The sequence below is a fragment of the Bos taurus genome, chromosome 19 (genome assembly GCF_002263795.3).
Source record: "Bos taurus isolate L1 Dominette 01449 registration number 42190680 breed Hereford chromosome 19, ARS-UCD2.0, whole genome shotgun sequence".
NCBI classification, from domain to species: Eukaryota; Metazoa; Chordata; class Mammalia; order Artiodactyla; family Bovidae; genus Bos; species Bos taurus.
In genome coordinates this window covers 42,511,492-43,066,700 of record NC_037346.1, presented here as the reverse complement: position 1 = coordinate 43,066,700, position 555,209 = coordinate 42,511,492, and the positions used below count along the sequence as shown (strand labels likewise).

Genomic DNA, 555,209 nt, shown 5'->3' with positions numbered 1-555,209 from the left:
TTTTTTGACCTCTGGCTTTAAGGTATCCTCCCACTTTTCCATCCCACAATCTTCAGCCCTTTCTGGGCATAGCAGCCTTTGGGGAATGATTTCCTGTACTGCCTTTATCTCATTTTGTGAAATGAACTTCTGCAAAGAAGCTGGAAGGGAAGGAGAAGAGGAGGGATTATCATGCAGGCACAGGGAGAGGGGCCTAGAGAAGAGCTCATAGATTATCTCCCTCCTAAAAAATGCAACCAGAATCATCCACAAAGTATCGGCTCAAAAACATTCAGGGGAAGAAAGGAATCGGTATTGGGGAGGTTGGAGCGGAAGGAGCCAAGGTGCCCAGAATGTATCCTGTGAAGGCTGCAAGGAGCAGATAAGGGCAGCCCCAGAGGCAGGGAGCACAGGGAGCAGGGGAGGGTGAGGCGGGAACTGCAGATCCACCTATAGAACCTGAGAGAGTGGGGCTCTCTGGCCAGGAATGGGGGAGCTAGCTGTGAAATGGCTAAGCCCGGGAACCCTGTACCAAACTCCAAGAATGCCTGGCTCCCTTCAACAGCCTGTAAATCTGCCCCTAACAAGGATGAAATTAAAGAAATGAATCTGGGCAAATAGAAAATTAAGGAGAACTGGAGACAGCCAGCTGCTGTGGAGAGCAGGGATCAGGGAGGTGCAGGAGGAGGATTCCGAAATGAGTCTCAGAGATCAGGAAAATCTTAAGTAATGGTTTGAGGGGCTGGAAGAAATGGAGAACAGGAGACTCCCAGCATGTTGTGGGAGCCAGCCAACCAGAGCTCAGGGACCCAGAATGAAAGGGCAGATTAGCACAGTGATTCTCAAACCACAGTCCCCTGATGGGGAGTGAGAGGGGAGGCTGAGACAAAACCTGTTAGCTATGCAGATTCCAGGGCCTCACTCTAGACCTAGTGAATCAGAAACTGGGGGAAGAGCCCAGCAGTCTGAGATTCTGAAGCAAGTTCAGGTTTGAGAACCACTGGCTTAGTGGAAGGGGCTGCTAATTGGTATAAAATGTCACCCATGGTCTATTCTTTTGTCTCCAGGAGAAGTAGGTCTTAGGCCCCTTAAGGAAAACTAAGGTTCCCGGGGTCGTGAGTGGATCTATCTACAGAGCTGGCTCCAGTTGACTCCAGAATGGCTCTTGAAACAAATATGAAGCAAAGGACAAAGATTAAATTATATTAGCAACCTAGGAGCTGAAGAGCCAGGCTGCTTAAAACAACAGCTTGAGGTTTAGGAGGTTTTATTAATATTTAAATTGCAGTGAAACCACAGCTGCAGCCTTTGACTCCAGCATAGAGATATGCAAATGTGGCATTGCAACAAAAGGCAATTTCAGACAACCCTCCAGGTAATGAGAACAAATACAACAAATGATTTTATAATTTACCTTTATTGACTGACGGAAATCAAGCTCTTACACAATGAGAGGTGGCCACCAGCGGGCTCTGAAGGGAGAAGAGAAAGCTAGCCTGGAGGGAGAAAGGCAGGGAAGCCTCTAATGACAGGAAAGGCCCAAGGAGGGCAAAACCAGAGGCCAATGGGAAGAAGACTCAATCAAAAAGAGAGATGGAAACCCAATCCTGGGTTCTGGGGACCATCTGATCTTGCCAGCTCTCAGGAGCAACAGTAATAATCACAAGGGACTTTCCCTGGTGGTTCAGTGGTTACGAACCTGCCTTGCAATGCAGGGGTCAATCCCTGGTCTGGGAACTGAGATTCGCAACATACCATGGAACAACTAAACCTGTGTGCCACAAATGAACCGGAGCCACAACTAGAGAATGAGCAATAAAGGTCCTGCATGCTGCAACTAAGGCCCAATGCAGCCAAATAAATAATCATAATCATAAGTGACTGATCATTTGCAGCACTCCTACAAAATGCCAGGCTCTATTCCCAGCTTAAAAATAACATTTTGAGAGGTCAAGCAGCCTGCCCAAGGTCACACTACAGAAGGAGGTGGCAAAAGTTTGATTCAAACAAAGATTTGTGTAAAGCTAAATTGTGCTGGGAACCAGTCCTAGGAGATGATAACAAGGTTAATGATTGAGGGGTGACTACGTGCCGGTTCTATGGTGGACTCTTATGTGCTAGGCTTGTGGAAGAGTGGAGGAAAGATCCATTCCTGGCCGCCTAATTGCTTACTATTCAATGGGTGGAGCAAGGAAGCCACTGATTACCTTTGCAGAATTGTATCTTCTGGGGGGACTTGCCTGGTGTTTGAGTGGTTAAGAATCTGCCTTCTAACGCAGAGAATGCATATTCGATCTCTAGGCGAGGAACTAAAGTCCCACATGCTGTGGGGCAACTAAGCCCTCGCACCACAACCAAAGAAGCCAATGTGCTCTAGAGCCCATGCTCCACAAGGAAGACCCAGCACAGCCAGGGGAAAAAAAAAAGAATAGCGTTTTCTGGTTCAGAAGTCCTTTGGGGGCTGTGTGGTGGGCTCTGCCTGCTGCGGGGCACCTCACATCTCCACATTATGAAGGCTGGCAAACAGGAACTTTGAGACCTAGTTTCAGAGACCCAGAATGATAAGGCTATTTGGCATGCAATCTTAGTGCAATGATTCTCAAACCAAGCCATAAGCCCCTGATGGGGAATGGGGGTGGGCGGAAACTGCATCCTCTAGGAACTTGTTAGATAGCAAATTCCATGGACTCACTTCAGACCCACTGAATCAGAAACACCATGAGGAAAGCAATAATTCCAAAACAAGCTCGAGGGATTTACCTGATGGTCCAGTGGCTAAGACTATGCACTCCCAATGCAGGGTACCCAGATTCTATCCCTGGTCAGGGAGCTAGATCCTACATGCTGCAATTAAAGATGGAAGATCCTGTGTGCCACAACTAAGACCCAATGAAGCCAAACAAATAACTATTAAAAAAACAAAAAGCTGCTTAAGTTTGAGAACCACTGGCTTAGTATTAGGGGCAAAACATCTCAAACTGACCCTTGGAGCTTGGATAGGATTTGGCCAGGTGGAAAGTCAGAAGATTCCAGAAGTCCCAGTTCACCCCTAACTAGCAGAATTGGCGGAAGGGTCCAGAAGAAAAGTTGGAAAGTCTTCTAAGGATGTATTTCTCTGACCTACCGTGTCTCAGACTGTCCCTTCCAAGCTGAAGCCCATCCTCATCAATGCCTCACCTGCTGTTCTTTCAGGTACCTTAGCCACCATATATGGGGATTCACAGATTTCTGCTCACATTCTGTCTTGTCTTCAGTGTGTCCTGTTCTGTCATCTCTGCAGGCCCCAATATTGCCCATCCCACCTCCTCCACAGAGCCTTTCCCACTTCTTCCAGGCCAGAATCCCCCCCGACCCCGCTGCCGTCCCCAAACATCCCAAAAGTTTTGCTTTATTTATGATACTTTCTAAGTTATTCTGTACATATTCTATGTTCTCTGTTTGACAAGAAGGTCTTTATGGGCAGGATTAGAATTATTTTATCTTTGTTATAACCTAGCTCTGTTCTTGGGGATACCTTGTTGGGTACCCAGTGAGTATTTGCTGAATGAAGGGGTTGAAGGATAAATGAATAGACTCATTGAGTAAAGGCCTTATCCAACTGCTGGCCCCACCTGCAAGAAAACCAGCCACATTCTGCCACCGAGAGTGCTAATTTCTTTCAGTCCCTCCCACCCATTTTTCTAGCACCCAAATTCATTCTAGAAATAGTATGAGAGATCCAAATGTCCAAGAATCACTCTTCCTCTTCTAAGCCCACACCTACAGATTTCCTCCTTGATCTCATGAAGCCCACTGCTTTGTGATGAGTCAAACCACTACCTACCCAGACAAAGAAGGTGTTTCCCCACCCATGTGTCCTCCAGCAGGCCTTCCACAGACTGAATACTCGCAACAGATAAGCTGCTGTGCCACCATCACTGGAGAAATAACTAGGATGCTCACTATAATCTTGCAAGTTCAAAGCACTGCCACAACCATTATTTCTCTCTCCTTGCTGGCTCCCTAGGAGATCACTAGGATAGAGATTGTTATCCTCACTTTATGGGTGATGAAACTGAGGTCCATGGGAATTCCCTGGTGATGCAGTGACTGGGACTTGGCGCTTGCACTGCTTAGTCCTTGGTTGGGGAAACTAAGATCCTGCAAGCTGCACCACGCAGCAAAACAAAAACTGAAGTGTCCAGGGTCTGGTCAAAGGTCACCCAGTGAATTGATGGCACACCTAGGACTGACTAATCCAGGACTCCCTATCATTAGAGCACAGATGAAAATGCTCTCATTATGGTGTCTGAGCTATGTTTTGTCTGAGAGACAGTGTGTGGACTCCGGGTGAGTAGGGATACGGAAAGATAAAGTTTGTGACCCTGTAAAGCTTTTCCTCTGCAATCCTACAGCAGTTGGCACTGGTTAGTTCCAGAAGAGATTTTGTGTTTTTTTTTGTTTAAAACATCACCACATGTCCCAGATTGGGGTGGGGGTGGGAGGCAGGAATGAGGTGAATCCAAAGATAACAGACACAGGTAAGCAGATGTTTGCCATCTTCTCTTGAAAACAATCTCAAACCAAATGGCAGGAGAAACTCAAATGACTACTTATGTGGGTCTTCCCAGCTGTTAGGCTGTGGGACTCTGCAATAAACTAGTCCCAAGTGGAGAGAAAAATCTTCCCTTGGTGAAGCCTGGGGTCTGGTGAGGGGAGGTCTCTCCTGGAGGCAAAGTGCTTTGGGGGCTGTCTCAGAACGCTCTGCAGCTGCCAGGGTGAGAAGCCTTCTGGTGGGATCATCATCTAGCAAGCATACAGAGGCTGTGAAAGCCATGGAAACCGAGATTTGTGCTGGAGCCTCTGGTTTCTAACCCAATGTCGGAAAAATTAAGGGAAAAAAAATCTCTACAGGAATTCAAGAGGCTGTTTCCTGGGACTTCCTTGATGGTCCAGGAGTTAAGAATTGGCCTTCCAATGCCAGGGAAGTAGGTTCAACTCCCAAATGGGGAACTCAGATCCCACATGCCCGAGGGCAAGTAAGCCCGTGGGCCTGACTCAGGGGTCAGGCCCTTTAATTACTTTAAATAATTAAAATTAAATTTTAACTAATTTAAAAAACAAGAGCCCCTTCCCTGAAGATGTGGTCCCAGGGCTGTGCTGGAGAAGACAGTGATAATCTCTTGCTTCCCACCAAAGCCTGATCCCTCTCCCCAGGATCCATCCTAAAGCGCAGGCTTTGTCTTCTCCGCACCCCCAGGCCAGCTCTGGGCTTTTCTCAGCCTTTAGCCCAACACCAACCTCCATTACTCCAACTCTTTGCTGAGGCCTCGGTAGCTTCCCTGTGCCTCTGGAGCCCGTGGGGTGTGGAGAGGGACAGAGGAGCATGACATCCTTGCCCAGAGAGGCGGTAGTTGCACTACACCGTGAATGCACTGCATGCCACGGAATTGTACACCTTAAAATGGATAGTTTCACCTTATGTGGGTTTCACTTTAATTAAAAAACAAGAACAGAGCTGCCCTGGGAGCTCTTTGGCGTAGGAAAGAGAAGCTGGGCCTCTGGGAGGCTATGAGGGTGGAGCCCCCTTGCCGGGAGTGGCAAAGAACGACAATGGGAAGGCCAGTCTGGGCCCGCCCCCTCCTCCAGCAGGACCAGATGGGAACTGGGGCTGGGGAGAAAGGCCCAACTGGGGCAGTGCCGCCGCCGCTGCATACAGCATTCAGTGAAAGCGAGGAGGCCGCAGCCGCCGCTCATTTGCATCATAAGTGATTGGTTTTCCCTGCTCGTCCCTCATTAGGACACAATGGACAGTTGTTTGCTGGCGCAGCAGATCCATTTACCAAGGGAAAGAGGACACAGTGCAAGAGTGACTGATGGGCCATAGTAAGTTGGGGGGGAGGGGGGAGCCCGCCTCCCCTCCCCTGTCCCCTCTCCCCGCCACTGCAACTCCTGTTTTCACACAATGAGAAGGGACCCCAAGAGCAAGGCAACCCCCTCATTTTACAGATGAGGAGACTAAGATGCTAAGAGAGGATGAGACTTGCTAAAGTCAAACAGCGAGTTCATGGCAGAGCTGGGGCTTCTAGAATCTATAGTCTCACTTCTAGACTCTCATTTCAGGCTTCACTCCACTGGCCTGCCACACCTTTTCCATTCCCAGCTTGCCCCTCTACCTCTCTGTGGTCTCCTTCCTTCTGTTCCAGGCCTTGGGTTTCATCAATTCTCTCTCCTGTGTCTCTCTAATCTCTCTATGTTCCCGCTCTCTCTGTATTTTTTTCCTCCTGGTTTCTAGGCAGCTAGGATAATTACTAAACTTCTAATTAACCCCTGCCCTAACGAGGGTGGGTCTGGCAGGAGAGGCAGCAATTTTGAAACTGTCTTCCTGTGTTTAGGGGATTGTTGGGGTGTGGAGGGGGGTGGTTTATAAACCAGGCACTAGAACAGACACATGATACATGTTGCCTCATTCCATCCTTTCAGTTGTTGGAGGCAGTGATCTTAGAGACAGGTTCAGAGAGGCTGGGGAAATTGCACAAGAGCACCCAGCTGCCAAATGGCAGCTATCTGACTCAAAAATCTCCACCTCGCTCCTCATCGCTCTCCGGCACAGAGGCTAAAGCAGGGTATGGGGGCCCCTGATTCCAGGTTCATTTAGGTAAAACGTTGCTGAAGGAGGCCACTGCTTTGTTGCTTCTCTGAGGCAGAACCTACCTCCCCACTCCCTACCTTCAGGTCCCACCTTCCTCTGGGCCCCTTTGGCATGATGGTGAAATCTCACAGATGCAAGCTTTTGCCCCTGGTAGGGGTGGGGGGTTGGTAAGATAGCAGTCAAGAGGGAGAAAACTGACAGACCCAGACTGTGGCAGTCCCCCTCCTGCTGACACCTCCTCCCACTTCCTTGTCTGCCCCTCCCCTTTGTGGGTCAAGCTTGCCAGCATCTGCGTCTGTCTCATTGTGCTCTGGGGGAAGGGGAGATTCGGGGTGAGTGGGTGTCTGTGTGCATGAACATAAGGCCTCCGGGTTCATTCTGACACTGAATGAAAAACTCACCAATTATTCGTCCAATCCTATTAATATGCAGACAGACATCTGTTATTTAGGAGTCAACAGCAGAGGCATTTTCTTAGGGGGGAGGAACACTCATGTATGTGTCCCTCTTGTCTCTTTGGCTGCTGGGGAGCAGGGGGGTGGGTTGGGGGGGCGGGTAGCTGTTTGGGAATCACCCCACATGCCTACACTGGGAGCCTCCCCTCTCTCTGACCCTCACTCCCAGCCTTGAGGAGAAGGAGTAGAGGGTTGGCTAGAAAGGGAGAGAGACCTGGGAACCCAGCTGGAAGGGGGGAGAGGGGGAGGGGGCTGCACTGTGTAGAACTCCTTTGTTGGCAGAGAGGAAAGGGGGGGGTGTTCTGAAGAGCTGAACCCTTTTCCTGGGGAAGAGAGTGGAGCAAAGGAGACAGCTGTACTAGGATCACCTGCCAGTGTTCTGGCATCCACCAGGAACCTCAGGGACGTGACCTGAGCCCCCAGCTCTGACCAGTCTGCGTGTATCTGGAGTGGGGTTACTATGGCAACATGGGGCCCTCACCCAGACTTTAGAAAAGGTAGTAATGAGTGGAGTTCAGAAAAATGGAGACCAAAGGACATCAGCCTTTGGAGGAGTCCCTAGAGCTCTCTCTGGCCCTCAGGATAGGTGTGGAGACATCTGAGCTCCCCTTCCTGTCTTCTGATCTTCCTCCAGCCTGAAGCCCAGCACAAGAGGCCCCCTCAAAGAAGCTTTTCCTGCTTCCATCAGGCCTGCTTTAGAGACAGTCAAGCCTGGTGTCTACCTTGTAAATAATAAAGCTTGACAGCAACTCAGACCCAAAGGGGTCTGATCCAAAGGGTCAAACAACTTTTGTACATTCTTTCTCCTCTCTGAATCCTCAACAGCGCAGTGAGGCAGATGTGGCCATCAACTCCCTTTTCCATGTGTGAAAACCGAGGTTCAGACGTGTGCAGGGCTCCTCCAAGGCTCCCCAGGGAAGCAGCAGCAGAGCGGGGACCCAGACCCTTGGACCTCTGCCTCCAGATCTCAAGCACTTTCCAAGACCGTCCCTTCTGGAAAGGCTGGGGTCCTGAGGGGAATGAACCTCTGTCAGCTGTAGGCTCTTCCCCTCTGCCATCCCTTCCTTCCCCTCCTCCCTCCAAGGCAGGCTGATTGGGGGCGGGGGAGTGTGTTAAGAAACACTGGCGGCATCACAGTGTGATTAGTTGTTTATTTCATTAAATGATTAACGAGGCTACATTGTTTCCCAAAGGAGTGTCTAATTTGTGGGGGAAACAGCTGCAGGGGAGGAAGCTGGGTCTGACTTCTGCATCTGGGGTGGGGGTAGATCCCCCCCATTCCAGCCAGCAGGGGCCTTTGAGGATCTAGGAACAGGAACAGTCCCATTCCCTCCTCCTATCCTTTGGGCTCCTCAGCCCAGAGGCACAGCCTCCTCCGTGCAAATAAAACGTCTGGCAGCCCAGACCTGCAGAGGGGACAAAAATCTGTTCCCGGTGGTACTGGAAATGTATTAAACTTTGGGGGTTCCTCCAGCTGATTTATCTTCCTAATTATGTTTGCTTTAGGCAGATATTGAAATGCATTTGCGCTCCCTGAGCCTGGCAGGAGAGGGAGGTTGGGATGTATTTTGGCAGCTACAGGCTTGAGCCTGCTTTGTACCAAAGTGATGAGAAGCCACAGCCCCCAAATCCCAAGACAATGGTAGTCAGGCCCCCGTTGGGGAAGGGTCAGGCCTCTAGGGCCAGACTGAGATCCACAGAGCTGGGCCCCAGCCCTCTCCAGCGCCCTCGGTCCAGGACTTGCAGAGGATCTTGGAGTTAGCCCCTAAACTGGTCTCAGTTTCAGAGGGTGGGGTACCCAGTGCCCTTGAAGCTGTCCCGGAATCCTTGAGTAGACTGGCTGAGATGGACAGAGTCTCAGAGGAAGAGGGAGAATATGGAGTGTCTGACAAGCCAGGAGGGGGTGGGGATTTCCTTGGTTCTAAGACTGGACCCTGGCAAAGGGAAGGGAGAAGCTATTCGGCCACACAATGCAGCATGCAGGATCTTAGTTCCCTGACCAGGAACGGAACTCATGCACCCTGCAGTGGAAGCAGTCTTAACCACCGGGCCACCAGGGAAGTCCCAAGGGAAAACCTATTTTAACAGCTTTAATAGCATCACAGAGCTGAACCCCCCAGCCCAGCCCCCACCCCCACCCTGGGTCACCTCATCCAAACAACCATCTATCTAAAAAACCAAATCTGGTCACTTCATTTTCTGCTTGAAACCTCTTTGGCCACCTCACATCCCCAGAATGAACTCCTGGTTCCTTTGCGGGGCCTGCATCAATGTACCTTCCCAGCCTTGTCTTATTCTCTCCCCGCCATGGCAGCCACAAACGTGCCATGCTCTTCCTCATCTCCACGTGTTCACACATGCTATATCCTCCACTCAGAGTGCCTTTCCTACCCCTTCCCTGCCTGGCAAACTCCTCTTCAACCCTCAAGGACCTGGCTCAGAGGATGGGCTTCTGAGGCTGTAAGGAGCTCCCACAAATGAGGCGCCATCACACTGGGGGTACCTCTCTTCCCCACTGGGCTGGCCTCCAGAGTATAAGACTAGTCCTTTCAGAATCCCAGGCCAGTGTCGGGCACACAGTTGGTGCTCAGTACACACTTGTTCAATGAATGAGGGAGGGAGGGGCTGTGAATTAGAAGAGGGGGATCCCAGCAGATGGGAGGGTAAGGTCTGTGTTCTCTCCCAGAAGTGTGTCTCAAGAACGGGCTGGGGCTGGGGGAGGGGAGAGCCATGGATGGTTCCTGGGGGAGAATGTCACCGAAAAGAGGCCAGTGGGATCAGAGCCAGGGAAGGAATACAGGACAATGCGAAACCAGACTCCGGAGAAAACAGACCAGCACTGTCTTTCTTGACAACAAGTACTCTGGCCAGTCCCTCCACTGGCTTTCCTTCTCTAGCGGAGGTTGAGGAGGTGTGACCCTCGACTCTTATCTTGTGCTCCCTCCAAAATCATCAAGTTGCTCAGGATGGAAAGATGGATTCAGCACCTGCCCCAGCCACCAAGGAGATCCCAGAATCAAATGACTGTCCCCTTGGGAAACTTCACTCTGCATGGGGTCAGCTGGATGCAGAGGCTTTTAATGTCCTACCCCAGAGCTCCCAGGGCACCAGCTGATTCCAAGTTGGGGCTGGAGATAGTGATCAAGGGTCCTGGACCACTTCAGCAGGCCCCCTCCCACATTAGCGGGGGCCCCAGTTGGGCTGAGTAATGAATTGCACATCAGTCCACTATAAAACCCCCTAATGGCGTTAGGATTGTCTGGCTCATTAACTGAGATGAATAGTCCCAAGACACCTCTCTCTCCCACCTCTGGCTCCTAAAAGAACACTGCTGATCCAACTCACAGTTTTTTCCTCTGCTCTATCTGTGGGCATCGACAGGGAAGTTCTTCCTGAAGCCTAACTTTCCCTCCAGCTACTAGACACTGGTAGATTTTTTTTTTTTAAGAAAGCAACAAAACTAAAGCCACAGTCATTTTCCATGGACATGGGCTTTATTTGGACTCTACTGGGGGAAGGGAGGGAGGGAGCTAGGACTGGTGGGTAGATGGGGGCAGGGGGAAAGGGAGAGGCTCCTCAATTTGCTTTTTAATTTAGTGCATGTTGCCTGGAGGTTAGGATGAGTGAGAACAGCTGTGGAAGTGAGAGGTGAGGAAGAAAGAAGGTCAGAGAGTGGACACTTTCCTTGGGGAAGCGTGCCAGGACCAGGATATGGGGACTGGAGGTGGGGAGGAAGGCACCCCTCATACACTGAGACTCAACCAAGGTCACTGCTTGCTGCTGGCTTCCCCAGACCCCTGGCCCCATCCCAGCCTGCTGCCCAGATGCCTGCTCTGCTAGTTCCCTCCACTTGCCTTGGACAGGAGCGGAATGAGGATGTGGGAAACAGTGGCACCCTTCTGCCTCCAACTCCCTTGTCAGGGAGAACTGTTCACTCGCCCGCCCTAAAGTCCCAAATAGAGTCAGGAGATCAGGAAGCCAGGACCAGCAGTGGGACAACTGTGCCCCAGGCCCCCCGCCTCCTCCCACAGGACCCCTCACATGAGGTTGCAGCTCTTGGCTCTATCCTTGTGTATCTCGCCCTCGTTTCCGTTCCCATTCCCATTCCCCAGGTCTGGCCGTCCTGCCAGCTGAGCAGATCGCTGTAGTCCCCGGCGTGAGTCAGTACGGCGCAGCTGCCTGTGGCCACGGCCGAGGGAGGCCACGGTGGCCACGTGGAAGACATCTCTGACGCTGCGCTCAGAGGACCGGGAAGAGCACTCTACGTAGGACACAGCTCCCACCTGCTTGGCCAGCACGGTGCCCTGGAAGGATGGAGTGAGTGGAGAGGGTCATGGGACTTAGCCTGTGGTTTAGCAAGGGGGAAGGAAGCTGGGGCACGGGGTTAAGGGATCAGGTCAGAGGCCAGGTCAAGGGATTAGCCAAATAGGGTGTTTTCAGAAAAGAGGCTGTGAGGGGCAGAGGTGAGAGGTCACAGATCAAGAGGCCCACCTGCTCATGCGTAACAGGGATAAGCCTCTGCTTTGACAGCTCCCTCAGTGTGGCCAAGTCAGTCCGCATGTCCAGTTTACAGCCAACCAGCACAACCTTGGCATTGGGGCAAAACTCTTGAGTCTCCCCTTGCCACTATTAGGAGCAAGAAAACAAAGTTATGCAGCGGTAGAAGGAGGCACAACATGTAGGAACCATCCCCCTGGCTCACAGCATGTAGGAATCATGCACCCCTCTAGTCTCTCCCATGTAATTAAGCAAGCAGGTGACACTGGTGGGCTTGGGCTGAAAAGCACGCAGAGCTGTGGGAGAAGGGAAAGAAGGAGAAGGCAAGGGTGGGGGCCATGCAGTGTTGGCCAGCTTGGAAACTTCCCATTCCCACCCCCTTTCCCAAATTTGTTCCTGGGAACAGACCAATCCCCCCTCTCTTCCCACAACTGCAACTGAGAACTGGGGCTGCCTTAGCCGACTTCTGTCCATTCACCATGGGCTTTTCTCATGGAAATAGGGGCCTGCAGAGGACACCACAGGGGCTTTCCTGAGCTCCAGCAGCAGCATTCCCATCTCCACCATCCAGGGGCTCCCACATCCAGGGACAAGTAATCCCTTGAGTACTTCTCCCTGTTGTCCCCCATGTCCCCCAGATGCCATATCCAGCTCTAGGACTGACTTCCAGGAAGTCAGGGATGATGGGAAAAGTTGAGGTTGTCACACACTTTCTCCCTAATGGCCATGCTCGGCTTTAACTCCCTCCTCCTGGCCCATGCGTTTCCCTGTCCCCCTCAGTCTAGCTGTCCTGCTTCCCCAGGCTCCCACCTTCTTAAGGACACTGTCCAGTGTTTCCGGTCGGCTAATGTCGAAGCAGATGAGCACAGCATCCGAGTCAGGATAGGCCAGAGGCCGGACGTTATCATAGTAAGAGGAACCTGAGAGAAGACAGGGAGGGAGGGGACAGACGAGGGTCCTGAGAGTGAGGAAAGCCTGGAAGGGAATGGGAGACCTTAGCAATCCTGGCGGTTAAGGCATGCTGAGCAGAATGGGAAACAGTGGGTATTAGTCCCCATCAAGGAATCTGTTTCTCCGAGGAGAGCAGACAGAAGGGAGGTTAGGGGGCAGAAATAAGCTCTTCACTTCCCTAGGGGGGGTCTCTAAAAGTAATCATTCTTAATCTCTTCTGGGTCTTTGAGAAGCTCATGAAATCATTCAACATTCTCACAAAATTTTGCATGTGCTTTCTGGGCTTTGACAGACATCTTCTATAGCTCTCCAGGGGAGCCAAGCAAAAATTTAAAACAAAACAAAACACCCTCCCTTTTTGGAGATGAATGGGCAGGAGCAGAGCTCTTCCACTCTCCTTCTGGGAACTGATCTTGGATTTCTACAGTTCAGTCTAGAGAAGCAGTTTCCTGCTACACCCCCCCACCCCAAGAAATTCTAAATGTCTTTTCTAAACCCAGCCTTAGCTCCTAAGAAATATGTTCCAAAACAAAAGTCATTCCTTCGCAACTTTCCCAGGTATGCAGAATCCAGCTGATGGGACAGGCTTTCTCCTTCAGGTCAAGGTTTCTATGTGTCTCTGAAAGCTCTGCCTCAGTTTCCCTGGCTTTAAACAGAGTATTGATTTTCCTTCCTCCTAGAATTGGATGGACTGGAGAAGGCGATGGCACCTCACTCCAGTACTCTTGCCTGGAAAATCCCATGGACGGAGGAGCCTGGTAGGCTGCAGTCCATGGGGTCGCTAAGAGTTGGACACGACTGAGTGACTTCACTTTCACTTTTCACTTTCATGCGTTGGAGGAAATGGCAACCCACTCCAGTGTTCTTGCCTGGAGAATCCCAGGGATGGGGGAGCCTGGTGGGCTGCCGTCTATGGGGTCGCACAGGGTCGGACACAACTGAAGTGACTTAGCAGCAGCAGCAGCAGAATTGGATGGACGGGCTGGGTTGAACTAGAGCCTAAGGATCTAGTCCAGGGAGGGATTACTGGGAGGCCTGGAAGTCAGGGTGACCCAGAGGGACTTGGCTACCTGAAGTGTCCCACATGTTGAGCTCAATGCGGCGCTTGTCGATCTCAAAGCTCGCGGTGTAGTTCTCAAACACGGTGGGGACATAACTCTGCAGACACGAATGGGTCAAGATGAGATCCTCCAGTCCTCACCCCAGACAAATGCACTCCTAATTCCCACACCCCGTGTAGCCCAGCCCCAGGACCCAAGTTGGTCCGGTGTTGGGCAAAGGGGAGATCCCGGGAGCGGCTGCCTCAGCGGAATTTCTGCCAGGCTCCCGGACCCCCCTCTCGGTCCTTTCAGGCCCTAATTCTTCCTCTTTCCAATGCCTAGGACCACCCCCCTCGACATTTCCCTGGCGCCCCCTCCGGGATCCTCTGGTTCTTCCAAGCCCCATTCATCTCACCCTGCTCCCCAATTCCTCCCACCCCAAACCTCTGCAGTCTTTCCAGAAACCCTAACGCCTTCCCCAGTCCTCCAAACCCCTCTCTTGGATCCCTGGTTACCTCAGCACCCATTTCCGTCCGTCCCCCAGGCCCCAGTCACCCACCCCCGCGGCCCCAGAGCCCCCCTCCCAAGACGCCGGTTCCTCACCCCGGGGTAGGCGTCCTTGGCGAACACCTGCAGCAGCGCCGTCTTGCCGCACTCCGCGTCCCCCACCACCACGATCTTGCAGCGGCCGCTCTGCCCCTCCATAGTCCCGGCTACGCGCCGGCCCCCCGCGCAGCCCCCCTCCCGGGCTCCGCTGCCGCCTCCCCCGCCGCTGCAGCTGCAGCCGCTCGGGCCGCCGACACCGGCATCTCTCGGGCCCGCGCCGAGCCCCCGCCCGGGGCTGCGGCCCCCCCCTCCGCCCCGCCCCCAACCCGGCGGCCGCGCCCCCGGCCCCGCCTCCCACCCGCGCTGCTGGGAGGCGGGGCCCAGAGGAGAGGGGCGGGGCCCGGGGCCCAGGAACAGGGTTCTTGCGCGCGGAGTGATAGGGCCCCTGCGGGTTTGGGGCCCGCTGAACGGGGTTGTTTGACTGACTTCACTTCCTCCGTCCTGGGATTGGGGCGGAGTTCGGGGAAAGTTCTGAGAGGCAGGGTGGGAGCTGCACACGCATGAGGCTTGGGCCTTCTGCGTGCCCACGCGTGAACGTCGGTGTGTTACTGAGGACACGCGCGGGGGCACCCATCCACTTTCTGAACTGAAGGGGGCGCGAGAAGGTAAGGGGGAAAAGGAGTCTTTTTGGTTTAGTGTCTCTCTTTGACTCTCAAGTCCCGGCAGGGAGTCTTGAGGATATGTAGGAAAGGACTCCAACACACCAACCAGGACAATGGTGACGTCATGGCTTTCCGTTTCCATGGCAACGGCCGGTCGGGTCTGGGGCTGCAGTGATTTAACCGCGGGCCCGGACTAGCAGGGAAGCATGGACTGAGCTTCTCCAGCCAAGCGCAGGGTGGAAAGTTTGGGGGAAGCTGCGTCCTCTGGTGGATGCTTCGCGGAGAAGAGAGAAAGAGGAAGACAGAACTGCCCAGGGTGACAGCCCTGCTGGAACCAGAGACAAGGTCTAAAATCATTTCAGGCTTGATTCGCAGCCTAACATTAATCAAACCTGTTTTGCATGTGCATGGCATCTTTTACCTTTCAAAAGCGCTTCTTTAAATAGAGGATACTCGATTTAATTGTATCTTTACCCTGTAAGGATAACTGGAGCAAGCAACATCATTTCCATTTTACGGAAGGAACAATTGAGGCACAGAGCTTTAACAAAGATAGATGGCTCGGTCACCCTGCTCCAGCTTTGCCACTGCAAGAACACAAAGAGTGGATCACATATGGGTAGTGTCAGAGCCTGAGGACCAGCTGGGTCGAGTTCTGCTCCACAGGTGGCTGGCTCCCCACATCTGACGTAAGCTCAGGTTTTGGGATCGTCCTTCAGACTGTCCCTCAATATATTTTAAAACTTATTTGTCATGAATACATAAATTAACTCGCTGTCTTCCTGATCCCAAGAATGACCTCGCGTGAGTCCGTACCCATAAGCTCGAGGTCTCCCCTTCTCGCGCTCCCGCCGCACCTGCCGGGTGGCCCTGGCCCTTTAAGTCGGCGCACGAGGCCCCGCCCCCGCCTCGGCGCCCCGCCCCTCCCGCTCAGAGTCCGCAGCCTGCGCTAGTCCTGACGCGCCCCGCCTTCCCCAGCGGTGCACTCTCAGTCCAGCTGTGCGCCCACGTCGCGAGTCTCAGCCATGTCCGCCGAGAGAGAGGTAGCCGAGGCGGCCACCGTGGTGGCGGCGGCCGAGGCAGGGGCTGGAGAAGATGCCTCTTCGCAGCCCCCGAAGGCGGAGGCAGCCAGCGACGCTCAGCCGTCTGCGGCCTCCGAGGGGCCCGCCGCCCCTTCGCCGCCGCCGCCGCTGCTGCGCTGTTTGGTGCTCACGGGCTTCGGCGGCTACGACAAGGTGAAGCTACAGACCCGGCCGGCCGCGCCCTCAGCCCCGGGGACCGGCCAGCTGACGCTGCGCGTCAAGGCCTGCGGGCTCAACTTCGCTGACCTTATGGCCCGGCAGGGGCTGTACGATCGGCTCCCGCAGCTGCCCGTCACTCCCGGCATGGAGGGCGCGGGCGTGGTGATAGCTGTGGGCGAGGGCGTAAACGACCGCAAGGTGAGCGGGCCAGTGCGGGGCAGGGCGGGGAGAGGCTGAGCAGGCTACCGGGCAGTGGGGCACGAGTGGGCGGGCGCCGGGGGTGTGGCAGAGCTGGGGAAAACTGGCACGAACCCGGGTAGACGGGCTCCGAAGAGCACGGGACAGGAGACTGTGCTCTGAGGCTCCTGGAGAATTGGACTTATATTGGGGAGTGGGGGTTGAAATGGAACCCTTGCCCGCTCCCCAAACGTTTTAATCGTGGCCGCCGCCCAAAAGCGGCAGTGGTGCTGGGTGGGTGGGAAAACAATAAGGAGCCTATGCGCATGCGCTCAGTGAGCTTCCCGGCCGCCCCCCCCCCCCCCCGCCCCCAACTCCCACCACCCATGAAACCTATTCGGTACCCCTGCCCCCTGAACTCTCCGCGGGTAATTGTCGTCTGTGACTCTGAGTGACGGTGGGAGCCTTTCCCCTCACCCCTGCCGAGGAAGCTTGAAGAGCTCTGTAGTCGGAGTTGGGCGGGGGCTCGGGGCCGTGCCAGAGCGCTAGTCACATGCTGCCCCGTGGTCTGTGGGGGTGTGAGGCGGCCCCTCCCAGAGCCCGGCCAGGGAGACAGGCACGCCCATCATGAAGGAGAGGGAGTCCACCACCCGCTTCCCCGCACACCGGCCTTCCGCTGATCGTGGGGGTAGGGGTAGGAGTGGGACTGCTTTGGTGGGGCAGGAGACGAGATTGGGTGTCTGGATCTTTGTCTTGGGCTCTCTGTCTCCCGTGACTGCAATATCTCCTCCGCCCGTGACTCAGCCAAGCGGACCACGATCCCAGGGGCGCCGCCCTTGGGAACTTGGGGCAGAACCCACCTCTGCCTTCCTCGGAGGGGACCTTCGCCTCAGGAACCGAGCTGGTGCCCATTTGGACCGGGGAAGGGGGTGGGGGTGTGGCACCGTGAGCAGGTTGGCCCAGCTCTGCCGGTCTGTGTCTCCTTTTTATTTATCATTAATCTTGGCCAAAACCCCAGACACCGAATAGATCCAAATGATCAACTGTTTGAGAGACCTGGGGTAATAAGGCCTTTGCACATCGTTTGTTGAGGGGTTTTCTTTTCAAATCAGGCCTCTTTCTGGAGAGACTCACCAAAGGCAGGCTTCATCATGCCAGACCTACGGGCCCCAGATCCCAAAGCTGAAAATTTTGGATTTATTGTACAAGCATACATTGCTTTCCTCCTTAAAGGGCTTCTCCCTGGATTCAGCTTCCACCCCACCCTTTCCCCTGACTTCTAACTAATCCTACTCTAGGAAGGTGCTAAGAGGAATTTTTTTTTTTTTTTTTTGATGGGGGGAGTTTTAGTTCATGTTACTGCTCAAGGCCAACTACCTAACCCCTTCTCTCCACACTTTCCGCTTTGAAAATACAGGATGTCCTGTCCAGGGTAAGAATCTGATGTAAGAGGCTGAATTCTGAGGGGAGAGCCCTTTCTCGCTTCTGATATCTGAGCTGGGGAGGGGTCCTGGGCTGAGGGAGGAGCATTAGCCTTGGTGAGTAGATCTTGTTCTGGACCAAATCTGGGACTGGCCACCACCTAGACTGACCAGTACACTTTTCCCAGCTCTCGATGGTTATTTCTGAGTCCGATAGTCCTGAGTCCTGGGGAGGCCATTCCCCAGACCTCCTCAGGCCAGTGCTTGTGAAGAAAGATGCTAGTCTCCCCTCAGTACTCCTCCTCAGTGGAGTGTGGGGGCTTGAGGGCATGAAAAAAGGGTATGTGTGGGTGTCCCATCCCCCTACCCCATGGATCTCAAGTCTGGTTACTATGCCGAATTCCCATCATTCCTGGCAGGATCCAAGACAGACTCAGATTGTCCTGGAACAGATCCCACACCTCCCTCTTTACGCTCTTCAGAGAACCATGAGAGGCTTTCCTCCACAGACTGCCCCCTTTCCCCTGTCCTCCCCTTGACCCTGGTTGTTAAACTAGAGGGAAAGCTCCTGTTTTCTTTGCTCCCTTTCCCTTCTGCTAGGAGGCTCTTGTGCCGTTGGCTGAGGGCCTGGGGAAGGAGAAGAGCGATGTCTTTTCCTGATAGGTGGGATGGTGTGGGTGGCTTTCCTTGTCCACTGCCCCTTTCCCCAGTCACTGGGTGAAGGTTCTTTCTGAGCCCTGGGTGCTACTCAGAGACCTTTACTTGCATTTCCGTATGGCCCTTAGCACATACTGCCCTATTCCTTCAGCTTTAAGATTGGTGACTGCCCCTCCTTGCTTCTGGTATTGTCATCATTGTCATGATTATTAGCTAACACTACGAAGTTCTTACTGTGTGCCAGATATTAGGCTAAAAAATCACTGAATGATATTTTTTTTGCCACTTAATCCTCATTAACTGCCCTGTTTTACAGATAGGAGACCTGGGGCTCAAAAAGGTTAGACTGTTTATTTGTCCAAGATCATACTGTCAGCAAACAATGGAGCCTTTTTTTTTTTTTATTGCCAGAGCAGTTTGATATCTTCACCAGTATTTCATGCTGCCCCAACTATATGCTTCTTACACAATAGTAAAGTGTAAGATTTGTAAGTGGAGATAAGGCCAGTATCTTCCTCAGGGAGCTGACATGAGTTTTGAATGTTTATATACAGTGATTACAATAGGCCCTGACCCTTGGTAATATATACAATGATTACAATAGGCCCTGACCCTTGGTAAGCAGTCAATAAAGATACATGGTTATTGTTTTTGATGATATTACTACTATTATTATTATAACCATTACTCTGAGCCCTGCTGCTGCTTGTACTATTACTTCATTGCCAGGAAGACGGCCTTGTGCACTGTGGAATGTCGTAAATTACTAGCAGGTGAATGAATGAATGAATGAATGAATGATGCTCTTTTTTTTTTTCATAGTTGATGTACAATGTTGTGTTAGTTTCTGGTATACAGCAAAGTGATTCAGTCTCTTTTTCCATTCTTCAAGATAGGGGACCGAGTGATGGTGTTGATCCGGTCAGGCATGTGGCAGGAGGAGGTGACTGTGCCTTCGGCCCAGACATTCCTGATGCCTGAGGCCATGACTTTTGAAGAAGCTGCTGCCTTGCTGGTCAATTATATCACAGCCTACATGGTCCTCTTCGACTTTGGCAACCTACGGCCTGGCCACAGCGTCTTGGTACACATGGCTGCAGGTGACAGGCACCCTCCATTTATCCACTTCCCTTATCCCACCCAGATTTCCTTCCAGGCCCCTTCCCTGCTGCATGTCTGGACTGTTGTCATGGCAACACTGGCTGCCTTGGCCTATGGTGCCCAGAGGCCTCTGCAGTGTTGTTGCCATGGTAACATTCAGGCACCAGGTCCAACCTGGTGTGCTATCCATAGCAACGTGCCCCAGCCCAGCAGCCCCTCCTTGCCAGTCACCCTCCCCCCAGTTGTCAGTCTTGGAAATTAGACATGGGGTGATGGAAGAAAGCCTCAGGATGAACCTAGGCAAAATGATGGGCTGGATCCTTGAGGGGTAGGAGTGGGGAGTGGTGGCTAGGCAACCCATATCCCCTCCTTACGAAAGTGTCTTGCTTTAGGGGGTGTGGGTATGGCTGCCTTGCAGCTGTGCCGAACAGTGGAGAATGTGACCGTGTTCGGAACAGCCTCAGCCAGCAAGCATGAGGTGCTGAAGGAGAACGGAGTCACACACCCCATCGATTACCACACGACTGACTACGTGGATGAGATCAAGAAGATCTCCCCCAAAGGTCTGAGGGAATGGGAAGGGCTTGGGTGGCATGGGACTGGGGAGGGGGCGAGTCTCCGGATCTGTGGCTCCTAATGTTGTTCTTGGCCCCTTACTCTGTGACAGGTGTGGACATTGTCATGGACCCTCTGGGTGGGTCAGATACTGCCAAGGGCTACAACCTCCTCAAACCCATGGGCAAAGTAGTCACTTATGGTGAGTGAGTGGGCCAGAGATGAAGGGGGAGTTTGGGGAAGCATTGTGGGTCTGAGGGGTGGGATATTAGGGGCCCGGGGCTTTTGAAGGCAGAGGGTGTGGAGACTCCAGTGCTCTGAGAAAGCATCGCTGTTAGGATGGTCCTGGTTACTGCATTCAGGTTGCTGCCTCCTCGGTGTACCTACTGTCCTCTTTCATGAGTCATAGCAAATTCGGTGTTCTGTGTTCTCATTTGGGGATTATTCCTGATACAATATCAACCTGTCTGCTTTCCTCTGTCCTACTTCCCAGGCTTCTTGGGCCAGCTGCATTTTCATTTAAAAAACTACTTCACACCCAAAATAAATAAGTAAAGCTCAGAGCAGTCTTTGAGTCAGTTGGGCCAGGTAGCCAGCAGGTGGTAGAAGGTTCTTCTGTCACTCCTGGTGCCGGCATAGATAATTGTAAGGGGCCTGCAGCGGCAGATGAGCATGAATCCAGACACGCAGGGATGTGCCTGGCCCCTGGGTTCACAGCTGTGTCTCTTTATGCCTCAGGAATGGCCAACTTGCTGACGGGCCCCAAGCGGAACCTGATGGCCCTGGCTCGCACATGGTGGAATCAGTTCAGCGTGACTGCTCTGCAGCTGCTGCCGGCCAACCGAGCCGTGTGTGGCTTCCACCTGGGCTACCTGGAGGGCGAGGTGGAGCTGGTCAGCGGTGTGGTGACCCGCCTCCTTGCTCTATACAACCAGGGCCACATCAAGCCCCGTATTGACTCCGTGTGGCCCTTTGAGAAGGTGAGTGTGGTGGCTCTGCAGGGAGGGCCTGGGTAGGACACCCAGGAAGGCTTGGGGGTTGCCAGAGGAGGAGTCCAGGGAGGAGGAGGAGGGCTGACCCCTTTAGGCCGGCTCCCAGAAGAGCCGGATGGTGCTGAAAGCAGAGTCTTGTTTTCCTCTCCAGGTGGCGGATGCCATGAGGCAGATGCAGGAGAAGAAAAACGTGGGCAAAGTCCTCCTGGTGCCTGGGCCGGAGAAGGAGAACTAGGCCGGGGGCTAGGCAACCCTCGGGGCCCGGGAAAGAGAGAAGTTAGGAAGCCATATGCTGTTGGCCACCAGACCCTCACTGTTCGGTCCATCCTCCGTCGCCGCACGTTGCCCTCTCTCCCCGCAAGGCCCCTGTGGCGATGGCCTCTCCCGTGCCCTGTTCTTTCTCTTTAGTCAGGGCTTCCCCCTCCCGCCTTCCTGCCCTCTGAAGAGGTTGGGAAGTGACCACTTGGATGTCTGGGCCCTGCCAAGGGGACAGGGAGGGTCAGAGGGAGGCCAGCTGCTTCCTGCCCCCACCCTTTCCCCAGGCCCACTGTGCTGCTTTTGTGCCAAGATTAAGGTTAGCCAGTCCCTTCCCGTCTTGTTCTGTGTGCTTCCGCCTACCCCTCATCACCGCCATGCCCCTGCCCCACACCTCCCCAAAGAATTGAAATGTCAGCTCAGGATATGGGGCCAATTTATGTGAATCCAGCATGTCCCTGTGTCGCCCTAGTGTCCCTTCAACCCGGGCCAGCCAGAGCCCCCCTTGTCGCAAGGCCTCGTCCTGTCGCCAACTTCTCGAGCACAATCGGGCTTCTCCCATCTCCAGGTGTTCTGCCGCTCTCAACCAGAGGTGCCTCTTCCAACTGGGGCGGGAGTCAGACCTGCCCCCTCTGTGGGAGGGACGTGGAGCCCCCTCAGCCCTTCACTGAGTTCTCTGGATTTGCTCTCAGTGCCTTAGCAAAGGAAACCTTGCTTGTGTATGTGGAGGTCCCTGCCTCACACCTCCTCCCCGCCTTGTCCTCCCCAGTGCCTTCCTTGTCCTGCTGGAGCTGGGGTTTCGCTGCTCCCCAGTCCCACAACACTGCCAAAAATCTGTATGTGTGCCAGTGGGTGGGGGGTCAGCCCTTAGCCTCCTGGGGCCTGGGCCATGTCCTGTCTCTGGGGCCGTCATTTCTCTGTGGTGGTGGAGGAGAAAGAGGCAGGAGAGCTTTCCCAACCTTGCAGCTAAGTGTGGCATTTACCAGCCAGAGCTCTGAGAGACGATGCCATCTGTGTCTTGTTCTGGGACCAACGTAAAAATCAAAGCACATTCTCCCTGTCGTCAAGGGAGGCAGCTTTTCAGTCAGCCCCAGACTTTGTTTACGTAGGTAAGGAGATAGAATAGGGGTTCAAAGTGGGGTGGTTTAGGACCTGGGCCACTGGAACCAAAGTGGGGACTTCCTGGGGCAGGGGTACAGTAGCTCCCTCTGCCCTGGGATCTGGGATGAGGGAGGGTTATTGCCCGAGCCATTGCCAATGGGAGGTGAGGGGGAGGGGCTCAGCCTCTTCATCGTCTGAATGAGGCAGAATAACGTGAAGTGTGATTGTTTTCGCTTTTGTGTACCCACCCCATTACCGAAGCTGCCTTTGTGTTTGTGTCAATAAAACACCAAACCCTGCGTCCTGGATCCTGCCTCTGATAGTGAAGGGGAAGGTGAGCTTGTGGAAGGCCAGCACAGCTAGCGGAAGGCTGAGGTTTCCCCCTCCCCCAGCCTCCTTCCATGCCCCGATCAAGTTTCCTTTCATGAAGTGAAATGAGGAAGAGGATCATGCCATGCGGGCACTTTTACTGTTCTGGGGCAGCATTTCACCACTCCTAATCCCTCCCTCCGTTGACCAGCGTCATCACTTTCTCCTGTACGTGCCTCCAGCCCCAACCTGGTTTAAGAGTCTTGGCAGAGGGGTGGGCTTAATGAGTAGGGCAGGCTCCTAGCCTGACTTTGAAGTGAAGACTGCCAGGCCCCGCTGTCCCGGGGGCACGACTGTCACAGCTTCCACCTCCCCACCTCCACGGGTGGGTTTCTGGAAGTGGATCTCCAGGACGTCTTGTAGCTCCGGGCCATCCAGGACATCAGGAATGTTGAGCACCAGCACTGACTGGGGCACAGGCTGGGGCCTGACCTGGAAATGGAGCCAGGAGATGGGTAAAGGCTCATGTGGGCTGGGCTTGGGGAGGGGCAGAGGTCGGGGCAGGTGGTGACCCTGGGAGTATGGGAGGGGGCAGGAGGCCTGGAGAGGTGGGAAGCGAATGGGTCAGTGGGGTTTTGGGGCTGTGATTCCCTCCTTGGGCAAGTTTCTGGCATGCAGACAGGTGGCCTGGCCCAGTCCCCATCTTCATCTTCCCACTTACCTCGGCCTTCTGGATTTTCCCGCTCATATAGGGAGAGACTCTCAGACAGGACTGCTGTTTACCCAGTGGCACCATGAACTGGCCCATCTGGCACAGGTGCTGGGCCACTGCAGGGACAGGGAGCGGGAGACCTTCAGCATCCAGGGCTCTCCCTTCCCATGGCCTGATGCCCCGGCTCTCATCTCACCAGCAAAGCCCTTACCTCTGTCCTCAGTAAAGCCCAGCATGACACCCCCTTGCAACAGTTCCCTCATCTCCACGTCACCACCTCCATTCTTGGTCTTGCCAAAGAAGATCTCCAGCTTGTCCAGCAGCTCTTCCTCACTTAACTTGAGCCCAGCAGGAAACCCACTGACCAGCACTCTCTGGTCATTCATCTGGCTGGACACCTGGGGAAAGACAGGAGGAAGTGGTCCCAGGCACAGCCCAACACCCTTGTGTCCAGTGCCTGGGGCCCCCCGCAGGTCCTAAGGCCCTGCCACTCTGTCACCTGGATGGTAGTCAGCATGGGTAGCTCCAGGGGCTGGACTTGAACCCTCAGCCGGAACCCTTCCACATTGATCTGATGCTCCTTTTGCTGCAGCACCTGCTTGGCCACTGGGGAAGGGGAGCAGAATTGGTCCTAGGAAGCCTCCCAGCCTCTCTCCCCGGGTTTCCTGGAGCTCACCATTGGGGTCATCAAAGGTCACCAGAGCAGAGCCTCCAGGCAGAGGGTAACAAATCCGCACATGGGAAACCACAGACTTGGCCATTGCCTTGCCCTCCTCAAAGTGTCCTCGGAACACCAGGGGGGACTCGGGCACAGGGAATGGGACCTGCGGGTAGGGGAAAAGAGGGTGATGCAGACTTCAGTGTTGGGGAGAGTCCCCAACTCCCTCCCAGGAGGGAAGCACCCCCGATTATATGTGACTGATGCTGAGTGCCAGGGATTCATCCTGAAACGAGAGCTGGGTGAAGAAGTGGAGTAAGTAAATAAGTGGATAAGGATACACAGAAAGGAAATGGCAGAGCAGGAGTGAAAATACAGAGTCAGACACGACTGAAGTGACTTAGCAGCAGCAGCAGCAGCAACTTTCTCTACAAGGCCACAGCCCCTCGAAGCTTACCTTGTCTTGGGGGCAGTCCCTGAGATTCCTCTGCAGCTCCTGCAGCCTCATCTTTAGTCTGGCCTGTTCCTCCTGAAGGGCCTGGAGAGCCTGCTGGAGCAGAAGGGAACAACCAGAGAATGAATGAGCCAGGGGAAGGGTGCCCTGCTCTTCAGGACTCTCCAAGAGCAGGGCTGATGCTCAGCCTGAGAACAACCCAACCCATTTACCCTGGCCTGGGCTTGTCCTGGCCCAGCTTGAATGCCCTCATCTGCCGCTCTCAAGGGCAGGAGACTTTGCAGCAGCCATGGCTGGGTCATTCCTGGAGCCCTAGAGTTTAACAAATGCTGATCAAGGGACTTCCCTGGTGAGTCCGGTGGTTGAGAATCCACTTTCCAATGCAGGGGACGTGGGCTTGACCCCTGGTCTGGGAACTGAGATCCACATGCAGCCAGGAAACTAAGCCCACGCGCCACAACTATTCAGCTTGCATGCACCACAAGCAAAGACCCAGCACAGTCCAAAACAAAACAGAAAACATCGATTGAGCTCCTGCTATGAGGGACTGGGCATGACACAGGGCAATGGAAGACAAAGGTCCAGCCCTCAGGCCTGTATAAAATGGTACTCAAGACAGATCACAATCACACAACTGATGGTGGAGGACAGCAGGAATTTGGAGGAGGGACAGTCCTATAGGGGTTAACACAGCTAGGGAGACCTAGAAGAGGAATAAGGGCTTAGAGTTTTAAGATAAGACTATCAGCTAACATTTATTAAGCACTTACTGTATATCAGGCACTGTGCTAAGCCCTTTATATGAATTATATCACTCACATCTTGCAACACCTTATTAAATAAATACACTCTTGCCCTTATTTTGCAGAGGAGGAAACTGTAGTTCAGAGAGATCAAATGACTTGCCCACAGTCATCTGGCCCTAGGCAGTCTGACTCCAGACTCTTAATCTGTGCTTTACAGTGAAGAAATCAAAGTTAGAATAGGGGAGTAATTTACCCAAGATCTCCCAGCCTGTCCCATGACTGCCACCCTTTCCACTGTGCCAAGCAGCCTTTCAGACTGGGCGTGATTTGGGGCAGGTCCAGAGAGAGAGCAAGAGCTGACAAATGGCTAGGGGAATGACACCAGGGATGGGAATAAATGCACCTTTGTTTGTGGATCGCTCACCCTGCAGTTGGAAGCCTGATAAATAAGGTCAGCTCAGGGAAGTGTGATCTCACTAGGAAGGACGGGACTCTGTCCTGGCCATCTCTGTGTCCCCAGCACAAAACAGGCATTCAGTAAATTGTGTGTTGAGTGAATGAATGAAGTGAAAGAACGACATAACAGAAGCATATTACAGAGGGTGCTGAATCATTCAGGGTGAGTTCACTCTGTTTTAAGCAGACAAAACCTAGGGTTTGATCAAATAATGCTGGGTAATGAGTAGTGAGAAATAATCAGTGATTCTCAGAGGCAGCAAGATGACATCCATGAGTCAGGGGAGCCCATGTAGTGTCATGTGGAGAGGTGGGAACTCTGACATCTGCAGACAGCATGTCCCCACTAGAGTGGCAACCCCATCTTGGCTCTAGCCAAGTTTTCTTCACATGGAATGTGGTTTCAGTATCCTATATCTTCCCATTTCTAAGGGAAATCAGAAACCTGGATTTTTTTTATTTGAAAAAGATGGCTTGACTTAAAAAAAAAATATGACAAATAAAATGCGTTTTTCAATTGAATTCAGTCCTTAACCTATCCTCTTTGTACTTCTGCTTTAAATCTTGATCTAATTATACATATTGTTTGAAAACCTAATAATTGGCAAGGCTATTCAATACGTAGCTTTAAATAAGTAAATTTATTTATTTTTAAAAGCTTCATAAATACAATTTAAAAAAATATTCAAAAAGGAGAGTTTATCAACAGAGAAATGGAGAACTAGTGAAGATTTCTGAAAGGGGGAGTGAGGTGATGGATACAGTGTTTAAAAGAGCTCAAAAAATGGGCAGAAGACCTATATAGACATTTCTCTGAAGAAGACATACAAATGGCCAGGAGGCACATGAAAAAAATGCTCAGCATCACTAATTATTAGAAAAATGCAAATCATAATTACAATGACCTCAGATCAGGTCGGAATGGCCATAATGAAAAAGTCTATGAATAATAAATGCTGGAGAGGGTATGGAGAAAAGAGAACCCTCCTGCACTGTTGCAGGGAACTTAAATTGGTGCAACCAATATGGAAAACAGTATGGAGGTTCTTTGAAAAACTAGAAATAGGGGCCTCCCTGGTGGTCCAGTGGCAAGGGATGTGGGGTGATCCCTGGTTGAGGAACTAAGCCCATGTGCCGCGATTACTGAGCCCTTTCGCCACAACTGGAGTCCGTGTGCCTCAGTGAATGATCCTCATGATGCAAGGAAGACCCCATATACTGCAACTAAGAACTGACCCTGATGCTGCCAAGAAATAAACAACTAAAAACAGAATTACCCATATCATCAAGCAATGTTGTTTCTGGACATACATCGGGAAAAGATGAAAACTCTAATTTGTAGAGTTTTCACTGACACATGCAGCCTAACGTTCATTGGAGCACTATTTATAATAACCACGACCTGGAAGCAAGTTAAGTGTCCACCAATAGATGAATTCGGATAAAGATGTTTTATACATGCAATGGAGTATTAGTCATAAAAAGAATGAAGTAACGCCATTTTGCAGCAAGATGGATGGACCTAGAGATTATCACACTAAATGACATAAATCAGACGAGAAAGACAAATATCATATAATATCACTTATATGTGGAATCTGAAAAAAAAGATACAAATGAATTTTTGACAAAGTGAAGACAGACATAGAGAACAAACTTACAGTTACCAAAGGAGGAAAGGGGTGAGGGAGAGATAAATTAGGAGCTTGGGATTAGCAGATGCACATTACTATGAAGAAAACAGATAAACAACAAGGACCTCTTATATCACACAGGGAACTCTATTCAATATCTTATAATAACCTGTAATAGAGAAGACTCTGAAAAAGAATATGTATATATGTATAAGTGAATTACTTTGTTATATACCTGAAGCTAATATAACATTGTAAATCAACTATACGGAAAAAAAAAAAAGATTTCTATCTGACAGTGATGGCAGGATGAACTGGAGCAGCAGGAACTGTGGAATGAGGAAACAAACCCAGATTCTGCAGCTCTAATTCTTACAGATGTGACAGGAGCTGACCTGAGCCTCTGGCAGTGGGTACAAGGAACACGTGTGTGTGAGTATGTCCCTTGAGGAAAAGCCCCCAGACTCTGGATGTTGTATTAAGGAGACAGAGGGGACAGACTGGAGAGACAGTGCTGAGGTTGCACCTGGGTGTTCAAGGGTTTGGTATAATTTCATTGACCCAACAGGCAAGGGAAGAGAGCCAGTAGTTATTGGGGACCTGCTAAATGCCAGGCACAGTTGGAATCCATCCCATTTAAGTATCATAAAACTGCTTCCTATCTCCAATTCCCAGTGGAAACTTCAGACTTTTCAAGGACAACAAAGGCTGATTATAGTGATTTACTTGAATTCAGGACTGCCCTGATAGCTCACTTGGTAAAGAATCCACCTGCAATGCTGGAGACCCCGGTTCAATTCCTGGGTTGGGAAGATGTCCTGGAGAAGGGAAAGGCTACCCACTCCAGTATTCTGGCCTGGAGAATTCCATGGACTGTATAGTCCATGGGGTCGCAAAGAGTTGGACACAACTGAGCAACTTGCACTTGAATTCAGCTATACATGCTATTTATTTCTTTAACATTATAACTTGGTCCCTAAGTGGAAGCCAACATCCGTCAGGTGCTCAACTGAAAAAAAAAATTGCTGTCCATTTTACATTGAGCTTATTGAGACTGTAAATTCTGGATACTTAGGAGTGAGTTAATGATTTGAGGTTCATTTGACTACATGCAAACATTCTTCAGAATGCTGAAGCTGAAGCTCCAATATTTTGGCTCCCTGATGTGAACAGCCAACTCATTGGAAAAGACCCTGATGCTGCGAAGGATTGAAGGAGAAAAGGAGAAGAGGGAGGCAGAGGATGAGATGGTTGGATAGTATCACTGATTCAGTGGACATAAACTTGAGCAAAACCGGGAGACGGTGGTGGACCTGGAGGCCTGGCTTGATGCAGTCCATAGGGTCGCAGAATCAGACATGACTTAGGTACTGAACAATAACAGCAACAAATGCATTCTCCTCCTTATTTGTGAAGTTTAGAACCTGACCACCCCTACGATAAAATCTCATGCTGTCTGTGTTCATCATAGCAGTAGTGGCAGGCAGTGTAACGTGACAGTTAAGAACATAAATTCTGGAGCCAAATCTCCAGGACTTACATCCAGCTGTTCTTACTACTGCAAGACAATGGGCAAGTTGTTTAACTCTCTGTGCCTTGGTTTCATCTATAAAATGGGAATACCAATTTCTACCTATGTATAATTTTATTTGTAAAAGTAGTTTCTGGCATCTGATGAGTGCTATGTTAAATGTTTTGTATTTAATAATCCCCATTTGATAGTTGAAGAACCTGAGATCCGTTAAGGTTAAATAATAAGGGGAGTTTCCTGGTGGTCTAGTGGTTAAGATTCTGGGCTTTCACTGCCATGGCCTGGGTTCAATCCCTGGTCAGGGGACTGAGATCCTCTAAGCCAGTGGTCCCCAACCTTTTTGGCACCAGGAACCAGTTTCACGGAAGACAATTTTTCCGTGGACTGGGGAGGGGGATGGTTTGGGGACAATTCAAGTGCATTACATTTATTATGCACTTTATTTCTATTGGGGCTTCCCTGGTGGCTCAGACAGTAAAGAATCTGCCTGCAATGCAGGAGACCCAGATTTGATCCCTGGGTTGGGAAGATCCTCCTGAAGGTGGGCATGACAACCCACTCCAGTATTCTTGCCTGGAGAATCCCATGGTCAGAGGAGCCTGACTGGCTACAGTCCATGTGGTTGAAAAGAGTCAGACATGACTGAGTGACTAACACTATTTCTATTATTATTACATCAGCTCCACCTCATATCATCAAGCATTAGATCCTGGAGGTTGAGGACCCCTGATATAGATTTTCTGCTCTGCACCATGCAGTCCCATATTATAGACTCTGGAGACATAGCAATGAAAAAAAAAAAAAAGGAAAATATGTTCCCCCTTCATCTGGTTATGTCCTAGTGCAAGTCATGCAGTGGGACCAAAAATAACAAAAAAGACCCTTAGTGGGCAAAAGTGAGTCAAACCCAAGGCTGTTGAAGACACATGGTGGCAGGAACAGGACTTGGTGGATAGGACTCTGGGTTAGAACAGTATGTAGATAGAATAATGATAGAAGCCAAGAAGATGGAAGAACTCATCCAGAAACAGAATGAGTGATCTTTGGGACAGTGATCTTTGGATCCCCGGCAGTCCAGTGGTTAAGAATCCACACTTCCACTGGAGAGGGCAGGGGTTCGATCCCCAGTCAGGGAACTAAGATTCTGTATACTGTGCAGCACAGCAGAAAAAAAAAATCTTCGAAGATACCTAGTCAGTTTTCAGGAAAGATAAATGAACGCAGAGGATTCTCAGGTGGCCCTAGGGGTAAAGAAACCACCTGCCAATGCAGGAGATGCAGGTTTGATCCCTGGGTTGGGAAGATCCCTGGAGGAGGAAATGGCAACCCACTCCAGTATTCTTGCCTGGAGAATCCCATGGAGAGAGGATCTTGGTAGGCTACAGTTGCAAACTCTTTGCATAGGGTTGCAAAGAGTCCGAAACAAATGAAGCAACTTAGCATGCACGCACGTAGAGGAATGCTGAGAGGAAGAAGAGGGCGTGGTCAGGACAGGCCAGGGCCAGAATTAGGTAGTGTCAGAGACACAAAGGAAGAAGAAAAATAGAACAGCAAAAGAAAAAGAGGGCTACAGGGAAGTCCCCTCCCTCATATGCTTCCATATTCACTCATACAACTATCAACTACGAGGCACTTCTTTGTGCTGGACCCTACTCTAGGCTCTGGGGATACAGTAGTGACCCAAACAGAGAAAACTTCACTGTGGAGCTTTTACATTCTAGGGGATGAGCCATATGTGTGTGTGTGTATTTGTGCTCAGTCCTGTCTGACTCTTTGCGACCCCAAGCACTGAAGCCCTCCAGGCTCCTCTGTCCATGGGATTTTCCAGGCAAGAATATTGGAAAGTGAAAGTGTTAGTTGCTCAGTTGTATCTGACTCTTGCAACCCTATGGACTGTAGCCTGCCAGGCTCTTCTGTCCATGGGATTGTCCAGGCAAGAATACGGAGTAGGTTGCTATTTCCTTCTCTAGGGGATCTTCCCAACCCAGGTCTCCTGCATTGCAGACAGATTCTTTACCATCTGGCCCACCAGTCATTTCCTTCTCCAGGAGATCTTCCCAACCCAGGGATCAAACCTGCATTTCCTGCATTGGCAGGCAGATTCTTTACCATTGATATAGGCCGTGAGTATAAACGTGAGAATTATCCATGCAGAGATATTTAAAGTCACAAACTAAATGAGATCAATAAGAAAGGGTTCAAGTGCTGATTTCTGGGGTATCCGACACTAAGAGATCGGGGAACAAGGTAGAACCAGCTGAAGAGAATGCAGAAGAGAGGCTAGTGAAACTGGAGGGAGAGCAGGCATGAAGAACAACACGTTTAAGGAGGAAGAGCCTGGGCTGGGCACAGTGCTGGTAACAGGCCTTCTGCCAGGAGGCATGATAATGACCTCTGAGATTGAGCAAAAAAAAACCCCCAAAACAGTCCTGCTTATCGTAAGGAAATGGTCGGCACACACACAAGGATAATTATTGTAGCCTTGTTTACAACAGAAAAACAAAAAAAGAAATCTACATGGCCAGCAGGAGAGAAACAATTCAGTATAAAATATTAGGTGCTATGTGTTTAGTCTGTCTGTTTGTGACCCCATGGCCTGTAGGTCGCCAGGCTTCTCTGTCCATGGGATTTTTCAGGCAAGAACACTGGAGTGGGTTGCCATTTCCTCCTCCAGGGGATCTTCCTGACCCAGGGATTGAACTGGCATCTCCTACATCTTCTGCATTGGCAAGTGGATTCTTTACCACTGAGCCACCTGGTAAAGCCCATATAATATATTACATAGCGATTAAAACACATAGTAATGAGGAACATTTAACATGAAATGCTCACAATAAACCAAAAAAGCAAAATATAAAATTGCCTATAAATATTCACCCCACTCCAGTACTCTTCCTGGAAAATCCCACGGACGGAGGAGCCTGGTAGGCTGCAGTCCATGGGGTTGCAAAGAGTCGGACACGAGTGAGCAACTTCACTTTCACTTTTCACTTTCATGCATTGGAGAAGGAAATGGCAACCCACTCCAGTATTCTTGCCTGGAGAATCCCAGGGATGGGGGAGCCTGGTGGGCTGTCATCTCTGGGGTCACACAGAGTCAGACATGACTGAAGTGACTTAGCAGCAGCAGGAGCATTCTTCCTAGTCTGTTGATTTTAAACATTTTAACTCATGAAGATATTTATTAAAGTATAGAAATGCAAAAAAATTATTGGAAGATGGACATCACAGTGTCATTAATAGAGGTTGTCTCTCAGCAACGAATTTAGGGTGATTTTTTTTTTTTTTGAACTCTAATTCTAGGTTTACTCAACACAATTCTTTTACTCTACTCAACAAACACAACATTATCTAAAATGCTACAAAGTTACAAAACTCAAAACAGAAAATTTATAGTACTGACTGTACAATAAAAGCCAGAAAAGCCATGCACACATTGCCAAGGTAACCTGCAGGACCACCACGAATACCAACACAGTGGGGGTTCTGTGGTGACCTGGCACACCTGGCTCTCAACTTACCAGTTTCAGAAAGAGAGGGAGACGTGGGGGGTGGTGTGCACGCACACGTCTAAAAAGAACCATTTGGGTAGATAACTGGAGATATCTTAGCCTAGAGGTCAGAAGAGGACTCAGGCAGGGGAGCAGGGCCAGGCTAACAGGAATGGCCGTTGTGTAAAAGCATGTCCTTTCCTGTGGGACTCCACAGGCCTCCAAGTCATCTGTCGAATGGGAAGACGTGCTCCCACACTGGCGTTGACCCATCACTAGGAACCCCCTGTTCATCTCTGCTGGCTTTGCCACCGAACCGACTCTCAGGAACTAGAAATGTGGAAGCTTTCTAGCTAGAAAACAGGAGGGGATCTTTATAAGCAAGTTGCTAACCAAACCAAACCCACAACACTCTGCAGCGGGAACTCTGCTGCCCCGGGAACATCTCAACTGCTCCCTTCACCTTCCAAGTCTGCCCCTGAGGAGGGATTTCTTTCCTACCAATCCTTCTTTGGCTAGAAAAGTGACAGAAGTGAGTTGGATGGGGTAGAGCTTCAGTGGCCCTGATTATCGGGAGGAGTTGGAACTAGAGTGTCTCCTGTCGTGGCGGCAGCCCCGGGAGAATGGGATCGTGGGAGCGCCAGGGACTTGCGCCTGTCAAGGGGAACATGACTTTCTCCTCATCCCTGGACCTGCGCCATGTGGGAAGCAGTAGCAGCATTCTTCGGGGGCGGGTTGGAGGGGGATTTCCTGGGGGTTGGCCAAGGTCAAGGGGCCATAGAAGCAGTAGCTGTGATGTTCTGGTCATTGATTTATTCTCTGTCCATGAGCTTCAGCACCTTCTCAGTCTCATGTGGATTTTCAAACTCATGCATAGGCACAGCCTTTTAACAGATGGGGGTGGATGCTTTCTACAGGCATATGTCAATCATTTTAATTTTCCCAGAAGTGGAGAATATCTTCATGATGTGATCCTTGATCACATTCCTGGTGAGCCTCCCCATGTGTTCTTTGGTGGGTTTAGGGGAAGGGTTCTTTTCCTTTCCATCTCTTTCAGCTGGTTTACATTTGGAGCGTGAACGCCACCTGTTGTCATGTCTGTGCCAAGAAGGACTTGGAGAGCCAGAGGAGCTGCTGGAGCTGGAGCTGGGGAACATGCTGGAACTTCCTGAGCCGTTTGATGCTGAAGATGAGCTGGAGCCACTGATGGAGACTGTGCTGGTGCTGGAGCCCAGACTGGAGGCAGAACTGGACCGAGACCTGAAACTACTGCTACCACTGGAAGTGCTGTGCCTCTTTTGACTTTTATCTCTGCAGGGACATCACTTTGCCAACAAAGGTCCATCTAGTCAAAGCTATGGTCTTTCCAGTAGTCATGTACAGATGTGAGAGTTGGACCATAAAGAAAGCTGAGCACCAAAGAATTGAGGCTTTTAAATTGTGGTGTTGAAGAAGACTCTTGTGAGTCCCTTGGACAGCAAGGAGATCAAACCAATGAATCCTAAAGGAAATCAACCCTGAATATTCACTGGAAGGACTGATGCTAAAGCTGAAGCTCCAGTTGGCCACCTGATGTGAAGAGCTGACACATCAGAAAAGACCCTGATTCTGGGAAAGATTGAAGGCAGAAGGAGAAGTGAGTGACAGAGGATGAGATGGTTGGATGGCATCACCGACTCAACAGACATGAGTTTCAGCGAACTCCAGGAGATAGTGAAGGACAGAGAAGATTGGCGAGCTGTGGTCCAGGGTCTATGAGGTCTCAAAGAGTCGGCCACTGCTCAGCGACTAAACTACAAATGATTCTTCTTGCTTGACTCCTTGATGGCCCTTTTATCTTTAGACCCATACTTGGACTTTTCATCTGAGTGAACTTTGCATTTAGTAGAAGGCGCCCTAGTCCTGGATTTCATATTATTTTCTTTGACTCCTAGTAAGCTCTTCTTACTATACAGAGGGATAAGATGGTTGGATGGCATCATCGACTCGATGGACATGAGTTTGAGCAAGCTCCAGGAGTTGGTGATGGAAAGGGAAGCCCGGCATGCTGAAGTCCATGGGGTCGAAAAGAGTTGGATATAACTGAGCGACTGAACTGACTGACTGAAGCTCTTTTTTTCCAGTTCCGATGAAACCATTCCCCCTTCCTGAGGTGTTCAAAGCAGCAGTGGTGGTCTGACTTATCTGAACTCTCACTTCTAACTGGAATCTGAGAAAGGATCCCTAATTGACTGCAATTTGTGCCAAAGTGCATCATCTTCGCACCACTGTGGCTTCCTCCTGCTCTCAGGGTGATTTTTCAAAATTACAGTTTCCTGAAACTACCTTCCTTATTTCCTGTTTAAGAGGAAAGTCCCTCTAAGAGAGTAGTTTTAGGACTTCCTTGGTGGTCCAGTAGTTAAGAATTCGCCTGCCTGGGATGAATTGACAGAGTAGCATTGAAATATATACATTATCACATGTAAAATTTGATAGCCAGGGGAAATTTGCTGTATGACTTGGGGAGCTCAAATCCCGTGCTCTATGACAACCTAGAGGGGTGGCATGGTGTGGCAGATGGGAGCGAAGTTCAAGAGGAAGGGGACATACATATACTTACGGCTGATTCATATTGATATATGGTAGAAACCAATACAACATTGTAAAGCAATTATACTGCAATTAAAAATAAATACATTAAAAAAAATCCACTTGCCAATGTAGGGGACTCAGGTTCGATCCTTGATCTGGAAAGATCCCACATACCTCGGAGCAACTAAGCCACAACTACTTGGCCTGTGCTCTAGAGCCCAGAAGCCACAACTACTGAGCCCATATACCTAGAGCCGGTGTTCTGCAACAGGGAAGCCACTGCAATGAGAAGCCGGCATCCCGCTACTAGAGAGTAGCCCCCCACTCACTGCAACTAGAGAGAGTCTACTTGGAACAACGAAGACCCAGCACAGTCAAAAATAAATAAAATAATTTTTAAAAGAGAGAAAGCAGTTTTAGCAGAGTGGTAGGAGTGAGGTGGGGGTTAATCAAGATCGTCCTGGGGAACTAGGGTTCTGAAAAGGTTGGTAATGTTAACAATAATGAGCAGGTATTGAGCACTTAGTATATGCCAAGCAGAGTGCTCAGTGTTCACTGTGTATTTTAGGGATTATGTAGTTGAATTCTTGCAGATAGGTATTCTTCTATGGAAGTGTTACTGTTATTCCCACCACACAGATAAGGGAATAGGACTTAGATTGTAAGCATTAGAGAGGCTAGTAACTTGCCCAGGGTCACACAATCGGAGGAACCAGGCTCTGAAACCAGTCAGGCTGCCTCTAAAGTCTGTGGTCTTTCTTCCTACATTTGAGAGGCAGATGAAACATTTCCAAGCAAGAGATCTGTGTAACAGATGGGGTAGTATGAGGGTGAGAAAGGCTGAAGAATTTAGATGAGATTCATTCATTCAACAGGTGTTTACTGAGTGCCTACTGCATGCCAGGCACTGGTGATCAAAGTTGGACAGGCTGAAACTAAGCAGAGGGCTTAGTCTACCGTGAGCAGGGGCATTCATGGGTTGGGAAAGCGGAGACCAGAGCAGAAACGGGTTGTGGGGTGGGGGGTAGGTCTCAGAGGAGGAACACTTCTTCCCCTCATCCTGAAGAGAGTCCTAGGTTAAGCTGAAATGGAAATGTTAAGGAGGGGAGGAATTTGTTAAGGAAGATCTCAGGAGATGAAGGTGTGAGCAATTCCTGAATTTTTAGGGGTCACATAACCCTTTTGAGTATATAATGAAAATGATGGATTCTTTCTCCCGAAAAATGCACATCCACACAAGGAATTCATGATCTCCTGTGGTGCAGTTTTTAGAACTGTCTCTGAGGCAGTTAGAGAACCTACACCCTAGAGATGTCCCAGCCGGTCTCTCCCTGGACCTTCTGCAGGTCTAAGAGACTGGGCAGGAAGAGGCTTGCTTGCTAGACTCTGAGAAACCGGTAGATTCCTGGCCAAAAGGGGCGCTCTTCTGATTCTTCCCACCCCCAAGACCCTCCTCCTCACCGACATAGTCTGGGATCCGGTTGGCAAGAGGTGAACCTTCAGAGCTGGGCACACATCAGCAGAGTCCATAGGAACTAAAATCTTGCTTGCACTTTGAGGAGCTTTGGTCTCACCCACCGGAGCCTGGAAGACACTTCTTCCTTATGCAGGCTGTTTGCTTTCACTTTCTTTTCGCCGAAGTCCCTGCCCCTCCCACATTCCACCCCGGGTGGCTTCCTGGTCTTCAAAGTCGACTTCCCCCAGCTATGAGGCCTCGGGGAAGTTACCCTACAAGCAAATACAAACTGAATGCTGGCCCATTCCTTCCAGCGTAGCAATCCCAGTACAGGCCTATTCGTAGAATTTTGTCTGCTTTGTTAATGGCTTAGAATGTTACCCAGAACATGCAGATGTTAATTGCAACCATGATAGATAAAAGCCCCAAGTTTGCCAAACTGTGGTTAATAGCCAGCATTTGAGTGCTGTTACATGTCCAATTCTGCTTTTCATGTATTAACCTTCAAAACAACCTCTCAAAGTTGGTTTTATTTTTTCCATTTTACAGATGAGATTCTAAACTTGTAGACACAATATAGAAACTTGCCCAAACTCCCACTGCTAGAAGTGATACAAATATCCAAGTACTTGAATTTTTGCCACAGAGGGTTTATATTTGTTCCATTTGTGACTCTTCAGTAGGCAAGCTGTTGACACTTACTGGAGACATCCAGGGCTTCCCTGGTGGCTCAGATGGTAAAGAATCTGCCTGCAATGCAGGAGACTTGGGTTTGATCCTTGGGTTGGGAAGATCCCCTGGAGAAGGGAATGCGTCCCCACCTGTATTCTTGCCTGGAGAATTTCATAGAGCCATCCAGCACTTAAGGATGCAAGTATAATTAAATACTGGATTGAGGTTGAGGATGAGTCAAATGCAAGTATAATTAAATACTCCAGGATGTCTTCTATTTTCACCCAATCCAGGGTTTCCCACTATTTTGGGCCCCTTTCTCAATCTCTCTACCCCTCATGTAAGTATGCCAAGTTTGAGGCTTGGTAAGTAGGCCCATTTGAATCCTAGTCCATTTAGTAGCTTAGAACCAGCTTAGCTAGAGAGCCTATTTCATCAGTAAAACCTGGTCACAGTTAAGTACCCAATGAGAGGTGAAATGTCAGCTAAAAGGGCCAAATGCCTTTTCTGCAGTACAGTGGTGCCAAGTCAGAACCTAAACCCCTTTCCTGCCCGACCATTTGGGATCTCTCCCTCGTGCAACCAGGAATGGCGGCACTGTGGCTCAAGGCTTCATTGCTGGTGTCCGTCCCCATCTACAGCAGTTCTCCAGTGTGCTCCTCTTCCAAATAGCACTTGAATAATCTGGCACATGGGGAAGGCAATGGCACCCCACTCCAGTACTCTTGCCTGGAAAATCCCATGGACGGAGGAGCCTGGTAGGCTGCAGTCCATGGGGTCACTAAGAGTTGGGCACGACTGAGCGACCTCACTTTCACTTTTCACTTTCATACATTGGAGAAGGAAATGGCAATCCACTCCAGTGTTCTTGCCTGGAGAATCCCAGGGATGGGGGAGCCTGGTGGGCTGTCATCTCTGGGGTCACACAGAGTCAGACATGACTGAAGCGACTTAGCAGCAGCAATCTGGCACAGGGGTTCAACAAACCACAATTCAGCAATTCTCAATCCAAAGGAGATGGTGTGCTCTTAGAGGGGTCTTCGGATGTTATAATGTGTGTGTGTGTGTGTAGGAGGGTTCTCTAAACATGTAATGGGGTGGAAGCCAGGGAAGCTTAAACAAGTCCACACCTAAAATTGTCCACAGTACCTCTCCTGGGGAAACAGTTCAGTATCACCTTTTACCCATTCATTCAGACCATTAAAGGATTATGAGGCTGAGGACAGAAGTAGCCCATGTCTCATAAAAGCAGACATAGCTTTTATTTTACATTTTCCCACAATCCCTCATCCACCAATGTAATTTCCCAGTTTAATAACACAGGAAATAGAAGACACATGTGAACTTTTTAAAAATATTTTTATTAACTGAGACAGACCTAAAACCGCAGCTTCTGGAAGAACCATTTGTTCTTGCCCGTCTTGTATCTGGAGAGGGGAAGAAAAAAGACACAAATGAGAGGAGGAATCACAGAAGACAAAACTGTCTTCATGGAGGACAGTGAAACCATACTCCCACATTCACTGCCAAAGCCTTCTTACCTCTCCTCAAACTTGACCTTTGCCTCTCGTCGGGCCTTGCGTTTGAGAGCAGGGTCTCTGAAGACATCCTTGTTGACAACAGTTTTGTCCAAGGGGATATCCACAGAGTACCTGGGGACAATGGCAGGAAGGTAGGAGCAGCCCACAGGCCGCCAGGGCCCTCTCCCCTCCATCCCACTCCTGGGACATTGGCATGTTATGGCCTGACTCTACAAGAGTTATCATCAACACAGGCTAAAGTCGCAATGATATTTTCTGGAAACACCCAATTTTAACAAAATCATCTATACAGATTCAAGCCACTGATAAACTTCATGCTTCCTTCTCTCAATTTCCCACAACAACCCTATCCTATACTATTATCCTTGAGAGAGAAAGAGGGCAGGCCAGATCCTGTGTTTTACTGTGGCTGCAAACAAATGGGACAATCTCTACTTAACACCTAAGCTTGGCCAAGTCAGGCAAGACACTTCAGAAGTGTTTGCACAGGAAAAGTGAACAGTAGAAGAGGCAATACTAGAAACCACTGCCAATGACAAATTCAAAATGATGTCTCTCCCCACACTACAGTGGCTACCAGGTTGTCATCTTATTCGGTAGGGCAGAGAAGGGGAAAAGAGAAGTCACTTTCATTTCCATTCTTGAAATGCTCACCTTGTGGGCATGAGGTGATTATAATTATAAACTTTCACAAAAGACTTGATCTTTGACCTCTTGGCAATTTTCTTCTTGCCCATGGCAGCTGTCACTTTGCGGGGATAGCGATCAATTCCAGCAACCAGAGCGTGGCTGTAGGGTCGGTCTGAGGTGCCGTCATCAATGTTCTGAAGGAGCAAGAATTACATGTTACCAGCCATTTAGGCCCTGTGCTAGAATAACCCTGTCCCTAGGCCTCTCAGACCCACTGCTGTAAAAACCACACAGCAAACATTCTAAGTGCTATGCTAGATGCCCAAAGAGTAACACTGAAAGGGGAGGTATCTTTCCCACTAGGAAAAATCTGGAAGGGTGCTTGGGAAGTAAGAGACTTAAATTCTAACAGCGAACGATTATAATTAGTGATTGCTATATGTCAAGCACCAGTTCTCAGGACTTGACCTCTCTTAATCTCCTCCAGGACTGGAACGGGTAGAGGCAGGACACCAAATCTGGCCGTCTAACTCCAAAACCAGCCTCAGGGAGATGGAGGAAGGGGAACCAAGGGCGCCCTGGTCAAAAACAGTGGTGTACGTGACCAGAGCTTGGGGAAATGTCATAAAAGGCTGGAGACGTAGACAGAAAGCAAACACCGAAGAGCTAGGTTATGCTAAGTGACCATTTGGACTAGAAATGATTTCTCCTCTTCGTTTCACGGAGTCCCTGCAGCGGCACTTACTACCTGCTTGACCTCAGGTGAAACTCTATACCTCTAAACCTCTGCAGTAGAAAGCAACCCTACAGTAACTGTAAGGATTGGACGTGACACCTATAAGACAGTGCCACGGACCAAGCAAGAGTTCATAAACGTTGGCCATTACTATTATTAAAAGCCTTTGACAGAGGACAGCGTTAGGTGTTAACTATCCAATTCAACTCCCGTTTGTTTATTTTGGGTCATTCTCAAAAGGTCTCATGCATTCACAAACCCCCCGCCCCGCAATGCTCGGGGAGAAAGGCCCCCAAACTAGGTCTTGAATTTCAAGCTGCCCGCCAGCCCAGCCCATTCACGGGATACAAAGGCGCACAGGCCCGGGGGGTCTGGTACCTTCACGATGACCGCTTTGCGTCCGGAGTAGCGACCGGCCAGGACCAGCACCACCTTCCCGGGTTTCATGAACTTGCCCATTTCTGCAGAGGAAGGAGAAGGGGTCGCTCAGAAATCCGCCAGCTCAGGCTGTGGGCCCCGGAACTTCAGCTGCGCTCACTGTCGTCTCGGTTCAGGTTGCCTGCGGGCCCTGCTCGCAGAACAGGACCTGGCAGGAAGCCGCTAGAGACCGAGGAAGGGAATACACCACGCACCACCCCGCAACTCGACCCCTAGGCCGCAGATGGCGGCGGATTGGAAACCCCAACCACAGCCACTACTCACCGGCAGCTACCACTTGGGACTACAGCAGAAAGGAAGAAAGGGCACTTCCGCTAACCTTTCACCCCGGGGAGCGTGATCTCACTTCCTGTCCCGCCTCCTTGGGCTTCTCCCCGCCTCTTCCGTGGCGCTTAGAGTCTGTGTTGAAGGAGGAAGAAGCTCTTGAGAGGAAAGCAAGATCTGGCGGCTCGTTTATTCAAATCAAACTTTATTAGCAGCTCCAACAGTAGACGGGGCAAAGGAATTTTGTCTCCCGAGGAAGGCTTTTCAGATGGACACAGCCGCTCCGCTGCTCCACTTGTTGTACGTCCTTTCTCTGGCGCTAGAGGGTGGGGAGACACAGTTTGAAATTTTCTTTTTTGCCTTGGAAGAATCAGAAACAAAATAGGACATTTATTAGTGCCAACTGTGTGCACTCTTAGGCATAATGACGAGACGAAGATCAAGCAAACGAGGGTGCTTGCCCTCAACCTTTAGAGTTTAGCTATGTCAGAAACCGACTAAAGTAAGTGAGAGGGTGAAAGATGATCATGGTGATGCTAGCAGCTGCATGCCTTGTGTCAGGACAGATCAGATCAGATCAGTCGCTCAGTCGTGTCCGACTCTGCGACCCCATGAATCGCAGCACGCCAGGCCTCCCTGTCCATCACCAACTCCCAGAGTTCACTGAGACTCACGTCCATCGAGTCAGTGATGCCATCCAGCCATCTCATCCTCTGTCGTCCCCTTCTCCTCCTGCCCCCAATCCCTCCCAGCATCAGAGTCTTTTCCAATGAGTCAACTCTTCGCATGAGGTGGCCAAAGTACTAGAGTTTCAGCTTTAGCATCATTCCTTCCAAAGAAATCCCAGGGCTGATTTCCTTCAGAATGGACTGGTTGGATCTCCTTGCAGTCCAAGGGACTCTCAAGAGTCTTCTCCAACACCACAGTTCAAAAGCATCAATTCTTCCGCGCTCAGCCTTCTTCACAGTCCAACTCTCGCATCCATACATGACCACAGGAAAAACCATAGCCTTGACTAGACGGACCTTTGTTGGCAAAGTAATGTCTCTGCTTTTCAATATGCCATCTAGGTTGGTCATAACTTTCCTTCCAAGGAGTAAGCGTCTTTTAATTTCATGGCTGCAGTCACCATCTGTAGTGATTTTGGAGCCCAGAAAAATAAAGTCTGACACTGTTTCCACTGTTTCCCCATCTATTTCCCATGAAGTGGTGGGACCGGATGCCATAATCTTCGTTTTCTGAATGTTGAGCTTTAAGCCAACTTTTTCACTCTCCACTTTCACTTTCATCAAGAGGCTTTTTAGCTCCTCTTCACTTTCTGCCACAAGGGTGGTGTCATCTGCATATCTGAGGTTATTGATATTTCTCCCGGCAATCTTGATTCCAGTTTGTGTTTCTTCCAGTCCAGCGTTTCTCATGATGTACTCTGCATATAAGTTAAATAAACAGGGTGACAATATACAGCCTTGACATACTCCTTCTCCTATTTGGGACCAGTCTGTTGTTCCATGTCCAGTTCTAACTGTTGCTTCCTGACCTGCATACAAATTTCTCAAGAGGCAGATCAGGTGTTCTGGTATTCCCATCTCTTTCAGAATTGTCCACAGTTTATTGTGATCCACACAGTCAAAGGCTTGGGCATAGTCAATAAAGCAGAAATAGATGTTTTTCTGGAACTCTCTTGCTTTTTCCATGATCCAGCAGATGTTGGAAATTTGATCTCTGGTTCCTCTGCCTTTTCTAAAACCAGCTTGAACATCAGGAAGTTCACGGTTCACGTATTGCTGAAGCCTGGCTTGGAGAATTTTGAGCATTACTTTACTAGTGTGTGAGATGAGTGCAATTGTGCGGTAGTTTGAGTATTCTTTGCCATTGCCTTTCTTTGGGATTGGAATGAAAACTGTCAGGACAAGTTAATGTATTTACGTACATTATCTTTTGATCCTCATAACAACACTAGGAGATAAGTACTGTTATCTCTATTCTACCATTGAAGATACTGTAGTTTGGAGAGGTTGAATAATTTGCCCCAAGTCCACAACTAGTAAGTAATTGAGCAAAAAGCAAAGCAAAAGCAAAGTGTTAGTTGCTCAGTCATATCTGACACTTTGCGACCCCTGGACTGTAGCCCGCCAGGCTCCTCTGTCCATGGGATTTTCCAGACAAGAATACTAGAGTGGGTTGTCATTGCCTCCTCCAGGGGATCTTCCTTCCTCCAGTTTGATCTTCCAGGGATCAAACCCAGGTTTCTCTCATTCATCACAGATGGATTCTTTACCCTCTAAGCCACCAGAGAAGCTCTTAGACCATGAGACTGTTTGCCAAAGAAAACTCTTCAGGGACTCCCTGGTGGTCCAGTGGCTAAGACTCCACACTCCCAATGCAATCTTCCAAGTTCTAGAGAAACCATCTTACAGTTTTTGCTCATCTGAACACTTACAAATCTGTAGGTCTTGGGCAAGCCATGGGAACAATCAGGGTTTCATCATTTCTCCTCTCGAGACTCTTTGGGGACCAATTTCCCCTGCAGCCCTCAGGACTTCATTTCAATGGTTTATCACCCTAATTATATATCAATACTTACATTTTTATATTAAATTAAAATGTTTTAACTCAGAATATGATGTTTTAGAGTTGGAAAGGACCTCGGAGGTTATCCAGTTGGGCCTCACAAAGATTAGAGGACAGTTCTAGAGCAGCAGTCACAGAACTGGTGGCACAGAGCAAGGCCCCCGTTTCCAAGCCTGTGCTTTTGCCACCGCGCCACACAACCTGTCCATTTCCACCTCCGTGGCCTTCTTTCAGCTCCCTTATTTGCTTCTGTCTCTTTTGCTGTTTCTCTCTTGGAAAATAGAAACAAAACCCTGAAATCTTATCATTGTCTTGAACTCTTCTCACATGCTAAACTCTCCAAATCAAATTAGTAACTAAATCCTGTGAATTTCACCTTTTAAGTCAATTTTTTTTCCCCACCAGCCCCCTAACTGATCCAGCTTCAGTTGTCTTCTCCAGTCCCTCCTCAAAACTTTGGGTGGATCAAAATTGCTTGGGATATTTATTAAATATCCCAATTCGGGTCTGGAGTGGAGTCATGAGCTACAGGTCTTATTTTGAGAAACATCTCTAACACAACTCTTTTAAAAAATAATTGTTTATTTTTGGCTGCACTGGGTCTTCATTGCTGTGTAGGCTTTCTCTAGTTGTGGAGAGTGGGGCTGCTCTTTAGTTGTGGTGCATGGGCTTCACGTGATGGTGGCTTCTCTTGTGGAGCACAGGTTCTGGGTGTGTGGGCTTCAGCAGTTGTGGCTTGTGGGCCCTAGAGCTCAGGCTCAGCTGTTGTGGCGCACAGGCTTAGTCAGCTGCTCTGTGGCATGTGGAATCTTCCGGGACCAGGGATTGAATCTGTGTCCCCTGAATTGGCAGGCACTGTGTTATTCACCAGGGAAGTCCTAAACACAGTACTTAAGTACTGCCTCTTAATCTGCCTGAAATCCTTTGTTGGCTCAAACCAAAGTTTGAACTCTCCCTTCCTGTCTTCCTTGCAGTATAAGTTCCTGTCTCCTCCACACCACCCTTCACATCCCCCCAGGTTCCAGCCAGCCCAACTACTCAAAGATCCAACCTCTTCTGAGCCCAGGGTCTTCACTCAGGCTGTTCCATGTTTCTTTATTCTTCGCCTCCACTGTAGCCAGGCAAAATCCTATCCAATCCATCCTTGAAGGCCACTCTAGAATTCTCCCAGGCAGAATTCATCTCTTCCTTCTTTATGCTCCCTCAGCAATCCAGTCCACACTTAATTTATTGTAGAACATATTTTAGTTGGTTTGTGACAGTGGTTGTCAGAGTATGGTCCCTAGACCAGCAGGATCAGTGTAACAAGTGTAGGAACTTGTTAGAAATGCAACTTCTGAGGCCCCACCCCAGAGCTACTAAATAAAAAATGGGATAGATCCCAGCAATTTAACAAGGTACTAAAATCTCCAATTGGTTTGGTATCTCCTTTGCTAAATCTTATTCCTTGAAGGCAGAGAGAGGTAAGTCTTGAGCGCCTGGCCTGGCCCAAGCAGTTGGTGTGGGGTCAGTAGTGAATGAATGAAGGCAGAGCACTTTGGGAATCTTTAACACCTTGCAGATCATACCACGGACCCTGCATTTTCACTGGATACACATCCATGGCTCCTTTTCATTTTGATGTTGCATAGCCTTAGACCTGGGCTGACAGTTGTTCCTCTCCTCCTTCATCCTGTCTGCCTCACTCCAAGCCATGCAGAGACCTCTGTCCTCCGTTATATTACAAATGTTACCAGTGACTAGATGTGTGATGGCTGGCGTGCTTGTCTCTGTCTCTACACGTCTGTAAGTTTCATGAAGCACTTGGCACAACAATGGCTGTCCATCTCCCTACAGTCTAGTCATTTGGCAGCTGAAATTTCTGGCAGATATGTGGAAAATACCTTGTCATCCCCAAAGTGATGGTGAAGTGATGGGTGGATAAAGGAGAGAGAGGAACAAAAGATTTCTAAGCAGCCTGATGCAATGAGGTAACATAACAGTATAAAGATGATAGGATTTGGATTTGGTCAACTTGAGTTCAAATCCCAGCTCTTCCAACATGTAAAGGGGGACAAAATATTTAACCCTATCTGCAGAAAGTTTTCCTCAACTACAAAAATGGGGATAATATTGTCCTGCCTTACAAGTAGTGAGAATTAAATTAGGAAGACACACACACAAAATGCTTCTCATGATGCTAGCATAAAAGCCTTCATACCAGTTAAGTTTTTGTGAGGATTATACTGGGGTGGGTGATCCAGTGCTATGCCACATGGCTATAGCACTTATCACCCACCCTAAACAAAGTTATGGTTTTTCTAGCAGTCACGAATGGATGGACCGTAAAGAAAACTAAGCACCAAAGAATTGATGCTTTTGAACTGTGGTGCTGGAGAAGACTCTTGAAGAGTCCCTGGGACTGCAAGGAGATCAAGCCAGTCAATCCTAAAGAAAATCAGTCCTGAATATTCACTGGAAGGACTGATGCTGAAGCTCCAATACTTTGGCCACCTGATGCAAAGGTGTGCTGGGAAAGATTGAAGGCAGGAGGAGAAAGGGACGACAGAGGATGAGATGATTGGATGGCATCACTGACTTGATGGACCTGAGTTTGAGCAAGCTCTGGGAGTTGGTGATGGACAGGGAGACCTGGCGTGCTGCAGTCCAGACATGACTAAGCGACTGAACTGACTGACTGACTGAATTGGTATCCAGATGAGAGATTTTTTAAATATGATTTTATTTTTAGTTTTGGTTGTAGTGCATCTTCCTTGCTGCATGGGTGTTTGCTCTAGTTGTGGAGCGCAGTTCTCAGTGTAGTGTTCTCTTGTAGAACATGGGCTCTAGGGCACACAGGCTCCAACAGTTGCAGTACGTGGGCTGAGTAGTTCCAGCTCCTGTGCTTTGGAGCACAGCCTCGATAGTCGTGTGCACAGGCTTAGCTGCTCCGAGTATGTGAGGTCTTCCCAGATAGGGATTGAACCCGTGTTTCCTGTGTTAGCAGGTGGATTGTTTACCACTGAGCCACCAGAGAAGCCCCAGACAAATGAATTTAGAATTGCCAAATGTGGGACTTCCTGGTGGTCCAGTGAAGACTCTGAGCTCCTAATGCAGGGGGACCTGGGTTCAATCCCAGGAACTAGATCCCACATGCTCCGACTAAGACCTGGCAAAACCAAAAAAAGAAAAGAAAAAGTGCCAAATCCCAAAGTGGTATGTGTTGTTAGATTTGCTGTGGGGACAGGACTGTAGGCCTGAACAGAATGAGATGAAAATGGCAAGGGCAGTTTTTTGTGAGTTTTTCAAGGGGTAGGGGCAATACCACCAAAGCTGAGTTGATCCAGGGCAGAGGGCAGAGAAGAGGCAGAAAGGCTAGGAGCCAGACGTTACTCAAGGAAATACTGATCTGGATCAGATGGGCTGACAGCACTCAGACTTATAAACCAAAGCCAATGGTCTCTAAGGTCTTTGCAGAGAAGCTACACAAAATACTATGATTTTATTAGCAATCACAGGTATCATTTTCCACAATATTTTACACTTTCCTGTTTCACATGAGGGAAGACTCATTCTAATGAATTACCAAGAATAGATCTTAAATAATATTTTACCCCCCAAATTAAGTTAAAATGCACTACATAACAGTGCAGACACAAAGTGCAGCTGGCGATTTAACACATGAAATGATGCTGAGTCACTACTGTTGGGGAACCTATTTGGCTTTCCAGAAGGTGATACACTTTGCTCATCTTTGGTCAGTCCCAGAGCAGTATGCAAGCTGAATAGCAGATATGAACTAAAAAGGCTAAAACAGACCAAATATGACCAATCTAGAGTCAGTTTTACAAAGAAATGCTCAGCCCGCTCTCCATCGCCAGTGATCAGCCACAGTTCCCACCCCTGCTGTAGTACTATCATGAGGTCAGACCTCCTCCCCCAAGCAGCCTCCAGGACTCATGGAGCACAACCTTGAACACATTTCCTTCTTGGGAGCTGGCAGGTGCACAGAGGAAAGGTTACTTGCCAGGGGACATGGTACCAGATGGTGGTTGTCTTTGTAAACCAGCTCCAAAACTAAAAGACCATCACCTGGGCCATGACTACCTCGTCAGGGACAGAATTCAGTTCTTACCTCTACGTGAAAAAGGGCTCATATTAGAATCAACCATGGGGATTGCCTGGCAGTCCAGTGGTTAAGATGTGGCACTTTCACCACTATAGGCCTGGATTCAATCCCTGGTCAGGGAACTAAGATCTCACAAGCTTTATGGCACCACCAAAAAAAACAAAACAAAACAAAAAAAACCAATTGTGGTTAATACCCTTAGAAATACTGTTCTCGGATACTTCCACTCCCAGTTTTAGAGGAAGCTATGGAACAGACATGGCCTCCCCTGATCCTGGGCTCAGGAAGACAGAGCCATTGGTATTCACAAAAGGAATTTAAATTCTGACCCAGGACTCTCACAAACCTGCTTCAAGTGAAGGAAAATGACTCCTCAAGTTAAATCTCTTCCAGGACCAACAACTCACTCACCACTGTGAAGAGAATGCTTACAGCAACCTGGATTTTCTAAAACTCAGGTGTGGCATGGTGAAGGTATACCCACGACTGACTTCTTTTCCACAGGCTCAAGTACATGTGCTCATATGTACACACACACCAGGGCTGAACCTTTTAACAAGAGGGTCTCCAGCATATCTTTCTGAGATGCTAAGTTGATGGGGAAAAGACTTTGTATTATCTTGCTGATGAAAATGTCTTTAGCCCCTCCTCCTAATTCTTGCTTTTACTCTTAAAGACGAGTATCTATCTGAGCCACCCACTGAGCAAGGTGCTGGTCTGGGGCCAGGGCACTCTCATCAAAAGGCGTCTTTGATGTTCTTGAGCTGGCGCACAGCCAGGTCTACAGGGAGGCTGAACTTGAGGCTGCTGAGGCGGCTGAGCAGGTTGAGGGCGCTCTCAAAGCCTGTGTGTGCCATGTAGCTCCAGGGCTGGTAGTGGGGCTCGATGAGCGACCCCGACTTGCAGATGAGGTTCATCCAGGACACGAGACGCTGCTCGTTCAGCGCCATGCACACCAAGGCTTTCAGCTCCGAGTCTGCACTGCGCTTGAAAGGGTCGTGCTCTGTCAGCACCATGTGGATGGCTGTCAGCAGGCTCTGCTTGGGCGTTACCACAGTGCCTCCTGTGACAGGCAGGGCAAAAGACTGCGAGAGCTTTCGGGCTGGGGATTCCACAAACGCGCGGCCGTTCTTAGCGTGGTAGTACTTTACAAAGAGCTCCCAAGGGTGCATGGCCTCAGGGGCCGAGGAGAAGGCAGGCAGAAGACAGGCGATGGGGGCCATGACGAGGCTCATCCCCGGTGAGGGGGCGTACAGTCCGTGGGCCAGCAGGTCCCTCACAGCCACTGTCAGCTCCTTCCGCACAGCCACAGTCAGCTCATCCTTGCCTCCCAGAGAGAGGTCCTGGAGTCTGGCGGAGCTGATGACGTGGTCGTGCGCCTGGTGCCTCAGGGCAAGCAGCTTCACTCTGTCGACTGACACCTCCAGCCTCTTTAGCAAGGGAGAGTAGTCCCTGTCGCCGTGGCCCCTCGGCCACAGGGGCTGTGGGATCTGGCCTGTGGCACACCCGAACTGGCTGACGGCAAAGATCTGCAGCACTGCCAGCGCTCGCCGCATCAGGTGCAGCCCTGTTTCCCGAACTCTCTTCACATCTTCTGCCTTGGCTGTGTAGGAAACACAGTAACTCAACAGTGAGAGGCTGTAGTGGTCAGAGGCGCCACCTATAGCTTAGAAGCTGAGATTCAGTCTGGCTTCTGACCTACAGTACAGGTCCTGCATGAAGCCAAGAGCCACCCAGGATGGCACCAGACTTACCTATTTTGGTTAATAACAACTATTTTGAGATATAACTCACATAACATTCAATGACCCATTAAAAGTGTAGGATTCAGTTTTTTTTTTTTTTTTTTTAAATATTCAGAGTTGTGCAGCCATCCTCTCCCAAAGAAACCGTGTAGCACTGGCATTTTCCATTCCCCATTTCTCCCCAATCCCCAGACCTAGGCAACTGCTAGTCCACTTTCTGTCTCTCTAGATTTGTCCATTTTGGAACCTGTACTTACTTTTGCTGTTTCCTGGAGGCAGTCTGCTGCTGCCAGTTCTGCTGGAGTCACTTCCTGTCTTCCCACTGGCCTTGCACTCACAGTGTCCACTCCCTGTCTGTAATGGGCTTCCTACTTCATCTGCAATCAGAGTTTATGAAGAGAAGACCCTTGTTTAGCCTCACTTTGGCAGGTTTTTAAAGGAGAAATACTATTTACTAGTGCCTACCATGTGACAAGACTTTTACAAATAGTATTTCATTCTGTGGAACAGTGACTAGCAATATACTAGCTGGCTCAATACCTATTTGCTGAGTGCAGGAAGCATGAATCATAATTTTATGGAGGAGGAGAGCCAGACTAAAGAGGTTAGGAAACTGCCTACCCTCTTTAGTCCATGAAGGTGGTGAACAACAGGGCTGAGATTTTAACTCTATGGTTCTAAAATCCATGTCCTTTCCACACCACTGTGTTGGCTCCCTTACCAAATGATCAAACCTCTTTAACAGTTCATCAAGGACTGACCCTATTATGTTAGTACTCAAAAATACATATAATTATGATGACGTCCATCCATCTGCTCTGACCTTGGATGAAGCTGATGAACATCTCGAGGTCTCGGATCTGAGTTTTCAGCTGCTCAACCAGCTGTTCTTTCACTCGGGCTGGGTTGACGATTTGAGCCACAGCGGCATCCACACGCTGCCGAAGCTCCTCAGTGGACAGTGAGCTGAGGTCTTCATTCAGATTCATGTCCAGTTTCTTTATTAACTCATCAATGATCACCTACCAAGACCAAAGCCATGAGTACACCCTTTGGAATTTTCAGGGAGAGGGTTAGGGAGAAGGAGAATCTTGACTAGTTGCCCCCCTCCTACCCTTAAATGGAAATCAAATTTGTGGAAAAAACGGTGCAACTGCTGATCAAGGTGAGGGCACAGGCCCTTTACTTCTCTTATAGACATAAGGACACTTGGTTCCAACAGAATGGCTCTTCTTGCTGCAAACTGTCTACCTGGCCAGGTAACCTTCACTCAGGAGAACAACAGTGTGAATGATCCAAAGTGGCTGATGATCCCAAAAGCCCCATAAGTAGATTCCCTCATGGCCTCCAAGAGAATAAATACTGACTTCCCCTAGTCTCTAGTCCTCATCCCCCACTGCGCTATTCTAGGCAACTAAAGGAAAAGCTCTGCAAAATACTCAGGCATGTTACAGCCAAAATATCCCAGTGACAATATGAGGAACAATGTGAAAACCATATAACTCTAGCTGTGCCAGAAAAACAGCCACATCACAGCTCCAGGAAGACAAACACAGGGGAGGCTGTTTTCCGACCAGGAGATTTACCTGTCTGCCCAGGTGTTGCTTTAATATATGCAGCATTAAAATCAGGAGTCCTGGAATATTTCTTACCGGGTGCTGGGGGAAAACTAGTTTATAAAACTACGATGAAGTGCCCAAGTAGAATGGTTTTAATGATCAAATGAAAGAAATTATTGTTATTATTATATGACTATTAATAATAACCACCACCACTTAAAAAAAAAGGCTCCATCATCATATTAGAAAGCTTTGGCACTTGTGTTTCCACGAGTGAATAAAGACTGGTCCCAGGTAGCAGCAACACTTCCCTTTGATTTGGGCCAGTGGTGAGGCCGAGGGTGAGCAAGCTGGGAAGGGCTATCCTGTGAATGCTGGAAGGGACAAAGGAACCCGAGGCAGTAAAGGAGGAGCCTCAGGGTCTGCTCACCCGCTGTCTTTCCAAGACCACAGACTGTGGAAGGGAATCATAACTGCCCTCTTGATAGGCAAACGTTTCCAGGTCATCGAGCTGGGTTTTGAGCTGCAGGATCAGTTCCTTTTGCTTCTCCCTTTGGGTTTCCAGACGTTCCCGTTTCTCCTGCTCACTCTAAGAAAGGAAAAGATTTAGGTCGATTTCACAGGAAAAGAAAAAGTCAGGACATATTAAGAATCCTCTTAAGCCAATAATGACTAGTAAAATGTAAAATGCTCCCAAGTAACCCAAATGAAATACAGAATTCATGAGACAGACTCAAAAAGAATTATTTCATCCGGGAGAATATATTAAATGTGTGTTTTCTTTAAGAATTTCTCCTTCACTGGAAATAGGATATGAATACAGTGGGGCCTTTTGTTAACACTGCTTCCCCCTCCCACCCCACAAAATTCTAGTTAAGATTGACACAATTTATTTCATCCAGGAAGCCTTCCAGGAATTAAACATGCCATCCTCCATAGCCAATTCTCCTGAACAGTTGTGGCAGCCAAATTGTACAAGAGAATCTGGAGGTAAGGGTGTAGAGAAAGGCTTGGTAACTCATAACTAGTTTTTTAAGGTCAAAGCTCCTCCAATATATTGCAAAATCAAATGAATAAATGCAAGTGCCTAAGGCAGCGAAAAAAAATCTAAAGCCAAATACTAGGAATGGGAAGGTAATAAGTTTTCTTAAAAAAAAAAAAAAAAAAGGCTGGTAAGGTTCCCTAAACAGTGACTCCTTTTCTCACTGTTGGCCACCAGGTCATTTCTGCATTTAAATGCTTAAAAATCCTTTGGAGAGGTTCTTCCCTGGTGGTCCAGTAGTTAGGAATCTGTGCTTCCACTGCAGGGGATGTGGGTTCAATCTCTGGTGGGAGAACTATGATCCCAGATGCAGTACTGTATGGCAAGAAAATAAAAACTCTTTAGAGGGATAAAGTCTTGCCAATATGTTCTCAAAAACTGGTCTTCCTCGCCTTACTTTTTTTTTTGGCTGCACTGAGCAGCGTGAGGGATCCCTAGTTCCTGGACCAGGGATTGAACCCACACTCCCTGCAATGGAATTGCAGTGTCCCAGTCACTGGACTGCCCAGGAAGCCCCTCCCTTGTCTTTCTTGAGTATAAACAGCAAAAGCAGCAAATTATTTGCAGGTGTAACCCTGCATTTTAAACTACATATTAAATTAATCTTAAAATGGTACTTACCAAGGCCTCCAGAAGTAAGGTATGAGAGAGAACAAATGAAAAATAACATTAACTTTGTTTAGCTACTTTAAAAAGCAAGCCTCTTGCTTTAGTTTTGTCCAATAGAAAAGCCAGCCTTTTCTTGGGGGATACCGCTCTCCAATCCTTTCCCAAAGTCGTAGTTTTTTCCTTAGAATCCTGTTCTCTCCCACTGAGTGAAGGCCTATATCCTCTAAGAGGTTTCCTCGATTTCCCCAGGCAGAACCAACCACATCCTCTGTATTTTATACACACTTTTACACTAGCTCATGTTACATTATAAAGATCCGTGTAGGAGTCTGTCTCCCCAGTTCTATGAACCCCTTAAGGGCAAAGGCCTTGATTGTACCCCCAGGGCCAAGCTCAGTGTCTGGCACAGGGTAAGCTCTCAGTATACATTTGCTGTGTGTTACTGAACTCAATCATGTTCAGAAGGACACATAACTAAATACTGAACTCTTATGGTGAAAGTTGTTTAACTGGCCCAAAGGGAAAGAAGTAGCGAAATTTTGTTTTCATTGTAAGCCTTCCCAAGCTATGAAACCCAGGAAGAAAGAAACCAGTCATAGATACTGATTCCACCTGTATGAGTGTACCAGCTGAACGCTTCACCTGCAACGGTAATTACTGAGTACGCTAGCAATGGGAGTACGGGCAAACAAGTTTACTAGGTGAGGACAATGAGCTCTGGTGCAAGACAGGAAGTTAACAAATAATTTCCAGTATGAAGTGAGATAAAATACTGGTTAAAAAACCCGAAAAACTGAAACCGACACATACTAAATCATTTGGTTCAAACACATCCCCACTTTGGTGCCACTCGTTCACGTGTCAACACATGCACACAAGACTGCAGCTGCACACCAGCTGTTTTGATCTCAAAACTTTTGTTTTCAGTTTTACTGTGTCTCCAAAAGTAAAAATGAACAGCCAAACATCCACAGAAAACCTCTGGTGCTCCTCACTCCTGAACAGAGCCCAACCACAGTAATTCTATCCTATTTGCTCCTTAAAAGCCTGGCAATTTGGGGACTTGTGCAAGGAGCTGCGGGTATGTGGAGAGAAGGGTGGTACAGAAAACACAGGATTGTACTGGAAACATTCAGATTAAAATAAGCAAGTCAATATCTGCTACTGATAAGTCTTCTTGGCTAAAACCAATTTTAGTGGGAAGAAAGCCACATGTGGATTGTAACCTAAACAATAAAAAGGTGGGGAAAAGAGAGCCCAACAAGCTACAAACTATCTACAATTATGCACTTACAGAGGTTCAAAAACTGTAAAGAAATGTTGGCTGTGGATGTCATAACAAATTCTCAGTACTTAGTGTCAGCTAACTGAATGAATCGTCACAGCTGCCAAAGGTGCTTCCTTCAGAATATCTAGTTATTAAGTAGAATGGGAAGGAGTTGTAAAATACCAGCATTAGTAAATTTGTATAATCAGGAGTTGTGTTTCTTTCAATTACTGAGAACTTACTGTTTACCAAAGCTCTCATACAGGAGAATCTAAAGATAAAAGACATTCTCTAGATTCTAGGAAAGAACAGATAAGGAGTAGATCTAAATTTCCATGGATTTTAATTCGCTTGCTCTTCGCTAACCAATTTTCTCAATCCCCGGGGTCGGGGTACTCTTATCAGCAAACGTGCTTAAGACTTAGATACTGCAAACGATGACAAGGTGAGTGGGAGCAGTATTGTTTCAGCTGGTTGTTCTACTGTCTGAATACTCTCCTCATTCATCCCTCTTTTGCTTTTTATGTCACCACATCTGCATCTCTTTCCACACCTTTGGTGAACACCTCTCATCATCAGCTTCCCAGGCCTCTCAGTCTGGTCTCTTCTGGGACACACATACCCACCTAGACGAGCCGGTTCCTCACCAGTGCTACCTGCTTTCGAGTTACCATCCCTACCCACCCAGCCTTCTATGCCCATATCCCCCGGGGCCCGGCCCCAGCTGTTCACCTGGTCCTCGCCCCGTAACTGTGGTCGGTCCCCCGGCAGCCCGTCGCCATCATCGCTGGCGCGGTCCTCCAAACCCCCGTAACCCAGGACGTGAGGGCAGCCGCGGAAGGCGAAGTCCTCGAGCTCGCGCAGGAGGCGCTGCTGCTCCGCCGGCGCCCCGCGCACCACCTGCCGCAAGCGGAACTGCACCTGCGCGAAATGCGAGGACAGCGCAAGCAGCGCTGAATCCAGCCGCCGCCTCTCGGCCCGCAGCCGCCTCAGCGTCCGGCCGGGGGAGTCCGGCGGGGAGCCGGGGACCACTCCGGGCTCCTCGGCCGCCGCCTCTTCGGAGAACGCCGCCGCCCCAGGCCCGGCCTCCGCCACGGCCCCCACTGGCGCCCAGCGCACTGCCTCGCACGGCGGCAGCGACTCCTCTTCCTCCTCCTCTTCGTCCTTCGCCTTTGGTCCAGAGCCCGCCAGCCCCGTTACCGGCTCCGCAGCCGCTTCGACAGCCGCCATGTTTCAGGAAACGCCGCCGCACGTCAGCCGCGCCCCCCTGCTGCCATGGCAACGGCGCGCCAGCTGGGAAACCTGGGGAGCTGGTGGGCGGGGCTCAGAGGTCACCGAGTTCAGACGTCACCCGGGGCCCGACTTCCCTCGGTATTTAATTCTGCCCAATAGTTTTTTTAATTGAGTGCCTGGTTTGTGTCGGGCACTGAGTATACTGAGCATTGGAGAAACAGGTGAATGAAGCCAGGACAAGTCCTTCCGTGTGTATCGACCTCTAGCCCTTCCTCTGGTTCCGGCTGGCGGGTCGTCTGTTCCTAATGTGTATATTTCTGGAGACCCCGGAGATGTGAAGGTCTGTAGGGACTGTGCTGTCCCAGAGACCCTTTAGAATGCGAATCCCTTGGCTTAGGCCACGTTTCCCGTTCTTCTAAATCCTTTCCCCGACCATATAAGGAGAGGCAGCTGCTGGGGGCGTCCCTAGGATCTAAAGATAGCAGCCCCTGTCTCGGACTCCAAACGCCACAGGGCAGCGGGAGCAGCCATGGCACGGTAAGTGCTTCTGGCCGCCTCTTTCACTAGAGAGTCGCTTCTCTGTTTTCTGGGCGCTCCAGGTTCTGTGAGGTCCCAAGGGAGCCCTGGACTTCAGGTCTGTACCCTTGGGGTGGTGAAGAGAAATGTGACCTGAATATTCTCCATGTCTCCCTTACCTCTCTACTCTCACACTTCTCCACTTCTTCTCAGGTTCCCCCTCACCGCACACCCCAATCCTGTCAGCCCCGCTTCCACTCCCTTCAGCCTCATTTGGCCCCGCTTTGACCGTGCTGTAGCATAAAACGTCACTGTGTTTTCCCTCCACCTTTCCCAAATTCCCTGTCTTCCCTCTCACACGGCTATGAAGCCCCACCTCAACTCCTCTTCAGGCAGCATGCCCGGACCCTGTGGTACGACAGGCCCAAGTATGTGTTCATGGAGTTTTGTGTTGAGGACAGCACGGATGTCCACGTGCTCATCGAAGACCACCGCATTGTGTTCAGGTAACCCCCACCCCCCACCCCCTCCCACTTCCTGGGAATCTTTCCTTTCTCTGCTGCCCCCCACTCTCAGCCTTCCTCATCTCTTTAGCAGTATTGTCTCCTCAGCTGCAAGAATCCTGATGGAGTGGAGTTTTACAATGAGATTGAGTTCTATGCCAAGGTGAACTGCAAGGTAAGGGTGGGGTGGAACAGTAAGGACTGGATGGGAAAGCTGTTTGGGAAATTGGAGATTCATTCTAAACCACGGACCCTAAAAGTGAGGCTCTTTACCTGGCAGGACTCCCAAGATAAGCGCTCTGGCCGCTCCATTACTTGCTTTGTGAGGAAATGGAAGGAGAAGGTGGCCTGGCCCAGGCTCACCAAGGAGGATATCAAGGTGGGTGTGTGGGAAGTGGCTGCTTTTTCTCCTGTGTGCTCTGTGTACCCAGGTACCCAAGTTAGGTCTGGGAATCAGCCTTGGCTACTTTCCCACAAACATTCTGTTACTCACCAGGTCTTGCCTATTTGACCTCCTACATAATGCATTAAAAAATTATTTGTCTGCATCAGGTCTTACTTGCTGCAGGCAGGATCTTTCATTGGGGTGCATGAACTCTAGTTATGCAAGGGCTTAGTTGCTCTGAAGCATGTGTGATCTTAGTTCCACAACCAAAGATGGAACCCAGGTCTTCTGTATTGCAAGTCAGATTCTTAACCACTAGATCCCCAGGGAAGTCCTCTCCTAAATAGTCTTGAATCCGTGATTTCACGTCTTCCTAATTCAGGCCCTATCCATTACTGGGTGAAGTTTATTGCATATTTTCAGCCCCTCTGCATTCAACATGGTCTGTCCAAAACACACATTTGACCCTGTCACTCTTCCTCTTAAGACCCTCCAGTGGCTTCTTTTTCCCTAAAAGTTGAAAATTGGCTGCCTGCTGGCTAGATCTGGCTCTCAGATTTGTTTTAGCCGTCTTCTCAGTGTTGAAAATTATTTTGAAGGGTTACTTACATTTAAAAATGTGGAGATTTCACCTCTTGGTCAGAACCACCATCTTTCAGTAATTCACCAAAAAGACCAACAGGGAAAGAGGAGGGGCACCCACTACATGTTTCTAGGCCTTTTAGAAAACATGGAGTTGTTCCTTTGGCCACATTCATGTGAATCTACAAGAAAGGTGATGTTGTAGATCTAAAGGGAAGGGGCACTGTTCAAAAATGAATACCCCACAAATGTTATAATTAGAACATAGCAACACTGGAAGAGTCTACAGTATTACCCAGCATGCTGTTGGCGTCTTTGTAAACAAACAAGTTAAGGGCAGGATTCTTGCCAAAAACATATTAAGCATTCTAAGAGCTGAGGTAGCTTCCTGAAATGTGTGAAGAAATATGGAAGGAAGCCAGAAAAAGAAAGGAAGCCAAAGAGAAACATCCTTGAGTTCAGCTGAAGGACCCACCTGCCCTGCCTAGAGAAGGACACTTCATGAGAACCAATGGAAGGGAGCCTGAACTGTTGCAACCTATCAAGTTAGGTGTAAAGAAAATAAAAGACCTGGATTTTTTTTTTTAAGTAGAGATTATGAAAAAAAGAGAGATTTCACCTAAAAATCCAGATTCTCAACTTCTCTCGGAAACTGAAGACTCTGACCACATTGGTCTAAATTCTCAAATGCCTAGAGTTTGAGCTTTAAATAGGGCATGTGCTCCACTTCACTCCTTTTCATTGTCTCTCTGACATGCTTAGGCATTTGAATGTGTAGCTTCTGCCGTTTGGGTTGAAGTCTCAGCACCACAGCGCAGTGTGATATATAAGCTTGTGATTTTGCTATTCCTGCCTTCTGCAGCCTCACACCACTTTACTCTCTGCCTTGGACTTCACATTTCAGCCACAGCAAACTGTTTGCAACTCTTTTTCATGCACCGGGCTATTGTTTACCTCTTACTGTGCCTTCTTCCTGGAAACTCTCCATTATCACTACCTTTGCCCACCTAACCCCTGCTCATCCTTCAAGGCAGAGCCCTGAAACCCCAAGAAGTCTGGTTTCCCATGCTAACCCCTACCTAAGCCACTGTCACTCTTTCCACACTGTATTATAATTTATTTACATTTCTCTTCCCTACTTCTTTTTATAAGTTTATTTTTCTTATTTGGCTGTGTTGGATCTAGTTGTGGCATGTGGGATCTTCATTGTGGCATCATGCAGGATCTTTGGTTGTGGTGCCTGGACACTCTAGTTGAGGCGGGTGGGCTCCAGAGCATTCAGGATTCAGTAGTTGTAGCTGGTGGGCTTAGTTGCTCCGTGGCATGTGGGATCTCAGTTCCTCAGTCAGAGATCAAATCTGCATCCCTTGCATTGCAAGGTGGATTCTTAACCACTGGACTACCAGGGAAGTCCCCTTACTTGTTTCTTGATGGCTGGGACTCAGTATTAAATGTTTTAATAATCCTAGTGCCAACCTCAGAATCACATAGTATGTGTTCAGTAAACACCTGTTCAATGAATGAGTGAACAACTTCTTTCCCTGTCTAAGCATGGGAACTTAGAATATTGGTGTCCAAGAGTTGTCTCTGATTCCAGGGAATGCAGCTTTGTTGACTCCTAGGATGCTTTATGATACAGCTATTTTTCTAGATGTGTTATCTCTCTAGTCAGTCTGCTCCTGGAGGGCAGAGTTTATGCTTTTCCATCCTCTACAGTGCCTGGCATTGTGCTTGGCACTTAGTAAGTTCTTGGTCAACCTTTGCTGTAGCTGCTGCTGACGTGGCAGCCCAGAGTGGGGGTTAGTCAAAGGGGAAAGATGATACCCCCAATGACTCTTTCCCCCAAACATGCTCCCACACACATCTCCACACTCATCTATGCGCCTCTGCTGCTGCCTTCCTGACCTGGGGCTCTGTGTGCTTTTCTTCTGCAGCCAGTGTGGTTGTCTGTGGACTTTGATAACTGGAGAGACTGGGAAGGGGAAGAAGAAGTGGAGCTGGCTCAGGTGGAGCATTATGCAGAGGTAATTCCATTTTCTGCCCATCTCAGTCATTTCTGGTGGCCCTCTGCACACACTCAAGGATTGTCATCAACTGTGCTGTGCTCTGCTTAGTCACTCAGTCGTGTCTGACTCTTTGCAGCCCTGTAGACGATCCCATAGACTGTAACCTGCCAGGCTCCTCTCTCCATGGGGATTTTCCAAGAATACTGGAGTGGGTGCCCTCCTCCAGGGTCATCAGGCTAGGCAGAAGTATGTGAGCTCCCCGGCAGGCTGCTTATTGGTGTGGTAGTCTTTATATGTTTTGTGCATTGTTTAGTAGGGATGCAAGAAATAAATATTCTGTCCGTGAAACTATAAACAGATTCATTCACTGTTTAGAGTAGAGCCTGTATTCTGAAGAAGTTTGGCAAAACCTTTTCCTACTTTTCTGTAATTCTTGTTCTCTCTCTCTTCTGTTTTCTTTACATACGTGTGTGTGTTTTTCATGACCCAGACAGCTTCAGGGGAAACTCAAACTATGCAATCTAAAAATTCACATCACAGAATGAATCACTGTTTCCCAATAAATTGTACCTTGCATAAGATATTTGGTTTCGGAATTTCAGCTACTGTTTATTCAAGTTGCAAAAACACTAATAGACACTAACCCAGATTTGTTAGGGTGTGTGTGTGTGTTTAAATTTCCTTTTAAAAAGGGGCTCAATGTACTTTTCTCCAGTTATTCCAGTGTTATATTAGGGGCTTTAAAACTGGGGCAACTGTTTGCCTGGGACCATTTTCCGGTGGTTCATCGATATGCAGGTTGCTCTTCCCTCACTCCTCTTATCTTTTGTGACTCCTCTTCTCTTCTACCAGCTTTTGAAAAAGGTCAGCACCAAGGGACCACCTCCTGCAATGGATGATTTGGATGTAAGTAAAGCCTGTTCCTTAACCCTTCACTTTCCTTTCTGTCCTTAAAAATAAAGATACTAGAAAGGTCCCAGTCTCTAGCAGATCATGCTTCTCAGTGCACATTAGCCAAATCTGAATTTGACACAGGAGGTCAAATGTCCTTCTTTAATGCTTTAGAAAACCCCAGAAAGCCCTTCCTCCTTTCCATCTCTTCCCTTCTGCTTCTCCATTTTAGAGCAGGCCTGACCATGTTTATTATCTTTACAGCTGTAAGGACCAGTATAGCATTTGTTGAAATTCTCACATTAAATGATTCATGGCACAGTGTTGTTTATTGAGTACCAGTGGCTTATTTTATCATCCAAAATTTAAATCCTTCTGTGTTAGGCTCCCTAGAAGTTGTGTGATTTAGAAAATCACCAAAGAAGACTTTGGAGGGAGTTAGAGGGAGTGAGCAGCTTTCGTGAACACAGATGTCCACTGCAGACTGTACAGGTGTTTCTGACTTCTTTTTTCTCTAGGATGATTCTGACAGTGCCGATGCAACAAGTAATTAACTTTCTGTGACAGCAGAGCTGAAGAGGAAGCTGCGGCTATTGTCTAGTCACTCTAACAAGCCAGGACCTGCGTCTTTGTCAGCTCCTTGATGGTGCACCAGCGTCCTCTGAGATCTCTGAACTTTCCTAGAAGCTTTTTATTAAGGGTCTTCCTTCATGTTTTTTAAAAAAGTTTCTTCCATTGCTTTCATTTTATTTATTATTATTATTTGCCGTGCTGTGCAGCATGTAGGGTCCTAGTTCCTTGACCAGAAATTGAACCTGCACCCCCTGCATTGGAAGTGCAGAGTCTTAACCACTGGACTGCCAGGGAATTCCCTCCTTCATGTTTTTGTTTTTTTTCCTTAGGCACTTGATATGGCTGCTGTATCAGATGGCAGGATAGGAGAGGAGCAGACAGATGGGGCCTTTGACTTCCTATGGATTGGCCATAATCTTTATATTTGTACTCATCAAGGCTTTCTTGAGTATTTGAGCCTGTGTGTGTGTATGTTTTAAAGCAAAACCCACAGAAGCAACATATAGATTATAATAAATCTCTAGGAAGTGTTCTCTGTCTCTTTCTTTCTGGTACTTCTTCCTCCTGGAGGCAAGCCTCTTCCCCCTCTATAGCTCCTTCCCAGTGGAGAGGTGGGTGTCAGATATCCTGGCCCTTACTGTCGAGATTTCAAGAAGAAAGATGTTGGGAACAGACTTGTAACCAAGCTGAGAAACTTTTCCATGCCCAGACCTATGGTCTGATCTTCAGAGCAGGATCCAGTCTTTCATTGTATGGCTAACACTGCCACCTCTAGCATCAGCCAGAAACCCACTTCAGCTTCCTGCATACTCCAGAAATTTTACACTTTTAAAGGTAATTGTTACATTAGTTAATGCCTATGTCTCTTTACTCCTCCATTCATCAGCTACCTCATTCATCCATAAACATTTTTTGATTGCCTAATGTGTATTTAAACTGTGACTTAAACAAAATTCAATACCCAGACCTTGCCCTTGAACTCAGGGTAAAGTACTGAGATTTGTTTAAAGAAACTCTAAAATTTATATCAGTAATTTATGGACATAGTTTAAAAAATTAAATGTATAGAAAGGTTTACAATGTAAAGTAGGATTTGTATTCTCTTAATAGCTGTAACCACTGTTAATAGTTTCCTCAATAAACATATATCTATATACAATATTATAAATTATATAATACCTATAATTTATATAATTATATATATAAAACAATATACAACATATCTGGAACATAAACATATACAGTATCCTGTATTGTGTATATACAGTACAATATATATTAAAATTTAACACATGCATGGGCAAATGCAGTTGTGTGCATGTGTAGTGGGACTCACACTATTATATACATCTTGCACCCTGCTTTTTTTCACTTAATATATATTGGAGTTCTTTCCAAGTCAGTGTACATAGATCTGACTCTTCTTTATGGCTCCATGTTATTCAGTTGAACATATTTTCCATAATTTAACTGGTTCCTTATCAATTTGGTCTTTTTCAGTTTTCACGAAGGTGAAAATTGAAATTTCCTTGCATTAAAAAGTACATCTTTACATGTTTGGCAAGAACATTTGTAGGGTAAATCCACACCACCCTTCACCTCTACCCCCTGCCAGAACCAGGTGGGATCCTGTTTCTCCCACCAGGAATTGAACCTGGGCCCTGGCAGTGGAACCACTGAGTCCTAACTACTGGACCGCCAAGGAGTACATATAGTGTAAATTCCAGAAGTGAAATTGCTAGGTCAAAGAACAGATACATGTAAATATTTTGAAAGCTGTTGCTAAGTTGTTCTTAGATGAAATACTGATTTTCACTTCCACCACCAAGAGTGCTCCATTCTCCAAACCCTTTTAGGTATTTGCCAAGATAAAATTATACTTGGCTTGATTTGCTTGATTTATTTATTTCCAGCTGTCCTGCAAGGCTTGCAGGATCTTAGTACCTGGACCAGGGATTGAACCCAGGCCTTCAGCAATGAAAGTGCAGTATCCTAACCACTGGACCACCAGGGAATTCCCTGGTTTCATTTGCTTTAAATTATGAGATGGCTTATTGTTCTTCAGTGACTAATATTTCTTTTTAGAACCTCCCTCAGTAAAGAATTTGCCTGCAATTCATGAGACCTGGCTTCGATTCCTGGGTTGGGAACATCCACTGGAGAAGGAGATGGCAACCCACTCCAGTATTCTTGCTTCGGAAATCCCATGGACAGAGGAGCCTAGCAGGCTACAGTCCATGGGGTTGCAAGAGTTAGACACAACTGAGTGACTCAGCACAAGTATTTATATATTATCTAAGTAAACTTTATGTCTTATTTGAACTTCATATCAACCTTATAAAATAATTAAGTCTTTTCTTAATAGTGCTCAAACAGGTTACAGTAAGTGGCAAAGCTGGGACCTGAACTTGTATAGCATATCTCTCTTCGCCTACAATTCTGAAAACTGAAAAATTCTAAAATATGAGTTTAAAAAAATTAACAACAAAACTCATCTGGCATCAAAACATGACCTAAAATGATGTTAGGATATTTATGCTCCTGCTGCTAAGTTGCTTCAGTCGTGTCCAACTTCAGTCGTGTCCGACTCTGTGCGACCCCATAGACGGCAGCCCACCAGGCTCTCCTGTCCCTGGGATTCTCCAGGCAAGAACACTGGAGTGGGTTGCCATTTCCTTCTCCAATGCATGAAAGTAAAAAGTGAAAGTGAAGTTGCTCTTTATAGTCTTTGTTTATTCGGTTTAGTGCATTTATTTCTCAGCATAAATATATTCATACATTTGATCACAGGGGGTTGCTCCAGAGTTCCAAATGAACACATTAAGTAACATATAGGTATGGTCTGCATTACTGCCTAAAATCAGGAAAATCCTAAATTCTGAAGCATCTGGAGACTTCAAGCTTTTATTAGTTAATTTAAAAGAACAGAACCTGGAGGAGGAAATGGCAATCCACTCCAGTATTCCTGCCTGGAAAAATCCCATGGACAGAGGAGCCTGGTGGGCTACAGTCCATGGGGTTCTAGAGTGCGACAGGATTGAGCACTTAGCAGCAAAATAGCAGAAAGAAAGTTAATCTAAACTTTTAACTCGTTTAACGTTTTAAGACACTGATTGCAGTTTAGCTTATTTTAATCTTTTTATTTGCACTGTCCAATCAGGTAGCAATGGTCACACATGGTTACTGAGTACTTGAAATATTGATAGCCCCAACTGAGAAGTGCTGTAAGTGTAAAATACACATCACGTTTCGAAAATTTTGTACGGGGTGGGGGAGAAACTCTTATTTTAAAATAACTCATTACATGATGAAAAAATTTAGATATGGTCATTTAAATAAAAATATTATGAACATATGTGGCTTGCATTATAATTCCATTGGGCGGCGCTGCTGTGTATTCTCAAACCAGTACCATCCACGTTTCTGTCGATCGGGCTTCTGCGGGTCCGAATTATGTCCCTCCCTGAGGTCCAAAGGGGCCAAACGAAGTGCTTCGACAAGTTCATACCGCAGTTTTGTCTTGTTTTTTTTTTTTTTTTTCTGGTCCTTTTCACAAACAGTCGCTAAACAATTCCGAGCGCCTGTAAGTCGCGTTTTGAATAAATTTGACCAAACCGCATCCCGTTCTTTGCCCTGCTGCGCCTGCGCAGAGACGCTGCCGGAGTGAAGATTGTCCCGCTTTGCTCTCCGTCCGCCGCCGGGTGTTTCAGTGAGCGCGCATCCCCGCGGCCTGGGAGACAGCAGCGATGGCGTTTCGGTGTCAGCGGGACAGCTACGCCAGAGAGGTGCGGCCAGCGGGGCGGGGAACTTGCTGCTCCGAGCGGGTGCGGGGCGAGGGGGCGCCGCGTGGAAGGGGCACCGAGCTGGATTCAGTCAGGTGCGCTGAGGGTTGGGATCGGGGCTTACTTTGGCATCCCTCTCCACCCAGTTCACCACCACCGTGGTCTCCTGCCGTCCCGCGGAGCTGCACACCGAAGAAAGCAACGGCAAGAAGGAAGTGCTGAGCGGTTTCCAAGTGGTACTGGAAGACACGCTGCTTTTCCCCGAGGGCGGGGGACAGGTACCAGGCCCATCTCGCTCCCCTCCCCTCCCTTCCCTTCCCAGGAAGCCCTCAATTCCTTTCTCACCCAGTGGGAAGTGTCTTTTTTCTCTCAGTCTCAGCTGTAATGAATACAGTTGGAATTAGCTCAGTGCAGCTCATTTGTTCACTCAACAGATACTTACCAACAGATACTTAGCCAGCCCTAACATATCCTCTTTGGTACTGTTCCAGGCTCTGAGGATAAAGGTTGAACGAGCAAGTGTCTCTGCCTACATAGTGTATTTGTTGGAGGAAACAGACAAAACGGTTACTAGATAAATAGTATACCAGCTCGGATAAGTTCTATGAAGAAAACTAAAGTTTGAGGGAAAGAGAGTGATGGGATGATCTCCTAGGTAGGGGACAAGTTATTTTAGTCAAGAACTAAGGGAAGTGGGGGGTAAGCCGTTCCTGTCATCTGGTGGTGCTGGTGGGGCAGGGGAAGTATTTCCAGGGAGGGAGAGTTAAGTGCAAAGGACCTGAGGTCGGAATTCCATTAGCATGTTTAGCACAGAGGAAAAAGTTTCCTCTGAAGAAGCACAAGAGAGGTCAGGCTTATCAGTACTGTGATGGGGTAGGGACAAGATCCACTGAGAACTTGAGAAAGGAGGATACTCACCTCAAAGGTGGGCATTGTGGGAGAGGCTTTCCCAGCAGAGAGAGTAGCACAGTGGAAGGCAGGGAAGCCTGAAAGAATCTGACAAGTCTGGTTAACTTCAAGTAGTCCCATATAGTTGGAGCTTATGATACGTGTTGATGACAGGCTGGAGATAGCTTTGGAAAGCTAAGTGGGGGCCATTTCAGAGGGCCTTGAAGAATGTGTTAAGGTGTGTGGACTTCATTCAGGAAGCTGTGGTGAGCTATGGAAGTACTTAGGCAAATAAATTATGTGAGAGAATGTACTCAGTAAACTGCCCAGCGTAGAGGTTTTCTGATCTGCTGAAGGAAAACCTGTGACATCCGGTATCCATAGTGGGTCTCATTTTATATACCACCTCTTCCAGGAAGTCTTCCCTGATTTCCCAAGATTGTTAGGTCCTTTTCCTTTGAGCTTCCCTAGAGCAATGTACTTTTTTGAACTATAGCAGGCTGTAGGTCCGGAGAAGGCAATGGCACCCCACTCCAGTACTCTTGCCTGGAAAATCCCATGGACGGAGGAGCCTGGTGGGCTGTAGTCCATGGGGTCGCTAAGAGTCCGACACGACTGAGCGACTTCACTCTCACTTTTCACTTTTATGCATTGGAGAAGGAAACGGCAACCCGCTCCAGTGTTCTTGCCTGGAGAATCCCAGGGACGGGGAGCCTGGTGGGCTGCCGTCTATGGGGTCGCACAGAGTCGGACACGACTGAAGTGACTTAGCAGCAGCAGTAGCAGCAGGCTGTAGGTCATTTTGCAGTTGTCTGTTGGCATGTCTGTCTTTTCCAGACTTCATTTGCATGAGGGACCGTGTCTTATTTACATTGTATTCTTGGGCAGGCACAGTGTCTTGTAAGCAGTTGTATTTTGTAATACTTCATATTTTTATAGTTTAATTCTAGTAGCAGTGAAGAAGATAGAATGGAAGGAGAGAAAAAAATTCTGATCATTTTAGAAACTATTGAAAGAGAAGAATCTAAGCCAAACAGTGAAAGTGAGAATTAAGTTCTTTGGGTTTTACTAAAAGTTTCCTTGCTATAGTTACAGTGTTTAATTCTGTTATTCTGTTCTGAAGACCAAAATATACAGGTGTTCAGAGTGAAGAGGACAGAGACAGTCCCCTCCTGGAACAAAATGGACCACCTCATTTCGCGTTGCCTTTCTCCCTTAGGGAATCTCAAGTTCTGGGTGTGTTTCTCACGTACTTGCCCTGGAGAGTCTTTGATTCCAGGAGTTAGGTGAGCCCTGCCTGCCACCACTGATTATCTTTACTTCTTTACTCAGCCTGATGACCGTGGTACAATCAATGACATCTCTGTGCTGAGAGTGACTCGCCGGGGCACCCAGGCTGATCATTTCACCCAGACGCCCCTGACCCCTGGGACTGAGGTTCAAGTCCGGGTGGACTGGGAACGGAGGTTTGACCACATGCAGCAGCATTCAGGTAGATCGGCGGGATGGGACACCTCTAGCAGGGGCAGTTGCTGTTTGGGAATGTCAAGATGATTGAGATATGGTGTGGGTTCTCCAGGAGTTCACCTTTTAGAAGAGACAGACATATTCAGAACCAGGATTCTGGCAAGATGTGATAAATGTTATAAACGCAAAATGAGCAGGACTTCCCTCGTGGTTCCGTAGTTAAGAGTGCCTGACAGTGTGGGGGAAATAGGTTCAATCCTTGGTCCGGGAAGATTCCACATGCGCCACAGCTACTGAGCCCATGAGCTGCAACTGCTGAAGCTCACATACGTTAGATCCTATGCTCTGCAACAGGAGAAGCTGTCGCAGTGAATAAGCCTGGGCACCACAACGGGGAAGTGGCCCCTGCTCATGACAACTAGAGAAAGCACACACAGAGCAACGAAAACCCAGCACACCAAAGAAAAGAAACCTCCAAAATGAGCAGTTAAAGTATTAGAATAACTGCTGGGTTTAAGTTACTAACTCCCACTGGATATTTTCATCTGGATATGTCTCATAGCCTCCTTATACTCAAAATGTCCAAAATGGAATTAAAAAGCCACCCCCTCCCCCACATCTGGTTTTTCGTTTGCCTTCTCTGTTCAGTGCATAGCATCAGCATCTACCCAGCTGCTTGAATCCTCGGAGTCTGCTCAGACCCCTCTTTAGGGACAGCCAGTCAGTCTGCGTCCTGTCACTTTACTTTCTCAATACTTCTCTGCCCACTTCCACTGGCAACGCCGTTGTCCTTGTCCCACCTCTCGCCATCTCTCCCCCGCCCTCTGTAATAGCCTCTTGGCTGCTCTCCCCACATTCAGTCTTGCTGCTTTGCAGGCCATTCTCCATAGAGCAGCCAGAATAATCTAAAACTGAAAATCCAATCGAGCCGCTTCCAGCTCTCAAGCTTTTCAAAGGCTGCCTGTAGCTCATGCTAAAGCCAGACATCTTGTCATGGGCTGTAAGACCAGCCTGGGCTGGTGCTTATCTACTCCAGCCTCATCCAGTACCCCTGTTTCCCGCTCTCTGCATCCTGGCCTTCTCTTGATTTCTTCAATATACCCGGCTTGTTTCCTCCTTCATAGCCTTTGGCTGTCTTGTTCCCTTTGCTTTCACAGTTGGCCCTCCTCTTCCTCTTGCTTTTTTTCCTCCTCCTCACTGTCATCGATCCAGTATAGCACCATATCTCTAGTACCAAGCCCTGTTCCTTGTATGTGTAGGCACTTGATAAGTTTCTGTCAAATGAGTTCCCTGGTGGCCTACTGGTGAGGGTTCCAGGTTTACGGCTGGGACCCAGGTTCAGTTCCTGGTTGGGGAACTGAGAGGTCTTGTAAGTTGTGCGGTGAGGCCAGGAAAAAACAAAAATTCAAAACAAAAAAAATGCCTAAAAAATTTTCTTTTTGTCAGATGAATGGATGTGGCTCAATGAGAACTTGAGTTCAAATCCTGCCTCTGACGAAGTACATTGCCTTGGCAAGTCATGTATTTGATCTCTCTAGGCCTCGATTTCCTCATTTATGAAATGGCGTCATAAAGCTTGCAGAATTCTCCTGAGGATTTTCAGTAAAGTATCTTTCGAGAGTATTACCTAATGTCCAGCAGGTCTTCAGCAGAATTTCTGGGATGACATTGACATGGGGATTGTGTGACTGCCTGGGCTCCTTACTCTTCTCCTGTCTCCTCTCTCTGTTCAGGGCAGCATCTCATCACCGCAGTTGCTGATGATCTTTTTGGGCTGAAGACAACATCATGGTGAGCAGGGGACTGTCCAGCATGGGTCCCTGACTGCCAGCTCCTCATGGGTTGGGGCAGGAAGATAAAATCTGCTGTGCTCACCTGGTCCCCGTGAAGATGGGGTGGTGGATGACTTTGTATTTTCCCCTGAGAAACATCTGCCTTTGCTTAGGGGTGAACATAGAATTTGGAGCCCAGTGACCTAGAGGGTGAATCCCAGCTGCATGACCTTGATCATGTTCCTTAATATTAACCCCCTCACCTGTAAAATGGAAGTGACAGTCCCTGCCTTGCGACATTTTTGTGAGGATTCAATAACAGCATTTATATGAACATGCTCTGTAAACGATAACCTTCCTTACACTGTTCGTCGTCCCCATCAGCATCCTGTGACTACTCTACTTCTGGCAGGGAGTTGGGGCGACTCCGGAGTGTCATTGAGCTGGACAGCCCCACTGTGACTGCAGAGCAAGTAGCTGCCATCGAGCGGAGTGTCAATGAAAAAATCCGAGACCGGCTGCCAGTGAATGTGCGAGAACTGAGCCTGGATGATCCAGAGGTGGAGCAGGTGAGGGGGGTAGCCAGCGGGATGGCTTCTGGAGAGTGCCCACCCGAGGGCTCCTCATCAAAATTCAGACAGCCTTCCTCCTCTCCTCGCGTTCCAGGTGAGGGGCCGGGGTTTGCCAGATGATCACGCTGGGCCTATTCGAGTTGTTACCATCCAGAGCGTTGATTCCAACATGTGTTGCGGGACCCATGTGAGCAATCTCAGTGACCTTCAGGTAGGTGAGAAAGGGCTCTTGAATGGATGGGAGAGAGGGTGTCAGGGGTGGGGGATCACAGCAGGGCTGGGAGTGATGGAGGGGATACCCGAGGGGTCCTGAGTGAAGTCACTCCATTATTACTCCTGAGCTGTTTGGGGAGATCTTGGTCTCTTTTATCCTTAGGTCCAGCACCTGCTGTGGCTTATCCATGTATATGTGTGTATGTTAACGTTCTTGCCTCATGTAGGTCATTAAAATTCTGGGCACTGAGAAGGGGAAAAAGAACAAAACCAACCTGATCTTCCTGGCTGGGAACCGGGTGCTGAAGTGGATGGAGAGGAGTCATGGCATTGAGAAGGCGCTCACAGCTCTGCTGAAGTACGTACGCCCCCTTCCCAGGCTCGACTCTCAGCTCCTGGGCAGCCAGAGTGTAGCCTGCCCACCCATACGGGAGACAGAATACTCTTATCTCTGGGAGGTGAGATGCAGTCATAAATGCTGCAGCGCTTTGGGTAGTTAGCCGGATGCACACAGAATGGTTTCTTCTTTTATATCCTCTCCCCCCAACCTCCTGAGGCCCCCTCGAAATGTCCCCGGGTCCCATCTGGAGGGAGACATACCATCAAGAGGGGCATTGTTGATTTATGCCCAACACCAGAAGCAGTTGGGAAATTGGGGAGGCCTCCATGAACCTTTCTCTTGCAGGTGTGGAGCAGAGGACCACGTGGAAGCAGTGAAGAAGCTGCAGAACTCCAGCAAGCTCCTGCAGAAGGTGATTTATCCATGGAGGGTGGAAAGGGCGTGGGCTCTGCCTGAACAGGCTCCCAGACTCAGCCCCTCACCTGACCGGATGTGCAGTGTGTCAGCAGTGAGGGGCAGGGGGAGGAGACAGTGCTCCCTCTGGTTACCCCTTCCCCGCCAGATGACTGAGTGACAGCATCCATTTCAGAACAACCTGAATCTGCTCAGAGACCTGGCTGTGCACATTGCCCACAGCCTTAGGAACAGCCCGGACTGGGGAGGTGTGATCACATTACACAGGTGAGACAGGCCGGGGGTGCTGGGCTTTGGGCTCAGCCTCTTCCCTGCATGGAGTGAGGAGTGGGAGGCGGGTCACCCCCATGGTATTCTCAAGACTGAGAAAACCCTAAGTAATGTGTTACCTTCCAGGTTTCCTGGGTTTGATACAAACATCTTCACTGTAACTTTCTTAGCACTTTGCCTCAGGTCCTTCACCATCTAACAATTCTCCGCTTACCCGGGAGAATCCTGTTTAAAGGAAGTAGAAACAACATAAAGCAAAGCTTATTGTAACCTGCTCAGACCAAGAAGGACCTCGGGCTGGCCCTCCGTTTGCCCTCTTTCTTTGGCACTTTGCAGGAAAGGCGGCGGGGAGGCCAGTTGGAGGAGCTGGGCTGCCTGCAATTTCCCAGCCCCATTTGCAGCCTGGTCTCAGGTCTGTGCCCTTTGTTTTAGGAAGGACGGCGATTCTGAGTTCATGAATATCATCGCCAATGAGATTGGGTCAGAGGTAAGAGGAGTGTGAGGTTCTGTGTCCACCCTAGTTGGAGACCTTACAAGGTGTTCTCCTCATGAACATGTGAAGAATAGGAAACAAATTCATTCAGTGACATTTTCTCAACACTGACCGTGAGCCAGGCTCTGTTTTAGGTGTCAGACTTGGTCAGTAGTATTGACCTTTCTGGGACTGTGACATTTACCAGCTTCGGAGCTCCTTTTATCAGAACTGTAATTCCTCCATACCACACAGATTTATGTGTGCCAAGGGCCTGATTTCAGAATGGGGCTTGGCTTGGTCCTTAGAAGGCCATCCCTTTTGTTTACCTTTGCCTCAGGCAGGCGTTCCTCCCGGTCCTGACTGTCTAGAGTTTAGTGGTTTCCAGGTCTCTCTTTTGCCTTTACTCCAAAAATACTCTTTGAAATATTCACTCTTGGCCAAGCAGTGTGTACATCTCTCTTCATAATTCTGTGTAGAGAGTACAGATTCTCAAGGAGCTCACTTTTATTTGGGAAGATAGCTATGTATGCTGATCTTTGTAATTTAGGGTGGTCGATGCTTGAGTGAGAGGAGTGCATTCTCTCTCGGGCTGAGGAGGCTTCAGGGCAGGAGCCTAGAAGACTGCTTAGGAGTCGGCAGACACAGGAGCCAGGGTGGCCAGGCTGAGGGAAACATGGAGGTTTAGGCAGTGGCAGGCACAGTGTAGGAGGGCAGTGGGGTGGCCAGGCTCCAGAGGTTGGCAGGAGTCAGATCATGAAAGGCATTTTATCCTTGATCATAGTCAGCAGCCTTCTGCCCCCTACTTAATGTTCAACCTGAGTTCCTAAAGCCACTGTCAAAGTTTCTTGTCCCTTATGGGCCCCAGAATGAAGGGGCTGTCTTATCATTCATCAGGAACATCACTTGTGGTTTAGGGGGAAAAGCTGTTTTTCTTTAAAGTACAATCAACATATCACATTGTCTAAGATGTCCAGTGTGTTAATATATATATTGCAGTATGATAAAAATGTGTTTATGAGGCTGAAAAGAGGGCAGTTTAGAGGAGGTTGACTGCGTGTTTTTAAGTATCAGGGCTGATCTTCTTGTCTTGCGTCCTAGGAGACCCTCCTCTTCTTAACTGTGGGCGATGAGAAAGGTGCGGGACTCTTCTTACTGGCAGGACCAGCTGAGGCTGTGGAGACCCTGGGGCCCAGGTAGTTTTCTCTGGACAGCTGTGTGCGGGTGGGAGAGCCTGTACGCCTAACCTGCTAACACAGCCCTTGGTGAACGCAAAGGGCCACTGCATCTTACGTTGGTCACATCACAGCCGTGTGAGGCTGGCTGAGCAGAAATAACGATCACCACCATCATTCCCACTTTTCCGTATGAGGGACCACACGTCCTGTGCCTCAGGTCTCACTGTTAAAGTGAGAGAACTGAGGCTCAAGCCCAGGACTTTTTGTCTCCAAATCTAATGTACTTTGTGTTTTTTCTTTTAGAAATTGAGATTCGTAAGTGATGCGTGAATATAGGTTTTGGATTCTCCAAAACCTATATTTGTGGTGTTTAAGGCATCCACAAAATAGAGCCACAGACAAACTTGGGGGAAAAAATTAGGATTTTGACACTGAATCAAAAAAGGCATTGATGTAGTTATTATAGAAAAATTAGAATTGTGTTGGACTTTTACTTTTTGTATTTTCTTATTTTAAATTAGCTATGGAGGTGGAGTACGTCATATTCCTTGTGGCATTTAGGGTTTTTGAAGTCCTTGATTGGCTCTGATGAATACATGTTCATTGTAAAACATTAAAGGAAAACAGAAGTATTTAGAGCAGAGGTTCCTGACAGATGGCCAGATGAGGCCTGTCTGTCTCCTGACAGTTAGCCAGATGAGGCTTATCAGATAGACTGCTTTAGCCTGTGTACTCTTTTAAATTTTCAAAATTAGTTGCTACCTTTTAAAATTAGATTTTTACTTAAAAACGTATAGAGTTCTAGCTTTTTTCAAAAATGGTGGGGTGGGAAAAGGCACGCTCTGGCATTTCTGTGTCCACATGCCTGTCCACATGCCTGCGGGTAGCGTCTGTGAGGAAGTAGGCGCCAGCCGCCTCTTCAGACACCATAGGCTCGGCCAGTGCCATGGGCCCTCCCTTCTCACCCAGCCCCAGTTGCTTCACTCACTGCTGTTCCCACAGGCCTTTGTGTCTACGGCTCTTTACCCCTAATTATACTCACCGTGCTCCCTGGAGGTTGCCATAATTTAGTCCATTTCTAGGCACTTCCATTGTTTCTAGTTATTCACTCTTGAAATCAACACGGTACGTATATCTTTGTGCCCACGTACAACTATTTCCAGGAGCCTACTTTTTCTCTCCCTCCCTCCTCAGCCCATGAGGAAAGCTTCAGGGCTGGCCTTGTTTTTCCTGTGACTTTTCCCTAAGAGACACCCCTCCCTGACCGTCTCTCTGCTCCCCAGAGTGTCTGAGGTGCTGGAAGGCAAGGGAGCTGGGAAGAAAGGCCGCTTTCAGGGCAAGGCCACCAAGATGAGCCGGCGGGCAGAGGTGCAGGCGCTTCTCCAGGACTACATCAGCACGCAGAGCGCAGAGGAGTGAGGACTCGGGTGCCTCGCTGGTCCTCCGTTGACAACGGGCCTCCTGAGACCACGGAAAGAGTCTCTTGGACAATAAAATAGTTTGACTTGAAACGATGGTGGTACCATGTATATTTATATGACAAGTGCCGAGTTTATGCAGTGTGTTCCAGTGTGCTTATGCAGTCAGTATCTTTGTGAATAAACAGCTTTCTTCCTTTTTTTAAAAAATTTTATTCAAGTATAGTTGATTTTCAGTGTTGTGTTCATTTCTGCTACATAGCAGAGTGATCAGTTATACAAACTATACATTCTTTTTCATAGTCTTTTCCATTATGGTTTGTCACAGAACAGAGAATATAGTTCTCTATGCTACACAGTAGGACCTTGCTCTTTATCAGTTCTATATATAATAGTTTGCATCTGCTAATCCCAACCTCCCAATCCTCCGCCTCCCTCCACCCCCGTGGCAACCACAAGTCTGTTAAGTCTGTGAGTCTTAAACAGCTTTTTTATTCGGCTCCTGTTAGGCATACCCTACCCATGAATGTTATGTAGATGAACTGTATGAATTTATCTAAACCCAGCTGCAGTCTTTCCTTGTATAGAAATGCAGCTGCCCAAAGAGATATGAGTCAGGCTGGAGGTTTGGCTTAAGGACTTAGACTCACATCTCCTTGTTTTCTCTTACTTTTTTCCTAGTCTTTTGTTTCAGGATTAAAAACTATCAATGACTGTAAATAGGTTAAGAATCCACAAAAATATTTGTAGATGTTCTAAGTCTGCTACTGAGGCAGGAAAAGGATAGAAAGAGATACCAGGCAAAACTAACCAGGAGAAAGCTGGGGTCATTGTTAATATGAGACAAATGAGACTTTAAGGCTCTAAGACTTTAAGGATCATTATTGAAGCATTATCTTGAGGTTAAGAGCATAGACTTTGGATTTGCACAGACCTGAGTAGAAATGCTGGCTTTGTGCAGCTGCTGCTGCTGCTAAGTCACTTCAGTCGTGTCCGACTCTGTGCGACCCCATAGAGGCAGCCCACCAGGCTCCCCCGTCCCTGGGATTCTCCAGGCAAGAACACTGGAGTGAGTTGCCATTTCCTTCTCCAGTGCATGAAAGTGAAAAGTGAAAGTGAAGTCACTCAGTTGTGTCCAACTCTTATCGACCTCGTGGACTGCAGCCTACCAGGCTCCTACACGTGGTTAAATTATAAAGAAAAGCAAGGAAAATGACAGTCAGGACAGCATTTACCTCTGGGGAGGGAGTGAAGCAGGACGGAGCAGAGACCCAAGGCGGGGGTGGGTGGGAGAGTGGTTTCTTGAATGCTGGCAACATTCTGTTTTTTGACTTGGGTGACATTTACATAGGCTTTTGCTTATTAATGGTGGCTCAGCTGGTAAAGAATCTGCCTGCAATGCAGAAGACCTGGGTTCAGTCCCTGAGTTGGGAAGACCCCTGGAGACAGGAAAGGCTACCCACTCCAGTATTCTGGCCTGGAGAATTCCATGGACAATACACTCACAGAGTCAGACTTGACTGAGCAATTTACACTTCACTTTGCTTAATAATTTTGCATTGTGGGCTGCCTTTATGTTTTATTCCATGGGGTTATTTCACAATTTAAGAATACAACTTAAAAAATCTGATTCTGTCATTTACTCACTTAGGAAAGTTACCTTGCCTTTTCAACCTTCACTTTCCTCATCGGTAACATGGCCGTACGTGCTCAAGAAAGCACTTTGTGGGACTTCCCTGGTGGTCCAGTGGTTAAGAATCCACCTGCCAATGCACGGCACATGGCTTTGATCCCTGGTTCGGGAAGATTCTACATGGCGAGGGGCAACTAAGCCCATGAGCACAACTTCTCAGCCATGCACTTGAGCCCATGCTCTGCAATAAGAGAAGCCAATACAGTGAGAAGCCCACTTACTGCGACTAGAGAAAGCCTGAGTGTAGCAATGAAGATCCAGCATAGCCAAAAATGTTTTTAAAACACTTTATGGATTCCCAGAGATGATCTAGCAACAGGTCATTTTTGATCACCTAATGTTCTGTTCCTCTTTACCTGCAAATCGAGAGTTGATTGTAACAGTAGGAGCAGTTGGCCTTCTGCCACCCCCAGGTGAGCCGCATTCCTGGGTGGGGCTGCTGTGGATGGATTTGGATGCAGGCACCTCATGTGCTTCCCTAGTTATATCAGAGCTATGATTGAGCCCAAGGGAAGCTTCCTCTGAACCCAGCGTGCATGTGTGCATGCTAAGTCGCTTCAGTCATGTCCAACTCTTTGCCACCATGGACTGTAGCCCACCAGGCTCCTCTGTCCTTGGGAATTCTCTAGGCAAGAATACTGGAGTGGATTGCCATGCTCTCCTCCAGGGGATCTTCCCTCGAACCCAGCAACTATCAGCAAATAGCTTTAGATTAGATGTCCATCTTCTTGTTCACACCAGGAGTTTATTCAGGTGAAATTCCCACATGAAGTTCTGCTACTGTTTTGCTAGAGATACGGAGGCAAGGAGCACAGCGTCATCAAATTTGGCTGGAAGGAACTGAGTGGTTGCCTGGTGCAGTGGCTTCTAGACTTTTGTCTTTAGTTTAAATGAAGCTTTTCTTCATGAGCCTTACATATAGAAGCCCAGTTCAGAAATGGACGAAAGCTGTATTGATCTGGTTGGAAGTGGAGGCATGGAGTTTTGAAGGCACTCAGGAGGTCCCTGAGGGGTTCCTATGGAGCCACGGCACCATTTGGAAACTATTAATTGAGTGTGCATGCTACGTCGCTTCAGTCCTGTCTGACTCTTCGGGACCCTATGGACTGTAACCTGCCAGGTTCCTCTGTCCATGGGAATTCTTCAGGCAAGAATACTTCCTCTAGGGGATCTTCCTGACTCAGGGATCAAACGTGCATCTCCTGTGGCTCTTACATTGCAGGTGGATTCTTTACCACTGAGCTTAGTTCCCTAACTAGGGATCAAACCTGTGCTTCCTGCCTTGGAAGTACAAGAGTTTTATCCACGGGACCGCTAAGGAAGTCCAACAATAAAGTTTTTGATGTGCCATTCCGTTTCAAAGCATAAACAAATCCCTCCCCCCACCACCTGTGTTTTTCCATCACAGGCACTCAGTTATGGTATCTGTGCTGGTCCTTCAAATCAACTTATGATTCAATCCTGAGTCTCCTGATGAGGTTCTGTGCTTACATGTGTGTGTGATAACACCTCTAGAAAGTTCAGGGTAGATTCAGCTCTGGTGGGGAATAACATTTTCCCATGTTTTAAGATCCCCTAAGTAGAGGACGATATCCAGTTAGTTTTCTCCCCAAATGAAAGAAGTTAAAACAGTTTGGTAAGACTGAAAGCCTCAAGGCAGCCTACTTGTCAGGGACCAGAGTCTAGAGCCTGAGACTTCAGCCGGAGCCAGGAGGCAGAGGAGTGGGAGAGGTAAGCTGCAGGGAGGTGGCCAGAAGAAAGAGGAGTTTGATTCCTGAGGCAAAATCTGGGCATTGATGTTACATCAGTAGGCTGCTGAGGGGCATGAAAGGCATTAAAAAAACTTCTTTTTCACTTCACTGTGTATCATGTGGGGTCTTAGTTCCCTGACCAGGGGTTGAACCCATGTACCCTGCATGGGAAATGCAGAGCCTTAACCACTGGATCACGAGGAAAGCCCTCAAAATGTATTTTTAAAAAGTCTTTTTCCAACCCTGCCCCTGCCCAATTTTCCATGCTAGAGACAACCATTAATTTCTAATCTATCATCTGGTAGTATTTTTTTAATAGATGGATATAAATCTTCCTTTTTTTGAAACAGACTGTACACCCCTCTGCATCTTGCTTTTCTCAGCTAAATGAGTGTCATGTTAAAAAAAAAAAGTAGTGTTAAAATTATGCAGTACAAAATGGAATCTTTGATGAGAGATGGGGGAATATTATTTGCTTCACAGAAGGCTCCTTACTTTTAGAAGGACTCAGGCAGGATTCCCTTGAGCAGAGACCCAAGTGGAACCATTTTGTCTTGTTTTGCTTGGCTCTGTGGCTTGTTGGAATCCTAGTTCCCTGACCAGGGATCAAACCCAGGGCCCCTGCAATGGAAGTGCAGAGTCCTCACCATTGCACCACAGGGAATTCCCAAGTGAATTCATTTTCTTGTGTGTGTCATCTCCCTCCACCCCTTTAGATTTCTCTTTCCTCGGGGCATACTAAAAAGAGCAGTGGACTGGGACTACCTCTGCTTGCCACCACTCAGGTGAGTTCTGATCATGTAGACTAGACCATATCATTGACTATCCATATTTTAAGGAATTTAAAAAAATTATTTATTTATTTGACTGTGCTGGGCCTTGGTTGTGTCATGGGGCCTCTTTAGTTTTGGCATTCGAACCCTTAGTTGCTACATGTGGGATCTAGTTCCCTGACCAGGGATTGAACCTGGGCCCCCTTCACTGGGAGCACAGAGCCTTAGCCACTGGACCACCAGGGAAGTCCCCAAACTTTCGTATTTCTAAGAGTGAAAGTGTTGCTCTACACATCTCTCCAGAGCCACAGTCACCAAGCAGGATGCGTGTCTGCATGCTAAGTCACTAAGTTATTTGTAACCCCATGAACCGTAATTTGCCAATCTCCTCTGCCCATGGGATTCTGCAGGCATGAATACTGGAGCAGGTTGCCATTTCCTACTCCAGGGGATCTCCCCAACCCAGGGATCAAACCCGCATCTCTGGCGTCTCCTGCATTGGCAGGTGGGTTCTTTACCACTAGTGCCACCTGGGAAGCCCCCACAAACCAGGATGGTCTCCAGCAAAACCCAGCATGTCTGGTTTCCCTGCTGAGACTCTCTTTGACCTTCAATTTCTTGACCTGCAAGTGGGGATATAAACACTATGTCCTCAGAAAGAAATAACTCAATTAGGAAAGTGCATCAACATTTGAGCAAATGAAAACACTAACTAGTTGTATGAAGGAAGGGAAAATAAAGCAGCAGTTTTGGAACCAGTGATGTCATTCATGCCTGTCAGAGGGGCCCTAATCCAACGCCCCAGGGAGAGGAACAGTTTGTATTCAAGGGAAGGGATGGATTATCTTTTGTGAGGTTCACCAGAAAATCAAGCAGAGTGAGTTTAAACATTTATTAGAGTAACATTAAAAGAGGACCAAGAGAATAATAGGTATTAATTAGCATAAAATATGGTAGAGTTTTAGGTACCCATACATACACATAGATCGTATATTCTGGAACGTTGTTAGAATCCACTTTTTTTTTTTTTTCATGTGGACCATTTTTAAAGTCTTATTAAATTCATTACAATATTGTTTCTGTTCTATGTTTTGTTTTTTTTGGCCATGAGGCCCGTGGAATTAGCTCCCTGACCAGGGATCGAACCCAATCTGCACCCCCTGCATTGGAAGGCGAAGTCTTAACCACTGGACCATCAGGGAAGTCCCTAGAATCCACTTTTACAGCATAGAAATAGTGAGAAGGGGCTCTGGGCTCAGAAGGTTTTATGACTCAAGTACCCATAAATTGCTGAAGACACAGATGTTGTAGCTCACACCCAGGTGAGGGTCGCCTTTGTAATTCTGTGTGCCTGTTTAGGTGCTGGATCAGATTTTAGTATGAAAGACAAAAGACATCAGATGAAAGCCAGACATGGAGCAGGAGACAGCCTAAATGTCCTATAGCTGCACCCCACCCTTTAGTCTTGAGTGGAAACCAGAGAGTCGGCCAAGCTATGCTAGAATGCCAGGTCTTTCCCTTCATAAGAACTTAAATAAACTTCAAGGCCCTGCTGGGAAACAGGCAGCTCAACATACCCTAATGAAATACTCATGCAGAAACCTTCTATGTCGCCCATTCTTTTCCTGAATTGGATCCAAGCTATGACTAAAGAGCCCTTGATGGAGGGCAACTAGGGTTATTTGGGAACGAGTGATAGAGACATTTTCTTCTTCTTCTTTTTTTTTTTTTCCCAGAAAGGTCTGTACCTTCTGTGCAGACTACTGCTGGCAGAGCGCCTGGCTCTCAAGGTCAAGGAACAAGAGCGGGTCTTGGTAAACTGACCTGAGCCTGGGTCCAGGGCAGAAGAGGCACTAACAGTGAGAGCCTTCTCTGTCTTCTGCTGAGCCCTTCCATGAACTCCCTGCAGAAGCGACCTGCAGCCAAGACCTCCTGTAAACATTCCTGCTCATCCTCAAACACCAACCTCAAAGCCAAGTGTTTCAGAATCAAACCTTCCCTCTGAGAAAATAAAATTCCCTCTTTCTTCCATGTCGCCTGACTTGTTTTTGTTGTTGTTGTTTGAAAGTGAAAGTCACTCAGTCATGTCCGACTCTTTGCAACCCCATGGATTATACAGTCCGTGAAATTCTCCAGGCCAAAATACTGGAGTGGGTAAGCCATTCCCTTCTTCAGGGGATTTTCCCAACCCAGTAATCAAAACCGGGGTCCCGCATTGCAGGATTCTTTACCAACTGAGTCACCAGGGAAGCCCAAGAATACTGGAGTTGGTAGCCTATCCCCTCTCCAGGGGATCTTCCCAACCCAGGAATCCAACTGGGTTCTCCTTCATTGAAGGCAGATTCTTTACCAGCTGAGCTACCAGGGAAGCCCAAATCATTTTTTTTGTTGTTGCTTAATATTTATATATTTGGTCATGCTGGGTCCTAGTTGTGGCACTCAGGATCTTTGACCTTCATTGCAGCATCTAGGATCTTTCACTTGTGACATGAGAGCTCTTGGTTGCAGCATGCGGATCTAGTTCCCTGACCAGGGGTCGAACCCAGGCCCCCTGTATTGGGAGCATGGAATCCTAGCTACTGGACCCCCAAGAAAGTTCCTTGTTGTTATTGTTAGTTTGGACAGATAATAAACAATCCCAGAATTCATTTGTTCAGGTATTCAATAGATACTTACTGAGAGTGTAGCGAGTGCCAGACACTGCTAAGAACTGGGCCACACTAGTGGATAATACAGCTGTGATCACTGTTCTCAATGGCGTTTTAAAGGAGAGAAGCAAATAAATGTAAAATTATACATTCTATTAAGACAAAGAGGAAAAGAGTAGGGTGAAGAAGAGAGAAAAGTGGTGGGGAGGGAAGCCAGGAGGGCTGTAGCAGTGAAAACAGAGGCTGGGGGGAGAATGGAGTCTCTCCTGGGCACCAGCATCCTGGCCATTTCAACACAGCAGAGCGCTTAATAGGCAAAGAAAACTAGTTTCTTTTGGTTTTGGGGGGGCTGTGCTGTGTGTTTTGTGGGATCTTAGTTCCCTGACCAGGGATTGAACCCAGGCCCTTGGCAGTGAAAGCACCTGAGCCCTAACCACTAGACCACCAGGGAATTCCCCAAGCTGGTTTGTTCTAAGACAACTCAGCTGGTTTCCCTTGCAACCAGATGGTCACTGCTAAGCTCCTTCTTTATATGAAATTCTGGACTTCAAACTGTCCTCAGCCCCAGAAGACCAGGGTCTTAAAGAGGCTGATGGATTCATCAGAGTCACACATACTTTGGTACCTTTTTTGTGGCTGTTACAAGAAGGAGGCAAAGAATAAGACATGAAGCTTGTGTTGCTCTTCATCCAAATGAGTCTCTCTCATCACTTCTAGGCCTCTTCTGGTCCCCAGAGGCTCCCCTCCCTCCCCACTAACAGAAGGTAAATGCTTTGTTACACCCCAGCAAAAAGACAGTGATAAAAACATAGTCTGAAAAAGATCTCATGAATACAAGGAATTTACACTTGATAAAACCCCCTGCTAATTGCAATTCCAAATAGTGAAAGGCCAGGGACTTCCTGGTGGTCCAGTAACTAAGACTCAGTGCTCTCAAGGGAGTGGTCTGGGGTTCAATTCCTGGTCAGGGAACTAGATCCCATACGCTGCAACTAAAGATCCTGCCTACCTCAGTGAAGATCGAAGATCCCACGCAACAAAATTTTAAAAAATACATAAATATTTTAAAAATAGTGAAAGGCAGACTTCAGTGCCGTTGCCTAATTTTTATTTTATTATTGTTTAGTATTGCTTAATTACCAGTTGGTATTAAATGTATATGGTTCTGCCAGACATGGTTCTAAGCACTTTATAAATATTACTTGTTTAATTCTCAAATCAACTCCATGAGATGATCGCATTGTCATCCTCTTTAGAGATGAGGATACGAAGACTATACTTTCAGGGATCATTTCTACAGTTTGTTACTAGAGATGAGGATACAGAGGCACAGAGAGATAAAGAGCTTGCCTGAGGTCACACAGCTAGTAACTGGCATGGCACAAAGCTGAACCAGCAATCTGGCTCTTGAATCCATCTACCGACCCACCATGTGGTATGGCCTCTCAGCAGCATACCTAGTATATTAGCAAGTAGTTATATAAGTACTAGTGGTAAAGAACCCACCTGCCAATGCAGGAGATATAAGAGACTCAGGTTCAATCCCTGGGTTGGGAAGATCCCCTGGAGGAAACATGGCAACCCACTCCAGTATTCTTGCTTGGAGAATCCTATGGACAGAGGAGCCTGTAGCTCCTCTGTCCATGGAGTTACACAGAGTCAGACATGACTAAAGGGACTTAGCACGCATGCCTATAAGTACTAGTAATATATTTTAAAAGAGCACGCAAATTATATATATATATTTATATATAGGGTTTCCTAGGTGGCTCGTGGTAAAGAAACTGCCTGCCAGTGTAGGAGATGTAAGAGACACAGGTTCAATCCCTGGGTAGGGAAGATCCCCTGGAGGAGGGGACAGAAACCCAGTCCAGTATTTCTTACTTGGGAAATCCCAGGGACAGAGGAGCCTGGAGGGCTATGGTCCATAAGGTCACAAAGAGTCAGACACAACTGAAGCGACTTAGCACGTATACATATATATCCAATATCTTTTATAAACTAGCATCTCTCTTATGGTTAAATAAGTGATTTCAGGACAGGGGCATTTAAGGATCTTAAGGCTGTCTGGTGCTTTTGGCAAGGAAAAAGGATCAAATAAACAAGCTATAAATAGAGGTGAAAACCTTCCATTACAATGTTGCCACGTAGCCTTTAATTTTACCTCTGTTAGGGCAGGTACGTACATTATCATGCTGAAAGCCAGGAGTTTATTCTTACAGAGTCCAAGAGAGAAGCCCCTAATTCCCTCCATTTAATACTAAGCTTGTCTGTCTCCTCCTTTCTGTTACTCTGGGCTCGATTTCTCTGAAGACAACATTCTATGTGTTTTACAAATGGTGCTCGAAAAAGTGTACTTGGCCTCTTTTGGCTCCTGGTGTGGGTGAGTCCAGGATTTCCATTCAGCTTTGGAAAAGACTGAAAAGCCGTCTTGCTGGAAAAGTTCCGCTGTCCCATTTTCTTTGGCTGTGTCTTTTCTGCCTGTTACCACCAAGATTAACTCATCCTGAAGTTTTGCATGAAAACTAATTTTGAATTTCTGCTCTTGTCATTTGCTTCTTCGCCCCAGACCAGAATCCTCTAGCAGTCTTGGTCTCAACACCAAGGCACCGTTTCTGGAATTTGACAGCAGAGGGTGCTGTGAGCCTAGGGTTGCCCAGGCCTCTGCCAGGAAAAAGGTAAAGGAGGCCCCGGCTGATTTAGCCAGACTGCTCCACGTCTTGGCCCCTTGTGGCTTCTGACGATCTTGTGTGTGGACATGGGGCAGTCAGTTCTCAAGAGGCCAACAGGGAATCAAGAGACAAGGTGTGGCCTTCTGGAAAGGATTTGTCATTTGTGTTTTGGGGAGTTTTAACCCTTCTCTGGGCTTCCCTGGTGGCTCACCTGGTAAAGAATCTGCCTGCAATGCGGGAGAACTGGGTTCGATCCCTGGGTTGGGAAGATCCCATGGAGGAGGGCATGGCAACCCACTCCAGTATTCTTGCCTGGAGAATCCCCATGGACAGAGGAGCCTGGTGGGCTGCAGTCCATGGGGTTGCAAAAAGTCAGACACAACTGAACGACTAAGCACAGCACTGCCCTGGTCAAGTTGATGCTTGATATTTTAGGCCCTTGATTCCGCCAAGACCAGAGATTCTGAATAGTGCTGAATCCTAACTTAATTCAGCATCTGGCTCTCTGGGCTCAGCCTTAGTTGGCAATGACGAGGCTAAAGACACTAAGAAGTTCAGAGTCATCGGTAAATATGGGACTCGTTTTGATGCCTCTCTGGGAAGAATGGTGAAGAAAATCACCATCAGCCAGCACACCAAGCACACTCACTCTTTCTGGAGAGGAAACTGAAGAGCTGAGCTGTGGCGATGTGGCACTGTGGTTCCTGTATGAAAATGGTAGCTGTTGGTGCCTCTAAGCCCACATATGCAGTCACAGTCACGTCTGCCACGAGACGACTGGAGGCATATACCAATGCCAGTAGAAGTTTCGCCATCTGAAACATGGCTAGCCAATAATAAATGACTTAATTTATGTAACAAACACACAAAAAAAGAAAACAGCATTTGTTATTCCCATTTCCCAGGTCCCCCCTCCCACTTCTGAATTCCTCTATATTGATGCTATTAAGGGCTACCGCAAGACAACAAGGAATATTTTTTCTTTTTTTCATCTTTTTAAAAGCTGAGGCTTGAATGTTACCTCCAGGTTATCTCTCAAATTTTCTCAGTCTTCCTGAAATTCTGTATCTTTAACTCATTTTTTTTCCAGCTTCTTGACTCCCTAAAGCCCTTTTCATGTCTTTTTAAAAAAAATTTATTTATATTTATTTAGTTGCGCTGGGTCTTAGTTGTGGCATGTGGGATCTAGTTCCCCAACCAGGGATCAGACAAGGGTCCACCTCGGGCCCTCTGCATTGGGAGTGCAGAGTCTTAGCCACTGGACTACCAAGGAAGTCCCCTTAACATCCTGATTATTGACAAAAAACAACAGCAACATTTTGCATTTCTGGCTATTTCAGTTACCTTTGCTCTAAGCTAATTTGTTTTGTAAGACCAATTTTTATAAAATCCTTTACAGCAGGCTTTTATGGCAAGATAGGCTAATGAACTCATAATATAATATAACGTAATGGACACACTTGCTCACTACTTCTGACAAGTGTAGAATATATCCATCTTGGAGAGCTGGCTTCAACAATTTCGATGTGATTTCGCAGCCACTGTGAGAAAGGAGCCTCTGAGAATACAGAGGGAGCTTGGGTAACGTGTGCAGAAAGTTGTGGCTGCAGACTGGCCTCTGATGGCGTCAGTAACCACCTGGAATATAAACTTGTCAAGATTCTAGACCTGAACAAAACGGGGATACTGTTCGACAGACAAGAACTCAGAAAAGTTACCGCTTGTGTTCCCTTTCTGGAACAAACAAACAATATTTGCTTTGGTGTATTGGATCAACTCCAGCCAAACAAGAGAAGAATCCAAGAAAGAGAAAAACGTAGGATGTAAGAAATTGAAACTGAGAACTGCAAGGAAAGAAAAGCTGCTTTACGTGACAATGAACCATGAAATCTTCCAAGAGCTGATTCGAAACATTAAAAAAAAAAAAATGTCACAGAGACACACTGTTCAAGAAAGTCATGGACTGAAAATAAAGCAGGATATAGTTTATAAATGATCCCGAGAACCGAAGTAGCAGAAGGAGCAGTATTTTCTAGACCACGAAGGCCATGCCTCCTTCAGCCAGGTAATTTGGGGTGGGAGTGGGGATAGGGGGACTGACGGATGCTCTAATTTTGTGAACCATCATTTTGGATTTATAATAGTTGCTAACCACAAGTGTTTCCCCTGATGCACTTTGCTGTTTCTTTCTCCTTTGACTGCTTTTTATAGGCTAGTTTCACGGGATCTTTTTAGGTGATATATTCAAATTATTTACCAGTTGCTATGGCGTGAGTCCTAAGCATTTTCAACAAGTATTTATTGAGTGCCTTTGTGTGCCAGGCATTATTTTAGGTGCTTGGGATATACCAGTGAACAAAACAGTTCCTGCCCTAGTAGAGATTATCTTTTAGTAATGCAGACACATCAGAAACAATGAATCTAATCAGTAAGAGAAAATGAAAGAAAGGGAGCAGGAAAGAGGAGGATTGGGAATGCAGAGGGTGAGAATGGGGAGAGAAAAACATGGAATGGAAATTTTAAATCGGGTAGTCATGGAAGGCTTTGTTGAGAAAATGAGATTCAAGCAAAGATTCAACAGAGATGAGAGCATCAGGCAGGCAGGTATCTGAGGGTAGGGCATGGGGGCAGGGGAGGAGCTGTTGCCAAGCCCTCAGGCTGAAGTGCGCCTGATCTGCTCCAGGGACCTCAAGGAGCCACGGAGGCAGGAGTGGGGGCTGTAGGGGAAGCAGAGGAACAAGATGAGGGTCCTTTGTCCCCCAACGCCTCCCCAACCCCCCCACTCCCCCGCCCCGACTGCCACCAACCCAGAAGGAGTGCAGTTCTTACTCTGAATGACATCCCACCCACTGAAGCATCTTAAGCACAAAGGCCCAGAGTCTGACTTTCAACTTAAAATAATCACTATCGGGGCTGCCCTGGTGGTCCAGTGGTTAAGAATCCACCTTCCAATGCAGGGGACTCAGGTTCCATCCCTGGTCAGGGAACTGTTAGTAAGATCCTACATGCTGCAAGGCAACTAAGCCTGTGCACCTCAACTAGACAAAAGTCAGAGCACCGAAACTACAGAGACGCCCCTGTAGGCCACAGTGAAGACCCTGTGCAGCTCCCGCTCCCGCCAAAATCGCTATGGCTGTTCTGATGAAAAAAGACTGCAGGAGGAATGGGAAGAAGCAAGAGGGTCTGTCAGGGGCTGATGCTATCTTCTCTGACCTGGATGACAACATCAGCCCCCTGACAGACCCCCTTGCTTCTTCCCATTCCTCCTGCAGATGGAAAGATGTGGGTTCTGGATACACTTCGAAAGTTAGAGAGCCCTTGGGATTTCCCGACCCACTGACTGTGGGAGTGAGGGAGAGACAGGGATAAAGGGCCACTCCTGGCCTTGAAGGATGGTGTCGAGCCAAGAGGGGCAGGAGCAGAATCCTGGGGGGCCCTTGCTGTGAGCTTCAGTGCTGTGGCTGAGTTAGGGGGTTCCCCAAGGAGGCGTCAAGACAGCAGGGCACTTGGGGAGCTCTGGCGCTAGTGTAAAGCACCCACCTGCTATTTAGAGCCTGCTGTTGCAGGACACCTAAGAGATGCAGGTTCGATCCCTGGGTCGGGGAGATCCCCTGGAGAAGGGCATGGCAACCCACTCCACTGCTCTTGCCTGGAGAATCCCATGGACAGAGAAACCTGGTGGGCTACGGTTCATAGGGTCACAAAGAGTTGGACAGGACTGAAGTGACACAGCGCACACGGAAGCAAGCACAGTGTGTCTGTTCCCATGCTTCCCTGCTGACCGCAGTCCTGGATATCGTGCCTAGAGTTCAGCTTCCCCCAATCTTTTCTCTTGGAGAATGAACCTAAGTAAGCTTAGATCTTAAAGTTTTATTCATGTATTTGTTTGGCCACACCTCAAGGCATGTGGAATCTTGTTTCCCTGACCAGGGGTTGAACCTGTGTCCCCTGCGGTGAAAGCTCACAATCTTAATCATTGGAATGCCAGGGAAGTCCCTTAAACTTTTTATTTTTTTAATTAAAAAATAGGTTTGTAATTATCCAGCTAGACATCAGAGAGGTCTTCTGATTTTTATGGGATAGTTGACTAAGTTTAACTACCTGAAAACAAATGTTACTCATTAAGAGATATTAGTTAATTTAAAGATACCTAAAGTATACTAAACAAAAAAGAAAAAAATTAGGGAAATTCTGAGACCTTTGGACCCCCACAGTTTTTGTTCTGCTGTTTTTATTGGAAGGGCATTTTTAACTCAGGAGATGTTTTCTCATGAAAGGACAAACTTTTTCTATTTTGAATTTTCCTTTAAGGTCTATTGATCTGTTTTGTTGTTTAGTCGCTAAGTCGTGTCCCAACTCCTGTGATCCTGTGGACTGTAGCCCACCAGGCTCCTCTGTCCGTGGGATTTCCTAGGCAAGAATACTGGAGTACAAACTTTTAAATCAGAATGATGACTTTTCATTACAACTCTGTAAGTTGAAGATAATAATAATAATAAAAAAAGCATAACAACCCAACTGGCTCTTAATATTTCTCACATTAAAAAAAGAAGTTTTAGAGAAATCTCTAATGAATCTGATGAAATATTTGTCCAAAGTTCAGCAGCTCTTTCAGTTTCATTCCATACTTCTTATTTCAAAATGTTAGCAGGAGTTATTTCTGGGTAATGAGGTTGGAGTGACCCTTATTGTCATCTTTATAATTTCCATAGTTGTCAACACTTCTTAGGGAAGTGTCTTCTTTGTAATCCCTATGTGTGATACTTTTATAATCAGGAAGAGCCAAAACTATGATTTTTTAAGGTTGAATTAAAATACCCTTTGAGAACAAATGGCAGCTTCTCAAATGTCGACTCAGCAAAAAAGAATATTAACTAAACATTCTCTGAAACTCTCTTATGATTTTACTCCAGAAGGAGTCATTGTCTTAAATGGCTGGCTGGCTTCAGGAGGCTGCTTCCAAGAAGAATGCTGGCCCTGGCCAGTGAGTCTGGGTGCATGTGTGTGGGTGTGTATTTCCTGCTGTTTGTGGAAAAAGGACAGGTTGGTCAACAAGAACAAAGAGACCAACCCAATGGACATGATTATCAATAAAGAGATGGCATGATTCATAGTTGCCAAGGAATATGAGGAACAAAAAAAGAGAAGGAAGTACGATCATATTGTGGGTGAAAGAATCAAACTTTAAGCAGAAATATTATAGGTAAAATAAAAGATTTTGCATTAGAAAAAATGTAATTTTAATTGGAAAAATCATTGTGAACTCATGACCTTTAACAAGAAATATGTTTTTCTGACTGCAGTCCATTAAGAGGTGCACTTCTGCCAACCCCTGACTCTCACTGAAATGACCTGAGACTTCTTGAAGGATGCATCTGCATCTTGGAGTAAGGAAAATTTAGGATAGGGATAGAAAACAAAGGTTTCAGACAGGTAATGGTAGAAGGATAAGGAAGCCATTGACTAAAATGCAACAGTTTTGACATCAAAAAAGAAAAACACAATTATGATTGACTGAAATGAGTTGAATGTGTGAAAATCTCAAGACAAAGAAGTTGGCATATAATTTCTTAAAAGGATAAATATACCAGAATATGTTAGCTTTAATTAATAGAGGAGTGTCAACAAATACAGATTTTTAAAATTAAATTAGTAGGCTTATACATTTTTTTACTGTGTAGTTAGCAAAGTGTGACCACAAGAAATTAATGGGAGATGGATAGTTCTGGAAAAAGGTAGAAATTGTACCAAGAACAGGAAAGATGGATCAAGATCAGTGGTCACACACAATAAATAGAAATTATATATGTGGAGATCTCAGAGTAGATCAACCCCAAAGTTTTCTAAGATGAAGAATTACCCAAATATTCTGCAGGGGGAACCTCCAAAGCTCATTGTTAGTCATAATGAGATGTGATAAAGCACACATACATTTTTAATACTTGAAACAGACCCGGTCAATACTACTCATACATTCATATGATGAGACAGTAGGATTTGGCTCAGACGTAGGATGCACTATTATGGTGAGAGACACCAGACTCCAAGGGATGAATTTGTACAATCTATTGATGTAGCAAGTCAAGTTTAAATAGAAAAGAGGAGCTTGGGTTGGATAGAACACCCATGGATATATATATCCTGATAATATCCTGGTCCAGAATCAAGTGATTTACAATGCAGAAACCTAATATTGGCTGGTCAGAGATAGAAGTATTTTTTCTCTTGGTTCTGAAAATTACTGTAACCTTGCGAAGATATACGGGGGGAAAACTGCTGTGAACCTAGGAGAGTGTCAGATAATCCTGGAAAGGGAACACAAGGAAGTAATAAAAATATATACAGCCACGAGGAAGGTGAACATCGACATCCATAGTATTAAGACATGTAACCACTGAAGTGCAACTATCTAATAATGAGTTCTGTTATCACTGGGTGTTTGTGGACGTTTTTTCTGCTTTTATGATGTTCAAAGCATCCTAAAGGGGACAGGGAACTGGAATGTCACAGAGGCTGAGGCAAGAGGTCACCACCAAGAAGTCTGTGACCTTCAACAAAAAGATCAAGTCCTACCTGAAAGCCCCAGGGTTAAATAGGATTCAGTTCACACACTGTCTCGCCCTGGGATCTTTGGGAATCAGTCTATCTTGAAAAATAGCAGCAAGTCTCTTAATCATGCCTTCCTTGTCATCAGCTGCTTCAAGAGTTTGTTCTCCACTTACTGGGAAGAAAACCCCTCCTGGGAACCCAGAGGCCAAAGTTTCTCCATCGTCTAACCCATCCTTTGGGTTTTCAGCCTCTTTCTAATTTTCAGTTGGGAGCCTAAGAATGTCTTCTTTGTTGAGTCATTTGTGGCACTTGAAGCTACATAAATCTATAATTTGTTAGCTGTTTTTTTCCAACTATTTTCTCAGCAAATAGCTGTCTATTTTTCATGTATCAGTCAACAGACTGTCAGAGGCCTTCTCCTGAAGTCACTTACTGTGGTGTTCCGAGCAGGTGCAAACTGCCCTCACGGGGGTTAGAGTCTAGTGGAGAAGACAGATGTGGCTCAATAAGCCACACACTGACACTAGCTAGAGAGGAAGGGTAAAAGGGGGCTAGGCATGGGATTAACAGGGGCTCTTGATCTAGGCTTGGGGTGAGGGGTGCTTTCCCTGAGAAAGTGATATTGAAGGGGAGGAATTTTCTGTGTGAAGTGGAGGAAGAGTGTTTTGAGAAGAATGCTATGCAAAAGCCAGGAAGAACCAGGCTGCAGTGCACAGACCCGGAGGAAGGTGGGTTCTGGACCCAGTTTCAATGTGTGTATGTGGGTGTTTCCCCAAACATCCAACAAGCAATTATTGGGACACAGCCTGGGTGTCCTACAACTCAACTCAATTCTGACACCATCTACCTGGAGTTTGAGGTTTAAGGGCTCAGTTCTACAACATTGTCCTCCCCTTAACCCTCCATTCAGAGGCCAGTTTTCTCTTGGGGAGTGGGGAGGGAGGCTGAGCTTCGTGGCTTCCCCAGAGGCCAGTATGTATATATTTTTTTATAATATTTATTTATTCATTTTGGCTGCTCCAGGTCTTATTTGCAGCTGCTGCTGCTGCTAAGTCACTTCAGTCGTGTCCAACTCTGTGTGACCCCATAGACGGCAGCCCACCAGGCTCCCCCGTCCCTGGGATTCTCCAGGCAAGAACACTGGAGTGGGTTGCCATTTCCTTCTCCAATGCATGAAAGTGAAAAGTGAAAGGGAAGTAGCTCAGTTGTGTCCAACAGTGGTGTCCGACCCTTCGCGACCCCATGGACTGCAGCCTACCAGGCTCCTCCATCAGGGATCAAACCCATGTGCCTTGCATTGGAAGGTGGATTCTTAACCACTGAATGACCAGGGAAGTCCCCAGAGGGCAGTCTTAAGCCCAAGTTTTCACCTGTGCTTCTGACCCACTGGGTACAGATCAGAGGTTCCACCAACCCCTTCCTTAGGTTCTATTAATTTGCTAAAGTGGCTCAGAGAACTCAGAGAAACACTTTACTTACTAAATTACCGATTTATTATAATAGGATATATACTCAGAAACAGGCAGAAGAGATGCCAAGGGCAAGGCATGGGGAAAAGTCATGGAACTTTCATGCTCTTTCCACACACCCGACTCTCCCCAGATCTCTTTGCGTTCACCAACCCAGAAGTTCTCCAAAGACCATCCTTTTGGGTTTTTAGGGAGGCTTCATTACATAGGCATGAATGATTACATCATTGCCTGTTGGCAGTTGATCCAACCTCCAGTCCCTTTTACTTCCTGGGAGGTCAGGAGGGCGGGACTGAAAGTTCCAACCTTCTAATCAAGTGGTTGGTTCCCCTAGCAGGCAGACCCCATCCTTACCAACAGTCACCTCATTAACATAAACTAGGGTGTGGTTGAAAGGGATTTGTTATGAATATCAAGACAATTTTATTGCTCTTATCACTTGGAAATTCCAAGGGTTTTAGGAACTCTGCCAAAACCAGGGACAAAGACCACGTATATTTTTTATCACACGATACCAGGCTTGGGTGTTTTGAGTGTGAGGCACTGTGAGAAATTTAAGTGAGTAGTTGAATAGAAAGCAGTGGAGATTATTCTGGAAGGAGATAATTAATTTGACAGTCACTGGGAGATAAGCAGAGGTCCGGCAGGAAGCAGATGTATGCTCCAATTGTTTACTTTGAGGAGGGTTTAATAAAGGTGCTGTTTATAAAATTGTGAGTCAGGTTGAAGGAAATCTATTACAAAAGAGAGTAGTGTTCTGGGGCTTGCAAATAGGGAGCCATTAACCCTTCCAGCCCTGAAATGTTACTGAAAGTCAGAGAGAACTGTGTGCAGAGGGGAGGAGCCTAACAGTAGCTGTGGACTTTGGCATAGGGACACTGCCTTCAGAAATAGATCTCCTGGCTCATCTCCTGCCCTCTGGTCTCTTGTTTACACCTCCCACCTGAAACATCCGAATGGGGACTCCCTGATGGTCCAGTGGACAGGAATCTGCCAATGCAGGGGACATGGGTTTGATCTCTGGTCCAGGAGGATTCCACATGCTGCAGAGCAGCTGAGCCCAGGCACCACAACTACTGAAGCAAAGGGAGCCACCACAGTGAGAAGCCCCTTCGCCGTGACAAAGGGTAGTCCCTGCTCTCTGCAACTAGAGAAAGCCCGCGAGCAGCAATGAAGACCCAGTGCAGCCGAAAAGAAATTAAAAATCAAAACAAAACAACCCAAACAGAAGCACAGGGAAAGGGAGCCTGAGGTAGTCCACCCAGGGTCCCCTCCAGAGCCCACAGTGGGAGGAGAAAGGGCAGAGATGGCATCTGGAGGGGTAAACAGAAGATGGCACAGGTGGTAATTTAAACCTCGGACCAGACAGGAGGCCAAAAGAGGCCTGAGACAGTTTTGAGTACTTGAAACGTTGGACACTGGGCTGAAGGAGGATGAGCAAACCACCCCAGGAGACAGAGGAGGAGCGGCCAGAAGGAGCAGAATCACCAAGACTATCCTAGAAGCTAATTTAAGGCCAAGACAATTGTCAGTTTTTACAGAAATAATTACCCACTCCCAGAGGCATACTTTTCTTGCTTTTATCTATTTTCTCTGCTAGAGCCCAGAAGCTGGGAAAATGGAATTGGTTTTGGGTCCCTCTCTTGACCCCAACCGACCCTATCTAAGGCAAGGACCCCTTTAAGGCACCCCCAGCAGTATTGCCTGGTGCCTCTTCTAGACAGAAGGTGAATGTTTAGGTCTGAATTCTAGTGAGGTATAGGACCTTGAGCAAATTACTTAATTTCCCAGTTTACCTGTCTGGAAAATGGGAATGGTAATTGTTGTGAGAATTAATTCAGGTATTAATTGAAGTTTCAGGGCCATAATAAATGCTCCAAAGTGCTAGGTATTAATAGTTTAGTTCCATTAATGCCTGGGATATGGTGGATGTTCAATAAATACTTGTTAAATGAATAAATTGTTCTAGTTGAAAAAATATTATCACTCTGCCAATGCAAGTTATCCCTGGCCTGGGAATTAAGATCCCACATGCCATCCAATGTGGCCAATAGATAAATAAATACATAAACATAATATCAATTTAAAAAAAGGATGGACACTTCTTACCTGACTGGCAACCATAAGACATTTTATGGAAAAAATAATTGAAAATCTTCAGAGTTTTAACATTTCTATTATAGTAACAAAATAAAAATATTAACTTTAATAGTAATCTAAGTATTATGTTAATTGAATAATCAAACTTTTGACTTTCAGAGAAGGAAGTGCATAGATTGATACCAAGATTGATACCATTGTTACTCAGAACACTGAAAGGAAACTTGGACTCACAGATGTCCGGAAGTCAAAAGTGTTCTGGAAGTTTCCCAGGCAGGGATGGGGCATGGTTGGGCATGAGGATAAGGATAAGGATAAGGCAGGGCAGGTGAGCTTCCGAGAGTAAGGAAAGGTCTTATAACAGGGAGTGCAAGGTACTGAAACAGAAAATGTTTAGTTTGCCTTAGTTTATTTATAAATATTTGTTTTTGTTAAACTGAAGTTCTTCAGATGAAAAAGGAATGCATATGACTATGGTTGTGTAAGAGAATGTCCTTGTTCTTGCTGCTGCTATTGCTAAGTCACTTCAGTCGTGTCCGACTCTGTGCGACCCCATAGACGGTAGCCCACCAGGCTCCCCCGTCCCTGGGATTCTCCAGGCAAGAATACTGGAGTGGGTTGCCATTTCCTACTCCAGTGCAGGAAAGTGAAAAGTGAAAGTGAAGTCGCTTAGTCCTGTCCGACTCTTAGCGACCCCATGGACTGCAGCCTACCAGGCTCCTCTGTCCATGGGATTTTCCAGGCAAGAGTACTGGAGTGGGGTGCCATTGCCTTCTCTATCCTCATTCTTATGCGCTATGTAAAGTACTTAAAAGCAAAGGAATTCTGAGGTCTGCAAATTACCCTTAAATAAATGATTAAAAAAATAAGAAATGTGTCTATCTATACCTATAACTATCTAGTGAGAGAGAGTGATAGGCAAATAAGACAAAATGTGAAAAGTTGATGATTTAGATGAAGTGTATATTGAAATTCATTGCACTTTACTTTTTATTTAAAATTTTTTTCAAAATAAAGAGTGGGGGAAAATGGTAACACATGCTTAGTATAGAACAATTGAGAAAAAATAGAAACATTGAAAAAAGAAAAAATACCCATAATTCCACCATCTAAAGACAGTCAATGTTGATGTTTTGGTGTATTTTCTTTCATTTTTCTTAGGCACTTAAATGATATTGCTATATATACACACAGACCCACTGATAGTTTAAATTTAAACAAGACATGTTTGAATAGCACATTGTTTCAATTTAGATGAGTAGACAGGAACCAGAAATAATTTTAACATTCAGAAGTTTTCTGAAGACTCTAAAGGTGGATATTCTATTGCATATATCCTACTGCATAGCCATACACGAGCTATTTTTCTATTGTAGTACCTAGGGCAGTATGGTACAGTGGTCAGAGCCCAGGTATGGTGGTCAATTGCTTGGGTTTGAATCTGGCTTACTTACTTGGTGACCTTGAGGAAGTTTCCTAGCTTTCTGATTCTGCCTCCTCCTCTGTAAAGTGGGGATCACAAAGGGTATTGGGAGGATGAAACAAGTTAAATGTGTAAAGTCTTCAGAAAAGTGATAGGCGCCTCACCGTCACCACCATTATCATCACCACCCCCATCACCACCATGACCATGACCATCACCACCATCACCATCACCACCACCACCACCACATTTATCATATCATTATTACCATCACTACCACCACTATCAACACTATTATTTGCTTGAGGAACCAGATGATAAGGATGACTCAGTAGGTTATTTTTGTTTTGTTTTATTTTGGTTTTGATTCTTAAACCAAGGCGACCAAGGTCCTCAAGCATTCACAATCCTTAGAAGTCACCTGCAGATGGTGATTAATCTGAATCTCAAAGGCACAAAATCAGCTTATTTCTCTCTCTGCTGGTGCCATCACCACAAAAGCAGCAATGACAGGAGAGCACCATTCTTTCTTTTTACTTTCTACCTTTCTCCCCACCCTCCTTACCAAGTCTTCCTGATCTTGCCACTTGCCAGCCTTAATTTCCCGCTGAAACTATCTCAGCCTCAGATATCCTCAGCTGACATGCCTTCCCAGAACCTTAATGTCATTTTCTATTCTGCCTGGAATACAGCTGTTTCACTCCAGCACTTGTGGGGTAGCATTGTATCAAGTTAGCTTAAAAGAGCTCATCTCTGGCTATACAGAGTTCTTCCATCCTTACTTTTGTTTTGTTTTGAAATTTTGTAACTCCCTCTCCTACTGAAGATTATGGAAGAACAAGAGAAGATAAAAGGTAACCTTATTGTATTTCATGGGAAACATTAAACATCTGAAAAACCTAAATATACCACAGTCTGCCTAGAGAATATTCTGGCAGTGAGTAACAACAGCCATGAAACTTTTCAAACCCTTTAACCCGGTATTACCAGTTTGGGGAATATACCCCAAGGAAATAACCCAAAAGGGAAAAAAAATGTGATTCATGCAAAGATGTTCATGTGCTGCTATTTATAAGAGTGAAGAATTGGAAATAAGCCAAACGCCAAATAAGGGAATGGATCGGCAAATTATGGTATAGCAACATGAGGAAATACCAGGCAACGATTTTCAAGGATGGGAATGTAGCCTCTGCTGGCTCTAGGGAATGCGTAGATTATTTTAAGTGACAAAGAACACCAAATGGAAAATTTGCAACTGTGTAAAATGTGTGTTGGGCAAAAAAGTTGGGAGGCGGATCTTGAGGAAAGGAAAATGTTGTTCAGAGTTGAGGGTGGTACGACTGCTGTCAAGATGCTTGTGAATTACTGGCAAGTTGTATCTGCTGTAAAGTTGTAATGGTAATATCTTCTGGGGCCTGACCCTTTCAAGAGCTATTTGAGCACAGAAAGTGGATAATTATAAATCAACCAGTGGGCTTGGTTTTGCAGCCAAACATCTTCACAGTTAGGTGCCAAAGCCTGGGAAAATATGAACTCTGGCATCAGAAGTCTTTGCTCTAGAATCTAGAGACACTAACAGTTGCAGAAAAGACATTTGCTGTGTAGTCGCTAAGTCATTGTCTGACTCTTTGTGACCCTGTGGAGTGCAGCATGCCAGGCTTCCCTGTCCTTCACTATCTCCCGGAGTTTGCTCAAAAGACATGCTGGGTTTTAAAACCTGTTTGGAGGAACTTCCCTGATGGTCCTGTAGTTAGCACTCTGTGCTTCCACTGCAGGGGGCTTGGGTTTCGGCCTAAGATGCCTCATGCTGCATGGCATGGCAAAAAAAAAAAAACTTGTTTGGAATCAGACCCCTGGCACATGAATCCTCAGATCGTGCTAAGAGCTCACCAATAACCAGCCAAGTGGTGGGGATATATTTTTTTTAATGGGGAGGGAGAAGGAAATTAGATTTCAGAGGCCAGAATATTTCAGAGATGCCAAATAAATATTTACCAAAATAACATTACTTCTTCAATTACTTTCACAAAGTCAGGCCTACAGTAGACGCACACTTTAAAAAAAAAAAAAAAAACTAGGAATGCAAGAGTTCAGAATGGGAAACTGGAGAGTCATAGCAAGAAACTAACAGCATGGAGCTGTGAGAAAACAGGAAAGGGAAAAAAATACGAAGGAGATGGATAGATATTTGTGGCAAGTTCAGGGTTATATCAAGTATTTTTAAAAATAATATTATCTTGAGTATGAATTAATTTTTAACAACTAGTAAACAAGGAAACACATCCGCTGGAATGAACTATTATTAAAGTTTACACATCATTTTAAAAGTCATTTTTTTTCTAGTGAATTCTTACCTTATCATCTGAAGGCTATTTGGCCTGGAATGAGAATTTTTTCCTTTCTCAGTCTTAACTTGGGCAGTAAGACACAATCAAATTTGGATTCTTTTTTTTCACCAACAGTTCACAGGAATTACAACAGGAGCCTGCACCAATAGTATGGGACACTGAATTTTGTAGTGATGAGACATCAAAGACGAATCTCATTTCTTCCGTTTTCTCCAAAGAAGTCAAGTCCTAGTTCAAGGGAGTTAAGCACCAGTGTTATGCCGTGTGTCTTAACTACATTCTTTGTTTGTTCATCGAAGAATGTGTTTTGTTTTACTCATTCCTCTCCCTGGTGATTTAACAACATGTTAAGTACATCTAGAACCTTTGGGTGGAGGGGGGCAGTTTTTCTCCCATACTCTTACAATTGGTGGCTCCTTGTCAGACCCCGCCTCTGCCAGACCCCGACCCTGTTACCCTCAACCCGTCTACACATTTTATCCTGTGTTTAATCATGTCCACATCTGTGGATCCCTAGAAAAACATTCAGCTTCAGGGTCTCTAGAAAAGTCCTGGAGTCGAGAGTGGTTTTACTTGCAGGAACCCGGATGCCACAACTCCTGTTACTTTCACAAGTTGACCTTATTGGAGGGAAGGTCTTAGAATTTAGAATGATAAATCTCTCACCTCAGAGAGAACTGAAAGAGGGGCTGCCTGGTACACCACAATGATGCCTTGGCACAGCGGTGCCCTGACATTGAGTTGAAAAACATCTGCTGGAGGAAAGTTCTCTCGAATAAACTGATTGAGCCACCCCTTTTCTGGTTTGTCAAAGGTTTCTCAATCCTGGTGTGCTATTAACATTTGAGGCAAGTTAATTATTTGTTGGGGGGAGAGGGGGTTGTGTTTACAGTTTATGTGACTTCTACCCACTAGAAACTAGTAGCGACCCCTCCAGTTTCTCCCCACCTCCTCCAGTTTTGATTACCAGAAATGTCCCCAGGCACCATCAAATGTTACCTGGGAGGCAAAATGGCGCCCAGTGAAGAAGAAGTGTTGGTTGATTAGATATTTTGTGTGGACATGATCGTATTTGAGCAACAGTATGAAACTCTCCCCATCTCTGTAAAGAATGGAACATTCCAACTTCATCTGCTCTGCCCTTGGCTTCCCAGCTGGCTCAGCCCAAAATAAAACTTGTTTTCATTCCTGACTCTTCCTTTCATTAAGCTCTTCTCCAACACTTTCTTATTCATCCTCAAATCTCTTCCCCCAGTTAATCTTCCTCAAGGATTGATTATTATTGGAATTCCCCAAAGAAAACCTGTAACAACTTGGAGCTTGGAAACCTTGAGCCCTTTCAGGTGAGAGCCCTAAGTGGCAGAATCCTCCTCAGGTTTTTTCTTTTTTGTGGCTGTGGACCACCAGGGAGTCTGTGCTTCCTGTAGAGGAAGCTCATAACTTCAACCACTGGACCACCAGGGAAGTCCCCTTTTATTTTTCTTAGAAATGAGTTGAGTTCAGCCAACCCTCAACTTGAGAAATTAACTCACTGGTCTGACAGTTATTATGTTTGGGGTCACCTGCCCTTTGGAATTTCTTAGAAGCATATCATGCAGCTGTGTGGAGCTTTGTAGGTAGGAAATGAGAAAGGGCAGAGTTCTGGAGATAACAGTTTGGCGGCCGCTGTGAGTAGCGAGCCTACTGACAAAACTTGGAGAGCAAATCAAAGCCTGGAGCTGCTGCATCAGCTTTTCCTGAATCAGCTCTGATGCCTGTCAACAGTGAGGGCCCCCCCTGAGGCTCTTCCAGAGCAAAGGAGCCCTTTGGAGTCTCTGACATGGTGTCCATGGTGGTTTCTCTGTGGTCTGGAGGGAGACATGATGCCTCTGTCATTTCACTGCAGTCATTGTATGGAGGGCAAGATGGACTGGTAAGGAGGGCATTGGTAGTCTAATGACATTGAGACAGGGTTTCCCTGGTGGCTCAGTGGTGAAGAATCTGCCTGCCAATGCCAGAGAAACAGGTTCGATCCCTGGTCTGGGAAGATCCCACATGTGGAGGAGCAAGCGGGCCCATGTGCCACAACTACTGTGACTGTGCTCTGGAGCCTGTGAAGCACCGCTGCTGAGCCCACGCATTGCAGCTACTGAAGCCTGTGAACCCCAGAACCCGTGCTCTGCAACAAGAGAAGCCACCACAGTGAGAAGCCCGTGCACCGCAAGTAGAGAGTGGCCCCTGCTCACTCATAGCCAAAGCAGCAACGAAGACCCAGCACAGCCATAAATAAACAAAATTATATAAACAAATAAAGACATGGAGACAGGCTGAGACCTGGGGCCCTTTGTTGCAGTGCTACAGTGCTTGCACCTGGACAAACGTCTCTCTGAGTGATAAAATACAAGGAAACTTTAAGGGAATAAAAATAGCTGCATGACTGTGTGGTTGGGGCAAATTCTGAACAACAAGATAAAAAGACACAGAAAGGGACTTCCCTGGTTATCCAGTGGTTAAGAATACACCTTCCAATACAGGGGACGCAGGTTCAATCCCTAGTCGGGGAACTGAGATTCCACATGCCACAGGGCAACTAAGTCCATGCGCTGCCACTGCAGACCACATCTAGAGAGAAGCCCACTCATGGCACGAAGACCCAAAGCAGCCAAAAACAAATAAATAAAAGCTACAAAAAGACCAAAAATCCCAACTGCCAATTCTGAGAAGCTGGAAGCAAAAACAGGTTGTCAGGATCAAAAGCAGAGTACTGCACATGTCCCCTGCACTCAATATCACCAAAGGGGTGGGCAAACCACCTAAGCCACCCTGCCAGCCCAACCCCTGGATGCACCCCTACCCTCACTTTATGTAAGGAACAAGCTCGCCCCTCCTTGGGAAACAAGGAAGGGAAACTGTTGCTTGTTTTTGCCATCCCAGTGCTGCAGCAGGGGCCCCACTGTAGCCTTCCCTACATTTCTTGTCCAGCCTCTAGTCAATCTGTATTGATTGGGGAAGGTCAAGAACCCTGGTTGGTAACATAATTCATGCCACTTGGGCTATTAGTTAAGCCTATTTGTACTTGCCCAAAGGCTTCCTTGAATTCATTACTAGGGAGATCAAGTAGGAATCAGTGGCAGGGTTGCCAATGGGCTGGGGTTGAAGAAGGAGACTGGAGGGAAAGACAGAGGTGAAAAGATGGCATTCTTTTCAAGGTGGTATGCCACAGCCAGAGTCCAAAAAGTTTCATCATGGAAAAGAAGGAATCAGATTTTCATTCTTTTTGGTCTGGAGAGAAGAATTGCAGCTCTTAAAGACTGGAATTCCCTGGATGTCTCTGGTGGTCCAGTGGCTAAGACTCCATGCTCCTAATACAAGAGCTTGGGTTCAATCCCTCGTCAGGAAACTAAATTCCACAGGCTGCAACTATGATGAAGAGCCCTCATGCCGCAACTAAGACCCGGAGCAGCCAAATAAACAAAATAAAAATTTAAAAAACCCCAAACAATTGGAATCCCCAATTCTGTAATGGCACAGAATGAGAGAAATCCGGTTAGCCATCAAACGTTGAAGTGCAGTTGAGCTGAGCGGAAGTCAATAACCATGGAATGTGAATCAGAAGAAGAAGCCAGAAGACGGCAGAAAAGAAAGCACTGAAAAGCTGCTGACTGGAAAACTACCCTCATGCTAAAAAATCCCCATAAAAACATCAAGTCGTTTCTTGTTGTAGTTACACTCCTGCCCTGGAAAGATTTATGAAAGCAAAGGAAGACAGGAGCACATAACTTAATTAGGAACAGGCTACCTTGAACACAGTTATTCAATAGCTGTGGCTTAATTTGCTTAACAGACGCTGGTCCTGGTTCAAATATACTGGCTCTACTAGTCACTTATGTCTTTCACTTCTGTGGTAACTGCTGCTTGTTGACCTCACTGCTCAGGTAAATGCTGGAGTCATGCAAAGAGATTGTTCTCTGCTAAGAGGCATGAGACCTGAGGAGAGGTTACTCATGCTTAGGTTAGGTTACTCACTTAAAAGAGCTGTTTTACCTCTCTAGACCTTCATTTCTGTATCTATGAAATGAAAAAAATATTTTTTGAATAGAATTAATAGTGAACACCTTAAAAAAAATAAGGGCCAATTCAGGAAAAAGAAAAATATTCTGAACTTTTTCTCTTTTTATTAAGAAGCCAGCAACCCAAAGGCAGCTTTTTTACCTTTTGCTCTACAATTAGGTCTTGGACTCTGGGTTGCCCATCATTGGACTATATGACTGCTGATTTCTCTTCCAGATGAATTAGGTTCTTGGTTCCCTAATGGAAGTGACTTATTGACTGCTTTGTCATATCATTTCTAGTCAGTTCTTTCCTTAATAACATCATCAGAAGGCTCTTTGGACAGTGTTTTTCATTCTCAAGAGGCTTTTGAAAATCTCCTGGATACAAATGATATTGTGGTATTTTATTTACACATATGTGCCTTAAAGGCATCTGTCTTAGTTTGGCAATTACTGCAGAGTCAAATCAATAAACCTTAATAATTCAACAGCTAAAGTAACGATTTTCAGAAAACAATTCAGCGAAGTTTGACAGTTTACAAACAACTAGTCAGTTGATTAGGACTGGAACTTCAAATATCCATGTGTGTCTTTGAATGAAATACTCTTGGAACAATAAATCATTACCAACAAAAGTGGGAAGTGCCCACTGATATTTCATCATGTAAATCTGATCACCTGATCAGTCTTGCTTTGAAACCCTCCCAAAGCAAAAAATTAGACAATGCAGCCATGAAATTAAAAGACTCTTACTCCTTGGAAGGAAAGTTATGACCAACCTAGATAGCATGTTCAAAAGCAGAGACATTACTTTGCCAACAAAGGTCCATCTAGTCAAGGCTATGGTTTTTCCTGTGGTCATGTATGGATGTGAGAGTTGGACTGTGAAGAAGGCTGAGCGCCAAAGAATTGATGCTTTTGAACTGTGGTGTTGGAGAAGACTCTTGAGAGTCTCTTGGACTGCAAGGAGATCCAACCAGTCCATTCTGAAGATCAGCCCTGGGATTTCTTTGGAAGGAATGATGCTAAAGCTGAAACTCCAGTACTTTGGCCACCTCATGCAAAGAGTTGACTCATTGGAAAAGACTCTGATGCTGGGAGGGATTGGAGGCAGGAGGAGAAGGGGACGACAGAGGATGAGATGGCTGGATGGCATCACTGACTTGATGGATGTGAGTCTGGGTGAACTCCGGGAGTTGGTGATGGACAGGGAGGCCTGGTGTGCTGAGATTCATGGGGTTGCAAAGAGTTAGACACAACTGAGTGACTGATCTGATCTGATCTGATGTAGGGTATGATCCTAAGAAATCAAAAGAGATGGCAAAACCAAGAGCACTGTAAAACTTTTCCTTTCTAGACCTTTGGGAAAACAATCAGACACGACTGAGCGACTTCACTTTCACTTTTCACTTTCATGCACTGGAGAAGGAAATGGCAACCCACTCCAGTGTTCTTGCCTGGAGAATCCCAGGGACGGGGGAGCCTGGTGGGCTGCCGTCTATGGGATCGCACAGAGTCAGACACGAATGAAGCAACTTAGCAGCAGCAGCAGCAGTTCCTTAAAAGGTTAGATGTAGAGTTACCATTTGACCTGGAAGTTCCATTCCTAGGGATATACCCAAGAGAAATGAGATCATACATCTATACAAAAACCTGTACACAGATGTTCATAGGTTCATAGCAGTATTGCTCATAATATCCAAAAAAGTAGAATCAATCCAAATATCCATCAACTAAGGAATGGATAAACAAAATTTATCCACACAATGAAATATTCTTTGCCTATAAGAAGAAATGAAGTACTGATACATGTTATAACATAGATGAACCTTGAAAACATCATGCTAAATGAAAGAAGCCAGACCCCAAAGGTCACATGTTGTGTGATTCCATTCATATGAAATGTCTAGAATAGGCAGATTTGTGAGACAGACAGTAGATCAGTGGTGGCCGAGGGTGGAGCAGGTTGAGGTGAGATGGAGGTGACTTCTAATGGGTGTGGGGTTTCTTTTTTTTTTAATTTTTTAAAATTACTTATTTTATTTTATTTTCGGCTGTGCTGAGTCTTCATCGCTACACGTGGGCTTTCTCTAGTTGCAGTGAGCATAGGCTGCTCTCTAATTGAGGGTGTGGACTTCTCATTGTGGTGGTTTCTCTGGTGGAGCCTGGGTTCCAGAAGTTTGGACTCAGTAGTTGTGGCACATAGGCTGACTTGCTCCGTGGAATGTGGAATCTTCCCAGACCAGGGATCAAACCTGTGTCCTCTGCATTGGCAGGTAGATTCTTATCCAGTGGACCATGAGGGAAGTCCCACTGTGGGGTTTCTTTATGGAGTGACAGAAAATGTTTTAAAATCGATTTGTGGTGATAGTTGTACAATTCTCTGAATATGCTAAAAACCCTAGAATAGTTCACTTTGTAATTGTACAGTATGTGAACTACATCTCAATAAAGTTGCTATAAATTTTTCAAATCTATTATAAATTTTGTTAAAAAACAGAAACAAAAACTTCAAGCCCTTGGTCTCTCCATGGTGAAGCAGGATTGGCTCAGGCAGCAGAATTTGCATTTTCTTAATGGGTCTGCTTTCCTAGGCCAAGAAGACAATTGTATGGTGTGTGTGTGTGTTTGTATCATCCTTAAACCCATCTCCTCAAAATGAAAAGACTGCTAGACCAATCTATCAAATTGTGTTATAACATAACGTGGACCCTGGTCAAACTTGTGGATTATTTTCAAATATGTTTTGATATTGATTTAACATAATTCTAACATAATTAATAATAATTCTAACATAAATCTAGCATACTATAGATCTACAGTAATAAGAGAATAGACTCTGTATGATTTCAGTACCTTTAAACCATGAAATCTTTGCATCTTATTTTATGTCCCTGGATATGGTCCAATGTCTCTTAATTTACAGTCTATGGGAACTTGAATAGAATTTGTATCCTACTGTTGTGTGAAAATTATATAAATTTTAATTACGTTGAATTGGCTCATGGTGCTTTTCAAGCCTACTATATCCTTCTACTTTTCTGTATATTCATTCTATTAATTTTTGAGAGTTTTCTATTGAAACTCCAACTAAAAATCTTGATTTATTTACTTAAAAAATAATTGTAATATATAGCAGAATTATATGTAACTTTGTTCTGTTTTCCAAGTCTCCTGTAAATGTGTTATCATACTTTCATAATTTAAACAAACAAAGAAATTTAAAAATTCTTTTTAAAAGAATAAAATGGTTATTGGTCATTTAAACTTACTGTCATCCTGAGGATTCACAAGTCATGTCTAAAGTAAACATATATCTGTAACTTGAGGAGCAGATCTGTGATCAAAATGTGCTAATACATTGGTTATTTTACAAATTGATCATGGGCTGACACTCTTCTCAACTTTACCCATCACGAGTTCTTAGCCTTTGTGTTAGCTGCTCAGTCAGGTCCAACTCTTTGAGACCACATAGATTGTAGCCCACCAGGCTCCTCTGTCCATGGGACTCTCCAGGCAAGAATACTGGAGCGGGTTGCCATGCCCTCCTCCAGGGGATCTTCTCCACCCAGGAATTGAACCTGAATATCCTGCACTACATGCAGATTCTTTACCATCTGAGCCACCAGGGAGGCCCTCTTAGCCTTTAGGGCTGTCCATTTCTAGCCTTTGCCTGTCCCAGTGAAAGATAGCAGTCCTGCACTGGTGGAATCTCTGATCTAAAAATCTTCCACAGGATTTCTTTACGTTCTACCCTTTTATATAGATCTATACCAAAACTTCTTTGTGGTAATTCTCTCTTCTTGTGCTATCTTGATTGTAGATAGTAAGTTAGTTTCTGACCCAGAGGCTCAACATGATTTTTAGGCCCTTGCTTTTTTTTTTTTTGCCACGCTGCATGACTTGTGGGATTTCAGTTGCCTGACCAGGGATCGAACCCAAACCCTCAGCAGTGAGAGGGAGGAGTCCTAACCACTGGATTACCAGGGAATTGCCTTAAGCTCTTTCTTAGAAGAAAGAAAAGAAAGAGCTAAAGTTGTTTTAGACACTGCTGTTAACTAATATTGTTATGCCTGTTTCAATAGTGAGTTTATGAAATGAACTTTGAAAAATGGTATCTTCATACTTAGAAACCAGTACTAGCCCACTGGGAGGGTCAGTCTAAGTTTTATAATGTCCTTTGGCCACAAGAAATCAAAATCTCTGTGGTCTGTGTTATGAGCTGTGTCTGGTATCCGAAGGATGATTTGGTGCAGCCACTCGTCTTACTGGCATCCGTGGAGTAGAGGAGAGAGGATGAACTCTGGAGTCAGACTGCCTGGTTCTTAAACTGGCTCCTCCATTCTGGACCAGCTCCCTAACGCCTCTGTGCCTTTTCATGAGTAATGTGAGGATAAATTCTAACACCCACCTTACAGAGATATTGGGAGAATTAAGAGAGTTTACCGTATAAATAAAATGTGTAAGTAAAAACAGAGCCTGGCGTATATTAAGCACAAATTTCATCTTTTATTATGCGTCTTTATCAACCTGACCAACTACTGGGGGCGGGGGCATTGTTTACTTTCTGCCAGAACTCTATTGCAAAGAATCTGGCTTTGGTCCTCGAGGGCAAATAAACCATCCAGGATGGGGACCATGCCCAAGCAGTGGGGTTCAATTCAAACTGAACAAGACCATTTCTCTTCTCCCCTGATGAGACCATTAGCATCTCAGAGGTGCCTGGTGCTAGCCCCCCCAACAATCCCAAAGAAATCAAATTCCGTAGGACTCAACTTTCCCTAAAGATTCACATCCCAAAGTTCTTTTTCTTTTTTTAAATTTCTGCTGCTGTACTCAGGCTTTCTCTAGTTGAGGTGAGTGGGGACTACTCTCTAATTGCAGTGCTCAGGCTCAACAGTTGCAGCTCACAGGCTCTAGAGCATGGGCTCAGTAATTGTGGTACATCAGCTTGGTTGTCTCAAGGCATGTGGGATCTTCCCAAACCAGGGATTGAACCCATGTCCCCTGCATTGGTGGGCAAACTCTTAACCACTGGACCACCAGGGAAGTCCCCAGCATTCTGACGTGAATGATCAGGTCTCACTCTCAGTAGATCCAGAGTTATGCTGGTGAGTCAAGGCTTTTGGAGGTTGGGACCCTGCACCCAGGATGAAATAAATCCTGGAGCGACACTTTCAGTATCTCTGAGCATCCTTTGCTGCTATAACTTGCTCTGTTCAGACTTCCTTTAACTGTAACCAAAAACCTTGCTGACACCAGGATATTGGATTCCATAGTCTGTTCAGACTTTTTTTTTTTTTTTTTTAATCCTTTGGGCAACACTGCACAGGGTGTGGGATCTCAGTTTCCAGACCAGGGATGGAACCTGTGCCAGGGTCCTAACCACTGAGCAACCGGAGAACTCCCAAGTTGGCTCAGCCTTATTCTGCTAGTACAACTTACATTTCCTGATTGCTTAGTTCAGTAGTGATCCTGCCTGTCTGCTCTCAAGTTGCAGTTTGACCCCATAAAGCAACTCGTGCTGCGCTGTGGTCTGGTAACTAACGTTCCATCTTGGCCAACGATATTGTGCCTATGTTGATATGCTCAACTCTGCCTGTGTCCTTGTTGACACTTTACAACTCTCTGAAGCCCTGTTGGGACTTCTGGCCCAACCCAAGACAAAACAGCTTCCTTTTTCAAAAAGAAAATGTAAGTACACAGAAACCAAATTATTTGTTTAGGGAAATAGAGAAAGAGCTAGAAATTTAGCTGAGCCAGAATTAGAAGCTTCAGATCACATTACCTCTAAAATATAGTAATCAACAAGACTTCATTCTTAAGTAAAATGTTGTTTTAATAAAATACTGCATGTATATATTTTTCTTTGCAAAGATGTTATGACCAGGATGGTTGGTGTGAATGATAATATATGGTGAGCTATATAATTAGTAGAAAAAACAAGTATTCTCAAATAAATAGGCTTCAACATTTTTTTTAAAAGAACATAGTCTGCAAATCAGTTGAGACTAGAGAACAGGCAAGGAGGAGGAGTTGGCTTTTCCTCCAAGAATGTGCTCTTGATTGGTTTCGGATATGGAAAGGAGTCATATTTATCCTCCAGGAATCAAATGTAACATTGGAGTGACCTTCTGGAGAGAGGAATCCTGGCCCTCTCCTTGCCATTTTGCCTAAAATTTAAGAGCTTAACTGAAACATACAAAAGCACCACTACAGAGTTGCCTTCAGGCATCTGAGGATTCAGCAGGATGGGTGTAAAATCAGTTGGAAATTCTGGGGAAAGCAGAGCTGGGCTAGTAAGGAGAAAGATTAAATGTTATGGAGGATAAGCTAACTTTGTACAAAGTTTCTGACCTAGTACAATATCCAGGTCACCACAGCCATCCAGAAATCTCAGTAAATACAATGACCATGGATATATAATAGAAAAATACAAGCAGAATTACTCCACTAACCACTGATTAATTATACTTGAAGTTGTCCCCCATTGTTGAGAGTCCTTTACCTAAAGATTCAAATATAATCAAAGTCATTAAGATATTGTTTGACATACAATTTTCAGGGTATGCAAGATATTAAAAAATCCTCCTTAATCAATCCTTTCCCTACCAAATCCACAGCTCCTTTCTCCTTTTCTGGGTAATGATGAGCATGAGTAGAAAATGCAGTTGTTAGCTAGAAGATTTAAGAAAGAACTGACTTTTTAGTGGTGTCTTACTCTTAGCATAAACATATTCCATATCTGCAAGGTAACTTTTATAAATGAAACATGTTGTCATTTAAAAAAAAAAAGGGGAAATTCACTTGTGATTCCCAGCCTAGCATTATGAGCTAGCTGATCCTACTCTCATAGTTCAGTTGGTCAAGAATCTGCCTGCAAGGCCGGAGACCAGGGTTCGATTCCTGGGTGGAGAAGATCCCCTGGAGAAGGAAATGGCAACCCACTCCAGTATTCTTGCCTGGAGAATCCCATGGACAGAGGAGCCTGGTGGGATACAGTCTATGAGGCTGCAAGAGCTGGACATGACTTAGAGACTAAACTACTACTACTACCAAGAAGTCTTGCCTTTGTACTGGACAGAAAAAAAAGCAGACCTTTGCAGGAACAATCCAGAACGATCCACCTTCCAATAAGGCTTTCTCTAGTTTTTCAATAAAACATCACCCAAAACAATTAGAATTGCAAAGGGGGAAAGGGTGCCACCTGAGGTGACTCTAGTACCTCTGGCCCCATGATGGGCTGGCAGAAGGCCCTAACCATCCTCAATCCTTGGCAGAGTCATTGGCTTTTAATTCTGAAGGCTCCACATCCCTTTACACAGTCTTCTTGTTGGGCTGGCCCAGCACCCAGGCGAGGCAGTAGGGGATGAGGCTGACAGATGCCAGGGGCACCGCTGCACTCTTGCAGAAGGACAGGACATAGAAGATCAGCTCGATTTGGGAGGGGGGTTTCAAAGAGTCAAAGAGGTGCAGGAGGACGAGGGAGGCCACGATGCAGCTGAGGCGAAACGGGAACCACTTGCTGAGCTTGCCCTTGCAGCTCTCCCGGTACATGCTAGAGTTGAGAGCCAGACCCAAGCCAAAGAGGGTCCCCAGATTCTTGAGGAGGCTGGCAAAGGGCGTTGTATCAATGTGGACCCACTCCGGCCGCTCACACCTTCGCTTGGCTTTCTCTAGAGTCCACAGCAGGTCGACCCCCAGCCACTTTAACAGCAGGTAAAATCCAATGGCGAAACTGAACAGGAAGCAGGTGATGAGAAAGTACTTCTTGAGACTGGCATTGTAGATGCTCTGGATGTGGCGGAAAGTCTCAGCAACCGCAATGCCTGAGTGGAAGAAGGAATGACCGTGAGAACTGGGGAAGATGCTGGCCCGTCAGCTAGAGGTGAGTTTGGAGCAGTGGGTGACCTGCCATCTGTCCCACCATTGTGGAGTTAAATCCCAGAAGCCAGATCAGAGGGTCTTTTGTTTTTTTCCCATGTGTGATTCCAGCCTGTCCTCGGCCATAGATTCTTTGAAATGGAAGAGATATGCCACTTACTTCCTCCCACCACATGCAAACTTCCTGTGTTGAGAGGTGGGTCAGGGGTGGTCCTCCTGTCTCTGTTTGAATACGCTCAAGGATGGAGAGCTCACTCCCACTCGACAGCTCATTTCATCTTCGCGTGAATTTGATCATTTGTGCTGTGCTAAAACCTCTCTCACGACTGAGCAACCAGACTGAACTGAACTGATAGATCTCAATTCTTTTTGCAGGAGTTTGTAAGTAACTCTAGAGCCTCTGTTAACACATTTAAACACATTTGAAGATCCCCTGGAGAAGAGAATGTCTACCCACTCCAGTATTCTTGTCTGGAGAATTCCATGGACAGAAGAGCCTGGTGGGCTACAGTCCACAGGGTTGCAACGAGTCGACACAGCTGAGTGACTATCACTTTCACTTTTTTTTTTTCATTCTTAGGGGTGAGGGATAAATTAGGAGGTTGGGATTAACATATACATACTACTATATATAAAACAGATATAGGACCTACTATATAGCACAGAAACTAAGATCATGGCATCTGGTCCCATCACTTCATGGGAAATAGATGGGGAAACAGTGGAAACAGTGTCAGACTTTATTTTGGGGGGCTCCAAAATCACTGCAGATGGTGATTGCAGCCATGAAATTAAAAGACTCTTACTCCTTGGAAGGAAAGTTATAACCAACCTAGACAGCATATTCAAAAGCAGAAACATTACTTTGCCAACAAAGGTCTGTCTAATCAAGGCTATGGTTTTTCCAGTGGTCATGTATGGATGTGAGAGTTGAACTGTGAAGAAAGCTGAGTGCTGAAGAATTGATGCTTTTGATCTGTGGTGTTGGAGAAGACTCTTGAGAGTCCCTTGGATTGCAAGGAGATCCAACCAGTCCATCCTAAAGGAGACCAGTCCTGGGTGTTCATTGGAAGGACTGATGCTGAAGCTGAAACTCCAATACTTTGGCCATCTCATGCGAAGAGTTGACTCATTGGAAAAGACCCTGATGCTGGAAGGGACTGGGGGCAGGAGGAGAAGGGGACGACAGAGGATGAGATGGCTGGATGTCATCACCGACTCGACGGACATGAGTTTGGGTAAACTCTGGGAGTTGGTAATGGACAGGGAGGCCTGGTGTGCTGCGATTCATGGGGTGGCAAAGAGTCGGACACGACTGAGCGACTGAACTGAACTGAACTGATACAGTACAGGGAACTCTACTCAGTACTTTATAATAACCTATAAGGGAAAAGAATCTGAAAAGAAATATATATATATACTGAATCACTCTGCTGTACACCTGAAACTAACATGATATTGTACATCAACTATACTTCAATTTAAAAATAATAAACTGGTGGAAAAGACTAGACAAAACAGATTGGGAACTCAAAGAATAAAGATAGTTATTCTTCTTTCTGACTTAAACTTTCTCAGATCTTTCTTGTAACATGAACTTCCAGGCTCTTCCTCAAACATGGAACCCAGTGCTATAATGCTGTGTTAATTTCATAGTTGCCAGGAAGTCATCATTTTTCTTGTTCTCAACATGCTATGTGAATGCTGCTCTCCTCTGCTTTTTCAGGTCTCCAGGGGAAAAATTCCACATTTCCCCTAAGGTCTTGTATTCCAGTGTTTCCCACAAAGTCAAGAAATTGTTTCTTACACTTAGCTTACCTAAGTCTTTTCTGCCCCTTATTAGCTGGATCTAAGAAAACAACATATTTGAAACACAGACCCTATAATAAAGTCCAGCTGTGGGTATCTATTAGGTTTGCAAATGAGTTTATTTAAATAAAGAGCTTTCCAAGAACATTGTATTAATTTGTTAAATTTGATAGGTTTTCTTAACCCTAACCTAGGGCCCACTTCCAATTGAAGAGCTGTAAGAAATAAAGAATGTAAAAATATCTCAGCGATTTTAGGCAAAGTCAACTGGGTGAGTTAATTTGCTGTCTTGTCATTTTTCTGAAGCACACTTAATTGTGTATATCTGGGCACTCCCATAGAAATAAGTCACTTAAATTGCCCACCCTTGACTTCCAACCCACTAAAATACTAACGGTATTGATTATACACAGAACATGGCTAGAATACTGGCATTTTGTCCTGATTAGGAAGGAATGGTATAGGTGGGGGTTGGAGGGAGGGAACCAGAGCAGTTGGTACCTGACAAGACTCCAGCAACAACTTGATGGGGAAAATGAGCAGCAAGGTAGATTCGTGACAGGCAGACATTCAGTTGCACGACCCAGAATCCCAACCACAACATGACATTCAAGCACCTGCGACAGAAAAGGCAGTCATAAGAAAATCCAGATATAGATCCTTCACCAAAAAGAATAGCCTCAGCAGCAACACTGGAGCCTGGCAAACTCAGGTTGTATTAGCGGAATTTTTTGTAAGTTGAAGACTGTACTCAAAATTTCAAAGATAGCCATGGCAAGTGGTGAACCCCTGTGTATGTGAATTTCAACCTCTCTATTTTATGTTTCATAATGAAGAATTTGCTCAGTGGCTGCATACTCAGAATTCCCCATAAAAATAGTGTCTTCTGCTTCTTTGTTTATTTCAACCTGGATGGGGCATCGCAATGTTTGGTACGGAAATGGGCTTTTATTTACCGCCTGCTTCTTCCTCACTAGCTGATCTTGAGAAAGCCCTCTTCTGTTAGGCCTTGTTCCTGATCTCTAAAATTAGATGTTGCCCATATGGGTCCCTTCTACCCCTAACATTCTGTGACTCTAATGTTTACTCCTGGCAGAAATGCCACAACTCTTTTTAGTACCACCCCAAGGCATGAGGTGGGCAGAGGGCATGGAGGAAGAGCAAGCGGTATGTCCGCTACAGAGACACCTCCTGCCATCCACCACCCATAACCCAGAGCTGAGTTCTTACCGAAATCTGTAGGTTGGCTTTTTCTTTCCACGAAAGATAGAGAGGGTGGATGTGACCATCACATAGTATACACCTGCTGTACCCATGGCGTGGCCAGAGGGACTCCCTAAAGAATAGGAAAGAGATGAATGAATGAACCAAAGCTGAAAAATCTTCATCTGGGAGATTGCTAGGGGGCATCATCTATCCATCCATCTATCCATTCATCCTTCCTTCCATCTTTTCATCCATCTATCCAGCCAGACATCTATCCATCTTTACATCCATCCAGCCAGCCATCTATCTTTTCATCCATTGATTCAATTATCCATCCACCCATCCATCCTTCCACCCATCTACCCATCCTGCCATCCATTCATTTACCTATTTAGTTATCTATGTACCACATATCTATTAAGCTCCTACTACATGACCAGCAATGTGCTAGGCTCTGGGAGAACAGTGTGTGGCACAGTCAGAGAAAGCCTCAGCTCTTGAGATTATACAGTCTATATACAGTCTAGAGATTACACACAGAACCAGCCTGCTGGGTATATAATTGCAAATCGATGTGCCCTCCATTACCTCTCTTCTACTCTCTTTGCTCACTCAGCTCTGGCTGTGCTGGCCTCATTGCTCTCCTTGAAACACACTTCCTCCTCAGTGTCTGTGACATTGGTCTTTCTATCCAGACACCTCTTCCTCCAGGATTTATTGGCTAATTCTCTTGCCTCCTTCAAGTTTTTGCACAGATTTCTCCTTCTCAGTGAGTCCTTCCCTGACCACTCTATTTAACACTGCATCCAATTGCTATTCCTGGTCTCCTTTTCCTGAAAGGTGGAGGGCCCTGTGCCACAGGATCCTTTTCTGGACTAAAGAATTTATTTTTCCTTTCTGTTGTTGAGAGTGTGGTTGCAGGTGGCTCTCAGTGCTCAGACTTCACTGGACATTGCCCTGGGCTGATGAGAGCCATCTTGATCAAAACTACCCTTTCCCTGGGGGGACCCTGCACCCAATCACTCATCTCTATTACTACCCTTTCCTGGGGGGGATCCTGCACCCAATCACTCATCTCTATTGGGGTATAAGACTTGGTCCCCTTGAATCAATTCAGAGCTCCTATGGGGTTAGCTGAGACTGAATGGCAATTAGACTTCTGCCCAGGTGGCTTCCATCCCTTCCTTCCACAAGTACTGCTCTCGAGTGTAGCACCTCCTGTGTGCTGATCTCCATCTGAGTCTGCTTTCCAGGGAACCCCACATAAACCCTTGCCTTTCTTCCTCATCCTCCTCCTTCTTCTAATATCCTAAATATTTTACTTGTGTATTATGATTTTTTATCTCTCTCTCTCTCACACACACACACACACACACATCTCATTCAAATATAAGCTCCACAAGAGTAGGAGCCTTTTTTTTTTAAGCTGCACCACACAGCTTGTGGGATCTTAGTTCCAGAGACTGAACCTGAGCCACCACAGGGAGGGCTTCCCAGATGGCTCAGTGGTAAAGAATCTGGCTGCCAATGCAGGAGCCTAAGGAGACTCGGGTTTGATTCCTGGGTTGGGAAGATCCCCTGGAGGAGGAAATGGCAACTCATTCCAGTATTCCTGCCTGGAAAATTTCATGGACAGAGGAGCCTGGCGGGCTACAGTCCAAAGAGCTGGTCGCAAAGAGCTGGACATGACTGAGCGACTGAGCAACTGAGCACCCACCCACAGTGAAAGCGCCGAGTGAAATGCTGAACCATTGAACCACCAGGGAATTCCCAAGGGTAGGGATCTTTGTTTTATTCATTGAGGCATTTCAAGTGCCTAGAACAATGTTTGGTACAGATACTAAATAAATAACATTTGAATGAGTGAATATACTCTAAAGTGAATCGAGGTTTCGTGTAAACAAATAACCAAGGGCAATGCCCTAGTCTGGGAGTCAGGGATAGGGCCCCTGAGTTTAGGACACTAACACTGAGACCTGTAGGGGAGCGGAGGGGTTGAATATTCCTTTTTTTTACTGAAAAATGAAATCTATCATTTGGCTGAACAATGCCTGTCTGGGTGTAACTAGTAAAGTACAGATAGGGTATGGGACTGAACGGTCAGCTGGGGAAGACACATCTCCCTGGCCAGGCTTCTGGAAAGGATGACCAGGGGCTCAGGCCTCTACCATGTTCCCTTCCTGGACAAAGGGCCACAGCACAGTTACTGTCATGAGCCCTTTGTCTGTGAGGGAGCCCTTGCCTCTCTGAACTAGCAATTTCTGTTCTGAAAACATTAGGCAGATTCCAAACTGGCTATTCTGGAAGGCCTGGCTGCAAGTGAATTCAGATGGAGTTGTACCAAATCCAAGACCATGACCAGAGCTTGAAGGAGTGGCTCTGTGCACGTCCCCTTCAAAGACAGCTTCATCCAGCACGAATGTTGCCAGGTGTTCACAATGGGCACGGCCCACCCAGCTTCTGTCTGGATGAGGGCTGGGCCTCTCACCTGGGCCGGTCTCACAGGTGACCGGGAACTGCTTTATCAGCGGTGCCGAGGTGTTGCTGTAGTAGTCGGTATCCAAAACCCACCAGTATGGGCGCTGTCCAAAGAGAATCCTGTGAAAAAGCAGAACGAGGGTCTGGAGTTACTGAAGGAATGCTTTGGCCCGACGCCACAGCTTCAAGAAGAGAGCGTAGCTCAAGGAGAAGATCCATAAGATCCAACCCAGAACACGAGCCCCTCCAAGAAGGGGAACTGAGCTGTTAGGGAAATGCAGGAGGGAGGGAGGGAGGGAGACATTTATGGAGCATCCTTTACAGAACTTGTGAATTTTGCCTTTGGAGGTATTATTTATTCAAACATAAATAAATAAATCCCATATCCTCAAAACCATATTAACAGCAGCTAGGAATTCCCTGGTGGCTCAGATGGTAAAGCGTCTGTCTACAATGCGGGAGACCCAGGTTCAAGCCTTGGGTTGGGAAGATCCCCTGGAGAAGGAAATGGCAATCCACTCCAGTACTATTGCCTGGAAAATCCCATGGATAGAGGAGCCTGCTAGGCTACAGTCTATGGGGTCGCAAAGAGTCGGACACGACTGAGCGACTTCCCTTTCACTGGTGGTTTAGTTGGTAAGTCGTGTCCCACTCTTGTGACTCCATAGACTGTAGCCCTCCAGGTTCCTCTGTCCATGGGATTTCTCAGTCAAAAATAATGGAGTGGGTTTCTATTTCCTTCTCGAGGAGATCTTCCTGACCTAAGGATAGAACCTAGATCTCCTGAGGCTCCTGTATTGGCAGGCAGATTAACACAGCTGTGTAACTTTTTTTTTTTAACCCTGAGAAGAATTTGCCCTAGAAGGATGCCTAGGGACTACAGTTTGCGACTTGGATTTGCGTATCCTACAGCTCATTTCTTCAGGCCTCCAAAGTCTTGGGTTTCTTCCGGACTTCAGAGACTGAGCCCGAGCCCCAAGGACAAGCCTCCCTTGTGGTCTCTATTTCCATCAGAATCACTTTCTGTAAGGACATACATAGCTACTATTTGCTTGTTTTGTATCCTCCGGCTTTGAAACAGAATATCTCAGATCAACCACTTCCCCTTTGAAAGCATGTTTTTCCTTGTGGAAACAGGTGTGAAGGGTCAGTCAGGATGCTTCTTCTGCTCTGCAGTGGAGGAATAGTGACTTCTCACTAAAACTGGCGACAGCCACTAACTCTGACCTCTACCAAGTTAGAGAAAATGGAAGTTATAGGCAAAACTTGGTAGGTTTTTCAACAGAAATTTCAGAATCCCGTCAGTATGCCTTGGGCTTCTGAGCCCAATAACAATGTTCGAGACTTTTCTTGTTTATGGCCAAAGAAAATTAAAGCTAGAAGAGATCTTAAGAAGCACCTGACAGTGAACAAAGATAATTTTAGGGATGGTTAAAGTCTCTGAGGGCAGCTGGTCCAAACTGTTCATTTTCTACATGAAGAAATAGAGACCAAAACAGTGATGTGTTGGAGTCAACTGGTACTGGCTAACAGTTGTAAAATATTCAGGGTTTTTTTCAAGCCAGACCCATTGATAGCTTGAAAGTGGTCATAATGGGATAACAGACACAGTAGAAATTGGCAAATACTAAAATTGGGGCTTCTTTACCTTTTGAAAGTCAGTTTATTAGCACTGGATATAACATAATTCTTTAGAGCCTTGCCTATGAAGTCAGCCTGCCTGGGCTTGAATCCTTACTCTGACATTTACTACCTGTGTTTTTGTAGTCACTTAACTCAGTGCCTTAGTCTTACTGCTGCTGCTAAGTCACTTCAGTCATGTCCGACTCTGTGCAACCCCATAGACGGCAGCCCACCAGGCTCCCCCGTCCCTGGGATTCTTCAGGCAAGAACACTGGAGTGGGTTGCCATTTCCTTCTCCAGTGCATGAAAGTGAAAAGTGAAAGTGAAGTCGCTCAGTCGTGCCCGACCCTCAGTGACCCCATGGACTGCAGCCTACCAGGCTACTCCGTCCATAGGATTTTCCAGGCAAGAGTACTGGAATGGGGTGCCATTGCCTTCTCCGCTCTTACTAGTAATACCCTATAAAAAAGTGCTTAGCATGTGGCCTGGCACATACTACAGGATCAACAATTGTTGATAACTATAGTAATTATTAAGATCCCAGAGATAATCTAGGTTTACAGATTATAAAACAGAAACTCAGAGAGTTGCTCTGAGTTGCCCAAGACATAAAGATGGCTGAACAAGAGAGGTCTCTGAATTGCTTTTCATGACCTCACACAACGGGTTTTGAAATTGCCTGTTTCCTTTTTTCATACCTCATCTTTCTTCCTTCTATCTTTGTGTCACCTATGCTGCTTCAAAGTAATAAAACAGAGTTTCAGACTTCCCTGGTAGTCCATTGGTTAAGAATTCACCTGCCAATGCAGGGGACACGGGTTTGATCCCTGCTCCGGGAAGATCCCACATGCTGGAAAGCAACTAAACCCATGCGCCAGAATTACTGAAGCCTGAGCTCTAGAGCCCGTGCACCACAATAAGGGAAGCCGCTACAACAAGAAGCCCATGCATCCCAACTAGAGAGTAGCCCCTGCTCTCTCCAACTTTAGAAACCCTGCACACAGCCACCAAGACCCAGAGCAGCCAGAAAAACAAACAAAAAACACAAAAACAAGCAAACAGAAAAATGGCATTTCTTTGCTTATAGCCTATAATTCACTAGGTCTAGCTGGCCTTCCATCCATATTAGTCTTTCCTGTATCTTCACTCACTGACAGGGTTTTCTGTCTTCTCTCTTTCTATAGAGGATCCAGAGACAGGAGGGGAGTAAACTACAATTGCATGAATAGCATGAAAAAGCAACTTCTGATGGACAGACATTTCCAAAGCCAATGCCAGCCTCTTTCCTTGCTGATTTCCTCTTTGTCCGGCTCTTACTCACCACTTAAAGACGAGGTTGAGCCAATCTCCAATCACAGCTACCCAGAGGAGTTTGATGCCCACAGCTTCTCGAAGATGGAACCAAATGGGGAAGAGGACATAAAAGGCATTCCTGAGATCTGCAATCACAGACACCAAGATGAACCAATCCTGGGAGTTCTGGTAATTCACCTGGAGGTAGTGTGTTGACTGGATCCCAAAGTCATGTAGAACGTTCATTCCCTTCTCCATCCTCACTCAGGAAGCCTTCGGCTGTGCCCTTGCAGTTATTTCAGACTGGGTGGTGATTGCTCTGCTATCAGCCTGTGCCTTGCCTCTGTTTTATACACCCTGTATCCAGTCTGCAGGCCAACCCAGCCCTGATCTTTGGACTCAAAAACCACTTTTGTCTAAAATCTATTGATCAAAGGTGCATCACCAGTAGGTTGATGCAAACATGTAAAGTGTGATTTACGTAAAATAGAAAAACAGGCACACAAAAACAGCCTGATCAGCCATGGGCTGGCACAGCCAATTATTAACTTTGGCATGGCTGCTTGACGGTACAAGGGGTTGCCCTCCTGGTTCTGAAACCTGGCCAGAGACACAGGACAGAGTCTAAATCTGCCATGGTTCTTGCAAAGATGTCTGACTTCCCGTCTACAATTGCACTTATTTGGGAACAAAGAAAAGTCTTGGTGCTCTAGCAATTCAACTTTTAAATAGTTAAATTTTAAAATATAATAAGTTCTATTGTAGTGGGGACTGTCACATTGCTGGACATTTCTGAATTTCACTAGAATCTGGAAAATGTCTCTGATTTGGGAGATCAAACCCTCTTTTCAGTATTGGCTCTGTATCTCTTAGGTCTAGAAAATAATCATCTTTGAATGCACTGATTAATTCATTTAACGTCCTTAAAGTGAGGACCTTTGGGGTTTTAACACATAAGTATAAGCAATAGAGTGCATGTGTGTGTGTGCGGTGGCTCAGTGAAAAACAGTATGATGAATTGCTGCTGCTGCTGCTTAGTCACTAAGTCGTGTCTGACTCTTTGTGACTCCATGGACTGTAGCCCATAAGGCTCCTTCTTCCATGGGATTTCCTAGACAAGAATACTGGAGTAGGTTGCCATTTCCTTCTCCAGGGGATCTTCCCAACCCAGGGATTGAACCCGAGTCTCCTCAGCTACCTGGGAAGCCCATACAATGAATAAATAGTTCTAAATAAAATCACAAGCAAACTGGGGACTGGGACTCTGGAAAGGGCTTTGTACTTTGAGTTTTCTTTCATTTGTACTTGGATATATACAGATAGATAGATAGATAAGCATAATCACCAAGAAGTCAATACAGTACTATTATAGCCATGGATGTAGACAAGAAATAAAGTAAAATACATCAAGTTATGCGAAGCAATGCTGCCTGCTCACCCCTACAGGCAGAAACCACCCTGCATCAGCACAGAGACCAAAACCTCACACTCACATGACCTAGGACTGAAGAGAGCAGGGTCTGAGTCAGGTGACAGACTGATGCATTTTCAAGGATAAGAGCCGGTGAGAATAAAACTTGTTAAAATCCACCTGAATTCTCCCTTAGTAAGTCCACAATTGCTTTGTAAGGGGTAGTTCGGGGACAGGGAAAAGAAACTCAGAGCAAATGAGTTTGTAGCAAAGGTTGACCACATTCCATGCTGGAAATGATTAAAACCTCATCCAGGAGTTATGATCTGGAGTCTCATTCCCACCCCTCTGGGCTCCTCCTCAGCTCCAGCAGAATTTAACTGCCTTTGACTCTACTGTCTCTGCTGGTCCAAGCATCCCTATCCTGCCACCCCTTGCAGGGAGAGCTGGAGTAATGGTGGTGTTGGTGGCAGTGAGTGGGCTCCAAATGATGGGTGTCCTTGTGGTGTTGAGGGGGAGGGTGTTCTGCACTATTGGGACTGCCAGGTCACAGGGAGCAGGCCCCACAGAAGAGGTGACCCCCTCCCTCTAACCAGATAAGCCTTCCTAGAAAGTACTGAGTATCTACTGCAATGATCCCTCAGGACTGAAGTTTCTACGGTCAGAGGTGAGACAAGGGCAAGTTGGGCAGATGCTCTGACAACATATTCAGAGGCACTATCTGGGTCTCCAACCTCCGCTGGCTGCGAGGAGCCAGAGTACCTGAGTTGGGCACGGTGCCATCACGTGCTCAGCATATGGGGAGCCAGGGGAGAGCCCTATCTTCTGGGGGAAACTCAGGGAGTGTGAGCCTGTTGATAAGGAGGGCAGATGGAGCTGATATCCCATTCTGGGCACACAGGGCAGTTGGGGAGTCTTTCTGACAGGCTGCCTGCCTGGCAGGGTGACTCTTGTCTGGAGCAATTGCCTACATCATGAGACTATTTGCTGGTCTCTACTTTTCTAACTTCCAACCCCTTCCTGCTGCCTCCAGAAATTTTTATCAGGTGCAGAAAGAGGTGAGGCCCCCAGCCCAAGAACTTGAGGCTGCTAGAAAGCTGACTGAAGAGAAAAATTGGGAGCTTTCAAATCCTCCAGGGACTTGTGACTATTTGTGGTGAATACAGCAGAAAAAGCATTTGAGTGGCTGGAGGTTTCGGTGAGAATTCTCTCATTTAAAGAACTATCTCCAGAGAGAGGATTCCATCATCTCCCTCCAGCTTCTGGCATCTTTCAAGAAGTTCTCCAGTTTAATGCAACAAGCATTTATTGAGCAAAGCACCATGCCTGGCTCTCTGAGGAATTCAGAGTTAAATCCCGGCTGTCCTCAGGGATTTCCACACCATCTCTAGCGGGGCAGGGAAGCCATTTACTTAACTATGTCCAGTGCAGCATACTTTGATGAAAACAGAATCCATTTATACAAATGTCAGTGAGTTCCCTATTATTTTGTCCTTGGCAGAGATGGCTCAAGACTTTTGGGTTTTTTGGAACACAAATGTTAATTTATTAAGGAGCTTCAAAGTCATACAAATAATATGACAAGATTTAGTTTAGCTAAATAATATGACAAGATTTAGTTTAGTAACTCAAGGCTTCGTAATGCTCTCTGGGGAAACAACTGCTGAGTCTAGGAAACAGTGAAGATGGAAAATTATACAGGTCCCTCCCTCTTCACCAGGCACATTAGCTGGGCACTCCCCAGGCACTCTCTGCACAAACAGAAATTCAGAGGCTTGGAGATCTTGGTTTGGGAAGAACATGAAGGCAAGTTTCCAGAAAGTACAGTCTGGTCTGCCGTTAACTAAGAGCAGCTGGTTCCAGTGTATCTGGCACCTTCTTCCCAGAGCAAGGTTGACTCATTCACTCAGACAAGTTTCTTTGCTGACAGGAAAGCAAAAGGGAAGGAGCCATAAGTGACCATGCACCTCATCCAGAAATTATATTTATTAACAAAAAGAGATGGTGACTTTATCTACAGCCAAATCCTCTCTAGTGGCTGGGGCTCTAGGTCCTATTGAGAAAGGAGCTGCCTTTCTGCTCAGCTATGATCACTAGAATGGATCTTGTCTGCACATTGTAGCAGGGAGGCCAAACCCAGCTTCACTCCAAGGCTTTGAGTAACAATGTAGATGTCTCTGAAGGGTGACAGCTGTAACCACAAGACGTACAATTTTTTTTTTTTAATTTCTTGGGACTTCCCTGGTGGTTCAGTGGTTAGGACTTCGCCTTCCAATGCAGGGGATGCAGGTTTGATCCCTGATTGGGGAACTAAAATCCTACATGCCTCAGGGCAATTAAGCCTGTGCTAAAGAAAGCCCGTGTGCAGCAATGAAGACCCAGTGTAGCCAAAATAAAATAAAATAAGAACTCTCCTCCCACTCCACCAAATTTCTTTTCAGGTGCTTTTTTTCTTACCAAAGTGATCAGTGGTGGGGGCATGGGGTGGGGGTGGGGTTGAGGGGCAGACAGAAATTGGCTGGATCAGCTGCCGTTACCTTTGATGTGAGTGACCCAGATTTTTTTTTTTTTACAAAAACATGTTGGTAAAAACAGGTGGAGGGAGAGGTGGGTTAATCATTGTTAGCCAGTGAAAATGGCTGACTTATCTCCAGCACGGTGGGAAAGTTCAGCTGCAGGACCTTGAACTGTGCATCTATTGACCAGGTTGGGGAAGCGTGGTTCATGTCTCAGGATGAGCTGGACATTTTGTCCACAGAAAAATGCTGCAGGGCGCTAGCTTCACAGTAAACAGTTAAGAATCTTTGGCTCATTACCTACCTCTTGTCACCTCAGGGTCTGCCTTCTACCAAAATTAAATGAATCATCCTGTTGCAGGAAGGGAGACCCTTTCCAGGAAACAGGAGCAGGCTCTTGTCTAACACTCAGAAATGAGTTGTCCAAGGAGACGAATGTGCTGACAAAGCAAGAGACTTTACTGGGAAGAGGCACCCAGGTTGAGAGCAGCAGGGCAAGGGGACCCAAGAGAACAGCTCTGTCACATGGCTCACAGTCTAGGGGGTTTTATGGTAATGGGATTAGTTTCTGGGTTGTCTCTGGTCAATCATTCTGACTCAGGGTCCTTCCTGATGGTGTACATGTTGCACATCCAAGATGGATTCCAGCAAGGAGGATTCTGGGAGGTTGGTAGACACGTGGTGTCCCCCTTTGACCTTTCCCGAATTCTTCTGGTTGGTGGTGGCTTGTTAGTTCTGTGTTCCTGACCAAGACTTCCTGTTATAAAATTATTCATGCAAATGGTTACTATTGTGCCTGGCCATGGTGGGCGGTTTCAGTCAGTGTTTCCCCTAACAATCCAAGCCATTATGGGAAGTACAGACTGATCATTTTTTCCCTCTCCTCCCTCTTCCTTAAACCCCCTTCCCCTCCCAAAGAAGCTATTGTTCCCTCCAGAGATTATCCTGTTTTCACAAACGGTCAACTAGTTCACTTACCACCAGAGGGTAGACACTTCTCCCATTCTCCATCAGCCCCTTGGTGGTGCCAAACCACCCCAGCATCCGGGACACATTCTATCTGTCAAATTCCATCCTTCTTGCCAGGAGTTAAATTTTGTTGACGTTGCATGGCAGAGGCAGAAGCAAAGGAAGGAAAGCTCTAAAAAAGTGGTTGGGACTATTAGGAAAAAGTTCATTTTCTTCTTTGTCTTAGTCTATACTCCAGAGACAAAGAGGAGCTGGCTGAGGGGAGACGGGAAGGGTGACTCCAGCTAAGGATCCAATCCTGACCTGCATTCCTCTTTGCTTCAACTCATGAATTCTTTGGAAGAACTAAAGGAAGGGAGGAAATTGACTTCACATCAGTTGTGAAGTCCTAGCTCAGCCTGATGGGGAGTGAAGTGAGGTAGGGGATGGGGGAGGAGGTGGGTATGGGGCAGAAAGAGCATCTTGGTTTTCCTAAGAAGACTCAGAAACATTCTCAAGCTTATAGCAGGCAATCCAGGAGACTGTCCTTCCCCCATTGCCATCACTAATATTAAAAGGAAAAAAAAAAGAGAGAATGATTAAAGAGCTGTGTGACCTCAACCAAGTCACTAGAGTTCTCTGAGTTTCACTCTTGTGACTTGATACTCACCCACCTTTGTTTTAACATTCTCTGAGTTTTGGGTGCTCATTTGAAAGTAGCTCCAATGATGTAGTGCCTGACTTTTATTTGATAGAAGCAAATAATTCATGATTACAGAAGGAAAAAAATAAACGTGTTCATATCTTTTTTGGGGAATTTTTCTGCACTGAAGTATGGTTGATTTACAGCATTTCGGGTATACAGCAAAGTGATTCTGTTATAAATATATTTATGTGTGTCCTTTTTTTCAGATTATCTTCCAGTATTCTTGCCTGGAGAATCTCATAAACAGAGGAGCCAGACTACAGTCCATAGGGTACAGACTACAGGCTACAGTCCATAGGGTCGCAAGAGTTGGACAAGACTTAGCGACTAAACCTCCACCTCCATAGGTTATTAAAAGGTATTGAATATGGTTCCCAGTACTATAGAGTAGGTCCATGTTGTTTATTTTATATACAATAGTATCTGCATATCTTTTTAATTAAAATATTTTCAAAAGTAATGTATCCACATAGTTAACAAAAACTTCAGAGTTTGAAAGATTGTTCAATGAAGTCAGTTCTTCCTTTCATCTCTGGGCATCTGCCAAACTTGGGTGCTGCCAGTACTTATCCAAGAACTGAGGTGCACGGGGAGTCAGAGAAGCACTCCACAATTCTCAAGTGGAGGTCAGCTCCCTACAGACAGCCTGGCATCCAGCTGTGATCCAGATTGGGGGAGGGGGTTTCCACCCTCTTCTCTTCCCCCTACTGTTTTTCTCTTCCAGCTCTGCCCTGTAGTCCTTTAATCAACTCTTTCTTTAATTTTCAGAATTTTCATCCCAACCAAAACACCCACGTTGTACAGTCAGTTATTAGTCCTTCCCTCTTCCGGAGCCCAGCTAGAGGACATAATTAGGAAATTAGTAGTCTTGGACCCTGTTAACCCACACCTTACCCCCTCTGAGAGTTCCCAAATGAGAACCATGATGCAGAGAAAAAGGAAGAGGTGAGGCCCAGAATTGTCATGAAAACAAACAATGAGGTTTCTCCCCCTCCCCTCAGGCCTGGAGAGGGCCAAGGAACTATTCTGAGCTATGAAAACACAGCAGGGCTCTGCTAGGAAATAAACAGCTGTCTGTCCCGCCAACGCCTGTCTCCCTAAACATGAGTCCTGACAGCGCCTGATCTCCAGCCAGAGAGTGGGAGAGAGAAGGGCAAGGAGAGCCTATTGTGTCTCCCTCCTTTAGGATGGAAGGAAAGATTTGTTTTATTTGGAATATTTTAAAGTTTTTCTGCACCACAGTACGTTTGAAGTGGAAGGAGGGAGGTGCTAGTGTCGTGCAAGTTCAGGGGATCTCTCCAACCTTGAATTCCAGAGATCAGGATGTGAGTTGCTCCCAAGGCAATATCAGCCCACTCCAGTACTCTTGCCTGAAAAATCCCATGGACTGATAAGCCTGGTGGGCTGCAGTCCATGGGGTCGCTAAGAGTCGGACACGACTGAGCGACTTCAGTTTCACTTTTTACTTTCATGCATTGGAGGAGGAAATGGCAACCCACTCCAGTGTTCTTGCCTGGAGAATCCCAGGGACGGCGGGGCCTGGTGGGCTGCTGTCTATGGGGTCACACAGAGTCGGACACGACTGAAGTGACTTAGCAGTAGCAGCAGTAGCTTTGTGCAACTTCAGCCTCCTCTGCTCTACTGGGAAATCACCATGACCTTCCCACTGTCAGATCTGCTGGTTGACCTTTTCTCATCCTTCCTCTTTGTTAGTCTTTTGGCCACAACTGACGCTTTTGACAGATAACCTCCTTGAAACAAGCACACTCACCGTTTTCAGTGTTGCTCCAGCAAGCTCTGTTTTCCTTTCTCCTCTTCCTCCTCCCATCATCAGTCTAATGTTAGGCCACCCTCTTGGACCCCATCTGGCTGCCTCATGCTATGCATGCTAAGTCACTTGTGTCCGACTCTTTGTGACCCCATGGACTGTAGCCCACCAGGCTCCCCTGTCCATGGGATTCTTCAGGCAAGAATACTGGAGTGGGTTACCATTTCCTCCTCCAGGGGATCTTCCCAACCCAGGGATGGAACCTGAGTCTCCTGTGGCTTCTGCATTGCAGGTGGATTCTTTACCACTGAGCCACTGAGGAAGCCTCACACACCCCCCAGATCTGAGTTCCTTCCAGACCTGTTCTTCCTCCAGACTTCTCTGCTTTGTAGATGCATCTCTTCCTCCTCTGTCATCCTATAGGCACTGAGCCTGACCACCTTTGAAGCATCCTTGACACCTCATCAGGTCTTGTCTGATTTTCTTTTCAGGTGGCCACTCATCAATCCCCCTGCCTAGTTGGTTCCTTCATTACCTAATGCCTATGCCCTAATGCCTATGGCCTATGCCCCTTCTCACTCCCCAACCTGAGCCATCCTACAGACCACTGGCAAAGGCAAAGGAGCCTTCTTACAGTACAGTTCTTTCCACTTATCACCTGGAAAATATCCCGTCGCTCCCCATTACCTTCAGAATGAAGTTCAAACTCAAGTTCACCCAGAGTCTGAACTCAAGTTATCTTCCCAGCCTTTTGTCTTGCAGCTCTCTTTCTGGGACCCCCTCATTCCCACTATACTAATTTCCCAAACATGCCTTGGTTCACCTAAATTTCCTTCATCTGGAATAGAAATCCTCCCATCTCCACATATCCAGATTCTGAACATACTTCAAGGCCGAGTAATAAAGCCTTCCCAGCCCACTGATATCCACCCCTCATCAGCCATAAACGATCAGTCAGACCTGAACTCCCCTAGTCCTTAATGGTCACTTAGCATATTCAAACCTTGCATTACACCTGTTTTGCATATACCTTAACACTTTTCCTGTTATCCTGAGCCCTGAGGCCAAGAAAGCATCCCTTCTAGTCACCAGAACTGATGCTTGCATATCTAGGGTCAGTATGGTTACTTCATTAGACAGTTGCAGTGGTTCCTCCCATTACTGACGTACATCCCTTTGCATTGTGACTTTGCCTCTTTTCCTGTCAAGATGTGAAGTTTATGTCTCCATCCTTTGAATTTAGGGTTGATCTTGTGCAAGGGCATAGGTTTGATCCCTGGTCATGGAACTAAGATCCCACAAGTCAGACAGTGCAGTCAAAAAAAATTAAATTTAAAAAATATATATCAAACACTAACTAGCATTTATTGAGCATTTATTAAATGCCAAGAACTAGTATGGGCTTCCCAAGTGGCTCAGTGGGTAAAGAATCCACCTGCAATGCAGGAGACCTGGGTTTGATACCTGGGTCGGGAAGATCCCCTGAAGAAAGGAATGCCAGCCAACCCATTCCATTATTCTTGCCTGGAGAATCCATGGACAGAGGAGCCTGGTGGGCTACACTCAATAAGATCACAAAGAGTTGGACATGACTGAAGTGACTGAGCATGCACGCACACACAAGAACTAGTATTGGAAAAGTACATGAGCGAATTCATTTAGTCCTCATAAAAATCCTGAGTGGGATATTTATTACTGTTCCCATTTTACAGGTGAGGAAAATGAGGCACAGGGAAGTTAATTTGCTCAGGGCTATACTTGCCAGTTCCAAATCCTAACAATCTGTTTCCAGAAACCACACTATAAAACACTATACCATGTTACAGAACGAAGAAAACTTTTAACTCATTGCTCTGCCGCCTACGTACATGTCAAATTCTATAGCATGGTAAAGAATCTGCCTGCAATGCAGAAGACCTGGGTTTGATCCCTGGATCAGGAATATCCTCTGGAGAAGGGAATGGGGATCCACTCCAATATTCTTGCCTGGACAACCCAGTGGACAGAGGAGCCTGGCAGGCCTCAGTCCACCGGGTCACAAAGAGTTGGACATGACTGAGTGATGCTACTACCACTACTACTTGGAGTCCAACATCCAGTCTATGCTTCAAACCTTCCCACTCCATGCCATCCCAGGCTCTGGGCCCCTCCTGCCTGTTTCAGGGAAAACCCAGCATGGGGAACAGGTTTATAGACCCGCCAACATCCACCTACTCTGAAGCGTTTCTGTCCCATCCCCTCCATCCTGAAACCTTGGCTGGATTGTTGATTCCAGCAGTGCAGGTCTCATCTGGAAAGGAAATCCTCAGGCTAATGTGTCAGCATTGCCCTTTGGTCCTGTGTCCCAGCTTAGCCTGTGCAGCGAGGGTGATCATTCACTCAGGATCTTTGGGCTTCTTTTTTTTTTTTTTTTAACCACACCATGGGGCATGCAGGATCTTATCCCAACCAGTGATAGAACCCATGCCCCCTGCACTGGGAGCGCAGTCTTAACCACTGGATGGCCAGGGAAGTCCCATTAGCCTTCTTTGGTTGTTGCTCAGTTGCTAAGTCATGTCCGATTCCTTGGGACCCCATGGACTGCAGCACACCAGGCTTCCCTGTCCTTCACTATCTCCCTGAGTTTGCTCAAATTCATGTCTATTGAGTCGGTGATGCTCTCTAACCGTCTCATCCTCTGCCGCCCCCTTCTCCTTTTGTCTTCAATCTTTCCCAGCATCAGGGGTTTTCCCAGTGAGTCAGCTCTTCACATCAAGTGGCCAAAGTACTGGAGCTTCAGCTTCAGCATCAGTCCTTCCAATGAATCTTCAGGGTTGATTTCCTTTAGGATTGACTGGTTTGATCTCCCTGCTGTCCAAGAGACTCAAGAGTCTTCTCTAGCACCACAATTCAAAAGCATCAATTCCTGGTGCTCAGTCTTTTTTATGGTCCAACTCTTAAATCCATACGTGACTACTGGAAAAACCATAGCTTTGACTACACAGACATTAGGCTTTAGATTTTCTTTTTGAGGTAGTCAAAGGAGAAATGGGAAATGAAATGGTTTTTTACTTGAATCACTGAATGTAACAATTGTCACTGTTTGTTCAGATTTCAACAAAGATACATTTAAGCACCCGTAATCAGACAGAGTCAGACATGACTGAAGCAACTAAGCATGCACGCACGCAAGCACTGGGCATGCCACCATGCTGGGCACCAGGCCACCAAGGCCAACAGGACATGGTTCTAACCCTAGGGAAGCAAGGGGAGGAAATGTGTCGATAATTAACTAGAGTTCAGTGTGTGAACCTCCACCGTACAGTTCTTTCTGAAGAACTAAGGGTGCGGAAGAACAAAGCCACCAGCAGGGAAAGAGGGACAGAATAATACTCAAGTTGGGTTTTAGAGGATGAATGAAACGTCACCCAATAAAGAAGAGAGGAAGGGGAAAGAGGAAGGAACCAGAGGAAAGGAGGAGGGGAGCTCACGGGCAGAGGCATGAGTGGATGGGAACAGCCTGATTGGGGAAGGTCCCACGGTTGGGAGCACCTAGCATGCAGGGCATCAGGATGGTGGGGGCTGCTGTACCTGACCTGTAATGCCCTAAAAACAGTGGGATGCTCTGAAGATTTATAAAGCACAATTTGGCCAAGGAAAACTGTGGAGGGGGTTGGAAGGAAGGTGGGAATTCGTTCACAGTGAGTCTGCAGAGGACGTTAGATGCAAAGTCTGTGGTGAGGCTGGTGTGCGCTTTGTCAGGGGAGTCTGGCTGATGTCCTCTGGGATACCCCACGATGGTTTCCTAGTGAATTCACCAGAATCCAAGGGAGGGGCCTAAATCAGAAACCACACTCGTCAGCTCCCCCAGAGGGGTGGTCTTTTAGGGAAAATCCAAGTTTACCAGAGTAACACTTGAAGGCTAGTCTCCATTTCCAATAACTGTCAAAGCAATAGCAATGATCAATTTACATCAATTTTAATTTACAGAATACCAATGTACACTAGATACATGCATACCATCTACAAAAGAGCTACAACTGACTTGCCCGTTTTCTCTCCATTACTGAGATGTGGTGGGAAGCTGGCCCACTGAACTTCGAATCAGAAGCAGCAGTTGGTCATGAGAGAGATTTGAGAGGGCTGGAGTCTCCATCCATGTGGCTGTCACGCCTCCAGGGCTGGACGCATCCCGGCTGTGGGCTGGACTGTCTGCTCCAGACACGGGTGGACCGGCCCTTCCAGGGCGGCTCTGCAATGCTCCTTTTCAGTGCCTTCAGACAGCCACATTCTTTTTTAGATTCTCTGGTCAGCCTCCTCTGGCAGGTTTGCAACTGAACTGCTGTCCTGGGGTTTTCTCAACATTGGTTTCATGTTAGAATCAGCAGGGGGAAAGGAAAAAACTGCTAATATCTGAGCTTCACCTCCAGAAATTCTAATTTTATTGGGCTGAGATGCAGCCTGGGTGTGTGGAGTTTTACAAGCTCCCCAGTGATTTCAATGTCCCGTCAAGGGTGAGAGGCTTTGCCTTAAGGCAACTGCAGATTTCTGCTCTGGTCCACTGAGTGCTGATTTTTCTCCTAGAGGGTCACTTCCCATGGATCAGGTGCCAAGTGCTTCTCAAGCATTACATTGTTTAATTCTTTAACCAGGCTGCCAGGCAGTGGAGAAGAGCAATGGTGCAGAGGAAGGAGTCAGGTATTATTCCATGAAGACCTGGGTTTGATCCCAGCCCCACTGCCTACCAGTCAGGTGACTTGGGGCAAGTTACCTAATCCCTCCGAATCTTTGAGCCCTCATCTGTGAAATGGAAATAACAATATCTGCTTCTTAAGGCAGTTGTGAGGAATAAACGAGGCAGCAGATGGAAATCCGCTAGCCCAGAGTCATTGCCACCATCCTGGCTCCATTCAGTGGGAGAAGTGGGAGAGGCTGAGGTATCATATTCTTTGAGGGTCCTTGAGAAAGGGGGGTGCTCCTCCATCATGTCCTGGCCCACAGACTATGGCCAAGGTGTATGTTTGTTGTTGTTTTATTACAAGCATCAAGAATAACTTTCGGTAGTTTTTTTGTTTGTTTTGTTTTTTGTTTTGTTTGTTTTTGTTTTTAATATTTATTTGGCTACAAGGGATCTTAGTTGTGGCACATGGAATTGTCTATCTTCCTTAGAGCATTTGGGATCTTTAGTTGTGGCATGTGGGATCTAGTTCCCTGACCAGGGATCAAACCCAGGCCGCCTGCATTGGGAGTGTGGAGCCTTAGCCACTGGACCCCCAGGGAAGTCTCTGCAGTGTTCATTTTCTTCTATTAATCAACAATTTTATTTACAAAGTAGTTCATATGTTAAACAATGCTGCTGCTGCTGCTGCTGCTTAGTCGCTCAGTCATGCCCAACTCTTTGCAACCTCATGGACTGTAGCCCACCAGGCTCCTCTGTTCATGGAATTCTCCAGGCAAGAATACTGGAGTGGGTTGCCATTTCCTTCTCCAGGAGATCTTCCTGACCCAGAGATCGAATCCGGGTCTCCTGCATTGCAAGCAGATTCTTTACCCTCTGAGCCACTGGGAAAGCCCCATGTTAAATAATATGTGCACCCAAATTAAGAATATAAACCCTTCTTAATGAGATGCACGGGCAGTTGGCTAAAGAAAAATAATTTAAAGGTGGAAAGGTAACTGAGAGTCAAGCTCCACTGAGAACGCTACAGGCTCTTTGCCTTCACAGGGTCCAGGTAAGGAGGAGGGACGGGGCAGAAGCTGCAGACACCCACCTGCAGGGCCTGAGTGGAGAAAACCTGGTCACCCCTTGGCACAGGCCAAATGGAAAGGCGAGGACATGAGGCAGACACCCCTGAGAGGCCAGGCCAGGGAGCTCACACTGACTCTTGTGTGTGAGTATGTGTGTGTGAGTGTGCGTAGTACCCAAGGTGTAAGTCCAACAGTCCCAGAGGGGCCACATTCCCAAGCATTCCTCCCACTCGCCAGGCTCCCTGCTAACTTTGCTGCTCTGACCCTTTGGATCTCTCTGGGCTGCTTGCTTCTCTCTTTTGGATGAAAGGTGTGTTCCCAGGAGAGCCTTCCAACAGGGTCACCTCCTCCATGACTGTTCTTGAGTGTTCCCTGTGTGCAGCCTCCCTTGTGCCCTCTGACCCCAGTGGGGAGCCCTTATTGCACACTCCTTGGTCAGCAAGTGAGCAGCAGCAGCAGAGCTCCCCCACACGGACGTCAGCCTAGAGCCACAGGTCCCCTATCCCCACCCCTGTATATGGAGAAGCAGAGGTGGACCAGCCAGGAGAAGCAACCCTAACCCTCCCCCACCCCGCCCCGCCCATCTTTAGGGGCAAGATGACATTTATACTTGTCATAGTTCAAATTTCTTTAAACAAGAAAACACAAGAAAATCAAAATATGGGGGCAGGGGAAAAAAAAGAAAAAAAAAAGAAAATCAAAATATGACATTCATCTGGGGTGACAGAGTAAAGAAATGCTGAATCCCGAGCTGAGAAGCAAAATAAAAATAATCATCAATAGCAAACCAGCTCTGCCTTTAACCCCTTCCCGTCAGCACTTTTCACCATGCGTGCCTGAGTGCTAAGTCAACTCTGTGCAACCCTATGGACAGGAACCTGCCAGGTTCCTCTGTCCATGGGATTCTCCAGGCAAGAATACTGGAGTGGGTTGTCCTTTCCTCCTCCAGGGGATCTTCCCGACCCAGGGATTGAACCCGTGTCTCTTACATCTACCTACATTGGCAGGCAGGTTCTTTACTCCTAGCACCACCCGGGAAGCTCCACTTTTCACCATACGCTGCTGATATTCTTGAATCAAGTATGTGGCTCCCGTGACTTTTAAGTCCTTCTATGAAAGTCCCTTTGCCAAAACTTAATTCCTGGTTGAGTCTGGGTCCAGGCAGCTCCTGTGAGAAACGATGCGATTTCCACATAGTCTGAACTTCCGGTTTCCCTCTGGTCACAAGCTGAGCTGGACCCAAATCTCTGTATCCTGAACTCCCCTCTTGCCAGGACCTGCCCTTGCCAGTGTCCTTCCCGAGGGCTGGGTCTGCAGTCATGGCTTCCAGCTGGGGAAAGAACCCCGTCTCCTCCTCAAGAAAAAAACACTAGACAGGACAAGGCAAACTATAGATACAGACACCACAAGGGTTCCTTTAGCCTGGAGGCATCTGAGAAACCTCAGTCTTTGAGGCCTACCTGCCCCTGGCCTTACTCCTGCCCTACACTCCTTTCTGGAAAATGTCCCAGTTCTTATTTATGTGCATCTGAAGTCGGCCAGGGAGGGGCAGCCAGGATGTGAGGCCCTGGAGGTTGTTGCTTGATTAGGTGGGACTGTCCCCACTGGGACACCTCTGTATGCCCGAGGCATCCTCAGCCCAGGGACAGAGGAGGACTCTAAAGCTGAGGAAATGGGGAGGTGAGGATTTTGGGACCTGCGGCAGCAGGGACTTCCCCTAGAACCGCAGAGGGAAATACCACAGAGTGGAAACAAGTAACAAGGGGAGGGGGAGGAGAAAGAGAAGAAAGGAGAGAGAAGGAGGGAGCTAGGCAGGGTGACAGGGAGTTGAAGGAAGCACCTTATAAGGCCTGGGACACAGGCCTGTGGGGACCCTGTCCTGGGGCTCCAGAGAACAAGTGGTTTGTAGACGCCTCACCATCATATTAAAGACCCAGTCAGTACAGAAGAGGAGCTTTACCCAGTCAGCAAAGACCCAAGAAAGCTTCTGTAGGTACTTAACGTACCTGAACTGTACATTTAAAAATGGCCCAATGAGGGCTTCCCTGGTGGCTCAGTGGTAAAGAATCTGCCTGCCAATGTAGGAGACATGGGTTTGATCCCTGGTGCGTGGACGATCCCACATGCTGCGGGCAACTAAGACTATACGCCACAACTCTTAAGCCTGTGCTCTAGAGCCTGGGAGCCACAACTACCGAGCCCATGTGCTGCAGCTACTGAAGCCTGCGCGCCCTAGAGCCCACACTCTGCAGCAAGAGAAGCTGTCTCTGCAATGAAAAGCCCATGCGCTGCAACTAGAGAGCAGCCCCCGCTCACAACAACTAGAGAAAAACCAGTGCAGCAACAAAGATCCAGCACAGCCAAAAATAAATAATAAAAAAATTTCAGTGGCCAAATGGTACATTTTATGATGTGTGTAAGTATGTTGCACAAAAGTTGAAGTAAAAGTTTTATGCTATGTTATACCAAAAAAATGAAAGGAAAGGGCACAGTTTCTTTGGAAAAGTGCCTGGTGATTCCTCAAAAGGGTAAACACAGAATTACCATTTGTTGTTCAGTCACCCAATCGTGTCTGACTCTTTGCAACCCCATGGATTGCAGCACACCAGGCTTCCCTGCCCTTCACTAGCTCCTGGAGTCTGCTTAGACTCATGTCCATTGAGCCATCCAACCATCTCATCCTCTGTCACCCCTTTATCCTCTTGCCCACAATCTTTCCCAGCATCAGGGCCTTTTCTAATGAGTTGACTCTTTGCATCAGGTAGCCAAAGTATTGGAGCTTCAACTTCAGTCCTTCCAATGAATATTCAGGGTTGATGTCCTTTACCATATGACCTAGCAATTCCGTTCCCTGGTATATGCCCAAGAGAAATGAAGGCATTCACTCACATGAAAACTTGTATACAAATAGCAGCATTATCCATGTTCATAGCAGCATTATCCATCATAACCAAAAAGTGGAAACATAATACGGTCTATTCATACAATGGAATATTATTTGGCCATAAAGTAATGAAGTACTGACTCATGCTACAGCATGGATGTCCCTCAGAAATGCTACTCTGAGGGAAAGAAGCCAACCACAAAAGACCACTCATTGCATGAATCTATTTATATGAAATTCCCAGGATCTAGGTACATTTGTCGCGACAGAAAGGTTTAGTGGTTATGTAGAATTGGGAAGGGGTTGGAGGGAAATAGAAAGGATAGTTAACACAATTTGGAGTTTCTTTGTGGGGTGATGAAAATGTTCTAGAATTAGATAGTAGTCATGGTTATGCAACTTTATGAATATATTAAAACCCATTAAATTGTACATGTTAAAAGCATGAACTTCATGGTATATGAATTATATCTTATTTAAAGAATAAGATTTTAAAAAACTTTAAAAAAGTAGTCTCCTGGGGAAAGTATAGCCATGACTCCAGAATCCTCGCTGGCAATTCCTTTCCTTTCTGTGACAGGAACCCAGCAGGTTGGGGTCTGCAGAACTGAGAAGCTCCTGTCTCAGGCATCACAGATTCAGGGTGCTCCCAGCAGGGAGGGGAGGCATGGAAGGACGATGGGAGAGAGGACCTCGGGGTGTGAGGAGGGAGAAGAGGGCACAGACTCCCCAGCTCAGTGCCCGTCCTCTCCCATCCCCACACTCCCTGGCTCTGGGGCCCCAGTCACATTGCGCATTCCAAGAACCACCTGGTTGTGGGAGAAGCCTCCATGGGAGAAGGCAGGGAGGTCAGGGACACAGGCAGGAGCCTGGGACAGGCAAGCCAGGGGGTTGACCTCACAGGACCCAGCATCCTGGCCTTCCCGGAAGTAGATGGAGTCAGCAGAATCCATGGAGGGCTCCTGGTCAAAGAAGTTGTAGGGTCGCAAGAAGAAGCCCACACCGTTCCCCACCGTCACCGTGTTGGGAATGTCCTCTGCATGTGGGATGTGCAGGAAACCGGCTGTCACCCAGGCCACCAAGTCCTAGTGGGGGAAGAAGGAGGATCATGAGGCCTGGTGCTGCTAAGGACACTTTTGCCTCCCACAGTGGCCTCATACAGAAGGACTGAGCTCATCAGCCAGGAAAAATGTGAAATCATAACACTTTCTTCCTTAGTGAGTCCTACAGACGCCTGGAGGATTCTGACTTGGAAGAGAGTGAGGAGGCTCATGCTTGCTCCCTCTGCCTCCTCCCTCACCCCCACAGGCCCCCTCTCGACTCACTTGCCCAGCAATGGTCTCATTGTTGATGAAGTCACTGAAGTCCAGGGTGGGGCTCCAGGGGTCATTCAAATTATAGATGCTGGTGCTGCTGGGCTCCCCCTCCTTCCGCTGGGTCACGGCCAGCTGGTACCTGCAGGGGGTTTGGATTAGACCCACAAGATCATCGACCCATCCTGCTGCCTGAAGCTGCACTGAGGAGAGGACACAAAGGGGAAAGGAGCACAGAGGTCTTAGGGTGTCCAGCCTCTTTATCATCCTCTGTCCACTTCCCACTCTCTCTCTCACAAAGTTCCTGCATGTGTTCAATATCATGTATTTCAAACATCTACTAGCCCATCGTTCAGACTTCAGGTGGGACTGTGGCTCACGCCTCCATGCACATGGGACTCTGGGCCTGCATGCATAGGCACAGACATGGCCTGATTCCCATCTTAGGTCAATTTCAGTATCTCATGTACCTGGATTTTAGGGAGGACTCCCTCAGAGATATGCTCCTTTCTTCCTCTTTTCTTCCCTCCTTCAACCTTTTTTTTTGGTATTGGAGTATAGTCAATTAACAATGTTGTGATAGTCTCAGGTGGACAGCAAAAGGACTCGGTCACACATATTCATGTATCCATTCTCCCCCAAACTCCCGTCCCATTCAGGTTGCCACATAACACTGAGCAAACTTCTTTGTGCTACACAGTGGGATCTCGTTGGTTATCCATTTTATTTTTTTTATTTTTGGCTGCATGGGGTCTTTGCTGCTGTGAGCCCAGGCTTTTTCTAGTTGCAGGGAGCGGGGACTAGTCTTCGTTGTGCAGCACGGGCTCTAGGCATGAGGGCTTCAGTAGTGGCGGCTCAGAGGTCTAGAGTGCTGGCTCAGTAGTTGTGATGAATGGGCTCAGTTGCCCTGCAGCATGTGGGAATCTTAGCTCCCTGACCAGGGATTGAGCCTATGTCCCCTGCATTGGCAGGTGGATTCTTAGCCACTGGACCGCCAAGGAAGCCCAATTTTAAGTATAGCTGCATGTATATGTCGATCCCAAACTCCCCAACTATCCCTTCCCCTCACCCTTCCTTCCTGGCAACTATAAGTTTGTTCTCTGTGAGTCTGTTTCTATTTTGTAAAGAAGTTCATTTGTATAATTTTTTTTTTTTTAAGATTCGAATATAAGGGATGTCATACGATATTTCTCCTTCTCTGTCCGACTTACTTCACTCAGTATGACAATCTGTAGGTTCATTCATGTTGCTGCAAGTGTCCTCCACCCTACCAATGCCCCTACCCCTGTTTCATTGAGAGATAAATGACCACTGGTGGTTAAATTTCATACATTTTATGTTAGGGTGTTCTTCCAAGGTACTTAAAGAAATCTGATTCAACTAGGTTGAGCATACTCCTTAAATTATTATTTTATGTGGCTGGGTTTCAACTGACCTTCTCCTTCTGAGGAGCTGAAGCCATTACTTCTTGTAATGGCTGAGTAATAGTTCATTGTGTATGTGTACCATATGTTCTTTATCCATTCCTCTGTTGATGGACATTTAGGCTGTTTCCATGTCTTAACTGTAAACAGTACTGTAAAGAGTGCTGCAATGAACACTGGATACTTTTAGGACACATGTATACATGAACACATGTATACTTTTCGATCATGTTTTCTCTGGGTATATGTCCAGGAGTGGGATTGCAGGACCATATGGTAGTTCTATTTTTTAGTGTTTAAGGAATGTCCGTACTACGTTCTCCATAGTGGCTGTGCCAATTTACACTCCCACAAGTAGTATAGGGGGTGTTCTCTTCTCACCACACCCTCTCCAGCATTTGTTTACAGACTTTTTAATAACTATTTTGACTCAATCTTTTTTTATATGTTTTTTTTTTAATGTGGACCATTTTTTAAAAGTCTACTGAGTTTGTTATAATCTTGCTTCTGTTTCATGTTTTGGCTTTTTGGCCACGAGAAATATGGGATCTTAGCTCCCTGACCAGGGATCAAACCCACAACCCCTGCACTGGAAGGTGAAGTCTTAACCCCTGGACTGCCAGGGAAGTCTCTCCTCTCCAACCTTGATTATGAGCATTTTAAACATACAGAAAACTTGAAAGAGTATAGTGAACACCCACATACCCACCTCATAGATTCTACTGATGCCTTAAACGTTTTTTTCCATTTAATTCAGTATCTATCTTTCCATTCATCCATTCACCCAGTAGGCTTCAATTTGAGCAGCCTAAGATTGTGGCTGTACGAATGCATGTGTGTGAGAATGTGCGGTTGTGAGTGTGTACACACTCCCATAGGAGGTGGGGAACCTGGGTTCCCAGCAACACGTAGCCTTTTGTACCATCCACCTCCCCCAATGCCTCCCTTACATCCCATCGCTCACCTTGCCCAGCTGAAGGCTCTCTCCATGGAGCTGTTCTGGGGCAGCGGCCCCCCAGCAAAGCTGACGGTCTGGATGCGGTAGCCCCGAGGGTGCCCCCACTTGTTGCTCTGGTTGCTGGCCAGGTACAGGTAGCGAGGGGAGGGCCCTCCCAGGGGGAAGGCAGCCTGCTCCTCGGTCTCCAGCTGCTTCCGGGTCACCTGCAGCCTCTGTATCTGGTGCTCGGGGCTCCAGGGTACCACCATGGGGACAAAAGCCATGTCTTCAGCCCAGACCCAATTCTCCAGTCCTGCGGAAGTGGAGTGGGGAGAAGGGAGGAGCAAGAGCTAGTCAGGCAGCCACACTGCCCCCTCTGGAGTCTGCCTGCTCCTGGCTTCAGAGTAGGAGCCAAAGACAAGGCCAGACTGAGCGTGTCCCTTGCTTCCTTCCCCTCTCCCCAGAATGTCCTTGATCCAGAGATTTGGAGAAGGTTTTCCTTCTGGACGTCATCTCTGGTAATAACCCCAGATGCCCTACGACTGAGTTTCCATTGACCTTCTCCTTCTGAGGAGCTGAAGGTAGGGTAGTTTACCTGAGGTTGGAGCAGTCTAGCAGGCGATGTGCAGAGTCAGGTTCTTTCTGACCTGAGGAAAAGGTCTGCATATCATATCTGAAGCTCCATCATTAGAACTGCTCTCTCATGAACATAATCACAGCAGTAGCTCAATTTACTGAACTTGCAGGAGTTCTACACAGGCAGTGTGCTGAGGGCTTTACATGGATTGATGCTTTACTTACACAACAACCCATTTTATGGATGGGACAACTGAGGCTTAGATGTGCCCCGGTTTGTCACCAAGGGCACGTGGTTAGTTTCATGGGAATGCCGGAGACCTAGGTCTCAGTCTGGTCCTACACTGACTATACATGAGTACCCAGAGGAAACCAACATCAAGTGGCTCCACCACCCATGGCCAGCAGACATGCAGGCCAGCGGGAGGAAAGTCAGCCCCCAGGCCCAACACCGCTGGAGCTCAGTGGTGTTTTCTATTGTTTTGGGTTTGGCACAGAATTAGGCACAGTATGTTGCCTACATATTTGTTTTAAACGAATTTACTGGAGTCCAGCTAGGTTCCACATTAGGAGTCAACTTAAGTGATCTGAGACCAAAGAACAGTAAACCAAAACATGCCGGAAGCTCCCTCCATACCTTCAAAAGATTAGAGAGAGCAGAGACTGATTAAGCAAAGCCTCAGTTTCCTCTTGTGAATTACTGCTCTTAGTCCACACTCCACATTGTTTGCTTATGTGTGTGTTAGTTGCTCAGTCATTTCTGACTGTTTGTGAGTCCATGGACTGTAGGTCTCCAAGCTCCTCTGTCTATGAAATTTTCCAGGCAAGAATACTGGAATGGGTAAGCATTCCCTTCTCTAGGGGATCTTCCCAACCCAGGGATCGAACCAGAGTCTCCTGCCTTGCAGTCAGATTCTGTACCATCTGAGCCACCGGTGAAGCCTTTCTACTTATAGATGATAACTACAGGCCAAGAGTTCTCTTTTCTGGTACAGCCGTACAAGCAAACTCATATGGATAATACTAACAATAATAGCTAATACTTTTCCATGCGTATCAGGCACCATTACATGTGCTTTAAGGTTTGCCATAGAGACTTCTCAAGTGGTCCAGTGGCTAAGACTCAAGCTCCCAATGCAGGGGGCCCAGGTTTGATCCCTGGTCAGGGAACTAGATACACATGAATCAACTAAGAACTCACATGCAACCTGGTGCTGCCAAATAGATAAGTAAATACATAAATATTTTTCAGCCTGGATGGCAGGAAGCTTGAGGGAGAATGGATACAAGTATATGTATGGCTGAGTCCCTTTGCTATCTACCTGAAACTATCACAACACTATTAATCAGTTATTCTCCAATAAAAAGTTTGTTTGTTTGTTTGTCTTTAAAAAGGATTTCCCTGTCCAATCGGGGGACATGGGTTCAATTCCTAGTCTGGGAAAATTCCACATGCCTTGGGGAAACTAAGCCCGTGCACCTCAACTACTGTGTCTGCACTCTAGAGTCTGTGCTCTGCAACAAGAGAAACCACCACAGTGAGAAGCCTAGGCACTGCAGCTAGAGAAACCCCACACACAGCAACAGACACAGCATAGCCACAAATAGACAAGTACATACATTTTTTAAAAAAGAGTTGTCCTAGTTTGGATGTAGAGATAAAGAGAGACATGTGTGTCAGAATACATACATATATTTTCTAGTTAAGTCCAATAAGTGACCCTGAAAGCAATGACATCCCAGGAATAATGAGCATATCTGCTCCCCAGATCTTGATTTCTAAATACTATTCTCCAATAAAAGAAACCAGAGATTCTTGGAGAAGTGGTTGAATCAAGGGTTAGAAGAGGGAAAATACGAGATGGAATAGAAACATATTGTGGTGCCAGAGAGTAAAGAAGTGCTCAAAAAAGGAGGGAGTCATGTCAGCAGGACACAGAAACCAACCTGAAGGCCCTCCCAATGACCAAAGCTGGAACAATTTAGGGAAAAAAATAAACGGTAGTAGGGGGTTCTAACCCTTAGAATAAAATATCCATGAGTTCATACAGTTATGAATAAATAATTATATATAGAAATAAAATGGAGGGACAACACTTTCTTATGGAAAATTCCAATGAATAAATGTATAAAGAAAAAGAGAAAAATGTAAATGACACAGTAATAATCACTGTTGCAGGAAAAATCCACCAATAGTTGCTAATATTCGTAGGCAAGAGTTTGAGAAGAAAGAGCTTGAGAAGAAAAGAAATAGTACATTTGCACAGCATCAAAAATTTACCCCAAATATTTGTTAACTGCAAGTGGAAAAACAGTAACTTTTGCAATGAGGTAGCTGGAAAATACCACCTTAACCAACTGCTTGAGTCCCCCATCACTGGTGATAAGACATAAGGACATGATGTATCCCATGATACGATGCTCTGAGAAGGGTGTAATGTCATTCCTGTGGTTTTCTTACCCAAGAAACTCCATGAAAACAAAAACACAAGCTCAATCTAATACTGAGACAGTATCAGAGAAAACCCAATGAAAGACATTCTACAAAATGATTGACTAGTATCTTCTAAAGTGTCAGTTCCTGGGACTTCACTGTGGTCCAGTGGTTAAGCCTTACAATGCAGGGGATGTGGGTTTGATTTCTGGTTGGGGGAATCAAAAATCCCATCTAATATCTCATGTGCTGTGGGGCAAGGAAGCCTACGCACCACAACTACGGAGCCCTCATGTCCTAGAGTGCCTGGCACAACAAGAGAGCCTGTGGGCTGCAAAAAAGATCCTGCTTGATGCAGTGATGATCCCACGTACTGCAACTAAGACTGGACGCAGCCAAACAGATAAATAATAGGAACTGCTGCAGATTGAAGAAGACGACAAAGAGATAGGACATCTAAGCGCAATGTGGGATGCTGGTTTAGATCCTGAAACAGAGAAAGGAAATCAGTGGAAGAACTGATAACATTTTCATCAGGTCTGCCATTTATAATATCGTAATCATGTTAATTTCCTGGGTTTGACTGTCCTGTGTTTATGTAAGATGTTAACATTAAGGGGAGTCAATGAAGGATGTATGGCAACTCTTTATAATGTCTGCAATTTTTCTGTAAGTCTAAAGACATGGAACAGACTGGTTCCAAATAGGAAAAGGAGTATGTCAAGGTTGTATATTGTCACCCTACTTATTTAACTTATATGCAGAGTACATCATGAGAAATGCTGGGCTGGAAGAAGCACAAGCTGGAATCAAGATTGCCAGGAGAAATATCAATAACCTCAGATATACAGATGACACCACCCTTATGGCAGAACGTGAAGAGGAACTAAAAAGCCTCTTGATGAAAGTAAAAGAGGAGAGTGAAAAAGTTGGCTTTAAGCTCACATTCAGAAAACGAGGATCATGGTCCCATCACCTCATGGGAAATAGATGGGGAAACAGTGGAAACAGTGTCAGACTTCATTTTTTTAGACTCCAAAATCCTGCAGATGGTGATTGCAGCCATGAAATTAAAAGACGCTTACTCCTTGGAAGGAAAGTTATGACCAACCTAGATGGCATATTCAAAAGCAGAGACATTACTTTGCCAACAAAGGTCTGTCTAGTCAAGGCTATGGTTTTTCCAGTAGTCATGTATGGATGTGAGAGTTGGACTGTGAAGAAAGCTGAGTGCCAAAGAATTGATGGTTTTTAACTGTGGTGTTGGAGAAGACTCTTGAGAGTCCCTTGGACTGCAAGGAGATCCAACCAGTCCATTCTAAAGGAGATCAGTCCTGGGTGTTCTTTGGAAGGAATGATGCTAAAGCTGGAACTCCAAAAAAAAAATAAAGCTGGAACTCCAATACTTTGGCCACCTCATGCGAAGAGTTGACTCATTGGAAAAGACTCTGATGCTGGGAGGGATTGGGGGCAGGAGGAGAAGGGGACGACAGAGGATGAGATGGCTGGATGGCATCACCGACTTGATGGACCTGAGTTTGAGTGAACTCCGGGAGTTGGTGATGGACAGGGAGGCCCGGTGTGCTGAGATTCATGGGGTCGCAAAGAGTCGGACATGACTGAACAACTGAACTGAACTGAAAGTTATTTCAGGGACTTCCCTGGTGGTCCAGTGGTTAAGAATTCATCTTCCACTGCATAGGATGCAGGTTTGAGCCCTGGTCAAGGAGCTAAAACTTGACATGCCCTGGGGCATCTAAGCCCAAGGGCCACAACTAGCTGAGCCCTCACGTTCTAGAGCCTGCTCTCCACAACAAGAGAAGCTCGTGAGCCGCAACTAGAGAAAGCCCAGCCCTGTTGATGAAGAGACCATGCTCTGCAGTGAAGGCCCAGCTCAGCCAAAACCAAAAAAGTTATTTCAAAAGAAAAAATGTTTTCAAATAGTCACTAATCCTCACAACAATCTTATGAGAAATGCACCGTTAAACCATTTTACACTTGAGTAAACTGAGATACAAAGAGGATAAGTATAAAGATCTTTCTCTCAGGGTGTGGAGAAAAGGGAACCTTCTTAAGTTGTTAGTAGGAATGTAAATTGGTGCAGCCACCAAGGAGAACAGTATGGAGGTTCCTCAGAAAAGTAAAGATAGAGTTGCCATGTGATCCAGAAATTCCACTTCTGGGCCTGGGAGAAAACTGTAATTCAAAAAAATACATGCACCCCAAAGTTCATAGCCACAGTATTTATGATAGCCAAGACCTAGAAGCAACCTAAGTGCAACAACTGATGATTAGATTAAGAAGATGTGAGACATACATATACACAGTAGAAGTGGCTAGTGACTACCATATTGAACAGAATAAAAGAATAGAAAAAAGCATTTCCCAACAAATGCTGGAGAGGGAACCCTCCTACACTAAAACCTAAAAATAGAGTTACTATATGATCCAGCAATCCCACTCCTGGGCATATATTCAGACAAAACTATAATTTGAAAAGATACATGTACCCCTATGTTCATAAACAGCAGTATTTACAATAGTCAACACATGGAAACAACCTAACTGTCCAGTGACAGGTGAATGGATAAAGCTAATGTAATACATATACACCATGGAATATTACTGAGCCATAAAAAAGAACAAATGAGGGTCAGTTGAACTGAGGTGAATGAACCTATAGCCTGTTATACAGAGTGAAGTAAACCAGAATGAGAAAACCAAATATTGTATATTAACACATATATATCAAATCTAGAAAAATGGTAGCGGTGAACATATTTGCAGGGCAGGAATGGAGACATAAACGTAGAGAACTGACTTGTGGACACAGCGAGGGAAGGAGAGGGTGGGACGAATTCAGAGTGTAGCACTGAAATACTTTGTGTAAAATAACTAATGGGAAGCTCCTGTATAATGCAGGGAGCTCAGCCAGGTGCTCTGTGATGACCTAGAGGGGTGGGATGGGAAAGAGTGGGAGGGAGACTCATGAGGGAGGGGATACATACATGTATACACACACACGCGCTTATGGCTGATTCACATTGTCGAACGGCAGAAACTAACACAACGTTGTTAAGAAATTATCTTCCAATTAAAAAATTTCATAAATAATAAAATGCAGCACAAATTGACATATCTATGAAACAGAAACAGATTTACAGCTATAGAAACAGATTTGTGGTTGCTGTGGGGGAGGGATGATTGGGAGTTTGAGGTTAGCAGACATAAACTACTATATATAGAATGGATAAACAACAAAGACCTACTGCATAGCACAGAGAACTGTATTCAATATCCTGAGATAAACCATAATGGAAAATAATATGAAATATATATATATATGTGTATGTATAACTGAATCACTTTGCTGCATAGCAGAAATTAACACAACATAGTAAATCAACTAAACTTCAATTAAAAAAAAAAAAAAAACAGTTGCTCTCACATTTTCCAGGAGCTCTTCATGTGGTCCCTACTCCTCCATTATAACCTAAGCCTCCTGAAAGCAGAGATGTGGTTTCTTTTGTTAAACTGTTTTAGTGCAGTGCTTGGCACAAATATGCATTCAGTAAATATTTGTTGTTTGCATGAGTGTAATATGTTGTTATGTGAGAAATTACAACTGAGAAAATATATGTACATTATGATTGAAAAATTTCAGTAAAAATCTATACCAGTATATCTTACCATGGGGCTTCCCAGGTGGCTCAGTAGTAAAGAACCCACCTGCCAATGCAGTAGACGTGGGTTCCATCCCTGGGTTGGGAAGACCCCCTGGAGAAGGAAATGCAACCCACTCCAGTACTCTTGCCTCCTCCCATGGACAGAGGAGCCTGGTGGGCTACTGTCCATGGGGTCGCAGAGTTGGTCACGACTGAGCAACTAAACCACCACTGTGTAGTATCCTATGTAGCACACACCATGATATAGTCTAGAACTGCAGGTGCACAGTTTGAAAAAGGAAAGAATTATTTTTTTAAGCATGAGGGAATAACTATCTAAGGTTGAAAATCTCTGAGGAGTTCGATGACTTTCATATTTATTCATATTTACATCTTTAATGTTTCAAAGAGATTTTTATTCTCTTTGGCCTCCCAACAAGCAGGATATTAGCACCCTGACCAGGGATGGAACCCTGCCTCCTGCAGTGGAAATGTGGAGTCTTAACCACTGGACAACCAAGGAACTGGCACAATGAAAACTTTTAAATCTAGGCTTAAGACTTCTGACTCTTGTATTGGAATCGTTGCCTCTGCCAGCATGTCTTACCTCCCACATCCAGATCCACCTTGTAGTGGGCACTGTGGGTGTGGACAGTGCCCAGTGTGTTCTCCCGGACCTGGTTTCCATATCTTCGGGCAGCACCAAAGAGAAACACTGAGCTGATGTAGCCTGTGGCATGGAATTTGACTTCTATGGCCCCATTGGGGTGGAAGACCATATCCCACACATAGTCATAATTAAGCATCGTGGACACAGACCTGAAGACCAGCACTGTCTCCACAACACCCCCAAAATAGTGGGAATGAAAATCTGAGTGGTGTCGCCTTAGGGGCAGGCCATTGTTCTCCTCAAACACACAAAAGGCGTCTTGTAGTGTCTTGGGGGCTTGGGACTCCAGAAGGAAGTGCCAGTCCACGTAGGTAGCCAGATAGGGACAGTCCACCCCACGGCTCAGGGGCGTGGAAAAGTACCCCAAACCAAAGTTGGCATCTGCATACCGGCCTCTCAAGGCAAAAGGAGAATTTCCACCATAGATGGCCAAGGCCTCCTGGACACTGACTTCATACGCAATTCTCTCCCCCTGGAAGCGGATGTCAAAGATCCTAGGACCACTGAAACCTCCGAGGCCAAAGGAGAAAGTCCACAATGAGGAGGACACTCGATTGCCCTGGACCCTGAAGCGGGGCCCCTGAGGATGGAACTGCAGAGGGGGAGCCAGACCTGGGGGCACCTGGGACTTCAGGGACCAGGACCCACCTGTGCCATTGTCTGGGATCACCACCACATTCACCTGGCCAGCCTCAAACTGCTCCTCCAGCTGGGCCAGACTCTCATAGTAGCGGCCTTGAAAGAACACCTTCTGGATGGTCCACTGGGCAGGGTCCAGAGCCTTGTGATCTACCAGCAGCTCCAACCCCACAGGGTGCAGGAAGAACCCAGCCCCAGAAATGTTGTAGTAGAGGCCAAACCACGTGGCCCTGTCCCCTGACTGCACTCCACGAGGAGCTGAGTTCATGGTCACCAGTTTCTGTCCTCCTTGTTTGTAGGAGCAGCAGTGGTGCAGGACACCAGCAGCCTGGGGCAGCTCTCTGTTGAAGATCATCTGGTCTATGTCCAGGTACTCTCGGAGAAGCACGGGGCGTCGGTAATAGGGCAGGGGGCCCCCATGACGCTCCACGGTCACATCCCGCATGTAGGAGGGCTGGGGCAGCGGCCCCACCACCAGCTCAGTCACATTGGGCTGGGGTTGTTTGCCAAAGAAGACAATGGCCAGTGCCTCCCGGGCAGGTGGGGGGCTCCCCCTGTCCAGGTGGGCCAGGGCTGCAGCCTTGGGGGGCAGCTGAAGTTCTACCGAGAAGACACAGTTGTCTGAGGGTCGGGCCTGGGCTGCATCCACCAGGTCTGGCCCCAGCTGCTGAGTCAGGAAGCTCATCACAGCTGTCAGCTCTTCTCGGCTCAGGTCTGCAAACAGCTGGCTCTGGTCAGGGTGTGTCCAGGGCTGGTCACTGGGGGATCCGGAGGGGCAGCGGGGAGGCAGGCTGGGATGACATTGCTTCCCAACTCCCTCCTCACTCCCAGCACCACCTTCCTCCCTACCCATCGCCAGAAGAGTCCACAAGGACAGAAAAATGAAGATGAACATCTCTAAAACTCCTGGTTGTCCTCAGCCTCTTCAATCGGAATGCAGAATGCAAGATAGACAGACAGTACCTGGGTGCTCAATGCCTCTTTCAGTCTCTGGAGGTTCCTGGCTCTCGGTGGTCCTTCTGGGTGATGGCATGATGGGTAAATTCAAGACAAGCAGCCAAGGAGAGAAGGTTGGCAGGGAGTGGAAGTTGGGGGCAGGCAATGGTCAAACCAGGCTCAGGAGGTGGGACTGAGGTAGAAACCTGGACTTTAAGTGGTCCACGTCAGCCTCTGTCTTCCTGTTCCAAATCAAACACTCAGGTTCAAGGTTGGGGCACAAAGTGGAGGAGGGCTGGGTTTGGGAGACACAGCCGGAGGGAGGAGAGGAAGATGTGACGGGAGCAGAAAGGGACCGTCCTTGGGCTTCTCTCCTCATGCAGATGCAGCTTTTCTCCTGGCTACCTGGCTGCAAGCCAAACACACCTGAGCACAACCCTCCAGCAGGATTCGCTCCTTCCTTCCTCTAGTCTGGGAAGCCCTCATCACTGTATTCTGCTTCCCCATCACCAGAATCCTACAGGCACCCACAGGAGCCTGGAGAATCATCCTGAGAACACAAAGCACCAGGGAGGAGCCGGGGAACTGAGGGGCTGAGCCAGTTCAACATATTGGAGGCCCTGAGCTCCCCGAGTCACTGGAGGGAAACATTTGAGGGGTGGAACCAGTAGCAAACTAGAGGGAGTTGGGAGCTGCAGTAATGTAAGAAAGACTCTCTCCCTGTCCCACGAGCAGGACTGGTGGATCATCACAGGTCAGGGTCCCTGGAACCCTGGCTGTGAACTTGCACCCTGGGCCAAGTTATAAATGCATCCAGCTGTCACGGGCCCTCTCTCCCGACTAAGGTCTTTCTCTCTGTTCTTTAGAACCTAGCTTCTCTCCAGCTCATGGACTCATCTCCATCCACTGTTGACCCAGCAGTGAACCTGGGCTTGAAGCAGGACAGAAAGGAGCAGAAGCTTCTGTGCTGTGTGTGCCCCCTGGATGTGACTCCCTCAGGTCAGAAGCTGAGCAGCATCTGAAATCTATTTCCTGTCCTTCACCTCCCAGCCCTGCCTGGGCTTCCAGCAGGTAGAAGTCACCCCTCCCCATTGCTTCTCATTCCCCGTCTTTGAAGAGAGACAGACAGAGAGAGTGAGTGAGAGATGCAAAAGAGAAATTGACTGAGGTTTAACATTTTTCTTGTATATGTACAGACAAGAGGAGGCAAAGGGATCACCAAAGGCCACACCCATTTTTCTGGATTCAAACACTTGAGAAAATTGAGCCCCCAAGCCCATGTCTCAACTCACTTTAGCTTTCCCTACCCTACCCCTTCCTAAAACACAAGTTAGTTTAAAGAACAGAGTCAAATTTTGTTGGGCCCATTTATTATTTGAATAATAATAAATGAATATTAATACAGTCATATGGTTCAAAATTCAAAATTTTCAAAAGGGTTTATACTACTAAACCTCCCATTGCCTCCCACCTGAGTCCCCACCTCCTGGTTCCTCTCCACAGCAGCAACCAGTGTTACCCATGTCTTCTGAATACACATTTCTAAGATATGAAAAATATGTATTTGTGTGATCCTTCCCTGTAGAACACAAGTAGAGGTGTCCTATACACACTTCTGTGCTTTTTCTTGTTCACTGCATTATGATTCCCTATAAAGAGATATAATTACTTTTACAGCTGCATAGTATTGCTTTTTAAGAGTGTATCAGAATTTATTTAATCAGTCTTCTAGGGACACAAGTTCTACTGCTTCCCATCTCTGGTTATTTGCAGAGACAACCCAAATCCAGTCTGCCACCACCCAGCTGTCCATAGGAACAGCCTGTGTGGAGGCTCCACCCCCAGAAACCCTGGCTTATTTGCATGCTTACATATGATTGAACAGCACCTGGCCCCATGGTGCGAGTGCATGGTCTTCCTGTTTTGCCTGCCCCACCTCCCCTGTTGGCTAACCCTGGTACTGAGGGCACTGGTCACACATACACCTGACACAAAATGACCACTCTTCATTAGCACTGCACCCACAAAGCTATCTAAAGTGCTACCTAGAGCTTTTGCTGTCTCCATGACCAGCTTCTGCCAGAGGATGCAAGATCCAAGGCAGATCTATACAAATGGGCAGAAAGAACTGTGAAGAGACCCTCTGCCCCAGGACTGGGGGAAGGGGAAGCTCCCAGACACAGGGAGCCAGAAGGGGACTGTCCTCTCAAGCTAGCTGTCCCTTGCATTTTGAGACTTCCACAGGCCTGGAGCCAGGAGAGGAGACCAGAGTTGACAAATGAGAACTGGGGGAAATCTGCTCAGAGCAGAAAGGGAAATCCCAGAAAATAAGAACAGGTAAGAAAGGACAGGAGGTCTGGCTCAGTCTCTTGTGGGGTCCCTGGGTCCTGGTATGCACAAGGTTTTGTTTGAGCCCTCCAAATGTCTCTGGCGGGTATGGGGTTTGATTCTAAATGTGATTTCACCCCTCCTACCATCTCATTGGAAGGACTGATGCTGAAGCTGAAACTCCACTATTTAGTCAACTGATGTGAAGAACTGACTCATTGGAAAAGACCCTGATGCTGGGAAAGATTGAAGGCAGGAGGAGAAGGGGACGACAGAGGATGAGATGGTTGGATGGCATCACTGACTCAATGGACATGAGTTTGAGCAGGCTCTGGGAGTTGGTGATGGACAGGGAGGCCTGGTGTGCTGCTGTCCATGGTGTCTCAAGGAGTCGGACATGACTGAGGGACTGAACTGAACTGAACTGAAGAACACGAGGGGTTAAACAAGAAGGAAGAGAGAGAGAGAGAAAGGACTAGAATGAGAGGAAAGATGGGCCAAAGAGCTCCTTCCAGCTGGACTCCTGGATTCACCTGGCAGGAGCCCTGCCCGGGGCACCTAGGCGGCCATCCCCATAGAGAGCCCCCATCCTCCCCTCCCAAGTGAGGACTGGGGAGTCTCAAGAAAGATCTGGCATGGCCTAAAATGATTTGAGAAACCCAGAGGCAAAATAAGTAGAAAACAAACAAAAAAAATTGCCGAAGTTAAGTCTTCCGGAAAGGTTTAATCATCATTCTAGACTCCCAGTTGGCCATTCCTTTTCTCTCTGCGATAGGAATGCAGCAGGTCAGGAGTCAACAGAGTTGAGAAGCCCATGGGTCAGGCAGCACAGGCTATGGATACTTCCAGCAGGGTTGAGGAGGCAAGGGCAGAAGATGGGAGAGGGAGGAACCTGGGGTGGGAGCTGGGAGAAACTCAGTGCCCAGCCCCTCCCCTCTCCACACTCCCTTGTCTTTGGGTCCTAGACACATTCCTCGCCCCAAGGACCACCTAGTACTCAGGGTAGCCCCCGTGGGAGAAGACAGGGAGGTCAGGGGCACAGGTAGCAGCCTGGGGCAGGCAAGCCAGGGGGTTGATCTCACAGGACCCAGCATCCTGGCCTTCCCGGAAGTAGATGGAGTCAGCAGAATCCATGGAGGGCTCCTGGTCAAAGAAGTTGTAGGGTCTCAAGAAGAAGCCCACACCGTTCCCCACCGTCACCGTGTTGGGAATATCCTCTGCATGTGGGATGTGCAGGAAACCGGCTGTCACCCAGGCCACCAAGTCCTAGTGGGGTAGAAACAGAGTCATGACTCCTGGCACTGCTAAGGACACTTGCCTCCCCCAGGATTCACTTTGGGAGCCCAGCTTCAAACAAGAGAGTTTGAAGTCTTTAACGTTTTTCCTACTAGCCCAGAAATCAAAGCATAAAGAATCAATTTCACATTGGGAGCAATACCAGAACCCCTTGCCAGCCTACAGTCTCCATCTCTGACTTTCCCTGTCACATCGCCATCAGTCTATACATGGGAGGGGAATAATGCAACCTACAGGTTACTTCAGCACCTCCCCCGACTCTGGGGCTATTCCCAAACTAACTGAGAGAAGGAAAATGGAAGAGGGAAGATGAGGCATTGAGAGGCAAAAAAGGCTGACATTTAGAAATCAGTCTTTAGTGTGAAGCCAAAAACAGAGATGTTGATATAAGCGATGTTATCTTCTGTGGTCACTCGAGCCCTCCTGAATCCTGCAGCCCTTAAAGGACTCAGTCCACAGAGCTGAGGCTGAGACTGAGACTGAGAGGGCTGCTACCTCTTGAGGGTCTGCAGATGAACTCCCAGCTTAGGAAGTTTCCTTCCACAGGTAAGGAGCAGATCCATAAGACCACAAAAGCAGGAGTCAGCTCAGCCCTTCAGGTGATCACCGGTTTTCAGGCCCCACTGCCAAGGGAAGGTGGGGCTGATCTCTGTGCCCCCCACCCCTCCCTCTTCTCCCACAGTTAGCTGACCTTTCCAGCAATGGTCTCATTGTTGATGAAGTCAGAAAAGTCCACGGTGGGAGTCCAGGGGTCATTCTGATTGAAGACGCTGGAGCTGCTGGGCTCTGTCTCCTTCCTCTGGGTTATGGCCAGCTGGTACCTAGAGATGCTCTGGTCAGGGGTCCATGGTCACTGTCCCTGTCCCTGTCCTGCTTCCTGATCATCATGGAAGGGAGCTGAGTCCATGGACCTCAGGTTTCCCCTCTCATCTATAGTCACTCAATGTCACCCTGGAAGTTGTCAGTAGCTCAACATCTTTCCATGTCTACCTGTTGATCCCTTGCAATTTAACAGCATGACCCAACCAAAACAGAAAAGACTTTTCCCACCTGGGCTCTAGCATTCCCAGGGGGCTGTGTATCCACTGTTGGCCTTTTGATACCCAAGAAATAAGTTTTGTACTCTTAGCTCACCTGGTGTAGAATTTGAACTGGATTTCCAATTGCCCCTCCCAACATGCTCTTCTCATCTCATCCACCCCCCTCCAACAACACACCCCACCCACCTCCCCCAGCTGAAGGCTCTCTCCATGGGGCTGTTCTGGGGCATCGGCCCCCCAGCAAAGCTGACGGTCTGGATGCGATAGCCGCGAGGGTGCCCCCACTTGTTGCTCTGCTTGCTGGCCAGGTACAGGTAGCGAGGGGAAGCCCCTCCCAGGGGGAAGGCAGCCTGCTCCTCGGTCTCCAGCTGCTTCCGGGTCACCTGCAGCCTCTGTATCTGGTGCTCAGGGCTCCAGGGTATCGCCGTGGGGACAAAAGCCATATCCTCAGCCCAGACCCAGTTTTCCAGTCCTGGGGGTGGGGGGCAGTGCAAAGGGGGAGAGGAGGAGGGAGGGCTGGTCAGGCAGCTGCCCTGCCCCTCTGGACTCTGCCTGCACCTGGCTTCAGAGTTGGGGTCAAAGAGAAGACCAGACTGAGTGTGTCCCCTGCTTCCCTCCCCTCTCACCCAAAGATGCCTCCAATCTTTCAGCCCCCTCTACTGAAATCGTTGCCTCCCTTAGGGTGTCTTACCTCCCACGTCCAGATCCACCTTGTAGTGGGCACTGTGGGTGTGGACGGGGCCCAGCGTGTGTTCCCCAACCTGGTTTCCGTATCTTCGGGCAGCACCAAAGAGGAACGCTGAGCTGATGTAGCCCGTGGCATGCAATTTGACTTCTATGGCCCCATTGGGGTAGAAGACCATATCCCACACATAGTCATAGTTGAGCATCGTGGACACAGACCTGAAGACCAGCACTGTCTGTGCAACGCCCCCAAAATAGTGGGAAAGAAAATCTGAGTGGTGTCGCCTCAGGGGCAGGCCCTTGTTCTGCTCAAACACACAAAAGGCATCATGTAGTGTCTTGGGGGTTTGGGACTCCACAACGAAGTGCCAGTCCATGTAGGTGGCCAGGTAAGGGCAGTCTACGCCACGAATCAGGGGTGTGGCGAAGTAACCCATGCCAAAGCCACTATCCATATAGCGAGTGAGCATTGCTGCTGGAGTATTCCCACCGTAGACAGCACCAGCCTCTTGCAGGCTGATCTCATAAGCCAGCCGTTCTCCCTGGAATCGAACGTCAAAGACCCTAGGACCACTGAAAGCTCCGAGGCCAAAGGAGAAAGTCCACAATGAGGAGGCCACTCGATTGCCCTGGACACTGAAGCGGGGGCCCTGAGGATGGAACTGCAGAGGGGGAGTTGGACCCGGAGGCACCTGGGACTTCAGGGACCAGAACCCACCTGTGCCATCGTCTGGGATCACCACCACATTCACCTGGCCAGCCTCAAACTGCTCCTCCAGTTGGGCCAGATTTTCATAGTAGCGGCCTTGAAAGAACACCTTCTGGACGGTCCAATCGGCAGGGTCCAGAGCCTTATGGTCTACCAGAAGCTCCAACCCCACGGGGTGCAGGTAAGGCCCACCCTTTGTGATGTTATAGTAGATGCCAAACCAAGTGGACCTATCACCTGACTGCACTCCACGGGGAGCTGAGTTCATGGTCAACAGTTTCTGTCCTCCTTGTTTGTAGGAGCAGCAGTGGTGCAGGACACCAGCAGCCTGGGGCAGCTCTCTGTTGAAGATCATCTGGTCTATGTCCAGGTACTCTCGGAGAAGCACGGGGCGTCGGTAATAGGGCAGGGGGCCGCCATGACGCTCCACGGTCACATCCCGCATGTAGGAGGGCTGGGGCAGCGGCCCCACTACCAGCTCAGTCACATTGGGCTGGGGTTGTCCGCCAAAGAAGACGATGGCCAGTGCCTCCCGGGCAGGTGGGGGGCTCCCCCTGTCCAGGTGGGCCAGGGCTGCAGCCTTGGGGGGCAGCTGAAGTTCTACCGAGAAGACACAGTTGTCTGAGGGTCGGGCCTGGGCTGCATCCACCAGGTCTGGCCCCAGCTGCTGAGTCAGGAAGCTCATCACAGTTGTCAGCTCTTCTCGGCTCAGGTCTGCAAACAGCTGGCTCTGGTCAGGGTGTGTCCAGGGCTGGTCACTAGGGGATCTGGAGGGGCAGCGGGGAGGCAGGCTGGGATGACATTGCTTCCCAACTCCCTCCTCACTCCCAACACCACCTTCCTCCCTGCCCATCACCAGAAGAGTCCACAAGGACAGAAAAATGAAGATGAACATCGCTAAAACTCTTGACTCTTCAGGCTCTTGAATCAGAATGCAACATGCAAGATAGACACACGGACAGACAGAACGGGTTGCACGATGCCTCCTTAGTGTCTGGAAGTTTCTGGCTCTGGGTGGTGCTTCTGGACAGTGGCATGATGGGTACATTCAAGACAAGCAGCCAAAGGCAGAGGGTTGGCAGGGAGTGGAGGCTGGGGTGGGGGCAGTGGTTAACTCAGTTCGGGAAATAGGGCTGAGTTTCAAATCTGCATTTTAACTGGCCCACGTCATTTTAACTGGCCCTCTGTCTTCTTGTTCCAAATCAAACACTCAGGTTCAAGGTTGGGGCACAAAGTGGGTGAGGGCTGGGTTTGTGAGACACAGCTGGAGGGAGGAGAGGAAGATGTGACGGGGGCAGAAAGGAACTGTCCTTGGGCTCTTCCTTCCTGCTCCAGGCCCAAACTTTCTCCTGGCTACCTGGCTGTAAGCAAATCACACCTGAGCACAACCCTCCAGCAGGATTTGCTCCTTCCTTCCTCTAGACTGGGAAGCCCTCGTCACTGTCCTCTGATCCCCCATCACCAGAATCCTACAGGCACCCACAGGAGCCTGCAGAGTCATGCTGAGACACATGCTGAGAAACTGGGGGACTAATGTCTGAGCCAGTTCAACATCCTGGAGGCCCTGAGCTCCCTGAGTCACTGGAGGGGATCAGGCAGTGGGGGGAGCAGTCATAGTGTAAGAGAGACCCCCTCCTTACCCCATGAGCGGGCCTGATGGACCATCACAGGTCACGGTGCCCGGAACCCTGGCTGTGAACTTAACCTAGCTGTCCACAACCCTCATCCCCAGGAAACCCTTTTCCAGAATATTGTAGAAGCAAAGAGCAAAGCCATCTCTGTTGTCAGGCAGGTGATGTGGCGGAGACACCATCTTCTGTGCAGCCAGGTCCTGACAGGACCAGAAGAAACTGAGGGTTCCAAAGATGGGACATGCTTCCCTGGTGACCTGGGGGAGAATCCTTTCCAACATACACACCTCCAAGACCACTTCCCCCGAAAGGCACCTTAGATGACCTTGCAGACAGAGTATGTTTGCCTGGAGGAGAATAGACAGTACATTCCAGCCAAAAGGATCAGAACATGCAAAGGTACAGACTTGAAACAGCCTGGGCATGGGTCAGAAATGGCCAAGGTCAGCGTACTGGGTGTGAGGTGGAGACAGGAGTTGGTGGGACAGCAAAAGAGATCAGGTCAGGAAGCCTTGTGCAGTGTGTGAGTCTTAAGCAAAGTAGGCATTGCAGAAAGACAGAAATCTGGGAACATGTGAAACCAGGGAAATCAACCCCACAAAAGTCAGGTTCTCCAGATACCAGCTGCTTCTGCAACCAGCTCTATTTTGATATGCAAATCCACATATGGGTCATTTTGTGACCAACCTGGGTCCTAGACTCTTACATCAATAGAACTGATAAGAGGCTGGTGAAGTAAATCAAGTGAGAGTTAACTGGTACTCAAGGTGCAGCAGGAAGGAGCAAGAACAAAACACAGGTTCCCTGCTTGCCCTCTGTGGACTGGTTCCTTCAGTGGAGTAAGAGTGGGGGCAGATCTGTAGAGCGGGCCCCAGGACTGGCTTAGGTGGTCCGCCCAACTGCTTGTCGTGCTGTGTGCAGGGATCGTGCCCAATACACTGCTTTTGCTTTTGGCAGCTCAGAAGTGGCAGTACACTTGTGTTCTTTCTGTATCTTATGGTTCATGATTGCCCCAGCTGCTGGTCCATGCCGGTATGTTTAATGCCTTACAGTTTCCCTGTATTCTGTTGCTTGAGGAGACATTTGTCCATGTGCCAGTGCAAGCACCCCAGTCAAGGGTCTTCAGCCCCAGTCTCTGAAATTGAAACGGTTCATGCGGACTTTGTAATAAGAGGAGCAAAATCTAAGGGCATATCCAGCCCTGGCCACAAGGCCAGCCTCTCCAGGCCAAGAACTTCATTCTGGATCTTTTGTAAGCGATGGCCTCTTCTCCTTGGTAAGAACACATCATCAAGAGCATGGATAATGCTTTCCCTGTGCTTGGGAAAACTAATCCCAACCAGTGTGACCAAGCACAGGTCAAGAAGAGCCACTCTGCTGGGGTATCCTAGGTCTCCTGGGGAAGGTGGGTAATGCTCAGGGAGCGGGAGGGAGAGATTCTGCCTGACCTGCTGGAGGAACTGATATAGAAGAAGGTGCCCCCTGCCCACCTCCTCTAAGTGTCCTGCTGACACATCGCTTCCTCTGATGTCCTTTCATCGTAGGCTTCACAATCATCGTGTCAGCCAGCCTAAAAGAAAAAAGGAGTCTCATTTGGAGAATTACTAGAAGACACGACCTATTGCCCCCACTGGGTCTTATTTCCCTTTAGACAAACTTGACCCCAGCCTCTGTGAATATGCTCAAGGTGAGTTGTCCTGGGACCCAGAGCCCATCTCCAGCCCCCAGATCTGGGCTCCAGGTAGCGGTGCCTGAGCTGAGCTTCTGCTCAGAGGCCTGGTCCAGCAGCGGAAAGACATGCAGGTCACTACACTCTGATCTGCAATCTGGGGACACAGCTCTGACTGTGGTTCTGAGCAGGGCTTGGCTGTGTTACAGACAGAGACTGTGACACCGGACGGGAGGCAAAGGGCCAGACTGGGGCCGGTGACCTGGAGAACAAGAGGAAGGGAAGGTCTGAGCAATGTGGTGGGTGGAGTTGACAGGACTCGGTGTCTGATTGGCTGGGTGCGTGGGTGAAAAGGGCACAGTGACTTAGGCGACACAAAGACACAGTGTCCATTCGGTGACTTGGTAATATATGGACTTTTCTTTTTTTGGTCCCACACTGCAAGTTGTAGGACCCTAGTTCCCCAACCATGCTTGGACCCCGTGATGGCTGCAGCAGAAGGGAGGGGCCCTAACCCCTGGACCACCAAGGAATTTCCTCTAACCAGTGACCTGAGTGGGTGAGGGCTTTCCTCATCAGAAGGACCTACAAGAAGAACAGCAAGGTTAAGGGGGAAACCAATAAGTTGAGGTTGAGGTGCTCCTGGGAAGCCCCAGCACAGATGTCCAGGAAAAGAACCATTGTCTCTATGGGATTCCGGGGATGGGAGAACAGCTTCTAGGCTAGAAATTGAGATTTAGGTTGAACAACAAGAAGTAATCATTAAAGATAGGAGAGCCTGCATTCACCCAGGGAGGACTGTACAGAGGGGAGAGAGGAGGGCCAGGGCCAAAGGCCAGAAAATGCCCAGGTGTGGGGCTGAGCAGGCTGGTTGGTGGAGCAGAAGCAAAGGAGTCAGCACAGGAGCCAGAGAAGAAGCCAGCATGCCCTCGGAGGGGTCAGAATGTGAGGAGGTCACAACAGGCAAGAGTTTTCATTACAGACTAGTCAGAGCGGACCAATGCCACCCAGAGGTCCAGAAAGTAGTGGCCAGAAGGGCTGTGGCTTCTGCATCAGCAGAGGGAGGGGAATGGGATGAGGAGGGACTCAAAGGGAGGGGAAGCTGACCCTGGAAAGGGAGAGCTCTCCTTGGAGGAGGGCGCCTGGAAGGAACAGACCCAGGGAAGACACCCCCCAGGAGAGGCAGGGCCCTGGATTCGACTTAAGTGAGATGAGTTAAGAGCCAATTAAAAGGGAAATATTTACAGTTCAGAGAGAGGAGTGGATAACTGAGAGAGAACCTTCTGGAGGGGGCCAGGAGCAGTGGGTTTCCCTTAAAACAGGTGAAGAGTCTGTAGAGATAATGAACTCATTTTCACTGCCAAATCCAGTCAAAGATGCTGTCTGGGAGAGCCAAGAAACCTTTTTTTTTGTTTGTTAGGGATTTAATTTTCTCCCATCCCACCATGCTCTGTATAAAGTTTACAAGGATCATCTAAGCAATTATCTAAGGAATTTGACTTGAATGGTCCCATTGGAGTGAACGATCACATCCCACACATAGTCATAGTTGAATAAGGTCAACACAGATCTGAAGACCAGCACTGTCTCCACAAAGATCCCCAAAATAGTGAGAAAACACATCTGAGTGGTGTCACCTTAGGGGCAGGCCCTTGTTCTGCTCAAACATGCAAAGGGCATCATGTAGGGTCCTGGTGGCTTGGGACTCCAGAAGGAAGTGCCAGTCCACAGAGGTGGCCAGATAGGGGCAGTTGATGCCACGGGTCAGGGGGGTGGCAAACTTGCCCATGCCAAAGTCTCCATCCATGTAGCGGCTCACCATTGCAACTGGGGTATTCCCACCATAGACACCAGGATCTCTTGCAGGCTGGTCTCATAAGCTAGCTGTTCTCCTTGGAATCGAACATCAAAGATCCTAGAACCGCTGAAAGCTCCGAGGCCAAAGGAGAAAGTCCACAAAGAGGAGGACACTCGAAGCGGGCACCCTGAGGATGGAACTGCAGAGGGGGAGCCAGACCTGGGGGCACCTGGGACTTCAGGGACCAGGACCCACCTGTGCCATTGTCTGGGATCACCACCACATTCACCTGGCCAGCCTCAACTGCTCCTCCAGCTGGGCCAGACTCTTATAGTAGCGACCTTGAAAGAACACCTTCTGGATGGTCCACTGGGCAGGGTCCAGAGCCTTGTGATGTATCAGCAGCTCCAACCCCATAGGGTGGAGGTAGATCCCAGCCCCAGAAATGTTGTAGTAGAGGCCAAACCACGTGGCCCTGTCCCCTGACTGGATGCCGTGGGGAGCTGCGGTCAAGATGACCAGGTTCCTTCCTCCTTGGTTGTAGGAGCAGCAGTGGTGCAGGACACCAGCAGCCTGGGGCAGCTCTCTGTCGAAGATCAACCGGTCTATGTCCTGGTACTCTCGGATAAGAAAGGGACGTCGGTAATACGGCAGGGGGCCCCCATGACGCTCCACGGTCACAACCCACATGTAGGAGAGCTGGGGCAGAGGCCCCACCACCAGCTCAGTCACACTAGGCTGGGGTTGTCCGCCAAAGAAGACAATGGCCAGTGCCTCCCAGGCAGGTGGGGGGCTCCCCCTGTCCAGGTGGGCCAGGGCTGCAGCCTTGGGGGGCAGCTGAAGTTCTACCGAGAAGACACAGTTGTCTGAGGGTCGGGCCTGGCGTGCATCCACCAGGCCTGGCCCCAGCTTCTGAGTCAGGAAGCTCATCACAGCTGTCAGCTCTTCTTGGCTCAGGTCTGCAAACAGCTGGCTCTGGTCAGGGTGTGTCCAGGGCTGGTCACTAGGGGATCTGGAGGGGCAGCGGGGAGGCAGGCTGGGATGACATTGCTTCCCAACTCCCTCCTCACTCCCAACACCACCTTCCTCCCTGCCCATCACCAGAAGAGTCCACAAGGGCAGAAAAATGAAGATGAACATCGCTAAAGCTCTGGCTGTCTTCAGGCTCATGATTTGGAGTGCAGCATGCATGATGGACAGACCGACAGGACTGGGTGCACAGTGCCTCCTTCAGCGTCTGTAGGTTCCTGTCTTTGACTTGTGCTCGGGTCTACGCGTTATATGTACACTAAGGACAAACAGCCGAGGAAAGAGGAGTGGCAGTGGTTGGAGGTTGGGGCGGGGCAGTGATCAGGCCAGGCTCAGAAGATGCAGCTGAGGTTATAACCTGAATTTTAAGTGGCCCATGTCAGCCTCTGTCCTCCTGTTTCAAATCAAACACTCAGCTTCACTGTTGGGGAACAAAATGGGGGAGGGATGCGTGTGGGAGACACAGCTGGAGGGAGGAAGCGGTAGAAGTGATGGGTCCCGGGGCTCTTTTTCCACTCTCTCGATGGAACCTTGCTCCTTGCTACATGGCTGCAAGCAAAACTCCCCTGTGTTCAGCCATCCAGCCAGATTCCATCTTCCTTCCTCTAGTCCATGAAGCCCTCTGATGAGGGCTCCCATGCAGCAACCAGAACCCTAATGGCATGCATAGGAGCCTGGAGAGTCATGCTGAGAACGCCAATCACCTGTGGGGAGCTGAGGGGCTGAAGAGCTGAGCCAAGTCAACATCTTGGAAGTCCTGAACTCCTGGAGTCACTACAGGAAAGCCTGAGAGAGTGAATCCATTCAGGAGCTGGAGGGGGTGGGAAGTTGCAGCTTACAGAGACCCCCACCCCTTGAGCAGAACTGAAGGACCACATCAGATGTCAGGGTGCATAATACCCTGGCTGTGAATTTAACCTAGCTGTCCGCAACCTTCATCCCCAGGAAACCCTTTTCCAGAATGCTGCAGAAGCAGAGAGCAAAGCTATCTCCATTGTCAGGCAGGTGATGTGAGCTAGACACCATCTTCTGTTCAGCCAGATCCTGAGGGAACCAGGAGAGACTGAGGTTCCAGAGATGGGACATGCTTCCCTGGTGAACTGGGGGAAAGTCCTTTCCAACCTGGACTTGTCCAAGACCACTTTCCCCAGAAGTCAGCTTAGATGACCTTGCAGACAGAGTATGTTTGCTGGAGGAGAATGGACAGTACATCGCAGCCAAAAGGATCAGAAGGTGCAAAGGTACAGAACCTGAAGCACCTGGCATGGGCAGGAAATGGCCAAGCTCAGTGCATTGGGTGTGAGGTGGAGACAGGAGTTGGTGGGACAGCAGAAGAGATCAGGTCAGGAGGGCTTGTGCAGTGTGTGGGTCTTAAGGAAAGTAGGCATTGCAGAAAGATAGAAATCTAGGCACTGTGAAATCAGAGAAATCAACCTCAGAAAGGTCAGGTTCTCCAGATACCCGCTGCTCCTGCAACCAGCTCTATTTTGATATGCAAATTCCACACACGGGTCATTTTGTGACCAACCTGGGGCCTCAGACTCTTACATCAATTGTATTAATAAGAGGCCGGTGAAGTAAATCAAGTGAGAGTTAACTGGTACTCGAGCTGCAGCAGGAAGGAGCAAGAACAAAACACAGGTTCCCTTGCTTGCCCTCTGTGGCCTGGTTCCTTCAGTGGAGTAAGAGTGGGGGCAGATCCGTGGAGCGGACTGAGGGCTGGCTTCGGTGGTCTGCCCACCCCTTTGGTGGTGCTGTGTGCAGGGGTCACGCCCAACCCTGCTCTTCTCCTTTCACCTCAGAAGCAGCAATACATTTCTGTGTTTTTGTGTCTCATTGTTCATAACTGCCCGGACTGCCCAGTGCTTGCAGATATTTTTAGTCTCTTACAGGTTGTTTGTATTGTGTTGCTCAAGGAGATGTCTGTTCAGATGCCAAGTGCAAGCACTCCAGTATAGGAACTCAGGCCCTAGCCTGTCTCAGTTTGAAAGGTTCATGTGGAGTTTGTAATAAAGACGGGAGAGAAACTAAAGTCAAACCCATCCCTGGCCCCACAGCAAGCCTTTCCAGCCCAGGAACTTCATTCTGGATCCTTTGATAAGTCGTGGTATTTCCTCCCAGCTCAGAACACATTGTCAAGAGAACACCTAATGCATTTTTTCATCCCAACCAGTGTTAGCAATCACAGATCAAGAATGTCCACTCTGGTGGGGAATCCCCAGGTCTCCTAGAGGCGAGGAAGTGATGATCAGGGAGTGGGAGGGAGAGCTTTGGCCTGACCTTGAGGAGGAACTGATATAGCAGAAGGTGCCCCTCTGCCCACCTTCTCTAGAAGCATCTTGCTGTCACATTGCTTCCTCTGAATTCGTGTCAACCTAGGCTTCACAATCATCATATCACACACCATAAACAACTGTTTGAAGGTGTTTCTGTTGGACAGTTACTCAGAGGAAAGGAGCTACACATCCTGCTTCTTCCAGTAAGTTTTATTTCCCTTTGGACAAACTTGCTCGCAGCCTGTGTGAATGTGCTGAAGGTGACTCGATCCCTGGGAGCCAGGTGCCATCCCCGGTCCCCAGGCTGGGCCCCAAAACGTGCTGCCTGAGCCTGCCTGCTGTCCCTGAGTCCCCATGAGGCCAGTGGAACCGCTCTGGATGCCCTCGTCACTGTACTCTGATCTGCACCCCAGGGGTACAGCTCCGGCTTCAATGCTGAGAGAGCACCGAGTGTGTCAAAGACAGAAGTGAGGACAGCGACAGGAGGCAAAGGGTCAGATGAGGCCATTGACCTCCAGGACAGAGAAGAAGTGAGGAATCTGAGCAATGTGGCCGGGGGTGTTGGTGGGACATGGTGTCTGATTGGGTGGGTGCGTGAGAAAGGATACAGACTCTTTGGTGACCCAAGGACACCAGGTCTCCATTGGGTGACTTGGGAGGGTGAGGGGCCTTCTCCAGAAGAAGGACCTACAAGAAGAGCAGCAAGTTGAAGGAGGATTCCAACAAGCTTGAGGTGAGGTTCCTGTGGGAAGCCTGATCATAGATGCCCAGAAAAAAGGCCGTTGGGTCTAAAGGTTTCAAGGGCCAGAGAACAGCCTCTAAGCTAGAAATAGAGATTTGTGTAAAACAACAAAATGTAGTCATTGCTTAGATGATAAAGAACCTGCCTGCGATATGGGAGACCTAGGTTTGATCCCTGGGTTGGGAAGATTCCCCAGAGAAAGAAATGACCACCCACTCCAGTATTCTTTCCTGGAGAATTCCGTGGACAGAAGAGCCTGGCAGGGTACACTCTATGGGGTGGCAAAGAGTTGGACACAACTGAGCGACTAATGCACAAAAATAGGAAGCCTGAGATCACCCAGAGAGGACTCTGCAGAGGGGAGTGAGGAGGAGCAGGGCCAGAGTGCAGAAGATGCCCATGTGTGGGGCTGAGCAGGTTGGTAAGCAGAGCAGAGGCAAAGGAGCCGGCATAAGAGGCTGAGAAGCATGCGGCATGCCCTCAGGGGGGTCAGAATATGAGGAGGTCCCGACAGGTGAGACTTTTCAGTAGGGATTAGTCAGAAGGACCAATGCCACCCAGAGTCCAGAAAGTATCAGCTGGGAGGGCCTGTCATTCTGCATCAGCAGTAAGAGGGGAGTGGGATAAGGAGAAACTGGGGATCTGGGGCCTGCTGGGGACGGGAAGCTGATCCAGGAAAAGTAGAGCTCTCTTTAGAGGAAGGCATCTGGGAGGCACAAGCTGAGGGAAGACCCTGTCCTGGAGACTCAGGGTCCTGGCAGAGACTTAACGAGATGTGAGTCAAGAGCCAGTCAAGAGGGAGAGATAAAAAGTTCAGGGAGAGGGTTGGATAACTGAGAGAGAACCATTTGGGAGCAGCTGGAGGGGTGGGTTTCCCCTTAAAACAAGTAAACAGGCTGTAGAATAAACGAGCCCATTCTCACTGATATGTGCTGTGCTAAGATTCAGTCGTATCCGACTCTTCTCGACCTGATGGACTGTAGTCCACCAAGCTCCTCTGTCCATGGGATTCTCCAGGCAAGAATACTGGAGATGGTAGCCGATTTTCACTGATAAGTCTCTCAGAAAAGCTGTCAGCAGGACCTCATATACCTTTTTTATTTGGTTAGGGGTATTCCCTGTTTCCAAACCCACCAAGCACTGTGTAAAGTATACAAGAATCTTCTACACAATTATTAATATCTCATCACCACACAAACTACTACCGATTTTTGGCTGGGATTTGACCTTATTCAGTAACTGAACCTGCCAGGTGGTAAGTGCTCCTAAATATAGCAGTGCTCTGGGACTTCTCGGACGGTCCAGTGGGTAACATTCCCCTGCTCCCAGGGCAAGGGGCCTTGGTTGGATCCCTGGTTGGGGAACTAGATCCCACATGCTACAGCTAAGACTGAAGGTCCTTCATGCCACAACTAAGACCTAGGACAGCCAAAGAAAGGAAGAAAAATATTTACGAAAACAAAACAAAAAACCCTGACAAGAAACTTTTAAAAAAAGCTCTAAGCAAGCATCTACACACACTCACAGGCACACTCACCACTTGCAAACACTCACAGCCTTGGTCTGGACATGGGACTCAAGGCAATGACTTGCAAGATATTCAACCAGGCTGGGGAAGGGGTGGACACCGCATTTCTTTCTTCCTCTTGCCTCCAGCACTGACTATTGTGCAACTGACCATAAAAAGGAGCAAAGAGGAGGTGGAGACAACAGCAAAAGCACGTCGTGGAGAAGTTCAATGACTCAAGTCAGAGAAAGAAGAGGCATCAAGTCAGTATCAGAGCCACAGCGGCAACAGCACCCATTTTTCTCCTCTGTCTCAGTCTTTAGCCTCTCCTTTCTCTCCATCTCTGTCCTCTGTCACTCTGACTTTCACTTCAGGTCATGTTATAAATTCACCCACCCAGCACTGGCCCTGTCTCCTGACTGAGGGCTTTCTCCCTGTTCTTTGGAACCTAGCTTCTGTCCAGCTCAACTTCATCCACCTTTGTCCCAGAAGTGAACCTGGGCCTGGAGCAGGACAGAAGGGAGCAGAAGCTTCTGTACTCCCTGGATATGATCTCCCTCAGGTCAGAAGCTGAGCAGTATCTGAAATCTGTTTCCTGTCCCTCAATGCCCAGCCCTACCTTGGCTTCCAGCAGGCTCTCATTCCCCCTCTTTGAAGTGAGACAGACAGGGAGAGTAAGCAAGAGACAGCAAAAGAAATTTCTTAAGATTTAACATTTTTTCTTGGAGATATACAGGCAAGAAGAGGCAAAGGGGTCACCAGAGGCCACACCTCTGTGCAATGCAGGAGACACAGGTTCTCTCCGTGGGTCAGGAAGATTTCCTGGAGAAGGAAAAGGCAATACACTCCAGTATTCTTACCTGGAGAATTCCATCCATGGTGGAGCCTGGTAGGCTACAGTCCATGGGGTCACAAAGAGCTGGCCATGATTGACTGACTAAGCACAGAGGCCACAGCCATTTCTCTGGGTCTCAAACACTTGAAAAAATTGAGTCCCTGGGCACAGTACCCTCCCCTACCCTGAAAGTTAAGTTGCTCAGTCGTGTGCGACTCTTTGCCACCCTGTGGACTGTAGCCTATCGGGCTCCTCCGTCCATGGGATTTTCCAGGCAAGAAAAAGACAAGTTACTTTAAAGAATGAAGTCAGAATCTATTTAGCCCCATTTATTTTTTGAATAATAATAAATGAATAGGCAATACAGTCACATGGTTCAAAATTCAAAATGTACAAAAGGATATGTAGTATCGAGTCTCCTCCCTCCCAAGTCCCTACCTCCTGGTTCCTCTTCACAGAGGCAACCAGTGTTACCCATGTCTTCTGAATATGCACCTATAAGATATGAAAATATGGATTTATATGATCCTCCCCCATAAAACACAAATGGAGGGGACTGGTCCACAATTCTGTGCATTGCCTTACTCTTTAGAAGAGTAATTTCTATGAAAAGATATAGTTTTACAGCTGCGGAGTATTGCTTTGTCAAGCTGTATTAGAACTTACTTAACAAATGTTCTAGGGAAGGACAGTTGTATTATGTCCAATCTCTGGACATTTGTGGAGAGACACCGGATCCTGAAGGGACAGCCTGTGGGGGAGGCTCCACCCACAGAGGCCCTGGCTCATTTGCATGCTCACACATGATTGGTCTGCCCCTGGGCCCATGGCATGGTGTGACTGGTCTTTCTGCTTCTCACCCTTGGCTCTCACCCAGTCTCCCATCTTGGCTATTGCCAAGTTCAGAGGACCCTGGTCACACCACACACCTGGCACAAAATGATCACTCCTCATTACCACTGCACCCACAAACCACCTCAAGTGCTAACTAGAGCTGCTGCTGTCTCCATGAGCATCCTCTGCAAGAGGATGCAAGACAGGCCTATACAAATGGGCAGAAAGAACTGTGGGGAAACACCCTGCCCCAGGACTGGGGGAAGGGGCGGCTCCCAGACACAGGGAGACAGACAGGGACTGTCCTCTCAAGCTAGATGTCCCTTGCATTTTCAGACTTCCACAGGCCTAGAGTCAGGAGAGGAGACCAGAGTTGGAAAGTGAGAGCTGAGGAACATCTCCTCAGGGCTGGGATGTAAATCCCAGGTGATAAGAATAGGTAAGAACAGGAGAAGGTGAGGCGAGAAGGAAGAGGGAGAAGGAGGACCAGGATGAGAGGAAACGTGGGCCGAAGAGCCCCTTCCAGCTGGACTCCTGGATTCACAAGCCTGCCAGGAACCCTGCCCACGGCCTCTAGGCAACCAGTCCCAGAGAGACCTCGCTTCCTCTCCTCTCAAGTGAGGACTGGGGAGTCTCAGGAGAGACCTGGCATGGCCTAAAACCATTTGGGGAAAGCAGAAAGCAAAGACAAAAGAAAAGAAAATGAAAAACACCAAACCGAGGAGTCTTGTAGAAACGTGTAACCATGACTCCAGCCTCTCGGCTGACCGTTCCTCTCCTCTGCGACAGGAACCCAGCAGGTTGGGGTGCACAGAGCTGAGAAGCCCCTGATTCAGGCAGCATAGCTTTAGGATGACCCCAGCGAGGCGGTAAGCAAGGGAGGACGATGGAGGAGAGAGAGGACCCAGGGGTGTGAGGAGGGAGAAGAGGGCACAGGCTCCCCAGTTCCTGGCCCTTCTCCCCACGCTCCCAGACCCTGGAGCCCCAGTCTCATTCCCCATCCCCGGGAACACCGAGTTCTGGAAAAGCCGCCGTGGGAGAAGGCAGAAAGATCAGGGGCACAGGCAGGAGCCTTGGGCAGACAAGCCAGGGAGTTGACCTCACAGGACCCAGCATCCTGGTCTTTGTGGAAGTAGATGGAGTCAGCAGAAGTGATGGAGGGGTAGAAGTCAAAGAAGTTTTAAGGTTGCAGTAAGAAGCCCACACCATTTCCAACTGTCACCATGTTGGGAATGTCCTCTGCAAGTGGGATATGCAGGAAACCAGCTGTCACCCAGGCCACCAAGTCCTAGTAGGGGAAGAAAGAGGGTCATGAGCCCTGGTGCTGCTAAAGACAGGATTCACTTTGGGAGCCCACCATCACTCAAGAGGGTTTTAAATCTTTAAACATTTTTTCATAGTAGCCCAGAAGTCAAAGCATAAAAATCAACTTCATATTAGGAGCAACACCAGCCTCAATGACCCAGCCTACAGGTGCCATCTCTGACATTTCCCATCACATCGCCATCAGCTTACCCATCCCAAGAGAAATGATGACACCCACAGGCTACTTTAGCACCTCCCCTGACTCTGGGAGAGTTCCCAAACTGTAACTGAAGAAAGGAGAATGGAGGAGGTTAGATCAGGTTTGGGTGGCAGAAAAGTCCAACATTTGGAAATTAGTCCTTTAGTGGTGAAGACAGAAATGAAGTTTTAGGTATAAGAGATGTGGTCTTCCCTGGTCATTCCAGCCCTTCTGAATCCTGGGGCCCTTAAAGGACTCAGTCCACAAGCAGAGACTGAGAGAGCTGCTGCCTCTCGAGGAAAGGCTGGAGCCTCAGCCAGGGTCTGTAGATGAACTCCCAGTTTAGGAAGTTCCCCCCACAAATAGTGAGCAGATCCACAAAAGCACAGAAGCAGGAATCAGCTCAGCCCTTCAGGTGATCACGGGTTTTCAGGCCCCCCGCCAAGGGATCTCTGTGCCCCCCATCCCTCCCTCTTCTCCCACAGTCAGCTGACCTTTCCAGCAATGGTCTCATTGTTGATGAAGTCAGCAAAGTCCACAGTGGGAGTCCAGGGGTCATTCTAATTGAAGATGCTGGAGTTGCTGGGTTCTGTCTCTTTCCTCTGGGTCACGGACAGCTGGTACCTAGAGATGTTCTGGTCAGGGGTCCATGGTCACTCTCTCATGTCCTGCTGCCTGATCATCATGGAAGGGAGCCGATCCCATGGACTTCAGCTTCCCAGCTCATCCACACCATCACGGTGATGTCACCCTAGTGTGCAGCCGGCTTCCTGCACATCCCACATCCCACCTATTGAGTAGCCAAACACCTTTTTTTTTTTTTTTTTTAAGATACAGTACTTGGGTGATCTTTTCCTTTATCTTTCTTTTCTCTTGACCTGAGCCCAACATCTTTTCATGGCCTTCTCCTGTTGATCCCTTTGGATTTCACAGCATCAGGAAAACAGGAAAGACTTATCTGCCTGGGCTTTAGCCTTCCAAGAGGACCATTTATCTACTGTAGGCCTTTTGATAACCTAAAGGAAATGCTTTGTGCTCTTACGTCACCTCGTATAGAATTTGAACTGGGTTCCCAATTGCCCCTTCCGAGTGCCGAAGAATTGATGCTTTTGAACTGTGGTGTTGGAGAAGACTCTTGAGATCCCTGGACTGCAAGGAGATCCAACCAGTCCATTCTAAAGGAGATCAGTCCTGGGTGTCTTTGGAAGGACTGATGCTAAAGCTGAAACTCCTGTACTTTGGCCACCTCATGCGAAGAGTTGACTCATTGGAAAAGACTCTGATGCTGGGAGGGATTAGGGGCAGGAGGAGAAGGGGATGACAGAGGATGAGATGGCTGGATGGCATCACTGACTCGATGGACCCAAGTTTGAGTGAACTCCGGGAGTTGGTAATGGACAGGGAGGCCTGGCGTGCTGCAATTCATGGGGTGGCAAAGAGTCGGACATGAGTGAGAGACTGAACTGAACTGAACATGCTGTTCTCATCTAATCCACTCACCTCCAACAATACACATCACCCACCACCCCCAGCTGAAAGCTCTCTCCATGGAGCTGTTCTGGGGCAGTGGCCCCCCAAAAGCTGACTGTCTGGATGCAATAGCATCGAGGGTGCCCCCACTTGTTGCTCTGGTTGCTGGCCAGGTACAGGTAGTGAGGGGAGGCCCCTTCAGGGGGAAGGCAGCCTGCTCCTCGGTCTCCAGCTGTTTCGGGGTCACATGCACCCTCTGTATCTAGTGCTCAGGGCTTCAGGGTATTGCCGCAGGGACAAAAGCCATATTCTCAGCCCAGACCCAGTTTTCCAGTCCTGGGGGTGGGTGGTGGTGCTAAGGGGGAGAGGAGGAGGGAGGGCTGGTCAGGCAGCTGCCCTGCCCCTCTGGACTCTGCCTGCACCTGGCTTCAGAGTTGGGGTCAAAGAGAAGACCAGACTGAGTGTGTCCCCTGCTTCCCTCCCCTCTCACCCAAAGATGTCGCCAGTCTTTCAGCCCCTCCACTGGAATCCTTGCCTCCCCTAGGGTGTTGTACCTCCCACGTCCAGATCCACCTTGTAGTGGGCACTGTGGGTGTGGATGGGGCCCAGCGTGTGTTTCCCAACCTGGTTTCCATATCTTCGGGCAGCACCAAAGAGGAACACTGAGCTGATGTAGCCTGTGGCATGGAATTTGACTTCTATGCCAAATTTCCTTAACCTAGCTGTCCACAACCCTCATCCCCAGGAAACCCTTTTCCAGAATACTGCAGAGGAAGAGAGCAAATCTACCTCCATTCTCAGGCAGGTGATGTGGGGGAGACACCATCATCTGTGCAGCCAGGTCCTGACAGGACCAGAGAAACTTCTGCCCCCACTGGGCAGAAGACCATATCCCACACAAAGTCGGAGTTGAGCATCGTGGACACAGACCTAAGGCCAGCACTGTCTCCAGCACTCAGTCACATTGGGCTGGGGTTCTCTGCCAAAGAAGACGATGGCCAGTGCCTCCTGGAAGGTGGGGGGCTCGCTTTCAGGTGGGCGGAGGCTGCAGCCTTGGCGGGAGGGCGCAGCTGCAGCTCTACTGAGAAGACACAGTTGTCTGAAGGTCAGGCCTGGGCTGCATCCACCAGGTCTGGGCCCAGTTTCTAGGTAAAGAAGAACATCACAGCCATCAGCTCTTCTCGGCTCAGGTCTGCAAACAGCTGGCTCCGGTCAGGCTGTGTCCAGGTCTGGACACTGGGGGATGCGGAGGGGCAGGGGGGAGGCAGGCTGGGATGACATTGCTTCCCAACTCCCTCCTCACTCCCAGCACCACCTTCCTCCCTGCCCATCACCAGAAGAGTCCACAAGGACAGAAAAATGAAGATGAACATCGCTAAAACTCCTGACTCTTCAGGCTCTTGAATCAGAATACAGCATGCAAGATAGACACATAGACAGACAGAACTGGGTGAATGATGCCTCCTTAGTGTCTCGAAGTTCCTGGCTCTGGGTGGGTCTTGTGGGTGATGGCATGAAGGGTACATTCAAGACAAGCAGCCAAGGGCAGAGGGTTGGCAGGGAGTGGAGGGTGGGTGGGGGTAGTGGTTAATTCAGTTTGGGTATGGGGCTGAGGTAGGAATCTGCATTTTAAGTGACCAATGTCAGCCTCTGTCTTCCTGTTCCAAATCAAGCACTCAGGTTCAAGGTTGGAGCACAAGTGGGGGTGAGCTGGGTTTGAATACACAGCTGGAGACAGAAGAGGAAGATCTGACGGGGACAGAAAGGGACTGTCCTTGCGCTCTTCCTTCCTGCTCCAGGCCCAAACTTTCTCCTGGCTACCTGGCTGTAAGCAAATCACACCTGAGCACAACCCTCCAGCAGGATTCACTCCTTCCTTCCTCTAGACTGGGAAGCCCTCATCACTGTCCTCTGCTCCCCCATCACCAGAATCCTACAGGCACCCACAGGAGCCTGCAGAGTCATGCTGAGAACACAAAGCACCTATAGGGAGCTGGGGAACTGAGGGCTGAGCCAGTTCAACATCGTGGAGGCCCTGAGCTCCCTGAGTCACTGGAGGGGAGCAGGCAGTAGGGGGAGCAGTCAGTGTAAGAAAGACCCCCTCCTTACCCCAGGAGCAGGACTGATGGATAATCACAGGTCAGGGTGCCTGGAACCCTGGCTGTGGACTTAACCTAGCTGTCCACAACCCTCATCCCCAGGAAACCCTTTTCCAGAATACTGGAGAGGAAGAGAGCAAAGCTACCTCCATTCTCAGGCAGGTGATGTGCCGGAGACACCATCTTCTGTGCAGCCAGTCCTGACAGGACCAGAGAAACTGAGGGTTCCAGAGATGGCACATGCTTCTCTGGTGACCTGGGGGAGAATCCTTTCCAACCTGCACACCTCCAAGACCACTTCCCCCAAAAGGCACCTTAGATAACCTTGCAGACAGAGTGTGTTTGTCTGGAGGAGAATAGACAGTACATTCCAGCCAAAAGGATCAGAACGTGCAAAGGTACAGATTTGAAACAGCCTGGGCATGGGTCAGAAATGGCCAAGGTCAGCGTATTGGGTGTGAGGTGGAGACAGGAGTCGGTGGGACAGCAAAAGAGATCAGGTCAGGCAGGCTTGTGCAGTATGTGGGTCTTAAGGAAAGTGGGCATTGCAGAAAGACAGAAATCTGGGCACATGTGAAACCAGGGAAATCAACCCCAGGAAGGTCAGGTTCTCCAGATACCAGCTGCTTCTACAACCAGCTCTATTTTGATATGCAAATTCCACACACGGGTCATTTTGTTACCAACCTGTGTCCTAGGACACTTCCATCAGTAGAATTGATAAGAGGCCAGAGGAGGAATTGAGGCAGGGCCTTACTGGTACTCAAGCTGCTACAGGAAGGCGCAAGAACAAAACACAGGTTCCCTGCTTGCCCTCTGTGGACTGGTTCCTTCAGTGGAGTAAGAGTGGGGGCAGATCCGCAGAGTGGGCCCCAGGGCTGGCTTAGGTGGTCCACCCAACTGCTTGTGGTCCTGTGTGCAGAGATAGTGCCCAATACACTGCTTCTGCTTTTGGCAGCTCAGAAGTGGCAGTACACTTGTGCTCTTTCTGTATCTTATGGTTCACGATCGCCCCAGCTGCTGCTGCTCCGTGCCGGTATGTTTAATGCCTTACAGTTTCCCTGTATTCTGTTGCTTGAGGAGACATTTGTCCATGTGCCAGTGCATGCACCCCAGTCAAGGATCTTCAGCCCCAGTCTCTGAAATTGAAACGGTTCATGCAGACTTTGTACTAAGAGGAGCAGAGTCTAAGGGCACACCCAGCCCTGGCCACAAGGCCAGCCTCTCCAGGCCAAGAACTTCATTCTGGATCCTGTTGTAAGTGATGGCCTCTTCTCCTCGGTAAGAACACATCATCAAGAGGATGGATAATGCTTTCCCTGTGCTTGGGAAAACTAATCCCAACCAGTGTGACCAAGCACAGGTCAAGAAGAGCCACTCTGCTGGGGTATCCTAGGTCTCCTAGGGAAGGTGGGTAATGCTCAGGGAGTGGGAGGGAGAGATTCTGCCTGACCTGCTGGAGGAACTGATATAGAAGAAGGTGCCCCCTGCCCACCTCCTCTAAGTGTCCTGCTGACACATCGCTTCCTCTGATGTCCTTTCATCGTAGGCTTCACAATCATCATGTCAGCCAGCCTAAAACAATAATGGAGTCTCTTGGAGAATTACTTACGCGACAGGACGACATGTTCTGTTCCCCTCACTAGGTCTTACTTCCCTTTGGACAAACTTTGCCCCAGCCTCTGTGACTATGCTCAAGGTGAGTTGATTCCTGGGACCCAGAGCCCATCTCCAACCCCCAGATCTGGGCCCCAGGAGGCTGTGCCTGAGCTGAGCTTCTGCTCGGAGGCCCGGTCTAGCAGCGGAAGGACACGCAGGTCACTGCACTCCAATCTGCAATCTGGGGACACAGCTCTGACTGTGGTTCCGAGCAGGGCTTGGATGTGGGACAGACAGAGATCATGACACCGGACAGGAGGCAAAGGGCCAGACTGAAGCCAGTGACCTGGAGGACAAGAGGAAGGGAGGGTCTGAGCAATGTGGTGGGTGGAGCTGACAGGACTCGGTGTCTGATTGGCTGGGTGGGTGGGCGAGAAGGAGCGCAGTGTCTTCCATGATACAAAGACACAGTTCCATTCGGTGACTTGGTTATATATGGATTTTTCTTTTTTTGGTCCCACACTGCAAGTTGTAGGCCCCTAGTTCCCCAACCATGCATGGACCCTGTGACGGCTGCAGGGGATGGGAGGAGTCCTAACCTCTGGACTGCCAAGGAATTTCCTCTATCAGGTGACTTGAGTGGGTGAGGGGCTTTCCTCATCAGAAGAACCTACAAGAAGAACAGCAAGGTTAAGGGGGAAACCAATAAATTTGAGGTTGAGATGCTCCTGGGAAGCCCCAGCACAGATGCCTAGAAAAAGGACCATTGTCTCTATGGGTTTCCAGGGATGGGAGAACAGATTCTAGGCTGGAAATTGAGATTTAGGTCGAACAACAAGTAGTAATCATTAAATATGGGAGAGCCTGCAATCATCCATGGAGGACTGTGCAGAAGGGAGAGAGGAGGGCCAGGGCCAAAGGCCAGAAAATGCCCAGGTGTGGGGCTGAGCAGGCTGGTTGGTGGAGCAGAAGCAAAGGAGCCGGCACAGGATCCAGAAAAGAAGCTGGCATGCCCTCGGAGGGGTCAGAATGTGAGGAGGTCACAACAGGCAAAAGTTTTCATTATGGACTAGTCAGAGCGGACCAATGCCACCCAGAGGTCCAGAAAGTAGTGGCTGGAAGGGCCTGTGGCTTCTGCATCAGCAGAGGGAGGGGAATGGGATGAGGAGGGACTCAGGGGGAGGGGAAGCTGACTCTGGAAAGGGAGAGCTCTCCTTGGAGGAGGGCGCCTGGAAGGAACAGACCCAGGGAAGACACCCCCAAGGAGAGGCAGGGTCCTGGATTCGACTTAAGTGAGATGAGTTAAGAGCCAATTAAAAGGGAAATATTTACAGTTCAGAGAGAGGAGTGGATAACTGAGAGAGAACCTTCTGGAGGGGGCCAGGAGCAGTGGGTTTCCCTTAAAACAGGTAAAGAGTCTGTAGAGGTAATGAACCCATTTTTCACTGTCAAATCCAGTCAAAGAAACTGTCAGGGAGAGCCAAGAAACCTTTTATTTTTTTTGTTAGGGGTTTAATTTTCTCCCATCCCACCATGCTCTGTATAAAGTTTACAAGGATCATCTAAGCAATTATCCCATCAGTGCACAAAGCACCAAGGGAACTATTTTTGGGTAGAATTTTACTTTAATCAGCAACTGACTTTCCCAAGTGTTAAGTGTTCATTAAATACAGTGATGCTCTGGGACTTCCCTGGTGGTCCAGTGGTTCACATGCTGGGCCCCCACTGCAGGAGGGGCAAAGGAAACTCTCACCCTGGCACGCCCTTGCTTAGAATCCTTCCATGGCTCCCCATTTCTCTTAGGGGAACCATGGATTGCAAGCACCTGCCTTCTCTGCCCCTGCTTGTCCCTCCAGGCTCTGCTCTCAGCCCACACACCCGTCAGTGAACCTGGGGACTTGGATGGTGTTACCTTGTCACTTCCTGGCCTTTGAACATGTTGTTCTCGCTTCCTGGAAACTTGTCACTACTCACTTCCTTCTCCTATGGCCAGCTCTATCCATCAGCTTAGACATCTCGTGCCTCAGGAAGCCTTCTCCAGTCCCTAAGTCCAGGTTAGGAGCCCCTGCTTTTTCCTCCTCCCACCTCCCTGAAAAAGTCCCTGATGTAATTGATTCTTGACTTGCGACTGTCACCCCTGGGGGCGACCTTGTGTCTTACTCCATAATGTACCCTGGTGCCTCCCAAGGTGCCTGGCACACAGGAGGCACTGGGGAAGTCTTTGTCGAACGCGTGTGGGAATCCTATCCTGCACTCGCAGAGGGAGCCCTGCCTTGGGGCTGCAGGAGGAGAGCCAAGGCAGGAGGGCGAGGCTTCTGCTGCTCAGTTTGCCTGTGTCTCCATTCCTGGAGTCCCAGTTATCGCCCTCCTGTAAGGACATCTTGGGTGTCCCCTAGTTCAGTTCCTCAAGGGCAATGGGCCCAAGTCCAAAATTTGTGCCCTTGTGGACAGGAATTCTTTCAGAACCTGACATCCTGCGTTACTCTTCCCTTCTTTGTCTTGACACTGAGTCTGAGGCCAACAATCCAGCCAGCTTCAGGTCTTGATGAGAGCGTGGGTGGGGTGGCCAGCTGGAGGTCCACCTTGCAGGCCTCCGACCTGAGTGGGCTGAAAAGCTCACGGTCTACATGTCCACTGAGGCCTGGGACAGGGGTGTCATCCCTAGACCAGCTGTAGAGAGACACAACCACAGTCCCTGTTCCACATCAAAGCTGTGAGCGACCATCCGGACACACTCACACGCACACTCACCACTTGTAAACACTCACTGCCTTGGTCTGGACATGGTTTCAAGGCAATGACTTGCAAGTTATTCTGCCCGGGTAGGGGAGGGGTTGACACCACATTCCTTTATTCCAAAAGAAAAAATTCCTTTATTCCTTTGCCTCCAGCACTGGCTGTCATGCAACTGACCATAAAAAGAAGGCAGGAGGAGGTAGAAACAACAGCATAAAAATCTTATGGAGAAGTTCAATGACTCAGGTCAGAGAGAGAAAAGGCATTAAGTCAGTATCAGAACCACGGCGACCCCAACACTCATTTTTCTCCTCTGTCTCAGTCTTTAACCTCTCCTTCTCCTCAGTCGCTGTCCTCTGCCACTCTGGCCTCCACCTTGGGTCGTGTTATAAATTCATCCACCCGCCACACTCTCTCCTGACTGAGGTCTTTCTCCCTGTTCTTTGAAACCTAGCTTCTCTCCAGCTCACTGATTCATCTCTATCTACTGTTGACCCAGCAGGGAACCCGGGTTTGGAGCAATGCAGAAAGGAGCAGAAGCTTCTGTGTGTGTGAGCTCCCTGGATGTGACTCCCTCAGGTCAGAAACTGAGCAGCATCTAAAATCTGTTTCCTGTCCTTCACCTCCCAGCCCTGCATGGGCTTCCAGCAGGTGGAAGCCACCCCTCCCCATTGCTTCTCATTCCCCCTCCTTGAAGAGAAACAGACAGGAAGAGTGAGCCATAGACAGTCAAAGAGAGACTGACTGAGGTTTAACATTTCCCTTGGAGACGTACAGACGAGAAGAGGCAGTGCTCGCTTCGGCAGCACATATACTAAAATTGGAACGATACAGAGAAGATTAGCATGGCCCCTGCGCAAGGATGACACGCAAATTCGTGAAGCGTTCCATATTTAAAAAAAAAAAAAAAGAAGAGGCAAAGAGGTCATCAGTCAGTCAGTCAGTTCAGTTCAGTCACTCAGTCGTGTCCAACTCTGCGAACCCATAAACCGCAGCACGCCAGGCCCCTCTGTCCATCACCAGCTCCCGGAGTTCACCCAAACCCATGTCCATTGAGTCGATGATGCCATCCAACCATCTCATCCTCTGTCGTCCCCTTCTCCTCCTGCCCTCAATCTTTCCCAGCATCAGGGTCTTTTCAAATGAGTCAGCTCTTCACATCAGGTGGCCAAAGTATTGAAGTTCCAGCTTCAACATTAGTCCTTCCAATGAACACCCAGGACTGATCTCCTTTAGGATGGACTGGTTGGCTCTCCTTGCAGTCCAAGGGACTCTCAAGAGTCTTCTCCAACACCACAGTTCAAAAGCATTAATTCTTCGGCGCTCAGCTTTCTTTATAGTCCATCTCTCACATCCATACATGACTACTGGAAAAGCCAGAGCATGGGGTCACCTGAGACCACACCTATTTCTCTGAGTCTCAAATATTTGAGAAAATTGAGTCCCTGGGCTCATCTCTCAACACAGTTTATCCTCTCCCATTGTACCCTATCCGAAAAGACAACTTATAATAGTTTAAAGGATGATCAGATCAGATCAGTTGCTCAGTCGTGTCTGACTCTTTGCGACCCCACAAATCACAGCACGCCAGGCCCCCCTGTCCATCACTAACTCCCGGAGTTCACTCAGACTCACGTCCATCGAGTCAGTGATGCCATCCAACCATCTCATCCTCTGTCGTCCCCTTCTCCTCCTGCCCCCAATCCCTCCCAGCATCAGAGTCTTTTCCAATGAGTCAACTCTTTGCATGAGGTGGCCAAAGTACTGGAGTTTCAGCTTTAGCATCATTCCTTCCAAAGAAGTCCCAGGGCTGATCTCCTTTAGAATGGACTGGTTGGATCTCCTTGCAGTCCAAGGGACTCTCAAGAGTCTTCTCCACACCACAATTCAAAAGCATCAATTCTTCAGCGCTCAGCCTTCTTCACAGTCCAACTCTCACATCCATACATGACCACAGGAAAAACCATAGCCTTGACTAGACGAACCTTTGTTGGCAAAGTAATGTGTCTGCTTTTGAATATGCTATCTAGGTTGGTCATAACTTTCCTTCCAAGGAGTAAGCATCTTTTAATTTCATGGCTGCAGTCACCCTCTGCAGTGATTTTGGTCAGGTCTTGTATGGGACCTTTTATTATTTGAATAATAATAAATGAATAGATAATACAGTCATATGGTTCAAAGCTTTTAAAAGGGTTTATACTAAGTCCCCCTCCTGAGTCCCTTCCACCTGGATGCCCTCCAGAGGCAACCCTTGTCACCCATGTCTTCTGAATATGCATCTATAAGATATGAAAATATGTATTTATATGATCTTTCCTTTAAAACACAAAAGGTGGTGCCCTATACACACTTCTGTATCTTGCCTTGCTCTTTAGAAGATTGATTTCTAGAAAGAAATATGATTGGTTTTATAGCTATGTAATATTGCTTTGTAAAACTGTATTTGAATTTAGTTAATGAATCTTCTAGGAAAGACGGTTCTACTATTTCCAATCTCTGGATATTTGTAGAGACACCCTGGATCCAGACCTATTCCATCCACATCTCCAGAGGGACAGCCTGTGGGGGAGGCTCCACCCCCAGACACCCTGGCTCCTTTGCATGATCACACGTGATTGGACAACCCCTGGCCCCATGGCAGGTCTTCTTGCCTCTCTCCCTAGGTGCCCACCCAACCTCCCCCACTGGCTCCTGCAGTGTGCAGAGGCCACAGGTCACACAGAGACCTGGCACAAATGACCACTCTTCATTACCGCTGGGCCCACAAAGCCACCTCAAGTGCTCCCTAGAGCTGCTGCTGTCTCCATGACCACTCCTGCAAGAGGATGCAAGACAGGGCATACAAACACATTGCCCCAGGACTGGGGAAGGGGCAGCCTCCAGACACTGGACACAGATGGGGAGTGTCCTCTCAGCTAGATGTCCCTTGCATTTTCAGACTTCCACAGGCCTAGAGTCAGGAGAGGAGACCAGAGTTGAAAAATGAGAGCTGAGGAACATCCGCTGAGGGCCAGGAGGTAAATACCAAGATAGAAGAACAGGTAAGAACAGGAGAAGGCAAGGCAAGAAGGAAGAGAAGAAGGAGGACCAGGATGAGAGGAAACAAGGGCCGAAGAGCCCCTTCCAACTGGACTCCTGGATTCACAGTCCTGGCAGGAATCCTCTCGGTGGCCATCCCTTTAGAAAGCCCGCATCCTCCTCTCCATTGTGAGGACTGGGGAGTCTCAGGAGAGACCTGGAATGGCCTAAAAAGCTATGAGAGCACAGAAAACCAAAGACAAAAGGATAAAAAAGCAAAACACATCAAAACCAGGAAGTGATTGGAAGTGTTTGATAATCATTCCAGGCTCCTCACTGGCCATTCCTCTCCTCTCTGTGACAGGAACCCAGCAGGTTGGGGTCCACAGGGCTGAGACAGCCCTGTCTCTTGCAGCACAGGCTCAGGATGCTCCCAGCAGGGAGGGAAGGCAAGGGAGAGAAAGGACCCTGGAGGGTGAAGAGGGAGAAGAGGGCACAGACTCCCTAGCTCCCAGCCCTTCTTCTCCCCCACATTCCCTGGCCCTGGGGCCCCAGCCATATTCCCCATTCCAAGGAACACCTAGGAGGAGAAGCCCCCGTGGGAGAAGGCAGGGAGGTCAGGGGCACAGGCAGCAACCTGGGGCAGGCAAGCCAGGGAGTTGACCTCACAGGACCCAGCATCCTGGTCTTCTCGGAAGTAGATGGAGTCAGCAGAATTGATGGAGGAGTCCTCGTCAAAGAAGTTGTAGGGTCGCAGAAAGAAGCCCACACTGTTCCCCACTGTCACCATGTTGGGAATGTCCTCTGCATGTGGGATGTGCAGGAAACCAGCTGTCACCCAGGCCACCAGGTCCTAGCAGGGGAAGAAAGAGGGTCATAAGGCATGGCGCTGCTAAGGACACCTCTGCCTCCCACAGGATTCACTTTGGGAGTTCACCATCACTCAAGAGGGTTTTAAGTTTTAGACACGTTTTCATAGTAGCCCAGAAGTCACAGCATAAAAAATCAACTTCACATTAGGAGCAACACCAGCCTCCACTATCCCAGCCTGCAACTGCCATCTCTGACATTTCCCATTACATCGCCATCAGCCTACCCATCCCAAGAGAAATGATGACACCCACAGGCTACTTCAACACCTCTCCTGACTCTGCAATAGTTCCCAAACTGTAACTGAGAGGAGGTTAATGGAGGAGGGAAGATCATGTTGTGGGTGACAGAAAAGGCTGACATTTAGAAATTAATCCTTTATACCATCTCACGCCAATCAGAATAGCTGCTATCCAAAAGTCTATGCTATGCTATGCTAAGTCACTTCAGTCATGTCTGACTCTGTGTGACCCTATAGACGGTAGCCTACCAGGCTCCCCCGTCCCTGGGATTCTCCAGGCAAGAACACTGGAGTGGGTTGCCATTTCCTTCTCCAATGAATGAAAGTGAAAAGTGAAAGTGAAGTCGTTCAGTCATGTCCGACTCTTAGCGACCCCATGGACTGCAGCCTACCAGGCTCCTCCATCCATGGGATTTTCCAGGCAAGAGTACTGGAGTGGGGTGCCATTGCCTTCTCCGATCCAAAAGTCTACTAACAATAAATACTGGAGAGGGTGTGGAGAAAAGGGAACCCTCTTACACTGTTGGTGGGAATGCAAACTAGTACAGCCACTATGGAGAACAGTGTGGAGATTCCTTAAAAAACTAGAAATAGAACTGCCATATGACCCAGCAATCCCACTACTGGGCATACACACCTAGGAAATCAGAATTAAAAGAGACACGTGTACCCCAATGTTCATCGCAGCACTGTTTAAATAGCCAGGACACAGAAGCAACCTAGATGTCCATCAGCAGATGAATGGAAAAGAAAGTTGTGGTACATATACACAATGGAATATTACTCAGCTATTAAAAAGAATACATTTGAATCAGTTCTAATGAGGTGGATGAAACTGGAGCCTATTATACAGAGTGAAGTAAGCCAGAAAGAAAAACACCAATACAGTGTACTAACAAATATATATGGAATTTAGAAAGATGGTAATGATAACCCTGTATGCGAGACAGCAAAAGAGACACAGATGTATAGAACAGTCTTTTGGACTCTGTGGGAGAAGGCGAAGGTGGGATGATTTGAGAGAATAGCACTGAAACATGTATATTATCATATGTGAAACAGGTTGCCAGTCCAGGTTCAATGCATGAGAGAGGGTGCTCAGGGCTGGTGCACTGGGATGACCCAGAGGGATGGGCTGGGGAGGGAGCTGGTAGGGGGGTTCAGGATGGGAAACACATGTACACCCATGGCTGATCCATGTCAATGTATGGCAAAACCACTACAATATTGTAATTAGCCTCCAATTAAAATAAATTAAAAAATACTAAAATAAAATCTAAAATAAAATAAATTAAAAAAAATAAAAATAAATTAATCCTGTAGTGGTAAAGACAGAAGCAGAGAAGTTTTAGATATAAGAGATGTGGTCTTCCCTGATCATTCCAGCCCTTCTGAATCCTGGGGCCCTTAAAGGACTCAGTCCACAGAGCAGAGACTGAAACTGCTGCTGCCTCATGAGGAAAGGCTGGAGCCTCAGCCAGGGTCTGCAGATGAACTCCCAGCTTAGGAAGTTTCCCTCCACAGGTAAGGAGCAGATCCACAAAAGCACAGAAGCACGAATCAGCTTAGCCCTTCAGGTGATCACGGGCTTTCAGGCCCCCACCTCAAGGGAAGGTGGGGCTGATCTCTGTGTCCCCCACAACTCCCTCTTCTCCCACAGTCAGCTGACCTTTCCAGCAATGGTCTCATTGTTAATGAAGTCAGTAAAGTCCACGGTGGGAGTCCAGGTGTCATTCTGATTGAAGACGCTGGAGCTGCTGGGCTCTGTCTCCTTCCTCTGGGTCACGGCCAGCTGGTACCTAGAAATGCTCTGGTCAGGGGTCCATGGTCACCGTCCCTGTCCTGCTTCCTGATCATCATGGAAGGGAGCCGAGCCCATGGATCTCAGGTTTCCCCTCTCAGAGGAGAAGGGAGGAGCGAGAGCTGGTCAGGCAGCTGCCCTGCCCCCCTGGAGTCCGCCTGCTCCTGGCTTCAGAGTAGGAGCCAAAGACAAGGCCAGACTGAGTGTGTCCCTTGCTTCTCACCTCTCACCCGAAGACGTCCCCAATCTTTCAGGCCCCTCTACTGCAATCCTTGCCTCCCCCAGGGTGTCTTACCTCCCACATCCAAATCCACCTTGTAGTGGGCACTGTGGGTGTGGACGATGCCCAGTGTGTTCTCCCAAACCTGGTTTCCATATCTTCTGGCAGCACCAAAGTGGAACACTGAGCTAATGAAGCCCGTGGCATGGAATTTTACTTGAATGGCCCCACTGGGGTGAAAGATCACATCTAAAACATAGTCATAGTTGAACAAGGTCAACACAGATCTGAAGACCAGCACTGTCTCCACAAGACCCCCAAAATAGTGAGAAAACACATCTGAGTGGTGTCGCCTCAGAAGCAGGCCCTTGTTCTGCTCAAACACACAAAAGGCATCGTGTAGGGTCCTGGGGGCTTGGGACTCCAGAAGAAAGTGCCAGTCCACATAGGTGGCCAGATAGGGGCAGTCGACGCCACGGGTCAGGGGCGTGGCAAACTTGCCCATACCAAAGCCTCGATCCATGTATCGGTTCATTATTGCGAATGGGGTATTCCCACCATAGACAACCAGGATCTCTTGAAGGCTGATCTCATAAGCCAGCCATTCTCCCTGGAATTGAATGTAAGAGATCCTAGGACCACTGAAAGCTCCATGGCCAAAGGAGAAAGTCCACAATGAGGAGGTCACCTGACTGCCCTGGACTCTGAAGCAGGCACCCTGAGGATGGAACTGTAGAAGGGGAGCTGGACCTGGAGGCACCTGGGACTTCAGGGACCAGGACCCACCTGTGCCATCGTCTGGGATCACCACCACATTCACCTGGCCAGCCTCAAACTGCTCCTCCAGCTGGGCCAGACTCTTATAGTAGCAACCTTGAAAGAACACCTTCTGGATGGTCCACTGGGCAGGGTCCAGAGCCTTGTGATCTACCAGCAGCTCCAACCCCACAGGGTGCAGAAAGATCCCAGATCCTGAAATGTTATAGTACAGGGCAAACCACATGGCCCTGTCCCCTGACTGGATACCGCGGGGAGCTGCGGTGAAGACGACCAGGTTCCTTCCTCCTTGGTTGTAGGAGCAGCAGTGGTGCAGGACACCAGCAGCCTGGGGCAGCTCTCTGTCGAAGATCAACCGGTCTATGTCCTGGTACTCTCGGATAAGAAAGGGACGTCGGTAATACGGCAGGGGGCCCCCATGACGCTCCACGGTCACATCCCGCATGTAGGAGGGCTGGGGCAGAGGCCCCACCACCAGCTCAGTCACACTGGGCTGGGGTTGTCCGCCAAAGAAGACGATGGCCAGTGCCTCCCGGGCAGGTGGGGGGCTCCCCCTGTCCAGGTGGGCCAGGGCTGCAGCCTTGGGGGGCAGCTGCAGTTCTACTGAGAAGACACAGTTGTCTGAGGGTCGGGCCTGGCGTGCATCCACCAGGTCTGGCCCCAGCTTCTGGGTCAGGAAGCTCATCACAGCTGTCAGCTCTTCTTGGCTCAGGTCTGCAAACAGCTGGCTTTGTTCGGGGTGTGTCCAGGGCTGGACACTGGGGGATTTGGAGGGGCAGCGGGGAGGCAGGCTGGGATGACATTGCTTCCCAACTCCCTCCTCACTCCCAACACCACCTTCCTTCCTGCCCATCACCAGAAGAGTCCACAAGGACAGAAAAATGAAGATGAACATCGCTAAAGCTCTGGCTGTCTTCAGGCTCATGATTTGGAGTGCAGCATGCATGATGGACAGACCGACAGGACTGGGTGCACAGTGCCTCCTTCAGCGTCTGTAGGTTCCTGTCTTTGACTTGTGCTCGGGTCTACGCGTTATATGTACACTAAGGACAAACAGCTGAGGAAAGAGGAGTGGCAGTGGTTGGAGGTTGGGGCGGGGCAGTGATCAGGCCAGGCTCAGAAGATGCAGCTGAGGTTATAACCTGAATTTTAAGTGGCCCATGTCAGCCTCTGTCCTCCTGTTTCAAATCAAACACTCAGCTTCACTGTTGGGGAACAAAATGGGGGAGGGATGGGTGTGGGAGACACAGCTGGAGGGAAGAAATGGTAGAAGTGATGTGTCTCAGAGCTCGTTTTCCACTCTCTTGATGGAACCTTGCTCCTTGCTACATGGCTGCAAGCAAAACTCCCCTGTGTTCAGCCATCCAGCCAGATTCCATGTTCCTTCCTCTAGTCCATGAAGCCCTCTGATGAGGGCTCCCATGCAGCAACCAGAACCCTAATGGCACACATAGGAGCCTGGAGAGTCATACTGAGAACACCAATCACCTTTAGGGAGCTAGGGGGCTGAAGAGCAGAGCCAGGTCAACATCTTGGAGGTCCTGAGCTCCCGGAGTCACTAGAGGAGAGCCTGAGGGGAGTGAATCCATTCAGAAGCTGGAGGGGGTGGGAAGTTGCAGCTTACAGAGACCCCCACCCCTTGAGCAGAACTGAAGGACCACATCAGATGTCAGGGTGCATAATACCCTGGCTGTGAATTTAACCTAGCTGTCCGCAACCTTCATCCCCAGGAAACCCTTTTCCAGAATGCTGCAGAGGCGGAGAACAAAGTCATCTCCATTGTCGGACAGGTGATGCAGGGGAGACACCATCTTCTGTACAGCCAAGTCCTGTGGGAACCAGGAGAGACTGAGGTTCCAGACACGTGACATGCTTCCCTAGTGAACTGGGGGAAAGTCCTTTCCAAACTGGACATGTTCAACACCACTTTCCCCAGAAGTCACCTTAGATGACATTGCAAACAGAGTATGTTTTCTGGAGGAGAATAGACAGTACATCCCAGCCAAAAGGATCAGAAGGTGCAAAGAATCTGAAGAATCAGTACTTGAAGCACTTGACATGGGCAGGAAATGGCCAAGGTCAGCGCATTGGGTGTGAGGTGGAGACAGGAGTTGGTGGGACAGCAGAAGAGATCAGGTCAGGAGGGCTTGTGCAGTATGTGGGTCTTAAGCAAAGTAGGCATGGCAGAAAGACAGAAGTCTGGGCACATGTGAAACCAGGGAAATCAACCTTAGAAAGGTCAGGTTCTCCAGATACCAGCTGCTTCTGCAACCAGCTCTATTTTGATATGCAAATTCCACACACGGGTCATTTTGTGACCAACCTGGGGCCTCAGACTCTTACATCAATTGAATTGATAAAGAGGCCGGTGAAGTAAATCAAGTGAGAGTTAACTGGTACTCGAGCTGCAGCAGGAAGGAGCAAGAACAAAACACAGGTTCCCTGCTTGCCCTCTGTGGCCTGGTTCCTTCAGTGGAGTAAGAGTGGGGGCAGATCCGTGGAGCGGACTGAGGGCTGGCTTCGGTGGTCTGCCCACCCCTTTGGTGGTGCTGTGTGCAGGGGTCACGCCCAACCCTGCTCTTCTCCTTTCACCTCAGAAGCAGCAATACATTTCTGTGTTTTTGTGTCTCATTGTTCATAACTGCCCGGACTGCCCAGTGCTTGCAGATATTTTTAGTCTGTTACAGGTTGTATTCTGTTGCTCAAGGAGATATCTGTCCAGGTGCCAAGTGTAAGCACTCCAGTACAGGGTCTCTGGCCCTAGCCTGTCTCAGTTTGAAATGGTTCATGTAGACTTTGTAATAAAGGGGTGGACAGAATCTGAGGTCAAACCCGGCCCTGGCCCCATGGCAAGCCTTTCCAGCCCAGGAACTTCATTCTGGATCCTTTGATAAATGATGGTGTTTCCTCCCAGCTTAGACCACATTGTCAAGAGGAACACTTTTTGTCCTGACCAGTGTTACCAATCACAGATCAAGAATGTCCACCCTGGTGGGGATCCCCAGGTCTCCTCAGTTCAGTTCAGTTCAGTCGCTCAGTCGTGTCCGACTCTTTGCAACCCCATTAATTGCAGCACGCCAGGCCTCCCTGTCCGTCACCAGCTCCCAGAGTTCACCCAAACTCATGTCCATCGAGTCGGTGATAACATCCAGCCATCTCATCCTCTGTTGTCCTCTTCTCCTCCTGCCCCCAATCCCTCCCAGCATCAGAGTCTTTTCCAATGAGTCAACTCTTTGCATGAGGTGGCCAAAGTATTGGAGTTTCAGCTTTAGTATCAGTCCTTCCAAAGAACACCCAGGACTGATCTCCTTTAGAATGGCCTGGTTGGATCTCCTTGCAGTCCAAGGGACTCTCAAGTGTCTTCTCCAGCACCACGGTTCAAAAGCATCAATTCTTCAGCGCTCAGCCTTCTTCACAGTCCAACTCTCATATCCATACATGACTACTGGAAAAACCATAGCCTTGACTAGATGGACCTTTGTTGGCAAAGTAATGTCTCTGCTTTTTAATATGCTATCTAGGTTGGTCATGATTTCCTTCCAAGAGGAGAGGCAGTGATGATCAGGGAGTGGGAGGGAGAGCTTTGGCCTGACCTTGAGGAGGAACTGATATAGCAGAAGGTGCCCCTCTGCCCACCTTCTCTAGAAGCATCTTGCTGTCACATTGCTTCCTCTGAATTCGTGTCAACCTAGGCTTCACAATCATCATATCACACACCATAAACAACTGTTTGAAGGTGTTTCTGTTGGACAGTTACTCAGAGGAAAGGAGCTACACATCCTGCTTCTTCCAGTAAGTTTTATTTCCCTTTGGACAAACTTGCTCGCAGCCTGTGTGAATGTGCTGAAGGTGACTCGATCCCTGGGAGCCAGGTGCCATCCCCGGTCCCCAGGCTGGGCCCCAAAACGTGCTGCCTGAGCCTGCCTGCTGTCCCTGAGTCCCCATGAGGCCAGTGGAACCGCTCTGGATGCCCTCGTCACTGTACTCTGATCTGCACCCCAGGGGTACAGCTCCGGCTTCAATGCTGAGAGAGCACCGAGTGTGTCAAAGACAGAAGTGAGGACAGCGACAGGAGGCAAAGGGTCAGATGAGGCCATTGACCTCCAGGACAGAGAAGAAGTGAGGAATCTGAGCAATGTGGCCGGGGGTGTTGGCAGGACATGGTGTCTGATTGGGTGGGTGTGTGAGAAAGGATACAGACTCTTTGGTGACACAAGGATACCAGGTCTCCATTGGGTGACTTGGGAGGGTGAGGGGCCTTCTCCAGAAGAAGGACCTACAAGAAGAGCAGCAAGTTGAAGGAGGATTCCAACAAGCTTGAGGTGAGGTTCCTGTGGGAAGCCTGATCATAGATGCCCAGAAAAAAGGCCATTGGGTCTATAGGTTTCAAGGGCCAGAGGACAGCCTCTAGGCTAGAAATAGAGATTTGTGTCAAACAACAAAAGGTAGTCACTGGCTCAGATGATAAAGAACCTGCCTGCGATATGGGAGACCTAGGTTTGATTCCTGGGTTGGGAAGATTCTCCAGAGAAAGAAATGACCACCCACTCCAGTATTCTTGCCTGGAGAATTCCATGGATAGAGGAGTCTGGCGGGCTACAGTAGATGGGGTGGCCAAGAGTTGACATGACTGAGCGACTAATGCACAGAGATAGGAAGCCTGAGATCACCCAGAGAGGACTCTGCAGAGGGGAGAGAGGAGAGCAGGGCCAGAGTCCAGAAGATGCCCATGTGTGGGGCTGAGCAGGTTGGTGGGCATGGTAAAGGCAAAGGAGCCGGCATAAGAGGCTGAGAAGCAGCCAGCAAGCCCTCGGAGGGGTCAGAATGGGAGGAGGTCATGACAGGAGAGAGTTTTCAGTGGGGACTAATCAGAGAGGACCAATGCCTCCCAGAAGTCCAGAAAGTGATGGCTGGAAGGGACTGTGATTCGATTCTGCATCAGCACTTGGAAGAGGGGGATAAGGAGGGACTGGGTGGGAAAGGGAAGCTGGAGGTGGGAAAAGGAGAGCTGTCCTTGAAGGAAGGCATCCGAGAAGCACAAGCTGAGGGAAGACCTTGTCCTGGAGAGTCAGGGTCCTGGCAGAGACTTAATGAGGTGTGAGTCAAGAGCCAGTCAAGAGGGAGAGATATAAAGTTCAGGGAGAGGGTTGGATAAATGAGAAAGAACATTTTTGGGAGCAGCTGGAGGGGTGGGTTTCCCCTTAAAACAAATAAACAGGCTGTAGAATTAATAAGCCCATTCTCACTGATATGTGCTGTGCTATGTTGATTCAGTCATGTCTGACTCTTCTCGACCCTATGGACTGTAGTCTGCCAAGCTCCTCTGTCCTTGGGATTCTCCAGGCAAGAATACTGGAAAGGATAGCCGATTCTCACTAATAAGTCTCATCAGAGAAGCTGTCAGCAGGACCTCATACACCTTTTTTATTTGGTTAAGGGTATCCCCTTTTCCTAAACCCACCAAGCATTGTATAAAGTATACAAGGATCTTCTACACAATTATTAGTATCTCATCACCACACAAACTACTACTGATTTTTGGCTGGGATTTTACCTTATTCAGTAACTGAACCTGCCAGGTGGTAAGTGTTCCTAAATATAGCAGTGCTCTGGGACTTCTCAGACAGTCCAGTGGGTAACATTCCCCTGTTCCCAGTGCAGGGGCCTTGGTTGGATCCCTGGTTGGGGAACTAGATCCCACATGCTGCAGCTAAGATTGAAGGTCCTTCATGCCACAACTAAGACCTCGCACAGCCGAAGAAAGGAAGAAAGAAAAATATTAGAAAACAACAATAACAACAACAACACTTTAAAAAAAAAGCTGTAAGCGGGCATCCACACACACTCACAGGCACACTCCACTTGCAAACACTCACAGCCTTGGTCTGGACATGGGAGTCAAGGCAATGACTTGCAACTTATTCAACCAGGCTGGGGAAGGGGTGGACACCGCATTTCTTTCTTCCTCTTGCCTCCAGCACTGACTATTGTGCAACTGATCAGAAAAAGGAGCCAAGAGGAGGTGGAGACTACACATAAGAGTGTCATGGAGAAGTTCAATGACTCAGGTCAGAGAAAGAAGAGGCATCAAGGCAGTATCAGAACCACAGAGGCTACAGCACCCATTTTTCTCCTCCGTCTCAGTCTTTAGACCCTCATTCCCTCAGTCTCTCTCCTCTGTCACTCTGACTTTCACTTCAGGTCATGTTATAAATTCACCCACCCAGCACTGGCCCTCTCTCTTGACTGAGGGCTTTCTCCCTGTTCTTAGGAAGCTTGCTTCTGGTCAGATCACCTCCATCCACTGTTGACTCAGAAGAGAACCTGGGCTTGGAGCAGGATAGAAGGGAGCAGAAGCTTCTGTGCTCCCTGGATATGATCTCCCTCAGATTAGAAGCTGAGCAGCATGTGAAATCTGTTTCCTGTCCCTCACTGCCCAGCCCTGCCTGGGCTTCCAGCAGGTGGAAGTCACCCCTCCCCATTGCCTCTCATTCCCGCTCTTCGAAGTGAGGCAGACAGAGAAAGTGAGCAAGAGACAGCAAAAGAGATTTCTTGACATTTAACATTTTTTCCTGGAAATATACAGGCAAGAAGAGACAGAGGGGTCACCAGAGGCCACACCTATGTGCAATGCAGGAGACCCAGGTTCTATCCCTAGGTCAGGAAGATTCCCTGGAGAAAGAAAAGGCAACACACTCCAGTATTCCTACCTAGATAAGTCCATCCATAGAGGAACCTGGTAGGCTACAGGCCATGGGGTCACAAAGAGCTGGCCATGATTGACTGACTAAGCACAGAGGCCACAGCCATTTCTCTGGGTCTCAAACACTTGAAAAAATTGAGTCCCTGGGCAGAGTACCCTCCCCCACCCTACCCCTTCCCAAAAGACAAGTTACTTTAAAGAATGAAGTCAGAACTTATTTAGCCCCATTTATTATTTGAATAATAATAAATGAATAGGTAATACAGTCACATAGTTCAAAATTCAAAATGTACAAAAGGATATATAGTATCAAGTCTCCCTCCCAAGTCCCTACCTCCTGTTCCTCTTCACAGAGGCAACCAGTGTTACCCGTGTCTTCTGAATATGCATCTATAAGATATGAAAATATGGATTTATATGATCCTCCCCCATGGTAGGAGGTGAAACACAAATGAAGGTGCCCATACACAATTCTGTGCATTGCCTTGCTCTTTAGAAGAATAATTTCTATAAAAAGATATAGTTTTATAGCTGCAGAGTATTTCTTTGTCAAGCTGTGTTAGAACTTACTTAACAAATTTTCTAGGGAAGCAGAGTTCTATTATGTCCGACCTTTGGACATTTGTGAAGAGACCCCGGATCCTGTAGGGACAGCCTGTGGGGGAGGCTCCACCCACAGAGGCCCTGGCTCATTTGCATGCTCACACGTAATTGGTCCGCCCCTGGCCCCATGGCATGGTGTGACTGGTCTTTCTGCTTCTCACCCTTGGCTTTCACCCAGTCACCTATGTTGGCTATTGCCAAGTTCAGAGGACCCTGGTCACACCACACACCTGGCACAAAATGACCACTCCTCATTACCACTGCACCCACAAACCACCTCAAGTGCTAACTAGAGCTGCTGCTGTCTCCATGAGCATCCTCTGCAAGAGGATGCAAGACAGGCCTATACAAATGGGCAGAAAGAACTGTGGGGAAACACCCTGCCCCTGGACTGGGGGAAGGGGCGGCTCCCAGACACAGGGAGACAGACAGGGACTGTCCTCTCAAGCTAGATGTCCCTTGCATTTTCAGACTTCCACAGGCCTAGAGTCAGGAGAGGAGACCAGAGTTGAAAAGTGAGAGCTGAGGAACATCTCCTCAGGGCTGGGATGTAAATCCCAGGTTATAAGAATAGGTAAGAACAGGAGGAGGTGAGGCAAGAAGGAAGAGGGAGAAGGAGGACCAGGATGAGAGGAAACATGGGCCAAAGAGCCCCTTCCAGCTGGACTCCTGGATTCACAAGCCTGCCAGGAACCCTGCCCACGGCCTCTAGGCATCCATCCCCAGAGAGACCTCGCTTCCTCTCCTGTCAAGTGAGGACTGGGGAGTCTCAGGAGAGACCTGGCATGGCCTAAAACCATTTGGGGAAAGCAGAAAGCAAAGACAAAAGAAAAGAAAATGAAAAACACCAAACCGAGGAGTCTTGTAGAAACGTGTAACCATGACTCCAGCCTCTCGGCTGACCGTTCCTCTCCTCTGCGACAGGAACCCAGCAAGTTGGGGTGCACAGAGCTGAGAAGCCCCTGATTCAGGCAGCATAGCTTCAGGATGATCCCAGTGAGGCGGTAAGCAAGGGAGGACGATGGAGGAGAGAGAGGACCCAGGGGTGTGAGGAGGGAGAAGAGGGCACAGGCTCCCCAGTTCCTGGCCCTTCTCCCCACACTCCCAGACCCTAGAGCCACAGTCACATATCCCATCCCAGGAAACACCTAATTGGTGAAGAAGCCCCCGTGGGAGAAGGCAGGGAGATCAGGGGCACAGGCAGGATCCTTGGGCAGACAAGCCAGGGAGTTGACCTCACAGGACCCAGCATCCTGGTGTTTTTGGAAGTAGATTGAGTCAGCAGAATTGATGGAGGGGTCCTCATCAAAGAAGTTGTAGGGTCGCAGAAAGAAGCCCACACCGTTCCCCACTGTCACTGTGTTGGGAATGTCCTCTGCATGAGGGATGTGCAGGAAACCGGCTGTCACCCAGGCCACCAAGTCCTAGTGAGGCAAGAAAGAGGGTCATGAGGCCTGGTGCTGCTAAGGACACCTCTGCCTCCCACAGGATTCACTTTGGGAGTCCACCATCACTCTCAGTTCAGTTCAGTTCAGTCACTCAGTCATATCTGACTCTTTGCAACCCCATAAATCGCAGCACGCCAGGCCACCCTGTCCATCACCAACTCCCGAAGTTTACCCAAACTCATGTCCATCAAGTCAGTGATGCTATCCAGCCATCTCATTCTCTGTCGTCCCCTTCTCCTTTTGCCCCCAATCCCTCCCAGCATCACCATCACTCTAGAGGGCTTTAAACCTTTTTTTCATAGTAACCCAGAAGTCAAAGCATAAAGAATCAACTTCATATTAGGAGCAACACCAGCCTCCAATGTCCCAGCCTGCAAGTGCCATCTCTGACATTTCCCATCACATCGCCATCAGCCAACCCATCCCAAGAGAAATGATGACAACCACAGGCTACTTTAGCACTTCCCCCGACTCTGGGAGAGTTCCCAAACTGTAACTGAAGGAAGGAAAATGGAGGAGAGTATATCAGGTTTGGGTGGCAGAAAAGTTCAGCATTTGGAAATTAATCCTTTAGTGGTGAAGACAGAAATGGAGAAGTTTTAGGTATAAGAGATGTGGTCTTCCCTGGTCATTCCAGCCCTTCTGAATCCTGGGGCCCTTAAAGGACTCAGTCCACAAGCAGAGACTGAGAGAGCTGCTGCCTCTTGAGGAGAGGCTGGAACCTCAGCCAGGGTCTGCAGATGAACTCCCAGCTTAGGAAGTTTCCCCCGACAAATAGTGAGCAGATCCACAAAAGCACGGAAGCAGGAGTCAGCTCAGCCCTTCAGCTGATCACGGGCTTTCAGGCCCCCCGCCAAAGGAAGCTGGGGCTGATCTCTATGCCTCCCACCCCTCCCTCTTCTCCCACAGTCAGCTGACCTTTCCAGCAATGGTCTCATTGTTGATGAAGTCAGCAAAGTCCACAGTGGGAGTCCAGGGGTCATTCTGATTGAAGACGCTGGAGCTGCTGGGCTCTGTCTCCTTCCTCTGGGTCACGGCCAGCTGGTACCTAGAGATGTTCTGGTCAGGGGTCCATGGTCACCGTCCCTGTCCTGCTTCCTGATCATCATGGAAGGGAGCTGAGCCCATGGACCTTCAGCTTCCCAGCTCATCCACACCCTCATCGTGATGTCACCCTAGTGTGCAGCTGGCTTCCTGTACATCCCACATCCCACCTGGTGGTTGGCCAACATTTTTTTTTTAAAGATACAGTGCTTGGCTGATCTTTTTCTTTGTGTTTCTTTTCTTTTTGACCTGAGCCCAACATCTTTTCATGTCCTTTTCCTGTTGATCCCTTTGGATTTCACAGCATCAGAAAAACAGGAAAGACTTATCTGCCTGGGCCTTAGCCTTCCAAGGGAACCATGTGTCTACTGCAGGCCTTTTGATAACCAGGAAATGTTTTGTGCTCTTACCTCACCTCGTGTAGATCTTGAACTGGGTTCCCAGTTGCCCCTCCCAACATGCGCTTCTCATCTCATCCACCCACCTCCAACAATACACACCACCCACCTCCCCCAGCTGATGGCTCTCTCTGTGGAGCTGTTCTGGGGCAGCGGCCTCCCAGCAAAGCTGACCGTCTGGATGCGATAGCCGCGAGGGTGCCCCCACTTGTTGCTCTGCTTGCTGGCCAGGTACAGGTAGCGAGGGGAGGCCCCTCCCAGGGGGAAGGCGGCCTGCTCCTCAGTCTCCAGCTGCTTCCGGGTCACCTGCAGCCTCTGTATCTGGTGCTCAGGGCTCCAGGGTACCGTTGTGGGGACAAAAGCCATGTCCTCAGCCCAGACCCAGTTCTCCAGTCCTGGAGGGGTGAGAGGATGAGGAAGGGCTGGTCAGGCAGCTGCGCCACCCCACGGACTCTGCCTGCACCTGGCTTCAGAGTAGGGGCCAAAGAGACCAGACTCACTGTGTCCCCTGCTTCCCTCCCCTCATCCCAGGATCTCCACATCTTTCAGCCAAAGCTGGTGACCTCTGAAATATTTCTTTGAGCATTTCACTCCTTCCTTGTTTCACACTTATTAGTGAAGACACCTGTGCTCAGTGCTGGGGACACTCTGATGAATGCAACCTTACCCTTCTGCTCTCACAGAAGTCCGAGGAAAGCCAAGCCCTAAAGAGCCTACAGTGTGAGAGGAGCACATTCAACATTCACAGTTAGAGGAACCCAGGTACAGGCAGGAAGAGAGGCAGTTCTGGTCCACGTTTCAGCTTGGCCTTAAGGATGTCACCATCTGAGATGGCATGGCAAAGTATTCAAGGCTGGAGCAAAAGAGGAGCAAAAGCAAAGAAGCCCAATTGTCACCTATTGTGTGTGTTTCCAGGGACACAGAGGGTGAGGGTGTGGCTAAAACAGCAAAGGGAAGCATCTGGAAGGCAGGTGGCAGCTGCCCTCTGAAGGGACAGGCCTGGCTGGTCCTTTTGCAGTTGGGAATCCATTAGTGACGGGGAAACTGGGAAGTGTGTGAGGGAGCAGGCTGTCCTGGGCTGGTAGGTCCCTCTGAGCACAGGGTGAACCCTGGAGTCGAAGTAGCAGAGAGAGGCCTAGCGCCCAGCAGGGACAACAGGAAGGCCAGGCGACGGGTTGGAGATATTCAGCAGCAGAACAGAAAGAAAAATCTGGTGATGAAATCAATGTGGGGAACAACAGTGAAATGTCATGGACTCCTAAATATCCCATTACCTTGGCTCTCTGTGACCACCAACTCCAGAAACTTTTTGGAATATTCCACAGTATCCTCTCTACCCTTCACATTTAAATGTATTGTGCCCAGAAATGAAAACTCAAGGAGGAGGAGGGCCCACCTGCCAAGGAAATGTGCTCCTGGGGATATCCAGAGCTGGCATACATGTGCCAGGGACTCAGCAGAATGCACCCAGATCTTCCCCAACACCAGCACTGCAGGCAGACACAGAGAAGCCAAAAAACAAATGTCTGCCTCACTCAAGTTGGGCCCGTATAGGTGCCAGGGAGGGAGGAGGGCAAAGAGGACCCTTAGCCTGGATACTGTCTCTTCTCTAAGCTGAGCTTTTTCCCAAGATTTTCTGATGAGGTCATGTGGATGGAGTCTGGCATCTCTGTACCCAGCCACAGATCCCTGTACCCTAAGATCACAGGGAAATTCAACAGTCAACTCTCTCCCATCCAGCTAAGAGAAAGCATGAAACTCCAAAACCGCATACCCACATCTTCCTTTCCTGGGAAACCTCCATCAAACCCAAAGCAAATAGTGACAACTCCTCAACCCCCTGTACAAAATCAATGCCTCTGCCAGCATGTCTTACCTCCCACATCCAGATCCACCTTGTAGTGGGCACTGTGGGTGTGGACGGTGCCCAGTGTATTCTCCCGAACCTGGTTTCCGTATTTTTGGGCAGTACCAAAGAAGAACGCTGAGCTGATATAGCCCGTGGCATGGAATTTGACTTCTATGGCCCCATTGGGGTGAAAGACCATATCCCACACATAGTCATAGTTGAGCAAGGTTGACACAGATCTGAAGACCAGCACTGTCTCCACAACGCCCCCAAAATACTGGGAAATAAAATCTGAGTGGTGTCGCCTCAGGGGCAGGCCCTTGTTCTGCTCAAACACACAAAAGGCATCATGTAGGGTCCTGGGGGCTTGAGACTCCAGAAGGAAGTGCCAGTCCACATAGGTGGCCAGATAGGGGCAGTCCACCCCTCGGGTCAGGGGCGTGGCGAACTTGCCCATGCCAAAGCAGCCATCCATATAGCGAGTGAGCATTGCTGCTGGGGTATTCCCACCATAAATAGCCACGGCCTCTTGCAGGCTGATCTCATAAGCCAGTCGTTCTCCTTGGAATCGAATGTCAAAGATCCTAGGACCACTGAAAGCTCCGAGGCCAAAGGAGAAAGTCCACAATGAGGAGGTCACTCGACTGCCCTGGACACTGAAGCGGGTGCCCTGAGGATGGAACTGCAGAGGTGGAGTTGGACCCGGGGGCACCTGGGACTTCAGGGACCAGGACCCACCTGTGCCATTGTTTGGGATCACCACCACATTCACCCGGCCAGCCTCAAACTGCTCCTCCAGCTGGGCCAGACTTTCATAGTAGCGGCCTTGAAAGAACACCTTCTGGATGGTCCACTGGGCAGGGTCCAGAGCCTTGTGATCTACCAGCAGCTCTAACCCCACAGGGTGCAGATAGTACCCAGCCCCTGAGATGTTGTAGTAGAGGCCAAACCAGGTGGCCCGGTCACCTGATTGCAAACCGCGGGGGGCTGTGGTCATGGTCACCAGGTTCCCTCCTCCTTGTTTGTAGGAGCAGCAGTGGTGCAGGACACCAGCAGCCTGGGGCAGCTCTCTGTTGAAGATCATCTGGTCTATGTCCAGGTACTCTCGGAGAAGCACGGGGCGTCGGTAATAGGGCAGGGGGCCCCCATGACGCTCCACGGTCACATCCCGCATGTAGGAGGGCTGGGGCAGCGGCCCCACCACCAGCTCAGTCACATTGGGCTGGGGTTGTCCACCAAAGAAGACGATGGCCAGTGCCTCCCGGGCAGGTGGGGGGCTCCTCCTGTCCAGGTGGGCCAGGGCTGCAGCCTTGGGGGGCAGCTGCAGCTCTACCGAGAAGATGCAGTTGTCAGAGGGTCGGGCCTGGGCTGCATCCACCAGGTCTGGCCCCAGCTTCTGGGTCAGGAAGCTCATCACAGCTGTCAGCTCTTCTCGGCTCAGGTCTGCAAACAGCTGGTTCTGGCCAGGGTGTGTCCAGGGCTGGACACTGGGGGTTCCGGAGGGGCAGTAGTGAGGTTGGCTGGCTTCACCCCCATCTCCTCCCCTGCCAGCTATTAAGACACACACCAAGGCAAAGATGGTGATGACAGCCAGAGCAAGGAGCACCAGGGTGGTCTTCTGGTTCATGGTCCCGTGATTACAGAGACAGAGGATCGAACCAAACTGGAAACGTGTTCTCAGGCCAGCAGAAGAGGGTCTCTTTTGGCCCCTGTATTGAGGGTTCCTGGACTCTGGCTGAGGTTTTCAGTATTCCGATGCAAAGGAAACAGAAGGTGGGGAGAGCATGGGAAGGCTGGGGGCGGGGTGGGGCGGCTGGGGCGGGGCTAAGGCAGGGCCCCAGCGATTTCCACAGCCCTTACATGGCTTTGTCTTCCAGACTCCCAATTCAGATTCTGCTCTCTGGGTCAAGGGAGCTCTGGTGTATGGGGAAGGGGTGGTGGGGATTTCAAAATAATGCAGCTAACCAGAATGAGCACAGAAATGCATAGAAATGTCAGAGGGGGGCAGCCCCTTGTCCCCCTCAACCCCTCTTCTTTCCCTAGCCCTCACTTTCCCAGGGCCAGATGTTTCCTTTCCTGCAACTGGAACTACTGTCCTCCTTCCAAGAATACCCCCCACCCCCCTTCTTCAGTTTCCCAAGCAGCATTTCTTGGCCAGGTCTGTCCCCCTTGCCCCCTCTCCTCCCTGGCTAATTTCCCTGGCCAGAATCCCTAATATTCTCTGGGGGATTCTAGATACTTCAAAAGTCAAACAGAAGAAATTCAAGTAAAAATCTCATAATACTCTTTATTATAAATTACACACACCATGAGGTTTTTCAAAAATTATATTTTTCCATTTCAATGCACATGCATAAAGAAATGTCTGGTATAATGTTCACCAAATGTGAATACCAGCTATTTCTGAGTGGCAGGATTTGTGAGGGGTTTTGCCTGAATATTTTAATAATGGCATTATTTGTATAAATTCATCATTTTTAAGACAATGAATTGGAAACAGGAGTTTACCAACAGGGTATATGGGGGTTTATGTGGTAGGAGGCTATTTCCCAAGGGTCGAGTGTCAGGAGAGCAGGAAGTGGAAATAGGAAGGAAGGTACAGGTCTTAGCACCACCACCACCCTGCCCTGCCCATGTTCCTCCATACACTCAGGGCTACAAGTCTTGGTAAGAGAAAGGCGGCAGGTCCGGGACACAGGCTGCCAGGTGGGGAATGCAGGCCACATGATTCACACTGCAGAGCCCAGCATCCTGGCCTTTCTCAAAGTAGACACTGCCAGGGGAGAAGATGGAGGGGTCCTCATCAAAGAAGTTATAGGGTCGGAGCAAGAAGCCAACTCTGTTCCCCAGAGTCACTGTGTTGGGGACATCCTCAGCGTGGGGGATGTGCAGGAAGCTGGTTGTAACCCAAGCCACCAGGTCCTGCAGGAAGAGGAGGAGCTGGAGATTTTGGAGGCGAGACCCAGAGAACCTCCCCTCAGCCACGATCCCCAGTCTCCAGGCCCAGGCCCAAATAACAGGCTTCTCATCCATGTTAGCAGCTGTAGTTTGGTCTCAGAGCTAATCTCACCCTAGGAGGGAAGAGCCATGTTGGTCATCAGGGGACTCCCTGGCCCCTAATCTAACAGCTGGAAACCTACCATACCCTCCATCCTACAGCCATGACACTAGGCTCAGGGGAGCCCTGGTCCTCTGCCCCTAGGGCTACCAACCTCTCCTAAGAGGGTCTCATTGTTGATGAAGTCAGCAAAGGCCGCAGTGGCTGTCCAGATGTCATTCTGGTAATAGATGCTGCTGCTCTGGGACTCCTCCTCCTTCCTCCGGGTCACCGCAAGCTGGTATCTAACCAGGAATGTTGTAGGAAGGGCAGTGTCAGGAGACATCAAGGGCCTGGACAGCCCAGATAGCCTTTGAATCAGGTTCTGTGTGAGACTGATACCCGTCCCATTATCTGCTTGGATCTGAGAGATCCAGGGGTGAAGGGCCCACTGAGGTTAGTGAGCTGGGGTCTCTTAAGAGCTGGGATGGGAAGGGGACCAGCCCTTCCCTACCACCCAGTTCCCCGGGGCCCTCCTCACCTCCCCCAGCTGAGGGCCCTCTCCATGGTGCTGTCCAGCGGCATGTGTATGCCAAGAGGGCTGTGGATCTGGATTCGGTACCCGCGCTGATGACCCCAGGCATTAGTCTGGTTGCTAGCCAAGTAAAGGTATCGGGGAAGGGGGCTCCCCAAGAAAAAAGCCGTCAGGTCCTCCCTTCCCAGGACCTGCCGAGTCAGCTGTGGGCGCTGCAGTTGGTGCTCCGGACTCCAAGGGGCTGCCACAGGTTTAAACACCACGTCTTCAGCTACCACCCAGTTTTTCAGCCCTGCCAGGGTGAGGGGAGGGAGAGGAGTTCCACACCAGGTGAGACAGGTCCCTTGTCATCTCCGTGACGCCCACTGCACTGGCCTGAAAAAGGGCTGCAGAGCCCAGCAGACAGCACTCTGCACTGGGAACCAGGTTTGGACTTGAGGGCTAGCTGATCTTCTTTGAACCTGTCCTGTCCAATAGCTACCACCGGTTACAAGAGGCTCTTTCAATTTAAAACTTCAGTTCCTCAGTCACACTAGCTACATTCCAAGTGCTCAACAGCTACCTATGGTTGGTGGCTAACAGACTTGACAAGGCAGGCGTGTATTTCTATTGCTGCAGAAAGTTCTGGGCCCTGGTCTATCCAATAGACCTTGGACCAATTATTTGCTTCTCTGTAGTGAAGCAAATTTGATTCAGCTTGTGAATCTCTACACTAGGCATAAAAAAAGTTGTTCTGTGGCTGAGCTCCATAAATGGAAAAGCACACACAGGTGGCTAACAACATTCTTCTAACTATGAAAGGGATTTTTGTCTTGGAGAAGCTGGCTGGAAAAACCTGATCCCCTCTTCTGGTGCCCTGCATCCTCCTCCTGACTCTGAAACTTTGTTTTTCTTCTCTTCTCAATTTGGCAGGGACCACTTTGTCTTTTTCATAAATAAATACATTTGTATCTTTAAAATTGTCTGGGGTGATCTCTGAAAGCTTATACTCTTTCTGCAGGTTCAGACTGTCAGTTCCTTCCAGTCTGACTTCCATGAAGGTGCTAGCACAAGGGAGCTGTCTTGAATGCAGCCAGTGCCCTGTGTGCAGGCGTCTGACACAGCCCCTGGCCCACAGCACGAGCCTGCGCTGCATGCTCTAAGGATCCAGTAAGTGTTACTTGATTTTACATCCTAAGACAAGGCTCTTTAACGTCAAAGTGCTGGAGAGAAAACTTCACATCAGAAAATAGTCATATACCGAATCTGTCAAAGAATAATCTAGTTAATACTAGCATTTCCATCATGCTATTTTCTTAGCTCTCCTCCCCTCCACCTCCACACCACACACACAGAGGCACATGTGCCATGTTTACACTCAAGAGGATATGAAAATGTTTCACAAGAAATATGCCGAGTTACGGTGCATTATACATGGGGAGCCACTTTCTGACCCATCTCCCCCCACCCTCCTCGATTTCTGTAACTAAAATAGACAGGGTCTGGCGGATCCCAAATTTTCTGTCTGGGCGAATAATCTGATTTGGTTCATTATTTTCTGAACTGGACAAAAATCTGTCAAGAGGAGAAAGCCCTTGGTGCTTAGAGCCCTACTTGAGAAATCCCTCTACATTTGCATCAAGCCTGTTACAGACCTGCCATGTCACTGGAGAGCCTACTGTGATGACGAGTGCTGGCAGCAATGGGCTGGGCCTCCCCAGAAGGCGCCTGGGCCCCTATGCTGTCTCCCTAGTCGTCTGAAATTCTGTGGGAGCAGCCCCCAGCCAGCTACTCCCTCTCTCAGGCCCCGGCACTACCTCCACTCTATAAACCTCTTTAGATGCTGCTTCCTACCTCTGCTCATCCCCTTGCTTTCCCCACCTCCACACTCTCTCAGAATAACGAAGAACTCAGAGCCCCAACTCCAGCTGCATCCAGCCTGACAAGGCCAGTTCCCTACCCACAGACAGGCTAAGGCAGCCAGCTAGCCAGCACAGCCATTACGTTTCATTTTAAAGTTTCAGGTCAGAGGGGCCAGGCAGTGGAACCCTATCTTCTGCTAAACACCCAGCGGACCCAGCATCTAGGCTAACTGCAGTCAAAACACTCACATCAGTCCCTGCTGTTGCCACAATAAACTGTGGTATTGGAATGCCACCCTCTTACCTCTTTGGGCCTGATGTGGAGGTCTCCCTCCCCTCTGGCCCACCCCAACTGTCCGTCCTCATCCCCCGGGGCACTCACCTGCCACATCCAGGTCCAGCTTGAAGTGGAAGGCATGTGTGTGCACCGCCCCCAGCACTCGCTCCCCCACGCGGTTCCCAAAAAGGAGGCTCTCCTCTCCCCCGCTCAGGAAAGCTGTGTTGATGTAGCCCGTGGCATGGACCCGCCCTTCGAGTGCCCCATTTGGGTGCAACACAAAGTCCCAAATGTAGTCATAGTTGCCTACAGAGGACACAGACCTGACTACGAGGGCTGAGCCAGCCAAACCACCATAGAAATGACTCTGAAGCTGATTGTGGTGCCTTCGGAGAGGGAGTCCCTGGGCCTCCTCAAATACACACACAGCCCCCGGGAGCAGCTGGACTGCCCCTTGACCCACCAACACGTGGGTGTCCACCATGGTAGACTGGTAGGGGCAGTCTACTCCCCGCACCAAGCCCCGGCTGTGACGGCCAAGTCCATAGCTGCTATCAAGGTATCTGGTCATCATGGTCTTGGGCGAATCGGCACCATAGACAGACAGACACTCCTGGACACTGACTTCATAGGCCACTCGCTCACCCTTGAACCGAACATCAAAAATTCTCATGCCACTGAATGCCCCATGGCCAAAGGTAAATGTCCAGAGGAAAGACTCCACCAGGTGCCCTTGGACGCTGTACCGGGAGCCCTGAGGTGAGAACTCAAGAGGGGGGAGAGGACCTGGGGACACCCGGGAGCGGAGGGATGAGGCCCCATCTGGCAGGGGTAGAGGAACTCTAACCACGTCCAGCCGGCCAGCCTTAAACTCCCATTCCAACTGACCCAAGTCTGAATAGTAGTGGCCGAGGTAGAAAACCTGCTGGACAGCCCAGTGGGCAGGGTCCAGAGCCCTATGGTCCAGCAGTAGCTCGAGCCCCACGGGGTGAAGAAAAATCCCGACACCTGAGATGTTATGGTAGAGGGCTATCCAGGTAGCACGGTCCCCTGAGCGCAAGCCACGAGGGGTGGCATGCAGAGCCGCCAAAGTGGAGCCATTGTAGTTGAAGACAGAAGCCAGGAAGACTGGGGCCTTGGGGAACTCCACCTTTTTCAGATGCATCCACATCTGGGCAGACTCGGTTGCCAGCACGGGGCGTCGGTGATACGGCAGGGGGCCCCCATGACGCTCCACGGTCACATCCCGCATGTAGGAGGGCTGGGGCAGCGGCCCCACCACCAGCTCAGTCACATTGGGTTGGGGTTGTCTGCCAAAGAAGACGATGGCCAGTGCCTCCCGGGCAGGTGGGGGCCTCCCCCTGTCCAGGTGGGCTAGGGCTGCAGCCTTGGGGGGCAGCTGCAGCTCTACCGAGAAGATGCAGTTGTCTGAGGGTCGGGCCTGGGCTGCATCCGCCAGGTCTGGCCCCAGCTTCTGGGTCAGGAAGCTCATCACAGCCATCAGCTCTTCTCGGCTCAGGTCTGCAAACAGCTGGCTCTGGCCAGGGTGTGTCCAGGGCTGGGCACGGGGGGATACAGAGGGGCAGCGGGGAGGCAGGCTGGAGCCACCACGGCTGGTCAGCAAGACATAGGCCAGGGCAAAGATGGTGATGAGAGACAGTGCCAGGAACACAAGGACTACCTTGAGATTCATGGTGAATGCAGACAGCTGAGAGTCCCACCAGCTGCTCCTTCCAGTTACTGACATCAAATCAGGGTTTATATTCAGGAGGATGGATAGGAATAGCGAAAACTCCACCCTGTGGGTTGGACGGGAAATTTCTGACCTTGATTTATATAATTCTGCTCCAATTTTCTGTTCTGTGGTTTGGCTCAAGGTACGGCTTCCACGTGCATCGCCTTGGCCCATCCCTGAATTCCTCCCAGCAGCACGGTCAGTACCGGCTCCCAAGTGCCATCATTTAGAGCAGATTAGAGGGCATTTGTATACACGCTAAACTCTATCTTCTGCCCAGAATGGGTCTGAGGAAGAATGCAAATCTTAGATGCCCGATCAAGTCCTATGAGCTACATGCAACCACTCTGGCCACTTTCCTACCTTCTGGCAGGCACTACCCCCAGTATTTCCAGGATCCACTGCCCAGTTCAGCAGTAAGCACTGTGTTCTGCCAGATGCCTAAGGCCAAGCCCTTGATCTGTAGTCTCAGGCCTCTTCCATCTAGTCGGTTGAGAAACGAGTGGTGAAGACCTGGCCACAGCAGTCAATTTGTATACCATTGCAGGTCCCGAAGCGGCGTGACCTCAGGGGACTTACTTATCATGAGACTCAGTGTCCTGATCTATAAAGAAGGGATAAAACTACCCTAGAGATTCATGGAGAATCAATGTGATCACGCAGATAAAGTGCTTCACAGAGCTTGACACGGGGCAGGCATTCAAAAACGGTCAGCTACAGGTACTGATCTCTGAAACAGAATAGAAGAAATGTTCCTCCACCATTCAAGACCTTAAGTCTTTTTTTTGTAAAGACGATGGATCCCAGATCAATGGATATCAGTACGCTACTCTGCAAGGTGGAAGTTAAGGAAACTTTTATTTCAGAGGGAGCTAAGATCCCAGACAGCCCTCCAAGTCATTTGAAAGCCAAAACCAGGAGTCCCTGGCATATCCTCAAGAAACTTAAGACATTATTCAGAGAGAAGTATTGTATAAAGAAAACGATGGGGTGGGGTATGTCTTGAGCCAGGTGATTCCCCACACATGGAACTACAGCACCCTCTACTGACAGTTCAGGGTATTACTGGAGAAGGAAGGAAGGAGCTGGGATCTTGTCAGTGTAGAAGGCAAGTTAGGTTTGAGAAGAGTTATCTGGTGGCTCAGACGGGACACAATCTGCCTGCAATGCAGGGGACTGGGGTAGATCCTGGGTCAGGAAGATCCCCTGAAGAAGGGAATGGCTACCCACCCAGTATTCTTGCCTGGAGAATTTCATGGACAGAGGAGCCTCACAGGGCATGTCTGACTTTCACTTTCTTTCAACTTGCACTTCAGACTGCACACAAATGAAGGACCCACTCTTGCCCCTTGGTAGGCAGAAGCCTCAGTCTTTTCATTATTTCAGAGAAAAGAGGCAGCTCAATTGGAGTAAAGACACCCAATAGAGTGACTGGAGGTATATATGGAGGTGGGTGTCCCAATGTGCACACACCTAAGTGTGAGTATGCCCCAGGCCACCAGAGCATCGCATCAGCGTCTGCAGCTTTAGAAAGAGGTCAAAGTACCTGTATTTTTAATAATTTCTTGACATGGTAAAAGAATTTTACATTACGATCCAAGGGCAGTAGAGGGAGGAGGAGGGGTACTGGACAATCCAACAGACAAAACGGGAAACTGAGAAACACAGGACGGGAGGGGGGAAGGGTTTTAGCTGGAAGGGGTCTGGAGGTGAGTAGGGGCACTGCCCAACTAAAATGCAATTGGTTTGTTACTGAGTACTATTCATGGGAAGACAGCATCCGAACTCCTCCTCTGTAGCATAACGGGAGACCAAAATGATGCGCTCAGATGGAAATATGATTGGAGGTTGGAAGACAGAGATGGGGCGGGGAAGGGGCAAGGATAAAAATCAGAAACAGACACTGAGAGAAGGAAAGAGAGCCACCAACAGACTCTCCAGGAGTGGCAGAATAAAAAAGTAGGGGTTGATGAGGGTTAACACAAAAGTTGTAACAAGTGGTATCTCTGGAAGATTTGAGAGATAAGAGGCAACTCTTCTATGGTTTTGACTTGCTTGGCAGATTTCCACATACACACACCGTGTACATGCATGTGTGTGCATGCACACACATATACACACAAGTGAACACTTTCCCGGGAAGCACAATACTACAAATAAGAAAACATTTTTCCCAAAGGGAAAGCCTAGTAGCAGCAGCAGCATCTGGCCTCACAGCTGCAGACACCCTTACCCCAACTTACAACTGGCCTGGGAAGAGGCAACCAGGGGTCAGAGGACAAGCCTTTGCAAAAACGCCCAAAGGGACCCAAGTCACAGAGGAAGGGGCCTTCCCCACTCCCTCTGCTTCTCATCTCTCCTCCAACTCACAGCCTCAGGCACCCAAAAGGCTACAATATCAGGAGACAATGGGCCCTGGTGGAAGAGGACTAAGACACCTATCACCTTCTAAACAGTGTGTGTGTGTGAGAGAGAGAGAGAAAAGGTGAGAGAGACAGGGTTTACTGGTGGGCAGGGCAGGGGGGAGGGGAGGGCATCAAGTAACAGCAGCAAGGCATGTGTGTGCTGCATGTATGTGTATATATATCACACACATATGTATATGTGAAAATCCTAGTTATAAAAACATCTGAAGGAGCTAGGGGCTTGGCAGAAGAAGGTCTAAGGTGTTTCTTGTCATGATCATGTTCAAGGTACAATGTATGTAGACGGGAAACCCTCAGTCATCACCAGGGCAACTGTGGCGGGGAGGCTCCAACGTCCCACAGTGGCAAGGGACACTAACCTTCCTTCCGGAAGAGAGGACTCGGTCCCCTCCCTCCCGCCCCAGTTCCTAAAAACACCGAGCACTTTCCTTCCAGTTCCCTCAGCTTCTAACCAACTCATCATCAAAAGGAAGAAAACACAAAGCCCAAGACACAGGAGGGAGCCGGGGAGAGAAAACACAAGTATTCTTGTGCCAGCATCCTGCGCACACAAACCTGGAGTTCTCCAGAAATTAGGACGGGGTGGGGCGGGGGGTATTAGAGAAGGAAATAGAAGAGTTCCTGAGGCCTGAAAAAAGAGGTAAACACGTCACAGAACTACATGAGAGTTTCATTAGACTCTAACTAAAAACAGAGAGAGGTGTGATTACTATTTCCAGCCAGTTTCCCCATCACGATAGTCATGTAACAAACCAAGGCAATGTCGGTCTTGAGCCAGACTCACAGAGTCCCCTGACCCTGGCCCCGGCCTCAGTACAGTGTCTCTGCATTGCTGCTCCGGGGCCTTTTGATCTTCTCAATATTTTTCAGGATCATGTCATGTAGAGTGACCTGGGAGGAGAGGGATCAGGGAATCATGTGTCTATTCAACCCCTACCTCATTAGGAAAATGAGACACCCCCACAAACCCCCCACTCCCAATCACTCACATGATCCAAATCTCACTAGAATCTGAATTCAGGGTGGCTGCCCTTCTACCTCTCTCATACCCCGGACACAGCTGGGGATATCCCAGCGTCCAAGAGTCTAATAAATAACATTTATGAAGCACTTAACGTACAGGAATTACACTAGGTCCTTTAATGTGTTAGATAAAGAAACTGCAGTTTGAGGTTAAACTTGCCCAAGGCCCCATATTACAGGTAGAATTAGTTCTAAATCTATGCCTGACGCTAACACCCACATCTTCACCCCAAGACTATACTGCGCCCTTTCCCATCCAGGTAGAAAGAAGGGAGAGAAGCACCTAGACACCTTCAATGACCTCATGGGGCTTTCAACACTCAGTTGATGGGCAGAATTTGTTCCATTCATTTTACCTCCAACCCCCAACTCAACCCCCAGAGAGTGGGAAGAAAATAGCCACCAGAACTAAAAGCTAGAACAACTGTGGGCAGGGTCCAAGGTAACTTACATATTGATTCCTTAGCTCTGATATGATGAGCCGAAGGCTGATATATTCTTTCTCGTCAATCTCTGTCACGGTGCGACGATAGTCTTCCTGGTGGGGGACAGAGAAAAGTCTTGTTCCCAAGGCCTGACTGTCACCCACACAGCTCCTCCTAGGAATAGTCACTCCTCCCTGTCCTACCACTTCCACCCTCAGCCCAAAAAACCCTCACTTACCACATGGGGATATTTAGCTATTTTAGAAACCAATTTGGCTCTTGTAATATAATATCTGAAAGGAGAGAGAAGAGGAGGAAGCTGCAGGAGACCCCAGACGGTGTTCACCACCTCACCAGCCCCCAATTCCTGGGCCACACGCCAGCAGCCCTACCTAGAAATCTGGTCCAGATAAGATGCAGCTTCACTCTCAACAGTTCTTAGTTCTGCAACTGTTTCCTCCTGAAAAAAGCAAATGAGTCAAAAGTCACTTCCATGTCATCCCACGGCAGAACAAAAAGGAAAGGAAAACAGAAACACAGAGGAAGTGAGAATACTCCCACACCTTCCTCTCCAGTTTCTATTGCAGGTGCCTTACCTGAATGGACACCCCAAAGTTGTTGCCATCTTCTATCCTAGGAATCAGGAGTTGTACCCACATTTTGACCTGGAGGGTGAGGGGATCAAAATACACGTTAAGAGGACCTCAGCCCTTTCTCCTAAAGCCATGAAGTACACAATTCATGCTGTTGGGGCCACAGGCCAGGAGCACAGGAGCCAAGACACCTAGTCTGCCAGCTGCCACATCACCTCCACGCCCCCAGCCCCATCATCGAGCACATCCATCATCTAGCACAGTTCAAGCCAGGTTATCTGGGGTCAGCCCACAGGTCACTAGCCCCTGCCTCACCGTGTTGCATTTCTCAATCAGCAGCCGGATCTCAGGCTTCACTTTCTCAATAATGTCCACCAGCTGCTGGTTGCTTTTTAGCATCCCATTGGGCATCACAAACACCTTGGTTCCTGGCAGGGATGTGAGGAAGATTAAATTATTGGTGTGGAAGGGCAGGACATAGCATTCCAGGTCTCTCTCTCTCTCTTTCCCAGCCCCGTGAAATGCTATGACCTTGGCCTTTTATCTGGCATAACCCTATCCACAACCTGACGCCCCCAACAGAATAAAAAAGAGAACACACGGATTAACAGACTAAACAACAAGTCTAGAGTATTCCAAAAGTCTGAATAAGGAAATTTAAATATGCTCCATTTTTCCCATGGATTTGTGAGAGCTCAGGAAGCAGAGTTTCCGGATGATTCTCATAAGGAGTAGGCAACCCAGATCCCTCTTTCACAGTAGGGTTTGCACTCTTCAGAGATTTTAATGCCTCCACTGATCTGAGAGGAGGCAGAGCTCAGGTGGTAATGCGAGCAATGGAAAGCAGCTGTAAATACAGATGAAGGTTTGCTAGCTTGCCTATTGCTCACCCCCTGCTGTGTGGCCATAGACCAGTACCATGATTGAGGACCCCTGCTCTATAGACTTAACATATCAACTATTATTGAAGAGGAAAAACTAACACGGAACTGGCATTTCTGTGAAAAATCTGTGATGTGTCGTCCTCTTCAACCTGTCTCCCTTGACAGTCCACACTAAGACAAACCCTCCCTGTTAATTGGAAAATTAGGTTTAGAGTGCTAAATAACGACAATGCTTAGAGGACATGGGAACGTGAACTCTGGGAAATAAAATCAGATCCTGCTTCCTGGCCAGGAGAACACATTCTGCATCTGCCGGGAAGGACTGGGGTGGGAGACGGTAAAGGCAGCTCTTACCCTGGAAGGCCTCTTCACATTCATCCAATCTTCGCTTCTTGTAAGTAGGCTAAGGATACAAAGAGATGGGAAATAGCCTGCTGGACATCCCCATCCCCATCATAAGTTACCCTTCAAGCAAGTTTAATCCCTTCCTTAGGACAGGTTGTCTTAAGTTATGCACAATTTATTAAGCACATACAAGCCTTTAAGATAAGATTCTTGCCAAAATGCAACTTAAACTCTGCTGGGAAAACCAACCTTTCAAGAAGTATAAACAAAGGAAGCAATTAGGGGGAATTCCCTGGTGGTCTAGGGGTTAGGACTCGGCACTTTCACTGCCAGAGGCCCAGGTTCGATCCCTGGTTGGGGAAATAAGATCCCACAAAAGGAGCATGCTGTGGCCAAATATAAATAAATAAATAAGCAATTAGAGGAGGGAGAATACTACAAACAACAGGAAAAACGAACCACTGAATGCAGAGTTAGGATAATTAAGGGAATATGTGCAAATCTGCCAATTCCATAAAAACACACAATATTCACTCAACAAACGTATTTAGCAACTGCTATGTGCTGGGAACAATGCTAGATGCTGGGGATACAAAGATAATTAAGATAGTTTCAGAACTGCAAGTTCTATCAGTGAGACAGTGATACAGACAAAGAGCAAGACAGTGTCATCAGGGTTGTAACAGAATGTGGACATATAACTGGTAACGACTAGGTGCCAAAGACACACAAAGGCTAGGACTGTAGTTACATGAGAAGAAAAGTCCGGCCTAGAGTCATGGGGACAGACCAGATCACTTGCGGGAACCTATAGCTATCTGTCCTATTTCAAACTCACTCTAACAGAGTAGCATTAACACATTCACCTCATGCTACAGATGAAAATCAGGATCTAAAGGAGGTGCTCTGGAGTCATAATGTCTTAAGAATCCTCATTTTCAGATAAAAAGCCCACTGTCTCCTCTCAATATGTTTCAACTGACCAGGAAATAGAGAACAGAGAACCCCTACTGCTTCGAAACACAAAGAAAAATATAGGACACTTACACCATCCAGTCCATCATGGCTGTTGGTGAGAAGAATGGGGTCAGGGACTGGGAGATTCATGTCTGAGTGGATCTGAGTTAGGTCATGGATGTTTAGGATTGGTTCCTGAAAGAGAGACGCCCACCCCCAAAAACATTAGTCTTTTCAAGATGAACAAAGAAGTATTTCATTCAAAAGGCAAGAAATCAGAGTGCGTTAGGGTACACAACAAAACAGAATCAACACCTCATCTGTCCCACTGGACAGAAGGACCTTGGCCAAGAAAGTTGGGGAATCTGAGGAAAAGAAAAGCGTCTCTCACCTTCAAAAAACTATCAAGTTCTAACAACTTCTTTGGGAAAAAATTTGCCACCAAGTCTTCTGCCTGAAGATGAGGGAAAATACAACCGAATTAGTACCTGTGGGAAGGCCTGTCTCTATAGATCTCTCTTCTCTGGGGAACTCCCAACTATTAACCAACACTCACTCTCCTACTTATTTCACTCACCTCACTTGTGATCCGCTCCCTGAAAGAATCAACCTAAAATTAACAAAGAAAGCAATTCAGTAAGAGCAAATCAGCAGCTGGCAACATAAGTATAGGCAGGTTGGGTAAGCCCAAATCCAAATGTCTTTCCCTCACCTTATAATTGTAATGAGAAGCTGAGAGGCCCCCAGACTGCAAATACTTTATTTTTTTGAGGATCCATTTCTCCATCTCAGGAGAGGGAAGCGGGGCTTGAGGGCAGCACCCACCTGTCTTCCCTCCCTCCCTCCCAGTCTGAAGCTGTCTGACTTTGAGAGCAGACAAAAGACAAGCAGATGGGGGAGGTGTGAGCTCACAAACGTGTCAACCCCCATCCAAACCTGGCCTACGATACGAGGCAAGCCTGACGCCAAGGGCAGGGGCAGTAGCAGCGTATGGAGCGGGGACGTTGCTGGGCTGGGCGGCTTTACGCTGTCACTAGCCTAAAGCACTAAGTCCACCACGTGTCCGCGAAGGTCTTCCCTATTAGACAGGGTACATTAGGCCACCCCATATTATCCTCTCCCCCGATGCCGTCCCCGGGGGTGGGGGGCTGGGCTGAGCCGAGCGGAAGCTCAGGGCCGGTGTCCCCTGGGAGACAAAGACGCCACGGGGAGTGGGAAGCCGGTCAGACAGCTCGGGGATCGAAGCGAGGGGTAAGGCGGCCGGGGCCGGTGCCGCTACCTTGAGCTTCACTTCCTGATCCACCTTCAGCAACGAGGCCATGGCCGGGCCGGGCCGTGTCCGCTCCGCTGGAAACCGGAGGCGCTGTGGGCTCCGGGGAGGGGGTCAGAAGGAAGGGAGAATCTCGGCTGCTTTCAGGACGTGGCCTCCCTTGCTGGGTCACTCACTGATCACTTGCTCCCTCCCTTCGTGCCGTCGGTCAGCCAGCCCGCCTGCTGCCTGTCCCTGCTGCCTGCTCCCTCTCTCGCTCGCCCTCCCGGCTTTCGCCGCTCACACCGGAAGTTGCGTCACAGCCAATCGCCGGGAGTCCAGCGAGGATGCGCACGTGCTCTGCGCAGCCGCGCTGAGGTTCCGCTTTGGGAGCTTGGCTCTCGGCTCTTACCTCCCAGTTTTTGTACCGCATACGGGTGAAATGAGAGGGAGGATGGTGGAGAGGATTTAGTGAGATCTGAGCCTCAAAGAGACTCAGGGATTGTTTGCCTCTCTGTTTGCCCGGCACTCGCCTTCACGGAAGGGACCTTCTGAGCCGCTGCCCCGTCTCGAGCGGGGACCCGACCGACGATGCCGTCGCGCTCCAGTGACGTCGGCCCGAGGAAGCTGGCAGTCCCAGTGCTGGGTTCTGGGCGTCTAGTGTGTTATGCGCACTGCCTCCTACTCTTGGCCGAAGCTATAGCGTGAGACTGGAACCTAACAGAAATCCTCTTGCACCAGGCTTCCCCACTTTTCTCTGCCACTTAGCCACTTATTCTCATACACTTCCAGATCTCAGAGACCAACTGCCTGATGGATGGGCAAACTGATGCCCAGAGTCGGGTAGTGCTTGTCGAGGCTACACGGTGATTCCAGAAAATCCAAGACCAGAACTCAGATCTCCTAACTTTTAGGGCAGTGCTGTATCCATTTTCCCCATAAAAGGCAGAGACTATAACTCTTAACTCACCCATTCATAAGGTCTCTCTTAACGTTGGTTATTTCACCCTAAAGTGGACTAGGCTCTGGGACAGCAGTGTAGAGGCTAGAAATAATGTGAGTCACTTATATAAGTTAAACGTCTTTTGATAACCACCTTAAAAAGTAAAACCGGTGAAGTTCATTTTAATCATATATTTAACCATTTATCCAAATATTTCATCGTGTAACCAATATAAAAAAACCATTGTGATCTTGTACATTCTTTTCTCATAGCAAGTCTTTGAAATTCAGTATGAATCTTACGCTTACTTGCACACCTCCATTCAGAGGAGCCAGGTTTGCAGTACTCAGTAACCTTATGTGTTTAGTGGCTTCCAGAACAGCACAGTTCTGAGAAATCAGAGGTAAACAAAACTCAAGTTCACTGGTCTAATGGGACTTAATAGACTTAATACTGGGGAAAGAGATCAGAAAGTAAACTGACAACATAATTGCAAAATCTGATAAATGCTAGGGGGGATATGGCTGACATAGAGAATACCAGGGGTCTATTTTGGATAAGTGGCAATAAGGAGTTCATGGTCTGAGCCACAGTCAGCTCCTGGTCTTGTTTTTGCTGACTGTATAGAGTTTCTCCATCTTTGGCTGCAAAGAATATAATCAGTCTGATTTTGGTGTTGACCATCTGGTGACTAGACCATTCAGGTATGACCTAAATCAAATCCCTTATGATTATACAGTGGAAGTGAGAAATAGATTTAAGGACCTAGATCTGCTAGATAAGAGTGCCTGATGAACTATGGAATGAGGTTCGTGACATTGTACAGGAGACAGGGATCAAGACCATCCCCATGGAAAAGAAATGCAAAAAAGCAAAATGGCTGTCTGGGGAGGCCTTACAAATAGCTGTGAAAAGAAGAGAAGCGAAAAGCAAAGGAGAAAAGGAAATATATAAACATCTGAATGCCGAGTTCCAAAGAATAGCAAGAAGATAAAAAAGCCTTCTTCAGTGATCAATGCAAAGAAATAGAGGAAAACAACAGAATGGGAAAGACTAGAGATCTCTTCAAGAAAATCAGAGATACCAAAGGAACATTTCATGCAAAGATAGGTTCGATAAAGGACAGAAATGGTATGGACCTAACAGAAGCAGAAGATATTAAGAAGAGATGGCAAGAATATACAGAAGAACTGTACAAAAAAGATCTTCACGACCCAGATAATCACGATGGTGTGATCACTGACCTAGAGCCAGACATCCTGGAATGTGAAGTCAAGTGGGCCTTGGAAAGCATCACTATGAACAAAGCTAGTGGAAGTGATGGAATTGCAGTTGAGCTATTCCAAATCCTGAAAGATGATGCTGTGAAAGTGCTGCACTCAATATGCCAGCAAATTTGGAAAACTCAGCAGTGGCCACAGGACTGGAAAAGGTCAGTTTTCATTCCAATCCCAAAGAAAGGCAATGCCAAAGAATGCTCCAACTGCTGCACAATTGCACTCATCTCACACACTAGTAAAGTAATGCTCAAAATTCTCCAAGCCAGGCTTCAGCAATATGTGAACCGTGAACTTCCTGATGTTCAAGCTGGTTTTAGAAAAGGCAGAGGAACCAGAGATCAAATTGCCAACATCCGCTGGATCATGGAAAAGCAAGAGAGTTCCAGAAAAACATCTATTTCTGCTTTATTGACTATGCCAAAGCCTTTGACTGTGTGGATAACAATAGACTGTGGGAAATTCTGAAAGAGATGGGAATACCAGACCACCTGATCTGCCTCTTGAGAAATCTGTATGCAGGTCAGGAAGCAACAGTTAGAACTGGACATGGAACAACAGACTGGTTCCAAATAGGAGAAGGAGTACGTCAAGGCTGTATATTGTCACCCGGTTTATTTAACTTATATGCAGAGTACATCATGAGAAACGCTGGACTGGAAGAAACACAAGCTGGAATCAAGATTGCCGGGAGAAATATCAATAACCTCAGATATGCAGATGACACCACCCTTATGGCAGAAAGTGAAGAGGAACTAAAAAGCCTCTTGATGAAAGTGAAAGAGGAGAGTGAAAAAGTTGGCTTAAAGCTCAACACTCAGAAAACGAAGATCATGGCATCCGGTCCCATCACTTCATGGGAAATAGATGGGGAAACAGTGGAAACAGTGTCAGACTTTATTTTTCTGGGCTCCAAAATCACTACAGGTGGTGACTGCAGCCATGAAATAAAAAGATGCTTACTCCTTGGAAGGAAAGTTATGACCAACCTAGATAGCATATTCAAAAGCAGAGACATTACTTTGCCAACGAAGGTCCATCTAGTCAAGGCTATGGTTTTTCCTGTGGTCATGTATGGATGTGAGAGTTGGACTGTGAAGAAGGCTGAGTGCTGAAGAATGCTTTTGAACTGTGGTGTTGGAGAAGACTCTTGAGAGTCCCTTGGACTGCAAGGAGATCCAACCAGTCCATTCTGAAGGAGATCAGCCCTGGGATTTCTTTGGAAGGAATGATGCTAAAGCTGAAACTCCAGTACTTTGGCCAGCTCATGCGAAGAGTTGACTCATTGGAAAAGACTCTGATGCTGGGAGGGATTTGGGGCAAGAAGAGAAGGGGACGACAGAGCATGAGATGGCTGGATGGCATCACTGACTCGATGGATGTGAGTCTGAGTGAACTCTGGGAGTTGGTGATGGACAGGGAGGCCTGGTGTGCTGCGATTCATGGGGTCGCAAAGAGTCGGAAACAACTGAGCGACTGATCTGATCTGATTTTGGATAAAATGGCCAAGAAAGGCCTCTCAGATGAAGTGATAATTAAGCTCAAATCTAAAGGATGTAAAGGGGTTAGCTTGAAAAGAGTGAGAGGAAGAGCCTTCAAAGGTATGGGTGCAGCACAGGCAAATGCTCTGGGGAAGGAAAGATGTGGTCTAGTTGAAAAAAGATTTAAGCCCATTTATTTTTCATTTCATTTTTTTTGGCTGCACTTCGTGGCATGCTGGATCTTTCCTGGGATCAGAGATCAAACCTGGGTCCCCTGCAGTGGAAGCATGGAGTACTATCCACTGGACCACCAGACATGTCCCAGTTGAAGAAACTGAAAGACTAGTTAGTAACCTGGGGGTGGAAGTGGGGTGGGGAGAGTTGTTAGGAAACAATTTGGATTAAGTGCAAAGGCAGGTTATCTGATTTACATTTTATCCTGACCACACCTCTGTGTTAAAAGCAAGGGAGATGGGGGTGGGGGGAAGAGCAAGGGAGATGGTGGGGGGAAGGGCAAGGGAGATGATGGGAATACACAGTTTAATGAAAGGTGACTGACTGTGGTCTTTGGAATCAGAGAAAAAAAGTGAAGTCGCTCAGTCGTGTCCGCCTCTTTACGACCCCATGGATTGCAGCCTACCAGGCTCCTCCGTCCGTGGGATTTTCCAGGCAAGAGTACTGGAGTGGGTTGCCACTGCCTTCTCCCCAGAATGCCGCCGCTGCTGCTGCTAAGTCGCTTCAGTCGTGTCGGAATCAGAGAAATTTGCCTTCAAATCAGGAGCCTCAGCTCCTTTGTTGTTGTTCAGTCGTTCAGTCTTGTTTGACTCTCTGAGACTCCATGGACTGCAGCATGCCAGGCTTCCCTGTCTTTCACTATCTTCTGGAGTTTGCTGAAACTCATGTCCATTGAGTCAGTGATGCCATCCAACCATCTCATCCTCTGTTGCCCACTTCTCCTCCTGTCCTCAATCTTTCCCAGCATCAGGGTCTTTTCCAATGAGTGGGCTCTTCACATCAGGTGGCCAAAGTATTGGAGTTTCAGCTTCAGCATCAGTCCTTCCTAACTGTCATATCTTGGGTAAATTATTGAAATGTTGAGTCTCAATTCCCTCATTTGTAAAATGTAATTTTGTTATTAATAAATAGTATGTAATTTAGTAGGTTTGTTATGGAAGCAGGCAGGCACTTGATAAATAGTAGCCACTATCAGATAAGTTAACTGTTCATGCTTAGCATGAAGAGGTTACTCCTTAAACGATATTATTATTCTCATCCCCACTTTCAGACTCAAAGTCCTTTTCCACTTATTCAAGACCACATACAACATGGCCCATACTACCATTCTTGCTTATTTTTTAATACCTTATTTATTTGGCTGTGTCCGGTCTTAGTTGTGGCATGTGGGATCTTCACTGTAGTATGCAGGATCTTTCATTTCGGTGCAAAGACGCTCTAGTCACTTTAGTTGGGGACGCTTAGTTGCTCTGAGGAATGCGGGATCTTAGTTCCCCGACCAGGAATCAAATCCAAGTCCCCTGCATTGCAAGGCAGATTCCTTGCGCCAATTTCAGGTGAACAGTGAAGGGACTCAGCAATACATATACACATATCCCTTCTCCCACAAACCCCCTCCCACTCAGGCTGCCACATAACATTGAGCAGGAGTTCCATGTGCTACACATCAAGGCAGATTCTTAACCACTGGCCCACCAGGGAAATCCCACCATCTTGCTTATTAACATCTAACAGTTTTCCCCTTTTTACCTCTCCTTTCTGTTAACACTTGTTCCTAGTAACTTTTGAACTCTGATCTGGAATTTAACTTCAGGAATGCTTTCTCAGATTAACTACATCATATTTTAAGTGAGCCATTACCCTGCATTTCTTTCAGAATTAATAACTTCAGCTTAGAAGCTTAATGTGTTTATGCTTATTGAAATATGGCTTTGTTCTCAAATAATTGTGTTTTGTTTTCTTCAAGTAGAATGTTAGTCGCTTAGTGGTGTCTGACTTTGTAACCCCATGGACTATAGCCTGTCAGGCCCCTCTGTCCATGGAATCCTCCAGGCAAGAATAGTGAAGTGGGTAACCATTCCCTTCTCCAGGGGATCTTCCTGACTCAGGGATGGAACCCAGGTCTCCTACACTGCAGGCAGATTCCTTACTGCCTGAGCCACCAGGGAAGCCCCATGAGAGGTACACATTCCTTTTTTATTGCTTTTCCTTCTCCTTTATCCAAATGTTTTAAGTAATAGGCACTCATTTGTTTATTTATTCAGTGAACAATTGCTGAGGGCACCACTGTATTTAACAAACTGTTTATTCCTGGGTGCTTATGAATCAGTGATCACTGATGACTGGTCTTATTTTAAATTCATGTCCACAAAAGTCACATGGGTGCTCTTGCGAGTCTCAACTATTCCTTGGCTTGGAGACAACCATCTTCTCCCTGTGCCTCTTCACTGTCCTCCCTCTGTTTATGTCCATCTCTGTGTCCACTTTGACACCCCCCTTTTTTAAGGACAACCAGTCATACTGGATTAATGACCTAATGATCTCAATAACTTGATCATCTGCGAAGATCCTGTTTCCAAATAAGGTCACATTCACAGGTACTGGGGCTTAGGACTTCAATATCTTCCAATTTCAATATCTTCTGGGTAAACAATTCAACCCGTAACACCTGTCATTATCTGAAGTCACCATACTCATTTGTTTATATGTTTATTGTCCAGATCTCTTTTCAAGAATATAAACTATTAGAATAGTTCACCAGTGTATCCTCCCAGACCTAGACGAGCGACTGGCACATAGTAGGTCTTCAATAAATATTTGTTGAATTGATGACTTATGGTATGTTTTTGAATATTCAGTTCCTCAGGTACTACACCTACTGATTGTCACGTATTGTCCAAACAGCAGCGCAGACAGTTTACTATGTGCTGGATGTTGCTCTTTATGCTTCATATTATTAGCTCATTTAATCATCACATCACTACCCTATGTCCCTATGTGACATACACTATCATTCTCGTTTAAGTTTTTTTTTTTTTTGGCCACACTGCACAGCATGCAGGATCTTAGTTCCCCAACCAGGAATGGAACCTCTGCTCCCTGCAGTGGAAATGCAGAGTTCTAACTAACTATCAGACCACCAGGGAATTCCCAATTATTCTCATTTTACAAATAAGAAAACAAGGTAACTTGCCAAGGTCCGGGTTGGTAAATGACAAAGATAGACCTCCAAACCCACAGCTGTAATCTCTAGAAGCCCTCCCTCTCTAGAAGCCCTTTACGTATCTACATCTTTCTGAGATGGTGTTAGTGGCAGCCACACAGGAAGAAGTATTGAATACAACTATGATTCGGCCTCTGGTGGCTCAGATGGTAGAGTCCACCTGCAACATGGGAGTCCCAGGTTCGATCCCTGGGTTGGGAAGACAGATCCCCAGGAGAAAGGAAATGGCAACCCACTCCAGTATCCTCGCCTGGAGAATTCCATGGACAGAGGAGCCTGGTGGGCTACAGTCCAGGGGTCACAAAGAGTCAGACACAGATTAGCGACTAACACTTTCACGAACTTATGAATCAATCACGCCAGCCTTACTTGGGAATCCTTTGGGGATGATTCCACTCAACTCCTCTAGAGGGAGTTTCATGCTGAAAGATCCAAGGAATAAGGATTGTAAAGACCATCTCTGGTTAGCAATACCAGGAGAAAAGCAACCTAGTCCCACATATTATGTCTGATGCTAATTATAGTAGGGCATACACATTTAAAATACTAAGAGAGTCACTTCTGAAAGTGGAAACAGCTTTCTAAGCAATGTAAATCATCCAGAAAAAAAGCTGATTTGACTTCATAAAAACGTGAAACATCTGCACATCTGGAAAATACCTTAGTTATTAAGAACCTAGTAGACAAATGCACAAAGGACACAAACAAGTTTCACAAAAGAGCCAATATCTACACATTACCAATGATGTTGATGAAAAGAACAAGGAAGTGCCATTTTTTTTTTTTGCCCTTGTTCTTCAACAATTGATATATGATAGCTACCCCTGGCCAGGGCATCTTGAAATAGGCTCTCTCAAACATTACTGGAAGTAGAATATAAGTATATGAAACCACTTTGGAAAACAATTGCTAATGTTAATCAAGAGACATGAAATAGCCAAATTCAGTGATCTCAGTGGTAAGGTTCTAGCATTAGGAAGTAGTCACCTTTTCACTGCAGCATTATTGTAACCAGCAAAACTGGAAGCAACACAACAAATAAACACATTAAGGTAGCACTCAGGTAACACAGTCATGAGAGTGACAATTACAAAATCTGTGTAGCAACAAGGGAAAATACTTATTATGTAACAGTAGATTTTAAAAGCAGGATACAAAAATTGCTCATAGATCACAAATACAAATACAGCTTTGTTAAAATTGGAGAAGGCAATGGCACCCCACTCCAGTACTCTTGCCTGGAGAATCCCATGGACGGAGGAGCCTGGTAGGCTACAGCCCATGGGGTCGCACAGAGTTGGACTTGACTGAGCGACTCCACTTTCACTTCACTTAACTTTGTTAAAATGCACAGTGGCACAGACTTAGAGAAGGAATCTATGGCTGCTGGGGAAAGGACAGGGGTGGGCGGGGAAGCGGCAGTCAACAAGCTGGGACGGACATGCACACACTGCTATGTTTAAAATGGATGACCAACAAGGACCCACGGTATAGCACAGGGAACTCTGCTCAATCCTATGTGGCAGCCTGGATGGGAGACGCATTTGGGGGAGAATGGACACATGTATATGTACTGCCGAGTCCCTTAGCTGTTCACCTGAAACTATCACAAATTTCTTATCAGCTATATCCCAACACAAAATAAAAAGTTTAAAAAAAATAAAATGAGTGACTACAACAAAAATAAAATACACAGGGAAGAAACATCATATTGCAAAACATAAAACTTAGAGTGTGGTGAGATTATGGGTAATTCTATGACACTACTGCCCTAACTTCCTGTATTGTTATATTATCTTTCTGTAAAAGTTTAATTTTGCTGTAAATGAATTATAGGCTTATTGTCAAAAAAATCCAACAGTACAAATTTGTATTAAGTAAAAATCTCTGTCCCGTTGTTCAGTGAAAGACACTGCTTGCTGTATATCATTTCCTATAACATATGTCATATTATATATCACGTTATTTTTCATACAGACGGACTTATGTTTACTGCCTATGACTTTTCTTATTTAACTGAGAAACATCTCTTGCCTCAATTCATGCAAAACCTCCCAGCTGGTCTCCCTGCTTCTACTCTTACCCTTCTTCAGACCATTCTCAAAGTAGCCAAAGGAACCAAGGAAAAAGCAAGTTATTCCATTCTTTTTAATGGTTGCATGGGGCTGCAGAGAGTCAGACACAACTGTGCTACTGAGCATGCACAGTATTCTGCTGAATGAATAATACCCTAATTTATCTAAACAATCCCTATTTACTGAAGGAAATTTAGCCGTAAGTTTATTGTACATCTGTATTTGATCACTTGTATTATCTATTAGGAAAATTCCTAGAAAGAAATTTAATGAATCAAAGAATACGAACATTTAAATTTTTGAAAGGCATTCCCAAATTGTCCTCCAAAAAGATTGTACTAGTTTATACATAGAGTACATAGAGTTCCCCATATGCTCATCAATACATGATGTTATCATTTAGTTCAGCCTTTACCAATCTCTTAAGTGAGGAAAGCTGCCTGACTTCAGTTTTATTTCCACTATTACTAGTAAAATGAAATATCTTTTAATTTTTTTAATCAACCATTTGTTTTTCTGTGAGCTTTTTCATATTATTTGCCCATTTCATTACTGGCCCATGGGTATTTTTTATTGATTGAATAGAGTTCTGTATATCAAAGAAATTTATCTTCTTTCTAATGAGGCACAACTAATTTCCACATTTTCTTTTCACAATTTTTTTACACTGTCTTTGATAGTTCACAAAGTTTGTGTGTGTGTGTGTGTAATAAAGTTGTATTAAAGTATAAAGGAGATAGAGAAAGCTTCTGACATAGACATCAGAAGGGGGAAGAAAGAGTACCCGCTTGCTAGTGTTAGCAATAGAGTTACATACCCTCCAATAAATAAGAGTTAGTAAAGTACAGCAGAAAATGTGTTCGCTAGGAGAACAAAGAACTAGAGCTCCAAGCATCCTTACCTTGTCCTGAAGAATCCCAGACGAGCCCCCACGATCAAAGTTTGTTGCTGAATGACGCAGACGCCAGGATCCTTGGCCTCCGGAGAAGAATTCAATCTGGGGCCAGAGACGAGGCTTGATCGCTCGGAGCTTTTGTGTAATAAAGTTTTATTAAAGTATAAAGGAGACAGAGAAAGCTTCTGACATAGACATCAGAAGGGGGTAAAAGAGTACCCCCACAAAGTTTTAATTTCATTTTCATTCTTGGCCACACCACACCAACATGCAGAATCTTCCCCAACCAGGGAGCAAACCCATGCCCCCTGCATTGAGAGTGCGGAGTCTTGACCAGTGAAAGGACAGGGAAATTCAGAAAGTTTTAATTTCTAAGGAGTAAAAGTCAATATTTTCCTTTTTACTTCTGATTTTCATGTCATGCTTAGACAGCCCTTCTCTACTTCAAAATTATAAAAAATATTCACTCATGCTTTCAAATAGTACCTTTAACCATTGTTTTGTTTTGTTTTCTTGCCACACGGCTTGTGGGATTTTTAGTTCCCCTATCAGGGACTGAACTGGGGCCCTCAGCAATGAAAGCTTGTAGTGCTAACGACTGGACCGCCAGGGAATTCCCAATCGTATTTTTGAAGCTTACATTTGTGACTAACTTGGAACTTCTTTTGGTGTAAACAGTGAAGTAGAAGATTCAGCTCACTACCATTTACATGGCTCTTTGGTCCCACTCATCACTTATTAAGTAGATCACTTCCCCACTAATTTTAAACACTAGCTTTATCACCCACTAAATCCCCTCCCCCCATCCATGGTCTATTTTTTAACTTTATTCTCTTCCATGGATACTCCCTGCACCAACACAAAAATGTTTTAGTTTTATAACTTTATATTTCAATATCTAAAGTGTCGGACTTTCCCTTATCATAACTGAAACCTTAAAACATACAATGAAACACAATAAGGTTTACCTCCTCACTTGCCCTTCCAAGTGTCTACCTCTTTCTCAGCGTTTCAAAAAAACGCCCAGTTCTCCCAATGAGAAATTTTAAAAATTGATACCGCAGAGAATAACGAAAGTGGCTCCGCTAAGAAGTGACAAATCTGAAGAATAGTCACTGAGTTAGAAAATGGTGGCGTGTCCAGGGATTGTTTGTTTATTCGCTAAGTTGTATCGGACTCTTTCGCAACTCGCTCCCAACTCTGTCGGGCCACTTCCGCTCGCAACACCAGCCCCCAGGCCGACGCCTGCCGCCTTTCCCAGCTCAGCCTCTAGAGGTCGCAGCCAGGCGGAAGCGGGTTGGACCATGATTGACCCCTGCGGCACGGCAGTCATCGTGACGTCAAGTCCGGTCCCGGCGGAAGTCCTCCCCCGGCGGACCGGGAAGTAGCTGAAGGCTGGGCGATGGCAGTTTTGGAAGTCCCGCTCGCAGACAGACCCGAAGCCGCGGTACCCCCGCGGTAGACCGGATCAGGGTGGCGGGCTCCGGGTCCCGAGGTGAAAAGCGTTGGGGGCTGAACGGCTACTTTCGAAGGGGACATGGGAACCCCGACGGCCCCTATTGCAGACCCTCCCTGACTTTGGGCTGTAAACTGCCTTTGCCGGGTCAGCCCCGGAAGCAGGTCCGCCTGGTATCCTACGTTCCTACAGGGAAAGGTGCAGGCGGGGATTTTTACCCCTTCACCACAACAGCAAGTCAGGCGGTAGCTCCGAACCCGGGGTTCAAGGGCGCTTATTCTTCCTAACGTCGTCTCCTTTCCACCGCCGCAGGGATGGAGGGGTCTAAGACATCCAGCAGCACCATGCAGGTGAGCTTCGTGTGTCAGCGCTGCAGCCAGCCTCTGAAACTGGACACGAGCTTCAAGATTCTGGACCGTGTCACCATCCAGGAGCTCACAGGTCAGCGAGGCCCTTGGAAAGAGGGTGATCAAGATCGTTCAAAGTGGGCAGCTTTGGAGATAAAGGTCTTAAGGACTATACATAGCCTGCCACAAACAAGCCTTGTGAGCCTCGGAAGTTGCTTCATCTCTCTGGTTCCTTGTTTTCTTATCGAGAACATAAAAGAGTTCTGACACTATGTGCTTCTGAGAGCTTTCTATAACAAGGAAAGGTCCTTAGTTTTCTGCTCCTGCTGTTTCAGAGTAAAGGATTATGTATATACAAAAATAAACGGCAATTGTGGAGGACTTGCCATATACCGAGTGCATTACATGCATTACTTTTAACCTCTATGGAGTAGTTCAGTTTTACTCCCCTATGCGTAGGAGTAGTAAAAATTTATCATTTCATCCATGAGGAATTGAAGCTCAGTCAGGTTAAATGACTTACCCAGAAGCCAATAGCTGATAAGTAGAGGCAAGTAGAGGAAAATAGAGTAATAGAATCCCAAATCCCCAAGAAGTGAGATGAAGCTAGGAAAAAGGAAAAGATTGAATAAACAGTTAAAATAAGCTCATGGACCTAGAGTCACTCTGCTTGAATTTAACTTCTGGCTGTCATTTACTGGCAGAATGACTTTTTGCAAGTTACTTCACCCAGTTTTTAGTTTCTAAGCCCCAATTTTTTTATTTCCTATATCTGTAAAATGTAAAACAACCTCAAGATAGTTGTAAAGATCAAATATGACACAGACCATGAATACTTAAGAATATGCCAGGGAAAAATACTCAGCAAATATTAACAATTATTATCAATACCTGATTTCTCTTTTCTGAGGGGAATTAACTGTTTAATATGGGAAATTTTTAATATGGAAAATTTCAAACATACAATCAAGAGAATAGCACAGTAAACTCCCTTGTGTCCATCATTCAGCTTCAACAATTAGCTACATTCAACCATTCTTGTTTCCTCTATGCCTACATTCACCTCCCATATCCACTCAGGTATTTTCCTCTTTACCTCTTTTTTTTAAAGGTAAATTTTCATACATTGACAATTTTTAATTGTCAAGATTTTTTTTTTTTTTCGCCTGTACCCCATGGCATGTGGGATCTTAGTTCCCCAGCCAGGGATGGAATCTCTGCCCCCTGCAGTGGAAACTCAGAGTCCTAACTACTGGATCCCCAGGGAAGTCCCTAATTGTCAAGATTTATATATTACATATCTTAGCTTTTTGGGGGGCCATGATGCACACTTTGTAGGATGTAGGATCCTGGTTCCCCAACAGGGATTGAACGTAGGCCCTCAGCAGTGAGAGTGTGGAGTCCTAACCACTGGACTGCCAGTGAATTACCCTTCGCTGTATGTTTTGACAAATGTATACACTCATGTAACTTAGATCTCCATTGCTATGTAGAGAGCTTTCATCTTCCTGGATCTTAGTTCCAGAAAAGGAAGTTTCATCTTCCTTTCATGTTCCCTCCCACTTATTCTGGGGGGAAAAGGATGTTAACTTTTGTTATGGAAAACATCCAAGTTTATAATGAACCTCTGTATACTCATCACCAAGCTTCAGCGATTATGCAGGCACATTTAACCATGTTTCACCTACAGCCCCAAATGATTCTGAAGCAAATAATATAAACATATTTACACCAATAATATAAACACATTTACACCATTATATCCCAAACATATAAACACCATTAATATTTTATTTAAGTATTTTTGAGAGGTAAGATGTCTCTTTAAAGACCTAATCATACCATTATACTGAAAAAACTTTAATAATTCCTTAATCTGATTTAGTGAGTGTAAGAAGAAGAAAACAGATCCTTTTTTTGGTAAATTCTACTCTGAGAAAAAGGTGGAGGATGTTTTGATTCTTATCCTTTCACACATGCTCCTGCTCTGAGAAGACTTTCTAAAAGATTCAATGTTTCCCTTGCTCTTAGCTCCATTACTTGCCACAGCCCAGCTGAAACCAGGAGAGACCCAGGAGGAAGAGGCTAACTCAGGAGAGGTATGAAAACACTGGAATGCAAAGTGGGTTTCTGCAGGGTCCTTGGTGCTCCTGGGGCCCCCAGATATGTGGAATCTCTGGTTAACAAGAGACATTCTGCATAATCAGGCCACTTTAGATCACTGAAGATACAGAAGTATACCTGAGGTCACAGGGTTGCTGAATGAGGCATCCATTCAAAAATGTGAAGAGAGACTCTGCTTTATTTGGAGTGGAATTATAAGCTATTTTAGGTGGGAGGTGGGATGATGACCTGTGTGTCCAGGTCTTACCTGGTTCATACCTGTTGTTGTAGTTCATTAGTAATATCCACTCCTCTCTAGTCTTAAAAGTATCTACGTTTAGAGATAGAATTGTGTGATTACACTAGGTAGAAAGGGTTGTCAGTGTTTGAGAACGTGTCATTTTTTTTAAACTGTATTGAGTGATGATTTTCATTGTCAAAGATAAGACTTTGGTCACATACAAATTATATCAAAGTATGGAAAACAAAGAATCTACTTTGTTTTATGCCATGGCAGACTTCATTGCAGTCTGCTCTGGCTTTTCCCTTGTGCCATGATTTAGGGCAGGAGTCTCTAGCCTCCAGGATCTAATGCCTGATCATCTGAGGTGGAACTGATGTAAAAACAGTAAAAATAAAGTGTGCAATAAACATAATGCGCTTGAACTACCCCTCCCCCTGCCCTGGTCTATGGAAAAATTGTCTTCCATGAAACTGGTCCCTGGTGCCAAAAAGGTTGGGGACCCCTGAAGGGCATTCTCTCCCCTAGCCTGACTGGTAAGTGTTGAGAAAATGCAAATATAACAGAGTATAACATAGTTAAGAAATACTGTTTCCCACAAAAAAACCAAATGGGACTTGGGGTTTATTTGTACCAGGGGTCCTTTCTTAGTGCCTGTATCCAAGGATTGGCTAGAAAACACCCATTTCTTAAGTCTCTTGTTTCTCAAGTCTTGTGTTTATCAATCATGGGTAAAGCCAAATAGTTCTGAGGCCATTGGGAAAATAGACTCCACCTCAAAAGCTGCTAGAATTCTGATGACTTCTTATTTCCTTCCCAGGAGCCATTTATTGAAACTCGCCAGGATGGTGTCTCTCGCAGATTCATCCCCCCAGCCAGGTGCCTACTACTCCTCAGCCCCCTGTTCCTTGCCAAAGGCCAGTAGAATTTTAATTGAACCCAGAATTGTGATGGATATGAATCATCACCTAGCCTTTCACTCTTCTAGAAAAGACACTGTCCTTTACACCTGGCCCATCACCTTCCAGTATTGATTTTTTCCTGTAGCCATTCACACAGTGGGAAGGAACAGTAGCTCTCATGATGAAGAATTAAGAAAAGTTGAGAGTGTGATTGACTAATGGAAGAGATGAGCTCTTGAAAAGTTTTAAGATAACAAATGTTATATGTTCAGGTTCTTAGTTATTAATGCATGTAAGAAATGGTCTCTCCTGATTCTCCTTCCTTTTCTACTATAGACACACACATAGCCGTTTTTGATGCCCCCTCTCCCTCCTTAGTCCATCCAGGCCAACCTTCGTGCTGAGTGCCCCTGTGGAAGACCAGCATGGCCTTCCCTTGGGAGAGAGGTATCCTTGGGAGGTCAGTCGGGCTAGGAGTGGGTATGCGCCTTGAGGCCCCTCAGCTGGTGCTTGAGAGTCTCTGCCACCAGCACTGCATATAGGTGGAGGAGGCCTCTCTGCTCCCTCATGTGGCCCATGGGCGGGGGGCTGTCTGCAGGATGATGTCCACAGAAAGTGCCAACAGCTTCACTCTGATTGGGGAGGCATCTGATGGCGGCACCATGGAGAACCTCAGCCGAAGACTAAAGGCAAGTCTGCCTCATGCCAGTGTCTTTCAGTGGGCTGGCTGGTAGGGGGGTCTCCAGGCAGGTGACATGAGACAGGCCCTACCCTGACTCTCTTCTTCCAGGTCACTGGGGACCTTTTTGACATCATGTCAGGCCAGACAGATGTGGATCACCCCCTGTGTGAGGAATGCACAGACACTCTCCTAGACCAGCTGGACACTCAGCTCAACGTCACTGAAAATGAATGTCAGAACTACAAGTGAGTGCCTCCAGAGCCTGGTCCCAGGAACAGGGCTCTGAGTCTTGGGGTGCTCATTGCTCTGGGGCTGTACAGCCCTTACTCAAGAGCTGTGCTTCATGCAGGGAAATGGAATAACAGGTTCCCTCCCGTAAGCATTCCCTGCCTGTGTTCTTGGCAGACGCTGTTTGGAGATCTTAGAGCAAATGAATGAAGATGACAGTGAACAGCTTGGGTTAGAGCTAAAGGAGCTGGCATTAGAGGAGGAGAGGCTGATCCAAGAGCTGGAAGATGTGGAAAAGAACCGGAAGATAGTGGCGGAAAATCTCGAGAAGGTCCAGGCTGAGGCTGAGAGGTTGGATCAGGAGGAAGCTCAGTGAGTGATCACCCTGTTCTTCCATCTTCCTACCTCAAGGCTCCGGGAGGGGAAATGGCTCACAGCCGAATGTGTCTGGTTTGTAAACAGCAGTCGACTTTGAGCAGCATGTCTGCTCTAGACCCTGCATTTCCAGGCCCTGATTCTCGATGTTGGTTGGGAGGCTTATGTAGGAAGAGTCAGCATGATTAAGTGACAGAAGCATTGGTTTTGTCCAGTGCTTTTGGAGAGCCGAGAACCAGGCCTCTAGTGACAGCTCTGTCCTATAGGGAACATTTGGATGAGTCAGGCACTGAATCCCACATCCTCCTCTGGAAGGATAAGTGTGTTGGCCTACATTTATTCTCTTCCAGCTCAAAAATATCACTGGTGCTCTTTTTTAAAAATATTAATTTATTTGGCTGCGCCAGGTCTTAGTTTCAGCTTATGAGATCCTTGATCTTTGTTGCGGTATGTGGGATCTAGTTCCCTGACCAGGGATTGAACCTAGGCCCTCTGCATTGGGAGCTCGGAGTCTTAGCCACTGGACCTCCAGGGAAGTCCTTCATTGGTATTCTTGACCTGAGAGAGCCCTCTGTCTAGTGGAGGAGACTGAAGGTGGGGGAGTGGAGGACTGAGAAAAAGTTAAATTTTTCATGAGGTAGTGTAACAAGTTCCATTAAAAATGATATACACTAACCATTTAAAGGACAATAGGCATGTAGAAGTGAAGTGATAGACAATCAGACCATTTCAGGGAAGAAACCACCATTGACTAATTCACCTTGTTTCTGGAAAAGACCAGGAGTCCAAAAAGTATCTGGTCCTGGTTTGGAAGCATCCTGTCCTCCTCCTCTTTTTTGCATATGAGCAGCTGGAATTTGGGACATTTCTGTCCCTCCCAGGCAAAACATCTAGGGCAACTATGTTCCTTTGTATGAGATCTATGCCAAATGTACAAGGTGCTGCAACTAGAAGTGACCATAATCACTAGAAGAAGTCTTTGAGAGGAGCGATGGGAGAGAAATTTTAGCCCCCAAACTAACAGCCTTTAATGACCACCTTATCTATTCACAGGTATCAAAGGGAATACAGTGAATTTAAAAGACAACAGCTGGAACTGGATGATGAGCTGAAGAGTGTAGAAAACCAGATGCGTTATGCCCAGATGCAGCTGGACAAGCTGAAGAAAACCAACGTCTTTAATGCAACCTTCCACATTTGGTAAGAAGGGCTGGAGGGTGAGGAGCATCTGGGAAGCACTGAATATCTGAATGTTAGCTGTTGACCACTAAGCCAAGGTGCCCACCTCCCATGAAATAGAAGTCCATGTCATTTTCATCCCATCTAGGCTTCTTCCATTTCTTGAGTTGGGATAGCCACAGTCAGGGGATTGAGATTCTAGAGCTTGGTAACTTCCATTCTTCCAAGGAGAGGGAAAGATCGGAGCCCTCCAGCCACAGGAAAATCTGAGCCTCTGCCTGGTGCTGATTTCTCATCCCCCTCTCCCGGAGTTATTTGTTTACTCATTTATTTGACATTTTATCCATTTCAGCTGGTATCTGTTGAGCATCTTCTATGTGGTCGACACTGCTCAGCACTGGGTGGGCAGCAGCAAGCAATATTCATTCTGCCTCCTGGTTGCTACAGTCTTGTGGGGGAGGGGGAGATGGCTGGGTAACAGGCACTTGCACCTCAGCGTGGTCCTGGTGAACCCAGGGTGCTGTGGGAACACATAAGGGCACTTCACCTGATTTGAGGAGGCTGCATGAACGTTTCCCCCAGAGGAAGTGGATGTTTAAGCTGAGACGTGGAGTCTAAGTCTGCAGAGGAGGAGGGTTGTTCTCGGCAGAGAGAACATCCTGTGTAAAGAGGCAGAGGAAAGTGGAAGTGATAATCTCCCACTGAACCTTCTGGACTGAAAGGAGCTTATTGTGACTGGAGATGGAGTATAAAGCAGAGAAGGACAGGGTGTGAAACTGGAGCACTACCAATTCCTTAAGGATCTTAGAAGCCTCGTTAAGGGATTTGGACTTGATCCGAAAGGCAGTGGGAGCCACTGAAGCGCTTTGGGCAGGAAAGTGACACAGTACAGCTGTATTTGTAAATGATGGCTTTACCTGCAATGTGAGAAATGACTTGGGGGAGAGGGCAAGGCTGTTGGTTAGGAAATTTGTCCGGGGGATTCTAAACACAAAGAGAGCCATGGTATTGAGTCTGAAGAGAAGTGGACAGATTCAAGAGGTTTAGGAGGTAGAACCAGCAGAGCTTGGTGGTTTTGGGGAAAAGGGAGCTGAGAGAGAGCATTCAGGGATGACCCCCAGGTTTCTACTTTGATGTCTGAGCAGCAGGGAGAAAGATGATGACTCACGCTTTAGGCATGTATTTAAAGTACCAGGTAGGGCTTGGATATGTGAATATGAAGATAAGGAGAGAGATTTATGCCAGGTTTTAGGTGAGAACAGGAAATATCAGAATTCGCCAAGTTTTAAGTTCTCTCTGTATTTTCCCCTGCCCTTCTTCTGTAGGCATAGTGGACAGTTTGGTACAATCAATAACTTCAGACTGGGTCGGCTGCCCAGTGTTCCTGTGGAATGGAATGAGATTAATGCTGCTTGGGGCCAGACAGTGTTGCTGCTCCACGCCCTGGCCAATAAGATGGGTCTGAAATTTCAGAGGTAAAAAAGGTGGTCCTTTCTTGAGTGTGGTGTGTCTTTGATATAATCTGTGTATCCTACCTGTTACTTCTGTTGACTACGCAAGAGCCCTTGCTCCCAGCAAGCAGGGAGTATTCTGTCTATGGAGACTGTGTGCTTCTGGTTTTCTCCTCACCACAGGCCTTTTCCACTGATTGAGCAGTCCATGAACTGCATGACTATAGCAGTGGTCCTCAACTTCCTGTCTCCAGAACCTAAAAAATCTCCAGATTTCTGTTTCTAAATCTAAACCAGAACATACATTCATCCATAAAAGACCCTCAGATAATTATACAATAAATGTAGGGTTTTTTTTCCTTCTATTTTTTAAAATACTTATTTGTGTTTGTTTATTTATTTAACTGCACCAGGTCTTAATTGCAGCCTGTGGGATTTAGTTCCTTGACCAGGGATCCAGTCTGGTCCCCCTGCATTGGGAGCATGGAGTCTTAGCCACTGGACCACCAGGGAAGTCCCAAACAAAACTTTTTAAACATGGAGGCCCCATGGGGAGGTTAGAGAGAAGTGGAAATAATAAAAGAGGTCCTTGGGTAGCTTGGGCTTCCATGGTGGCTCAGACAGTAAAGAATCTGCCTGCAATGCAGGAGACCCAAGTTCAGTCCCTGGGTCGAGAAGATCTCCTAGAGAAGGAAGTGGCAGCCCACTCCAATATTCTTGCCTGGAGAATTCCATGGACAGAGGAGCCTGGTAGGTCCCAGTCCATGGAGTCGCAAAGAGTTGGACACAACTGACTGACTAATACTTTCACTTTCTTTGGGTAGCTGAAGACCAAAAATCACTGGGTTATAACACCCTAGTAATCTCTTTAGGTAGAGTCCTGTATTCATCTCTGTCTGCATCTCCATTTTAGGTATCGACTTGTTCCCTATGGAAACCATTCATATCTGGAGTCTCTGACAGACAAATCTAAGGTACTCTAGGAAGTTCCATTTTTCACCTATAGTATAGAATTATTGTACCTCGTAACAAAATAGTTTACTTTTGATAATAGCATAATTTCATTCTTAGACTGAGATATCTTATGATGAGCCAGTGTCTTGTTCAGTGGCTTGTCCAGTTCAGGATTAGCTCTTTGGGGTCTGTTGAGAAAATTATACTTCTACAGTTTGTTGAGAAGGGATGTGGGCAGATCCAAGGAGAAGGTGTGTGCCAGGATGAGAAAGGCATCACCATGCACATGTTTAATACATTTCGGTGATGGTGAAACAGTTCTGGGTGCATGGTATTTGCCCAAGGTTACTGTTGCCAGTGGAATCCAGACAGAACCTGTTAGAGAGATGGATTGGATTGGGAGCAGCCTGTTGAAGCCAGCGTTTGGGCCACATGTACAGCTAGTTCTCTCTTCTCGGGCAGGAGCTGCCGTTGTACTGTTCAGGGGGGCTTCGGTTTTTCTGGGACAACAAGTTTGACCATGCAATGGTGGCTTTCCTGGACTGTGTGCAGCAGTTCAAAGAAGAAGTTGAGAAAGGCGAGACACGTTTTTGCCTTCCTTACAGGTCAGTATTCCCCAGTGCTGAATGAATCTAAAGTAGGACCAAAGTGAGCAGAATGGAAGGGACAGTAAGAATGGAAGCAAAACCAGTACACATGGTGGGAAAGCTGAAAACGGAGTAAAATCCCATGACGCTGATGGGCAGGATGGATCCAACACTGTAAGCAAGACAGTGTGACCACCTGATCCCTGGAAAAAATGCTGACTTCAATGGTGTGGGGGATTTTCTTGGTGCAAAGCTCAAGCCTGCTCTCCAATTTCAGGGAGGTTTTCCCTTATGCCCTTGGAAAGATACAGGAATGCTTCCTTTGATCAAATTTTGCAGGAGCCCAGAGATAGATGGGCACCTTACTTAAGAGAGTAAGGCTGAGCTGCTTCCATCACCCCAAAACAAAGCATTTCTTTTCTTCTGCCTCCCTTCCCTCCCCACGAGGGAGGGATGCCTAGGAAAACAGTGCAGAGTGCTGTCACCCTCACTTACCCTCTGCTCCAGGCTTCTCATCCATTTGGGTGTGTGTCCTGTCCCTGTACTCTGCAATGACAATGAGGCTCTTGTGACAGCCTTCTTGATTTTGGGCTTTCAAGCAAATCCAAAATACACTACCGTTGCTTGCCAAGAGTTCTTTAATAGATAAAATGACGTGAATGGTCCCTTGATCAAGTCCCTGCCTATTTGCCTGAACTGACTTAACTTGGATCTCAGTTACTAATGAGTTCTGCTGTGTTCACCTGCAGGATGGATGTGGAGAAAGGCAAAATTGAAGACACAGGAGGCAGTGGTGGTTCCTATTCCATCAAAACTCAGTTTAACTCGGAGGAACAGTGGACAAAAGCTCTCAAGTTCATGCTGACGAATCTTAAGTGGGGTCTTGCTTGGGTATCCTCACAGTTTTATAACAAATGACTTTCTTTTTTCCTTAGTTCGTTTGCCTTAAAGGCTTTCAATTTTGTTTTGTTTGCAGAAAAAGAAAGTGTTAAATTCGGGTACTATTAAACAGCATATGTTTACAATACCAAAAAAGAAAAAAAATCCACAAAAGCCACTTTATTTTAAAATATCATATAACAGATAGTTTCCAGAACTACAACATGCCATGTATAGCATCTGGTCTTTGTCACAGTTTTGACTCTTAACCCCATGCCTTCCTTTCCCTTTGTCCCCTCAAAACAAATAATTTAAGTTTGCTTTTTTTTTTTTTTAACTGAGTTGAATTGAGATTGATGTGTTTTCACTGGAGTTTGTCTCTCTCAACTTCCTGCACTTAGAACATGAACTAGAAACATTTGTCTCTCCACTGAGAGGACAAGAAGTGTGAGATGCACAGTTGGATAACATGAGAAAATGACACAAGCTTTGGTCACCATGTGATGTGATCAGAAGCTTGAAATTTAACACTTCTTACTTGGTTCTAGTACTGAATGCCTGCTCTACTCTGTGTTAAGAGATATGAAATGGTGTTTGATACTGTTTGAGACTTTGGTGGAGAGATTTAATTATTTGTAATAAAAGATCAACTGCAGTCTGATAACTGCCCAGAGGTGCACTGTTGGGTTTTTCTTTAACTAAAATAGAGTACTTTGTATTCTGGGAGAATTGAGTTCAAGTGCAGGTATGTGGAAAGTCTGTTGAAATATGTGTAGAGGTAGGTGTTAGTTTTTAAAAAGACTAATGGAAAAATAGACAGCTGTAGAGAAGGCCCTATTTGTGTAGCTCTCTGTAACAGAACAGAGATGTTAAACTAATTTTAAGGGGAAATAAAGTCAACATCCTTGATGTTCAGTCAGGGTCACCCATATGGTCTCAGTATTTGAGTCCCTGGTTAATACTAATTTCCATGTCTGAGGTTCTGTCTTAATAAAATGAATAAAATAAAAAGAATAAATATCTTGTTAAACAAAAATAAACTAATTTCACTGATCCTCTGTCTTCTCCCAGCTCTTTGACATTTTCAGTGTGATATGACAAAAGGGACATGGTTATTCATCTTAATTCTTTCTCTGATGCAGAAAAATAAGCGTGAAGTTGGATTACAAAAGACAACTCAGAAGATGCTTGGAACTTTTGTACCCTGAGTATGAAAGTAAACAAAGGGAGGGATGGGTGCAGTGACAGAAGGCTGTTTATATTTGGCAGATTCCGCCTGCCTCATGTGTTGAAGGAAGCGCAGACCTTGGAGGTCGGGCCACCAGGTGGGGAGGAACAGGCTGCTGTTGACCTGGAGTGCTGGCTCCCACGCTGTGAGTTAGGATTGCATAAGAGAACTCAGCAATGCTCTCCAAGGCAATGCCAGTGATGCTCTGCAAATGCCCCATGACCTTCAGAAATAGAGACAGATTTCTTATTACTACATAAACACATGTTAGTGCACAAATAGACACATTGCTGGGGCTTTTCTCTCAAGTCAAATGTAAGTTTTTTCATTTCTCTGAACTTACACAGAGAATCCAGATCCCAGTGTTTGCCAGTGGCCATGTTAAGCTAGGATACCTTTGCCCTGATAGTGTTAGCATGGAAAGTTTCTGCTAGACATTTCCCTCTGCTGAGAAAAGTTTTGTGAAATATGAGAGGGATATTTGAGTCTTGACATTTTCTGTTTGGGAGGATACACTTAATGGGCTTTAACATGGTAGTGGATTATCATAATGGGAAGCGAACAAGCTGAAATTGAGCCTTCATTTCCAATTTCACAAGGGGGAAAGTGGAGAACATTTTTCAGTCCTATCCTAGTTTTCTCTCCCAAGTCCTGCTTATTCATCCTAATCCTAGGTCTTGGCAGTTACCTTTTATAGCTTGTCTGTTTTCCCTTAACTAATGGGAGAATGCTTTCTATTAAATGAATTCTGACCATGCTGGTCCTGCTCAGTGATGCATACCTGGCTCCAGCACTCATGGTTTTGGATGAAAGCACTTGCTGCAATGATTCCTACTGCCAACAGCATGAAGTCTTCCTTCACTGAAACAAACTTTTCCCTGAGTGATTAAAACCACATTAATTTTGGAGCTAGAGTGACACTCGATCTTCCAAATCCTAGGGCTACAGGACTTCAACTCTGAGTTGTTTATGTTGATCATGGGAAATTTTATACATGCAAAGAAATGGTCAAGTAATATCTAATTGATTCCCTCTTCCAACTTCCCCCAACTCAACTGAGATGAAAACATGAGCCTTCTGGCTGAATGGTTTATGGACCTTTTGTTGTTCCATCTGTCTCCCTACCAAATGTAACTGTGAGGCTTTTTACCAGCCTGACTTTACAGTAATCAAACACTTTGTCCAAGTTGCAACCCTGTGACTGGCTTTTTTTCCTAGGTGACTATAAAAGCAGTTCAGTAATCTGAAATTATAAGCAGCTATAAAAGAAGAATTAGGAATGAAAGTATGTTAATTACTTGAAGTCATTTAAATTTAAAAGTAAAAGCCTCTAGGGTTTTGCTGATTGGACTCAGTCATCCATCCAAACAACATATTAGATGTAGATTAGAACAAGGTAACCCGTGCAGGTTATCTGTGGCCTAGGTGCCTTGCTAGGTAAATTCCATTTCCCAGGTTCTCGTGATATGTTACTGACTCCCTGTTTCTGGAAGGAGCCTACAGTAAAGGAGTTGCCTTACCCTTGCAGCTGACTGGGTGTGGAGTTCTCAATTGAAGCCCTCAGCAGGCTTTCATATACAGGTTCATGCAGAAGATAGACTAGGTCAAGTAGAATCAGGCAGGTTGCATGCAGCTGTGTGGCTGGGACCAAACAGCCATTGTATCCTAGATGGAGTATGCGCATGGTAAAGAGCATTATGTGTGTCTGATTGTAATCACAGTTGTCACGCGAAACAAAGCTTCGGAGCTGCTAGTGTGCTTCCTGGTTGCTAAGTTCTACTATAAGAAACCTCTAGCTGGAGGTCGATTTTAAAGGACAAAGGGAGAAGTAGAGAAAACTTCATCTACGAGATACATATATAATTGGAACCTATTTGCTTGTTCCCCTCTTATCTCATGCCTCTATAAAATCAACTCTTTGATCTTACAATAAGAGAGTGGCTAATGAATCCAAATAGAATCCAGGTGCGGAGACTGGTGTTTCTTTCCCTGACAAGTACTAGAGGAAACTACTGAAAACTGCTGTTCCTCACTGGCAGGTTCTGTCCACTGCCCCCAAACCCTTTAACACATTCCTTTTTTTATCTTTTTTTTTTTTTTTGGCCACCCGTGAGGCATGCAGGATCTTACTTCCCTGACCAGGGATCTAACCTGTGCCACCTGCAGTGGAGGCGTGAGTCTTAACCACTGGACCACCAGGGATGTCCCCCTAGGAACTTCTATGGAAGTTCTGCCTTCTTATGGAAGACTCCAACTCACATGCCCAACACAGTTAAGTACCTAAAACCTCCAGGAGCATCTCCACATATGCCAGGGGAGTAGGCAGATTGATTTGGAAGTTCAGGGACTTCAAAACATCAAGCTCTGATTCCAGCAGTTCTTCTTTAGTGTGAAGATACCCTAGAGTCCGGAGGAAATTCAGGACTGTAACGTTGCTGATTATCTGAGCAAACAAAACCAAAAGATAGTGAAAGGGAGAGCAGGTCGTCAGAATAGAGGTCATACATCTTGGCATAGTAAACAAAGCCCTTCACAATCCAGTCCTTGCCTTTATCTCAGCTTCTTCTTGGTAATTCCCCCTTAAATTCTACTGCTGCTGCTACTGCTAAGTCACTTCAGTCATGTCCAACTCTGTGCGACCCCATAGACGGCAGCCCACCAGGCTCCCCCGTCCCTGGGTTTCTCCAGGCAAGAATACTGGAGTGGGTTGCCATTTCCTTCTCTAATGCATGAAAGTGAAAAGTGAAAGTGAAGTCGCTCAGTCGTGTCTGACCCTCAGCAACCCCATGGACTGCAGCCTTCCAGGCTCCTCCATCCATGGGATTTTCCAGGCAAGAGTACTGGAGTGGGGTGCCATTGCCTTCTTCATTATACTTTACACTTACACAGAATTACTTGCATTCCCAAACCCACAGGCTCTCCAGGTGTCTACACGTTTCCCATGTCTGCATCTCCCTCTGCCCTGCCCTCCAACCCCCCACCCCGCACACACCTCCCTTAACTGCTCTCCTTACCTATTTCTCCTCTCCCCTTAGGATCCATCCATTCCCCAGCCCTCCCCTTCAAGAAGTCACTTTATTGGTTAAAGTGATATACCAAAAATCTTACAGCTAACATCATTTGTAATGGTGAGAAATTGAATGCTTTCTCCCTAAGATTGTGAAAAAGCAAAGATGTCTGCCCTCACCATTTGTATTCAACTTAAACTAGAGCATACAGGCAGTGAAACATTCCTGGATAACAATTAAAAGAGTAATGCATTACTGTAAGTTAATAGCAGGAAATAATTATTATTAAAATTTTTTAATTAATCTCAAAGAGAGGCAGAACTGAGAAACACCTCTAGATGGGAGTGGAGATAGTGCTTAACAACAGGTGGAATATACTGAATAAATGTTCTGCTGTTTGTTTAAAAAAAGAGTAATTTTCTCTAAATACACTTCCTTGTCTCTACAAGGCTGATTAGGTACATTCACAGCCCTCTGTATTCACACTAATCAGAATACTTTCCCACATTTGTTTGTCTTCTCCCATTAGATAATAAATTCCTTGAGAGCATAGACAATATTTTTACTCTTGTAGCTATGGCACCATAGAAGACAATAAATATTTGTTGAATAAATGATACTTTATTATACAAGCATCACATAGTGATATGGAAACATTTTGTCCTTTATAAATGCAGTAGTTTTTTTGCCTTTAATACTACTAGGTAGGTTAGCAATTCAGGCACCTTATGTAAACTGTCCTTGAGTCCAAGGGGAGGAAAGGTGACCTGTATGAATGATGGCATCTGTCCAGCAATTATACTTTGGGAACAGAACTTCAGGTTAATAATTGCAGTGTGACTGTGTGTGTGTGTGTGTGTGTGTGTGTGTGTAGGAGGTCTGTGTGACTGTGTGTGTGTAGGAGGTCTGTGTGACTGTGTGTATGTGTGTGTGTGTAGGAAGCCTGTGTGACTCTGTGTGTGTGTGTAGGAGGTCTGTGTGACTGTGTGTATGTGTGTGTGTGTAGGAAGCCTGTGTGACTCTGTGTGTGTGTGTAGGAGGTCTGTGTGACTGTGTGTGTGTGTAGGAGGTCTGTGTGACCGTGTGTGTGTGTGTAGGAGGTCTGCTTAGGAAGCATGATTATACTCTGGAATTTCCGCATGAGTAGTATCACCTAGACCTAGGAGTGGGTTTCTCAAAGCCACCTTTGGATGAGCTGGTTTCTCTCTAACACTTAGGTGCCCATGAGCCACCCTAGCTCCTTACTTTGTAGTGGAAGGAAAGTTTGCTCGCCAGCTGAACACATGACACAAGACGCAGGATAAACTTGTTGAAAAGCTGCTCTTTCAGAGCCCTCCAATTCTGAGGCTCTGTCTTCCCTCTCAGCTGAATTGTAGCTTGCCTGCAGATGTTCTCTGCCTGCTTAACCATAAACCTGTAAAGAAGGGAAAAAGGAGAGAAATCAATCCACACACACTGAGACTAAATGGAGTTTGTGCTTCAAACTATGCTACATCTTATCCTAATATCCAATTGCTGGCTAAAAAAATTTACATTTGTGAACTTCCCTGGTGGCACAGTGGATAAGAATCCGCCTGCCAATGCAGGGAATGTAGGTTCGATCCCTGATCCAGGAAGATTCTACATGCCATGAAGCAACTTAGCCCATGAGCTGCAACTACCGAAGCCCATGGGCCTAGATTCTGTGCCCTGCAACAAGAGAAGCCACCTCAATGAGAAGTCCTTGCACCAGAATGAAGAGTAGCCCCAGCTTGCCGCAACTACAAAAAGTCTGCACAAAGCAACAGAGTTCCAGAATAGCCAAAAATAAATGTTTTTAAAAATACAAAACTTTAAAAAAAAATTACATTTGCAAGTAAAAGAGGATACAAACCTGGCCTCACAGTAAGAAGCAACTAGTATTTTTTTTAAGATATGGGTACATTAGCCATCCTGTGAGTTACTCTCACAAAAGCCTTATGCTCAGGGCTTTACCTTTCAAGGATTTCTACAGCCTGGTAGCTCACGGATTTCTCCAGACACCATTGTTCAGACAGGAGAAAAACAAACTCTGCCAAAACAGTAAAGAAGAGCCTGATTCACAAGGTGCAACCAAAACGACTCTGGGAACCCTTGGCCTTGTATGAAGGCCATGATGGGGCTCAAGGAAGAGGGTCAGGAAGTGTGAAAGATGAGACTGAAACAATCCAAGCGGAGCCTGGTTCCCTTTGCTGCCAATAGGCAGATGAGAAGCATGAAAAGGAGGCTGACTGAGTGCAAAAACAAAGGCTTACTAAGCCCCCTCAGGGCCCCTTGAGCCTTCCTGTGGGTCTCAACTGATGAAAGGCTTGGCCAGCTACACACAAACAAACCAGCTGGTCTACTTGGCCTTTACGCCATGCTGGGAACCTCCGGCTTCAAGAGAGATTCTTGGATGGATAAAAACCCTAACTCCTATATTCTGTTTTCAGTGGAATGTTGACAGGAACAAAAAGGTCCCTCCTGGAGCTTCGATATTCTTTATAACACTGTTTGTTTAGTAACCACCCTCTGGAGAACTCCCATTGCTTTACAAACACAATTCACCTTACAGCTGGACACCACCTCTCCACCACCAGTTTGTTGGGTAAATCTTTGGTGGCTGAGCCTCCTCCAGGAGCAAGTTTGTTACTGTGAAGTGGCTTGTTTGGAAGAATCATCCCCTAAATCAGGGAACAAGGTCCAGCTTGGGTGGGGGCAAGTCATTGGGAAGGTGGGAAGGGTAAGATACCTTGGCAAGATTTTAGGCTGCCTGTGTTTCTCTTTGAAAGAACAGCCCCAGATAGAATTCTATTTAGTTAGCAATATCATTAGAGGGTGGAAACAAGGATAAATGTTAGCTCTTAAAGGTCTGCAGAACTAGGAACTGTGAGCATTAATCAACAAAGAATTACAAATAGTCAAATTTCCATATATCTTCAGAGAAAATCTAACTTAAAGGAAAAAAATTATAAAATTTAGCATAAAAGTTTAACAATTGACTTGACACAGGTTACACATAGATATATGTACAAAACTTCATCATGACAGAGGCTAAAGCTCTGCTAACAGTGTCCAACGAAGAGGATAATTAGTTTAAGCAATTAAGCGAAGTATCCTAGAACTCCTAATTGTGTCATTAGCCAGTCATTTTATTTGCTGGAGCCTAGATTTCATTTCTTTATTTTCATGGGGAGGGGTGTGTTTATAGTTGTTTTATTTTTTATTTGAATTATTAACTATTAATATCTGGGCAATTGTTTCTGTTAATATTTTCCATTTTAACTTGCCAAGAAAACAGTGTGGGTTCGGTGGAATGGATGAGGGTTATACCTCTCTCCTGCTGCTGGCTCCATCTCCTGTACTTATTATACAAACATACTCAAATCTATTAACTAAAAGACCCTCCCCTTCCAATCTCTTAAACTAGGGCTCTATCTCTGTAGCCTCTATCACTGTGAAAACTCTCGCAAGCCTAGCTTATACCTGCTGCTACCACTTAATCACTCAGTCCCTCATATTCTGCAATTTGGCTTCTACTTTTTACAATTTGCTGAAATGGTTGTCTCAGGGGTCAGAAAATACATCCAAACTGTTAAATATCATGGTCCTTTTGCAATCCTCATCCCTGTTGTTCACATCTCTGAAGCATCTGAAACTGCTGACCATCATCCTTCATGAAACTTTCCTCTTGCTTCCAAGGGTCTCTTGGTTCTGTTCCTATCTCCCCAACCATTCCATTTATTTTCTTCATGACTCTTCTTCCCTCTCCACTTTCCTGAACACAAAATGTCTCCCAAGAAACTGTACTAGATTCCGCTTCTAAGAGCTCATCCTCTGCCAGTTTCAGCAGTATCACTAATGGAGATAACTCCCAAACCCTTATCTTTACTTGACCTCTCTTCCAATTTAAATTTTTAAACAACCTGCCAGAAACCTTCTTCCAGATGTTCCACAAGCATCTGAAACTCAGTAGATCTCAAACCAAAACTATTTTATTTCCCAGACAAGTCACGTTTCCTTTTTGTTTTTTCTTTTTCTGTATGTGTGTTTCTCTTAATGGCACCACCGTATGTCTAGGCTCAACCCTTTGACATAGTCATCTTCCCCTTTTTCATTTCTTAAATTCATCCATTGCAGAGCCCTAGATTTTACCTCTGAAATGTTTTTAATCTATCCTGTCTTGTCATTTCTTCTGTCTTATTACCTAAAAAATAACAACTGACAAAGACTCCACTGGACAACCTACCCCCTACCTCTCTCTACTCTGATGCATCCTTTACATCACAGCCAAAATAATTCTTTCTAAGGCAAAGGTTACAGTTACAGAACTCCCATATGCGGGGGGTGGGGTGGGGTGAGGGAACCTTTAATGCCTTCTTGTTTTCCTATTATGTCGCATATAAGCTCCTCACTTTGGCATTCAAAATTCCCTGTGGAATGTCTCCAAACCACCTTTCTGGTCTGAATTTCAACTACTCTTCCACATGCTCTGGCCAACCTGGATGACATGGTACCCACATTCACTCAAAGTGTCCCTATTTCATTGTTTGACTCATGTTATTCCGTTTTAGTAGAAACATGGTCCTAGGAGTTGCCATGGTCTAGTGGTTAGGATTTGGCGCTTCCACTATTGAGGCCTGGGGTCAATCCCTGGTTGGGCAACTCCCACAAGCTGCCCAGCACAGCCGGAAAAAAGAAAGAAACATCACCTTCACCAACCAAAATGTCATCCTTCAGGGTCTACCTTAAATACCATGATGCTTGGAGGACTCCTTAATTCATCCTACTCCCACCTCACTCCATCTTTCCTCTCAGTCTCCATAAAAGCTTGTTTTATGTGGTATGACACTTATCTAACCATACTTGTACCTAGTCATTTGCAGATTTGTCCTAATAGTCTCCAAAGATTATATACATGATTTAAAAGTTGGGACTAGACCTCTTTTTCATCTTTCTATCCCAGGAGGCAAGGAGAGTAAGTAGTCTATACATGTTAAATCAAGGGTGGGGGGGCTGGTGAGTCTGGCTCATCACTGTACGCCCACGCCTGGCATATAGTAGGTACTAACGAAACTTTAAGGAATAACGCATAATGAATCTCAAGATGGGTGCCTCAAAGACAAGTGCCCGGGTCTCCCATAAGACCAGCCCCCCGGCCTGCATCCCCACCCACGATCCGGGTCTCCCTGAAGCTGCCCATCCGGCCCGCAGCCTCCTGCACGGCTTGCTCATTCTGCTGGGCCAAGTGGAGCAGAGTGTCTTCAATGGTCTCTGTGGCAACAGCTCCAAACCGAAAGTCACTGAGAGAGGATAATCTTGGCCTTTCAGGTCGGTCCATCTTCAGAACCCTATTTGGGCACCCGGACGGCTCATAAACCGATCCCTTTAACTTCTCTTCAGTCTTCTGCCACCCCTTGGATTCTTCGTCGCCTTCCCTGCCCTCGTCCTCGCCTCAAATCTGAGGAAAACCCAATTCCTAACACAGCCTCGAGCCTTCCACAGCCTTTTCCCGCCCCAACGGCCGCGGGCCCTCAGCCAATCGGAAAGCACGGCCTATTCCCTCCTGCCCCGCCCTTTCCCTTTAGCCGCGAGCCGCACTCTGTGAACAGAAAGGCGGACTACAGCTCCCAGGATTCCCTTCAGAGGCCGAGGACTACTATTCCCAGCAAGCCCCGCGCCCCGGGAACGGCGAAGGGCAGAGCGGCAACATGGCGACACCCGGACCTGGAGACCCTGTGGATGCCAAAAGCGGAAAGGCCCCCCTGGCCCAGCGCATCGACCCGACTCGGGAGAAGCTGACTCCTGCACAACTACAATTCATGCGGCAGGCGCAGCTCGCCCAGTGGCAGAAGACGCTGCCACAACGGCGGACCCGGAACATCGTGACCGGCCTGGGCATTGGGGCCCTGGTATTAGCAATTTGTATCCATCTGGACGACAGACTAGGGAAGACCGCATATGGGGGCAGGGGAAGGGCAGCAAAGGCGTGTAGGAGGGCAGTGCGCGGATGGTAGAAAGAACCGGAACTATGAAAACCTTGGCTACTTCTAACGCCGAGCCAAGAATTTAAGTGTACCTTGTCATTTTAAAGGTGCTCTTTTAATATAATTTATTAATGATAACGAAATCGGGGTCAGGGCTCAGAGGAGCAGAGGGCAGAAGGTGATTTGGGAGGATGAGATAAACAAAAGTGGTGGAGCAAATCTGAGAAAAGGCAATGCACATATTCCACGTGGTTTCCTGAACCCACCTCCCCAGATGGTTACACCTTCTACTCGGTGTCCCAGGAGCGTTTCCTGGATGAGCTGGAAGATGAGGCCAAAGCTGCTCGAGCCCGAGCTCTGGAAAGGGCATCAGGACACTGATCCAGATGGGCATGGTGCATCTCTAACCTGCTGGAGTCCCTTCACATGATGGATGATGCTCCATGATCCTGTAGAAATTGAAGCCTGCGTTGCTGGCCTTCTTACTAACTTTGGACCATGATAGGGGTCCAAGTAGCCGCTTTGTGCATCTGGCCATTGTCAAGGGAACAACGCCCACCTAATGTTGATTCTGTGTGCCCACTGACCCCTTTTCCTAGTTGTTTCCTTGTTTGAAGTATCCACCTTGGCTTTTCCCAAGCTTTGACTTAATGGTTTAATCCTCTTAAACTCCCCTGGGGGCTGGTTTCGAGGGTGGAGGACAAGAGGTGGGCTATTATGGGGGTGGGTGTGGCAGCTCTGTGCAGTGTTGGAGCCTAAAGTGGGAAAGATGGGGTCAGGTTGAAAATAATAAACGAAGTCATTTCTCTCCAAGTCCAATGAGTGTGTTGGGGCTGACACTTCATGCTGAAGCACTTCACAGGCAGCAGCTGCAGCACTGATACTGCCCCAGGGAGCCGGAAATGTTTAACTAGAATTACTTTTTCCATGAGATCTTTCCACCTGATTTAAGGGAGAGATTGTGGTGGGTCACTGGGCTGTTTGGAGACTGAACCAGCTCTTGGGGGCAGGGAGCAGGCGGGGAGGAAGGTCACCCTTCTGTCCTCAACCCCACACTATGCTCAACTTTACTGCCTTTTCCGTTCTCCAGAGGTAAAGGAAGGATGGACAAGCAGCTTTTATTAACTTCCACTGGGGCCTGCTTCTGTAGGCCTAAGGTGGAGTCTGGGTGGAATCTTAGCTTGGTCAGGTGGATTATTGACCTTGAAGTTTCTTCATGAACTGCTGGCAGGAAGCCCAAAAGCTGGGTTCCACCCCTGCCTCCCATTGTGAGAGGGGAATTCCTTCTAAATCCTCCCCTGCCTAACCCTACTACAAAGCTTTTTTGACTGTGCTGGCTCTTCATTGCTACTCTAGTTGGGTTTTCTCTAGTTGCAGCAACCAGGCGCTACTCTTCCCTGTGGGCTTCTTATTGCAGTGGCTTCTCTCTGCACAGCACAAGCTCTAGGGCGTGCAGGCTCAGTGGTTGTGGTACATGGGCTTAGTTGCCCTGTGGCATGTGGAATCTTCTCTGACTAGGAATGGAACCCATGTCCCCTGCACTGAGAGGTGGATCCTTAACCACCAGACCACCAGGGAAGTTCCCCCACAGAGCTTTGCCCAGTTTTTAAGATCCATACAGATTCACCAGGTTCTAGGTTCCAGAATTTTTATTGGCTGCTACTAATTTTCCCTCCTCCTTTCCAACTGGGAGTGTGCCTTCTAGAATCATCTGGACTCAGGTGGGACTGTTTAGTGGTTCTCTCTCGGCTGGGGAGGTGGCAAGGATGAGGATTTACAGAACATACACCTTCTACACACAGCAAACAGTTCCTACATGTTTGGCTCTTCCTTCTAGGGGAGCGGCACTGTCCACGCCCGTCCAGCCTCCTACTCCCTCAGTGCTGAGGTCTTCCTCGCAGAGTTGTGTTGGTCAGCAGATTCTAAGGGCATAAGCTCCATGGTGGGCCCAGGTGTGGGTGAGACACATGGCTTCTGTTCATAATTCACTGGAGGAAAAAGAAGAAGTACTAAGGAACCTCCAGAGCTGGAGGAGGCTGAAGCTAAAGCCAGTTACCATTCCCTGGGCTCTCCCTCCCTTGAGCCCGCCCTCACCATCCTGCCAACATCCCCGGCGAATGTCACCCCCTTGCTTGCCCGCTGCTCCTGGGAGCCGGTGCTGCTGCCACTCAGGGAGTTCCTTCGCATGATGCCTGGGTGCAGGATGGGGAGGGAGAGCACTGAATGAGGGAAGGGGCCACAGGGAAAAGTGGGGGGCTAGTACCCCCACAGCAAGGGGCAGATTCCCAGGGCCTGAAAGACAGATCACTAGGGAGGGGACTCTGGAACAATGGGAGCTGGTGACTTCTGTCTCACCCGGGCCCAGGGGCTCAGAACGCTGCAGGCTGTTGCGCCGTGAGGTGGGGAAGCTGCCCTTGGAGAGGCGGCGCTGGCGGCTGGACAGCATAGCAGCAGGGGCCACGATCCCTGGTGGGGGCTGCTTTCCAAGCCTGCTATACAAGTCCTCGATTTCCTGTTTCTGTAGTGTCTGTAGTGCCTCCACCTCTGACAAGTGCCTGAGGACACACCAGGGCCGTGAGAGGGCTAGCCCAACACTTAGCTCTGGCAAATCCACCTCCTGACCACCATTCTCCCCAGACTCACTTCTGCCGAAGATTCTGCAGCTCAGCCCAGAATTCCTCGTCCTCTCCACTGCTCTCGGACTCCTCACTGCTCAGACACAGGCTGCTATAGGAGTAGCTCATCCACACTGGGCTAGGATGGCTCAGGGGTGGAGGGCTGCCCCCTACTTGGGGTTCCTGCCCATCGTCCCCTTCCTCTTCAGCTCCAGCCCCTAGGCCCTCGGCTGCACGGTCACTTTCAGCCAGAGCCTCCCTGGCCTCTGGCCTGGCTCCAGCACTGTCCTCTGTGTCCGAGCTCTCCGAGGTCAGCTGAGGGGTTGGAGGCTTCAGGGAGCCAGAGGGAGTTGGGGATGCCAGCTGCAGGGGAAGAGGCTCAGCTGGCTCCTTGGATGAAGTCACTTGGAAGCGCCCAACAAGCTGAGGCTTTCCCTCTGCAGCAAGACAAAAGAAGGCATCATGAAAGAAGGAAGAGAAATCGGTGGTAGGAAATAAAGTCACTGAGAATGATGGGCAGGGGAGAGTCAGTGGTCAAAGGTCTCACCTTTCGAGATGGGCGCCAATCTGGCTTCACCCGGGAGTGGCTGACCAAGATTTGGAGAGGCCTATAAAGTGTGGGTCTGTGAGTAGAGAAATGATCCAGAATGAAGCCCACCCGCCCCTCCTCCCGCCGCCCAATCATCCCTCTTGGTTTCCTACTCACCTCACTCTCCACCTCAGCTGTCAGAGATGAAGGCCACTCCTGGCCACAAGGAGTACAGGGAGTGGGAGGGGGCAGGCTAGGGAGAGGGCCAGGAGGAGCTGGAGGAGACTGGGACAGGAGCCCAGGGGACGGGGACAGCAGGGACTGAGCCACGGTCATCACAGCCAGAGAGAAGGCACTAGCCAGAGAGAGGAGAGGGGCTGCGGTGGTGGAGGGGAGGGGACAAGCAGAGGGGCAGAGGGGAAAGGAGGGAGCAGGAGTGCCCTGGAAACAATCGGGGAAGAGAGAACTCTGTGGAAACTGAGCAGATGGGACTGGAAACTGGGGTGCCCTGGGGGAGAGTGGAAGTGGACAGCTTTGGGGGTGTGGAGAGAGATTTGAGGAGGCCTGAGGAGAAATTGGGGAGAATGAGGAGGGGTTGAGATGACATGGGGGAGAAGTGATGGGAAGGATGGGACTTGGGAAAACAGGAGTTCCAGGAGAAAAGGAGCTTCCAGGAGACAAGGGGGTTCCAGGAGAAGATGTGGAGGTGGAAAAAGCTGCCCAGCATCTTTGCTCCAGGGAGGTGCTGCTCTGGAGCTCTGCTGGGAAGGGAGGGAGGGGAGATTGAGATGCCAGTCCTCCATTCCCATGGGGCAACCCCAGGGGTGGGATGAATAGGGACAGAATGCAGTACATACCCCTGGATGGGTCTGGGGGGGACCCCGGGAGAGCAGGCAGTGGTGCTGACTCCTCCTGAGAGAGAGAAATGTCACAGTGGGAAGAGCTGAGTCTTAGATGGAAAATTTGAGGCTGGGCTTCTTAAGCCAGGACTCATGAGCTTCTGTGAGTCCACAGATGAGTTTCAAGGGATTCAAAAGTGTTTTCAAGAAATATTTAGTGGTAAAGGGGCATGACACCTGCAACTTACTTAAATGGTTCCAAAACAAGAATGCATGGACACACACGTGGATGGGAGAGAGGAAGCGAGAAGGCTAAAGCTCATGTGACAAGACACTACTAGCCAATCTAGACAGAGCACCTAGGGGTTCTTTGTACAACTATTGCAACTTCTCTGCAGGTCTGAAATTATGTCAAAATACTGAGTTAAAAGTATGCACTGAACACATTTTTCTGGAACAAGAGTCCATGGCTTTCATCAGACTCTTAAACGGGGGCAGAGCCATTGTTTTGGGATCCTAGAGATGACAACAAGTTAGATCCAAGGGGACTGGTGGAGGCAAAAAGTAATGAAGCCTGTAGCAGAGTCCCATCCCCCTGGAGGTGCCCACAGGGGTCTGACCTGGGGACTCAGAGGGTCTTCAGCAGCCTCCACAGGGCCAGTATCTCTCTTCAACAGGGTCTCCACTCGCTGGATAATCTCCCGAATCCGGTTCAGGAATCCAGCTCGCTCCGAGGGTAGAATGAACTCATTGTACACCTGGTGAGAATCAGTAGGAAGGGGAAGGGGAGCTCGGTTAATTCCACTTGTCCCTTTCTTTAAAAAACCAACCCTTCACCCCACTGCTTCTGCTCATCAATCTAAAACAAGTATTTAGTAAGCATCAGCTGTGTGCCATGCACTGTGTGGTTGTAATGAGAAATACAGCTTAGAGGAAAGGAGCTAAACTTCATAGCATGCGTGTTTATACCAGATCTTTACATATCTTATCACATTTGACACCAATAACAGCTTGCTGTGGTCTCCATGTGGTCTCTTTAGAGTTATGCTAACCAATGCTTAACAAGGTGCAGTTCAGTCTTCCCAAGATCACGAGATTTGCACCCAGATCTTTCTAAAGCCAAAACCTGAGTTATATTTCCACTGATGCCTCACCTGTTTTTGGACACAACTCTGCTCATACAGCTTGTAAAATGTGCCACACAGATCCACATAAACACAGCTCCACAGAGTTAAGTAAAAATAAGGCAATATGTGATAAATGTAACATTCAGGTCCACAAACACTTACTGAGTGTTTTATGTGCCAGCATTCAGGTCTACAAACACTTATTGAGTGTTTTATGCACCAGGCATAGGCTAGATTCTTTGAGGGAACAAGGAAGCAGAAAACACTGTCCTGGTCTCAGAGAAGCCCAAAATCTTAGTGGAAGAGACACACACATACATAACTCAATAGACTTCAAGTCAGCCCAAGGCAGGTAAGGCATTTATGATTGAGGTACAGATAAAAGTGCTATTCCCGGAGGGGGAAGGGAGAGCCGCTGTTTAATGGGTAGAGATTCAGATTGGCAAGATAAAACAGTTCCAGAGACCTATTGCCCAACAATATGAATATACTTTACACTACTGACCTGTGCACTTCAGGACGGTTAAAATGACACACTTTATGTTATATGTTTTTTACCATGATTTTTAAAAATGCCATTCCAGGACTTCCCTGGTAGTCCAGTGGTTAAGACTCTGCGCTCCCAAAGCAGGGGGCCTGGTTCAATCCCTGGTAGGGGAAGATCCCACCTGCCACATGGCTTGGCCAACAATAAATAAATAAGTAGAAATAAATAAAATAAAACACCATTCCAAGAAGAAAGCAGTTCATAACACTTCAGGGGACAGCGGGCAGCTGAGATGGCTCCAGAGCTGAGTCTTGAAGGATGACTAAGAAAAGCAACCCTTTATTGAGTATCTACCACGTGTGGACATTTCCCATACTTTTATCATTTCACTTCTCATACATGCTATATCATTTCTCATATATTACATAAGAAAAGTGAGAAGTGTTAGTCACTCAGTTGCATCCCAACTCTTTGCTATCCAATGGACTGTAGCCCTCCAGGCTCCTCTGTCCATGGAATTCTCCAGGTAAGAATACTGGAGTGTGTTGCCATTTGCTTCTCCAGGGGATCTTCCTGACCCAGGGATCAAAGGCGGGTCTCCCGCACTGTAGGCAGATTCTTTACTATCTGAGCCACCAGGGAAGCCCATCAGAACATCTTTGCAAAATAAGTAATATCCCCTCCATTTTACTGATGAAGTTCAGAGAGATTAAGAAACTTGCCCAAGTTTGCCAAATTAGTAGCTAACAGAGCTGAAGTTGGAACTCAGGTCTTATGTGAACCTCCATCCTTTCCTCTGTTCTGCACTGTTCTGAGGCAGCAAAGGGCACATTCACAAAATAGCGAAGACTGAAGTACAGCTGAGAGTGCTGTGAATTTTAAAGGTCATACTCCAGAATTTGAACCTTACTCTGTAACCACAGGTAGCCACTACCGATTTGGGGGCAAAAGAGCAAATTTAAAGTCTTGAGAGAATTCTGCTGCAGAGAAAGAGAGGGTGGGCTAGTAAGGAAAGAAAAGAAGGCAATGGACCCTGGGTTCAGGGACAGGGTCCCTCTGCTTGTGTGGGATCTGAATTGGGCTTGAAAGCCCATAGAGAAAGCTCCCAGGGAGAAAGACTGCTGAAAAGATGGAAGCAGAAGCTGAAAAGGCAAGTAGGCCTCTTCAGAGGACCATTCAGAAACCAGTGTGGCTGGATGAAAGATTCTTGAAGGGCTGAGTGGCTTGACAGAAGTGGATAAGCCTGCATGCCAGGTGCTGTTTTGTCTTTGTCCCTGACACAAGCTGAATGACATGATGGAGAGGAAGATTTAGAGGGAGTTCCTGAAGTCTGACGTTTCCTCCATTCCCTTCCCTCCCGCATCCCAGAGGCTGGCAGCCAATGCCCCCATTCCACTGAAACTGGTCTCCCACAAAGACCTCCTCCTGACAAAAGCCAGTGTGGTCTTGCCTCAGGCCTCACCCTATGCCTCCTCGAAGCAATCTCCTTCCTCAGTTTTTACTAAAATATTCCAGAGTTCCTTCTGTCTCAGGTTCCAATTCTGTCCTTTGATAACCTATCCCTGCTCCCCGTTCCGGAACTGGGGGCATCTACTAAGATACTCCTCTATACCTCTGGCTTTGCAGGCCCATCTTCTCTCATGCTCAGCTCTGTGCTGAGACTCCCAGATCCACTCCTGCCAGTCCTGCCTGACCCATATTCTGCTTACTTATGGAGGATCTTATCTTGCCTGCCCCTCTGTCATTCAAGCTCATCATGATACCCCCTCCAAAAAACAAAGCCATACTCTCATTTTAAAACTTATCTCCTTTGATGGCCTATTCCTATGAGTTCCTCCAAGCTACAGGTCACCCTTGATAGCCCTTGCCCTAACTCCCTCTCATGTCAACTCATCAAGTATTTACTGACCATGTTCTATGTACACTGTACTATGTCAATCAATTACTGGATGACACAGTAGGTTATTTTTCCCAAAATAACCCCCAGATTCACCCCTCTTCTTCCTCCCCCTCCATAATCTATTCTCTCCTTGGACCATATCTGGCTTCTTGCGTCCATCTCCCAACTGGATACTCTACCCACAGCCCTCTCCCACATCCCACAACAGGGCAGTCTTAAAACCTATTCTCACGGTGTTACACACTTAACTCTTAAGACTCCATTACACATTACACGCTCACATTACATGCTTAAGCCCACATTACATGCCCAACCTCACTTCTACAAAACTTTTTTTAAATTGAAGTATAGTTGACTTACAATGTTGTGTTAAGTTCTGCTGTACAGCAAAGTGATTATATACATATAATATATATGTATATATACACGTTCTTTCTTAATATTCTTTTCCATTATGATTTACTACCTAGGATACTGAATATAGTTCTCTGCTTTACAGCAGGATCTTATTGCTTCCAAGAGGAACCCTTAATTCCAGTGACAAAGGTCTCCTCAAGAAGCCCTCCCAGCCCTATACTTCAAGTCACTCCCTGTTCCCATGCCTCTCCTTTGCCATACCACCACTAGACACGCCCTTTCTACTCTTCACTGCCATTCCGACTCATCTGTCAAGACCTTGCGTGAGTCCTTCCTCTTGCGCTGCTGACCCTTCCCTTACAGCCCATCCTTTCCTTACAGCCACAGCATCACGTGTCTAGTGTGCGTACACTTCACTGCAGCACTTGTGGATATCTTGTGTTAGTCTCAAGTTGCTCCAGCTGAGGATCCAAACCTCCCTGGATAAACAGAAATCTCCTCCCAAACAAAGGCAGATAAGTCTTCAGTGTCACTGCACTGAGGGCCCGCCAGCTTTGAAACCCCTGTCCTTGGATTGTGGGGGGGCGGGGGGCGGGGCAGTTCAGCACCCGGGGACATCAGGAGGGAGACTCTTGTCTCAGATTATTAGAATGTGCTCTCATCTCTCCCTCACCATGGCAGCTGCGATCTCTTCTGGGCTGTCCCCATCCAGATCAAATCGGAAGGTCACCATCTTGCTGTTGTGCGTCTGCAGCTGGCATTCAACCACTCTGTCATTCTGGTCTGAGACCTTCAGAGTCAAAGTCAGCAGAAGGGAGGAGGTCAAGCTCTGTCTTCATCAAGTGTCCCCACCCTTCTCCACCCAAGTCACAGTGGCCAGATTGGAACCGGAGAGAAGCAGATTCTGCCCCCAAAGTCTCGTATTGAAAACATGACTGGTGGCCTCTTGGCTACCAGTAACACAGTGCTTCTCGCCTTTTCTGGCTGACCGCACTCCCATCACTGACAGTTCCATCCAGGCCCTGTAGGTTATTCCCGAACTCCTGTGCCCCTTCCTTACACTTGTGACCCGAAGCCGGGATCGAGGTCTACGCCGGAGGTTTTTCCCTGGGGGTCTCCTCATCCGTTCCATCCCTTCTCCCACATCACTAAGGCCTGATGCTGCCTCTGAGGCATAACTGGAAAAGGGAAAAGACACTGAACCCCAGAGCTCCATATAGCTCACCTTGAAGCCCCCACTCAGACCAGAACTTACCTCTCTCCAGGGGAAAAGTCATTGCCGGGGCCAGAACGTGGAATGGATAGAGCAAAAGCCTGAAACAGGATATAGGTTCATGAGGTCAGGGGAGGATAACTTGTTGGGTTCCAAGAAGACGATATCAAGGGTGCTGGGGTACTAGGCAGAGGGAATAAAGATGAGGACAAGAGTGGTGGATTTCCAAGGACATGGGGCCAGGTCATAGTGTTGGGTTTTACAGGGTGAGAGCTAGGTCATAGGCTTGGAATAGCTGGGAGCCCCCCCATGTGACCCCCTCTCACCGCGGGCAGGCGGAGATGGGACTCAGCGGGGCTGGATGGCACCCCACTAGGGGGCTGAAGGGCAGGGTCTGAGGCATCCAGGAAGCCGGAAGAGCTGAGGTAGCCATCAGTCTCGCAATCCGCTGGTGGGGGAGGGAGGGGATCAAAAAAGGGGAAATAAAGGGGGGTGATGGCTGAGCAGGGGACTGCCTGAGCAAGGAGGGGGCCTGGGGCTGTGGGAGAGTTCTTTCCCAGAAGGAGCCCTGGCTAGATGTAGAAGGCTGGGTAAGTGACAGTGCTGTTGGGTTAAACGTCTGGGTAGGGGGGCAGAGGTCAAGGGTTCTGGGATGTTAAAGGTGACTTACAGGTGGTAGATGAATAGCTGGCATGGCGGAAGAGGAAGGGCTGGTGCTGGTCTGCCTCTGGCTCCTCGGGCTCAGGAGGGAAGGCACTGGAGGGACCAGGAGTCATGGGGACAGCTGCTGGTGGGGGTCTCGGCGCTGGGGGGAGGGCCTCCAACTCCCTAGCTTTACGCAGCTTCTCACGCTTTCGCTGGATGGCAGCAACCCGTTCACGCACTGCACGAGCCACTGGCTGGTAATCAGCTTCACACACTAAGCCCAGGGCCACCTGGAGTTGGAAGGGTGAGGAACACAGTTTGAGGTGAGATTCACCGTCTCCCAACAAAGCCCCATCAGGACACCTTCTTGAGGCCTCTAGGATATACAAGAAAAGGAACATATATTGATTACCCACTGTGTCCACAACTGGCATTTTTTAAAAAGTCATTTATTTACTTGACTGCGCTGGATCTTTGTTGTGGCAAGTAAGATCTTCAGTTGCATGTGGAATCTAGTTCCCTGACCAGGGATCAAACCTGGACTCCCTGCGTTAGTAGCATGGAGTCCTAGCCACTGGATCACCAGAGAAATCCAACTGGCAACTCTTTACCATATCATCATTAAATCCTTCCAGCAACCTTCTGAGATAGGTCTTATCAACTCTATTTTAGAAATAAGTAAAGTAAGTGACCAGTTCAAGGTTATACTCTAAGTCAATTGTTCTGGGGGGATGGTGGAGAAAAATATCTGTAGATATTTTTAGTTGTCACAACTTGGGGGGTGATCCCACCGGGATCTACTAAGTTGATGCCAGGGATTCTTCTCAACAACCTACAACAGTATAGCACAGTCTCCCGAACAATGATGTCACTAGTGTCAAAGTCAAGAACCTCTGTATGTAATGGATCAGGTCCCAATCTCAGGTCAGATTTGAGCTCGGTTACAGAGACTGACTCCTATGTCTTATTTCAAACACATTCTTAGGTTCTTGACCCAGATCCACCAACAGATGATTCCCACCCTTTCAACTGCATTTTTCCATCAAGAATATCATACTCTTTCCCTTCCCACCTCAGACCTTCCTAAACCATCCCCACATTTTCTGCCTCTCATATATGCCTCTCCTGGTCCACCAGCTTCTATTCATTATCCTTATTCATTTCAATAACAAGCTTCGCTGGACAGGTAAAGGAGGTGGGGCAGGATGAGCTGACTCAAAATCTGAACAACCTGAGTCAGTTGTGCCACTTGCTTGCGACCTGGTACAAGATATTCAGCTTCTTTGAGCTTTCATTTCCTCAGCAGTAAATCAGATAAAATCACTCTATGCAGGGTTGGTAACAACCATCAGATGCACGTGAGAGGGCTCTAAGATGTGGGTGGTTAACTGAGTTCCCATCACGTGCTAAGCACTGTCAGGGGCAGAAGGGTCAATACACATAGTCTCTGCCCTCAAGACCTTGTAGTCTTGTGGAGGAGAAAGATGGGAATGTATCCTGGTATAAAACAAGACTGATGGGGACCCGTCCAGTAATGGAGGGCCTGCTGAAATGGAAAGACGCATTTAACTTTAACTCTAGAGCCGACAGGCTTTCTCAAATGCACGGTTCCAAGCATGAAGCAAGATCAAGAAAAAGATGGGGTGGGGGAAACAAGAAAGGGAAAAATAGATAACACGGAGAGAAGGACAATTAGGGAAAACCGGATCAGCAGGAAGTTAAAACAGGGAGGTTGAGGGACCCAGGGCTGGAAAAGGAAATCTTCGACTTGCGGAGAACACTAAGTGTGCCCGCAGGTGCGTTAAGGCGAGGGCAGCAGGGAGACACTCGTAGGAGACTCGGAGAGGGCTTCGTTGAGCCCACCACCCAGACAACCCACCACCCAGACATCGCACCCACAAGGCACTGGCCCCTCCGGTTGAGGTCCACACGCCCCTCATACGTTACGCAGCAGGTATGCTGTCCTCCGCTCACCATCTCCTGAGCCACCTCCTCTGCCGCGTCCCGGCCCAACTGGAACAAGAACTCGATGGCCTGGTTGTCCCGTGGGCGCCCCCCTCGCCGCGCGTCCTCCATGCGCAGCCAGAGCTTGAGGTCCGGCTTCTCTCCGTCGTCCTCCTCCGCCAACTCCACGTGCACGCCGCGCTCCTCGCGGAAGAAGGCGTGAGCCAGAAGGTCGTGGATGGTGAACCTAAGGGCGGTGCCAGCTTGAGCAGAGCCCCACCGCCGCCGCCGCCGCCCGCCCTCCCCATCACCCCACCCCCCTCCGCCCTGCCCCCTCCACCCACCTCTCATTCTTATCCGTGCGGATGCAGCCTTCAATGATCTCCTTTACCTCGGGCATCTTCACCTTGTAGAAGCTGTTGGGTTTCGTGCCCTGGGGAATGTGGTTGCATGAGGCCTCCCGCTCTCTGTGCCCCAGCTCTCTGCTGACTTCCCCCTCCCACCCCGCCCCAGCCCGAGGCGGCAGCTCTTGCAGTTGCCAAAGCACCAGCTACGCGTTTAGAAGTTGTGATTTCAAATCCCAGTCCCCCCGCCCCGACCCCCCCCCCCCCCCGCCCCACCACACACACACACACGTATCGACAGTGCGACCTTGAACCAGGCTCTCGCTGAGCCGGTGTCCTCATTTGTAAAATGCAGGGCAGAACATTTGCCCTGCTCACCCCGCGGGGCAGCGGATACGATCGGATGAGAGATTGGATTTGAATCATCTGTAATCTCTAGGGAGCGCTACACACATCGTTATTCTAAAAAGCCTGTATTGGAGAGGCCGTGAGTGCATCCAGTAACCTTCAGTGTTCACCGGGGCGTCTTTATGTCTACCCCGTTTTCATTAAGGGAAAGGGCATTGACCGCGGGGTGGCCGGGGCAGCCAAATGAAAGGGGGACTTGTGATTCCCTCTCCTCCCTCTCACCGAGGTGACCTTGCGGTAGATTTGAGCGGCATTCTGGCACTCTGAGTAGGGGTACTCCGAGGTCGCCATCTCCAGCATGCACATGCCAAACGCGTACACGTCCACGGCCTCATCGTACTTTTCCTCGTACATCTCTGGGGCCATGAACTCCGGGGTCCCTGCAGGATCCACAGCAGACGTTAGTGCCTCCTTTCTGGCTTCGTCCCTCTCCTTGAAAGTACAAGTGGGGGTGGGGGCAACCCCGCGAATTCTGGAGTGCAAGAGACTCACCCCTTCTCGTCGTGTGTGTGTGTGTGTGTGTTGGGGTGGGGGGGTTGTGGGGAAGAGGACACGCTACAAGTCTCATCTTCCCCGTGGTTTTCTAACTCCGTGGAGGGGTTCTAACTCTAATTACCGTTCTAAATCTACTAGGGGCAGGGGGTCCCCAGGCTCTCTCCCGACAGGGGAAGGGGAGGGAGGGTAGGAGTGGCAAGGATCCTCCTGGAGCGACGCACCGATGACGCTCTTGGCGAAGGAGGCGCGCTTGAGCGTGGCCAGGCCCAGGTCCCCGATCTTAACGGAGCCCGAAGGGCCGGTGATAAAGACGTTGTCACACTTGAGGTCTCGGTGCAGGATAGGGGGTACTCGGGAGTGTAGGAAATGGAGCCCCCGCAGGATCTGGCGGCTCCAGCGCTGAAGGACTCGTGGTTTCATCTCACGGAACCGCCTCAGGTATCTAGGGGAGGACGCACAGCTAGGGTCAGAACAAGGAACACAGAAGATGGGGAGGGAGCCCACCACTGGGAGGTTCTCCTCCCCGTAGCCCCACCCACTCCCGCCCACGCATCTGCCGCTAGCTTCTCCCAGCACAGATCCGCGCCCAGTCTCAGACAGAAAGGCAGTCAGGGGGTGTGGCAGGTAGACAGAAGGTTACAAAACGGGTAAATTCAAGACATGGCCGCCGCCAAGGTGCTGTGGAAGCGCGTAAGGGATGACTAGCTTCCCCGGACGTGGGGGAGGGCTTCCTAGAGGAAATAACTTTTCTGTGGTGTCTTGAAGGATGAGTAGGAGTTCAAGGGTGAAAATGGGAAGAGATGAAGACCTTGCAGGCAGAAGGAAGGCGTGCTTAAAGGCACGGAGACAACAAGTGACGGCACAGGGTGGGAGGAGGTGCTGGGAATTTGCTTTGTCCGGAATGTAGGCTGGATCCTATAAGGACTTTGTGAGCAGTCGCTAGAAAGAATGGACTTTATCCGGAGGGCGGTGGGATAGTTCAAAGGGGTTTTAAGGAGAGAAGTGATAAGACCAGATTCCAGGAAGATAGGATAGCTTGGAGAGGAGAGGGGTAGCATGGTGGAGGACTCTTTAGGGGGCACTGCAGGCCTCCAGACACTCAAGAGGCGAGGATAAGAGAGTGAGCCCGGTTTGGGACCTGCGTGTACAGTCTGAGGAGCCCAGGCTCCTTCAGAAGCAGTGGCGACCTCCCACCACCAGTCCTCCCAACTACCACCAGCAGGCGCGGAGCTCACGTCTTGAGCGTGCCCGAGGTCATGAGTTCGGTGACCAGCACGATGCAAACCTGGCCCCTCAGCACCGACTTCCAGGAGTCGTAGAAGCGGACGATGTTGGGGTGCTGCAGCCCCTTGAGCATCTCCACCTCCTCTGAGAATCGCTGCCGCTCGGCTCGAGACAGTTTCCGAGTCTGTGGGGTAGGGGACGGGGATCACGGTCACCTCAGGCCCAGGACCCCCACGAAGAGGGGGATGGGGACACATGCGGCGGGGCTTGGAGGAGCGGTGAGGGTAGGAGCCAACAGATGGGACTGTGTGGGTGGGATCATTCGCCAACAGGATTGTAGACCCGGAGTTCCCGGTTTGCGCCCCCTGGGCCGCTCCAAGGACACGCCCACTATGGGCCTGGGGCCGCCCCCTGGACCCCCTCCTGGACACAAGAGCTTTTATGCAGCCCGGTCCAGGAGCTCTGAACTCAATAGCGCCTTTGTAGCCGCCCAGGCCGGCCGTGGGGCGGGAAGGGACGCCCGGGGGCTGGCAGCGGGCAGGCAGCAAGCAGGCAGGCGGGCAGAGAATTGGGGCCGGCAAGGGGATTGGCCTCAGAAACTGGTAACTGCTAGATCCAGGGAGAAGGACTGCAGAGGGAGGTACAGACAAAGAGAGAAGGGATCCAGGACCAGGTGCCAGGAGACCGCCCCCTGCTCCATAGCTGTCTCGCTTTCCCCCATCTCCTTCCTCCACCCCCTCTAACCCCTAGTTTGGACGCTTCTCCTGGCCTGGCCTAAAGCCTGGGGTGTGGCACTGGCAGGCACAAGGGGCAAGCTCAGGGCCAGGGCTGGAGGGGAGGACCCTTCCTCCAGGCTCTGTCCCCTCAGTCTGAATCCAAAGCTACTAGCTCAGACTTAACTGGGTTTCCCCTCTATGGGAGGAGGGTCCTTTAAGCCAGCATACCCCTAAAGCCCATGGGGCTCAGTGCTTTTGGTCTGGGGAGAGGATAGCTCAGGTAGGCAGTGGGATGAGGAGCAGGACTGGACTCAGGCCAGGGCTGGAGCTCCTGTCTCCCCCTCCCCCAGCCATGGCGAAGTCCAGAAGTTTGTTCCAGAAGGGATGTGGGAAGGCCCTGTCCTGCTACAATAGCCCTGTATCTTCTGGAAGTGGAGAGGACCCTGTCCCAGCTCCTGGCCTCCATCATTCCAGCCTTCTAATCTGCAAAGATCCAAGGCAAGGAAAAAGGAGGATCAGGGTCACACTGAGGGTCTCAGGACTTAAGGGGAAGGGAGAGGAGGAGACAGTGGGTAACCACTGCAGGAAATTGGTGAGCCACCCCTCAGGTCTGAGCTGGCTCCCTACCCAATTTCCCATCTTATTTTCTTTCCAGCTCTCAGGGTTGAGATGGAGCCGGAAAAGTAAGAATGTCTTAAATCCACAGGGGAGCTACCAAACACCACCTGCCTCAGCTTATCCTTCTGCAGCCTGGAATCAGCCAGGTCCATGGATCATCAGAGCAAGTGGGACAAGTGTCCGGACATTTGACTGGAAAAATACATCCCCCTTGCTGCTGTTCCCTGGGTCTCCCATCCCAAGACCTCCAAAGGTCCCATCCCGTGGCGTCACCGAGGGAGCGCCCAGCCGCACCTGCAGCTCACACCAGGCCACCTCCACCGTGGTGTCGGTGTCCAGCCCTCGATACACCGTCTTGAACGAGCCACGTCCAATCTCGATGTCAAACTTGAGGTATCGGCCGTCCGGGGACGTTGCCACAGCCTGGGTCTCCGTGTCCTCTTTTTCCTCTTGCTCCCGCCGCCGCTCCCGGGCCGCCGCCGCCTCGGTGATCCTCGGCTGTTCCCGGGACCCCGACCCTCCTGTGGAGCCGGCGGGCTCCAAACGCTCGGAGTCTGCAGGCTTCACAGGGGCGCCCGTGGTCCACATGCCCTCAAGGGGCTCTTCAGAGCTGGGCGGTGGGCTCATCGCGGGGCCGGAACCAGCGGAGTCCGGCGGATCAGGGGGCTCCGGAACGGGTGAGGCTGGCTGGGACCAAGAGCTCAGTAGCCCCAAGTCGACTGAGCTGCGGCGGCTGAGACGGGAAGAGCGCGGCCGGGGCTCAGCCTTCCCGGAGAAGCGGCGCACCCGGCGGGAAGGGGGCCCGAGGCGGGGCGGCCCCGCCGCGGCAAGGGTCGGCGGGGGCCGCAGGGGCAGGTCAGCCTCCGCCTGGGACATGGGGACTTCGGTCTCTGGGGCCGGGGGTGCCAGCATGAGGAAGGACCGGGCACTGCAGGCGGTAAGCCGGGAGGCCTGATAGGACGACTGGCTGGGTGCGCAGTGCTCCGGCTGAGCTACTGGGGCCCCAGGCCCGGCTCTCCTGCCCCGCAGCTCCGCCCCCACCCCGCCTCCGCCCCGCCCTTACCCCCCAGAGCCGCCCCCTCGGAGCTGCCCATGCAGTGGAACCCCTGGCGCAGCCCCTCACCTCGGCCACTGCCCCGCCCCCGGCCGCTGGCCCTCCTCCTCCTGGCCTCCCGGAGCACCCGCCCTCAGTCTCTTTCCGTAGCCGGAGCCCGGTGAGAGACTGTGTCCTCGCACACTAAGAGTGCGCAGACCTGTTTGGGGGAGCACCTTACTAGGACAGGGAGATGAAACGTGACCGCGGCTCCCCGACCCTAGTAAAGGGGGGTGGTGAGGAGGAGGCTACCATCAGTCTGCACGCCCCAGATAAGGTAGCGCCACCCCCTCCTAATCGTCCAGAATGGCCTCGGGCCGACAATACAGAGGTCTGTGGAAAGATCTGGTTTTCTCCGAAGTCGCAGTCCCTCGGGGCTGCGCAGGGATGGGTGTGTGCACCACAGAGCCAGCCCCTCCCCCAAACCAAGGACCGGGTCACCCATCCTCTCCACTCCCCACCTTAACCACAGCCTGGCCCTGGCCAAAGTGGCTGTTTTTGCTCTGTGGGCTCTCCTTCCTCCCCCCTCTGTTTGCCAAAGTTTCCAATAAACCAAAGTCCATATCCGGTTTACTCCCCCTCAGCTCCCCTTGGCCTCAACTACCAGAGCCAGACCAGATGGATGGAGGGAGGGGCTTCAGCGTCCTGCAGGACTTCAATGGGGAGGTGGTGAGGGAGGGGAGCCATTAAGTTATTCCACTGCAGACACAGAAAGCTGAGGTCCCCAGTCTGTGTTCCGTTAGCACTCCCTCACACAGCCCACCCAGCAGATGTAAAACTGCAGGCTCAGAGTCCCCCAGTGCGGGATGACCTCTCCCCCAAGGTAGGTGGGGATTCACTCAGCATGGTTACCAGATCACAGTACTCCCCTTGCTCATTCCAATAGTAACTTCAGCAGCAGGCAGTGGGGTTAAGCTTTTTAATAATCATAAATCAGTGCTGGGCCCCAGCTCTCACGGCCAGGCCCCGTCCCGGGCCTTCTATCTTCACATTGCCTGGAGGGCTGCCTGCAGCCAGGGCTTTGCCCATCCCCTAGGAAGGATCCAGCACCAGCCTGAGAGGAGGCAGTAGCAGCTAAAGGAGTGGGGGTGGAGAGTGGGGTTGGGGGAAGAGACAGAAGCTTGTGCAGGCCATGTGTGTGTGTGTACTTACGTGTATGACACAAGTGAAGTGTTGGGTTTCAGACCCTGGCTCAGGAGAGGTGGGACAAGGAGAAGCACATTTGCCCTCCCTGGCACCTCAGCCTCACCGGATCCCAGGGACAGACAAATGGGATAAGCAGGAAACCCACCCGTGGACTAGAGCCCTTTTGAGTCAGGCAGAGTCACAGATCCAGTCTGTGGGGACACTTGGTCTGTCTCCCTTTGAAAGCCCTGGCAGGGTAGGAGGTAAGAAGTAAAGGGAGATAGGTCTCTGCTAGAAGAACTTGACACCTCGGCCATCGCTGACGGTGATGATCTCAGCCTTGTGCTCTTGCTGGAGGGCTTGCAGAGCCCGCAGTAGGGTTGCCTCATCCAGCCCGTGGAACTCTGGACAGGGAAAGAAGGGCAGTCAGGGACACACTGCTCCTAGGGGCTCAAGGCCTCTGAGGAGAGCAGTTGAGCTGGAAGCAGAGAACTTTCCAGGCCATCAGTACTGCTACAGCTACCACCCACCCTTTCTGGGTATTCTTCAGGAGTAAGGGGTGGAAGAAAGCCTGAGTCAACATGAAACGAGAGTTCATGCTATTTCCCCCTTCCTGTTTGCTCTGTCAGACTCAAAGCCTACACACTCTTGCCCCATCCCCCCATTAGTGTCTCGATATTCAAGAGTAACCCTATTTGCTTGTGAGCCACAAAAAAGGGGCCCTGACAAGTCCAGGGAGGTCAAGGCTCTTGTCACTGGATGCTGTCCCTAACTGCGTCTGTACCCATTGGTAGGACCTGTCCTAACACACTGAGGTATAGCCATGCTTCTGGCCAGGAGACTGCAAAGATCCAGCACAGGTATCTGCCCTATCCTAGTAAAAAAAAACAAAAGAACAAAGGTGGGAGCCACGGGCCAGCTGCGTATCTGGAGACACGGCAAAGATACTGCAGGGAGCTATGAGAGGCAGGAGGCAAGTCCTAACAGGCTTGCACAGCACACCCCCTGCAGGGCCCAGCTCTTAAGTCAGGGAGCTTGCTTTCCAAGGAAGCCTTCAGCTTTGCCTGGCCTGAGTGGTGGGCTGGGCAATGCTGCAGCACTTAAGTCATGGCACGATGGTGGGAGTAGCAAGTAGAGGCCTGCAGGAAAGAGGGGAAAGCCAAGCGCTGTAAACTACTGGGGCAGCTAGGCCTGGCAGAAAGGGGAGGAGCCCCCTTTACCCAGCTCAGATTGGTACTTTTGATGATCCTGGGGATCAACATATGGAGTCAGAGATAAAAGAGCTGAGAGAGTATTTACACTATGTAAAAATCAAAACAGTATACAAATCCCAGTCTGGCCAGAAACCAAAGTATTCTAAAGGGCTGGGGATGGGGGTGTTGGCCCAATCCCTTCAGCTGACACCCACAGATCCTGAACTCTCTATAAGAATAAAGGGTGAAAGAAAGCCTGAGTCAACAAGGAATGCAGATTTCAGGCTTAATCTCCTGCCCTGGTTCCTCATTCAGCATCTACACCAATAATTCTTAACTTTTCATCGGTCACAGACACCCTTCAATATCTTATAACATGGAGGACCTCACTGGCAGTCCACTGGTTAAGATTCCATGCTTTCACTGCAGGGGGCACAGGTTCAATACCTGATGAGGAACTTAGATCCCTACATGCCCTGTGGCATGGCCAAAAATGGTTTTTTTTTTTAAGTCTTAAAATATGGACTTTATCCCTAGATAAATGCATATACACCCCCACAGACAAAGACTGTGGGTGTTCTGCATGTGAATTCAGGTGGTTTATAGACATCTTGGACACGGGTTAACAACCTTTGTATTATTTAGTATTTGGAATTTAGACAAAAACATGGGAAGTTTGAATGTCAACTAAACAAGATTACAGAGAATTCACATGACAAAACTGGGGGGAGAGGGAAAAGCATTACCCTCATCCTCTGTGTCTTCCCCATTGGTCAGTTCATACAGGGTGAACACGGAGTTGTTCTGGCCACTCTTGGAAACCTATGGACACAGAATACAGGGACTGAGTAAGACCCAGGAATTTCCTGGGAGAAGGCAAACTCCCAGCTCCACCTCTCTGACCCAGGAATGATACTTATTCCCAAACCAGAGCTGTCACCTCAGCAGAGGAGTGGCCGAAAACCCACAAACCCTACAGGTGCTATATTTATACATGTATACACATGCTCAGAACCACTAAACCACAGGCCTTCACGTGTCTGAGGAATGACCTCTCATCCTGGTTGTTTTCCTGTTCAGAAATGGGTGGTGTATGTTTGTTATATTTGGGTTGTTGCTGCTGCTTCCCCTCCTCTCTCTCTCGGGAATGTTCAGGGCTGGTGGTGACCTGGAATGCAGGGGAGAGAGGCTGTCCCCACACCCACATTGGTTCAGAAAGTCTCATTTATATTGTGGGCAGCCCCATAAGGATGTAATGGGGGAGGGGGTCCAGGTTTTTTTTTTTTCTCTTCCTTTCCCCATTTATCTTCTGTGGCCAGAGGCTCCAGCCAACAGTATTCATGGTTCCCAGTACTGCATTCTCCAAACATGGCCTCACACAGCCCCTGGACTTCTACTGGCAAAGACAGGGAAGTTCTTTGCAACCAGGGAAACTGAGTCACTGAAAGGCTTGCCTGGAAGACCTACATTTCCTCCTTCTGCCCTCTCCCACTTTGCTCAGTGTGGATCTGAAAACACCAGGTATCTGCTGAGCATACAGTCATTCTCCTTTGCCATGGGTCACTGTGTCAGAATAGTCTCACCCACTGATAGATGAGCTTCCCCCATTCTTCTGGCCTCCGCCACATGATCAGGAAGCTAGACTTGTTCTTATCCAACCACTCGAGATTCCCTGCAAAAGATACTTATGAAAGCATCGTGCTCCAAGAAGAGACAAAGAGGCAAACTAAAGGTGGAACAGAGTGGAAAAGACTCAGCTTTCAGAAAGAGCAATTCAAAAATTGTTTTACTATCTGCAAGGCATCCATTCTCTTCTTCAGGTCTTGGGGCACAAATGGAGAAATTTCAATTTTGTAAACCAGTGTGGGGAAAGAGCCCAGGGAATTAGGCTACTGTACAGAACACTCTGGGTTCCAAGCCAGGAGAGGAAAAAAAAGTTCTTAAAAGAAAAGACTTGTGCTAATTTGCCCTCAGGAGAACCCCACTAGGAAAAAAAATAAGGAATCTGATGAACTGGACCCACCTTTCTTCCTCAGTTCCTCTAACACAACCTGGATTGATTCCACGGGCAGCTTCCCTGGTTTAAGGTTAAGGGAACGGCATTAATGGAATGAACTGGTGGGATGAAATTTCTCAGAGCCAGGCTCATGCTACGAACTACCACTCTTCTCCCTCCTACACACTGAGATGTGCAATTCCACAACAGGATGTAAACTGGCATTTCCTGCATACTGGGGAGGAGGAAGGTAAAGAGAAACTAGTCTGATTAAAAGGAAAAGCTTTAGGGACTTCCCTGGTGGTCTAGTAGTTAGGATTCCGCGCTTCCAATGCAGGGGGCCCTAAAATGCCAGCCAAAAAAGAAAATATGTTTTGTTTTTGTTTGTTAAAAAGAGCTTTAGAGAATGAAAGGTACTATCATTTCTCACTCCCTGTCCTCTCTTCCTCCAACCATTGTCCAGATATTTTAAGGATGAACCAGGCAGCAAAAGAAAACCATCCTTACTTCCTGGGTGAGGGGAGTAGGCTAAGAAAATTACTAAAGGTAATGCTAGAGTTTGAACCTCATACAGAGGGACTTAAGTTTCAACAAGTCAAAAGGGCTCAGGTCGAAAAACCCTGGTACTTGGCTTCAGGGCCGAAAGTGTAAGATCTGAACGACACCTAGGTACTCATCACTGTATAGGACAAGAGGGAGTTGGTGCTGCATTGGGGCAGGCGTCGGGGGTGGGGGGCGAGGGAATGGATGTCAGCTACACAAACGGGCTCTTTCCCAAGGCCGGTCTGAATGGGAACCTGTCTTCTGTGGGTGAGAGGGAGTGTGAAGTCTGGGCATGTGGGAAAGGTGGAAGTGCATGTGTGTGGGCTGTGGAAGTGCCTGAGGGAGGATACGCTGGAGCTTCACGTTGTTGAAGAGCGGGCTCTCCTGGGCTTCCATCACCGTCATGCTGGACTGTTTGTGCAGGCGACAGAAGGTCAGGACCAGCGAGCACCAGGCGGCCAGCTGCTTCTGCCGAGTGTCCACGTTCGGCTGCAACCTGCCGGGTGAAGCGGGTGGGGCGCAGAATTAGAGGACTTGAGAGAGGGCGAGCGGCAGCACTTGCCAGAGGAGCATTCGGGGAAGAAAGTGAGGGACTGAGGGTAATGGCGACCGGGTCCATTCTCCCCCTCCCCATTTGAAGCATTAGGGCTGAGCCCGGGGTCCGGGGGAGGGGAGGGAGGTCCATCGGGGCTTCTCGGGGTCTAAGCCTCACGTAAAGAAAGGTGGGAAGCGATACTGCCACGGCCACTCGAAACTCATCGCCATCGTAGTACCCCAGGAAACCCGGGACCCGCCGGCAAAGGACTTCCGGTCTCCGCTCCGGCACGTCCGGACAGAAAGCGCTGCAGAAAGGTTCCGGGAGCCTCTGGGGAGAGAGGAGGCCCAACCCGAGGGATCTTCGTCAGCCCGTTTGTTGCCATTATCCCCATATCCTTACGAGCTAGAGCAGAAGGGGCCCCGAGAAGTCTTCTGATTCCACCTCAGAGAGAACAGTGACTTCCCCAAAGTGGCACAGTTAGAACTGCAAGCAGAACCCAGGTCTCCAGGACCCAGCCTGGGCTTGTTTCCACTATACGGGGCTTCTTTTAATATTAACGTTTGTGTCGCTTTTAACTTAAACCCTTCACAGTTCCCCTCAATTCCTGTGTCCTTCGACTCCATCTTCCCCAGGAGCTCATTTGTAGCTTTTATACCTGGAAATGGCTCTGCTTCCATGATTCAGAGCTGCCATATTTGAACACAGCCACCTCTGTCTCACCTCTCCCACGTCCTCTATTTCTAGTCTCAAGTCCCGGGACTCCATTGGTCTTAGGACTTCTTGCCTAGCCTAGACTACTCAGTTCTGTCCCCTTGCCTGCTTCCCTGCTGCTCATTTTCCAAACCAGAGTTGTCGATCACTGCCCACCTATTCCTCAATCTTCTTCACGCCTTAAACCGTGTAGTATTACTGACAGGGGAAAAAAAAAGTCACCAGAACTTTCTGATTGCGTCTCAGATTCCCTGACTGACGTCACTGCTGTTCTATCAGTGCGGCCCAGTGATGCTTGGACTTTTATTGATTCCCTGTCACATTCCCTGTCACAGTTTTCAAAATTTTCCATACACATCAAGCCATTCCACCAGTTCCCATCTCTTGCTACTCTGCAGAATGCCCGTCTCTTCTATTTTTATGAGATTGAGGCCATGCTTGTGAACCTCTTAGTCCTTCCTCTCTGTCACCACACTCAATTCATCTCTCAATTTCTTTCACTTTTACTCCTTTGCCCACTCCACACAGCTTGTGGGATCTTAGTTCCCAGACCAGGGATAGAACCCGAGCTCAGCAGTTAGAGTGCAGAGTCTTAAGGGCTGGACAGCCAGAGAACCCCCTCGACAAGGCCAACCCTTTGGCATCTGTTTGGCTCTCCTTTCCCATTTCCTCCAGGACTTCTTTGTGCATCATCTTCCCTTCTTTTCCCTTTCTCCTGGCTCCTCTCCTCTAGTCTACATATGCTGAGGTCATCCCTACTTGAAAATCTGTAGTTTCCTTGACTCTACCACCCTCTCAATTTCCTGTCTGATCTCTAACATCTCCCCACTGAAGTCCATCTTTCACTGTGTACAGTCCCTGGTCCACAGAAGTGCCCAACAAATATCTGTTGAATGACTAAATGAGTGAACCCTTCGATGGATAATGTTCTCTCAAAGGGCACCATCTCCTTTCCGTCCATTGGCTTTCTTTATCCTTGTTCTGCTGATTCTGATCTTTCCCTTTTGTTTTCTGTAGTCCTCACTGTATATGTGTGCATGTTTTCTAAGGACATCAGCTTTCTTTAGTACACCTTCTCTCTGGGAACTCTCATCCCTCTCATGGCTTCACATGGCATTTCTCTGCAGAGGACTAAACCTGTATTCCTAACTCCAACTTTTTTATAGTACCAGCAGCAACAAGATCACTCCCATTTCCAACTCTCTATGTCAGAAGCCCTTCACTCCCTGGTGTGTTACATCTTGTTCCATTGTTATATTATACATATATAATATGTATATTTTTCTTCAAGCCAGCTTCTCCTCTTAATGGCCCTTTAAATATTATTACTTCCATCATTGTCCTAGTAACTCAAATTCAAAGCCAGAGTCAGCTCTAACCTCTCCTCTTGTTCACCTTCATATTGAAATCCTGTGGATTCCCTCCCCTATTTTGCCTTTTCCTACTTTTTAATTATTTCCTGTTTCTCCATTATAGCACTCCTTTGGTCCATGCCCTTGTTTTCTCAAACCTGGATTACTGCAGTAATTTTCTAATTCATCTCTTTTTCTACTATCTCCCATAGGAGAATCCTCACCATTTAAGGCCTAGTCAGATGCCAGCTCCACAATCACTCCCCTGTGACCTCAGCTAGACTGCACCTTAGCTAAATGTGACTCCTCCTTCCTTTATACTCAGATGACATTTGGCTTGTATCCCTTGCATAATTCTCATCACACATTCCATTGTTTTTGTTTGTGTCTGCACATGTCAGCTCCCTTGCCAGATGAAAGACATCAAAGCAGAACCAAGCCTTATCTAACTTGTCTTCCCAACACAATAGGCTATTTATAGTGACTTACACCGATATGCTTTTGATGTATATTAGTAAAATGCATGAAGGTAAATATGGGCCAAAAAGAGGACAGATACATCCTTGGAGAAGATAGATGCATTATGGGAATAGAGCAAAGATTCTCATGGTGAAACCTCAAAACATCCTAGGGAATAAAGTGTGTCTCAGAGAATAAATAGATATATTCCAGGAAATATATAGATATATATCTGTAGAATAGACAGGCAGGTCCCAGGAAGTGGCTATGTACTCAGGAAGGCAGATATTTCAACAAGGAAGGAAGGAGAGTTCCTAAAGAGGTGCCAGGTGCCACAGGGAATAAACAGGTATCTTTTTAAAGAACAAAGCTACTGTGTAGATGTTTCTGATGACCTGGCAGGTTTGTCCCAGGGAGAACTGAAGGTGAAGGTTCTGTGGTGAGACCTGGGCCTCACCATCCAAGGAACATACAGGAATGTCTGTATACAGAAACAGTGGGTCACCAGGTATGGCCCTTAACAGTGGGAAAGTGTCTTATGGGAGCATAAGCACGGCTTAGGAAGCTAAAAGAAGCAGCCAATCAAGAACTAGTGGTTGCTGTGGGGATAACAGGTCTTTGATCTCACAATTCAGTTTTGAGCTTCTTCCAGGCCATGTTCATCGTCTGGTTGTTGGCTTTAGTGGACACCAGGGGGCAGTGTGTGGCCAGGCTATAGGCCACACCCACCCAGGGTCCAGGACAATGTAGGATGAGGGCCAAGGACCTGGAGGGGAAGTCCTGTGGTGAGTCTAGCAGAGGAAACTGCCTTTGCCCTCGATCCTGAGGTCCTTAGGGATGGACTCCCGTTGGTTCCATCAGGGCTTCTATTACCAGGCCCTGGGAGTAAACTGAGGCATGAGGAAGGGGAAAATTCAGGGCTTCTGGATGGCACCCCCTCCTTGCAGAAGTCACAGCAGAGAGTCCTCTCTCGTCCCACCCCCCTCACCTCCCCAGCTGCTATCCAGACGGGAAGGGAGTCTCTTCCTGCAAGTTTCCTGAAGCTGGGTTTGGATAGGGGCAGGAAAGGCCTGGCCTTGGGAGGAAGGGATACAGGGGCATGGCCTTCAGGTGGGGGAGGGAGTTCAGGAGGGACCAGTAAGTGAACAAAACAGTGGACCTATCTAGATTCTTCTAGCTCTGCTGCCCAGAGCTGAGGGCCTGTGGGAATGGCAGAAACTCTGGAAGGACACAGCCCCCCACCCCCCACCCCGCCCCCCGGAATGGAGAGGGGAACAACGTACAAAAAAAAAAAGAAAAGGTTTATTTTGAAGATTACAGAACTTGCACGATGACCCCACCCAGCTTCCATTTCCACCAATCTAAGAATCTCCAGTTGGGGTGGAGCCAGAGAAGGAAGTAGGGAGGGGAGGAGAGAGACCAGGTGGTGGCAGAGGAAAGGAGTAAGATGGCTGCCAAACAGCTCATGCCACCCTAGGTCTGCGCTTCACTGTCTTTACTCCTCCACACCACGAGGGTGACGAGGAAGGGGATGAGGCAGATAGGGGCTATGATCATGGCCAGGAGCACATCCTCTGGGGGGTCTGAGAAGGTGGGTTGCACCAAGGAGCAGTTGGCAAAGTGGATGTTGTGAGTCTCAAAGATGATCTCTTCCGCCCAGGGATTGGGGAAGCCCAGGCCAAACTCTTCTGCACCCTTTTCCAAGCAGTCTCGAAGGAAGCTATAAGGCCTAGAGACAGGAGAGGGCTAGAGTGAGGGAAGGGTTGGGGCCAGAAAGAGGACTGCCCCACACTCACCCACAGGGAACAAGCCCCAGGCCCAAGCCGCCCTCCAGCACTGCCCCTACCTGCTAATCAGGGCCCAATCACACCAGTCCTTCTTGATAGAATCCATTTGAACCTTATAATCGTGCCAACATTGTAGGACATTTGTCCCATAGGTCTCCAACACCGTTTTCCCTGTGGGTAGAGATGCTGCACATTGACTATACCCTGTCCCACGGTCCAAGCCCTCTGGTCCAGGTACTTCCATTGTGGAACCGCTGTTCCTATCTTCAAATACGGGAACTACCCAGAGAGCCTCAGAAAATTTCCCAAGCAAGATACTCCCAGCTGAGGAGACAGTCCCAGCTCAGGAAAAGTTTAATGACTTCCATGTACACTGGACTTTCCAGCCTGGCAAGAGTTTCCACACACACTTTTTCAGGAATATTCTAACCCACCTGCCAGCTCACAGCTGGTTGGGGGCTTTGTGGGATGAGAGGTAGAAAGACAATAAGAAACCCTGAGAGAGAGAACAGAAGGGAGTTTAGGGGCACCAGTTGGGTTTGGGGCTTGGCTTGTGAGAAAGGAACCATCCCCACTCACCTCTCTCCTTCCCCGGGGCCACCCTCCCACAGTCGCTGGCTACTCACCTTCTGACTTGGAGCTGTCTGGGGTGGGAAGAAGCTGAGCCAGGGATTCCTGGGGCTTCAGGACAGCTACGGGCAGAAAAGGGACAGGGAGATGGGAGGATGGGGATGTGGAGCCAGGAGGAAGCGGGGTGTGTGTTGGGGTCTGAGACTCTTGAAAGTCAGGGCTACTTTCAGAAGAGACAGAGCAGCACTCCAGGCCCCTACGCGGTGCCTCGGTGCCCGGAAGAGAGGGGGCCGCACCAATTCCTTCACACATTCAAAACCCCTCCTTCTTCGCCAGCTCCAGACCTCCCAAGAGCTTTCTGCAAGGGGCCCCGGGCATCTCAGCTTTTCCCGAAGTAGGAAGCAGCTCGCGCTGCGCCCTCGCTGCGGTGAGGCCGGGTACCGTCCAGAGGGCAGCGCGGTCCGCACCCGCACGCCGGAGCCCGTTCCGAGACGTCCAGTCCCTCTCCCCTCCAGGGCCTCCCGCGCCTCCCGCCCGGACCTCGGGGCGCTGCGCTTACCGCCCAGCAGGAGGAGGAGGCGGAGCGCAGCCGGTCGCCCGGAGCGGGTGGCGGGGAGCCACGAGCCGCCGACAGCGTGCTCCGCCCGGAGCGAGGCCATCGCACGGCGAGCAGGCGAGGAGGAGCGGCGGCGCTGAGCCGGGCCCGGGCGGGGGCTCCTATATCCCGGTCCCAAGCCGCAGGAAGCCGCGCCGCTTCCTCGCGGGGGCTGGGACTGCTGCGGCCACGTGGGGGGCGGGGGCGACGCCCGGGGCCGGCGGGCTGGAGGGGGAGTCGCTGCCCCACCCGGCCCTGGCGCCCGCCGCTCCCTCCGCCCGGCCGGCGTTGGCCCACCCCTTCTGCTAGCTCACCCCGCGGGGCTGGACAGCTCCCCTCGTAACCCCAGAACCAGGATACATTTCCTGGGCTCGGCCGCGTGGCGCCCAGGACTCGTCAGGTCTCCGAGCATCTGCTCCCCGAACTCTAGTGGCCCCTTTTCTTTCTCGGTGAGGTGGGAATGTGTGGGGAGATAGTGAAAAGAGGGAGGGGGCTGGGAGCTCAGAGGGCTTCTCAACACTGCAGTCTCTAAGGCTGGAGGTTGCGGCTGCCCTGAGCCATGGGGGAAGGGGCGCCTGGAGCTGGACTCAGAGTTCCCTTTCCCTGGGAACACCCACTGATGTCAGTCTGCCTGCCAAAACCCGAGGAGGAGGAGGAAAGGGAGCCAGCCCTGGGAATCCCCTGGGGAGAAGGCCTGAGGATGGGGTACAGGGAAACCAAAGTCCAAATACCCTCCCTTCGAGGCACCCCCTGGGGCCTAGACACCCCCCAAACCAGATTGAGCCCCACACTCAGGGCTGGGTAAAAGTATGACTGCTCCATCCCCAAGAAGGTGGCCACAACTCCTCAGGACCAAGGTTGTGAGAAGGGAAGAGTTTAGAACCTACTATGGGCGACTTCATCGTGAGGGGGTACAAACTTTACTGCTCAGAGGAAAGAGCCTGGGACTGGAGCTCAGAGGCTCTGAGTTCTAATCCTGTCTTCCCACTTTCCAGCTACATAGCCTGCAATGTCTTCAGTTACCTTAGTGGATTCTCAGATTATTCCCATGTAAAAGAGGGGTGCTACCCTGATCTGCAGTGAGAGTGATCCTTGTGAAAGGGCATTGCCCTCACTCAGCAGTCTAGTTTCCTTTCCTCCTTTTGTAAGGACTTGCCTGAAGTCACACAGCTGAGAAACAGCAAGGCTGAGTCTGGGGCCCCAGCGGCCCTGACTGCTGCCATACCACAGCTGACTGTGTGTCCTGAGCCAGAGCTTCATCATTCTGAGGATCCCAGAAGCTGATTTGTTCATGACGTTTGACTCCAGACACAGCTGTCAGCACCAAACTTTCCCAAATTACTCCCAGACACTGACCCTTGGACTCAGCTGCTGCTGTGTCCTGGTTTACAGGATTCCTGCCCACCACAAATTATCTTTCATGACCTCACTTCGGATCTTCATCTCAGGGTCTTAGGCTCTTAAATCATGGCCACTGATAACCTGTTGGTCTTCCATCGTTAGGATCAAGAGGTTGCTTTAGCAAGGAATCCAAAGGGAGAAGGGAACTGGCATGAACCCCAAAGCCTTCCTAGTGAGGATTGTCTTCTGCAACGTACAGAAAAGAGCCAGGCAGCCTTGGAGTCATTTCAGGCTAGAACCAAATTCCACTCCTTCCCTCCCACCTGTGATTGCACTTTCTCAGAAGGAAGCATGGTCAAGATGGAGACTTCTAGGTAATAAGATGGGAGGAGGAAGCCAGGAGGGACAGAAAGCAACATCAGCTATTGCCATTGGCCAGAAGCACCTGAGTCCGCTGTGGGTTAGAATTGGGGTTGGGATTAAGATGAAAGTTGACAAAAACACATGTTGGACTCTAAATAAAGCAATATGGAATAATGAATAAAAACAAAGATTGATTAGGTTTCTGAAGGCAGATATTATATCTATCTCACTGTGTAACCTTAGGTAGGTCATTTCACATCTTTGGAGCTCAGTATTTTCATATATAAGGGACTTCGGTTCAGTGGTTAAGACTCCGCACCTTCAATGTAGGAGGTGAGAGTTCAGTCTCTGGTTGGGGAACTAAGATCCCACATGCTGCACAGTGCAGCCCAAAATAATAATAATGACTGGAGTAGCAAAAGGGAAATAAAAGTGACTTGGTAGAAAGTGGTGTTTTAGCCCTAGAGTTGGGTTTAAGCTAGCATCAAGATGTGGAGACCTCCAAAGGAGGGCTTGTTGTAATCTTTCCTGGACTTGGAAGTCCAAACCTCCTGTTGGAGAATCTGGAAATTTCCTCTCCTGATTTCCCTCTTCTCACTCTTCCTAGTTAGTTGGATGTTTGGCTGTTTCACTGACCTCTGGGGGCATCAGGGTAACTGGGAGTCTGCTATGCAGGTCATTTGAGACTGAATGGGGACTAGAAACCTCATCTTTTCCAAGTGGTTATAGGAAATGATCTGTAGCAAGGGCCAGAGAAGAACTTCATTAGGGACAGAGGCTGGTTCTTTCATGCGAGGTCCTATTTTCCACCCCTGGTGAGGGGGGCGCTTACCTTTCCTTTCTATTTCTGCTTTAAAACTACATCTTTTTTTAAATTATAAATTTGTTTATTTTAACTAATGAATACAGTGAAAAAATCAAGTTGCAAAAAAGTTTGTATATTCTAATACCTTTATGTGAAAGTTAGAATTTTGACATATAAGCATCTGTAATTTCTTAGAAAATAAACTATTAATCATTGAAAAAAAAATAAAACTACATCTTTTTGCTATAAAGACATACTTCTTAGTTGCAAGTAATACGTAAGTATACAGTAAGTCCCCTACATACAGACGAGTTCGGTTATGGGAATACATTCATAAGTTCAGTTTGTTTTTAAGTGCAGCAAACAGAACTAGCCTAGGTACCCAACTAACAGAATCAGCTGTATAGTACTGTACTGTAATAGGCTTATAATACTTTCACATAAATAATACATAAAAACAAACAAAAACATTTTTAATCTTTCAGTACAGTACCTTATAAAGTACAGTACAACAGCTGGTGTACAGAGGCTGGTATTGAGTGAACAGGCAAGAAGAGTTACTGCCTAGAGGAAGAAGAGAGGGTGGGTGATGGTATAGCTAAAGGCTCATCAGCAATAGGAGATGGAGGGCAAGCTGCAGTTTCATTTATGCATGACATTGATGGAATGCACATTTGCATCTTTGAAAGCTTACAACTTGAAGGTTCATATGTAGGGGACTTAACTGTATGCTGCTGCTGCTGCTAAGTCGCTTCAGTCGTGTCTGACTCTGTGCGACCCCATCGACTGCAGCCCATCAGGCTCCACCGTCCCTGGGATTCTCCAGGCAAGAGTACTGGAGTGGGGTGCCATTGCCTTCTCCGAACTGTATACTCATTGCAAAATATTTAAAAACAGAAAACATTATACCCCCATTCCTTTCTCACCTCCCCCACATATTTTGGACTTAAAGGAAAATTAGAATTAATATCCTTGTTGTTCAGTGATTTTTTTTTAAGATAGTAATATGTCTTGGGTTATCTTGATACTGTATATAAATATGCCTCTTTCTTTTTAATTGCTATATAATATTGTCTTCAGTCTTTTTCTCTTATGTCCAGTGGAATCTAGGCTTTGAGTTCCCTATACAATCCCTTACTCCTCTGTTCTTACCCCACTCCCACCTCCCAGTGCCTGGGAAGAGAAAGATCTGGTTCTGATCCGACTGGACATTGACCTGAGATTTCTGGCTTCAACCTGTATTGACTTATCCTGGGCAGGGATCTCAGTTCAGTTCAGTTCAGTCGCTCAGTTGTCCGACTCTTTGCGACCCCATGAATCGCAGCATGCCAGGCCTTCCTGTCCATCACCAACTCCCGGAGTTCACCCAGACTCACATCCATCGAGTCAGTGATGCCATCCAGCCATCTCATCCTCTGTCATCCCCTTCTCTTCCTGCCCCCAATCCCTCCCAGCATCAGAGTCTTTTCCAATGAGTCAACTCTTTGCATGAGGTGGCCAAAGTACTGGAGTTTCAGCTTTAGCATCATTCCTTCCAAAGAAATCCCAGGACTGATCTCCTTCAGAATGGACTGGTTGGATCTCCTTGCAGTCCAAGGGACTCTCAAGAGTCTTCTCCAACACCACACTTCAAAGGCATCAATTCTTCGGCTCTCAGCCTTCTTCACAGTCCAACTCTCACATCCATACATGACCACAGGAAAAACCATAGCCTTGACTAGACGGACCTTTGTTGGCAAAGTAATGTCTCTGCTTTTCAATATGCTATCTAGGTTGGTCATAACTTTCCTTCCAAGGAGTAAGTGTCTTTTAATTTCATGGCTGCAGTCACCATCTGCAGTGATTTTGGAGCCCAAAGAAATAAAGTCTGACACTGTTTCCACTGTTTCCCCATCTATTTCCCATGAAGTGATGGGACCAGATGCCATGATCTTCGTTTTCTGAATGTTGAGCTTTAAGCCAACTTTTTCACTCTCCTCTTTCATTTTCATCAAGAGGCTTTTTAGTTCCTCTTCACTTTCTGCCATAAGGGTGGTGTCATCTGCATATCTGAGGTTATTGATATTTCTCCCGGCAATTTTGATTCCAGCTTGTGTTTCTTCCAGCCCAGCGTTTCTCATGATGTACTCTGCATATAAGTTAAATAAGCAGGGTGACAATATACAGCCTTGATGTACTCCTTTTCCTATTTGGAACCAGTCTGTTGTTCCATGTCCAGTTATAACTGTTGCTTCCTGACCTGCATATAGGTTTCTCAAGAGGCAGATCAGGTGGTCTGGTATTCCCATCTCTTTCAGAATTTTCCACAGTTTACTGTGGGCAGGGATCTCACTGCCACATAAATTTCTCTTCTTATTACTAGCCGATGGCCATCCTGCCTGCAGCAGGGGGAGAGGTGATTTGATCCTAAGAAGGAGTGCTTTTTCTAATCCTCAGCCTTCCCCCTACACTCATAGGCAAATCCAGAACAACATGAGGCAGTCAAAAACACAGGCAGCCTCCTACACAGTAAAATTACATCCAGAGCATCCAGGAATTACCATCTCTACCGAGAAGAGACAATCACACATGCTGGCGTCTTCCCCCACTGTCTGCAAAATAAAGAACAGAGCACAGGAAAAGGTGTGGGGGAGAGTCAGGGTCAGGGAAGCCCAAAGTTCCAGCTGGGAAGGACTGATCTTTCCAAGCTGGAGAGAGGAGACTATCTTCTTCAGAGTGCTGGGAGGCAGCAGGGAAATTCAGAAGAGCTACAGTCAGGGAGCCAGCTGGTTAAGGGAGGGAAGACAAGGGAGTAGGGACGCAACTACTCCATCTCTCCCCATCCTCCTCATTTCCAGGATACTGGCATGAGAAGCATGACCGTCTTTCATGGGGAAGAATGGTTATCAGAAAAAAATGTTGACTCTCTTATCATATATATAAGTTATGAGGGAAAAGCAGGGAAAATGGTCAAGCCATATTCCTCATTAACTGCTGGGGACTCAAAAGTAGTTACATTTATTGAACAATTATTATGTGCTGCAGAGTGTGTTCCCTGACACTTATGCTGAGTGATTTGCAAGCATCTCTTTAAAATTTCCCACCACAACATCAGAATTAATCTTGTCCATGGATGAAATGGAGAAAACATGAGTGATTTGCCCAAGGTCTCAGAGGAAGTAATTGGCAAAGCCAGGGTTTGAAATCAGGACTACTTGATGCTACTACTTCATGCTTTAAAAAAAAAAATATTTATTTGGCTGTGCCGGGTCTTGGTTGCAGCATGCAAGATCTTTAGTTGCGGCATGCAAACTCTTAGATGCGGCATGGGCATGTGGGGTCTAGTTCTCCGACCAGGGAATAAGTAGTACCTGGGATCCTGCATTGGGAGTACAAGGTCTTAGCCACTGGAACACCAGGAAAGTTCCCTTTACTGAATCTTAAGTGGAAGAGAGAAGGATAGAGAGTTTCTTCCATGATCAGATGGGTCCCTCTAAAAATAAGAAGATCCTGCTTTACTCAACTCTGTATACACAATGTCCGCCCCCCAACCTCCCTCCCTGACCCAGGCTGGACCATGACATCACATGGTGGAGGCTGTTTTTCTGAAAAGAACCCGGGCCAGATTTACAAGAATGACATTCAGGCAGCATGACTGAAGAGGACCATGGCCAAAAGACCACAGCACACACCCAGCAGTGCTGAGAACACTGCTGGTCCCTCGGCACCTGGGGCTGACTCATGCTTGCTGTGAGGACCCAATGCCAGATGCCAGGATTGCTTTTACCCTTCTTCCATTTTTTATGACTATCCTCTGAAAACACCCCTAGGAACCCTTCTAACCCTTCCCACCCTGAAGTCTAGGTGTTGTATAACATGGGGATACCCTGAGGGAGTCAAGCAGTGTGCTCAGTGCTTCACACAAATTGTTTCACTTAAAAATTCCCAGCTCACAAACTTCCCTGGTGGTCCAGTGGGTAAGGTTCTGCACTTCCACTGCAGAGGGCAAGGCTTCTTCCAGGTCAGCAAACTAAGATCCCACACGCCTCTCAGCACAGCCAAAACAAACAAACAAAACTCCTCAGGACTGTATGTATGCAGATACCACAGCAACCCACTTTACAAAGGAGGAAATTGAGACTAAGAAAGGTTAATCAACACCTTATGGAAGTCAACCTACTATCTGATCTGGTAGTCAGAAGGAAATAGTAAGGAATGAGCAAGATTGGCTGGAAGAGCAAACAGATAGGTGGCACAGGGGGCCTTCCCCACTCAGTATGAGCCCTGCCCTGACTATGTTTACTTCACCTGCAGATATTATCATTTCACATCCTTTCTCCCCAGACTTTAATACTTAGATGGATACTGGGGGGAAAAAGTCCATGACACTAGGAAGAAAGTCATTTTCTAGGTCATAACAAGGATCCAACATAAGTTAAGCAAATATGACACTAGTGCATGTGTATTTAACACATGTGTGTGTAATGTAAGCTTGACGTGCTTAGTCATTTAGTTGTGTCTGACTCTTTGTGAACCCATGGACCATAGCCCGCCAGACTCCTCTGTCCATGGGATTCTCCAGGCAAGAATACTGGAGTGGGTATCCATTCCCTTGTCTAGGGTACCTTCCTGACCCAGGGATCGAACCCAGGTCTGCAGGCAGATTCTTTACTGTCTGAGCCACCAGGGAAGCCTAAGTGATACTATAAAAGACACTATTTTCATCATTTTTAAAGTGGATATAATATCTGTAAGTTATGAGCTAAAGAACTTAGAGGAGTGCTTGGCTCATAGTCAACATTTATTATTATTTCTCTTGCCTAAGTGATTAAGAGTACACACTTTGGAGTCAAGTAGACTTGAATTTGAATCCCAGCACCATCACTCTTAGCTGTTTGTGACCTTGTACAAGTTACTTAATCCCTTTGAACTTGCTTGGTTTCTTATCTATAAAAATGGGGTTACTAATGTGTATCTCACTAAGCAGTAGAAATGATGCATGTTAAAGCATTTAGCCCAATGCTTGGCACTAGTAAGCGTATGATAAATGGTAGTTACTATCGTAATGTGTACCACACACAGTTATGAAATTTTATTTCCAAGATATTCTGAGATCCTTCCCATTTCATAATTTCAGTTTTTTTTTTTTTCATTACACAACACTTTATTGAAAAGAATACTGACTTTGGAGTCAGAGAGTCCCAGCCTGGGTTTGAATGCCAAGCCCTCCTACTTACCAGTCATGTGGTTATGGCCAACGTTGTCAATCTCCCTGAGCCTCAGTTTTCTTTGTAAAATGGGGATGACAAGACCTACCCCCTCCCCAGGCATTTTGCAAAGATTGTACAAGATAAGATAGGTTCACATCCAATACAATAGTGAAGTGAAGTCGCTCAGTCGTGTCCGACTCTTAGCGACCCCATGGACTGTAACCTACCAGGCTCCTCCATCCATGGGATTTTCCAGGCAAGAATACTGGATTGGGTTGTCATTTCCTTCTGCAGGGGATCTTCCCGACCCAGGGATCAAACCCGGGTCTCCCGCTTTGTAGGTAGATGCTTTACCGTCTGAGCCACCAGCTAATGAATTTATGTCAATGCTAAAGGCAATGTATTAAATATATAAATAAATGTGATTCATTGTTTCTTTCCCTCAGGTGTCATGGATGGGATCTGTAGATGGGATCTGTTGTACTTTCTCCAAAAAAGTCTCTATAGCCTTGTACTCCATCATAGCTGCAGTGGGGTTCAAAGGACCATAGTATCAGCAGTGTAGGATCCTGCTGATAAGCCAGGGAAGAAAGAAGGGGAAGTCACAGAACCAAGGGGAACTCTCCTTTCCTGTCTGACTAGGATTTGTTTGTCTTGCACACAGGCTGTGCCCTGCTGATACGGGGGCCTGTCCAGTGTCCAGCTTTGATTGGCATCTCCAGCACAGAGGAAGTAAGGAGCCCCTTGTTGATTAGGAACTGTTTTCCTCTGAACTTGCAGAGGAGAGTCCCAAACACATTTCTCTTTCTGGCGCCACTGGTGAAAGGAGAAAATCATGGAGACAATCCAGACCTGTGATTCAGAGCTAAAAGATCTTACAGACAAGAGGAGGGAGAATGAAGAGGTTTCAAGCATAGGTTTGGCGTCAGAATGATGAGGCCCAAATCCCAGCCTCACCATTTACCAGCTGGCTGATCTTGGGCAAGTTCCACAATCTCTGTAAGCCCTGGTTTCTTCGGTTGTAAAATGAGCATAAGAATTGTGCTGACTTCCTATGGAATGAGATGACCCATTATTAAAAAACTTAGCACAATGCCAGGCATACACTGAATGGTCAGTGTTTGAAGGCTGTGATCGTTTTCTGTTTCTGCAGTTATACAGTCAAGGACCCTGATAGCCAGGAAGGAAGCACAGCCCATTAGCTGTCCACCCGACTGGGGCCACTTCCCAGGCAGGGCCATGCCAAAGGCGTGTCCCGTGGGATCAAGGCCCTGCATTAACTGTGCTGAGAGAGTGAGAGTGGGTAGCACCACCCTAGCCGTGGGCTTGGAGCTTTCAGAGTATGTGCAAAGCAAGGCCTGAATCCCACCCAAGTAATCCCCCAAAGTAATTCCGCTTCCTGCTAGAATTATTTACCTTGTAATTAACAAAAGCTAAGGAGGCCCTTTTCTAATATTTTGGCTTGGAGGTTCAGAATTTAAACTTTTTAAGAGCCACGGACAAGGGTTTATTGTGGGCCTGTTCTTACTTGCTGAATTGAATGCATTATTATGATTCCGAAGCAACTAGGGGTCAGAGGCTAAGTACCTGAGGCGGAAAGCTGGGTTTTTGAGATCAGAGGACAAAATGTCTGGGAGTGGAGAAGCTTCAAAACTTGAGCTATGTTTCCAGGCTCAATGATGTCCAGACCTCAACTTGCTTTGGAGTTGCCTTTGCCTCTGACTCTGAGTGTTCAGGGAGGGGTCTGGCAATTCAGCTGGCCCCACCAAGGCCTGGGCAGCAGCCCCAGTTTCTGGTGACCTGAGTGCAGGCTCTGGGGCTGTGCTGTGCTTTGCTTGCTTGTTTGTTTCTCCACAGCAGGGTGGCCTTCCCCTGCTTCTGGGTGGGAAATGGGGGAGGAGAGAGGATGGTCTGCTCCCATCTCCACAGCTGTGTTTACACTTCCCTTGTCAGGGACTGTCTGGGGCTCAGCCTTTCTTCACTCCTGTGTCCCCTTGGAGAAATGCTATTTGATAGCCCCGTGGGCTTTACAAGGGAGGGGCTGAATGAGCAGAGGGGTCACCGTCCAAAGGGGGCTGGAAGGAAGGAGGAAGGGAGAAAAGTTGGAAGAGAGAAAGGAATAGTGCAGAATTCTGTTTGAATTCTGGGAAGCATCGGCTGCCTCCCTTTCTAACAGTGACCTGAAGACAAGCAGGGGACAAAAGAACACTTAGAACTTGCCTGCCTTGGAAGGAACAGAACAGAAGGAACAGAATGTGTGACAGAAATGTTGTTTCTAACCACTGAGTGGAACAAAATCTTGCTTGGGGATAGGGATACTGAGGGCACAGAGAAGAACAGTCTTCCCTGAGGCTTCTTTGGGGCCACTGGTCAGAGATACAGCATGTTAAAGCCAAACAGATCATGCTAAGATACATGCAAATTAAAAAGGATTTAAGAAAATGGTCAAGTAAATAATGCTCTTCTTCTCCAGGGAGCAAGTTGAGCTGGTATTAATCAGTGTGCTAGTGTTGCTGGACTCTCGGCCAAGCCTGGGAGAAGGGCTGCCAAGGCAAATCAGGCCTCAGGTTTCAGAAATTAAACACATAATTTTATTTTTCCGCAATAGAGAACTTTCGGAAAAAGAACCAACCTCGTTAGGCTACTCAGCACACTTTGTCCAGTTTCTTTCAGCCCCAGAGGCCTGCGATTTAAGAGCAAGATGAGCAACTGGAAGCCAGGAGTGACACAGTTATTCCTATTAACTGCCTGGGGGTGGGGCCGGGAGGAGTGGGGCAGGGGTGATGGTACTGTTTTTCAAAGGTCCAGTAGCTGACCACTTGCCAACAGTTTTTCTACGAATTTATAGGACAAAGACCTGAAGGGTTGGAAAAGAAAAAGAGGAAGAGCTAGCCAAACAAAAAATTGGCTTATGGTATCTCATGGACCATGGTCAGCTAAGAAAGAGCCTGGTCTCAGGAAAAACTCTCCCTTCAGAGAGGGAGAGAGGAAGCAATTGGCAGACAAACTTTCCCCAAGAACCCCACAATTATTGGTGATGTGGAAAGATGTTTTTATAATCCTCTAGTGAACAAGGATTATTAAACCCTGGGTTTAGTCCTATGCCAAATGCTGTGATGGATAGGAAAGAGGTAGACAGCCTGGCAGTGAGTGTAAAGTGGTAACAGTGTTGAAGCTGGGGGAGATCTTGGGGGATGGTGGGTTAATGAGGAGGTGGAGTTGGAGATGGATTATACACTCAGATCTATAACTCTGACACAAATCCCTTCACCTTCCTTCCTTTCCACATCAAAATATTTTTGTAAATATATTGTCTTTGTTATGCAGAATAAAGACATTTGTTCTCCTCTTGTCACTTGGCATACTTCATGCTTCCCTAAAACAATGTGGGTCACTCCCATGGTGTTAGTTACCAACAGAGTTGATGGTTCCCAAATTGCTCTCCAGTCTCAGTCCTGACGTTCAGATCTTCTGAACATCTTCCCTTAGGTAACTCATATTCCTTTTTTTTTTTGATCTGCCACCTGCCCACTCCCCCCACCCTCTGCCTTTTTTTCAACTATATTCTTTATTTCAACAAATATTATGTAGTGTGACATAGGGGTCCCCAACCTCCAGGCCATGCACTGATACCTCCTATCAGATCAGTGGCAGCATTAGATTAGAAATAAAGAGCACAATAAATGTAATGTGCTTGAATCACCCTGAAACCATCCCCTCCCCCATCCGTGAAAAAAACTGTCTTTCACAAAACTGGTCCCTGGTGCCAAAAGGCTTAGGGACCACTGGTACCATGGTTCTTAAACCTGTTACACAGTGGAATCACTTGGGATGCTCTTAGACTTCTTGAAGCCCAAGCCAATGAATCAAGCTTTCTGAAGGTGGGAGGAAGAAATCAGTAGTTATTAAAGCTGTCCCAGTGACTTCAATGTGAATCAAGCTTGAGAACCACTGATCTAAAAAAGGCATTTGGAATGGAAAGGAACATCATGGCAAACTGCCAAGTGTGAAGGAATATTTACTTTGATTTGGTGGTGAATTGGGTGTAGGCAAGAGAAAAAAAAGAAAAATTTCTGATATAAGGAAAAAATACTAAATCTGAAATCCAGAGACCTGATAGGGTAATTTTTCATCAAGACAATCTTTTAACCCGTTTATGCCAGAATAGCTTTGTGTGGGAAACTAAAATCCTCCCTACCTACTTTACAGAGTCGTTATGATTATTTGGAAAAAAAATTATTATCAGCTTTTATATTATGTATGTAGCAGGAATTCCCTGGTGGTCCAGTGGTTAGGAACCCACACTTCCACAGCAGGGGTCATGGGTTAAACAATCCCTGGTGGGGAGAACTAAGATCCCAAATCCCACAGTTGCATTATACAGCCAAAAGAAAAAAAAGTATGTGGAGAAAAATTTAAGGTGATGTTAATTTGTATTTTAAGTTTTAATTTTAACTTTATATTTTGAAATAATTTCAGATTTATAGAAGTGTTACAAGTGGTAGAGAGTTTCCTGTATGCCCTTGAGCCAACTTCCTCAATTGTTGACGAAGTGTGATTGCCCAAACCAGGAATTCAGATCGACAAAATACTATTAAAAGATCTACAGATCTTATTCTAATTTCATCAATTATCCCACTGGTATGCCTTTTTTGGACCAATATCCCATCCAGTATCACACATTACATCTACTTGTCATGTCTCCTCAGTCTCCTCCAATCTGGACAGTTCCTCACCGTTTGTCTTCTTTTTTTCCCCCCCGCCCTGCACCCTCGACCCCCTCCAGCTGAAGCACGGAGTCAACCACTGGACCACCAGGGAAGTCCCAATCTTGATATTTTTGAAGATACTAGCCAGTTATTGTGCAAATTTACCCTTTATTTTGGATTTGTCTCATGCTTCCTCCTGGTTAATTCAGCTTATGCATTTTTTTCAAGGCTACTATGGAACTGATTTTGTGTCCTCATTGAATCATATTGAGAGGTACTTAGGACGGAGGAGCCTAGTGGGCTCCAGTCCATGGGGTCGCTAAGAGTCGGACACGACTGAGTGACTTCACTTTCACTTTTCACTTTCTTGCATTGGAGAAGGAAATGGCAACCCACTCCAGTGTTCTTGCCTGGAGAATCCCAGGGACGGCGGAGCCTGATGGGCTGCCGTCATGGGGTCGCACAGAGTTGGACACGACTGAAGCGACTTTGCAGCAGCAGCAGCAGTAGTAAAAATATTATCTCAGCATTAGTGATATTAACTTTGATCATTTGGTTAAGGTGATGTCTGCTAGATTTCTCTTCTGTAACGTTACTTTTTTTCCTTGTGTAACTTATAAGTATCTTGTGAGAGGATACTTTGACTCAAGGCAACTAATTTGAATCTAAGTGACTGGGAAAACTATTGACAGAAATAGGGAAGCCTGGTGTAAATAAAGCAAGAATGATAACTTAAGAGCCCTAGACGGGTGTTTGGGGATATTTGTAAATCAAATATCTGTCAAAGATCTGTATGAAGGGGTTGCAGGTTGGTGTGAAAAGCTGAAGTGAGAAGTGGCATGTCACCAGTGTGTGAGGATGATGCAACACTGGTTGGGTCTTCAAGAGGACAATACTGGCTCCAGGAAGTTTCTCAAGAGCCCTTCCTGTCCCCTGACAGCGCCGCCTTGGAAATCTTCGGGTTCGGGTTGCACCACCTCAGACTCCTGAATTTGGGGTACTGGCGCCAAACCACAGACCTGCGAAGAAGGAAGCCAGCGGGGCGCGGGCGGCGCAGTGCGCACGCGTCCGGAGGCGCGGGGCGGGGCCGCGGCGCGGGGGCGGGGCCGCGGCGCGCAGGCGTGCTAGCGGTGGGTCCCTGCGGCTCGGGATGGAGGGTGAGTGAGTAAACAAGCCCCGGCCCGCCGGTGGGGCCGGGCCTCCGTGCCTCGCCACCGGGGAGCCTGAGGGAGGGAGAGTCGAAGGGATCAGAGAACTGGGGGGAAGCGGAGGGACACACCAACTGCCTGCCTGGGCTTAGCGGAGCTCCCACTCCCCGTTCCGAGAGCTGGGGGAAAGAGGACAGCTGGCCGAGCGAGCCCCAAGCGAGGACCGCGTCTGCGGCGGGGAGGGCGGTGTGTCCAGGAGGAGGAGCGGCGGGGGCGGGCCCGGGAACGCGAAATCCCGTTGGAGGGCGGGGTGGGCCAGGTGGGCGGGACCCCTGCGCGGGGAGGGCGAGGTGGGCGGTGGCAGCTGCGGGGGCCCTTAGCGAGGTGGACTGCTGGGGACTTGAGGACCAGACGCGGGGGGTCAGCTTTCGATGACTTTGGGGGGTGTTGAGGAAGCGGTGGCAGTAAAAACGGGGTGAGGCGAGTGAGGGTCCTAAGGCGCAGAATGGAAAGGGGCGCTCGTTCTCGGGGTCCAGGCGGTGCCGCATGCCTCCGGGTTCTCACGCTCGGTGCCCCTCTCGCCTCCCCCAAGTCCTGGCCCTGAGTAAGAGGCTTCTCTCCAAATTTGGTCTCGCGCCAATCCCTGCCTACCCCAGAATTCTCTTGGGGATCGAATAATGTAAGGGAAAGAGCCTTGAAGCAAAAGCAAGGTGGTGTATTTGGGACGTGCCTGTTAGGAAATGTGGAGCAAACTTATTTCGGTAAAAAGTTACTACTGAGAAATTGTTTCGGGAGCGGGGAGGGGAAAGGATATGGAAGAGTGTTAGTGCCGCCGGTGGAAATATTGAGAGTGGGCTTTTCATAGGTGAAATACGGGATTATAGCTGGAGTCGCCTAGGTATCGCGATAGTCCAGAGCTAGAGGGATGAGGATGGGGCTAAGAGCCGAGGTAGCCATGGGTGCGTGTGAAGATGGCCACGACTGTGAGAGTCTCTTCCGCCTTTGCTGCCATGATGCCTGTGAAGAGAAAAATCCCCCATCGGGTTCTTTTAAGTTTAAGAAACTTAAAGGAAGTTTCCAGCGTTAGAAGGTGCCAACTTTATCAGAGGTTTCTGTGAGAGCCTGTCTATTTTAAGCCTTGGAATCCCTAGAGCTGGAATGGGTGGCATTGATAAAAGAAGATTACTTAATTGCATAGAAGAAAGTGTGTATGAGGAGATAAAGTACTTTAAACACACACATAAGTGCACACATTTATAATAGAGGCAAAGATCATCTATAAAGATCTAATAATACTACTATTGTCATGCTGAGTGTGTGTATTACAGACAGCGGGAATGAATTCTCCCAGGGGAGAAATGTTGGCTTGTTTTATTCACTGATGCACTTTGAATGCAAAAACAGTGCCAGGCACACAGTAGGTGAGCAATACATCTTTTTAAAAATTAGTTATCAGTTTATTTCTGGCTGCATCGCATCTTAGCTGCAGCACTCTTTCGTTGCCTCCACTTCTGCCAGCATGTGGGATCTTAGTTCCTTTACCAGGGATGAAACCTGCACCCTCTTCCCTGGAAGATGAATTCCTAACCACTGGACCTCCAGGGAAGTCCCCTCAATACATGTTTGTGGAATAAAGAAATAGTGGGAAGATCCCTGGGACTGGAAGTGGGAAGATCCCTGGGACTGGAAGTGGGAAGATCTGCATCCAGGTAGTGGAAGAACTGACAGACTACTCATAGGCCAGTCATGGAACTGGATGCCAAGGTAGTTTTCAAACTTGCTGAAGTGGAAGTGTTGTTACTTTAGTTCTCTTTGAAACAGCACTAGAAGAAGGAGCCTAGGGTTAAAAGTGAAATTTTATGCCCAAGAGGACTTTTGTGAGGAAATGTAGTTAGACTTGTTTCACTTATACTTGCCTTTGAATTAGCATGCCTTTAAAAAGCTATTTAAAATATTATATTTAGCTTTTTAATTCTTGAGATCTGAAATCTGGCCTTCTTAGTTCTCTAGGTAACAGTTCCCACCCTTGGTTTGTGCCTTATGTGAAACAGGTAACAGTTTATTTCACTAAGTTTATCATTTTCATGTGTATACTCAAGTTTAAAAACTTTTTAAACAATGTATACATTGTTGGACTTGCCTGGTGGTCCAGTGGCTAAGACTGCACTCCCAGTGCCAGGGCCTTTTGATCCCTGGTCAGGGAACTAGATTCCACCTGCTGTAACTAAAGATCCTGTATGCTCCAGCTAAGACCTGGCAGAGCCAAGTAAGTAAATATATATATTTTTTTAAGTTTATGCTTTGTTAATTAGCTACTTGCCAAAAAAGATTTGAGGCAAGTGTTTTAGCCACTTTGGCCATCTGATGCGAAGAGCTGACTCATTGGAAAAGACCCTGATAGCTGGGAAAGATTGAAGGCAGGAGGAGAAGGGGACGACAGAGGCCGAGATGGTTGGATGGTGTCGCTGACTCAGTGGACATGAGTTTCAGCAAGCTCCGGGAGTTGTGATGGACAGGGAACCCTGGCATGCTGCAGTCCATGGGGTCGCAAAGAATCAGACATGACTGAGCAACTGAACTGAACTGAAAAACACTTTACATTTCTACATCAGACAGTTAAACTGCAGAGAAAAAAGAAAAAAAACAAGGCAGAGGGTCTGAATAGGTATTCCAAAAAAGACACACTGATCACCAACAGGCACATGAAAAGCTACTCATCATCACTAATCAACAGGGAAATGCAAATGAAAACCACAATAAGATATCACTTCACACCTGTTGAAATGGCTGTTATTAAAAAAGACAAGAGATAACAAATGCTGGTGAGGATGTGAAGAAAAGGGAACCTTGCTGCACTGTTGGTGGGAATGTGAATTGGTACAGCCACTATGGAAAACAGTGGAGATTCCTTAAAAAATTTTTAAAAACTGCCATACAATCCATCAAGTCCACTTCTGGGTATTTAGCTGAAGAAAATGAAAACTGTAATTCAAAAAGATATATGCACCCCAATATTCAAAGCAGCATTATTTACAATACCCAAGATATAGAAACAACCTAAGTGCCCATCAACAGATGAATGAATAAAAATGTGACACGCACAAAATATTTTGCAACTTAACAACAATGTGGATAGACCTGGAGGATATTATGCTTCTTGAAATAAGTCAGACAGTAGAAGATGAATACTGTTTGTTTTCTTTTATATGTGGAATCTAAAAGATAACAAATTTAAAAATGAAAATATGTAGAGAAGGGTGAAGAGAATTAGATTAGGATTGAGGGAGAGGGTTTTAAGGGAAAAATTGCTTTTAGAGAATACCTCCATTTCAGAAAATGCCTAGTTTTGCTTGTTTTTAATTTGACCAAATTGTGTATTGAGCTCTTACCCAACATCTTTAGTCCAACTGTCTTATCATTTGGGATTTCATCACTCCAGACCTTGAAGTCAAGAGTTCCTTAATGAGGTAGAGTTTAGTGCCTCTGATGTGTTATGTTCTCAGACATAGTAGCCCTAATCTTTTGATTCAGAATGGAATAATTGAAAAGTCTTGTTTTATTAATGATAATGAGCAGTCTACATACTTTTTTTTTTTTTTCCTAGCCAAGCTTCAAGGCTTATGGGATTTTAGTTCCCTGACTAGGGATCGAGCCCAGGTTCTCAGCAGTGAGAGCATGGAGTCCTGACCCCTGGCCTGCCAGGAAATTCCCATTAGACAGAAAACATTAAGCCTTGTGCTCCTGTAATTCAGAACCAGTCACGGTAGAGCTGTAGCCTGTTAGGAGTTTCCTTTAACTCGTCTGAATCAGTGTTGTACATGCTAAGAGCCAGCGTTTTCCTTGGGTCTCATAAAAGCTAATTCTGCTTTGATTTTTGTCACTGTTGTCTCAAATACACACAACCTGATTCTCTTAATAAAGGAACACTAGAAAATGTTAATGCTATAATTTTATTTTAAATTAAGAATTCAGGGTCACAACTTCTTGTTAGTGACTTTTTTTCTATATGTACAGCCCAGAGGTTCAGTGAGTTTTCATAAAAGTACATAGTTAGGGCTTACCTGGTGGTTCAAGATTATCTGCCTGCCAGTGCTGGGGACACGGGTTCAATCCCTGCTCTAGGAAGATCCCACATTCTGCATGGCAACTAAGCCTGTGCACTACTACTACTGAGCCAGCACTCTAGAGCTGGTACTCTGCAAGAGAAGCTACCACAATAAGAAGCCCGAGTACCACAACTAGAGTAGACCCTGCTCTCCACAACTAGAGAAAGCCACATGACCCAGAAGATCCAGCACAGCCACAAATACGTCTTTTTTAAAACTGCACTAAAAAAAAGTTCATAGTCATATAACCATCACCACAGCCAAGGTATTTTTATCACCTCAAAAATGTCCCTTATGCTTCTTTTCATGTAATTCCTTTCTATTCTAGTCATATAAGTGGAGTCAAAGTATACAATTTTTGTGTCTGATTTCTTTCACGTAACATAAGGCTTTTGCAATATATAGGAACTGTTTGCAATACATCTGCATATATAGGAACTGTCCGTTCCTTATTATTGGAGAGTAGTATTCCATTGTATGTATACACTGTACTTTGTATACATTCACTAATCCATAGATATTTGTATTGTTTCCACTTTGTGGCTATTATGAATAAAGACGCTTTGCACATTTGTGTACAGGTCTTTATGGGGATGTATATTTTCATTTCTCTCCGATAAATAATCAGAAATTGTAGGCCAGGTTGTGTAGTAAGTACACATTAACATTTTTAAAAAGGGGACTTCCCTGGTAGTCTAGTGGTTAAGACTCCATGCTTCCAATGCAAGTCAACCCCTGGTCAGGGAACTAAGATCCCACATGTGCTGTGAGATGGCCAAAAAACGAAAAAAAAGGAAATGGGCTTCTCTGGTGGCTCAGTGGTAAAGAAAATGCCTGCCAGTGCAGGAGACATGGGTTTGATTCCTGCTCTGAAAAGAAGCTACACGCCAAGGAGCAACTAAGCCTGTGCACCACAACTATTGAACCTGTGCCCTAGAGCTGAGGAGCCACAACCAGTGTAGCCCAAGTGCCCTAGAGCCTGTGCTCTGCAACAAGAGAAGTCACTGCAATGAGAAGCCTGAATACTGCATCTAGAGTAGCCCTCGATCAGTGCAACTGGAGAAAAGTCCACACAGCAATGAAGACCTAGCTCAGCCAAATAAACAAATAATTTTTAAAAAGCAAAAACAACAACTGGCAAACTTTTCCAAAGTGGTTGTACCATATTGCATTGGCACCAGCAGTACATGAGGATTGTATTGCTCCACATCTTCACCACTGGTATTATAAATCTTTTTAATACTAGCCATTTTGTGGTTGTATAATAGTTATGTCACTGTGGTTTTAATTTGCATTTCCCTGATGACTAATGATTATTGTTTAGTTGCGCAGTCATGTCCAACTCTTTGTGGACCCCATGGACTGGGGTATATAGCCTGCCAGGCTCCTCTGTCCACAGGATTTCCCAGGCAAGAATACTGGAGTGAGTTGTCATTTCCTTCTCCAGGGTATCTTCCTGACCCAGGGATGGAACCTGAGTCTCCTGCATTGGCAGGTTGATTCTCTAGTGCCTGAGCCACCAGGGAAGCCCAGTGACTAATGATAGCATCTTTCTGTGGCTTATTTGTCATTTCTATATCTTTTTTGGTGGAGTATCTGTTCAAAGTTTTGGCGTACTTTTTATTTGGTGTCTATCTTATTATCGAATTTTAGGCGTTATTCATATAAAGACTTATTTTTAAACTTCTTAACTGTGATAGCATATGTTTTGGAGTTTATTTTCAATGTATAGGTGAATGTAATGAAAAGCTCTTAGCTTAGTACTTAACTGGAATGTGAATAGTGTTTTGCATATGTAAGTAATTAAATAACAGATACAGTAAAATTTAAAATATTTTTTTGTGTGGCACTTCTTTTGCCTAAGATGAATAAACCCATTTCTCCTAATCTGTTCTAGTGAATGCTGAGTTTTTTGTTTGCTTGCTTTTTTTTTTTTAATCTTTGAAGTGATAGTTGTTAGTGTTGGAGTGCTATGGGAACCCATCTTATGGCTGTGTTTCAGTTGTTTATTTTAATCATACCTATCTGTTCCAAACAGTATGTCTCATCTTCCTCATATACTTTGTGGGGACTAACTGCCAAATAAACTTTAGAGATACTGAAAACCCGTTAAAAAGCCAAGCAAAATAAATATTGGCTCATGATCACATGAGATTCAAATGTCACTTTAATTGTTAAAGAAGGAAGGGTGGCTTATTTTATGTTATGATTGGATAAAACCCAATGATATGTTCATGTATATGTGTACTACTATGGCCAAATAAAGCACCTGAGTAAAATTAGAAATAGTGCCGTTGATCATTAGACTATTCTGGTGTGCTTGCTATCATCTCTTTTGACAGACTATATGAGATCACATTTCAGCTGTAATTCCTTTTTTGTGTATGTAGAATTTAATTAATTAATTAATTTATCTTTGGCTGTGCTGTGTCTTCGTTGTTGCCTGGGCTGCTCTCTAGCTCTGATACACAGGCTTCTCCTTGCTGTGGTTTCTCTTGTGGATCACAGGCTCTACAGTGAGCGTGAACTCAGCAGTTGCAGCTCCCAGGCTCTAGAGCACAGGCTCAATAGTTGTGGCACTTGGGCTTAGCTGCTCTTTGGCATGTGGGATCTTCCCGGATCGGGGATCGAACCTATGTCTCCTGCATTGATAGGCAGATTCTTTACCACTGAACCACCAGGGAAGCCCTGTAACTTCCTTTTTTTATTTTCTCAATAAAAATATTGATGTTTTCCTGTGGGTGTCTCCTCTAAGAAATCTACAACACACGTACATACTAGCAGCTGTGGATTCTTTTCCATTACTTGGTCTCCATTTTTACCTTATTTTTGTCTGCCTTTTTTTTTTTTTTTAAATCCAGCTGTGAGGCTTTGGGGATCTTAGTTCTGAGACCAGAATTGAACCTCAGACCCTTGGCAGTCAAAGGGTTTTAACAACTGAATTGCAAGGGAACTCCTAGTCTCCAGCTTTAAATGGATGGAACAACCTGCCTTAAGCTTACTGTTTCAAAAGGAAATGAGTTCCAAAAGCAATGGGAGAGGGATTGCAGTTCAGAATAAATTTTGGGGTCATTTGGGTCTTGAAAAGGGTAACCTAAGGTTTCTTAGGGAGGCAGTTTTATCCTAGATTTGAACCATTTTTTCATCTCCTGGAGCAAATTATTATTAAGCTTGTTCAGGGCAGAAATTAGATGGGCAGCTACTTAATATTACATGTGAGCGGGGTGTATGTTATTAAATAGTTTTTTAATTCTAAGAAAGAGTCCCTCTTTTGGCCCCCATTTCATAGAGGAATGAAACATACTTAAAAGATATAAGAGAAAGAGAGATGCTGTAATTTATAGGAAATAAATTCAGAATTGCTTAAGTTTTTTTTTTTAATAACCCAACACCTTAGCTTCTGGGATTCCAGTTCTTAGATTATGGTGGTGTTTCATTCCCTTCCCCCAGAGAGATAATATTTAACTTACAGAGAATTGCTTTTAAGAGCTTGAATCAGTTGATTACAAGTGATTAAGAGTGAACACAGTGAGTCTGTCTGTTTCTTTGCTATTCTGTCTTTCCTTTTTTAAAAAAATTTATTTTTTATTCTTGGCTGTACTGGGTGTTCATTGATGTGCAAGGGCTTTCTCTAGCTGTGGTGCATGGGCTTCTTACTGTAGTGACTTCTCTTATTTTGGGGCCCAGGTTCAGAAGTTGTGACACATGGGCTTAGTTGCCACGTGTCATGTGGAATATTCTGGGCCAGGGATTGAACCCATGTTCCCTGCATTGGCAGGCAGGTTCTTAACCACTGGACCACCAGGGAAGCCCTGTCCTTCCTTGATGTATCCTCTGAGTTTAATATAGCATTACACCCATCCATTTGATTCTTCAAATGAAACATTCCCATATAGTCCTCTTAAAGTCCAGTTGAATGAGGTATTATAGTAATGATCTAATCAATGGTATATGTGTGACCTTGGGTTGAATTTTGCTGTTTTCTTGTCTATGCTATTATTTCTTATGGGTGAAAACAGGTAATTTTCACATGCTTCTAAACTTTAGTTTCTGTTTCAAATTTTGACTCTTCATAGCTCCTTCTAGGGGCTTCCCTGGTAGCTCAGCTGGTGAAGAATATGCCTGCAATGCAGAAGACCCCAGTTTGATTCCTGAGTTGGCAAGATCTTCTGAAGAAGGATAGGCTACCCACTCCAGTATTCTTGGGCTTCCCTCGTAGCTCAGCTAGTAACGAATCTACCTGCAATGTGGGAGACCTGGGTTCAATTCCTGGGTTGGGAAGATCCCCTGGAGAAGGGAATGACTACCCACTCCAGTATTCTAGTATTCTGGCCTGGAGGATTCCATGGACTGTGTAGTCATGGGGTCCCAAAGAGTTGGACACGACTGAGCAACTTTCGGAGAAGGTGATGGCACCCCACTCCAGCACTCTTGCCTGGAAAATCCCATGGATGGAGGAGCCTGGTGGGCTGCAGTCCATGGGGTCGCTAAGAGTCGGACATGACAGAGCGACTTCACTTTCACTTTTCACTTTCATGCATTGGAGAAGGAAATGGCAACCCACTCTAGTGTTCTTGCCTGGAGAATCCCAGGGACAGGGGAGCCTAGTGGGCTGCCATCTATGGGGTTGCACAGAGTCGGACACAACTGAAGCGACTTAGCAGCAGCAGTAGAGCAACTTTCATTTATAGCTCCTCATAATGTTTTTAGAAATTTAGTATGTTAGGCGAAATAATAGAATTAGTTCTCCAGGAACCTAAGTAGTCGATATAGAATAAAAATCTTGTAGATTTTATTGAATTTTTACATATACTTAGTATTTGTTCTTTCTCTAAAGTAATTGATGGGCCTGGTGGCTGAGCCTAGAAATTGGTGCAGAAAAGCAGAAAAGTGCACTTGGTAATTGTGAGAATATATTTGTGTGTATGCCTGGAAAGATAGAATTTAATAAAATAAAGCTCCCTTCTCAAATGGCATCAAGTATTATTAGGATCTGATTTCCATGCAAATACTGTAGTAGCAGAGACTTTAAAGTCTTCATAGTTTTGGGGGGAACATCCTTCTGAGGATCTGACTATGCTCCACTGACTTGGAATGACTGTCTGTTCTCTTTTGAAAAGCTCAACATTTATTTTGCCTTTGTGTCTTGGCATTCCTCTGAAGAACAGAAGCCAATTGGAAAACCCTACCCTTCACCTTGTGTTCTATGAGGTAGGTAGAGCGTGGTCCAATAAGTACTTCTTTAAAACTGAACTTTAATTCAAGCGCCTCAAAAAGAACCCCCAGTGATTGGCAGTGTTATGTATTTCCATGTGTCATGCCGGTGACTTGGAGATGAGATTATGTTGTCATATTCGACCTTAATTGCTAGACATCTGGTAGATTTAGGCAATTTGGCAGGTATAGTTTTCTTGTGTGGGTGAATCTTTCCATGAAGCTCTTGATATTAACTTGGTTCCTGCTAAACATTTCTCTTAATCAAAGTAGTAAACAGGCTTCCAAAATTGCAAGTAATCCAAGTTTCTAAATATCTGTGAAAGTGAGAGCTAAATTAAAAGCATGTTACCACAGAGGACAGTGGCTAAGCTTTTAGGTAATCAGACCAGGCATTGCTGATATGAAATCTTTTCTTAATTGGAGTTCCGTTGAACTCATAGATTTGTGTTCTTTACACAAATCTTGTTTTTGTGAATAAATGTAATGGGAATGAAAGCATAACTGACCATGTTTATTTGAATTTGAGGAATGTGTCATTTCCAAGAAGTAAAATGCCATTTGTCATCTCTGTCTCTCTTAGATTACAGCAAAATGGATATACCAAATCCCCCGACGTCCAAATGTATCACTTACTGGAAGAGGAAAGTTAAGTCTGAATACATGCGACTTCGGCAGCTTAAACGGCTTCAGGCGAATATGGGTGCAAAGGTAGAAATACTTCACAAGTGAAAGGCTATAAATTGATTCAACATGGAGGGGTTGGATTTTTTATTTTTATCTTTTAACTCTTCTCTTAAAATCCTAACAAGTTTTTCCTTGGCTCTGCTAGGCTCTCTATGTAGCAAATTTTGCAAAAGTTCAAGAAAAAACCCAGATCCTCAATGAAGAATGGAAGAAGCTTCGTGTCCAACCTGTTCAGTTAATGAAGCCTGTGAGTGGGCATCCTTTTCTCAAAAAGGTACTTCCAGTGTCTAAGCTTGGCCTTTCTCTTTTCCTTGGATTTAAGGATTTTTTTTTTTTTCTTTTCTTTTCTGTATCTCTGGCTTATTGGGCTTCCCTGGTGGCTCAGATGGTAAAGAATCCACCTGCAATGCAGGAGAAGTGGGTTCAATCCCTAGGTTAGGAAGATCCCCTGGAGAAGGAAATGGCAACCCACTCCAGTATTCTTGCTTGGAGAATCTCATGGACGGAGGAGCCTGGTGGGCTACAGTCCACAGGGTTGCAAAGAGTCGGACATGACTGAGCGACTTCACACACACACACACAGTATTCTTTCCTGGAGAAAGTCCATGGACAGGGGAGCCTGGTGGCCTGCAGTCCATGGGGTCACACTTATTATTATTAGAAAATAAAGACAATGGATGCAATTACTGTAGTCATCTTTGAATAACTGGGATGGTGAACCTGAAACTTAAAGAATAACTGTGGAACTTCCTGGTGGTCCAGCCATTAAAACCCCACACTTCCAATGCAAGGGGCACAAGTTCAATCCCTGCTCAGGGAACTAAGATCCTGTATATTCCAGGCTGCAGCCTGAGAATAAATAAATAAAATCAAAAGGACATCAGACTCATTACCAAATTGTATTATTGAAAAAAAAAGAATAACGGTTTTGCCTTTTGTTCTTTTCAGCTAATGAGTTTTACCTAGAAAAATAAGACATTTGCTGTCTACTTTCCTGGGCTCTGTATACAAGCTTCAAAGCAGCCTCTTTTGTGGCTTTTTTGGTACCTCAGCTGTTTTGAAGTTGGAAAAGGAATGCTGTGGGTAATTGACCAATATGGTCAACGGGACATCCTTTTTGTAAACTAAAAAAATCACTCTGTTAGTTTCTTATAGAGATGATGTTTCTAAAATATAAAAAACAGATAGTTTATGAAGGGCACTTTTCTTTCCCAAAGCAAAAGGTGGCCATAATCTCTGTACCACTTGGCTTCCCCCTGTAGTGTCCCCATCAGCTCTGCAGCTAAGCTGAAGTCCACTGCAAAGTTTAGGTCTTCAGGAAAACTTCCTTGTCTTCGTTCTCATCTCCTAGGACACTCAGAGGCTCTTTGCTGTCAGGTACAGCCCAAAGAGATCAACAGTTTTAGATGGAGATAAACAACAGTTGAATATGGGAGGCCAAGGGCAATAGACAGTTCCTGCTTCCCACAGGTTTACAACTGAGGGATTCCTTTTAGGAGCTCGATGTTACAAAATCCTCAACTTAGTCACTTGTAAGAATTAGAAGGCTACTGGGATAATTTTGGAAGGAAACTCCCATTCTCTCTTGGGTTGTGGACCTGCCTTCCCTCTCCATGTCATTGCTTGTATTTCAGTGTACCATAGAGAGCATTTTCCCGGGATTTGCAAGCCAGCACATGTTAATGAGGTCTCTGAACACAGTTGCCTTGGTTCCCATCATGTACTCGTGGTCCCCTCTCCAGCAGAACTTCATGGTATGTATTGAAAGTACTATGGTGATTGTTTAAATGGAATGATTTTTTTTCTTTTTTTAACATTGAAATGCTGGCACTCCTCTCAGGGGAAAGATTGTCAGAATATACGTAACAAAGCTTGGACATGCAGGGCAGAATGTTTTTGTGATTTACTGACTCTGAAAAACACATATAGCAAATTGTTCTAACTTGTTAGCTTTTGCGTTCTCTGGAGTGTACTTCAGAATTGATGCTCTTTCGTTTTTGAATGAAACAGATTGGGCAAGAGTCCAGCTTTCCTTTACTACCTTGGTCCAATTTTATAACATTGCGTGCAGTTAAATGTATTCTAAATCAGACACTTCAGGCTTTAGCAGGTTGACAGCTCCCTGCTGATGGAGCAATCCTTTCTTAATCCCCTAAAGGCAAGATGCTGTGAAAGCAACTGAGATAGCAGAGGCACACGTGGATCTCCAGTCCTTTCATCTGGGGCTTTATGCTGACTCCTGCCAGGATTATTTGTGGTTCTGATAATCAGGCTGCTAAATACTGCCATCGCTTATTGTGTCTGGTGACAGATAGCAGTTCTGCTGACTGGAATAGGATATAGGTTAACAGAAGGAAATCATCTCTTAGAAGAAAACTTCAGAGTAACTCTACTTGATAGCAATAGAACTGAAAATGACTGTTTTCTGCTGAACCACAAAACAAAATCCATTCATATTGTTTATTGCCAGAAAATATACATAGCTCGTTCTGTAATTGACTTTAGGTTCTCACTGAGGGTGAGTGATATCAGTTGTAATAAGAATTTTTATTATGTTTATGGGAGGTTAATCTTAGTCTGTATAATAGAATATACAAATATTTTATGGTTGCCAATTTCTGTTTTAATTACTGCAGTTATGTTGTAGTTTATATTCTTGAAAGTCTTCCTTTTCATCTGTCTATGTGATATTTGTACCAATTTCACAATGTTTAGTGGATTAAATGACATAATAGATGGAATCACTATGAGAAAGAAATGTGTTGTCAGATTTTAGGTGTTGGTGGGAATATTTTTAACATCCAGCTTAACATTTGGTAGTTAATATCCTCAGGTAGTAAAGCTGACTTTTTTTTCTTCCAAGAGTAGCATGACTCCCATTTGAGGCTTTGTTGCCAAAATGACTGGTCTTTAAAATGTAGTGAACTTTGTAACCAAAGGCATTTTTAGGAGCTTTACAGCAGCAAAAATGGTTCAGCACACACAGGTTCCATTAAACAGGAAAGAGAAAAAAAAAAAAACAGGACGGAGGAGATGCACAGCAAACAAACATTTGGTTTGATTTCAGGTGGAAGATGAGACAGTTTTGTGCAATATCCCCTACATGGGAGATGAGGTGAAAGAGGAAGATGAGACTTTCATTGAGGAGCTGATCAATAACTACGATGGCAAAGTCCACGGTGAAGAAGGTAGTGGCGCTGGGCTCCTAAGGAGAGGACTGTATTAGGATGTGCCTCTTGGTTCATGTGTATCATTAGCTTGCTTTTATCTGCTGCCTCGTGATGTATACACTGAAGACTATTTCCATGTCACCACATGGCTGGAAGTAAACATTTTATATTACAAATAACCCCAGTTAAATTTTAAGAGGATTTGGAGGAATTCCCTGGTGGTCCAGTGGTTAGGAGGCCACACTGTCATCTCCAGGGTCCCGGGGTTCAGTCCCTGGTTAGGAGACTAAGATCCCACAAGTCATGCAGCATGGCCAAAAAAAAAGAGTTGAGACATAAAAGGATTGTATAGTAACGTAATGGTTATATAGTAATATGATTTTCTCTCTAGTGGGTGGAGAGAAAATTTAGTGAATAAATAAGTTTGGTCTTAGAAGTCTACCATAAATCCATCCAAGGCTATTTTGTTCTTTGTTTCCCTTTCTGTGATACTGGCAATGAGCATAACCTCTCTTCTTAGATCCAAATACTCCTGAATCTCCCAGAAGTTGGCAAGAATATTCTGACTTTCCTAAAAGTGTTACCAAACCAAACTTGGGTCTGCTCACTTGAGTGCGATAAAGCCAATCTATTGACACCAGGTGGTGGTGAAGGAAAGTACAGTCTTTATTGTAGGGCGCCAAGCACGGAGAAGGGGCAGCTCAAGCTCAAAGGACCAGAACTACCTAATGGCTTTCAGGGGAGGGATTTAAAAGGCAGTGTGAGGGAGAGAACTGCAGGGTGTATGATCAGTTGTGCCCACTTCTTGGATTGGTTGGCATCTGGGTGAAGTTTCAAGCCTCATCAACCTTCTGGTTTCAACCAGTCTAGGGTCTTCATGCTTGCGGTCAGCAGTTTTTGTCTGGTGGGAGGTCTGCTTCTTATAAAACAACTTAGGAATGTGTGTCAGGCCTTTATCTTTCTTTTGGGGAACTGGGAGTACAGTGATTCTGCTGTGTTGCAGATTTATAGTCTAAATTGTTACCAGTTTCCTGGCCCAACAGCTTTTCTTTGTTTCTATGTCTTCACATTTCTTAATCATTACCTCTGGAGCCAACCTTTTTGTGACTTAGGGAAGACCCGGGAGACTAAAGCAAAAACCTTTTACTTCAGAGGACAAGGGCAAAGGAACTTGTGTATGATTTCAAAAGCAAGTCATTTGTATTTAGTTTTAGTTTTAGAAAAAGTTGTTAGTATGTAAGAAGGGGAAAGATAGGGGAAAACTCTTCATAGATTGCAAACCAGTGGCTTCAACCTGCTCTTTTGACTATTGTGTTGTCAAAAGATGCTGTTGTGATGCCATTGAAATGCATTGTTTATACACGGTGCCCTCTAGTGTTCTGAGGCTTTATCCTAAGTTGTATTAATAATATAACCTCATGTAGTATGATTTTTTTTTTTAAGTATATTGTCTTTTGAGTCAACGATGTTACTACTGACCCATCACTTGCAAAACCAAGTACATTTTCATCATTTTTTTCTCTGTCCTATTTGTATTGTTGGCCCACTTTTGTGATATTTTGAACCCTAAATACAGGTTGATCTATTACTGAGGCAGTGAAAACCCCCGTAAAAATGAAGTCCATAACTGGATTTCCCACTCTAGCCAGCTGAACCGTTGCAATTTTAAGAACCAGTCAAATTATTGTAACTCCCTGGTTGTCCTCATAAAAATGTACATATATTATCTTGAGTCTCAGAAGTGAATACAGGAAAACCTTCTGAGGAGGACTAATGGAGTATGAAATGATCACTGCTCATCCATCTAATTCTTATATTTCAGAGATGATTCCTGGCTCTGTCCTGATCAGTGATGCTGTTTTCCTGGAGTTGGTAGATGCTCTGAATCAATACTCAGATGAAGATGAAGAAGGGCACAACGACACCTCAGATGGAAAGCAAGATGACAGCAAAGAGGATCTGCCAGTAACAAGAAAGAGGAAACGACATGCTATTGAAGGTGAAGAGCATGACCTCCTTATTCCACCTGGGGTGACAGGGAAAGGGAAGAAAGCAAAAGATAGGTTTATTTCTTATTAAAGGCTGTTGGCACTTCTCACTGGTCCACTTAAAAGGAGAATGTGTTTACTGATTGATGGTTTAAGATAGCTGTGATTTAGCTGAAGAAAAAACTAGGAGAACTTTAGACAGTAATCATTGTTTATTTCTAATTATAAAAAATAATGTGTTTGAAAAATATGGCAAGTTATAAAGAATAAAGTAAAATTACCCTATTATCTTGCTACCTAGAAGTAGTTTTTTTAGTATTAATATTTCCTTCTAGACTTAAAAAATGTATATATAAAAATATACACATGTACACCTGATATGTATTATGTGTATTTTATCTCAGTTTTTAAAAAGTACCTAAGTAAATCAACATATATATATATGGTAGGTGAAGTTAGTATCATACCACATATGTGTATATACACACAGATAATTTTATACCCCTTATTATTTAATCTTACATCATGAGCATTTTCCCATGTTAGACAATATTTAATTAATTTAATATTTAATTGTACTTTGTTATTTAATTATACCATATGTCTAGACACAAAGTAGTGTCTTCTCTTCTTATAACAAATTTACAGTATCCATCTTGTTCTTTGTTTTTTGTTTTTGTTTTCCATCTTGTTCTTTGGCATCGACATTATGGTAGGTACTTCTATACTCGGGTCTTTCCATAAAAACTTCTATTTTCACTTCCAGATTCTGTCTTACACTGTAGATTTTTTTTTTTTTTTTTGGCCATACCATGAGGCTTGTGGGATCTTAGTTCTCCAATCAGGGATTGAATCCAGGCCCTCGGCAGTGAAAGCTCAGAGTCTTAACCACTGGGCCACCATGGAATTCCCCTGGACTGTGGATTTTGTTGTTAATATGTAGATGGCTCTGATCTCCTTAGCTACCAGTAGCCTGTTAGATAGGTCCAGGTAGCACTGACCTTCTTTCTGTATTCTGACATAGTCAATGGTTGAGTTAAAAAGCAGCTCTAATCAGAATGCCATGACAAAAGTACAAGATGATCAACTAGCTTTGTTTGTGTATCGTTTCCAATCCAGGCAGCAAAAAGAGTTCCAAGAAACAATTCCCAAACGACATGATCTTCAGTGCGATCGCCTCGATGTTCCCTGAGAACGGTGTCCCAGACGACATGAAGGAGAGGTAGGATGGCTGCCCCCCGCAGGCCATGTAGACCACTCAGGCAAAACTTGCATACAGGCTTTTTTTGGGTTATAAAAAGTCTCATTTTTGGTAAGTGCATTTTGATTTGCCTACACTTCTGATTACCTCTAAATGCCCATTCCCACGTTAAAGGTCATCGTTTGCTGGCTTTTGCGTAAATCTGGGCAGAGAAGTTTTAAGGTTTTGCCACTTTACTGGAGAGTTATTCCAGCACCATACTTAGAAAATATTTCCCTTCCCTTACTTTCATATATACACATACCAGGCCCGGCATCATTACAATGGTGAACCTACCTGCTTATACATAAAGACCTATTAAAAAAAAATACCCATCATCCCTTTTCTCCCTTGGCAGACCATTTCTGGATAACTGTCAGTATTCAGTCTGCATTTTCTTTTTTGTTTTTAATTAAAAATTTTTTATTGGAGTATATTCGATTTACAATATGTTCGTTTTAGCAAAGTGGATCAGTTACACATCCACATCTGTTGTTTAGTCGCTATGTTGTGTCAGACTCTGTATGACCCCCATGGACTGTTGCCCACCAGGCTCCTCTGTCCATGGAATTCTCCAGGCAGGAATACTGGAGTGGGGTGTCATTTCATTCTCTAGAGGATCTTCCCAACCCAGGCATCAAACCCATGAAACCCGTGACTCCTGCATTGGCAGTCCGGTTCTTTTGTCACTGAGCCACCAGGGAAGCCCACATATACATGTATTCAGTCTTTTTTGGTTTTGTTTAGATTCTTTTCCCGTGTAGGCTATTATAGAGCACTGAGTAGAGTTGCCCATATCAGTCTGCATTTTCTCAATGGAGACATTCCCTTGGAAGGCACTCTTACCTCTCTTTTCCGAACCAGGTACCGAGAGCTCACAGAGATGTCAGACCCCAATGCGCTCCCCCCGCAGTGCACACCCAACATCGACGGCCCCAACGCCAAGTCTGTGCAGCGGGAACAGTCTCTGCACTCCTTCCACACACTCTTCTGCCGGCGCTGCTTCAAATACGACTGCTTCCTTCACCGTGAGTGGGCTGCTCTGAAATGCTCTCCTGTTTTCCATCCCCAGCCACCATTTCATTCTCTTTATTTTTAGTTTCTCCAATGGAATTCCTGGCTTCTGATCCGATAATGGTTTTACAAAGGGCCAGTTCTCTTTCCTCTTGTGTAGTTACAGTGTGGTGTGCTTCACACGGTGAGGACAGATTAACCAGCAGCACAGTTGTCCCGAGTTTCCTCTAGCTTTGGAAGAATTGTGTTGATGTCAGAAATGATTCCGCTTGATTCACCTTGATGATAGCTGTTTACATCTAAATTCTCCTCCAGTGGCTCCCTAATTCAGATTTGTTCCTCCTCCTCCTGTCTAGCAGATGAGCCATTGCAAACAGGACAGTTTTGTGTTTTCCAGCTTTCCATGCCACCCCTAATGTGTATAAACGCAAGAACAAAGAAATCAAGATTGAGCCAGAACCGTGTGGCACAGACTGCTTCCTTCTGCTGGTACGTTTTAAATTCTTCTGCCATGGTTGAAATTGGTGGAAATCTGAGCAGGAAATGGTCCTTGGGCTTTCTGCCCCAGAGAACACAAACCACTTGGGCTGGTATATAACACCCTGAGGGTCACAAAGTGTAGATGAGACATGACTTCTGCTTGTAAGGAGCGCCCTGATTTTGCAGCAGTAGCACTGTGAAGTTAGTTTCATGGAGCGAGGTGTGAAGAACATTGAAGGCTTTTTTGCTCTAAACATCGTCTACTCAGATTTCAGAGTCTGAAACTGCTTTGTTTGACTTGGAGCTGTATGTGTGTGCACGAGACACTATCTTTGCTGTCTCCCTTTAACTGCATATAAATGTAGGAGGAACAACACATGAAGGTGCTCATATCTTATGTGAGGTAATCAGCCAGGTGGACCCTTGCTGGCGGACAGACCTCATGTAGCAGTGTGAATTCTGCATTTATGTGGGGAGGCAGCTAGAAGGGAATAGGTTGAGTTGGACTTGTCAAAGACATAGTTCTGCTTTCTACACAATAAGGTGGGGCTTCCCTGGTAGCTCAGCTGCTAAAGAATCCACTTGTAATGCAGAAGACCCCGGTTTGATTCCTGGGTCTGGTAGATCCGCTGAAAAAGCAATAATAGGCTACCCACTCCACTATTCTTGGGCTTCCTTGGTGGCTCAGCTCCCTGCCATGTGAGAGACCTGGGTTCGATCCCTGAGTTGGGAAAATCCCCTGGAGAAGGGAACAGCTACCCACTGCAGTATTCTGGCTGGAGAATTCCATGAACTGTATAGTCCTTGGGATCGCAAAGAGTCGGACACAACTGAGCTACTTTCACACGATAGGGTGAACTTAGGTAAAGAATAAAATACCTTGATAAAATTTCTGCTACCAATTAAAATAAGATTATACAGCCAGGTGGTTCTGGAACTATCTTTAGTGGGATAATAGAAGGAAAGATGATAGAGAGTGCCATTGGGTAAAAATCTGGAAAATGTGCCACATGGTAATAGTAAAAAAATAAATAGCGCTTTCCTGGTGGTCCAGTGGTTAAGACTCTGTGTTCCCAATCCAGGGGACCCAGATTTGATCCCTGATCAGGGAACTAGATCACATATACTGCAACTAAGAGTTCATACGCTGCAACTAAGATGTGGCACAGCCAAAACAAATAAACATAAATATTTAAAATGCATAGAACTGAATGCCCAAAAAGTTCCATTTAAACAAACAAAAAATAAATAGACTTTATCTGATTTATTTTTTCCATAATATGTATTAATTCCTTCCTATGTGTCAAAGTACTGTGCTAACCCTTAACATATATGATCTTATTTTCATGTTTATAACAACATCCTGAGGTGGATAAAGTATAGGTTATAAAAGTTACATATTTTGCCTAAAGTTTGTTACTATGTCAGTGGTGTGGCAATGATGAAATTGAAGCTCTGGTCTAACTCCACAGTTCATGCTTTTTATATAACTCAAAAGGGCATTGCCGGGGCTTCCCTGGTGATTCCGTGGTAAAGAATCTGCCTGCCAGTGCAGGAGACACAGATTCAATCTCTGATCCAGGAAGATCCCACGTGCCAAGGAGCAACTCAGCCCATGCTCTGCTACTCTTGAGCCTGGGAGCCAGAACTACAGAGCCCACATGCTGCAGCTGCCTAAGCCCTCATGCCCTGCGTCTTGTCATCTGCAGCATGAGAAGCCCCTGTGATGAGAAGCCTGTGCACCACAACTAGAGAGTAGCCCCTGCTCACCACAGCTAGAGAAAGCCCGCACAGCAGTGAAGACCTCAGCACAGCCAAAAGTAAATCGATACATGAAAATTAAAAACAATAAAAAGGGCATTGCCCTCCCCAGAGTAGTCATCCTGGAATCCTGTATAGGTCACATTGAGCATAGACACGCAGTATCAGATTCAATTAAAATAAAAACTTCTCTCTTGGAATTTCTTTGAGAGCCTACAGTATATTATTCTGAATATCCTTAATAATGGTAAACCTTTATCCTTTACTTACAGATTTAGTTTCCAGAAACAGCTCAAAATCTTTGGAAACTAAGTCTAGCGAGAAGATAGATGATCCAGCTAAGTAATTATCTGGTCTTTAAAAAAAAAGATAGCTATAAAGTAATAAAATATTCATCCTAGTTTAAAATACTGACTTGAGGGAATTTCCTAAATTAAGTGGTTTAGTTCAGTCACTCAGTCATGTCCGACTCTTTGTGACCCCATGAATCACAGCACGCCAGGCCTCCCTGTCCATCACCAACTCCCGGAGTTCACTCAAACTCATGTCCATCGAGTTGGTGATGCCATCCAGCCATCTCATTCTCTGTCGTCCCCTTCTCCTCCTGCCCCCAATCCCTCCAAGCATCAGGGTCTTTTCCAGTGAGTGAACTCTTCACATGAGGTGGCAAAAGTATTGCAGTTTCAGCTTCAGCATCAATCCTTCCAATGAACACCCAGGGCTGATCTTTAGTATGGACTGGTTGGATCTCTTTGCAGTCCAGGGGACTCTCAAGAGTCTTCTCCAACACCACAGTTCAAAAGCATCAATTCTTCAGCACTCAGCTTTCTTCACAGTCCAACTCTCACATCCATACATGACGAATTGAGTGGTAATATTATACAAATTTAAGGATTATATATTTTCTTACTGAAACAGAGACAATTGTGGTAAAACATAAAGAACAGTGAGGCCTGGGGATGAAGGGCCCTGATTCTTGTACCTGCTCTGGAATAATTAGCTGCATGCTGTCAGCACATCCCTCATTTTCTCATCTACAGGAGAATGTATTCTCAAATTCCAGTCAGCTTGTGAGCAAATGAGTATAAGATAACGACTCACTGGATAGTCAAAGATGTATAGAAACATCTGTGCATAATATATAAAGATTATATCTTTATAAAGATTATATTATAGGGCAGCTCTTTGTCAAGAGATACAAGTGTGTAAGCTTTAAGATGTTTGTTAAGAAGCTATCACATGGTCATATATGGTACAGAGGAAAAAAATAAGTGTCAAGGTGCAAGTTAGCACAGATATTTTTTTTTTTTGCACTTTTATTTTCTAATATCTATTTTTAAAGAAATAAGAAATTTGACTGATCCTTGAGTCAAAAGGAAAGATGATTATAGAGGATAACATGATTTCAATGTCCTCAAATATGACTCATTGAAAGCTGACTCATTGGAAAAGACCCTGATACTGGGGAAAATTGAAGATAAAAGGAGAATGGGGTTCATAAGATGGGGTGGTTATATAGCACCACTGACTCAATGGACGTGAATTTGAGCAAGCTCTGAGAAATAGTGAAGGACAGGGGAGCCTGGCGTTTTGCAGACTATGGGGTGCAAAGAGGCAGACATGACTTAGAGACTGAACATCAATAACAAATACTGAACTGTATTCATGACCAGAATCTTTTAATGCTCACACATTAATGATTTCAGATGTAACTTCTCTGAAGTCCAGGTGAATAAGAATGGAGTGAGAGCCCTACTGTGTGTGCACCTCCAGCCCAGACCAATCCTTGAAGGCTGATGATTGTATAAAGGGTCTACAATAGGTTTTTTTTTTTTTTTTTGGGGGGATGAAATGTCCTATAGCTATCAATTAGGTCTAACTGGTCTATTGTATCGTTTAAAGTTTGTGTTTCCTTGTTAATTTTCTGTTTAGTTGATCTATCCATAGGTGTGAGTGGGGTATTAAAGTCTCCCACTATTATTGTGTTATTGTTAATTTCTCCTTTCATACTTGTTAGCATTTGTCTTACATACTGCGGTGCTCCCATGTTGGGTGCATATATATTTATAATTGTTATATCTTCTTCTTAGCACAGATATTGAAGATGGTTTGTGATGATGGTACCAATATGGTGGCCTGTTTCTGTTTCCTAACTGTAACATGGCCTCTGCAGGAAGGAGCAAAGGAGTACGCCATGCTGCACAACCCTCGCTCCAAGTGCTCTGGGCGTCGCCGGCGAAGGCACCACGTGGTCAATGCCTCCTGCTCCAACACTTCAGCCTCTGCTGTGGCTGAGACCAAAGAAGGGGACAGCGACAGGGACACTGGCAATGACTGGGCCTCCAGTTCTTCAGGTACAGTGAGCAGAAAATGATCTCTTCTTGCTACACAAGGTAAACCCAGGATCATGCCATAACGGTTAACATTACTACCTTTTTAAATTGTTCATTCTTTCCACAGGTTCACCTGTAAGCAGTAGAGACAGGGAATATTTTTGTTCCTAACTCTTCTACCTTTTGGTGTAGAATGAAGTGCTGAGCTTGTAGCAAACCACTGAGGCCAGCTGCACAGCTTCTTGTGTTTCTCTCATTCCTTTCTCTCTTAGAGGCAAACTCACGCTGTCAGACGCCCACGAAACAGAAGGCGAGTCCAGCCCCACCTCAGCTCTGTGTCGTGGAAGCACCCTCAGAACCTGTGGAGTGGACTGGGGCTGAAGAATCTCTTTTTCGAGTCTTTCATGGCACCTACTTCAACAACTTCTGTTCAATAGCCAGACTTCTGGGGACTAAGACATGCAAGCAGGTACTGTCTGAAGGGGACGGGAACAAGTCCTTGCCCTGGGAGCCCTTTGGTCACTTTGTAAGGCTGCCTGTCTGGACAGAAGCTGTCTTAGGTTCAGTCCTTCGTGAGCCTGTGCTTCTGGACCAGGAGGTGGATTCCCCAAACTTGGAGGGCTTTCTGCAAATGCCAGGCCTAGCAATACTTAGGATCTGCTGTCCTTGCTGAATTCGTATTTCTGTCTCTAGCCACTATCTAATTCTTCTGGATGTTTCTACCCTCTCTCAGGTTTTTTCTTTTTTTTGGTGGAGGCAGAGGTGTTCTTGCCTTTCTTTCTAATGCATGCATACATGCTGAGTTGCTTCAGTCGTGTCCTACTCTGCAACCCTATGGACAGCAGCCCAACAGGCTCCTCTGTCCACGGGATTCTCCAGGCAAGGATACTGGAGTGGGTGGCTATTTTCTTCTCCGTTTCTTTCTAAATGTGGACCCATTTCCTGGAAGGCACTCCTGGGTCCTTCTGGGGATCTTCTTATCTCACCCCTGCTCCTGCTTCTGTGGCTACAGCTGCCACCGTCCCCCCAATCAGTCTTCTCAGCTGCTTTATTCTTCAAATGTTCTATCATTAGATTTCCTAATTACCACCCCTAATGGCTGTGTCTGGACCATGTGCATCTCAACTCACATCATCACTAGAATCGCCATCTGATAGCAGCTTCTGATGTTCTGAAGGTGGGAGAAGCCTACAGGGAGCAGACAGACTGAAGCACAGGGATAGGGAGTCAGGTATTGGGGCCAACTGGTCCAAACAGGAACACCAGAGCTTGAGCCCTCCTCACTTAGCTCCCCACTTTCCAGAAGAGTCTCTGCAATCTTTTCTTCATGTACTCTCTACTTAGAACAAGTAGTAGAACTATGAGCTGAAGTGCCCTTTGCTTTCTTTTCTTTTTAAGTGAAAGAAGGTTTACTCAAGGGGAAAACACTCCATAGATGGAGTGTGAGCCATCTCAGAAGGCATGAGAGGCCTTTTTGGAGGAAGTAGAAATGAATAGCTTTATTGCTGTGCCAGGCAAAAGGAGACACAGCGGGCTCATGCCTTGAAAAACTGTGTCCCCTATTCCTTTCTTTTTGGATCTCATACCTATCTCCCCAAGGCACAGGTTTTTTACCTAAAAGCCTGCAAACTGTGTACAAAGCAATTTTTGTGTGTTATTTTCCTGAAAATAAGATTCACAGTTTTCATGGAACTGCGAGAAGGCCTGTAACTGAAAAGAAAAAGCTAAAAAACAAATGTTCTAAGGGAAACAGCATGTTAAAAGGGACCAGGCCTTCCTGAAATGCTGTCCTACTAAAATAGTCAAGGCTCTAACATCTTTATGCCAACAGAGGGAGCTAGTGCTTAGCCGGGTGGTACCTCAGGTCACATCAGACTCAGTTACACAAGATATACAACACTGCCCTTCCTAATAAGAAGCAGATGCTCTTGGTAAGAATTGACTCCCTCTGGGCTTGAAAGGCAGAGCAGTAGATGAAAGAGACTGACCAGGAAAACTACCTGTGCTCAGTCAGGATAAACATTTAAGAATCAACTTCAGGGACTTCCCTGGTGATCCAGTGGTTAAGACTCCTTGCTCCCAATGCCAGGGGCATGGGTTCAATCCCTCGTCAGGGAACAGGGAACTAAGGTCCTGCACACCACATGGCATGGCCAAAAACCAAACCAAACCAAAACCATAAACACAACCAAAGACAAAGAACTTCAGAAACAGCAACCCTGTGTCCCCGTGCTGCTCTGTCTATGCCTGCTAAAGATGCTCAGTCATCTGCCCACAAGCTCTCCAGAAACCTGCCTAGGTCACTTATCTGACTCCTCAGCTCAAGAAGTGACAGGTTCTGTTGGATTTCTCTTCCAGGTCTTCCAGTTTGCAGTCAAAGAGTCACTTATCCTGAAGCTGCCCACAGATGAGCTTATGAACCCCTCGCAGAAGAAGAAGAGAAAGCACAGGCAAGGGTTGGACCGAAGGCTTTCTGTGGCCAGACTGTTCCCTGTGCCCTGACCTGCCCTAGGGCTTCGCTGCTGCCTCCCTTTGCAGCCACTGCCCAGCAGTTCAGCATCACTCAGTGGAGGGCCAGTCTCCTCAGTGCTCCCTGCAATCTGTGCCTTGAATCAGCCCTTCCCTTGTCCCGCAGTGCTGTGGACCATGAAATAATTGATTTTTAAGCTCCCGGCCAGCAGGATGTAAACTGGCCTCATGGCTCCACCCTGAGGCCATTTCTTCTCACTGGGTTGTTATTACCACTGCACTCACTTCTCAACTCTGACCAGAGTTTTGTTGTTCTGTTTTTGGCACTTGTATCTCTAAGTTGCATAATAACACTGTCTTCTAGCTAACCTTTGCTTAGGGTTGGAAGTTTTTTTTTTTTTTGCATCCAACACTCCATCTGGCTTTGTTCCCTAAAAAACTGACACTGGTTCCAGATATAGAAGGAAATCCCTGTGGCATCTCCCTTTCAATTCCTTCACTCAGAGCAGATTTCTGAAAAGTCTTCCCACCTCCCCATCCTGAAATGCCCCCACATCTCCACCTCCTCAAAGAGAGGGAGGGCAGGGGAGAGGAGAAATGGAGAAACAGTAGCATTTTAATAGATGTAGAGGGTTTGGTCTGGTCTTGCATCTGTTTTTGGTTTTTTTTATGTATGTTTGTTTATGGGTGGGATGTGTTGTTTTTGTTTAAATCTTGAGCCAGAGGCCAGCTGCAGGTAAAGTGGGCTCCAGCTTCTGTGCACCGGCATCCAGGCCTGTTGTGAAGGGATTTGGGGAGGATCCCAGTGATCAGATCGCAGTCCCCCAAAGGAGGTCATGCTATCATTTACCCAAATCTGCAGAGTTCCCCAGGGCCACAACCCTGAGCTGTACCATCTCTTGCAGGTTGTGGGCTGCACACTGCCGGAAAATTCAGCTGAAGAAAGGTAAGTTCCACTGGGGCGCTGCTCTCAGGTTGCAGCCTGTGGCCGCCCTTCCCCTGCCCCACCTGTGGCTGCACTTATTGACCCTGCATGGCTTCCGCACGTTGCAGGTCCCCCCTGCAACAGCTGGTGACAGCTCAGCTCCTCGCTGCAGCTGAGAAGACCTCTCAGGAGATACAGTCACAGGCCTGTGGTCTCTGACTTTCATCGTGAGCCATATACAGGGTTCCAGGCTTCATTTAGTGTTCTGGGGCGGTATTTGTTTAATTTTTTTGGCCAAGTGGCATGTGGGATCCTAGTTCCTCGACCAGAGATTGAACTCAGACCCCCTGCCATGGAAGCAGTCTTAACCCCTGGACCAGCAGGGAAGTCCCCTCATTTAGTGTTTAAAATAACTGCCCTGTAATCACACCATTTCCACACTCTCCCTACAAAGCAGATCACTCCACTGTAGCTTATGGACCACCACCCCTGTGATTGCTTCTCACGTCAGGTACTAAATGCATGTCCAGGTTGGTCAGAACCAGTGGCCACAGTAGTGTGTTCTTTTCTCTCTTAGATAACTCCTCCACCCAGGTGTACAACTACCAGCCCTGCGACCACCCGGACCGCCCCTGTGACAGCACGTGCCCCTGCATCATGACTCAGAATTTCTGTGAGAAGTTCTGCCAGTGCAACCCCGACTGTAAGAGTTCTCTGTTGGCCATAGTTGTCAACCTAAGCAGCCCAGGTTTCCCTCCCCTCGCACCCTTCTCTGCTTACAGGCCTTCCGATACCCTCTGTGTGGCACTTAAAGCATTCTACAGAGGAAACAAGATCTTTAAGATCAGGGGAAGTCATTTTTTTAAAAATCCTGAGGTTATGATTCTAAAAGCCACAGTTACACTGAAATAAGCTGCTTTTCCAGCTTCACCTTCTAGGGCAGCATTAAGAAATGTGAGAATCTTTTACCTTAAGGTGTAAATACAGCCTCCCTTTCCAGGATGTTGTTTTACAACGTATACGGGTTATAGCTCTGTGTGTGTCTGTTTTAGTCTCCTATCTGGAGTTTTAGCCTCAGGTCGATCTGGATGTCAGCAGAGGGTGGGACAGAGACTCAAGCGTGCTTTTCTCTCGCTTCTTACCCTTGCCTGCCCGCCCCCACTGAGGCTGAGCAGTTGGGTGGCAGCCCCCAGAGCTTGCAGACCTGGGTACCCAGGCAGTTGTGCTGGAAGTACTTTGTAACACAAGATAGCAATCTTAACCACAATAGAGGGGTGGGTGATTGTGCTGGGAGGGCAGTGGGTGGAGGACGATAGCATAGAACGGATGCATTATGTTCTCAAAATGATTCTTGTTTTGATGGTGAGGATTTACCAGTGAAAAGCACTGATTTCTTCTTCTCTGGAGCACTGTTCACCTCCCTTCCAAATTCTCCCAACAAAGTGGAGGTGGTAAGGGGAGAGCATTGTTAGGGATTCTGTAGAAAACACTTCTCCAGAATCAAACCTGCTTTTCTGACTCAGACGTGAATGCTGGGAGGTGCTCCGTTTTCTCTGAAAAACACTTGAGTCTGTGATTATTGGGACTACCCAGATAAAGAATTCGCCTGCCAGTGCAGGACATGCAGGTTCGATCCCTGGGTTGGGAAGATACCCTGGAAATGGAGATGGTAACCCACTCCAGTATTCTTGCTTGGGAAATCCCATGGACAGAGGAGCCTGGCAGGCCACAGTCCATGGGGTCGCAAAGAGTTGGACATGACTGAGCCACTAAATAATAACAACAACATGTGATTATTGGGAAGGCAGTTTCTCTGTTATTTGCCAAATATCCTTGAACCCATAACACTGACTTCCCCACTGTCTCTTGAGTCAAACCGGAGCCCCAGCATCAGCCTGCTTCTCTCCCTGACGTTCCCTGTCATCCCGCGCAGGTCAGAATCGCTTTCCCGGCTGTCGCTGTAAGACCCAGTGCAATACCAAGCAGTGCCCGTGCTACCTGGCGGTGCGCGAGTGTGACCCTGACCTGTGCCTCACCTGTGGGGCCTCGGAGCACTGGGACTGCAAGGTGGTTTCCTGTAAGAACTGCAGCATTCAACGTGGCCTCAAAAAGGTGAGGGCTTTTTCCCAGGACTCCAGGCCAGGTCAGGTGGGAAGGACTGAAGATCTGAGCAGCCTCTGTCTACTGGTTCCTTAGGTGGTTTGTACACCAGTGTTGGTGATTCCTGACAGACACACATTTCCTGAGTTCATCAAACCTTTGGTCCCCTTGAGGGATTAGAGAAGTAATCCCCTGACTTGGCCAGACTGAGAGGAGCAGAGAAGAGGCCATGTCATTGACAGTGTCTGTTTTCTGTGGACACTTGCAGTGAGTTCCGCAGGGTCAGGTGTAGGAGATTTCCTAGGCTGGAGGAAGAGGTGTCATGTCTCTCTTCATCACCTCCCACCAGAACACAATGGCTTAGACCTTTTTCTGTTTTCAGATCCTCTTACAGTTGCTAGTTCTTTCCACCCTGCTCCCCGCAGCCCACGTGCACGCCCAGCACACATTCCCCCCGCCCCCGGCTCGCACACGCCCTGTAATCTGAGGTTTGACTCCCTGTTCCCCAGCACCTGCTGCTGGCCCCCTCAGATGTGGCCGGATGGGGCACCTTCATTAAGGAGTCTGTGCAGAAGAATGAATTCATTTCTGAATACTGTGGTGAGGTGAGTGCTATCGGTTTGGCCCACATTCTTATATGGAGAGATACTGATGAGAAACTCTGATTTTCTGTGGGCCAGACTTCTGTGAACTAATCTCTAAATAACTCAGCCAAGTTCTCATGTGGCCTCTCGGGGGATCCCACAGAACTGTTTGCAATCCTGAAACAAACCACTCTTTCTTCGACTTTCTGGCAACTCAGGCTACACAAGGGGGCCAGGCAGGCGGGGGACTCTGGTCTGTCTCAGTGTTGGTTAGCCTGTGCAGGGATTGGGATGAAACTAGCTGAGCTCCCCCTCTGACTACTGTTCTTGTCGTCCTCCATAAGCCCCTTCCTGGCCCTTTCTAGAGGCAGAGTGCCATGCCCTGAGCAGGCAGCTACATCCCCACTATCTGTTCCTTGTCTGTCTCTACAGCTCATCTCTCAGGATGAGGCCGATCGACGAGGGAAGGTCTATGACAAGTACATGTCCAGCTTCCTCTTCAACCTCAATAACGGTAGGGAATCTCTCTTTCATCCCCATGTGGTCTCAGGCAGGTCTTCCTACCAGACTCCCCTGGTATCGTTCAGGTTCAGACCAGCCCTGAGTCTTCCAGCCGATGCTTAGAGCACAGTGGTAAGACTGAACTCAGAGACTCCAGGAGCCACAGTTTGCTTGCTCTGGGAGAACCTCCATTTCCGGGTTGTGTTTGTTTCAGAGCCCTGAGCACTTATACGTCAGAAATCTCCTTCCCAGTAGGTGGGAGGGGAGGTCTGTGATTCCCGAAAGAGGAAGGGAACCCGCAGGGAGTGCTTCCATGAGGGGCTGTTTCTAGCTCCAGTTAGTGTGCTGGGACTCAGGGTTTCCCCTGCATTGTATTGTTCCAGTTTAGTTGACTTCAGATTCGGGCTCAGGAAGATGTAGAGTTGCCTGGTAAGCTCATAGTCCCCCTGGTTTCCTTTATAGATTTTGTAGTGGATGCTACCCGGAAAGGAAACAAAATTCGATTTGCAAACCATTCGGTGAACCCCAACTGTTATGCCAAAGGTGAGTTCCCAGTAACTTGGGAGGTGGGGTAGATGATGGATGCTTCATTTACTATGATTTCTATCCATTAGTTCAGTTTTTTTTTTAATAACTGAATTATTTCTTTGTCCAAAGATAATCATGATTAATGTCTAATATCATTTTGAGCCTTTCTGTCTTGGTTTTTTAATCTGCTTTTCTGACTGAATACATTATAAACCTTTTTTCCTAACGTGACTCTTTTGAAGATAATTCTTTCCCTGTGTCACTAGCCAAAATAACAGATCTAAAAGCATAGAGACTTCTACCTTCATTGATGACTTTCTGATTCCTCTTCATGTGTGTTTTCACTGGGAATTTGGAGAAAATCGGCCCAGACTCACTGCTGATCATTGACTTGAAGTGACTGGGAATCTAGCCCTGGGTTTATCCTATTTCAGTGGTCATGGTGAATGGGGATCATCGAATTGGGATCTTTGCCAAGAGGGCAATTCAAGCTGGCGAAGAGCTCTTCTTTGATTACAGGTGAGGCAGCCAGGAATAGTCCTAGGGAGGTGGCCCAAAGGGCAGAGGGGGTGGCTGTTGAAATTTATCTGGGGGACTGAGGGTGAGTGACACGGGTGAAGGGGGAGGTTTCATGGTGACCAAGGCTTTTTCTCTGTGGTGCTCTCTGGTGCCTCGCCTCTGAAGCACGAGCCTTGTATGGGACGGGGAGGGGAAGTGAAATGGGAGGGGCTTCATCTCTTCAATCACAAAGGCCTCTGTAGTGACCTGGTTCCTCCTCCTGCCCTGGGACAGGTACAGCCAAGCTGATGCCCTCAAGTACGTGGGGATCGAGCGGGAGACGGATGTCCTTTAGGCCTCGTGGGCCCCTCTCCAGCGCTATGGTCGCGGCCCTGTCCTGCTTTCATGCACACACCACTGCTGCTCGAGTTTCCTGCACTATGTGTCTCCTACACCGAGAAACCCCCACCCGCTCCCTCTGTAGTGAGGCCTCACCTGTGTCCAGCGGGGACAGAACTGTCTCAGCGAGAGGGGAGACAGGGGGCTAGGGCTTGGGCCCCCAGGAGAGAGAGTTGCACCAGTGGGAGACTGCGTCTCAGGCCTTGGAGGAAGAGAGTACAGGCTGGGGGCGGGTGACGTTTGCTTGAGTTCTTAATGACTCCCCAGGCTGTGGGCCTCAGGAGTCACCTTGGACGGTTCCTAACAAGCATTAGCCTAACTTTCCAAGTCAAGGATCCTTCCTGTAGTTGGATCACCAGCAGATCTCTCTGTGGTCCTGAGACCAGGAGAGGACAGGTTCAGTGAAATTTGGTACCCGGAGCCTATGAGTGGTCAGGGTTAAAGATGAGCCTGGCGGGCAGAGCAGACTGAATTCAGAGGGGAGATGGGGCACCTGACTACTACCTCTTTCCCCCTGACATGCTTCAAACTGAAAGAGTGTGGGTTCTAAGAAAAGCTCTTCAAGGCTGGGAGAAAGAAAGCTGAGTGCCATCCATCCTTCTGCAGACAGTGAGAACCAGCCTGATGACAATAATAAACTGCTAAGCTTGGGGCCCAGCAGGCTTTGGGGCACCCTCTGTGTGTACTCTGGAGACGAATGGGTATGTTTTCAGATTCCCGGGAGCAGATACCAGTGCCCTGTCGACCCCTTCCAAAGTTCTGATTTGGCAACAACAGTTGGGCATTTCACTGCTGCTGAAGAACTGGAGGGGTGGCGCAACCTGGGTATGACGCTCTTGTTCCCTGCAGATGTAGCTGTTTTCAGGCCTTTCGTTTCCCTTAGAGGCTGGGAATATGGGGCCGCTTTTGCTCCCATCTTCCGGGTAGTGGGGTGCAGGCCTGGACTAGAGAAGTGGAAGGTTGTTGGTGGATCACTTTCCTGCCTGGAATCCCTGCTGTTGGAAAGGATGAGTTGACACTCTGTGTTTGGAGGTGGGCGAGGAGCTCCCAGGTTCCATGTGTTTAGGATGGCACCACACAGGCAGACTGGCAGAGGGTATTTAAATGTTGAGAAGAAGCAGGCCGGCCACCTGTGCCAGTTCATAGTGACATTCTCTCTGGGATTCATGGAAGCACTTTATTTCCTTTAGAAGGTCTGGAGATTGAGGTGGAGTTTGAGCTAAGGTCTCGGGGGTCCCTGCCCAAATCTCTTTCCTGAGGGAGCGGGGAGGAGGTGGTGGAAGATTCTTCTCCAGTTCTATCTCATGTCCTGGTGGAGGCAGAAGGAACTGCCTTTAAACAGCAGAATTGAATGAGAATGGCACCAGCCCTAAGGACCGCCCCTGTGTCTATGGCTGCTGCTGAGCTGCAGCGAATAAGGAGCTTTGTGCTAGAGAAAGAGAAACGGGCAGGTATAGACTAGCCTAGGGTGTATTAGATAAGGGAGCCGGCTTCTCCCTTCTCTGTGGGGAGTCAGAGCCTCTCTTCCCTGGTCTGTGCTGACCACCCCCTTCCTCTAACCCCATTGGCTGTCCCTGTGAAGCAAGGAGTAGGGTTCCCTCTGACCAAACTGTCACCTAGGGATTTCTGTGGGACATGCGCGTGCACACGCATACACACACACACTCACTCACATACCCTCACTCACCACACTAGTGGGCACACAGGCACTCAGCACTGAGCACACGCCCAGCCGGTTCCTGAGAGAAGCCTCTTCCCACCCGACGGGGCCAGACCCTGCCATGCTTCTGAAATCTACATCTGCTGTGGTTTGTATGCATTGTGTATAGGGGACACCCTCTAGCTGGACTGTGGGCTCCAAATTACTCACAGAGAAAAACCAGAGACAGAGGAAGGAGGGTTAGGACTGTCTGAAATGCAGTCTGGGGCTTGCTATGAGGAGTAGATGGGGAAAAATTGACATCCAGCCTTTGAAAGGCTAGACTGACCCTATCCTTCCCTCAGCGTGCAGAATCACTGTGGTTGACCCCCTCTTTCCCCTGTGTCAGACCACTACCTACTGCTGTTGCTCCAGCATTCCCATCCTCTCCCCTGATCTCCCCCACCTTTAAATGACGGGTCTTAACCCCTCCCCCCCCCCCCAGACAAGTAATGATGGATGGAGTGAGGTGGTGGGGATGATGGGGGAGGCTGGTATATGTGCGGCTCTGTTGCCAGTGAATTTCACGCACTTTAAAGTCCTGTGGCTTGTGACCTCTTATCTGAATAAAGTGGTAGAATCCATTTTGGCAAGTTGTGTGCTGTGTGCTTTGGGGTCCAGGGATGAACCCTGGAAGGATCCGGGGAAGCTTGAGTATTCTGATCTCCACTTGTCCATGGAGACCAGGGTTGGGGGAGATCTGGGGCAGGGGGTTGGCAAGAACCAAGCAGCCTTCCAGCAGGCGATGCCGGGATTCCAAGCGCTCCCCATGAAAGATTCTGGAGCTGTCAGATTAGTTCCCTGAAAGTCATCCCGCTTATCCGCTAGCCACGCCGCCAACTACCACACACAGACTGGAGCTCTGTCACTCTGCTTTATTAGAACAGCTCCGAGACTGAGAGCACAGCTTCAGAGTGGAGGCTGATCAGGCTTGGGTGAGTGACCAGCAGACCTCATGAGACTTCCAACACAGGAGAAGCACACTGGGCTTCTCAACACAGGAGAAGCACACTGGGCACAGAACAGGACAGTCAATTGATTTTGTCTTTTATATATAAACTGATAATTTAAAAAAATTAGAGTGATATATATAGTTTCTCTAGAGAGAGACTTTGCAACAAAAAATATATATAAAGGATATGACCTCCTAGACAAATGAAGCAGCATCTCTGAGCGGAGGAAAGAGGGCTCCTCATGCATTGGAGAGGGGGGCCAAGCCTTTGGACAGGCACCAAGGCTATTGCATATCTTGGAGGAGGGAGGAAGAGTAGAGGGCTGGCTAGTCAGTGTCTGCATTATTCTCTCTACATTGCAAGTTTTTTTATGGCTTTGGCTAAAGCGTGTAAAGCAGCGGAGGTACTAAGGTGCTAAAGCGAGGCCTCTCGGTCTCTGTAAAAAACAGCAAAGGGGGGTAGAGGGGCAGCAATGAAGCCCTCCTAACCCCCAACTGAGGGGAAGCAGGTGGGAGATGTTCTGCAGGGGAGGGGGGAGGCTGGGGGGTATGATTGAGCAGCCTCCCCCCATGCCCTGTGCGCCCCTGCAATCCCACACATCTGTCCCTGCTGAGATTGAATATTTGAAGGGAGGTGGTTAATCTCCCCTGCACTCTGGTGTTAATCCCTGGCCGTAGCTGGGACAGGGCTGGCAGGAAAGGCCTGGGCCAACCCCACGAGGCTTCTTTGGGGCAGGCAAACAACCAGGAGCCTGGGGAAATGGGGATGGGCAGGGCATTGGTTTTAGGCAGTGAGGCTCAGCCACTCCCTTTGGTCCCATCTGTAGCTCTGCCCACCAGACTTGGCAGGAGGGAAATCCTCTAGATGAGCAGAGCCAGCTAAGAGGAGCCACATGTCCCTGCGAGGATGGGGTGGAGGCGGGACTGGGGAATTCGGAGGAGACGGGCTTAGTCCTTGAAGCCCCTCTCCTGATTCATTCAGATCTGGACTCCTCCAGAATCTGGGGTAGGTTTTGGTCCCGGGGGCCAGGGGCTGGGGCTGGGGCTGGGGCTGGGGCTGGAGCTGGAACTTGGGTGGAAGCTGGTGTTGGGGTCGGGGCTGAGGCTGGGGCTGGGGCCGGGACCGGGCCTGAAGTAGGCAGGGGAGGTTTGCTGCCAGCGTGGTAATCATGTGTGGCCTTGGGCTCATTGGTGTGGTAGGAGCCCTTGTAGCGATGATTCTGTAGATAGAAGAGCACCAACATTCCCACCAGTCCCAGCAGCAAGAAGGCCACCAAAACTGAAAGAGAAAAAAGGAACAATTCAGGGCAGATCTCTGGGTTTCACCTATACACAGACACACATGTATCCTTTTGGCCTAAAGCATATGTGTCTGACAGCATCAGCTGTACAACCACATCAAGCTATTCTTGATGTGTCTGGTTGGTCTAAAGCCCTGGCTTCTATTCTGTTTCTAATATTAGAATTTCTGTTTCTCATATGGTATATGTAAAGTTTAATAAATTTCTTTTTCTAATAATAGAATTCTATTTCTAATACTCTCTTTCAACATCCTTGGTACTTACACCAATTTCTCATCTTTCTGGATGTTACTCTACCCCTGTTTCCTCATCCCTTAGCTTTAGCCCCACTTATTTTTTTTATAACGGCTTTATTGAGATATAGTTAACATACCATAAAATGTATTCTTTTATAGTGCAGTAAAGCACTCTTTAAGACACAGTTCCTGCCTAATTCTGGGACCTTTTAGATATTAAACCCCTGACTTTGGTGGGAACGTGTGGCCATGACCCAACAGAGCAGCATATGACCTAAGCTGCTTATCATGAAGTGAACATTATCTGATCCACAAAGTCATAAAGTCAGAGACGTGACCAGCAATGGAAATGATATATTGAGTCAGGCAGTGATAGGCACATCACTGTAAAAACTTTGGCCCAGTTTTAATATTTCATTTCATTTCTATTAAAATCTATAGAATCTGCCAATATTTAAAAATCTCCAAGCTGATTATCAACTACCTTCAGCAAAGCCTGTGTCACGGTTCTTGGCATCACCATATACTGAGTGCCCTCACTACCCCTCAGGCCTGAGGATACGGGACAGGGAGGGAAGGCTGACAGCCAGAGGGTAGAATGAGAGGTCAGGGTAGGGACGGTGCCACTCACAGCCCAAAAGTATAGCAACCCATCCGTCATCATGGTAGTACGGGAAGTCTGAAAAAAAGAGAACGCACCAGTTAGGAGGAGCCTCCTGCAGATTAAGAGTCATTTCCTTTCCCTGTTGTCCCTCTTTTCCCTTCCTCTTCTGTGTCCCTGGGGATGTACCTGGGGGAAGATACCAGGGGTCCAGCTCAGGGGGCACCTCTGAGACAAGGCGTGGCATGGCTCCGCAGTTAGACTCAGACAGCTCTCCCTGGACACGAAGGGCCTCAGCCAGCTCCTCGGTCATGGGTCGAGGCGTTCGGAAGTGGGTCTTGAGAGGAGCCACGTTGTTGAATCGGACACCAGACAGGCAGCCTGAGAAACCCGGCGTGTTGTAGTGCTGGATCTCTGGGTCAATCACTCCAGTCTCTGAGGGAGAGGCAGCCCAGAAAGAAGGGGGCTTAGACTCCCAACAGCCCTGGCCCCTCTCACCACCCCTAGGTTCCCACTTCTCTTTAGCAGCACCTTCACTGCCACTCCCCATCCTTCACCCTCCTCTGGACTCCAGAGGAGTCCACAGCTCCCGACCCCAAATGCCGTCTCAACCCCAGCTTACCCATAACGCGCCCCAAATACAAGGCCTTGGGCGAGTCTAGCTGGCTGTCCACCAACAGTGAGAACTTCTGTTCCGTCAGGGAGAAGTAGTCCACCTGAGTGGGGAGGGGAAAGGAGATGAGAGGGCGAACCAGCAGCAGACATAGCCCAGACCAGGCTGGGACTCTCCTCTCCCGACTGGTGGTGGGTTCTAACTCAGTCCCACATAGGCAAGTCCTGGGCCCAGACACAGGATTTGGTATTAAAAACCTCACAAACTGGTTTTGAGCCCTGTCTTTGCAGCTTACGGTGGTTTGGGGAAACCACTTTACTGTCAGAGCCCCTTTCGTGACTAGTCAAACGAAGATAAGAAGAGCTGCCTACCTGAACTGCCTCACAGGGCAACTGTGAGGTCCCATGATACTACATGTGAACATTCTCTGTACACTGGAATGTGCCCTACAGATGCTGAATATTTGCCATTTCCCACTGCCACAGCCTTGATGATGAGGTTATGATCTGAACCCCTGGCACACACCTGGATGAAGAGGTTGCGGTAGACCCGGGTGATGTTGACACTGTGGGGCTGGCCGTCCGTCACAGGGCGGGTGGTGAGCTGGTACACATAGGGGCTGGTGCCCAGCTGGTAGCGCAGCTGCAAGGTCCCTGTGGGGTGGGAAGAAGGAAGAGGGGGGTCTCCCCTCAGCTCCCAGAATCCCCATCTTTTTTTCTTTTTGGCTTCGCCATGCTGCCTATGGGATCTTCGTTCCCTGACCAGGGATGGAACCTGTGGCCCCTGCATTTCGAAGCACCAGGGAAGTCCCCCAAAGCCGCCACCTTGGAAGAGCACGTGAGTCCTTGTATTGGTCAACAGTTATGAGAATGGAAGGCATCCAGAGGAAGCTAGAGTGGAGGGTGAGAGCCGTGGGGAACTCACCATCTTCCTTAATGAGCACGGCCATGTAGTCACGCACAAAGGAGCTGACATAGAGCAGGACGGCGGGGGCAGACTGGGTGCTGAAGCTGAAGGACACCTCCTCTCCAGTGACGTTGTAGACAGGTCCACGGTAGCCTGGCACCGGCCGGCCTGGCCGCGGGTAATCAGGCAGACGGTACCCAGGGCCATGGTAGCCAGGCACGTAGCCGGGAGTATCATAGCCAGGGATGTAACCAGGCTCGTAGCCCGGCACTGGCCGGCTCAGCATGTGGGAGAACTCCCGGGCTGCGGAGCGCAGCGCCGACTGGAGGTTATAGCGCATCCAGGTGCCAGGCTCAAAGAAACCGCCAATGTCTGAGGCAGAGGTAGTGAAGTCAGGGCCCGTCCCCACCTCCAGACGCTATGTATGTCATCCACGCACACCACCTGGCACGTGTCCCCAGTTTCTGCTACACCACAACCCATCTCCATTCACTTTTAGGTCCCCTGGAGGCCCTATGTCATGGAATGGAATCTTAAAATCTTAAGAAATGGAAAAGATCATCTGATCCAATCCCTGCACTTTACAGATGGGGAAAGTAAGGCTCTGAAACGGGCCACAACTTGCCTGAGGATACATAGTAGGTGGAGGGTCAGAATTAGAATCAAGATACCACAAACCCACCTGCCACTACTCACACTTCTAAACCAAGACCAAAGGACTTCTGTGGGTCCCTTAGTCCCTGTGTCTTCCTATCTCACCAGTGACCTACCTGCTCATGCATCCTCCTAGACCAGCCTTGGGGAGGATGTGTTCTTGGTGTATGTACAGAATCTTGCTATGGTGAATGTCAAGGCTCACCTTAACCAAGAACCAGGCTGTAGACATGTTTTAGGTGTGCAGCGATTGTCAACTAGGAAATGGCATAGGAGGGCATCGTGCAGCCTGATGGGGATATGCTTGCAAGGGGGGCAACCTGGGTTCCCTTGGCGACAGTGAGAAGATGGGGAAGTTATTTGTTTTGTTGCTGTTGTTCTTGTAGTGCCAGCTAGCTGTGCCATCCCTTCCTTGTCCCGCTTTATTCCTTTGGAATCACCCAGCAGCTTCAACTGCTTGAGAGCCCAGCTCAAAGCTCAGGAGCGCAGGATGAACACAGTCTTCCCCGATGCTGACACTGCATCCTCCCTCCTTCCTTGCCCTCCCTACATCCCATGATGCCCTCTGGCTCATTCCTCCCATAACCAGCAGCACTGACCATGGTTGCAGTATGGCCCATCGAAAGCCGTGAGGTCACAGTCACAGGTGTAGTAGCTGTAGCGCTCCACACAGCGGCCGCCATGGAAACAGGGGAAGCGGGGGTGGGCGCAGTGGCCTGTGCAGTTGGGTGAGGTACCCTCAGAGGCATTGGCACGGCCTTCCAGGTTCAGAGTCACTCCATTCAGACGCATAGCCCTCAAGCAACCCACGAAAGGCCGCCTCTTAAGCTCTGCAGATCCTGGGGGGAAGGTGGGCAGGTGGAGAAACGGGTGTAGAGCAGAGATGGGGGAAAGTATTGGGGTTGCAAAGGCAGTGGAGGGCTATAAGAATGGAAAAGATGCCAGGGACTGGAGAGGAAGGGTGGGCCTTGGCTCACTGTGAAGCTGAGGGGATTGTGACCTAAGAGATGGGGTTCCTGGAAACAAGGAGAGTGGCCTTGAGAGGGTAGGGTGGTGACAGAGGCTTCAGACCTGCCTCCAGGTTGCTGCTCACCAACATACAGGGGCCGGTCGTACTCCAGCCAGATGTAGGTCTGCAGGGGCATCGGCCGTAGCACCCAGGGCCGGTGATCCACGCGGAGCCGGGCCTGCTTCACGTTGATTTCCGCCCGGACGAGGTGCCACTCATCGTCGTTGAACTCGAAGTCGTCTGAGTGCACCGTCAGGTTCTCATCCCCATTCCCCACGTCAAAGGCGAAGACTACGTCCCGGGATGCTGGACAGTGTAGGGGCGGGGGGAGAGGACTCAGAGCCCCCAGGGCCCTCACGGGGTCGACACAGCCCTTCTTCTCTGCTCTTTGGAGCTCCCTGACTGTCCCTCCATCTGTCCACACGTGGGCGTGCTAAGTCGCTTCAGTCCTGTCCGACTCTTTGTGACCCCGTGGACTGTAGCCCCCCAGGCTCCTCTGTCCATGGGATTCTCCAGGCAAGATTACTGGAGTGGGTTGCCATTTCCTTCTCCAGGAGATCTTCCTGACCCAGAGGTTTGAATCCCTGTCTCTTATGTCTCTTGCATTGGCAGGTGGATTCTTTACTAGCTTGCACCACCTGGGAAGCCCAGTCTGTTTACAGCCTGGGACAAAACCCGTAAAGTGCTTAAAACCTCATACCTCTGCTCTCCCACATTCCCAGATCCCTGGAGCCAGCTTCCCAGCCCCACCTCTCAGGTTAGAAGCATAGCTCATCAAATAGGAGCCCCACACCCCCCTCCCCCAGCCAACCCACAGGAGTCCAGCTTCCTCACTCACAACTCAGGGGCCAAAGGTCCAGGGGGGCCAAGTGGGTGCTCAGGGTCACAAAGCCAGCTATCGAGATGGAGCTGGGTCTAGAAGCCAGGCCCATCTAAAGCCCTTCCCATGCTTCCTTTCAAAGGGGCATCTGGCCTTGCCACTTACCCCAGCCTCCACCCACCCCACATCTTCCCCAGGGATCTTCCTCCCCCACAGTGTCTGCTTGCTCACTGTTGAGTTCCACCCGCACATAAGGTCGGCGCCACTGGCAGTAAGGGCCCCCCATATTCTCTAGGAAGACTCCTGAGGGAGCCGAGGTCCTGAAGTAGAAAGAGACATCAAGGCTGTGGTTGGCCCGGATTGGGGGAAAGCGTAGTGCAGCCCCAGTGTGGAAGGAGATGGTGTTCCAGGAATTTCCTACAGAACCAAATGGAGGAAGGCCTTGTCAGCAGGGCGGGAGGCAGGCGACAGGGCAAAGGGGGACAGCTGGGGGAACCCAGGGAGAGACTAAGGCATGTCATGCAAGAGGAAGGTGCAGGTGCAGAGGAACAGGTGTGGGCATGTCACCGACGGAGCCAGGGTGTCTGGCAGGGTGTCCTGGAGACCGCCCCCCTCCCACCCAGTGGGTCAGGGCTTTGGAACTACAGAGCCGACCCTGCGAGGGCACACAAAAAGTCTCTGCCACTCACGGTCGCCGTAGCACCGCAGAGGCCTCAGAAAGAACTGGGCCTCCGAACTGGAGCGGTTCGTGTCCCCCACCACCACCTGAGTGACAGGCAGATGGTCCACAAAGGTCAGCAGGCCCTTGTCGGTTCTCCTGTGGGGGTGGGGATGCAGTGGCTCAGCCCTTGCTGCTCGGCAGCCCCCAGCATCCTGAAAGCCCTGTTCTCCTGCCCCCCCTTACCACTGGGGCTGGTCGGCGTCACAGTTACAGTGCAGAGCGGGGTCCACGCAGCTCCGGTCCAGACCACAGGCACAGCGCTGGATCCCAGGCTGCGAGCCGCCCCAGTAGAAGTGCTGCTCCTCGTTTCGGCCAATCCAAAAGCTGTAGGGGTAGCCTCCTGGGGAAGAGGGGCAGGCAGCTCCCAGGCCCCGCCTCCATTAGCCTAGGGCTCCTCCCTCACCCTTCCAACCAGCCCAGACCACTTCCTGAGCCCTCTGGTGCTCTTTTCCCAGACCCCATGGGTCTCTCCTCCAGCTTTCACCCTGCCCTCCCCACCCCAGCCCTAACCTGCTGTGTTGAGCAGCCGGGAATTGTAGCAGGAGAACTCGATCCACTGCTCACAGTGCTGGGAAGCATTGGCCAGGGCACTGACCTCCTCCCAGGATGCATTCCAATACTGGACGGCCCCGAGGAATGGCCGCTCCATGCTGGAACCTGTCACCCGAGTCGTCCACAGCCTGTCATGGCGCACAACTGTCCATGCCCGATTCTCTGGGGGAGGGGACGAGGCAGAGCTGTGGCTGGAGAGAAGCGTTCTCTACCCACCTTCCTACTTGCCTCCAGCACCACTGCCGCCAATTCAGAGCCAATACATGAGGCCAGAAGCTCCATGCCAGCCCAGCTCTAAGTCTCCAACATCATAGGCCAGCCATGAGACAGCTGGAATGGATCAGGAAGCTGAGATCTAGCTGCAAGGCTAGATTACAAACTCCTGAATGTTCCCTTCCCGCTCTGTCCTCATTTACCCCTCCACCGTTTAATCTTACTGGCTCCGGTCCACCCTTCCATTCTTCCTTGTTCCCCCTCACACTCCCACAGTTCATCGTCCGCTGCCCATCACCCCTCAATCAGAGCCACTTACCTCGGATATCACAGTACACCACAAATGGCTTCAGGGGGCCACTACCATCAGGATCAATGGTGAAGTTTCCAGAAGTTTTCCCACTGAGTCGATAAGCCTCACAGGATTCCTTATACAAAGCTGGTGGGTAGTGAGTTGGGGAAAAGGTAGTTATGGGGTTGGGGGCTAGAAGGGCCAGCCCCACCATCTTTAGCGGCCTCACGATCCCCAGAAACTTCCTGACTCTCCCCCAGACTCTCCCCCACACTCCAACTGGCTTACGCTGGTGGCAGGTCTCCCCCTTGTAGCCTGTCAGTTCACAGTAGCAGATGAAGTCATCCCAAGACTGGTAGCAGCGACCGTCATGCTCACACATGTTAGGGCTGCACCTAGGGGAGGGGGTCAGCACGCAGGGAAGGAACCTTATGGGGAGCTGCAGAGTAGGGTCTGACCCCTACAAGCTTCAGTCCCAGGTCCTGAGAGCACCAGAACCCACCTAACATACTCCACTTAAGTAGCCAGGTAGAAGCCTGAATGCTGGGGCATTAGGCAGGCCTCAGGGCTCAAGTACTATTGTTGCCTCTTCCCCAAAGGAATTAATTATGCCTTATATCCCCATCCTCCCCTACCCCCAAAGAAAACCCTCTAGGACCAAAAACAGATGCTTCATTTCCATTCTGAGCATGTGACACTTTAAGGGAATAACTGGGAAGTGAGAGGTCAAGAAGCAATCATTCCCAGGTGGGAGACTCAGGAGCTGGGACCAGAAGGGAGATCATTGAGAAACGCCATTCCCATCACTGGGAGACCGTGGAAGAGGGCTTTGGAGGGGGTCACCTCTTGGAGGGAGAGGGGCTTCTGGATACCTATCAGTGATGCCACATGTGTCAAAGAGGACCTCAGCATAGTATCCAAGCCGCCGGCCCTCCACCAGAGTCAGGTTGACCAGTTGACCATCCACCTTGAGCAGCTCCATGCAGCCATGGAACGCCGTCTGGTTGGAGTGGCAGCCCGATCGACTGGCTGGCTTGGGACAACCTGGAGCAACCACCCCTGTGAGGCCCTCCCCAGGGGAGACTCCAGCGACCCTCCCCCAGGGAGATGCCAAGGGAGAGCCAGACATGAAGGAAGGAAGCAAGGAAGGGGGCCAGTAGACAATGACAGTGACGTTCCAGTCCCCAAGGCCCCAGAGGGGCAAGAGAGATTTACTGCTACAAAACTCTCCATGTAGCCCTATCTGGGTGGACTTAGATGGGGCCTTCCCACCCAGAGACAGGGGTCTAGCCAGGTTGACCTCCACTTACCTCCAAAGAAGTATGAGGTTCCTGTACGGATCAGCAGTGGGTATGAGACCCTGACCTCTGCCCCCTCCACATCATCAATGCTGATGACTGCATGGTTTTCCTGGGCCACAAAATTCACCTCATGCCAAAAGCCATCATTCAGGCGGAACCCTGGACAGGACAGGACGACAGTGTGGGTGGGGGAGGCACCATGCTCTGGAAGAGTGTCTTGAGTGGAGAAGCAGCAACCCAACTCTATCCTAACAGCAGCCTCTGTGCTTCCCATTTTTACACTTATCACACTGAGCGGTGACATCCCCAAATGTCTCTCTTCACTATGTGGAACCCCAGCGGCTGACACAGAGTCAAAAGTCATCAGTGAATGATACCTACAGGGACCCTCCAAATGGAGTACCAGGATTCTCAGCCTTAGTCCCTCAGATCTGCCCTGCCCTCCAACTCCCAGCTGTCTAATCCTGGGACCTCCTGCAGGGCTCCCTCCCTTCCCTCCCTCACCCCTCTGAGATGCAAAGGTCTCAGTCCAGGTCTACAGTCTCCTGTGTCTCTGCCCTGCTCTGGCGTCCCTTTGCCTCCCCTTCCTCTCCCTCTGCTCACCAGCGGCAAACTGAAGCTTCTTTCGGCCGGTCTGCACCACCGACACGTTGACCTGCCCTTCACTGAGCATCAGCTCCACGTGGCCCAACCCATCCCCCAGGGAGGAGAAAAGCAGCAGCCCAGTGAGATCCCAGGTGCGGAAGCGAAAAGAGACTGCGAGGCGGCCGCGGCGGGGGAAGCCAGGCACTTGCACGAAGTTGTGAGGACCTCCGAAATTGATGGGATGAGGAACCGGGTCCAGGCAACGGAATGCCACTTTACCCTGGGGACCCAAGTGAGGATGCATCAGCACCCAAGCTGATGCCACGCCCCGGCCTCTGTGAGGAGCCAGGTTCCCTGGGTGTACCTCCCCAACCTCACCCCGCCCAGAAAAACGTCCAGGTGTGGAGAGGTCTCCAGCCACCAAGTCAGCCCTCAGGACTCTTCTCGCTGATCTACATCATCTCCTGATCATCTCAGGAGCGCCTGATTAGCTCCTGAGTTGGAGTAGGGGGTACCACATAATACCTAAACAGCCCTCAAGTCCCTCCTCAGCCCCTGCGCTGTGTGACCCCTGGCCGAGCCACTCCGGGCCGCCACACCGTATTCTCTTCATTTATAACTGAGGAGATGGTGAGACCAGACCGCAGCTTTTAACTAGGCGGGAGCGGGGTTGGAAGCTGGCCTTTAGCACCTCCTGTGAGTCAGTGATGCCTCGCCCCCAACGTGAGCAGCTGGCTAGGGAGAAGGCTCCTCGGCTTTTAGATGATTCTCAAGATCTCTCCCCGCTCCATCCACTTGTTCCCGGAGGCTTTGATGCCCCGTCCTCCCCGATCCCCCTGCCCACTGGCCTCGAAGGTGATCCGGGAATGGCGCCGCACGGCCAGGTCCGCGATGTTGACTCGGTTGAAGATGACGTTTTCTATGCAGCCGCGGAAATTATGCCGATAGGCAAGGTTCTTCTGCGCGGCGCCCACCAGCCCCCCGATGAACATCTGCGGGCGGGGTGAGGAGTAAGCTTCCCTAGATGCGGCAGAGTGCGCGCCTTTCTCGCGCTCCCGCCCGTCCACTTTCCCACGCTCAGGCTGAGGTCTGAGACACACGTTCCCCCAGTATCGGTATTGAAGCTGGAAGCTCGCTGGGCCTCCTGAGGCTTGGGTTTTAGCCCTGACCCCACCACAACTTGGCGGCACGCCCTTGGGTAAGTCGATGAACCTGTCTGGGGTTCTTTATCTGCACATCAGGGCCAGGAGAGAGCAATTTTCTCATCTTGCCTGATCCCCCAAGTCCAGATTTCTAGACTCCATCTCAGCAGCTCTGGGGTAGAGCCCGGAAATCGGCATGCTAACACCAGCAACAACAACAAAAACCCAAGCTTTTCTGGGAGTTTGCCAACTCCTGCTAGCATGTTCAGAAAACAGTCTTACCTCTGAAAGAAGTGCCGCCCCCCCCCCACCCACCAGCCTACCTAGCATCTCACTTAGCCAAATGGCTTCTCCCCTCTTTGCTCACCTCGTTGTCCAGGTTCAGTCTCTCGAAGTCGCCATTGAGCACGAAGCGCTGCACGTAGCCGTCCAGGGTGAGATTTGCCTCACGGCCAAATCGGTCGACACGCACGTAATGCCAGTGCTGGTCATTGAGGACGCCGCCAGCGCTCACGGTCGTGTGACCCGGCCTTGGCTGGATGGGGCTGCTGCCTGAGGGTGGGTTAGGGCAGGGTCAGACCGGGAACCTGGAGAACCCCACTTAGGCCCTACCGCCCAGCAAACCCCCCAGGGGGAGCAACAGCCTGCAACCCAGAGGACGAACTGCTGAAGGCCCAGGACGGCCAGGGAGGGTGGGCACATAGAGACTGGACCACCCTCAGCCTGCGGTGGATCGGTGGCCATTTGCAAGTACGGACTTAGTCATTTAATCCCTCTGAGCCTCTGTCTTCCTATCACTAAAACGGGGCACGATAGCTGGTTCTACCTCATCATGTGCATATTATGGAAAGCGAATGAGATACAAAACAACAACGCTTCAGGAGTGTGTGTGTGTGTGTGTGTGTGTGTGTGTGTGCGTGTGCGTGTGCGCGCGCGCGCCTGTATACGTATATACAATGTTTTTACAATGAGGAAACAGACTGGGGAAGTGCTCGTCCAAGGTCACACCGCTGGTAGGTGCTAGGTGCTGGAATCCGCTTGTCCTAATTCCCAGTCCAGAGTTTCGCAAGCACCAGATTTTACACGAAGAAGGCAGATGAGTCCAAATAGTTAAGAAAGGGGAAGATAAGGAATAGGGCGCGGCTTCGCGGAGGAGGTGCGGCAAGGGACGTGGGAGGAGAGCCTGGGGCTCCGCGCCGCGGCCGCGAGCTCACCCAGGCTCATGTGCAGCAGCAAGTGCGCCCCCTGCAGCTCGAGTGTCACGTAGTCGCCCTGGGCGCCCTCGGCGTGCAACAGGAGCCCGTCCTTTTCTTCGGTTTTGAAGCTGAAGGCGAACACGTCCCACAGACTCCGGCTGACCCCTCTCGGGAAGCGGTACGAGATGGCATCATCGCCATCGAAATACAGCACGTCGGACTCTGCAGGAAGGACCGTAGGTGGGTGGGGGGTCGGGGGATTCTGTCTCCCGCCCCGCCCCCACCACGACCCCGCACCCTTACTGTAAGGGCAGCCGTAGAGGCCAAGCCTCAGGCCGATCTTGCCGCGCGGGTTCCAAGCCAAGGGCACGATGCGGATGTAGCGCGCCGTGAAGTGATAGTGCAGGTCGTGGCGAACCACCGCCGACTCGTTCACGTTACCGAAGAAGGTCTAAGGGCAAGGGGAGAGGGGTGACCACGTTCCCACACTCTGCTTGCTTTTCCACAGCCTCCCAGCCCGCAGCTGTCGCATCCAGCTAATCTCGACCTCTGGAAGGCAGACAGTCCTTATCTCCTCCGCCTTCCTGACTTTACAGTTTCCCTAGCCTAGAGCGTCCTCTCCACCATCCCAGTATTTCCTCAAAGGTCAACTCAGATGTCGCCTCCTCCAAGAAGCTCTCCCAGATTTTACCCTGAAGTATGTTCAGTTCAGTTCAGCTCAGTCGCTCAGTCGTGTCCAACTCTTTGCGACCCCATGAATCGCAGCACGCCAGGCCTCCCTGTCCATCACCTGTTAAACCCTGTCAATTGGGCATATCCTGAACACACGGCAAGCAGACGGTCCTTCTGGACTGAGTCCCTGTAGTGAAAGTTACTGCTCCTCATCTGTGCCCTCACCACCACCTCCCCCCCCACTTCCCCCAAACCTGTGCCCAGCCCAGCCCAGGTCACACAGTTGGGAAGGTTCCCAAGTGTGTGTGCAGGGATCCTGGAGTACCGCGTTGTGCCCTCGCTGATAGAACGGTGTCCAGCTGTCCACTCGGTCGCCGTAGAGCAGCATGTAACGTGTGACCCAGTCCCACGAGTTAAAGGAGCCCTGCGTGGCCACAGCCCGAATCCGGTGCTTCTTCATTAGGTCGATCTGCAGCCAGGGATTTGGGTCCCCAATCCGGGGAGACCATCCGCTTATGCCTACAGAAGGGACAAGGGCTTTCACTACTAGCTCCCCCTTTACCTCTAGCCCTTCAGAGTCCCTCACCCCACCATGGGGCACCACCGTGCTCACCGTGCAGCCGGGCAAATCGGGGCGCAGTGAAGAGCCCATAGTAGGAGGAGGCGCCCAGGGAGCGTGCATACAGGGGCCCGACCAGCTCCTCGTCGCAGCCGTCTGGGTTGCAGGAACAGACATGTTTATCAGGGCGGCCCCTCCCAGTCCTTCCAAAGGCCCAGAACGCTGAGCAACTGGTGCTTGATCTTCACTCCCCCCAGTGCAGACCCAGCCCTAACTTAAACCACCTGCTCAACCTGGCCTGCAGCAACAGCTGCACACTGAGGGGAAGCTGCCTTCTCCTCCTGGGGGAACCCCTAGGTCAGACCCTCCCAAGGACCAGTTGGAGTTCAGTACTCCCCAGAACACAATCCCAAACCTCAGCATCTTTCAGAACCTGAGTCACCCCAAGACATCAATCCGTCCCCAGACTTAGCCTCAGTCCCATTCAGCAGCACCTGCAAACCTGCACGGAGCCCAAATGCAGGCCTAGCCCCAACCCCAGCCATTCCTAGCACCACCAGTTCCATGTCCAAACTTACCATCTGTACGATTTGGCTCACCAAATACTGCATGGATCCCAACCCCCATATCCAGCCCCAGCCTTAGCCGCAAACCCCAAACCCTGGTCCCTGGGCCAGCTCCAAGCCCAGCCCGAGTCACCTAGCCCGAGTCACCGGTACCACTCTTATTCCCAACCCTCAAACCCGGCACTCGCTCACGCTTGGATCCCAGCCCCAAGTCCCCGCCCGGGCCGACTCTATCTTCAGCTCGGAGCCCAGCCCCAGCCCCGGGCGCGCGCGCCAGCCTCGGAGCTGCATTGCGGAGCGCGGGGGAGAGGCTGCAAAGGATGAAAGCGCACGAGTGCGCGCCGGCCGAGAAGAGACCCGCGACCACCCAGCCGCAATGCGGTGCGGGACCCGCCCTGCAGACCTCGTACTCCCGGCCGGGCCTAACCCCGCCTGCCTGCGAGCCCGGCACTCACAGTAGCCCCAGCCCCGGGCTCCTGAGACCGCGGCGAGTAGGATGCAGAAAAGCCGGAGACGCATCATGCAGGGCTGACGGGTCTCGGCGGCCGCCTTCCAGTGCCCGGCTCCGGCTAGGGCTCCAGTTCCAGCTCGGGCTATCCTCCTGGGTTTTTGCAACGAATGGCTGTCTCTCCCCCTTACCCACCCCTCTCTCTTCCCACTCTCCCCCAGCCCTTCTTTCTTGTCTCCCTAGGTGCCGTTCCTGCTTCTCTGCTGTTCTCTCCTCTCCTTCCACCCTCTCTCCTCTCACCTCCCCCCTTCCCCAGCCTCGCTCTCCTGGCACGCGCCGCTTTCCCAGACCCCGCGCAAGCGCGCGCCTCAGCCCCGCTGCGAAAGGGCGGGGGTAGAGAGCCTCCCGCCACCGGGAAATACCCTGAATAACCCGAGGCTACAGGGACTGTGGCCGCAGAGATGGGGGAAGGGAGACAGGGGCCGGCTGGGGGATCCTGGAAAATCCAAGAAGAGAGATGGAAAGGGAGGGTGCTTGGAGATAGGGAGAAGTGTAAGTAAAAAGAATCTAACATTTTCAGACAGCAAATTCTGCTCCAGGCACGCGTGCTAGGCACCTTCATTACCCTGTGAATTCTGCATTTTTATCTCACTCCATTTTGCAGATGAAAAACCCGAGGCTCAGAGAGGTTAAAAAAAAAAATTCTTCAGATCCCACAGGTAGCTACCAAGTGATAATATTCCAAAACCCATTCTTTTTCTACTGGCAAGGTAAAGGGAAATTTTTTTTAGGAGGTAGAATAGGAAAGTTAGGTAAAGAGGGCCCACAGACCCTCATCCCCACCTCCATCTCGGCCCTTCTCCCCGCCCCTTCCTTCCTGTCCCATTAGTTTATAACTTCTCTCCCCGGTGGCTTTACCTCAGAAACTTGAGTAGCCAGAGATGGGGACTGAGCCCGCAGAACAGGTGGGAGTGGGGGCAGGGGGGAGGAAAGGGTTACAGGGAGGGAGGGTAAAGGTGAACGGATGGGATTCCCCACCTGGCACCAAGTCTCTGCCTTCCTATGATTTACCTAGGATGTCTGGAACCCTCTGGGACCAGCGGCCCTCCAGATAGAAGGGGCTAGTAATGAGAGGCTGGGGTTGGGGGACACGACTGGGGATGAGAGGAAGGGTGAGCTGAATCTTGAGGTCTAAGGTCCTAACTGAGCCCAGAAAACCTGAAGTCCAACCTTTACATCATGAGTAGTTCAGCGAACCTTGTACTGGAAGCTTAGGGGTGGGGGTGAGGAGGAGAGAAGGGAAAGGAGAGGTAGAAAACGATTCTCCAGACCAAGCAAGGATTCCAGGGACCAAGTCTGAGGCAAAGTCTAAATATGGGTGTTCTTCCAGGAGATGGCGCTGCAAAAGAACGGAAGCTCTTAAGATTTATTAATAATGCAGACGCTGGGCCTTCAGAGAGCACAAATGCTTCACATTCATTATCTTCCTTATTTCAAACAATCCTCGTTTCAAACCACCCCCTCAGGAGGGCTGGTCGGGATTTCTGATCTCCACATTACCTATATTAGACAGCTGGAGAGCCAGAAAAGCAAATGATTTGCTCAAGGTCACCCAGGAAGCTGGATGTAGGGACAGGAGGGGTGCGCCGGAAGTCAAGGCCTGTCGAGGATATGCTAGGAAGAGTCTGGAAAAGAGTTTATGTCTTCTCCCTGTGTGCTGTACCATTGTACCTGGTCACACACCGGCTCCTAGCTTGGAATGCTTGTGTGGGAGGGGGAGCCGTGTGGTGGAGGCTTGTCTCATAAGGTCTCTCTTCTCATTATGGCCTCCTCAGGTCTCCTGGGGCCCCTACTCTGGGGAGGATGAGGCATATTCGGTTGAGCCGTTGCCAGAGCTCTGCTACAAGGCCGACGTCCAGGCCTTCAGTCGCGCCTTCCAACCCAGTGTCTCCCTGACGGTGGCTGCACTGGGTCTGGCCGGCAATGGCCTGGTCCTGGCCACCCATCTGGCGGCCCGACGTGCTGCCCGCTCGCCCACCTCTGCCCACCTGCTCCAACTGGCCCTGGCCGACCTTCTGCTGGCCCTGACCCTGCCCTTTGCCGCAGCCGGGGCTCTGCAAGGCTGGAGTCTGGGAAGTGCCACCTGCCGTGCCATCTCTGGCCTCTACTCGGCCTCCTTCCACGCCGGCTTCCTCTTTCTGGCCTGCATCAGCGCCGACCGCTACGTGGCCATCGCGCGGGCCCTCCCAGCTGGACCGAGGCCCTCGGCGCCGGGCCGTGCACACTTGGTCTCAGTCATCGTGTGGCTGTTGTCGCTGCTCCTGGCGTTGCCCGCTCTCCTTTTCAGCCAGGATGGGCACCGGGAAGGCCAGCGGCGCTGCCGTCTCATCTTCCCCGAGGGCCTCACGCAGACGGTGAAAGGGGCAAGCGCCGTGGCGCAGGTGGTCCTGGGCTTCGCGCTGCCGCTGGGCGTCATGGCGGCCTGCTATGCGCTCCTGGGCCGCACGCTGCTGGCCACCAGGGGGCCCGAGCGCCGGCGCGCGTTGCGCGTCGTGGTGGCCCTGGTGGCGGCATTCGTGGTGCTGCAGCTGCCCTACAGTCTCGCCCTGCTATTGGATACTGCCGACCTCCTGGCGGCCCGCGAGCGGAGCTGCCCGGCCAGCAAGCGCAAGGATCTGGCACTGCTGGTGACCGGGGGTTTGGCCCTCGCCCGCTGCGGCCTCAATCCAGTGCTCTACGCCTTTTTGGGCCTGCGCTTCCGCCAGGACCTGCGGAGGCTCCTAAGGGGTGGGGGCTGCAGTCCAGGGCCTCACCCCGGCGGCGGCGGCGGCCGCTGCCCCCGCCGGCCCCGCCTTTCTTCCTGCTCGGCTCCCACTGAGACCAACAGTTTCTCCTCCTGGGACCACTAGGGCTGCGAATCAAGAGGATGGGGCGGGCTGAGGAAATGTTTCCAGGGAGAGTAGTGGGAAGGGAGAGTCGGTGGGGGGCACTGAGAAAGAGGTAGGGACCTTAGGAATTGCTTCTGTACTTTGGCACATTAAATAGACAACATGGAAATGAGATGCAACTCAACAACTGTTACTATTTTTGAGTCACCGGCTTGGAAATGATTTGTAGCAGGGCAGAAATGGTGGTTCCCCCCGCCCCCCCTTCCCACTCTCCAGCTCTTGGCTCCGAGAGGAAGGCACCGAGAGCCTGGGTGGGGGTGGGGGGTCTCCTGAGCATGCTAAAGCTCTAGACACTGACACCCACTCTCACCGGGCCTCTGCCAGCAGAGGTAAGGTGGGAAAGTTGCCAGGCGAGGAGGGGTGGGGGTTCCTCCTGATACAGTGTAAGGAAGAGCTTTCTAACAACTAGAGTGCTATCCAGTAATGGCTGCCTTAGCAAGTACCGAGTTTCTGGCCTCTGGAATGCTCAGGCTGAGGCTGTCCGGGACTGCGTGTGCCTATGCCTGGTGTGGGGGTACGAACGGGGCCAGGAGATTCCCGTTTTGGGTGTGCTTTTGGATTCAGTTACCACTCTAGAGTCCCTTCTAAGGTTCTCTTTTGGAGACAAAAAAGTAATCTAAAAAGTTGAGTCGGAGGTTTTCACCTTGGAGAAAATCCAAGGAGAGAATTCCAATTTGCAGATTTCCAAAGAGTGGTTATCACGGGTGAGGTGGGGGTGGGGGTGAAGCTATTCTCCTTCTTCCTTCGGGACAGGCTCAGAGGAAAGACAACGGAAAGAACTTCCCTGCAGGCAAGGGTCTGGGATCCAGACAGGGAAAAGAGTATATGGTTTCCATCCCGAAGAAGTCTCAGGGCAGGCCTCTCTCATCTGGGGCGAGGACAAGGCTGGGATGGCCTCTAGAGACATTGATTCCCAGTCTTTGTTTTACATAGTCAAGACACGCAGAATGGTGTCCACGTGCCACAACTCTCGCAGTTTAACATCCGGTCAGCAAAGCTGCCCTGACCACTGCAGCCAGGGGTCTGGGGACCCAGGGCAAGAAGGGCGGAGAGTGGCGGGGATGTCTCCAGGGAGGCGCTGGCCTGTCGTCCCTGCCCTGTCCCGCCCCGCCCAGCTCGGGCTAGTTTTCCTTCTCGGAGCCTCCGGGGGTTGAGACTAAGAAGCACGGCCTCCCGGTACCAGGATCCAGGGAAGGCCCGGAGATGGCGCCGATCCTCAAAAGGTCCAAGCCACTGGGGGTCAACCTGGAACCCTCCACCGGAGCTCGCGGGAATCGCCGCTGAGTCAGCAACGCACGCGCGCGCCCGCGGTCACTCTGGCCCCGCCCCTATGGCCCCGCCCCGTCCGCTTAGAGCCTCGGTTAACCCCATCCTACCCAGAATCGTAGGATCGTCACCGGAGAAGCCTCCACTCCATTCGAAGACCACGGGATGCCCTAGAATCCCGTCACTCTACTCTCTCAACTGGAGTTCAGTGAGTTGTGCGCTCTAAATTAGATTTTATTTCGGGGCCTGGACTGCACTTTCCCGGAGTCTCTGCCTCAGTTTCTACACCTCAAAGAGGTAACTCAGATCGAGGAATTGGACTCCATCCACGGGCGGAGGGCTACACCTCTAGGGCTGTGCCTGGCGCAGGTAGCTAAGGTTCTTTCCTTTCTTAGGAAACCTGTGACGAGACAGCAGTCGGAGGGCAGCACTCAGAGCCTCCCTCTATGCCCTATGGGCACTTTGTTCTGCAAAGCTCCTGCCCAAGAGCACTTTTAATTTGTTGGTTGGTAAGCCAAGAGTTAAAACAAGAGCATGAAGGCGGGCTTCCGTGACGTCACTAGCAGTCCGCGTCTGACCTCAGAGGCGGGGGCGTGGCTAACATCACACTGCCCCCTCCCTCCCTATTCCCCGGCCCCTCCTCGCTGTCACCAAGCCAGGGGCACATGATGCAACCCGCCGCGGTTCAGTAGGTTGATTGGTGGCCGCGCCCGGCGCCAGGCACAGGGATTGGACAGAAGAGGCTGTGACGAAAACTGGACACAGCCCTGTAAAGAAGGGAGGAGAGAAAGAAGAGGGAGGGGGGCCCGAAGAGGAGGGGGTTGGGGAGGCGGGGTCCCGGCACTGTGCTCGCGCCCCTAGCGCGCCAGTCCCCGGGCTGCAGGGAGCGCAGCGCGCGCGGCCCGGGCCCCGGCCACCGGACGCCCTACCGGACACGACCCTCCTTGGAGCTTGGACAACTGCCCACCTCGGACACTGCACCGGACACTGCCCCCCACAGAGCTGGACACTACAACGGACACTACTTCCCAGCTCCGGACATTGCTCCTTCCCCCCCACCCCCAGCCCTGGACGCTTGCCCCCCTCCCCCTCCGGGGGCCCAGACTCCGAGCCCCCTGCAGGCTCCAGCTAGCGACCCTCTGCACCCCAGCGCCAGACACCACCTCCTCCCACTCCCCGACTCCCTTTCCCTCCTCCCGCCTCATCTTTCTCCCGCTCGGGTCGGAGCCCCGCCAGTTTCCCCGACCCCCTGCAGCTCGGCCTCGGCTGCCCGCACCCCCATCCCGCGGCTGCTCGCCCGGATGCCTCTCCCCGGGGGATTGTGGTGGCTCCTCTGCTGCCGTCGAGGCTTTACTCTTCTGCATCGGGACTACGGGGACGGCGAGCTTAGCGGGGACGGGGACGAAGACGAGGACGAGGAGACCTTTGAGCTACGGACCCCGAGTCCAGCGGGCGGCGGGAGGGTAAGTCCCCGGGGGGTTTGGAGCCTTGTCTCAACCCCTCTCACTACAACCGGCCGTCAAGCCTAATCCTGCTCGACTCCAGCAAACGCCGTGTGGACTGGGTTCTCAGTGGATGTTTTTGCCTGGGGGCTCGAAGCCCTCGAGAGCTCCAGCAGCAGCCCGCCTTGGGATCTGCCTGTGGGCCTCGCGCAGCACGCTGGGCGCTGTCCACCTGCTGGGGGCCCTGAGGCAGGGGAGGTGTCACGCCTGGCCCGACCTGGCCCTGCCTCTCCCTTCCCCGCCGGGCTCGCGTCCCATCTCGTCTCCTTCCGCCTCCGCCAGCGCCGAGGAATGTGGCGAGGCCGGCTGGGCAGCTCGGACGCCTGGGTCCGCTCCGTTCCCAGTTCACGAGCGCAGGGAGCTAGGGCCAGATGCAGGAGTTCCCGCCGCAGGGACCTGGGCGAGGGGAAGCAGGTATCCTCAGATTGGGGTCCGTGGCGGGGGCTCCATGGAGAGGGAGCCGGGGGGTCACAGCTTTCCGAGGACCCCTCATCATTACCCTGACACTCAGGACAGAACTCTTCTCCCTTCCTGGTGAAGCTCCTCGGGGATCCCTGAGGGAATGGTGAGAGACACTCGGCTCCGGGGTTTCGTCGAATCTTGCCATGGGGAAACTGAGGCTCTACTGATGTAGGAGACGATCATCCCCTGACGTCCCCTCTCTCATGCCCCTACACCCCAGCCACCAGACTCCGGGCAGCCAGACTCGTGTGCTGTGGCCTGGGTCAGGCTCCCATCCCCCGCTCAGGGGTCCCTAGCAGGCCCAGTGGCTCAGTGCCCGGTGGGGCGGGCTGCGCCGCCGGGGCCGGCGCCAGCACCTGGCGGAGGCGGAGGGCGGATAAATATAGAGGGGGGGAGGGAGGGAAGCAGGGGACTGCGATTAGGGTAGTTGGTCTAAGAGAGGGGTCAGCACCTGCCCCTACGGTGGTGTGGCTGAGAGCCCCTCTTGGCCCCCCCAGAAAATAAGAGGACCTGTGCCCCTGAAGGCACTGGACCCAGGCGTCCCCAAGCTTCCATTCTGGGCAGGGTCGGCTTTGTGAACCACTGCCATTGCCTCCCTCATGCTCCACCTCCACCCCCCTTCCCCCAGAGCTTGGGGACAGGTGTCCCTGGCCCCCCTCCCCCGCCTCCTGGCTTTAGCTGCCTGGTCGCAATGGGACCCTGGCACAGTTCCTCCCGCCTGACCTGGCTCCTGGATGGGTTTTCAGCCTCTCTTAGACCCCAGTCTACAGTAGAAATTCCAGGGCACGAAGGTGGGATGGGGGAGGGAGGGCAAAATCCTGGACTGTACCTTCCATGCAGAGTATTCTTCAGCCTGGCCTGAGCCCCAGCAAAAGGGCAGGGTCTCTACCTACCACTGAGTTTCAGGAGTGTCTGTGGGAGGAGATAAGAAGCTCTTGGAGAAACTCCTATACTGAAAGGGTTCCTCTTCCCTTCATTCACCTCCGTGCCTACCACCTGCCTGCCAGCCTGAACGCCCACCAGCCAAAGAAGGGAAAATGAGGAGGAGGGGGTGACTTCGAGTCTGCCAGAGCAAGAAAGGACTTCATCTACCACTCCCTTTTCAAAGATTGGGAAGCTAAGGCCCAAAGACTTAAGGGGGCTTGCCCAGGTTCCACAGCGAGTTTCTGACTGGAATTAATGGTTGAGATGGTATTAGAACCCTGGTCTCCTGACTCTGCCTGGTGCTTTTTCTACTCTTCCCCAACCCCTGATTGCCTCTTGAATCAGAGACAAGGCAAGAGTCTTGGCTTCTTAGCTTGGGCTGTTGGGTAGAGACTGGTGGAAGGGGCAAGTCCAGTGGCTTCAGCTCACTGGGTCAGTCACAGTCACCACCCCACGCCTTGATTCCTCCATTCCCTGAGCTGCGCTGTCCCAGAGCAGAAGCCACTGGCATCCTGAAAGGAGGGTTCTGAGCCTGAGAGATGCCCTGTTTCCCCAGGGCCCCCTAGATGTGACGTTGACTCAGCCTATGAGGAGTGGGCCAGTCTCAGACAGGTGAGCCCAGCCCCTGCAGTCCCATGGTCTGGAGACCCCAGCCAGTTCCTGGGACCCCCATCCTCTCCTTCTTCCCTCCCCGCGGTTGTGCAATAAGGGAGAGGCCTTACGCCCGGACGCTGTGGTTTGGCCAGGGTCCCGGGGGGCGGTCCGGCTGGGGGCGCGGGGAGGAAGGGGGGGTCCAGGCTATTTCTGGTTCGAGGTCAGAACGGCCCAGCGGTTCCCACAGCCTGGGGGAGGGGTGCCAGCCGGGAGTAGGCACCCCTCGCGGCCTGTCTGGGGAGCCCTTAGAGAAGAGCCTCCTGGAGGCGGGGTGCAGGACCGGCAGGCTTGCCCAACCCTCACTCCCCTCTTGCCCAGGCTGCAAAGCTGGGAGGAGACACGGAGCCTCATCCCGGAGAAGGGGCCGTCTGAAGATGACCCAGATGTCGTCGTGAAAGGTGGGGATCCACCTCATACGCTCTAGAGGCCCCATCCCAACCCTCCAGGGGATGATGTCGTATCCTGCTGATCCCCTTTCCCGCCTTTTCCCCCGAAGGTTGGCTGTACCGCGAGCCCCGAGGAGGAGGGGCGCGGCCCTGGTTGCCCCCGCGCCGAGCCTGGTTTGTGCTCACCCGGGACTCCCTGGACCAGTTCAGCAGCAGCGGGAAGGGGGCGAGGCGGCTCGGGAGCCTAGTGCTCACCAGCCTGTGCTCAGTGTCCGGCCCTGAGCGCAGGCCCAAGGAGACCGGTGAGACCTCCTGGGGATTCTCCTACCTCCCCAGGCAGCTGCCCCAGGCAGCCCTGATTGCCCACCCCACCCCCACCCCCGCCCCCGCGGCCTCTCTTTCCCCCAGGTCTGTGGTCAGTGACCGTGAGTGGCCGGAAGCACAGCGTTCGGCTCTGCTCGCCTCGCCAGTCAGAGGCAGAGTGCTGGGGGGTGGCGCTGCGGGAAGTGATCGCCTCCAAGGCACCTCTGGAGACCCCCACCCAGCTGCTGCTCAGGGACATTCAGGTGCGAGGGAGAGAACTCTATGGAGAAAGAGGAGAGTGATGGACCCATAAGCTTTCTGGGTTCACGAGGGAGCTCCCTTCTCCATCACTGAGATCATTTCCCTGGCCTCTAGGAGAGTCGTGGGGATCCAGAAGCCGTGGCCCTTATTTACAGAAGAAACCCAATTCTGAGGCACACCAGTGGAGCCCTGTATGCCCCACTCCTGCCCCTGCCCTACGGAGTCACTGCCCCAGGTGAGTGGTGCCATGGCCCAAGTCCCTGGGATGGGGTCTCACTTGATAGGGATCTAGGAGTCCTCAGAGGACTAGCCCCTAGCCCCTCATTTTTCAAAGGATGAAGATGAAACAAGAAGTGGTGCAGACTGATACCCAGGGTAGAGGGGGAGGGAAGCCAGCACAGAAAGTAAAGACCCCCTTTGACTGACTACCTTCTCTTTGGGTCTCATTCTGACTACCGATGTTCCTTCACGAGCTTTTACACACTCTCTCTTGTTCTTTCATTATACTCTCAACACCATGACATACTTCCTTTACAAGTGGTGGAAAAGCCACCACCTCAGGAGAATGTGCTGGCCTCGTTTAGCTGCACTTCTCCCCAAAAGGGTATAATGACAGGCCCAGGTTCTCAAGCTAGAGGAATAAGGGGAGCTGGGAGAAGAGCCTTGGTTTTCTGACTCTCAGTCCAACCTGTTTTCTGGCCCACAGTGATGACTCTCAGTACCTAAGTACAGAACCCACGGTTTGACTCTGTCTTTTAGTCTATCCCTCCAAGTTACTAGGGCTTCCCTGGTGGCTCAGACGGTAAAGAATCAGCCTGCAATGTGGGAGACTTGGGTTCAATCCCTGGGTTGGGAAGATCCCCTGGAGAAGGGAACGGCTCCCCACTCCATTATTCTGGCCTGGAGAATCCTGTGGACAGAGGAGCCTGGCAGGCTACAGTCCATGGGGAAGCAAAGAGTCACTATATGGAGAAGCAAAGTTACACGACTGAGCGACTAACACTTTTTCCAAGTTACTAACTTGAAGCCTAGCCTTAGTGGGTCTAGAGGAGGAGATTCCTGGGAGGCAGGGGTTGAATTTGGCTCTGTGGGGACCATTGCTTTCCCTTCACTCTTCCTGTCCTTCGCACTCTCCCCTCCTTGCCACCCCTGTCCCCTTGTACTCCCTCCGACCTTCCCGCGGTTCAAGCCTTCCTCCCCGGGCCCGTCTTTGTTTCCCCTCTCCAAACCGTCCCTCCGCCCCCACCCTCCCTCAGGTCCCGGCTACGCGCCCTTGCGCGAGGAGGCCGTGAGGCTGTTCCTGGCGCTGCAGGCCCTGGAGGGGGCGCGGCGCCCTGGGCCCCTGATGCAGGGTGTGCTCCAGACCTGCCGGGACCTGCCCGCGCTCCGAGACGAACTCTTCCTGCAGCTGGCTAAGCAGACCTCGGGCCCCGCGGGGCCCCCCGGGCCGCCAGCAACCCAAGACCCCGCGGCCCTGCGGTACTGGCAGCTCCTCACTTGCATGAGCTGCACCTTCCGGCCAGGGGGAGCCGTACGGGGACACCTCCTTGGGCATCTGGAGAGGTGAGAGGGGAGGCGTGGGGGTAAGGCCAAGGCGAGGGAGCGGAGGGAGCTGAGAAAGAATGGCAGCCATTCCAAAGGGTTTGGCAGATGGAGAACTTGGACCCAGAGAAGGGAAGGGACTTGCCCAAGGTCAGGGCCGCTGCTCCGGAGCGCAGTGCCTTTGTGGGAATCACAAGTTCATATCCCACTTGTGGGCGGAGGAATTACAAAAAAGGCTCCCACTTTGAGCAGAAGAATTATTAAAAGGCTGTTTTTCCTCGGGGCTGATGCAGTCCAGTGCCAGGACTTTTAGGTTGGAAGGCAGAATGCGGCTGGAGTTTGGATTTCAACCCAAAGGAGGAGCATGGAAATTTTGGGAAGTGGGAGAGGGCAGATAGGCTGCCAAGGACCTTAGAAAGTAATTCAGCTCCTTACAGAGCGTGGGGGTGGGGTGGTGTTTAGATTCAGAACAGCTGGTGGTGCTGCCTTCAAGGAACTTAGAGTTGGAGGGGAGGGAATCGGGCCAGGTGAAATAAAAGTCTGAGCTAAGAAGGCAATAGTGGGGAGGAGAAGGAAAGCCCTGGGAGCACTAACCCTCCGGTTGTCCTTAATCCAGGACTGAGCAGGCGCTCCCGGACTCGGAACTGGCGGAATATGCGCGCTTCATACGGAGAGCGCTGGGCCGGACGCGCGGCCGGGAGCTAGTGCCATCGCTGGCCGAGATTTCCGCGCTGAGCCGACGGCAGGAGTTGTTGTGCACCGTGCACTGTCCGGGGGCTGGTGCCTGCCCTGTGGCCATAGACTCCCACACCACGGCGGGAGAGGTAAGACCAGAGAGAACCCCGGAAACCTCAGCCTCCCAGCGTCCCGTGCCTGGCTTTCCTGGTGCCGGGACCCTAGGTTTGCCCGAGTCTGAGAGTCATCAGTTGGGTATGGGCTGCGTGTGGCGGGACTAAGAGACCTGAAAGATACCTCCAGTTGGACCCTTCCAGAAGTACTGGCAGGCCCCCTGCGTGGTCTGAGCCTGACTTTCCTCTTATGCTCCCTGCCTTCCAGGTGGCTCGAGAGCTGGTGGGGCGGCTGGGCTTGACCCGGAGCCGTAATACATTCGCGCTGTACGAGCAACGAGGGGCGCAGGAACGAGCCCTGGCCGGGGGGACTCTCGTGGCCGACGTGCTCACCAGGTTTGAGAAGTAAATGTCCAGCCCCAGCCCTGCTCTCCGTTAGCCCATTGGCCTCTCTGCTTCAATCCATCCCTAAGTAAACGTTTACCGAGCGCTGGCCTCGGCATGGTGAAGTTCACAGGCGGATTCCTGCCCGCCGGCGGTTTGCAGTCGGGCTCCGAGGCTCGCCTCCGCGGTCCACTCCGCCCGGGCGGGCCCCGCCTCCAAACATCTGGCCTCGCCTCTTTCCCCTGGGCTGCCGCCTGCGGGGCCCTGCTACCCGGCCGCATCGCTCCCTTCTTTTTTCTGCAGCTTGGCGGCGGAGGAAGCCGGGCTGGAGGACCCGCCGGACACCGGTTGGAGACTATGTCTGCGTCTTCACGGACCTCTGCACCCTGAGGGGCTGTCCCCAGACGGTCACGAACTGCCCTTCCTCTTTGAGCAGGTGAGGCTCTCCCGCACTCACGCCTGGGGGAGACCCCGTAGCCTGAACCCCCGCCTTTCTGGGCCTTCGCTTTTCATCCTTATGACAACCCCGGGGGAGGCCGTGCTCCAACCCAGACCTACAGTTCCGCACCCTAGGTGTCTTCGCGACGGTACCCGCGGCTCCCGTGCTGATGCCTGCTGCCTCCCCGTAGGCTCACGCTCTGCTGCTGCGCGGCCGGCCGCCCCCGCCCGACGACACGCTGCGCGCCCTGGCGGCGCTGCGCCTGCAGAGCCTGCACCGGGACTTCCCCCCGCGGGCGCCCCTGCCGCGCCTGGACCGCTTGCTGCCCACCCCGGCCCGGCCGCGTGAAGACCCTCCCCGCCCGGTGCCCAGGCCTCCCCCCTCCGCCGCCCTGCTGGCCGGGGCGATCTGGAGCCCGAGCCTGGCCAAGAGGCGGGCGGAGCGGGCCCGGCACGGCGGGGCCGGCCGCACGGCTGGAAGCGTGGCCCGCGAGGGAGGTGGCGGCGCCGGCAGGGCGGCTGCTGTGCTGGGAGGCTGGAAGCGGCTACGGGGCATGGGCCGAGCTGAGGCCATGGCTGCCTACCTGGCTCTGGCGGCGCAGTGTCCAGGGTTCGGCGCTGCTCGGTATGACGTTCTGGAGCTGAGCACGGTGAGGGGGAGAAGGGAGAGGGGGACTCTGGTGGCCCAAGCCCCACACCTTTGCCCCAGAGCCACAGGCCCCCGTTGTGGGTCACTGCACTCCCTACACCCAGCACAGCTGCCCATCTCAAAGCCCAGGAATCACTGTCCCTGAGGCCCTCACTCTCAGGAGCTGTGGATCATGTGGGGGGTGGGAGGGACCAGGAAACCTCTTGCTCACAGCCATCTCCCTCCACCAAAAATAAGGCAGCAGGGTCCCCCCTTTCCACCCTGACTCTGCCTGTCTGTCCACATCCACAGGAGCCTGGTGGGGGCGCTCCACAGAAGCTATGCCTGGGCCTGGGAGCCAAGGCCATGTCCCTCTCGCGGCCGGGTGAGACAGAGCCCATCCACAGTGTCAGCTATGGCCGTGTGGCCGCCTGCCAGCTAATGGGTCCCCACACCCTGGCCTTGAGGGTGGGAGAGAGCCAGCTCCTCCTGCAGAGTCCCCAGGTGAGTGGGAAGAGGGTGTAGAAGGAGGAAGGGAGGGAGAGGGTGTTAAACATTTATGAAACATTGAGCATGGGTCAGGTGCAGCCCTAGACCTTAGGGATCCCACAGTGATCAAAGACAAACTCAAGGAGCTTACGTTAGTACTGGCCATCAGACACGAAACAAGGGATCAAAGACTGTTAAAGACAGTGACAAATGCTATGAAGGCAAGGGTAGTCAGACAGGAAGTGACTGGAGGGGATCAGAGCATTAGGTAGGATGGTCAGGAAAAGCTACTCAACAACACCCAAAGGAGATCCTGGGACACAGCTTTCCAGGCAGAGGGACCTGCAAGTGCAAAGGTCCTGAGATGAGACTCGCCTTAGGATAACAGAGGAGCAGAAGTGTGATAGGCACAGAATGAGGGAGAGAGGTGATGAGGAAGGAAAGGTTGAGGAGGGCAGCTCACATAAGGCCTTGGGAAGGAGCCTGGGGGGAGGATGAGACAAAGGAGAACTCATTGGCCCCTTTTGTACTCTGACCTCTGTCCTCTCTTAGGTGGAAGAGATCGTGCAGCTGGTGAATGCCTACTTGGCCAACCCCTCCCCCGAGAGGCCCAGCAGCAGCCCTCCTCCATGCCAAGACCTGCCAGACACCTCCCCTCCCAGCCAGCACCCGGGTCTGGACGAGCCCCAGGGACAGTCGGGCTGTTTGGGGCAGCTGCAGGACTGAGCTTGCCAAGAGGTCACGACCTCCCTCTTGCCTCCAGCCTGGATCTGGACTACTCTGAGATTTCAGGGAACCATGGACCCTTTTGGCCCTGCAGGGACAGGGCATACCCCACACGCAAGGGCTGCAATGGGTGCAGACAATTTTCTAGTTTGTTTCTTAATTTATTTGTAGAAGAGAAGCAAAAAAAAAAAATCCTTATTTACACAAACCCTTCCTGTAGGAGTGTTGTCAGTGGGACAAGTTGGAGCCCCAGAGCTCAGAGCTCCACCCCCAGGGACGCCCACACTCCCAGGCTTTTACCAGCACTGAGAGGAGTCTGAACACCGCAGGGCTCCACCCTCCTTGACCTTCTAGATTTAACCTCCTCATGGCCAGTATGCTGCCCTAGGGTAGTGGGTGGGGCAGGCAAGAGGGCAGTTTTGGAAGCTGGCAATTACTCATCCTTCTTCCATTGAGTGGCATGGGGGTGGCCTCTTGGCGTCCCTGAGGCCCAAGGACAGTGAGTCACCAGGACTGGCACTACCCAGTCCTACCCTGGTGTCCAGCTTCTGGGTCTTAGTTGGGACCATCTTTAATGTGCCTACTGCTTTGGGCCTGGAACAGAAGAAGCCTGGAGCAGGATCAGACCCAAGAACTTCTCTGGCACAGACAATGCATTGATCGGGATGGGCTCAGCTTTACTCCTGAGCTCTGTTACTGCTTTATCAGATCAAGCTGAATTGGGTTAACTCCTGAGGATCTAAATGCCTTGGGCCTGGGAATCCAGAGTCTTGGCTTTCTTGACTTGCTCAGAATGCTGCAAGCCTTCTTTTAGCAGCCTCCACAGCCTCTGCCCTGAGTGGAGGAGGCTGGGGCAATATGGGCAATGTAGATCCACCCTCGGGCAGGACCTTAGGCACAGAGGAGACAGCAGACATCAGTAACGCTGGCTCCAGTCACACAGCCTGGTTCTAGGCAGGGATGCTCATGGAAACAATGGACACACGGACTGGGACTACCTGGTAAGACTAGAGCAGGTAAAGCCTACCCTACCAACACATGCCTGGGAACTGTGAGGCACCACGGAGATCCTTTCATTGTCCCCTGTATTCGCCTACCAAGGCCTGACAGCTATTCACAGACCAAGGCCTGACTATATTCACAACTAAGCTTTATTACTTTATTAGAGCTAAATAAGCATATCAAGGGTGAAGGCATCAAAAGGAAGAAGCAAGGCCCACTCTTGGGCTGGAGAAAAATCTAGAACCTTGTTGGTGAGGGGATTTTGGACCAGAGGAATCAAGTATGATGGGACTGTGCTTACTGTCCAGAGGGTGCAGTACGGAGGACTCACTGCTCCTGGGTGCCCCAGGAGATGTAGTCTGGTCGAGTGGCTGCGTGGTACTCATCAATCAGCTCCTGTACAACCTCCCTGGACCTGTCCAGCTCGTCAAAGTTATCCTTAAAGATGTCCTCCTTCCGGAACTGCTCCAGGAAGGCCTCCCGCTTCCGCAGCTTGTCGTACTGCTGGCAGGAACTTTCAAAGAGCTGAAAAAGATAAAAATCTCCAGGATGGGAGCCAGGATGAGACAGGGGGTTGGACTGGATCTGGGGGAGAATGATGAAGGTGGAAAAGAGGGGCCAAAGCAGACCAGGCAGCCAGGCTCACCGAGGAGATGCTGGTGTGGTTGGCCATCATGAGCCCACTGACCCTGTGGGCAGAAGGCAGGTAGGGCGACTTCCTGGACAGGGCCACCTGGATGCTGGCGGGGCCCCAGGGGATGAAGTTGGCCAGCTTCCGTTCCCGGATCCTCTGCAGGCTCTTGTGGACCTGGGGTGGGCACAGGAATGGTGGTGGTAGCCTCTCCTCTACCCCTATGGGCTCCGGGGGTAGGACAAAGGGGCTTCACCTACCTGGGTGGGGTCCACCTCCCCCTGGATGATGTTGAGGATGGCGATGTAGCAGTGGTTGGTCTGGCGATCCCGGCCTGTGGACACCATCACGTTCTTGGGCTGCAGCAGTCGCCTCATGACATCCAGGACCGTGGTCTTTCTCACGCTGGCCACCTGAGGGGAGAGTGGCCACAGGGCAGCCCAGCACTCAGGGCACAGTTGAGAGATGCATGGACAGAAAGCACGAGGCGACGCACAGCCCCATCAGACGCGGGGGAGCCTGGTCTCTCTAGGGAGTGTCCTTAGATTCAGGTCCTCACTGAGGGATCAGAGATCTCAGTCCCCTGAGCTCAGCTAATTCATGCCCTTGTGCAGAAGCATCAGCAGACTCCATATAGCCTGGGCCCTGCAGGGCACCACGGGCAGGGGGAGAGGAGAGCAAGTCAGCCAGGGAGCAGGGCCTCTGGGTGCAGCAGAGAGAAGGGAAAGGCTGGTCAGGGCCTGCTGGGCCTGAGGGCTGCTCTTACCGACTGGTCCGTGGTGAGGGGGGTGTAACCAGTCATGAGGAAGTGGAGCCGTGGCGTGGGAATGAGCGAGGCGATGAGGCCGATGAGGTCATTGTTCATGTAGCCGGGGTAGCGCAGGGTGGTGGTGCTGGCTGACATGATGGTGGACACCTGGGGACACGGTGCCGGGTCATGGGCCTTGTCCTGGGGGCCTCCCTTCCCTAGATGGTGCTTCGGGAAGGAGGGAGTCCAGGAGCGGGGGGCTCACCAGCTGGTTGATCTGGGAGAACGAAGGATTCTGGATGTGCAGGCGGTCTGTGGCGATCCGGTTTAGGGCAGTGTTGTCCAGCACCACCTGGGGGGACAGAAGAGGGTCACAGCACCTTTTTGAGGAGAAACGGGGCAGAGAAATAGGTTATTAGCTTAGTCCCCCTCTAAACTCCAAAACTAGGAAGTAGGTGTGTTCATTTAAAGGTCAAGTACTGTCTCTGGGGCATCAGGGAGACACTTTTCTACCATCCAGTGCATTAGAGAAATATTTGACTGTCCAACATGTGCCATGCATGGTACCTGGCTCTGGAGAAACCATAGAGAGTAAAATAGGCATGGTCTTCCCCCTCACCAGGTCTATAGTCTAGAGCAGCAGTCTCCAACTTTACCAGTTTCGTGGAAGACGATTTTTCCATGGACCGGGGTAGGAGTGGGGTTTCAGGATGATTCAAGTGCATTACATTTATTGTGCACTTTATTTCTATTACTATTACATCAGCTTCACCTCAGATCATCAGGCATTAGATCCCAGAGGTTGGGGACCCCTGGTCTAGAGAGGGGAGACTGGCATTGAATATAAAACAACAGAAAAGTATAGTTACGCCTGAAATAAGCACAAAGGAATTTGACCTTGTCTGGGTGGTGAGGGAAGGTTTTGCTAAGAAAGTAACCATTAGGCTGAGAATGGAAACATGAGTAGGTATTAAATAGGCTAAGTGGAGACATGTGGGAGGGGGGTGTTACTCACTTTGTTGAGAGTCCTGCTGCCTAAAGGGACTATGAGAAGCTTGGGGTCAGGTTCTTATTTCATACTTTGGGCCACCAGGTATGGCTTTGTTGGTTGTCTGTTCTCTGGGCAAGGGCTTGGGAAGGGCAGAGTATAGGTGTCTCACTGGTTTGGGGAGGTAGGCCAAAGGCCCCACTTCCTCCTCCCATGCTCACCACACAGTCGGCGTTCTGGGTCAGCCTCTTGAGTGTGAGCAGTGAGTTGTAGGGTTGGACCACCACATCACTCATTTCATCCTGGTTGGGAAACACTGAGTATGTCTGTACCAGCTTCTTGGGGTACCTGGGGGTGAGGAAGAGGGAAACAGGAAGGTAGCAGAGTGAATTGGAAGGACTCTCATCACTGCCCCTCTTTGTCTTCTCCAGGGATAACAGGGGCCATTCCTTCCCAAGTGCCACCAAGGCCTTATACAAAAGGAGTGAGGGCAGAACTTTAGAGCCCAGAAGCCAAAACAGATAAACCTGAAGCATCAAACCTCCCTCCCTCCTAGGTCCTCTCCCCCACCTATGCAGACCCCTTGCGTCCTGGAAGTTATTGCTTCCAAGATGGTCCCTGGGAGGCCAGGCTCTGTTCCTACTTATAACTCGAGGGCAGTAGTAATAGGGCTTTCAGCCAAAAGAAAAAAGTGACAAAAGAAAAGACATTACCCAGGGAAACAGAGCTAATGCCCTCTTCCCAAATACAGGCTTACCTGTCATTCAATCGCTCCAAGAGGTAGGAGCCCAGGCCAGAACCGGTCCCCCCAGCGATGGAATGACACAGCACAAAGCCCTGCAGGGGAAGGAATGGAGAGGCAGTCTCCAGGGATCTGGGGGAGAGGCTTCAGGCTTGTCTCATGTCCCCCTCCCAACCCGCTCAAGTCTCAGGGCTTCCTCTATATCCATCCAGTGTGAGGCTCCTTGAGAAGGAAGGAGCTGATGCCACCCAGATTAGGATCTTCTTGAGGACACAAACTGAACCTTATTTACTTCACTATCTCACATCTGATACTCAATGAAAGAGTTATGAATTGAATTGTCCCCATCACACATCTGATCAGGCTCTTTGTGACCCCACGGACGTTAGCCCATCAGGCTCCTCTGTCCATGGAATTCTCCAGGCAACAATACTGGAGTGGGTTGCCATTCCTTTCTCCAGGGGATCTTCACAACCCAGGGATTTGAACCTGGGTCTCCTGCATTGCAGGCTGATTCCTTATCATCTGAGCCACCAGGGAGGCTACCTCCTGACTTTCCCCAGCACTTCTCAGCTTCCTCCCTCCTCTCCCCTAAAGGGCCAAACCTCACCTCTAGGCTGTCACTTCCATCTGCTTCTCGGTCTATGATGTCAAAGATATCTTCATGGATTTTTTCACCCTGTATAGAGACATGAGGAGGGAGGAGACATCTATAGAGACGTGAGGATGACGCTTCTGGACAGCGTCTCTTTTCAGCACCAGTAACTCTACCTTGGGACACTGCTGACACCTCAAGCAGAGCCCCGACTGTGGCCCTCACCCCAGAAATGCTACTTTGCATAAACTTCTGTGTGTCTGTCCCTCTTATCAGGGTAGCCCCCGGTCTCTTACTGTCAGTACGGTCTAATCACCAGACTGCTTGTGCTTGCCTTACCCCAGGAAGGGAACATCAAGAATCTCTGGGATGGCCACCTGGATACCTGGGAGAATCCACTGGCCCAGTTGTTGCCAGCTCCTCCTCCATGCTCCGACAGGTAGATGTTTTCTGGGTTGTAGAGCTTGGCATAGGGGGAGTTGAGGATGGAGTGGATCACCCTGGGCTCCAGGTCCAGCAGCACTGCCCTCGGGATGTAGTGCTCATCGTCAGCCTGTCAAGAGGAGTCCAGGAGGGGCCCAATCAGCTCGGGCCTGCCCTCCTCCTTCAAACCAGCCGCCCTGGCTCCTCTGCCCAGTGGATTTCCCAGTACCCAAGCCCTTCCCTTCAGGCCTCCTGGGCCATTGCCAACCCTGGCTAAGTCGCTGGGGGCACCTGGTAGAAAAAGACGTCCTTGCGATCAGTGCCCTCGGTGGCGAACTCCTCCACGATGCCCTCGGGGCTGATACCATGCTCGGCGCACAGCTGCTTCCAGAACTCGAACCCAACTAGGGGATGGGGAGAGATGCCTGGCTCTGCTAAAGCCCTCTAGCAGAGGGCTCGGGAGCCCAGGGTGAGGCTCAGACACTGTCACACATTCAAGGGTGGACCCAAGACGCCCGGGTCTGGGAACCGTGACAGCTCAGGGTTAGAGGCATGTCTCTCGTTCTGGGTGTCTGGGACCTGGTTCATCTTGCGCAGTAGGGCAGGAGGTTTGTGGAAGGGAAGCGGGGCGGGGGTGGGGCGGGGGTGTGGGAAGATGCCAAGCACTCGGGTGGGGCCCGAAGGGGCAGAACCGGAGACTAGCTGGGCCGGCTCTCGTTCGCTCACTCTGGTTGCCGCACTGGCCCAGCTGCAGGGTGATGATCTCCCGGGGCATCGCTCTTCAGATGAGGCCGCGCCAGCCTGGCCAGGCCCGGCGGGAGTCACGGCAGGGACGAACGCCTGGCAGCTGGGCGCGCAGGACGTGGGGAGCGCGCGCTCTCTTCTGCTTTTGACGCGGATGCTCGGTCTGCGCGTGTGCAGTGCGGGCCTCCTCTCGGCCGGCGGCCCGGGAGCCCAACCTGGGCATCATTTTCCCCCACAGCAGTTGCAGCTGGAATTCCGCACAGGCGCGGAGTGAGGCCACGCCCCCTCCTGCCCACCCGCCCCAGCTCTGCGCCTGCGCAGTGAGACGCGCCCGGCCGCGGGGAGTGACCGGGTGTGGGGGAAGGGAAGTGAGGGAGGGGACGTCCAGGTGTCTGGAATCACCGGCGCTCTGCTTTATAGGTAGGTGAGCGGCTCTGCCTGCTCTGCTAGGTAGAGGGGCTGAATTCAAGCCAATTTTCTTTTAAATTTCTGTTTTCAAATTATATATATATAAAATTTACCATTTTAACCATTTTAAATTACAATTTTGTGAGGTTAAGTACATGCATATTGTTCTGTAACGGTCTGCAGCGGTCACCTCCAGAACTTTGGCACCTTCCCAAGCTCTTACCTGTTGAACAGTATCCCCGCCCGTATCACCATTCTACTTTCCGTCTCAGTGAATTTGACTAAGTGCCTCGTAAAAGTGGGATAACACAGTATTTGTCCTTTTGTGTCTGGCTTGTTTCACTTAGGTAATGTTCTCAAGGTTACTCCATGTTACAGCATATATCATACTTTTATTCCTTGTTAAGGCTATATAATATTCCATTGTATGCATATACCACGTTTTGTGTTTTATCAATCCATCTGTCAATGAACATTGGCGTGCTTCTACTTAACGCTGTTAATGAACATGCGTGTAGAATATCTTGTTTGAGTGCCTACTTTCAATTCTTCTGGGTATATGCCCAGAAGCAGAATTGCTGGATCATGGCAGGATTGTGTTTCCTTTATTTGAGGACTTGCCATACTATTTTTCACAGTGGCTGCACCATTTCACATTCCCACAGCAATGCACATGAGTTCCAGTTTCTCCACATCTTTATCAACACTTGTTACTTAAAAAAAAAAAAAAAAAAGGCCATCTTAATGAATGTGAGATGGTATCTCATTGTGGTTTCTATTTTATTTTAAAATTCAAAAAGTTTTAAACATGCAAGCATGATTTTGAATTTTTACTATATATTATTTTGAAATTTTACATAAATGGTGTCAGAGTGTAATATCTTTTTGTATCTTGCTATTTTCACCCTACTTTAGCTTTAGTGATTTAGCTATGTTGATAGTGTAGATTCATTTTGTTCCTTTTAACTGCTTCATAGTATTTAATTGGATGGATACAAACAGTTTATTCTATTTCCATACAGGGGTGATTTGATTGTTTCCACTTATTTGCTGTTACATCAAATGCCTACAGGAGTTACCACTTGTGAACCTGAAGAAAAATATCTTTACCAAGAGCTTGTGCAGCTTCAACTTTGCCAGGTTTGGCATATTTTTTCCTAGATGGTTGTACCAACTTATACTTTTAACCAGCAATAGCATTCTTATTTCCCTATACTCAGTTCCACACTTGGGTTATCAGATCTTCATTTTTGTCAGCTCCAGGTAACTCATAGCTGTAACTTCCAGTTAGGATCACAATCAAAGCTGATTCAATTTTCTCTTGTTACTGACCCCCGGGAATTGCCTGTTTATTTCCTTTGCTCCCCCCTCTTTTTTTTCCCTATTGGGCTGTTTCTCTTAATTCAAGATATTCTACGAATTTTTTCTTGGTTTTATGGATTGCAAATATTATGGGCCTATGGCTTGTCTTTACCCTTTGTATATGATGTCTTTTGCCTCAGAGACGATTTTCATTTTAATGTAGACAAAGTTATCCATCTCTTCAATTACGATTTGCACGTTTTATTCCTTCTTAAAGGACCTGCCTCTTCTCCCACTATTTTAAAGCTGTCCTTCGCTGTTTTCGTCCCAAAGCCCAATAGTAGTTTTGCTTGTTTCCTTGTACGTCTTTAGTGCATCTGGAACTTATTTGCAGGCCTGCTGTAAGATAGGGATCTACTTTATCTTTTCCATATGGATGGCCAATTGTCTCCGAACCAATTATTGTAGAGTCGGTGCAGTCCGGCCTCTCCCCCGCCCCCAACATTCCAAGCCCTGGCTCCGACGTGGGCTGGCTTCTGGCCGCTCTTCCGCTCGATTGGGCTGTGGGTCTGTCCCCGTCTGGCGAGCTTTTTCTGGGAGCCGCTGGTGAGAGCACCGCGGCCAAGAGTCAAGCTCAGACGAGGATTTTTTTTTTTTTAGGTTTTGTTTTCTCTCTCTCTCTCTTTTTTTTTTTTTAAAGGAGAACTCGGCCGCCTTCCAGCCCCGGCCGCCAAGAATCTTCTGGGCTTCTTTAGAAGGCGATGGCTCGCCCCACGCCTGTCCTCTCCCGGGCTCAGTTTCCCTCCCCTAACCCTACCGGGCCTCCCCGCCAGCTCCCGCCCTGCCGTCGGAAGAGTTCGCGCGCCCTCCCAGAGTATTCGCAGGCAGGCCGGCCGGCCTCTTCTGGGAGGATCTGGCTGCTTCCTTTGAAGTTTGAGGGTGGGGTCAGAGCGCCTCCGTTAGCCTTGAATCTCCCCTCCCCCGACGAAACAGCTCCTCAGGGCTGCCTGTCTTTAGAGACTTTGGCAGGCCCCTCTAGAATTTGCCCAGGTGAAGGGCAAGGCTTCAGAGGTGACAGTAAGCTTGCCAGGCCTCCCCTCCTTTTGAGCCTGGAATGGTTGTTTGCTTCCTTTAAAATAATAAGCTGTAAGCCCTTTAGGAACACTTGTGAAACGTGGGAATTTAATTTCAGCCTTTTCTTAATTAACAATAGTGCCTTGCTCCTCCTTCTCCCAGAAGCAGGGAAACTTCCTTAAAATCTCGGTTTATAGGCAAACAGGTTAGAACGTGTGAATTTCTCGGAGTTGGAGAAGTTGCAGTGTAAGTTTTCTTTAAGAGGCCATCTCTGACAAGCTTGAGGCTCCTCCTCCTCTGCAGAAATGGGTTGGAAACTGAGGTGCTTGTGTACATTAGGTGAGCTGAACATAAATCCTCCCAGTTATTAGCAGGGCGTGTTTTCCATTTCTGCTGAGAACTGACCTGTCTGTCGGGGTTAAATGAGATGATGCATGAGCACTTAGCACAGTGCCTGACTCATAGTCAACACTCAGCAAATATTAGCTGCTGTTATATCATAAGATGCAATTGGAATTGAAATATAGTTTGCTGCTAGAGATGAAAGATCTTAATCAGGGTAAAAACTAAATGATTGATTGTTTTAAATAAATGTGAAAAAAGCTTAAAACCTAATTACTTTGTGATGAGCCTACAGATTCAGTTTCAGAGCAGACTTCTGTTGAGGTTGAACAGAAGGCCCAGGTTCATGGTCCATCATAGGACCTGGAGGTCATTACCTACAGCTTGATTATTGAGTGTTGAGTTTTATTTGTTTGGCTCTATGATCTCTGATTCAGGTAGTGGGATTTGGCATTCCTTTGTCTGAGGCTTTGGTTAGCATCTGATAATACATGTAGCATTTGTCAACTAACAAGTTTGTTAAATGTCCTAAGCCTTTACTGAACATCCCAGATTGAATAAAACTTTAATTTGTTTTGTGGCTGCATCTTGTGCCTTGCCGGATCTTAGTTCCCCGACCAGGGACTGAACCCTTACCCTCAGCAGTGAAAGCTTGGAGTCTTAACCACTGGACCCCCAGGGAATTCCCAATAAGACATTATTTTGAGAACTTCCCTGGTGGGTGAGTGGCTAAGACTCCTCACTCCCAATGCAGGGGCCTGAGTTCAATCCCTGGTCAGGGAACTAGAGTTTACATGCCACAACTAAAAAGATTCTGAAACTGAATGATCCCACATGCTTTAACAAAGATCAAAGATTCTGCATGGTGCAACAAATACCCAGCACAGCCAAGTAAATCCAAATAAGTAAAAATAAATATTTTTTAAAAAGACATTATTTGGGAGGCACCTTTGTTTCTGGGCTTTCCTGAATGCCTGGCCTATGGTAGGCCAGGAGCACAGGTATCTTGTGAAGTAATGAAGCAGTGTGTGAGCTGAGAAAATGAGGGTGTGTCTCAGGGTCTTGAGACTGGGATACTGTGACCCCAGGGAGTTTAACTTTCAAAATGATGCCAAGGAAAAAGGTTAAACAATGTAAAATGTGAAAGGAGTTTTACTAAATTCATATTTTGGTTGTGAAATAGAACAAAACTGGCTGTTTTGTTCTGTGTTGTTTTCTTAAGGAATACGAAAAAGAAAATAAACCTGAAGGTAATCCTATTTGCCTATTATTCGCTTATTCTTTTATTATGCACCTACATTACACATAGCACACTAATATGAGAGAGGAAATAGTGGTAACAGACCCAAGTGTTCATGAACTTGTAGAGGAGATAAATACACAGCAGCGTTGGTGTGTAGAGAGTCTGCTGCTGCTGCTGCTGCTAAGTCGCTTCAGTCGTGTCCGACTCGGTGCGACCCCATAGATGGCAGCCCACCAGGCTCCCCCGTCCCTGGGACTCTCCAGGCAAGAACACTGGAGTGGGTTGCCATTTCCTTCTCCAATGCATGAAAGTGAAAAGTGAAAGTGAAGTCGCTCTGTCGTGTCCGACTCCTAGCGACCCCATGGACTGCAGCCCACCAGGCTCCTCCATCCATGGGATTTTCCAGGCAAGAGTACTGGAGTGGGGTGCCATTGCCTTCTCCAGGTGTAGAGAGTATAGAGCTGGCTTAACTTGGGGTGGGGGCAGGAAGAGGCCAGAGAATCGGGGAATACTTTTTGGAGGAGGGCTTCCCTGATAGCTCAGTTGGTAAAGAATCACCTGCAGTGCAGGAGACTCCAGTTCAATTCCTGAGTTCGGAAGATCCGCTGGAGAAGGGATGGCTACCCACTCTAGTATTTTAGGGCTTCCCTTGTGGCTCAGCTGGTAAAGAATCCATCTGCAATGCAGGAGCCCTGGGTTCGATCCCTGGGTTGGGAAGGATCCCCTAGAGAAGGGAAAGGCTACCCACTCCAGTATTCTGGCCTAGAGAATTCCATGGACTGTATTGTCCATGGGGTCACAACGAGTCAGAAACAACTGAGCGACTTTCACTTTTGGAGGAGGTCATCCCTGGCCTATCTTGAATGTCTAGTAGGAATTAGGCAGGTGGAGAAAATGGGGGTGAGGGAAAGAGAGTGGATACAAATCAGTAAGAAGAAAACACAAGCTCAGAAAAAAATGGATTGGGGACTTCCCTGGTGGCTCCAGTGGGTCCTTGCTCCCAACGCAGGGGTCCCAGGTTTGATCCCTGGTCAGTGAACTAGATCCCACGTGCACAAAACTAAGAGTTTGTTGCCCTAACTAAGGCCACAACTTAAGACCTGACACAGCCAAATAAATAAATATTAAACATAAATAAAATAATAATAAATACATTAATTTTAAATAAATAAAAAGAAAAAAGGAACTTCCCTGGCAATCCAGTGGTTAAGACTTTGCCTTCTAGTGTAGAGTGTAGGTTCAATCCCTGATCTGGAGTTAAGATCCCACTTGCCTCACAGCCAAAAAAAACAAAAGATAAAACAGAAGCAATATTGTAACAAATTCAGTAAAGACTTTAAAAATGGTCCACATTTTAAAAAAATCTTAAAAAATAAAAAAGGAACGATCCCTCTGATATCAGTGAGATGGGCATGCTTGAATGGAGCAACAGGCAAGGTTTCTAGCCAGGCCTGACATGAGAAGGGCCCTGCCCAAGCTACAGATTCTAGAGAGAGAGTGGAGAGAATCTATAACAGTTCAAGATGACTGGATGTGTCATGGGATTAAGGGAGAGGGAAGAGTCTGAGCGGACAGATTTCAATCTTGGGACATTGGGTGAAGGTAGGGCCATGTACTGAGACATGGGAATTCAGGAGCAACGTGTTTGCAGAGGTTGAGTTTGAGAAGCCTGGGGAATATCCAGATAGAAGTTGGGAGCTGGCAGGCAACAGAGAATACAGGGGCCCAGAGCGAAGGAGCAGGGTCTAGGTGGAGAGTTGGCTGTACCCAAGTGGCAGTAGAAGCCTTGGGCCTGAATAGGATCACTCAGGGAGGATACATGGTGTGGGATGGTCCTGGACTGGAAGAGAACTGGAATGGAACCCAATAGAATATAACATCTAAGGAGTAGGAAGATTTTATTGCAAAGAAAAATGAAAGAGCAAACAAAAAGGCAGAAGAAAAATTAGAGCCTATCAGTGAGGTTTGATTGCCTACCCTCCTTGTTCCTGGCAGAGCCATGATTTTGTTCTGCATTCCACCTCTCCTCCAAGCAGCAGTAAATCCTGATTAATCCAAGCCAACTATGGTTCTCACAATTTCCTTGCCAGCAACTGATTTAGGAAGGGATATGTGATGCAATTCAGGTCCGTGAGATGTAAGGAAAGACTTCTGGGGGCTTCTGGGGAAGATCTCCTCACTGGATAAAAACAGATAGGAAGAGGGAATTCCCTGGTGGTCCAGTGGTTAGGATTTGGCACTTTCACTGCGGAGGCTTGCATCCAACCCCCTTAATCAGGGAACTAAGATCCTGCAAGCCACGAGACATTGTAAAGAATGAAAGGAAAATTTACACTTCTTCAGTTGCATGTTGGCACCTGGGACTGCTGCAGTCATCTTTTAATTGTGCAGAGCTTCTTGAAGATAAGCCATCATGTTGAAGATGGTAGAGCAGAAAGATGGAAGGCACCTGGGTCCCTGATGCTGCTGCTGAGCCATCAAATTCATCAGCCCTGGAGCTGCCTTGTATCTGGACCTCTTGAAATGTGGGATAGTTCCTTATAGTTTAAACTTTTTAAAAAATTATTGTTCTTACTTGCAGCTGGAGGCAACCGACTCCAGTATTCTTGCCTGGGAAATCCCGTGGATAGAGGAGCTTGGCAGGGTACAGTCCATGGGGTTGCAAAAGAGTTGGACACAACTTAGCAATTAAGCGACAATGGAGGCATAGCCACAGAGAAGGATACTGCAGAAACCTAGGAAAGAGAACGTTGTAAGGAGGAAATGATTTGACATCTGAGGCTGTAGGAAGATAGAGTAATATGGAGATAGAAAAGGGTCTTTCTAGTGTGGGGGACTACTAATGACTTCAGTGAGTATAGTAACCCTGGGAGTAACAGCTAGATTCAAAAGGTTGTATGTGTATTCTTAGTCACTCAGGTATGTGCAAGTCTTTGTGACCCCATGGACTGTAGCCTGCCAGGCTCCAGTGTCCATGGGATTTCCTAGGCAAGAATACTGGAGGAATGGCTTGCCATTTCCTCCTCCAGAGGATCTTCCCTGACCCAGGGATCGAACCCATGTCTCCTGCATCTCCTGGCAAAAGTTACTTAGCCTTATATATAGTTGGCACTGATGAATATTTGAGGAAACATAAAATTAAGACATGTGGAAGATAAGGAGGTGGGCAGGGAGTTTGAAACAGCGAGTTTAATATGGGGATCACAGATTGCTTCCAAGGGGTTTATGGATAGAATAGACCATGAACTTGAATGAATTATTATTTTGATTTTTCACTCACCTCTAATTAAAACTTAGCCTTCCCTTCCTTTGTAACTGTAGGCATCACACTTCACTAGTACGAGCAGTGCCTGTGACTCTGTTACTGCTAAAAATCACAGCTATTTTTAGATCACATCACAGCTGATGCAGATGTTACAAAATATTGTTTATAATCTTCACTACCTGTGAATGAGTTGTTAGGCCCCCTCGAGATCTTGTTATTTAATACATTCATGGATGACACAAAAATAAAATGAAAGAAGTACATGTATGATTATACCATAGTTTATTTATTTGTTTATTTTGAACTGGGGCATCATAGCTTTGCATGGACTTTCTCTAGTTGCGCCAAGTGAGGACAGCGCTTCATTGTGTTGTGTGGGCTCCTCATTGCAGCGGCTTCTCTTATTGCAGAGCACAGGCTCTAGGTGCTCACGCTTCAGTAGCTGCAGCACATAGGCTCAGTAGTTATGGTGCACAGGCCTAGTTGTCCTTGCGACATGTGGAATATTCCCAGACGGATACAGGGATCAAACCTATATCAAAACCTGGTCAGGGAACTAGACCCTCATGCCACAACTAAGAGTTCACATGCCACAACAAAGATCAAATATCTTGAGTGCCACAGCTAAGACCCAGTGCAGCCAAATAAATAAATTAATTAAAAAAAAATATTTTTTAAAAAACTGCATCATTCACCAGACTGCCAAAAGCATGCCCCGGATTCCAGAAGCATCTGTGGTGTGATAAGGGTTAAGAACTCAGCTCTAGGGACTTGCCTGGCAGTCTAGTAGTAAGACTCCATGCTTCCACTGCAGGGGGCATGGGTTCTATCCTTGGTTGAAACTAAGATCCAAAATAAAATAATAATAAAACAGCAATTAAAAAAGAACTTAGCTCTCAAGGGGAAAAGAGAGAAAGGGAGACTTGTACCGAGGAGGTGGGAATGTAGTGTCTGGGGAACACTGTTTTTTAGAGCATAGGAGAAGCTTGCAAAAGCCTCAGTATTTCAACATGATGTTGAAATGCTGAAGGGACAAAGAGGATTTTAAGGACCAAGTTCCTGAGGAGACTGGAGCTCTTGGGATGCAGGGCTCAGGTGGAGGGATTAACTATAGGAAGGAAACTTTTCCCACAATGAAAGGGAGGAAAGGATGAGTGTGGATAAAAATAAGTGTTTTAGTGGGGTGGGAGCAGGGGACAGGAAGTTGAGGGGCATTCTGCCTGATGGCTTCTATTTTCACCATCTAGTAGGAGTGAAGCTATCCGCTGAGAGTAAGAGGGGAGGTGACAAAGGTAGGGAGCGGAAGAGAGAGCTGACAGGCACAAGTATGAGGTCTCCCAGCCCAGTGGGTGGAGAGGGCTGGGACAGTTAGGGACCACCAGGACGTCAAGGCAGTAGTCCAGGTGGGAGTGTGCTGCCTTGGGCAGTGTTCAGCTGCCCAGGTGTGGGAGTCAGAGCGCAGATCAGTGAAAGCCAGGGCTGGGTTTTACCAGGAGGATGGGGGCGAAGATCAGGGGAGTAAATGAAGGATGGATCAAATTATGCAGACTGCCTGGAGAAGAATGTGAAGCTAGGAAGGGACTGATAGCTTGGAAGAGTGAAATCAACATGAGAAGTAACAGAGTGGGACTAAGGGAATGAGAAGGTTGAGGTGCAGGAAGTGGTGGTGCAAGAGTTAGCCAGTCAGGTTTGAGGTTAAGGAATAGTTTGTGGGATGGCAGGTGGTGTGGTTTGTCCATAGTGTGTATGGAGGTGAGGAGGTCAAGAAACAGCCAGTCCAACCAGGACCATCCATGTGGATGTAAACATGAAGGTGAGGTTTGGAGTGGAGAGGAAAATCTGGAGAATGTTGAAGAGTGACGTGGAAGTAGTTGGATCTTTGGAACAAGCAGAAGAGTGTGGTGGTGGATAATAGGTGCCTCAAAAGAGGAGGGTGGCTTTTTCAGCAAGGCGAGAGTAATTATCTAAACCTATGGACTGGGAGAAAATATTTGCAAACAATGCAATGGACAAGGGCTTAATTTCCAAAATATACAAAGAGCTCATACAACTCAATGGGCTTCCCTCATCACTCAGTCAGTAAAGAATCTGCCTGTGATGCGGAAGATCTGGGTTCAATCCCTGGGTCAGGAAGATCCCTTGGAGAAGGAAATGGCAACCCACTCCAGTATTCTTGCCTGGAGAATCCAATGGATGGAGGAGCCTGGCGGGCCATAGTCCATGGAGCCGCAAAGAGTCAGACATAACTTAGCAGCTAAACCACCACATACGACTCAACAAAACAAATAACTCGATCAAAAGTTGTTCTTCTCTGAAGAAGACATGTGCCAATAGGCACATGAAAAGTTGCTCAACATCTATTATTATTAGAGAAATGCAAATTAAAACTACAATGAAGGGATTTTCCTGGTGGTCCAGTTGCTAAGACGTCACACTCCCAATGCAGGGGACCCAGGTTTGATCCCTTGTCAGGGAACTAGGTCCCATGTGCTAAAGCTTAGAGTTCGCATGTAGCAATGGAGATCAAAGATCCTGTGTGGCACAACAAAGATCCAGCACAGCCAAATAAAAAAAATATTTTTAAAAACCTACAATGAAGTATCACCTCACAGAGTTCAGATGTCCATTATCTAAAATTCTACAAATAATAAATGCTGGAGAGGATGTAAAGAAAAGGATGTGAAAAAAAATTCCCACACTCCTACACTGTTGGTAGGAATGTAAATTGTAGCCACTATAGAGAACAGTATGAAGGTTCCTTAAAAAAACTAAAAATAGAGTTGCCATATGATCAAGCAATTCCACTCCTGGCCATGTATCTGGAGAAAACTCTAATTTGAAAAGATACTCACATCCCGGTGTTCACAGCAGCACTCTTTACAATAGCCAAGACATGGAAGCAACCTAAATGTCCACTGGTAGATGAATGGATGAAGAAAATGTGGTACATACACACAATGGAATACCACTCAATCATAAAAAATAATGAAATAATGCCATTTGCAGCAACATGAATGGACATAGGGATTACACGAAGTGAAGTAAGTTCAAAAGAGAAAGAAATACCATATGATATCACTTATATGTGGAATCTACAATATGACACAGATGAACTTATCTACAAAGCAGAAATAGACTCACAGACACAGAGATCAGACTTGCTGCCTAGGGGGGGTGAGAGGAAGAGGGATGGCCTGAGAGTTTGGGTTTGGTAGATGCAAACTATTACATTTAGAATGGATAAACAACAAATAGTCCTAATGTATAGCACAAGGAACTAAATTGTAATATATGGTAATAAACTATAATGGAAAAGAATCTTCAAAAGAATATATGTCTATATATATATATCTGAATCACTTTGCTGTGCACCAAAAACTAACACAACATTGTAAATTATACTTTTAAAAAGTTAATTATCTAAAAATAGCAGTAAGGAGATGAAAGAATGCCTACCCATCATGAGGTGGAGAGTGGGACCCATGCTTCTGCTGTATAGCCAGGGCTTCAGAAAAACAAACAAAACTAGCCTTTATTGAAGAGGCCAGAAAGAGTCACACGATTTTGGACCTGACACCATCTAGTACAGTGGTTTCCAACCCCAGAAGATAATCACCCTCCCATGCTTTATACCAACCAGGAGGCACTTGCGAACCAGCAGAGGCCTGTTTGGCTATATCACACAAGTGAGGGTGGACAGCACTCACTTTTAGTACCTAGAGATCAGAGATGCTAAATGTCCCACAGTATACAGGATAGATCCACACTGCAGGTGACCTGTCCTGCCGTGTATGAGTGCATCTCATACACTTTACAAATGAGGAGACTGGGGTTCAGAGAGCTGTGTACTGACGTTTTGGAGCTTCTCTTTGTCTTGATATCATGTTAAGATTTGTGTCTGCGTCTGAGATCACTGTGGTAGACACTGGTGGTTGGTGAGTCCAGTCTGCTCTATCTAGTCACCTCCCAATGATTGGTCTACGGTTGCTTTCGTTCTGCCAGTGAGATGTAAACAGAAGCCATGGAGCAAGACTCGTGGGAAAACTTTTTCAAAAGGCAAGTGCAGCCGGATGCCCTTTCCACATTTGCTCTATTCCCTTTCTTCTGCTTGGAAGTTGGTTCAGCAGCTGTCTTGTGTCCAGGAGCACAAAAAGCCACGCATTAGTGATGGAGCAACACAAAATAGAAAGGCCATGTGCCCCTGGGACATCCCAGGGGATCCAGTGGTTAAAACTCTGCACTTCCACTGCAGGGGACATGGCTCAATCCCTGGTGGAGGAACTAAAATCCCATATGTTGTATAGCATGGCCAAAATACTAAAAAAGAAAAAAAGGCCATGTGTCCTTGATGGTTTCCTAACCTCAAGCTTGGACTGCCTACCTCTGGATTTACCAAGGGAGAAAAACAAACTACTATTTATTTAAGTTGCTTTTAATTTAATGTTCTTTTAATTGCAGCTCACTGTATTTCTACTTGATTGAGTCAGAGGGCCAGTTAGTAACAGAGCTGAGGCTAATCCCAGGTATTCTCTCACAATCTAATATTCTTTCCTTGATAGTAATGATTCTCAACGAGTGGATGCCAGACAAACAGAATCAGCATTGCCTGGGAACTTGTTAGAAATGCAGGGAGTTCCCTGGAGGTCCAGTGGTGCTTTCACTACTGAGGGCATAGGTTCAACCCCTGCTTGGGGAACTAACATCCCATAAGCTTTGCTGGTTCAGCCAAAAAAAAACCCACAAAAACACAGAAATGCAGAATTTCATACCCCACCTCAGACTTGGGGGTGGAGCCCAACAATCTGGTTTAAGGAGCCCTCCCCATGATATTCACACACCTCAGTTTGAAAGCCATTGCTCTCTAGCTATGGTCCTCAGGTTTGTCCTGGCTCAGCAGCATCAGTGTAACTTACAGGCTTGTTAAAAGATAACCATCTCAGGGCTTCCCAGGTAGTTCAGTGGTAAAAGCATCCTCCTGCCAGTGCAGGAGAGACAGGAGCTATGGGTTTGATCCCTGGGTCAGAAAGCCCCCCTGGAGGAGGAAATGGCAACCCACTCCAGTATTCTTGCCTGGAAAATCCCATGGACAGTGGAGCCTGGCAGGCTACAGTCCATGGGGTCACAAAGAATCGGACATGACGATTACAAGAAAGAAAAAAAACATTTCAGGTCCCACCCCAGATCTACTGGATCAGAATCTGCATTTTCAGGAGATCCTAGAGTTATGTGCAGGCATGTTGAAGTTTAAGGAGCATTGCTCAACAATATGCTCTCCTGAGTCTTTTGATTACTTATTGAAGCAAGAGTGCTGAAACAGAGATGACTGACCAGGCTGAAATAATACACTTAGGATTCAGCTATTTACACCACATAACAAGACCTAAACATTTAAAATTTTAAAGATATCTACAATTAAACTTTCAAACTTTTATTTTAGACGTTTAAGAACATAAAAATTAACAAGGATCATATAATTGTACCCTATATACTTCATAATTCTTTTATATTTTATTTTTAAAAAACTTTTGGCCATACCCCACATCACGTGGAAACTTAGTTCCCTGACCAGGTATCGAACCCACACCCCCTGCATTGGAAGGTAGTCTTAACCACTGGACCACCAGGGAAGTCCCATGTGTGCTGTGCTTACTTGCTCAGTCGTGTCCAGTTCTTTTCGACCCCCTGGACTGTAGCCCACCAGGCTCCTCTGTCTATGGGGATTTTCCAGGCAAGACTACTGGAATGGGTTGCCATGCCCTCCTCCAGGGGATCTTCCCAGTGCAGGGATTGATCCCAGGTCTCCCACATTGCAGGTAGATTCTTTACCATCTGAGCCACCAGGGAAGTCCCATAATTGATTTCAAATGAAAAACTTATCCCAGGTATAAATTTGAGTATGCTCTTTTAGGAATTACTTGAATGAGGTGAATTTGTATATGCCACCAATGCCTCTGTAAAAGAAATCATGCAGTATTTTAAAAATAAATGATAATGTTTTAATATATTTATACTCACTGGAAAAAAGTTAGGGGAAATTTCAATTTTTTATTTTATTATGTAGTTTTTGCATCCCTTCTTGTACTGTTGATTGGAAATTACGTATTTCACGATGGCATTTTCAGGATTCTGCTCTTGTCCTTAGTTCATGCCCATGTTATCCCTGATTGCTGCACTCTCATAATTGCTAACAGATACAGTTTCATCAAATGGATGACCTTAGGCCCTCATTTCAGCCTGCCCTAAAATACATTTTGCTAGGGATGCCTGCTTTAAAATGCATTTAATTTTCTTATCTTGATATTCTTTAAGTGTACTTTCCAGAAAAGTAGCTTTTAGAAAGATAGACATATTTCTGTCACTTTCATTATCTGTTGTATGTAACTAATTTCTTTGTGAAGAATGGAGGGTCTGTCTGTTCAAATTGTTGCCACTGTGCATCACCGTCTTGATCCAACCTTTCCTCTTTCAGTTTGCAGAGAAAATGACAACCACACCCTAAGAAAAGGGAAGGGTTGAGGCAGTTCTCCTCAGAAGGGGTTCCTGGGGACTCCTGTGAACCCTCTAGCTCATTTCCCATTATAACCATTTTTCCATTATGGTTTATCACAGGATACTGAATATAGTTTGCTCCGCTATACATTAGGACTTTGTTGTTTATTCTGTATATAATAGTTTGTATCTGCTAACCCCAAGCTCCCAATCCATCCCTCCCAACCTCACCCAAGACAGCTTCTTTTTTTAAATTATTTATTTATTTAGCTGTGTCGGATCTCAGTTGAGGTACACAGGATCTCACTGTGTCGTGAGGTATCCTTTGTTGTAGCGCATGGACCCTCTAGTTGTGCCTCTAATTGTGGCTTAGTTGCGCAGAGGTATGTGGGATATTAGTTTCCCAACCAGGGATCTAACCCTTGTCCCCTGCAATGCAAGGTAGATTCTTAACCACTGGACCACCAGAGAAGCCTCAAAAAATAGCTTCTTTTTTTTTTTTAAGGATTTTCTTTAGTAAATATATATTTATTTATGTATTTTTGGCGGCGCTGAGTCTTCATTTCTGCTCCCGGGCTTTCTCTAGCTGCAGTGAGCAAGGGCTGCTCTTAGTGTGGTGTCCTGACTTCTCATTGTGGTGGCTTCTCTTACTGCGGAGCACAGGCTCTAGGGCATGCAGGCTTCAGTAGCTGCAGCTCACAGGCTGAGTAATTGTGGTGCCCAGGCTTAGTTGCTGGGCACTAAGGCAGCATGTGGAATCTTCTGGGATTGGCAGGTGGATTCTTAACCACTGGACCACCAGGGAACTCCCCTCAAGATAACTTTTAAACACATACAATTTTTGATCACTGAGTACTTAGTCTATTTCAACTTTTCATTTCATGAATGAGGAAACTGAGGCTTATTTCTTTTTCAAAAAGTGTGTTTGCATAATTTACTAATAATGGTATTGTTATAGTTTGTAGTTTCCTTTCTTCTGTTGTAAGTTGTATTTTTTTCTCCTTCTTACAGTAAAGGTGATTTCTGTTTAAGTCTCAATGTATTTGGCTTGGTGCTCTGGTCAGAGTTCCTTTTTAAGATTCTATTGTGCCAGACAGGAAAAAATTTCATTAGGTTTTTTTTTTTTTTTTTCTGATGAAATAAGAAAGTTTCCATTTTTGGAAGCATTGTAGTAAGATGCAATATCTTCTATTACTGCTTTAATATGTTGTATCTAATAGTTTGATTTCCTGTAGTATCTGGGACTGTTTTTATTTCTAGAGCTTCCACTGTTTTTATATGTATGTTGACAGCCAGAATACTGGAGTGGGTAGCCTTTCTCTTCTCCAGGGAATCTTCCCAACCTAGGGATCGAACCCAGGTCTTCCGCATTGCAGGCAGATTCTTTACCAGCTGAGCCACAAGGGAAACCCTGACATTGGTAGTCGCTTTGACTCTACTGGTGTTTCTTATGCTACCAGTACCTCTCTTTAGCTATGCCAGGCTAGTGTATTTGGCTAGCCCATTTAGGAGATTATTAAAAATTAACTTTTGACATGGTTTTAGTTTCCCGCTTTCTATCATTTAGTTTGTTAAATCAACACAATTTAACAAAACCTTTTAGGTTCTAAGAATAGTTATTTAACAGCCTAACTGAAAATTGGAAAATCCAGCCCTCACACTTTTTATTAATGGTTTTTGTTTGTTTTGGAGCTCTCATTTTCTTAGTCCTGGCCTGTCTGCCCCCTGGGCTCCTTACTGCTCTGGTTTAAGACTTTGGTGGCTGACCCCAAGGTTCTGCAGGTCTCAAGACAGTCCCTTTGTGCAGGCTCTTTGGGGGGAAGGTGGGGATCTGTGAGTGTTCTGAGGATTCTCTGTGAGAACTGTCCGCGTCCTTTCCCTTGCCTGCTTCAGTCCCATCTGTAAATGAGTGACAGAGGCCAGTCAGTGAGTGCCTTCTGGATGGACCGAGACCAAACAGGTAGAAACAGTGCCCCCTGGGTTGAATCACTCTGTGATTGAGTAAGATGATAGCCCAGGAACCCTGGAAACGGCCTGTGTCCACTTCCCTCTGCCATAGTTCCTCCATGGCTCAGGAATGATACATGACTTAGGTGTTTTTCTGTTAATCACATGTTGAAGCAAAATCATTCTCAAACTATTCTCACGTGTTGGAATCAAAGTAATTTTAATCTGATCTTCCCTAATCTGAGTTGACATCTGTATGACATGGTTCTTCCTCTTTGGCATATCTTACTACTGAGCCTGGGCCGTAGAGCCTGGGAGTTGCAACTAGTGAGCCCACGTGCCGCAACTACTGAAGCCCGTGTGCTCTAGAGCCTATGATCTGCAACAAGAGAAGCCACGGCAGTGAGACACCCAAGTGCTGCAATTAGAGAGCAGCCCCTGCTCGCCCCAATTACAGAAAGGCCCATGCAGCAACGAAGACCCAGCACAGCCAAATATTAAAAAAAAATTTTAGTAAAAAAAAATGCATTTGAGGGTACAGAAAAAGAGATTTTATATTCTGGTAGCCTTTGCTTTGTTAATGTAGAGATATCTTTTTTTGTTTTAAAGGAAGTGATAAAGCTGTATTTACAGAGACTTGATTGTACATAGAAAATCCTAAGGAATGTGTCTGAAAAAGCTACCAGAACTAATGAGGGACTTTAGAAAAGTTACGGTTCAAGATCCATATACACAAGGGAATTGCATTTTTTAAAAAAATGAAACATTTTTCATTATTTATTTTTTAATGTGGTAAAAGATACATCACATAAAATTTACCATTTTAACTGTTTTTAAGTGTACAGTTCGGTGGCTTTAAGTACATTTACATCAGTGTGCAACCACTGAGATAGCTTCTTAACACATAAAACTTTTGATAAATAAATATATAGCAAATGTATATATCAAAATATATAAACTGATGAATAGAAAATAGGATGGGAAAACTTTGTATTTTACCTGTATTTCTTCTTCAGGGTAGAACAAAATCTAAGCACTGAGTTGTAGATATAACTGACTTACCATCCATTCTGGATGTGTATCATCTTCCTCACACTACCTTGGGAAAATAGGAAAAACAGTATTTTAATGGGAGAGGACACACTTTTTCTATGTAAAATAATCATCTCTACTGGGTTTAACCATTATAGCATCAAAACATATTTGTTGTAGTAAATATAGAAAAAAACAGATAAGCAAAAAAAGTAAATAACTTGGAAGGATAAATATTGACCTTTTAGGCATTTGGAACGCTGTTGTTTTCAGTATTTGAGGATTTAAATATTGACAGTATTAACTTGTGCTTGAGTTAATTGTAAGCCACAATTAGCAGACTTTAGTTCAATAGCATTTCAGGGTGAGTGAGTTCCCAGCAATCACAGATGAATAGGTTTTATTTCTGTTTTTTGTTTGGAAGAAAATCTTATGATGGATTCGATTTTATGTGTGTCTGTGTTTGAGTTTTTTCCCCACTTAAAAGATGTGTTGCTGACTCATTGGAAAAGACCCTGTTGCTGGGAAAGATTGAGGGCAGGAGAAGAAGGGGCAGTAGAAGATTAGATGGTTGGATCAGTGAACATGAGTTTGCACAAACTCTGGGAGATAGTGAAGGACAGGCTCAGTTGTGTCCAACTCTTTGTGACCCCGTGGCCTATACAGTCCATGGAATTCTCTAGGCCAGAATACTGGAGTGGATAGTTGTTCCCTTCTCCAGGGGATCTTCTCAACCCAGGGATCAGACCCAGGTCTCTCGCATTGCAGGCAGATTCTTTACCAGCTGAGCCACAAGGGAAGCCCAAGAATACTGACATGACTTAGTGACTAAACAATAAATGATGTGTTGAGACTTCCCTGGCGGTCCAGTGGTTAAGACTCTGTGCTTCTATTGCAGGAGGCACCAGTTTGATCCCTGTTTAGGGAACCAAGATCCCTCATGCCACACAGGGTGCAGCCCCCAAAAAAGATGTGTTTGTTTCATCAGCTGGTTAAGTATGTATATGGCACAAGTATACATAATGTGTTTTCTGACCTTTGAGTTGGAAGAGACTTGATTTTATCAAGTGTTCTTTACACTTGTAGGTAATCATTAAAATTGGGTACTACGAAAGTCTGATAATGAGAATCTGGCTTCTCTTCGATTTGGAAGAGGTGAAAGTAAAGTCGCTCAGTCGTGTCTGACTCTTTGGGACCCTGTGGACTGTAGCCCACCAGGCTTCTCTGTCCATGGGATTCTCCAGGCAAGAATACTGGAGTGGGTTGCCATTTCCTTCTCCAGGGGATCTTCCCGACCCAGGGATCAAACCCAGGTCTTCTGCATTGCAGGCAGATGCTTTAACCTCTGAGCCAAATCGTCAATGGTATACACCTTATCTACACTAGTGGAGGGTGGTTTGCACACATTTCCCTGAAGCAAAATATCCAAATTCCTTCTGGGGCCTTTTGGAATGCATCATGATCTTACAGTAACCGACTCTTTTATCTGGAAGTCCAACCCTCTCGTTTTTACGGACCCCTCTGTGCCCCAGTCAGATAGTACTCCCCTCCCAGTTTTCCTCCAGTACCTTGTCCAGCCTTCACCATTGCCCTAATTATGCAGTCACATGATGAATTGTTTATATTAACACGTAAACAATAGAGTGGGAAATTCTTCAGCTGGTCTATATCTTGCTCATCACTGTTGTCAGTAGCACTTAGCACAGTGCCTGAAACTACTAGTTTCTCAATAAATGTTTGTTGAGTGAATGAATGATGAGACAGAGGCCGGGGGACATGAAGTGCCCTGCCCCAAATCACAAATCTAGTTAACGACAACCATGTGAGACATAGGTTATGATAACATTGTAATTACATCGCATTGCCTAACACATGTCAGGAGAGGCCAGAATTGGACTGGATCTTGGAATAAAACTCTGGTGACACATTATCTGTGTAAATTTCTAATTTACATGATGATCCACAACATCCAGAGTTGACTCTGAGGTTCATCTTGAGAGGCTTCTTTTGGTACCTTAGAGTTTTGTTTCTTTTGCTAATACTCTACCAGTAGGAAAGATATGTGGGATGGAGGGAGAATTCCCATGATTGGGAAAGGAAGGGCTTCCCTGGTAGCTCAGCTGGTAAAGAATCGCCCTGAAATGCAGGAGATCTGGGTTCAATCCCTGGGTTGGGAAGATCCCCTGGAGAAGAGAACAACTACCCACTCCAGTATTCTGGCCTGGAGAATTCCATGGACTGTATAGTCCATGGGGTCACAAAGAGTCAGACACGACCGAGCGACTTTCACTTTACATATGAGAGTAGGTGAAGTCCCTAGTCTACAGAAGGGCAGGGAGATCTCTCCCCTTCCCTGGGGTCCACACACCCTCAATTATCTTCATGGTCAGTTTTTGTTACAAATATGTAATCATTATTGGAATAGATGGGGGAAGGTTGGTGACAACCCTGTGTGTATGTGATAACCACTTAGATTTGTGACAAGATCAAGGTTTTGCTTTGTTTTAAAGCAGAGAGGGTTGGAATAGGATGTCAACATGAGAATACCAGATCGCTACTGGCTGTGGCCTTTGAGGAGGTCAGAGTGACCCAGGAAATATAATCTGGCCAGTGGCCATTGGCAACCATTCCTGAGCTCAGCAGTCTTCTGTGATGGTATGCTCCAGGAAATTTGCTCCAAGGAAGCCTCAGGATGCTGACATTGACTGCTTTCCTGAGTGACAGCTGGAATGTGTGTGTGAGTGTGAGGGAGGGAGAGAGAAGGAGGCGGGGGAGGAGAGGGATGAATGGAGAAGTAGGCAATCTAGAGAAGGTGTGGCCTGGCAGACTTGTTGGAAGTCCTTTTTATTCACTATGTCAAGGTGACGAGGTAGCACCAGAGCCACCTAGATGGCCATTGGGAAAGGTGTGTAAGGTCTGGGCTGGCCCCATAGGTGGGAGTGCATTGACATGGGCAGGGGTATTGATATGTCTTCCAGCTTCAATGAGGAGCCGCTGTCTTGGTTGCTTATTATGAGCCTGCTGCCTGAGCTCAGTGGGCAGGTGAGGACAGCACCTGGCTGGACCTCAGGGATGAAACCAACAAACTTTTGTTCCCAAATCCTCTGTAGACATTGATGCATATGGAGAACAGTTAGGTTAAGTTCTCACTTTTTTTTTTCTTGGCCACACTACTTGGCTTGTGGGATCTTAGTTGCCTGACCCAGAATTGAACCCAGGCCCAGCAGTGAAAGTGCTGAGTCCTAACCACCAGGCCACCAGGGAATTCCCCCTAGCTCTCACTCTTCTGACTGCATGTCTCTTTAGAATGGTCATCATTTCTTGTCATGAGTTGGAGTCCATAGAATGGGCTTTATGAGTCAAGAACCCCTTAACATTATTTTCAAGTCTATATGTTTATTTTTTTCTGGGGAAAAGTTCGTAACAGTTTCTCGAAAGTGACCCATGTATCAACAAAGGTTAAGAACTCTTGGCATAGGAGAAGCAGAAGAAATGCTTGCGTTTATAGGGCCTTGCTGTTCGCAGGGCAAGGATGTCAGTGAATGGAGTATGACAGGGTAGGAAGGATCAATTTGGTGGCTCAGGGCGATGGATTAACAGCTGTTGCATCTCCTGATAATGGAATGTACCTGAAGGCATGTACTCACATGTGGGTTAGAGGCAGTGGTCAGAAACTGACTGAATGAGCAAGGGACAACTACGGTGCATATAGAGAAATAAATAATGTGAGTCCAAGGGAACCGAGCTGGTTGAAATAGAAGAGTCACTTTGGGGAGCTCCCTGAACACAAGTGGGTTCCAAAGAAGACAGAGTATCACAGTGTTCTCAGGACTGAGTCTGTTTACAATCCACGAGAGGGTGAGGTAACATGGAGTTCCAGGGGCCACATGGGCTTCAGTTAAGGCTGTCCCCTGGCTGTGGGTGGGGGACCCTCTTCAGCTGTATCATCTGTGGTTATGTCCTAGAAGCTGAAGTCATAGTCTGGCCTTCATTAGCCCTTGGACATAAAGCCTAGTAGATTCATTGCTACTTGATCCTTTTCATGAACCTCAGGGAGAAGGCAATGGCACCCCACTCCAGTACTCTTGCCTGGAAAATCCCATGGATGGAGGAGCCTGGGTAGGCTGCAGTCCATGGGGTCGCTAAGAGTTGGACGCGACTGAGCGACTTCCCTTTCACTTTTCACTTTCATGCATTGGAGAAGGAAATGGCAACCCACTCCAGTGTTCTTGCCTGGAGAGTCCCAGGAATGGGGGAGCCTGGTGGGCTGCCATCTATGTGGTCACACAGAGTCAGACATGACTGAAGCAACTTAGTAGCAGGAGCAGCAGCAGCAGTAGGTGACCTGGTATTTTTTCCACACCATCCCTGGGACCAGTGTCTTGTGTGATTCATTTCCACCTTGGGGCCCTGCTGATGAGATGGGATAGTACCGTTTCCAGAAACGGAATCTGAGTGGGCAAGAGAAATGTTCTGGGGAGCAATTCTCTCTAGGGTCCAGAATCCTAAAGAAGACTGGGACATGGTGGGAGTGGGAATTCTCAGTGGGGGCTGTAGGTTGGGAAAAGAAAAATGGATCACTTTCAAACTCTGGGGTTGTTTGACTCAATGTTTTTCTCACTGGCCCAGCTGTAGTTGGGTGTTGCTGAGGCTCTCTCCCAGGGGGTTCCTGAGTAGCCCTAGCGGTAAAGAACCTGCCTGCCAATGCAAAAGATGCATGAGGCATGGGTTCGATCCCTGGGTTGGGAAGATCCCTGGAGGAGGTCATGACAACCAGCTCCAGTATTCTTGTCTGGGAAATCTCATAGACAGAGGAGCCTGGCAGGCTACGGTCCATAGGGTCTCAGAGTCAGACATGACTGAAGTGACTTAGCATGCATGCACACACGAGGCTTTCTCTCCCTTCTCACCTCCTCCTTCTGGTCATCTCTTGGCTGAGCCTGTGCTCCTTGAGCGAGGCGCGCCACTGCAAAGCTGTTTCAGGGGAACACATCCAGTTGGCAGCTTTGTTTTACCCTATAGGTGACCTACCCCCTGTGCCAGTTCTGATGCCCCCTTTCCCAGCTGACTTTGCAGAGAGGGCCTTAGAACTGCCGTACTGTCCACTGATTCTCTGTTTTGGTGCAGCCGTCGACAGATCCAGTTCGTGCTTCATGACTGTTATTTGATCTTGTAGGAAGTAAAATACTCCTAGTCACCGGTTTGTTTCCACTCAGGTGCTAATGGCATCTTGTATAAATGTATCCATTGGGACCATTTCCAGAGGCTCAAATATCAGAAATTCAACTTGAATCCAGAAATTCAAGCCAAGTTCCTGGGATATCTTTTCTTAAGTCATGCATAAAAGAAATTGAAAAAAAAATCTCTAAAGTTGCAGAAATGACATCTCTTATTCCTTTTCCTCCTCTTTGAAAATGGGCTGATTATAGTCAACTGTGTTATTGATCTGTAGGCCAGTGTGATGAACACACAAATTTATCCTGGGGTATGCTATTATGTGATTGTACGGCAAGGCTTTTAATGTCTTCTTGTTAAAGGAAAGGCAGAGAGTAGAAGCTATGGCCTTGACACTGTTCTTTTACTTGTTTAATGAATGTTTATTGAACGGTTACAATGTGCTAGGACTGTGGTAGATATCAGGGCTGAAGAGATAAAAGACCCTATCCCAGTCTGCAAGAAATGCATGGGCCAGCCGGGGAGACAGAGAAGTGAGTCATTAATGAAATAGAGTGGAGCAATTGCCAGGAAAGCCGTGATCAGGGGGCTGGTATCCCAGAGGCAAACCTAAACAGTGTATTTAAAAGCAGAGATATCACTTTGCCAACAAAGGTCCATATAGTTAAAGCTGTGGTTTTTCCAGTAGTCGTGTACAGACGTCAGAGTTGGACCGTAAAGAAGGCTGAGTGCTGAAAAATTGCTGCTTTTGAATTGTGGTGCTGGAGAAGACTCTTGAGAGTCCCTTGAACTCTGCAAGGAGATCAAACCAGTCAATCCTAAAGGAAATCAGTCCTGAATATTCCTTGGAAGGACTGATGCTGAAGCTGAAGCTCCAGTTCTTTGGCCACCTGATGTGAAGAGCAGACTCTTTGGAAAAAATCCTAATGCTGGGAAAGATTGAAGGCAAAAGGAGAAGGGGGCAGCAGAGGATGAGATGGTTAGAGAGCATCACAGACTCAAGAGACATGAGTTTGAGCAAACTCTGGGAGATAGTGAAGGACTGGGAAGCCTGGTATGCTGTAGTCCAGGGGGTCACAAGGAGTCAGACACGACTTAGTGACTGAACAACAACAATAATCCCTGAGGCAAGATACTGCCTCCTTCAGTGGAAAATCAGTAGCCCCTCACTGTTTTACCAGGGCTGGGGGAGGGGGATTTTCCATGTGGAAAAGTGGATTTTCCAGATAACCAGGCTTATTTTTCTAGGTCCCCAAACTTAAAGCATTAAAAAAATTTGTTTTCATGGAAATAGGTAAAATGTACTCTTTTTTTTTTTTTTAAGTTCTTAAGCTATAGTTGGTTTATTTTTTAAAAAAATTTTTGGCTGCACCATGGGGTTCGTGCAGCACCCAGCCAGGGATGGAACCTGTGCCCCCTGCAGTGCAAGCTCAGAGTCCAGGGAAGGCCCCTCTTTTTTCCTAAATGGTATATGCTCAATGAAATTCAGTCTTTTCTCCTTGACTCCAGGCACTGCATGAATGCTAGGCTTTGGATTTGGCTGTGCTGCCCAAAATCTCTTATCTTCTCCTCTAAGCCAGTTGGCCTTTCCTGAGGACTTTTTGCAATGCTTCTGTTCCTGCTCTCCTTATCGGACTGATCCTGCTGGTCCTGACTGCGTTTAGTTGACAGTCCCAAGTAGCACTCTCCTTTGTGCTTTCAACTTTGTGTTGGTTTAGGAATTCATAAGTCCGAATAGGTCAGACTTTTATTTAAAATAACAGTAAGGTGGGATTTCCCTGATGGTCTAGTGATTAAGAATCTGCCTTGCAATGCAGGGGACACGAGTTGGACCCCTGGTTAGGGAAGAGCCCACATGCAGTGGAGCGACAAAGCCCCTGAGCCACAACTATTGAGCACGTGCACCTAGAGCCTGTGCTCCATGACAAGAGAGGTCACAGCACTAAGCCTACACGCTGCAGCTAGAGAGTAGGCCTCTCCCCACAACTATAGAAAGCCCGCGGGCTGCAAGGAAGATCCAGCACAAACAAAAATGATACATTAATTAATTTAAAAAGTAGGAGTAAGGTGGGAAGTCCTTCCCTGGTGGTACAGTGGCTAGGAATCCACCTGCCAACTCAGGGGACTCTGGTTTGACCCCTGATCCTGGAAGATTCCATATGCTATGGGGCAGCTAAAGCCTGGGCGCCACAACTACTGAGCCCTTGCTCTAGTCAGCAAGCCACAGCTGCTGAGCCTGAATGCATGAACTACTGAAGCCCGTCCACCTAGAGCCCTTGCTCTGCAACAAGAGAAGCCACCGCAGTGAGAAGCCTGAGCACCACAACTGGGGAGTAGCCCCTTCTCGCTGCCGCTAGAGAAAGTCTGGCACAGCAGCGAAGACCCAGCACAACCAAAAGTAACAAACAAATAAATACAATTATTTTTTAAAAATGAGTAAGTAGACTATAAGTCAAGACTTGACAGCATCACCTTTGGGCAAAGAGCATAATCTTGAGTATGTGAACATGGCTACTGAAAGTGCCTCTTTAATTTCCTTTCTGTTGTATTTGTATTCACTTGAGGGACATTTCTGGAGAAGGAAACGGCAACCCACTCCAGTACTCTTGCCTAGAGAATTCCATGGACAGAGGAGTCTGGCGGGTTGCTGTCCATGGGGTCTCACAGAGTCAGACACAACTGAAGCGACTTAGTATGCATGCATGTATTGGAGAAGGAAATGGCAACCCACTCCAGTGTTCGTGCCTAGAGAATCTCAGGGACGGAGGAGCCTGGTGGGCTGCCATCTATGGGGTCGCACAGAGTCGGACACGACTGAAGCCATTTAGCAGCAGCAGCCGAGGGACACTTCTGAGTGCCCCGGCCATGTGTCAGTCAATAGACACAGCAATGAACAGGTCATTCCTTGCCCTCAGGGAGAAGAAATAAAACTAAAAACATAAAATAATAAAGTGTGAGAACTTCCCTGGTGGTCCAGTGTTTAAGACTCTGCACTCCCAATTCGGGGAGCACAGGTTCCACCCCTGGTCAGGGAACTAACATGCCACATGGCTTAACAACAACAACAATTTTTTTTAATTTTACAAAAAAAAAAAAAATAGCAGAATATGGTGACATTATGGCAGGGAAAGTACAGAATGCTAACATTATCAAAAACACATGTGTGCTAAGTCGCTTCAGTCACGTCTCACTCTGTGTTACCCTAGGGACTGTAGCCTGCCAGGCTCCTCTGTCCATGGGATTCTCCAGGCAAGAATACTGGGGTGGGTTGCCACATCCTCCTCCAGGGCATCTTCTCAACTCAGGGATTGAACCTCATTTCTTGTCTCCTACATTGGCAGGAGGGTTCCTTTACCACTAGCACCACCTGGGAAGCCCCCAGGGTGCAGGTGGAACATATATGGAAAAGTCAGAAATCTTCATTGGAAGTGACACCTAAGTAACATGCAAGAAGAATAAGGAGTCAGCCAGAGGAAGGAAGTGGAGCGAGGAGATCTCAGAGGAGGAGACATGTGAAGAGAGCTAGGAAGCCAGAGCTGACTGGTTGAAGAACCTGAAGGAAGCCCAGCATGGCTGGAGAGTGAAGGGAGCCAAGGAGAGATGTGGTACAGAAAAGGGCAGGGGCCAGTGCATCTGGAGACAGCATCTGGCAGACGAGGGAGCAAGCTTCACAGCAGATGTCTGAGGAACTATTGTAGTCTCAAGATCGACTGAAACATTTGATCCTCCAAATAAATTCTCAGTGGATCTTAAGTCTTATCTATGTGTCTTATGCTTCAGGGAGCCGTCGGATCAGTCAAACTTTGGAGGGAACACACATCAAAACTTAGCTGTATAGCATGTGTTGATTCTACTTTACAGTGAAAGAAACATCCATTATGTATTTTATTTATTTTGGCATCACTGGGTCTTTGTTGCTGCATGCAGGCTTTTCTCTAGCTATGGCAAGCAGGGGCTACTCTCTAGTTGCAGTGCTTAGCTTCTAATTGTGGTCGCTTCTCTTGTTGTGGAGCTTGGGCTCTCGAGCTCAGGTTCAGTAGGTGTGGCACACAGGATTAGTTGCTCCACTGCATGTGGGATCTTCCTAGACCAGGGATTGAACCTGTGTGCCCTGCATTGGCAGGTGGATTCTTAAAAACTGGACCACCAGGGACGTCCGAAATATATTTATTAAAATTTTAAAAAGCATATCCCTTTTATGCTATGATTTTTCCAGTAGTCATGTATGGATGTGAGACTTGGGCTATAAAGAAAGTTGAGCACCAAAGAATCGATGCTTTTGAACTATGGTGTTGGAGAAGACTCTTGAGAGTCCCTTGGGCTGCAAGGAGATCCAACCAGTCAATCCTAAAGGAAATCAGTCCTGAATATTCATTGGAAGGACTGATGCTGAAGCTGAAACTCCAATACTTTGGCCACCTGATGGGAAGAATGGACTCACTGGAAAAGACCCTGATCCTGGCAAAGATTGAAGACAGGAGGAGAAGGGGACGACAGAGGGTGAGATGGTTGGATGGCATCACTGACTCAGTGGACATGAGTTTGAGCAAGCTCCAGGAGTTGGTGATGGACAGGGAAGCCTGGCGTGCTTCAGTCCATGGAGTCTTAAAGAGTTGGACATGACTGAACAACTAAACTGAACTGATCCCTTTTATATTTCCTGTATTTTCAGAAATTAGTTCTGAGGCAAAAGTTGATTTAATGTATAATTTTTAATATTTAATGTAAACTTTAAATTAGATTTTTCATAAATACTTATTCTAAAATAATAGATATTATTTATTTTTATATAAATATATTTATTTATGTATTTTATTTATTTATTTTAAAAAATATTTTTGGTTGCCCTGCAAAGCTTTTGGAATTTTAGATTCCTGACCAGGGATTAGACCTGGGTCCTCTGCAGTGAGATCAAAGAATCTTAGCCACTGGACTGCCAGGGAATTCCAAAAATAAATCTTTTAAAAATAAAGAGATGCAAGAGATCCAGGTTTGATCCCTGGGTCAGGAAGATCCCCTGGAGGAGGAAATGGCACTCTAGTGCCATAATACTCCCACTCCAGTATTCTTGCATGGAAAATTCCAGAGAAGCCTGGCAAAGAGTTGGACACAACTGCGTGACTGAGCTCACGCTCATACACACACAAAATTTATAGGGACTTGGTGGTACAAGGGCTAAGACTCCACTTCCGCCGCAGGAGGCTCAGGTGACCAGGCCCTGGTCTGGGAACTAAGATACCACATGTGTTGGTGTGGCCAAAAATTTAAAAATAGCTGAACTATGTTTGGTAAATATTAAGAGAATTTCTTATTTATATTACTATGTATGGAAATAGATACATGGATGTAACATCTAGTTGACTGTGTAACTATATTTTTCAGCTCCCTTAATGAGGCACTAGTTCTTGAGTTAACCATGGGGAAATTGACCTTGTCTATTATCTTGATTGAATAATGGTTATATGAAGATTAGAAATTGCTGTGGCTTCCCTGGTGGTCCAGTGGTTAAGAATCCACCTTGCAATGCAGGGAACACCAGTTCGACCCCTGGTGTGGGAAGATCCCACATGCCCCGGGGAAACTGAGCCCATGTCCCACAACTACTGAAGCCTGTTCACCCTAGAATCCATGCTCCACAACAGGAGAGTAGCCTCCATTTGTAGCAATTAGAGAAAGGACATGTGCAGCAATAAGACTCAGCATAGCCAAAAATAAATAAGTTAATTTTTTAAAAAAGAAATTACTTATAATTGCCTTTCTTAGCCTTTCCACTGGACTCAAAGAAGTATTTTATTTTGCCCATATTTACATTCTTATAAAGGGGCAAACCTTTATATCTGCGGTAGATTATGGCTTTTGATGGCCCCTAATGAATCCTGCCTCCCAGTATTCTTGCCTCTGTGTAACTCCCTATCAGCCTTGGGCTCGGCCAGGAGACCTGTGCATCCCGCAAACCTGGGAGGATAAGCACCTGAGCACTGGGGCACACCCTCTTGGAGCACTGTCCCAGATCAGCGCCTAGTCTACTGGAGGTTGGGAGGTCATGAGAAGAGCTGAGACTCCCTGCTCAGCACCAACTGCCAGACTTGTGAATGAGGCCAACTTGGAATGAATTTCCAGCTGTTCCAGCCATCTGTAATAGCCCAAGTGAGCCAGAGGAGACCAACAAAAGAACTTTCCAGTCAGTTCACAGAATCAAGAGAAACGATAAATCAAGATTTTATGCCTCTACATTTTGCAATGAGTTTTTATGCAATCTGTAAATAATAGAAACAATGTCTTTTTACTGTGTTCAAGTTTAACCTTATAAAGGCGGGCTAGGATAAAATTATGAACAACACTTAGAATGTTTTACTTTGTAAATTGCTCTGTGGGAGATGGAAAAATTTTTATGAGTGGAAGGGAAGGGCTTATTTTGATCTGTTGGTAAACTTTAATATAAATTAAAATCCACCAGGTCTTCTTCCAGTCTGAAAATTGTGGGATCATGTGATTATAAATGTTACAGTGTATACTAGAAATTTCACCAAGATATTTTTCTCATAAAGTAATGGATTCTTGGGACTTCCCTGGTGGTCCAGTGGTTAAGATTCCATGCTCCCAATGCAGGGGGCACAGGTTTGATAGGTGGTCAGGGAACTTGATCTCATATGCTGCAACTGAATATTCTGCACATTGCAACTAAAAGATCCTACATGCCCCAGTGAAGACTGAAGATCCCATTGGCACAGCCAAATTAGTTAATTAAGTAATTTTAAATAGTTAATTAAGTAATTTTAGATTAATTAGTTAATTAATTTAAAAAAGTAATGGATTCTCACTGAATAAAAATGGAAAAGACTAAAAATTGTAAAAATAAAAAATAAATCAAGCATTATCCCACAATTTTCTCGGCAATTTTTCTGTGCTCCATTAATATTTTTTCATATTTAAATCAGGCTGAGGGGAGAGTGAGTGTGGATATAAAAGGGTGGCATGAGAGAGTCATGGGCTGTTGTTATAATGAAGTATCATGTTTATGGTGGTGGTTACATTAAGGTATACATGTAAAATTGCATAGGGCCACACACACTTACATTCATTAACTATATATATATATATATATATATATACACATATAGTTTTCTATATATAACTGGTGAAGTCTGCATACACTCTGTGGATTGTGCCAATGTCAATTTCCTGGTTATGATATTATACTATAGTTATGCAAGATGTTAACCCAAGGCTGGGTGCATGCGTGCATGCTAAGTAAGTCGCTTCAGTCGTGTCCAACTCTATATGATCTTATGGACTGTAGCCTGCCAGGCTCTTCTGTCCATGGGGATTCTCCAGGCAAGGGAATCTTCCTGACCCAGGGATACAACCCATGTCTCTTACATCTCCTGCTTTGGCAGGCAGGGTCGATACCACTAGCGCCACCTGGGAAGCCCTGTGGCTGGGTAGGGGGTGTCAAAGACCTCACTGTGTGTTTCTTTGCACTTTTCTGTGAATTTATCATTTCAAACTTAAAAAAAAAAATCAGTTTGTAGCAAGGATTTTGTATCCTGTCTTTATATTTTCATTTTTAACAGAAAATGTCCACATTTCATACCCACATCTCTTGATTACTATAAAAAATGAACCAAAAAAATCTGTCTTATTATAGAGTTAACTGCTAAGGAATAGGGTACATTTACAAAACACCTTTATTTGTTGGAACTTAATTATTGCAAGAATGCCAAAGCATTTTATGGAATACATGGGGTGTGTTCGAGAGTTTAGAAAAGGAAATTACGTGAAAAAATACAATTATAACACTAACAAAGCACTGTGAAATTGTGCAGCCAGTGCACTGCACACAGAAAGGGGAATATTGTGTTTGAGCTCCCGGAGGAGGCCCGCCTGGGCCTGGCCAGGAATGATCTGAGGCCTTGGGGGAAGGGAAGGAAGCTGGGCTTGGCTACTGAGCAGAACTGGTCTGGGGCAGCTTAGGGTGGGGCCGGCCCTGGCTCCTGAGAAAAAAATGATAAAGAGCAGGCGTCAGTGTACTGGCAACGGCAGCTAAGAATCCACTTTCAGAAAGAAGTGGCAGGACATAGACAAGAGATTTGATATTAGGTTTGCCAAATATTGGTTGCAAAGAAGTTAGGGAACAGGAGGGGAATAGAAAGCAGGGGGTGGACAAGGCAATAGCAATGAAAGCAAAAATAAACAACTGGGACTGAATCAGACCTTTGTATAGCAGAGGAAACCATAAACAAAACAAAAAGACAACCTGTGGAATGAGAGAAAGTATTTACAAATGATGTGACTGACAAGGGCTTAATTTCCCAAATATACAAACAGCTCATACAACTCATTATCAAAAAAGCAAACAAACTAATTTTTTAAATGGGCAGAAGACCTAAATTTCTCCAAAGAAGACATCTATATGGCCATTGGGAAAGTGAAAAGATGCTCAACATCGATAATTACTAGAGAAATTCAAATAAAAACTGCAATGAAGTACCACCCTACACTGGTCAGAATGGCCATCATTTAAAAGTCTACAGGGGAAAAAAAAAAAAAAAGTCTACAGGGGAGACTTCTCTGGTGGTCCAGTGGTTAAGAATCTGATTGCCAATGCAGGGGACATGGGTTTGCTCCCACATGCTGTGGAGCAGCAAAGTCCATACGGCACAACTACTGAAGCCCAGGCGCTTTACCGGGCCCACACGAAGCAACCACTGCGTCTGCGCTGTTGAGTTCAAGGGCAGCAACTACTGAGGCCCAGACACCTAAAGCCTGTGCTCAGCAGCAAGAGAAGCCGCTGCAGTGAGACGCTTATGAACCGCAACGAAGAGTATCCCACGCTCACCGCACCAGACAAATCCTGCACACAGCAATGAAAACCCAGCATAGCCATAAATAAATGATAATTAAAAAATATCAAAGTCTACAGGGACTTCCCTGGTGGTCCAGTGGCTAAGACTATGCACTCCCAATGCAGGGGCCCTGGGTTTGATTCCTGGTCAGGGAGCTGCAAGCTTGTGTGCCGAAGATCTTATGTGCTGCAACCTGATGCAGCACCGCCGCCCCCCCCCCCCCAAAAAGTCTACAAATAAATGTTGGAAAGGGTGTGGAGAAAAAGGAACTCTCTTACACTGTTGGTGGGAATGTAAATTGGTGCAGCCACTATGGAAAACAGTATGGAGTTTCCTTAGAAAAACTAAAAACAGAGCTGCCATATGATCCAGCAATCCCACTTCTGGAAAACTCTAGAAGAGTTTTTCTAATTAGAGAAAACTCTAATTAGAAAAGATACACACACCCCAATGTTCATTGCAGCACTATTTACAGTAGCCAAGACATGGAAGCAACCTAAATGACCATCATCAGGCAAATGGATAAAGAAAATATGGTACATGTATACAATGGAATACTGCTTAGTCATAAAAATCAATAAAATTATGCCATTTGCAGCAACATGGATGGATCTGGAGATTATCATACTAAGTGAAGCAGGTCCATATAGAAAAGACCATATAATATCACTTGACATGGAATCTATAATATGACACAGGGGCTTCCCTGGTGGCTCAGTGGTAAAGAATCGCATACCAGTGCAGGACATACAGGTTCGATCCCTGATGCAGGAAGATCCCACATGCCACGGAGCACTAAGCCTGTGCACCGCAACTGTTGAGTCTGTGCTCTAGAACCTGTGCTCCCAGACAAGAGAAGCCACCACAGTGAGACGCCTGCACACCTCTACTAGAGAAAAGCCCATGCGGCAGTGAAGACCCAGCACAACCCAAAATAAATAAAATTATTAAAAAATAACATACGACACAAATGAACTTATACATGAAACAGAGGCAGACCCATAGACTTAGAAGACAAACTCATGGTTACCCAAGAGGAAAGGGGGTAAATTAAGAGTTTGGGATTGACAGATACAAACTACTATATATAAAATAGTTAACCTTTGTCCTATTGCATAGCAGAGGGAACTATATGCAACATCCTGTAATAAGTAATAATGGGGAAAAAAAGAAAGCAGGAGGTGGGGGTGGGGGTCATTTGGGGGGGAAAGTCTAGAAAGGGCAGGCTGGTGGCTGAAGCTTCCCAGCTGGCCTTCAGGGTTTCCTCTTTGCTCTGAGAATAAAGTCCGAACTCTACATGGCATAAAAGGCCCTACATGACTGACCTGGTCTTGGAATATCTCCCTGACCTGGTCTCCAATTGCTTCCCCAGATGCACCTCTGAGTCTTCGAAGCTTCCAAACCCACAGTCCTGTTTTTGGGCCTCCCTCTTCTCCCAGGTGTTCTTCCCGGTGCTTACCATGATTTTCCCTGTGGACGTCAGTGCCTTAACTGTTCCCTTTGCATAAAAGACCCTGGCTGATTTCTCTCTGTGAAGCCTACTATCATACCTGGGTTGGGCCACAGCCTCCTTTCTCTGTCTGGTATCCCCTCAGCCTTAAATGGGGCTTCTGAAGCTAAAAGTGGTTCAGTGGTAAATAATCCACCTGCCAAGCAGGAGACATGGGTTCAATCACTTGATTGGGAAGATCCCCTAGAGAAGGAAATGGCTACCCACTCCAATATTCTTGACTGGAGAATTCCAAGGACAGAGGAGCCTGGTGGGCTACAGTCCATGGGGTCGCAGAGAGTTGGACTGAGCACACAAGCCATGCCATATGTGCAGTCCTAGGTGAGCCCTGGTGGCCTCATTTGCCTGTTGCAAGTGTCCCCTCAAAACTACTGATGGGGCAGGAATGGCTGAGCTTCAGAGGAGAGTGAGCTACACCTCACTCCCCTGCCCAGACTGCGCCTTTGCACATGCCAGCCCTCCTACCCTCTCCTACATCTCCACTTGGGAAGCTTTTCCTCAGAATTCAAGACCCTGTCAACAACTGTTCCTCTGTGGGACTCCCACACTGACCCCCCACAGCCTCTCCTTCTTGCAGATATTCAACAGATATTTACTGAGCATACACTGTAGTGGTCCTGCTGACATTTGCTTACCATCTAGACTGTCACTTCTGTGTAGATGTCTCGGGCTGTGAATTTTTTGAGATTCTAAGCACCTTAGTTTATTCATCTAGGTATCCCCAGTTCCTGGAAAGGATTCGGGTACATGGTATGCCCCTAATAGATTTGTTTTTTAAAAAATAAATAAGCTGGAGTCCAGGGGCTAAGACTCTGCGCTCCCAGTGCAGGGGGCCTGGGTTGGATCGTTGGTTAGGGACCTAGATCCCACATGCCACAATGAAGACCCAGAACAAATAAATATATTTTAAAAATAAAAATGAATAAACGTTATTATAAAAGAAAATGACTTTTAAGAAATTCCTAACAGTCCTTAAGGCTGGAAGGTGGATTTAAGGTCACCTCATCCATCTGCTGGCATCCATCCATTCCAGGCAAGTCATCGTGCAGAATCTACTTGACTGAGTTCACTGCAGGGGAACTCACGGTCCACGTGTCCACTTACTCCACTCGAGGGTAGTGTTGATCATGGAGAAGTCCCCCTGCCGTGAAGCTGGGTCCTGCCCCTCTGTGGTTCCCTCCATGGGTCCTTACTCTTCTCCCTGGAGTGTCACAGAATGAGACCCTCCCTCTTGCCATTGACAGCCTATCATATATTTGACATTTATCACATCTGTCTTTTCTTTCCAAGTACAGAAAAACCACTTACTAGCCATATGATCCAGAGCTTCACTTTCTTCTGAGCTTCAGTTTCCTTGTTTGTAAAATTGGGCTAATATCTATCTATATGGTTGTCAAAATTACATGAGCTCATAAATTTAAAGTGCTTAAAATAGTGCTTGTGTGTGTGTGTGCTCAGTCGCTCAGTTGTGTCCAGCTCTTTGTGACCCCATGGACTGGTAGCCCGCCAGGCTCTTCTGTCCATGGGGATTCTCCAGGGAAGAATACTGGAGTGGGCTGTCATGCCCTCCTCCAGGGGATCTTCCCAACCCAGCGATTGAACCCAGGTCTCCTGCATTGCAGGCGGATTCTTTACCATCTGAGCCACCAGGGAAGCCTAAGAATACTGGAGTGGGCAGCCTATCCCTTCTCCAGGGGAACTTCCTGACCGAGGAATCAAACTGGGGTGTCCTGCATTGCAGGCAGATTCTTTACCAGCTTAGCTACCAGAGAAGCCCAGAATAGTGCCATTTTACATTCAGCACTTAAAATTAACAACTTACATTTGAGACAGTTAGTTAATTAAAATACATGATGACATACAAAAATTATATTATTAATATTTTATGAATATGTAATAAAATCACATTATATATTACCCACTCCTGATAAGAGCTTCCCTGGTGGCTCAGAGGGTAGAGCATCTGCCTGCAATGTGGGAGACCCGGGTTCGATCCCTGGGTCGGGAAGATCCCCAGAGAAGGAAATGGCAACCCACTCTGGTACTCTTGCATGGAAAATCCCATGGACAGAGAATCCTGGTAGGCTACAGTCCATGGGGTCACAGAGTCGGACACGACTGAGCGACTTCACTTTCACTTTCTTTCTCTCCTGATAAAATTGGAAACCCCCTCAGGTAGGGTCCATTGTGAAGTTTAATGGGCAACTTGGTCTGTATTTTTTAAAAAATACATTTATTTATTTATTTTTTGCTGCACTGGGTCCTCGTTGCTGCAGGAGGCCTTTCTCTAGTTTCAGTGAACGGGGGCTCCTCTCTAGTTGCAATGTACAGGCTTCTCACTGCAGTAGCCTCTCTTGTTGCAGAGCTCAGTAGTCATGGCACGCAGGCTTGGTACCCCATGTTATGTGGGATCTTCCTGGACCAGGGATCAAAGTGGTGTGCCCTGCATTGCAAGGCAGATTCTTAACCACTGGGCCACCAGAGAAGCCCAGTCTCTATTTTTAATAAATGCTTGCTCAATTATGAACAAATGTCTACTAGGCCTGAACTCAGCCCTGATCACTCACATGTACTGCCTTGAGATTTTCCAATCATTCTCTATGGTGTTCTTAAATTTAGGATTACCAGCTGTCCTGGTTTTCCCAGGAATGAGGAAATGTGGAAATTTTAGTTTTAAAACTGAATCTGAGGGGGGTTTCTGGGACTCAAGACTTTCAGTGCTAAAACCAGGATGAATTGGTCACCCTATTAATAATTCAGTGCCACTGGATTTGAGGATTGAAGCTTAGTGAGAACTACCTACTTCTGGGTTCCACGACCAAGGTTACCACTACAGCAGTGCCACAGATATGTAGATGGTGTTTCCAGTAGGGTCTCACAGAAGTATTAGGCCTTGATTGACAGAGCCTGCAGCTTTGCAAGAACATTTTATCATTTCACACTGTAGTGGTCAGGCCATATGTAATTTAAACTTACACATGATGTATTAATAAATCAGCGTGTCAATTTAAATGCTCTTGTGACTTTTCTAGGGCATCCCCTTACCTGCTTCAGATCCTCAAGAGGGATTGGAGACTGGTGGTGGTGGTGGTGGGGCGTGGGCATTACTGGAGGGAGGATTGTATGTTGGATTTTAGTTGCTCAATCCTGTCCGACTCTTTTGCAACCCCATGGACTATAGCCCACCAGGCTCCTCTGTCCATGGGATTTCCTGGGAAAGAAAGAATACTGGAGTGGGTTGCCATTTCCTTCTCCAGGGATCTTCCTGACCCAGGGATTGAACCCGAATCTGCATTACAGGCAGGTTCTTTACCACTGAGCCACTGGGGAAGCCCTTTGTGTTGGATTTTAACTGACTCTCTAGGGCAGAGTGCCCATTTCCAGGGATTTCTAGAATACCTGTGTCTGGTAGAGACCACGAATAAGGCTTGCTAGACTAACTCACCAACTCTGTGCAGCAGCTCTCCTCACCTGCCCATCCTTGAGTTCATCACCTCCTGGTTTCATCTCAACACATTTTTGGAAATTACAATCTCAAAGTTTCACTCTATTTTTATTTTTTAAGGAATGTATTTATTTTTTTTGGCTGTGCTGGGTCTTTATTGCAGCACACAGGCTCTTAGTTGTGGCCCGTGGACTTCTCTCTAGTTGCAGTGCATGTGGGCTCATTTGCCCCAAGGCATGTGGGATCTTAATTCCCTGACCAGGGATTGAACCTGATGCATCCCCTGCACTGGAAGGCAATTCTTCACCACTGGACCACGAGGGAAGTCCCTCAGTCTGTTTTTAAAGTGCTTCCTATTGCTAGATCTCTGTCTCAGGTACATATAAAGGTCCCCGTGGTCACATCACACTGAAGTATTCTAGAAAAATTACCTTTAAGTGGCTCATCTTTGAACTTCCCTGATGGTTCAGTTGTTAAGAATCCGCCTGCCAATACGGGGGACACAGGTTCAATCCCTGGTCTGGGAAAATTCCACATGCCGCAGAGCAACTAAACCCTTGTGTTGCAACGACTGAAGCCCTAGAGCCTGTGCTCTAGGAGAAGCACAGGAGAAGCCACCACAAGAAGCCCTCTTGCTGAAACTAGAGTAGTCTCTGCTCACTGCAGCTAGAGAAAGCCCGCACACAGCAATGAAGACCCAGCACAGCCAAAACATAAATGCTGAAATAAAATAAATTGTTCATTTCTCTCATCTCTTTAGTCCAGAAGTGGTTCCTGTTCCAGGCTTGAGCATTCTGCTCGCTCCAGCTCCTCCGAAACAGTCCTGTCGCTCATCAGGGACAGTCACTTCTGTGGCTGGCAGGCTCTCAGACCGCAGGGATTTTTCTCACCAGCACCACCTGCTGCCCTGATCCCAGAGGCCTCCCTCCCTTTCCACCTGGCCTCCTCGCTGCCCTCTGGTTGACACACTTTGGGGTTTGCTGCTGGCCAAGAACAGGGAGGGGTTGGGCTGGTGTGGGGTGATGGGTGATCTGGAAATAGCCTTGGGGGAGGGGCCCAGCTCTGAAGCTGGCATTGAGGTGTTAGTCTGCGCTGAGACACTCAGCAGTCAGAAAAAGGAGGCATCTTTGCTAAGTCCAGTTCCCCCTCCTGAGGAGGGTATTCACCCCTCTGGGTCGGTAGCTAGTAATATCCACATACAACTTTGACTCTAGATTCCCTAGGTATTCCTTCCCTTCTGGGCTCCATACTGTTTAACTAGGCTCGCAAAGGAGGGTTCTGGGATGGTTGTGGCCTGGAGGGGGGCCAGCTGGCTCTTCACATACAGCAGCCTCACCACATCTGCCAGCTAGCTCATGATCCCCTATTCAGCACCAGCCAGTCTTGCAGATGCCCCAGGAGATGAAAGGCAGGTCGTCAGTGGCAAGGGCGGGAGCAACACAAGGTATCCAGGGTGTAGGCGTCAGAGGTAGAGCTGAGAAGGGACCCGGTGCCCATTGGTTTTTCCTGAAGTCATCTTCTTCCCTCCTGGATGAACAGGCAGCTGGCTGACAACAAGGCTGGCTCTCCTGAGTCTACCACCTACAGACCCTGGCAACCAAAAGAGACAGGCTCATGCTTTGACCGTGGTGGTGACAGGCTTTGATGTGACCAGCCTCCCTGCCACCCTCAGGCAGCCCAGGGCCTGGCTTGTGACTGCGCATTCTCAGCGCATCAGTCCTGTAATCGTCCCCTTTGTTCATGAAGGTCTGCCCTGTGTGTTGCTCGCTTTGTTTACGTCCAGAGCTTTATGAAAGATACAGTGGTTCATGGAAGGAAAAGTGTGTCCCCAGGCTAACAGGGAGCAAGAGGGAAAAAGTCCTAGTTCACCCAAAGTGAAGGGGACTCTTCAGCCTTCATGGAGAGCTAGAGGGACTTTCTTGGGCTGGTGCTTCATCTGCTTGCTGGGCCCTGCCAGTACCATCCTTCCCATCCACAGGGCCTGGTTCTCTAGGTTTGGCCCCAGACATCTGGGTGGTGAGGCAAGAAGACTGCCCTGACCGGGGTGATAGGGACGCTTGGTGGGTTTACCTGCTGCCTGCTGAGGCCGACACCCCCTCCCTCCCTGGACTCCACCTGCCCAATATGCACAGGTGTTCAAGGTCCCCACATCCTGTGACAACCATGGACCCATCCTACAGCTCCAAGACCCCAGAAATGGGACTCTTCTACACCAGCCCAGGAAGGTATCACAAAAAGCAGGATGTGCAATGGTTAGGAACACCGATGCCAGGCAGTCAAACCAGGGTTTGACTCTAACTCTATTCTTCACCAGCTGGGTGACTGGGTAAATTAATCACTCAGCCTGTTTCCTCATTTACAAAATGGGGTTAATAACATTTACTACTTCATAGGACTGTCCTGAGGATTAAACAAAATAATGCAGAGCACCTGGCACAGGGTCCACATGCATGTAAAAGTTACTACAACCCTCAGCTTTGGGGGATATGAGGGCCTAAGAGGGGCCCTGACAATCCACCAGTCTACGGACAACCTGCTTTGTTCTTTTGATCCTGAAGCCTTAGGCCACTGTGTATTAACTACTCCCCTGCAATCTTGTACCAGAAGTAGAAGGCTCTGGGACTTCCCTTGTTGTCCAGTGCTAAGACTCCATGCTCCCAATGCAGGGAACCTGGGTTCAATCCCTGGTCAGGGAACTAGATCCCACCTACCTCAAATAAGAGTTTGCATGCTGCAACTAAAGATCCACAGCAAATTAATTAATGCACAGCAAATTAATTAATTAAAAAGGCAACTTTAGCCTTTGAAATAACTGAATTTTGGCACCTTAGATATGGGTCCACTTTTGGCCCTACTTATAGTCCAGGCTTTGGATTTGGTCTCCTGATTTGATCATCCTAGACTCCACCTGCCTGACCAGGGCATTCCAGGACTGGCTTTCTGTCACTACCCTGCCTGCAAGATTAAAGGCATTTGGGCTGACTCTACTGCTTGTCCAGGGCTTGGTGGTGGGGGTGGTGGCCACAGGCCTGCTGCTGTGATGACCAATGGGACATTCAGATGTGGGAATGTGAAACTGGCGAATGGTCACCATATGGGGAGGTGGAGGGTGGGAGGAACTGGGATACAGAGTGTCAGGAGAGCAAGGCAGTGTGTGTGGGCCTGTTTGCCCTAAAAAGGAATGTCTCAGGTGAGTCAGCCCACCCATGTTCTCCAATACTAAGCAGGGGAAGGAAAAGCTAGGGGAGGCCATTTGCTTAGAGTTGAAGGTGTAGGAAGTAGAGGAAGACCCCATCAGAATGATGGAGAAAGAACAGGCACCCCCTCTTCCAGTTCCCCAAGCCTTCAAACAGTCCAGTGACTTGATTTATATCCAGTGGTTTATTAAACATAAACAGTCTCACAAGGAGATTACATGTGTCCTCAGGTCAACAGAGAGTACGGGTAAGTGTGTTGATAAGAAAGAGGTGCGAGGTCCCTGATCTGTGCTCTGAGGGGTGGTCAGTCAGGCGGGGCCTGGGCCAACCAGTAAGGCAGATGAGGGTCCCTGTCCAGAGGACTCACTGCTCCTGGGTGCCCCAGGAGATGTAGTCTGGCCTTGTGGCTGCGTGGTACTCATCGATGAGCTGCTGCACAATCTCCCTGGATGTATCCAGCTCGTCAAAGTTCTCCTTGAAGATGTCCTCCTTGCGAAACTGCTCTAGGAAGGCCTCCCGCTTCCGCAGCTTGTCGTACTGGCGACAGGTCCGCTCAAAGAGCTAAGGGTGTACAAAAAGGATTTAGAGTGGAGAGGGGTCACGGAGAACTTCAAGGAACCATGTGACTCAGAGAGCCAGGGAACCAAGGCTGGGGTATCCCCACAGTAAAAAAAAGCCAGAAGCAGGGCAGCAGGGTTGTAGAGAGATGAGGCACCACCAGGAAGATGACTATGGGGCTCACCGAGGAGATGCTGGTGTGGTTGGCCATCATGAGCCCACTGACCCTGTGGGCAGAAGGCAGGTAGGGCGACTTCCTGGACAGGGCCACCTGGATGCTGGCGGGGCCCCAGGGGATGAAGTTGGCCAGCTTCCGTTCCCGGATCCTCTGCAGGCTCTTGTGGACCTGGGGTGGGCACAGGAATGGTGGTGGTAGCCTCTCCTCTACCCCTATGGGCTCCGGGGGTAGGACAAAGGGGCTTCACCTACCTGGGTGGGGTCCACCTCCCCCTGGATGATGTTGAGGATGGCGATGTAGCAGTGGTTGGTCTGGCGATCCCGGCCTGTGGACACCATCACGTTCTTGGGCTGCAGCAGTCGCCTCATGACATCCAGGACCGTGGTCTTTCTCACGCTGGCCACCTGAGGGGAGAGTGGCCACAGGGCAGCCCAGCACTCAGGGCACAGTTGAGAGATGCATGGACAGAAAGCACGAGGCGACGCACAGCCCCATCAGACGCGGGGGAGCCTGGTCTCTCTGGGGAGTGTCCTTAGATTCAGGTCCTCACTGAGGGATCAGAGATCTCAGTCCCCCGAGCTCAGCTAATTCATGCCTTGTGCAGAAGCATCAGCAGACTCCATATAGCCTGGGCCCTGCAGGGCACCACAGGCAGGGGGAGAGGAGAGCAAGTCAGCCAGGAAGCAGGGCCTCTGGGTGCAGCAGAGAGAAGGGAAAGGCTGGTCAGGGCCTGCTGGGCCTGAGGGCTGCTCTTACCGACTGGTCCGTGGTGAGGGGGGTGTAACCAGTCATGAGGAAGTGGAGCCGTGGCGTGGGAATAAGCGAGGCGATGAGGCCGATGAGGTCGTTGTTCATGTAGCCGGGGTAGCGCAGGGTGGTGGTGCTGGCTGACATGATGGTGGACACCTGGGGACAGGGTGCCGGGTCATGGGCCTTGTCCTGGGGGCCTCCCTTCCCTAGATGGTGCTTTGGGAAGGAGGGAGTCCAGGAGCAGGGGGCTCACCAGCTGGTTGATCTGGGAGAATGAGGGATTCTGGATGTGCAGGCGGTCTGTGGCGATCCGGTTCAGGGCAGTGTTGTCCAGCACCACCTGGGGGGACAGAAGAGGGTGTCAGATTTAGGAGGACAGAAAGTACAGGAGCTCTGCCTGAGTCTGGGCTATGACGCTTCATTTCCCTGGTGCTTCATGGCCAGAAAGACCCATCCAAAAGAGACTTGAACAAGACTGGGGCACAGGAAGGTTCAAAATGGGACTTTTAAAAATGCATGAAAAGGATGAAATAGACGGGGGTTGGGACTGGAGTAAGGGAGACTCCCGGACTTACAACACAGTCGGCGTTCTGGGTCAGCCTCTTGAGCGTGAGCAGTGAGTTGTAGGGCTGGACCACCACATCGCTCATCTCATCCTGGTTGGGAAACACTGAGTATGTCTGCACCAGCTTCTTGGGGTACCTAGTGGTGTTTGAGAAAGGATGGTCAAGGGCAACAGACTGGAGGCTTGGTAAACTTGGGGTTTCTAATGACTGTCAGGATGGGGAAATTGGGGTTCGGGTCACAGGACAGCAGAGAAGGGAGACTTGACTTTTGGCAGTCTGTAACCCAAAAGGGGGGAAGGGCAGAGAGACATCTTAGGACCTAGAGTTCTAACTCCGAATCAGGCTTACTCCCTGAATCTTCATCAAAGATCGGGATTCTAGACTCTGGTTCCAACCACTAGGAGTGTGATTGGGTTCCTGATCATTGTACTTTTCCTTTCTCAATACAGCAGGGAATGAAGAGCCCTTTCCTGCTCCAGTGAATGGGAAGGTTTTATCTGGAGGGCCTCCCAGTCACCTGGGAAACCAAATCCTCACTGCCCTTCAAAACAGACTTACCTGTCGTTGAGCCGTTCTAAGAGGTAGGAGCCCAGGCCAGAGCCTGTTCCCCCAGCGATGGAGTGACACAGCACGAAGCCCTGCATGGGGAAGGGGCGGTCAGTATCTAGGTTTCAAGTGGCAGGATTTCCAATTTTACCCATCTCATAACTTCTTGGACTCCTATCTTCCCAGGACCTCTCCTCCACTTCCTTCCCCCCACCCCCCACACACAGATTAGTAGACTCTTCATTACTTCCAACAAGGCCCTGTGGCTTCTGTGCAGTGCAAAGGTTGCACAGGGAGGGTCCCACACCTAACAGATGGCTTCTAAAGGGTGCTGCCGAGCTGTCCCTGCTGGCCCCCCACCGGCATTCCGGAGATGCTCACCTCTAGGCTGTCGCTGCCATCTGCCTCCCGGTCTATTATGTCAAAAATGTCCTCGTGAATCTTCTCTCCCTGTACAGACATGGGGGGCATCAGAGTGGGGCAGGACTAAGGGACAAGGACTTTGGCCTCAGAATAGCCACCCTCCATTCTCCTTATAGTACCTAAAAGTCCTTTTCAGAACACAGTGGTCCTTTTTGTTTGCACTGAAAGGTAGTGCAGCCTGGTGGTTATGAGCAGGGTCTCTACATCCAGACTGCCTGACTGCCTATATTAGCTCTAGGTCTAGTTAGTCGGGTGACTCTGGGCATGCTACTTCATCTCTCTATACCTCAGTTTCCTAATCTGTACAATGAAGGCACTAATACAGGTCCACAGTCCCTTATCTAAAATTCTTGGGGCATTATGTTTCAGAGTTCAGATATTTCAGATTCTAGGAGGGCTATATGGTGTGTATTACACAAGCTAAGTAGAACACCAGTGGGGCAGGGGTCTGAGGGGTGCTAACCAAATACATTAATATTTCTGTAGTGAAAGGAATGAGAAGTGGAAGTAAGTTGAACAGAAACTATAAACTAGCTTATCTATATTGAGATTCGGTTTTGATGCTAAATGAGTAGTTATAAATCCTCTTTTAGTTTCAGAGTTTTCTGGATTCTGGAAACCTACAGAGACTGTGGACCTGTAGTACCTACCTCTAGGATTGTTGGAAGGTCTGGGTAAGTTAATTTATGTAAAACACTAACAATGGCCTGGCATCCGGCATGAGCCGAGTGCAGTGTCTTATGACTATTACATAGTTCGCTCAGAATCCCCTCAGTCACATCTCCCTCTCCACTCATATAGTCTCCATCTGGTTTATCTTCTCTTTAGGAAGTCATAGGGCCAGTCCCCATGCAGGAGTGGAGTTCTTCTAACAGGGAACAGCAAATGACCTGGGAGAATCCGCTGGCCCAATTGTTGCCAGCTCCTCCTCCATGCTCCGACAGGTAAATGTTCTCTGGGTTGTAGAGCTTGGCATAGGGGGAGTTGAGGATGGAGTGGATCACCCTGGGCTCCAGGTCCAGCAGCACTGCCCTCGGGATGTAGTGCTCATCGTCTGCCTGTAAAGGGGAGTTTAGGAGAAGCCCAATTAGCTCGGGCCTGCCCAGTCCTCCAGCCCTCCCAACCCTGGTTCCTGCCTCCCTCCCTCTTCAAGCCAGCCTCCCTGGCTCCTCTGCCCAGTAGGATTCCCAGTACCAAGCCACTGCCCTTCCCTTCAGAACCCCTGGGCCACTACCGGCCCTGGCTAAGTCGCTGGCGGCACCTGGTAGAAAAAGACGTCCTTGCGATCAGTGCCCTCGGTGGCGAACTCCTCCACGATGCCCTCGGGGCTGATACCATGCTCGGCGCACAGCTGTTTCCAGAACTCGAACCCAACTGACGGGAGGGACGGGGGCGGGAAGAAAGAGGATATCTGGGTCTGGGCAGGTTCCAACTAGGAGCTGGGGGACTCAATGCCTGGGTCCAGGGATAGGAAGTCAAGCTTCGGGAGTCTTTCGTGTCAGAGGAAAGGGCACTATATCAGCGACTGGGCAGAGGAGGGCCCCTTGGGGTTGAGCAACTGGATACTGGGTCAGGCATGTCCCACCTTTCGGAGAACTACGATTCTGGGAAGGGCAGATGGAATTCAGGATCCCACAGTGAGATCCCGTAGAACCTAAGAAACCCTGGCTAGTGGAGGGGCCGGAAGTTCGCTCACTCTGATTGCCGCACTGGCCCAACTGTAGGGTGATGATCTCCCTCGGCATCTCTCCTCTGGCAGCTGCGTTGCAGCCGCTTTCTACGGCAAAGCTACCGCTCTCGCCACAGAAATGCTGCCGCTCCCGCCAGCAAAGCCGCCGCTCGCTAGCCCGTCGCACTGCGCATACGCCAAAGCTCGCCCCGCCCCCAAACTTCCTCTGTTCCAATGAAAACTGAGTTCTGGCGAGGGCACTTCCTTACTCGATCGGCTTCAGCCCTGCAGACTGCGCGTGCGCAGCTCCTGACGGGCGTCGGGGACGTAATTTTGACGCAGTGTTCTTCGTCCTGGGATGTACGCGACCAAGAGCGTTCGCGCAGGCGCGCTGTGGAGGGATGCGGCCTCCCTCGCCGTTTCGCGCATCTGCGCAGTTGATATTATTGTGACTGTCGGGCCGTGGCCCCGGATGTTGTGGCTGCAGGGGGGAGATGGCGGAGGCAGAGGGGGTGGCCGAGGCCCCAGGCCCAGCCTCCGGTCAGACTTTCAAGGGTCGCCGCCCTATGTCAGGCTCCTGGGAGCGGGACCAGCAGGTTGAGGCGGCGCACCGGGCCCTGGTGGAGGTGCTGGGGCCTTACGAGCCTCTGCTGAGCCGAGTGCAGGCAGCCCTGGTGTGGGAGCGGCCAGCCAGGAGCGCCCTGTGGTGCCTGGGGCTGAACGCGGCTTTCTGGTGAGAGAACTGGATCCTCGGAAACCCTCCGAGGCGCGAATTCGTCAGGTTTCTCTAAGGCTCTCTCTCTCGCCTCCTTTGTTTTCTTCGCTGCACTGGCTCCTACCTATACCTGCCTAATTTTGTCTCACCTCCTTCCACTCTATCCCGCCTGAGGTTTTGGCACCGCAGTTCTTAGGGCCTTCCAGTTGTTTCCCCTGCTTTACGTGCACCCTCGCCCCGCACATCTGGCAGGAGCTTCTAGTAACATCTTGAGCCGCTCGCAGTGAGCGAAGGCGCCTCATTTTAGCCAAGAGAAGCTGTGTCCCGTTAAGGCCATCACCTCCCTTCTCTTGTCTGCTCAACAGTCTCGAGATCTTAGTACTTATTGTTGGGGTAGGTGAGTAAGGCGTGAGATCTTGAAAAGGGATCCATAGGTGTAATAAGGAAACAGGCTTAAACGACCTGAATTAGCATGTTAGATAGACATCCTTTTGCCCACTCAGGAAGTTTGCAAAGTCTGAGAGTCCGTGAGAGCCTCCATAACTGCAACTTGAAAGAAAATCACAAGCTTTTGAAGACAGTTATGAAATAGTAATTGTGGGATTTCACTCATTTCAAAGCCACTTAAGACGACTTCTCTGTGTTTCAAGGAATTAGAGGAGCATCCTTCGCCACGGTTTATATACAAGGAAATTGAGGGTGTCTAATAGTGTTTGTTTTTCTGAGCTGGGATAGTAGGGCTAAAAATATGCTTAAAGAATCTGTCTGTGTCATGCTGTGTGAAAATGGAACTGCTGCTTCCCTGAGTTGTCATCTCCTGAAGTGAACTTAGGTCTTCATAGGATCTGCCAAGCAGAGTTTGAATTTATTCGTAACTAGGGAAGTATTACTGATCAGATTCCAAGGGAACTCAAGTGTAGGGGGGGTTTCTACAGCTGAATGAAAAATAAAGCAGTTCTGGATAAGCCTGAAACAAAACAAAGTGTGTGTTTCCAAAACATAATTGTTTTTGCTAGAAGTATCTTTCCTCTTGAAATTCTTGGTTTTAAAACCAAAATATTTGTTATCCTTTGAAAGAACGTTTTTAGTGAGCTGGAGCAAACAAATAATTCTAAGTTCATTGACAGGAAGACACACTACGGAGGTATATATTACAGTAATCGTCTCCCGGTTTGAAGGAGACTTGGGTTAGAGGTGTCACAGCAATCTCTTGATATTTGTTGCTTCTAGAGTCTTGAGCAAACTTGGTAAACTTTTCCTTCAGGATTCTTCATTTATTTTTGGTAGTGCTTCTTCCTTGATCCCCAGGTACCTACTCTCCCCCAGGCTCTCTGTTAGGAAACTTTTAACTGTAGCACCTCATTCTGGAGCGTTTCCCCAAATGACCTTATCTTCTTTTCCTCTCACCTCCACATCCCAGACCGTAGCCCCAGACCATTAAGTCAAAACTTCTTTGCCTACAATGGGATTGTATTATTAGGAAAAGAGCTGATCATGAATCAGTTTGTATTAAAGTGTGACTGATATATGAAAACATTGGCAGCATTTAAATGAATTCTGATAAAGCAAGGGTTTATTAATGCACATAGATCAGTAGCATATATGTTGTTATTTTTGAGGAGAGGACCTTCCACATGATCCTTGCCTGAGAGATTTTCTGGGTAGAATGTGGGGTGGAAGTCTGCTCATACATGTGTTTAAATGTTACAGTTACCTTTAATTTGCTGGTTCCCAATAGCATTTACTTAAGTTTACTAATATGCAATGTTTAGAATGTCAGATCCCTTTCTCCTTTCTCCTGGGTCTCTTAATGCATTGACACCCATTAGTCTTTATCTCTGGCATTTCCTGGTAGCTTGCCTGCTGTGTATCCAGTAGGCATTTACTCTTGTTACATTCCCATCAGGCTCTAAGTAGGTGGGGGAGAGATGTAACAAGATGAGGGTGTGACTCTTGAGAGTGAAAGAACTGGGTGTACCATTTATTGAGAGGACTCATACCTGTGAAGGTTACAAAATGACTGACTGATGGTGGTAAGGATCCAGAAGTGAGGGTTGTTTAACATTGGAGTTCACAGGGTGGTTTGTTTTAGGAAATGAGCTTCCGTGGAAGGTGATTTGAGGTTCAAAATAAAAGTCAGACTACATTCCAGTAGCATCAAATTGAATATGGGTGTAGATATTTTGCTTAGGAATGTCAAAGAGTAATTGCTTTGTTCTCATTTCATTTAAAAAGGTATTTAGGAAATGCAGGTGGGTCTTCGGTGCAGGTCAGAGAGAAATCAAATCTGAAGCATTTTATTTTTCATTACTTGTTTTGAATAATGATACATCATTAACTGAGGTGTTTTATACATTTCGAGGTATTAGAAGACTGAATAGGAGTACAAACAAATCATCAGAATTCAGGTAGGTAGCTCTTAACTTTCAATGTTCTATCTTCTCAGTTGAGGTTTTCCTGTACCCGTGAATGTGCCCTTTTACATTTTAATAAAGAACATAAAAGATAGGGATAGATGAGATGCCTCGCTCCTATAGTATTTCAAGGCTTTCCTTCTTATTTTCCAGTTCCAGAAAAATTACAGTGATTGTGATCTTTAGCCTGTATTGCTCCTTGTCACTTATATGTTATTTTCTCTAGTATAACAACAGAAATATCAGGCCTTCCTTATCAATATCAGGCCTGTATTTTCGTTAGCCTCAACAGCACCTGTAAATGAGTAATTTGGGGGAAGAATATCTGAGTCAGCAAGAATCTATCCTGACAGGATAAGAAAAAAACAGGTTCTAATAACTTTTTGGTTGGACTCATTCCTAGGAGATAAGGGAAGGATAAAGGAGCCCTGGAAAGGAGTGTAAACTCTAAGCCCTTGTACTGCCTCCTATGAAAAGCACATGGTTCACAGGGGTAGGGGACTGGGAGCAGGGGGCAGATGACTGCTGAGCTCCTTTCCAGTCTCACATTCTGTGATTCTAGGAGGTTAGGAATATTGATTTAGAGCAGTCCACAAACTTTTTTTTCTCTTTGATAAGATCTCTGTTGGGATCTGTTTTTAGAGTCACTAAGTCTGAGTTAACCATACTATATTTTAGTGGGTATTAGGAAATCTCTTGTTTTCGCAATGGGAAAAAGGTGATTCCCTCCCTGCCCTCCCCCCCAGGAAAAATACCCCCAAGTGAAAAAATGACCCAAGAAGTGATTATACAGTAACGCTGATTTAAAAGGTTAGAATTTGAGGGGGGAAAAATAGTAGTGAGAGATAGGAAATGGAAAGGAGGGCCTATTAAGTAGAGGCATTTATTCTGTGAAAAAAAAATCTGTATATCAAATTTCAGATGGAATCTATTGAGCAGATGTTTCTGATGATGGTCTTTGGAGGGTTCTTCTTGCATTTGGTAGCAGGAAGGACTCCCAGAGATGCCTTGTTGTTGCTCAGTCGCTAAGTCGTGTCCAGCTGTTTGGTACCCCATGAACTGTAGCATGCCAGGCTTCCCAGTCCTTCACTGTCTCCCTGAGCAGGGAGGATTCCCAGAGCTGCCTTGGCTTCTTTTTTTATTTCTTTTTTTTTTGCCAAAAGTTTTTATCTGTTCTGATTTTAAGGTTGGGTGCTTTCTGTCCATTAACATAAGGTGGGTCGTTTGCAGCTAGCTGGTTTCATTTCTGGTTTTGTACAGGCAGCAACCAGCACTACACGATATAGGTTACGTTAATTTTTTGTCTTTCTAATTTACCAGTGACTGGCTCATTAACCAGACAGCCGCAAGTGCTGTACAATAATGGGCTTTCTGTCCCTATAGGATGGGCTGCTTTGTTCTGAAGTGCCACTGAGAGAAGCTTATTCTGTAATAACAAAGAAACCCAGAAATAGTATCTTCTTTGATTGAAATAGACATGTGATCTTTCTTTTGTTTATGATTATAGCAGACTCTAATTTACCGATACCAATGATGAGGATCCATGGTTTTGTTGACCTCAAAAAATTGTTTCTTTTTGAAATTTCTCATGATTTTTCTGGACACCAGATTGTTTTTCTAATAAGTATTTTATTTAGACTGATAGTTAATTGAATTTTAGCCCCTAATAAAGGGGGTGGATAATTTATAAAAGGACAAAAAAACCCAAACAATAATAAATCAATGGATATATACATTTATACTCATTAATAATAAAAAATCTAATATAAGTGGCAGTGAATTACTAATTTCTGCTTATTAGGTTTTTAAAAATGATAGTATTTAATTCTGGGCAAAATATGGAAAATCTGATGTATGGTTGATAGGAATATGAATTTGACAGCCTTTCTGGAAACTAGGCAACAGTATTAAGACACTTAAAAAGTTACTACCTTTTCAAGGGCTTGGGAGAAATTGGGAGTGATTGCTAACCGGCATGGGGTTTTTTTGGGGGTGATTAAAATGTTCTAAATCAGATAATTATGATAGTTGCAACTCTGAGATACCAAAAAACACTGAATTTGACTGTTTACAAGGTATATTTTATGGTATGCAAACTGTATCTCTGTAATGCTGTTAAAATAGTTAATGGTTTTTGATCTAGTGCTGCTGCTGCTGCTGCTGCTGCTAAGTCGCTTCAGTCGTGTCCGACTCTGTGTGACCCCATAGACGGCAGCCCACCAGGCTCCTCCGTCCATGGGATTTTCCAGGCAAGAGTACTGGAGTGGGGTGCCATTGCCTTCTCCTTTGACCTAGTACTTCCATTTAAAGTAATCATAAGTAAGGTCAGATTTATGCTCAGTGATACAGAGTTTTATTACATCAAACATTGGAAGCATCTCAGTTCAATTAGGGAAAGGTTTAAAAACTAATTGTATCTGTGTATGATGTAATTAATCATCCTCAAGTTGTGAGTGCTTTTCTGGTGATAAAGAAAAACATATCTATGGATTTTTAAGTGAAGGAGAACGTTTTTAAACCAGGTACCCTGTATCCTTCCATGGAGTATTTTTTTTTTTCCCATGGAGTATTTTATATGTGAATATTTTTTTAACTGAAGGGAATAATCTCTCTTGATATTTTGGGATATGTGTGTGGATAATGAGTTATTTATTTTTTAAGCTTTTTACTTTGGAAAATTGGAGAACATATATATAAGAGGCAGAATAATATTATGTATCACCATGTATCTAGCTTTAAAAATGTTCAGTTCTTGGCCAATTTAGTGTCTTCTATACCCCAGTTCTTTTCCACCTCCTCCTTGTTTTGAGGCAAGAAACCAGTTTGTCCTGTAAAGTGTCCTACAGATTGTATTTTGCTGATTGCATCCCTGTGGCTTAACACGTTCCTCTGTGCTCTTCTGTGTGTTTCCTGTAAATTGGTAGCTGAATCTAGAGGCTTGACCAGATTTAGGGTAAAAAAATTTTTTTTGTCAGACTGGTAATAGTGTATTAATTTTATTTTTATTTTCTTCCTTAATTATGAAGTATATTTTCTGAAATTTCTTCTACAAACATGCTTGCCATTAGAAATAAAATAAATAAATAAATATCATTAAGGAAAAGTCTGTTGTGAACCTTCTACAATTGGTAGGAGTAATGGGCTGTGGGCAATAATCAAATTAAATAATTCACATGTGAATATCCAGAGTTGACTGCAGTTGTAGTTGTTTTTGCTAAGTTGGAAAGTTCTCATGATGATTATAGTTGCTGAAAAATGTTTTGCATGTTGTCTTATCCAGCTTTTACACTGTTATATCTGTATGTGAATTTTTTGGCTTGCAGAAATAGACATTGGAAGACGGAACTAATCCAGAGGAATCCTCCCTTATTTGTCTTCATTCCTTACTTACACCAATCTCACAAGTACTTTATCTTCAATTATGTCTTGTCCTTGTACATAGTTGCAGAGTTGGTTATTTTTTTTAACAGGTAGGCCTCCAGTGCAGTTCAGTTCAGTCGCTCAGTCGTGTCTGACTCTTTGCAATCCCATGGACTTCAGCACGCCAGGCTTCCCTGCCTATCACCAACTCCCAGAGCCTACTCAAACTCATGTCCATCGAGTTAGTGATGCCATCCAACCATCTCATCCTCTGTCACAGCCAAGTTACCTCCATAAAATAAAAGTATAATGTGACTTCACTATATTCCAAACACACCAATCTGAGACTGATATTTCCTTTTAAGAATTTAGTATTGAGGCTGAAGGAAAGGTGTACACACTTATCCATATTCTTTTATATTTGATAGACCCCTAAAGGAATTAATAACATTTGATATTGTCTTCCCTGATAGTTCAGTTGGTAAAGAATCTGCCTGCAATGCAGGAGACCCCGGTTTGATTCCTGGGTCGAGAAGATCTGCTGGAGAAGGGATAGGCTTCCCACTCCAGTATTTCTTGGGCTTCCCTGGTGGCTCAGCTGGTAAAGAATCCGCCTACAATGCGGGAGACCTGGGTTTGATCCCTGGGTTGGGAAGATCCCCTAGAGAAGGGAAAGGCTACCCACTCTAGTATTCTGGCCTGGAGAATTCCATGGACTATACAGTCCTTGGGGTCTCAAAGAGTTGGATGCACTGAGCGACTTTCAGTTTCACTTTCAGGTACCTTGGAGGGGGCTTCCCAGGTGGCGCTAGTGGTAAGCTTATCTGCTAGTGCAGAAGATGTAAGAGATGCTGGTTCAATTCCTGGGTGAGGAAGATCCCTTGGAGGAGGAAATGGCAACCCACTCCAGTACTCTTGCCTGGAGAATCCCATGGACAGAGGAGCCTGGCAGGGTCCATAGGGTCCCATAGAGTCAGACACAAGTGACTTACCATGTATGCATGCAGGTACCTTGAAGAGATCAACTCTAGTGGTTTGAGGTGAACTTCCCATTAATTAATATTTTATCTATATGGAAGAAACTATTTTTCCAAGAATTGTTATTTTACCTAGGGCTTCCCTCACAGCTCAGTTAGTAAAGAGTCCACCTGCAGCGCAGGAGACCCTGGTTGGATTCCTGGGTTAGGAAGATCTGCTGGAGAAGGGATTTCCACTCCAGTGTTCTTGGGCTTCCCTCGTGACTCAACTGGTAAAGAATCCACCTGCAATGTGGAAGACCTGGGTTCAGTCCCTGGGTTGGGAAGATCCCCTGGAGAAGGGAAAAGCTACCCACTCCAGTATTCTGGCCTGGAGAATTCCATGGACTGTATAGTCTGAGGGATCACAAAGAGTAAGACATGACTGAGCGACTCTCACTTCACAGAAAAGCTCTTCTTCCTCTTAAGTTTCTGCGTTGGCTTGTTCAAGGAAAGGTTATCCTGTGTCTGGCTCTAAAATTGCATTACTGACCAGGATTAATCTGGTTCAAGAAGATGCTTGCAGTTTTAGCCTTCATGATCCAGCAAATAGACCATTTGTAAAACTCTTTGCTGATACTCCTTTATGTGCAGGATAAAATTCAGTACCCTTTGTCATAAAAGGTCCCTCATGGTCTGACTTCTTCCTCTCTCCTCATACTCATCCTCTCCCTCTGTTCTTTATGTTTGAGTTCTGTCAGACTACTTGTAGTTCCCTAAATATGTCATGCCAGCTGGCTGTTCTCCCTCTCTGAATATCTTCTCCTTTCTCACACTCTTTTCCTGTGTTGTCTTACCTTTGCAAATCCCAGCTTAGATGTCCTCATCGTTATTGTTATCTTATCATGCTATGTTACAAACACGTACTGACACAAATCCACTTGAGAATAAGGTCCATGTGTTACTCTTTTCTGTAACTGGCCTACTTACCATAAGGCCTCAGCATATAGTAGGCAATTAATAAATGTTTGAATTGAGTTGAAGCATAGGTGGGGGCTCTAACAGACTATAGTTCAGCTCTTCGAGAAACTGTATTTTTATTGCGGTCATCTTTGAAAAACTGACCTTTCTTAGAAAAGTTTAGTATCCTTTCCCTACCCCAGTTTGTATTTGCGTTAGCAGTTGTGATCTGGAAAGTGGAAGTTGCAGATAGTCTGGATTGCCTCCCTAGAGAGCCCTCGCAGGTACTTCAGAGAACACTGAGTCGTGCCACATCCTGCTGCTGGGACATGGAAGCAGCAGCACGGGGGAGCAAGATGCTCTCAGCCCTTATCCTTGGCCTTGTTAAACTTCCTTGTTTGTTGAGGTGATGAACTGGCTTTGGAGAGAAGATTAATGGCCTTGGGGCAGCTCTTGAGGCTTACTCCTGTTAAACTACTTTCATTCTTTAATTTCGTGTATAATTACAGTATCCTTGAAGTGATGGGGTGGAAATATTGGAATAGGGTTGCCATTAGTGACTGGGTTTCTTTAAGTTCTTGGTTTCTTCCATCCCTCATTTTTTGTATTGTTTAAAATACATAACATGGATTCATGTTTATTGAAAACAGTGCAAAACATCTAGAGACCAAAATTAAAGTTCCTCTGACAGTCCCTGCATGCATATGTATGTATGTATATCTATGTATTCATAGATACAGCTTTTTCTAAAAAAAAAAAAAAGGATTATACTCTTAGTATGGTATTCTGTGAATATGTCAGGTCATTAGGTCACGTGTTGTATTGAGAAGATGAGATCGTTTATAAGCATGAATGATCTCTTGGTCATCCTTATTCTCGTTTGATCAGTTGCTGTGATGATAGCTAATAACACTGCTCCTTTGTAAAATTGAATAGGACATATATTGGGCATATATAGGTGCCTTGTTTGTATTTTCTTGTCTTTTTAGCAAGATCAACCATGGTATTTTTAAAGATAATTTTATTTGTTTATATTTGCCTCTGCTGGGTCTTTGTTGCTGTGCAGGCTTTTCTCAAGTTTCGGTGAGCAGGGGCTGCTCTCTCTAGTTGAGGTGCTCGGGCTTCTCATTACAGTGGCTTTTTCTTGTTGAGGAGCACGGGCTTTAGGCATATGGGCTCAGTAGCTGCAGCTCCCGTGCCCCAGAGCGCAGGCTCAATAGTTGTGGCGCACAGGCTTGGTTGCTCCACAGCATGCGGGATCTTCCTGGATCAGAGATTGCCTCTAGGTCTTCTGCATTGGCAGGCAGATTCTTTACCACTGAGCACCAAGGAAGCCAACTATAATACTTTTATAAGTGACTTAAGTATGTTGTTTCTTATACCTCCAAACAATCCTGCATGATTTGTTATTGTTAATATCACATATAGATGAGGAAACTGAGGCTTAAGGAGGTTTAAGCTAATTTACTCAGAGTCATACAACTAAGAGTGCCTGTTCAGAGAAAGACTCAAGTCAATCTAGCTTTAAAAGCCATACCTCACTGCCCTGCTGAACTGCTTCTCTGGTGATGCATTTGGCCTCCCTTAATTCCTTGGTGGCTCAGTGTTAAAGAATCTGCCTGTCAGTGCAGGAGACGCAGGTTCGATTCCTGGGTTGGGAAGATCCCTGGAGAAGGAAATGGCAACCCACTCCAGTTCTTGACTGGGAAATCCCATGGACAGAGTAGCCTGGTGGGTTACAGTCCATGGATTTGCAAAGAGTCGGACACAACGTAGCAACTAAACAGCAACAACAAAGATCTTAGAACAGTTGTCTCTCAAACCATCTTCAGTGAAGGACTAGTGTTGTCTTTTTCCCCGGTCTACATCTGATCAAATTTTTGTAAAATACAATATAAATAAGTTACTAGATAAGTTAAAAAGGCACACAAAATACAAACCCAAATATATCCTTATGTTCGAAATTACTTGGTCAAATTGCTATAAAAATTACTAAATTCTTGCTTTCAGTTTCTGTACTTACTTCCTGACAGTCTGGTAAAATCACTGGACTACAGACACTCTGCAGGGCACTGCCCTGGAGGCTTTTGAGTTGGATCATAGAAAGATTCATAAGAACCAGTCTTTTTTTTTGAAAAAAAATTTTATTGTGAAAGATTTTAAATATATACAGAAGTAGAGAGGAGAGCATAAGGAATTTCATGTACTCATCACCCAGCTTCAGCAGTGAAGAACTCACAGTCAGTCTTGTTTCCTCTTCTTTCACATCCTTTGCCCCTTGGCAGGCTATTGTTTTGACACAAATCCCAAATACGTCATTTCATTCATAAATATCTTAGTATGTATCTCTAAAAGATAGGGACTCTTTAAAAACAGAACTTCCATAATATCATCATATCCCCCCAAATTAACAGTAATTCCTTAATATTTTCAGACCTACTGTCAGTGTTCTGATTTCCCCAATTTTTTTGTAAACATCTTTTTATGCACCCATATTTATTCCTTCAAATAATAATTAGCTTTTCCTTCATTCTGTTAATTCGATACATTACAGTTGTTGATTTTTGTATCTTGAACCACCCTTGTATTCCTGGGATAAGTCCCTGGAATTAGTCATGGTGTATAATCCTTTTAATAATGCTGCTGAATTCATGTTGATAATATTTTATTGAGGATTTTTGCCTCAATATTCATAACATGTATTGGACTGTAGTTTTCTTGTAGTGTTTTGTCTGGCTTTGGTATCAGTAATGTTCTCCTCATTAAATGAGTCAGGTTTTCTGGGAAGTTTGAGAAGGGTTGATGTCAGTTCTGAAGAAGTGGTTTTTAGATGGAGCTTCAGTGCTCACTTTTTGTGTGTCCTTGACCAAGTTGGTTCACTTTTTTGAGCCTTTGTTCCTTTATCTGAAAAAGGATGTCTGATTGAGTTAGCTGTTCTTTAATGCACCTCTGTCAGTTTATTGCCCTGAACCAGGGTCTAATTTTATAGAAAGACGTTTGCTTTCATCATAACAACTTGTTCAGTTCGAGAATGAATGAATTTTGGGGATTCCCTGGCCATCCAGTGGTTAGGACTCTGAGCTTTCACTGCTGAGGGCCCAGGTTTGGTCACTGGTTGGGGAACTCAGATCCCATAAGCCATGCAGTGTGGCCGAGAAACCCCAAAACAGACAACAAAAAAGATGAATTTCTTCTTGAAATTAATAGAATCACAGACTTGAAAGTTGAAAGGGGCTCTAAGTTTATTTGATTTAGTCATTTGGCTTTGCAGAAGTAAATGCTTATGTCTACACCATAGGTAAAATAGCTAAAGTCCGTTGAGTTTAAGTGGTTTTTCCCAAGGTGTATAGCTAGCACTTAAGTCTGTTTACCACAGAACCAGTAGTGCACATAGGGTCTTTTATAAAATTAGCTTAAGTGGATAACGATCTTCTCTTTCTCCTTCCCTTTAGGTTCTTTGCCCTGACATCCCTTCGTCTTGTGTTTTTACTTGCATTCAGCTCAATGATTATTGTGTGTATAGATCAATGGAAGAACAAAATCTGGCCTGAAATAAAAGGTGAGTTTGGTAGGACTTAGAACATTCTGAACCGGAAATTGTCTATCATTTTTACCTGTAGTTTTAGGAGTTTCTGGAGGAGTATGTGAAGCTGGGAATAGCTTTTGAAGTCTGAATTATTTGCTTTAGGAGACACTTGAAGGGCTAGCGCCCCACCCACAGTGCCTTAGAGCTGAGTTCTGTCCTTCCCATTGTTGTTAAGCTCAGGAAATCTGTATCCACCACCTGAGATATCCTTTCCTTCATAATTGGTGTGAGGAATAAATAGTCATCAAGTTGTTAAATAATTTTCCTCACTGGATACTGCATTAATACCAAGGCAGTATCAGTTTGCCTCTCAGGAATTTCTTTTAAATTGTTTAAAAAGACTGATAAATAGGAGGTTAGGGGAGTAAGGAATAACAGCAGCTTTGGGATTTCAGAGCGAGGAGAGGAGTAAGAGTGGCATTACAGTTAGCAGAGGTAGGCAGCGGCAGGCTGGGCAGTTGGTTTGGGTGGAGACTGAGAGTGAGGAAAATTGATGTAGGTTGGACATGTTATTTTTGAAGTGCTGGCAGAATATTCAAACTAGAGTGTACAGTTTTTAAATACATTCCCATCCTATTTTGCAGAGACTTCAAGGAATCATGTAGTTCACCCACCTGTCCTATGGCTAGTGAATGTCAGAAGACTTTTCATCATTGATTGTAGTTAATAGGTCTCTTTTGAATAGCAGATTTCCAGAGTTAAAGTAGTCATAACATGCCCTCATGACCTGGCACACATTGATGCATATGAGCAACCCAGACACACTTGAGGGGTGGGTGGGATGAACTTCTTTGTGTGCACCTTGGCTCTCAGCTGTAGTAATTAGAAGGGGCCCTAATGCTCCATTTGAATTCCCACCCCATCCTACCAGAGAAATGAGCAGGCATTAGCTATCATTCCCTTGTCTGTAGCTCCCTAACTGGCAGTATAACATGGTGTCTCCTTTTTATTGGCTGTTACTGTTTTCCTTTCCCCCAAACCTATTAAAACTTGAGCTATCAGACCAACAGCCTAACATTTTCATGTTTTGTTTTCCCTACCAACTAATGCTGGTGTTTGTTTTAATATTGTAGTGCCAAGACCCGGCGTGTTAGACAATGAGAGGTATGGAATGCTAATTAAATCCCTTTTTGTTGCTCTGATTGATTCTCTTGTTGTAATATTCTGGTTACAGGTTGTTAACTCCATGTTCTGGATACAGATTAGAAGCTGAGAACCTAGTCTGTTGCAAATAATCATTTTAACAAATCCTAAAGTTCAGGCAGCAGTAGGTTGAGATGCTGAGCGTCCTGTGATACTTGTAAGAGACATTTCTGAGAAAGCAACATTAGCGTGCTGACGTACCAAGGAATTATTCAGCCCTTGTGAAAACTTAGAGGCAACTTACCTCATTTGTCTCCTGGCTTTTATAAAAACCAGGTCATTTAGTGTTTCTGTTACCTTTGGCTGTTTAAAGTTCCTGGTCAGAAAACACATTCGTTTCTGGCATCAGCAAGCCAAAGATTCCTCTTGTGGCTTACAGCTCCTGCTTTCATTTTTCAGTTCATTCATGTCATATGTTGGATTGTCTTTGCTGGGTTTATTTTGGTTTTGTTTTGTTTTCTCTCTAGGGGGCACATCCATCACCTCCACCCCACCCGCCACAGTGCTGTCAGACTGTGCTTTGAGTTTTCTCCTGGATTGCAATCTCAGTGAATTGCAATAGTCTGAGCACAGGAAAGATGCTTTTAAGCACAAAGGGCCTAGGAGCTGGTGGCAGGTTTACACACGTGGATTGGGCTGCTGGCTCATAGGGTGGAGTTGTCAGAACAAGTTTGCCCTCCTAGTCCTTAAATTCAAGTTTCAACCTGGAGAGCCAAGAAGAAAGTCGTGCTTCACCTCTAGAGCACCTCGGGCTAGCCACTCCCCAAACCCCTATTTAAACCCGGAACCATCAGCTGCCTTCAAAGTGAGATGGGGGGGGAACCCTCAGCACCCTCCTTTCACAGCTCCCCCTTCTCTTTCCCGTAGCTGGGGTTTTGTGCACCCTCGGTTACTCAGCGTGCCCGAGCTCTGCCACCACGTAGCTGAAGTCTGGGTTAGTGGGACCATTTTCATAAGGAATCTTTTGCTTTTCAAAAAGCAAAACCCAGGCAAGGTAAGACTCTTCCCTTTTTCACTCTCATTTCTGGCTTCTCAGTTCAGTTCATGCTAAACTGAAACAGCCCTTTTACTACCTATCCTCATTCAAGAAAGAAAAGACCATGGTGCTGGTAGAGACAAGGGAAGTCATAGGAAGGGGCTTCTGACCAGCCACTAGGACTAAGGCAAGAACTCGATGACTCCTTCAGGTGCTTGCCACTTAGATTAGGCCATCTTCCTGCCCCAAGATGGGAAAGAAAGCTTGCTTGTGTGCATTCTGTGTCATATTAAACATGTGGTAAGTGGTTGAGTTTTTCATTTTATTTTACTTTGCCTTAAAAAAGCCCACCACCAGCACTTGTTTTCAGAGAGAATTTTTGGCTCAGTCCTATTCAAACCATTTCCCAGCATGAAAGGTGCAGCCCTGTGGGGTTAGCCATGTGAGAAGAGTTTGAATAGAAGTGGACATGCTCCCTTTCCTCCCCAGCAGAATCATCAGCAGCAGCAGTGGCTAGGTACATGTCATTCTGACATGTCCATGCTTTATTCAGAGGTCATAAAAAATCATTTCAGTCACATTCCATCTTACCTGCCCCCCATCCCCACCCCATCCCCTGCCATATAGCAGAAACTTAATATTGTTTCCTGACACCCCTAGTTCTGCTTGCTGAGCTGTGGGATACTGACCTTTTTGGCTGTCTTGGGCCGCTACATCCCTGGGCTCCTGCTCTCCTACTTAATTCGTAAGTACGATATATACCTCCCCCACAAGCTTAACCTACTCATAGCTTCTCTAGCCATAGCTAACTTTGTCTAGAGAGAGGACTTTTATATTTTTGTTCTCCAGGAAATGACCTTTTTTATTTTCATGTCCTGTTTAGAGTCATGAAAATACCTTTCTTCTTACCTGTCAAGCTCCCACATATAAAGTCCTTTTCTTACCGAATTTTAGAAACTGACAAGGGTCCACTAACCAGCTATAAAGAAAGGACTGTCTGTTCCTATTTCAGGAGGGAATTTTTAGAGTCAGTGTATTGTGTAACAGTAGGACATAACTCTTAGGATTCTGTTCTAGATTCTGTTTACTCTGTAGGTTACTAGGTTCTGTTTACCTGGAGCACTTCCCCCCACCCCACCCCTCCAGAGCAGTTTTGTAAATTTAGTTACTTCATATTGGCATGAACTCTGTCTACTTGAGGCTGGAAGAACTGAGCAATAATGACCCTGGTGATTATATAGCAGAAGCTCGAATGATGTGTTGTGTAGCTGCCGAGGCATTGTTACCATCTGGTCGTGTTTATGACTCAGCGACACCCATATGCAGGTGACAGCACTGGTTCTGCCCTTGATGTGTCAGCAGCACAGCCCACCGTGCACAGCCCTGTCAGGGCTACAGAAGTCTCTGACCCCAAAAATCTTCACCTCGTGAAGATGACCTGCAGAATTAAGCAGGACCGTCCCACACTAAGTGTCCCAGCCCTAAGGACACACGGCAGAGGGACAGTGAGGACTGTGTATGCAGCCCTTTCTCCATCTCACCACTCTTTCTCACTCCTCTCAGTTGTCACTGTCATGATGTGGCCCCTCGCTGTGTACCACCGACTGTGGGACCGAGTGTATGTACGGCTGAAGCCCGCACTGCAGCGGCTGGACTTCAGCGTTCGTGGCTACATGATGTCCAAGCAGAGAGAGAGACAATGTAAGTGTCCAGGGGAACCTTCCGTCCATTTGGGCAGTTTGGGGAGGAGAAGCCCAGAGGTTTGGCGTCATAGGTCCTTGAACGTGGAGAAGTGGGATGTGGTTGGTGCGTAGCGGGGTGGTAGGTAAAAGTGATGATCTACTCTAGGGAACTCTGCAGGCTTACCAATTTTTCCCTTTGGAATTCTAGACACTCCCATTTTAGACAAATATGAGACAAGTTCTCCCAAGTCATATAAAAGACAGTGAAGATATTCCCAGTGTTAGCTGCTTTTTATGAAGCACGTCCCATGTGCCCAAGCACTGAGCTGGCTGCTCTGCATACATTGTCTGTACAACACCCTTAAAAAGAGGGTGATATTTTCCTTTTCTGGTTGAGGAAACTGAAGCTCACGGTTAGTAAATGGCAGAGTAGGTCTTTTAAACTCCTCAGGTGGGCCTCTGTTCACTCCTGAAAGCTGCCTTCCCAAAGTGATTGAAAACTGGCTTCTGAAGCCGGGTGTACACTAGCCTGAGATCCTCCAACCCACAAACGACAGTCGAGCGAGCTTTTCCGTCTCTTCTGTGGTGTGGTCGGCTTGGGTCTTCATTAAGCCCTGGCCTTCTAAGAGCCCTGCACATGGGTGCCAAGGCCTGGCTCCGCCTGACGCAGCCAGTTGAACAGTACCACTCCTCAGAAGCCTGATTCAGCCCGGTGGGGTGTCTCCCTTTGCCTTCTCTGTGATAGTATCCACTTTTCACACTGATATCTGATCTGTTCTTAGCTGAGCTTGAGGCTTGTTGACAAGACTGGTAGTTGATCTGACCAGAACAGAAAGGGTGTCTTTCCTGTGTTATGTTATTAGCTTACCTTGCTACTTAGGCAGTTCCTTCCTCAGACATCGGTATGTAGGTTTAAGGGGTTCATTCTCTGGTATTCTGACTTTAATGCCTTTGAAATTCGAAGAGGGCGGGAGTTTGCCCTCAAGGGAAGGTGTTCATGGCTTCTGCTGTTCCCACACAGTGCGGCGCAGAGCTCTCCACCCAGAGCGTGCTGCGGACAACCACAGTGACAGCGAGGAGGAGCTTGCTGCCTTCTGTCCTCAGGTATCTGGGGTGTGGGGAGCTGCCTCACTGGCCAGTTTTTTTAGCTCCTTTTTTACCATCTGGTACTCCTGTTTAGACAGTAAACAGGTTTCCAGGGTCACTGTGGGCTCTCCAAGGACCTTCCTTGCCCCCAAGAGCAGTGAGGAGAGAAGCTAGTATTATATTGGGACTTTGTATGTAGATCTTTGTTTGAGTTTGGTGACCAGCACACCCTCTTCCATGTCTCCTTTTAACCCCTGCCATCAGGGCAGAACTTCTGCAACTGGCCTGATCTCTCTTTAAACAGCCCAGCTTGCCTTAGGTCAAGCGGTAACCTGTGCATTTCCTCCTGGCCACCTGTGAAAAGTATTCTCTGGGTCAGTTATTTGCATCAGAGTATAAGTGGCTGGTTGACTATCAAGGCTGCTTTCCTTCCTGGGCTCAAGATTGATGAAAAAGAGTGTTTTCCCTGGGGGAGCAACCTGAAAGGGGTCAGGATTCTGACTGAAGTCGCCATCCATGCCTGGTTACACTGTTAGCCTTAGGGGTAGCCTTTGGGGCCAGCTCACTGGTGAAGCTGTAAGTGGCAGACTGCACCTGTTTTCTAATGGCACCGCTTCTTCATGCTTGTTGGTCTTGTCTTTACCTCAGCTGGATGATTCCACTGTTGCCAGGGAACTGGCCATCACAGACTCCGAGCACTCGGATGCTGAGGTCTCCTGTACAGACAACGGTACATTCAACCTTTCACGGGGCCAAACACCTCTAACAGAAGGCTCTGAAGGTGAGAGGAACCTTGGACCCAAATTGATACTGGCTCTGACTGTTGCCACTCAGCTTTGCAGGCAGCAGGGACACTACCCCCGCCTCACCTGTTTTCCGAGCTGTGGATTAGGTGGTGGAGCAGCTTTAGGGGCATGGCTCCAGCCAGATGGCACTGCTGCTCCCCTGGAAGTCCTCAGTCGCTTAGTGGCCTCAGGATCAAAGCTCATGGGGGACATGGCAGAGAAAGGGGAAGTTCTTTGGCCAGTAAAGGTAACAGCAGTCTATAAGTGGAGGGGGAAGGCTGACCAGTGCCAGAAATCCAGGGTGGAAACATCTGGTTATTTGGGGCTGACGTGGTGGGGCTGGGGCACAGGAAGGCCAGGCGGTTGCCATGTCTCAGACACTCCTCTGTTCTCCCAGACCTAGATGGTCACAGTGATCCAGAGGAATCCTTCGCCAGAGACCTTCCAGACTTCCCTTCCATTAACGTGGATCCTACGGGCCTGGATGACGAGGACGATACCAGCATTGGGATGCCCAGCTTGATGTACCGGTCCCCGCCGGGGGCTGGGGAGTCTCAGGGCCCCCCTGCCAGCCGGGAAGAGGCCGCACTGCCAGAGCTTTTGCTTGGTGCCCTGCCTGCAGGATCCAACCTCACCAGCAACCTTGCTAGCCTGGTTTCGCAGGGCATGATCCAACTGGCCCTGTCAGGGGCCTCCCAGCCAGGCCCTTCTGGCCTACCTCCCCGGAGAGCCACCAGAGGTGTCCTCAGGGCACCCAGTTCAGACCTGGACACTGATGCTGAGGGGGATGACTTTGAACTTCTGGACCAGTCAGAGCTGAATCAGCTGGACCCTGCCAGTTCCAGGAGCCACTGAGGAGAGACTTCCTTTGGGGGGGGTCACTGTGGTTTAAGTTTTTTTCTCCCCATTCCACTTAAGGTGAAGGGGCAAGGGAAGAACCCAGGTCCAACCCTCTGAATTATATATAGTATGCACGGTGGCCTGGCTGATGCTCAGAGGCCTACTCAGAGAGGATACTCACTCCCTTGCTATCAGCTAGATGCTGATATCTGAGCTCAAGTCACCGAAGTGAGAGAGTGCTCCCCTGAGGGACACTTCTCTCCATCAGGATGGTGGTACTTTTGGGGAACAAAGTAGTCAGGGGTATTGGTTCCCTTTTGAGGGGATGCTGCTGTGTGCTTCTAGGTCTGGGTGGTCAGAGGCCCTCAGTGAATAGATCCCTTCCCTTCCTTCCTCCGTTTATCATCTCCCTAGAGCTCCGAGTCAGGCAGCTGGAAGAGTTTTACTGTCCTCTTTTGCTAAGCCATGGTTGATTTGCCTTTTTCTAAGCAAACTTGTCCTTTGGTTCTGCAGAGCAGGCCTGTTCCCCTTGCCTCAGCCCATCCTCATTTCTTGAGGCCTAGCCCCTAGTGCTCCAGAATCTTGCTTGTGAAGTTTTAGAATGTGAACATGAGGTGTGGGTGGGCCTCTTCCACATTACTTTGGGCTGTGGGGTCAGTGGGTTGGGAGGGTGAACGCCTCTGTAGCTCCCAGACTCACTCACTGTTTTGGAGCTGCCTGGTTATTTTTGGTGCTGCTAACCCCTGGCTCCATTTACCCATCAGCCTGAGCAACGAGCATAGCAATACCATACCATTCCATACCATTTCCGTGTTCCCGTTCCTTCCTCTGCTCCTCCTTTGGAGAAGCAGTAATCCCACACAGGCAATGTCAGAGTAGCACTTTACAGACGGCTCAGTGGCATTCATCCCAGGAGCCACCAGCTCTTCTTGCACCAGCTCTTCTTACCCTCTGTTCAGCTCCTTTAATAATTTTGTTTTCAACTGCCCAGTTTGGCAGGGCCTCTTTTAAGATGAGCCCAGTTAGCGAGAATGTGTCTGTAATCAGCAGAAACCCCTGTATGGGGTATCTATATTCTACTGCCCCTAGTAAAAATCATGTGAGACAAAAACAAAATGATCACTAGTTCTAAACCCATGCCTCCCCAATCAGAGCTCAAGCCAAATTCTCCTAATCATCTGTCCCTCCACATAAATTACCCCTTTGCTGATCCTCAGGGACCACTCCCTCCAACACCCCGCACCTGGGTGATGGATGTTGGACAGAGCCAGTTTTCACGTGCTGCAGGTGGGAGTGTGCTAACGTGTTTGCTCTTGGTTGATGGACAAGGTAGAGGCCAGGGAGTAAAAATAGTCAACGGTGAGAGGAGAGAAGAGCTTGGTGTCTGATTCAGTCACTTCCCTTTGTGTGAAGTTGAGAGTAACAGCCTCTCCCTCGCTTTAGGGTTCTCAGACTTTGGACACCTCTCTTCTCAGAGCCCAGATGTCTTACAGGTGAGCTCTGATGTGGAAGAAAACAGGAGGTGTGGGAAAGGAGTGGGATTTTGGCGTTTGCATGAGTGTGTGTAGCTTCAGGCCTTGGGAGTTGGCAGGAAGGAGAAAAGGAAGGAGAGCAAAATCTTTGGAAGGTGTGTTTTGTACCTGCGGATCCTGCTCTGAATCTCCTTAGTCCTCCACTGTGAATCCGGATGGGGATGAGGGTGGGAGGGGTGCTGGGGAATAAATCTTGTATGAGAACAACCTTTAAGAGACTTAACATTGAATGGTGTCTTAGCCTTGAAAGGTCTTGCTAATCTGAGATGTTATTAGAGGAGGTGACAGCCTCAAAGAAAGCCCAGTGTGTGAAGGACCCACTTGCTCATCCTCGGTTTTTTGTTCTGTGACGGCCAGAAAAATCACCATGGTAGGAAGCTAACCGGAGAGCCCAGACAGCATAACCGGCACTCCTGGCGGGCATCTAACCTGCAGTTCCATCATTTCTAATTCTTAATATTGTCCGCTAAACGTGTGAAGAGGAATACAGGTTTAAAAGGCTAATGAGATTTGAGGTAATAGAGGCTTTTAAAAGTAGCACCATGCCCCACTGGATTCTTTGAGCTGCAGGAACAGCTGTTCTTTGGCCTTCAGCTGACCTCAGAAACTAGAAATAACTTATTTTAAGGCTTTGTCCCACTCGCCACTGTGGGCAGGAATGGAAAGCACCTGTCAGGTGTTGCCCTAAGACTGTCTCTGCCAAAAAGAAACTTCTACAAGCTTTGTGGCTTACGATCAGCCCCCTCCCAACCATACCTTCAACCACAGCGTGTGCTGAGCGCCCCCTGCGTGAGAAGCTCGGTAACGGGCAAACAAACGCAGCGTTATTCCTTGCAGGGCGTCTACGCGTCGTTCTATTAAGTCTTCACAACCCCCCACCCCCCGCAAGCACCTCTTGTTCCCGTTTTACAAAAGATAAAAACCGAGAGAAAGGCTTGGGCCGTGGGACGGGACACGCCTTTGGGTAACTGTGACCTTGAGCAAGTCACTTGCCCAGCGGGAGCTGATGCCGAGATTCCTTTCCACTCAAATATTCAGTCCAGCTCAAGGTCACGAGTGCTCAGCGGCCGCTGGAGCTGGGTCCCGAGACTCCAAGGCGTGATTCCCTACAGCCCTGGTTCCGAAGGGAGGAAGAGAGAGGTTCGAAGCGTACATCCCACCTCTCCAGCAGAGACGCAGGCCGCTGGGGCGGGAGCCGGACTCCCTAGAGCAGGCCGAGCTGAAGTACGGTGCCCGGGAAGGGCCGATCCGCTCCGCTCCTCGCGAAGGCTGCCCCCAGCCAATCACACTTGAGGCCCGCCCTGCCCTTTGCCGGAAGGAGCCGTTACCCCGAGCAACTACAACGTCCGGTTTTCGGAGTTTGGTGGCGGGAAAAGCCATGAGTAAAGGCCGGTCAGAAGCTGCCGCGGGAGGTAACAGCCGTGGGAGCTGGGAGACCGGGAGGAGGGTGGGTTGGGGTCGGTTGAAGGACCCCCCTTCCAGCCTTGTCTCTATCCGTAGCCTCCGGGATCCTGCTGAAGTACCTACAGGAGCAGAACCGGCCCTACAGTGCCCAGGACGTGTTCGGGAACCTGCAGCGGGAACATGGGCTGGGCAAGACGGTGAGAACCCTCTCTTGGGACCCCGGGACCTCCCCTGGGACCCCCAGGGTCCTGCACCTCCAGGTTGCCATTTTAGCCCAGGGCTTCCTAAGGCTTGTCTGGCGCTTCCCCCATCATCGGTGACATCCTTCCGGCTCCCAAAGTCCCTCTCCTGATTGCTCCGTCCTCTCGCCTCTGTCAGGCGGTGGTGAAGGCGCTGGAGCAGCTGGCGCAACAAGGCAAAATCAAAGAGAAGATGTATGGCAAGCAGAAGATATACTTTGCGGACCAGGTGAGGAAAACAGATGTATGAGAGCCCGGCATTAGGTCAGTCAGCCCCTAGTATGAACTCTATTTGGGAGAATTGAAGCATCCAGTGAAATTCACCCGTCTTAGGTCATTTAAAGGGCCCCAGCCAACCTTTAGGACAAAGTGTGGACTCCCTTTGCTGTCGTCCAGACTTCACTAGATTTCCAGACTTGAAATATGATCGATGACAGAAAATCCTGAATTGTTGCTGTCGAGGTCCATTTACGCGTGGAAGTTCTTATTCCCAGTCATCTAGAATGAGAACCAGTCTGCCAAATAGTTTTCCTTCTGTTTGCGGCCCAGACCCCCTTCAGACCCATCAGAATCAATATTGCCAAAGTAGAATGCTTCATTTCGCCCCTAAACCGGCTCCTTTTGTGTTCTTCTCCCTAACGGAATCATTCTTCACCCAGGCCAGAGAGTAGGGAGTCATTCTTTTTGTTTTTGGTTGGCCTCACCACACAGCTTGTGGGATCTTCATTTCCCAACCAGGGATCGAACCCGGGCCCTCAGCAGTGAAAGCACTGAGTCCTAACCACTGGACCACCAGGGAATTCCCTGGGGAATTATTCTTCCTTATTTTACACGCCTAGTCAGCCGTCAAGCCTAGGTGTTTCTCCTTTCTTGACTCCATCCTCTCCTTTCCAGCTGCCACCACTGCTGTGCTTCAGGTGTTCCTCGTCTATTGCAGTATCCTCCTGATCGCCTGGGCTCCTTACACATATCTTAAACATTGCAGCCAGAATAATCTATGTACGTGCAACTCTAGTTATGCCATTTCCCTACCAAAAATTCCAGTGCTCCTTAGAACAGATAAAAGGCACTCAGAGAGTTGGCTCCAGCCTCTCCTGTCCTGGTTATTTCTCCATCCATCAATACTAGCCCATTTAGATGTATTTAACTTCTGTGGCCTTTGCTTGTTGTCCTTCCTCTGCCCGGGTTTTGGAGTCCCTTCTTCCTCTGCCTAGCTAACTCTTACTCATCCATTAGGATTTCACTCAGGCATCACCTCTGGAAACCTTCCTTACTGCTCTGAACTAACTGCCTTCCTCAGGCACTCACCTCTTTGAGGCATCCTCTATTTTAATTGTCTTTCACTTGCCTCCATTACAAAACTGAAGCTCTTCTAAAGCAGACCCCATTTGTCATCCATCTTCCTTTACTCAGTACTCCTACAAGATTTAACATCCACTGTCAAGGCTAATTTCCCTAAAGTAGGTTTCATTATATTACTGCTGTACTGAAGATTCCATAAAGAAGTTGGCCGGTTTTTTTTCCTGTAAAGGGCCAGTTAATATTTTTATGCTTTGCAGACCTGGTGGTCTTTTGTTGCAGTTGCACAGCTGTCAGTGGCATTCAAGTCTGCCATTGTAGGGCAAAACCAGCCACACACAGTATGTAGATGAATGGGTATGGCTATGTTTCCATAAATTTTGTGTTTTTAAAAACATGCATCTGGCAGGATTTGGCCTGCAGGTTGTAGTGCTGCCTTCTGCCTTAATGGTTTACTGCACTTGATTGTAGAGTCCAAACTGCTCAGGGTGGCATTCCAGTTCTTTCTATCCTGCTTCCCATCACCAACTGACAGGATGCCGCTGAGCCCCAGCACAGGCCTTTTCTAGCAGCTGCTCACATGGAAGGGGCGCCTCAGACTCACTGATGTCCTTATCTGAATACCTCCCACCATGCCTCTTCACCTGTCTTGATTCTTACTACTGTGGAAACCTGTAATTAGGTATCAGCCCCTTTAAAAGAATGTTTCTTTACTCCTTCAGCCCAGTGAGTAGTTTTGCTAGTAAACTGCAAGATTATTTCTGTTCTATTGGTCAGGATCCCACACCTCAAAGCCCCTGAGGAGGAATAGCAGGTTTCAACTTGTTCTTTCTTGTAGCTTTTTGAGGAAACAGGTTCCAGACTGAACGACTGTTCAGAAGTACCCTCCCACTACCTTCCTGGGCCCTCTGGAGGGTTGGGGAGCCCCAGATTTTCAAGTGTATATGAACATTGCCTTCCCAGATGTGGGTCCCCTCTTGTGCCTCCCATCAGCCTGCTTCTGTTTTTCCTTTTGTCTCTGGCAGGACCAGTTTGACGTGGTCAGTGATGCTGACCTCCAAGGCCTGGATGCCAAAATCTTGGCTCTCACGGCTAAGGTGCAGAGCTTGCAGCAGAGCTGCCGCCACATGGAGGCTGGTAGGACTGGCAGCCCCTGGAAGGTGCCCCTACTGTCAGGGTTGGTCCCAAGGTCAGGGATTACTAAGTGCAGGATTTATTGAGTGCAGTGACATCTCGCAGCAGAGATCCCTTTGCTAGGCTGCCACAGGCATTATGGGCTTCCCTGGTGGCTCAGTGGTAAAAGAATCCACCATTCAATGCAGGAAACAGGGGTTCGATCCCTGGGTCAGGAAGATCCCCTGGAGAAGGAAATGGCAACCCACTCCAGTATTCTTGCCTGGAGAATCCCATGGACAGAGGACCAGTCTGCAGTCGAGGGTCGCAAGAGTCAGACACGACTTAGCCACTAAATAACAACAACACAGGTGTCACATTCAACTTAATGTGTCACAACTAATGGCTTTTGAAGACAAATGGGCAAGGGACATTTATGTTCCCTACTGTGATATCAATACACGGTTCCCACACTCCCCTTTATTCTGCCTATTTAATTGACTACAGCTAATAGTCTACTCGAACTTACACTCCCCAACTGTTTGTAGATTTAGGAGGAAAGAAAACTGGAATAAACTGGTAATTTGGTAAACATTAGTCTTTCTTGAGGCTTTCCAGAATATAGGACCCATTCTGAACCCCGTATGGAGAGAGCCCAGAGCAAGGTGGAGGCCTCGTCTCCTACCTCAGGGTAGCCATTGACTTCAGGGAGGTGTGGTTTTAGAGCTGAAGGAGTTAACTAGTGCCCTGACCACACCGGAGATGCAGAAAGAGATTGAGGAGCTAAAGAAGGAATGTGCTGGCTACAGAGAAAGACTGAAGAACATCAAAGCGGCCACCAACCACGTGACTCCGGAAGAGAAAGAGCAGGTGGGCTGGAGGGAGGCGGAGCAGGGAGGGCTGCCTCTGCAGGTTCGAAGTGAGGAAGAGGGTTGACCCCAGCAGCTGCTGTGGGCTCAAAGGAACCTGTTTCCCCGTCTAGGTGTACAAGGAGAGGCAGAAGTACCACAAGGAGTGGAGGCAGCGCAAGAGGATGGTAAGTGTAGGGGAGCTCTAGGAACGCCCTGGACGATAGCAGCCCCCAGGGACACAGCTGCCTCGTTTCAGGGGCCCGTCAGGCATGCCCAGTACTGGCATCTGAAACGGGGTGGTCTTATTTCTTCTCAGGCAACAGAGCTGTCTGATGCCATCCTTGAAGGATACCCCAAGAGCAAGAAGCAGTTCTTTGTAAGTGGTGCTCGCCCTCCCTTGCTCCCCCTCCCTTGCTCCCCTGGGACTTTGATCCAAGGCGGTCTCATTCTCTTGTCTCGCTGCCCCACAGGAGGAAGTTGGGATAGAGACGGATGAAGATCACAACGTCAAGCTCCCAGATCCCTGAAAGGCTCCCCCGGCAGGACTGGGAACAGACATTCTGGACTGGCTGCCGTGTTTAGGTCAGCTCTTTTGTTGTTCCTGGTGGTGCCCACCTTTGGGCACACACCAGAGTACTGGGTGGAGGGAGGGAGCACAGGTGGCCCAGAGAGGATGGGCATGCTTATTTCATCAGCCACTTGTCAACTGCTTAAACTAAACACTTAAATGTGGAACAACGCTAAAGGACAGCATTTGGCAATATTTATTGTAATATAATTTGATACAAAAATATTTCATTTCCTCTGGATAATCACACCTCCCAACTATCAAACCTGAGGAAGGCAAAAGGGAGCTTGGGAACAAGGGCAGAGAGAGGCTGCCAGACACAGCATTCAAGAAGCCCAGGGCCTTACCCAGGATTCTCCTGGGCTCTGCAAGTCAGAAGGCCTTTAAAGAATCTCCTCTACCCACCTTCACTCCCCCCAAGTCCTGGGAGAAACGTAGGAAGCACTGAGACGGTAGAGGGCCAGATACACTTGACAGAAAGGCTGCAAGTAGTCTGGGGGCCGGTTACTTTTCCAAAATTGTAACTTTAGCAAAATTGCATTGTTTAGAAAAATTAAAAACATTTAATATGTAGTGTTGTGTCACACTTGACTTTGCTGTGCACTGCTGCTGCCTGTGGGGACAGAGGGCAGGAGTGGGTGGGGAGGTTGCTTCCCTCTACCACCCAGAGCAGGGAGGCAGTGGAGTAGGGGGCAAGGGCAGGAACCTGGCAGCCCTGCCGTGAGTTGGCCAGAAAAAGCTCTGGCCTCACCTTGGACTGACCAGGCAGCCCTAGCCTAGGCATGAGGCCGCCTTCCACCCCTCATGGCTGTGGGAGTACTTCCTCTTACTCCCTTCTTCCCATCCAACTACTGCCAAATGGCTGCCCTGGCTCAGTGTTGCCAGAGACACCAGAACAGGCAAATAGTAGTTACCAAATATGAGCAGGAATTCCAGGCTTCAAAAAAGGGGAGAGGCCAGGAGCTCTTTAGGGTGCCAAGAGCAGACCTCTATCCTGAGGACTTCTATGGGGGGGGGAAAGACTAGGTAGGTTTGAGATCTATGGTCAAATAAATTAAAGCTTTCATAATACTCTCCCCCCACCAATTCAATGAAGGCGGGGGAGGGCATGGAGGAAGCTGGGGAGCCAAACACTGAGGAGAAAGCAGCTCACTAGTGTGCAGTGCCACAGTCCACTCTCATAAGCCCAGTGGCTCCATGGCCAAGTAGGAGACTCAAAGCCTCTTGCTGGCTGTTCTGCAGGTTCCAAGAGTTGGTCAGTAAAGCTGGTTCTTCAGTTGGTGCAGGACGCCAATCACAATTTCCCGTAGGGTCTGGTGAGGGCCGCACAGAAAGAAAGAGATGACAGTCAAGGAGGGCACAGAGCTGCTCAGTGACACCTGCCTGGGCCAGGTGCGCTCTTTAGAGTACCATTAAAATAAAAAGCCCCTGGAAAGCACTGATGGCTACAGTTTACTTTGCACATGCCCCCAAAATAGGCTGAGATGCATTGCTCTGTGATAAAGCAAATACAGAAATGACTAATGGTATACTTTAGGCGGGGGTATTTGAGGGTTCATTGTAAAACTTGCAATGCTGCAGTATGTTCATGGTGTTTTGCAATAAAAATTTGGGACATGGCTTCAGCTGAAAGCATTTCTTCTAAAATCAGGAACAAAACACGGATGCCCAGTCTCACCATTTTTATTCAACATAGTCTTGGAACTCCTAGTTACACTAATTGGAGAAGAAATAAAAGGAATCCAAATTGGGAAGGAAAAAATAAAACTGTTTGCAGCCGACAAGATATTAAACATGGAAAGTTCTAAAGACGCCATCAGAAAACTACTAGAGCTCAACAATGAATTCGTAAAGTTGCAGAATACTACACTGATGTACAGAAATCTCTTGCATTTCTTTAACAATGAAGGATCAAAGAGAAATGTAGGAAACAATCCCATTTACCATCACATCAAAAATAAAAGACCTAGGAATAAACCTACCTAAGGAGGCAAAGACCTGTACTCAGAGGAAGATCCTGATGAAAGAAACTGGACACAAACAGAAAGACACAACCTGTTGTTTGGCTGGAGACTCAACATGGTTAACATGACCATCTACCCAAGGCAATCTAAAGACCCAGTGCAGTCCCTATCAAAATACTAACGGCATTTTTCACAGAACCAGAACAAATAACTTTAAATGTTGTATGGAAACACAAAAGACCCTGAATAACCAAAATAATCTTGAGAAAGAACAGAACTGGAGGAATCATATGACCTGACTTCAAACTATAGTTACTACAAAAGCTACAGTAGTCAAAACAGTATGATACTGGCACAAAAACAGACAAGATCAACGGAACAGGAGAGTCCAAAAATAAACCCACGCACTCACGGTCAGTTCATGTACAACAAAGGAGGCAAGAATACACAGTGGAGAACAGACAGTCTGTTCAATAAGTGGTGCTCGGAAAACTGGACAGCTACATGTAAAAGAATGAAAGTAAAACATTCTCTAATGCTATATACGAAAACTCAAAATAGACGAAAGACCTAAAGTAAGGCTGGATACTATAAAACTCAGAGAAAACCACATGCAGAAGACTGACATAAATCACAGCAATATTTTATTAGAGCCATCTCCTAAAGGAAATTAAATGGGACCCTAGTTGAACTTAAAAGCTATTACACTGCAAAGGAAACCACTGACAAAAAGACAACCTACTGAATGGGAGAAAATATTTGCAAATGATATGACTGACAAGGGGTTAATAGTCAACATGTATAAACAGCTGATAACAACTCAGCATCAGAAAAACAACTAGGGAATTCCCTCGTGGTCCAGTGGTTAGGACTCGGTGCTTTCACTGCTGTGGCCCGGGTTCAACCCCTGGTCAGAGAACTAAGATCACACAAGCCACATGGTATGGCCAAAAAACATCCCTGGAAAACAACCCAATTAAAAAATGGGCAGAAGAACTGAATGGACATTTTTCCAAAGAGGAACTGCACGTGTCCAACAGGGACATGAAGCTGAACGTCACTAATCATCAGAGAAATGTAAATCAAAACCACAATCATCTGTCACCTTATACCTGTCAGAATGGCTATCATCAAAAAGAACACAAATAATAAATGGTGGTAAGGATGTGGAGAAAAGAGGACTCTTGCACACTGCTGGTGGGAATGTAAATTGGTGCAGCTACTGTGGAAAATAATAATAGAGATTTCTCAAAAAACTCAAAGAGCTACCAAATGATCCAGCACTTCCACCCTGACGTACATGTTTGAAAAAAAACAAATAACGTGTGTATATTCAAAAAAACAAAACACTTAATTCAGAGTGTATGTGTGTGATGGAATACTACTCAGCCATAAAGAATGAAATAATCCATTTGCTGCAACATGGACGGACCTAGAAATGATCATATTAATCAGCAAAGGAAGTCATAAAGACAAATACCATATATCACTTATATGTGGAATCTAAAGTACAACACAAAGTATCTGTGAAACAAGATATACAGAACAGACTTGTGGTTGAGAGGGCAGGGTGGGTAGGGGAGAGGCGGAGTTTGGCATTAAGAGACAAACACGTAGGACGATAAACAATAAGGTCGCACTGAATAGCACAGGAAACTTACTATCTGGGACAAACCATAGTGGAAAAGAATATGAAAACGAATATAACTGAGTCACTGCTTACAGCAGGAATTAATATTGTAAATCAACTATACTTCAATAAAACTTAAAAATCAGAAAAACCCCAGATGAATGAGTAAAAATGTGGTACACAAACACAACGGAATACCTCTCAGTTAAAATAAAAAGACAAAACAATGAATATGGACTTAGCATTGTGCTAAGTGAAACGAGTCAGAGAAAGACAAATACTATACGACGTCACTTACAAGTGGAGTCTAAAAAACTACAATGAACCAGTGAATATAACAAAAAAGTACGCTGGACAAACTAGTGGTTACCAGTCGGGAATGGGGGTTGGGGGAACATCAGGGTGGGGGAATGGGAGGTACAAGCGACTGGGGGTGTTGTACAGCATGAGGAATACAGCCAATATTTTGTGATAACTGGAAATGTAGAGTCGCTTTTTTAAATTATACAGAAAAAAACACTGGCAAACAAAAAGAAATCTCAGATACAAGTCAAGCCTCAGTAAAATCAACCAGACCTCAAAAGACTCGGTCAACCGTTAACACACTCTCTATTACAAATAATAATTAGGAACCCCAAGGAAAACTACTGTAGGGGGCCTAGGGTGGGGGCCTTAAATCTTTTCCCAAAACCCCAAGTTAAGTGCAAGTGATCCGGGCTCACTTGCTGGGCAGGCAAGCAGTGCCTGAGGCTGCTGTTACTTGCCACAACGTGAACTAAACAAAGGCATTGCATGAGTGAGTGCTCAGATCATTCTTGCAAAATGAAGCCTCCACAGGAGTATCTGGGCTAGAAAGCAGAGGGAAACAGGAATACAAGTTGTAAAAATACCCTCAAGAAACCTGAAAGCTGCTGCCCTGCCTCTCTGAACAAATCACAGCTTGGGTCACTTTGCCTGAGCGAAGAGCCCCTGACCCCGTGACTACTGCCGCCCCGTACCTGAGGCTTACAGTGCTCCTCAATCCAGCTGAAGACACAGGCCGACAGCTCCTGGAAGCTCGCCACAGAGATGGAGGCATTGAAGGACTGGAAGAGGGAGTCCATGATGCCTTGAAACACGTTGAACTTGACCTGGTCCGAGACCTGGTCCTCCCCCTCATGGGGGTTGTCCTGGTGCGCCTTCACAATCTGCTCATAGTTCCTGAAAGCGAGCAGGCCAGGCCTGAGGGGCTGCAGCAGCTCTCCTGGCCCCTGAAGAGTAATAGCACTTACCCTCCATGCTCCCCGGGGAAGGAGATTCCCAGCGAACTTGTGGGATGGATTCAACATCAGCTTCTACGTCAGCAGTGCTGGCCTACCCCCTCCAACCTTTCCTTCATTAAATCCCACTGGTGTTTCCAGAGTATTATTTGCTACAGTTGGGATTAAGTGGTGCCTACCACACAAGGGACTAAGAATATCATCTGATGCGGCCTTTGAAGAAGGGCAGGGTGTGAACTGAAGAGGCCTCAGAGTCCCCTCAAAACCAGATGCCCTGGTTCCCCCAACCCAACACCCTCCCTTACACTTTCATGATCTTTAGGGCCATGACATCCTTGCGGAGCGTGGATACCTCCTCCTCCTGCTTTTTCTTCTCCTTGTGCAAAAACTGGATGTAGTCAATAGCTGGAGTGGGGGTGGGCAGAGGGGGTGGGCGGAGAGGACGTCTCAACAGAAAGACAAGGCTGATTTTGACTCCCCTTCCCTCCAGACCCCACTTCCCCGCCTCCCACCTCCTTAAAACCATCCCACCCGGGCCAGGCCAAAAGTGGCTCTTAGGCTCTAGCCTTCTCACAGCCCCCTTGGCTCCAAGCCCTCCAGCGCTCTCCTGGCCATACTCTTCTGCAGCACGATGGCTTTGCTCAGTTTCTGAGAGCCAAGGGAGAAGTCCTGCTGCTGGCAGGTGGGGACGATGGTCTGTAGATCATCATAGCCTCTCTGTGGAGAGAGCAGGGGAAACGGGTTCCTTTATGGAGGGGTCAAGACAAACGGGCACGCAGCTTTTCTTCCATGATACCAAGTTACATGCTCGCTCACTCAGAGGAGTAGAAAGGAAGGAGAAGTTCACGTCTAGGGCCTAGACTAGCTGCCCCCAAGCTTGCTTGGGACTGCCTGCCGGGGCCAGGGCAGAGTGGATCTGAAGTGTGCAGGTGCTCCCTGAGGTGTGGGCCCCCCCAATCACCTTGATGGCGTCCCTCCTCTTCTGCTCGGCCTGAGTGTGTGCTCGCCGCCGCCGGTCCTTGTAGGACTCCTTGTAGGACTCCTGGTGGTAATCGCTGTCCTCGTCATCTACGCTCAGGGTTGGGGCAGGAAGAGGTCATTCTGGGGCCCAGTGGGGCCCAGCTAGCCCACTTTCCCCAGCTGGGAAGAACCTGGTGCCCAGAGATGGCGAATGGATACAAGAACCTAATGCCCTAGATGACGTGAGGGTGAAACCCTGTGTCTAGAACTAGGGTTACAGCGCCCCCATGTGGAAGGCAGGAGCTGCCTTGTCTAAGAAAAAGACTAAAATGAAGGCACATCTGGTTCCCCGGGTGGGGAGATGCTGCCGCCTACCTGTGTTGGGGACAGAAGAGGCACTGGTGGAACCGATGCTATTAGCTCTGGACACTACACTCCCCTTGCGGGTGCTTTCTACAAAAAGCCCTGGAAAAGAGAGGCCCCAGTCACTAAGGAATAGAATAGGGGGAGGGGCTCTGCTAGGCTCTCAGACACCTGTGGGCCCAATGGCTTCCTGAGCCCTAAATGCTGACCTCTCTCCTTCAACCCCAAAGCCAGCCATCCTGGGCCACCCACTTCCTGTCGTGCCATGCCGCAGTGCTCCCGTCCCTAGTCTACACTGCTCCACAGGCCTGCAAGGATACCTCCTGGCTCACAAAGTGGCATCTGGGCGTGATGATGGAGAGTGACCGGCTGGCCCTGTTTCCATCACTTCCCTGCTCCAGGGCAGAGGGAACTAGGTGTCACCCTTGGATGCTTCCTGCCCCTGTCCTCCAGAGCCTCCCTCGCTGCTCAGGCCCGCTCAGCTCAGGGACGGTGGGCTGTGCTCAGGTATGGCTGCCAAGGCCTCGCGAATCCATCGGGCTGAGGTGGCAGTGTCCCTCCAGAGGTGAAGAGGGTGCGAGAGGCACTCACCAGGGTCCAGACTGTTGTCGCTGTAGGCATACTCCACCTGCGGCACCGAGCAAGGGAGAAGCCCGTCAGGCCTCCTCCGCCCCTGCACGCGTGTACACACACACGGACACACATACGTACACACTTGGGGTGCGCGGGCAGTCGCAGGATTCCCCCCAAGCCAAGAGCGGTTAGGCCGCGGGAGCGCCGCCCCTCAGCAGGACCCCGTCCGCCCACTCCACGCCCCCAGCCCTCCAGTCCCGTCCCCTCACACCCGCGCGCACACGCCTCAGTTGTCTTCCCACCTTGGCACACACAGGGTGAGAGCTGTCTTCTCTGCAGCCCCAGGGCCCGAGGAGCGGGGGTAGCTCTGGGGACTGCAGGGAGTCCCCTAGTCTTCCAGACCCCCTACGCACTCGAGCCCGACCCGCCCTCCCCTCGCCGGCGTGCGCGCCCACGGGGCTTGCCTTGACCCAGGGGTCCTCCGGAGAGGCGCCCGGCTCCGTCATGTCCGACCCACCGAACCGGAAACCTGCCAGCAGGCGGGCCCCCGACCTGGAGGAAGAGGCGAGGCGCGCTCACGTGACCCAAACCCACCAACCCTCAGCCCAGTGGCGGGGGCGGGGCGGCTGCGCATGCGTGATCCGGCGGACAACCCCCACGCCCGGCCGCAGCCGCCGCCTAGACGGTGCCCCGCCTGCTGTCGGAGCTGACACTGGTGGCCTCGGGGCCACCCTCCTCGCTAGTCCCTGCTCTTGCTCAGGATAGATGTTCCAGCCGCCGCGACATGAAGCACATTCCGTGAAACGGGGTCCCTTTAAGAGGCTTGTCCGCATAATGTCGCAGCGCAGGCGCACCGCCTTGCCCAGCGGGCTCCTGGGACCGGACGAGTTTCCCAGACCTGCACTTCTGGCCACCTCTTCCGACCCCGCCGAGATGCAACCTCTGTGAGGCCAGGGGCTCGAATGGCTTGTTGAAGGAAGCTCCTCCAACACCCAGCCCAGAGTCTGGCAGGATACTTGTGGAATTAAGAGCGAGCCTGTTAGCCAAATTACGCTACTTTGTAAGCTAAGGAATCTGAAGTGCCAGGAAGGTCCAGAACTTATCCAGAAGTGCACAGCTAGCCAGTGACAGGGCCAATGCTGGCCTCAGTCTGGCTAGCTTCAGAAGCCACACTCTTAACCACTGCACTTCTGGCTTCTCAGGCCTGGGCCTTGCACTTGGGGCTCAAGGGTCACAAAGATACCCAGAGTCATTGAAGCAGGAAGCAGACACCATGGCAACATTCACCTTTAATTCTGTTACAAGTTCCAGTGTTTGCCCTGGCCCCAGCCCAGCAGGGGTACCAACGACCTGTGGATAAGAGCGGGGATAGAACAACGCCGGGGGCCTGCACCGCGTGAGCTGCATCCTCAGTGTTGGCCACACACTGGCAAGCTGGGTAGGCTTCCTTTGTCCAGCGGGCCCAGCACTGCCCTGCCCAGCTTAGCTCAGAGCCCTCTAGGCCCAGGCTAGAGTGAGCTTCAAGGTTCCATTCCTCCTCACCGCTGGATCTCGTCAGCTCCAGGGGCCACTTTGACCCCACAGAGAACTCTGTCAGTCATGGGCCTGATGGTGCCTCGGAGATGCGCTTCTGCAGGAGGGCCCAGGCTTTCTCCACCTTGGGACGGGCCGGAATGTCAGGAAGAAAACAGGGACAAGGTCAGACAGGTATTCACTGAGACTCCCTCCCCACAACCCAGCCTTTCCCTGGGCACCAACCTGGCGCTGGGTGACATGCGGCTCCCACATGGTGCTCAGCACCACGTGGCTCTGATCCACAAGCTGCTGCCCACTCATCTGGCTCTGCAGCCTGCTCTGAGCCGCAGCCTCACTCAGGCCATCCCTCTCCATGATGCGTCGTATGGCCTGGGCAGATAGGGCATTCGTCAGCCCACTGGTTCTGGGCAGGAACCAGGCTACAATGATGGAGTGGGGATGGGATCCAGATACCTCGGTCTCGGGGATGACAACTGTCCACACCTCATGCACCATGTTCTGCCAGCCGGCTTCAAGCAGCATGGCGGCATCAATCACGCACACACGCTTTCCTGTGGGGAGACCCCAGTCACTGCCAGCAGCACCCCACCACTTGCTACCAGTCATAAAGCCAAGGAAACGTAGTCCCAGGGAAAGTGGATAGTCTGATTTGGGGTGGGGGAGCTCTGGGAGTAGAATCTGCTCCACTTGTTTCCCTGGGCTACTCACTCACCCTCAGCCACAGCCTGATCCATCTCCTCTCTGGCCAGCTTTGCGATAACTGGCCACATAATGTCCGTGAGTATCTTCAGCTGCTTCTAAGGAAGGGAATGGAAGGGGTGGGCCAAGTTCACCTTCCCCCAGAGATGAAGCCAGCCCGAGGGAGCAGGTGGTGGGGAACAGGCGGTGGAGACTAGCATTTGGGGCCAGAACAGAGAGGTTCACTGGGTCCCCACCTCCGGGCCTGGCAGTAGCTGCAGAGCCCTTGGAGAGGTGTGTGTTTACCTTGTTCCCAAACACCCGGCTGCCTAGGACCTTCCTGTTGATAATGCCATCTTTATGGAGAATATCTGGACGACAGAGACGGAGGACTGGGCAAGGAGGCCAGGCCACCTCCTTGCTTCAGGCCACCTCCAGTCCTCCCCACTTATTACCTGTTCCAAAGGCTTCCACCACTGGCTGGTAGGCAGGACCGCCGGGGGCATAGGCCCGGTGACCCAGGTGGTCACTGTCAATGATGTACGCCCCCAGGCCCTTCAGCCGCTGAGCTACTGAGCTCTTCCCAGAGCCGCTGATGCCCGTCAGCCCGATCACATAGAAACCTGGGGGAAGCTCTGGCCTCTTCTACAGGTACATAACAGAGAACCCCAGTTACTAGGGTCCCCAGACTCAGGATGGAGGCTGAACCGTTCAGTCTTTGCTCTCCAGCAATCCCAGCCCACCCACATGGGGGTGGGGGGGTGGGGGCTTACATATGGAGGCCGGAGCAGGTTTCCCAGCATTTGTTGGCGGAAGCTGGAGGAGCTGACTTTGTCCTCCTCGTTTTCCTTGTGGTTCAGGTCCTTCAGCAGCTGGATCTGGTACAAAGTGAGCTCCTCTAGGTCCTGAAGCAAAGGAAGAGTGAGGAGAGAGAAGGAGGGGTGAGTGGACAAGGACAAATCTATCACCTCCTCCCCTGCCTACCCCAGAGGTGGAGCTTGCCTCAGAGGGCAAGGTGGGAACCAGTTCCTCCTTGCCTCTTCCCACCACCTTCAGCCCTCTCTTCCCTCCTCTGGGGTCACAGTACTTCCAACAGCCCCCAGTGGCCTTCCCCATCCCCATCCACTCCCTCTGCCAGTTGCCCTCAGGGGTTACATTCTCAAGGCGGAAGCGGTTGACGGCCATCCCCCCACGATAGGTCTCCTCGCTGACCACCAGGAACTCCAGAGAGGGGTCAGAGCCAGCGGGCCCATAGGGGTCGAGCAGGGGGATGATATCAAATGTCAAGGAGGGCTTGATGTCCACCAGGAACTCACTCAGATGTTCCACGCGTTCTGTGTAGGGCTGGAGCAGCTCAGGGAGCAACTTGCCTAGGGAAGGAGCCCAGAAGAACAGTGAGATCTTCTTACCGAGGAGGATGAGGGTGGGCCAGTTTGGGGAAGAGTGTCCCTAAGCATCCTATCTCCAGAGGGGAGGTGGGGGCAGGACGAAGGGGCCTATGAGGAGGAGGCAGCAGGCAAGCACAGTACTGCTGCAGGGGCTGGCACATGTGCAGAGAACTGGCAGTGCCAGGAGGTGTCAGATTAAGAATTCCAAGAGCCAGAGAATTTCTAGAGCCTCCTCTTACTGCCCGTGGCACTGCTACCTACAGCTTACTCATCCATTTATTCCCAGGGGCTCAGACTTTAGGATTCATCACCTGGAGAACTTGTTTATAAGTGCAGATTCTTTGGCTCCACATTTGGGGGATCCTGATTGAATGGTGACTAGACCACACACCAAAAAATCTGCATTTATTCATTTAACATATCCCCTCAGTGCGAACTGAGCCCCAGGCACTGTGACATTTAGGAGGGGTGGGAAGTAATGGATGGGCCCCCTTCCTCAGTCTTGGCCTGCGGGGGGAGGGTTAGACTGCCCGGATCCAGAGTCTCTTGTCACTCACTCTTCAGCAGGTCTTTGTCCGCCACTCCCACCACAAGCTGCTCCTGAGCCAGGATGCACGCGACACTGAGCAACACCTTGTGGGCATTGTGGAGGCGGTCAAAGGTGCCGCCCACAGCCCCCCGCTGGTGGCCACGCACTGGCTGCTTTGCAGACCTGGCCACAGGGGAGGTTGGCCTGATGGTGGAGGGTAAGTGGACGCCCAGGGACCCCGCGGGGGACACTGCAGGCCCGTAATCTGGGTACAGCAACACTGAAGACAGTTTCGGGCAACAGCTGTAACAGCTGGTGGCGTAACGCTCGAGCTGTTGCTTGGCCGGGTTGTACTGGCTTCCGTCCAGGGTCTGGAAGTCAGTCAGGACCACTTCCGGCGGGTGGGCCAGGTTCTGGACTGAGGTGGGTAGGGGAGGGAGACAGCTCTTGGTTCGGATATTTGTCAGCAGAATTCTGACGTCCAGGTGCCTGTGGACATCGGCGCCTGCGTAGAGGTGCGTGATGAAATCGAGAACTTCAAACGTGGCCTGCACGGGGCTGGACTGGGGTTGAGCCGGGCCGCCCAGGCTCATGCCCGGCTGCAGATGTACATACAGCGTGTGATTCACCAGCCGGGCTGCCGAAGACAGGATGGGGGCCAGGCGAGGGGCCAGGGAAGTCAGCGGCGTTGTCAGCACCAGGAGGCCCGACCGGAATACGGCCATCCTTCCCAGGCCTGCGGACAGTCAGGGAGACGAGGCGAGGGTGAATGGGCGTTATGTGTTTGAGGCCGAAAACTGTAGGGGGACTCGGACCCAAGAGAGGGAGACCTGGAGCAGGGACGGGGTTCTCAGTGCCAATCGAGAGGAATCTGGGAAAGGGGACTGGGCTTGGTAAATGGCGCCTCCGGGCTGTGTTCTAATCTCGGTTTTATCATCTCTCAGAGCGGTGAATTCGCTGAATTGAATCAAAATCCTGGGGTGGGGAGAGGAACTGGGCAGGAGCCCCTGCGTCGTAAGACTGGGGATCCAGAAATCCCGGGCGTTCTTGCTGAGCTGCACCAGCATCTTCAAGGAATTGGAGGAGGGGACTAGAAGAGGACACTCAGGCTCGGGTCCTACTTACTGAGACCTCCGGGCTTTGGTTCCGCTTGCACTACCACGGAGGCTTCCCCAACCACGACCCGTTAACACAAGTTCCGGAGCTGTGACTCGAAACTACGGAACCTAAGAAAGGCCAAAAATCTCAGCTTTGGTTCGGCGAGGGATTCTCGCGAGATTTTTTATTAGAAGGCAGGCGGGGGCGTGGCGGGGGGGGTGGTGCTTGCGGTTGCAAAGGGGCGGAGCTCTGAGGCGTAGGAGGTGCGTGAAAACTTGTTTGTCAAACCCAACCTCACGGAAACTGGGCGCAGTGGGGCAAAGCCGCTGGAGAAGGAAACAGCAACCCACTGCAGTATTCTTGCTTGAAAAATCCTATGGACAGAGGAGCCTGCCGGGCTACACTCCATGGGGTCGCAAAGAGTCGGACACAACTGGAGAGACTTAGCACGCACGCAGGGCAAGGCGGGCTTGAAAGCCTGCTTAACGGGTGCCCTTCAGACTCTGAGAGAAGAGACTGGCTTCAGCCAGGTCACTCGGGAAACAGCGGCAAAGGCGGAACTAACACCTGGCTTTCCTGCTTAATAAATCGCGGGGACAGAGATGGAGGGATGTGTCATAGGGTAGCATTTAAGTTAGGGCTCGGCGTCCCCAGAGCCCTCCTGACGCCCTCCCAATCTAAGGATCTGGTCACGGAACAGTTCTGTCCAAGTCCCCATTTCACAGATGGAAACACTGAGGCCCTGTATGTTCCAGGGACATCTAGGGAGGTAAGGACAGAGGCCATGTGTCGTGGCTCCCGTGCAGTGCTCTCCACATCACCCAGAACCAGTGATATGACAGTTTTCCCGAGAGAGGAGGAAGAAGAGGAGAGCTCTGCGTGTGAGCTCAGTAGAGCTGCCAGAGAATGGTCCCTGTGGGAGGAAGAAAAGGCAGCGGGGCTGGGGGAGGAGACTCAGTGGCGAGAATTTACCATGAGGCTAAAGAGTGCTGGTCTGGGGAAGGAAATGGCCACCCACTCCAGTATTCTTGCCTGGAGAATTCCTTGGACAGAGGAGCCTGGTGGGCCACAGTCCATACGGTCTATAAGAGTCGGACACGACTGAAGTGACTTAGCACACAAAGAGTGCTGGAGAGGCTGGAACTGGTAGTCTTAGCAGCAGCAGCAGCAGCAGCAGTGGGAAGACAAAGCCAAGTTGCCATTAGGAACATTTCAGGTAAATTGTCCAGGGCGATCTCAAAACGGAAGGAAACCAATTTCCAAGATCCACTATAGTAATGTGCTGTGGTTTCTGTTCTCATACTAAATAAATGCTTACTTGCACACTTAATTTTTTTTTTATCATAAAGAGATCTCCCAAAGTGTACAAGCTTCTGGCCTCACAGAACCTGGATCTGGTCCTGAAGTCAATGATGGAAGAGTTTTAGTGCCACAAAGGCCTTGAGACCAGTCTTCTTGCAGAGACATCTTAAGTTGGGTTTTAAAGAGAGGACTCAGGACTTCCCTGGAAGTCCAGTGGTTAAGAATCTGCCTGCAAATGCAGGGGACCGGGTTTGATCCCTGGTCCGGGAAGATTCCACATGCCAAGCGGCAGCTAAGCCCCTGTGCCACAACTACTGAGCCCTTGAGCCTAGAGCCCTTGTTCTGCAACAAGACACCACAATGAGAACCCCATGCATCGCAACTAGAGAGTAGCCCTCGCTCACTGCAACTAGAAAAAGCCCTCACAGCAATGAAGACCCAGTGCAGCCAAAAATAAAACTAAAAAAGAGAGGACCCAGTTGAGGAAGCAAGCCATAAAGACTGTTTGGCAATTCCCTGAAACATCTGGACACACTGTTTCACATGCTTACAGAATCATTGTTGGAGGAGCTCCCGTGACTGCCAATTGACCCTTGAGCTGGAGTTGGGCAGTCAGAGGCAGCTCACCCCTCCCGTGTCCTTGGAATGTAGTCTGCCCACGATTCCTCCAGTGGGACCTATTTCAAGCATGCAGCCTTGAGAGGGCGCCATGTTGTTGAGACCACCTGGATGGTTTAGGTGACTGAACCCACTTAAGGCCTCTATAGAAACTTGGAGATTCTGGTGGACAGCTGCAGAGATCTACTCTTCTTTCTCCACCACGACAAGCCTTGTGTGTAAGTTCCCTTGCTTTTTAAAAAAAAAAAACTTTTTTAGCCACACTGCATGGCATGTAGCACTGAACTTGCACCCCCGGCACTGGAAGGCTTAGTCTAAACCACTGGATGTCTGGGAAGTTCCCGCTGCTTATTAAACCTGCCACCTTCCAATCTAGAGTGGTTGCCTCTTTCTTTATTCTGGGGGTCTTTGCCCCCAGTTGACAAATCGACGTTGGTGGCAAGCTGACCAGGAGACCGAAGAAATGGACCTTGGCAAAGAAGCACCTGCATGGGAAATCTTGGGACACGCAGGCTGGTCTAGTGAGCTTGTTTGAGGAACCACGCAGGGTGAACCACTGCAAAGGCGGGAGACGAATATCCTTGAGTGGGCTGTAAAGATGGTAAAAGTAACCTGGAAGCTGATGTGGTTTGATCTCATTACTGCCAGGACTGCACAGGAAAATATAAACTGGCCATCCAGTGCTGTGTTGGTTGGCCTGTGGAAAGCCTTAAAACCTGAACAACTGTTCAGACCTGCCCTACCTGCCCCTAAATCCCTGCTGCCATGCCAACCCCAGCAGAGGCCTTGGAGAAACTCCTATTCAAGGTGGGTGCCTTCCATATCCCAGGTTATAGGATGCAGGCCGAGATTGCCTCCAGGTGAGACCCATTGGAGGCAATTGGTTGGAGCTCAACACCGATTGATCTTCCAGAAGTAAAAGGGGACAGCTTCAGTGGATACTGGAGCCAGTATACCTTAATTTCTTTTTCCTTTTTGGCCACACTGCCCAGCTTAGCTTGTGCAATCTTAGTCTCCCAATCAGGGATTGAGCCTGGGCCATGGCAGTGAAAGCCGGAATCCTGACCACTGGACTGCCGTGGAATTCCCCGGACATACTCTAACACATAGTCACCCTCAGAAGTTTTCCAGGCTCCCTCAGTACCACTGAATTACAGAGGGCAAAGGGTTGCAATCAGGAAGGTCCTTTTCACAAAACAAACTGGGCATTCTCCCTGCCCTCACACACACCCTGAAAGTATCCAATACAAGGAACATAGTGGTCATTGATATCCTACAAGGTCAAACTCTGCAAACCTCTGTCAGGGAATTCTGCCTCAGTTCAGTTCAGTTCAGTCGCTCAGTCGTGTCTGACTCTGTGACCCCATGATCCGCAGCATGCCAGGCCTCCCTGTCCATCACCAACTCCCGGAGTCCACCCAAACCCATGTCCATCGAGTCGGTGATGCCATCCAACCATATCATTCTCTGTCGTTCCCTTCTCCTCCTGCCCTCAATCCCTCCCAGCATCAGGGTTTTTTCAAAATGAGTCAGCTCTTCACATCAGGTCGCCAAAGTATTGGAGTTTCAGCTTCAGCATCAGTCCCTCCAATGAACACCCAGGACTGATCTCCTTTAGGATGAACTGGCTGGATCTCCTTGGAGTCTAAGGGACTCTCAAGAGTCTTCTCCAACACCACAGTTCAAAAGCATCAATTCTTCGGTGCTCAGCCTTCTTTATAGTCCAACTCTCACATCCATACATGACCACTGGAAAAACCATAGCCTTGACTAGACGGACCTTTGTTGGCAAAGTAATGTCTCTGCTTTTTAATGTGCTGTCTAGGTTGGTCACAGAGAAGGCAATGGCACCCCACTCCAGCACTCTTGCCTGGGAAATCCCATGGATGGAGGAGCCTGGTAGGCTACAGTCCATGGGGTCGCCAAGAGTCGGACTCAACTGAGCGACTTCACTTTCATTTTTCACTTTCATGCATTGGATAAGGAAATGGCAACCCACTCCAGTGTTCTTGCCTGGAGAATCCCAGGGATGGGGGAGCCTGGTGGGCTGCCGTCTATGGGGTCGCACAGAGTCGGACACAACTGATGCAACTTAGCAGCAGCAGCAGCAGCAGGTTGGTCATAACTTTGCTTCCAAGGAGTGTCTTTTAATTTCATGGCTGCAATCACCATCTGCAGTGATTTTGGAGCCCAGGAAAAGTCAGCCACTGTGTCCACTGTTTCCCCATCTATTTGCCATGAAGTGATGGGACCAGATACCATGATCTTAGTTTTCTGAGCTTTAAGCCAACTTTTTCACTCTCTTCTTTCACTTTCATCAAGAGGCTCTTTAGTTCTTCTTCACTTTCTGCCAAAAGGGTGGTGTCATCTGCATGTCTGAGGTTATTGATATTTCTCCCAGCAATGTTGATTCCAGCTTGTGCTTCCTCCAGCCCAGCGTTTCTCATGATGTACTCTGCATATAAGTTAAAAAAGCAGGGTGACAATGTACAGCCTTGACGTACTCCTTTTCCTATTTGGATCCAGTCTGTTGTTCCGTGTCCAGTTCTAACTGTTGCTTCCTGACCTGCATACAGATTTCTCAAAAGGCAGGTCAGGTGGTCTGGTATTCCTATCTTTCAGAATTTTCCACAGTTTATTGTGATCCACACAGTCAAAGGCTTTGGCATAGTCAATCAGGGTTAAAGTAATCGAACCAGCGATGAAGCAACACCAACTGGGAACAGTAGGGGATGAACGGTAACTGTCAAGTGGGCAGGGCTTAAGGAATTAAACAGAAGAAACTATTCTAGAACTGCACTGCATGGGAATGGTACACCCTGCCCTTAATTCTTTCATCAGCCCAGTACAGTTGCTAAAAAGGCCAGATGGCTCATGGCAGCTGACTGTGGGCCAAGGAGAGTTGAACAAGCCCCCATGCACGTGGCTGTGCCCAACAATGCCACCCCTGCCATCTTAGGAACCTACCATGTAGTACTGGGCTTAGCAAATGCTTTTTTCACTCTACACCTGGCATCAACTTACCTTCATGTGGGAGGAGTGACAATGGACCTTTCAAGGCTTCCCAATGGTCACTTGCACAACCCCTCCACATGTCGTGGGATGGGAGCCCCAGACTTGTCTTTATACTCCTTCCCCACATCAGTAAAATGGCCCATTACATTGATGATATAATGTTAACATATGCAGACTTGCCTCTGCTTCAGGACCTTCTGCAGATGTTGCTGGAACATCAGTGAGGAGAGGATGGGTGGTAAGCCCTCAGAAAATTCAAGGCCCAGACAACCCCATAGAGTTTCGTGTCTCGGAAGCTGTGATTGATAAGTTACAAGCCTTTCCAACTCCTAAGAACAAGAAAGAGGTGCAAGCCTTTGTGGGGGATTTGGAGGGACTTTTATTCCCCACCCGGCCTGGTACCTCCATCCCTTATCCCACCTGGTAAACAGAAAGCACACGTGGGGCTGGGGGTCAGGGCAGCAAGCCACCTTTGAGACAGCAAGAATACCAGTGAAACACATCAAGGCACTGGGCCTCTCCCGGCAGGGACACCATTGGAGTTAGAGGCATCTGTGACTCCAAACACATGGCGGCAGAGACAAGAGAAGGCGAGAGCACCCTAGCTCTGGGAGGGGACAAACCCCAATACACCCCCATAGAGCCTCCTTGCAGTGTACACAGAACACCCCATCAGGTAGAGCCTCTCATGAAAAGAATAGTCTATCATGGTAAGAACTTCCCTCCCTGTCAAGAGCAGGGTTGAGACTATGTTCTATCAACCCACCTTTGCCAGGATTCAACCCCCATGTTACCTAAGTGGCCATTTGCAACAAAAGGGTACCTTGTGTACCAGTCCACTGTCTCTAGACATTCAAAGTGCTACTTGGCCCTGAGGAATGTGGAGATGCCTCTATACCTGGAGTGGCCCCTGCAGCTCGTAGAGAGGTGTGGTGGGAGCAGGGGTCCCCGCTGGTGCCTGGTATACAGATGGGTCTAACCAGGGTACCCCACCCACTTGGACTGCAGTTGCTATTCTGCCCAACAATGACATCATCAAGATGGAAACAGGAAGGAACTGCAGCAGCCAATGGGCTGAATGCAGAACAGTTGTGCTGTTCTAAACGATTAACCCCTCCGCAACAAGAGAAGCCACTGTAATGAGAAGCCCCTGCTCGCTACAAGTAGAGAAAGTCTGCACACAGCAATGAAGGCCCAGCTGAACCAAAACTAAAACAATGAATTAAAGAATTGCACTTGCGTGCACACACACACACTCACTTGCCTGTACAGTTGGTGAAACATGAATAAACTCGGGCGATTATAAAAATAAATAAAGGGGTTTACCCTACAGCTTGGACAAGGGGAAGCTGAGAGATGGATAAGCCCTGGTAAGGTCAAGATGTGTGAAGACACTTGTGTTCGTATGCAAGAACCTGAGATGGTCCTCACCGTTTTCCACATTCTGGTTCATAAGGCACTGACATCTCCTAGCAATCAGGAAGCTGATCCCCTGCCTAGGTACAAGCTCTAGAAACTGACCCTTCAGTAGATACAACAGATTGGGTGCATTGAAAAAGCAATCACTGAAGAGCCTGGATGGGATGGCGTATTGCCAAGAATACCCAATTGCCCTTGAAATATAGTGACATGGTTCATGCAGTAACAGCATGACCTATGTGGTCTACACAATGCCCAAAGGAACAGCCAAAGGAGTCAGGGGGCATCCATCGGAGTTCCCAGCCAGTGATGGATTGGTTGTTGAAACATACTCTACTTGGAGTGGACCATGCACCATTAAAAAAGGGAAGAAGGTGGGAATTCCCTGATGGTCCCATGGTTAGGACTCTGCTCTTTCACTGCTGAGGGTGCAGGTTTGACCCCTGCTCAGGGAACTAAGATCCCAAAAGTCACGTGGCCAAAAAAAGGAGAGAGAAGATGAAGGTCTGGTCCGGCATACCCAGCACCTCCCACCATGCCCCGTGCTCACATCTGACAGTGCTGCGTCCTTGGTCAATGCGCATGGCATGCACAACCAGGTCAAGTACCTAAGCCTGCCGCCGTCTTCTCTTCAGGGCCATGTGAGCGCATTCTGTGCTCACTGTCACAAATCATTAGACTGCGGTCTTTGTTCCCTCCTTTGGCCTGGGGAAAGTTACAGCACACACATGCCCTTACTGACGGCACCTAGCAAGCCTTAAATGATAACCAACAAAGCCCGTCCTGAGGTCTCTAATGAGAAAGCTGTCCTCCAAAATAGGATGCCTCTGGACATTATCGTGCAAGGCGCCTGTGCCATTACCCAGAGTACTGTGTGTTCGTACCTGACGAGTCCGCTAATGCATCTTCTTTATTAAGCTCCTCCTGGAGCATCCCTACTACTTTCCTCTGTTTGCAACCTCCCCATCTAGTCTCTGTCTCCACCCCTCCTCCAGCCCCAACCTCAGAGGAAATCAGATCGTCTCTGCAACCCTGCAGGCCCTTTCAGTGGCTCCTGCCACTCCAGCTCCTTTTGCCGGCTTCCGGAAGGAGGTCTGCAGCCTCAGCTAGACCTCCTGGTGAGTCAGCTTCTGGGTGGGTCAGGATCCCTCCTGTTGAGTGTTGTCTAGGGCAGGGGGCAAGGAGGGGATGAGTGGGGCTGTTTCCTTTTTGCTCATTTAGCCTTGTTTCTTTTTTACGCATCTGGCTTCTACAGGGAAACACAATGACAATAGTAATACCCCTAGTAGTAACAGTGTTAGTGCCTGCTATTAAGACCTCTAATACCAGCACTTTGAGGCACTATCTCAGTTCATTCTTACCACAATCCATGATATGTGTGTGCCTACAGCGCTCAGTTGTGTCTGATTCTTTGTGACTCCATGGACTGTAAGCCCTCCAGGCTCCTCTGTCCATGGAATTCTCCAGGCCAGAATACTGGAGTGGCTTGTCATTTCCTCCTTCTGGAGATCTTCCTGACCCAGGGACCGAACCAGTGTCTCCTGCATTAGCAGGCGGATTCTTTACCACTGCGCCACCTGAGAAGCCCCCACATAGGTATCATACCCATTTTTCAGGTAAGAAAACAGACTCAGAGAGGGTCAGAACGTTGCCTAAGGTTCCGTGACTCTTGGGAGCCACGTTACAAGCCGACTCTCCCCCGCCAGGTCCACCTAACTCCAATGGCTGCAGACACCCCTACGCCAAGAATATAGGGAATGCTCTACCTGCCCTTCGGGGAACTTGAGGCCTGACCTTAGGCTAGCTCCTCCCCTTTCTGGGCCTCGGTTTCCGGAGGTATCACTCGGGCTAACACCGTCTTTCGCGATCATCCACCCACTGTGCGCGCCCGTGGTCACGTAGGTCAGCCCAGTCAAAGCCCCTTTCCGTTACCCAAACGCACCCCACCCCCCGGGGCCGCAAAGGAGAGCGCGGGAGACAGCAGCGGATTAGGCCTTTATTGCGGGGCGAGAGGAGCGCGGAGCTCAGATGCCTCCAGTTTACCGGCTTCTGTCTCCGCCCCGGCGCCGTCGGAGCCCTCGGCGGCCTTGTCGTGGAACGCTGACTTGTGCGCAGCGGCGACGTAGCTGGAGCCGCTGGGGTCAGAGAAGCGCAGCTGCACCAGTGGCAGGAATCGCTCGGTGGTGAAGTAGCGCAGGGCCGGGCGCGGGGCGCGTAGCGCCTGGAGGAAGACCTGCAGCAGCGGGAGGAGGCGCGCTGGCCGGGGCTGGGCTGGAGAACCCACCCCCGCTCCCGCAGTCCTGCTCGGCCCTTACCTCGACCACCTCCTCCGGGTCCTGACCCGCCTCACGTATGACCCTCTCGCAGTGGCGACGGTAGCGGTTGAAGAGGTCGCGAGTCTCGACGTCCGCGCGGTCCAGCATCCCGCCCAGGCCGCCCTCCACCTTCTCGGGGAAGGGGGTGTGCACCGGGCCGCACTCGATGAGGCTCACGCTGCGGGCCGGAGAGCGGCGAGTGAGCGCGGGCGGACGCAAGCCCAGAAGGGAGGGCCTGAGTGGGGCTCGGGCTGCGAGCATTTATTTGAAAGCGGGTTTACAGCCGGAAAAGCGCCCCCACATCCCTTGGAGGTTGTGAGAGAGGCTCTGGCGTCAGAATGCCAACCTGGCCGGGTCACTTAAAACGGTGTGACCTTGGGTCAGTCACCGAGCCTCTCTGGGCCTGAGCTGCCCAATACCGACGCCTCACCAGCAGGGTGGACAGGTGGAACGAGAGGACGCGCGCCAAGCGCCTGTACTGTGCCTGGCGCACAAGCAACGGGAGCCGCACTGGGGAGAATGCCTGAGAGCGGTTCCAACAAGATGGGGTGCTGAGGTTCCCAAAGTCAGGGGTCAGGGGGTCCCCGGGGCAGGGCAGTGACTCACTGGACCCCGAAGGGCTGCAGCAGAATCGCCAGACTCTCGCACAAACCCTCGAGCGCGAACTTGCTGGCGCAGTAAACGGCGTTGAAGGGAAGCGCTGGGAGGGAGAGGAGTCTGCTGGGGCGCGTCCGGGAAGGGGTCCGCGGGGAGTGGCGCCGGAGGGTCCCGGGGCAGCCTCACCAGGCCCCTCCCCTTTTATTGGACACCCTCTTCCCCATCGCTCTTGCTGAGCCACCCCCGCCCCGCGCGCCTCTGGCCCTTGGCCGCGTTCCGCTCACCCATCAAGCCGCCTATGCTCCCGGTCACCAATATGCGTCCCGAGCGGCGGCGCTTCATGTCCGGCAGGAAGGCCTGCAGCATCCGCACGGTCCCCGTTAGGTTCACGTCCAGCACGGCGTCCACGCTGCCCTCCTTGTGTGCCTCCAGCGGCCCCACCAGGCCCCGGCCTGCGTTACACACTGCGGGGAGAGAGACCCGACCCTGCCGCCTCACGCACGGCCCTCCTTCCCGCCCGTCCCCCCGTGCTCCGTGGGCTTCGGGACATCTTGGTTTGGACACAGAGTGAAGAAGGCTCTCGGGCTTGTTTTGCCGGGAGGCTCACCCAGCACGTCCACGCGGCCCTCGGTCACGCGTGCCTGGGCAGCGGCTATGGAATCTGCATCCCTCACGTCCAGCTGCAACGTCTCCAGGGAGCCGGGAAGGCACCCTCGGGACTGGGCGGCCTCCAACAGTGGGCCTTGTGACGCCAGGTCCCTCAGCGTGGCATACACTGGAGGTTCAGGGAGAGGACAAGGCTCTGAATTCCGGTCTTTCAGCCTTACTTAGGCCCCCTTAGGCCGGGAAGGAGTTGCTCCCTTCTCTCCACCCCGTTCCATCAGGTACCTTTGAAGCTCTGGGACGGGTCGGACGCCAGTCGCAGGGCCAGGTGTAGGCCAATGCCGGAGGAACAGCCGGTAATGAGTACCACAGTGCGGTCCATTGGGATGTGCGCAGGGAGAGATCCCGGATATGCTGGGCTCTGGTCTCCGGGGATGGATATCACCTGCTTCGCTCCGCCCCTGCCCACCAGGGTCCCCACCCCTTTATTATGTCTGCAGCACAATCTCAAGGCTGAGCCCTCCTGTGGGTCCCTGGCCTGCTCTCCAGGTCAAGGCAGAGAAGAGGGCCCCTGGCTTAGAAAGCCCCTTCTTTAAGTTGTTAGTCAGAGGGAGGGTGAAGTTTTGCACACAGGAGGTATGAAGCTCCCATGTGGGCGCTGAGTGCCCTGGGCAGATCTTGCCTTGGCAAGCCTCTGTCCCAGCAAGCCTCTGTATCACAGGGACAATTTTTTGCCAAAGTTAGCGGCTGAGGGTGTGAAAGTGTTTTGGAAGGGTATTCTTGGTTCAAAGGTCAGGTGTGTATATGTGTGTTCAGTTGCTGGGTGGTGTCTGACTCTTTGCCACCCCGTGGACTGTAGCTAGCCAGGCTCCTCTGTCCATGGAATTCTCCAGGAGTGGGTTGCATTTCCTACTCCAGGGGATCTTCTTGACCCAGGGATCCAACCCATGTCTCTTGTGTCCCCTGCATTGGCAGGTGGATTCTTTACCACTGCGCCACCTGGGAAGCCTCAGAGATCAGGAGTTAGTATTAAAGCTGAGGAAGCTTGGTGGCTGAGTGAGCCAGGAAGCAGCCTGATCTGGCTTTGACTGGTGAGGGATGTAATCCAACCTTGGAGGGAGTGAACACGAACCAATGAGTGAAGACGAGCTGATCAGCTTAATAGATGGTGTTTTGAGAGACAAGGACATGACAGATATAGGAACTATGCTGAGTGGCAAAAATCACTGCAGCAGACATGATGTGGCCATGTGCTAGTTAGACGCTAATGTGACCCATTCTAATGTGATGGAAGGCTTTTGGTAATGCAGAATAACCCACTTTCAAAACAATACCAAACAGGTATTTTGGTAAAAACCTGTAGCAGCTTGTTACATTAGGGTGAGAAAAGAGAAATCAAAAAGCAGAGAAAGGGGACATATTGTAGTCCCCAAGTACTGTTAAATCTCTAACTGGGCAAGGGTCTGATCAAAGAGTTCTTTTAAGAATATTGGATACTTGGAGATGAGCACTCAGAAACTGGACTGGAGAATGCTGCCAGGCTCTTGATTTTAATTTAAGCTACGCGTAAAGTATAACAAACTTTTGTTAACCAGACACATTTTTCAGTAACAAAGAATGGAATAAATGCCAGATATTTCCCCTGGGGATGTCCTGTCTCTTCAGGGAAATGTGTTCTGTATTCTGTAAATTTTCCCCTGGCCTAAATTAAATGATTATTTGTTCCAGACAAAGGAGTATTTATTAGACTATTTCAAAGTGACACCATCAGGGCTTCCTGGATAACTCTGTGGTAAAGAATCCTCCTGCCAACGCAGGAGACATGGGTTCAATCCCTCATCCAGGATGATCACACACGCCTCGGAGCAACAAAGCCCGGGAGCCACAACCACTGAGCTCATGTGCCCTAGAGTCCTTGCTCTGCAACAAGAGAGGTGACTACAGTGAGAAGCCCGTCACTGGAACTGGAGAATAACCCCCATGACTGAAACTAGAGAAAAGTTCACACAGCAATAGACCCAGCACAGCCAAAAAAGAAAAAGTCACACCAGCAGAAAAATGTCAAATAGTTCAGCTAGACACAGTCTCTTAAGATTCTGTATGTCCTGGCACTTTAGAAATGATATGCCACTGATGTAAGATTCACCTTTTTCATTTTTTTCAATGTTTTATCATTATAAAACTACTGCCACATCCTTTGGAATTCCCAGGTGGCTCAGTGCCTGCCAATGCAGGAGATGCAGGAGATTCATGTTTGATCCTTGGGTAGGGAAGATCCACAGGAAGAGGAAATGGCAACCCACTCCAATATTGTTGCCTGGAGAATACCATGGACAGAGGAGCCAGGGGGGCTACGGTCCATGGGGTGGCAGAGTCGGACTTGACTAAGCACGTGTGAGCGCGCCATATCCTTACACTTTCTTCTTCAACTAGGAGTGTTCTCAAATCATAAAGTGTTCTTGGGACTTCTCTGGTGGTCCAGTGGCTAAGACTCCTGCTTCCAATGCAGAGGGCCTGGGTTCAGTCCCTGGTCAGGGAACTAGAATCCACATGCCACAACTAAGAGTTTGCATGCTATGACTAAAGACCTCACACGCCGCAAGGAAGACGGAAGATCTTCCGTGTCACAGCTAAGACCCAGGGTAGCCAAATAAATAAATTTTAAAAATTAAAGTATTCTGTTTCTCATCATTAGCAAATGTTTTAGCTTTCTAAATATTTGTATTTAATGGTTGCTTCTAGGGTTTTGTTTTTGCAGTTTAGAAACTCTTAGGAATATAAAGACTTATCCCTTCTGCTTGAAACAGCAGGGGTGAACACTAACCAGACTAGCCTAAGTGAAAAATGAAAAGATTCTTCACTAAGCACAGTGATAACCTGATATAAGTTAGATTTGGAAGGAATGTTTTAATTACCTCTTCTAGCCTGAATACATGAATTCTTTCAGATCAGGAAAGACTAGACAAAGCAGCAGCAGCTGATTATAATTTGGTTTATGGTCTGTCAGATGTTCTGTGATAGGAAATCTGAAATGACGGTTAAAGGGGAAAAAAGTTCCATAAAATTTGCTGTAAGCGATATAGAGGCTTGTTTTCTGAAGTATTCTTATAAGAAAAACAAGTATTTGTAAAAATGGTTTCCGTGTCAAGTATTTGTCAATTAAAGCTGAACTGTATTCTATCCTTGTAATATTTCATTATTTTGAAAGATTTATATAATCAATTCTGGATGTATGACCAATAAAACTAATAAAACAAAACACTGAGGAAGCCAAGGCAAGCGGGCAGGGAGACCTGACCTCACCAGCGCCCAGGCTACAGACCCGAGTCCTCGCCGGCATCATGACATTGACATTCTTTTTCTGTTTTTGCTGTGCCACATGGCATGTGGGATCTTAGTTCCCTGACCAGGGATGGAACCTGCACAAGGAGTCTTAACCACTGGACCGCAAGAAGTCCAGCACTGACATTCTGACACACCCATCTAGGTGATTTACCAGTTTATTAAGTTGTATTAAAACAGTACTTTGATCCCGAATTTGGGATGTGGGGGAAGGCAGCTCAGCCCCTCCAGATAGTCCGCGCCTGACCCCATGGGTCAGTGAGTTCCTTCACTCAGGCCTGCGGTGCTCCTGTGACACCTGCCCAGCCCCAGGCCCTGGAAACCTGCTCAGGTTTGGAGTCTGGGGAGAAGGTGGCTTGAGAGTGGTTAATTGTCAGAAGGAGACAGCCCGGGGGTAATATTTGAGGAAGAGCTTCTTGACCAGGTCCACTGTGTCTCCTTCAGGCTGACTAGGATATCTCCTTGTGCCAAGGACAAAGGTCTGTTCGAGTTGGAAGGCGTTCCTGTCAAACTGGTGCTGCTGGAAGGGGACACCCTGGACCAGGCTCTCCACCAGCGTCTCTGTGAAGAGCCGCCAGCGGGGGGCGTAGTAGTCAGCCACCAGTCCTGCCAGCTGCTTGTTGGCGTAGTCTAGGATGTTGCCCTCTGGCCCCCACAGGGTCAGCTGGTAGCGGCTGTTCTGCTCATAGAAATGGGCCTCAGTCTCACTGACTGCTGCCTGTCGGGCCTGCTCCAGCCAGCTGCCCAGCAGGAAGTGGCAGTCACTGGCCAGCACCTGGTCAAGGGCAGGCAGGAGCTCATAGGCCAGGATGCCTCCTGCCCTCGTCAGGGGAACCAGCTCCTTCTTCAGATAGGCGGTCCTCATCTCTTCGTAGTACAAGCTGACCAGCTCCTGGACTGCCTGGCGGGTCACGTCTACCAGGTCATAGCGGAAGGCTGGGCTGCTGGCCAGGGTGGAGGTGGCTGTCAGCAGCAGCCGCCAGGCTTCAAATACATCTGATCGGTTGTACCAGACAGTGGTGACCATCTGTAGGGATGGTCGCCTGACCAGTGGGCTGTGATTGTGTCCCCGGCACTCCTCGCCTGAGCAGTTGTAGACACTTCTTAGCAGCAGCCGCCACGCTGCCTCTGCATCCCCATGGGAAACCCCATACCGCCGGGCTGCAAAGCTGGTCACCCAGGCCCCCAAATCGGCCACTGGGTCCTTCTGCCAGCCCAGCTCGGCCATGAGGGCGTAGACCACCTCGTTCTGGCCGATGCCCTCGGGGGCCATGCCCGTGCCTACCATGGTGGAGTTAGGGAAGTGGCGGGCAGTTGTGGGGCCTTGGTTCACAGACTCCAGGGCCCCGAACAGGCCATGGTTGCCCCCGAAGTTATGCAGCATGCACCAGATGAAGGGCTGGCCCTGGAAGGAGGCTGTGCGGACATACACGGGCTGGCTCTCAGCGAACAGGTCCAGAACGAGGAGGCGGCCACGGGGCACGGCACCCAGCACAGCCGCCACCTGGGCAGGCCCCCAGAACTCAGGCTGGTGCTGGAAGAGCCAGCCTTGGAGCAGCCACACAGCATCAGGGTCCACTGTGGGAGGCAGAGGACAGGAGGGTGATGGGGGGGGGGCAGGGAGTATTCACCCCACTTTACAGATGAAGAAACAGAGGTCCAGAGAAGTTAAATGACTCTATCACACTCCATCATGTCCCTGTAAATCATCTCCCCACCCGCATTATCAGGACATTTCATCACACATACCCTTCCCCTGGGACTACCAGTTGAGTACTGCAAAGCTTCAGGGAGCATCAGAATTACCCAGAGGCCTGGGCCCCAGCCCCCCTCATTCTGATTCAGGAGATGGGGGAGGCTGAGAACCTGCAATCCAACAGGCCCTGGGGTGACGCTGCTGGTCCCAGACCACACTTGGAGCACCGCTGCTCAAGGAAGCCTGAGCCAATTCACCCCAATCTGCCCCTTCCCAGCTGACACAGAGGCCTCCCCAAGCCATCCCTGACCTGGCCCTTCTCCTGCCCTCCCTTGTTAGTGGCTGGGAGGAGTGCTGTGTTCCTATCTGTGTACCAGGAAGGGCACCTTATTGATTGGGGGCACATCTCTAACCTCTAGCCTACCAGCATACACATGTGTGCGTGTGTTAAGCCACTTATTCATGTCCAACTCTTGGCAACCCTGTGGACTGTAGCCCTCCAGGCTCCTCTGTCCATGGAATTCTCCAGGCAAGAATACTGGAGAGGATATGCACACCTTCCTCCAGGGGATCTTCCCAACCCAGGGATTGAACCTGTTATCTCTTGTGTCTCCTGCATTGGCAGGCAGGATCTTTACCACTAGCGCCACCTGAGAAGCCCTCAGCATGGAGGTAGAGACCAAATAGAATATTTTCAATAGTCAGCACTTAATGACACTTTACTCTGGGCCGGGCATCAGTCTATTTATGAGCGAGCCCCTTTTGTAGATGAAGCAGCTGAGGTACTGGGAGGGCGGGGAGCTGCTGCAAGTCTCGCAGGCAGGAAGTGGCAGGGCCGGTGAGGGAGCAGGGTGTCCGCTCCAGGGCTCACCTCTCAATCACAGCGTGACTAAATGAGATGATGTTTGTGTACAAGTGCTTGGGAAATGGTAAAGTGCTGTGTGTCACAGTGAGGTGTTACAATTCCCCATCCCTCCTCCCAACCCCCTGACCTCTGCCACCTCCATCTCGAGGGCCCAGGGGACTTCCCTTTCTCACCTCCCACTGGCACCGTACCTGCGGTCATGGCCTGGTAGACAGCAGCGGTGGCTGCAGCCAGGTAAGAGGGCTCCGAGGACGGGGGCTGCATCTCGTTGAAAGTGTCAGCCCCGTAGATGTGGTCCGTGCCAAACTCTTTGGTCAGCTCCCGCAGGAAGAGGCTCCCCACGAGGGGGAAGAGAGGATCTTCGGGAGCCAGGAGGAAGGAGCAGGAGTAGGAGCAGTTGAAATGGCCCCAGTTGCCCATCTGGGTGACATTGACCTGAGGGAACACCCTAGTGCGGGGGAGGGGGTGACAGTTCAGACATTTACCGGAGGCCGACGCAGTCCTTTCCTCTAGCCTCACTGACACCTGCCGTTCTGGGAGCCCTCAAGCCTCTGGGCCTTTGCCCATGCTGTGCCCTGGGCCTGGAGCTCTCGCTTCCCCTCTCCCTGCTGATGCATCTGGTTACTCCTTGACATCCTTTTCGTGTCCCGTCTGGAAAGCTTTGGCTGTCTCTCCTCCTCCCACAGAGGATGAGATGGTTGGATGGCATCACCAACCAATGGACATGAGTTTAAGCAAACTCCAGGAGATAGTGAACGCCAGGGAAGGGAAGTCTGGCCTTCTGCAGTCCACAGGGTGCACTCACAGGACTGAGTGACGGAACAAGAAGAAGCCCTTCCCTATGGCTTAAATAAATGATACCACCTCTGCGCTGAGCCCTTGCTGCTCCTCTCTTCCCCAAGCAGAAGTGACCTTGATGGAGAATTGGGCCACATCCATTCCTTATCACTGGGTTGTATCCCCCTGGCAACGTGTCTCCCACCAGGAGCAGGGTCTCTGTGCACCTTCGTGGCTGCATCCCCAGCCCCCAGCCCAGGGCCTGCTCTGGCAGCCCCAGACAGTCTGACAAACGTCGGCTAAATGTACGAATGAGTTTCTTGCCGCCGAGCTGAGAAGGCCAAGGAGTGGCCAGTGGGGCCAGCAGCATGTGCTGAGCGCTGAGGGCAGTGGGAACCAGGCACTTATAGGCCCAAGGAAGGTGATAACTGATGCTGGGGGCCCCTGGCAAGGCTTCCTGAAGGAGAGGAGGTCTCAGTTGGGCCTTGAAGAAATTGACCAGCCACAGTTGAGGATGTGTATAGCACAGAGGAGCAGAGGAGCACCCCTACCATCACTAAGAGCTGCCATTTGCTAAGACTCTGTGCCAAGCCATACATATATTTTACAAGTGAGGAAACTGAGGCCCAGAGCAGTCAAGGTCACATGGCTAGTCAGTAACAGAACTAGGAATCAAGCCCAGGCCTACATCCAGAGCTTGAGTTTTTCTTCAAATAGTGTCTCGCAGGGGAACATATATTCTCTCTCTGAGCTGAATGGGGAGGGGGTGGGGGTGGGGTACATCACCTGGTGAGAGCCTTGGGGACATGCCCTGCAAACGCCGGCAGCACAGGGATCATACCAAACGAGCGCATCCGGTCAAGGATTCGATGCTGGGAGGAACAGAAGGGGTGGTGGTGAGCATGCCCGCCGCACCCCCCACCCCGCCCCGCCAGGGGGAGGTCTCCTCTCTCCCAAGGCACACAGAGTCCCCCTACTCCCACCCCAGACCTGTGACTATCCAGCATCAGTTCTGCCCCTTCCATTCTCCATCCTTTTACCTGCAGGTAAAGCTGCTTGAGGTGCCAGGATGGGGGCAGGGGGCCACTCCAGGTGTGCAAGTTGCCCATGCGCCCCCAGGCCAGGAAGGCAGGACCAGTGAAGTATTCGTCAATCTCTGCCTGGGTCAGACCCAAGGCCAGATACACCTGAGGAGGAAGGCAAGCCCCACACATATAAATCACTCATCTCTATTCACTGATTCATTCACTCAACAAACACACATCCCTCTCTTCTCTGTGCCCTAGAGTTCCTAAGACAAGCTCTGATCCCTGCCTGCAAGGAGCCCACAGTCCAGAAGAAATAGATCAGTTAGCAGGTGAGTTTGCGAATGTCACTCTTGGTGCATAGGTGGGGTGAGGCACAGAGGGGTTCTCCCTCAAATGGGGAAGGGGCTTAGAAGGCTTCATGGAGCAAGCAGCCTAGCATGATGGGTGAGGGCAGCTCTGCAAGGAGCTTAAGCAGCCCCAGGTGCAGCCAGAGCTCTCAGGGCTCAGCCATGGAAGCTCCCAGGCTGGGCAGAGCCTGATGGTAACAGGGAACTCCTGGGTGTGCTCAAAGTTGAAGGTCTCCCCTAGATTCACATTTCAGAAATGACACTCTGGTACAACTCTGAGAGCCAGGAGTCTTGTTTTGAAAGGAAAATATTTCTTAAGAGAGCTCTCTAAGTGCTAATGACCAGGAGGTCACTAAAGAAGTGTAATTTATGCATGTCTCAGCCAGAATGGAATCTGACTTTTTAATCTGATCAAGTCATCCAAAAGGCCTCCTAGAAACTCAAGATACTTATCAGGCCTTTACCCTAAAATAACTTGCAATCAATGTCTGCCAGTCACAATTCCCATCAGGGAACTTCTAACAGTCTCATGGCTTCCAAAAACAAAGCCCCTACTTCTCTTTCTCAGAGCACTCTTTCAGGTATCTGAGCCTGTGTTTCCCAAATGGCAATTAGTAAAGTCTCCCAAATAAACTCTTCTTATATGCAGCCTCTTGCATTATTTTTTGGTTGATGCTCTTCAGAGGCTGTGGTGGGCAGGCGACCAAGGAGAGGAGACTGAGAGCCTGAACTGGCGCCATGAAGAAGGATGGAGAGGAAGAGGACAAGGCAGAGCAATAGCTGCTAATGAAACAGAATCCAGAGAAGCAGCTGACTGACCCAGGTGGGGTGGGGAGACAGGGAAACCTGGCTTCTTAATGTTTACTGGGGGTGCTGGGGTCCAGCCCTGGGGAAGTCCTCCCATGAGTGTGTCTCAACCATGGAAGCTGGGAGGCTGGAGCCATCACTCCTGCTACCAACACTTCTGGAGCCCTAGTCTCTGTGCCAGATACTGAGCTGATGTGGGGCAGGCAGGACACCTGGGGTGTGGTTGGCACCCACCCGCTGCCAGATGGCCTCCTGGCCGCTCCAGGCCAGCGCCAGGTTGATTCCATTCAGCGCCATCCAGTCGATCTCCTGCTCCCAGCGGGCCCAGTCCCACCACAGGAAGGAGTAGCTTTGTGTGCACACATTCTGGTAATAGCGGTACCTGCAGGCAGGGGCAGGAGCTGGGGCACGGCCCTAGGGGCAAAGAGGAGGTCTCTCAGCCCTAAGGGTACACAATCGGGGGAAGACCTGGGGGAGCAGCTTGCCCTGCCACCCCAGATGGAGCCCAGAGAGGAATGACTCCGGGTGTGGCCTTTAGACTACTGCTTCACTCCGGGATCCAACCCAGATGCAGCAGACACTCTGAGGCTTGAACTTCCGAAGTGTCCACCCACCTATCCCCAGCACTCAGCTCTCTAGCCTCCCAGATATCTGAGAGGGCACATTCCATTTTCATTCCTACTCTGGGTACAGTGTGCCCCTGCCCTGTAAGGGGGATCCCTTTCCCCAAAGTCTAATGGGGAGACAGCTGTGTGAACCCATCATCTCAGGACAGTGGGGCAAGCGCTCGAGCAGAGGCCTGTGCCAGGCTGGGTGTCACTCCTCAGGGAGCATCTTCGAAGAGAGGGTGGGGTAGGAACGGAACAGCATTTACTGCTCACCGATCGTGCACCACAAATTCTACACCCCGCACCGTGCAAATCATCACAATAAGAAAGGCACCACTGCATGGTAGAGGTCATTGTTTCCACTTTTCCGTTGTTTCCCGCTGAGGCTCAGAGAGGCCAAGTGATTTACTCAAGGATAGAATCAGAGCTGGAGTCTGAAGCCAGTGCTTGCTAGCAGCCGGGCACTGGGGCGGGGCGGGGACTTCGGCCCGAGGGGGCGCCCCTGGCGGGGGGAGGGGGCGGGAACGGGGGCAGCGGGAGCTGTAGGGGAGCCGACCGGCGGGGTCCGGTCGCGGTACCTGTTGGGTGTGGCCTCGGTCAGCTCCTCCGGCACAGCGGGCAGGGGCTGCGGTAAGCGCAGCTGAGAGCCCGACCAGGCCACGTGGCAGCCGCAGAAGTCGCGCAGGTATCGGTGGAGCCCCGCGGCGGCGGCCACGCCCGTGGAGCCGAGCACCTGCACCCGTGTCCCGGCACCGCCGCCGCTCAAGCGGTAGGTGTCCAGGCCGGACTCGGTCGCCAGGGAGCGCTCCACCGACACGGAGAAGGCGGCCGCTGGCCCGGGCCCCAGAAGCCGGACTAGCAGCTCCCGCACGGCGGCCGCCTCTCGGGCCTCGTCCCCGGTCGAACCTCCCGCCGTGAGGAGCAGGAGCCCCAGAGCCGCGGCCACCCCCATGGCCTCCATGGTCCAGCGGTCCTCAGCCCGGCTGTGGCCCCGTGGGGAACCAATGGGGACCGGGGACCAGGGACCAGGGCCGGCCCGGCCGCGCCCAATCAGCTGCGGGCCTCAGGTCACGTGGAACTGAAGGTAAAACCCGCCGGCGACCGGGAAACCCAGCTTCGGGGCCCCGCACCAGCTTCTTGTGGGTATTTTCCGACCACACTCGGTCCAAGAGCGCGTGACTCTAGTGATTTCAAAAGTCCAGGATGGGATGTGACTCGCAGCCTTTCACAAGCGCCCTTGGGTATAATGTGCTTTCACGTACAAATCACTTCTTCCATCCATCCTACCATTTGATAAATATTTGACATTGATTTTGTACCAGGCACTACCACCCCTCTCCTGAGACCTACAAACCAAGTACTTATATAAACAAAGATGAATATTATACAATTGACCCTTGAACTGTGCGCGTTAGGAGTGCTGACCCCACTGGCAGTTGAGATATAACTTTACAGTCAGCCCTCCTGTATCCAGGGTACTACACCCGCAGATCATATAGTACAGTAACTCGTATTTATGGGAAAACATTCCTGTGTAAGTGGACCTGTGCAGTTCAAATGGGTGTTGTTCAAGGGTCCAGTGTAGTTGTGATGCTGTGCAGGGTACCCAGCCAAAGGCTTCCAAAGGGATGTGACATTTAATCTGAATTAAATTGGGATTGACTAGGAGAAGACGAAGGGGAAGACCATTCCTCGAAGAAAAAAATACACATATGAATACCCAGGAAGGGTAAGGAAAGAGCTGAGCAGGTTTGAGGAACTAAAAGGTCAGGAAGTCGGAGGACAGATGTGTCATGTGAGCCTGGGCTGACCAAGGAGCAGGGTCTAGTGGATGTGTCAAGGGCTCTCATGTGATCCCTAAGTGGTAGCAGCTGCTGAACAGGACGAGCGTTATCTTTTTTTTTTTAACTTCTCATTTTATACTGGAGTATGGCCAGTTAACAATGCTGTGATAGTTTTAGGCACACAGCAAGGGACTCAGTCATACATATACATGTATCCATTTTCCCCCAAACTCCCCTCCCTTCCAGCCTGCCACATAACATTGAGCAGAGTTCCCTGTGCTATACAGTAGGTCCTTATTGGTTATTCATTTTAAATATGGCAGTGTGTACATGTCCATCCCAAACTCCCTAACTAATCTGTCCCCCCATCCTTCCTCCCTGGCAACCATAATTTTGTTCTCTGTGACTCTTTCTGTTTTGTAAATAAGTTCATTTGTATAATTTTTTTTAGATTCTGCATATAAGGGATGTCATATGATATTTCTCCTTCTCTGACTCACTTCACTCAGTATGACAATCTCTAGGTCCATGCATGTTGTTACAAGTGGCATTATTTCCTTTTTAATGACTGTTATTCCACTGTGTATATGTACAACATCATCTTTATCCATTCCTGTCAATGGACATTAGGCTGCTTCCGTGTCTTGGCTGTTGCAAACAGTGCTGCAATGATCACTGGGGTGCATGTATCTTTTTGGACCATGTTTTCTCTGGACATATGCCCAGGAGTGGGATGGCAGGGTCACATGGTAGGTCAACTTTTAGTTTTTTAAGGAACTTCCATACAGTTCTCCACAGTGGCTGCACCAATTTACATTCCCACCAACAGTGTCAGAGGGTTTCCTTCTCCAGGACGGGGATTATCTTCATTTTACATACTGGGAAACTGAGGGCCAGAGAAAGGAAGTAACTTTGAGAAGATCAATGACAAGTAGGACAGCAGGACTAGGACTAGAACCAGAAAGTCTTAAGTCTCAGATGAGTGTTCTTGCCACCATCCCCTGAGAGATGCAACATTTCATGCTGCTTACCGGCAGCAAGGGGTTGAGTAGGGCTGTGTGGTGGCCAGGAGTGGTGGGCCCTTTGGAAAGACTGCACTTTCTAAAAGGATTCTGAGCCCTTTTGGAGGCAGGTGCAGCTTTTACCAGATTGTCAGGCCTGAGTGCAGCTGCTTAGAGACAGGAAAGGGGTCAGAGGAGGGTTGCCAACTCAGGACATCCAGAGGGAATGTGGGAAGCCACTGAGCTTACTCCGCCCCCTGCCCGCAGGTTCGGACTCAAGCTATGGTGCCCACGGCCTTGTTCCTGGCTCAGTGGGCAGCAAGTGCAGGAGGTGCGGCCCTGTTCCATTCCACTCAGTTCCTAGTATCAATCAGAGGCTTTTCAGCTTTTTCTGGAAAGGAGCTCCTCGACCTGCCCAGAGAGATGGGCCCTTGTGGAGCTATAGCTTGTAGTCCCCCAGGCCCTTCTCCACTCCAACACCCGCTCCAAACACCTCTTGCTCCAGGTGAGATTCAGCAGACTCTCCTCCTCCAAGGACCTGTTTTGCCAGTAATCTGGGTCTCAGGGAATGCGCTGCTTGGGGGAACTGAGCTGCAGGTGCACCGTCAGGCTCAGGTTACCTCTCTGTGGGGCCTTCATGCAGAATGGCAGATGGTTGCTGGCAGGGACAGCAGGTTGGGGACCCCATCCCGGGGGTTGGTAGCACATTCGCAGCCTGAGCTCATGGGATGTGTGGCGGGGGCCTCACCGACTAGTCCAGTGCGTCACACTGTCTTTCTTCCCCACCAAGCTGGGAACTCTTTGAGGACAGTAGAGGGCTGGCTGAAGAAATTAGGGTGCATTGATAGGATGAAATATCAAGCATTTGCTTTTTTAAAAAGTGAGGAAGATGTATTGGTGCTGATTTGGAATGTTCTGCAAAGTATATATATATGTATTTTAAATAGGTCAAATCACTGGATATAGTGCATCCCATCTTTTTTTTTTAATGCTGTGTAAAAAGTGCTAACCTTGCCTAGGGTAACGGGGTGGACAACTTTATTTTTGGCTGTGCTGGGCCTTCGTGGTGCGTGGGGCTTTCTGTAGTTGTGGCAAGCAGGGACTGTTTTCTAGTTGTGGTGTGCAGGCTTCTCATTGCAATGGCTTCTCTTGTGGCAGAGCATGAGCTCTGGAGTTCGGGCTCAGTGCCCGTGGTGCAAAGGCTTAGTTGCCCCGAGGCATGTGGAAGCCATGTGCCCTGCATTAGCAGGTGGATTCATAACCACTGGACCACCAGGGAAGCCTGGAAGACTTACTTTTACATTAGGCCCTTTTGTACGGTTTGAGAAGCCACCGCAATGAGAAGCCTGCAGTCTCCTTTCTCCTGGGTCCTGGTGCACAAGGTTCTGTTTGTGCCCTCCAAGAGTCTGTTTTCCCGTCCTGTTTAAGTTCTGGCGGTTCTATGGTGGGGTTAATGGCGACCTCCTCCAGGAGGGCTTATACTATTGGGGAAACAATGGAAACAGTGACAGACTTTATTTTGGGGGGCTCCGAAATCACTTCAGGTAGTGATTGCAGCCATGAAATTAAAAGATGCTTGCTCCTTGGAAGAAAAGTTATGACCAACCTAGGCAGCATATTAAAAAGCAGAGACATTACTTTGCCAACAAAGGTCCGTCTATTCAAAGCTATGGTTTTTCCAGGAGTCATGTATGGATATGAGAGTTAGACTATAAAGAAAGCTGAGTGAAGAATTGATGCTTTTGAACTGTGGTGCTGGAGAAGACTCTTGAGAGTCCCTTCAACTGCAAGGAGATCCAAGCAGTCCATCCTAAAGGAAATCAGTCATGAATATTCATTGGAAGGGCTGATGCTGAAGCTCCAATACTTTGGCCACCTGCTGTGAAGAACCGACTCATTGGAAAAGACCCTGATGCTGGGAAAGATTGAAGGTGGGAGAAGAAGGGGACAACAGAAGATGAGATGGTTGGATGGCATCAGCGACTTGATGGACGTGAGTTTGAGTGAACTCTAGGAGTTGGTGATGGACAGGGAGGCCTGGCGTGCTGCAATTCATGGGGTCACAAAGAGTTGGACACGACTGAGCGACTGAACTGAACTGTACGGTTTGATCCCTTTACCATATGACACATTTCATTGCTTTTTCATTTACTGTGTGTGAAACAAATTGTCCACGCTCTCCACTCCTATCTTCTCTCTTTCGTTCCTGCCAGCCTGCCCTCTGCCTGTGCACCCTTCAGATCGCTTGGCCCTCTGCCCTGCCAATTCAGTTCCCTACCTGTGACAACCCCCCTAGGATCCCACCTGCCTTACCTATAAAGAGGAATGAGTCCTTCCCTGTCTGGCCACCAGGGAGCAGCCCATGCCTAGGCCTTGCCTTTGGAAGGCTGGAGAGGGGAGCTCCAATGCTCTTTCCACACCACGCTCCTGGGCAGAAAGAGGTGCCATCCTGCCCTGGTCTTCACTGAGGGACAGGAAGAAGAGACGGGTCCTGAAGATGGTGATGGAACTGTCCCCTATCTTTATAACACTGAGCCCAAAGCCACCCTCTCCACACTGTTCTAGGACCTCAAGAGGACATTCACTGATGGGGGCACAGACTCACTCAGCAGATGTCTGGGGTCCAGGGATTCCACAAAAAGGGGAATCAGGGTAAAGGTCTAGACTTAAAAACAGGAGCAATGGGAATTCCCTGGGGTCCAATTGTTAGGACTCAGACCCCATAAACCAAGGGACCAAGAGAGACAAGAGAGCAACAGAAAGAGCAACAGAAAGAGCCACAGCCACCGTTCCCCACCCCACCCCAGGGCTCCTGGGGATTCCCTCTCTCAGCACTCAGTTCTATTTGGTCCCATCTTTAGCTGGCTGGGCTGGGGTCACCTCAAGGCCACTAGATCCTAAATCCTTAGCTAATGACCCACTGACCCAGATCTTTTGGGAGGCATTTCTTCCTGGGGAAGTCCTAGTTCCCCCTTCCTAGCCCCACTTTATTGATCTTATCAGGAAGTTTATCAGTTTAAACTCATTTTTTTTTAGTATACCCACAGTTGTGCAACCGTCACCATAATCTAATCTGAATATCACCATCCCCCCAAAGAAACCCTGCCTGCAGTGCCACCCAGCAACGGGTACTGGGCAACCACAGATCTACATCATCTCTGTAGATTTGCCCTTTCTAGCCATTTCACATAAAAGGAGTCATACATTATGTGGCCTTATGTCTGACTCTGAGGTCCATTCGTGTAGCATGTATCAATGTTGTTCCTTTTTATTGTAGAATATCCACTGGATAGATACACTGCCTTTTGTTTATCTACTCATCAGCTAATACACATTTGGGTCGTTTCCATTTGGGGCTATTATGGATAAAGCCACTGTGAGTGCTTGCACACAAGCCTGTGTAGACATTTTTTCATTTGCCTTGAGTAGCTACCTAGAACTCAAATTTCTAGGTCCTAACTTAACCCTACATTTTAACATTTTGAGAAACTGCCAGGCTGCTTTCCAAAGCAGCTGTACCATTTTATGTTTCCACCAGCAGGGGATGGGGCTTTCAGTTTCTCCACAACCTTGTCAACACTTGTAATTGTCTTTTAAAAATTATAACCTTTTTAGGTGGTGTGATGTCTCCTCGAGATTTTGATTTGCATTTTCCTAATGACTTACGATGTCAAGTATCTCTTCATGGACTTATTTGCCTCATATTTTCTTTGGAGAAATGTGTATTCAAATTCTTTGCCCTTTTTTAAAGATTGAGTCTTTGTCTCTATCACTGAGTTGTGAAAGTCCTACATATATTCTAGATAAAAGTCCTTTATTAGAGATATGCTTTGCAAATACTTTCTCCCACCACGAGGGGTGCCTTGACCCTGTCCTTCAAAGCACTAACGTTTTTTAATTTTTGCTAAAACCCAACTTATCTTTTATCTTTTTGTCATTTGTGCTTCTAATGCCATTTCTAAAAACCACTGCCTAACCCAGGGTCAGGAAGAGGTACTCCTATGATCTCCTCTAAAATTTCACTTACATTTAGGTCGATGATCCATTTTGAGTTAATTTTTGTATACGGTGAGTCGCAGTCCCAATTTGTCATGTGTGGATAGTATTCTGGCCTGGAGAATTCCATGGACTGTATAGTCCATGGGGTCGCAAAGAGTCGGACACTACTGAGCGACTTTCACATTCACCCAGCTGTACCAACACCGTCTGTTGAAAGGACTGTTGTTTATCCATTGAATTATCTTGGGCCCTGTGTGGAAAACCAGCTGACTATACCTGTTAGGCTGTTTCTGAACTCTCAGTTCTATTCCATTAACTCCAAGTATCTATTCTCACTAGGCCTCCCTCTTTGAGTCAGTAGCAGAGTGGAGGTTAAAAGAGCTCATTTACCTGAATGGTCCCTCTCAACTTTCTGAGGAGCAGATGCTGGGTGTTGAGCCCAGGCCTGTTCCAGGGCAGGTGGCTTGTCAGAGACGAGATGGTTTGAGGAGCATGGCATGAACAGGGTGTTCCTGCCCCTCCTGGAGCAGCAGCAGTTGTCAACCTGGTGCTCACATTCCTCGGCAGCCCATCCCCTAGAGGTTTGAGAAGGCAGGAATGGAGAGGGCGGGCTGAGAAAGAATGTGGTCGCCTTACATGGCTGTGAGGAGGGAGAAGGCGCCCGCCCTGCCCACCCCGCCAGCCGGGACAGCCTGTTGGCCCTTGGGCTGCCTGCCTCAGCACCTCGAATTCTCCAGCTGCCCTGAGGAACCAACCCCCCAGCAGAGTTCCACCTACACCAAGGCCAAAGGCAATCAGGGCTAAAAATAGCCAGGCAGTTGAGCCCTGGAGAGCATGCTCGTAGCAGAGCTCCGGAGAGGAGGGTGGGCAGACACCCAGGCCCCTGCTCCCCCTCCTCCCCGGGCTGTTTGGGTGTGTGGTGCAGAAAAGGGGGTGGTGATGGGACCCCAAGCCCCTCCCCTACATGGGTGGTGTCTGCAAAGCTGCCTTGGCTCAGGGAGGGTGGGATGGGGGAGTGGGAAGGCCCCTGGGAAACTTGAGATAAGGTGAGAATTTCACAAACTGCCTGGCCAGGGCCACCGCAGCTGTGGCCTTGGATCACAGAAAAAGCAGCAATGCTGGCCAAGGGAAGTGGAGGGGGTAAGATACTAGTGGACTCAAGAGGGTTGAGTGACACGGGAGCCATGGGCACACAGACGGGCAGCCTCCCTGATCGAGTCAAACACACTTTATTCAGCACAGGCATGTCTGAACAGAGGGACCTTGGCAGGATTCCTGATACAGAACTCTGCTTCTAACCCCTCTGTCCACAGAGCAAAGGTCATCATGTGAACCACAGGGGCCAGACAGGAGGGGCTCTGCACACGGGCTGGGTCAGGTCACACTGGCTGGCGCAGGGTGAAGCTGGGGTGGGGCAGACAGCCTGGGGAGTCACTGAGCAGCTCCAAGCAGCTCCCTTAGACAAGTGTATGTGTGTGGGGCTGACCAATTTAGGGGGTCCTCTCCATCACTGAAGGTCTGCGAATCAATTTAGCTAAAGCGCCCAGGGCTGCCATGCCAACACATGATTAAAAGGCCCCAAGATCCGTCTCCTGCTGTGGGGGAGACTTGAGATAAGGTGAGGGGGAGGTAGGAGAGGTAGTGCTCAGGGCCATGCTGCTCTCAGCCACATGCACTGGCAGCCCTGCCAGCTGCCTCCAACCAGCAAATAAATGGTAAATGCCATCGACCTTCCCGCCTAGGACTCACTCACTGGACGTGGGGTTGTCAGGGAGGTAGGGAGGGGCACTGGTGGGCAGAGCAGGCAGAAACGCCTTGATGACTACAATTCTGAGACTCATAATTGGGGGTGGGCAAGGTCTCCCATCTGCACCAGGAAAGGGCATCAGTCTGGAACCTCTGTGCAGAGGGGTGCTTGTGGCAGGGCCCAAGCACGGCCTGAGACTCAGCCAACCAAGGGAGCCAGTCAGGACCTCTGTCTTGGGTTCTCCCAGCTGTGCAGGTTATGCTGGGTGCTAAAAGGGGAATCTGGGACGGAGGAGGGGAAGGTGTGAGTTCAGGGTGCGCTTAGGAAGGTGGTGTGGGATATCTACGGACACTCTGGGCTGCCAGGGAGAAGCCACGCTTGCTGGCGCAGCTGGGTTGAGCTGAATTCCTGATGGACAAGCACTGAAGATCAGAGCGAATGGGTGGAGGACAAAAACACCATCTCCCTGGACCCCTTGCTGCTAATCTAAGAGTGGGGAGTGTTAAAGAGGACCCCACCCCCAGCCAGGAAAGAGAATGGCAGGAGCAGGGGCTCAAAGTCTGGGTGTGGACGGTGGAGGGCCCCCCCTCTAAGTGCTCTTGGCTCTCGTGTAAATGCACAAATGCGTTCACCACCAGGGGGCAAAGAAAGAATGAGACAGAGGCTGGGAGGGCAGGCTGGGTGCCCAGGGTGAGTGGATGTGAGTGACCGTCAGGGCGTAGCTTCTCTAGAATACCACTACACTACCACACACCAAGCTGCGGGTGGCGGGGGACCAGGGGGAGCTGGGGGACCTGGATCGAGCTAAATGCCTCACAGGTGGCTGGGGGTAGGGGATGGGGATGACACAGGTGCCCTGACACCCAGGGATCACAACCAGCAGGCAAGCGGAGCACAGCTAACCACCGTGGCGGGGAGCAGAGGGCAGCCGGGCACACAGCCCCTTGGGCGCTCAGTCATCAAACTTCCCTTCCCGGATGTGCTCAAAGGAGAAAGGCAGGAACTTGAAGCCAGTCCCGCTGTAGAACTTGTTCTGGAACTCCACCCTGGAGAATGGGAAGAAGAGAGTGTCATTCCACAAAAACTTTGGGACTCTACAGAAAGATGTCCCAACCTCAAGTTCCTCAAGCCCCCGCTGCCCATGAAGCCCAGACTTCAGCCTGCTTCCAGCCCGTGATGCCCAGGGCCTGCCCTCAGCAAGGGCGCACCGCACCAATGTGTTGATTTGGTCTGTTCCTGCTCTGTCCTGCTCAGCAGAAAATGTGTATATGCCAAACTCTGCAGAAAGCTGGGTGCAGAAAACCTTCAGTTGGCCTGAGCCTCTAACAGTGATGGGGAAGAGTCCCCCAACACCCGCTCCTGGCAGGGCCTGGTGTGGATCTCCAACGGAAGTGTCCCACATGGAGTGGTGTGAGCTTGTGTGAGGAACCCTGGCAGGGACCACTGTTCGCTTGTTTTTATCTCTTCTCAGGGGAGGAAGGAGAAGCAAGGGTTGCGAGTGAACAGTGGAGGCTTTCGATTTAGGGGAGGAAATTCCCAGGAAAGGGGGAAGTTAGGAGAGGAAGTCTTCTCAAAGCAATGGCAAAAATATTCTCCAACTACAAAAACATCTGAGAAAGAATTCTTCTCTTGGGGACTGAAAGGAAAAACAGCTTTAGCTCCCTTCCCCGGCAGCTCAGCATCCAGCCCTGATGGTCTCCCTGGGCCCTTCGAGCTCTGAGGGGGCAGGAAGGCGTCCACGCCTGGAAGCAGGGCCCGGCTGCAAGCTCGCCCTGGATGGCTGCCCAGCGACCAAATCACCACCAAATATGGGCAGAAAAATGCATGATTCAGAGGATAAAAAAGCCAAGGAGAGCTGCCCTGAGGAATAGTTTCCACTCAATGCTGTGTGACCCTGGTGGCCTGGATCCCTGCAGCAGTGAGCCGCGCGGAGCTGAGGCAGGCTGTGGGCAGTGGGCACCAAGACACTCTCCACCTTCCTGCCTCTCATTCAGCCTTCCGCCAGGGTATTCTCCCTCCAAGACAAAGCAGGAAATCAGTGAAAAGGAGGTGGGAAGGGGACTGTCTGCTGTGGTCCTAAGAGGTCCCCAGAGGCCCCTCAGCCCTGGGGAACTGGATTTTCTGTGTGAGCACAAGAAAAGGCAGCCCTTCACCCTGATCCCACATTCCAGGGGCTGCGCCAAGGTCCCCAGAGCCTCCTGACCCCTGGAGGAGTCCGGTCAGTGCCTCGGCCATGCCCCCTCAGAGAGCACGGGATCCAGGAGGGGGTGCTTCAAACTGAAGTCAGTTGCAGGTCTCAGCCCCATGTCCCAACATCCCCATGATGAGGGTCCAGCTCCAGACAGCTCCTCTGAGGAATGCCATGGGGGTGGGGGTAGGTTTCGGCTTTTCCTGGCTCTGAGGATGAATCCTCCATGCTGGGTAGGCTGTGCGTGCACAGGCAACAGCATTTCATGTCATTCAACCATGTACAGCCAGACCGTGGGCAAGTCACCTTGGGGTCTGTGAGGTATCTGACCTCTGGCTGACTCATCACACAAACAGTTATGATCCAAACTGGCTCAACAGAGAAGCTGCAGATGTGTTCACAGGCCCAATGGGTCAGAGGCAGAGGTCTCTTGCCATCACCCTGCCTGCTTCATGTGTATCAGGGGACCCAGGCCTGGGAGGGGGGCACACACATTCTACTGTGTGAGCGGATGGGCGGTCCCCCTCGCCCACTAGCTGCCACTTAAGGACTTAGGGTGGTGCCCACGGGGACACTGTGGGTATTTCAAGGCCAGTGTGGCCCACTTCTTGGCCGTGCTTGCCCCAACCTCCCAGTACAAAGCTGGGAAGCAGTTTCCTTGCTGGTCTCTCCCCCGCACCCCCCGGCCCCAGCCAGGAACTGTGTGCTTCCTGAAAAAGTACAGACATGAAGTTCTCTGTGCCGGGGCGCGGCGGGACCTTGCTGGCTGCCCTGTCAGTCCTTCCTTCTCGGGGGCGGGGGTGGGGGCGGCTCTGCTTGGGACGCCTCCAGGGCCTTACCACGCCCCAGGCCACTAAAATGCATCTCCAACTCTGCAGCTTCGAGGAGAGCCTCGGGCAGTCGGGCGGGGCTGTGTCACTCTGCCAGCTCCCACACCTGGCAAAGGCCACCCAGTGGCCCGGAAGGACTGACGGGGAGTCCCTGGAGAGAGCACCCCTGCTACGTGACAGAAATCTTGTTTTCCTGAGTGAATGAAGGGAGAAAGCCTGGGCCTTCCCTGCTGGGGTGCGGCCGACGGGAGGCGGTTTTAGAAAGATGGTCCTGTCCTGATCTGAGCAGTGCTGGGCCTGCAGCACACAGCCAGCCGATGACCCCTGTGCGGGGCCGTGAGGTCAGCCCAGGGGACTACATTTCAGGGGTGTTCATTCTCCTGAGCAGCCACTCCCTCAGCCACCGTGGTGTCTGGCTGTGGTGCCACTGTATTCCTTACAAACTGGCCCCCAAATCTGCCCCTTTAGCCCCCCGTCTGAGTGTGCATGTGGAACCTGCTAGGCAGGAAGGGATGAGGTTCCTGTGAAGGTAGGTCATGGGGCAACAAGTTTTCTATTAACATCGATCTGGTGTCCACAGTTCAAACCACAAATCGCACCCCTGCCTTTGCCTTTTCTGAGGAAGAAAAGACCTTTCATTAATTATGGCGGGCACGAAGGCCACGCTGCACACAGTTGGTGGGGGAAAAGACAGACAGACGCAACTCAGGAGGAGACAGAATGAGCACGTGGGTGCATGAATTCACCTGCTGTTTTCACATGTCCTTCACCTCCTCATGTCCCTACATGACCCTCAGTCTCAAGGTTTATCCTTGTTATCAAGTCAGATGGTTTTCTTCCTGTTCGCACCAAAGAGACCCAGAACCTGTGTAATGGGGCAGTCCTTGCAGCAGATTCAAGAAAGCCCAGCTGAACACTAGGGGTAAAGTGACAGGTATGAAGATGCCCAGGCTGGAAGCCAGGAAAACACTGCAGCAATGTCCCTGCAGCCATTTTCAGCCGGCCCAGCTGTTTCCACCCCTCACAGGATGGTCGTAACTCAGAATGCCTGCAGTCTGGAGATCCTCGGGGCACGTCCACACTCAGCCAGGAGGGGGTGCACGAGTACCAGCTTCATTCACTCCTTCCTAGTGGCAGGGGAAAACAAAGGCCTCCAGGGAAGCGATTCTCAAAGTTGCACAAAGGATTTTCACTGCTGTTTTTTTTCTTTCCTATCCAAAATTTCCACTACCAAACCACCACCACCCTGCAAGTATGATACAGTGTTTGATGAGCCTATTCCTTGAAAACTACGTCTGGGAGGCATTCAAGTGGTCTCACGTGCCTCCCCTTGGGTCTCTCTTCTAACAGACTGAAGCAGAGCACTTATAGGGGCCACAGCCCTCTCCGCAGGGCAGCTCCATCTGCATTTGACCTCAGGTTTGATGCGCCAGGGCACCAGGACAGTCACTTGGTCTGTGCATTATTTCCTATTTAACTGCAGCAACCTTGTCACATGGACATTATCCTCTTTTCACAGGAGAGAAAGTGAGGTTCAGAGAGGCAAGGGCTGTCCTCAGGGGTGCCCAGCCAGTGCCAGCAGAGCTGGAATTTAAACTAGGGTCACCCGATTCTGAAGCCTGCTCACTCGCCACCTGTTACTTCCTCAGGCTCATTCATAAGGACTTTCATTCGAAGCCCACAGGTGAGTCTGAGGAAGAAGAATCCTTCTGGCAGCAAAGCATGACCTCCAATCGCCACAGTTCACCCTGGACATCGGGCCCAGGCGGCCCCTCCCTGCTCCATGTGGGCCTGGCTCACTGCTCTGACAGGTCTGCCCCAGCTCCTTGACTGCGCCCCGCTGACCTGGGTAGGTAATGGGCTCCCTACTCGGGCTTGAGTCCAGGTAGGTTGGTCACTGTTCCCTGGAGCCCAGTGCTCAAGAGACAGAGACGTGAATAGGAAAGGAAGGAAGCCAAGAGGGTAAGACCAAGTGAGTCACCACAGGCTGGCAGCACTGGGTGGTGAGGAAGTGTGCTGGGGCGAGCGTGTGCTGATAAGCTGAGAGCGGGTAGTGCGCCAGCAGTCGGGCCACTGGGCCGGGCCAGACTCCTGGCTCCCAGTAAACAACAGCTGGGCGGGGAGGGGACGTGGGGGAGGAGAGGACCAGGCCCAGAAAGCACGGTGTCCTGACGCCGATTCTCCTAAAGGAGCTTTTGAGGGAAGAGTCAGTCCCGGCCACGGCTCCCCCTCCCACGCCTCACCTTCCCCTCTGTCATTCAGAACAACAAACGGTGGAATCTTTGAGCAGGCTCAGCTGAAAACAAGTCAGGCGAGAAAAAAAACAAAGATAAGGGGAGTGGGGAAGAGGTTTCTCAGGTTCAGATTTCAGTTTTCTTCAGGTTTTGAGAAGCAATGAAAAGAGTCACAGCCCTCTCTCCTGACCCTAAGATCATGAACACTACAGATCATCTCGTCTAGGGAGCCCAAAGGGAAGGGCAGTGAGTCTGTGAGCCCCTAAACTGGCACAGCTGTGTGTGCACACTTCAGGTCTAAAGCTTCCAGAGCTGATGGACCCCAAAAGAGAGAGAGAATCACAATGTAAAGGGAGATTTAAGGAGACAGGGTTTGAGGTCAGGTAGTCAGATAAAGTACGGTACAGCCAGTTTTCAATATAAACATGTCCCATGGACATCTGGGAAATAAAAAAAAAAAAAAAAAAAAAGCTCATTGTTTATCTGAAATCTAAATTTAACTGAGGGCTCTGTAATTTTATTTGTTAAATCTGCCAACCTTACTCTGAAGTCATGGAGTCACAGTCCAGACCAGACCCCAGCTCTCCACTCCGCAGGACTGAGCCACTTCCATACACAGCCATTAAGAGCCACAGACAACATTCAAGAAGGAAAACAAACAAATCCAAAACCTGCCCTTCTGAAGAGATGGCTTTAGTGTACCGAGCAACATGCTCTGGAACAGGAATCCCCCTACTCACACAGAGCTGCCAGGGTCCTACCTAAAGACACTGGCGCCATGACAGGATAAGGGGACAAGACACGGGCAGAGTGTGCTCCAGCGCCTCCCTGGCCTTAGAATCTATTCCACAGCTGCTTTCATTGCTCGGAAGACAGGAAAGAGTTAAATGCCAGTGCAAAACCCCAAACAAAGACCCCAGAAGATCTCTGAAGCCAATCAGGACATTGAAGAAGGCTGAACACAGGCGCACAACTGACAGCACACCAGGGCCCCCTCCCTGGAGGCTGGGAGAGTGAGCTGTGCCGTTCAGAGCACACTTCCTGGGGCTCACCACCAAGCATGTCCTTGGGCATGATGACGTGCAAGCAGACACTTCCTAGCGTCTTCAGATTTTGGACCAGCGTAAAACCACCCTCTGTGCAGCTAAGGACACGTTCCCGCCCCAGCCCCCTCTTCCCCTCACCAGTGTAACCGCAGCGCATGGAGAAAGGCTGAGAGGCCCTCCATGATCAGGAGGATGGCCACAGTCAGGGTGGCGAAGGCGGCAAAGATGAAGAACAGCGCCAAGCCCCCGGCCAGGCTCTTCACCTTCAGGCCGATGTGGATCACCATGGTCCAAAGCACCTCGGACAACTCTGGGGATGGGGAGAGACAGGACATCGGTTCAGTCGGGCTGGGGGTGCTGCAGGCCATGCACCTCGCTCTCCATCTCCCCACTGCAGTATGCCCTGCCCCGTGGCTTCCTGCGACCTCAACAGCTAACCTGGCAAAAGCGTGGATCCTCCCAGCGGGATGTCACTCTCCTGGGATTCAGGAGTCCATAATTCCAGAGCCCTAAGGTAATGTCCACTCTCTTTAAGCCCCCAGTGGAGGGAGTGCCCAAGCAAGAGGGACAGACATGGCTTCTGACCCGAGAGAAATACACTCACGTGCATGAGCGAGGCTGAGGGCCCAGAGCCGCAGGTAGGAGGCGGTGTTGGAGATGCAGCCCAGGCAGTACTCGATGGTGTGGATGGCCTGGTGCACCATGGTGTCCCCAAAATCAAACTGTCAGGGGAGGAAACCAGACAGCAGAAATGAGGTGGGGAGGGGAGCGTGCAGGGGTCTGAGTGCTGGCATGAATGGCTACCTGGGCTCAGAGCCCCTGGTGCTGAATTCCTGGTGGGGACACTTCGGTGGGGCCACCCCTGGAAATCCTGCCTGGCTGGGCCCCCAGCTGGGCCCCCCCGCCCCTCAAAATACTACACTGTAATGAACTACATCTTAATGGGACTCTTCTTAACACATATGCTTCTTCTCCCCACTAGGCTGTCAGCTCCGGAGTGGGGTGCACGTTGGGGTAAGAGCTGTCTGGCAGCTCTGTTCCGGCTTGACTTCCACCTCGTGGAGCCTGAGGTCAGAGCACCCTGCTCTCAAAGAGCCAGGAGGGCAGGAAGGGCTCTTCCCTGGGATGCACATCAGGTGACAGGCCACCAGGCTGCAAACTGCCTGGAGGAGACTAAACCTCTGCAGCCCCTTCTTATCTTCCCAACATGTGGGCAGCAGGGTCACTCCCTTCTACTTTAGAGACTTCTGAAAAGATCACACAGGGACATTTTGGCAAAGTTTTACAAATTCCTACTCGGGCAGGTGATGAAGGTTATCTTTTAGGTCTGTTTTCCTCACGCTCCCTTTCTTCCGGTTTTCCTTTCAACGTCACAGATCATTTCCAGCATAAGGAGGAGGGGCTGTGGGGAGCTTCCTGTTAGGCCTGCTCAGGGTCCAGCCTTAGGTGTGCTTCTGGGCCTCATTCTCCCAGGTGGCGCCACAGCCACTAAAGGCCAGGAGGCAGGCAGCCCCTCCTGACAGGGCCCAGAGTGGACCCAGTAAGCAGAGGGCTGCTGCCCAAATCGGCTTTCCAAGCCTGCCTTGCCTGCAGGTCAGAGTCCGTTTTTCACCAGTTTCTTTCCAGATTCACATGACTTGACCCCCAAAAGATACCAGAAAGAACTACCTTGAGAAACATCATGAGGGCAGAAGAGGGCTGGGCTGGCTGGTGAAGCGCTAACAGCCAAGGCCTCACGAGCATGGCCAGTGGCGAGGGGGGCCAGGTCCAACACGCTATCTCTGGCAATCGCCTCATTTTCCCTCACCCTTATCTATACCAAGAATATTTCTGGGCTTTTCTTCTGAAATAGGCTCTTGCAAAGTCTTCTAGTTACCCTGAAAACTAGGGTAACCATAGTTACTCCAATCCTGACAATGTTGTTAAGAGCTTTTTGCCACCGCTGCTGGCTGTCACCCCACAGTCCACGCTCCAGGGAAGGACAGGGTCCCCATCTCCATGGAGTGCAAGGCTTTACTAAGAGCTCCGTGAAAGCAGTGACTGTGGGTGCCCTTAGAGAGATGGAAGAGGAAGCTTTTCTCCAGGCGTTACCCTTGCTTTCTCTCTTTCACTCCCAACTTCCTACTCTGTAACCGTGGGCAAGTTTTCACACCTGTATACTGGGGGGTGGGGTGCGGAAGAGAGTAAGTGGGCTGAGAATTAAGTAAGAAACCAGCCAAGCAGTTGGGAGTCTGTCACTGCCCCATGTGAGTCAGCTACAACCGACTGGGAGCCACCGCAGACGCCCTAATCCTCTACCCGCCTCCTGGCCGCCCCACCATGCCTGTTCCTCATGCTGCGCCCTCTTAGCTCCACATAGCTCCCAGGCTTGCTCCCCTTAGCTCCCGGGCACAAGGTCTAACAGACATCCTGTGACTGAGCCTCTGCAGCATCTGCCACCATTGCCTTGCGCTCCTCCTCTCCGTGACACGCTCACTTCCTCTTGGTTTTTCTCTCCTGTAGCACTGCCACTCAGGCCTTCAGTGGCCACCCCGGGAGGAGCTCCCAATGGGCACCTCTACTTCCATGTTGCGGGTTTCCAACCAGCAGTCCACATCTCCTCCTGCCACACCACAGGTGCTTCAAACTCCACACCACCCAAACTGAACTCACTGACTGCTCTTCTCTGACCCTCCAGACCTACTTCTGCTCCTCATCCCGTGTCTAACTGGGGGCATAACTAGCGCCCCAGGCACCGGAACCTGGAAGTCGAGCCTGACTTCTCACTCACTCCCACTGCCTGCATTCACGAAGACCCGAGGACTGCGGCTTTTCCGTCCCCCATCTCTTATTGCTCCCTTCCTTCCCAACTCCCACTGCCAATGCCTGACTTCCCTCCAGACCTCCCTGGTCTTTCCTGACCCCTCTCAGGCTGTGCCCCCACACACACAATACACCCTCTCCCCTTCTCCCCTAGGGTATTCAGCAATGGTACACACTGGGTTACTTGCAGCTTCACCGCCCCTGACGCTCCTTCTCGCCTAATACTCTACTATGGCTGCTGTCTGCCACCTCTAGTCTGACTTCTCACCAGTCCCTCAACTCCTGACTGTGCTCCAGCAAGCTGAAAACTTGTTTATCCCCAAAATGTGTCTTTATGGTAACTACATACTATGGGTCTGCGTTCCCTCTGGCCCTCCCTCCAGAGGACTCTGGCTGGACCAGGCCAACCTCAGCAATAATGCCCTTGGGGAACCCTTTCTAGGGGTCCTCTTCCCCACCCCCCCAGAGTTCTGTCAGGTGCCCTCTTCCTGTGCTCCCACAGCACCCTGGGCACACCTTGATCACAGCATCTGTCACCCAGACTGTCTCCTCAATTAGTCTCGGAGTTCCTTGAAGGCAAGGACTTGATTTTTTTTCTTCTCTCAGTTCCTGCAGTGCTAAACAGAGTGCTTGGCACATGGAGGGTGACTGAACGAATGGGTTGGATGAATGTTATCTGGTGAGGTGACACAGTAGGGAGAGGTTCCACTGACCCTTGCTGAATGGTCACAGCCTTCAAAGATTTCCCAGACAACTGAGGGGCCGGGCTCTGGTTTGCAGCTGGACAGAGCGCCCCCAGAGAGAGGGTCTGCTGCCTCTACCTGTGATGTATTTAGATATCTGAGACAGTTATCTGAATGTCCTCACCACTTATGATGCTATGGGAAACAATCTCTGAGGGAGTCGGGGGTGGGGCCAGAGACTGGGAAGGCTGAATTCCAGTCCATCTTGTTTGCATGTCCACTCCCCTGGGACAGGGCCACATATAAGAACTGAGCTGGAGGCACTGGTGCTGGAGACAGCCTTACTGGGAGAGGGCTGGGCTCCTCACTGACACGGACGCACTCCCACCTGGCACTTCCAGGCGGCTCAGCCTGCGGCCATGCACAGAGAAGTGGTCTGCTAAGGCTGCGGCCATGCACAGAGAAGTGGTCTGCTCAGCCTGCGGCCATGCACAGAGGAGTGGTCTGGAGGAACAGAAGCTCCCAGATACCAGCCAAGGAACCTCTCCAGCCTTCAGGAAGACCGAGCACTGTCTGCTTTCACATAGAATAGCAAAGCCTTTCCCATTCCCATCCCACTGCCCACTTAGCACCAGTAAAGCCAGAAAAGGGAAAGGGTCACAGGTCTGGGTATTTCAGAGAGAAATTTGGGGAGAAGATGCAAACAGTGCAGCAATGCCTATTAAAAACCCAATTCAAAATGTGTATACTGCTAAGCGAATCAGGGCCGAGCTAGAAGGCCTTCTAGTCTGGCTGTGGCCTGAACATTTAGCCAACTTTCTACTCTGTTACTCTCTATGTGTGGCTGGGATAATATGAACTCCTTGCATGCAGATGGACTGTTTTTTTCTGGGATGCATCCTAGAGGCAAAGCCCCCTTTTGAAAGCTGTCTGTCTTCTAACTGGATCACATGGAGGTAAAGGTGACCCCCAGCAAAGGTCCAGCATTCTCACTCCAAGCATCATCAAGCCGATGAGGGCAGCAGGAAGAGGTGGGCGGCATCTCAGGGAGGAAGGGTGAGCTTTCCCATAAGCACTCAGAGGAGCAAGGAGGAAATGGTTACCCCCAGGGCAGAGCGACCATCATAGCATCACAGAGAGGAAGGCAGAGGCCAACAGGGTTTAACTCCCAAGGGGAGTCACTTCAAGAATGCCAGTGCAGACATTACTTGCAGCTCCTTGTAAAGCCATTCTCAAGGCATTAGATCAGCAAAGTCAATGAAACAGAGACAGAGGTGACTGACATGAGATGCAGTTAATGGAGATGAGCTTTTTTAGAACACAGATTCACAGACTGGTTAGAGATGGCCAGTGAGATGCAGGGTACACGGGTGTCACGTGGGGCCCCAGGATGCGGCAGGGACAGCAGAGTGATGACAAGGATGGGAAGAGAAGCCCCAGATAAACATGAAGCCAAAGCCAGCTGGTTTCTTACCACTTCATCCTCGGTAGGCTTGAAAACACAAATTTACACTTAGTGGGAAGCCACACCACACACAAGGTCACAAGTCATAAGCACCAGGCTACTCATTGCTGCTTGGTGGGGGTGGGGGACCGCGAATGTTAAATGTTCTAACATATTAGAGACAGGCCTCCTCAGCACAAATGGAAAGCAAGATCAGCAGTGCTTGGAGTGCTGGTACTTATTTTGAAAAGGCATCCCAAGCCTTGCCATTTCTATTTAAAAAAAGTCATACACCTGGTAGACGCGGTCAGTCATACTGCACAGTTCAGTCCCCTGGGTCTCCAACTCCTAGTCTTTATGCTTTAAGAAGAATATAGTGGATAGATGAGATTCAAAGTTCAGCTCAGAGGCTTTGTCGTACAAACGGTCAGGCAAGGAGACTGATTTAAAAAAAAACTGAGCTTGGAGGTGGTGGTTTAAGGAAAAGTCTAGCATGTTCAGACTTCACCGTCCCTTTAAAAAGTAGGCAAGTAACCCCTTTAAAAGGCTCACGGAACATGTCTGCCATAAGAGCACATTAGTTGAACAGGACTTCAAAAACCCACTGATTGAGGTTCACACGGGAACCAGTCTGAGAAAGGGCAAGGGACGAAGGGGCCACCAAAATTGGCCGGCTTTCTGCTGTCAGAGCTGGGGCACTGGGGCTGGGTCTGCCTCAGTCTGAGCAGAGTGGTCAGTGACTGATTCACGCACAGGGTTACTGCAGGCATTGCAGAACTCAAGAAGCCGGACAACAGAACAAAATTACTACGGGCTCAGCAGGCAACACATGGAGTTTAGAGCAGGGGCCACTGGAAAAAAGCTGAGGGGCCCTAAGAGATTCAGAAGGCAGGCAGATGCTCAGTATTAGTATTTTCATCTTTCAAGGAGCAGACAGGAGTGAGGCCACTTGGGAACACAAGACTAGGGCTGACCCGAGATGGGAGGAGAGGAAGCCCACACCACTGATCTTACCTCCTCTGCGTCCTCTGAATGGGTGGAGAGCTGGTCATGCTGAATAATCTCAGCATCCTCCTCTGTCGGTCCGTTGCCCACCCTGATCCCACCAAAGTTGAGAGTTCCCTACACAGATGAACAGAAAGAGTAGAATTTGCCTGGGCTTTAATGTGACATTCTGTGATGTGGGGAAGGGTGATGGTTAGTACATACAAACCTCAGAAAAGCATATATTCTAACAACAAAAACAAAACCCGCTGATGGAACAGCTAAGTAAAATCAAGCCACTGTTCCCACCCCAACCACCTCTGCCCAGGCCCAGCCTGAACTACATGTACCACCTCAGTCTGATCAGAGGCAACAAGCAGTTTCTGCTGCACCAAGAGACATCAACCTCGCCTCAGCCAATGCCAACTGAGAATCCTGCTTGCATGAAAAGCTTAGTAGGAACAGACTCTCCTAACAAGCGTGGCTCTATCTGTAAAGGCTTCAGTGACCTAACTTTTTCTGGAACTAAAGATTACACTTTCTAAGAGGGAGGGGAGTCAGATGACAGTGATTGCAACCTGGTCGGCTAAGATTTCAACAGGAGCCAGACAGTTTCAGCAACTTCTCCCCCAAATGTACTGGGTCCTTGCCCAGGAACAAAGGACTTTCTAGGTCACACAGAACAGGGAAAAAAGGCTTAATGTACATTAGCTTGCAGCTAGAGAATACTGAGTTAGGCTCCTGTCCTTCAGGGGAGGACTCCGAGTGCTAACACAAGTTTTTCACAGGCATGTGGGCAGATGCTGACTAGGTGCCTGCTGCCTCTCACTCCACAGGCGTGTTGAGCAGGGTCCCCAGGACCAGAATTTCTAAGTCAGCCTGATCTGGAAAAGTTTGGGTTTATTGAGGCAAGGGGATTCTTTGGGTACAAAAACCAGGCAGAACTGGGGTTAAGTGTGGCAGATACCAATTAGTGCTAACCTGCCACTAGAGTGAAAAGGAACCAAGGAAAGCGCTCTGAGACCTATGTCACGTGGCTGCCACCCAGGAAGCCAAACAAGGCAAGAGTTCAAAGACTGCTCTCCTGGAAAATGGCCTCCAAGCAGCACGAGTGACAATACGCAAGCGGTTTGGGACAGCCACCCCAAGGTCCCCACTCGTTGTTTCACCTCTGGTGTGCATCTCTGACCACAGCATACGACCACCGACCCTCCAGGTTTGGGCAGATTCTCTCTTTTCTTCTAGTAATGGTTCTCATGTGCTCGTCAGAGAACCGGTTGAATCAGAATCACCTTAAAAGCTGCATTTCATTAAATAGACAGTCTCGAATATCACCTCTAGAAATGGTAAATTTCATAGGTCTAGGGTGGGGTCTAGAAAATCTGTATCTTAAAAAATATTTCCCCAAGGACAAACTGTATGATCGTTTTGATTGTCTACCAAAATTGAAAAAGCGTGTCCCCCAAAATGCATGCACCCTTTAAGACAGTAAGCCCACTGCTAGGAACATCTATACCTGTGAAGTTTTATCAGGATACAAGGACAAGGATGTTGTATTATTTGGAACAGTAAAGAATTGGGAACAACCACCAGAGCCATCTATAAGAGGATGGTTACATAATTTTAGCACATCCGACAGTCCTGCGGACTGCTGGGCAACTCTAAGGGTACTGTGATGAAACAGTAAGTCAAGGGGCAGAAAAGCGCTACAATTTAAAACCCAACTGCTAATGTGTTTTAAATAGATATACCCGTACATACGTATATACGTATTTCTATCAATAGATGACAGATACATGCTGATATTGGCAGAAAAAAATTGAAAGGCAAAATTCCCCACTTGCTAACAATAGCCTGGAGGAGGAGGTGGGGGAAGCTTCACTGTCAGTACTGTTTGCAGCCCTAACCAAGTGCACCTATTGCTTTGCTTTTAGTTTTTCGTGTCAGGAGGGGGTGACACATAATGCCACGAGGAGTCATGGCATTATGGGCAATCTCTATGTCTTCCTCCACTTCTCTGTTCTAACACCTAAGAAACAAGTTCAAAGTTCACCAGGTGATTCTGATGCGTAGTCAGATCTGGGAACTGCCCCAGGCACCTCCAGGTTGTGTAACTAGTACACCTGATGACCCCCGAGAGGCGGACTGAACATGTAACACAAGTGTACACTCTGCAGCACCTTCTGCACCACACTGGTGACAGGACAGGACTCCTGCGTATCCTTGGGTGGGTCTTTGGGTGCCTGGGTTGAGGAAGCAGGCTTTAGGGCCTAAAGCATAAAGTCATTTCTGAAGTTTTCCCCAACCAGCAGATGAAGTGAGGGGGCAGCCAGGTTAAACCTCCCAGCCAGACAGAATAGGTGTCCCTTCGGAACAGAGGAAGTGTGAGTTACAGGAAGGGAGCTGAGACACACACATCAGCAGAAAGAAGAAAAGAAAAAATTAAAACTATGACACACTGCTTACAGACAACCAAGAGGACAGGGGACGGAACAAAACCAGATCTGTGTTCATATCCTCAGCTCTTAGGGTCAAGAATCTAGGGCCTCATAATGGAATGATCATTCTGATGCATTCAGGCTGCTCTCCAGAAATAGATGTTTGGCTAAAGAACCAGTGGGCTAAGGAGTCCCTCCGAATGAGCAGGTTTCCTGACCGGAGACTTTTAACTTGGACAGTATCACAGAAGAGGATGCTAGATTTAAAAGCATCAAGACTGATGCAGCAGAAGCACACTTTAAACTAAGACTAGAAGAAAGAAGAGCACATGGGAAGAATGTCAATACATGGACAGTATGTGCTTTAGGGTATTTTTCCCCCTCTCATAAAAGAGAATAAGTCCCCATTTGAAAACAATTTTAAGCAGCCACATTTAAATATCTTCTGATTCAAGATATCAGCCTTTTTAGACTAGTTCTAGAAGAATAATTAGTTTTTGGAGTTAAAGGATCAGGAACACCTAATGAAGTAAATGGTCACCATCTAAATATTTCATTTATTTAAAAGAGTATGATGCCACTAGAATACAATAGAACATGAAGAACCACTACTGGTGAGATTTCAAAAATATTACAGATTCATTATTACCTAGAATAGATTGGGCTAATTTGGTATTAGTACATTATAAGATTTTGGTTAAGAGATGTTTTAAGGACAAATAATGAAATGCTTAAGGTTCAAAGGCTGTCACTGAATCATGAGCTAGCACTGGAAGAAGGAAAGACTGAAACACAAGATGACTTTGTTATTACACCAAGTGGAAAGTACACGAGACACATGGCAGGGATGAGGTCTCAATGAACAGCTGAGGATGTGAGGGCTTCTGAGTCTCTCACAGAAAAGGAGACACGTACAAGTCTCCACTGGAAAGAGAGTAAGTCACAGCTAAAGTGGACCAAATGTCCAAGCATCACTTTGAAGCAGATCTTGAAAGTGGAGGGAAATCAATTCAAGAATCACAGGGATGTTCTCACTCCATGATGAAAAAAATCATCCAACACAGGGTCACAAAATGCACACATGACAATGGATGAGTCCAAGAGCTGCCCTCTTGGATTAAGATGATGGGCTTGGAGAGGGTATGACAAACGCCCTGCGGTCACAGACATGACTGTACTTATACACTGAATGGGAACTTAGTGGACCAATGGTAAAGATGACACTACAGTCTGTTCCTAAGAGGTGGAGGTTTTTTCTGTCATCGTCTCAGTGAGTAACAAGGACAAAATTCCCAAGAGCACACATGGCCCATGCTCTCAACATACTTAGAAAGAATTCTGCTGCACTGTTTGCCACCTCTTTAAACAATATGTGATGGTTTGTTGGTTTTAATTCACTCACTGTTGCAGCCGCTGCTGCCTCTAGTCCCTGTTGGCTCGGGGTTGGGCTGACTGGGGCCTCCACAGGTTGCCCTTCCTGATAGTGAATGGGAGAAAAGAGGAAGGGAGAAGGAAACAAGAGAGGGAGGGAGTGAAAGGGCAGACGAATGGAGGGCACATGGAAGGATGGAGATGGTCAGAAAAGGGAGAAGGACGGTCTGGTAACTCAGCTGCTCTCCAACAGGAGTAACAATCTAACAGCCGTATGAGAGTCATGCAATACGATCTTTTAGGCTTTACCAGGCAATGTAATAAGTAAGCATTACTACAGTGCCAGAAACGGGTATTTGGCAACTTAAGTGTGTGCGTGTGTGTATGTGTGTGTGTAATTCAGATGCACGCAAACATAAAGTAAGCACAAGTACGTATGCTGCTTTTTTAAAAAGAAAAAACGTCAATGTGCTTTAGACCAAATCTTTCCCTACACCAGATGTTTTGGCTGGTGAAAGTATCACGGTCTCATTTTAAAAGAAAATGTCTTGGTGTCAGCCCTGTGGTTGCCCAGGCAAACCACATGAGTGGGTTCGCCGTCCGCAGCTCCGGCAGCCTTGCTTCAGCTATTGCTGCAGTGAGACGGGCCCAGACCTGGACTGTGCTGAGCACAGCATGAGCAAAGCCCCATCAGGAAAGGTGAAAACTATGACTTGTTCTTGCCACCTGGACTACTCAAAGCTGAGCATCTGGCTGTCTGAACAGCAATTACATGTTTGTTCTTTTCTTTTCAGCAGGTCCAGGGCTCATGCTGGGATACAACACAAGTGCATTTTAAGAGAATACCGGTTATGCACAACTCATTACATCCAACGAGGAATTGCACTGATTAAAAAAAAAATCTGGTAACTTTCAGCAACAGAAATATACCCACCAAATGCTTCCTCCTCAAATACTGACGGCGAAGGACCAGTGGTTTAAACAGTAGCATCCAAGGGACACACAGCAGTGCAACCACTACCAGGAAACACTGAATTCCTTTCTGCAAAGTAAGGAGGAAAATGCACGCTGTATTAGTCAAACGTGAAGTTTCCAACTCTAGCAGAGATTTTCCCTAAAATAGTTCTTTCTTACTGATCTAAGAATAAAAAACATAATCCAGTTTCTCAAAATAACTAGATGTTGCAGCAAAGCCCAGGTTTGTCCCATAGGATGGGAGTTATAAATTCCACTCTGCCTGGATACAGAAAATTACAGTTGACTCTCCCAAAGAATAAGACTGGGTTGAATTTAGATCTGAATGCGTGGACTGAAAAGGAGTTTTAAAGGCTTCTTTCAGGTCACAGAAACATCTGGCTTCCTGACCTAGGACAACAACCTGAGAAAAGTCCACCTCTAGATTGACGCACCTGTCCAGAATACAGCATTGAATTACCAGAGTCCCCATAGGAAAAGAGGAACATATTTATGAAATGGATCAGAAGGCTTGGTGCTTTCTCCGATGTCTTAGCATTATAGGCCGTCCACTTGTAAAAAATAAGGATAACCAAGTAACCAAACAAAGAGGTCATGAAGATTATTTCTGGAATAAATCCAAAGTAGATATTCAGGGGCTTCTTGAAGTAGCTAAAAATTAAGACAGAAAAAAATGTTAACAGTGAACAGACCGAGGATCACCTCATACCAAGTGGACTGCTCTCCCTAGACTTTCTACCTAACTTTCCATCAATTCTGTGTTTAAGAATTGAACACTTTAAGAAGTGACAGCCAGAAGCACTAGAGGCAATAGAGACAGGCAGGATTAACGACTACTTTCAAACTTTTGAACCTTGAACAGTTCTAATACCATCCCCGTCAATCCCTCGTGAGAAAGAGAAGGGAAAATCAAGTACCTTCTGAGACTACAATTCACAAGTTTATGTGAGTTACACATCATGGGAAAAAACATAACTTCCATTTTGATGAAAATTACACAAGGTGGTGTTTTTTTTTTAACAAAGATCTTGAGAACGATTGTATGTTGTCTGCTCAGTGGCTCAGTCATGTCCGACTTTTTACAGCCACATGGACTGTAGCCTGCCAGGCTCCTCTGCCCATAGGATTTTCCAGGCAAGAATACTGGAGTGGGGTGCCATTTAATACTTTAGAGGATCTTCCCGACCCAAGGATCAAGCCTATGTCTCTAGTGTCTTCTGCACTGGCAGGCAGATTCTTTACCACTAGCACCACCTGGCAAACTCATACATTGTTAAGGGACTGATATTAATAAGCAAGCTTCATTTGAAGAAGTTAAGATTTTTTTTAAAGGCACTTCAATAGAGAACAGTGCTCTGAGTTATTATTTCCTCCTAAAGGTGTTATGACTTCTTCAGGCAAAAGCACTGTCTGAACTGTGTGAATTCTTAGGACAAAACAGAGCAACTCACGTGTGGTTGAAAAGGCTCAGGCTGACTCCAAACAACATGTGGATGATACCAAGGATAACAGACATCTTCATCTTAAAGGAGTTGAGGAAGGTCAGTTTATTGGTAGCAATGTTCCAAATCTATTGCATCCCAAGAAGACAGAAGGCATTACAAACAGTTCTCAAATGGAAAAATATTTACCTACTGTTGAAAAAGTTTTTTTTTAATTGTGGAAATTCTAAACATACATACAAGCAGGGAGAATAACATAACAAACTCCTATGTACCTATGGCCTAGCTGCAATGATTAATTATTGACTTCTCATCAATCTTGCTTCATCATTACCTCACCTATGCCCCACCTCCATATTATTTTGAAGCAAAATCCAGATATCATATCCTTTTACCTGTACATATTATATTTCAGCATGGATCTCTAAAAGGTAAGAGCTCATTTTTAAAACATGACCACAAAGGACTTCTCTGGTGGTCCAGTGGCTAAGACTCTGTGCTCCCAAGGCAGGAGGCCTGGGTTCAATCCCTGGTCAGGGAACTAGATCCTGCCTCCTGCAACTAAAGATCCTGCATGCCACAACTAAAGAACCTGCTTGCTGCAACAAAGACTCAAGACCCCACATGCTGCAGCTAAGACCTGGTGCAAAAAAAAAAAATCACCACAGTACTGTCATAACACCCCAAAGCATTAACAATGATTTCTTTAATACCATGGAATCATTAATATTCAGATCTCCCTGACTGCATCCATATTTTTAAAAATAATTCATTTATTCAAAGTAGAGTCCAATAAGTCACTGTATCACGTGACTGCTGATAGCGTTTTTAAGTCTCTATAGCTTCTCCCTGGAGCTCTCCTTTTTTATTCATTACAAAATATTTGTTGAAGAAATTGGGGACATTTATCTTCTAGATGCTGGCTGAAACCCAGTGGTGCTGTCCTTCCATTATTTTAAAATATTAATTGCCTTCAGCTTTGTCGCGTAAGGCCTGGACACCTGTAAAATCTTCCTGACAGTTCTGTCTCCACTTTGCCCATCAGAGTGTGTTTCCTAAGTAATGACTCTGAGGCAGCCATGTCCCTAGGCCAAAACCTCCAAGAATCCCCGTCACCTCTGAGACCAAAAGCAAACTCTGTAACCTGTTAGGCCAGATCTTCCACCATCTAGCCCAGCATCTTTTTTTCTGAACTAGCCTCTTCATGAAGAGTTCATCCTCAGTGACCTCTAACTTGAAAACTTCTGGCTGGTTCTCTCTGCAGCCCCAGTCTGGCCTGAGCTTTTGCAACTCCAACTGCCTGATGGACATTTATACCCGGGTGACCCACAGGCACTTTAAACTCAGTACCTACCCTGTAAGCATCAAATGTCTGCAACAACAACAACAACAAAACCTCTGTAACTACAGAACATTACAGAAATGTGAGACAGTATTGTAATTAGATTCCAAGCTGTTTGAGGGTAGGAGCTATGTCTTAGAATGATGTATTTCACTAGCAGCTGCTACACCTTATAGACAATAGGGATTCAGTAAACATCTGTTAAATGCACATATGAAATGTTATGAAATATCTCCAAGTATCAGTTTCCTTATCTGTATGGCACAGACAGCAGTCTCTACCCGATAGAATTGTTTGGGGATAAATAAGATATGCTGAGGGTTCAGTACAGTACCTGGTCCATAGTAAGCATTTCAGTAACATTAGCTTCTATAAAAATTAAAATAATTAACTTTTTATCTCCCTACCTCTATGCTTTTGCACATACTTCTCTTCATCTATAACAATCTGCAATATTTTTCAAAGGCCAGATTAATTCCTTTATTTTTTTAATAAGAAACCTCAATCTTTCTGGCAATGATCTGCTTTTCCTCTGGAATTCTGTAATCCTTACAATCTAATGCTTAAATTCCTCCCTACCTCCTTTGTTTAAGCACATAACACAAAAGATTTGATCCCACTTTACTTGCTTACACATTTGAAAAAAACAAAACAAAATTCTGGGACAAGTTTTATAAGAATGCTAATCTAAAATCCATAGAAAAGAGCTATTTTTGCTTTATTAAAACATCTGCTAAAAATAAAAATGAAACTAAGTCAAACAGAAATAAACTGGGAAGGAGTCTTGAAAAATCAATCTTCCCAGAGTCAGTATTATTAGCCATCTCTAAAGTAAGTCATGCAGGAAAAATAACATGGCTCCCCAAGGCATCTGGGTCTCTTGAGGCTTTAAAGTACTCTGGACAGATACACTGAGGTTTTCTAAAAAATATGTAACCTAAAACTCCAAAAAAACTATTTATCTTCATTTTCATTCTTTCACTTCTGGGTTTCATTTAAAGATTTTGGTGTTAGAGATTTCTCTGGCAGTGCAGTGGTTAAGACTCTGCACTTCCAATGCAGGGGGTGCAGGTACAATCCCTTTTTGGGGAACCAAAATTCCAAAAGCCATGTGGCATGGCCAATTAAAAAAAAAACAACTTCATGTCAGACATATAGAAAAGAAGTGCTCTTACTGGATCGATGCCAAAAGGATATGGTCCACCAAAAACTCCAGTGACGGCTGGGTTCAGCTGGAGGACAGGGTTCCCCCGAAGTGTCTCTTCCCTACCATGTTAGGAGAAAACCAGCATTTATTTTTTTATCAAGAGAGGGAATCACTGTGATCCAAAAACTGATCCCCAGAGAAACTACTATAAGCTACCTTGTCTTTTCAGTAACAGAGGAGGGATTAGTATTAGAGAGTGAGAAGGGATCACAGATAACAAAGAGAAAGATTAAACATACATACAAGACCAGGTAGGGAAATCGGGAGACCTGCTTTTAACTTACAAAAAGCATCAATGTGCCTAAATTACAGTTTCAGTTCCTTGATACTACTGAACAAATCACAAAGCATTTCCCAGGCTAGAGCATAGATAAGAGGAGACACTACATTCTTTTGGAACAGAAACAGTGTCAAACACTTCCTAAAGAAGTGCTGGTTTACCACTTATCTGGAAATCCAGAGCTGGACGTGAAAGGAATAAGCTTTGACTTTCAGCTTCTTGGCAACTTACGTCCAGTTGTATATATCGAACATCGGCCGTACGCTCCAGGATGACCCAAAGATATTAAGAGACTTGGAAAAGCAGTCGTTATAGATGAGGCCAGTGTAGATGGAGAACACGCCCATCAACAGAATGATGTACCTGCCGCTGAATATAGTGCTGAACATCTGGGAGCCAGAAGAAAGAGGCCAATGAAACATAATCCCTGCAGCTCAAGTTGTGACAATATCATTCAGAATATACTAGCCCCTTCCTCTCTTGCCACTTTTACCCCATTCTGGGTCAGAGAGCTTGAAGTAAAGACCAAAATACAAACGCTAACAAGAAATGTACTTTCACAGCACATGGCCTCTTTAGTGTTAAAATGAACATAGCGCCTCTATTCTCTAAATAGTCTCTAAAATTTCTCTATGGGTCAGAGACTTCCAGATCATAATTTTCATAATGGTGCTTGAGAAATTATAAAGTTTCAGACCAACGCAGATGTAACCTAGACATTAGTTCATTCTTGAATTAGCTAGTGTTAACTGTGTGGTTACCAGTGGGGCGAGCCAAGGGGAGAGGGTCAGATAGGGGTAAGTGACTCAAGAGGTACAAACCACTATGCATAAAATAAATAAGCTATGAGGATATATTGTACAGCACACAGAATGTAGCCAACATTTTATAATAATTATAAGTGGAGTGTAATCTATAAAATTTTGCAATCACTATGCTGTACGCCTGAAACTAATGTAATATTATAAATCAATAATACCTCAACAAATAAGTAAAAAGAAAATATATTTCCATCAATCATGGAGAAAAGACTGAATTATCCTTCTGTATGTACAAAATTTTTATAAACCTGTTGCCCTATGGAGAGACAAAAACAGTATGCAGCCAAAGATTACAGGAGAAAAATATTAGAAATATGTCAAGAAAATAATACTACTATCTTATGTTTCTGAGTTTCTAGCAAAAACAAACAGACAAAACATCACCTCATTCTCATTCTTCTGGGAGAGGATCCGGCTCTCTCTTAACACCATCCATACAGCAAAAAGAGTCATCAAAATGCCATGGCCAAGGTCACCAAACATCACAGCAAACAGGAAAGGGAAAGTGATGATGGTGTATGGAGCTATAAAGAGACCAAACAGAGAAAAAGACAAATTCCAGAAAACCGCAGCTCCTAACACATCACATCCCTCTCCATAATCTAAGATCAGTATAAAAGGGACTCATTCCCAAGCTGCTGGTCAGAGGGATTCCCAGGAAATAATGTCCACAGCAGGATTTGCACAGACTCACAAAGCTACCACCAGCATTTTCAACAAAGAATCACACAGGAAATGAAGGTTTTGTCTCTAGCCTTGGCACCAGGGGGGTTTGTCTCTTGATTCCTTTTCTTTCACTCCTGGGATGCTGCTCCTGGGACAGGCCAACTTTCCTCCCCTGTGCACTGCAACCAGCTGAATAAAGCCACCAGGTTAAGTGGGAGAACGTTCAGAATCTGGAGCAGATCAGGTCCTGCAGAAGACTCCCACTAAACATGAATTACCTGACTCTTGATTTAATCACTAACTCTCCGAACAGAGGAGAAATCTGCCTTGTGCTTAAAATGGTCAACAACTGCTATATTTTCTCTATCTAACCTGGAACCAGGAAGCTATTCTAAAATGTCAATGACCTTGGGAAAACTTTTTCCTTAAAGCAGTTCCAGCAAATGGCATGTGAGTGAAAGCCAGGTGCTATACAGCCGTGAGGACAGAGGAACCCAATCTATGGAGCTCATGCCTATAAAATTCCTATAAAATCGCCTGCTAAAGGAGTTCCACCTGGCAATAAACCTCACTCCTTACATCCAGATAGGCACCTCTTCATGGGAATTCTACAAGAGGTGAGGCCTGGACAGCATCTTCAGTCTTGAGCCAATTGCTCAATTGCATTCAAAGTGAAGCATTAAAAGAAATAACAAAAAAATCTCCAGAGGGAAAAGATTCAAGCTTTTTTACCTGGATTTATCTCTCGGTAAGTTCCAATTCCATAAGCATCCACTATGTTCTGAAAGCCATACGTGAACTTGTTGGTCTTGTTATAGGTGGGGGGAGTCTGGTTTGTCTGCATCCTGTTCAGAATGGAGGGCACGGTGGAACCACTGTGCTCCTGGGAAACATCAAGCACAGATCAGAATCAGGTCACCCTTCTGATTACAGTGGTGGATTCATAGGCATATATTTGTCAAAACTCACTGAACAGTACACATAAAATATGTGTGTTTCCTTTCAGGTAAATTATATCTCAATCTTTCCAGTCTTTGAGGACACTAGAACTAGGCTATAAAATTTATGATGATATGTGTAAACGAAGTCTTGGGAAGAATATCCTTATCATGAAACAAAAAAATTAAGTCTAAAATGTATAGACAAAAAAAACGTGGTACTTTCTTCCCTGAAGATATCCTTATCTGTCTACAAGTGTCATTGTTCTCTCCTGCTTTTATGAAGAAAGCAAAGTTATTTTCTGACTTTTCCCTCTTCACCACCTCCTCTTAATTCTCTAATAATCCTTGGAGTCTAGCAGACCACGCCTGGTCAAAGTGGCTGGCTCATCACCAGATCCAAAGATCTTTTCTCTTACATGCAAGCCCCCGACACTGGAGAGCTTCCTCTTCTGTTTACCAGCCATGCCTTTCCTGTCTCTCTGCTGGTTCCTCCTCCTCTGCCTGTAACATTGCAGGCCCCCAAGGTTCTATTATTAACTCCTTATTTTCTCTCTTGGAGGTCTCATTCCCTGCCAATCTCATGTATCCTATTTCTTTCATTTTGCCTTTTTTTTTTTGAGTAAAGCAGGCTTTTACTGTTCACAAGGTTATTTGTGAGGTGCAAAAATCTTCCCATGCATTCTCCCATTCAATCTGGGCTGCCACAGCAAGACAGACAGAAAGCTCGAGGACATATTTTTCTTGCATCTGTACGTAGTGGAAACCTTAGCAGAGAGTAACTACTCCAGGCCTGTCCAATAGAGGCATTTTCCCCTTTTGAGAACTATCTCATCGTCTGTTTTACATTTCCACATGGATTTCTGTCCAACCCCTCAATGTGACTGAAACGGAACTTAGCAGCTTTCTCCAATCAATAAGTTTCTCTTACTGAATCTCAACTTCCATTAATGGAACTATTATTCTACCAGTCACCCAGCTTTGATACCTCAGAAACATTTTAATTTTTTCACCTTGTATTTCTCCTGTACATTGCTAAATACTAGGTCTATCAATGGATACTTCCTTCAGAATGTTTCACAAATTCATCATTATTTGCTCTTCCCATTGCCAGGTCTTACTGCCAGGTCATTATCACTTACTACTGTTTACAATAACCTAACTCTCCTCCCACTTGTAGGCTCTTTCAGCTCCCCAATCCAACCCCCATGCTATCAGTGGATTACTCTTTTATTTAATTGCTTGATACTGATTGATTGATTGATTGACTGAGTCATGCAGCATGCAGGACATGAGATCTTAGTTCCCCGACCAGGGATTCAACCTGTACCCCCTGCAGTGGAAGCGTGGAATCTTAACCACTGAACTGTCAGGAAAGTCCCTGGATTATTCTTTTAAAACTGTTGTGATCATCATGTCCTTTCACTGCTAAATAACTCCCAGTGTCTCTCTACTCCCTCCAGGATAAAATTTAAACTCACTAATCTGGTATTAATGACCCTTCATAATCAGGTTCCTGGCTCCCTGACTCAGGTTTACCTCCTGCTCTTTCAGCTTGCCCGCTACAATTCCTGTTCTGGCCCAACCATGTGTGTCATACTGTACTTGCCTTTGGCCAGACTGTTTACTTCTTGTTATTGCCAAAAGACATCTTATCCAGTCTTCAAAGCACTGAGTAAATGCCACCTTCTTGAAGCTTCTTCTGATCATCCTTGCTGGACAAGCTAGCACCTGCCTTCCCTCTACACACATAAACTGCTCTTGGCACAGACTGTCTTGTATGTTTGCACATCAGCCTCTTCAAGTCAGAAGATACTTGAGGGCCTACTTTTTATATCTCTGTACCTCCTGACCCCTCGATCAGAGGCTTGGACAGGGCAGTAGCTGTAACTACTACTAAAGGGTTATACTATGTACCTAGACTAATGGACAGAGAGAATGGACCAGGAAACTGATGTTCTGGGTGTGAGTAACCCTTAAGGATCACAGGGATATGATCAAATCATTTAATCTTTTCTGAATTACAATTGCTACATTTGAAAATAAGGATACACGAGATGTTCTGTCAGGATACAAGGTGAGTACAAGGTGGGTAAACTGAAGAATTCTGAGACAAAAATGCCACGAGAATGTGATTGATTCCTGTTACCACTGATGGAAACCTCTCTTCCTGGCTGGAGGCTGCACTGCTAGCTGTGGGGGACTCACCGTGCCCCTTCTGAGCGCAAACTGGATGGAGTCAAGGTCAGTGACAGGGCACCAGACCTCCGCAATTAGGCACTTCTGGGTCACATCTATGTTGCACAGGTTCAAAGTATGGTAGATGGCCTTCATCTTCCGCACCTTGATGAACCAGACACGGATGTTCTTGGCAGCAGCCTGAAGAACCCTCTGGCGGTGATCCTCTGTTTGGTTCAGAACCTTTGGGGAGAGAAAGGAGCAGGAGAGCGATTCTTCTAACGCCCTTCTTCCATTTCAGGACATGAGGGCAAGGAGGCACAGCTTTCTGAGAAGGGATGCGGGGGAATCTGTTTTTTCTCTTCCTCTGGCTAGAAGGTTTTGGTTTTTTTTTGGCCAAATTGAAAGAAATTAAGAGTTCTACTTACTAATGTTCATATTCACTTCACTTCAAGCTAAAGAGAAACCTGAGGAAATGGTTTTCAGCTTTTCTAATTTTACCACCAAATCTATGGCTGAACAATGCAGTCACTGGCTTTTATCTGGTTCATTAAAGAGCAATGGTTTTCCATATGGAGCCTGTAACTCTGACTTGAAGAAGTCAGTGTCCCAGGCCCAGGAACGGACAGAGTTGTCACATCCGTACTTATGAACAGCAGGCCGCAGAACGCCCCTGAACATCAGCCAGCACTGAGGAGTGGGGGGAAAGAGGCGCTGCTGATCGCCATCATCTGCTTCTTAGAGACTCCATGCTGGGGAAGGAGACAGGAGACTCATGGCCTCTGGAGAGGATTCAGACTGCCACATACCACAGTCATCACAGAGCAGATGAGGCTTGATTTTTCTGTCAGGCTTTGTTTTCTGCCCAGGAAGCCCGATCCCTTGGAAACCAGCACAGAGTTACCTCGGAGGAATAATACTGCCTCGACTAGAGGTGGAAAGAAAGGCCAGGGACACTTCACATTCTACTGTCTTGTTTATCACCAAATATTTAACAGGTCTATAGCAGGTGAGGGGAGAAGCCAAAACCAGGCAAGCAGCTCACCACTCACTTGTGCATAAGAATCTATCTGAAATCTCAACATCTTTTTGAAAAGGAAAAAACTATATATTAATCATTTTAGCACAAGTGCTCCATCATAGCTGGTTCTTCAGGTCAGTTCAGGAAAAAAAGTCATGACTGCTCCCTGAGAAACTGTCTTGGGCAGTAGAAAGTAACTTCCACTAGAGGTTTAAAAAAAAAAAAAACCCATGGCATGCTAGGGAAACTCTTGTTCACTTGAGAATAAGGAACAAGGATACTTTCTCCCCTGATTGTTGACAATTTCACAATGACTATTTAAACTTCTGGAAGGATGCTAATAAACTTGCCCCCACCCCTACATCTCACTCCTTGGTATTCAATCCCTTTTAAAATTTTGCTTCAAAAAATTAATCCATTAAAATTTTACTTCATACATTTTGGTGCTTTAAAAGTCAAATTCTAGCCATTTATAAAGGCTACACCACATGTTCTTCACAGTCTACTGCAACCCTACTCATAAGGAGGGGGTATAACAGTCCTAGAAGCCAGAATGTACACATGGCTCATTACCCATCAGCAGTTCGAAGAAAACTCTCTTCCCTTGGTTAAACTGCTAAGTGCAGCTAACAGGAGCCAGCAGCAGGTCAAGTGGTGGGTCATACACAACAGGGGTTGAAATGTTTCAACATGTCGAACATGATTCTTAATATTTCAAGGTAACAATCATTACATTCTTTCAACAGGGAACCAAACTCCAACTGGGCACCCTTTTCCTCCCATGTATGTATAAATCATGACTCCCTCTTTAGAAGCCTGTGACAGCCATCACGTGCACAAACTACACACACTACGACGGGGTAAAAGTTCCTTCCTGGGTAACAAGAGTTACCCCAGGACTCTGACTAGACTGTATGTTCAGACTCAAGGTGACCAGGAGGACACACACCAAGCTATTAAGAGTAGCTGCCTCTGGAGGTAGAGCATGTCTGTGAGAGGCAGAATTGATTTGATATGTACTTCTGTATTATTTGATTTTTTTCTTAACTAAGCATACTTTATTATTCATACTTCATACTTCATTCACTATAAATGTATCTCAGACTCATGAGCTGGGGAACTGAATATTCTAAGCAACAACGATTTCAGGTGCATAGCATCTCTGTCTCATTTGAAGATAATTCACACCATTTTAAAGTCATTCCCTGTGGGGGATGGGGAAGAGTTTCAGGGAATGACTTAAAAATAGTACACACACACACAAACAAACATATCCTGAGCTTCTGTAAGTGCCTAATAAACTGTTAGTGCTTCAAGTAAGCAGTATTTCACAAAGACAAACTCCCTTGAGGTCTCAGTGTACCATTTGGAGATCATCAATCCTGGTATTAACTCCAGAAGCCATCTCCTTTCTCTCCTGCGGCGTCTCAGGACAGGGATAGAGTGAAGCCCGGAACCTGGAATGTGCAGACACAGCCTGAGGAACACTGACATTGCTTCACGGAGCCAGTTTAAGTAATCTCAGAACATAATCCCAACATACTGGAAGGACCAAAACAGGATTAGTTCAGACTGATGCACTAATCAATAATAATTATTTATGGGAAGCGGCCTACAATAGAGCAGCAAGCAACATTTGAACTGTCTTGGCATTCTTTGTAACTATTAAATTCCTTTAGATTAAAAAAGAAAGACAGAAGCAGTTATTACAAATCACATTATAAAGTGCTGGAGAAAAATGGCATGGAGAAAGGATCTCATGGGCAGAATTTCAGAAAAGTTTAAGGGCACAGTGCCTACGATACACTGCTAGGTATGCAAACCCATTGTCCAAAAACAATGTAGAATTTATAAACCATGAGTCCTAATTACTTTTCCCAAGAAAAGGAAATTGTGATTTTGACAGTCCGTAAAAAAAAAAATAAACTTAGGCCATTTCTGGTCAAGATAACCTTCACATTATTAAAAAATATGTTCCCCACGTTAAGGTGGACTTACAGGGCTTGTGTCTCACCATTCTACAGGCTTAACAGGTGGCCTGGCTACACCCTGCGGGGAGGCATGTTTCTCTTACCCTTCACAGATTTTCTTGACTCTGTTTTTCAGCTGATCGCCTTGGAAGAAAATGATGAACACAGACTTGTGCACGTAGTCTCCCTAGGCCCCAAACCAAAAACCAAGAATTCAGACTTCTAACCCAGAAAACTTCTTAAGCATCTTTCTTTCTTGGTGACATAGAAACAACTGGAATCCTTTAAGGGTCTGGCAATCATGCACTTTAACCATTATCTTCAATCCATCTCTTAAGCTCCACAAGAACATTTGCTCTATAAAGATATACAAAAATCTTCCCATACTTGTTTTTAAACTCAATGAGGAGCTTGACACAGATGCAAAGATGATTCTCTTCTTAGTAGAATTTAGCCCTATCTACCAATTCAACTATTCAAACTGAATAATTCTTATATTGCCTAAATGACTCAAGTACAGAGAAGAAAGGAAGTCATTCCTGCCTGCTCGCATGCTCAGAAACTCCAGATAAAGGGGACTGAATAACTACAAGGAGCTGAGCAGCTGGGGAGAAATGCTGATGCACAATCTCATGATTCATGCTGAATTAGACCTCAGGGGGCAGGGAGGAAGGCAATCTATCCAAAGACCAAGTGTATACCTGAAGCCTGAGGCAAAGGTTAGTAGGAAAGATCAGAAAAAGACTCTATAGTGGGTGTTAGCCAGGACTGTCTCTGGTGGCCTGTATTTTCTCCAGTTCCTACAGAGCTTTTATAACAGGAAAACAAACAAAACTTTGGAGGATAAAGAAGGAAGAGGAGGGAAGGAGTAAGTAAGGCTCATGGGTCTTAAATTCCTAAGTTCTCCAGGAATTAACTGGAGCACATTCTTTGTGCAGCTGCTTTGTCAGAGACAGCCAGACCCTCCCTTTACTCCACTTGTTGATAAAAAATAATGCTTCTGTTGCCCAGGAACCTGGCTGAATATTCCTGAGAATAGCTCCACATGAGGTGTAACTGCTGATTGTGATGTTTCCATGACCCAAAGACAGCCTTCAGTAAGACTACAAAACTGGTACTTTAGGAGACTCACCGTAACCTAAGTGTCACCACCCTCCTACTCGGTCCCGAGGACATGATCCATTTACTTCTAGCTGAAGGACCCAGCTACTCTGAGAAGCCTCATAATTCAACCTCTCTTCTTAGGTTTAAAAAAAAAAAGAATACTAATTTAAGACACCCAAAAGATAATTAAGAACATAATAACCAACTCCAGGCTTCTAAATAACACTAATAGCAAAGTGAACTAAATTTCTTGCAGAACAGTTACTCATCTTTGCTTGTCATCTCTGAATGGATTCACCATATAAATGTAGGTTTATGCTAAGAACTCTGTCCTGTTATGTCAAATGCCAAGATGTTAAGTCATTCCTGCTTTCCAAAGCACTGGGTAGGGAATATCATCCTATTTTGCACAACATAAATCTTGAAACTAAGTTCCTAAAATTCCCAACAAACAAGTAGACCAAAACCATCAATTAAAGTTTCATCAACTTATGAAGATCACAGTTTAGGAAATCTCTCCTCCTTGTACACATGGATGTTACCAAACTTGGAACCAGATGTCTTGCTTTAATTTTCATTTAAGAGTTAATGTTCTTTTGGTCCCAGATAAGTACCAGAAAACACATAAAGCTGAAATAACTGGAGGGAATTCCCTGGCAGCTCAGAGGTTAGGACTCAGCACTTTCACTGCTGTAGCCTGGGTTTGATCCCTGGTAGGGGAACTAAGACCCCACACATCATGTACACATTGTATGTACACATACGATGGAGGCGAAGAGGAAAAGAGGAGTCCCTCAAATTCCCAGATCCAAACGGAGTAAATGTAAGGGCTCCTCTTGTGAGGGTCAGGTTCAGGTGGCACATGCTATGTTGCTGCTCTGAGTTCCCTGTACCAGACCTACTCCACCAGACGCAATTCCCTTGTCTTACAGTCACAGGATCCTCCAGGGGGTTCTCGATTTCAGCCTGCCGCAGGAACACATTCCCCCGGCACACCCGCCAAAGCATGCGCTCAAAAGTAGGGATGCGCTCCCGGTTAATCACACCAGCCACGAAGCTGTGGGGAGAAGAGCCAGATTGGGAATGGTTCCATGCCACAGGATACGAGGAAAGTGAAGAGCAGGGGAGGGGAAAGATGTCAGACAGGAGGCTGGGCGTTGCTATGCCAAAATAACTGCCAAAATCTGATTCCTGGACTCAGCAGAGGGTTGACAGAACGACTTAGGAACTGAACCCAAAGTAAGTCAGCAACAACTTGCAACAGGCTCAGAAGAAAGGGCATCCTGGAAGGCAGTGAATGCCCAGCCTGACTGCTCTTCTGAACAGCAAAAATGGACATGACTCCGCTGAGTACAGAGGGTCGAAGTGGTACTTACCCAAGTCTCAAGGGCGTGCCTCTTCCCATCTCGCTTGGCTCCAAGAGGGACGAGGACTCTTCCAACAGGTCTGGATCCGCCATCTGCTGATGATGCAATTCAGCCTGAATTCACAAATCAATTAATATCTAATGAAAATAGTTAGTGGCATGCAGGGAACGAGGAACCAGGAGATAAGTTCAGAAAATAAAGATGAAAAAAAGAAAACCACCAAAAGAGAAGACATACCCACAAAAAGAAGACAAGAAGAACAGGGGAAGAAACAAAGAAAAGACAAGAGGTAAAGGAAGCAGAACTGCCCCAGTAAAGCATCTGGGGAAATGGTTTTAGAAATAAGGAATAAAGAAAAAAACGTTAAATGATAGTGACACCCGTATAAACCTGTGACTTGGTGGAAACCATTTTTTTCTCTTATGTTTTCCTGAATAAGCATGAAAGTATCAAAAATATTCTTGCATATGCATAGAAGCTGAAGTATTTCTTCCTTTTGAGCAAAAACAAGGCAGCTCAGCAGATACATTCAATATCAAATTTCCAGGCAGCTGCAAATTAGACTTTTCCCTGTGTAAGAATGTAAAAGATGGAGACTCTCTTTCCCAGGAAGAAAGCAAGGAGCTGTCACTGTCCTGAACAGGAGAAAGATAGAAGGGGTGTCTCCAGACGTCTAGGTTTTCCATGCCCTTAAAAAGTCAAAACATGCGGGCTTTCAGCACACCCACTATTTAAAAGAAAAAAAAAAAAAAAAAGCTTCAAACCATGGGATTTAAAGAGTATTCGTTGTCCAAAAAGGTAAGAAACACAATAGTTGGGCAGGCATGGGCCTTCACTGCATCAATAAAGGGAAGGAAAAGCGAAAACATACCTGAATGTCCTAGTTTCTGACCAGGAATCCAGGTAAAAAGTTCCTGTGGGCTTTACAGCTTAAGGATTCTTGAGAACATAGCTTAAGTCAACAATCTAAATCAAGTGAAAAAAAGTAACAGATAATAAGCCAATTCAGAACATGTGGACTAGTTGGATTGTTGAGATTTAAAATGATTTCCACCACGACAGTTTATACAATAAAATGGAGGAGGAGCAGGACCTTCTCAGATGCAGACCTACATTTCTCAGCCTTTCTCTACACAATACTTCTTGCCCCGTTTCCTCTCAGCCTCTCTCTCCACAATACGTCTCGCCTTATTTCCTCTCACCAGGAAGGAGGAGCTGCCCTAAGAAATGAAGGCTAACTGACCGCTCCACTGCCTCATCTCCCCAGCTTCAATATCCATGGCCTACCTGTTTGACCAAAGACTAGAAGTGAGCCAGAGGAATCTTCCTTTTCAAAAGCAGAACTAAATAAAAATGAAGTCAGGAGAATTTTTCTCATCATCTTCACTCCAAATTTCAGTTTGATTCTACTCTTATCAATCCTGCTATAAAAAAAAAGCCACAGGGGATCCCTTCTTGATAGTCACAGGACTATAAATGTAAAGTCACAGGGTGGGGGTGGGGAACTGAGTATAAACCAGATAAGTCTGAAAGTCTAAACAAGTGAAAGCAATTGTTTGGGAAGTAAATTCTAGAAGCAGGATCAACTCTCAACGACCAAAAGAAAAAAGAAAAAAATTTCTTTAAAAAAAAAAATGAAGGATAGGCAGTGGGCACACCAGAAGTGCAGAGAAATACCACCATGAGATTTGGGAAACTTTCTGAACTGAACTGAAGATGAGATAATGAGGGCACAGGTTACTACTTGTTCTCAAGTGCGCAGTTCTTGTTTCTGCTTAAAATCAAATCCGCTGACTACAAACCACAGGCAACTTGCTTTGAGGATCCAGAGTAACTACAGCATTTCATCTTGGTCTTAGGATGTCCCTTAGCAAAAACCAGTGAAACTCACAAGCCTCCTGTCTACTCTACTGCATGGTTCACAATGCTTGGTTTAAGTAAACCATAAAGATAAAGCTCAGTGCAAATATGTGCTCTAAAGGGGAGAACTGATGGAAAAGCAAACAGTGCTCCTCTAAAGGAGAAGGCTCCATCTAGAATCTCTGGGAATACCAAAAAAAAAAAAAAGGGCAGAATTAAAATCAAATACAAATTTACAATAATATTCTAATTAATAATTATACCATTTCAAACTTAAGAATCCTTCAAATGAAATAATTGTGCCTGATGAGAAACTGTCCAGAACCACTAACTGAGGGCCTTTAAAGCAATATCTAAAACCATGTCATCAAGTATCTCAGTCCTAATCTGGGTTCTTTCATAAAAATACTGCCAAAGTTCTTCTACATTACTTGCTGTGCCCTCTGGTTTACCCGTTCCCCCAGTCAGAATACTAAAACCATGCCTTGAAAGAGGAAGTAGCACAACTTCAATAGTTCTATTTCTACTCTTCAATATAAGCAGCACATCCAGTTCAAGCTACATGACCAAGAGCAAATACTTTTCTTTCCATTGACATGAGAAAAAAATTACATTTAATCACCCGAAGTATTCACGCAAGCCCCAAAGGAGATGGCAGATGGGAAAGAAAAGTAAAGAAAGCAGATGGATGGAAAACTCAGAAGGAAAGGAAGGCAGGGCTCTGCATGCCATTAACCATTACTTTTCCAGTCTTCTTTACGCTTTCATATGTTATGGTGCTTATGGTAAAAGATGCAGAGAAATCTCTCCAGCTCTTACAGTTCTTCATAAGCAAGAAGACTGAGAAAAGGATAATCATTAACAAGTCATTTAAAATGCTCTGGATAAGAAATGGCTAAGTTGAATTTGTAATCATCATAAATCATAAGACTATTCAATATGTGTTTACCTCTCCCCTTCTCCACACCTGGCCAATCATAACCCCTATGCCTGGGGACGCAGTGAATCATTTTCTGATTTAGTCATTTTCTGCTAACTCATTATTGTAAATTACTGATCATATTCACCAAATTATATTCAAAAGAAGGGTTTAAAATAGGTAGTGTTTCAGGCCATTGACAAACATTATAATCTCAGGCATGGAAGAAAGACTCATGAAAAGTCTACATTTCTGAGACTCGAGGTCCCAAGTCTCCTGATCTTTTGCATCGTGTGAAGCGTGTACTCGCAGGTGCAGACGTGCTTAACTCTGTGCAGCTCTGTCTCCTGTCCTGGCAGCGACCCTGAGGCTGCTATCTGGCCTCAGCAGGGCAGGGGCTATTGAAAGGGGCCTGGCTGAGGCTGTGAGCTAATGGCGAGAGTGGACAAGATGCTGACTGTGCACGAGGAGGGAAAAGGAGGGGCTCCTGCCACTGGAAATAGTGGGACTGATGACGACAGCAGCAGAAGAGCCTCTCACAGCCAAGGCCTCATGCTCAAAAAAATGCTTTGCATGAGTAGGAGGGGGGAAACGATGCAAAATGGAGAGGGTGTGAAGGTCATGCCTGACTTCTCAAGATGGGCATTTCATGTTTACACCTATTAACCACAAAGAAAATTCCTAAACCCACAGTAACAATTTTAAAATCTTATATCATCTTTCCAAGTGATTCTGCTTATTTTGTTTTTACTATTATTGTGTGTGTGTGTGTTTTTTTTTTTTTTTGTATTATAAAATGAAGAGTTAAAAAAACTATTTTCCTTAAGGGAGTCCATTTGTCAGTCTTTTTTTCAGAATTTCTCCCAGAATGAACTAGACTAGGAAGTCTATCCCAATCCTTAAAACTCAGGAGACTATGAAAAACATTCTCATACATCTCATCAATATCCCAGCAAAAAACTAAAGGGTATATCAAAAGGGGGAAAAAGGCAGGGAGAGGGTCAAAGAACTAAGTACCCAATAATGATAAAAGTAACTGAGCTTTGATCTTGAGGCCAGGTTTACTTTGGATCTGTGGGCAGCAGCTTGGACACGTATAAAAAGCACGCCATCTGTGAGCCTAGGGAGTCACTGTGTTCGTGGATGTTTCCAGACATGACTAAGTGATATAGCCCTTGAACACAGAGACCATGTCACCCAGCTGATGCCTCACAAACAGCAAGTGCTCTTCAAATGATCCAACAATAATAATGCTGTATTATTATTAAATATAATATTATTATTAAATAATAATAATGTTTAGGCAGTGAGTATACTGGAATTCCAGATTATTTGTTCATCAAAAACCACTTGACATAAGTGACCATGCCTGTTGCAAAAGACCTGGAACACTTGGAAAGAGCTAATTACACTGTCCCACATCCTTTAATGTGATGATAGTGGGGACTGGTGAAAGAAGTTACAGTCAGTTTCAAAATTCTCAACTCAGCAAGCAAACTGAATATTCACACCCTCTCTCTCCTGATATGTAGCCTGATCCTGATTCTCAGGACCAGGCAATTTAATTCCTAGGAGCTTTTCCCCCTTTCCCTGGCTCCAGTAGATCTTGTTAATTAGCATGGTTTCTCTGAGTCAGATCTTCAGTTACTGAGGAATGTAACATGTCTTCAGCTGACTTTCCCCAGCCCCGTGTGGTTCTCACGCTAGCATGCTTCAGAATCACCTTGTGAAAATGATCGCTGGGCCCCACCCTCAGGGTTTCTGTGTGAGGACTGAGAACTGGCATTCTGACAAGTTCCCAGGTGAGGCTGATGTTGCTGGTTGGCAAACCCCTGCTCCAGGCTAGAGAACTAGGGAGAGTTATTTTTTCTTCAAAACATAGAAATTAAAAGTGAAACCGAGGACTTATCACATACTAACTAAAGCAGGCCTTTTGTTTTTTTTTAAAAGCTTTGCTAATTTTTGTTGTTGAGCAAAGGAAATAAAGAACTTAATGGGGTGGTCTCCCTGGTGGTCCAGTGGTTAAGACTCTGCAGTGCTTCCAGTGCAGGAGGCATGGATTTGATCTTTGGTTGGGGAACATGCTGCAAGGCGTGGCTGAAAATTTTTTTTTTAAAAAAAGAACTTATGGGAAGGCATACTGAATAGTGACTGGGACAATCTATGAAATGTACGATGTTGCTAATCGGGTGGCAAAGACACCTATAAAATAGAAGAGTTACCCATATTTTAGGCCATCAGTAAAAGCATGTCCACTCCGGAAGCTAAGACTCCTCTCCAGCTTTAATTGGGAGAAGGAAGCCTTTTGAGAGCCTTGTTCCAAATCCCTGTGGTGGGGTCACTTCAGCAAGCTGTCCCCTGGCAACTGAGTCACCTACATTTTTAACCCAGGAACTTATTAACATTTTGCCCCTACAAGGTACTGAAGTTGAGTTTAGAGGAAAATCCAGGAATTTCAAACAAGAATCCTACCAATTTTCCATACAACATAAAAAACAGCTCTCAAATTAAGTGTGCTTGCCATCTGGAGTACTTAAAAATATGCTCAAAGGCTGACAAGCAACCATAGAGGATACAAGCTAAAATTTAATGACAAAAGGTTTGGAGATTAAATTTTTGTTTCAATTTCATGTATAACTTTTTCCTGTTGCTTCAACTTCAAGCATATACTTACCTTCATATGTAAAATTTCATCTATGTTTACACAACTACTTTAGGATTCCTTTCCTCATTTTGAGATGAAAAACTGCTGAAAATGCAAAAATATACAAAACCATGGCTGGCTGTGTACTGCATGGAAAATGGAACAGAATCTGACATTTCTTCAACTAAAACAGGGTGCAGAAATGGTATTGTTCCCAAACTAGCAAATTAAAATAATTATTGGAATAAAAATATGGCCCATTAGTGCTGGTGTAATATCAGCTGCTTAAATACTAAAAGAAACAGTAGTCTGACCTCATCAAAAAACTGTTGAGTTTTGCGAAGTATAAATTTTAATTCAGTTAGTTCTAGGAAATTTCTCTTCAGAGCTTCCTGGTTTGTGTTGATTTCCTTCAGTTCATTTTCAATCTTCTCAAAATTAGCCTATAGAAAAACAAAACAAACAAACAAACAATCAAACTATTAACTCACACTAAGCTCAAAATGCTTGCTCTAAAAAACAGATGAAATAATCCATCCCGCAGAATGCTGACCAGGCTGAATGTTCAAAGCTATCTTCATATCTACCCAGCAATACATCTGGCCCTGTGTATTCTTTGGTTCCATATCCACAGATTGTATAGTTAATCATAGTTATGCTTAGTTATGGTTAGTTAACCATAGGTCAAAAATATTTGGGGAGGAACATTTTCCAGAAAGTTCCAAAAAGCAAAACTTGAATCTGTTGCTCACTAGCAACTATTTTACCTATGATCTACTTTGTATTTACAATGATTAACATAGCATTTACATTGTATTAGGTATTATAAGTAATCCAGAGAGGATTTAGAGTATACGGGAGGATGAGCGTAGGTTATATGCAAATACTACAGCCATTTTATACAAGGGTCTTGAACACCAGCAGATTTTGATATTGAGGGAAGGGCTGGAACCAATCTTCCCTGGTTACTGCGGGATGACTGTACTGTGTTTTTACCAGGGTGGTTTTCTTTATAAAGGTTTTTTTTTTGCTTAAAATAGCCTCTTTTTGTCTATAGATTCTGTTATACACTTGGTTAAATCCCCCAGTGGACTTTAGATAAAATAATGATTGAAAAGTCTATCGAGATTTTATGAGATTCAGTTTATGAGATTATTAATAAATTACTAGTTAAATTAACATTAATCCAATAAATTTTCAACAAGCCAATAAACATTAGTGGCATGTGACAGTATTGGAGATATTAATACCACAGTGATTTTTATATCATAAAAAAGGAAATTCATTTTAATCCCGTCCACAAGAACCTTGCAATCAACAGAAAAGGACGGCAAGAATTATTCTACTTTCCATCTAGTTAGGAAAGTAATTTCTGCCCTGAAATATAAAGAAACTTTTCTGGCTTCCTCAGAAGAATTGTTTACCTCTAAGTCAATCATGTCCCGGGGGAAGGGCACCTCTGGGTTTTCACCAGTGTCCATAATTGGGATGTTAGCTTTCCTTATCTCTTTCTCAACAAATCCTAGAACGACAGAATCAAAACATTCATGTCTAGATCCACATGTCTGGAACTGCCAATATCTGAGGAAAAAAATAATAAGATCCCAAACCTGGCTAAGAAGAGCTTCATTCTAAGAAAGACACTCTTCATATAAAAGAAGCAGAACTTGTACCTCCTTTTCGCTTCACACCGCTCTTCCTCCTACCCCACATTCTCTAAAGCACAGTTCCTGCAAAGAGGTTTATCAGTCCACTACTGTCTTCTTTCCCTCTTCTGATCTTAACACTGGTTCTCATCTGTGTCAGCTCTCAACCCTGTGTGATGGCTCTGGTCACAGATATTGGTGCAGAGGAGAGCTAAAGTAGAGTGTTACTCAGTAGAATATTTGACCCTCAGCACACTAGTGAGACAACTCCAACCTACAAGGGTTTCGTTAAATTTGAAAATAGGTCAGCTCTGAGTTAAACAAGAAACAAAGCACAGAAAAAGCCCCAAAACACAGGAGAAAAGTGTGTTTTCAGGTGATAACTACTGACTTGTTTTTCAGCACAGAGACTAAATTCACCTAACTGAAAGTTGGCCTCATATAGCAGCAAGATCTTGGGTTTTGGAGGCAGACAACCTGGATTCAGACACTGATTCCATCGTGGCCACTTACATTCTTGGGCACGTCACTTAACCTCTCTGATCTTTAGCTTCCTCATTTACTTAAATAAGGAAACTGATACCCTGCTTGAAGGAATGCTGTGAGGAATGAACAAAATAAAGCGTATGAACACCCTAACTCTCAATAGTACCTCAATAAATGTTAGGTTCTTCCCGCATAAATAGACAATTTAAAGCTGGCTATGCTGCCATCTAAAATTGATGGTGTTCTAGGTCCTATCTCTCAGAATTCTACAGTGTAGCACTGACATAAAACTCTTATCATAAAAGAAAAACAAAAAACAGTATTTTCAGCTTGCAGCCTTGTCATCTCAAAGTTTCTATTAAGCACCACCGAGCCCAAATACCACACATCTACTTGTGCACAAGAAATTCATCTTCACATTAGACTGCAAGGTTTTTTCTCTCTTTTTCCTTTCATAGTATTTTCTTCCTTTATGAAGAGGACTCTAATTTAAGACAAAGGGGTCACTAGAGGAACATCAGACAAGACCAAAATGCACATACGAAGCTTTCGGTCCATTTCTTCACATCTTCTAACTTCATTCACAAATTTCCTCTGGAAAACGTTCACATCTGGATTTAACTGCAAAATAAGAACAGAATACCAAATACTGTATCCATTTCCTCTCTTTCATAAGCAACAGATCCTGTGAAGTGAAAACCTAGTTCTATGTCAATGTGTCAGTTCAGTTCAGGCGCTCAGTCGTGTCTGACTCTTCACAACCCCATGGACCACAGCACGCCAGGCCTCCCTGTCCATCACCAACTCCCAGAGTCTACTCAAACTCATGTCTATTGAGTCGGTGGTGCCATCCAACCATCTCATCCTCTGTCATCCCCTTCTCCTCCTGCATTCAATCTTTCCCAGGATCAGGGTCTTTTCCAATGAGTCAGCTCTTTGCATCAGGTGGCCAAAATATTGGCTAAAACAATGCTATTAAAAAACTTTCTACTGATCCACACAACCCGCTTTAGGACCAGTCACACCAAGGAAACGTAAAAACCCTTCTCTCACTGCTGCAGGCTTATTACTGGAATGGAGGCAAATATGACAAAACACAGTAGCACACAATGTTCATCTCAGGCCAGAAGGCTCAGTGAGCACAACCACCTCCCAAATATAGGCAATGGATATAATAGAAGCTTTGCCTGCTTTTCCTTCTCTCCTCCTTCTCAGTCAGTAGAGAGAGAAAGCAAACTTCTCTCAGTTTTCTGCCCAGGGTCTTCACCTTCTAGGTAACAGGCTTATTTATTCAATCATCCACCCATCACAAGTAATTTTCAAAACAATGCCACAAGATATTCTGGGAAACACAAACAGGAATAAAACAAATTCCTCCTCATTAAGAAGCTTGCAACCTAATAGGGAAGAAAGATGAATACAACCCATAAGATAGACTGTGATAAGTTCCATAAAAGAAAAATAAAGAACTAACAGTTACTCAACATTTCTGGAGCACCAAATATGCGCCAGACACTATTAGGCACTGGTATGAATACAAAGAGTAAGATATGTCCCAGGTTTGAAGAGCTATCAGCCCTACAGAAGAGACAGACAGAAACCAATCAATACAACTTTTGTGAAAATATTATTAAAGAGTAAGCAAAATGTTGTTGGCAGTTTCCTATAAACATTCACCTACCTACCTCATGACTGAACATTCTACCACTAGGCACCTGCTTAAGGAGAATGAAAACACGTTCACAGAAACTTGTTCAAGAATGTTCGTAAAGACTTCGCTGGCAGTCCAGTGATTAAGACGCCATGCTTCCACTGTAGCAAGGGGCATGGTTCGATTCCTAGTCAGGGAACTCAGGTCCCACATGCTGTGCAGTATAGCCAAAGAAAAAAAGAATGTTTACAGCAGCTTTATTCACAATACCCCCAAACTAGCAGTGATCCAAATATCCATTAACAACTGTACTGTAAGTCACTTTAGTCGTGTCCGACTCTGTGTGACCCCACAGATGGCAGCCCACTAGGCTCCCCCATCCCTGGGATTCTCAAGGCAAGAACACTGGAGTGGGTTGCTGTTTCCTTCTCCAGTGCATGAAAGTGAAAAGTGAAAGCGAAGTTGCTCAGTCGTGTCCGACTCTTAGCGACCCCATGAACTGCAGCCTACCAGGCGCCTCCGTCCATGGGATTTTCCAGGCAAGAGTACTGGAGTGGGGTGCCATTGCCTTCTCCGTCCACCAACATGAGGCTGGATAAAAGCACTGTGCTATGTTCATATCATGGAATAAAAAAGAATAAACTACAGAAATATATAAAATGAGATTAAATCTCAAGAACATGAAGTTGAATGAGTGAAAGAAGTTGGACATAAGAGTCTGGGTAATAAAAAAAAAAGAGTCTGTACTGTATCATTCATTTACATGAAGTTCAAGAACAGGCAAAACTAAACTATGATGGTAGAAATCAAAACAGTGGTTACCTACGGTGGGTATGGACTGACCAGAAGTGGGCAAGAGACAACCTTTTGGGCTGCTGGAAATATTCTGTATCTTGATTGGGGTGATGGTTATAAAGGTGTATACATTTACCAAAATCATCAACTTGTACTCCTAAGATCTTTGCATTTCATTGAATATAAAAGTTTACCTCCATAAAAAAAAAATGAGGGCAAAAAAAAAGGGGGGGGGGAACAGACACACACACAAGGAATAACTGATTCTATCTTGGGGGACAAGAGAAAAAATGCACAAAGGTAACACCTGAGCTGGCAATGAGGCAGAGTTCAACAAGCAGAAATAGAATGCAAGCAGAAAGACCATGACAAGTGACTCAGAGACATAAATCAATCATATTCTCAGAGAATGGGGGACATTTTCTACAGATCAAGATGAGGGAATGCAAGGAGCAGGATATGGAAGATTTTGTCCTCTGGGCAATAATATGGAATCAAATGATCTGATTTTTACTTTTTTTTTTTTTTAAAGATTTGTTGTTTTGAAGAATATTGTATGTGAAGAATGAACTGTAAGAGAGAGAAAGACTGGTAACAGAGAGACTAATAAGGAAATTATTGGTATTATGTATCACTCATCTCACATGCTAGTAAAGTAATGCTCAAAATTCTCCAAGCCAGGCTTCAGCAATATGTGAACTGTGAACTTCCTGATGTTCAAGCTGGTTTTAGAAAAGGCAGAGGAACCAGAGATCAAATTGCAAACATCCACTGGACCATGGAAAAAGCAAGAGAGTTCCAGAAAAACATCTATTTCTGCTTTATTGACTATGCAAAGCCTTTGACTGTGTGGATCACAATAAACTGTGGAAAATTCTGAAAGAGATGGGAATACCAGACCACCTGACCTGCCTCTTGAGAAATCTGTATGCAGGTCAGGAAGCAACAGTTAGAACTGGACATGGAACAACAGACTGGTTCCAAATAGGAAACGGAGTACGTCAAGGCTGTATATTATCACCCTGCTTATTGAACTTATATGCAGAGTACATCATGAGGAGAAGGCAATGGCACCCCACTCCAGTACTCTTGCCTGGAAAATCCCATGGATGGAGGAGCCTGGTAGGCTGCAGTCCATGGGGTCACTAAGAGTCGGACACGACTGAGCGACTTCACTTTCACTTTTCACTTTCATGCATTGGAGAAGGAAATGGCAGCCCACTCCAGTGTTCTTGCCTGGAGAATCCCATGGACAGAGGAGCCTGGTGGGCTGCCATCTATGGGGTCGCACAGAGTTGGACACGACTGAAGCGACTTAGCAGCAGCAGCAGCAGCAGCAGCAGAGTACATCATGAGAAATGCTGGACTGGAAGAAACACAAGCTGGAATCAAGATTGCTGGGAGAAATATCAATAACCTCAGATATGCAGATGACACCACCCTTATGGCAGAAAGTGAAGAGGAACTAAAAAGCCTCTTGATGAAAGTGAAAGTGGAGAGTGAAAAAGTTGGCTTAAAGCTCAACATTCAGAAAACGAAGATCATGGCATCCGGTCCCATCACTTCATGGCAAATAGATGGGGAAACAGTGGAAACAGTGTCAGACTTTATTTTGGGGGGCTCCAAAATCACTGAAGATGGTGACTGCAGCCATGAAATTAAAAGATGCTTACTCCTTCGAAGGAAACTTATGACCAACCTAGATAGCATATTCAAAAGCAGAGACATCACTTTGCCAACAAAGGTCCGTCTAGTCAAGGCTATGGTTTTTCCAGTGGTCATGTATGGATGTGAGAGTTGGACTGTGAAGAAGGCTGAGCGCCAAAGAATTGATGCTTTTGAACTGTGGTGTTGGAGAAGACTCTTGAGAGTCCCTTGGACTGCAAGGAGATCCAACCAGTCCATTCTGAAGGAGATCAGCCCTGGGATTTCTTTGGAAGGAATGATGCTAAAGCTGAAACTCCAGTACTTTGGCCACCTCATGTGAAGAGTTGACTCACTGGAAAAGACTCTGATGCTGGGAGGCATTGGGGGCAGGAGGAGAAGGGGACGACAGAGGATGACATGGCTGGATGGCATCACTGACTGGATGGACGTGAGTCTGAGTGAACTCCGGGAGTTGGTGATGGACAGGGAGGCCTGGCATGCTGTGATTCATGGGGTCGCAAAGAGTCGGACACGACTGAGCGACTGAACTGAAGGGCTGGAGGTGGGGCGTGGGGTTGGGAGGAAATGGGGAGGGACTCTTAATGTGTACAGGGTTTCTTCTTGAAAGTGTCCAAGATTCAGTGTGGTGATGGTTGTACAATTCTGTGACTACAATAAAAATCATTGAACTGTACACTTGAAATGGACAAATTGTATGGTATATGGATTGTATCTCAGTAAAGCTGTTAAAAAAAATTAGTAGGGAAAAAAGTGCCTATGTAATTCACCAAATTAACAGATTTAAAGGAGAAAAAAAAATTTTTTTAAGGTAATCTCAATAAACAAAAAGCATTTAGTAAAATTCCACAACCATTTGTGACAACTTCAGAAAAACCAGAAATGGAAAGGAATCTGCATAATCTAATAGAATTTTCCCCCAAATTAAGAATACACATCCTATTTAAACTATAAAAAATCTAAAAGATTACCCTTAAAGTTAGGAGCAAGACAAGCATACTATGTGATAGACACAAGGCATTCTGCTCTATTTCCTTATTAACAAAATTCCCAATTTTGTTCAGGCAGTAGCAGATCAGTTGGAAAAAAAAAACAACAACCACATTTCCCAAACTCCCTTGCAGCTAGATTACACCGTAATTTTGGCCAATGAATAATTAGCAAAGTCTGATGAGGATTTCTGGGAAAATTGTTTTCCTCCATATGTAAGTACTTCCCCTTCCTCCTTGCACTTCCTTCTTCCTGCCTAGAATATGGATGAAATGCTGTGAGTTGTGGTGATTATCTGTAAAGACAAAAGCCAAGTGCTCAAGGATATTCAAACAAATACAAAGTGATCTTAGGACGCTGATGACAGTGGGAAGCTGGGCTTCATGTTACATGAGAAAAGTATACCCCTATCATTTGGGTTTTTAGTTACATACAGCTGAACACAATCCTAACTATTATCAGCTTGGTCTTATACTTTATCAACATGTTACTGAAGGTAAAATAAGAAGAAAAAAAAGAAAAAGGGTTTGAAGGAGACAGCTCACTCTGACAGTACAGTAAAAAAAAGACTGTATCAACTGCAGCAAAATATTAACAGCTAATGAATCTACACCAGAGTATTCAGGCTTGAAATTTTTCAAGATAAAAATTTTGGAAAAAAAGAAAATACTAATAACAAAAAAAGAAAAGTAAACTTTACATATGTGACAAACTATACCATCAACAGAGGGAAAAGGCAAGCCACAGCCTAGAAGTTACCAGTAGAGGATTAGAAAAAGATTAGCTTCCAGAGTACAAGGAGAACTTAAAAAAAAATCCTACACGTCAGTGAGCAAGCAAACTCAACAGAAAAATAGGCAGATAATATGGACAGACATTCATGGAAAATGAAACTCATTATGTTCAATAAACAAATAATAAGATATTAAATACACTAGTCTAAAAGGTACAAATTAAAACAGTAAGATACCACTTCATAACCATCACATGGGCAAATTTCTTTCTGTCTGAGCACAGAGGTGTTGGCACAATTGTGGAACAAAAGAAACTCTTCAGCCAGTGATGGGAGTGTGAATAGGTACATTCACCATGAAGTATGGACTCTGACTACATCTAACAGGGACACACACGATGTTCAGCAATGCCCCTCCTGGTTATAATCCCTGGAGTAGCAGCAGGTCCATGAGAGCAATACCATTTTCATGCAACACTAAGACATTATTTGCCCTTTTCATTCTTATCCTCTCATGAGTCTGCAGTGAAATTTCCCAGAGGCTCATAAGATACGTCACGGCAGACTGCAGAAACAAGTAAGAATCAGGCTGTCTTCTACTAATTCAGACTCTAAAAGATTTTCAAAAGTGTAAAAGCCATACCCTTCTTCTCAAAATTATTCTTCTTTGTTTTGGAAAATAGTTATTTTTCATAAAAAAGTTATGGTAACATGTAGTGGGCTTATTATAATTTTAAAATGATTTAATAAATAAATACTTCAAACATTTCTCAGTGTTAATTTCCAGTACAATAATATCAATAACTGTAACTCACATAAAAACCCTCTAGGGTCCTCAATAATTTTTTAAGAGTGTAAAGAGGTCCTCAGACCAAAAAGTTTGAGAACCACTGCCCTGAAGAAACTATCACATATGTATACCATGATATATACATAATATATACAGAGAAGAAACTATCACATATGTATACCACAATATATATATAATATATATATATATATATGAATCTTCACTACCACTCTAGAGCAAACAACTGCAATCAACCAAAATGTTCATCAGAAGGAAAAAATGCTAAACTGTATACTCTTACAATAATTATACAGCAATTTAACCCATACAGGTTGATACTACCTGTATCAACATGGTTAACTCTCACAATGTTAAATTTAAAAACGACTTGCTAGAGGATATATACAATATGAAACCATGTACATAGTTTTAAAACATACAAAATTATACTATATATTATTATTTAGTGATACATACATACACACACAGCAAAAATGGGGGAAAAACACAAAGGAATGACAAAAGCAAAGATCACTGTAGAAATCACCTTTGTAGGGGAGGAGAGAGAAATGAATGGCACGGAAGAAAGCTACACAGGCATTTTTCAATTATTTGTGAGTAGTTCTCTTAATTAGATAATAGAAACATAGTTACAGGCGTAACTCATTTTACTGTATTTCACACTACTGCGCTTTGCAGATACTCCATTGTTTTACAAATTGAAGGTCTGGGGCATCCTTGCTTCGACGAAGGTTGGTTGATCACTGCCATTTTTCAATAGCATTTGCTCACTTTCTGTCTCTGTCACATTTTGGTAATTTTCCCAGCATTTCAAACTTTTTCATTATTGTATCTGTTATGGTGATCAGTAACCTTCTGAATGCAGAAAGATTACTTGTTGAAGGCTCAGATGATGGTTAGCATTTTCTAGCAACAAAGTATTTTTAAATTAATGTACGTACTTCTTTTTAGACATAATGCTATTGCACACTTAATAGACTTTAGTGTAATCTACAGTCTACGGTATAAACATAACTTTTTCTTTCGGCCACGCCACTAGCTTGCAGGATCTCAATCTTCCAACCAAGGACTGAACATATGCCCTCAGCAGTGAAATGGAGGAGTCCTAAACACTAGATTATCAGGGAATTCCCAACATAACTTTTAAATGTACTGGGAAACCAAAACATTTGTGTAACTCAATTTATTGAGATACTTTATTGTAGTGGTCTGGAACTAAAATAAATATTCACCTTATTAATCCCTATTAATTTTTTTTATGATTGACATAAAAGTTAAGAACACTGAATACACACAATGGTGTTAGGTAGGGAGACACCATAGGATGAAATAAAGGATGCAAATTAAGGATGAGTTAGGTTTGATTTAGCCTTCAAGTCTAAAAAACTGGAAGAATATTGATGCATTAGCTGAGTTAGGAGAACATTTGAAGAAAGGTAATATAAGAGGGTTCAAAGAGAAAAAGGAATGAGACCTTGTCACTGGATTATATCTATGCAATTTCAGCTCAGACTGAGAATTTCCAGAAAGCTTGCCAATTCCAGGAAGTCAAAACTGATTAATTCCACTGCTTTCTGACCACTCCTCTTTCATCTATCCATTCATTCCAACAAATATTGATTATCTTATATGTGGGCACTAAGGATATAACAGTGAATGTCCCTATCTTCCTCGTGCTAAGATCACTGCACAAGAGACATTCTTTAATCAGTCACTCACACCGATAACAGAAAATCAAGACTCTGACGAATGCTATAAACAAGAGGTACATGGAGCTTTGAGACTGCATAACAAGGAACTGTTAACTGCCCCCTCCTTTCAGCACCGTAGATTTGCCTTCCTGATCAGATTGTAAGCCTCATAGTATACTTTTTTTTTTTAATACTTAGATTATCCACTTTCTTTTGCTATCTCCTCCAAAGTGCCTAGCTTCAAAACAGTGAGTATTCAGTATACCCTTATGCACTATATATCTGTAACTGGATGCTTCAGATTTTGTAATAAATACATCCTATTGTACGCAGAGCTATGACACTTTTTAAAAATACCCTACTATGGGTGTTAAGGAGCCCAAAAGTGAAGTTCGAGCCTTGAACTTTTGAAGGCTGAGGATGGAGGCTGTCCTCCATCTGCATTTCAAGCAATTATGCTGAGAATGCTTCAGATTATCCTCCACAAGGTACGCTAGTAAAAGTGTGGAAGGATCAGCACAAATCACTTTCACCTGTGCAAAGACAACTTGAAATGTACACTCTTCTAGTAGTAAGCCAGTACTATAATGTTATTTTTGCAAATAAAAAGCAAAACATCTGTCACGAGGCAATTGGCCATAACAAGAAAAATAAAGTTCAGTGATAATCAAGAAGCGGTGCCATAACTACTTACATCACGAAACTGAACCTTTCCAAGTTCACCTAATTCACTGACACAACAATAAGCAGCTTCTGACTGTAGAAAAAGCTGGGCCAGTGTCATCTCTTCACTCCGGAAAAGCTCCCCCATGGTGGCAGAAAGGACCGGTCAGCTGAGTACCGGGATTTCTCTGCAACCTAAAACAAAAAGAGAAAATTACATGAACTTGGAACTACCAAGAGGACTGAAAGCAAACACCCCAGGAGGCCTCTTCCACATTGTATTTCATTTCTCCCACTCCATGCTGACAGATCTTTATTAACTGTTTTGAGAGCTTAGAAAGACAGAAAGAAGAAATAGCAAAGGCTGTTACTGAATCCTCTTATGAAGAATGCCTGATGAACAGTCACTTCCTTTGCAGTCAACATCAGGATCAAATGACAATAATGTGGGACATCTCAATACATAAGAATGTATTCAGATTAAAAACAGGAACTGGGAATCCGAAACAGTTCTTTAAATACCCTGGACACAGTATTATAAGGTAGTGACATTCACAGAGATCTTTTTTTGTTTTTGCCTGTGTCAGGAAACAATCAGAAGAGACTTCAATTACCCTCTCAAAAAGGATGTCTCTGTTGAGATTAGTTTTCTATCCTCTACTGCCAATTTCTAACAGCCAAAGTCCCAGCACTGCCCTCAAGGTACAGCTACCTTAAAGGATTTACCTTTTCCCTCAAGGTACAGCTACCTTAAAGGATTTACCTTTTCAAACCCCTCACAAAACACCATTTTCTCCCCAAAGAATCTAAACACATAAGTGTTAACTTCTACATACACACACACAGAAACAGCTTACACATTATGCCCAACCTCAAGTCAAACATGATGGGAACACATGAAATGACAAAGCAATTTTATCGTCAGAGAATAAGCTTTCAACCTCCGCAGCTTTCTGTTTTTTATCCCCACCTTCAAGATTAACTACGTTCTTCCATCTGTTAAAGCTTCTCATGAATGAGCCAGTAAAGATATCCTTCTGGGGCGGTCTTACCGTTACCGGGTAGGAAAGACAATTGGCGCTATCAGTGGTCCTGAAACTGTAATTATTTATTCTCAGTCGGCTACTGTAAGGCACGGACTGTACAGTATCTAAACTCAACAAAATGCACGTTATTTCTGGTATCATGAGGGCATTCCTAACGATAGGCAAAACTGGCATCAAAGGAAGAGCTATTTCTCCGGAAGCCTGGGAGACATTTTGAGAAATCTGAATGACAAAACCTTTGTGCATTTGGCATTCAAGGTAGCAAAACAACACATTTAGATAGAAACAAGAATTTCTCAAGAGATTATGTAGCTTGACTTTGAGACTGCCTACACCTGACTCATCCAAAACAGCTGTTAACAGTCCCCACTCCACCTCCCAACACGAATAGATTCCACAACCTCTAAGCACATAAAATTATGCCAGATCAGCATAGTTCAGAGGCTGCCGATAATGACAACCTCCAATGAGTTGCCTCCCTGTTTCTGCTCTTTAATGATTACAAGTCTCCCTAGAACATCTCTGTCCCACTGGAGCCAAATCGAAAAATAAAAAGGCCATAGCGATCCGGGGGTGTTGGGAGGGTCACAAAGCAAAATAGGAAGAAACAGTAATCCTGCACAAGAGGAGTCCAAATAAAGAGCTCCCGAGCCTTCCTGCCTCACAACTGCCATCCAGCCCTCGTCTCCCTTAACGAGGTATTCAAGTTCACCTGCCTCATTTCCTGTCTATCCAGTGAGAAGCAAGAATTCCCCGGGCCCAGGCACACCTACCTCCTGGAATGGGGAATAAAGGGGAGAACCCTCAAATGGGAGTCCCTCTAAGAAGACCTCCAATTCTTCTGTATTCCCAATAACCTTCAGTTTTTCCACCTTCCACGTAAATGGGAGAAGGGATCGGGGCCTCAAAAAGAGAGTGAACCTCCTGTTCCTCTGCCTACAGGAGGGGTACCCGAGGAGGGGTGAACCCCCATTTCCTCTCAGAGACTTGAAGCCCTTGCTAATTCCTTTGACAACCGAGGGGGCCGTTAGAAGGGCTTGTTTTGCCCCTCAAAGGCCGCTCCCGGCCGCGTTGTACCCACAGCTCCCGCTCACCTCCAGCTGGGCGCCGCCGCCAAGGCAGCTGCGGCAAACCAAGCCCGCAGCCTCCGCAGCTCCTGGCAGCCGCACCTCGACGTGCGTGCGTCCGCAAAGCCCCGCCTCCGCGCCGCCGCCGGCCACCGCCCCCACGATGACCTCATTGCCATTGGCCAATGGGGTGCGGCCTCAGCCGGAGGCCGCATTGCGGAGTCGCGGGGGCGTGGGCGAAACCCTGCGTGCTGACGCCATCTTGTTCCCTCAGCCGCGGTTGCGGGCTGGGGACGGCCGGCTGTGGCGCAGGTGCTGGCGGCCTTAAGTCATTGAGCTCTTCAGAATCCGTGTTCCCTAATAAGTTTCCTTGAAGCCAGGCTGTCTGCTTTTTTTATTTTCATATCCAAGGAATTAATTCACAACTTTTTCCTCTTCTAGGGAAATAGCATGAAGGGGAGAAATTATGAAGTAAGTTGCGAGCTGCAGGGAAGCTTTAAAGGGCTTCCAGCCAGTCTCCTCTGTACGCACACACATCTTTTCCCCTTGTTTTACAGAGGAGAAAATTTGATTCCTGGAGTGGGGAGAGACTTGCTAAAGGTGCTAGATCCTATGGTCTAGGCTTGAGCAGGGGGCTCTTTAGTTTAAGTACGGAGAAACCTCTCTTTGTAAAGGTAATTGTTTCAGTCCCTCCAGCAACTATCCAAGGTCTGTTTTTCTCCAATTAACAGTGGGAGAAACCTTATTAGGCCATGTGTTGTGAAAGTTAATTTTGAATCTTCTTTGCATACTTGTGCTCCCACTTGATCGCTTAAAGGTTTTATCTTCCTCAAAATCTGTAGAAGAATAACCTAAGGTTTTAAAACCGTGTTAAGTGATGCCTACCCATTATTTATTTAAAAACAACAACAACAACAACCCCACCATTATCGATTGATGTCGGTTCCCTTTTCTTGCCGTACTTGTAAGGAAGAGTTGGGATCTCAAATCGTTTGTCAAAACCAGAACTGTATCAGGAAAAACTCAGAAAACCGGTTATTCATACTTCGTGGGTGGTGGACCATATTAGGATTCAAATTTAATGACGGATTGACATCTACCTGGCAAAACATCATCAATCTTGCTTTACCAGCCTAAAGGAAATAAGGGCAAAACGGACACTTAATTTGCATTTTCCATGTCACAGTATGAATGAAGACAGGATTTCATTTCGATTTTGTTGAGAAGTAGCACCTTGGAGAGCCCCAGAACCTCATTTTCCTGGTGAGCTTAGTTCTCCCTAGCTCTCTCACCTTAACCGGAAAGGCGGATAAGGACCCACATTTGAATGCCTGCCAAGTTTTAGAAAACTATTACACAATGACTGTTATTTCCTTCCTTTGAGACTTAAAAAAAATTTTTTTTAAACCTCAGGGTCAGCTGTTTGCTAACCACAAATTTTCATTCTCTTACCTTTAAGACAGCCTTTCATCTGCTCTCATCTCGGTTGTCTTGAATTCTCTTTTCTCATGGCTTTCTTGGAAGTATATTCTCTCAGAGCTCCTTTTCTGTTTCATCTCCTGCCATCAGTCTTTCTCCAGTGTTCTGTTTCTTTTCCCTACCTGCTCTCTTCCTTAGAAGTCTTGCCTAATGTCAGGCTTAAATGTCTATATATAGGACTCATACCTATTATACCCTCCACCTCCTTCCTCCAAGGCTCTCACTGAATAAAAACTGTCTCTTCCTCTGAGATCCTTAATCCTGCTAATGGCATCGTTATTTTCCTAGTTACCAGAACTCCAAGCTTAAATCATCCTGGGTTTCTTCCTGACCAGGGATGATGGAACCGTGGCCCCTAGCAGTGAAAGCACAGAGTCCTAACCACTGGACTACCAGGGGATTCCCTTAGGCCATCCTTAATTCTATTCGTTTTCCTCTCATTCTTAATTTAGTCAGCTATCATGTCATTCTCATTGTATAACCTGCATTTATATCTTGTCTCTACCCCTTGATCCTTTTTATTTTCATTGCTGATAACTTAGATAACCTTTGCATCTGTCAAATAACTGAAACAGTAGTCTATGGGAGGCACATGGTATAGTGTAGCAGAAGACCCCAGGCTTTTGTATTGTCCAAATTAGGCTTGAATCTCAATTCCTCCAGTTATTCCATCTGATGTCAAATGCAAGAAGAGCCAGTCTCAGCTCTCACAGTTAGTTACAAGATGTGGGAACTTGAGCAAGTGTGAACTGAACTTCATGTTCCTCACTGGAACTCTAATGGGGCTTTTCTATTTCTCTTATAAACACAGTACTTTCTACCTGGACTTTTCTCCCCTAGTTATGAGCCTACTCATTCAGTAGTAAAGTACCATTTCTTGAATGAATGGGTGAATGGGTAGTTGATTCTGAAAGACCTCCTAATGAAAACCTGCTATCACCAAAAGAACACAGGTATAAAGGGAAAGGAATATGGAACATAAGGAACACCCTGCCTTTTCTCTGTCCCCTTCATTTTATGGACTTCATTATCTGTTGGGGTAGAGAGCTCAGGCCAGATGCTTGTATTCTTGTAATAGAGATATGAGGGGAAGGTTCCAAGCAGAAGCTAGAATCAGGAAATGTGTGTGGAGTCAGTGAAAACTTTGCAGAGTCATCAAGTTCAGTACAGTAACAGTGCTGATACTTGTATTCCATGTATAGTTCCCAAAGTTATTCTACTTCAGAACATTCTATGAGGAAAATGCTGTTTTAAGTTCAATGATGAGTACTTTAATAAATAGCTTTCAGTCATCAAAAATTCATCATTCCTTCAGCAAACATCTATTAAGTGCATGCTTTATACCAAGCATAATGTTAGCAACGCAAAGAGGAAGAAGGGGCTCACAGTCTAACAGACAAACAACTAACATATACTATATAGCAACGATTGAAGTAGTCTTTGTAAGCCCAGAGAAAACTCACTAATCCTGTTTACCAATGGGGGAGGCTTTAAGAAGACACAGCATTTGAGATGGGTATTAAAGGATAAATAGAAGTTTGTTTGGAGGAGAAGGCAAAGACTAGTAGAACAGAAATAGCACTACTATCAAACTAAATTCAGATTTTGTTTTCATCACAATAAGTAAATACATCAACTTAGCCCAAAACTAAGATATTTTGATCCAGAATAAGCATGCATTTACATTGATTTTATCTAGAGTTAACTTGTATGCCTCTCTAAGAAAGGAAGAAATTGTACTTGCAACTTTCTGTAACTTGAACAAGCACAGCATATATCCAACAAGATCCAATATAAACGGTCTATCACTACACAGCCCTAGAAGACATGAGCCATTCCATATGAGCCATAGCCAGTAATGCATTTCTGGATGTCTAAACTGAGTTATTATTTCTTGGCATCTGTGGAAATGTCTATGCAATAGTTATAACACTTAGTTCTACTAGCAAGATGACAGACCAGAGTCAGTGATCAAATTTAAAAGAATTATCATTGTACTGGAGTAAGTAAAATAAATAATTTTTTCTCCTTTTTCCTTCTTCTTTTTTTAGTTTGAATGAATGCACAACAATTTTCTGAATTTCCACCAGTGAAAGGTCAGCTCCTGTTTGCTTACCCAACGTAGGTCCTAGATGGGACCTTGAGGAGGGTATTAAAGTTAAACCAAATGTTTTGAAATTCATATTTGCTGAAGTATTTCTCTTTGCCATATGCTTCCTGTATTAATTTCCTAGAACTGCCATACAAATGACCACAAACCGGGTGGCCTAACACAACAGAAATTTACTCTCTCATAGTTCTGGAGAACAGCAGTCTGAAATCAGGGTATCCACCGGGGCACAGTATTTCAAAAGGCTCTAAGAAAGAATCCTTTATTCCCTCTACCCAGCTCCTGGTGGTTGCCCATAATCCTTGGTGTTCCTTGCCTTGGGAAGGCAGCATCAGCCCAGTTGCTGCCTTCATCTTCACATGGCGTTCCACCTTTTGGGTGTCTGGACATGCATCCACATTTCCCTCTTCTGATAAGGTCACTAGTCAGTGGATCAGGGCCCACCTTAATCCAGTATGACTCTTAACTTGGCCACATCTACAAATACTCTGCTTCCAAGTAAGGACATATTCACCAGCTCCAGGTAGACATAAATTTGGGAGGAGCACTGCTCACCCCAGTGCACTTGCCTTACCAGTTTTGAGGAGGAAATTTTGCTCTGTGTGATAGTGCAAGCAGCTGGCAGCTAAAATTTTGATTCAAAAGTTCATTCTGCTTGCCGGCACTCTTTGAGGTGATAGTATCACAGTGTAATGATTATATATATATAGTCAAATAATTTTTTCCCTTTTATGTAAAAATGAACTCTAGGGACTTTTCTGATGGTTCAGTGACTAAGACTCCATGCTTCCAATGCAGGGGGCCCAGGTTCAATTCCTGGTCAGGGAACTAGATCCTGCATGCCGCAGCTAAGAGTTTGTGTACTGCGACTAAGAGCCATCACAACCTAATAAATAAATAATATTAAAGAAAATGAACTCTAATCCTAAACTATTCTACCAAACATCTGATTTGAGTGTTGGATGAAAGATTTCTCCTGCCACAATCTTTAAGTAACCTGTCATGACCTTGACCATTGTTCTTGAAATATTGATTAGCAGTTTGTTTCCATAGAAACATGTACTTACTTTTGTCGTTGCACTCTGAGTTCCTTAAGATAAGCTTCTTGCAAATTCCTTGGTGGCCCAGCGGTTAGGACTCTGCGCCTTCACTGCCCAGTGTGCAGGTTTGATCCCTAGTCAGAAAACTAGGATCTCGAAAGCTGCACAGTATGGCCAAGATACAAAAACAAAGAAAAAAACACTCTATTATTTGCAAAGTTCATCAATGTTTCAGATAAAAGTTTTTAAGTAAACATATATTCATAATAGATCTTGAGTTTCCCTTTGAAACTCAGGGAATGTCCACGTCCTTTAGCTCTGGTAATGATACATCCATGAGGGGATACGAATGATCTAAGGCATGTGACATTTTATGCAACGCTTAAGACTCTTGTGACCAACACATGAGGCAAGAAGCCTCTTAACTTGTGTGAGTGAAGAATGCCATGGAAAGAGGCTTCTTAAAGAAATAAAACCGAGAAAACTGGAGATGAAAAGGAGGGAAAGGATTGAGTGACATAGAGCAGAGAAACCTCTCTGTGAAATTAGACCGGAAGTATTTGCCCAGGTAAACAAGAAACAAGTTCAAGATTTCTGAAGTGGAAAACCTGGCAAATGTTTCTGTATTGAGTTTCTAGTGACTTAGAGAAAGGAGGTGAGATCTGTAGTAAAGAAACACATGGCGAAAATTCAAGTAAATTTATTGAATCTGATTGATTTAATGGTCAAGGGATAGATTCACCCTAAACTGTTGTATGTCTACTGCTTAACTTGGTGCCTGGCATTCAATAGACAACTCATATGTTTGAAAGAAAGCAAGCAAAACTGGGAATTCAGTTTAACTTGTGACAAACTGGTAAAGGTTATTTGCAATCACGCGCTTACTTAAGGCTGGAAATTTCTGTACTTTACACTGGAGTTGTTTTTATGCTATAAAAAGTTACCAAGCTTTTGTGGTGTTTTTAAGGAGGGAGAATGGTGGGGAAGAGAGCCTGCAGGAAACTTGTAGAGAAAATAAATAAGGGTGCTGTCTTCAGAGGATAAATTTTTTTTTAGGAGAAGCAGAAAGTTATCCAAAAGGGAACCTTCAGATGGATATTGCCTTGAGCTGTATTTTCATTACAAATTTCCTTTTGCTTAGAGAGTCTGAATACAAATGAACAATTAGTTTTGTTTAAAAAAAGGATACTTTGGGCCCTTACATTTTTCTGGCAACATGAATAGCTATTGACAAGACTGCGTTTGAGTAAAATCTGTGAGGGAAGTGAATTTTAGGAGCTTTCCAGTCAGCTTCTATATTCCTCTCTTCTATTATTTCATTCAGTACAAGGTTTTGTGCTCGATATGATTCAGGCCTACATATAGAAAATAGGACAGGAATTCCCTGGTGGTCCAGTGATTAACACTCCATGCTCACAGTGCCGAGGGCCTGAGTTCAATCCCTGGTTGGAGAACTAAGATCCTGAAGAAAAAAAAAAAAGAAGAAGAAGAAAAAGAAAGAAAATTGGACAAGGGTCCTATCCCGAAGGAGCACAGAATCTACAATACAATAAGGATTTTTATTAGTAATATATAGGTAGTACTATGGATTCACTGATAAAGGCATCACTAACCATGCTTTGAAATCTTTACAGAGGGGATGAAATTTGAGTTGTCTTAAAGAATGAACAAGTGTTGTCTGTGAGTAGACTATGAACCTGTTGGTTTTCTGCCTACACTGGGAATGATTCTAGCACTTCTCTGCAAATTGTTTCTTTCAAGACTGAGTTGAAGATCAATCTTTTAATGACAGTGCTACATATGAAATTGTATGAGAGATCACTAAAGTTGCACTCAGAATGAGAATAACAGTTGCTTTAAATATGTTTATTAAGCAACAAAGAATTAAGGTAAGTTAAATAAGCATAAAATTGACATTTTTCCTTCCAGTTTTGTTGAGATAAAATTGACATACAGCACTGTATAAGTTTAAGGTATTGTTGTTGTTTAGTCACCAAGTCACGTCAGATTCTTTTGCAACCCCACGGACTGTAGCCCACCAGTCTCCTCTGTCCATTCTGTCCTGGATTTCCCAGGCAAGAATACTGGAGTGGGTTGCCATTTCCTTCTCCAGGGAATCTTCCCAACCCAGGTGGGGAAGGTGAACTGGCAGGTAGATTCTTTAAGATACACAGTATAATGATTTGTCTTACATACATCATGAAATGATGGTCACAATAACTTTAGTGAACATCTCATATAGATACAAAATTAAAGAAATTAAAAAAATTTTTTTCCTTGTGATGAGAACTCAGAATTTACTTTCAAGAACTTTTATACATAACATTTATCTTTTAACTGGAAGTTTGTACTTTTGACTGTCTTCGTCCAATTTCCCCTCTCTCCATTTTCCACTTCGGGTAACTGTGAATTATTTTTGTGGTTCTATAAGTTTGTTTGTTTTTGAAGTATAACTATGTTAGTTCCTGTTACACAACATAATAGTTTGATAGTTTACTGTATTTTGAAATGATCACCATGATAAGTCTAGTTACAATGTGTCACCACAGAAAGATAGCACATCATTGTTGACTATATTCCCCACACTACATTTCACACCCGTGACTCATTTATTTTGCAGCCCAGAGTTTGTACCTCTTAATCTCCCTCACCTTTTTCTTTCCTCCCCACAGCCTCCTCTCCACTGGAAACCACCTGTTTGTTCTCTGTATCTATGACTGTTTCTGTTTTATTATGTTTGCTCATTTGTTTTATTTTTGGATTACACATATCAATGAAATAGTACAGCATTTGTCTTTATCTGAAGTTATTTCACTTAGCATAATACCTTCTAGGGCCTTCCGTGTTGTGTCAAACTGGCAAGGTTACATTCTTTTTTATGGCTGATATATATATATATATATTATATGCATATATATGTAATATATCATTGTAGCTCAGCTGGTAAAGAATCTGCCTGCAATGCAGGAGACCTTGATTCGATTCCTGGGTCAGGAAGATCCCCTGGAAAAGGGATAGGCTACCCACTCCAGTATTCTTGGGCTTCCCTGGTGGCTCAGACAGTAAAGAATCTGCCTGCAATGCAGGAGATCTGAGTTCAATCCCTGGGTTAGGAAGATCCCCTGGAGGAGGGCATGGCAACACACTCCAGTATTCTTGCCTGGAAAATCCCCATAGACAGAGGAGGCTGGTGGACTGCAGTCCCTGGGGTTGAAGAATCAGATACAACTGAGTGACTAACCACAGCACAGCACATCACTGATACATATCTCACAGCTTCTTTATCCATTTATCTATTGATGGGCACTTAGATTGCTTCCATATCTTGGCTGTTGTAAATAATGCTATAATGAATGTACGGGTGCATAGATCTTTGCTAATTAGTGTTTGCATTTTTTCAGGTAAATAGCAGAAAGGGGAATTGCTGTATGGTAGTCCTACTTTGCCTGGAAAATCCCATGGAAGGAGGAGCCTGGTAGGCTGCAGTCCATGGGGTCGCTAAGAGTCGGACACGACTGAGCGACTTCACTTTCACTTTTCACTTGCATGCATTGGAGGAGGAAATGGCAACCCACTCCAGTGTTCTTGCCTGGAGAATCCCAGGGACAGGGGAGCCTGGTGGGCTGCCATCTATGGGGTCGCACAGAGTTGGACACGACTGAAGCGACTTAGCAGCAGCAGCAGCAGCTGTCCTATTTTTTGTTGTTGTTGCGCCACGTGGGGTGTGGGATCTTAGTTCCCTGAAAAGAAAGTGAAGTGACAGTGTTGGTTGCTCAGCTGTCCAACTCTTTGTGACTCCATGGACTGTAGCCTGCCAGGCTCCTCTGTCCACGGAATTCTCCAGGCAAGAATACTGGAGTGGATTTTCTTCTCCAGGGGATCTTCCCAACCCAGGGATTGAACCCATGTCTCCCAAATTGCAGGCGGATTCTTTACTGTCTGAGCCACCAGGGAAGACTTAGTTCCCTGACCAGGGATCAAACCTGTGTCCCCTGCAGTGGAAGTGTGAAAAGTCTTAACCACTGGACCACCAGGGAAGTTTCTATTCACGTTTTTGAGGAATCACCATACTGTTTTCCAGAGTGGCTGCACCAATTTACTTTTCCACCAGCAGTGTGTGAGGGTTCTCTTTTCTCCACACCCTCACCAACACTTGTTATCTGTTCCCTTTTTTTTTTAATAACAACCATTCTCACATATTTCATTGTGGTTTTGCTTTGCATTTCCCTAATGGTTAGTAACATTGAGCAAACGTGTTCTCAGATCCTTTCTCTCTCTTCTCCTTTTGGGACCCCTATACTGTGAATGTTACTCCATTTGCCGTGGTCCCAGAGATCTCTTAATCTGCCCTCATTCTTTAAAAATTCTATTTTTCCGTTTAGTGTACATGATTTCCAGTGCTCTGTCTTCCAGTTCACTGATTCATTTCTCTATATCATCTAATCTACTGTTGATTCCCTCTCATATATTAAAAAAATCCCTTACTGCATTCTTCAGCTCTATTTGGTTCTTTATATTATCTAACTCTTAAAAATGTCTAACTTCTCACTTTGTTCATCCTTTCTTCTGAATTCTTTGAGCATCTTTGTCATCATTATCTTGAACCCTTTATGGGATAGATTGCTTACCTCCACTTCACTTGGTTTTTCTTCTGAGGTTTTATCCTGTTCTTTCATGTGGAATATATTCCTCTGTTGCCTCATTTTGCCTAATTTGCTATTTTTGTTTCTGTGTATTTGGTAGGTTGGTTATATTTCCCAAGCTTGGAGAGGTGGGCCCTTCTGGTCACCAGAGCTGTATCCTCTATGCGTGTCCTTTGTGTGGGCTCTGTGAGAGCCCTTCTGTTGTAATGGGCTAACTACAGTGAGCAATCTGGTAGGTGTGGCTGGTCCCTGGTCTGCTTGGTTGCCAGCGCCTGCCTTGTGCAGAAGATACCAGATGCTGGTGGGTGGGGCCAGGTCAGGAGGCACCTAGCTGCAGGGCCCCCATGGCCCCGGGGCTAGTGCTGCCTCAGTGGTGGGCAGAGCCAGGTGTTGGCTTGCTGGTGAGTGGGGTTGAATCCCAGAGCAGCTGGCTGAGGGGTCTAAGGTGAGTGTCTTGGAGTTGGCCTGGTGATGGGTGGGGCAGGGGCCCAGGGGATACTGGGCTACTGCCAGCTTGCTGGTGTGTGGATTTGGTCCTCGGTCTCTTACTGCAGGACCCTTGAGGTCCCAGACTTCGTGTCAGCCCACTGGTGGGCAGAGACAGGGCCCAGGGGTCTTGGCAACTGCTTATTGGTGGGAGAGGCTAATAAGCTAGAGAGAGGAGTCTAAGATGGCTCTTGCCAGCACCAGTGTCTGCATGGTAGATTGAACTTCCTAAAATGGCTGCTGCCAGTATCCATGTCCCCAGGGTGAGCTCCAGGTGCCTCCTGCCTTTCTGGGAGGCTCTCCAGGATCAGCAGTGGGTCTGGCCCAGGCTGCTTTCAAACTACTGCTACTTCCTTGTGTCTTACGGCATGTGAAGTTGTGTGTGCACCTTTTAAAAGTGGAGACTATTTCCTGCACTCCTCTGGCTCTTCCAAAAGTAAGCCCATTGACCTTCAAAGCCCAAAGTTCCAGGGGCTCATTTTCCCAGTGCAGAAACTCCAGATTGCAGAGTGCAGTGTGGAGCTTGGATCCCTTGCTCCTTGGAGAAAACTTCTGCAATTGTAATTACCTTCCCATTTGTGGGTCATCCACCTAGGGCTACAGGTCTTGACTATACTGCATCTCTGCCTCTGCTGAAACTGTGCACCTCAGACTGAGACTTCGACCGACCCATGTGACCAAGACTCAAAGCCAGCCAAAACTCTGACTGGGATTCTAACCTGTGGTCTTTTTTTTTTTTTTTCCCCTGTTTCCTTTCTTTAATTGAAGGATAATTGCTTTGGAGAATTTTGTTTGGTTTCTGCCAAACATCAACATGAATCAGCCATAGATATACATAATTAGAGTCACTTACCTGGTGTCTGGACTTCTGAAGGCTCAGGTTCTTTGTGTCTCAGTGCAGAAGGAATTCAGTGAGAGGCAAAGTGATGGAAAGAAGTACAATTATTAATATTGGACGCTTATGAGAGATGCAAGCGGGCAAGTGGACTCTGCCTCAAGGATTAAGTGGGCTAAAATTTTTTAATCAAAGGAAAGTGGAAAAGTGAAAGTGAAGTCGCTCAGTCGTGTCTGACTCTTTGCGACTCCATGGACTGTAGCCCACCAGGCTCCTCCATCCATGGGATTCTCCAGGCAAGAATACTGGAGTGGGTTGCCATTTCCTTCTCCAGGGGATCTTCCCAACCCAGGACGGAGTTGCAGGCAGACACTTTAACCTCTGAGCCACCAGGGAAGACAGGGAAAGTGGGGGAGGTGGGGAAAGACCACCTTCTTTGAGTAGACAATCAGGTTTTTATCACTAGCTCCTCCTTTTGTGTCAAGCAGGAGAGTTTCTGACCCTATGAAGTCCAACTAGGATTATCATAGCACTTATTCAAATCATCAGAAAGGTGGTAACATTTTTCTTTCACCAAATGGCCTGGGGCATATCTTGTGCTTTTATTTATGGCTTTCTAGTTAAGCAAGCCTGCTTCGTTCCATGATGTTCCAATAGCTTTCTTGAGCGATCATTAACTTACAGTGGTCTCTCAAAGTTCCCTAGGTTTCCCTCTCTATTTATAGTCCCTCATTGGCTTCCCTGGTGGCTCAGACTGTAAAGAATCTGCCCACAATGCGGGAGACTGGGGTTTGATCCTGGATCTGATCCTGGGTCGGGAAGATCCCCTGGAGAAAGGAATGGTTACTCACTCCAGTATTTTTGCCTGGAGAATTACATGGACAAAGGAGCCTGGTGGGCTGTAGTCTGTGAGGTCACAAAGAGTCAGACACAGCTGAGTGACTAACACTTTCACTGTTCACTGGAACTTCTACAACTACCTGTATATAACTATCCTATTCTATCCCTATAACTCCTACCTGTCTCACTGTGATTCTTTCTTTATATCTTTAACTGTGGAAGATCTTTTCTACTAGTCTTCTGGTCTTTCTCATCAATAGTTGTTCTGTAATAGTTATAATTTTGGTCTGCCCATGAGAAGAGGTGAACTCAAGATCTTCCTACTCTGCCATCTTGGCCACTCCCCTCTCAGCATGTTTATAAAACACAACAAGATAAACCCAAATAAAGCAGAAAGGCAGAATTTATTAATCTGCCTTTGTGCAGATAGCACGGTGATCTATGTAGAAAATCTCAAGGAATGTGTTTTTTAAAATACCCTAGCACACGGGACTTCTCTAGTGGTTCAGTGGTTAAGACTCCACCTTCCAATGCCAGGAACTTGGGTTCCATCATTGGTGGGGAAACAAAGATCCCATGTGCCTTGGGTCAACTAAGCCCCTGCACCACAGTCAGAGAAAGCCTGGGCACTGCAAAGAAGATGCAGCCCAGCCAGCACTCCATAAAACAAAAAACCTTCACAAAACCCAAGTATAGTGCATGAGTTCAAAATTAATAAATTTTGACAAATGACTTAAAAGATAACAAACATAAAAGGTAGTTCTTTTTTAATATTAATAAAAATAGGAAAACTATTAATAAAAATAGGAAAACTTCTGGTCAGATGAGAGAAAGACTAAAAATATAATGAGAACGAGAATTGGTTTTAACCACAGATATAGAAGAAATGTAAAACATGAAAATACTATATACAGTTATAAGTATAAATGTTAATGAAAGTTTAACAGACTGGGTGATTTTATTTAAAAAATTATAAATGAACAAAACTAACTCTGTTATATATGTTTTATTAGATTCACATATATTTCATATTTTTTTAGCAACTGTAAATGCTTTGTTTTTTCGAGGGGGCCATCCCACTCTCAAGATTTTAGTCCCTCAACCGGGGATTGAACCCAGGCCATAGCAATGAAAACACCAAATCCTAACCATTAAACCACCAGGGAACCCCCATAAATGGCATTGCTTTTTAAGTTTTAAACATCTTATATATATTTGGTTGTGCCAGGTCTTAGTTGTGGCATGTGGGATCTTCAACTCTTGGTTGCTGGCATGTGACCTCTTAGTTGCAGCACATGGGATCTAGCTTCCTGACCAGGGATCAAACCCAGGCCCCCCTCCATTGGGAACGTGGAGTCTTAGCCACTGGACCATTGGGGAAATCCCCATAAATGGTATTTTATTTATTTATTTATTTATTTTTTGCATTTCAGTAACTTTATTGAAAGGCATATCCCTTAGTACCAAAACATAATGGGAGTTGGTTAGGTTACCTCTGGCAACTCAAAATTAACACTGATGTATTCAAAATATTGAAATTTATCAGTATTTTGGGAAAACTATAAAGTTATCCATAAAACACAGTTTACCAAGTATAAGATACACTGTGGTTCTTTGGTTCATTTTCTAATGCCTCTATAGCCATAAAATGATGTCAGAATTGGGTGCAGCCATCCTGCATGGGTTCAGGCTGCACACTGTATGGAGTAACTCTCTGCAACACTTCAACCCCGTAGATCTCCAAACACCACACCTCAGCAACCTTGTAATTATGAAGATGCCTACTTACCTTTCTTAATACTTGCTTTTGGCACACAGTAGGGGCAATTAATGTAAGTATATTCTCTTCCTTTTAAGCAAAATTCTAAGTTAGAACCAAGTTTTATAAAAACAGTCCTCAGTAAAAACTGATGGAGTGTTAAAAAGTTTTCAGAGTGACGCTAATTTGTTTTGAGCTACTAGTACAGTAAAAACTAATTTTCTTGATGGGACTAGACTGAGGCAGTAAATTTTGTATAAAACTTTTAAAATCATGGATACAAACATCACCTGTTTTCTAGAAAAATATTAAAGATAACATGCCAAAATTAACAAGTTGGTAGTTTTGCTTTACATAAATGCCCTCAAATTTAAATGTGATTTCTATGTAGCAGTAAGGTCCACATCTCTGGGTTAATAATTACTTGCATCATAGGTGCCGAGAAACTAACTATTCTCACTGTCTAGAATAGTGACCCTTATTGTGCCTTAAAAAGTGCATTTGTGAAATGGTGGTTTTGATGTAAACTTCATAGTTTAAATTTAAGTAGGTTACCCTTTTTAAACACCACCTAAATACAATATATTGACCCAATACAGAAACTTGGATCAATGTTAGAAATGAAGATTCACAGTTTACCTTTCCAGGCTTGTCATTTGCATTTCACATTTATACTGTTACTTTGATTTGTATGTTTCATAGGTGAACTCAAATTTGAGTAATTCCACTATAGGGTAATTTTAATTAGGCAGTTTTCCCAAATCTGAGAACACCAACGCTAATCTATTTGTGATGTTTTGAGGCTTCACATCTTAAATCCGTTATAATATTATGGAATCCACAGCTCAGGATTGTGGAGAAAGGCTTCAGAAGTTTTTTGTTGCCGTAATCATCCAAATTCACCAATTAAGGGACTGTTTCGGGAATTGTTGGAAGGTGGGTTATCCTGTAGTAACTATGCCTCAGTTGCCTTGCAGTACACCCGGAAACAATCCATTTCAACAATCCATTTCAACTTCTGAACATTTGGTCTGGCACACTTGTTCGATGAATATTCAGCTAAACACTTGGATACAAGCTCTTGCCAGAAAGTCAAATCTCTGCCACTGATCTTGGGATGTTTCTGAAGACGTTCTACTCCTTCTGTTAACTCTATATACTTCTGTGCTTGGATCTCCAATGCGATGATAGATAATGCCAACACAGATGGTTTTGCTTTAGAAAATATGATCCTGCAGTAGCATGCCTTAAGTTGGGCTTCTAGTCTTTCAAAATTAAGGCTACTCTTCCTTTCATGTGGCATGTTCTCTTGAAGGAGTGAGTAATAGAGCTGTAGAAACTGAAAGGCAGTAGTAGCTTTGACTTTCCAACACATCTTCTCCAATACAATCTTCTCCATTCTCATCAAGTCTGAAACTGTGAACTTGTACTGGCTTATTCGGATCAAGTCAGTTGCCAATGGGACATTCCTTTCCTCTTCTGTTGATTTTACAGCCAGATAGAAGCAGCTTAGTCCAACACACCCAAGGTGCTTGGGCTGTACCCTCATTTTAGACAGGAATCTGTCCAGTAAATTCACAGCTAGAGAAAATGTCTCTGTGTCAAAGCCAAAGAACTGAGTTAGACTAAGAAGATCTTTTACTTCCAAGTCCCTCAGTCTTGCAGTCATTCTAAGGCCATTATCATGTGTAGATTCAATTAGTCTCAAGCCGCAGACCTTTGGCTGACATCTCAACTCCTGTTCCAACAGGGCATTCAGCTGGTGTAGCAGTTTCTGAGAGTCAGTTGTTGTCAGTACCTCTATCATCTTGATCGCGACTGCAGCTCCTCAGCGGTAACCACCCTCCCCGGGCCTGCTCTCACCTCACCCCACGATATTAGATCCGAGAGGCCTACGAGGCGAGAGGACTCACAGGCAAGAGGGGACAGGCCCGGGGAGGGGGAGCCGTCTTGGGTGGGGGTTTCTGCAGCGCCGCTGAGACGACACTGCCCTTCTCTGGGTCAGTTCGGAGCCCCATAAATGGTATTTTAAATTTCAGTTTCCACGTGTTTGCCGATACTATGTAGAAATACAATTGATTCTTATGTGTTTACTTTATATGCTGTAACCTTGCTGAACTCATGTACTATCTCTAGGGTTTTGAAAAATACATTCCTTAGATGTTCTATATAGACCACTATGCCATCTGCACAAAGGTACGGTTTTATTTCTTTTTTTCCAATCTGTATCCCTTTTATTTCCTTTTTTTGCCTTACTATGCTGGCTAGTACTTTGACTTGAATATGTGTGATAAAAGCAGATATCCTTGACTTGTTTCCAATCTTCAGGGGAAATAATTCAGTCTTTCATCATTAAATACACTGTTAGCTGTGTGGTGTTTTGTTTTTGTAGATGTTCTTTATCAAGTTGAGGAAATTCCACTCTAGTCTTAGTTTTCTGAGAATTTCTGTCATGAATAGGTGTTGAATGTTGTCAAATGTACTTTCTGCCTCAATTGAGATGGTCATGTGGTTTTTCTTCTTTACCTTGTTCACCTGGTGAATTACACTGGTTGAATTTTGAATACTGAATCAGCCTTGCAACCCTGGAATAAACCGCACTTGCTCATATATATGGAGAAGGCAATGGCACCCACTCCAGTCCTCTTGCCTGGAAAATCTCATGGACGGAGGAGTCCGGTAGGCTGCAGTCCATGGGTTAGCTAAGAGTCGGACACGACTGAGCGACTTCCTTTCACTTTTCACTTTCATGCATTGGAGAAGGAAATGGCAACCTGCTCCAGTGTTCTTGCCTAGAGAATCCCAGGGATGGGGGGAGCCTGGTGGGCTGCCATCTGTGGGGTCACACAGAGTTGGACATGACTGAAGCAACTTAGCAGCAGCAGCAGCAGCAGCTCATATATAATTCTTTCTTACATATTGCTGGATTCTATTTGCTTATACTTTGTTAAGGGTATTTACATGTATATTTATGAGGGATATTGGCTTACCTTTTTTGTACTGTCTGGTTTTTTATGTTAGGGTTATACCAGTCTCATAAAATGGGTTAGGAAGGATTCTCTCTTCTCCTTTCTGAAAAAAGACCGTGTAGAGTCGGTGTTAATTCTTTGTATGTTTAATGGAGTCTCTACTAAAAGCATCTGGACCTGGATATTTCCTTTTTTTAGATTTTAAATTAAAAATTAAACTTCTTTACAGTCATAGAGGTAGCAAAGCTATTTCATGTTAGATGAGTTCTGGTGGTTTGTGTGTGAAATTGGTGTATGGAGTATTTACTCAGTCTCAAAATACCACCCTACAAAATACTTATGGATGACAAAGAAGAAAAGACTAACTTTATAATCTGGAGAAGGAAATGGCAACCCACTCCAGTATTCTTACCTGGAGAATTCCAGGGTCAGAGGAGCCTGGTGGGCTACAGTCCACAGGGTCACAAAGAGTTGGACACAACTGAGTGACCAACACTTATACTGGAAAATCGGACCTCACCTTAACTGATCAAAGTTAACAGCACAAGCAAAGGGCAAATCAAAATCATGTACCCCTTGATCAGATACAATGAAAAGAACACAGTATCCCTTTCATGCTCTTCCTGCCAAAGTTAAAACCCTAAATCCAATCATGGAAAAAAAAAGCGCATCAGAAAGCCCAAATTGAACAATATTCTACATAATAATTGTCCTGTAATCTTAAAAAATGACAGTTATGAAAGTCAAGTGAGAAATGAGGAACTATTCCTGTGATTCATGGAGACTAAAGAAAGGTGACAAGTAAATTCAAAGTGTGAACTTAGATTGGATCACTAAGTGATAAAGGACACTATTAGGACAAATAATGAAATTTGATAGGTAGCTGAGAACCAGATGGTGGCATGTATTGATATCAATTTCCTGATTTTGATGGCTGTTCTGTGGTTATGTATCAGAATGGCCTTGTTTATAGAAACAAGGTATTTGGGGTTGATGAGACATCATGTTGCCAACTTACTCTCAAATGGTTCCAAAAATATATACAACCTTTTTGTACTTAGAGATTTTCTGTAAATTTTAAAATTTTGTAAATTATAAAAATTTCCAGATAGATAACCTGTTTCTATTTTGCTCACTCTATCAATGAAAAATCAATTCACTACCCAGTTAATAATTAAAAAGGGAATTTTATTTGAGCCAAACTGAGGACTATAACCCCGGAAAGCAGATTCTCAGAAAGCTTGGAGAAATGTTCCACCTCTTAGAAGCTGAAGGCTTTTTATATATTTCTGAGACAAAGTATCATACATCAAAATGACATGCTGATATTTTACATAAAGTTTACCAAGGATACATAGTTCAGGTACACACCTACAAAGTGGAACAGCAAGTCACCATGAGTCCCTACGGAGCTGAGAAAGAACACTGTTCTTTTAAGAAGTTAAATGATCTTTATGGTTGGAGGAGCTCTGGTTAATGCATAATGCAAGTGCACACTGCACATTAGGGAAGGAGGAGGCCCAAACAAACATGGAGAGAGAATTTTCTGTTTAATTTTTTCTTCTTGTCCTGCTTGAAAATGTAAATTTTATTTCATTAACTCTATTATTCTAAGACTCCAAAACATTGATGGATATATTTTATATATACTTGTATTGGGTATCATTGACTCATTTGAAATCTTTATACTTCTCGTACATTTATTTCTTTGATGAGATTACTAAACACCCAAAGGATGTAATTTTGCTTCTATTACCTTTGTATTTCCTTATTGTATCTAGTAGCTGCTCTTTTTAAAATATTAATTTATTTTTGTGTTTTTTAACCTCACTGTTCAGCATGTCAGATCTTAGTTCCTTGGCCAGAAATCACATGCCCCCTGCAGGGGAAGGGCAGAATATTAACCACTGGACTTCTAGGGAAGTCCCTCAAGTAGCTGCTCTTAATAACCACTTGTAAACATTAAAGGTTTTGGAGCATGAATTATCTGAATAGCTGAATTGCTTCTTGCAATTTAAGCCCATGAAGAAAACTTTGAATCAAGTCATATGATGGATCCAGGAGCCAAGCCTGTGCTGACTGCTCTTTCACACCAATCAGTGGCCCCTGGGATTCACAGAAATCTGCACCTTGGTGGAAAAATGAGTCATTCCACCAACATGCAGCTGGACTCTCACACCCAGACTACAATGGAAACATGGAAATCTGAGTGGCACACAAGGAATCTACATTCAAACAAGAGTTCACACTCTTCCTGTTCTGTTACATTGTGAAATGGAAACATCGTTTCCTGGGAAACAAGCCAGATTCCACGGTTTGCTTAAAAATGCACAGCTGCTAAACACTTACTGTGCTTTATTGACAGTGTCTTGTTTTAAAGATCTAGATTTTGTTCCAACTGCGAAGTTGAAAGGAAGAGGGGTCCTAACGTGTGCAACAGAATGGATTTAACAGAAAATCTTTTTGAATACGAGTTCTTAACTGGTTCAAGTGCACCAAAGGGAAAAAGGTTCTGTGCATTTCTTGCCGTCAATGGTAGGTCAACCATTCAGATATGTGCCTTTACACAAGAGAATGCATTTCATCCTCAAAACAACCTTAGAATTTATTGTGAGAAAGTTCAAATATAGATGAGAGTACAGAATAATATGATGATTGTCTATGCACCTGTCACTTGCATCAACAATTATTAATATGTGGCCACCTCATTTCACTATAGGCCCATCCACTTCCCTCAGGATTATTTCTTATTTTTAAAATAATTTTATATATTTATTTTTGGCTGTGTTGGGTCTTTGTTGCTGCTTGGGCTTTTCTCTAGTTACGGTAAACAGGGGCTACTCTCTAGCTGTAGTGCGAGGGTGTCTCATTTCGGTGGCTTCTACAATGGCAGGAGGATTCTTTACCACTAAGCCACCAGGGAAGACCCCTCAGGATCGCACAGGGGGGATCCTGAGGGGGATCCCCCCTCAGGGGGATGCTGTCTTAGATGTGATCTCATATCATCTGTAAATACTTCAGTGTGTATTTCTTAAATATAAGGATTATTTTTCAAGCATAACCACAATGACACTGCTGCTGCTGCTGCTGCTGCTAAGTCGATTCAGGCATGTCCGACTCTGTGTGACCCCATAGACGGCAGCCCACCAGGCTCCCCCATCCCTGGGATTCTCCAGGAAAGAGTACTGGAGTGGGTTGCCATTGCCTTCTCCAATGCATGAAAGCAAAAAGTGAAAGCGAAGTCGCTCAGTCATGTCCGACTCCCAGCGACCCCATGGACTGCAGCCCACCAGGCTCCTCCGTCCATGGGACTCTCCAGGCAAGAGTACTAGAGTGGGTTGCCATTGCCTTCTCCGACAATGACACTATCATACCTTAAAATTTAGTAATGATTCCTTGAGGTCAGCAGATACCTAATCAAAGTTCAAATTTCCTGATTGCCTCATAAACCATTTTTGGTTTTGTTTACAATGTGTTCAAATGAGGGCTTCCCTTGTAGCTCAGCTGGTAAAGAAACTGCCTGCAATGCAGGAGAATCCAGTTCAATTCCTGGGTTGGGAAGATCCTCTGGGGAAGGGATAGGCTACCCATTCCAATATTCTTGGGTTTCCCTGATGGCTCAGCAGGTAAAGAATCAGTATCTAAATAAAGTCCATACACTCCTATTCTTTGCAACCCCATGAACTATACAGTCCATGGAATTCTCCAGGCCAGAATACTGGAGTGGGTAGCCTTTTCCTTCTCCAGGGGATCTTCCCAACCCAGAGATTGAACCAAGGTCTCCCTCATTGCAGGCAGATTCTTTACCGTCTGAGCCACAAGGGAAGGCCATACTGTAATTAGTTGACTTTTTCTTTTCTTCTTTTTTAAAATAAGTTTTTTAAGTATTTAATAAATACTAAGCTTGTTTTGAGGATGAAATGCATTCTTATGTGTAAAGGCAGATATCTGAATGGTTGACCTACCACTGATGCAAGAAATGCACAGAACCCTTTGCTGCACTTGAACCAGTCAAGAACTGGTATTCAAAAAGGTTTTCAACATTAGTTTCAGGTATATAACATAATGATTTGATATTTGTATATATTGTGAAATTATTTCCACAGTCTAGTTAACATTCATCACCATACATAGTTACAGAATTTTTTTTCTTGCTGCTGCTGCTAAGTCACTTAAGTCGTGTCCGACTCTGTGTGACCCCGTAGACGGCAGCCCACCAGGCTCCCCCGTCCCTGGGATTCTCCAGGCAAGAACACTGGAGTGGGTTGCCATTTTCTTCTCCAATGCAGGAAAGTGAAAAGTGAAAGTGAAGTCGCTCAGTCGTGTCCGACCCTTAGCGACCCCATGGGCTGCAGCCTTCCAGGCTCCTCCGTCCGTGGGATTTTCCAGGCAAGAGTACTGGAGTGGGAAACTTTTAAGATCTACTCTCAGGAACCTTTTTTTTTTTTTTTTTGGCCACACCATGTGGCCTGTGGGATTTTTGTTCCCTGACCAGGGATCAAACCCGAGCCCCCTGCATCGGAAGCACAGAGTCCTAGACCCCCAGGGAAGTCGCTGGAACCTCCAGGGAAGTCCCTCAGCAACTTTCAAATATGCAGTACAGTACTGTTACTGAAAGAGCGTGTGGTGGGTCTGGTTGCTTACAGCTTTTGAACCGATAAACAGGCCAGGTTGGTGGAAAGGAAAGTTTGCTTTATTTCAGATGCCACAAGTGAGGGTTTGGAGGGAGGGTGGCAAACATCTGTCCAGAGGCTGACTCCCACCCCCCCACCAACGGCAGCCAGTGGGGCAAGAGCTTTTATAGACAGAGTGGGGGTGGGGGAGCTACATGCAGAAACAGCACAGTCATCTCTAACAGTCATCTTCAAACTGGTCATCAGTGGTCTGACCAGCATCCTCTTGGTTGTTGTTTTTTTTTTAAATTTTATTTTATTTAACTTTACAATATTGTATTGGTTTTGCCATATATCAAAATGAATCTGCCACAGGTATACATGTGTTCCCCATCTTGAACCCTCCTCCCTCATCCTTCCCCATACCATCCCTCTGGGTCGTCCCAGTGCACCAGCCCCAAGCATCCCGTATCGTGCATCGGTCTTGGTTGTTTTAGGTCCAGTTCATCTTCAGTTCCAGGGTCCATTTGTCCCTATTTCTTTGTGACCAGTTCTCAGAATTGTGGTAGCTCATGTCCTGGGTACAGTCTGGTCATCATGTAGTTAACTTCTCCACCTGGCGTTTCAGCATCCATAAGACGGCTCATAGGATATGGCTCAGAATATTATCTACGGCCCTTGAGAAAAAACTAAAGGTCCTTGACTATGCTTGATGACTCCATTATTATTATTATCTCCTTTGACTATTTCCCTTTGTTTCCGCATTTCTCACTTCTCTGATTAAACTTCTTCTCTGATTAAAGTTTTCCACAGACAAAGGGTAGACAGAAGACAAGGTGGGAAGGGGCAAGGACCTTCTCTGTTTCAGTACTATCAAATAGATTTTTGAAGTCTCCTTTAATGTGGTGTTTTTCCCTCTTTGTCATCACCTCTTCCTCTTCCCCTGCTCCTCGTTCTGTCTTCAGTTTGTCTGTTGGAGAAACTGGGTTGTTGGTCCTGTAGAATGTCCCACCTCTGGTCTTTGCTTATTGCATTCTTACAGTGTTGTTTTAATATATTTCCCCGACCTCCATCTTTTCTGTAAACTTGAAGTTAGATCTGGAGTTCCAACCAGATGCAAGTTTGACTGTTTTGCTGCTGGTTTTTGTCAAAAATACTTCATAAGTGTTGGTGTGTACTTCCTATTACATCACACCCCAGACACACAATGTCAGTCCTTTCCCCTTTAAAGAAAAAGAAAAATTATTTATTTTGGCTGTGCTGGGTCTTCATTGCTGTGCAGGCTTTTCTGTAGTTGTGGGGAGTTGGGGTGCAACTCTCAGTTGCAGTGCAAGGGCTTCTCATGGCAGTGGCTTCTCTTCTGCAGAGCACGGGCTCAGCAGTTGCGGCTCCTGGGCTCCAGACCACAGGCTCAATGGTTGTGGTGCACAAGCTTAGTTGCTCCCGGGCAGGTGGGTTCCTTCTGAATCAGGGATTGAACCAGTGTCTCCTGCGAATTCTTTACCACGGAACCTCTAGGAAAGCCCAGTCCTTTCCTTTTTTGTGATGTTATGATTAATGAATGAGGGGTGAGGGGGCATTTTCTTGAATCTTCATTCCATAAATAAAATGGGACTTCTCTGGTGGTCTGGTGGCTAAGACACTGCGCTCTCAATGCACGGGCCCAGGTTAGTTCTCTGGTGAGGGAACTAGATCCCACATGCCAAAAGGAAGATTGAAGATTCTGCCTGTTGCAACTAAGACCCAGGGCAGCCAAATAAATAAAATAAATAAATAAATATTAAAACAAACAAAACAAAAATTATTGAAAAAATCATAAATAAAATAAGAAACAGACTGTTCTCCCCCACCACCTCTGCCAAAAAAAAAAAGAAGATTAATGAGTGGGCTTAGGTGTTGTTAGTCTCATAAGGGGCTTCCCACAATTAAGAGCTCTTCATCAGTCTCCAGGCTTCCCTTGTGGCTCACCTGTAAGTAATCTGCCTACCAATGCAGGAGATGTGGGTTCCATCCCTGGATTGAGAAGATCCCCTGGAGAAGGAAACAGCAATCCACTGCAGTATTCTTGCCTGGGAAATCCCATGGACAGAGGAGCCTGGTGAGCTGCAGTCCATGGGGTCACAAAGAGTCGGACACGACTTAGTGAATAAACACCATGCCACATCAATCTCCACCTAATATTTTTAGCAGGCATTCAGTTCAGTTCAGTTCAGTTCAGTCTCTCAGTCATGTCTGACTCTTGGCGACCCCATGAATCGCAGCATGCCAGGCCTCCCTGTCCATCACCAACTTCCGGAGTTCACTCAAACTCATGTCCATCGAGTCGGTGATGCCATCCAGCCATCTCATCCTCTGTCATCCCCTCTTCCTCCTGCCCCCAATCCCTCTCAGCATCAGGGTCTTTTCCAATGAGTCAACTCTTCACATGAGGTGACCAAAGTACTGGAGTTTCAGCTTTAGCATCATTCCTTCCAAAGAACACCCAGGACTGATCTCCTTTAGAATGGACTGGTTGGATCTCCTTGCAGTGTCTTCTCCAACACCACAGTTCAAAAGCATCAATTCTTCGGCGCTCAACTTTCTTCACAGTCCAACTCTCACATCCATACATGACTACTGGAAAAACCACAGCCTTGACTAGACGGACCTTTGTTGGCAAAGTAATGTCTCTGCTTTTCAATATACTATCTAGGTTGGTCATAACTTTTCTTCCAAGGAGTAAGCGTCTTTTAATTTCATGGCTGCAATCACCATCTGCAGTGATTTTGGAGCCCAAAAATTAAAGATAATTTTCTAGATCATTATTTCACTAGCAGGTAGAAAACAGTGGTATTCTAATTCTATCATTCCTTCTTCATGTATAAGCTGAAATAATTCTATAAACAAGAGCTTGCCCCCACCAATTACTTGCTTACCCTAAGGCACAATTCAAACAAAAAGGGTAGGGTAAATGCTTAGTTATTTCAATTTAGTTCCAGTTTTCAGAATAATAAGTTGGTTATCTAGTATTTTCCAACAGTGATTTCTGAGGAGGTTTTTTTTTGCTTGTTTGGCATCATTGTTAATTCATGAATTTAAACATATTTAATATACTATCTGAAATCAAATACCTGGAAAAAGGAATTAACAATGCTTTTCTACTACTTTACTAATATATAAGGAAGGAGATTAGTTAATAAATAAATTAATTAACATCAGGAATTTCTTTTTAAAAGCATTTCCAGGAGCAACCTGGAATATTCGTTGGAAAGACTGATGCTGAAGCTGAAACTCCAATACTTTGGCCACCTGATGCAAAGAGCTGACTCATTGGAAAAGACCCTGATGCTGGGAAAAATTGAGGACAAAGGGAGAAAGGGGCAACAGAGGATGAGATTGTTGGATGGCATCACTGACTCAACTGGACTTGAGTTTGAGCAAACGTGGAGATAGTGATGGACAGAGAAGCCTGGTGCACTCCAGTTTGAGGGGTCACAAAGAGTCAGGTACGACTGAGCGACTAAACCACAAAAAAAAGAAGCAACCTAAGTATCCAACTACAGATGAATTAATAAATAAGATGTGGTGTACATATATACAATGGACTAATACTCAGCCATAAAAAGGACAAAATTGTGCCATTTGCAACAACATGGATGAACTTGGAGGGTATTATGCTAAGTAAAATAAGTCAGAGAAAAACAAATACTGTATGATATCACTTATATGTGGAATCTAAAAAAATGGAACAAAATAGTGACTATAACAACAAAGACTCACAGATAAAGAGAAGAAGCTAGTGGTTTTCAGTGGGGAGAAGGAAGAGGGGAGGGGCAAGATAGGGGCTGGGGATTAAGAGTTACAAACTGCTATGTATAAAAGAAATAAGCTACAAGGATATATTGTATAACACAGGGAATATAACCAATATTTTATAATTACTAATAATGGAATATAAACCTTTAAAAACTGTGAGCCACTCTGATGTACACCTGAAATTTACCTAATATTGTATACAACTATCAGTTCAGTTCAGTTGCTTAGTCATGTCCGACTCTTTGCTACCCCATGGACTGCAGCACTCCAGGCCTCCCTGTCCATCACCAACTCCCGGAGTTTACCCAAACTCACATCCATTGAGTTGGTGATGCCATCCAACCATCTTATCCTCTGTCGTCCCCTTCTCCTCCTGCCTTCAATCTTTCCCAGCATCAGGGTCTTTTCAAATGAGTCAGCTCTTCACATCAGGTGGCCAAAGTATTGGAGTTTCAGCTTCAACATCAGTCCTTCCAATGAACACCCAGGACTGATTTCCTTTAGGATGGACTGGCTGGATCTCCTTGCAGTCCAAGGGACTCTCAAGAGTCTTCTCCAACACCACAGTTAAAAAGCATCAATTCTTTGGCTCTCAGCTTTCTTTATAGTCCAACTCTCACATCCGTACATGACTACTGGAAAAACCATAGCCTTGATTAGATGGACCTTTGTTGGCAAAGTAATGTCTCTGCTTTTTAATAGGTTGGTCATAACTTTTCTTCCAAGGAGTAAGTGTCTTTTTATTTCATGGCTGCAGTCACCAACTGCAATGATTTTGGAGCCCCCCAAAATAAAGTCTGCCAATGTTTCTCCATCTATTTGCCATGAAGTGATAGGACTGGATGCCATGATCTTAGTTTTCCGAATGTTGCGCTTTAAGCCAACTTTTTCCCTCTCCTCTTTCACTTTCATCAAGAGGCTTTTTAGTTCCTCTTCACTTTCTGCCATAAGGGTGGTGTCATCTGCATATCTGAGGTTATTGATATTTCTCCCAGCAATCTTGATTCCAGCTTGTGCTTCCTCCAGCCCAGCGTTTCTCATGATGTACTCTGCATATAAGTTAAATAAGCAGGGTGACAATATACAGCCTTGATGTACTCCTTTTCCTATTTGGAACCAGTCTGTTGTTCCATGTCCAGTTCTAACTGCTGCTTCCTGACCTGCATATAGGTTTCTCAAGAGGCAGGTCCGGTGGTCTGGTATTCACATCTCTTTCAGAATTTTCCACAGTTTATTGTGATCCACACAGTCAAAGGCTTTGGCATAGTCAATACAGCAGAAATAGATGTTTTTCTGGAACTCTTGCTTTTTTGATGATCCAGCAAATGTTGGCAATTTGATCTCTGGTTCCTCTGCCTTTTCTAAAACCAGCTTGAACATCTGGAAGTTCATGGTTCATGTATTGTTGAAGCCTGGCTTGGAGAATTTTGAGCATTACTTTACTAGCATGTGAGATGGGTGCAATTGTGTGGTAGTTTGAGCATTCATTGGCATTGCCTTTTTAGGGACTGGAATGAAAACTGACCTTTTCCAGTCCTGTGGCCACTGCTGAGGTTTCCAAATTTGCTGGCATATTGAGTGCAGCACTTTCACAGCATCATCTTTTAGGATTTGAAATAGCTCAACTGGAATCCCATCACCTCCAGTAGCTTTGTTCGTAGTGATGCTTCCTAAGGCCCACTTGACTTCATATTCCAGGGTGTCTGGCTCTAGGTGAGTGATCACACCATCGTGGTTATCTGGGTTGTGAAGATCTTTTTTGTATAGTTCTTCTGTGTATTCTTGCCACCTCGTCTTAATATCTTCTGCTTTTGTTAGGTCCATACCATTTCTGTCCTTTATTGAGCCCATCTTTGCATGAAATGTTCCCTTGGTATCTCTAATTTTCTTGAAGAGATCTCTAGTCTTTCCCATTCTATTGTTTTCCTCGATTTCTTTGCACTAATCACTGAGGAAGGCTTTCTTATCTCTCCTTGCAATTTTTTGGAACTCTGCATTCAAATGGATTTATCTTTCCTTTTCTCCTTTGCTTTTCACTTCTCTTCTTTTCACAGCTATTTGTAAGGCCTCCTCAGACAGCCATTTGGCTTTTTTGCATTTCTTTTTCTTGGGGATGGTCTTGCTCCCTGTCTCCTGTACAATGTCATGAACCTCTGTCCATAGTTCATCAGGCACTCTTTCTATCAGATCTAGTCCCTTAAATCTATTAGATCTAGTCCCTTAAATCTAGTTCTCACTTCCACTGTATAATCATTAGGGATTTGATTTAGGTCATACCTGAATGATCTAGTGGTTTTCCCTACTTTCTTCAATTTCAGTCTGAATTTGGCAATAAGGAGTCCATGATCTGAGCCACAGTCAGCTCCCGGTCTTGTTTTTGCTGACTGTATAGAGCTTCTCCATCTTTGGCTGCAAAGAATATAATCAATCTGATTTCGGTGTTGACCATCTGGTGACGTCCATGTGTAGAGTCGTCTCTTGTGTTGTTGGAAGAGGGTGTTTGCTATGACCAGTGAATTCTCTTGGCAGAACTCTATTAGCCTTTGCCTTGCTTCATTCCGTATTCCAAGGCCAAATTTGCCTGTTAGTCCAGGTGTTTCTTGACTTCCTACTTTTGCGTTCCAGTCCCCTATAATGAAAAGGACATCTTTTTTGGGTATTAATTCTAGAAGATCTTATAGGTCTTCATAGAACCATTCAACTTCAGCTTCTTCAGCATTACTGGTTGGGGCATAGACTTGGATTATCGTGATATTGAATGGTTTGCTTTAGAAACGAACAGAGATCAAACAAATCATTCTATCGTTTTTGAGGCTGCATCCAAGTACTTCATTTCAGACTCTTTTGTTGACTATGATGGCTCCTCCATTTCTTCTAAAGGATTCTTGATCACAGTAGTAGATAAAATGGTCATCTGAGTTAAATTCACCCATTCCAGTCCATTTTAGTTCGCTGATTCCTAAAACGCCAACATTCACTCTTGCCATCTCCTGTTTGATCACTTCCAATTTGCCTTGATTCATGGACCTAACATTCCTATGCAATATTGCTATTTATAGCATCAGACCTTGCTTCCATCACTAGTGACATCCACAACTGAGTGTTGTTTTTGCTTTGGCTCCATCTCTTCATTCTTTCCTGAGTTATTTCTCCACTGATCATCAGTAGCATATTGGGCACCTACTGAACCTGGGGAGTTCATCTTTCAGTGTTCTATCTTTTTGCCTTTTCATACTGTTCAAAATGTGGTCCACTGGAGAAGGGAATGGCAAACCACTTCAGTATTCCTGCCTTGAGAACCCCATGAACAGTATGAACAATATACAACTATATTTCAGTTAAAAAATAAATGGATTTCCAGGGAATAGAATAGGATTAGTACATATATAATCCAATCATCTATAGTTTATACATCTGTACTCTAAAGAATGAAAATTGTAATATTTTAGACCCCTCCCTTCCCCTTATTTTCTCCATGCACTCAGACACCAAGCCCTAATGATTTTCTCTCCTACAGAGTTCTCCCATCAGCTCTCTTCCTCTATGTACTTGTACTGCTTTAGTTCAGATGATCATCTCTTGCTGGGACTCTTACTGTAGCCTCCTGATAGATCTCCCTGCTTCTAGCCTCAGGCTCTTCCAAACTATCAATTGTTGCTGTTCAGTTGCTCAGTTGTGTTGACTCTTTGGGACTCCATGGACTGCAGCACACTAGGCTTCCCTATCCTTCACTATCTCCTGGAGTTTGCTCAAACTCAAGTCCGTTGAGTTGACGATGCCATCAAACCATCCAATCCTCTGTCCATCTCTTCTTCTCCTGCCCTCAATCCTTCCCAACATCAGGGTCTTTTCCAGTGAGTCAGCTCTTCCCATCAGGTGGCCAAAGTTGGAGCTTCAGCTTCAGCATCAGTCCTTCCAATGAATATTCAGGACTGATTTCCTTTAGGAATGACTGGTTTGATCTCCTTGCAGTTTAGTGGACTTTCAAAACTCTTCTCCAGCACCACAGTTAGAAAGCATCAATTCTTCAGTGCTCAGCCTTCTTTATGGCCCAACTCTCATATCCGTACATGATTACTGGAAAAGCCAGACGGACCTTTGACTAGACAAACCTTTGTCAGCAAAGGTAATGTCTCTGCTTTTTAATATGCTGTTTAGGTATGTCATAGTTTTTCTTCCAAGGAGTAAGCATCTTTTCAATTCATGGCTGCAGTCACTGTCTGCAGTGATTTTGAAGCCCAGGAAAATAAAATCTGTCACTGTTTCCATTTTTTCCCTATATATTTGCCATGAAGTTATGGGACCAGATCCCATGATCTTAGTTTTTTGAATGTTGAGTTTTAAGCCAGATTTTTCACTCTCTTCTTTCACCTTCATCAAGAAGCTCTTTAGTTACCCTTCACTTTCTGCCATTAGGGTGGTGTCATCTGCATACCTGAGGTTATTAATATTTCTCCTGAAAATCTTGATTCCAATCAGCTTGGAATTCATCCAGTCCAGCATTTTTCATGATGTACTCTACATAGAAGTTAAAAAAGCATGGTGACAATATCCTGACGATAGCCTTGACAATGTCCTTTCCCAATTTTGAACCAGTCCATTGTTCCATGTCTGGTTCTAACTGTTGCTTCTTGACCTGCATACAGGTTTCTCAGGAGGCAGGTTAGGTGGTCTGGTATTCTCATCTCTTTCAGAATTTTCCACAGTTTGTTGTGATCCACACAGTCAAAGTCAAACCTAGACAGTCAATGAAGCAGATGTTTTTCTGAAATTCTCTTGCTTTTTCTATGATCCAACAGATGTTGGCAATTTGATCTCTGGATCCTTTGTCTTTTCTAAATCCAGCTTGTACAACTGGAAGTTCTTGGTTCACATACTGTTGAAGCCTAGCTTGAAGGATTTTGAGCATTATCTTGCTAGTACATTAAATGAGTGCAATCATGCAGTAGTTTGAACATTCTTTGGCATTGCCCTTCTTTGGCATTGTAATGAAAACTGACCTTTTCCAGTCCTATCAATTACATTTCCTCAAATCAATTTTCTTCCTAAAATGCAAATCAGTTCCTCTCCCTCTTTAGGTTAAAGTCCTTAAATAGTGTCATTTAGGATAACGTCCAAACATCTTAGCATGATTTCAGGATGCTCTGTGATTGAACAATGTTTCCTGCTTAGCCCACGTTTAGCCTCTCTGCCTCTAAATACCTTAGCCTTCAGCCTTAATAAGCTATTTTTCCATAAGCTCATGCCTTTACCAAGATCTTTCCTCTGACTTAGAATCCCAACCCCCACCTACCTTTTTCTGTTTGGCAAATTTCTTCTTCAAGTCACAGCTCAACTCCTCTGAAATGTCTCCTGTGTCCCTTATGTAAATGTTAGCACTTTTCCCCCTGTGCTCTCATTACTCATGCATTGCTGCCTTTTACAGTAGTTATTCCACTAAATTGTAATTGTTGGGGTACATACCTAGTTCCCATATTGCACTGTAAACTCTGGATAGCAGGGACCATGTCTTTCCATCTTTGGTTCCCCAACTCCTAGCACTAGAACGAGCAATTTATAGACACTTGGTATTGCTAAATGTTTGCCTGAATTAATGATGTTCAGGGGCTTCCCTGGTGGTCCAGTAGTTAAGACTCTGCTTCCACTGCAGGACATGGAGGTTTGATCCCTGGTTGGTGAACTAATATCCTAAATGCTACCAGGAGTAGCAAAAAAAAAAAAAATTATGTTCAAAATAAACTTTTTTTAAAGTACTATAAGATCCCAAAAGGTTGTCTGAGTTATCAGAGATTAGAATTTACAGTCATAGAATGTCAGAAATGGAAGGAATGTTAGAAATCATCTACTCCTATTTTTTTCATTTTCAGATGAGAAAACTAAGAACTAAAAGAGGTGAAGAGCTAAGAGAAGGAAAGTCATTCACTTGAAATCACACACCAATTTGGAAACAGAGTTGTGAATAAATATTCTGTTCATCAGATGTTTAGTGTAAAATGGATTTCTCTTAGTCTAATAGATTATGCGTAAACTATTCTAATCAGATTAGAATTAACCAAATATCAAATTAACAGGAGTCCTACTCTATAGTTTTTGGATAAGTGGACTGTATTATAATTCAGTCTGAATTGAACTGGGATAAGGTTTTGCTGTTACCTTGGTCAGGGTGCTTTATTTTCTTTAACTTGCTGGGAGCTCAGATTAAACTTGTGTGTATGTGTGTGCACGTGCACGTGCGCACGCCCACGCGCTCAGTCATGTCTGACTCTTTTCGACCCCATGGACTGTAGTCCACCAGGCTCCTCTGTTTATGGAATGTTCCAGGCAAGAATACTGGAGTGGGTTGCCATTTCCTACTCCAGGAGCTCTTCCCAACCCAGGGATTAAACCTGCATCTCTTGTGTTTCCTGTGTTGGCAGGTGGGTTCTTTACAACTAGTGCCACCTGAGAGGCATTATGCTTCCGGAAAAATCACAAGGAAAAGTATTCCAAGCAACAGTAGTAGCTGTTGGACCCAGATCTCAAGGAAAGGGGGGAGCGATTCAATCAGTTAGAGATAAAGTTCTCTCCCAGAATATGGAAGCACCAAAGTAGTTCTAGATGACAAGGATTATTTCTTATATAGAGATGGTGACATTCTTGGGAAATATGTTGACTGAAATAAGTCACTATTGAAATGGCATCATGTGAAGCTGCCCATTCCACTGAAGTTCTGAAATCTTTCATCATGTAAATAATTTTCTCTTGAATAATAAGAGGTGTTTCTCTTTAATAATAAACTAATGATATCTAAACTGAAAAAAAAAATTAAAAATAGAGCTCCCATATGATCCAGCAATCCCACTGATGAGTATATAACCTGGAGAAAAACATAGTTTGAAAGAATACATGCACCCTGATGTTCATCACAATGCTGTTTACAATATCTGAGACATGCAAGCAACCTAAATGTCCATTGACAGGAACGGATAAAGATGTACTCCATCTATACAGGGCTTCCCAGGTGGTTCAGGGGTAAATAATCCACCCACCAATGCAGGAAACACAAGAGACTCAGTTCTATCTCTGGGTTGGGAAGATTCCCTGCGGAAGGAAATGGCAACCCACTCCAGTATTCTTGCTTGGACAATCCCTTGGACATAGGAGCCTGGTGGGCTACAGTCCATAGGGTCACAAAGAGTTGGACATGATAGATAATGAGAAGGACAGGAAAAGAGTTATGGGGAAGGGACAAGCAGGATTTGGGATTTCGGTTGGCTTGGGAGGTGAAGGAGAGAAAGAAGTTAAACATAATTCCAAGGTCTTAGACTCTGGTGATTGAGAGGATGATGGTAACATGGACAGAAGTCAGAACATCATGAGGGATTCTGATTTTTGAGGCAAGATACTAGAGTTTATAAGTGTTGAGTTGGGATGATGGTGGCATACCCAAACAGGGCTGTAAGTGGTGTAAGATGAGAGCCTGGCATTTAGGATAGAGGTCAGAGCCCAAGGACAACTGTTAAAATATTGAAATAGTTTTAGACATACTGGAAAATAACCACTGCTCTGCCTGGCCTCAAGGGATTCAGCAACACGATTAGGATCCCTGGTGATGCCTGGCACATCAGGGCCCACAACTGTTTTAATACAATAGATGACAGCATCCATCTTGATGAGTTGAGGTCTCTGCCACTGGCTTTAAATATTATTACTATCTCCCCATTTCAGGACCACTGATTTTAGAGTCATAGAGGAAGATGAAAAGGGAAAGTGGCTGGGACAGCACAGAGGGCTGGAGGCAGACTCCACATTAAACATCTACATTAAGGGACTTCCCTGGTGGTCCAGTGGCTAAGACTCTGCCCTGCAAATGCAGGGGGCCTGGGTTTAATCCCTGGTCAGGGAATTAGGTCCAACGTGCTGCAACTAAGAGTTTGCATGCCACAAAACTAAGACCCAGCACAGCCAAATAAATAAATATTTTTAAAAAGGAAAAAAGATCTACATTAAGAAAATAGTATAACAATAATGGACATGAGTTTGAGCAAACTCTGGGAGACAGTGAAGGACAAGAAAGCCTGACGTGCTGCAGTCCATGGGGTCACTAAAAATTGGACACAGCCTAGCAACTTAACAACAACGAACAACAATGTAACAATAAAAATAGAAAAGAAAAGAGCATGAATTTTCATAGAATTATTCATAACAGCCAAAAAAAAGGAAACATCCAAACAAACATGTAGCATATCTATACAACAGGATTTGATTCAGCCATTGAAAGGAATGTAGTACTGATACATACTACGACAAGGATCAAGCTTAAAAATGTTATAAAAGAAAGAAGCCAGACACAAAGGGCTATGTATTCTACGATTCCATTTATATGCGTCCAGAATAGGCAAATCTTTAAATAGAAAATAGACTGTCAGGGACTGGGGAGCAACAGCTCGTGGGTCTGGGGTAACTAAGTTTAATTTTACCCGAGTCCTGTGAGCCTGGGAAACACTGAGGCTTAAAGGAATCTGCCTCCCTTTTTGTGGTCTGCAAAGAACCACCCTTCTCCCTCTGACTCACTGATGCCCCTCTTGTTTATTTGTGTCAAGAACAAGACCTTCCATGTTCCCATCTTTGCCTTATAAATAATTAAAATGAACCATTGGTGGGACTTCCCTGGTGGTCCAGCGTCTAAGATTCGGAGCTCCCAATGCAGGGAGCCGGAGTCTGATCCCTGGTCAGGGAACTAGATCCTACATGCTGCAACAAAGATTTGGTACAGCCAAATAAATAAATAAATATGTTAAATAAATAAAACGAACCGCTTGTCCCCTTGGATCACTTGGAACAAAATGCTTATTAACAGAACTTTGCTTAAGTCTCTCCTCCCAGGCCCTTGACTTTTGGCCCACTCTCAGCCTGAACCAACATACAACCTGGCCTGAGGAGAGGCTGGCTGGCTGGCTTCAGGAAAAAGCATTCTCTGCTCGCTCTCTCATCATGCCACCCTTCCAGCCCATTCCCTGATCCTGGTTCTTTCCGGCCTTGTTGACTTCCTTCTCTACCTCCTGAGACATTTGCTGATCTTACAGTCATGGCATTCTCTTTATTACAATAGACTCCCTACCCCTGACTGCTATACTCCCTTTCCTCCCCTGTAAAAATCCTTCCTAATAAAGTCTCTCTTTGCTAACTCTGGATTTTAAAAAAATTTTTATTGGAGCATAGTTGCTTTACAATGTTGTGATAGTTTCTACTGGCACATCAGGGCCCACAACAAAATGAATCAGCCGTACATACAAAATGAATCAGCCATACATACACAAATGTCCCTCTCTTTTGGACTTCTTTCACATTCAGGTCACTACCGTGCATTAAGTAGAGTTCCTTGTGCTATACAGTATAGTCTCGTTAGTTATCTATTTTCTACATAGTATGGATTTTTTTTTAAGTGACATGTTATTTTAGTGGTGATGAAAATAATCTAAAATTGATTATGGTCACCACCTTTGTGAATGTACTAAAAACCATTGAAACTACACTTTCAGTAAGTGAATTGTATGGTCTGTGAGCTATATCTCAATAAAGCTAGTGGTGGTTGTTTTTTAATTTTTTAACTGGTTTTAAAAGCTATTTTTTTTTAAGACTATGAGAGAAAGGAAAAAAAAAAAGCAAACAGGACAAGAAATACTGTAAATAAAAACAATAGGGGACTTCCCTGGTGGTCCAGTGGTTAAGAATCCATCTGCCAATGCAGGGGACACAGGTTCGATCCTGGGTTTGGGAAGATTCCACATGCTGCAGAGCAACTAAGGCCATTCGCCACAGCTGTTGAAGCTCACGCGCCCTAGAGCCCATGCTCCACAACAGGAGAAGCCACTGCAATGAGAAGCCTGCACGCTACAACTAGAGTAGCCTCTACTCGCCACAACTAGGGGAAGCCTGAGCAGCAGTGAAGAGCCAGCATGGCCAAAAAATAAATAAATAAAATTTTAAAATAAATAAATAGTATAATTATAAAAACAATAATAATACAGCTTCACAAAGGTCAAGCTGCTGCTGCTGCTGCTAAGTCACTTTAGTCGTGTCTGACTCTGTGCGACCCCATAGACGGCAGCCCACTAGGCTCCTCTGTCCCTGGGATTCTCCAGGCAAGAACACTGGAGTGGGCTGCCATTGCCTTCTCCAATGCATGAAAGTGAAAAGTGAAAGTGAAGTCGCTCAGTCGAGCCTGACTCTTAGCAACCCCATGGACTGCAGCCTACCATGCTCCTCCTTCCATGGGATTTTCCAGGCAAGAGTACTGGAGTGGGGTGCCATCGCCTTCTCCACACAAAGGTCAAGAGGGAGAGTCTTAATGGCAAATTGGTCTTAAGTGCTAAATGTTGTGGACAGTTCAAGTAAAATTAGAAAAGAAGAGATAATTGGTAGAATATGGAGTTTATTAGTGATTTTTAAGTGCTCTTTTAGTAGAAAGGAAGCCACCTTTTTGGATTAACTGAAAAAATTTAAGGACTGAATTGGGAGTAAGGGATATGCAGTTTTAGAAAACAATGAACCTGAACAGGAGAAAATGAACAGACCCAACGTTGCAAGGTCAGGGAGGTAAAACCAATTAAGACTGCACTGTTGGTTTGTCTGTGTGTGGTTTTTATTTTTAGGTTAAGAGACCAGTGCATGCTGAAGGTAGAGGGGATAAAATAAAAATAATTAATTAATAAATAATTTTCATTGCTTTCTGGCTCAGGAAACTTATCCTATAAAGTTTGAAGGAAAAGAAAGAATGGATTTTTTTTAAGATTTTTTTTTTTTATGTGGACCATTTTTAAAGTCGTTGCATCTGTTACAATATTGCTCCTGTTTTATGTTTTTGTTTTGGCCTCGAGGCATGTGGGATTTTGGCTCCCCTACTAGGGATCAAATCCACACCCCTTGCCTTGGAAGGGGAAGTCTTAACCACTGGACCACCAAGGAAGTCTCAGGCATTTTTGAAGAAGAGAAATATGTAAATACTACAGGCACTTTTCATATATGTCAGAGGGGCAAGAATTATGCCTATAAGTCTAGGGAGAAACACATTACTGCTGTCTGTGGCAGCTGTGAGCCAGCTGCTGAGGACTTGTTTTCCATTTGAGATGGTTTCTCTGATATGAAGATACATCATTCATCATTCATCCCAATCATTTATTATTAACGAAGCACACTGTCTCCCTAGGATTCTCCAGAAAGTATCCAAAATGGAAGGGAACACACTGCATGCTGCACCCCTCACACCTCGTTGGTGTTCCCTCAATGTAAGCTGGTAAGATTTAAGGCAGAACTTTGATAAGAGAATGCCTGGCTACTCCCCCAGCCCCCACCTCATGTCCCTGCAGAAAGGACGGAGGTGGAAAGGGATGGAAGACGGTACCCTGTAAACCCTTTCGTACTCTCCCAGAAGTGGGGACAACCTTCCCTGAGCTGCTGGAGCACCTTCCACTTTGTATCAGAAACTATTTATGCATCTGTCATCCCTGCTACCCTATGAGCTTCTTAACAGGAGGGACTGGGCTTTTTTGAAGTCCCCAGCCCAGTAGCTGGCTCCTGGCAAGTAGTCACACTTTGCTGAACAGATGGATGGATAGAGGAACACAAGAGAGAGCTGTGAGATTCCAGCTGCTGACAGGGTTGCATCCTGGTGTTCTTTTTCTGGGCCAAAGGGTTGTTTGTTTCCGCCTCTCTATCCCTTTTCCAGACTGCCTCACCAGCTGAAAGCACACAATGGAACAGTGTGCCTTTCAGCAAATAGAGTGAGCAATGGAAAATGCAAAGCATCGACCCTGAATGCAAGCTGTGGCAGGCTGGACACGATTCCAAATGAAGAGAAACTGCTTATTTTCACTGAAACAGAGTGAAGTCCTCTGGGAAGGATTATTTGGCTCCCATTCTGAGTGCTGGTGTTGATAAAGCTGGGGCACCCAGGCTCAGCACGCCCCCTGTTGGATTTAGCTGACATTTAGTAGTAAGAGGAACAGGAGAGCATCCTGTCTGATGCAAATCCAGGCGAGCAGCATGAGGGCTCTTTCTGTGAAATTCTAAAGAGCCATCAAATGAGTCAGAGACATATTCACTAGAGTATCCCTGGGATATAATTTGACTCATCCAAAAATATGGACATTCTTTTTTGAAGACCAGAAATCCCTTCCTGATGGGAGACTCAGAATGGCATGGACTTGATTCTTTTTATGCATGCAACCACAAAAACAAATCAACCCCAAAAACTTCTCTTCAGGATCCTCCAATGTAATCTGTATATGTCCTTTGATAGATAACTGGTTAAATAAGTATAGTACACCCTTCCCAGGTGACTCAGTTGTAAAGAATCCACCTGCCAATGAGTTCGATCCCTGGGTCGGGAAGATCCCCTGGAGAAGGAAATGGCAACCCACTCCAGTATTCTGGCCTGGAAAATCCCATGGACAGAGGAGCCTGGTGGGCTACAATCCATGGGGTCATAAGGAATTGGACACAACTTACCGACTAACCACACACATGCACATTGGAAAACAAGGCCTCTCTCGTACTGATATGAACAATCTCCAAGATATATATTAGTAACTGACAAAAAGCAAAGTGCTGATATATATATATATATGGTGTGCAAAGACTTCCTAGAGAAGATTCCACAAGAAAATAATAATTGTTGTCCCCTGAACCAGAAATTGTTTGCTTCAGATAGGGATAGAAAGAAAACTTCTTTTCACTATATTTCTTTGTGTGCTATTTGCAATTTGTATCTTATGTGTCACGTATGAAAGCCAATCAATTTTTAAAAAATAAGAACCTTATGAAGATCCAGTTAGTCTCCTTACTGTCACTCTTCTTTCTCTCCAGAAGTCTTGTCAATTCTCAGTGGAAGGAACTTAAAGTGTTATAACATATTTTTTAATCAAATTTATACCAGTTCATTCTATTTGAATTTCAGACAAAAAAAAGCCACTTGTTTCTGTGGAAATAGCAACTAAAGTGTCAGGGGAAATATTCTGTTCAATAGCTGTTGGGACTATTCCAGATGATTCCAGGCTATCCCAGACAGTTAGTTCCTCAGCTTCTTTCTGGGTTGGTGGCTTCTCTGACTGGATTAATAGGGCATGGCAATTTTTCATGCTTCCTAATGTAATGCATGCCAGATGAGAAGTGACCTTTTGCCAAGATCATCATTGATCCAGCTGGGGAAACCCAAGGTTAGTTTCCTAAATAGGGAAAAGGTTTGCAGCTTTTCTGGGGGAAAGGCGGCTGGTACTGCTCCAGTGCTGTGCTAGAGAGTAAAACTGGGGAGAATGGGCATTGTCTCCTGGACTTCTTGATCCTGCTCAGAACTGCCTGCTCCTTCGTACCCATCATAGTGGGAAATATATTTGTAGGTCGACGGGCAGGTGGCACAAATGGGTGGCAGCATCTGCCCCTCCCTGTGCTGGTGAAAGATACAGCATGCTAAGATGGAAAGTGCCAGAGAGGGGTCTTGACACCTGGTTTGAGCTCCAAGCTAAGGTGAACTTGCTGGCAAACCTCCTGGCAAGTCATTTGCTCTCTCCAGACCCTCTGTCTCCAGTTTGTCAAGTGAGGAGGTGGGGTCTGATATTTCTGCAAAGCGCCATAGTCTCTGGGCTCCAGAGAGATGGGTGAACTCCCTGTCCAGCTCTCTGAACTCAGTGTCAGCCAGGCCTCTGGGGCATGTGGAAACACAGAGAAATGTGGATTTTAGAGAGAGATGAGCAAAAAGCTCTAGTTTCTATTTTTTTTTTTTTAATTTTTTTTTTTTTTTTAGCTGCACTTCACAGCATGTGGGATCTTAGCTCCCAGACCAGGGATCAAACCCTCACTCTCTGAAGTCAAAGTTCAGAGTCTTAACCACTGGACCACCAGGGAAGTCCCTCTAGTTTCTATTTTATTGTCCATCTTTATCCTCCTCTGTTAGGATAATTCTAAGAGGGACCTAGAGGAGCTTGGAGGCCCCTCACCACCACTGTGGCTCTAACGTGTAAGTTCTTCCCTTCCTTCACAAAGGACCCCTCAAGCTTTTTCGAACAGTGCTGGGTAACTTGATGGGGTGGGTAGTCAGAGGTCCCTTAGAAGAGGCTGTGGAAGCCATAGATTCTTTCCCTGTCTAAAACGGGACACCAGCAAACACAATAGTTTGCTCGTAATTTCAGGATATCCTGTCCCACCTGACGACCTGCTCTGGAACTTAAAAGACGGAGGTGGGTTTGCGGGTGAGAGAAAACAAGCGGGAGGGAAAAGCAGAACAACACTCCAGGACCTGTTTCCCTTCCCAAGTGCACATTCCTCCGCCTCAGTCCCGCTCCCGCCGCCTCCACCGCCAGCGGAGGCCCTGGTCTCCCGTTCCAACTATTCCAACCATCCTAGGAAGGGTGGGGCGCTCGGCTCTTGGGTCCCCCTGGGCTGCCCCTCCTTCTCCAGCATCGGTCTCCCCTTCTGCCCCGGTCCCTCCCTTTCTGGGGTCGGGCCAGCCAATGGGCGACGAGACTCCGGGGTTTGGCCTGGGATTCGGGGAACTCACCGATCCCCCGCCCCACAGTTCTGGCCACCATCCCGGTGCGCACGGACGTGGCTCGAGTTTCCTCCGTGCTCTCTCTCGCTCTTCCTCTTCTCCGGGTCTCCCGTTCCCGCTTCAGCTCCATCCGGCCGGCCCCGCACGGCTCCGGGCAGCCATGGAGGACACCCAGCTCCACATCATCGAGCAGCCGCTTTCCGGGTACCCCGACGCCGGGGACCAGGGGTCCTCCACCATGGGGGCTCCGGCGGCCGAGGAGCCGTCGGGGGCCGGTTCTGAGGAGCTGATCAAATCAGACCAGGTGAACGGCGTGCTGGTACTGAGCCTTCTGGACAAAATCATCGGCGCCGTCGACCAGATCCAACTGACCCAAGCTCAGCTGGAGGAGCGGCAGGCGGAGATGGAGGGCGCCGTGCAGAGCATCCAAGGCGAGCTGAGCAAGCTGGGCAAGGCGCACGCCACCACGAGCAACACCGTGAGCAAGTTGCTGGAGAAGGTGCGCAAGGTCAGCGTCAACGTGAAGACCGTGCGCGGCAGCCTGGAGCGCCAGGCCGGCCAGATCAAGAAGCTGGAGGTCAACGAGGCCGAGCTGCTGAGGCGCCGCAACTTTAAAGTCATGATCTACCAGGTGAGCTGGCGGGCGGACCGCGCCCAGAGGCCCGGCGTCCCCCGCCCGGGGCTCAGGGTAGGGGCATCTGCCTGCGGCGCGGCTCTTGCGGCAGCCTGACCCGGCTCGGGGGATCCACCCTCTTTCCACGAGCGCTGCTGGGGTGGGGTGGGGTGGGGTGGGGTGGGGTGGGGTGGGGTGGGCGGGTGGCGGGCTTCTGGAGCGCTCAGAGGGGCGCACGGTGCACACCGCTGCTCCTCACCCAGCCGCTACCTCCGGTGTCTAACGCGTAGCGGAACCGAGTTAGGGGGCTGGACTCAGGGACACTGCGCCCCGCAGATCGCTCCCGACCTAGCTTGTCAAAAGTCTTCCTACTTGGAGGAAGTTTTGCGGAGAGCCGGGGTGCCTGGCGACCACTGGGGCCCGCTGTAAGCGGACACGGGCGGCGCGGCCCGGGTTTGGGGCCTCCGGCGCTGCCCGCCCGATATAGCGGGTGATTCAGGGCTCAGGCACGCATCGCGGGGGCTGCGCCAGGCGAGGGACGCGGCTGCCAGCACGCCCCCACGGACCCCGCATCGGCCTCGGCCGCCCACGCCGCCCCTCGCTGCGATCTTCTCCCGCCTCCCGGCACTTTCGGCCTTTAGGGACACCCTAACCCGCGGCGCGCCCCTACTCCTCGGCCTCTTGGAAGCAGCCGCGCGAGGGTGGTGGCCCGCGGCGTGCCGAGTCCTGAAGGGGCTGGTGGAGGGGAGGGGACAGCACCCCCAACCTTGGCCCCGCGGTCGGGGCGCGGTGAATCACCCCGCATGCCTGCGGGGGCGGCCGAGGAGCCGGAGGACAAGCGGCCGGAGGCTGGCGCGCCCCAGGCTCCGCCCAGTTAGCTTGTTGCTTCCTTTGCACCTCTCCCCGTTCTTCCCGCCTGGAAAAAAATGGGAGTTTTTGTATCCTAACCCCAAGTAAACCAGGGCATCTCAGGATCGCTGCTCTTCTCTACTCTGTCGCCCAAATTCCATTAGGGACGGGTCTGAGCCGAGGGCTCGGTGATCTTGGGTGGGGTGGGAACGTGCCCAGCCTCGTATTTCTGCTTCCCTCGGGCCTGGTTGATGTTCCCACCCCAAGGAGGTGAGATCGTGGGGGCCGAGGGGTTAATCTGTGTCCCCTCGCTCCCCTCCCCGCACTGAAGGGAATGGGAAAAAAAGAAGGCCCGACTTCCCACATCTCCCCAGGGAGAGGGCCTCTGTCTGGGAGATGTGGTTTCACTGACAGCTCAGAGGCCCTCCTTAGCTGTGTTCTGAGTGACCATCAGGGATGCCACGAGGTCCTTGGTTTGGTCAATGTGGTGGAGCTAAGAGAAATGCAGGTTGAAATAAGCAAGTTCGGGGGCAGTAGATATGAGTGAGCTGGCACTCATCTGAGAATAAGGTGGTGGGACAGAGGCTGCAAGGTTGCTCCCCCCTTTCTCCTCCCCCCAGGAACTCCTCCCAAGAGGTACTCGACCTTTAAACAGTTTACTTCACTGCCCCCCCTCCCCCCCAAATAGCACTAACTGATAGAAAACATTTACCCAGAATTGTTTCTACTGAATTTAACTGCTCCGAGGAAGCAGAATGGGGTGAGGTAGGCGGGTGAGATTTTTTAAGATAACTGCCTAGCACTGGGGTGCATCAAACAAAGGAGAAGAGGGCAGGGTTCTGGGACAGCGGGCCCCCTCTATCTTCTCTCCAGAGCCTGGTGTGGGAGAGAGGAGCCACGAAGGGCTTGGATGGTTGACCCTTCTCATTCAAAATGTCCCAGACCACAGGACCTGGGAAAGTTCTCAGCCTGGAGGTAAACCTCCTTATGTCAAAGATAGAGATTCTGAGAGACTTGGCAGAGGCCAACGGTGTGTCTGTTACTGCCTCTAGCCAGTTGGCACAGATTGTGTATCTGTGTATTGTGTATCCACGGTGGGGAGTGGGGCTTAATCACAGGCTGGCTTTGATTGCATCAAGGCCAGTAGGGGACAGAGGGTTGAGGTAGGAATGACTCAAGCTGGAGATCCTGAGCCCCCAAACCATAGGGGAAATAACTAATACCTAAAGTGGTCCCAACCCACAGTGAAGCTCTGGGAAAAAAAATCCCAGCAACATGGGTGGGGCCCAAGGCAGCAGAACTTCCCTGAGTTACAGAGCAGATGTTCCAGGTGGGGGTGAGGGGGTGGGGTACTCAGCTGTTGGAGGAAAGCAGAGGCTGCTCCTCCCTGAGGCCTGCAGGCCTGGGAAGAGAATGAGGTAAAAATAGCCTCATGCCTTGGCAGACCTAATAGGGAAGCTTGGGGGCAGCAACATTTATGATAAAGTTGGGCTGAGGGGGTAGGATGTTTGGGTGGCCAGGCAGAGAGATCTGGGGAAAGGCTGTCCTGGGATGATGTGAGTTTTCCAGTTGGGGAGGGGATGAGGTGTTCTCTACTGCAGAGGCGGGAGGTGATGATGTGGCAAAAGGGAGACGTGGAGGGAGCCTGAAGGGGTGGGAAGGCCCCAGCTGTGGGATCAGGCCATTTGGTTTACCACACCTTTTTCCCGGGGGATAACAGAGGGAATCCCTTGTGTGGTCCCACCCAAATTCAGGGAACTGCTAGGCATGATTTCACACGTTAAGTTTGCATTTGACATCCCTCCCCTTCACACACACACACACATGAAGTTCAGCCCTTCCCATCACAGGATATCAGAGCCCTCACCTTGAACTCACTTCTGAGTCATTATTGTCCTTCTTTGGCATTTCCCTCCTTGTCTCCCAAACAAAAACAGCAGTTTGGCGTCCCATCCTATCAGGCAACACCTCACTAGGCAACAACAGCCAGTGAGGAAGAGAAGTGAATCCTACTAGTAACTGAGGGGTCAGTGGACCAAGAACTGCTAGGAAGACCAGGCCAAATACAGCCCCTTGCAAATAGGAGCAGCTGTGCTCAGTAAGGAGGGCTTCCCAGATGGCTCAGCAGTAAACAATCTGCCTGCCAAGCAGGAGACTCCGGTTCGATCCCTGGCTCGGGAAAGAAATGTCAACCCACTGCAGTATTCTTGCTTGGAAAATCCCATGGACGGAGGAGCCTGGCAGGCTACAGTTCATGGGGTCGCAAAGAGTCAGACATGACTGAATGACTTCACTAGCTAGCTAGTCCTCTTGCCTGGAAATTTACATGGACAGGGGAACCTAGTGGGCAATAGACCATAGGGTCGAAAACAGCTGGACACAGCTCAGTGACCAAACAGCAGCAGCAACAGTGCTCATTAAGGAGCCAATTCTCCCAAGCCAATTCTAATCCTAATACCCAATCCTAGTTTGGATGTTATTAGAGTTCTTTTAGAATCCAGAAAGGGAGGCTAAAATGGAAATAAACGTGTTCTGAAGTAGTTTTGATGAAGCAGTTAGTGACCTACATTTGGAGCCATCAGACCTGCTCCAAGGGCTTGAGGGCAGGACCAGGACGCATTTAAGGGCTTAGGTGGCACATGGGCATTAAAGGGGTGGAAACCAGGGCTGGTGTGAGGGCCTGCTGGCTTCTCCTCCTCAAATCCTAACCCAGACTATAGCTCCTCCCTGGACTCAGCAAATCGGGGCTACCTGGTTCCAGAAGAAGCCCACACTTTTGTCCAAAAAAATCATCCCAACTTGGGGCTCTGGTCCCTCTCACCCCTTGGTGACCTAGTGGAGAGTGTTTACCATATGCTTCCTCCAAAAAGCTAAGTTTGGGTTGTTTTTCCTGGTCACTGGATACAAGTGTTAGTTGCTCAGTTGTATCTGACTCTGCAACCCCATGGACTGTAGCCCGCCAGGCTCCTCTGTCCACTGAATTCTCCAGGCAAGAATACTGGAGTTGGTTGCCATTCCCTTCTCCAGGGGATCTTCCTGACCCAGGGATCGAATCTGAGTCTCCCGCATCGTGGGCAGATTCTTTACTGTCTGAACCACCAGAGAATCCAAAAATCTACCACTGGATCCAAAACAGGGAGCATATTCTTAGAGGTATTCCTAAGACCAAAGGAAATCATACTCTTCCCTCTGATTTTTTTAAAGTGAAGTCTGACTATTGAAAAGGTCAAAATCAGAAAAGGAGGAAATGGGCAATTGACAGGGAGAGGGAATGTCACAAAGATGAGTGGTGGTTTGTTCCATTATTTTGAACTACCATTGTGAATAGTTCATCATTCTGTCACTATAGACTTTTTGAGCTGGAGGATGCTTTGGAGATAGTCAACTTCAGCTGTTTCATTTTGTAGTGGAGGAAGCTGAGGTCCCCAGAGGGGAAGTCACTTGCCTATTGCCACTCAAGCATTTGGGGGTCACAGCTGAGGCAAGGGCCCAGGTGTACCCCCTTCTTCTGCTATACTCTCTGCTCCTTGCTTCCTCCTTCTTTTCTTGGGCTATGCAGCAGAAATCGGGGTGGGGGGAGGCTAGCCCTAAGCAAGGACAGTCCTGGCTTCTTCATTCTCTGAGGGAGATAGCTGCCCAGTTCTGGCACTGGGACAAATGTGTGTGTGTGTGTATGAAGGCACATGTGTTAGGATGTGTTTGCGTGAAGGTGTGCATGTGAGGGTATGTGTGTAGGGGGTATGTGTGGAGGTGTGTGTGTAAGGGTGTGTGTGTGAGAGCGTTGTGTGTGAGAGCGTTGTGTGTGAGGGTGTGTGTGGGGGGTATGTGTGGAGGTGTGTGTGTAACGGTGTGTGTGTGAGAGCACTTGTGTGTGAGGGTGTGTGTGTTGAGGGTGTGTGTGAGGGAATGTGTGTGTGTGAGAGTGCTTGTGTGAAGGTGTGTGTGAAGGGGTGTGTGGGGGTATGTGTAGAGGTGTGTGTGTAAGGGTGTGTGTGTGAGAGCACTCATGTGTGAAGGTGTGTGTGTTGAGGGTGTGTGTGAGGGAATGTGTGTGCGTGTGAGGGTACGTGTGGGGGGTTTGTGTGGAGGTGTGTGTGTAAGGGTGTGTGTGTGAGAGCACTTGTGTATGAGGGTGTGTGTGTTGAGGGTGTGTGTGAGGGAATGTGTGTGTGTGTGAGGGTGTGTGTATGCAGTGTTAGCTGAGTGGCTAAGGTGGGTGGCCATAGCTGCTCAGCCTCATAGTGCTGAAGCTGAGGCAATGTGTGGTCACCTGGCCCAATGGCCGTGGAGGGGAGGGGTGCAGGGTGTACGGAGTGGAGCTCTCTGGTCAGCAGGGACCACATCGGCTCCTTTTTCCTCAGCCTCCCGCCACTCCCCTCTTGTCCCTGTATCCTAAAGGGAAGGTGGGCACTTGCTGTGTTGGGTTTTGTGGCTGTACACCTTGACACTGTTGTCGATGGAGTCTGGCGGTGCCCACAAATGTCCCTCTCCCCTGACTTCTCATGACTCCAGAGCAAGAGCGGCAGCTCAGCCCCTCAGGAGGGAGAGTTGGGAGCTGCTGCTGGGTGCCTCAGGACCCAGGCTCATGGGTCATTAAAACAGCTTTTTTTTTTTCTTTTGGCCCTCCCAAAAGACATGGCATGAGGGATCTTAATTCCCCAACCAGGGATTGAACCTGTGCCCCCTTCAGTGGAAGCGAGAAGCCCTAACCACTGGACCACTAGGGAATGCCCAAAATTAGCTTGGTTTTTGGTCCTGATTCCTCTGTGCTCCTGGGTGTCTGATAGCCCATGAGTCGGGGGTGGGGGGTGGTGGATGGGAGGAAGGGAGGCAGGAGGTGGGGATTAGGCCAAAGGGAAATAGCCAGGACGTCCCTCGTCCATGCCTCGCCCTCCTTATCCAGGGCGGCGCCCATGCCCACCCTGCCTGGGGGAATAACTGGGATCAGCTGCCTCTGACTCAAGACAGTGAAGTTGTTTGCCTTCTCTTTTCCTCCTTGGAGACTCCTCAGATGGAGTCTAACAAGTGGCCTCTTAGAAAACTCCTTCCCCGCCCCCAGCAGCCTCTTGCCTCCACCACTCCAACCCCTCATAGCATCATTCCACAACCATAGCTGGGTCGGGGTAGAAGGCAGGAGACCAAGGATGGGACTGGGGAAGATTCTAGAGGGAGGATGGGACGGGGTTCTGATTAAATTGTGCTTATTAATTCACGGGCCTGGGTTTGTCCCCATTTCCACTCCAGGGCCCTCTTGATGGAGCCTTGAAAGTGTGGTGTCTTTCCATCCTAATATTTGTGTGCTCCCCTCCCCTCTACTCACCAGCCCCAGTTCTGCATGCCAACCAAGGCCTCCTCCTCCCACACCCATCCGCACCCACCCCAAGCCCCACTTAAACCCCTTTTCCTCATCTTAGCCCAAGAAGAAGCTGAATGCACCCTCAGACCGGGCCACACCCAAGATCGTGCCTTTTGATCTTCTGCCTGAGACTGAGCCTTTTGACATGAAGCCTGAGACAGTGCCTGACCTCCCACCCTTTGACCAGACGCCTAGGACCCTGCCCTATTACCCAGAGCCCACTGGGCCTCTGCCCACCCCTGAGGAGCCGACAGCCGGTGGGGGTGCTTAGGGTCTCCTGGCTCACGTGGAGGGGCCGTGGGCGTGGCATGTCATGAATCCAGTCCAGCTCACTGCTTAGCAGCGGCCAGTCTGGAATGGCCAGTCTCTTCTAAGCCACTGCCTCTTGTGAGTGGGTGACGGGTACTGTGCAAACACTCGCATTATGGAATGTTCAGGCAATCTGGTGGGCGGTCATGGGAAAGGGCGCTCCTCTACCTCTTGGCTGCCATCTTAATAGTAGATGCTCCAGACACCATACCTGAGTTGTACCCACTGCTGCCTGCATGAGATTGCCTGCAACTTCCATGCTTCTGGTTTTTTCTTATTTAATTGGAAGACAATTACTTTACAATATTGTGATGTTTTGCCATACCTCAGCACGAATTGGCCATAGGTATACATGTGTCCCCTCCATCCTGAACCCTGCCCAGGCTTCTGATTGACCTTCCCCCCACTTCCACCTCCTCCTCAGGGACAGGCCAGTTTGGCTCGAGGGCCATTTTTACAGAGGACCCTCATGAGGCCCAGGCCAGGGGTCTGTTCTGTGCCCTTTCCATGCCCCTCCCTGCAGCTGGGGAAAACTTTTACACTTATTTTTTCCAGGTTTTTTTTTTTTTTTTTCCAGAAAATGTTTTGCAAAGAGATCCCTTATGTTTGCCAGATCCTGCCTTTGGCAGGGCACCCAAAAGCTGCCAACTCAGAGAGGCCAGGAGGGGGTACACTTTTGCTGGATCTGGCCTACCTATGGCACAGTGTTTCTCCATTTTTTTTTTTTTCACATGATCATTTTTCTAAGGAGTCCTTTTAGACATTTTTCTTCCTAATTGTCCTCTTCCCCATGAAATTTTAACACTATATGTATCCTATATATACCTGGACTCCCCCAACACCCCACCCAAGAACCAATTTCCACCCACTTTGGGGCAACATCCTCCCACATGCTAGAGTGTCATGCTAGAGCAGAAAAAAAGGTCCCTTCTGCCTTCAGTGTGTCTCACCCCCTTGTCCTGACCACCTAAAGTAGAGGTCCCGAGTTTTTAAGACTTCCCTATCTCTCACCTCTCCCCTAGTCTGTACCCTCCTCTGACACACAGATCCCAGGTCTCCGAATGACCTCTCCAGTATCTTCTCTGGTCATTCCAGGCAGTGGTTGGGAACAGAACTGGCTAGCTCTAAGTCAAGAAAGACCCTACCCAGAGCCATATCATACGTGTCCCTTCTCCCTGACAAATGTGAAGTGCCTGGCCAAGGACCAGGCACGAAGTAGGTGCTCGAGTAAATCACATAAAAATCTTCCTAAGGCAGAGGAGCTTAAGTTTATATAGTGCGGTTGGGGAGAGGAGAGGAAGGGGCTGGAAGCTGTCTTATGGCTCCTCTTAAATTCATCCCAGACTGGTGCTTTCCTGGGTTAGGGAGCTGTGTGTGCTTGGTGGGGGGTCGGGGCGGTGGGGAGACAATGGAAGCTGTGCATGCTTTTGTTCAGACCTGGTCATTAAAGCTAACTCTGGAAACCAAGCCTGTTGGGACTGGTGGTTTTGTTTAATAAAAATATAGAAACAGAACAAGCAGAGCTCTCCCTTCTTGCCACCCTGAGGCCCCTCCTATGACTTAGGAGCTCTGCCAGGGAAATAGGGGTGGGACAGGGGTACCCGGCCTCTGTGCCCAGGGTTTGGGGAGGTGCTTTGGGATTCTGTTGCTGGTTGTTGTAGCAACAGGCGAAACGGGTGGGCCCAAGACAGCACTCCAAAGCTGTGAGTCATAGGGGAAACCTGGCTTGGAAACAGAGAGAAAAGACAAAATCCATTAATGGAGGGAAAAAGCTAAAGTCATAGTGGTATACCCTCTCCAGGGCCAATTCACTGGATATTATCTCGGACTTAGGTCAAATGGTTTCTTTCCCTATCCCCTGACCTTCCACCAAGAAAGCAATTCCTCTGGTGTAAGCTATTGCTCTAGAGGAAGCCTCACGATGAAGGGCAATATATATATATACACCATTCTAGTCTGGCGGAGACAACTCCAAATCCTCCCCTCACTGGGATTGCTCCCTGATGTTGTTTTTGAGACCTCTCATCAGGCACTAAGAAGATGGGATTGGCTACAAGAAGTCTGGAACTCTCTCTCCAGCCTTGTTCACAATTCAAGCTTTATCTAAGAAGCCAGAAGCCAGGAAAACCAGCCAGCTCAGGCTTTAGGGGTTGGACAGAGCAAAGGGGAGAATCAGGGATGCCAGGGTGGGGCACAGAGACAATGTGGATCTGTTTTCCAGCAGCAGGGACTGTTTCCTGGCTCTTCCCCACCCATCACACTTAATCCTTCCCTTAATTCATCCACATTGCCTGAGCTTTAGTGAAAGGAGGCGTTCTCCTAACTTTGGTGGTATGGGTGGATTTTTAGACTAGGCGGCTGTGAAGGAGAAATCAGAGCTGACATTTTTTGATGCTAGGGCTGCCAGTAAATTCTGGGTGGAGATGAATTAAGAAGTAACGGGAAAAAAAAAAAAAAAAGAAGTAACAGGGAGTTTAGATGATAGTCCTAAAATGTTGTGTAAGAGAGAGGACTCTGGTAGCAGGTGGAGAGAAGTGATTGCAAAAGGAGACCCAAAGTGTACAACTGGGAATCAGAGGGACTGCTAAGACTGGCTGGGACCCTCCGACACTCAGAGTGAGGAAAATACCCCTTCAATGCCTCTGCAAGTGATAAGAAGCAGAGGGCTAGATAGAATGCTGCAGAATGCCCACGATAGTACCCAGCCAGCTGTGGCAGGTAGAGACTACAAGTCCCAGCATGCCCTGAGCTCAGGTCACCTTGCCTGCTGGGAGGTGTAGTTGAGTAATGAGAGCCTGAGATGGCTTGGTGCCCAGCAGAGCTGGTGCCCAGTTTGGGAGAAGAGGTGAAGCCAGCATTCCTTCTTTGTCCCTGCTAATGATATTGACAGGGAGGGAAGGAAGTTGGGAGGAGGTGTTCCTAGTTTTCAATGTAAACCAGGAAACTCTGTGGGGATGTAGATGGGAGGGAAGAGGAAAGAGGTTGGGGGCTGGGGAAGGAATTTCTATAGCAGGTGGTGCAGAGATACCAAGCAGCCAACACAAATGTGTACGTGTTTGTGTGTGTTTATAGGAGGGGTCAGTTTATGTTGCCTCATTTTTCTCAGATGGGGTTTTCTTACAATTCTGTGAAACGATCTTCAGAAAACCTATTCCCTATCATTCCTTTGTACAATGTACCTAAAGAAGTGAATCTGGGTCAAAGAGACTTTTGGGTTTTGTATTTTGGGCCAAAAACAAACCCA

General features: G+C 47.7%; 35 protein-coding genes, 3 long non-coding RNA genes, 4 other non-coding genes and 4 pseudogenes across 85 annotated transcripts in view; 17 read left to right on the top strand and 29 right to left on the bottom strand.

Moving 5' to 3' along the window:
* Positions 1–10,537: 10,537 nt before the first annotated feature.
* On the bottom strand, positions 10,538–14,375 carry RND2 (Rho family GTPase 2). 2 transcript variants are annotated; one of them, NM_001192266.1, is made up of 5 exons: positions 14,157–14,304; positions 13,584–13,671; positions 12,373–12,482; positions 11,557–11,691; positions 10,538–11,369 (listed from the first exon to the last, which is right to left on the bottom strand). In NM_001192266.1, exons 1-5 carry the CDS (start codon positions 14,256–14,258, stop codon positions 11,103–11,105), a joined length of 702 nt encoding a protein of 233 aa, NP_001179195.1. In that variant the 5' UTR covers positions 14,259–14,304; the 3' UTR covers positions 10,538–11,102. The 2 variants fall into 2 exon arrangements, with proteins under 2 accessions (NP_001179195.1, XP_005220769.1); XM_005220712.5 differs by lacking the exon at positions 11,557–11,691 and having other exon boundaries at positions 14,157–14,375.
* Positions 14,376–15,699: 1,324 nt separating this feature from the next.
* On the top strand, positions 15,700–22,569 carry VAT1 (vesicle amine transport 1). Its single transcript, NM_001192265.2, has 6 exons — positions 15,700–16,200; positions 19,150–19,357; positions 19,751–19,921; positions 20,026–20,115; positions 20,652–20,893; positions 21,057–22,569. The coding sequence occupies exons 1-6, from the start codon at positions 15,787–15,789 to the stop codon at positions 21,138–21,140; spliced, it is 1,209 nt and encodes a 402-aa protein (NP_001179194.2). The 5' UTR covers positions 15,700–15,786; the 3' UTR covers positions 21,141–22,569.
* A 139-nt stretch (positions 22,570–22,708) lies between these two features.
* Positions 22,709–36,469, bottom strand: IFI35 (interferon induced protein 35). 2 transcript variants are annotated; one of them, XM_005220710.5, is made up of 7 exons: positions 36,285–36,431; positions 24,398–24,490; positions 23,959–24,106; positions 23,782–23,888; positions 23,494–23,680; positions 23,292–23,398; positions 22,709–23,062 (listed from the first exon to the last, which is right to left on the bottom strand). In XM_005220710.5, the coding sequence occupies exons 1-7, from the start codon at positions 36,351–36,353 to the stop codon at positions 22,871–22,873; spliced, it is 903 nt and encodes a 300-aa protein (XP_005220767.1). In that variant the 5' UTR covers positions 36,354–36,431; the 3' UTR covers positions 22,709–22,870. The 2 variants fall into 2 exon arrangements, with proteins under 2 accessions (XP_005220767.1, NP_001068930.1); NM_001075462.2 differs by having other exon boundaries at positions 22,712–23,062; positions 24,398–24,487; positions 36,285–36,469.
* On the bottom strand, positions 24,499–34,390 carry LOC132343142 (RNA-binding protein with serine-rich domain 1-like; annotated as a pseudogene).
* A 1,824-nt stretch (positions 36,470–38,293) lies between the features above and the next one.
* RPL27 (ribosomal protein L27) lies at positions 38,294–40,596 on the bottom strand. The gene is made up of 5 exons (NM_001034051.2): positions 40,561–40,596; positions 40,237–40,319; positions 39,147–39,316; positions 38,493–38,603; positions 38,294–38,378 (listed from the first exon to the last, which is right to left on the bottom strand). The coding sequence occupies exons 2-5, from the start codon at positions 40,315–40,317 to the stop codon at positions 38,330–38,332; spliced, it is 411 nt and encodes a 136-aa protein (NP_001029223.1). The 5' UTR covers positions 40,318–40,319; positions 40,561–40,596; the 3' UTR covers positions 38,294–38,329.
* A 5,982-nt stretch (positions 40,597–46,578) lies between these two features.
* Positions 46,579–54,691, bottom strand: RUNDC1 (RUN domain containing 1). Its single transcript, NM_001205681.3, has 5 exons — positions 54,194–54,691; positions 50,974–51,132; positions 49,808–50,006; positions 49,242–49,361; positions 46,579–48,842 (listed from the first exon to the last, which is right to left on the bottom strand). The coding sequence occupies exons 1-5, from the start codon at positions 54,689–54,691 to the stop codon at positions 47,977–47,979; spliced, it is 1,842 nt and encodes a 613-aa protein (NP_001192610.1). The 3' UTR covers positions 46,579–47,976.
* Positions 54,692–54,864: 173 nt separating this feature from the next.
* PTGES3L (prostaglandin E synthase 3 like) lies at positions 54,865–60,682 on the top strand. Of its 9 annotated transcripts, none has more exons than XM_024979501.2 (8): positions 54,865–55,034; positions 55,136–55,231; positions 55,603–55,716; positions 55,822–55,888; positions 55,994–56,092; positions 58,615–58,704; positions 59,539–59,592; positions 60,480–60,682. In XM_024979501.2, exons 2-8 carry the CDS (start codon positions 55,224–55,226, stop codon positions 60,627–60,629), a joined length of 582 nt encoding a protein of 193 aa, XP_024835269.1. In that variant the 5' UTR covers positions 54,865–55,034; positions 55,136–55,223; the 3' UTR covers positions 60,630–60,682. The 9 variants fall into 9 exon arrangements, with proteins under 9 accessions (XP_024835269.1, XP_010814513.1, XP_059733655.1 ...); XM_010816211.4 differs by adding an exon at positions 60,096–60,123 and having other exon boundaries at positions 54,865–55,231; positions 60,480–60,568; XM_059877672.1 differs by having other exon boundaries at positions 54,865–55,231.
* LOC107131526 (large ribosomal subunit protein eL21-like) lies at positions 56,304–58,606 on the top strand (annotated as a pseudogene).
* Positions 60,683–63,815: 3,133 nt separating the features above from the next.
* On the top strand, positions 63,816–73,029 carry AARSD1 (alanyl-tRNA synthetase domain containing 1). 2 transcript variants are annotated; one of them, NM_001435433.1, is made up of 12 exons: positions 63,816–63,935; positions 64,079–64,210; positions 66,153–66,312; positions 68,021–68,078; positions 68,472–68,628; positions 68,726–68,842; positions 69,072–69,202; positions 69,530–69,596; positions 69,774–69,865; positions 70,301–70,355; positions 71,442–71,536; positions 72,802–73,029. In NM_001435433.1, exons 1-12 carry the CDS (start codon positions 63,897–63,899, stop codon positions 72,935–72,937), a joined length of 1,239 nt encoding a protein of 412 aa, NP_001422362.1. In that variant the 5' UTR covers positions 63,816–63,896; the 3' UTR covers positions 72,938–73,029. The 2 variants fall into 2 exon arrangements, with proteins under 2 accessions (NP_001422362.1, NP_001033162.2); NM_001038073.2 differs by having other exon boundaries at positions 70,205–70,355.
* A 31,853-nt stretch (positions 73,030–104,882) lies between these two features.
* On the bottom strand, positions 104,883–117,010 carry G6PC1 (glucose-6-phosphatase catalytic subunit 1). Of its 2 annotated transcripts, none has more exons than XM_005220740.5 (5): positions 116,885–117,010; positions 113,781–113,890; positions 111,317–111,422; positions 110,588–110,703; positions 104,883–108,222 (listed from the first exon to the last, which is right to left on the bottom strand). In XM_005220740.5, exons 1-5 carry the CDS (start codon positions 116,917–116,919, stop codon positions 107,711–107,713), a joined length of 879 nt encoding a protein of 292 aa, XP_005220797.1. In that variant the 5' UTR covers positions 116,920–117,010; the 3' UTR covers positions 104,883–107,710.
* Positions 117,011–132,856: 15,846 nt separating this feature from the next.
* Positions 132,857–145,387, bottom strand: LOC100138645 (primary amine oxidase, liver isozyme). Of its 2 annotated transcripts, none has more exons than XM_010816304.4 (4): positions 143,603–145,387; positions 136,348–136,633; positions 133,972–134,101; positions 132,857–133,731 (listed from the first exon to the last, which is right to left on the bottom strand). In XM_010816304.4, the coding sequence occupies exons 1-4, from the start codon at positions 145,197–145,199 to the stop codon at positions 133,381–133,383; spliced, it is 2,364 nt and encodes a 787-aa protein (XP_010814606.1). In that variant the 5' UTR covers positions 145,200–145,387; the 3' UTR covers positions 132,857–133,380. The 2 variants fall into 2 exon arrangements, with proteins under 2 accessions (XP_010814606.1, XP_010814607.1); XM_010816305.4 differs by having other exon boundaries at positions 144,314–145,387.
* Positions 145,388–148,263: 2,876 nt separating this feature from the next.
* Positions 148,264–152,242, bottom strand: SAO (amine oxidase, copper containing 3). Its single transcript, NM_001130764.1, is given in 4 exon segments — positions 148,264–148,834; positions 149,556–149,685; positions 150,091–150,376; positions 150,596–152,242. Coding segments are annotated over 4 exon segments (2,289 nt in total). The 5' UTR covers positions 152,193–152,242; the 3' UTR covers positions 148,264–148,558.
* Positions 152,243–156,063: 3,821 nt separating this feature from the next.
* Positions 156,064–157,586, bottom strand: LOC132343078 (primary amine oxidase, lung isozyme-like; annotated as a pseudogene).
* Positions 157,587–159,894: 2,308 nt separating this feature from the next.
* Positions 159,895–186,805, bottom strand: LOC539069 (primary amine oxidase, lung isozyme-like; annotated as a pseudogene). The gene is made up of 4 exons (XR_009491756.1): positions 179,252–186,805; positions 166,646–166,928; positions 165,617–165,746; positions 159,895–164,906 (listed from the first exon to the last, which is right to left on the bottom strand). The product of XR_009491756.1 is annotated as a primary amine oxidase, lung isozyme-like (transcript).
* Positions 173,817–173,923, top strand: LOC112442876 (U6 spliceosomal RNA). Its single transcript, XR_003031161.1, has one exon. It is a non-coding gene; the product is annotated as a U6 spliceosomal RNA (small nuclear RNA).
* Positions 186,806–186,870: 65 nt separating the features above from the next.
* Positions 186,871–193,743, bottom strand: AOC3 (amine oxidase copper containing 3). Of its 2 annotated transcripts, XM_024979561.2 has the most exons (5): positions 192,026–193,735; positions 190,259–190,544; positions 189,626–189,755; positions 188,500–188,683; positions 186,871–188,239 (listed from the first exon to the last, which is right to left on the bottom strand). In XM_024979561.2, the coding sequence occupies exons 1-5, from the start codon at positions 193,623–193,625 to the stop codon at positions 187,968–187,970; spliced, it is 2,472 nt and encodes an 823-aa protein (XP_024835329.1). In that variant the 5' UTR covers positions 193,626–193,735; the 3' UTR covers positions 186,871–187,967.
* Positions 193,744–194,261: 518 nt separating this feature from the next.
* AOC2 (amine oxidase copper containing 2) lies at positions 194,262–199,381 on the bottom strand. The gene is made up of 4 exons (NM_001206861.3): positions 197,794–199,381; positions 195,577–195,862; positions 195,211–195,340; positions 194,262–194,920 (listed from the first exon to the last, which is right to left on the bottom strand). Exons 1-4 carry the CDS (start codon positions 199,379–199,381, stop codon positions 194,654–194,656), a joined length of 2,271 nt encoding a protein of 756 aa, NP_001193790.1. The 3' UTR covers positions 194,262–194,653.
* Positions 199,382–200,262: 881 nt separating this feature from the next.
* PSME3 (proteasome activator subunit 3) lies at positions 200,263–218,398 on the bottom strand. Of its 4 annotated transcripts, XM_024980896.2 has the most exons (12): positions 218,203–218,398; positions 217,241–217,369; positions 206,654–206,686; positions 206,468–206,530; positions 206,167–206,271; positions 205,129–205,177; positions 204,206–204,318; positions 203,894–203,962; positions 203,690–203,757; positions 203,536–203,590; positions 203,324–203,410; positions 200,263–202,740 (listed from the first exon to the last, which is right to left on the bottom strand). In XM_024980896.2, the coding sequence occupies exons 5-12, from the start codon at positions 206,224–206,226 to the stop codon at positions 202,660–202,662; spliced, it is 582 nt and encodes a 193-aa protein (XP_024836664.1). In that variant the 5' UTR covers positions 206,227–206,271; positions 206,468–206,530; positions 206,654–206,686; positions 217,241–217,369; positions 218,203–218,398; the 3' UTR covers positions 200,263–202,659. The 4 variants fall into 4 exon arrangements, with proteins under 4 accessions (XP_024836664.1, XP_024836662.1, XP_002696046.1 ...); XM_024980894.2 differs by lacking the exons at positions 217,241–217,369; positions 218,203–218,398 and adding an exon at positions 207,738–207,910; XM_002696000.5 differs by lacking the exons at positions 217,241–217,369; positions 218,203–218,398 and adding an exon at positions 207,356–207,626.
* On the top strand, positions 205,409–205,481 carry TRNAE-UUC (transfer RNA glutamic acid (anticodon UUC)). The gene has a single exon. It is a non-coding gene; the product is annotated as a tRNA-Glu (tRNA).
* A 196-nt stretch (positions 218,399–218,594) lies between the features above and the next one.
* On the top strand, positions 218,595–229,671 carry BECN1 (beclin 1). 2 transcript variants are annotated; one of them, XM_024980228.2, is made up of 13 exons: positions 218,606–218,729; positions 219,003–219,131; positions 221,069–221,136; positions 222,202–222,260; positions 222,662–222,730; positions 222,882–222,972; positions 223,074–223,210; positions 223,371–223,565; positions 224,622–224,768; positions 226,073–226,222; positions 227,112–227,172; positions 227,615–227,757; positions 228,489–229,671. In XM_024980228.2, exons 2-13 carry the CDS (start codon positions 219,005–219,007, stop codon positions 228,655–228,657), a joined length of 1,416 nt encoding a protein of 471 aa, XP_024835996.1. In that variant the 5' UTR covers positions 218,606–218,729; positions 219,003–219,004; the 3' UTR covers positions 228,658–229,671. The 2 variants fall into 2 exon arrangements, with proteins under 2 accessions (NP_001028799.1, XP_024835996.1); NM_001033627.2 differs by lacking the exon at positions 222,662–222,730 and having other exon boundaries at positions 218,595–218,729; positions 228,489–228,774.
* CNTD1 (cyclin N-terminal domain containing 1) lies at positions 228,935–238,445 on the bottom strand. Of its 2 annotated transcripts, XM_003587448.6 has the most exons (7): positions 238,024–238,445; positions 234,829–234,904; positions 234,100–234,268; positions 232,127–232,289; positions 231,367–231,511; positions 230,628–230,724; positions 228,935–230,069 (listed from the first exon to the last, which is right to left on the bottom strand). In XM_003587448.6, the coding sequence occupies exons 1-7, from the start codon at positions 238,190–238,192 to the stop codon at positions 229,875–229,877; spliced, it is 1,014 nt and encodes a 337-aa protein (XP_003587496.1). In that variant the 5' UTR covers positions 238,193–238,445; the 3' UTR covers positions 228,935–229,874. The 2 variants fall into 2 exon arrangements, with proteins under 2 accessions (XP_003587496.1, XP_059734533.1); XM_059878550.1 differs by lacking the exon at positions 234,829–234,904 and having other exon boundaries at positions 238,024–238,110.
* Positions 238,446–238,536: 91 nt separating this feature from the next.
* COA3 (cytochrome c oxidase assembly factor 3) lies at positions 238,537–239,646 on the top strand. The gene is given in 2 exon segments (NM_001034683.1): positions 238,537–238,776; positions 239,113–239,646. Coding segments are annotated over 2 exon segments (321 nt in total). The 5' UTR covers positions 238,537–238,562; the 3' UTR covers positions 239,220–239,646.
* An 823-nt stretch (positions 239,647–240,469) lies between these two features.
* WNK4 (WNK lysine deficient protein kinase 4) lies at positions 240,470–256,195 on the bottom strand. 4 transcript variants are annotated; one of them, XM_003587441.6, is made up of 19 exons: positions 254,594–256,195; positions 252,977–253,149; positions 251,963–252,183; positions 251,469–251,626; positions 250,839–250,927; positions 250,525–250,741; positions 248,576–248,840; positions 248,232–248,353; positions 247,948–248,006; positions 247,753–247,870; positions 247,366–247,482; positions 243,442–243,579; positions 242,840–242,894; positions 242,160–242,743; positions 242,001–242,061; positions 241,482–241,890; positions 241,194–241,393; positions 240,933–241,030; positions 240,470–240,826 (listed from the first exon to the last, which is right to left on the bottom strand). In XM_003587441.6, exons 1-19 carry the CDS (start codon positions 255,209–255,211, stop codon positions 240,824–240,826), a joined length of 3,705 nt encoding a protein of 1,234 aa, XP_003587489.1. In that variant the 5' UTR covers positions 255,212–256,195; the 3' UTR covers positions 240,470–240,823. The 4 variants fall into 4 exon arrangements, with proteins under 4 accessions (XP_003587489.1, XP_024836659.1, XP_005220861.1 ...); XM_024980891.2 differs by having other exon boundaries at positions 242,160–242,740; XM_005220804.5 differs by lacking the exon at positions 240,933–241,030.
* A 102-nt stretch (positions 256,196–256,297) lies between these two features.
* VPS25 (vacuolar protein sorting 25 homolog) lies at positions 256,298–261,056 on the bottom strand. Its single transcript, NM_001015657.2, is given in 6 exon segments — positions 256,298–256,921; positions 258,457–258,532; positions 259,294–259,382; positions 259,734–259,787; positions 260,600–260,745; positions 260,962–261,056. Coding segments are annotated over 6 exon segments (531 nt in total). The 5' UTR covers positions 261,015–261,056; the 3' UTR covers positions 256,298–256,808.
* Positions 261,057–264,589: 3,533 nt separating this feature from the next.
* On the bottom strand, positions 264,590–266,441 carry RAMP2 (receptor activity modifying protein 2). Of its 2 annotated transcripts, none has more exons than NM_001098860.3 (4): positions 266,226–266,441; positions 265,723–265,788; positions 265,156–265,267; positions 264,590–265,038 (listed from the first exon to the last, which is right to left on the bottom strand). In NM_001098860.3, exons 1-4 carry the CDS (start codon positions 266,323–266,325, stop codon positions 264,783–264,785), a joined length of 534 nt encoding a protein of 177 aa, NP_001092330.1. In that variant the 5' UTR covers positions 266,326–266,441; the 3' UTR covers positions 264,590–264,782. The 2 variants fall into 2 exon arrangements, with proteins under 2 accessions (NP_001092330.1, XP_015314310.1); XM_015458824.3 differs by having other exon boundaries at positions 265,156–265,282; positions 266,226–266,360.
* A 13,353-nt stretch (positions 266,442–279,794) lies between these two features.
* Positions 279,795–312,096, top strand: EZH1 (enhancer of zeste 1 polycomb repressive complex 2 subunit). 5 transcript variants are annotated; one of them, XM_059878115.1, is made up of 23 exons: positions 279,795–280,577; positions 281,819–281,867; positions 281,969–282,082; positions 289,043–289,133; positions 289,720–289,847; positions 289,969–290,097; positions 291,458–291,577; positions 292,891–293,011; positions 294,816–294,992; positions 296,101–296,203; positions 297,086–297,249; positions 297,633–297,724; positions 301,650–301,830; positions 302,082–302,278; positions 304,168–304,259; positions 305,184–305,224; positions 305,781–305,906; positions 307,137–307,315; positions 307,813–307,908; positions 308,320–308,401; positions 308,851–308,931; positions 309,351–309,435; positions 309,709–312,096. In XM_059878115.1, exons 5-23 carry the CDS (start codon positions 289,731–289,733, stop codon positions 309,767–309,769), a joined length of 2,244 nt encoding a protein of 747 aa, XP_059734098.1. In that variant the 5' UTR covers positions 279,795–280,577; positions 281,819–281,867; positions 281,969–282,082; positions 289,043–289,133; positions 289,720–289,730; the 3' UTR covers positions 309,770–312,096. The 5 variants fall into 5 exon arrangements, with proteins under 5 accessions (XP_059734098.1, NP_001421973.1, XP_059734099.1 ...); NM_001435044.1 differs by lacking the exons at positions 281,819–281,867; positions 281,969–282,082 and having other exon boundaries at positions 279,795–279,825; XM_059878116.1 differs by lacking the exons at positions 281,819–281,867; positions 281,969–282,082.
* Positions 312,097–312,372: 276 nt separating this feature from the next.
* On the bottom strand, positions 312,373–328,694 carry CNTNAP1 (contactin associated protein 1). 3 transcript variants are annotated; one of them, XM_005220746.5, is made up of 24 exons: positions 328,412–328,694; positions 325,892–325,993; positions 325,604–325,797; positions 324,910–325,057; positions 324,625–324,828; positions 323,778–323,962; positions 323,117–323,260; positions 322,287–322,548; positions 321,693–321,842; positions 321,255–321,426; positions 320,671–320,777; positions 320,410–320,529; positions 319,836–320,039; positions 319,509–319,665; positions 319,294–319,421; positions 318,836–319,021; positions 317,869–318,090; positions 317,375–317,614; positions 316,140–316,493; positions 315,741–315,868; positions 315,225–315,318; positions 314,792–315,037; positions 314,633–314,680; positions 312,373–313,743 (listed from the first exon to the last, which is right to left on the bottom strand). In XM_005220746.5, exons 1-24 carry the CDS (start codon positions 328,575–328,577, stop codon positions 313,439–313,441), a joined length of 4,266 nt encoding a protein of 1,421 aa, XP_005220803.2. In that variant the 5' UTR covers positions 328,578–328,694; the 3' UTR covers positions 312,373–313,438.
* Positions 327,793–329,760, top strand: CCR10 (C-C motif chemokine receptor 10). The gene is given in 2 exon segments (NM_001194964.1): positions 327,793–327,816; positions 328,687–329,760. Coding segments are annotated over 2 exon segments (1,098 nt in total).
* Positions 329,761–331,932: 2,172 nt separating this feature from the next.
* Positions 331,933–340,761, top strand: PLEKHH3 (pleckstrin homology, MyTH4 and FERM domain containing H3). 6 transcript variants are annotated; one of them, XM_010816253.4, is made up of 13 exons: positions 331,933–332,528; positions 334,510–334,565; positions 334,926–335,005; positions 335,104–335,295; positions 335,402–335,559; positions 335,672–335,792; positions 336,814–337,120; positions 337,716–337,923; positions 338,156–338,283; positions 338,575–338,707; positions 338,901–339,359; positions 339,650–339,841; positions 340,379–340,760. In XM_010816253.4, exons 1-13 carry the CDS (start codon positions 332,367–332,369, stop codon positions 340,550–340,552), a joined length of 2,370 nt encoding a protein of 789 aa, XP_010814555.1. In that variant the 5' UTR covers positions 331,933–332,366; the 3' UTR covers positions 340,553–340,760. The 6 variants fall into 6 exon arrangements, with proteins under 6 accessions (XP_010814555.1, XP_010814558.1, XP_059734192.1 ...); NM_001192826.1 differs by having other exon boundaries at positions 332,333–332,528; positions 338,156–338,292; positions 340,379–340,761; XM_010816254.3 differs by lacking the exon at positions 331,933–332,528 and adding an exon at positions 332,535–332,981 and having other exon boundaries at positions 338,156–338,292.
* A 924-nt stretch (positions 340,762–341,685) lies between these two features.
* On the bottom strand, positions 341,686–346,596 carry TUBG2 (tubulin gamma 2). Its single transcript, NM_001037615.2, is given in 11 exon segments — positions 341,686–342,079; positions 342,201–342,362; positions 342,446–342,598; positions 342,952–343,101; positions 343,199–343,285; positions 344,143–344,269; positions 344,679–344,758; positions 345,274–345,342; positions 345,644–345,811; positions 345,973–346,085; positions 346,408–346,596. Coding segments are annotated over 11 exon segments (1,356 nt in total). The 5' UTR covers positions 346,457–346,596; the 3' UTR covers positions 341,686–341,881.
* Positions 346,597–346,709: 113 nt separating this feature from the next.
* Positions 346,710–388,313, top strand: LOC101906393 (uncharacterized). The gene is made up of 3 exons (XR_238763.5): positions 346,710–346,845; positions 347,856–347,973; positions 388,202–388,313. It is a non-coding gene; the product is annotated as an uncharacterized lncRNA (long non-coding RNA).
* Positions 385,866–390,562, bottom strand: TUBG1 (tubulin gamma 1). Its single transcript, NM_001076255.2, is given in 11 exon segments — positions 385,866–386,261; positions 386,443–386,604; positions 386,688–386,840; positions 387,193–387,342; positions 387,440–387,526; positions 387,762–387,888; positions 388,311–388,390; positions 388,680–388,748; positions 389,612–389,779; positions 389,983–390,095; positions 390,418–390,562. Coding segments are annotated over 11 exon segments (1,356 nt in total). The 5' UTR covers positions 390,467–390,562; the 3' UTR covers positions 385,866–386,063.
* A 263-nt stretch (positions 390,563–390,825) lies between these two features.
* On the top strand, positions 390,826–410,632 carry RETREG3 (reticulophagy regulator family member 3). Its single transcript, XM_002695994.6, has 9 exons — positions 390,826–391,123; positions 402,248–402,354; positions 403,455–403,485; positions 404,392–404,518; positions 405,161–405,245; positions 406,064–406,201; positions 407,204–407,286; positions 407,917–408,049; positions 408,451–410,632. The coding sequence occupies exons 1-9, from the start codon at positions 390,885–390,887 to the stop codon at positions 408,906–408,908; spliced, it is 1,401 nt and encodes a 466-aa protein (XP_002696040.1). The 5' UTR covers positions 390,826–390,884; the 3' UTR covers positions 408,909–410,632.
* Positions 410,633–411,779: 1,147 nt separating this feature from the next.
* PSMC3IP (PSMC3 interacting protein) lies at positions 411,780–416,472 on the top strand. The gene is made up of 8 exons (NM_001244194.1): positions 411,780–411,837; positions 411,926–412,026; positions 412,208–412,297; positions 414,393–414,504; positions 415,205–415,350; positions 415,463–415,516; positions 415,648–415,707; positions 415,802–416,472. The coding sequence occupies exons 1-8, from the start codon at positions 411,804–411,806 to the stop codon at positions 415,856–415,858; spliced, it is 654 nt and encodes a 217-aa protein (NP_001231123.1). The 5' UTR covers positions 411,780–411,803; the 3' UTR covers positions 415,859–416,472.
* Positions 412,795–412,867, bottom strand: TRNAE-UUC (transfer RNA glutamic acid (anticodon UUC)). The gene has a single exon. It is a non-coding gene; the product is annotated as a tRNA-Glu (tRNA).
* On the bottom strand, positions 416,073–423,179 carry MLX (MAX dimerization protein MLX). Of its 3 annotated transcripts, none has more exons than XM_005220689.5 (8): positions 422,951–423,179; positions 422,667–422,703; positions 422,088–422,177; positions 421,714–421,820; positions 421,370–421,469; positions 421,058–421,157; positions 420,492–420,693; positions 416,073–417,212 (listed from the first exon to the last, which is right to left on the bottom strand). In XM_005220689.5, exons 1-8 carry the CDS (start codon positions 423,152–423,154, stop codon positions 417,156–417,158), a joined length of 897 nt encoding a protein of 298 aa, XP_005220746.1. In that variant the 5' UTR covers positions 423,155–423,179; the 3' UTR covers positions 416,073–417,155.
* Positions 423,180–423,919: 740 nt separating this feature from the next.
* On the bottom strand, positions 423,920–427,959 carry COASY (Coenzyme A synthase). 2 transcript variants are annotated; one of them, XM_010816302.4, is made up of 10 exons: positions 427,905–427,959; positions 426,808–427,515; positions 426,018–426,232; positions 425,636–425,767; positions 425,318–425,507; positions 425,169–425,233; positions 424,897–424,981; positions 424,638–424,735; positions 424,407–424,553; positions 423,920–424,305 (listed from the first exon to the last, which is right to left on the bottom strand). In XM_010816302.4, exons 2-10 carry the CDS (start codon positions 427,502–427,504, stop codon positions 424,246–424,248), a joined length of 1,689 nt encoding a protein of 562 aa, XP_010814604.3. In that variant the 5' UTR covers positions 427,505–427,515; positions 427,905–427,959; the 3' UTR covers positions 423,920–424,245. The 2 variants fall into 2 exon arrangements, with proteins under 2 accessions (XP_010814604.3, XP_024836655.1); XM_024980887.2 differs by lacking the exons at positions 425,169–425,233; positions 425,318–425,507.
* LOC132343077 (uncharacterized) lies at positions 426,907–430,172 on the top strand. The gene is made up of 2 exons (XR_009491755.1): positions 426,907–426,996; positions 427,724–430,172. It is a non-coding gene; the product is annotated as an uncharacterized lncRNA (long non-coding RNA).
* A 6,041-nt stretch (positions 430,173–436,213) lies between these two features.
* On the bottom strand, positions 436,214–438,707 carry HSD17B1 (hydroxysteroid 17-beta dehydrogenase 1). The gene is given in 6 exon segments (NM_001102365.1): positions 436,214–436,464; positions 436,547–436,724; positions 437,153–437,246; positions 437,428–437,607; positions 437,751–437,918; positions 438,032–438,707. Coding segments are annotated over 6 exon segments (954 nt in total). The 5' UTR covers positions 438,129–438,707; the 3' UTR covers positions 436,214–436,227.
* A 2,523-nt stretch (positions 438,708–441,230) lies between these two features.
* On the bottom strand, positions 441,231–448,219 carry NAGLU (N-acetyl-alpha-glucosaminidase). 2 transcript variants are annotated; one of them, NM_001102226.2, is made up of 7 exons: positions 447,795–448,211; positions 446,843–446,990; positions 445,467–445,613; positions 445,213–445,298; positions 443,841–444,097; positions 442,028–442,666; positions 441,231–441,805 (listed from the first exon to the last, which is right to left on the bottom strand). In NM_001102226.2, the coding sequence occupies exons 1-7, from the start codon at positions 448,175–448,177 to the stop codon at positions 441,462–441,464; spliced, it is 2,004 nt and encodes a 667-aa protein (NP_001095696.1). In that variant the 5' UTR covers positions 448,178–448,211; the 3' UTR covers positions 441,231–441,461. The 2 variants fall into 2 exon arrangements, with proteins under 2 accessions (NP_001095696.1, XP_005220827.1); XM_005220770.5 differs by having other exon boundaries at positions 441,231–442,666; positions 447,795–448,219.
* A 3,282-nt stretch (positions 448,220–451,501) lies between these two features.
* Positions 451,502–455,246, bottom strand: LOC107131525 (uncharacterized). 4 transcript variants are annotated; one of them, XR_009491753.1, is made up of 3 exons: positions 454,391–455,246; positions 452,315–452,465; positions 451,502–451,916 (listed from the first exon to the last, which is right to left on the bottom strand). XR_009491753.1 is itself a non-coding variant. In XM_015458856.3 (2 exons), the coding sequence occupies exons 1-2, from the start codon at positions 455,244–455,246 to the stop codon at positions 452,368–452,370; spliced, it is 954 nt and encodes a 317-aa protein (XP_015314342.1). In that variant the 3' UTR covers positions 451,502–452,367. The 4 variants fall into 4 exon arrangements, 3 of the variants coding, with proteins under 3 accessions (XP_015314342.1, XP_059734531.1, XP_059734530.1); XM_015458856.3 differs by having other exon boundaries at positions 451,502–452,465; XM_059878548.1 differs by lacking the exon at positions 452,315–452,465.
* A 950-nt stretch (positions 455,247–456,196) lies between these two features.
* Positions 456,197–505,839, bottom strand: ATP6V0A1 (ATPase H+ transporting V0 subunit a1; the record flags this gene model as incomplete). Its single annotated transcript, NM_174754.2, is given in 22 exon segments — positions 456,197–456,793; positions 462,184–462,355; positions 462,650–462,767; positions 467,005–467,022; positions 467,989–468,096; positions 472,702–472,809; positions 473,177–473,393; positions 474,194–474,312; positions 476,702–476,792; positions 477,245–477,402; positions 478,219–478,358; positions 479,233–479,383; positions 481,647–481,859; positions 484,001–484,094; positions 484,712–484,794; positions 486,642–486,768; positions 487,088–487,170; positions 492,816–492,944; positions 493,926–494,023; positions 495,176–495,254; positions 503,664–503,827; positions 505,773–505,839. Coding segments are annotated over 21 exon segments (2,517 nt in total). The 3' UTR covers positions 456,197–456,699.
* Positions 480,114–480,248, bottom strand: LOC112442811 (small nucleolar RNA SNORA31). The gene has a single exon (XR_003031102.1). It is a non-coding gene; the product is annotated as a small nucleolar RNA SNORA31 (small nucleolar RNA).
* Positions 505,840–505,915: 76 nt separating the features above from the next.
* On the top strand, positions 505,916–509,406 carry LOC132343076 (uncharacterized). Its single transcript, XR_009491754.1, has 2 exons — positions 505,916–507,008; positions 509,276–509,406. It is a non-coding gene; the product is annotated as an uncharacterized lncRNA (long non-coding RNA).
* A 10,471-nt stretch (positions 509,407–519,877) lies between these two features.
* On the bottom strand, positions 519,878–520,953 carry LOC514507 (cyclin-G1-like). The gene has a single exon (XM_059878546.1). It carries the CDS (start codon positions 520,742–520,744, stop codon positions 519,893–519,895), a length of 852 nt encoding a protein of 283 aa, XP_059734529.1. The 5' UTR covers positions 520,745–520,953; the 3' UTR covers positions 519,878–519,892.
* A 23,908-nt stretch (positions 520,954–544,861) lies between these two features.
* The window catches only part of CAVIN1 (caveolae associated protein 1), a 14,683-nt gene continuing 4,335 nt past the window's right edge, over positions 544,862–555,209 (top strand). The window contains exons 1-2 of one of the 2 annotated variants that reach the window (NM_001081731.4): positions 544,862–545,469; positions 551,715–553,432. In NM_001081731.4, coding sequence (NP_001075200.1) covers positions 544,999–545,469; positions 551,715–551,927 — 684 coding nt within the window. In that variant the 5' untranslated portion in view covers positions 544,862–544,998 and the 3' untranslated portion in view covers positions 551,928–553,432. Of the gene's footprint in view, positions 545,470–551,714; positions 553,433–555,209 lie in introns of those variants that run through there. The other variant, NM_001111103.3, reaches the window with a different exon arrangement.

Excerpts from the sequence above, each read along its gene's own strand:
- RND2 (NM_001192266.1), bottom strand. The coding sequence starts at position 14,258 with ATGGAGGGGCAGAGCGGCCGCTGCAAGATCGTGGTGGTGGGGGACGCG. Across the intron at positions 13,672-14,156 it reads CCAAGGACGCCTACCCCGGG|AGTTATGTCCCCACCGTGTT; the intron begins GTGAGGAACCGG and ends TCGTGTCTGCAG. Across the intron at positions 11,692-12,372 it reads TGGACAGTGTCCTTAAGAAG|TGGCAAGGGGAGACTCAAGA; the intron begins GTGGGAGCCTGG and ends TGCTCCTAATAG.
- VAT1 (NM_001192265.2), top strand. The coding sequence starts at position 15,787 with ATGTCCGCCGAGAGAGAGGTAGCCGAGGCGGCCACCGTGGTGGCGGCG. Across the intron at positions 20,116-20,651 it reads GGGCAAAGTAGTCACTTATG|GAATGGCCAACTTGCTGACG; the intron begins GTGAGTGAGTGG and ends TTTATGCCTCAG. Across the intron at positions 20,894-21,056 it reads CCGTGTGGCCCTTTGAGAAG|GTGGCGGATGCCATGAGGCA; the intron begins GTGAGTGTGGTG and ends TTTCCTCTCCAG.
- IFI35 (XM_005220710.5), bottom strand. The coding sequence starts at position 36,353 with ATGGACTCTGCTGATGTGTGCCCAGCTCTGAAGGTTCACCTCTTGCCA. Across the intron at positions 24,491-36,284 it reads CCGGATCCCAGACTATGTCG|CAGGCTCTCCAGGCCCTTCA; the intron begins GTGAGGAGGAGG and ends CTTCTGCTCCAG. Across the intron at positions 23,681-23,781 it reads CCATGCTGACTACCATCCAG|GTGTCCAGCCAGATGAATGA; the intron begins GTGACAGAGTGG and ends GTCTTTCCCCAG.
- RPL27 (NM_001034051.2), bottom strand. The coding sequence starts at position 40,317 with ATGGGCAAGTTCATGAAACCCGGGAAGGTGGTGCTGGTCCTGGCCGGT. Across the intron at positions 38,604-39,146 it reads AATCACCTCATGCCCACAAG|GTACTCTGTGGATATCCCCT; the intron begins GTGAGCATTTCA and ends CATTGTCCCCAG. Across the intron at positions 38,379-38,492 it reads AAGGTCAAGTTTGAGGAGAG|ATACAAGACGGGCAAGAACA; the intron begins GTAAGAAGGCTT and ends TCCCCTCTCCAG.
- RUNDC1 (NM_001205681.3), bottom strand. The coding sequence starts at position 54,691 with ATGGCGGCTGTCGAAGCGGCTGCGGAGCCGGTAACGGGGCTGGCGGGC. Across the intron at positions 50,007-50,973 it reads TGGTCTTGGAAAGACAGCGG|GTGATCATTGATGAGTTAAT; the intron begins GTGAGCAGACCC and ends TGGTCTTGGTAG. Across the intron at positions 49,362-49,807 it reads GTTCATCAGCTTCATCCAAG|ATGAAGTAGGAAGCCCATTA; the intron begins GTCAGAGCAGAT and ends CTCTGATTGCAG.
- PTGES3L (XM_024979501.2), top strand. Across the intron at positions 55,889-55,993 it reads ATGCCAAGGTGAACTGCAAG|GACTCCCAAGATAAGCGCTC; the intron begins GTAAGGGTGGGG and ends TTTACCTGGCAG. Across the intron at positions 56,093-58,614 it reads TCACCAAGGAGGATATCAAG|CCAGTGTGGTTGTCTGTGGA; the intron begins GTGGGTGTGTGG and ends TTTCTTCTGCAG.
- AARSD1 (NM_001038073.2), top strand. The coding sequence starts at position 63,897 with ATGGCGTTTCGGTGTCAGCGGGACAGCTACGCCAGAGAG. Across the intron at positions 68,843-69,071 it reads GCAATCTCAGTGACCTTCAG|GTCATTAAAATTCTGGGCAC; the intron begins GTAGGTGAGAAA and ends TGCCTCATGTAG. Across the intron at positions 69,866-70,204 it reads GGTGTGATCACATTACACAG|GAAAGGCGGCGGGGAGGCCA; the intron begins GTGAGACAGGCC and ends GGCACTTTGCAG.
- G6PC1 (XM_005220740.5), bottom strand. The coding sequence starts at position 116,919 with ATGACTTTGGGATCCAGTCAACACACTACCTCCAG. Across the intron at positions 113,891-116,884 it reads AGTCAACACACTACCTCCAG|GATTCTCTTTGGACAGCGCC; the intron begins GTGAATTACCAG and ends GCTTTTTCACAG. Across the intron at positions 108,223-110,587 it reads TGTTGCTGGAGTCTTGTCAG|GCATTGCGGTTGCTGAGACT; the intron begins GTACCAACTGCT and ends TCTTCCACTCAG.
- LOC100138645 (XM_010816304.4), bottom strand. The coding sequence starts at position 145,199 with ATGTTCATCTTCATTTTTCTGTCCTTGTGGACTCTTCTGGCGATGGGT. Across the intron at positions 136,634-143,602 it reads GGTGGATCTGGATGTGGGAG|GACTGGAGAATTGGGTCTGG; the intron begins GTAAGACATGCT and ends CCACTTCCGCAG. Across the intron at positions 133,732-133,971 it reads ATGAGACCATTGCTGGGCAA|GACTTGGTGGCCTGGGTGAC; the intron begins GTGAGTCGAGAG and ends TTCCCCCACTAG.
- AOC3 (XM_024979561.2), bottom strand. The coding sequence starts at position 193,625 with ATGAACCAGAAGACCACCCTGGTGCTCCTTGCTCTGGCTGTCATCACC. Across the intron at positions 190,545-192,025 it reads GGTGGATCTGGATGTGGGAG|GACTGGAGAACTGGGTCTGG; the intron begins GTAAGACATGCT and ends TCACCCCTCCAG. Across the intron at positions 189,756-190,258 it reads AGAGCCATCAGCTGGGGGAG|GTACCAGCTGGCCGTGACCC; the intron begins GTGGGTGGTGTG and ends GAACATCTCTAG.
- AOC2 (NM_001206861.3), bottom strand. The coding sequence starts at position 199,381 with ATGAATCTCAAGGTAGTCCTTGTGTTCCTGGCACTGTCTCTCATCACC. Across the intron at positions 195,341-195,576 it reads AGGGCCCTCAGCTGGGGGAG|ATACCAGCTTGCGGTGACCC; the intron begins GTGAGGAGGGCC and ends ATTCCTGGTTAG. Across the intron at positions 194,921-195,210 it reads ATGAGACCCTCTTAGGAGAG|GACCTGGTGGCTTGGGTTAC; the intron begins GTTGGTAGCCCT and ends CTCTTCCTGCAG.
- PSME3 (XM_005220807.3), bottom strand. The coding sequence starts at position 206,863 with ATGGAGAAATGGATCCTCAAAAAAATAAAGTATTTGCAGTCTGGGGGC. Across the intron at positions 206,531-206,653 it reads GGGAGCGGATCACAAGTGAG|GCAGAAGACTTGGTGGCAAA; the intron begins GTGAGTGAAATA and ends CCTCATCTTCAG. Across the intron at positions 205,178-206,166 it reads GCCATGATGGACTGGATGGT|CCTACTTACAAGAAGCGAAG; the intron begins GTAAGTGTCCTA and ends TTGTATCCTTAG.
- BECN1 (XM_024980228.2), top strand. The coding sequence starts at position 219,005 with ATGGAGGGGTCTAAGACATCCAGCAGCACCATGCAGGTGAGCTTCGTG. Across the intron at positions 222,973-223,073 it reads ACCTCAGCCGAAGACTAAAG|GTCACTGGGGACCTTTTTGA; the intron begins GCAAGTCTGCCT and ends CTCTTCTTCCAG. Across the intron at positions 223,211-223,370 it reads AATGAATGTCAGAACTACAA|ACGCTGTTTGGAGATCTTAG; the intron begins GTGAGTGCCTCC and ends TGTTCTTGGCAG.
- CNTD1 (XM_003587448.6), bottom strand. The coding sequence starts at position 238,192 with ATGGACCGACCTGAAAGGCCAAGATTATCCTCTCTCAGTGACTTTCGG. Across the intron at positions 231,512-232,126 it reads GATGCTCCTGGAGGTTTTAG|GATACAATGGCTGTTTGGTC; the intron begins GTACTTAACTGT and ends TACTCCATCTAG. Across the intron at positions 230,725-231,366 it reads ACACCCAGTCAGCTGCAAGG|GGAAAAGTTTGTTTCAGTGA; the intron begins GTAAGGCAACTC and ends TTAATCACTCAG.
- WNK4 (XM_005220804.5), bottom strand. The coding sequence starts at position 255,211 with ATGCTGGCACCCCCGGCCCCAGAGACCGAAGTCCCCATGTCCCAGGCG. Across the intron at positions 248,841-250,524 it reads AGGAGGTGGCTCAGGAGATG|GTGGCCCTGGGCTTAGTGTG; the intron begins GTGAGCGGAGGA and ends TTCCAACTCCAG. Across the intron at positions 248,007-248,231 it reads CCCATCTCCGCCTGCCCGCG|GCTTTTGCTCTATCCATTCC; the intron begins GTGAGAGGGGGT and ends ATCCTGTTTCAG.
- RAMP2 (XM_015458824.3), bottom strand. The coding sequence starts at position 266,325 with ATGGCCTCGCTCCGGGCGGAGCACGCTGTCGGCGGCTCGTGGCTCCCC. Across the intron at positions 265,283-265,722 it reads AGACAGCTCCAAGTCAGAAG|CATCTCTACCCACAGGGAAA; the intron begins GTGAGTAGCCAG and ends GTCAATGTGCAG. Across the intron at positions 265,039-265,155 it reads GATTGGGCCCTGATTAGCAG|GCCTTATAGCTTCCTTCGAG; the intron begins GTAGGGGCAGTG and ends TCCTGTCTCTAG.
- EZH1 (NM_001435044.1), top strand. The coding sequence starts at position 289,731 with ATGGATATACCAAATCCCCCGACGTCCAAATGTATCACTTACTGGAAG. Across the intron at positions 307,316-307,812 it reads TTCAACGTGGCCTCAAAAAG|CACCTGCTGCTGGCCCCCTC; the intron begins GTGAGGGCTTTT and ends CCTGTTCCCCAG. Across the intron at positions 307,909-308,319 it reads TTTCTGAATACTGTGGTGAG|CTCATCTCTCAGGATGAGGC; the intron begins GTGAGTGCTATC and ends CTGTCTCTACAG.
- CNTNAP1 (XM_005220746.5), bottom strand. The coding sequence starts at position 328,577 with ATGGTACAGCACACAGGGAGAAGACATAAACTCTTTTCCAGACTCTTC. Across the intron at positions 324,829-324,909 it reads CCTCTACGGCTGCCCTTACA|AGTCCGACGTGCTGTATTTC; the intron begins GTAAGGGTGCGG and ends TCCTTCCTGCAG. Across the intron at positions 322,549-323,116 it reads ATTCCCGGATCACCTTCGAG|GGTAAAGTGGCATTCCGTTG; the intron begins GCCAGTGGGCAG and ends TTGGGTCCCCAG.
- PLEKHH3 (NM_001192826.1), top strand. The coding sequence starts at position 332,367 with ATGCCTCTCCCCGGGGGATTGTGGTGGCTCCTCTGCTGCCGTCGAGGC. Across the intron at positions 332,529-334,509 it reads GTCCAGCGGGCGGCGGGAGG|GGCCCCCTAGATGTGACGTT; the intron begins GTAAGTCCCCGG and ends CTGTTTCCCCAG. Across the intron at positions 338,293-338,574 it reads GTGCTCACCAGGTTTGAGAA|CTTGGCGGCGGAGGAAGCCG; the intron begins GTAAATGTCCAG and ends TTTTTTCTGCAG.
- RETREG3 (XM_002695994.6), top strand. The coding sequence starts at position 390,885 with ATGGCGGAGGCAGAGGGGGTGGCCGAGGCCCCAGGCCCAGCCTCCGGT. Across the intron at positions 391,124-402,247 it reads GGGCTGAACGCGGCTTTCTG|GTTCTTTGCCCTGACATCCC; the intron begins GTGAGAGAACTG and ends CCTTCCCTTTAG. Across the intron at positions 406,202-407,203 it reads CAAGCAGAGAGAGAGACAAT|TGCGGCGCAGAGCTCTCCAC; the intron begins GTAAGTGTCCAG and ends GTTCCCACACAG.
- PSMC3IP (NM_001244194.1), top strand. The coding sequence starts at position 411,804 with ATGAGTAAAGGCCGGTCAGAAGCTGCCGCGGGAG. Across the intron at positions 412,027-412,207 it reads AACATGGGCTGGGCAAGACG|GCGGTGGTGAAGGCGCTGGA; the intron begins GTGAGAACCCTC and ends CGCCTCTGTCAG. Across the intron at positions 415,351-415,462 it reads CTCCGGAAGAGAAAGAGCAG|GTGTACAAGGAGAGGCAGAA; the intron begins GTGGGCTGGAGG and ends TTCCCCGTCTAG.
- MLX (XM_005220689.5), bottom strand. The coding sequence starts at position 423,154 with ATGACGGAGCCGGGCGCCTCTCCGGAGGACCCCTGGGTCAAGGCAAGC. Across the intron at positions 422,704-422,950 it reads CTCACCCTGTGTGTGCCAAG|GTGGAGTATGCCTACAGCGA; the intron begins GTGGGAAGACAA and ends TCGGTGCCGCAG. Across the intron at positions 422,178-422,666 it reads CGACAACAGTCTGGACCCTG|GGCTTTTTGTAGAAAGCACC; the intron begins GTGAGTGCCTCT and ends TCTCTTTTCCAG.
- COASY (XM_010816302.4), bottom strand. The coding sequence starts at position 427,504 with ATGGCCGTATTCCGGTCGGGCCTCCTGGTGCTGACAACGCCGCTGACT. Across the intron at positions 425,768-426,017 it reads ACCGCTTCCGCCTTGAGAAT|GACCTAGAGGAGCTCACTTT; the intron begins GTAACCCCTGAG and ends CCTTTGCTTCAG. Across the intron at positions 425,234-425,317 it reads GGTGGAAGCCTTTGGAACAG|ATATTCTCCATAAAGATGGC; the intron begins GTAATAAGTGGG and ends TCTGTCGTCCAG.
- NAGLU (XM_005220770.5), bottom strand. The coding sequence starts at position 448,177 with ATGGAGGCCATGGGGGTGGCCGCGGCTCTGGGGCTCCTGCTCCTCACG. Across the intron at positions 444,098-445,212 it reads GTCCCCAAGGCTCTCACCAG|GGTGTTCCCTCAGGTCAATG; the intron begins GTGATGTACCCC and ends CCCCCGCACTAG. Across the intron at positions 442,667-443,840 it reads CTACCAGGCCATGACCGCAG|TGGACCCTGATGCTGTGTGG; the intron begins GTACGGTGCCAG and ends TGCCTCCCACAG.
- LOC107131525 (XM_059878547.1), bottom strand. The coding sequence starts at position 455,246 with ATGCCTGTGCTGAATAAAGTGTGTTTGACTCGATCAGGGAGGCTGCCC. Across the intron at positions 451,812-454,390 it reads AGTTGAGAGGGACCATTCAG|GATGGACTGCTTGGATCTCC; the intron begins GTAAATGAGCTC and ends GATTTCCTTTAG.
- LOC514507 (XM_059878546.1), bottom strand. The coding sequence starts at position 520,744 with ATGATAGAGGTACTGACAACAACTGACTCTCAGAAACTGCTACACCAG.